At 37.0% G+C, this 576,716-nt stretch overlaps 1 protein-coding gene and 1 non-coding gene across 4 annotated transcripts; both read right to left on the reverse strand.

Annotated features, from left to right (window-relative positions):
* Positions 1-55,896: 55,896 nt before the first annotated feature.
* Positions 55,897-432,260, reverse strand: BANK1 (B cell scaffold protein with ankyrin repeats 1). 3 transcript variants are annotated; one of them, XM_049885625.1, is made up of 18 exons: positions 431,775-432,033; positions 415,312-415,489; positions 383,053-383,451; positions 344,249-344,403; positions 330,686-330,824; positions 317,717-317,850; positions 295,881-295,986; positions 264,884-265,080; positions 116,544-116,607; positions 112,762-113,058; positions 108,070-108,372; positions 84,654-84,722; positions 72,178-72,356; positions 66,914-66,977; positions 60,430-60,459; positions 58,896-58,951; positions 56,881-56,945; positions 55,897-56,621 (listed from the first exon to the last, which is right to left on the reverse strand). In XM_049885625.1, the coding sequence occupies exons 3-17, from the start codon at positions 383,429-383,431 to the stop codon at positions 56,886-56,888; spliced, it is 2,232 nt and encodes a 743-aa protein (XP_049741582.1). In that variant the 5' UTR covers positions 383,432-383,451; positions 415,312-415,489; positions 431,775-432,033; the 3' UTR covers positions 55,897-56,621; positions 56,881-56,885. The 3 variants fall into 3 exon arrangements, with proteins under 3 accessions (XP_049741582.1, XP_049741581.1, XP_049741580.1); XM_049885624.1 differs by lacking the exons at positions 415,312-415,489; positions 431,775-432,033 and adding an exon at positions 432,180-432,260; XM_049885623.1 differs by lacking the exon at positions 415,312-415,489.
* TRNAL-AAG (transfer RNA leucine (anticodon AAG)) lies at positions 323,641-323,725 on the reverse strand. The gene has a single exon. It is a non-coding gene; the product is annotated as a tRNA-Leu (tRNA).
* Positions 432,261-576,716: the final 144,456 nt, after the last annotated feature.

The following is a 576,716-nucleotide window of genomic DNA, read 5'->3' on the forward strand; positions in this document are numbered from 1 at the left end:
GTTGTTAGTTGCTCTCGAGCTGATGCCGACTCGTGGCGACCCATGTGTATAGAACAGAGCTGCTCCATAGGGTTTTAAAGGCTGTAACCTTTCAGAAGCAGATCTCCAGCCCTGTCTCCCAAAGAACCTCTGGGTGGGTTCAAATCATTAACCTTTTGACTAGTAGTCAAATGCTTAACCATTTGGGCCATCCAGGCATCCTAATTTATTACCAAGTTGTTGAATTTCCTTATTGATTGACTTGTGCTGTCTTTTTCCAAATTACTACCCTCAATTCTAAAAGGAGCAGCCCGTTTTAAATTTTGATTTCAACATTTCTGCCATAAGTCACCAAATCCCAGGAAAGTCCTCTATTTACATATTGAAATTTTTTTTTGTCTTTTTGCAGATTATATTATAATATATTATGTTATATTCTAAAGCCTGGAAAAGAACAGAACATCACTGACTATATAGTTCCCTTATCTTAAATAGGAGCCCTGGTTGTGCAGTGAATAAGAACCTGGCTACTAACCAAAAGGTTTTGGTGGCTAGAATAGGCCAGCGGCTCCTTGGAAACCCTATAGGACAGTTCTATCCTGTCCTATAGGGTCTCTATGGTTGAAATCAACTTGATGGCAATGAGTTTGGTTTAGTTTATCTTACATAAAGGAAGAAACAACATTTTTTTTTCTTTTCTTTAATAAGTAATAATAAAAAAAATGACACATATGTAAAGGCTATTCACTATATGGGCAAAAAAGTATTAACACCTAACGCTCATGTTAAAGAACTTCAATGTCACAAGGATGGTAAGACATACAAATAACTATATATTAAGATAATATTAAAAATAAAAAAAAGTTCAAATTTATTGATTGCTCACTGTATGTCAGGCATTTTACATACACTATTTCATTTAATCTTCAAAACAGTCCTTTGAAGAAGGTAGTATTATCATGCCCATCCGACAGGCGAGAAAACCAAGGCTTGAGGAGGTTGGACTATTTGGCCAGAGTCACTTAGCCAGGTCTCCAAATCATACGGTCTGATGCCCAAACTCATGAGTCCTTTTTCCTTGTTCTTTGTTTTCAGAAGTATTTCAGCTGTTCATGGAACTTTATTCTTCCTGATAAATTTTAGAATTCGATTGTTTATTTCTTTAAAAATCTTGGAATTTTGACTTCCAATGCAAAATCTTGAAGATTAATTTGAGTAAATAAGACATCTTAACAATGATTAGCCGCCTCATCCAAGAAGGAGATGCTCTTTTGTTTTTCTTCGTAAAAGCCATGTGCATTCCTCCTGAAAGTTTTTTTTTTTTTCTTCATAAGGACTTATGCATTCTTTATTAGGTTAATTTAAGGTGACCTTATATGATTTGTTGCTATTTGAAGAATTTCTTATGCTGTTTTTGTTTCCTGTTTGGTTACTACTGGTATATTGAAAAAAAAAAAAAACGTGGATTTTTAAAAAAAATTATCTTGTACATAACGATCCTGCTTCTAGTAGCTTTGGACTTTGCCTTTTTTTTTTTTTTTTTTAACAGAGGATCATAGCATACGCAAATAATAAGCTTGATCTCTTCCTTTCCGATTCTAATACTTATTTTTATTTTTTCTCCAGAATAATGTTGAACAGTAGAGGTGATAATGAGCATCCTTATTTTGTTTTCTAATCTTAAAGAAAATGAATCCCACAGACAATATTTATGTAATTTTTTGACCCTATTAATCAAGTTAGGATATATTCCTACTTTTATATCTTTGTTTTCTTTTTAAGTAATAAAAACTTCTGTGTTCCATTAATTGTGTGCTTTTTCTGCTTTTGGAGACGTGATGGACTCTAATTGATAGATTTTCTGTTGTTATATTGTTGGGTATATATTTCTTTTTTTATATAGATTCTCACTCAGTTCTGGAATCAAGACTGAACTAGCCTCTTACATGAATTAAGCAGACTTCTCTATTTTTCTGCTTCTTGGAACAACTTGTGAAGATAAGAATTATCTAGTCCTTTATTGAATTCTCCAGAACATCACCAGAGAAACTGCTAAATAAAAAACAAAACTAAACTAAATTCATTTGAACTTAGTGCAGTAAGGAAGAATGCCAGCTTGACAGAGTGTTAGCAGTGTCTCAGAAAGGAGAAGTCAGAAGTAGATACTTACACGGCTTTGGGATCTGGGCTCAAGCGGTTTAAGATGGATCTTTCAAGGTGGAAAATTTATTGGAATTGGGCAATGTTTATGGTATAGTTTAGGTTTGGTGGGCAACAAGGCAAAGGTCTTTAAATGAATCTTAATCTTTGATAAGCAAATTGTTTGCTCAGATGAGGGCACTGTTTCCACCAATAAGTTGATCTGTAGGCATTTTCTGAAGCAAATAATGTTCACTGAGAAGACGATGTTTGAATAAGGACTAAAGGAAATGAAGATACACAGATTCTTGTGAAAGGTCATCCCAGGCACAGAGAACAGCAAGTGTAAAGGCCCTGAGGTGGGGGGATACATATGGAACAGCAAGAAGGCCAGTGTGGTAATAGGCAAAGTTGTTGGGGTGAAATGAGTTTCTTTATGTGGTGTTTTGCCTTGGTTCTGTGAAAAGAGAGAAAAAGAAAACAACTTGGGAGATTTTTTCCTCTTGGCCATGAGGAGTTGTTACAATTGCTCTTGTTACAGTTAACCAGGGAAGAAGCCAGTCTCTGATGGTGAAAATGTCAGTTATTATGCAAATAGGTGGAGCCACTTGATAACAAATTGGCCAGTTTAGTCCAGAGAGGGGATTGGTCAGTTATTATGCAAATAAGGTGCATAAAATTCACCCAATGGGATTAAGCCACTTGCCTATGTAAGTACTCATTCCACAGAGTTTGAGGGGGACCTTACTACCACCAAGAAGAAAAGCCTGAAAAGAGTGTGCCCGTTGTACCCAGGGTCCTTGTGCGGAGAGCTTCCTAGACTCAGGAGACAGAGAAAGTTGTAACATTGGAGCAGCAGCCGCAGAACCAAAAGACTGAGCAGAGTGTGTCCATTGGACCCAGGGTCCCTGTGCTGAGAATTCCTAGACTTAGGAGACAGAGAGAGTTGTAACAATGGAGCAGCAGCAGCAGAACCAAGAGACTGGTGAGAGATGATATGGTGGGCTTCCTGATCCATGGAGTGAGAGGGGTATAGCGGACTTGCCAATGGACAGAGTGAGAGAGCTAAGGGCCTTTGGGCAGGAGGCTTGTTGACAGAGTGGGGATGCCTCCTGGTACATGTTGATAGAGCTAAAAAGCTGTAACACTTGTCTTTCCCGAGCAATGCGAGGGGCCAGGCCCAAGCCAGGGAAGAGGTCAGGCCCCAGCAGGAACAAAGGGGGCGAGGCCCAAGCATGGACAGAGGCCAGGCCCAAGACGGGGTTGGGAAAAGGCCTGTCCTAATGGGCCTGATAGGAGACCTGCACAACTGGCCAAGAGAGAGAAAGAGAGCTGTTCTACAGTAAAGAAGAGAGGCACATGCTCTTCATTTTGGGGGAGACTTGCAGATCTTGCCTGTGTGCTTCCTGACATCAATCCTGTTCCTATTACTTCCAATTTAATCCTGATCCCATGTTACTTCCTAATAAACAACATAAATGGAAGTATAGTCTGTGAGGTCTATGTGGCCATTGCAACAAATTATTGAACCCAACAGAGAAGTAGAGAGTGTCTTAGGGAGGATGGTTGGGGCCAATTGGTAAAAGTTTGGAGAGTGGAGGTTTGTCTGACCTCCATCTCATAGGAATCGGTTTGGGGCTGATACTGGTGCTGATTTTCATTCTCCCTGAAGTTAGACCAGGTCCAACGCTACTGCTGCCCATTGCGGTTTTGTTATTGTCAGTTACCATTAGTCAAGTGGGCTCCGACTCATGGAGACTTTATGTATAACAGAACGAAATGTTGTTTAACCCTGTGCCATCTTCATGATTACTGGTATGTTTAAGGCCATTTTTGCAACCACTGTGTCAATCCATTTCATTGAGGGTCTTGCTTTTTTGGGTGGCCCTTTAGTTTATCAAACATGATGTCCTTTTTTAGTGATTGATCTTTCCCGATGACATGTCCAAAGTAAGCCAGTCAAAGTCTTGCCATCCTTGCTCCTAAAGAGCATGCTCCTAAGACTAATTTGTTAATTTGGCAAACCATGGCATATTCAATATTCTCCAACACCACAGTTCGAATGCATTAATTCTTCTTTCTTTATCCAATTTTTCATGCATATGAGGCAAATGAAAAGGCCATGGCTTAGGTAAGATGCATTTTAGTCATCAAATGGATAACATTGTGACAAATGGAAATTTCAGAACACTTCACTGTGCTCACGCAGAACGTGTACATGGATCAAGAGGCAGTCGTTCAAACACAGCAAGTGGATATTGCATGGTGCAAAATTGGAAAAGGTGTGCAGCAGGGTTGTATCCTTTCATCTTAGTTATTCAGTCTGTATGCTGAATGAATCATGTGAGAAGCCAATAATGCAGCACAAAGATTGGAGGAAGACTCGAAATTCATAGGCAATACCAGACTAGAAATGGGGAAACTGAAATTTACTTTAATAAAGATAGGAAAATATTGAGGAGAGGGGTTTGAGGAGAAAAATGACATGATCTGACTTAGATTTTAAAAGGATCACAGTGGCTATTTTGATGAGAATAGACTGAAGAGGAGCAAGTTAAGAGATTTGAAATCATTTAGGTGAGAGATAATATGGTGATTTCTTGGAACAGGGTAGGAATCATAATGGTGGTAAGAAAAGGAGTCAGGATATATTTTGAAGGTAAGGCAAACAGATTTTGTTGACATGTTGGAGGTGTGGTACAAGAGAAAGAGAGGGGTAAAAGAAGCAACAAGAGTTTTGGAATCTAGATTTGGATTTTCTGGCTATCCTTTTTTTTTTAATCTATGTTTTGGTCTTCTGTTTCTTGTTTGGTACTTACTTATTTACATCATAGTCTAAAAAAGTATTAACTTGTTTTCCCATACTTACATCTCATATCTTGAGAATTTTTAGATTGATTACTCTTGTTGCTGAAGCGCTTCCTCCAAGAACGTTTGAAAAGTGAGTTCTTGTATGGTAAATTCTCTAAGACTTTCTATGTCCAAGCATATTTTTATTTCACCCTCATTTTAAAATTAATATCTTAGCAGGATATGCCACCTGAAATTCAAATGCCTAATCCTTTCTTTATAGAGTGAAAATATTACTTCACTGCCTTGCATTTAGTGTCCCTGTTGAAACACATGATGTCAATTTAATTACTCAATTCTTTTTCGTCTCCTCAAAATACCTGCCCCAATATTTTCCTATCTTTCTCAGAGTAAATTTCGGTTTTGCCATTTCTAGTCTGGTATTGCCTATGAATTTTGAGCCTTCCTCCAATCCTCGTGCCACATTATTCTTCATACAGTCTGGCTTCTCAGACAATTTGTTCAGCATACAGACTAAATAAGCTGAAAGGATACAAATCTGCTGCACATCTTTTCCGATTTTGCACCATGCAGCACCCCCTGGTTCTGCTTGAATGTCTGTCTGCCTCTTGATCTATGTACAGGTTCCTCATGAGCACGATGAAGTGTTCTGAAATTCCCACTCTTCACAATATTATCCATTTGATGACTAAAATGCATTTGACTTAAGCCATGGTCTTTTCTATTGCTTCATATGCATGCAGAATTTGGGTAATGACAAAGAAAGAATTGAGGTATTCGAACTGTGGTGTTGGAGAAGAATATATGTGATGTCAATTTAATTATTCAATTCTTTTTTTAGGTCACCAGCTCTTTCTCTCTAAGATGTTGCTTACAGAATTTTCACCTTGTTTTTGATGTTCTTATAATTTATGATAATGTGATTAGAAGTGGATTTTTTTCTTATTGATTCTGTTTTTGCACTCTTTCTTTTAAAAATACAAGTTTTGGCTTGGCTGCATAAACATAATAGCCTGCATGAATGATTTTTCATATATGTCTATTTACCATGCAGGAAATAATGATTACGTATATTTAACAATAATATCTACCATTTATTGATTCTTATTACAATAGGCTATGTGCAAAGAGTTTTATATGCATTATTTCATTAATCATTGCAACTTTATGAAATAGATACTATAGTTATTTCCATTCCATGATATTAAAGCATTGAAATCCAAAATGCTTATATAGCATGTAAAGATCATTTAGCTAAGAAATTGAAGAGCTGAGGTAGGCTCTAAACCCAGGGTGTTGAACTTCAGACCTTTATCATAATCTCTATATCTCTAGTTATATGCATTTTGATAAATTTGTTCTCTTTAATTGAACACTATTTTAAACATATATGTTTCATCTTAGTAGTTAAGTAGTTTACTGTTTAGGGAGGAATTTTAGTTATCTACAACTGAGAAAAACCAAAAACATTTATTTCCCTACAACTGAAAAAAGATACATATTTACTTATATGTTGAGAGAAAGAGATTGACAGAGCAAAAGAGAGAGAGAGAATTTTTATGCCAGTTTGCTTGCTTTAAGAATAATTTGGTATGATTATGGTGGTGACTGCAATGTCTGTTTCAGCAGAGAATGGCTGTACGAATGAAATGGGCTAAAGGCACTACTTGCTCATTACTCTTGTCCCTTGAAAACTGTCTTCTCCTGGTTACTGCTGAAATAATCCCACTCTTACTAAAAAAAAGTGTTAGGTACACATTTGAAAGAAGAAAGCCTGCTAAATAAGAACCGTAGGCAGGGTTACAAGCCTCTCTGTCTTTGTCAATAAGAATACACATATATTCTGTTTACTGTTTCTCCTGTGTTGCTCCTCCATGTTTGGGTCTAGTAACTTATGCTAGAAAGGCAGGCTTTAGTATCAGAACCGTATAGATAAAAATGTGGTGATACTGGGGTGGCAGCAGGAAGAGTTCAGATGTCAATGTCATTCACGTCCTGGATAATTTCTCTGAAGTCAAATTCTGCTCTCCAAAGAAGATTGCCCATGATTTGTATCTCAAATAAAACCAAGTACTATTTCAATTTTTTGAATAGCCCATCATTTTTACCATTTCTCACTTTAATTTTTTCCTAATTCTGCATTGAATTCGAGAGGGTATTAATGCAGGGGAAAGAAATCTTGACTAAAAACAGATACGATTTGTAGAAAAGGGAGCTATAGTGGAAGAGGGAATCGCCTATTGGCTTGGGCAGAACTTTATTTTGTATACAGGGTTTCACTTACAAAAAAAAAAGAGTCTTGTGTCCTAAGATTAAAGGGCCTACCACGCGTCTGTCAGTTTGTTGTACTGTGGTGGCTTGCTTGTTGCTGTGATGCTGGAAGCTATGCCACCGGTATTTCCAATACCAGCAGTGTCACCCATGGTGGACAGGTTTCAGTGGAGCTTCTAGACTAAGACAGACTAGGAAGAAGGATCTAGTGATTCACTTCTAAAAAAAAGTTGGCCAGTGAAAACCTTATGAATAGCAGTGGAACACTGTCTGATATAGTGCCAGAAAATGAGCCGCTCAGGTTGGAAGTCACTCAAAATATGACTTAACAAAAGCTGCCGCCTCAAAGTAGAGTTGACCTCAGTAATGTGAGGATGGCACAGGACCAGGTAGTGTTTCATTCTGTTGTACATAGCATCACTATGATTCAGAACTGACTTGTTAGCACCTAACAACAACAAGAAGCTTAAAAGGATGGCTTGATGGGATTCAAAAGGGACAGGTTATTGTGGCAGTAATTCTTAGAGTTATGCCTGTCATAATAATATTAACTACTCAGACCTGACTCGATGGCACCTAACACTAATGATAACACATTGCTGTTCAAATCCACCAGCCACTTCTTGGAAACCCTATGGGGCAGTTCTACTCTGCCCCATAGGGTTGCTATGAGTTGGAATTGACTAGGTGGCAGCAGGCTTTTTGTTTTTGTTTCTCGTGGTTATTTATTGAGAAGCGCCAGACATTTGGCATACATTTTATAATTCTTTCAACAATCCATGAGGTAGGTATTATTATCCACTCTTTACAGCTGAGAGAGCTGAAGCAAATGCCTCAAAGTCACTCAGCTGTAAAGATCAGAACTATGATTCAAATTGAGGCCAGCCTTCAAAGCCGATATCCCTCCCACATCGCTGCTTCTTCACCACCTCACCCCCAAAATCATGCATCCTCGTGATTTCTTTCCTGTGCCACCTCATTGCCTCTGTTGAAATTCCTTTGGTATTTTTCCCTTGGTGTCTTATCAGCCAATGCTTTGGTTATAGTGGTTTAAATGTTGATATCTTGACCTAAAACATGTGTGTGTGTTTTCAGAGTACAAAAAGTTCTCTAGATAAAATCTTTTTCTGCTCAGTAATTTTTAGTGAATTTAAATGTGTGTAAATTCAGTATAAGATTGGAAGTGGGAGGGTGGGGATTGTCTGTAAACATGAACAAAGCTATTTGTATGCTCTCGGTTCTTCTTCCTTGACATAGCTGAATCTAGCAAAAGAATTACACCTTCAATACTGTACAACCCATTGATGGATTACTACCAGAATATCCATAGATTCGATTCAGACCGGGGACTGCTTTCAATGAGGCCATGGTGTCATCTGATGCATTTTCTCCCCACAGCATTTATGCAGTGCCTGTAGTGATGAGTGCCCTGGGGTTTCTACAATTCAAAGGCTAATTTATAGCTGAATCAGACAAGATGGCTTATAGCACCAGGAATCGCTGTCTGTGTGTGCACTGTCCAGTATGGTAGTTCCTAGCCATAACACGTTATTTAAATTAAAATCAATTAAAATTAAATAAAGTTAAAAATTAATTCCTCAGTTACACTAACCACATTTCAAGTGCTTGATAGCCACATGTGGCTAGTGGCTACTGTGCAGGACAACGCAGCTACGAAACATTTCCATAATTGCAGAAATTTCTATTAAGCGGCGCTGAACCATAGGGAAAACAGAAGGAAGTCAAGAATAAGTATTGCACAGAGCGTGCTGGTCAGTGTCACCTGAATGAGAGAATGAAATGGATCATGTTGTATTTCCATTCCCTCTTTATTTACGTGTCTTCTGAGATATCTGTTGGGAAGAGGGATTCTGTCTTGTTCCTTTTGATGTCTCCAACATCTAGCACAGTGACTGACTGCCAGGGGCTCAGTAAATACTTGTTCAATATTGAGTGAACAAGAATCCAGAAAATAAGATGAACAGAGAAACATTCTTGTATGCTTGGGGTATAGTCACTATTTGGGCAATATAGAGAAATAACCCATTTTCTTTCCAACCTAAGTTATAAGTCAGCCTCCTAAAGGGAAGAGTTGATCAAAAAGCATTTCAATGTAGAAGAGATGACAGTTGTCCACACTCTAAGGACTGAAGCCATTTAAAAAAAAAAAAAAAAAAGCCATTTTAGCTAGAAAAAGAACAAAAAGAAGCCAGAGTTTAATAACATTGCCAAGTTCAGCGAACTTTGATTTGGAGAAGATGGCTGTCAAGCCATGGTAGAACATTTTGCTCTTCTTGGTTGAATGAGAATGTGAAAAAGAAAATAGTCTTTTTATTCAAAGTATTTTAATTTGTTTATTCTTCTCATGTTAAATCAGGAATAAAATTCTAGAAGTGGTTATTGGAAAGTCACTCACAGAAGCATCCACTTTTTTGGTTATGAGCCAACTATGATAAGGAATCACTTATGGCTTTGAAAATAAAAGTTTTAGGTTATAGCAAAATTTGGTTTTCTTCTCATATATTTCATGCTTAGTAAACATATGTAAATAAAGAGAATGCATTGGAATTGTGGTTGCAATAGCAGAGCAAATGAATAAATTTTTTGTGGTTGGCAAAGTAGTGAGCTCCAGACTGTGGAATCACAAGATTCCTTTTGGCACTTAGAAAAGAGTTGAACTTGGGATACAGCTGAAGTTTGTTTTACCCATAATTTACCGCATATTTTATGGCAGGCAATCTTTCATATGGTCAGTTGGAAAAAGATAACTAAAAATTTGTGTTGTGTAATTAACCTCAGCATTGGATTTTTTGTTTGTTTGTTTTTTCTATGGACTGTATTCTTCTTAGTGGCTAAGCCATTCCACAGTTGTCACAGCATCCCTTCCTCCTTGCATATAGCTGCCTCTGCTGACCCATGTCTGTGGGCATGACCTGAGGTTCATGTTTTTACATTGAGGGTCGTTGAATTTTTTGCATCCACCCATACTCTCCTATCTGGTCCTCATTTTGCCTGGATCAGCATTTTTGAGTTAGCAATCTACAGCTATGGAACAGAATGGGGGTACCTGATCTCATTTTGGTTTGGAGTTGACTTTTAATCATGGTTCACTAACTGGTTGCTGTCAACAACTGAGAGATGAGGGGAATAGGTAGGTAAAACCACGTTCATAATCTTTAATAATGCAGTATTTGCATTTGAGTGTGGCCTGGGGAGGGCGGCCTGAGGTGAGAACATGAGAGAGATTGTTTGATAAGGTCTGGAGCAATCTTGAAGTTAGATACAGAGACTGGGAAGGCATTGCACCAGCTTTCCTTCAATTATAGGTAATTCTCCTGTTTAGAGCATTACAGAAGACATACAGAAAACTCCACCTCTTGTTCTTAAAAAAAAAAAATTATGATTGGAGTTGTTTACTTATCTAAGCTATCTTTTTCTCTAAATAATCTATAGCATTGTGGAATTTGGGGGAAAATAAACCTTTTTATACTGTAGAAACCCTGTTTAAGGTCAAACTGAATAGAAGAAGTGGTTGGTTGCTCACTTGATTAGATACTTTAGAATAGTGATAAAGCACTTATTGGACAATTGTGCTCTCCCTTATTCCTTCCTATTTCTTTTATTCTTCCTTAACTATAACAAATAAGACTTCTCACTGCAACCTTGGCCCTCCTGCCACTCACTTTAAAGAAAGAGAGACTCAAAACCAAGCTCATCTTTGTGTGAGTTAGGTTAGGAATAATAAAGAACTGGAACATGGCTTGTCTGCCCCCTTAACATGGTAGGAAAAATTCTCAGTTAGCACTGTTGGTAACACCAAACCCAAAAAAAACCAAACCCAATGCCATCGAGTCGATTCTGACTCATAGCAACCCTACAGGACAGAGTAGAACTGCCCCATAGAGTTTCCAAGGAGGACCTGGCAGATTCGAACTGCTGACCCTTTGGTTAGCAGCCATAGCACTTCACCACTACACCACCAGGGCTTCCTGTTGGGAACACAGACAATATAAAAAGATGTATTTTACCATTGTTTTAATAGAAAACAGGTATTAATCTGTGAGTTGGGAGGAATACATCAAGCAGCTGAGCTATAAAACATCTAAGGAATAACTAGATTTCTGAACCCAATTTAAGAAAGCTTCGGGTGCTTGCCTGACTAGTTATGTCAGAGACGGGCAGGAGAAGAGGTTTTCTCCTTAACTTTCTGGCAGCCCACAAAACGTTCTCTTCCTACGGAGGTTGCCCTATTAAGAGATTCCAGTGGGTCCTGAGGATGTTAGCTGAGATTGACTCTGTCAGGTTGCCTCAGAAAATGTCACCAGAAAGCTCTCATTCAGAAAGAACTTTGAAAGTGTTTGTGACACGCCTGGAATGTGTTAAACCACATCACAGACATATTGATGTGGGTCTAGTGACTGTTTTAAATCTTCGTGGTCTCACTCAGAGAGATGTTTTTCTAGATCAGGTAATTCAATTCTTCTGACGGGTGTGAAGGATAGCTTGCCCCTTTCAGAATGGCAGCAATACCCCATTATAAACCAGGGAGCGATTTATGGACTATTTCAAATTCAGTATTGTGAGTTGCTTTCTTTAAGTCTTTATATTCTGATAGCAAAAGAGTTCAAGATGCATGTGAAAGGAAGCTTAAATGGGATGGGTCGGTGACATCAGCTCTGAGTTGCAAAGACAATATGTGCTAAGTGCTTTACAGAGGTTATCTTATTTCCCCCTTACAGAATGAACTGCTATTGACATTATTAGCTCTATTGTGTATATGAGCAAATTGAGACTTAGAAAAATGTCATGTTCTTGATAAGTATAGAATTAGGACTTGAACTTAATAAAAAGATTAAATTAGGACTTTTCCATAATAAAACTGTTAAAGCCTTGTTACTTCAAATCAAAGCAATTCCCTCCAGAATAACTTAAAAAAGCACTAATTTATTGCAAGTATACTACGGTAGCTTATGGGCTGTGAGGAAATATTGAACTATAAAACTGCAGAAAGGAGTCAGGGTAGTCCCAGGAGGCTATTGGACTTTCATCCTAGTGCTTGGCCAACCTCCCAACTCTGTATTAGTTCAAAGGTCTAAAGAGATTCCAAATGGCTCCTGAGGAATCAATAAATTGTTTTCCTTGGGTCAGGTGATAACTTAGTCTAATAACCTGTGGTCAGGGATGGGGCAGGATCATGCAGTGCAAACATGGGCAACTTAAACAATCACTGTCTGTGGGAGAGCAACCCTCAGAGGAGAAATGTGCAACCAGACAGCCGTCTTATAAAATGTTTGGAATGCTGACGTTGCCGCGTTGATAATGTGCCTAATCAGTTGCCGTTGAGTCAACTCTGGCTCATAGTGACCCCATGTTTGTCAGAGTAGAACTGCACTCCACAGGGTTTTCATTGGCTGATTTTTTTTCTGGAGTAGATTGTCAGCTCGTTCTTCTGAGGGGCCTTTCGGTAGACACAAACCTCCAACCTTTCGGTGAGCAGCCAAGTGCGTTAACTGTTTGCACCATACAGAGAATACCGTAACAGAAGTACCACAAGTTTGCACCACAACAGAAGTACCACAAGTGGATGGCTTTAACAAAGAGAAATTTATTCTCTCACAGTCTAGTAGGTTTCAAGTCCAAATTCAGGGCGTCAGCTCCAGGGGAAGGCTTTCTCTCTCTGTCAGCTCTGGGGCAAGGTCTTTGTCCTGAATCTTCCCCTGGTCGAGAAGCTTCTCAGGCACAGGGATCCCATGTCCAAAGGATGCTCTCTGCTCCTGGTGCTGCTTTCTTGGTGGTATAAAGTCGCCAACTCTCTGCTTGCTACCCTTTCCTTTTATTTCTTGAGAGATAAAAGGTGGTACAGGCCACATCCCAGGGAAACTCCCTTTACCTTGGATCAGGGAGGTGACCTGAGTAAGGGTGGTGTTACAATCCCACCGTAATCCTCTCAACATAAAATTACAATCACAAAATGGAGAACAAACCACACGATACTGGGAATCATGGCCTAACCAAGTTGACACATATTTTTGGGGGGACACAATTCAATTCATGACAGCATCGAACCAAAAAAAAAAAAAAAGAAAAACCTGGTGCTGTCGAGTTGATTCCAACTCACAGTGACCCTATAGGACATAGTAGAACTGCCCCATAGGTTTTCCAAGGAGTGGCTAGTGGATTTGAACTGCTGACCTTATAGTTAGCAGCTGAGTTCTTAATCACTAAGCCACGAGGGCTCCAATAATGTATCTAAACAACCTAAAACCAAACCCACTGCCGTTGAGTTGATTCTGACTCACAGATAATGTATCTAAAAAAAAACTAAAAAAAAAAAACAAAAAACACAAAAACTAAGCACCCACTTAATCAGATATTAATACCATCAGGCTTAGCACAGCCATGTTAATATAGCTATTTTCATTAGCTCATGCTATCATTTGTGCATTTGGAACTTAGTTTAGGGAGAATATTGCCCAAAGAAAGCACATTTTTTAAGTGATTAGATTTTTATACTTGATAATTGGCAAACACCCATTATTGGCAGATGAAAGCTGTTTTTAACTGAGGTGTTTGCTTTCTGAATCAAATGGGCTTCCTTTTCAATTTCATTCTACAGGATGGATCATGTAGGGAACAAATTTTTATTTTCCATAATCAGAGCCTATATTTTAAGCAATTTACAAACGAGATTCCTCAGTCACTGGTGAAGTGTAATGATTGTAGTTCACGTGCGTTCAGTGTTGTTACTGAGGCTCTCCATAACAGTTAAATCAGAGGGAAAAGGCTGGATGACCACAAATTAGATTAAAGAGGAATGATCACCTGCAGAAGAAATGATCAGAGCTTGAAAACTATTGTAGAGTTGTTGTTGTTATTAGTTGCTCTTGAGTCAGTTCCAACTCATGGTGACCTTGTATATGACAGAATGAAGTGCTGCCTGGCCCTGTGATTATTGCTATGTTTGAGCCCCTTGTTGCAGCTATTGTAATCCATCTCATTTTTGCTGACCCTCTACTCTACTAAACATAATGTCCTTTTCTAGTGATTGGTCTTTCCTGATTATGTGTCCAAAGTAATCCAGTCAAAGTCTCACCATCCTCGCTTCTAAGGAGCATTCTGGTTGTAGAGCAGGGAAGCACATTTTCTTCTCCCTCTTTCAAAGACTGGATTCTAAATCAGCATCTTAATTCATTCTGTAAGCTGGGAGATTTCAGTGCACTTTCAGCCTTAACTAATGGTGTACTTTCTGCCGCCATTGTAGCGTGGTTTTCTGTAATGTATAGAAGTTGAATATTAAATATGAACACAGAGCTGATGGTCTGACAAGTACTGACCAAATCATAAAAAATATATTGAAAATTAGTTGAAAAAGTCCTGGGAAACTTGAATGCAGGAAGATTAGATCCTAGTATGTAACGAAAATTTGTTATATGACAAGGACCTTTACTAAAATGATTTGGGTTACTTTCCGAACCTGTGAGGAACAAGCTTTCTGCCATGGATCAAAACATGTTCCCTCTCCTGACTTCTCACCTCCACTCCCCTATTCTTCCTGCTATAAACCAAAAACTGACTGCTGTCCAATCGATTCCATCTCATAGCAACCTTGTAGGACAGAATAGAACTACCCCATACAGTTTTCAAGGAGCGCCTGGTGGTTAGCAGCTGTAGCTCCTAACCACTATGCCACCAGGGTTTCCTCTTCCTACTACAGTGCATCACAAAATGTTATTAAGAGCCAAATATCAACTCTTGAAATGTGAGGAACTTTGATCACTATAGTAGTTGAAGGTCCTCATGGAAATTTGCTTTGTGTAGCTTTATTATAAAATATCTATCCTTAATTTTTATTTTATTCTTTATTTTAAGGCCTTAAATGGTTTTTCCTTTGCTACTTCTCTGAGGAAATTATTGAACAATATCATTAATATCACATGAAAATAAAATTTTGATGAAGATCATTCAAAAGCAACTGCAGCAGTATATGGACAGAGAACTGCCAGAAATTCAGCCTGGTTTCAGAAGAGGACGTGGAACTGGAGATACCGCTGCTGATGTCAGATGGATCCTGAAAGCACAGAACACCAGAAGGACGTTTACCTGTGTTTTATTGACTATGAAAAAGCATTCAACTGTGTGAATCATAACAAATTATGGATAACCTTGTGAAGAATGAGAATTCCAGGACACTTAATTATGTTCATGAGGAACCTGTACACAGATCAAGAGGCAGTTATTCAGACAGAACAAGGGGATACTGAGTGGTTTAAAGTCAGGAAAGGTGTGCATCAGGGTTGTATCATTTCACCATATCTATTAAACCTGTATGTTGAGCAAATAATTCAAGAAGAAGAAAGGGGCATCAGGATTGGTAGAAGACTCATTAACAACCTGCCTTATGCAGATGGCACAACCTTGCTTTCTGAAAGTGAAGAGGAGTTGAAACACTTACTAATGAAGATCAAAGACCACAGCCTTCAGTACGCATTACACCTCAATATAAAGAAAACAACAATCCTCACAACTGGACCAATAAGCCACATCATGATAAATGGAGAAAAGTTTGAAATAGCCAAGGATTTCATTTTACTTGGCTCCACAATCAACACCCATGGAAGTAGCAGTCAAGAAATGAAAAGACGTACTGCATTAGGCAAATCTGCTGCAAAGGACCTCTTTAAAGTGTTGAAAAGCAAAGATGTCACCTTGAAGACTAAAGTGTGCCTGACCCAAGCCATGGTATTTTAAATTGCATCATATGAATAGGAAAGCTGGATGATGAATAAGGAAAACAAAAGAAGAACTGATGCCTTTGAACTGTGGTGTTGGTGAAGAATATTGAATATACCATGAACTGCCAAAAGAATGAAGAAATCTGTCTTGGAAGAAGTACAACCAGAATGTTCCTTAGAAGCAAGCATGGGGAGACTATGTCTTCCATACTTTGGTCACGTTGCCAGGAGAGATCAGTCCCTGGAAGAAGACATCATCCTTGGTAAAGTAGAGGGTAAGTGAAAAAGAGGAAGACCCTCAACTAGATGGATTGACACAGTGGGTGCAACAATGATCTCAAACATAACAACGTTTGTGGGCATGGTGCAGGACCGGGCAGTGATTCATTCTGTTGTGTATAGGGTCGCTATGAGTCGTAACTGACTCAATAGCACCTAACAACTACTTCTCCGACAACATTTACTACACCCACCACTTCCCTCACCCTACTTCAATTTTCCTTGAGCTTCATCGAACATCTCCAGCATATTCCCAACTCTGGGCCTTTTGATTTGCTATTTACTGGGCCTAGAAAGATCTTCCCTTACATAAGTGGAGGGCTCAGTCCTTTCTATTTGTTTTTTTTTTATTATTTTTCCTTACCTGACCACAGTATATAAAATGGAAGCTCTGTTGATTGCTATTCCTTTTCCCTGGTTTGTGTTTCTTCATAACACTTGGGTAAAGTTGTGTATTTATTTTTTTATTGCCTGTCTTGTGAATTTGGTCCATTACTATATACCCAATTCTAGAACAGTGCCTGGCATGTAGTAGATCCTCAATAATCACACATCAAATAAATGCATAAATACAATAAGTCTCCAGGTTAAGAACGTCCAACTTACAGACAACTCATACTTAAGAATGAACTACCATAAAGCCTATTATATTAAAAAAATTGAGTTAAGTACAATGGTTCGTAATAACAAACTCACACACTTCTTTGTAACACTCATGAAAACATTGTGTGGCTTTAGTGCTTTGTTGGCTCGAGGAAGGAGAATGCCTTCCGTCCTTAAGTTGGATTGTGTTGCCATTAACACTGTGTTGAGTGTGTAACTTCGTATTTGGCTTAAAATTTCCTCTTGTAACCATGCCTCCAAAGTGTAAATCCGATACAAGTGCTGGTGATGCATCAAAGAAAAGGAGAACGATCACGATTGAAAATAAAGTGGAAATAAAGCCTTCGGAAAGAAGTGAAACCCAGTGGGTCATTGGAACAGTTTTAAAGGATAAAATGAGAATAATGGAGCATGTGAAAGGCTCTGCCCTGATCAAAGCTACAATTATTACTAAGCAACACCGTGGTTTAATTATTGAAATGGAAAGGCTATTGATAATTTGGCTAGATGATTAAAATCAGCATAGCCTGCCTATTAGCCTTACTTTAGTGCAAGAAAAGGCTTGAAGCCTCTTAATTTTTTTATGCAGCAGATGAAGGTTACTGTGATGAAGAATTTGTTGTGAGTAGGGGTTGGTTCCTATGTTTCAAAGTGAGGGCAAATTTATGTAATATTAAAGTGCAAGGTGAAGCAGTGAGTGCCGATGTAAGTGCTGCGATTCTCCTGAAATGTTGAAAAAATTATTGAGGAAGGATTTGCCAGACCAAATATTTAATATAGATAAGACTGGCTTATTTTGGAAAAAAAAGAAATGCCTGAAAGGACCTACATTTTGAAAGAGGAAAAAAATGCACCAGGGCATGGGACACTGGAGAATAGGCTAATGTTATTTCTTGGGGTAATACATCCAGGGATTTTAAGCTCAAGCCTTTGCTGGTGTATTGCTGCCTAAATCTGAGGGCACTTTGCTGTATCGCTAAGACATCTCTTCCTATTATTTGGAAGGCAAATGCAAAGGTGTGGGTTACAATTACCATCTTTGAAGATTGGGTCTTGGACTATTTTGTCCCTGCTCTTGGCTAAGAAAATTCCTTTCAAGATTCTGCTTCTGCTTGACACCACACCTGGACGTCCAAGAACTTTAGATGACCTTTGCTCCAATGTTAAGGTCATATTTTTACCCCCCAACACCACATCACTACTTCAGTCAGTGGATCAGGGAGTCATAGCCTCCTTTAAGGCCTATTATTTATGGCGGACCTTATCACAAGCAGTCAAGGCTACCCAAGATGATGTGATGAGCTTAAAGGAATTCCGGAGGAATTCGTTTTTTTTATGATGCCATCAAAAATATGGCTGATCCTTGAGAAGAAGTGAAGCAGTCAGATATGAAAAGAGTGTGGAACAAATTGTGCCCCCAATTAGCTCATGCTTTTCAGGGGTTTACAGCTGATGACACTGACAAAGCCAGGCAAGCTGTGTTTGATATTGGTAATCAACGGTGGGTAGACATCAGTGAAAATGATGTTGTAGAGTTACTTGACTCCCATGCCGAAGGCTTAGCCAATGAAGACTTTATGGAACTAGAGCATCAGATGATAGCATTTGAGGAAAAAGACTGGGACCAAAAAACTCCAGAACTGAAAATTTTTTGAGAAAAGAGTTAGCTGAAGCCTTTAGTCTCATTGAAGCTAGGATGGCAAAGTTAGAGGAGCAAGATCCTAATACGGAGAGGTTCACCAAAGTTTACTGTGCAGTTACCGAGGGCCTCAGCTGCTACAAGGCCATTTACGATGAGAAGAGGAAAAGCTGTGTACAAACATCCCTCGATGCCTACTCCAAGAAATTGACTCCAGTAGTAAACACCCCTCTCCTGCAACAGAATCAAACCCTGACTCTCCAGCACCACATCCATCCTCTCCAGCACCAGGCCCATCATCTTCAACTGTAGCCATCGCTGCATCATCTTCTCCTGCACCATCTAATTATTATTGTTATGATTACTTCACGAATACCCCTGCTGGCATGCAAGACTCAATGGAACAAGAGTAAATGTTAACTTTTAACCATGATTTTTTTCTATCTAAATTCTATATACCTCTATACACAATACAGATTCTCTGTCTCCAGTACAGTACCGTATGAAGTTAGTTTTATTATTACTGTATTATTATTATTATGTACTGTATTATTATGATTAAGATGCTTTAGTGTATTTGGAAGCATTTCTTAAGTGTTTCATATGCATAGAAAGATAAAATATATACTGTATGCTAAGACCAACATTTGACTGACACTAAATAACAACTGTATATACCTGTTCTGACTTACCTACAAAGTCAACTTAAAGTCAAACTCAGGAATGGATCTTGCTCGTAACCTGGGGACTGCCTGTCGACAAAATAAAATTATGAATTTATTTCACATTTGTATTAGGAAATTTATGGGAGAAAGATGTGGCATTCTGCTGCCATAAAGATTTACAGCCTTGAAAATCCCATGGGACCATTCTACTCTGACCTTTAGGGTCGCTATGAGTTGGAATCAACTTGATGGCAAGGGGTTTGGTTTTTTGGGGTATATCAGAAAATTACGTAGTGCTAGACTTTGCCCGGGTGATACATTTTATTTGCAGATTTAAGATATCAGATTAGTACTGAATTTGAATTGAGTTACTTAATGAGTGGAGTAATTTGAAGTTGGATTCTATTAGCTATTTATTGAACAAATCTGCCAATATTGTTTTCTGTCATCTGTCACTTTGTGTTATAGCAAGGATTCTGAACTCAGTGTATCAACTTGTCCTATGAATATGACACAGTTTCTATTTTGCTTTGGAGTTGAGTCACTAATTAAGAAAACAAAGGATGAGGGGGAAATGTACGTTCTTCTCTCACATACAAACCTTCAACTCTGTTTGAAACTTCGGAAAATTACTTTTACTTTTCAATCCAGAGTCTCTTTAAAACAAAAGGCAGGGAGTACAAAGTGGTTCTTTATAAACAGATCACAGAAAATTGTACTTGAAGCATTTGACTTTAAAATAGAAGATGAGTGTTGAGATTAGCTATACGATAAGAATTAAGCAAAAAAAAAAATTATTTATTTATTTATTTTTTATGAAATGGGCATGGCTTGTTTTAAGACCCTTCCTATATTTAAGTTTTTCCCATATGTCAGCTGCCACCGTTTCTGGTGGTTTGTCTTTCAGTGTTCATGGCTGCCATATTCCCCTTACCCCGACCTCTTTTGACACTTCTCTGCTGGAATCTCATTCTTTTAGTCTCTAGAGAATTTACAATAATAAAATTAATATATTAATAATATAATTAATAATTTTAATAATAATTATTATTAATTTATATTTGTGCAGATAATTCAGATGGTTAATAATTATTTTGATAAGTTGATTTTTGTTACTGGACTAATTTACTAATGAGAAAGGGCCAGATGTATTCTTATAAAATTTTTTCAAATTGTAAACATTATCAGTTTAATTAAGTAGTCATATTTATATTCATATCTGATTTTGATTTCATTACACAAAATTTCCAGATTTATATATTTTTCAATATTTGGACAAGTGACTCTGTATTCCTTCCATTTTCTTTTGATGCTTCCTTTGTTGTTTAATATTTTACCCATAGAATCCTTCAAAATCACAACTTGAGGCTTGACTTTTTTCTTTAGCTCTTTCAGCTTGAGAAATGCCTAGCCTCTTCTTCCCTTTTGGCTTTCTAACTCTAGGCCTTTGCACATTTCATTATAATACTTTAGTTTGTCTTCTTGAGCCACCCTTTGAAATCTTCTGTTCATCTGCCTCACTTCATCATTTCTTCCATTTGCTTTAGCTACTCCACATTCAAGAGCAAGTTTCAGAGTCTCTCCTGACATCCATTTTGGTCTTTTCTTTCTTTCCTGTCTTTTAAATGACCCTTTGGTTTCTTCATGTATGATCTCCTTGTTGTCACTTCACAACTCAATCTTCAGTCACTACTGTTCACTGCCTCAAATCTTTTCTTGAGGTGGTCTCTGAATTTATGTGGATATACCTAAGGTTGTATTTTGGTTCTTGTGGACTTGTTTTAATTTTCTTCATCTTCCACTTGAACTTGGATATTAGCAATTGATGGTGTGTTCTGCAGTTGGCCTCTGGCCTTCTTCTGACTTATGATTTTGAGCTTTTCCATTGTCTTTCCACAGATGTAGTCGATTTGCTTCTGTGTTTTCCATCAGGTGAGGTCCACGTGTACAGTCATCATCAAATTCTGAAAAAAGGTATTTGCAGTGAATAAGTTGTTGGTCTTGCAGAATTCTTTTACGTGATCTCTGGCATAGTTTCTGTCACCATGACCATATTTTCCAACAACATATCCTTCTTCTTTGTTTCCAACTTTTGAATTCCAAATCACCAGTTATTATCAATGCACTTCGGTTGCACATTTGATCAATTTCAGACTGCAAAAGTTGGTAAAAATCTTCACTTTCCTCAACTTTTGCCTTAGTGGTAGGTGTGTAAATTTGAAAAAATAGTCATATTAACTGGTCTTACTTGTAGGCATATGGATATTATCCTATCACTGACAGAGTTGTATTTCAGGATAGATCTTGAAATGTTCTTTTTGACCATGAATGTGACTCCATTCCTCTTCAATTTGTCGTTCCCGGCATAGTAGACCATATGATTGTCTGATTCAAAATGGTCAATGCCAGTCCATTTCCCCTCACTAATGCCTAGCATATAGATGTTTATGCATTCCATTTCATTTTTGGAGACTTCCAATTCTCCTAGATTCATACTTAATGCAGTCCATGTTCTGATTATTAATGGGTGTTTGCAGCTGTTTCTTCTTGTTTTGAGTCATGCCACAACAGCAAATGAAGGTTCCAGAAGTTTTACTCTATTCACATCATTAAGGTCAATGCTACTTTTAGGAGGCAGCTCTTTCCCAATCATATTTTGAGTGACTTCCAACCTGAGGAGCTAATCTTCTGGCACTGTATCAGACAATGTTCTGCTGTTATTCATAAGATTTTCACTGGCCAGTTTTTTCAGAAGTCAACTACCACATCCTTCTTCCTAATCTGTCCCAGTCTGGAAATTCTACTGAAACCTGTCCATCATGGGTGACTCTGTTATATTTGAAATGCCAGTGGCATAGCTTCCAGCATCACAACAGCAAGCAAGCCACCACTGTATGACAAACTGACAGACGCTTGGTGGTATTTGTCATAAATAAATCTACTTAACAGGATGATGTTAATCTATAACTATTTTGTTTTGCCTTTTTCACATTGTTATATGCTTTCTCCTTTTCTGTTTCTTTGCTGTCTCCTTTTTTTGGTTCCTGTTTATATTTATATTTGTGTATTATTTTCCACACCTTTTTTTTTTCTTTAGTGTTTGGATGTGTATACTTTATTTTTAATTCCATTTGTGCAATGGCTCCAAACTGATGGTCCACAGCTAAATCTGCTATGCGGACATGTTTGGTTTGGTTTCCACACACTGGTCCCTTTAGAAGGGGCATGCACTTTCCAAATTGTCAGGGTTTCAACAGCTCCGCATTGTCTCACCCTCATTGATGATGAGTCAATTGCTATGCATCATCACACTTGCACTGCTGTCGTTTCTTATACTTGGCCTATTTCACTTATTTGTGTTGTTGTCCTGGCATTTGAATTTATGATACCTGGACTAGAGGTTAACTTTAAGTTTTTAACCTTTATTACTCCATTTTTCAGAGCCAAAACTGAAACAATTTTCTTATGCTTAACTTTTTGGGACAAAGTGTGTAATATAAGTCATTCCGGGAGGCAATTACAACCAGATGTGTGTACACATGTGACTCTCACTATGGCTTCCCAGTAAGCTGCTTTTTCTTCTCTTTTTTATTTTTTGAAAGAGATGTTAAAGTATAATATACATATAAAATTTATCCTTTTTAATTGCACAGATTGATAAATACTTTCAAATGCATACAGTCACATAATCACCATAATTAAGATATAGAACAATTCCGTCACCTCAAAAAGCTTTCTCATGCCCCTTTGCAGTCAATCCCTTCTTCCTGTCCCCTGTCACTGGGGACTACTGATGTGTTTCGGTTCCTGCAGGCTTGCTTTTTCTACAGGTCATATAAGCATGGGTAGCCCTCGTGGCACAGTAATTAAGTGCTCAGCTAACTCAGTGATCAGTGGTTTGAACCCACGAAAGGCTCCTCAGGAGAAAAATCCTGGAGATCTATATTCATAAAGATTTAAAAAACTAATCCAAACCTGTTGCTGTGCAGTCAGTTCTGACTCATAACAACGCCATAGGACAGAGTAAAAGTGCTCTGCAGGGTTTGCAAGGCTATAATCTTCATGGAAGTAAACTGCCACATCTTTCTCCCTCTGAGAAGCTGGTGGGTTTCAACCACCGGCCTTTTGGTTAACAGCCAAGTACTTAACCACTGTACCACCAGGGCTACTTCCATGAAGGTTACAGCCTAGAAAACCCTATGGGCAGTTTGACACGAGGGTACAAAACAATGACATAGAATATACAGTATGTAGTTCTGTTTCTACCTTCTTTCACTTAGCATAATGCTTTTGTGATTTACCCATGTAATATGTATCAGCAATTTGTTCCTTTGTGCTTTAAGTGAAAGTTTACAAGTCAGTCTCTTATACAAAAACTTATACACCTTGCTATGTAACCCTATCTGCTCTCCCCCTAATGTGACAGCACCCTCCTGTCCACCGTGTATTCCCTGTGTCCATTCAGCCAGATCTCTCCACTCTCTACCTTCTCATCTTGCCTCCAGACAGGAGCTACCCACATAGTTTCATTTGTCTACTTGAGCCAGAAAGCTCACTCCTGACCAGTATCATTTTCTGTATTATAGTCCAGTCCAATCCCTGTCTGAAGAGTTGGTTTCAGGAAAGAGTCCAGTCTTGGGCTAACAGAGAGTCCCAGGACCATGACCTCTGATGGCCTTCCAGTGGTAGTCAGACCATTAAGTCTGGTCTTTTTATGAGAATTTGAGGTCTGCATCCCACTGTTCTCCTGCTCCATCAGGGATTCTCTGTTGTGTTCTCTGTCAGGGCAGTCATCGGTGGTAGCTGGGCACCATCTAGATCTTCCATCTCAGGTTGATGGATCCTCTGGTTTATGTGGCCCTTTCTGTCTCCTGGGCTCATATTTACCTGGTGTCTTTGGTGTTCTTCCTTCGCCTTTGCTCCAGGTTGGTTGAAACCAGTTGATATATCTTAGATGGCTGCTTGCTAGTGTTTAAGACCCCAGATGCCACTTGCCAAGGTGGGATGCAGAACATTTTCTTAATACATTTTGTTATGCCAATTGACCTAGTTGTCCCATGAAACCATGCTCCCCAGATCCCCGTCCCTGCTACCCTGGCCTTCAAAGCATTCCGTTTATTCAGGAAACTTCTTTGCTTTTGGTTTAGTGGAGTTGTGCTGACCTCTCCTGTATTTTATGTTGTCTTTCCCTTCACCTAAAATAGTTCTTGTCTACTATCTAATTACTGAATACCCCTCCCTCTCTACCCACCCTTGTAACCATCAAAGAATATTTTCTTTTGTGCTGAAACTTTTTCTTAACTAATTTCACTCAGCATAATGCCTTCCGTATCCCTTGATGTTATGAGATGTTTCACAGATTCATCATTGTTCTTGATCATTGTGTAGTATTCCATTGTGGGACTATACCATGATTTATTTATCCATTCATCCCTTGACGGGCACCTTGGTTGGTTACATCTTTTTGCTATTGTAAACAGTGCTGCAATGAACATGGGTGTGGATATATCTGTTCCTGTAAATGCTCTATTTCTCTAGGATATATTCCAAGGAGTAGGGTTGGTGGATCATATGGTAGTTCTAGTTCTAGCTTTTGAAGGAAGTGACAAATTGATTTCCAGAGTGGTTGTACCATTTTACATTCCCACCAGCAGTGTATAAGTGTTCCAGCCTCTCCACAACCTCTCCAACATTTATTATTTTGTATTTTTTGGATTAATGCCAGCCTTGTTGAGGTGAGACGAAATCTAATTGTAGTTTTGATGTGCATTTCTCTAATGGCTAATGATCATGAACATTTCCTCATATATCTGTTAGCTACCTGAATGTCTTCTTTGGTGAGTGCCTGTTCATATCCTTTGCACATTTTTTAGTTGGGTTGTCTTTCTGTTGAGTGTTTGCAGTATCTTGTAGATTTTAGAGATCAGACTCTGATCGGAAATGTCACAGCTAAAAACTTTTTCCCAGCCTGTAAGTAATCTCTTTACTCTTTTGGTGAAGACTTTGGATGAGCATACATGTTTGATTCTTAGAAGCTCCCAGTTATCTAGTTTCTTTTCTGGTGTTTGTGCATTGTTAGTAATGTTTTTTATACTGTTTATGCCATGTATTAGGGCTCCTAGTGTTGTCCCTATTTTTTCTTCCATGATCTTTATCGTTTTATATTTTACATTTAGGTCTTTGATCCATTTTGACTTAGTTTTTGTGCATGGTGTGAGGTACGGGTCTCATTTCATTTTTTTGCAGATGGATATCCAGTTATGCCAGGACCGTTTGTTAAAGAGACCTGTTTTTTCCCCATTTAACAGACTTTGGGCCTTTGTCAAATATTGGCTGCTCATGTGTAGATAGATTTATGTGTGGATTCTCAATTCTCTTCCATTAGTCTGTGTATCTGTTGTACCAGGATCAGGCTGTTTTGACTACTATGGTGGTATAATAGGGTCTAAAATCAGGTAGTGTGATGCCTCCCATTTTGTTCTTCTTTTTCAGTGATGCTTTAGTTACCCAAGGCTTCTTCCCCTTCCGTATGAAGCTGGTGATTTGTTTCTCCATCTCATTAAAATATGTCATTGCAATTTGAATTGGGATTGCATTGTATCTATAGACTGTTTTGGGTAGAATAGACATTTTCACAATGTTGAGTCTCCCTATCCATGAGCAAGGTATGGTTTTCCACTTACTTAGGTCTCTTTTGGTTTCTTGCAGTAGTGTCTTGTAGTTTTCTTTGTTTAGGTCTTTTTTGTCTCTGGTTAGATTTATTCCTAAGTATTTTATCTCCTTGGGGGCTATTGTAAATGGTATTGATTTGGTGATTTCCTCTTTGACATTCTCTTTGTTGCTGTGGAGGAGTACAACTGATTTTTGTATGTTTATCTTGTATCCTGATACTCTGCTAAACTCTTCTGTTAGTTTCAGTAGTTTTCTTGAGGATTCCTTAGAGTTTTCTGTGTATAAGATCATGTGACCTACAAATAGAGATACTTTTACTTCTTTCTTACCAATTTGGATGCCCCTTTAGTTTTTATGTTTTTATCTAGCCTAATTGCTCTGGCTAGGACCTCCAGCACAATGTTGAATAAGAGTGGTGAAAAAGGCATCTTTGTCTGGTTCCTTGTCTGGTTGGTTTTGGTTTAGTGGGATTCTTTCAGACTCCATTTAGGATGATGTTGGTTGTTGGCTTTGTATAAATGCTCCTTATTATGTTGAGGAATTTCCCTTCTATTACTATTTTACCGAGAGTTTTTTTTTTTTTTTATCATGAATGGTGTTGAACTTTGTGAAATGCCTTTTCTGCATCAGTTGATGAAATTGTGTGGTTCTTGTCTTTTGTTTTATTTGTGTGATGCATTACATTGATTCTTTTTTTGTGTGTTGAACCATCCCTGCATACCTGGTATGAATCGCATTTGGCCATGGTGAATTATTTTTTTTGTAAGTTGTTGAATTCTACTTGCTAGAAGATGGTTCAGAATTTTTGTGTTTAAGTTTATGAGAGATATTGGTCTGTAATCTTTTTTTGTAGTGTCTTTACCTGGTTTTGGTATCAGGGTTATGCTGGCTTCACAGAATGAGTTTGGGGGTATTCCATCCTTTTCTATGCTCTGAAATACCTTTAGTAGCAGTGGTGTTAACTCTTCTCTGAAAGTTTGTTAGAATTCTCCAGTGAAGCCATCCGGGCCAGGGCTTCTTTTTGAGTTTTTAAATTGCCTTTTCAATCCCTTCTTTTATTATGGATTTATTTAGTTGTTCTATCTCTCTTTGTGTTAGTTTAGGTAGGTAGTGTGTTTCTAGAAATTTGTCCATTTCCCCTAGGTTTTCAAATTTGTTAGAGTACAATTTCTCGTAGTATTCTCTTATGATTCTTTTAATTTCAGTTGCTTCTGTTGTGATATCGCTGATCTCCGTTCTTATTCTGGTTATTTACTTCCTCTTCTGTTTTTCCTTTGTCAGTTTGGCCAGTGGTTCATCAGTTTTGTTGACCTTTTCAAAGAACCAACTTTTGGTCCTGTTAACTCTTTCAATTGTTTTTTGTTTTCTATTTCATTTAATTCTGCTCTAATTTTTATTATTTGCTTTCTTCTGGTGCCCAAGGGCTTCTTTTGCTGCTCTCTATTTATTTGAGTTGCAGGATTAATTCTTTGATTTTGGCCCTGTCTTCTTTTTGGATTGTGCTTTTATTACTATAAATTGAGCTCTGAGCATTGCTTTTGCTGTGCCTCAAAGGTTCTGGTAGGATGTGTTTTCATTCTCATTTAATTGTATGAATTTCTTTATTCTATCCTTGATTTCCTCTATAACCCGGTAGTTTTTCAGGGAGGTGTTGTTCAGTTTCCATGTGTTTGATTTTTTTTCCACTGCTTTTTCTGTTATTGATTTCTACTTTTATTGTTTTATGGTCAGAAAATGTGCTTTGTAATATTTCGATGTTTCCGTTTCTGTTAAGGCTTGCTTTGTGGCCTAATACTTGGTCTATTCTGGAGGATGTTCCATGTGTATTGGAAAAGAAAGTATGCTTGACTGCTGTTGGGTAGAATATTCTGTATATGTCTGTGAGGTCAAGTTGGTTGATCGTGGCATTTAGATCTTCCGTGTCTTTATTGAGCTTCTTCCTGGATGTTCTTTCCTTTACCGAAAGTGGCATGTTGAAGTGAACTGCTATTATTGTGGAGCTGTCTATCTGGCTTTTCAGTGCTGTTAGAGTTTGTTTTATGTATTTGGAGCCCTGCCATTAGGTGCATAAATATTTATTTTGGTTATGTCCTCCTGGCTTAGTGACCCTTTAATCACTATGTTACTGGAGAATGGCCTCAGTTCTTGTCTTTGGTGTAGGAAAGAATTCAAACACTGAAACAAATGGTGCCAAGCGAGCAGAGGTTTATTAGCAAGCAGAGGGTTAGTAGTAAAAGTACACTTGACTAGGAAGCGTCAAGCAGGCTACTCAGGTAGAGAAAGAATCTGAGTGCCCCATAGTCATTTTCTTAGGGTTTTATACTCCTTTTTTCTCTCTGGATCTGTCTCTATTAACATTTAAAAGCCAGGGCGAGACCCCCCCCCATGAAGACTATTTCCTTGGCTTAAGGTTTAATTATAAAGTTAGATCTTATCAGGTTAGGGACTTTATTAAGTTAAGGGCTTTATCAAATCTAAGACCCCTGTAAAGATCATTTCCTTGGCTTAAAGTTTAACTATGTAGGGACCATCTTATGAGGAATGTCACCACCTCCTGTCTCTTCCTTTGTTGGGTTTGTTTTATTCAGGAATGTCACCATCCCCCTGCCTCTTCCTCTTCCCGAGTGCAAGCTCTCTCCTTTCCCCTTACAATTATATAGTGTCCTTCCTTACCCTTTGTGGTGGATTTTACTTTAAAGTCTATTTTGTCAGAAATTAATATTGCCACTCTTGTTCTTTTTTGATTGTTGTTTGCTTGAAATATTTTTTTCCTTTCTTTGAGTTTCAGTTTGTTTGTGTCTTTAAATCTAAGGTGTGTCTCTTACAGGCAGCATGTAGACAGATTGTGTTTTTTTAATCCATTCTGCCACTCTCTGTCTCTTTATTGGTGCATTTAGCCCATTTACATTCAGTGTGATTATTGACAGGTAAGAAAAAAATTTTTTTTTCTTTTTATGAGTTTAGTGCTATCATTTTGAAGTCTTTTTTTGTGTGTTGTTGCCAGTTTCTTTGTTCCGCTTAATTTTCTGTGCTGAGTCTTTTTTCTTTATATATTTCTTTTCCTCTTTTTCACTGTTGTTGATTTTGTATTTGCTGAGCCTTTATGTTTTTCTTTTTTTTTATTTTGATGCGTAGGATTGTTAGTTTCTTTTGTGGTTACTTTTTTAAAAAATATTTACCCCAATTTTTGTAAGTTTAAACCAATCTTTCATTTCTTTGTAACACCTTGACTTCCTTTCCATATGAAAGATCTGACTACCTTTTTTAGTCCCTCTTTTTTTTTGTTTTAATGTTGTCATTTTTTATACAATGACATAGCTATTTCCCTGTTTTGAGCATTTTAACTTTTATTTATTTTTGTAAATTCCATATCGGGGTTGATATCTGGTTGCCCTGCCCTGTGTTCTAGTCTTGGGTTGTTATCTGATGTTATTGATTTTTTAACTGGAGGACTCCCTTTAGTATTTCTTGTAATTTTGATTTGGTTTTTGCAAACTCCCTAAAATTCTGTTTATCTGGAAATGTTGTAATTTCATTATCATATTTGAGAGACAGTTTTGCTGGATATATAATTCTTGGCTGGCAATTTTTTTTCCTTCAAGTCTTATATATGTCATCCTATTGCCTTCTTGCCTGCATACTTTCTGCTGAGTAGTCAGAGTTTAGTCTTATTGACTCTCCTTTGTATGTTATTTTCATTTATCCCTAGCACTGTTAAAATATTCTCTTCATCTTTGTTTTTGGCAAGTTTGATTATGATGTGTCTTGGTGACTTTCTTTTGGGATCTACCTTGTATCTACCTTGTATGGGGTTCAATAAGCTTCTTGAATAGATATCTTCTTATCTTTTATGATATCAGGGAAGTTTTCTGCCAGCAAATCTTCAACAATTCTCTCTGTATTTTCTGTTATCCCCCTGTTCTGGTACTCCAATCACTCATAGATTATGCCTCTTGATAGAGTCCCACATAATTCATAGGGTTTCTTCATTTTTTTAAAATTCTTTTACCTGATTTTTCCTGAAATATGTTGGTGTTAAGTGTTTTATCTTCAGTCTCACTTATTCTGACTTCCATTGCCTCAGTTCTGCTCCTATGACTTTCTATTGAGTTGTCTAATTCTGAAATTTTATTGTTAATCTTCTGGATTTCTGATTGCTGTCTCTTTATGCAGCCTATTAATTTTGTCATTATGTGCTTCTCTAATCTTCTTAAGTTCCTCAGTAGCTTTGTATGCTGCTTGGCTTATTATTCATTTTGCCTGATTTCTTGAAGAGCTCTGTATAGAATATTTGTATTCTACCTCTGGTAATTCCAGGAAGTTTTCTTCATCTGGAAGATTTCTTGATTCTTTGTTTTGGGAGCTTGCTGAAGCCATCATGTTCTGCCTCTTTATGTAATTTGATATTGACTGTAGTCTCTGAGCCATCAATAAGTTATTTTGCTTATTTAATTTATGTTGCCTACTCTGTCCTAGCTTCTTGTTTTGTTTTGATATGCACAAATAGACTGCTCGAGTGAGCTAGTTTGATTATTGGAGTCTTTGAAGCTCTAAAGTCCTGTCACCAGGTAGTTACTAGGTATGTAAGCCCAGGCGTCCATTTACTTTTCCTGTATGGATTCAGCTCAGGTGTCCAGGTATTTTGTCACCAAGTCTGTGGTACAGGCTCTCATCTACAGTCCTAGATGAGGGGCTGTGATTGGTGTAGGCACAAGTATCTGGCTGCAGTAGGGGGTCACATGCTGAGAAAGGCAAGGGACTGACAACCACCTCTGAGTGTTTGTGAGGAAAGTGTGTCCTTGTTCTCTAGAGTGTGTAGGTGGGTGGGCTTTGCATCCAGGCTGTGAGCACCCAATCTGGACTGGGAGGCATGACTTATTCTTGGGTCCCTGTCACAAGTGGCTAGGTGGCATGGGTGGACCAACTAGTCCTCAGTCCCATGATGTGAGTAGGTGAAAAAAAAAAAAAAGGACGCTGCTTATTAGGCACAGCAGTGTCAAATGTCATGAACCTTCTTCTCTGCCATATAGATGATACAGTCGAAGTTAGGCTTCAGGTATATACCCTGTTGTACTGTGCTAATGAGGGCCTATGCTGTTGAAGTGGGCCCACACAGGTATATGCAGGGGTGAAAAACATTTGAAGTCCAGGGACTCCTTATGCCTGTGCCTAGGCAAAGGAGCTATCCCTGCCCTGAGTTCCTGGCTTAGGGGAGCTAGCAGATTATTTTTTCCTGTTTGTTAATTCATTCCCTGTATAAGGCTGGGGGAGTGGCTTAGGGCATACGATGGGTCCTACTTCCTGCCCAGGGAATGTGGAGAAAGATGTGGCCACCTGATTCTGTAAAGATTTCCAGCCTTTGAAACCCTGCGAAGCAGTTCTACTCTGTTCTAGAGGTTTGCTATGAATTGAATTGACTCAACAGCAATGGGTTTGCTCCTGCTCTTCATTCTTGGTGGTCTGAGGTCCCCATCTCTCTCTGCTCACTTCTCTCTTTTATAGCCTAAAAGAGATTGGCTTAAGACACTATCTAATCTGGTAGATCTCATCAATATAGCTGCTGCTAATCCATCTCATTAACATCATAGTGATAGGATTTACAACACATAGGGAAATCATATCAGATGCCAAAAAGGTAGACAATCAGACAATACTGGGAATCATGACCTAGCCAAGTTAACTGATATTTTTGGGGGACACAATTAAATCCATAACAGCACCTGATTGTCAAAACCTAAATCACACCAGAACCCTATCTCCAGGAAGTCTAGGAAATGAAGTTTTAGCTTGCTCAATTCTGCAGTACATTCTTTTCAGAAGAGAGACTTAGCTGGGCTTCAGACTGGAGAACTATCAGAATGTAAATGTTTTCCTAACTCCTTCATATCAACTTTGGTACCACTAAATTTGTTCACTGATATTTGAAAATAAATAAAAGATTTGTGAGTTTATTTATTAGGATATAGTTCTTGGCATGTAATTGGAAATAACAAAATTCTACTTCTTTCTTTTAAGCATGATTCCATACTTCATCCACCTGGTAACTACAGAGAGCTGTTCTGGATCAAGAAAATGAGGTTAAGAGTGAACTCCAGTTGGAAGTGGCTTAGTTACTGTGCTCGGCGAAGGGGCACATGTCAGGGAAATCTCATTTGATAAGCGTTTTGAAGGGCCTTTGTAAGAGGGGGGAATTGTACTTTTTGAGGGGTGAGCTGTTTATTAATCCAAATCTGTCAGTGCAGTGAATTGTATGAATTGAATGAACATGCTTATTTCTTATTTCTCACTAAACATATATTTTATTGCCCACATAATTCAAGTGAACAATTTTTTTCCCTATTATTTTAATTATTTGAGATCTGTCATTGTCCATTTGTCTCTCTTTGGAAAAGTTATTTGATCTCTTTTAGTCCTGTTTTACTCATGGCAACAGTGACATCTGTCTTACAGGGCTGTTAGCAGGACTAAATGAGATGATATATGTACAATCTATGCAATGAATATTAGTTTCTGCTTTCTCCTTTTTTTCTTACTGTCTTCCTTCCTTCCTTTGTTTCTTTATTTCTTTCCCTCTCTCTCTCTTTCTCCCTTTCCCTCCCTCCCTTCCTTCTTTCCTTTTTTTCCTGAATCAATTGCTTTCAGGCTTTCCATTTATCTGCCAGTAACACCTCTCCTGGTTTAGAGTCAGGAAAAATCAGATTTCTCGGGCCAAGTCCAGATAGCTTCTTCTTCCTAAAAGAAAAAGGAGGGTGACCTGCTTTCCTGCACTTAATTTAACATGTTTATATTCAAAGAAACTCTGCAGCATCATTATTTCTTATGCTGAGTTTCAGAAGTTGGTTGCATGCCTATTTTTGTTAATTTGTAAAGGGAGGTAAGTCTCTGAACAGATTGGGAATTATGGAATTTGTAGATTTTTAAAAAGAAAAAGGCTCGCATTTTTGCTAGAGGAGTTAAAGTGAAACTCATATTTCTGTTCCTTTGGGGCTTATTCTGCATCTTTCGATGCCCAATATGTGCAGTCTTAAAGTGAGTTCCACATTTTTCTCAGCTTTGTGTTTCCTCCCCTCAGAGCTGCCAGATGTGCTGTGCATGGGCAGGATCTGTGGGCAGAGTACTCTCTGCGCAGGCACTGTCTGTGGCCTCAGAGTGCAGATGGCCCACAGTGAATGTAGCAGGTGCTTTCTTTGCCTCTCCCCTCCCACTCTTACCTCTAACAAAAATTCATCCTCAATGTCTACCACATTGCTGTGGAGGTTGATTAGCCTATGGGCTCCATTTGCTCTGTTTACAAAGAAAATCAGTTTACATGAAAGTGATGCAAATGGATAATGTGGAGTCAAGAACCATGAACCATGCAGGAAAGTGAAGTTGGTGATGTAAACGAACCTAGAGTGAAGTGAAGCCTTACAAATAATTGCTAAAAAAGAAGAATGGCTCCACAAGGCCTTTCCAAGAGCAAACTTACAATACTGGATAGGTTTTAATGAATATTTTATTTGATAGTTGTGATCCCATGTATTGTAAGGTTCTGGGTGTTACCACCCTCTGAAGGCAAAGTTAATTAGGTTAAATTAACTTCTGAATATACACTTACCACTCTCACCAGGTAGTGAAAGCCACAAAGCATGGCCGTTTAGAATTATATGTGCCTAGTGTTAATTTTATTTAGTGTTAATAGCTATTCTCAAGCAATACCTATTGTTAGACAGTGCTTAAGTCTATTAGAAAAGGCTTATGCTTTCTGCACAAATTTCAGCAGGATATATTTTTCTTTGAGCTGGAAAGAGATAAAATAATGAACACAGTAGGAAAGCCAAGAAAAGGTGGGATTCTCTGAAATGGTTGTGGGGAAGCAACAGTTTACAAAACAAATTTAACTCAGGAGCTAGTGTATGCTTTGGGAGAGGTAGCAATTATTACTTTGTTTCTTCCATGATTAAAATTTAAATTTTTCAGCTATTATTTTGTCTCCCAGCAAGGTTAGTCAAAACTTCATTTGTTCATATACTTGTTTGCACAGGTCCTCCAAGAAGCAGACACCATGATGGATTTAGACATGAAAGAGATTTGTGGGGGGGAGAGTTCTTTGGGCAAGGAGAGCCTTTAGACGGCAACACATGTCTGATATCTGTGAAAAGAGAGGGAAAGATGAATGATTAGGTGGAAGTGCCTGGGACTGCAATGCTCCTCTCAGTGAGGCTCAGTGAGCCTGCTGGGCTGCCCTAAGCAGAGGTTGTCTGTTGAGAAGTTCCACAGAAGGAAGAAAGGGCCTGGATGTAGTATCCCCACTGTGCTCCATTATTGTCTGGGAGTAGACCGGAAAGAGCTTGTCCTCAGTGTGAATGCTGAAGTGGATTACAAAGATGGGGAATCTGAAGGCTGTCGGCTCACCACACTCTTTGCAATAGGTTCTCCCTTGAAGGGACACCTGAGCAGTGCACCTCTGTGGCTACTACACCATCACCATGTTTGACAACTATTTGAATTTGAGCAACTTCATGTACTTTCTTGTGATGTTTTGCTAGTGTTCATCTTTATGTTCTTATATGGACACTTGAGAATTTTGGCAAATATTTCATTAAACCTTATCTATTATTGGTCTGTGCTTGGCGTCTCTACCCAAATATCTCTGCTCTTTTGGGCTGTCTGCCTCCACGAGATGTGTGATTTAAAGGAAATCTGCTGAGAGTTGTGACTTTTCTTTGTTGTATGGCTGAGGTTGTGCAAAAAATACATGCTATTTCTTGTATACTTTTGGCTAACATATTTCTTAAAACTTTTACTCAGAGTTTGCCACACATCATTTAGCAAGTAAGTTAACCCTTGTCTTTAAGATCAAAGGAAGTTGTGTAAACGTGAACTCCATACTTTGAGCCTATTGGGAGGACATGTGGTAGGAAAGGAAAGGAGTGTTGCTTATGGGTAGAAAGAAGATTAGTGGGCTTTTCTGCCCACAATCCCAGTTCTTCTTCCCAAGATGGTGATAGCAACGTTCTAGCTCTAGTACAATCACATCATGAGGAAGCATCTGAAGTCTCACAGACTGACCTCTAAATCCAAGCACATCATTGGACCAACACGTCTGAGGGCAATGTTCAGCCTGCAGACACCTACAGAGTTTCAGCTGCTTCTAAAAAGTGGTGCATCAGGAAACCTGAATGACAGGGCAGAAGCAAGTTGTCCTGAGGTGACTCTTGGGCTTTGCTCACTTCTTCCTCTTAGGGCTCACTAGGAGAGAATGTTTTCACTCTGAGAGGGACATCAGGAAGGCAACTTTTAACACTGAAATGTCATGCTTCTAGATTAAAAAAAAAAAAAAAGATGCCTATCACAGGTGGTTTGAATAAAAGGAATTAAAGAAACTGACTTTGGGATGGCTGCTTTAAACAGCTCCCTATTACATATTACGGTAACAGGCACACATGGATTTTGTGTTTCCTTTCAAATTTAGTCTCACTTCCACTTAAGCCACAACTTCTTTATGCTAGGGGTGAATCTAAATATCCTCATATGCATAGACTCTCTGCTAAAGAGTTCCTTCAAAGGAGTTGACCACTCCTTTCTGCAGAGATAAAGATGCTTCCCAAAGATGAAAACATGTGTGTTAGAATAAATTACTATGACTCTTAAGATGATTATTATCTTCACACCTAGTGTTGGAAAAATACAATACAAAATACTGTGAGTATTAATCCCAAAAGGCAGTCGATAATTCTGTTTTGAAGGAGCCCCTGGGTGGTGCACATGGTGAAGCTCTGGCTACTAAAAGAAAGGTTAGTAGTTTGAACACATCCAGAGGTGTCTCGAAAGAAAGGCCTGGTGCTCTATTTCTGAGAGGTCACAGCCACAAAAACCCTATGGAGAGCAGTTCTACTATGAAACACACGGGGTTGCCATGAATTGGAATTGGCTTGACAGCAACTGGTTAATTCTGTTTTGGAATGGAGAATCAGGTCAGTTTCTGCTGTAACTGGTTTTTATCCATATCATTCCTGAATTGGGCTACCATTAAGTCTCTCAGGTGGGAATCCTACCTATCTGTTTTCTCTACTGCAGGAGTGAAACAGCTTGTCAAAGAATTGTGTCAGATTGGTGCCCAGGGCAAAGGTTTACTCCTGTAACAATTCTGTCAAAAACAAATTTGGGCCTGACAACACAGTCACTGGAAAATGGCTGGTGGACGTCTGCTTAGTACTGGACTGAGAGTATGTGCTAAGGTTTACTCAGGCAGTTGGCTAATAGGAAAAAACCTGATTTAGTGCTATTTCCATAAAGGGCAGCACTTGAGAGTCTCTGTTCCAATTATGACATCAAGCAGCCACTTAGAATGTTTCTTAGTTGTCCATCTGGCATTAAAAGTGCACAGTTTCTGTTATAAAACCCAGAAGATTCTGCAGTAGAAAAGTATTTTTGGAACTCGGTAGATTTAATACCAGAAATATTACCATGGAGGTAATTGCCCAATAGTTTTAGATAAACCTAAGCTATGTGTTTGAAATTGTATTCCCTAATGGAGTTAATGAAATTATAATGCTGGACAATTAAGTTGATTCCTTACAACAGCACATGGAAAAGTAGGGCTTTATTTGACTTTGTTACCAAATCTCAAAATTGAGGCCATATTTTGCTCTATTTAGTTTGCTATTCTCCTTTTGGCACTTTGGTAGGATAGTACATATTTAAAGATTGGTATTTTGGAACCATGCAAACCACATAAGTGTTTTTGCTAGGAGAAGTTATTTCTGTTACTTGCCTTCTTTACTTACAAGTTGACTATAACACATCACGAAGTTTATGCCCCGTATAAATTTCTTTAATTATGTTGGGTTTATGTAACTTCTTCTTGTTTGTATAGGCTAAATGTGTGCATGACTTTTTCTTCTAAAAACTCTAGAAGCTTGTTGAATGTCACAGTAAATAAATACAGCCACATTTAAATAAAAGCATTCTTACTGGTTTTACTTGTCTGTATCACCAAGATTATTGTCTTTGCACTTTTGGTAATTAAGTGGGGAGAACAGGCAGTATTCTAATCAAAGGAATCCCAGATGGCTAGTGTAATTCTTAGACTTCCAGTTTACCAACATAAGAATCCTTCCTACCCTCTCCTCTGTCCTACAGAAACAAACATGGCCCAGATGCCGTGATAAATGTGTGGGATTCATCCTATATTCTTGCAGGAACATTTGTCATGGCCAACTCTAATTTAAGACCAAGAAATGCTTTCAGCTGTTTCTTTCCAGTTGCTAAATCAAATGGCAAACCAGAAATAAATTTGTGGAATTTTGAAATGACTGAGGCACTGATATATGATGAAAGTCTCAGTAAAAAATAAAAATACCAGCATAATACCTATAACAGACATTTTTGTTTGTCCAATATTCTGCGGTCAAGTTTGACTTTGTTGAATAAAATATAACAAAACCAAAACCTAATTATTTCCTACTTCAACTGCAGTGACTGTTGTCTTGTCAACTGACAAGATAGTTGCACATGGTATTTAAGCCCTTTCTGGATATCTTTAGCAGGTATTCCCATGCCCTTTTTGTTTTAATTCCCTTCCACTTTACCTGTCTTAATAGTTCACAGTACATTGAATACGAATAGAATTGAAGAAGTGTCACACTGGCTTTCTTTAGTTATAAACATTTCAGGGTTGGTGATAGTGTTGTCATGGTGAAACTCCAGCTCAGCTAAAACTCTTGTGTTACCATGTAGTATCTAACTCTTTGCTTGTCAAAGATTTGATTTATTTGGGTAAATATTTACAAAGTACTATTAATGATATGGGAAACCCTGGAGGGGTAGTGGTCAAGAGCTATGGCTGCTAACCAAAAGGTTGGCAGTTCGAATCCACCAGGTACTCCTTGGAAACTCTATGGAACAGTTCTACTCTGTCCTATATATAGGGTTGCTATGAGTTGGAAAAGGAAACCCTGGTGGCGCAGTGGTTAAGTGCTACGGCTGCCAACCATTGGGATGACTCGATGGCAGTGGGTTTTTTTTTTTTTTTTGTAAATGATATGAGAAACATTTTTTCCATGAGTAGATAACAAAGTGAGAAAGAGAGTTGGGAGAAGAGTATAAGACAGAAAATACATACACTAATAGTTATCAGGGTAGTCCCACCTGCCCTGTGTTTTCTGTTAATTTGCGTGCTTGTATGTACTGAGTTCTTATTTATATGTCTACTATATGCTAAGCTTTGGGTTTGGTGTTCAAAAAAATAATACAACTTCAGTTATCTAAAATAACATGACTTCAGTTACCTAGAAAAGGATTTCTGTGTTGCAGACATATAATGAGTTTCTTGAGCAAATCATGACTAATTATTAATAATTCTCATTAGTAATTAATTCAAAAAAGTTTTATATGTGTTTGTGTGTGTGTAAAAACCCATTGCCATTGAGTAGATTCCAACTCATAATGACCCTACAGGACAGGGTAGAACTGCCCCATAGAGTTTCCAGGGAGCACCTGGTAGATTCGAACTGCCAAATCTGTGTGTGTGTGTGTGTGTGTGTTTATTACTCAGTCTAGGGTGTTTGATTGGCTACAGGCTCAGAAACAAACCTAGCTATCTTAGCAAAAGGGGAATTTATTGTAAGGATATCGGGAAATGATGTAGTAATAGGTGGGAGATTGGGGGATTGAACTAGGAGAATTGACAGGAGCCAGAGGTCCTCTGAATGGGTGGGCAGCCAGAGCTGCAGTTAAGGTCATCTCAGAGGAACTGTCTGCCTCTGCACCATGATCAATCTGAGCTCAACTGTTGAATCAGCAACCCAGGAAGAGTGTCAGAGTGGCTGAGTTTAGAAACCTGCCTGTTCCAAGAATGGGTCAAAAAAGAATCTGCCACCCTCAGCTTATAAAGTTGGAGATTTCAATGGGAGTGAATCATCTGGAATCGCTTTCTTGTCAAAATTATGGTAGATAGGGGATTCTTTCAAAAGAAAGATGGCAGTGCCAGTAGGAATAGTGAAAGAGTATCTAGACACTGGGTAGCCAAAAAGGACAAATATCTGCTACTGGAAAGTAAAATCTAAGGCATCAAACTAAATTTAAATGATCAAGTTTTCAGGGATTAAAAAATTCCTCAATTTGATAATAGGAAGGCTGGACTTTGCCTTTTTCCATGTTACTAGTTGGCCACCAGTAGTGGGAGGAACACCAGTAAGAAATACTTTTTTGAACATGTTTCTATATCTCTAAAGCAGTAATACCTGCCATGTAATTATGTTGTTAAGAGATGATGTATATACAGTAGCATGCGTAGTGCATGTCAAAAAGAAGACAACCCACAAGTGATAGTTATAAATTATCATTGTTTTAAGGTTTGAGAGTCACTGCATCTTCACACAGAGGACTTTTGAATTTGCATAGGTCCTTGAAAAAAATAATTGAAATCCCAGAGTTCTTTCCCAAAAATGCATAAGGAAAATTTTAGGTTTTAAAATATAAAATATAGGCATTATATAAATGACCTTAATCATAAACAAATGGTAGATGACTCCTATAAAATGTCTTATTTTGAATAGAAATGATGTTTTTGTGTCAGCCAAGAAATCTACATAGCTGAGAGAATCAGGGTGTGTGGTAAACACTTGTCAAATTCAAATGCTACCTAAATGCAAAGGTTATCTTCACCTAGGTCATTTTAGCCTTTGGGTACAAATGGGGTCGCATTAGAATATATTATGATAGTGCTCTCCTGCTCCAAAGGATCCCTCAGCATCTCCCAAGTTATTCTGGGACATCTTTATGATGTCATATCATATATGCTTCTGCTTGTCTGCTACCATAGGCCTTGTGAAGACACTGCTGCTTCCAGGTTAGTTGCCATCTACCAGTGACCCACCTGGACCCCAGGGAGTCAAAATTGCATGGGGAAAAAATGAAGATGGCCCTCTGCCCAGTTCTATGCTGCATTTTATCACCTAGATCCAGAAGATTCTCTACATTTATTTAAAGGTTTCCCAGGACTTTCATAAGCATGGAAACCCTGGTGCATAGTGGTTAAGTGCTGTGGCTGCTAATCTTAAAGTTCAGGAGCTCGGATCCACCAGGCACTCCTTGAAACTCTATGGAGCAGTTCTACTCTGTCCGATAGGGTCACTATGAGTCGGAATCGACTCGACGGCAACGGGTTTTTCATAAGCATAGTTCCTTCAACTGAGATGGAAAAACAAGCTTCTTAAGGAGTCAGATGCTACTTCCCCCCATTGTCCTTACATGGAAGTACACTCTTTTACAATATTTTCCTTTACAATCGGTAAGCAGCCAGAAGGATTGGATTTTTCTTAATGGTGTTAAATAGAGTATGATGATAAACCTATGTCCTCAGCATAAAGGAACATATTTGCTTCCTATTTGTTATAATATAGGAAGAAAGTTCATGAATCTGTATCATATTGTTTGTATACGTTAATAAACAAAAGAGAATGAGTATATTTGAGTTAAAATGTCGAGATTTGTGCTTTCAAAATTGCTATTGTAGAAACCATATTGTGGGGAATTCTTATTTCTAAAGATTGAGGCTGAAGACTTCCAGTGAAATATCTTCTAGTTACTTATTTTTAAGATTACATATATAGCTTCTCAGAAGTATATATTGAAACAAGGGTTGAGGGGGAGGATATCCCTGATGATTCAGGAAAGGACATTCAAAATACTAAGTTCTAGCTGATCTCCAAGCTATTTTGTATGCAGATAGGAGGTCCTTCCACAAGACAATTTGAACAGTGGGCTCAGAGTTCTGGATCTTAGGTCTCCTTGTTCCAAGTTACTTTTCTCATTTCCATAGTACTTTTATTTTAAATGAAAAATGATGCAATAATACATTAAAGATTTTGAAAAATTAAATATTTCCATAATTTTACCACCTAAGTTAATTACTTTACAATAATTTAATTATTTTTTAATTCATTCTTCCATGAATATATATTTTATATGGTTGCTGGGAATAGTCCTTAATGTTGTGTTCTATGTCACACGCCATATTATGAGTACTGTTCTACGTATCGTGTTCCAAAGGAGAGGAATCCAATCAATTCTTTTTCTCCTCAGTGAAGTTTTTGTATTTTGCTAATTTATTAAGTGCAAATTCTGCCTTAGGTTAGTTTTAATTGATGTTTTTATCACACCTGAGGTTAAACATTTGTTCCAAGTATTTTTTCACTGACTGTATTTCTTCTCAAACGAATTTTCTGTTCCTGTTCTTTGGGATTTTAACATCGGATTCCTGATGATTTTCTTATAAATTTGAAGGTGGTCTTTGTATATTAGAGATGTGAATATTTCTCCAAATGTGTCATTATCGTTTTACTTTAGGTTTTCACACTTTTCATTGTACACACTTGCTTTGTGGTTTTGTATATAGTGTAGTGGGATAAATGGACATTAAGAATTGCTTGTGGTAGATTGATTGTGTTAATAGTCCTGGTTTTTCACTCCTCTCTGTATGCACACCCTTTTCCATGTAACTCTAGGTCACCTGTGTGACCTGCTTTGGCTGGTGACATAGAGCAACAGTGACAAAAAAAAAAAAAGGCTTGAAAAGTACCTGTGCAATTGCTCTTGTTTTTGCTCTTTGCAGTTGCCATGAGATTGCACCTGGGCTACCCTGCTGGTGAATGGGAAACAGGTAGGGCAGTGCCAAGTTGTCCTGGAAGTCCCAGAAAAGGTCATCCTAGCTTTGCATGGCCAGCTGACCCCCAGATATGGGAACAATTCCAGTCATGATCAACAGAGCACCAGTATAACTCGTAGGAGGGAGCCCAGTCAAGATCAGATGAGAATTTATGAAATAAATGTTCATAGTGTATGACACTAGGGTTTTATGGTTGTTTGACAGAATTATTGTGGAATACATGATTGATAAAGTGCCCATCCTTAAATTACCATTCTGGTTGTGTTACTTATGTCCTGTGTTGGTGACTGAAATTAATGGAATGGAAAGGTTTTAAAAAATATGTTAAATCTAATACCAGTATTGATCAAATATTAAAATTCCATTGGATAGTCAAGCCCTAGAATGTCCTAATTAAGCCACAGTTCTGACAAATGTTTCACTTGGTGCCAGATTTTCTAGAAGTTTGTTTTTTCTGCAATCCAGACCTTCAAAGTACGGTTAAAGTCAGATTATAAGGTTATTAACAATGAGTGTCTGAAACACATTTAAAAAGAAAATAATCATATTCAACACAATCTGAAATTTTTATGCTAAGAACAGAGATAACAAAAGAACTAATCAATGAATAGATGTAAGTGAAATTCTTCCTTAATTTTTAATTTGGTATTTTTAGACTTTGATGAAAAATTAGTTTCAAGGCTACTTCCCTTTGATTTAGTTAAGTATCCATGAGAAATAACTTAAAGGGAACCCAGATTTTGAATATAAGTTGTCAGTGAATAAAGCTTTGCCCTTACATGTGGCAATGCTAGCATTTAAGTTTCCTAGAGCTATGAGGGAAAATAATATATGCTTAAGTAATACAAAGTTCAAAAGGATTTTGAATTGATCATAAACATCTTAGTAATTTGTATGAATATCATATTAGATTGATTTGAAAGTTCGGTTTATGTCAAGAGGAATCAATTATGATTTTATGGATCAGGTAACACAGAAGATGTCCTGATAACAGTATTTTTTCAAGTAGCAAACATCCAGTGAGTGACTGCTTCGGTGAGAGTGCCTCAAGTGAGAATTCAGCGGCAGAGTAAATAGATGGGAAATTTTAGTTGGCAAATATGCTATCAGATAAAATTCTAACTAGTGAAAATCTGAATTAAATTATTGATGTGATTCAGTGTACCAATAAGAGGTTCAGGAAACAGAAACTGCTCTAGCTATTTTAGTCAAAAGTGATTTATCACAGGGAATTAAATACTTATAAAGTCTTCCAACAAGCTAGAGGAGTTGGTTCAGATTAAAACTATTATAGTTAAGACCCAGGGGTTAGGAAGCAGTAACTGTGGCTATTACTGCTGCTGATGCCAGTACAGTTGTCACAAACCTAGAAAGCTGGTGAGCACACATTCCATTCCAATGTGGATCTCATCTAACACGGAAAAAAAAACATGGTTCCAATCTTTCTTGCAGCTCCACAGAAGTAGAGAGGTGCTCTCCATCTCATTTCCATCTTCCATATCTCCCACAAGACTATCTCATTGGTGGAATGTACCTCATATCAGTCCCCCTAGCTGTGGGAGCCTGAGAAATGTATGCTTTAGTCTTCTAGATCTATAATCTGAACTTCATTTTTAAATAAATTTTTAGTTTCTCTTCTGTAAAAGAGAAATATTATCATCTTGATTATAATGTCCCTGATGACATTGAATCCAACTTTATCTGTTTTTTGTACTTCAAGATGAGAACTAATCATTATAATAATGAAAATAAAAATAATAATGATAATAAATAATTCAGTGTTTATTCAGCATTTGTCATTTCAGGTGTTTTATAAACATTACTTGTTTAATCTTTGCAAATATGCAATGAAGTGCCACTATTGTTGTTGTTGTTGTTAGGTGCTGTCAAGTTGGTTCTGACTCATAGTGACCCTATGCACTACAGAACGAAACACTGCCTGGTCCTGTGCCATGCTCCTGGTCATTGATCTTTATGCTTGACCCATTGTTGTAATCACTGTGTCAATCCATCTCATTGAAGGTTTTCCTGTTTTTCAATGACCCTCTACTTTACCAAGTATGACGTCGTTCTCCAGGGACAGATTCCTCCCAGTAACATTTCCAAAGTATATGAGTCATAGTCTTGCCATCCTTGCTTCTAAGTAGCATTCTGGTTGTACTTCTTCCAAGACAGATTTGTTCATTCTTTTGGCAGTCCATGGTATATTCAATACTCTTCGTCAACACCACAAATCAAAGGCATCAATTCCTCTTCGGTCTTCCTTATTCATTGTCCAGCTTTCATAGGAGCATGAGGTGATTGAAAATACCAAGTCTTGGGTCAGGTGCACCCTAGTCTTCAAGGTGACGTCTTTGCTTTTGAACACTTTAAAGAGGTCTTTTGCAGCAGATCTGTCCAATGCAATGCGTCTTTTGATTTCTTGACTGCTGCTTCCATGGATGTTATTGTGGATCCAAGTAAAATGAAACCCTTGAAAACTTCAATCTTTTCTCCATTTATCATGATGTTGTTTATTGGTCCAGTTGTGAGAATCTTTATGTTGAGGTGTAATCCATACTGAAGGCTGTGGTCTTTGATTTTCATCAGTAAGCGCTTCAAGTCTTCTTCACTTTCAGCAAGCAAGGTTGTGTTATGTGCATAATGCAGGTTGTTAATGAGTCTTCCTCCAGTCTTGATGCCCTGTTCTTCTTCATAGAGTCCAGCTTCTTGGATTATTTGCTCAGCATATAGATTGAATAGGTATGGTGAAAGAATACAACCCTGATGCACACCTTTCCTGACTTTAAGCCAATCAGTATCCCCTTGTTCTGTTCAAACAACTGCCTCTTGATCTACGTACAGATTTTTCATGAGCACAATTAAGTGTCCTGGAATTCCCATTCTGCTCAAAGTTATCGATAATTTGTTATGATCCACACAGTCGAGTGCCTTAGCATAGTCAATAAAACACAGGTAAACATCTTTCTGGTGTTCTCTGTTTTCAGCCAGGGTCCATCTGATATCAGCAATGGTATCCCTGGTTCCATGTCCTCTTCTGAATCTGGCTTGAATTTTTGGCAGTTCCCTGTCGATACACTGCTGCAGCTGCTTTTGAATGATCTTCAGCAAAATTTTGCCTGTGTGTGATATTAATGAAATTGATAATTTCTGCATTTGATTGGATCACCTTCCTTGGGAATAGGCATAAATATGGATCTCTTCCAGTCAGTTGGCCAGGTAGCTGTCTTCCAAATTTCTTGGCATAGACGAGTGAGCACTTCCACTGAAGCATCTCAATTGGTAGTCTGTCAATTCCCAAACCTTGTTTTTCACCAATGTCTTCAGTGCAGCTTGGACTTCTTCTTTCAGTACCATGTGCTCCTGATCATATGTTACCTCCTGAAATGGTTGAACATCAACTAATTCTTTTTTGGTATAGTGATTCTGTGTATTCCTTCCATTTTCTTTTGATGCTTCCTGAGTCATTTAATATTTTCCCCACGGAATCCTTCACTATTACAATTTGAGGCTTGAATTTTTTGTTCAGTTTTTTCAGCTTGAGAAATGCTGAACGTGCTCTTCCCTTTTGGTTTTCTATCTCCAGCTCTTTGCACATGTCATCATAATACTTTCCTTTGTCTTCCTGAGCAGCCCTTTGAAATCTTCTGTTCAGCTCTTTTCATCACTTTTTCCTTTTGCTTTAGCTACTTGACGTTCAAGAGCAAGTTTCAGAGTTTCTTCTGACTCCCATTAGGTCTTTTCTTTCTCTCCTGTCTTTTTAATGACCTCTGGCTTTCTTCATGTATGATGTCCTTGATGTCATTCCACAGCCCATTTAATCTTTGGTCATTAGTGTTCAATGTGCCAAATTGATTTTTGAGATGGTCTCTAAATTCAGGTGGGATATACTCAAGGTCATACTTTGGCGGTCGTGGACTTGTTCTAGTTTTCTTCAGTTTCAACTTGAACTTGCATTTGAGTAATTGATGGTCTGATCCGTAGCAGCTCCTGGCCTTGCTCTGACCAATGATATTAGTTTTTCCATCATCTCTTTCCACAGATGAAGTCAATTTAATTCCTGTGTATTTCTTCTGGCAAGGTCCGTGTATATAGTCATTGTTTAAGTTGGTGAAAAAAGGTATTTGCAATGAAGAAGTTGTTGGTCTTACAACATTCAATCATGCCATCTCTGGCATCATTTCTATCATCAAGGCCATATTTTCCAACTACCAATCCTTCTTCTTTGTTTCCAACTTTTGCATTTCAATCACCAGTAATTATTAGTGCATCCTGACTGCATGTTCAATCAATTTCAGACTGCAGAAGCTGGTAAAAATCTTCAATTTCTTCATCTTTGGCCTTGATGGTTGGCGTGTAAATTTGAATAATAGTTGTATTAACTGCTCTTCTTTGTAGGTGTATAGATATTTTCCTATCACTGACACTATTGTACTTCAGGATAGATCTTGCAATGTTCTTTTTGACAATGAATGCAATGCTATTCCTCTTCAATTTGTCATTCGTGCATAGTGGACCATATGGTTGTCTGATTTGAAATGACCAATACCAGTCCATTTCAGCTCACTAATGCCTAGAATATCAATAGTTTTGCATTCCACTTCATTTTTGATTACTTCCAATTTTCCTAGATTCATACTTCGTACATTCCCAGGTTCTGATTATTAATGTATGTTTGCAGTTGTTTCTTCTCATTTTGAGTTGTGCCACATCAGTGAATGAAGGTCCTGAAAGCTTGACTCCTCCACATCATTAAGGTCAACTCTACTTTGAGGAGGCAGCTCTTCCCCAGTGGTATTTTAAGTGCCTTTCAACCTAAGGGGCTCATCTTCCAGCACTGTATCTGAGAATGTTCTACTGCTATTCATAGGGTTTTCACTGGCTAATTCTTTTCAGAAGTAATATGCTGGGTCTTTCTTCCTAGTCTGTCTTACTCTGGAGTTCAGCTGAAACCTGTCGGCCATGGGTGACCCTGCTGGTATTTGAATACCAGTGGCATAGCTTCTAGCATCACAGCAACACAAAAACCCTCACAGTACAACAAACTGACAGATGTGTGGGGGCCACAATTATTAGCTTTTTTTTTTTTTTTTCATGAGGAAGCTGAGAATTAGATTGCTTAACTTGGTCAAAGTCTTAGAGCCCACCAAAACTTATCCTCCCATCTTCTTCATCTTGGTAAATGATACCATCATCCACCAAGTTGCTCAGGCCAAAAAATTTTAGGTATTACCCATATTCTTTTTTCTTACTTCCACAATAAGCCCATTAGCAAGCCCAGTTGATTCTACCATCAAAATACGTCTAAAATCTTTCCCTCTCCATCATTACTCATAAAACTTTAGTCTAAGCTGCCATTATCTTTTGAATGCCACATTTGCCACTTAACTGGTCACCTTATCTCCACTCTTGAGTCACTACAATCCACTCTTCATTCTCAAGTTAGAGAAAATCATTTGATACTTTGTTTATTATCTGTTCTCCCCAAATCTTACCAAAATGTAAGCTCGGTGAGAGCAAAGACCTTGACTTTCTTGTTAATTTTTGTATTCCAGCACCTAAAAGAGTGCTTGACCATGGACTATGGGAAAAAGAAAAAGGAAGAGAAAGAGATTGAAGTGATAAAGAGATGAAGGGAGGGAGGCAGGAAAGGAGGGAAGGAGGGAAGATTCATATGTAGGTCCATCTCCCTGGAAGATTTTTACCACTGGGCTGCTCTAAATGAAAATGTGCTCCAAGTATTAAATATAATTTAAAGTATCACTTTGATTATGAGTGAAATAATGATTGATTTAAAAGTTAGAAGAGAAAATTTTGGTTTTCTGGACTCAAATTTTTGGTTCTTTTCTGGGTATCATTGCTAGCAATGTTGGATTCAATGATGTCTGCAAAATTCTAAGAAACCCAATGTAATGAAACTTGCTAAGTTCAAGGAAGTCATACAGACAACTTATTCAAGCCACTCAATTTTGGTTCCCCTCCCCCCTTTTTTAATGCCAAATGTACATCTATACTGAGAGAGTTGTGATGCCGAAGGAAACCATTTAGCTAAACACAAATACAAAAACAGATTCAGCTGGAAATAAAACTAGAAAATACTAGAGAAGATACTATAATCTACAAAAAACAATAAACGATGGCCACTGTAATAAAATGAACTAACTGATTAATCGTATGGAGAAGGAATTTTGGAGGTCTCAGAGAAAGGAGTCTCTTTTAGGAATATCCCTGTTAACAAAAATAAGATCTGTGTAGTAAAGACCCACCAGTACCTGGAAACTTGTCAGAAGTTTGTAATATGTAATTTGTTTGGTGTGTGGTAGACAGAATTGTATTTTTTTTTTTTACTCATAGTTTCTGACCTCGGTATTCATTTTCTGTGTAAACTTATTCCCCCTTGAATATTACCAGGATCTGTGACCTGCTTCTAGCTGATGGAATATGGTAAAGGTGAAGGATTTAGCAGATGTATTTTTTTTTTTTTTTTATTTATAGTCCCAAATCAGTTGATTTCGAGATAATTAAAAGGGCTATTATCTTGGATGAGCCTAAATTCTTCAGGTGAAAGACCTTAAAAATGATACTGGGTCTTCTCTGAGGAGACAGACTTTTCCGGCAGGCTTCATGAATTAAGCAGCCATGTTGAAGAGGTCCATGTGGTAACTGTGAGAGGGCACTAGGACCTAAGGATGGCCTCCAGCCAACAGCCAGCAAGAATCTGGGGCCTTCAGTCATACAGCCCACAAGGTAATGAATTGTCAATTACCTGAATGAACTTAGAAGCAGATTATTCCCTAGTCGAGCTCCAGATGAAAATTCCATCTGTCTGACACCTTAACTACTGCCTTGTGAGACTCTGAGTATAGGACCAAGTTAAGCCATTAGCAGACTTCTAACTCACAGAAAATGTGACATAATAAATGCATGTTGTTTTAAACTGCTAAGTTTGTGGTAATTTGCTGTGCAGCATAGAAAACTAATATAGGTAACTTCAAAATTCAGAGCAAATATGCATCTTTGTACTTGGACAATTGACTCCTATCTGGTTTTCTACAACCTCTCAATTTTCCCTGTGCAGTTGGAGTGTTCATTTAAAAAAAAAATTAAATATTGCATATTCTTTGCTTATGATTTCCATTGTTTCTCAGAGGAACTAGAATCCTCAATATGCATGGATGCATGGTTCATCCTTATCATATACTATGTTCCCTTTTGCTCTCTGTACTTTAGATAAATCAGCTGTATTGTGGTTTCTTGGTGCTCTTTGCTTCCTTCTGCTACAGTGCCTTTGCACTTGCTGTTCTCTCTGCCTGAAATATTTTTCCTGGCCCTTCTCTCATTTAATTAATTTGTACTTCTTCTTCCCTCCCATTCTTCAGTTCTCATCTTTATTTTCACTCCTCAGGAAAGCATTAATCTGATTTTCCTAACTAGGTCAATCCCCCTTTCATAATTCTCACAGCACCATGTACTCTCCTTCATAGCATTTAATACTACTGTAATTTTACATTTATTGTTATGATTATTATTTTTCAAGTTTATGTCTCCTTGAGGGACAGGAACTGTTTCTGTTTTGGCTTACCATTTTCGCTCTGTATCCCTAGCACTTATTGCATTGCCCTGCAAAGATTAATAAAAAATTCAAATAATTATAATAATAAATAACATTCATTGAGCACAAGATGCACCCAATTTAATCATGTAATAATTTTACAAGGAAGCTACTGTTAATACACCAGTTTGTACATTAGAAACTGAAGTGGAAAGGCGATAAATCAATTTTCCAAGGCCGCACAATTAGAAGTATTGGAGTGGAGGTTTGAACCCAATAATCTGCAGCTCAAATCACTAGGTAAACATTCCATTTAGGTGGTTACCAGTAATGTATGCTTCCTCCTATGACAGGTACTCCATAAATATAAATCGAGTAGAAATGAATGAATGGTGTGATCCTGGAAGGCATTTGTGTCTGTTCACTTGAATGGCAGCCTGAGGAGCACAGCTGCTTGTGACATGTAGAAGAGTTGTCTTACCCATTGACTGGGGAAATGCGTGTGCCCACGTGCACTCATCCATGGACCAATGGTGCCACTTCCATCATTTCGGTGGTCTTAAATAAGTTTTATTCCAATAAGTAAGAAGATTGCTACTTCTCTCATTTCCCTTCAGAGGTCGAAATGTGAGCAGAACCTTCACTGACATTTGCTTTTCTGGCCAAAGAACTGGCTCATTCTTTAGGAAAGTATAATGCTTACCTGTTATCTTTTTCAATATGCAAGCCATCTGATACTTCTGGCATTTTTTTAAAAATATATATTAAACACTGAAATATCATCCCTGGCTGACCTCCAAATGTTGGTGTATAAACGTCTCACTCAAGGTACCACAGTTTATGGACACCAGGGTGAGGAGAACAGATGGGGAACGTAAGTAAGGTTCTTATACTCTTCAACATCACCATTAATGACAGGTCATCTGCTGGGCTTCCCAAAGTCTGCTGATGCAGAAGCTACGAAATGTCCTGGGCACTACTTGCCATGTCTGAGTGACACAATACCTCATTTTGTAACATTACGACAAATGCCAATGTCTCACAAGGGAGCTCAGGGCTCCTCAGCGTGGTGGCAGGTGCTTTCACTCCCAGTGCCAGGCATGAATGCCAAAACATCATCAACTCACACTTTCCTGGGTTCCTTGTCTTTTTTTTTTTGCTGGAAGAAAGGAAAGAAGTGCTAGGGGCAAAATCGTACCACCTTAATCATAGTTGGTGTAAAATATCTATCCCTCCCTTGAGAAATGAAAGAGACAATCCATCAGAAATTGTTGGTTGATTTGTCGGGGACTAATTTCCATCTCTGAGGATCACCTAAAAGTCAGTCTGAGCAAATCTATCCCACTAAACTCAGAAATTGCTACTGTGTTGAATACAGTTCAATACACAGCATGCCTGAATGGTCCTACATCAAGTCTGAGTGGAACCAAGGTCAATATTGATTTGAAGACATAATTAAAAGATTCATGCAGCAGAAATTATAGTATTTTACCCAGACACATTTAGTAATTCATTTATTTAAAAGAAAAGTGAGAGCTATCGCCTTAACTCTACTCTGATGGAACCCCAAATTTTATGAAGTAATTGCAAAATTCAAAACTTAATCTTTAGCTTTTTGCTAACCTGGTGCAAATCTTGCAAATCTAGTAATTATCATGTATGCTACCACTCCCTTCCACCCTCTTCTCCTCCCCACCCCACCACACCATTGCCCATGGTATACATCATTAATTGATCATGACAGTGTTTTCAATTAAAACCAGATTTCAGACTCAATCTTAACACATCACTTCAGCATCCTTCAGCCATTTTTTTCCCCATTCAGTGGAAAATGAGGCCTGCTCACATTCATATAGAATATATGTCAGTATTTCTCAAACTATATAGATTTCTTTACTGCAAGTTTACTTACAGCCTTCAATGTGCTATTCTAAAAGGGAAAAAAATGCATAGTGTTTTCCAAAAATCACATGATCACAGAACCCCTTTTTAATACAATACCCATGAGTTCTGTGGAATACAACATGGGACACTGCTATAGCAGTTTGTTTGTTTTGTTTTCCACTTGAGGCTTCTAATGTTTATGGGTGAACCAGGTGGTCATTCAACATTTTGTAGTCATTTGTCTTTTTATAGTGGTATGAATTGACTCATATGCTGTAAGGCTGTGCATAAGACTCAGTTAGGTAACAAGCCAGCCTGGTGCATCACAGCATTCACATTTCAAAGAAGTTTTTTTTTTTTTTTTTTTACAAACTATCTTCATTGACAATTTATTCTGAGCCAAGATATTCCAAGTACTTATACAATTTATTTAAGTAGAGTAACCATAAATCCCAAGAAGCCCTAGTCGCACAGTGGTGAAGTGCTCGACTGCTACCCACCAGCAATTCAAAGACTTTGTGATCTGCTCCTGTATAGATTACAGCCTAGGAAACCCTATAGGGCAGTTCTACTCTATCCTCTAGATTCACTATGAGTTAGAATTGACTTGACAGTAATGAGTTTGGTTTTTGGTTTTTGAACTGTACATTCCAGTTTATGCCTGAAGCAATACCAATTTATGCCCATTTTTCCATTATAATAATAATGTATGGCATTTTATGGTTAAAAATGTCCTGTTTGGAATGATAAATTAGTTAGATAATCTCCCTATATTTAATCCTCAAAACAACCTACTGTAAAGCTGGTAATGTTGTTGTTAGGGGCCATCAAGTCAGTTCCGACTCATAGCAACCCCATGTTCAACAGAAGGAAACACTGCCCTGTCCTGTGCTATCTTCACAATTGTTATGTTTGAGCCCACTGTTGCAGGCACTGTATCAATCCATCTCATCAAAGGTCTTCCTCTTTTTCGCTGATCCTCTACTTTACCAAATATGACTTCCTTCTCCAGGGACTGATCCCTCCTGATAACATGTTCAAGGTACACGAGATGAAGTTTCACTATCCTGCTTCCAAGGACCACTCTGGCTGTATTTCTTCCAAGACAGACTTGTTCTTTTTTCTGGCAGTCCATGGTATATTCAATATTCTTCACCACCACCACCATAATTCAAAGGCATCAACTCTTCTTCGGTCTTCCTTATTCTCCGTCCAGCTTCCACAAGCATATGATGGGATTGAAAATATCACGGCTTGGGTCAGGTGCACCTTAGTCCTCAAAGTGATATCTTTGCTTTTTAACACTTTGAAGAGATCTTCTGCAGCAGATCTGCCTAATGCAATACATCATTTGATTTCTTAACTGCGGCTCCCATGGGCGTTGATTGTCGGTCCAAGTAAGCTGAAATCCTTGACAACTCCAATCTTTTCTCCATTTATCATGATGTGGCTTATTGGTCAAGTTGTAAGGATTTTTGTTTACTTTATATTGAGGTGCAATCCTGCTGAAGGCTGTAGTTGGTATTATTGCCCCTATTTTACCAGTGATGAAATAGAGCTCAGGGAGACTGAGCTCTGGGTTAGTACACACAACAAAGACATAGCTAAGATTGAAACTAGGTCAGTCTTCTTCAAAGCTCTTGCTCTTGAATGCAGTACTGCACCGCTCATTTAAATACATGACATCATTTAATGCCATAAAATTATGTAAGAAGCATTATTATTTGCATTTTGAATTTGAGAATACTGAGGAAATCATACCTTGTCATTTATAAATTTGAGATCTATTACACTGAGAATCTTACATTTTTCTATCTTTCTTGTAGTTCCTGTCTTTCAAGGTCTGCTCCACAAAATAAGGCAGTCCTAGGGCTGCTGGCAAATCCAGCTACAGAAAGGGCTGCAAGTGCTGCAGGTGGGGCCTCAAACCAGCTCTGTGCTATTCAGCTGGAACCCACTAGATCAGGCTCATGATGCAGATCTCTCTCCTAAATATTTACCCATTTAGAAAAGCAATATAAAGCAAAACTTCAGGTAATACCAAGTGATTAAAATCTAACCCCCTGAGTATTATATGAAACATGAAGGGACTCAGAGGAGCAAACCCTTAATGCACAAATAGGATGTAATAATGACCCAAACAACAAGGTCATTTTTATTAGAAAAATACTAAGAACAATCTCATTTTCTAAAAATTGGAGGCTCTGTTAGGTTATTGTTGTTAGGTGTAAATAAGTCAGTTCCAGCTCATAATGACCCTATGTACAACAGAATGAAACACTGCCTGGTCCTGCACTATCCATTGGGTAGGATACATTAATGTTTAATTACTTAAAATGTAGCAGACTCATCCAACCTTTTGAGTATTTACTGATCCATATTAGCTTAAGCACTTTAAAATAAAGATATTTGTTTATGTTATCATAGGAGTTTCTACTTTCAGAAAACTCTGCATTTTTATCTTAACAGCATATTTTTAAAGTTTTAATCCCATTTCACTTTATAGTCTATAGTCACTGGGCACTATTTATAACTGGAAAGATAATTCTTTGTCTTACGTATTGCAGGATGTTTATCAGCAGCCCTGGTCTCTACCCACCAGATGTCAGGAGAATCTTCTCAGTCATGGCAATCAAGAATAGCTCCAGATAGTGACAAATGACTGGGGGTAAATGTGCAGCAAAATTGCCCTCAGTTGAGAACCACTAGTCTAGATGCTTCCTCTTTGTTATCCTAAAAAACTAACTAGGTAGAAAATAAGGAAATTAATATTAAAAATAGAGCTCTTTTGATACCTTTCTGTACCAGTTCAAATTTCTCTACAAGTCAGAGTCCTGGTAAATTTAAGAACCTGAGGTAAGCGCATCTTGGTTACAGTTAAGAGTAATGGCATGGGAACAAATTTGATTTTGAGGAAGGGATTATGGAGGTAGATAAAGTATATTAACTCCAGGCAGCTCAGGCTTACAGATTCAGCACAAAATATTTAGAGTCCCATCTAATCCTTTCTTGTTCTGGCAATGACTAGGGATCCTTGAGAAATACCCCAAATATCTAAGGACAGTTCAAGCCTCTATTCAACTTCCCTGCCCTTTTGCCATCTTCCATTTCTAAAAAGAAGCATCAGTTTCATGGTTCAACTTTGAGGGACAGTATTCTGTATGTTAGGGATAAAACACAGAATTTAAGAGCTATGTCTTCCCTATGGAACATTTTCAGTTGGGATCACTCCTAAATTTGGGTTATCTTTTCTCCTCCTTTGCATTTCTTTACATTTCATCTTTTCCTTTCATGCAACAGGTATGATAAAAAAGACTCCTTCTGACCTCCCAGCTCCAATTTTCTCTAACTCTCTTCCTCACCCTGGCAAAATCTAATCAGTCAAGGGTGCAATGATAAAGGAAGCACAGGGAGAACCTCATTTATTTCTAGATTTCTTTTCTCATACCTCTTTATGATGACAAAATAGTAAGACTTCAAGGACCAGAGTGTCAGTGAAAAGACGCTATTTAAGGGGATTTTGGCCATGTTTTATTCTACAGTTAGCCCAGTTCATAAGGGCAGTATTTAGAGATCCTAGTTTTAGATTTCCATCTACATTAGAGACCTGAATAACACACTGGCCTTATCTCCTGCTTCTCCTCTTAACAGAGTCTCAAGAAAAGAATTACCCAATTATATTATAATTAGCAAAATTCACATTGTACCTATCCTTGAATGCTCACATTTTTAATAAGAATCAAGTCAATGATAGAGCTGTAGGCATCAGTCACAGGCCAATATCGAAATTCTTACTTTAGAAATGATACCTATATCTGAATTTGATAGATCTAAAAAATGATAGCAGAGCAGTCAGTTTTCCTGTTGCTTTTCCTAACGCTTTGGATGGGAAAGCCCACAGAAATGGTGGCTCTCAGTCAGTACAAGGACAAGCCATCTCTTGAAAGCTTAGACGTGATACTATGGACCGAATTTTCAGATGTCATAATTAGAAGCATCTCTTGATTAGGGAATAATCAAGCTTGTATTATTTTTGAAAGTCTCAGCTTGTTTTAAAGTACTGTAATGTATGCTTCTGTAATGCTCTCAAACCACATATGTATAAGTCACTCATAATGAGAATGGCCTAAGAAGTAGAAATATGTTGTAAATAACCTCTCTAAATTGGCCTTGCACCTACAAGCTGCGATTTAAAAAAAAAAAACAAACAAAAGTAACATATAGCTTTAGCTACTGCACCACCAGGGCTCAACACATAGCTAAAGCTCTGTAAATTGGCCATGAGATGTAAGTAAATCACAAACAATCTCGTTAATCTCTCCTTGAAGAAAAGATGCAACATACAGCTAATCTCTGACCTTTAAGAGAAGATGCAACATACTAGTCTTTATTAGACATTACATCACCTGGCCCTTAGTGTATGAGTCCAGATAAGAAAATCACATATAAACTCTGGACTTCTACATATTCAATGGGAGAAGGCAGAGGCACAATATCTCTCTTTAGACTCTGACACTCTGCTAAGACTGAGATCCCGCCAGAAGTGAAGAATGAGACTGACCACTGCGGCTGACCTTGGACCCCAATTAGAGGGACCTCTGCTGATCATGAACTGTGGTCAAGCCTTCCTCCCAAGGCCACTGGTTAAAAGTAAATGCCTGAAGTCTAATGATTGTACTCTAACCATTAAACAAGCTTATATTGTTCTGATTCTCCAGTCTTAAATGACTATCTTGTGCTCTTACCTGTGTGCTTTGCCATGACTACCTTGCATGATAAACTTGAGCATTTCTTTACTTTGTTTTAATATAAAATCCCACAATTCAAATATTAATAGTTTTGAGAAACCTATGAGAAAGATTTTGCAAAAAGACTGTAAATAGATATTTCTATCACTTTTTAGAAGCTGTGAAAACAAAACAACAACAAAAAAAAACCTGTGAGTTTACCGTATGGGATCTACACAGTGAAATTGAGTTTACTTTGAAAAATTTTCAGTAGACTTCTTTATTTAAACTGGTAACCAGAAGAATTTGGTAGCTAATTATCATGCATTTATTTTGAAAAGTCAGACATAGGTTTAGACATTTATTTGTAGCAATTTTACATGGAGAACATAGAATGATAAAATTTCATTCTGTTCTGAGCTAATAAGCTGTTTCTAAGAAATAGGTTGATGACATTGTAAGTCTTTTAATGAAGATTATAGGTTGTGGAAATGTATATTAATTCAAGATGTAGAAAATTAAAAATAGGCCCTAAATTAGGGAAGGTCTGTATACATGATATGACAATAATAACTGAAGTTTTGAATGTGAGAAATCTAGAAAATGGATCAGGCAATTATGTACCGAACAAATTTGTATTTTCATAGCTATTCTAAGGGCAGGGATAAACTATTAAGGTTAGTGCCCCAAAAGCTATGTAGCCTTTAACTTCTCTATTCTTATTTTCCTTTAATTTTCAAAATTGAAAATAGCTGAAGTGGCAAGTGCATTGTAAAGTGTAAGAATTTTCAAAGAGTGCCAATGCTCTATGGAGTTCAATTTTAATTTTTATATACTCATCTAGAGCAGGTATAATGCCAATTAAACTGCAGCAACAACAAATTTCCCAAAATCCAGAGGCTCATTTCTGCTTTCATAGTATAGATTTGCCCTGGAGAGTGCAGGCAATCCAAAGGTGAGTTTGCTTCACTCAGAAAACACAATGCTTGCAGATTCTTGAGTTTCATTATAATAACCTGAAAATGAGATCACAGGAAATGTATTAGTGAATAATGGATCATCAATAGAAATTGATTAGCTAAGCATAAAATCAGCCTTATACATCAATCTTTCTAAGAAACAATCATGTTTAGCTTGAAAAATACACATGTTTATCTTTTCAGGAGAGGACAATGAAATATTTAAAGTGTTCTGCTTCCTGGATAAATGATTTCTTCAGGTCCCTAACTAGCCTGCTTTAGGTTTTCTAAAAAATATAGACAACTAATATTTTACCTTATTTAATAATCTTTCTTGCTAGAGAAACCAAATTCTTTTTCAACTTGGGGTCGAGCAGAAAGCTATAAAAGAAAGATACACAGTTAGCATTTCTCCATTTCAAGGCTTAACAAAGAAACATGACAAAGGCATAGATGCACTTCATAGCCGTGGAAAAAATAGCTTTGTACAGGCACCTGGCAAGGTGATCCACCACCTTAAAGGAAATAGAATCATTGTAAAGTTCAACTACATCAAAGTCTTGAATTCAAATTTTATTCCTATTTTGAGGGAGATCAGCCTAAGTTTTGGAAATTCATACTCTTTTCCTGTTACCCAAAATCTTGCTTTTAAAAAAAAAAGCCATACTGAGCTTCTTAGTCTCATGGGACAACTCAGTCGATTGGCACCACAAAGTTCACATTCTGCATCCCAGTGAGGTCAGTAGCATCTGGGGTCTTAAAGTCTTGCAAGCAGCCATGTAAGATACAACTACTTGTCTCTACTTATTAGGAGCAAAAGAGAAAGAAGGAAACCAAAGTTTTAGAGAAAAAAAACTAGTCTTTAGGGCTAATAGCCTACACAAGCCATAGCCTCATCTTCTCTGAGACCAGAAGAACTAGATGGTGCCTGGCTACCACTACTGACCATTCTCATCAGGGCCACAGGAGATACACCTCGATGGAATGGGAGAAAAACATGGAACAGGACTTACTGGACCAGTTGAGACTGGAGGACTCCCTGAGACTATTGCCCTGAATACTCTTTAAACTTTGAGCCAAAACTATCCCCTGAGGTCACCTTTTAGCAAAATAACAGATTGGCACACAAAATAAAGGATAACCCATGAGTACGGGGCTCCATTAAACAACCATCTGTATGAGATCAAAAGCTCAACAACTACTCTAAAGCAAAGATGAGATGACGGGGGGGGGCGGGGGAGGGGCAGGAAAACTAGAGTACTGGAATAGGAACTCCCAGAATGCAATTCATGGGAATGTTGACATATTGTGAAAAACGTAATTTTGCTGAACAATTTGTATAGAAATTGTCAAATAAGAACCTAATTTGCTGTGTAAACTTTCACCAAAAGCACAATAAAATATGATTTAAAAAAATGCCATGGTCGTGTGGTCTTGCAGATCATTGTGGAAGGATCTTTGTTTGGCATAGGTATTTTCATAAACTCGTGGGTCTGGGTGACATCCTACAATTCCGCTACAGTTCAATAAGTCTAGTGATATTTCCATCAATTCTTAAGGGTGAACAACTTACTGTCACGATTACTTATGATTTACTTGAAACATAAGTGAGCTTAAAGATTTACTAAAATTTGGTAAACTACAATTAGTTCATTATAAGAAGTCACCAAGGGCTCTACTTCAGGATTTTAGCTAAAAATCTGACTGCCACATGACCTTTGGTAATAGTGCAAATTTCCTATCACGTAAGTGCATTCAAGATAATTGGAATACCATGATTTTATGAAGAAAATTTGTAATCAGGGCATTATCAGCGTTGTCTTGAATTGTCTTGGTTTTCAATTACTGTTGTCCTTGCTTAGTGTTATTTTTAGTCTCTCAGTAGCAATTCATTTTCAGTTAACTCTACAATGTGAAGTGATAGGTCTTTGCATCAGTGGTATTTTGGAGCTATACTTTTTTCTATAGCTAGACTTTAAGGACTGTATACATTGTGGTTCAAACAGACCCATCATATAGATGTTACTAAAACAGATGTATTCATAATTCCTTTAAGACTTGCTTGGTGTGGACATGTTGAATTCAGTCACACTTTGGTCTCAATGTTTTTTTTTTTTTGTTTGAGTTTCATTTTGGTTTGTTCCAAATAGTTAATTTTCTGAAATTATGGCTCATGGATTTTTATACATATATGCTCATGTAATCTTATTTTTCTTTTTCATATTTGTTAGAATGTTTCAAACATAGGCAGGATAACAGGCTCTCATGTTCTTTCTTGAAAGAGAAGTTCTTTCTTCGTATTTTATAAAAATTAAGATGAATGAAGCTTACCTTATTACCAGAAGGTATGCTATATAGCATATTTTCATTGTGAGAAGTTTCATTACCTAGAAATGCAAAATCTATTACCATCTCTTCAGTCACTCACACATTCAATGATTCATTTATTCAATGATTAGAAAAGTTTATAAACAAACTTTTTAATGATATATTTGAAGAGTAGGATATGGAGAAAGAAAAAAATTATAAAGAGATAAAAAGGGAATATTGAAAGAGCACCCTTGGCAAATGTGCCACTAATTTTTTTTTTTACCTGTATGGATTGACTTGGGTCAAAGTGTTACACTTTTACCTTTAATTTCAATCCAACCAAGTCACTTCAAGTCAGAACAATCTTTCCAACGCCTCTGAATAACAACTTCCATTTGATTATTCCTGTTGTCTTTCCTCTCCCCTTATATTACCCTTTCCTCTCCTCCTTTTCCTTTTTTTCTTTTACCCATTTACCAAAATTGGCCTATTACAAAGTACACTTTTCTACTAAAACTTGTTCCTACTTGACCCATGCTATGAGGAGTCCCTGGTTGGTGTAAATGGTTAATATGGTTGGCTGCTAACTGAAATGTTGGAGGTTTAGGTCTACCAACACACACCTTCAAAAAAAAGCCTGGTGTTCTAAAATCTCTATGGAGCTCAGCTCTACTCTGACACACATGGTGTCACTATGAGTTGGAATCAACTCAATGGTAACTGGTCCATTGGTTGGACTGCTCCTCTTGCCTTTAAAATAGCCTTCATTTTCCATCCCAGCAACATGACTCAGTTCTATTGCTTCTCCATTCCCACAGACAGGGCTTTGGTCAAGGCTGTAAACAATTGCTTCTAGTTTACTCTTTAGATCCTTTTTGCCCTCCCAACATCCCACGCACATGCCTACCTCAGCATCCTTCACGTATTGCAGTGATTCGCTCTCTCAGGTGTTACTCAAGTTTTATTTCATTTGTTCTAATAATAACCCCCGCTTATCAAACATCGTCCTCCATTTACATATTTCATCACCAATCTTTCTAACAATTGTTCATGGTAGGAATTGTTATCCCCATTTTCATATGAGGAAACGGACCTAGAAAGCTTAAGTGACTTGGCAAAGGTCACAACAAGTAAGTTGTGGAGAGCCAGGCTAGTCAAAGTTCAAAGCACATATTACAATGTCTCCAGTGTTGCTACAAGGAGGCTTGGTCGTACAATGATTAACACCGCTAACAAAAAGGTTGGTGGTTTGAAACCACCCAATTGCTCAGAGGGATCTGCTTCCATAAACATCACAGCCAAGAAAATCCTGTGGGGATGTTCTACACTGTCGCATGGGTCACTATGAGTTGGAATTGACTTGATGGCACACAACAGCATTGCTACTCTAGCATCATTTTGTTAATTTCAGATGTCAAATGGCTTTGGATGTAAATATAAAACCTAGGTGAGTTTTTACACTGGCCTCCTTAATTATATTATGCTAGTATTGAAAACTGGTTTACTATGTGCTTTGTTTTAGTCCTAAATCCTTCAAAAGATACCAAGAACTTACCACCTGGATGGTGCACAATGGTGAGTTTATCTAGAAGACAAAACAAAAAAAAACAAAGCACGTTATTGAGTTTTGCTCAATGTTTATCCTAAACTCCCTTCTTTTTATTTTTTGACTACTTCTTATCTTTGAGGTGGCTATGAAATATCAGTATGATTTCAAAATGCTAACCCCAAATCTATCTACTTCCAGCTACTAAGTGTGAAACCATGTCCTTTATTACTTTTATCTTCCTGACCTTTGTCCCAAGGATGATGATTTTAGATATATTTCACACTTAACAAAAGCTTGCCACTCTATTTTGATATTTCTTTAACTAGAACTGCTCAATCCTTTATTTAAAGTCAGCAATATTCAGAAATAATCACATACAAATGAAACTTTTTAAAGCATAGGCTAATGACTTTTGACAAATCTATACAGACACCACTCCATTTAAGAAAGAGAACATTTCATCTCTGCAGAACGTTCCCTTGTGTCCTTTACATCAATCCTTACCCAGTCGCCCCTGGCAATTCCTGATTTGAAATCTATCTCTATTGTGGTTTTGCCTAGATTAGTTCTATTTAGAATGCCATATAGATGGAAATATACAGCACATACTCTTTTGGGTCTGGTATCTTTCTCTTAACATAACATTTTGAGATTCAATCACTCATGCATTCATTCACAATTCATTCATTCATTGTATAATAGTAATTACTCCTTTTTTATTGGTGAGTAGTATTCCACTGTATGAATATACCACAATATAATTATCTATTCTCCTATTAAACATTTGGGTTGTTTCCAGTTTGGCTATTATGAATGAAACTGCTGTGAACTTTTGTGAAAAAGTCTTTGGGTGGACATATGTTTTCATTTCTCTTGGAAAAACACCTAAGAGTAGAAAGGCTAAGCCATATAAAACCAAACACCAAACTCATTGCCGTCGAGTAGACTCCAACTCAGCAACTCTACAGAAGAGAGTAGAACTGCCTCATAGAGTTTCCAAGGAACGCCTGGTGGATCTGAACAGCCATCCTTTTGGTTAACAGCCATAGCACTTAACCACTACACCACCAGGGTTTCCAAGCCGTACAGTAAATGCATATTTAACTTTATAATAAACTGCCACATTATTTTCCAAGTCCACTGCACTATTTTATACTCCTACCCAATGAATGAGAGTACATTTTAGCTGTGTTAGTTAAGTGGAAACCCTGGTGGCATAGTGGTTAAATGCTACAGCTGTCAACCTAAAGGTCAGCAGTTCAAATCCACCAGGCGCTCCTTGGAAACTCTATGGAGCAGTTCTACTCTGTCCTATAGGGTCGCTATGAGTCAGAATTGACTTGATGGCAATGGGATGGGTAGCTGTTGAGCAGTGGTATCTCACTGTAGTTTAATTTTCATTTTCCTGATTAGTAATGATGTTGAGCATCTTTTCACATGATTATTGGCCTTTGTTTTTGTAAAATAAGGTGTGGGTGCTAGGTGTGCTCATTGGTACTGGGTTGTCATTGCTTCTAGGTCCTCTCAGCAGAGCTAAGGAAATATATGCATGTATTTGTAAAAAATTTTTTTTTTATTTGTATATACACATCTATATTTCTGTATTTATTTATCTATAATATAACAACCATGAGTGTTATACTTCCAATCCAATACCACAAGATTCATTCTAACCTTCCCCCTTTCCTTATTTGTAACTCCTTTTTCTGACAGTAGAAAACTAGCTCTTATTATACACAGGACATTTATTTCTCAATCCTAGAATATATATAAAGCAGTTTGGCAGTTGCTAAACTACACACCTGTGGGAAAATAAACCCTATGAATCATAAAGTATAATTTTTATGCAATGTATTTTTATCTTTACCCTGGGAATATGCTGTTTTCTAAAATTATTTGCATTAGTGTTTTCTATCCTCCTTCAGTGTGGCTGTTATTTATTTGTAATAATATTTCTTTTGATCATTGGCTTCTGTTTCTATTCCATTTTTCTCCTCACCCACCCATCCTTGTACATTAAATATATGAAACATTAACATGGTTCTAAAAGTCAGAACTATACAAAAACTATACTCAGAGAACTGTAGTTTTTGTTTTTTGTTTTGAGTCAGTTTTGGTAAGTTTTTGTTTCGCAAGTAATTTTTTTTCATCCAAGTTGTCAAATATATTGGCAAGAAGTTAATTCTATTTCTTTAGTGTCCTTTAAATGTCTTAGGAGCTGATGTGAGATCATTGCTTTAATTATTGATATAGGCAACTTTTGTTTTCTCTTGATTTTTTCATGCCAGGGAAGTATCAATTTTACTTATATTTTCAAATAACCAATTTTTGGATTTGTTGATTTTCTCTATTGTTCACCTCTTTTTCTTTGATTTCTGATCTTTATTATTTTGGGATTTAGTTTGCTCCTTTTTTTTTTTTAGTTTCCTTTTAAATAGTGGTTTTTTTTTTTTTAAAGTAGAAACTTTTTACTACGACCTTTATAGCTATAAATTTCCCTTCATACTGCTTTAGCTGTATCCCACAAATTTTGATATGTTTTCATTATTATTCAAGTGGAATTAGTTTCTTATGGTTTCCTATTTGACCTCTTCATGCTTCATGCCTTACACTTGGCACTTCATACTTTCTACCTTTCCCTTTTCCCTTCTTACTTTATACCTGGTTCTTCACACTCCACATGTTTCACTTCACAATACAAAAATTTTAAAGCCATATAATTCCATTTATCTGCACACTCTGTCCTTTGTGTGATTGTAGTCATCACGTCCTGCTTCGTGTGTTATAAACCTACCTTAAGTACTATCTTTTCTGTAAATTGCAGTCTTTAAAATAATTTATGAGAAGAAAGAAACATAATATTTTACATCTACCTACATTGTATCATTTCCAATGCTCCTTATTTCTTAGTGTACATTTGAGTTTCCAGGTGTTAACACTGTCTTCACCCTGTATGACATTCTTTAGCATTTTTTGCATTGTGGATTTACTGTCTCTGAATTCTTTGATTTCATTTATCTGAAAATGTCTTTGTTTCACCAAATTTTGAAGGACATTTTCTCTGGTTATAGAATTCTAAGTTTTTTTTTTTTTTTTTAGTACTTTAAAGATGCCATTCCATCATCTTTAGTCCTCCATTGCATCTGATGAGAAATTAGTAGTTTTCTTATCCTTGCTCTTCTATATGTAAGGTGTCTTCTTTCTCTGGCTGTTTTCAAGAATTTCTTTTTACCCTGGCTTAAAGTAGTTTGGCTACAAGTTTCCTAAATGTAGTTCTCTTAATAATCTTGCTGTTAAGCTCTTTGAAATTCTTGGAACTGTAGGTAGATGGTTTGAATAAAATTTGGTAAGTTTTTGGCCATTATTTCTTCAAAAATGTTTTGCCCAATCTACGTTTTTCTCCTTTGGGACTCTAAGTTACAAGTATGCTTTATTGTTGTTAGTTGCCATTGAGTTGGGTCTGACTCATGATAACCTTATTTATAGCAGAATAACATGTTGCCTGGTCCTGTACCACCTTCATGACCATTGGTATGTTTGAATCCATTGTTTTGGCTATTGTGTCAATCCACCTCATTGAGGGTTTCCCTCATGTTCATCGGCCCTCTAGTTTACCAAACGTATGTTCTTTTCTGGCAATTGGTCTTTCCTGATATCATCTCCAGAGTAAGCTAGTCAAAGTCTCATCATCCTTGCTTCTAAGGAACATTCTGGTTCTATTTCTTTTAAGACCGATTTGTTCCTTGTTTTGGCAATATACTCAATATTCTTCACTAACACCATAATTTGAATGCATCAATTGTTCTTTTATGTTCCTTTTTCAGTGTCCAGCTTTTGTATGCATATGAGGTGATTGAAAAGACCATGGCTTGGGTAAGACATACCTTATCAGGCAATATTCTGTGAAAACCCTATGTACCACAAGTACACTAGATTGGTTTACATTGTCCTATAAGTCTCTGAGGTTCCGTATACTTAAAAAATCTTTTTATTTATCTGCTTATCAAATTACATAATTTCTGTTGGTCTGTCTTCAAGTTCAGTAACCTTTACTTCTGCTGTATCCAAACTGCTGATAAGCTTATCTGATGAATTTTTCACTTCTTTCATTGTAAAACTGATTTCTCCAATTTTCATTTGGTCTTTTATAGTTCCTTTTTTTTCTGCTGAGATTCTCTATTTATTCATTTATTAAAATCATATTTTCTTTAATATTATTATGTTTATAAGAACTGTTTTAAAGTCTTTTATCTACTAAGGCCAACAGCTGGGCAATACCAGGTTCAGTTTTTATTGATGGCCATTTTTTTTTAACTCTATTATATATTACTTTGTTCTGTTTCTTTCTATGTCTTTTTTTTTTAATTATTGAATACTGGACACTGCAGAGAATCTTCTGAATAATCTAAATTCTGTAATCTTCCTCTGATGAGTGTAGATTCTTCTTTGAACAGGCAGTCAATTCCTGGCCTAAACTTGCATAGGCTTAGTTTTATGTTTTTTTAGTGTTAATCTATATAAAGCTCCAGTTATTTTCCAAGATCCCCCAGCTTGGTGGCCTCAGTCTACAAACTCTGTCTCCCACACAGATTTTGTAGGGGCTTGGTTTAAAGCTCTGTTTGGGCAGGTCTAGAGTAGATGTTACTCAAGGTCATGGTCCTTACTTCTTACATCTCTTTTGACACAGCATGATGCCAGGAATTGTAGCAAGGTATTAAGGAGAGCTCTCCATTCTGGCAAAACAGGACTAAAACTCCCCAGCACTGCTCTTCCTCTGACACTGCTCAAGCTCTATTATTTCTGCTGTGTTTTCAGTGCCCTAGCTTATGCTATCTTGTATGCATTGAGAGTGGTCTTGCCCTGCACATGTACGGGTCATTGCTCAGCCACAGACTTGTGGAGTCCCTATCCTACACTTCTGAGGCTATGTCTCCCCCAGTGACTTCCTCTTTAATGCCTCACCACACGAACGCCAGCAGCTCTCATGATCTATGACCAGGAATCTCTGCCTCTTCAGTTCAATAGGACTCTAGTTGAGAAATATTCCCCTGACCCATCTCATGAGTTCTACTGGTCTCTGGGACTGTAGTCTTGGGCTGCCTTTTATTTACTGCCAGAAAAAAAATTGTTTCATAACTGTGCCCAGTATTAGAGTTATATGCACCGGGAGAATTAGTCTGGTACCAGTTATTCTATTGTGATTGGAAGGGGAACTAACTGATTCTTAATTAAGACATCAGTAAGAAGAGAATTGACTTCGGATTGAACAAAAATGAGTTGTAGTTTCTAATCTGTGTGTTTTAGTTTCTTAGTTTCTCAGAGCCTCTGTTTCCTTATTTGTTAGTTGGGAATAATGCCTACTAAATAGGCTTTGTAGAAATTAATTTATCTTATTAATTACTGTCAGAAATTAATAAGATAAGTGCATCAACTTGATGGCACACAACAACAACAAGTAGTATTATATCACTACTACTTAATGTTTCTCACTAAGAGTGCTTATAGACTTTGCAATTTTAATCTCATTACACATTAGAATGGTGGTCTCTAGAACTCAATCATCTGTAAATCAGCCGTGTGTTTATGACCTTAATTATTGTAGTAAAGGGTAATTCTGTTTTAGGAGACATTTCTAAGAGCTTAAATAATTTTCTATAGAAAAGTGGATAACATCCCAATAGTATGAAAAGAAAACAAATTTCAACATCATGAATTTCAACATGAAGCACTGGCTAAAATTATTGAAAACGAAAGAGATGAAAGATTTTAAGTTTTGCTGGTGGTTGGCAGTTTTTAATTATCTATGCAGGGGTAGAGACTTAAGGAAAGAGCAGTTAGATAAGAACAACATAATTTATTTTCAATTTTGGAATGTGTTATTTACTTTTGGAGAAGATTTGTCATCTTAATAAGGTTTGGTTTGCATTAACATTAAAATTAGTGTTTTTTTTTTTTTTTTTCTGAGAACAACTGTTAATTATTAGCAAGGGAAATCTGCATTGCCAAGAAGTATGCTAGCTGTATTAAAAGCCAACCTGAGATTTAAAATGATCTACATGTGGACAATTGTGAGAATTGACTATATTGAGAATATTCTACCTTATTAAAAAAGTATGACTCCTTAATAATTTAATTTCCTATACAATGGTTCATATTAAGAAAAAAAAGAAAAACAGAGCAAAAGTACCCTATTTGCAAATGACATAGAAGTCAAGGAAAAGAAAATAACTAGCTTTTATTGAGCGTCCATTATAGGTCAGAGAATGTGATAATTATTTTGTATGCTAATTCACACAAGCACCGCCAGAAATATGCATAATTATTCTGCTTTGTAAAGGAACCTGAGTGCTAGAGATTAAGACACTCTCTAGGTCAAACACGTGGGAGTGATGAAGTGTAGATTTGAACTCAGTACTGTTCAGTACAACAACCCTTGCATTTTCCATTACATCAGTCTATTGTTTTTGAATAGCAGGTAAATTTTACTTACTATAGACATTTTCTTCTTCTGGCCTGTTCCCAATAATGCAATCTCGTAGTTGACGTAGCTTTTCCTTAGTGAAGAGAAGGCCAGAAAACAGAAGTCAAGATTTACAAATTTGTCAGAGACCAAGATGAAAACATCAACTATTACTACCACACTACTACTTAGTGTTTAGCCCTTATGATGTTCCAATCACCATTCTTAACATTTTACATGTATTGTCTTACTCAGTTCTTATAACTTTATGAAGTTCATGTCATCATCACCATTTTACATATTTTAAAACTATGGCACAGAGGAATTAAATAATTTGCCCAAATCACACATATGTATGTGGTGGAGTCAAAGTGGGAACCCAGAGCCCAAATTTTTGGGGAACTGTTTTCCCAACATAATGCTTGTCCAAAAGTAGGAGGGCTATACCATGAAGTTTGCTGTTGCCTTAGTTCATTTCTCATCTCTGTAGGCCACATTACTTCTCAGTGTTCTAATTCTAAGAGCTAGGAACAGAGGTGCAAAAAATATATAACTGTATTCACCTTCTTAGTTCATTTTTAATTTCTCTGTGTTTTCCAAATATTCCACATTGAACATGTATTATCTTTTTAACCAAAGAGTAAATCAAGATAACATTCAATAAATCCCATTTTAGAAGGGAACATAGGAGTGGCACTTTTTCTTCACCCTCTCTCTTGAATCCTAGAAACCACTTTTCCTAAATACATAATTATTTTCATTGCTTTAAAGACCCTCTTCTATGAGTGGAACACATATTCTTTGTTATGGATTGAATTGTATCCCTACAAAAAAAAAAAAAAACTAAACCCATGGCCATCGAGTTGATTCTGACTCACAGAGACTGTATAGGACAGAGTAGAGTTTCCAAGGAGTGCCTGGTGGATTCATACTACTGACCTTTTAGTTAGCAGACATAGCTCTTAACCACTATGCCATCAGGGTTTCCATCTCTAAAAAATATGTATTGAATTCCTGGCTCTTCTGCTCTTGTACCTGTAGATGTGTTCCTCATTGGAAATAGGGTTTTTCATTTGTTGTGCCAATGAGGTCATACCCATGTAGAGTGGATCCTAAGTCAAATCACTTCTGAGTTATAAAAAGAGCAAAATATATGCAGACGTACATAAGAAGAAGAGGAAGACAGGTGATGGAGACATACATCTATAAGCTTAGGAATGCCAAGGATTGCTGGCAGCTACTTGAGGCTGAAATAGACAAGGAAGAACCTCTCTGTAGAGCTAAACCATGAATTCAGACTTCTAGCCTCCTAAACTGTGAAAAAATAAATACCTGTGCTACCGAGATCTAATCAACAACCTCAGCAGAAACCCTATCAGCCTAGACTGAAAGAGACAGAGGCAGGACAAAATAAAGGAACGTGGTCTGCCTCCTGGAATTCTACAGAGAAAAAATGGGTAATGGAGCTACATGGTTCCAAATATCTGTTGTACTCCAGGAAAAGGAAGGAGCCCTCCTGGGAGCAGTTTGGAGATAAGCTGGACTTTCAAAAGGAGCATGGAGAAGCAGAGCTGCTACTTCCTTAGTTTCAAAGGGTAGAGCCACCTCTAACTAGGTTTCAAAGAGTAGGGTCACTGCCTACCTTGGTTATAGAGGGTGGGATACAGTTCCAGTGGGCCAAGAGAATGGGACTGCCACCCAAAGTTGAGGGGGCAGGGTTGCCATGCTGGTGGGCCATGATGGGGCTGCCCACAGATGAGGGGCTGGGGCTGCTGCCCCAGTGGTCCTAGAAAGTGGGGCTGACATCTAGGGGTAAGGGACCTCCTCTCAGGATCCAGAAATATGACCAATACTCAGAGTCTGGAAGGCAGGTTCATTGCTCAGATGCTCCTGAAAACAGAGGATTATTTTCAACCTTTGAAAGCTAAGATCTGTCCTGGTAAGTTTTGGACTTTTTTGGTAACTATGACCCCTTCTTTCTCTCTAATTTCTCCCATTTGAAATTGGAACGTCTACCTTGGGCCTGTTCCATCACTCTATTTTGGAAGCAGGTAAATTTTATTCTAAGTTTCACAGGTCTATAGATGGAGAGGAATTTTGTCTGAGGATGCACCACACCCAGAATCTCATCTATATGTGATTTAAATGATTCAGAAGATGAGATTTTGGACTTAAGAGTTGATGCCGAATGGGTTTAGTCTTTTGGGAATTATTTGTTAGAATGAATATGTTTTTGCATGCAGGAAAAACATAAATTTTGGGTAAACAAAGAGTAGAATCATATGGATTGAATTGTGCCCCCCTCAAAATATGTGTTGAATTCCTGGCCTTCATACTCATGGATGTGATCCTGTTTGGCAGTAGGTTTTTGTTATGTTAATGAGGTCATACTAGTGTAGGGTGGATCCTAAACCTAATCGCTTCTAAGTTATAAAAAGACTAGAATAGACACGAAGGCACACACATGGAGGAAGACAGATGCCATGTGAGGATCCTCTACAAGCCAAGGAACATCAAGGACCCAAGGAATCCTGGGAATGTGGACAAAGAAGGAATTCAAATGGCTAAGACCCCAATTTGGACTTTCAGCCTTCAGACTGTGAGAAAATAAACCTCTGTTCTTTAAAGCCACCCACATGTGGTATTTCCGTTACATCCGCACTAGGTAACTAATACATCCTTCTTTAGGTGATTGTGCATAGCAGTGAGGAGCGGGAAAGGCAAGTTTTCATCCTCTCAACCATCTCGTCTTCAACTTCAGGGATTTTACATGGGTTTTCATTCTTCTAGAAACTCTGACAATTAACTCTTTGTCTCATTTTTCCTCTAAATTTCCTAAGATAATACCTTGTCAGTTTTCATATAACTTCATAGTTATTTGTGATGGATTCATACCTAGTGTACAGATGAATATTTTTGCAACTCTAAGAGAAATATTGGAAAGTGGAAAAGAGAGAGACAGAGTGCATGTTTGCTCGGGGTATGGGGAGGACATTCTTTTTTCTTACTCCCCAATCCTCTCTCCCTCAAGTGCCTAGTAACCACGAATATACTTTGTACACATTTGCCTATTCCAGATGCTTCATGTAAGAAGGATCATACAATATTTGTCCTCTTGTGTCTGACTTACTTCACTTAGTGTAATGTTTTCAGTGTTCATCTATGTGGTAGCATTATCAAAACTTCATTTCTCTCTATGATCGAATAATATTCATATATATACTATACACATACACATATATACATAATTTTGTTTATCCATTTTTCTATTGATAAATGAAACATCCCTTTTTTTGTTGTTCAGATTTTTGTCCAGGCTTCTATATTAAGGAATGACTGATTCCCTTGACAATATTCAACTAGAGTCAACAAATATTCAGCTCATAGCCTTAGTGTCTGTTGACCTGCATTTACTGGGGTTATTTATTTTTTCCACATAAAGCTTAACCATTTCATCATCTCATTATCCCTACATGTTAGATAAGTCAGAGTAGTCTCTACGTAGTTATTATAGACCTCTTTAATTTCTTTCTAGAGCAAGATAGAATATAAACAAAATAAAAACATGCAAGGTTTTAATAAAATTACTACTGAAATTATTTCCAAGAAGATATTTAGGTTGGATTACTCTAAATTGTAAACCTTATTATTGAAGGGCCTGAGGAGGATAAAGCACAATTGGCTTATTACAATAGAACTTTGGTTAGCAAGGAAAGCAGATCTGCACTGAAGCACGTTTTATCCCATTTCAGGATAAGAGGGATGTTTAATGATGAACATGGCACACATTGAGAAGCAATGTTGTAATTCTAATCATAAACAATGAACAATTGCAGAGCTCTACAATCAGTGTTCTTTAGCATTTGTTTGGCAAACTAGCTGCCCTTGCTTAGCATTGCAAAATCTAAACTAAGTCCAGCCACAAACAGACAATCAGAACAGCCCTTAGGTATAGGTGGTTACTAACAATGTGTTATATCAGATGTACTGAGAAAGTCCTCTTGCCTAGGTGATCTCCTGTCTATATGCCACTTGTCTGGAATTTTACCGCTTTTGATTCATTTTTCTGTTGTAAAAAATTGTCTTTCCAAACACTGTCTGTTAAATAAAAATTATCCCTTGGGAAAGGCAGTATATTAAGCTATTATTGATACTTTTATACATATGTATAAATTAGCTAATTAAATGTGTTTACTCAGTCACTGGAGAAGGACATCATGCTTGGTAAAGTACAGGGTCGGCAAAAAAGGGGAAGACCCTCGAGATGAACTGATACAGTGGCTGCAACAATGGGCTCAAACACAGCAATGACTGTGAGGATGGTGCAGGACTGGGCAGTGTCTTGTTCTGTTTTAAATAGGGCCGCTATGAGTCAACTCCACGGCACCTAATAATGACAACTCAAATATCTACCTGAGAACTGGAACCTGGGAGAGTGGGGGTTTCTGTAATGAGAAGAAAAAAAAGTTGGAATAGTTTTGGAGTGGGAAGGCCTATGTTGACAGAATATGCCCTGGTACTTCTCACTGAGAAATGTCAAAATGTCCATAGGGTATATTTTGTTTTTGTTTTCACCCCAATTCCCTCTCAGGATGTAAATTACATTTATAGAAGACAATCCTATCTGAAGTTAATACTTGACAAACCCTGACTGGCCTTCTGATATATATATGATCAGACTGTTCTCACTCATCTAACATATAGAAATAATAGGATAAGGAATATGGTTAATATTTATGCAAAACAAAGAAATTTAATGCATATATGTGTAAATTTAATACACGCACAACCATATCTATATCTATCTATCTATACACACACATATACACATATACCTCAAAGGTTCAAAGGGAAAAGGGAAAAAAGAATACAGCTTATTACATTTCATTTAAGACTACTGCCTGATGTGATTTCAATCATTTTTTTATTCCCTCTAAGCCTGGTCTACACATTAGACTCTTCATGCTGAGCACATGTTAATATAAGGATGCTTCACCTCAATTTCAGCCATGAGAGTCATAAAATAGTAACTACGCTGAGGACAGCGTTAGAAGCTGATTCAGCATGAGTGTTGATACACTGGGTCCAGGACTGAGTTCACCAATGGTTTACAGACATGGATTATTGTTATTTTACAACTTTTAATTGGTAGTTTGAAAACATCTTGATTGTGGCTAGTTAAAAACTGAAGAATGGTTAACTTTTTATTTCTTCTTAAGAGTAAACATTTACAAAGAAGCTTCAAAGCTGCTGAAGTGAGGGAATGTTTCAGAAGGGATCGGAGTCAGTATTACCTGCTGAATCACTTCCAGGCCACTCTTTCCCATCTGCCAGTGTTTAAATTTCTCCAGAGCTTCGTCCACAGACATTTTCCCAGTCTTGACTCTCTCCTGCAGGAGGATGAGTTCTTCCTGCCCAGCAGCCAGGCAATCCTTTAGAGTGGGAAAGGCTTGAGTCTCCATTGGCGCTCTGTCTACAATAGGAGGGGAAGGTGTTTTAACAGGAAATCAATGTAGGGACAGCTGGGGGGACAAGGGGTAAGAATTCTGAACAAATCAGCAGCACTGAGTTTTTTGTTCCTAACTGTCCCTGAACAACTACAAAATAAATCATTACATGTTCTTTACAATTTTTTTCTTAGGAATGGTGGTTTCTGGCACCTTGTGCCATGGAATAAAAAACAGAAAAACATCATTAGACATTTAAACGCCCCCCACCCCCCCCAAAAAAAAAAAACACCAAACCTACTGCCGTTGAGTTGATTACCAACTCATAGCGACCCTATAGTACAGAGTAGAACTGCCCCATAGAACTTCCAAGGAGTGCCTGGTGGATTCGAACTGCCGACCTTTTGGTTAGCAGCTGCAGCTCTTTACCACTACACCACCAGGGATTCCATTAGAGGTTTAGGATCCTTTTAAAATTTGTTTCTGGAATACTGAAAATAAACCATTGCTGGTCATTTTGGAGAGAAATGCTTTTATTTCTAGAGTTTATTTTGGAGCATGTCATTTAGTATTTGCTGAGCACAATAAGAACATCAGATAGTCCATTTTCCCATATGTGGCTGCTAACACCACACCAGAGACGAGCTTGAGGTGCAAAATGGCAGATCATGGGCTAGATTCAGCATTTTGTTTGTACGAGATGGTATGTAAAGGCATAAATGAATCTGCATGCCTTTGGGGATGGCACATGATTCCCCCGGTTACCATAATCCCTGCCATTCCTTATAGCCACGGGACAACGTCCTGCACTTTTGCTATCTGTCTGGCTACAGCACTCATTTGGGTTTGTACCTTCTCATTTATGTATTTCTGTTAGGTCCAACATGTTTATTGTACCATCTCAGGCAGGAGCAGGTGTCTTCATGCACAGTCAAATCTAAATATGCCACTAGAATCTAGAATGAGAGTAGGCAGTGCTGCTCACTATTACAGTGAGCTGCCTATGGAGAAATCTGCTCATTACTGGGAGCCTTTCTTTGAGAAAGAAATAGATAAACTAGGCTGTGTATAGACCAGAGGCTGGGAAATGAGGAAGGCATTCAATTTCTATAGTAATAAGGATTTGTTAATAGAATTAGGATTGGTTACTGATGGTAATGGGTTTGTTTTTTGGGTTTTGGTATTTGGGAATAGAGAAGTGTTCAAGTATTCTATAGCAGATGTCTAGTAATTAAGGGAACTTGAACCTGAGATAGGAGTCCCTGGGTAGATGGAAACAGTGGTAAACCACTTGGCTATTAACCAAAGGGTTGGCAGTTCCAATCCACCCAGATGTGCCTTGGAAGAAAGGCCTGGGTATCTGCTTCTGAAAGGTCACAGCTATGAAAACTGCATGGGACACATAGGATTTCTACTCTGAAACACTCTGATCCCCACAGGTGCTTTATTTGCTTTGCCTTTTCTATTCAGAAGTTCTATTCCCCCTGAACTAACAATATGTCAAGAGATTCAGCACTAAATCTTTTCCTTTGGGGTGATAGAGTACGAAATTCTAGGGGACTTGGAGAAACACAGTTAGCCAGGGGGTAACTGGTTCAGCAGCAAAAAGCACAGATAACAATTGGGATCCTGCTTCTATAGCATTTGCTTATTATAGACCTTTACACTCAAATTCAATTCATAAAATGCAGTTTGCAGTAGAATTCTATGAGCTACTGCTGGCAGACTGTGTAGATTTCATATCATCATTTAACAGCTATGCCATTTACCTATCACCTCATTCCCATCTTCGCTCTGCCCAAGTGTGAAGTGTGACTCCATTTTTGTCAAGCAACCCAGGCAGCTGGATTTTCTGCTTCTGTAGAAGTTATCTCAAGGAAAGTGTTCCCGGAAAACTGTACCGGTTTCAGTTTTGCTATACGTGCAGGTTTAGATGGATTCGCAAAATGCTGAATAATTTTAATATTCATCTCAATTCACTTTTCAAATTCTAGCTAGTAATATATAAGTAAAATGAAAAAAATTTTTTTTTTTGGTCCAGTCTCGGGTAATTGTGCAGAGAGAACAAGAGAACAAAATTAGGAGCGACGGTAGAAGTCCTTGGTACCAAGTCCTGACATTAGTTGTTTACAACTGCAATAATTTTACGCATATCTGTTTTTACTTCTTGTTTTTTTCCTACACTGAGAGCATGAAAACATTTTGTCTTGATAAACTACTCTTAGGCATGACAAGTCGCAAAGACCGATGATTCAGGTGTTTTACTCTTTCCCCCTAAGGGCAGACTAAGTAATCAAACAAAAATGTGTAACTCGTAATCATTTGGTAGGGTTTGCAAGACTGCTTTATTGCATCTCAATCAGTATTTGATGAGGAATGGGAGGTAATTCTTTCCTCCCTGACTATATTTCTTATTATTTTACTTTCAGAAAAGTTAGTATGAGTTTAACATACTTTTCATCAAAAAGCATTTGTCAGGCTGCCAGCTGTACATATGGCAGACTCTTGGTCTCTTCTTAGAAAAGCCTCAGGGCAAACTATGGTTTCTAACTTTTCAGGTTCTTTTGGATCAATTTGTCTCTAAAAGGCTGTCTGTTTGATCAAGTATTGGTGAAGTGCACATCAAGAAACCTCTTGCAGCTAGTAAACAAACCTATAGATTAGGTTAGAAAACAAATTGGGGTTTTCATTAAAATTCTTTCCATTCCTGGGTGACTGGTTAAAAGAACATTTTTACTGAAAATTTGAAAGTGTCGTGATTGCCCAACAACAGGGGATCTAAGATATGAGATATTTAATGAATAATTATTGTATAACGTGGATTCAATCGTGTCTCTCAAAAATATGTGTTATAAATCCTAACTTCTATGCCTGTGGTTATAATCCCATTTGGAACAGGTTGCCTTTGTTATGTTAACGAACAGGACTAGCGTAGGATGTGTCATGAGTCAAACCAAAATGGAAACCAAACTCAGTGCCGTCGAGGTGATTCCGACTCATAGCGACCCTATAGGACAGAGTAGAACTGCCCCATAGAATTTCTAAAGAGTGCCTGGCAGATTTGAACTGCTGACTGGTTAGCAGCTGTAGCACTTAACCACTACGCCATCAGGGTTTCCAATCACTTTCAAGACGTAAAAGGAGCAGATTAAGCAAGCAGAGATGGAGGAGGTTAGATGCCAAGTAATATAGACATCTCCAAGGAACCAGGAAACAGAAGCTGAAGAGACAAGGACTTTTCCCCCAGAGCTGACAGAGACAGAAGGCCCTCCCCTAGAACTGGCACCCTAAACTTGAACTTTTAGCTTCCTAAACTGTGAGAAAAAAAAATTTGTTTGTTAAAGCCACTTACTTGTGGTATTCCTGTTATAGCAGCAGTGGATAGCTAAGACATATAATCTTTAAAATAATAATAATAAAGACTATGGGATGCACAGAAAGTGGTTATTATATGACAAGTACAAAGGCAGTACACAAAACTATGTATACTGTAAAATTTTAAATATATAGCTAAGTTATACATATAATAAAACATGGAAATAAATTTTTAAAAATTTATGCTAGTTTTTCTGTGGGTGATGATATCAGAGGTAAATTACCTTATGCTAATTTTCAACTTTCTGTATTAATACTATATTGTTTTTACAATTAAAAAAAAAAAATTCTACCTTGCTAAATGGCTTACCAATGGAATACATACTATTCCAATCCATGCCATACAACACCACACAACACCACATATCACACCACACTGTAAGAATCATACTATACTGTAAGTCTGTGTCATGTCATACCGTATCATCCACCACCACACACCACCCATTGCCATCGAATCGATTCTGACTCATAGCAACCCTGTAGGACAGAGTAGAACTGCCCCGTAGTTTCCAGGGAGTGCCTGGAAACTACGGATTCGAACTGCCGACCTTTTGGTTAGCAGCTGTAGCTCTTAACCACTACACCACCAGAGTTTCCAAATCATACTGTACCATTATACCACGTTATTTTGTGGACAATTGAAAAGAAATTGTCAGTAATAGGGGTTAAAGAAACAGTGACAAAGATTTAAATCTGTTTTTTTTTTTTAATTTATTTTTACTTTATTTATTTACTTATTTTTTGTTACTTAGCTAGGGGACTGGTAGGTAAACAAATTCACAACTCTCCGATAGGTAACCAATCATAGGGATGGTACAGGACCTGGCAAAGTTTCCTTCTGTTGTGCACGAGGTTGCCATGAATCGGGGTCTGACAGCTAACGATAACAATCTCATAATCTAAACCTTTCTTGTTAGTTTTTTAGAATTTTTCTCAATTGTTTCTATTGCTGAAACTTATGTTATTAATTCTGTTATTATCTCTTTATTGAGGCAGAGAGTGGATTGAATAGGTCATATTTTTATTGAAAAAAAGATTCTCTAATTTTGAAAACTAATTTTTATTTTTAATAGGAAATCCACTTTAAAATATTTCCTCAACGTTTTAGAATTGAGTTTTCATTCCTATAATTAAAAAAATTTGCTTTGGTGGTTTTAAATGGGTATCTTTCTTTAATTATTTCCTGGATCACAGTGAACCCATTCCATCTTCAAATTCCATTCCTCTTTTTCCTCATTCCCCAAAGGTTTCTTTAAATATGTTTTTGGTTGTATTTCTAGTCTATTTTTTAAACACCTATTATTCATGAGTTTGGATCTCTGTTCTCTATATCAATCACCTTATTGTTTTTAGTTTTTTCTTATATTAAGAACACTTCTCTAGTTTGTCCTCTGCTTCAATTATTTGATTTTACACAATGCCAGTCTTCTTTTTGACCAATGTCTAGTTTATTTCATTTTTGCCATACTCCCTTGTGTCAATCAGTGACTTTCTTCATGTCACATATTTTTACCTCATTCTGTCCCCTCACCTAACATGTCTTTTATCTGCTTTGCTTTCATCTCAGCCTGACCTTCACCCCTTACTTTCTATTGCTGTTTCTTTGTTTTCAATTTATGCATTCACAATTTTTTGAAATTTTCGTTTTTGTTCCTGCATATTGTTGCCAGGTACTTAGGACTGAACCTGAAGGTTGGATACTTTAGCTTCAACTAAATAAATGAAAATTCAAAGGACTCATTCTTCATTATAGTTATTGCCTTACAAAATTTTCTAAAAACTTGAGATATTATAAAAATTTTCAGAGTTAAGCAATCAGAAATTGTTACTTAAAAGCCACTGTGTGTGTGTGTTTCCTATTATCTTCATGTTGATAGTTTGGTGCCCTTGGGGTAGATGTCTTGCAAACTTACACATTAGATGAATCATTTTCAGAAGTATAATTATCCTGTGTCTTTATGAAAAAAAATTCTTCTTGACAACACACAATACAGGGGAAGTCAGCACAACTGGACCAAAGCAAAAGCTGAGAAGTTTTCTGGACACATCCAAACACTTTGGGGGACAGAATAGCTGGGATTGGAGCCTGGGGATGATGTTTTCAGGGGACACCTAGGTCAAGTGGCATAACAAAGTTTATTAAGAAAATGTTCTGCATCTCACTTTGGTGAGAGGTGTCTGAGGTCTTAAAAGCTTTTGAGTGGCCATCTAAGATGCATCAATTGGTCCTATCCCACTTGGAGCAAAGGATAATGAAGAAAATTAAAGATACAAGGAAAATATTAGCCTGAGAGACTAATGGACCACATAAACAAGAGATTCCATAAGCCTGAGACCCATAAGAACTAGATGGTGCCTAGCTACTACCACTGACCACCCTGACAAGGAGCACAACAGGCAGTCCTGGATGGAGCAGGAGAAAAGTGTGGAGCAGAACTAAAATTCACATAAAAAGACCAGAATTAATGGTCCAACGGAGCCTGGAGGAATCCCCAAAACTATGGACCCCAGATGCTCTGTTAACCTGGAACTGAAACCATTCCTGAAGGCCACTCTTCAAAGATTAGACAGGACTACAAAACAAAAAATAATACATGTGAAGAGTGTGCTTCTTAGTTTAATCAGATACAGGAGACCAAATGGGCGGCTCCTGCCTGGAAGAAGGATGAGAAGGCAGGAAGGAACAGGAACTGGTTGAATGGACACAGGGAACCTGGGATGGAAAGGAGGAGTATGCTGTCACACTGTAGGGACTGTAACCAATATCACAAAACAATATGTATATAAGTTTTTGTATGAGAAATTAACTTCAGCTGTAAATTTTCACCTAAAGCACAATTGGAAAAAAAAAAAATCCTTTCCCTGCCTCTGGGTTAGTTTTTGAAGTTTTCCTATTATTTGCTGTTGTTGCTTTTTTTCTTTTTCTTCAATTATTCTTGAGGAGAACAGATCTATAGTATCATTTTTCTCCAAGAGATTTAATGTTTGTATTTGGGTCAAATTTTATTTTAAGTCCTAGAACTGCAGAGCTGTTTGACAAGTATAGCTCAGAACTCAAGATCTCAGAGTTTAGCAGGATATTTTCTAGTGCTTTGCTACATAGGGTTGGGACATAGTTCTCTGGCATCATGTACTATTAGGTCTACATGCAACTAACCTCCTGCATAAATTACTAGCAGAAGTCTTTTTGACATCCAGTCCCTCCACCAGAGAGCTCTACTTGAGGGTCCCAGGTTGCAATGTACAGTATTGAGCCCCTCTCTTCACCTTCTCCTGGGAAGACTAGTCCCTGCATATACAAAGAAAGACCAGCACCGGCATGAGGTGTCCTTTTAAAAATCTGCGTCTTTGTAATAGAGTGTGGATTAATGGGTGAAGGAGGGATTAAATGTCTTCCCACCATCTGTCATGAGCAAAGGACTATTTTATTTCATAGACAGTAGGGGTAGACTACTGATTTTAGCTGTCTCAATCCCCTTTTTTCAACCTTAGAATTAATTAGAATTGGTCCCAGATTCTAGAATTAGGTTGTTTTCTAGTTTCAGTCCTCACTATTATTAGGAATGCCATCTTTCTGATGCCTTGCATTCACAGGTATTTCCGAGGGAGGCCACAATGGGAGCTGCTGGCATGTCACCATTTTAGAAAAGAACTCAGTTGTTACACAAGTTTTTCCAGGTATGAATTTAACAAAAAACTTTGTGAGCAATATGACAAATGGAAATGTAAGTTATACTGGAAAAGGCGACTGACTATTACTCTTTTATGGAGTACAAATGAACACATTTTGAGAATTTTCTCTCTTTTCTTTTTAATATATCTAGTACTGGCAAAAACAGCCTGATGAAAATACCTCAGAGACCAGCATTCTCTTTTCCCCACATAAGGGTAATACTTTCTACATTTCCCCAGGTCTCCTGCTTATAGAAACCTTCATTATTTAACATTTATCAAAAACTGCTGTAGCACCAGGCACTTAGAGAACGCATAAAAGATCTGTTCCCGCAGTATATCTTTCCCATGAGCATGCATCCCTCCAAAGAAGACCAGCCAATAATGATTTTCAGTGTGGGGTGAAGAATTGGTAGGTAGGCACTCTACCAATAATTGCAAACTCATAAACCTACAGGGGCCTGACAGATAAAATTCATGCAAAAAGAAGGCTTACTGATTGCCATCGAGTCAAATTCCGACTGAACGACCCTATAGGACAGAGTGGAACTGCCCCACAGGGTTTCCAAGGCTGTAAATCTTTATGGAAGCAGACTGCCGCATTTTTCTCCCATGGGGTGGCTGGTGGGTTTGAACTGCTGACCATCTGGTTAGCAGTTGAGTGTGCCACCAGGGCTCCTACTTATTGAACACATTGGAATATCACAGATATACAGTATCGCAGATACCTTCGTTTATTTTTTTCTTCATAATATGACTTTCTTGACACACTTTTATTTTCCCATGTTTTATAGAATTATGAGTTTAAAGAAATATGTCTCAAATATAGGAAAAACAACATGGAAGGAATGATAATAAACAATAATAATAATATTTGCAGCAAATGATAAAATTATATAATGAGGGTGTTGGAAATCTTAATTTTTACATGATATATGATTTTAAATATTGGCAAAAAATTTAAAATATATTGTGTAGGTTATTTTTATAAAATATACCTATTTATAAGGCAAATGTGGCCTCTGAAACATATGGTTTCTTCTGGTGGGATTTTCTTTCTTTCTTTTTTTTTTTTTTTTTTGGTATGATGATTTTGAGATTATTTGCTGATTACTATTCTCCATCTGTTGCACTTTTCATCCATGTCTAAGAGAAGGCTTAGGCAATAGAATTTTAGAAGTTCTACAGATAATTCTTATGGTCATCTGGAGTTCACAGTCACTGGTACAGGCAGTATGGTTAGGGTGGATGTGCTCTTCAGACTTCCCACTTACCCCTCACCCCTCAAAGAAATGGTTTTCTCTCTAAGAATGACAACAACCACACTTCCTTGATGAGGTCCATTCTTTACCTGTGTGGCTGAGCAGATTAGTGAATGAACAAGTTTAGTCAAATTGCTGACCCCTGATCACAGGGTGATGGTTTGCTGCAAATGCTTTAACCTCATCTGTGACCATGCATTAGATCAGAGGCAAGACTATTTTAGTAAAATGGGCATGATCTTGGTGGAGATAGAAAAGGCCCCCGAGTACAGCCAAGAACAGGATATAACAGGTATGGAAGACATGAACAATCTTGACCCTAGACTATTATATAATTCTGTGAGGCAGGGAAAACTAACTTGATTTTTCTATGGCCTTGATGAAGGACACTTACATTCATCCAGCACCCTTTGACTTGATCTATGTTCACCTAGTAACCTTCTAATTACTAATTATATTTTACAGAAACTTGATTTGACAGGAACCTAATGAATACAAGCATTATTTCCCTATTCTAGGCATAACAGATTAGAATTGGAGGTTATAAATCAGTACTTTGTGAGGTAGGTTAACACAACTCTGTCTTCAAAAACTTGATTGGCTCCTATCACAGTGACAAAATTCAGTTCTCTGGCTTGTAAAACTGAAGAACAAACCCTTGACTTCCCTGTGAGGTTCAGTTTTGGACAGGAGGTAAGGAGGTGGAAGTGTGGATGGGAGCATATTCTATCTGTGACAATGCTGTCTGGCATTTTCTAATTTATGAAATAACTTGGAAAAATTGATTTGAAAATTGTGTTTTAATGGAAAACTTTATCTGTGATTTAACAACCTCGACACTTTCCCTTACTTTTTTTTTTTTTTTAAGACGTGAAAATTGAATTGAAGCAATCCATTGAGTTTCTATTGAGATGGTGACAATTAATTTTTTCTGTTGCTCAGGAAAATTCCTTGACTTAGCAATAATGCAACTTCCTGGCAATCCCTTGGCAGTCTTGAACCTAAAAACAAAAAACAAAAAAACCTGTTGCTGTTGAGTCAGTTCTGACTCATAAAAACCTCCCTTATAGGACAGAGTAGAACTGCCCCATAGGGTTTCCAAGGAGTGGCTGGTGGATTTGAACTGCTGACCTTTTGGTTAACAGCCAAGCTCTTAACCATTATGCTACCAGGGCTCCATCCTGAACCTAGGACATATGAAATGCTTATATTTTTAGTGGGGAACAGTTGGCTTTTATAATTCCTTTTCCCTCCAGCATATAATGGAAGAATTAAATAATTTCCTCAAAGAATGTGTCGAATCCTTTATAAAATCTTGACTCCCACAAATATTTTTGTTGTTGTTGTTCTTCTCTACCATATAAAGTTATCATCATTGGACAAGTATATACTTCTTTTTCCATTATACCATGGAATTTCAGGATGTTTGAAAATAATTATTGAATAAGCATTTTGAGTGCCTAGTATGTCTCAGGAATTGGATGGTCATAAATACCTGAAAAAAGTTTACAGAAAAATGGTTGAATGGTGTAAGCCTTTTAGTTCTAAATTCTTTTATTTTTAAAATCTTCTCCATCTTTTTTTCTCATGCGAAATGCTGATTTACCTGCAGATTATAGTCATCAGGAATTTTTTTTTTTAACATTTCATAAGGTTTGATATTTCTCTGGTTCTTGCAAATAGAACAATATTCTGTTCCATTCTACTGAGTTACCAATGTCCAAAGTTAAAGGGATCTAGGGAAACTGTTCTAAGGTCACTAATCAAAAACTTCATCAATAAGGTGGACTTAAGTATTCAAAGAGAAAAATTCCATTAAAATTTTTCTATCTCAGTCCCCAATGAGTTTAAAAAATCCAGTGACAGTTGATTTTGATGAGACAAATGAAGTAACAAAATATGGGCAATTATTAACCCATGAAAATATTTTGTAGTTAGGTCTTTGTTCCCTTTCACCACTCTCCTTTCCTTTTCTATAAGTGCAGTTAAATAATTTTTCTATACATATGGTACAGTGATAATAGGGCTCTTCTAGACTTAATGGATACTAGCGGCTTTTCCTTATATTGCTCTCTGTGGGACGGCCAGAAAAAGAATTGATAAGATCATGTATTCCAAGAATCTCTTCATTACACTTGCTGTTTGTCATCTTCTTTCACCTCCTGTGGTCCTCTTCACATTTTTCCTTAATTTTAGAAGAATTTAATTAAAAACATGATAATCGAATAATTTATAAAAAGACTTTTGGGAAATTTCCTTTCAAAGGCTTCAAATAATTTTCCATCTCCTCTCTTTATTCTTTCCAAAGCTCTGTGAGGTATATGGAGGAGTCCATATAGCAATAACCTTATCTATTTTGTTCAGATTTTTTTAGTAGCTATTCTGGTCCTAATTGTACAATGAGCTCATATGGAGCTTTCCATTTATTTCTTGAGAGAATTGAAGATACAGTTGGAGGATAATGGTAGACATTAAAAAGATATATCTTTTCCCCAATAAAAAGATATATTTTCTCCCTACCCCTCCCCCAAAATGAAATCACTAGAATTGGAAAATTGTTAAATGAAAGGAGCATCTTGAATGTAAATTTACTGCGCAATAAAACCACATAGTTCATGGGAGACTAGAAGATCAGCTTCATCACGTGTTGCATTCAAACACCATCTACTCAACTGGAAGAATGATATAAATACAACAATGCTGCCCTGGGAAATACCACTTGAAATGATGGATAAAGGCTTACTTTAGGACACACCTTTATTTGTAGAATGATTCATGATGCCCTAGAAGTAGCTCCATTGAGGTTTAGTTTTTAATACTTCAGTGGGTGTTAGAAGTTGGCAAAATCAGTAGTCATCTCCACAATGGCACAAAAGGAGACCGACGATAGAAACATTTGGATGACTGCTGTGAAGTAATTTCCTGGCTTTATTTTAGTATCTCAGCAATTCACTGGTAACAACTTCAAGGCAATATCATTTTGGATTCAAGCTATTTCAAAAGTGGGTTGAGGGTAAGGGGTCTGTATATGTTGGAATCGACTCAATGGCAACGGCTTTGGGTTTTGGTTTTGGTTTGGTGGCATGGTGGTTAAGTACTTGTCTGCTTATTGAAAAGTTGGCAGTTTGAACCTACCAGCCACTCCTCAGGAGAAAAGACCTGGCAATCTGCTCCCATAAAGATCACAGCCTTGGAAACCCTTTGGGGGCAGTTCTACTCTGTCCTTTAGAGTTGCTATGAGTTGGAACTGACTCGACAGCTATGGGTTTAGTTTGGTGTATGTTCATTGATTCTCAGAGCCTGCCAATGTTATCCTTAACTTCTTCTAATTTTTACATTTTTCAACTTTAACCAAGGTTTTATTGTAGAAAAATCATAATGAGTAACCTTCTAGAATCTCTCCTTTCAATAGAAGATAAGCATTTCAGGGAAAACTAGTCACAGCTGCCTCCTTGTAGAACAAGAGCGAAATATTCTTCTTGTGTGAGATGTCTTTGTGACTACAGTTTTCACCTTTCTCTTCATGATAAATACTTGTTCAGAAAGTGGATCAAGCAGTAAAGGCAGGAGAATGTGTGAAATGTGTACAATCTTTGGTTGGAGTTCAATATAGAGCCCGGAAATCCCATGGTGGTCCCGATTTCTGAGAAACTGGCCTGAGTAATCATCTGCCCCCTCCCACCAAGTTAAGCTACAGAACTTTTAATAGTCTATGAATCATGGTCTCTGAGGCATCTTAGAGAACTTGTCTTACTTGGCCTTCCTAGAGCCTTGATAACAGCATTAACAACGTCATTGTAAACGTTCTGATAAAGCCATTTCCCATTTTGGTTAATTAAAGTAATTTTTACGGACCGATCTTATGGAAAAATTATATTTGAGTAAGACACAAACTTAAAACTAAAATTAAACAAGCACACACTATTTCCCTCCCAGGAAAATTTATTCAGTATTCACAAAATTTCTTTAAATCTTAGACATTATTAAATAAACTGAAGTTAATTTCAATACCTTGTTTCCTAGAAGGACCATGGAACTTGTCACTATCAGATTGCTTTCTGGCTGTCTTTTGTTGGAACACTGTAAAAAATATAGATCATATTATTTATTGAACATAAACTTAAAAAAAAAAAATACCGTGAAAGCCTCCAGCAAGCTAGAATACAATGCATCATTTTCCTTAGTAACAATCCCTGAATTGAATTATTTCTGAGTAGGAGGATTATTAAATTTACAATTTTCTCATTTGTGCAGTTTATCAGTCATTTTGAAAAGCATTTTCTTAGGGCAGAGTAGTATGATGCTGACGGTATGCCTCATTAAACCACTTAAATCAAGATACGATTCCATTCTGATATCAGGTGAAGACAAAAGCTGCATTTTGTTAAAAGTGATAAATGTTAAAATCACATGAAAAATTCTATTTGCACAGAAATTACTCATGCTGACTTTTTGGTGATAAGCAAGGATAATGACTGTTTCTTCTTAAACAGATGAAAAGACTGTTGTATTTCACAGATGTAATAATAAAAAAAGACACTTTATTCTTGCATCATCTATTTAGACCTCAGACCTGTTAAAGCAGCTTATGTGAATTACTTCATTATCTGAAAAGTGCTTTGTTCTCATTTATAATTTCTCACAAGAAATTCTGTGAGAGGAGTCAGCATTACTCACCCCATTTTGCAGATGAAAGATAAAATTGACTGTTTAATATTTATCGAGCACCCACAAAGTTCTGTATAGCTTCCAGCATTTGTTAATGAAAAAAGGCTATACCCTTTACAACTTTACTTTAGAAAATGAACATTCCACAGTTATACTTATTTTTTATGGGTAGTCTGAATTATGGGATTTGGGAACTGGAAGAGGCCTTGGAGATCTAGTCCAATCTCATGTGTTTATAAATGAGGCAGATAGAAGTAACTAAATTGTTAAAAAGTAAGTAATTTTGCAATGATCCCAGAGCTACTAACGCTAGAAATGTAATTTAGACTCTCAAACCTTGAACTTCAACATATTGCTTGGTTCCTTTTAGCTCGGCTGCCTCTACCCCTCCATAACAATTTCCTTTTTAAAGGTAAAGGAGGAAACAGAGGGAGAGGGTTAAAAGGAAGCCCTAGAGCATTTCCAACATGGTATCTCTTGTCTCTCTTAACATCTCACCCAGGATTTTCTGCCTGAACAAACTGGGACAGGTGGGAGTGACAGTGTTCCAGCTGAGTGGCAATTCATCACTTGGATTAGGAAAAGCATGCAATTAGTTATCTTGGATCTTTGTCTTTGACTTAGTGTTCTTTAAACCAATCTAATATCAAGGTCATAAAAAAAACCCCACTGCCATCAAGTTGATTCTGACTCATAGGTGGCACAGTGACTAAAGCACTCATCTGCTAACGAAAAGGTTGGCAGTTCCAGCCCACCAGTAACTCCATGGAAGAAGGATGTGGCAGTATGCTTCTGTAAAGATTAAAACCAAAACCCACTGCTGTTGAGTGGATTCCGACTCATAGCAACCCTATAGGACAGAGTAGAACTGCTCGATAGAGTTTCCAAGGAGCGGCTGGTGGATTCGAACTGCCGACCTCTTGGTTAGCAGCTGTAGCACTTAACCACTACACCACCAGGGTTTCCTTTACAGCCTTGGAAACCCCATGGGGCAGTTCTATCAAGGGCATGTTGTTGTTGGGTGCCATCGAGTTGGTTTCAATTCATAGCAACCCTATGTACAACAGAAAGAAATACTGCCCTGTACTGTGCCATACTCACAATCGTTTTACTTGAGCCCATTGTTACAGCCACTGTGTCAATCCATCTTGTTGAGGTTCTTCCTCTTTTATCTGACCCTCTACCTCACCAAGCATGATGCCTTTCTCCAGGGATTGGTCCCTCCTGATAAATGTTCAAAATACATGAGAGGAAGTCTCACCATCCTCACTTCTAAGGAGCATTCTGGCAGTACTTCTTCCAAGACAGGTTTGTTCATTTTTCTGGCAGTCCATGGTATAGTCAATATTCTTTGCCAATGCCATAATTCAAAGGCATCAATTTTTCCTTGGTCTTCCTTATTCATTGTCCAGCTTTCATGTGCATATGAGGCAATTGAAAATACCATGGCTTGGGTCAGGCGCACCTCAGTCCTAAAGTGACACCTTTGCTTTTTAACACTTTAAAGAAGTCTTTTGCAGCAGTTTGCCCAATGCAATGAGTTGTTTGATTTCTCGGCTGCTGCTTCTCGACTGGGCATTGATTGCGAATCCAAGTAAAATGAAATCCCTGACAACTTCAATCTTTTCTTGGTTTATCATGATGTTGCTTATTGGTTCAGTTATGAAGATTTTTGTTTTCTTTATGTTGAAGTGTAATCCATACTAAAGGCTGCAGTCCGATCTTCATCAGTAAAGTGCTTCAGGTCCTTCTCACTTTCGGCAAGTAAGGTTGTGTTATCTGCATATTGAAAGTTGTTAATGAGTCTTCCTCCAATCCTGATGCTGTGTTCTTCTTCATATAGTCTGGCTTCTCAGACTATTTGCTCAGCATACAGATTGAACACGTATGGTGAAAGGATAAATCCTGACACACACCTTTCCTGACTTTAAACCATGCAGTATCTCCTTGTTCTGTTAGAACGGCTGCCTCTAGGTCTATGTACAGGTTCTACGTGAGCACAATTAAGTGTTCTGGAATACCTTTTCTTCAAAATGTTATCCATAATTTGTTATGATCCACGTAGAAGAATGCCTTTTCATAGTCAATAAAACACATGTAAACATCTTTCTGGTATTCTCTGCTTTCAGCCAAGATGTATCTAGCATCAACAATGATATCCTTTGTTCCGCATCCTCTTCTGAATCCGGCTTGCATTTCTGGCAGTTCCCTGTTAATGTACTGCTACAACTGCTCTTGGACTATCTTTAGCAAAATTTTACTTGTGTGTGATATTAATGATATTGTTTGATAATTTCTGCTTCCTTTTGGATCGCCTGCCTTTGGAATGGACAGTCAGTTGGCCAGGTAGCTGTCTTCCAAATTTCTTCGCATAGATGAGAGAGCTTCCAGTGTTGCATTTATTTGTTGAAACATCTCAATTGGTATTCAGTCAATTCCTGGGGCCTTGTTTTTGCCAATGTCTTTCTTCAACACCATCAGTTCTTGATCATATGCTGCCTCCTGAAATAGTTGAACGTCGACCAAATCTTTTTGGTATAGTGACTCTGTGTATTCTTTCTATTTTATTTTGATACTTCATGCATTGTTAAATATTTTGCCCATTAAGGGCATATCCGTGATTAATCCAGAAGACAATTTCTGAATTAAAAAAAGTGCCCCAAATTCCATCAAATCAATAATTATTTATTAAACATCTATAATTTTCCAGCTGCTGTCATCCTCTTTTTAACAGGAGAGGCAAATGTATTTTAAAAGTGTGATGTCTTTAAGAAAAATATATATATACATGAAAGAACATTTGTGCTTGAAAATCAGTTTTCTGCTACAAATTAGTATTTGGAAAGCTTGCAAAACATATTTTACTGGCAAGTTGTGAGTCTGTGGCTTACATTTTTCCTAAAATAAAATATATTGAGGGGTATAAGGTTTGTGAATATACTTCAGGATATTAAAAGAACTTTTATAAGTGGTGCTTGATTTTTTCCACTGGCTAGTTCTAAAAGTCTTTTAAAAATGAAATGCTATTGAGATTTTAATAACATATAGACTGTTATTTGCAAATATTGTTACAATAATTGGTGAGAATGTCTAAGACTAAGACACTGTAGTCTGCCATCATTAGTATGGGAAATAACCTGAATGCAAAGATAAATTCAGACAATAAATGATCCAAATAAAAAGTGCATTAATAGATAAATTTTAAGAATTCTGCTGAGTTTTACAGTTACAAAGTATTCAGAAATGGAATTATTTTTCCTGTGCTTTGTTTAGTTTGTTAAAAATCACGTTATACCCTATTTTCATTGAAATACTTTCTGCTGACAACAAATGACCAGCATGTTTGAAACAGAATAAATATTAACTAAATAAATGGTCTCTTTCAGTTTCTAGATTGAGTAAGAAGTTACAAGCAGCGTATAACTTCATTGCTGAGATTTTACCAGAACTCAGTTCTACTCTGGAACACATGGGGCTGCCATGAGTTAGAATGGACTCCTTAGCAATGGATATACTTGCGACAGCCTAGGATGGGTTTGGGGGGTTGGGATGGGAGAGTGTGATGCTGATGAAGGTGCTAATAACAGTACTTTTAAAAAGGAGAATGTGCAGAAAGTCACGCCCATAGTACAAAGTTCTTTACCTGTATAACCACCCCCCTCCTGGAATTCCTTCCTATTTTACCTCCAGCTGCACCCATTACAACAGTTCACCTCTTCCCACCTCCAGACAAGACTCACTTTGTTACAAGTACCCAATTAGTAATTAGCATATTGCCAAACACGCTATCTTCTCATCGCAGTTAAAATTAGGAGGCGATTTTTAATATGAAGTAATCTTGGGAAAAGACCTATTTGAACTTGTTTCCTGAAGAAAGAGCTAGCCCATCAAAACTATCACTGAAGCAAATATGCCTATCAAGGAAACACACTCCATTAGCCTTAGAAAAAGAACAGATAGATATAAAATCCCAGGATTTGTTAATCTTTCTTTTTTTTTTTTGCAATTAATTTTTGGTAAAATGTTTTAATTTGCCTCCATCAGTTAAATTCTTATTCTGAAAAGCTTTAAATTCTTTATATTTACCATGTTCACCAGCATAGCCTTTACAAAAGGTAAACAGTGGTAAATATAAAATTCATGCTATAGTGAGAACCGAGCCTTGGGTTATTAGTTGCTCTGATTGATATACAATGTATATATTTTTTGTACTACAAGATTTGTAGTGAGTTGGATGGCAGTCTGTTTTAAACATATAAAAATTGGAAAACAAAATCTAAATACCACAATGTTAATCAGCTTGGAACAGAGGAAGGGGTACAGTTTTGTCTTCCTTTTAAGAACATGCATGACATGGCTATCTCCTCCTGGGCCTCTATTTTTTAGATGTGATGATCTCTAAGGTCTCAGTCAGCTATAATATTCTAAAATAACTACCAGTTCTTATTTCTTATGTCATTCCAGGCTCAAGTGGGCCTGGTTGGATTTGTAAGTGAGTATGGATTTTTTTTTTTTTTTTTTTTTATGGATTTATGTAGAAGGCTATGTTTTGACGATGGGGTTATTTTCCTGGGGGTTTAAACTAAGAGAAAAATCAAAAAGTTAATTCACTGACCAATATTAATTAAAAAAAAAAAACTTGAGACAATCTTGTTCTTGTATGTTCAAATTCTTGGAGGATATCATTTTTGACCACATTTTTAGCACATCAATGCTCAATAAAAACTATCAAGAGAATTACGACATGCATCAACTTTGATGACTCATTGTTCCTGTGAAATATTATTTTTTCTATTCCTACCTAAAGTAAGAATTTGGGAAGAAAGAATAATGAAAGCATTATTAGTAGCTGTCACTACCTTTAAACATCAAAAAAGTTCATAAAGAAAAAAAAAACACAATTTATGGGGTTCAAAATAATATCAAACAATGCAAATGTCCCAAATACCACCCCCGTTTATATTAAATATTGGTGGAACGACTTCTGTAAAATTTTCTCTAGAATAGAAATGACATTGAATGGAAGAAATTTGCATAGTATTAAATATTCAAAAGATTAAGCAAAACAGAACTAGCAGAAGAGCTGAGGAGGAGGAGAAGGTGAAACACAACGAATTCATTTGCTCTATTTGTCTTTCCAGGCTGCTTCTGCAAGAACGTTCTTCATGTCAACCTCATTTGTGGCTTATTCAAGCAAAGAGATTCTTCCATTACTACACTTCTTAGAAAATCTGATAAAGCTTATTTCAAATGATTTTATAAGTGGGTAAGGTGATGAAAAGTTTGCAATAAGAGAGTGTTCATAAAAAATATGAATTATAACCACAAACCCCTTGCTGTCCCATGCACATTAGAAGTGTAAAATGAAATGTTGTTTAGAGCTGTATACCTAATGACTGCTGATGGATCCATTCTTGAAATTGGAGATTTTATATGAAAGAAACTCTACAGGTTTGGGTTTTGTTCTGGATTCTCAGGGGTAAGACTGTACAGGGCAGCAGCAGTCTGTTTATTATTCACTCAGCAACTTTTCATTAGGTTGCTGAGGCTGTGGCCAAGTGCTGTGCATTACCAAGAATGCAAAGGTAGATAAGACCCAGTCACAGTCTCCACACTGTCATCCATGGTGGTGTATTCATTCAAGCAAGATGAGAGAGAAAAGAGATGAGAAACAGGAAGGGCAGTATTATAATTCAGTCCCTATACTTACTCTCCCCACCTTGTTGCCCCAATTTGAGGCATATGAAAGCTAATCACAAAAAAGCGGGAAAAGGTAAAAGACAGCAGTGGAAACAGCTCTTTGTCTAGCCAGTAAAGACTGGGAAGACAATGTTCTAACCCAATGAGTATACATACTGGGTGGTCAAACTGATGCTAGAGGGGAGGAATTGCCCCTTTAAAAACTGACCAAGATAGATTGAGCATTCCCATCAGCTTAAAACCACCATTTCATTCTGCTAGCAACAGTTCAAAATTTTGGACAATTTATCAAATACAGGTTACCACATGTGAACAGGCATGTTCAGGGTGGCATTGCCTCAAATAGGCAGTCATATCAGCCTATGAAAAGCCATGAAGGGCTTTTCACCTTGAAGTAGTTTACTGTCTGGCAGACACAAAGTTGGGAGCTGTGCTATTATTTTAGTTAGGGGGAATTTGCAAGTGACCAGCCAGCAAATAGGATGTCGCTGATATGGTTACAGTCTACTCTTGATATTGGCACAGATGGAAAGTGCAGAAACATGTATGTGGTGATACAGAAGTTCTAATTCAATGGCTGTATCAATGAATGCTTTTGTTTCCTGAGGAGAACTGTCATGGATTGAATTTCATCCCCCAAAGGTATGTGTCAACTTGGTTAGGCCATGATTCCCAGTATTGTGTGGTTGTCCTCCATTTTGTGATTATAATTTTCCTATGTGTTGTAAACCCTAATCTCTGCCTATGGCTAATGAGGCAAGATTAGGTTAAGTTAAAAAGGATTAGGGTGGGATTGTAACACCTTTACTAAGGTCACACCCCTGATCCAATGTGAAGGGAGTTTCCCTGGGGTGTGGGCTGCACAACCTTTTATTTTACAAGAGATAAATGGAAAGGGGAGCGAGCAGAGAGAAGGAGGACCTCATGCCATCAAGAAAGCAGCACCAGGAGCAGAGTGCATCCTTGGCTCCTGGAGTTCCTGGGAGGAGAAGCTCCTAATCCAGAAGGAGATTGATGACAAGGACCTTCCTCTAGAGCCGACAGAGGGAGATAGCCTTCCCCTGGAGCTGACCCTCTGAATTTAGATTTCCGACCTACTAGACCGTGAGAGAATAAATTTCTCTTTGCTAAAGCCATCTGCTTGTGGTATTTCTGTTATAGCAGCACTAGATGACTAAGACAAGAACACATTATGTTTCTCACTAACTTATAACAGGAATTTTAAGTCTGATAAAATTATTTCCATAAAATACCTCTCTCCAAATCAAGAAACTCACTGTAAATTATTGTTTTCTGTTTATAAGGAACTTAATTTTTACTAGAGCACAAATTGTATTTATTTGCATATTTATCTCTTTGTTATTCAAATAAAAATACTTCTTGTCTATAAATGTTTCTCATCTAGGATGTTAGAACCTTCTGAGAGAAGGCAGTTGGTTTGCAGAATTCTGTGTAATTACTAGCTCAAAGTCATTACAATGAATTTATTAGTAAAATCTCTAGTCTGCTAGGTCCTTCTCCCTCTTGTTACCAAGCAGGCAACATGTATGGAACATCTATTGCTTGCATAGCCCTGGACTTGGGGTTTATTTCAGTCAATTAAGTCTCCATTCTTGCTTATCGCTTGATTTCTCTTTTTGCCCATTTGTAGTCAATAAAAAAGAATGGAAGTATAGATATTACTCTAATCACATCTCAACTAATTTTCTTTTTGTTTTAAAGAAAAGTGGTTTGGGTAGTAATTCCTTATTAGGTAGTGACTGAGATGCTATTATAATGAGATCACCTTTTGGTTCATGCTTGGTGATTACCCCAAGTAACTTTTTTGGCCTTTTTTTCCCCCTCCTGTGTAAGGGTAATGTTGCTATGCTAAGATGTACTAGTAAGATCATGGTTTGGACTTTGTTGCATTTCACAGAGTGATAAACTTGGTGCTCTAAAATTTGTTTCCCTGAACTTAAGATAAGCTATCTTGTTATGCTCACCTTGAACAAACATTAAATATTATTTCTGCTAACAAGACTCAAACAATAGAAATGCAGATTGAAAACTACAAGAACAGGGCTGTGTCCATTTTTGTTTTTTTTTTACATAGTGGTCAATATTAGTAGTTAATAAATACTTTGAAAAAGTTATGCAAGATGGTATAATGGCACACCAAACCCAAGTGAAGAAGTAAAAGCCATACTAACTGGGGAGATAGTCTCACCTCTGTTTCTATAGAACACCTTTCATATAATGACTACTACTTTCTGTGAACATATTCTGTGTAGACCGCCGACATTTGTTTTAGTATTCATGAAAGTTCTGTGAAGTTTATCATTCCTTTAGAAAAAATGAAGCAAGGCTGTGTAAATTGCACAAGGTTACAAAGCTCTTGAGTGGCAAAGTCAAGTGAAATTCTGGTCTATCTAGCTTTAAAATCTTCACGAGTTTCACTACATGGTGCTATTGGTCCCTCAGAAAAGCTCTTCCCAGTGTGCAGACACCATGAAGCATTTTCTTTGTCTCTTACGGCTGGCTACATATTGAGTCAAAGAGAAATACACATTTATAGTCCTGGTGAAAAATGTGAATTCAAAAAAACCTAAAGTGAGAAAAGATAATATGTGTAGGTAGCAGTTTGATACACTTATGATTTCATCTTTAAATGACCATTCTCTAACGTTCCAAATGTTTACTCTGGTTTAAAGTGGGAACAATTTAGGCCACGGGTTCTCAACAGTGGCAGCATTGACATTTTGAACCTGACAATTATTTATTGTGAGGAGCTGCCCTGTGCATTGCAGTATGTTTTGCAGCATTGCTGGCTACTTCTTGGTAGATGCCAGTAGCACTCCCTCTGTCATGCCAATCACAAATATTTCCTGGCATTGCCAAATGTCCCTGAGGTTGGGGGGTAGGGTGACTCCTGGCTGAGAACCACTGTTCTAGGTCAATACAACTTTTACTAAAGATGTATGTAACAGAGAGCCTAGGAACATCATAGGCTGGGGGAAAACACCAGAAGTTACTCTGTTGTTAAATTAAAATCTGAGTGCTTGCAGAGATATCCATTCATTTTCTGTGTAATACAAATTCTTTAGTGTAAATTCACACCGGTATTGATTACTGCCTCCTTCCCACTTCACTAATATAAAAAAATCGAATTCCTGGAAGATGAGGTTGGAAAAGTTCATCATTACTATGCTAAAAGTCTAACAGATGGTTTGCAAAGGACTCTGCAGCTTTCATTCAATGCCTCTGTAAGGGAGCCAGGGCACAATGATGTTTTGCTGTGAGAAGAACATAAAGAGCAAATCAAAACACCTGGGTTACATAAGATGGCTTGATGCCTTTTAATGGACAGTGTGAGCCCAGGTCAGAACAACTGGCACTTTCAGTACCATATCACAGAAAGGAGAGAGGCAGGGAATCATAGAGGAAGACAGGAACATTTGGCGTACAGAATGATAAATATGGCATTCTGTTCTCAGAGTACTTGTGATATACATACTAGGATTTGAAGCTAAATGGTTTGGACAAAGTCATTCACCCGGAGAGCAGGACCCAAGGTTCTCAATCTAAACAAAAACCAAAACCAAATCCATGGCTACTGACCATATTACCTCACTAATGAAGACAGGGACCATTCAGTCTGGCACATCCACAATGATAAGGATTAATTTTCCTAATGGTATTTTTTATTTTTGCATTTCAATTGCATTGTATGTGATCAATTTCAAGTGTAAGTGAATTGCAAGTGGAAAATTTCTGAGAGCAACTGAGTTGTACTTGACATTTTGTCGCCCCAGTAGTTGAGTAGCTCTCAAAAATGTCATAGACAACGTTGTTGCACTGAAAAATGCCACGGGCAACTCAGTAGTAATTGAAAATTGAAAGGGAAATTATATTCTACCCCAAATCAGACACATGAACTCTGAAGAAGGATCTCTGCTCTATGAATTGTATGAGGGGAAAATGGGAGATTGTCCATTGATGTTGAAAAATTTTCCCCAGTAGACATGCATCTCTTTGTGTGATTTACAGATATAATTTTAATACCAATCCATCTATACTGTGCCAAGTGCTCATTTTCTTTCCTTGATTTGTCTTAACTCAAGAATTCTGTCACCAAAGAGGATTGTAAATCCATGTTAATTCCTCTAGCTTCTTGAAGCTTAATGAACCTGATCCTTTCAGATACTACAGAGAGAAAAGGGTGGAGAGATTGCAATATCTGAAAGAAGGCAGACATCAAAAATTTTTCACCTAAGAAAAATGAGTTATTGCTTTGGTGGTTTTTAACATAAGATTGGGTTTAGAGCAACAAGAATGGGATGAAAAATCAGAAACATAACTCTTGATAAAAGTAAACCAACATGGGTTTAGTTCTGCATTAATTTCTGGAGGCAATATGTAGTGGTGATAGGGGAAAATAGAGCTTCTCTCTCACATGTTATCCTGTGTGACAGAAGTTTGAATCTGTATGTGGATACATAAATGTGGACATCCTAGAGCTTTGTCCCGCTCTGTGTGGGTTCTCCTCTTCAAATTAGTGGTGCTTCAAACATAACCTATTGACGTCAAGTTCCTTGCAACTCATGATGAATCACTGGGCAGAATTTTCATGGCTATAATCTTTATGGAAGCAGACTGCCACATCTACCTCCCATGCAGCAGCTGGTGGGGTCGAACTAGTGATCTTTTCAGTTAGCAACCAAGTGCTTTAAACCACTGAGCTACCAGGGCCCCTTGCTTTAAAGATAGAATGGTTTAAAATAGGAGAATTCTAGGAATTAATAGATTGATATAGTCTTTTGATCATCCTTCAGAGGGTTAATGAAGTCTCCTTTTCTGGCTGCATTGACATGATTCTTGTCACTTCTGTCATTCATTCACTAGTTTTTCATTCAGTTGATACTCATCAATGTTTATTAAGTTTATATTATAAATTTAGCACTGAACTTGAACCAGAGACACAACGATGTGCAAAAACAGATGAGGTTGAGCTCTTCATGTATCTTCTGGCTTAGAAGGAGGAAGTACATGTTAATGAAATAATACAAAAATGAATATACCAGTGAAAGAAATTTGTGGTGCCATGTATACAGGTGTGGGAGCCAGATTAATAGGTGTTCAAATCCCACAACTTCCACGTCCCAGTTTTATGATCTTTAATAAAACATTGGAACTTCATGAGTTTTGGTTTTATCATCTCTAATGTGAGGCTATTAATGTCTACCATGTGGGTCTATTGCATGACTTAGAAATTAGCATGAAAATTGACAAAATAATAACTGTAAGGAGTGGATTAAGGTAGCCTGTCCTTTTGAAGGACAGGCTTTTCCCTCTCCCTCCCATTCCAGCTGTGTTATCTCTCTTACCTCGGACTCCACCAGAATCCAGGGAGCACATAGTTATAAGGCCAGTTTATGGCCTGCAGAGTTTGTTGCCTTGGCACCCATTTAGTCCTCTAAGTTGCGCCTTCACCCAGTTTCTGACATGGCTGTTTCTATCTTGTCACTCAATCTGTCATCTATGTCGGTCACTCATTGTCCCTCCTGGCCATGCCCTATGTGGTTGCCTGTGATAAAATTCCTCCCTTTCCCATGCTAACACACTAGAAACTTTTAAACTGACCAATAAGACTTCAGTCTGCACTAACCAGAAACCCAGCTCACCCTCACTTGCTGTACATAAGCCATCTCCTATAATTCCAGCTGGTTGTTGCCTTATCCTGGGTGCAACCTCCTGTGTGGCCCTAAGTCCTGGCGTGCTGCATTCTCTTCTCTGGGACCTGTGAGTACTAACTTCTATCTGTTTTCGGGCCTTTCTGAGTAAGTCTCACTTTCTTGTGTAGCACTTGACAAACCATCCACGACACCTACAAACCACTTTGGATTAAACTTAAATCACATAGACTCTTTTTCTATGATTTAAGGTTAGTTTATCAAAGTAATTCTCTGTCCAGAAGCTGAATAAAGATAAAGTAGAATTGTTTTTAACTATAATTTATTGAATGTATACTACATATCAAATATTGTGCTGGGTATTGGCTAATTTTATCTCATTTAAAGATTGTAACAATCCTTGAAGTAGATATTATTTCTATCCCCAATTTACAATGAAGAAATTGAATCTCAGATATATTAAGTCACTTGCTTTAGGAATATAGGCTGAATTTGAATACAAGTCTTTTTTGCACAGCTAACATGTTCTTCCTATACCTTGCTGGCTTTCCTTTGTCTAATCTGTTTTCCACTTGTTTCTTGAGTTTCTGAAATAAGTTGGAGTTCTGCGTTCCTCCTCTATTCCCTACTCCATATCCCTTCTGTTTTGGCTACATTAACACACCCTGATGTGCCATCATCTGCTACCACTTCTGGTCTCTGGCAAGAATTGGGGCAAATTAATGTTCTTCTAATTGAATGAGTGGCTTGCTGGGAAACTGTGGCAAATCTGTTTAATAGATCTGCCTGAGCTAGAAAAAAAAAAAAAAAAAGGGAAAGATGTGATGAAAGACTTTTACCCTGTGAAATACAAAGAGCATCAAGAAAGAACTAGCTTGTGAGGCAATCTTTATCCCAATGTAGGAACAGAACAATCAGCAATTAATGGCATAAAAGGAAGAGGCAGGCAAGTAAAACTCAGTGAAAGAGAACAGGAAGAAACAATGGAAGGAGACTCTCGTAACTTCATTACAGTTTAGTTCTTGCTACTGATTTAGAATTTTGGGGCAAATAATCTGAACTATTTTTATATACCTAAAGGCAAAAATAATAATAATAATAATAATAACATTGGTTCCCTCTCCATATGAAACAAAAATCATGAGAACAAATTAAATTGTGTAATTGAATTAGAAAGATATTTAATAAATGTTGAAGGGTGCCAGGCTTGGGATGGGTAAAAAAACCCAGTGCTGTCAAGTCGAGTCCGACTCATAGCGACCCTATAGGACAGAGTAGAACTGCTCCGTAGAGCTTCCAAGGAGCGCCCGGCGGATTCAAACTGTAGATCCTTTGGTTAGCCGCCATAGCACTTAACCACTATGCCACCAGGGTTGGTAGGTGATATAAATAGCCTTTAAAATTTCTTAGAAACTCGAGATTAACATTCTTTAAAGTGCCTGTGATGGATTAAATTGTGTCTGCCAAAAATATCTATCAACTTGGCTAGGCCATTATTTCCAGTATTGTGTGATTGTCTACCATTTTGTCAACTGATGTGATTTTCCTATGTGCTGTAAATCCTACCTGTATAATATTAATGAGGAAGTATTAGAGGCAGTTACGTTAATGAGGCAGGACTCAATCTACAAGATTAGGTTGTGTCTTAAGTCAATCTCTTTTGAGGTGTAAAAGAGAGAAGAGAGCAGAGAGACATGGGGACTTCATATCACCAAGAAACTAGTATGAGGAGCAGAGCAGGTACTTTGGACTCAGGGTCCCTGTGCTGAGAAGCTCCTAGACCAAGTGAAGATTGGTGACAAGGACCTTCTCTCAGAGCTGACACAGAGAAAAAGCCTTCCCCTGGAGCTGGCATCCTGAATTTAGACTTCTAGTCTCCTAGACTGTGAGAGAATAAATTTCTGTTTGTTAAAGCCATCCACTTGTGGTATGTCTGTTATGGCAGCACTAGATAACTAAGATAGTGCCTAAGTGTGTATATGCACATGTGACAAATTATACTATTGTCATGCAGGGATTTTATGTAATTAATTCACAGAAATATTTTAACTATCACTTGGCACTCTGTAAATCTTTGTGTAATTAATAAATGAATGAGAAGGAAAACAATCTAAATTGCTTATTTACCACAAGGATTAACTGAAAGTCTAAAGTAGTTATAGCCCCCAATTTTTCCTCCAATCCTGTGCAATGAGGCAACCATTCCTGGTAGGATATTTATTCTTTGAAGGAATTGAACATAGCTAACTCTGGACAGGGGGCATGAGGTACAGTAGATGGCAGGACTTTTATGATGAACTGAAAATAGGGAGAATAAGTTAAGTTGTGCACTCAAAATGGTGAAATTTGCCAGTCTCCTTCCCATACTCCTATCTGAGAGTGCTGACATCCAGAGACATATGGGAAGATTGAAATTAGCTGGATTTTACTCTAGAAAAATTGAAAACTATTAGAGGATGTTGTTGTGTGCCATAAAGTAGATTCCAACTCATAGCGACCATAGATCTACATAAACTAAAAATTGGGAGCAATTACCTACCCCTTATCCTACAAGTTAAAAAGTAGCATTTCCATTCATGTTTTTGGTGTTTTATTATTAAATATGAAATCATAGCTAAGAATAACCAGATATTTGATGGAAGTAACAACATTACACATGGAGTCCAAACCAAGTAAATAGGTAAGCAACAAACAACAAAAAAGATAATACAGACAATATAAAAGCAGAATAAAAATAAACATCAAAACAAAATGAAACAAAAAATTGTAATGAATATACAAAAAAGGTAAGGGTTGATATTAAATGACACAACCCCTTCTCAAAAAAAAAGAAAGGAATGTTATTAAAAAACAAAAAACAAATAGAGAACAAAAGTTCTTGGAAAAAAACAAACAATGTGACAGCCAATAGAAGGACAGGAAAATAAAGCTCCAAAAGTAGAACAGCATGACATGAGAGTCAACACTGTGGCCCTGAGAAAATCCCTAAGATTGGGAGTACAGAAGGCAAGGGACTTCTTAAAAAAAACTTTAAAATATAACTAAATTCTTATATTGAATTATATAAGTTTTCTGTCTTTAAAATGCATTTATTGGGAGGATGGGTCAATACGGTGCTATAGACAGAAGTACGATGCTGTTCCTCTGCAGCAAAGACCAAAAAAAAAAAAAAACTGAAGTAAAACAGATACAAACGTCAATCTTGGAACACTAAGAATTGAATGAAGGAATAAAGAAATAGATTAAGCATTGAATGGAAAAAAAAAAATGACAGAGAACAGAGAAGAAGGAGAGCTACAGTGCAGAGGTACCCTGCCAGCTAATGTGGCACAGCTTTGCCATCTTGGAGCACACAGTAAGCAACAACCCTGGACAGGGAGTATGGGAAGGCAGCTTCATGGAGTCCCCAACAAGAGACAGGGCACCCAGTAACCAGAGATACATGCTTTCCCACTCCTCACTCTCTGCTTTGTGTGCCATCTCTGCTGTTTTCCAATGCACCATGGAAGCTCGGCTGGAGAGACAATGGCTCACTGATGCCCTAGGTCCACGCTGCTCCCACCAGTCAGGTCCCTAAGCGCCATATTTTATTTCTCTTTCCATTTCTCCCTTGTCCTTCTCCCCCTCTAGCCCTCTGATCTGCCTCCACCCCTTTGTGATGGGCTGTGCCATGCCATCTGGCAAGAAAGACATCAGCTGGTCACTACCCCAGTTCTGCTCTGCTCTCAACAGCTGGTTCCCTCAGCACCATGTTTTTGGTTTGTTTGTTTTTTTTGTTTCTTCTTTCTCTTTCCCTTCCTTCCTTTCCTCTCTCCTGCTCACCTAGCCCTGTGTGCTGCCTCTGCATCTTCTTGATGGGCTGTGCCATGCCACTCAGTTAGAAAGCCATGAGCACACAGTTTCCCCAGGTCTGCCCCACCCTGACCTACCAGCTGCTGCCATGCTATTTTTTTGTTTTGTTTCTCTCCCTTCTTCTTTTCTTTCTCCCTCCCACCTAGCTCTGCACATCATATCCTTTCCCTTCCCTCCTGTCTCTCTGCACCACCCGCTCAGCCCCACACCAGACTGGTGGACTGCCTTGTGCCACAACCCAGTCCCACCACATTTAGTGCCATGTCCCTGAGCAGCACTGGCATGGACTTCCAAACTCCGGGATCCCTCCCTATGCTGACTCCGGACAGGCCTGCTGAGGGGCACCAGCATGGACTCCCAGGCACTTGGTTCCACACCACTGCACCATCCCCAGACCTGCCCACTGGCTCTGGTTTATGCCTCAGACAAAAGACCCACTCACGATCCTTCCCACCCCAGACCTGTCCTACTGCACCAACAGCTGAGAGACTGGACCTGCCCACTTGCACGAGGTAGGGAGAACTGTTAGCAAAGTATGTTCAGCCTGCTCCTCAGACCTAGCCAAATAAAACAAAAAACAGGACAAAACAAAGCTACAATCAATAAATGAGGAAAATAACTCCTGAATGTCTCCAAGACAGCAGACAATATTAAAACACATTAAAAAAAAAAAAAAAAAAAGACAGGATGGGTCCAGTAGGTGACCAAAATAAAACACCAGATGACCTTCCAGTACAAGAAAAGGCACTAGAGCTATCTGATAGGGAATTTAAAAGTCTAATATTCAGGGCTCTCCACGATAGTAGGAAAGAGTTCAAGGAAAACAGAGGAAAATAAGGAAAAAATAGACAAAATCGGGGAAAACACAGACAAAGCAATGGAAGAATTCAGGAAAATATACAAGAACAAATAAATAAACTATTATATATCATACAAAAACAGAAATTAGAAATGCAAAAGATAAACAACAAAATTTCAGAAATGGAAAATATAATAAAGGTTTTAGGAGCAATTTGAAACAATGGAAGACAGAATGAGTGAAGTCGAAGACAAATCCGTGGCTACCACTTTGACGAAAAACCAAGAAAAGAATGAAGAAATATGAAGAAAAGCTAAGAACTATGTGGGATACAATCAAGAGCAAAAATTTGCATGTGATCAGAGTTCCAGAATGGGGGAGAAAATGGAAAACATAGAAAGGATCACTGAAGATTTGCTGACAGATTATTAACTAATATCATGAAACAAAAAGCTGACCATCCAAGAATCTCTACGAACTCCAGATAGGATAGACCTCAAATGGAAGTCACCAACACATATAGCCACACTCGCCAAAACCAAAGGCAAAGAAAGAATCCTGAGAGCAACTTTAGAAAAATGAAAAGTTACACAAAACGGGAAACAAAAGACTAAGTTCTGATTGCTCGGCAGAAACCATGCAGGCAAGAAGAAAACGGGATGACATATATGAAACCTTGAAGGAAAAAAAAATTGCCAATCAAGAATGATATATACTGAAAAACTCTTGCTCAAATATGATGGTGAAGTTAGGACATTCCCAGATAAACAAAAAATAAGGGAATGTATAAAAACCAAACCAAACTTACAAGAATTACTAAACGGAGTCCTTTGGTTAGAGAACCAACAACATCAGACAACAACCTGAATCTAGGACAAAAGACAGCATAAACCAGATACCATTGTACGTAATGAACTCTTAAGGGTAACACAAAACTAAAAGACTTATAACAGGGAACCAGAAATGTCAATCTGTAAATGACAACAACATCAGAATAACAAAAGCAGGAAAAGGTATAGCTATAGAACTTTCAAATGGAGAGGAAGTCAAGTCCATATTGAGTAATAAAAGCCTGGTTCAAACTTAGGAAGGTAAGGGTAAATTTCAAGGTAACCACAAAGAAAGTTAATGAACCTACTCATCAAAATGAAGAAGGAAAACGTAAAGTCTCAGTAAACACAAAATCTACAAAAATGAAAGGAAAAGAAATTCCCAAACTAAAGGTACTCAATACAGGAGAGTAAAAGGAACAAAGAAAGTATCAGCTGCAAAAAAAAAAAAAAAAGGCACTACAAAATGACAGCAATAAACTCATACCTACTGATAATCACACTGAGAATGTAAATGGCTTAAATGCACCCATAAAGAGAGAGAGTGACAGAATGGATAAAAAAAATAGATTCATCAATATGCTGTCTACAAGACATATCTTGGAAACAAAGATATAAATATATTAAAAATCAAAGGATGGAAAAAATATATCAAGCAAACAACTTCCAAAAAAGAGTAGGAATGGCAATACTAATCTTAGATAAAATAGTTTTTTAAATAAAATTCACCATAAAAGACAAGATGGACATTATATATTGATTAAAGGGACAATCCACCACGCTGACATAACCATAATAAGTATCTACACACCCAAAGATAAGGGTCCAAATATGTAAAACAAACTTTAACAGCACTGAAAAGAGAAATTGACAGTTCCACAATAATTTTAGACTTCAGCACACCACTCTCAGTAAAGGACAGAACATCTAGAAAGAAGCTCAACAAAGATACAGAAGACCTGAAGTCCACAATCAACCAACTTGACCTCATAGACATATATAGAACATTCCACCAAATACCAGCAAAGTATACATTCTTTTCTAATGCACATGTAATGTTTTCCAGAATAGACCACCTCTTAGGCCACAAAACAACACTCAAAAAAATCCAAAGCATTGAGATAATACAAAGCATATTCTCTGATCACAATGCCATAAAAGTAGAAATTAATAACTGGAAGAGCAAGGAAAAACAAAAACATGGAAACTAAATAATGCCTCGCTTAAAAACCACTGAGCAATAGAAGAAATCAAAGATGGAATAAAAAAATTTCTAGAATCAAATGGGAATGAAAACAGACCACACCAAAACCTTTGGGACACAGCAAAGGCAGTGCTTAGAGGTCAATTTATAGCAGTAGATGCACACATCAAGAAAGAAGGGATAAAATTAAAATGCTAGCTTTACAACTCAAACTAATAGAAAGAGAATATCAAAAGAAGTCCACAGGCACCTGAAGAAAGGAAATAATAAAGATTAGAACAGAAATAAATGAAATTGAGAACAGAAAAACAAAAGAAACAACAAAATCAAAACTTGGTTCTTTGAAAGGATCAACAAAATCGATAAACAATTGGCCAAATTGATAAAAGAAAAATGAGAGGAAGCAAATAACCCAAATAAGGAATGAAATGGGGGACATTACAACAGACCTAAATGAAACAAAAAGCATCATAACAGAGTACTATGAAAAATTGTACATCAACAAATTAGAAAATCTAGAGAAAATGGACAAATTTCTAGAAACACACTATCTACTTACATTAACACAAACTGACATGCAAAACCTGAACAAACCCCTAACAAGAAAAGAAATTGAAAAGGTAAGAAAAAAAACCACTCCCAACAACAACAAAATCCTGGCCCAGTTGGCTTCACTCGAGAATTCTACCAAACATTCCGAGAAGAGCTCACACCAGTAATACTCAAACCAATGCAGAACATAGAAAAGGAAGGGGTACTTATGAATTTACTCTATGAAGCCAGCATAACTCTAATACCAAAACCAAGCAAAGACACCACAACAAAAATTATAGATGAATATCTGTTATGAATATACATACAAACATTCTCAAAATTCTAGCCAGTAGAATTCAGCATCATATCAAAAAAATAATACACCACAATCAATTGGAATTCACACTAGGTAGTTTTTTTTTAGGCAAAGATGGTTCAACACTAGAAAATCAATCAACGTAATCCACCACATAAATAAATCAAAAGAAAATAATTACATGATCATCTCAATTGTGGCAGAGAAGGCATTCAGTATAGTCCAACACCCATTCCTGATAAAAACTCTCAACATAGTAAAGGACCTTTACATAAAACCAACAGTCAACATCATTCTCAACAGAGAGAAGGTGAAAATATTCCCCTTGAGAACAAGAACAAGAGAAGGATGCCCTTTATCACCACTCTTATTTAACACTGTGCTGGAAGTTGTAGCTAGAGCAATAAGGCAAGAAAAAGAAATAAAAGGCATCCAAACTGGTAAGGAAGAAGTAAAACTATCCCTGTATGTGGATGATATGCTACTATACATGAAGAACACAAAAGACTCCACAAAGAAACTACTGGAACTAATATAAAGATTCAGCAGAGCTGCAGGATACAAGATAAACATACAAAAATCATCTGGATTCCTATACACCAACAAAGAGAACTATGAAATGGAAATCAGGAAAGCACTACCATTTATAATGTTGTTGTTGTTAGGTGCCATTGAGTCAGTTCTGTGACCTCATGCACAACAGAACGAAACACTGCCTGGTCCTGCACCATCCTCACTACTATTGCTATGCTTGAACCCATTGTTGAAGCCACTGTGTCGATCCATCTTGTTGAAGGTTTTCCTCTTTTTCGCTGACCCTCTACTTTACCAAGCGTGATATCCTTCTCCAGGGACTGATCCCTCCTGATAACATGTCCAAAATATGTGAGATGTAGTCTCGTCATCCTTACTTCTAAGGAGTATTTTGGTTGTACTTCCAAGATAGGTCTCTTCGTTTTTTTGTCAGTCCATGGTATATTCATTATTCCACCAATACCACAATTCATTTATAATAGCTCCTTAAAAGATAAAATACTTAAGAATAAATCTAACCAGGGATGTGAAAGACCTATGCAAAAAAAAAAAAAAAAAAAAAACCTACAAAACACTACCACAAGACACCAAAAGAGACCTCCATAAATGGAAAACATATCATGCTCATGGATAGGTAGTCGTAACATTATGAAAATGTCAGTTCTACCCAAAGCAATCTACAAATACAATGCAATCCTGATCCAATTACTAACAGTATTCTTTAATGAGATGGAGAAAATTATCATTAACCTTATATGTAGAGGAAAGAGGCCCTGAATAAATAAAGTATTATTGAAGAAGAAGAAAAAGTAAGAGGCCTCACACTACCTGACCTCAGTACCTACTGTACAGCTATGGTAGTCAAAATGGCCAACGACAGACACATTGACCAAGGAACGGAATTGAGAACCAAATGTAAATCCATCCACCTTCAGTCACCTGCTCTTTGACAAAGGCCCAAAGTCCACTAAATGAGAGAAATGACAGTTTTTTTTTTTTTTTAACAATAGTGCTGGCAAAACTGGATGTCCATCTGTAAAAAAATGAAACAGGACCCATACCTAACATCATACACAAAAAATAATTCAAAATCGATTAAAAAATCTAAATATAAAACCAAAAACTATAAAGCTCATGGAAGAAAAAATAGGGTCAACAATAGAAGCCCTAACATATGGCATAAATAGGATACAAACCATAACTAACAATACCCAAAGACCAGAAGATAACTAGGGTCTTCTAAAAACTACTTGAGCTCATCAAAAGACTTCACCAAAAGTTTAAATGAAAACCTACAGACTTGGAAAAAAATTTTGACTATGACATGCCCGACAAAGGCCTAATCTCTAAAATGTATAGGAAAATCCAGCACCTCTTCAACAAAAAGACAAATAATCTAATTAAAAAAATGAGCAAAGGATATGAAAAGACACTCACCACAGAAGACATTCCAGTGGCTAACAGATGCCTGAAGGAATGCTCATGATTACTAGCCATTAGAGAAATGCAAATCAAAATGGCCATGAGATACCACCTGACCCCTACATTACTGACACTAATAAAAAAACAGAAAATAAATAAATGTTGGAGACGCTGTGGGGAGACTGGAACTCATATGCACTGCTGGTGGGAATGCAAAAGGTACAAATACTTTGGAAAACAATATGGTGCTTCCTTAAAAAGCTAGAAATAGAAATACCATACAACCCAGCAGTCCTACTTCTAGTAATATATCCTAGCGAAATAACAGTCATCACACGATTGGACATATGCATACCCATGCTCATTGCAGCATTATCTACAATAGCAAAAAGATGAAAATAACCTAATACAATCCAACAATCCCACTCCTAGGAATATATCCTAGAGAGATAAGAGCCATCACATTATTGGGCATATGCACTCCCGTGTTCATTGCAGCATGGTTCACAACAGCAAAACAATGGAAATAACCTAAACGCCCATCAACAGATGAATGGATAAACAAACTGTGGTACATACACACAATGGAGTATAACACAACAATAAAGAACAATGATGAATCTGTGAAACATCTCACAACATGGATGAATCCAGAGGCCATTATAAGGGCAAATAAGTCAATCACAAAAGAACAAATACTTTATGAGACCACTATGTTTAAAACTTATGAAAAGGTTTAAACACAGAAAGAAACAATCTTTGATGGTTACAAGGGAGGGAAGGGGTGGAAAGGGAAAAACACTAATTAGACAATAGATAAGTTGTAACTTTGGTGAAGGGTAAGACAGTACACAGTACTGGGGAAGTCAGCACAACTTGACCAAGGCAAATTCATAGAAGCTTCATAGGCACATCCAAACACCCTGAGGGACTGAGTTACTGGGCTGGGGGCCATGGCCTTGGGGGACAACTAGTTCAATCAGCATAACATAGTTTATAAAGAAAATGTTCTACATCCTACTTTGCTGAGTAGCATCTGAGGTCTTAAAAGCCTGTGAATGACATCTAAGATGCATCAACTGGTCCCACCCCATCTGGAGCAAAGGAGAATAAAGAAAACCAAACACACAATGGAAGGATTATTTCAAAGGACTAATGGACCATAACTACCACAGCCTCCAGTGGACGGAGTCCAGCACAACCAGATGGTGCCCAGCTACCACCGCTGACTACTCTGACAGGGATCACAATAGAGGGTCCTGGACAGAGCAGGAGAAAAATGTAGAGAAAAATTCAAACTTAAAAAACGATCAGGCTTACTGGTCTGCCAGTGACTAGAGAAACCCTGAGAGTATGGCCCCTGAACACCCTTTTAACTCAGTACCAAAGTCACTCCTGTAGTTCTCCCTTTAGCCAAAGATTAGACAGGCTTATAAAACAAACAATAGTACCCATGGTTTAACCATGTATACCCAACTAAATGGGCATACCAGCTTTCAAAGACAAGAAGGCAGGAAGTGACAGGAAAACTGCATGAACGAAAATGGGGAACCCGAGGTCAAGAAGGGAATGACGTTGACAGGTCATGGGGTTGGCAACTAATGTCACAAAACAATTTGCATATTAATTGTTTAATGAGAATCTAATTTGCTTTGTAAACTTTCACCTAACATACACACACAAAGTATTTATTGGGATTTAAAAAAAAAAAAAAATACAACCCCAAAAGACAGTAATATCCTAGTGATCACTATGATAGTAGAAATATATGTTTTGCATGTTTGGCTTTTATGATCCAAACACCAATCAAATCAGCTCATTAACCACCAAAAAAAACCCTATAACCCTTCCCCCACAAAACAAACAAATAAACAATAAGAAAGACAAAAACATTACCTTGAGCTATATAAGGTGTAGTTTCCTCTTTAGGAGGGATATTCGTGGGCCGAGGAGCGGGGGCAGGAGGTCGGTTTATAATGAAAGATCGACTTCCAAGTTTTTTCTTTATACTCATATTGGCCAGTATGGTGTCATATTCACTGTCATCAATCTCAGCAAAGGTGTATGGGTCTTCCTCCTCCTCTTGATCCTTTTCATCTTCTTTTTCTTCCTCTCCTTTGGGTTCATCTCCTGTTTCGTACCTTCCACCAGGATCATACCAGCTTTTATTTCTTTCCATTTGGCCTTGCAGTGTTGTCCCTGGTGATGAAATATTTAGACAGTATTTTCCACATTATTTTGCTTGTTCTAGTTTACCAATGACTGAATATTAGAAAATTGAGTTATAAAGTCCCCAATTTCAAATGCTCTGAAAACTTGTTTTTCAAGCATGATATTCTGAAATTTTTCTCTTATTTGAAGCCATTTTATCTTTCATAGGATTTGCACTAGGTATTTTGCCTAAGATTTAGTGTCTCTAAAAATGACAGGGGAATAGCCAAAGGCACCACTACTTGGTTTCCTAGCAGTCACTCTCACTCTGGCTATGAAAAACTGGTCTTCGAAAACGCAACACTTGATTTCTACAAGGCAACATGAATCTCATTTTTAGCTGAAGGACACTGAAAGTACAGTTGGTAATTCCATGACATAAAAGATGCCATGAATAAGTCAATGGCCTGAGGATTAATTCATATGAAAAAAAAAAAGCCTCATTGCTTTTACAGACTTAGATGAATCTATTAAGTATATTTATATATTTTTATAAACATGGGTTACATATTTCAGTAGCAATTATTTAGAAGACAAATATTTCAGAATATACTTTGGTTAACAAAGAAGTTGAGAATTTCATTGGCTCTCTATCAAGCCAATGCAAGCTTTTATTTTATTTTTTTAATTTGCCCTTTGACAAGTGTTTTGCCTAAGGCATTAAAATAACAAAATGGAAAACAGGTCAGTTTTTGACGGAAAAATCATTACCTTCTATGGTGTTCTGAGAGATTCATGCACATTAGCTAAGGGAGAACTATCCTCTTTTGTCTTTGTTTGGTAAATGGGTCTGACTGAAGAAAAAATTTAGTTATGGATATTTTAGTGGAAAAACTTAGATGCTAAGAAGAAAGACAAATTATAGAGCAAAATAAAAGGATATTATTATAAGAAGCTTTCACAATTATTTTGGGTAGGTTTATGAGGAGATAGGCCAAAACAATCTCCCAACAGAGTCTTAGGCCTGATTGTTCAAGTTATTTTAACCTGAGAAGTATTAATTGCCTATGTGCTTAGCACTAACTTTAATATCACCATGACTTGCTTTTCCCTATTAATAATATGACTTTGAAACTTTGACTTCATGACTTGTGTTTCTCTGAGAGCAGCACAGGTGACACTAGATTAAGTGTGTGGGAAACACTTGCACATTTATAGCTTCATTTTTTACCAGAATGTGTCAACTCTCTGCTTTTGTGAACCCATTTCCTGAGCTGTTAACTTCCTTTGTTTCACCACCCACCTCCTTTCCCAACTCTTTCTAAAGTTGGACTTGTACTAAAAACGATATGTTTTACTTTTTTATGTTCTAGTGCATCATTTTATACTTTTCGTTTTGGAGTGAGACCTGAGCTTTCTCAATTCATGTTGTATGTTAAAAAATAAAGATTAAAATAAATCACTCCTATAATTTCAACTTTTGAAATAATTGGAATGAGAGTGTGCTTCAGAGAGAAGATTCCTAAAAGTCCAGGAAACCTGTTCATATAAATATTTGACACTTTCAAATTATAGGCTGCATGATCTTAGGTCTGAGCCCAAGATCATATAAGCCTCAACTATCAAAACAAACAAACAAAAGCAAGTTGCTGTCAAGTTGGCTCAACTCATGGCGATCTCATGTGTGTCAGATAGAACTGTGTACCATAGGGTTTTTCATGGCTGGATTTTGAAAGTAGATCAACAGGGCTTTCTTCCAAGGCACTTTTGGGTGGACTGGAACCTCAACCTTTCAGTTAGTAGCCAAGCTGTTCAGGCATTTGCACCACCCAGAAACTCCTCCTCAACCACAAAGAGGGGATAATAACAATACCAGCCTAATAGAGTGGTTGTGAAAATAAAACAACGTGTTGTTTACAAATTGAAGAGTGGTCTACAGTGTTATATATTATCATTTTCTCTAATAAATATGTCCATAAAACCATCATCATTAATGTGGTGGCCTCTCTTCTTACTAACGTAAAGGCAGATGAAAGTTACTCTTCAAGGACAATTCCTGAAGGTATCACTAGCTAAAGACAAAGAACCCATACAAAACCACTGGCAAAAAGTTAAGTGACAGCTTACAGCCTTACCTTAAAGATTTTAATCAAAAAAGTTTAAGGGAACATAGTGGCATTTTATTTTCCATTAATTTCCAATATCAGCCCTATGAAAAGATGAGATTAAAGGTAACGCTGCATGTAAAATGTAAAAAAAAGAGTATCAGATTTTAAATTAAAGGAGTGGGTTTTTGTTTTACCTTACTTTTCAGATTTGGTTCTTTTCAGGAGATACATTAGCCAACATTATGCTTCTCATCTTAGATATACAGTGAACATTCTTTGTAAGGTAGTTGTAGACCTCCCAACCAACATATCAGATGTAGAAATTTACATTAAGAAAAATATGATTAAATATTATCTCCTTTAAGTGAAGTAACTGACCTAAGACCATCTTATTTTCTTAACAGCCAATTTTAATAACTACATAAAATCAGAAAAAATGAGAAAATGAGGAAAATATACCAGAATTTTGCTGTGTGTGTTCTACTAACCTATGTTCTCCCCCCCTCCCCCAGATATTAATATACCTACATCATCAATATAGCTCAAGGATCTACAACAGCTTGGCACATAGTAGGTGATCAATAAATATCTGTTGAATGAATAAATGAATCAGAGTAGCGTTCATTAGGTTTTCTATACTTTTCATCTCTAAATACAGTGCATAACCTTAATAAAGGTTTATGTTGATAAGCTTAAGCCTTCATAGAGATGGAACCTTCAAGGACACAAATGCTAAGTTTTGTGGTGTCAGAATTCACTCTTTGAAATAGAGTTCTTGTGCTTTCTCCATAGCCTTCTAGAACCCAACAACTAAGGTATAGTGACAAGAGTGATTTTGTTAATGGGTATTTTTTGTATCCTTATTAAATTTCTTTGTAAGAATGTATTTGAATTTGGAAAGGAAATATAAAATAGTGATGAATAAAGAGGGGATAGTCAGCAACCCTAAGCAAGAAACACTGGTGGTGTAGTGGTTAAGTGCTACAGCTGCTAACCACGAGGTCGGCAGTTTGAATCTGCCAGGTGCTCTTTGAAGCTCAGCGGGGCAATTCTACTGTGTCCTATAGGGTTGCTATAAGTTGGAATTGACTCGATGGCAGTGGTTTTTTTTTGGTTAAGTGTGGACCTGGAGCTGTAATTTTCTCAGGCTGATGAACACTCCAAGCAGATAAACCCAAGGTGGAGACTCCTCTTCTCGCCCTCCAGAGAAAACCTTCCTCCCATCACATTCCTTAAGGAGTCCCCGAGTGGTACAAAAAAGTTAAGTTGCTGGACTACTAATGGAAAGGTTGGTAGTTCAAATTCATCCAGAGGCGTCTGGGAAGACAGGCCTGGGAACCTGGCCTTCTGAAAGGTCACAAACTTGAAAACCCTGTGGAGCAGTTCTACTCTGCACACATATGGTAGCCATGAGTTGGAATCGACTCCATGACAACTAACAACAACAACACTCCTCTATTCTTTTGTCTTGTAACAAATGAGATCACAACCCTGTTAACTGTTCTTCCACTTTAGCAGCAACAGAGTGTTCTTAGACTTTGGGTTTCAAGAGTCAGCGACAAATATGATCGATGTGTGATAAACCTTCTACCACTTGATGCCACAACAGCTACCAGCTGAAAACTGCCCAAGGTTGTGTTTGTATTATCTGTAAAACATTAGCCTTTCCTTCTGGCCAAAAGACTAAGAGTACTATTTAAACACCTGAAGTTCATTCTATGTGAAGAACTACAGATTCCAAGTTTCATTTGTTTATTTAAAGTTTTATATTGAGATTTTGTCCCTCAAGTTTGAAAAAAAAAGATAGGGGCAGGTGTATATTGCCTCATATCCTAGGCCCTATTTCCCTATTTGTCAAAGAGATGGCAGTGGTAAGTTCAGTAGAATTCTCCATTCCAGGGAGGTAGGATTCTCACCTTCGGTGCTCTGCACCTCATATGCAGCCATCACTCGTTTGTCAGCGGAGGCTTGTGTGTTGCTGTGATGCTATCAAACAGGTTTCAGCAGGACTTTTAGACTAAGACAGACTAGGAAGTAAGGCCAGCTAATGAAAACCCTGTGGATCACAAAGGCCTGATACTCAAACAGTCATGGGGATGGTGCAGGACTGGGCAGCATTTTGCTCAGTTGTGCATGGGATAACCATGAGTCAAGGGCTGTCTCTAGGGCAGCTAACAACAACAACAACAACAACAAACAACAACAACATTTGTTAAAGAACAGGAGAAGATTGCTTTGGTTTCAAAAGCTGATCTTTGTGGAGATTTGCCATTGTGCTATTTGCTATGTAAGCCTATTAAAGTGTTGTTGTTTGACACCTTAAACTTACCTTGCAGTGTCGTGTGAAGTTTGTCTGGTTGCAGGGCAGCAGCTACAGATCGCGGTGGGGGGAGAGGCGGTCTGCTGCTCAGGAGTGGCTCTGGTGACTTATTTTCTGGATCATCTCCAGGAATGAACACATACAAGTCATCATACTGGTTGTCAGAACTCTCACTGTCAACCTCCGTTGGCCTGTGCTCGGATTCATCCTCATTTTCTTCCTCTGCTGTTTGATTCTCCTCAGCTCCTTCTGCACCCAGCCTGCACACCTGCCAGGTTTCTTGATGAAATGGTGTGTTCTCTGTGGCTGTTTATGATGAAGATTGTATTATTCCCTTTAAACACACCATCTGGAGGCATTTCATATTTGGTAATTTCATACCGTAAGTAGTAGGACTGCTAATAAAACTTTTATGAGCTGATAGAGTGGAAAGCTGTCAAATGCATAACTTTGGTGAACACTCGTTTCTGGGCTTTTAAAATATTTACCAAATGAAAAGTCAAAGCTTCCATTTTATCTGGCTACCTCAGTACATGACACACTTCTGCATATAATAATATTCTGATTCTCTGGAGTTATTGTTTGAGCAGATTCATATGTTTGACAACATTATTGCATTTGTATTAGAAAACAGTATAACTGACCTAATAAAATAGGCAATAAGTAAGTGATGGAAAAGGTAAAGACAAGGAAAAAAAAAAAAACCCAAAAGAAAAAACTTTGACTTACTATAAATAACACAATAAGAATGAATCTGTGACCCTTATTTAGTTATGATTTTAATAATATTTATTGCCAGATGCTATCTTAATTTGTTAAAATACTGCTTAAGAAAACGTTAATATTTTTTGATGGTGAAGGTATCCAAATCATCATTAGTGGGTAACTCCTTCTGAGGTTCATTTCTCTCCCCATCAGTGGATTCTGTCCTGAAATGTAGCCAAATAATCCAATCAAATTTCCTCCGCTCTAAAAGCCATGACTCCATCACTTGTTTTTAGACTGTATACAATAAAAGCTCTTTAACCACTCAGAAAGAAAATAGAAAAAAAGAAAAAAGATTCTATAATACAATAACCTTAAATCTTAAAAAGAGCTTTTTATAAAAATACTCTGTAAATAAAAAATTCAAAAAATTTCAGAAGAGGCTTTGGAGCCACTGTATCAGGGAATATGTGAATTGTCATTAGCGCAACAGAAAAACAAAAACTATTGTTTTAAAATGGAGCTAAACTTAAATACAGCTAAAGATGTCAAATAGCAGAGTTCAGAAGAGAAAGCATGTTTTTAAAATGAAGAGAAAAACTCTAGAAATTTTTCATCAACAGGAGAAAAATTAGCCATGTGGAAAAACCATGCCCATGATGGTACCTCATATTTCTACATAGATTTTTTTTTTTGCTTCCTTCATATGAGAAAGAAGAAAGACACAGCCTCTAATACTAGAACTGCAAACAAAGATTCTTTTAATTAACAGCCTATGCATCACAAATTTCCATTCTCGGTATTCACTGCTGCACAGATATCTCATTCATCTTTCTACTCCTAACACCAAACCCTCAACCTGAAATAAAGTAGTCTCTAGATATGTTGATGGAGTAGATGATGGAATGACTAAAAAGAAATCATTGCTTAGGCTAGCAAACGGACTTCACTATTTGTTTGGACAAATCAATCAACTTAGAATTACATTCATACTATAGGAAATTACTTGTAGCCACCCTCAGGTTTACAAAGGTCAGTGTTTCTTAGCACTGACTAAGCAACAGAGTCTCCATGGTACTTGTCAAATAAGCCAACACCTGGAATCCAGCCCTGTAACCTCAGAGTTAGATTTAGTCAGTCAGTCTATGAGTTTAAGCAAGCTGGCACTTAGTAATTGTGATACCAATAGAATCTGCTCACTTGGGGTGTCCTATGTCTTTTTCCCCTCTCCATGAACAAGGCTGAGGGCTGACTCCACTATTACAATCATACAGAGCTTCATATATGGGGGAGTTTCTGGTTCTAAATTGTCTGTAGATATGAGTTTGTTTTATATAAAAAACTGAAATAATGTTTTGTTATTACAGGCAGTTCTTCTGAGGATTAAATATTGTAATGAATATATGGTTATAATCTTGATGGCCTTTAAAATCACTTTTATTATCATTTAAAATAGTATACAACCTTAAAACTCGATGCATTAATTCATTAACTTAACATTTAGTATTTTGGGGGCAATAAACAATAATGTTTGAAGGAGTTTACTAATTTTTCCAAAGTATACTAGTTAAGACATTGCATTTAAAGGAAACTTCTAATTGATTTGAGGGTCAGCTATCATTTGAAAAGCTAGTGATCAATAATATTTAGTTGGGCACCTACCATGTGCCATTACAGGTAATGGAGATATAATCAAAACAGTAAACAAAGTAAGTTCTGATCCTTTATCATCACATACTCTACCAGGGGACAGGTAAGAAACTAACATCCAGATAAATAAAATGTACATAATAAATGGTGATAAGTACAATGAAGAAAGAAAGCAGGTAAAAGAAAACTATGAGTAGTGGTAGAGGGGGTCTTGATATGGAGAAAGTGAGGAAGGAAGCCAGGCAGATACAAGGAAGATGAGTGTGTACAGGAGCAGAAAGTTTGAGGTCACTGTGGCCAAGAATGAGTAAGAGAGTGCCAAGAGATGGGACCAAATACTTTATATTTTACCATGAGTATGACAGGAAGGTATTGGAGAGTTTGGAGAAGAGCAACGTGTTACTTTGGATGCTTCATGAAACACAGAGTATGAAAAGTGCCAAGTGTAGAAGCTGCTGTTGCAGAGTTTCTTAACAGCAGGACTATTGACATTTTGGACTGGATGGTCCTTTGTTGGTGTAGCATGGTCTGTCCTGTGTATTTATTTAGCAGCATTCCTGGTCTTTCTATCTACCAGCAGCACCCTCCCCTCCAGCCCAGATGTGATGATCAAAAATGTCTCTGTTCATTGTCAAAGAGCTCCCAGTTGAGAGCCACTGTGTTACTGCAATAATCCAAGGGAGAGCTGATGACAGCTTGGACTAGGATAAATAACAATGTAAGGGATGAAAAATGGTTGAATGCTGGCTATATTTTGGAGAGTCAGCAGTATTGGCTGACTGATTGGATACAGTGTATGAGAGAAAGTGAAAAAGCCAAGGGTGACTCCAAGGTTTTTGGACTGAACTGAACAAAGGAAGATGAGTTTTCACTTCTTGAGATGGGGAAGTCAGCAGATGGAGCAGGTTTGGGAGTGTCAGGAATCAGAGTTTTCACTTAGGAATTGTTGGATGTGAGATGCCTATCAGACCTGCTGATGAAAATATGGAGCAAACAATTGTTTATCAATGAAGTTAGCATAATGAGCAGAATTTATGTACATGGAAGAACATTCTAAATTAGTCTTCAGTCTTTAGAATATAGAACTACAACCTATTATATCCAGTGAGGTCCTTAGCATCTAAGCCTAATCTTCTCCTTTTCTAATTGAGAAAACTGAGGCCTGAAAAGAATGTGACTTTGTGTAAAACATACAACTCAAAAGTATAGTTTTCAAGTAGTCAGAATATTTACATCAGCTTGACTCATGTATTCTTCCTGGGTAGGAAAAACAGCTGTTTGCCTGGCTGGTAAACCTGGAACTTATTAGAGGTATTTAAATTAGCAAGCTAACTTCGTAGTATATTATAAATTGGAACTCATTTGGTTGATTAATACCTTTTCACATTCCCTTCCAGGTTATTTTACAGTTACATATAAGATAAAAGAAAACTTACTGGGAGAATATACAGCCTCTTCATAGTCATGTTCTTGCTCATCATTTGTGCTACTTTCAAGGATCTGAAAAAAATGAAATGAAATTTTCAATAATATGCATTAATATTAATAAATATTAATTTTTACATATACCAATGGAAAGTTGATACCTGTGGAGATAAGAAATAATTTTAATGCCTTTATTTAAAATAAAATTTTAAGTTTTTATTTAATACATTAAGATGACATTATAAAACTTAGTCATTATATTTGTGCCATATACAACTGTTCAGTGACACATAGTACTAGAAGTCTAGCTGTGGTAATAGAACATTTGTAATGAACAATAAATTCATTTACAACTAAAACTTATTTGCAACTACTCTCAGATTCAAAGCGATAATCATGAAATTTAGGTGCAATAAAGAATATATGAAGAAAATTGAACACAATTATTTCCCTTAAAAACGCACGCTTTACTTCATTTTAACATTTCCTTATTTTTTACCAGCTCAAAAGACATTTTTAGTTATATCAAGTATTATAAAACAACGACAGATAATGAATTTGTAGTTTATTTTTACTCTTCAAAAATAAGAAAAAAACTGAATAAGAGAATTCGTGCTTTGTCTTTCCGGAATCAGTTCCTCTATACTTAGAAGGAAGAATTACTGAAAAAGGACAGAAACCTGTTATCTCCAGAATTGCTAGTCTTTGTTCATAATTTGTAAAGGGGATATGGAGTTTCCAGTTGTGGAACATATTGGTGCCTGCAGAGAAAGCTAAGTAATACCAGTGACAGTTCTAGTTCTATTTGTACAAAAGCATCCAGGGAAAGGGATGGAGCTTGGATGCATTTAACATAGGTCATATTTTGGTACAATGAACTCCAATGTATTATTAAAATGATTTATGCTTTTGTTCTTAATAAAGTTGGTTGAAATCATTAGGTCATTTGTTCTGCACTTAGAATGTCCCTTTAAAAATTAGAAGCATTCATATTAAAGCATTATTAAGCTTACAGTGGCCTTACTATGCAAAGGAATTTGACCTGCATATTAACTTCATTAATTTAGTTTGTTATCTACTTTGGGCAATGGGAGCCCAGTGAAATTTATTTTTTAAAAAACTAAAACTCTCCACATCTTCTTTACAGAAGAGAAACAAACATTGGAATCTTGAAAAGAAATCCGTTTTTTGTTTTTTTAGTAAGCCTGACGCAATCACTCATTTTCTATTTAAATCATTTTTTTTCCTTTTGGTGGACTCGCTCAAACAAATGTTAATATGAAAAATCATGTCATTTTACTATAGGGATTAACAAATTGATGGATATTTACATGCTTTGGTATTGAAAACTTTAACACAGCTATTGTTGCCAATTAGCCTGACCTATATATTTCATAAGATAGGTCAAGAATATACATACAAAAAAGCCATAATACTCTCAAAATCGTATCAAGGAATGTTTTACCCATTGAATAACAAGAATGGTTTCCAAAGATTTCAGAATTATGTATAAAATCCTATATACTGTTTGCGAGTCTAGGCATTATGAGCTCAAAATCAGTGTGAATTAATAGACTTTGCACAAGTGCGTAAGTATACGCACGTGCCCTGAGACTGAAACCTGTCACAACTTAAACCATTTGACAATTGTACAAACAAAAACTCAATCCCAAAAATGTTTCAAAGGAAGCTGTTCCATATTTTAAAAGTAGCCTGGTTTGGCTGATTTGTACATGTATATAAATTTTATCTAAGATAGATAGTTTGTATAATTGGGCTATGCAGAGAAAAACTGTTTTCTTAGGCAAGAAATCTTTAGAAATATTTAGAGTAAAAAACAAATGTTCCTTGGGTTCCTTACTTTTATGATCATAATTATTTTGAAAAAGCATGTTAATTCTCCGATATAATCAACGATGACCTCAAAGGCAAGGATGATATCCTCACAGCTGATCCCTTTAAAACCCAGCTATATTTTTTATGTAATATAGTACACAGAGCATGGACTTTGTCATCAATCTAAGAACAAATCACAGCTGTATTATTTATTAGCTGTTTGACATTGGGCAAGATACTTAACTCTGTGCCTCAGTTTCCTGTCCTGCAAAATGTGGATAGTAATATCTATGTTATCATATTGCCTGGAGGGTCAAATGAGAATAACATAAGCAAAACATACATTATAATATCTACCACCCACTAAGTGTTCAATAAATATAATCCATATACATTCGATTTTCCTTCATCATATAAAATACAGATCTATTTTTAAGCAAGTATTATGACTATATTGGTTTGATGGGGGAATCAATCAATAATAAACCAATAATTATTTTTTTCTCCTCAACTGTGTACCTCCAGAAGTTCTGCTGCAACAGAAAAGAACTGGGGTATAGAGTTTTTAATTTAAGTATGGCAGTTATTACTCTGTTATTAAAAACACTATAATAATTTACAAGCTAAATGAGATGCTAAGAAGCAGGAAAAAAGATATTTAATTCTTTAATTTGTCTCTTTTTTTCTGGGTCTAGAATATTTATTTGCCAAATATTTATGAAGGCCTACAATATACTAAATACTCTGTAAGCTATTAATGCAAATTGGTAAAAAAAAAAAAATTGAAAAGAGAGACATTATATCACATTTTTTATCGAGAAAGAAAAAATAATGAAATGATTAGAATCTAATAAGAGCTGACATTAGAGTAAGGACTAGGTCTATTTTTATTTTACTACAACAAACTCAGTCCCTATGGGTAACATGGACAATTAAGAAAACAATTATGTAATCATGGCAAAAGTTTCATTTCTTAATTTTTTGGGGTGGGGGAGGTTGAGTTAAAAAATTATTTTGCTAATTGCCTTGATTCCCATTCTCTAAATGAAAGCTCAGCTTAAACCAAAAAATCTATTACTTGAGCACACTTAATGTAATATTCCAGCCCGTAGACAGTCCTTGCAGCACTCGGTGTTTAATGAAATTAAAATCATTTGTGATCTAAGGTAAATTAAAAAGAGAACTTCTTGTTGACTAAAGTATATAAAACTCCATATGCCTTTGGCATCTGGTCTCGTACAAATTGATCATAATATTCTCATTTTTAGGGAGTGACTCAAAACAATTTTCACATGGCAATTTAGTTTCCAAATCTTTTTATGGGGTTCTGAAGTTATTGTAATTGGCCCAACTCTTGCTCAATTTTCAACAGTGTTGATTATGAATTATTTTACCAATTTTTAAAGCACATGGTGGTCTGTGGAATGAGAATAAAAAGGCAAACATGTTTCAAGAGTAACGAATTAGGCCACCTAGGAATATGGTCAAGAGATAAGAGATAGAGTCACATAATTTCCTACGAAACTTTTTATTATTATTACATAAGAATTGGAATCCTGAGTGCAAAAATTAAATAGGAACTCTACCCATATTTGGGAGGGGAATAATGAAGAATAAAGTAGATGTGGAGCTATTACTTAAACTCAGGGGAAAAAAGTGAACATTTTCCTTGATAAAGGTCAATAATTAATTAAAATAATATAAAGAAATATGCTCCGTTTCTAAAACAGGATCATTATAGAAAATCAAAGTAATGAAAAGACACATTAACAGGTGGACAAATGCTGGAAACTTTATTCTGCACAAGAAATTCAATTTTCTAATTGTGACCAACTAGGACAATCTGATGAAGTGGAAGGAACAGGTATCATGGGGACCAGAGACGGTTTTATATGAGATAGTTCATATAAAGGAAGAAAGGAACAACATAATATCTATCTCTTAACACTTAGAAAAATAGATTTTAAAATGTTTAACATTCAGAAAGTTTATGGGTTTTCCTTCCGTAGCTGGCACATCTCTCATTCCAACATCAGCTTGTGGAGTGCGCTCCATTTTTTCCTGGGCTCATCTCATGTTCCTCAGTGGCTTGAAAGCCACCCTACAGCTGAACTCCTGGGCTGGTCACACAGAGGGGCCCTGGTCCTGGTCCTGACAGCTCTCAGACTTCACCTCTGCCCATGTTGCAGATCTAACTACAGTTGTGAACTGCAGGTTTGACCACCTGCCGCTTTTGATGATACTCTAGACCTGTTTTGATAGTGTGTGTCTGTAGTAAACTCATCACAGTTATAGTCAAATTTTTAAGGTACCAGCACTTTTACTGGGCCATCTCCTTGTTTTGACTTCAGCTATCCGTATCTCTAAAATGGGAATGATAAAACAAAAATCCATTTCTTGGTTAGGCTTATAATTGTAATTATAAAAATAACTATTTTTTTTTTTAAATTATGCAATCCCAAACCTTAAAGCAATCTGTGGAGAACAATTTGTTTGTCCTTCTTCTTTAATACAATACTAAAATCATGCGTCACATGAAAAATGTAAACATTTGAATATTTTTTCCAATTGAAAATTGTTTTAAAATGTAGTCTATGTTCTGCACTGTCAACCCCCTTTATAAGTTGGTTTTTCCTAAGTTCCCTCAGTGTTCCTTCTTACAATATTTATTCATGTTCTCTTGTTCCCTTATTCTCTTCTTACAAAATGCATTCTCCCTTGGTGATCTTACCTACTTCATTGCCTTTAATTTATAACTACATTGCTATGATTCCTGGACATATGTCTTAGCTCAAAACTTTCCTGAGGTCTAGTTTCTAGGTTTCAGCAAAGGATACTAGAAGCAAAGGGAAAAACGTGAAGAGAAAGAGATATCAAAAAAAATCAGAAGAGAGGGTTCCAAGTAAGTGACAATGTTACATGCTTCGCCAAGTGTAAAAAAGAAAAGCCCTGAGAACAATTTATTGGATATTCCAATGAAGGTCACTGGTACCTCTGGTGAGGGGAATTACTGTGGAATTGTGTGAACCCATGCTGGATTGAAGAATCTTAAAGAATATAACAGGGGTGAAGAATTGAATATATGATGCATACACTTTTCTTTCAGAAACCTGATGTGAAGAAGGGATATAGGGCAACTATTCTAAAGATTTTTTTTTTTTTTTTCCCAAAAAAGGACTTAGAGATATCAGAGGAAGAGTGCCTCATTTCAGGCAAGGGTTAAGGAGACGGAAGGCACTAACATCCAGAACATACAGGAAACAGTATACTAGGCAATGTAGGATACACGCATATGAAGGGTTCATGATTTCCAATCTCAAGTATTTTACAATTAGTGGGGAAGACAAGCAATGTAGACAAGGCAAAATGAAACAAGTTTTTAAAATATACAAGTATTTGCAAAATGCTATGAGAATAGACAGAAAAAACAATTATTTCCATTGCGTGGATGTAGCAGAGAAAACATCACAGAGTAGGTGGTATTCGAATTGAGTCTTAAAAGGTAAGTATGCTTTTAATCTGTGACAAAAGGGAGGAGGTAAAATCTAGGATGACAGGTGAGCATAATCAAAACAGTATGAACACGATGAACTGTTACGCATTGGTTTGACTAGATTGCATGGGGGGATATATTTGAGTGTGAAAATAGGCAGTGCAGTAAGGTTTTATTTTATAATGTTTTAAATGCTTTAGAGTATGTAATTATTTCAAAAGTGGGAAATAGCATGTTCCTTCATGGATTTTAGAAAAATAATTGCAGTAAACTTGAGAAGTAGGAATTGGGAATGAGGACTACAGAAAGTAAATATTTAATGAAGATGGCAGATATAAGAACTATCAAGGGCATTGGTCAGACTAGGTATTTTTACAACTTTGATAGCAAGGGCTGGAGTTAAATATGACTGTGTAAGCTTCTCTTCAGCTTAATGATATATGATTGATATATGGAGATCAATTCTAATATTTACAACCCTCTTTTTCAAGACACTCCTTCCAAAGACTCTTGCCATTTAAAGATGAGGATACTGATTAAAAACACCTTTTCTACGCAACCTGACATAAGAGTTTAAGGTCAAGATATAATATCTATTTCTTAAGTGTCCTTTAACAAAAAGGAGTTGGAACTGACTTGACAGCACCTAGCAACAAGCAGTATTCTTTGGATTGCTTTTTGTAACATTTGAAAATATATTTGGAATAAGTGGCTATTTAAATGGTGAGTCTTCCAATTTCTTTATGAAGTTAAGAAGTGTTACCACATTTAGGAAAACAGAAGATAGATAATTGTATGGTGGCCAAATAATTAATTTGATACATAAGACTTTTAACTATAAAATAGGCTGGTAGAACTAAATTGCAGAATAACCAGATATAAAGTCCAAAAGTTTCTAAGTACAAGCAATTGAATATCAAATTATAAATTGTAGCTTTTGAAATCTTATAATATTTCTTTCTAAAAAATAAAAGATTTTACATTAGCTTGCAATGAATTTAAATGGATTAATTGGTTATTAGGCAGAAAGAAAGTTGAATAAAAGAAACAGCAAAGAGATAGAAAAATGTCAAAGATAGAAAGTCAAAGGAAGATTTAATCATCCCTGTCAAAGGTCAAATCTAAGAGTTACAGACTCACCCTCAATTAATCTTCCTTGGTCTCAGAATAGTTTTCAGAACTCAGCTAAATTATTTTGAAGAAGGATGAGCATCTAGTAAAGACAACTTTATCAGAACATGCAACACGTAAGCCCTGGGAAATTCTTAGTATGTACTCTAGACATGCCATCTAAAAACATTTTCAAACATGACAATCATGACCAACATTGGCCAATCAGTCAATAAATATTTATTGTTTCTATGTTCATAATACTAGGCAAGTTTACAGGGGTATACAAAAGATTAAGACAATATATATATACTCAGGAAGTTAAATATTTAGCTGGGAAAATAAAAGTGAAATTCATGAAGCAATTATAGGACTTTAAGCATTTGGTTTGACTAATGTGTGCAATAAAGGGTAAGAAAAGTGAAATAATTCTAGGGAGGAAAAACTTGGGCTGGGTTTTAAAGGATGGGTAGAATTTTGGGGATAAATCCTGAATCTCATCCTACCACCTAATGTATATTTATTGAGAGAATGGATGAATGAACAAATGAATAAATTGGTAGATAAGGAGAAAATGTGTGTGTTCTTGGTAAGGAGAATAATACAAAAAAAAAAAAAAAAAGCAGGCCACATGCAGAGGTAAATTTCTGAGAGATGTGAATTTTGACAGAAAGAGTGGACTCAACATTTGTTTATTATACCCCAATCGTGGGGCATACAAAATATCTCTAGAAGATAATGATGATGATGATTGCTTTAAATATCTCTCCCATAAACACATGTAGGTTATATAGGTTAAGAGTTTGAGTTCAAGAGTATGTTCAGACGGATAGGGATTTAAATCTTATTTTTCCATTTATTATCTACATGAATTTGAGCAAATTTTTTCTCTTTGGGCTTCTGCGGATACAAAAATGGGTATAAATGTACCTTATTTCACAAAAAACACCCACACAGGATTACTGCAATTTCATGCAAATAATGCATGACTTCTGCATTTGTTTGCCAGACACACCCTCCCCCTTCGAGGCACCCTCACAAGCGCCACCATGCTGATCCTCCTTCACATTGCTGTAAAAATTTAACATAGCATGCTTATGAAAGTACCTACAAGGAGAGGGAGGGCATGGCTGGCAATCAAACGCAGAAACCATGCGTTATTTGCATAAAAATACAGTATCGTGAAAATTAAGTGAGATAACATAAAATATTTAGCACAAAGCATGGTAATAGAAACCACTCAACTGTTAGCTCTATTGTCCTGCATTAAGGCCATTATTTTATTACAAAGAGTTTTTTTTGTTGCCCTATTTTTTAATATTACTCTCTAAATTATGTTTTTAAATTGATTAAACATATGTCAAAATTTATATTCAATGATAAGGCTTAGTAAAGATCGGTTATGTCAAAGCTGGACAATAAAGAAAAAAAATAAAGACTTCTGCAAATAGCAGCTTTTCTAGCCTATTGTGACATATATATAAACAACCACATTGCCTTCAAGTAGATTCCAATCCATAGTGACCCTATATGACAGAGTAGAACTGTCCCATAGAGTTTCCAAGGAGTGCACGGTGAGTTTGAACTGCCACCCTTTTGGTTAGCAGCTGTAGCACTTAACCACTATGCCACCAGGGTTTCCATATATATATATATATACCTATTTTTAGATGTGAGGAAATCACAAGAGAAATGTGATAACAGGTTAATATTGGACCATTTAAGCTAATGAAAATTAAACAGAGCTCCTGGGTGTAATTGTGCAGGATGTACACTGAAATTCTCCAGAAGGCACCATTCCTATAGTCTAGGATATGAAAGACACCCTAAGAGCTGGATTGAGGGGAGGGATGACTCAAATAATTTTACAAAGTGTTTAATTATCAAATGATCTATATTTGTTTTAAAATGTTGATAGTATGATATGAACTTGCGTATGCTGATATCAAAATTAATTTGCCTTTTTCCAGCATAAAATGATGTGAGGAAGGGAAGTGGCTGAGTCAGAAGGGTGTCTCATGCCAGGGAAAGTCAAGAGTGGGGCAGGAGAAATTGGCCATGGATGTGATACAAAGTATACGTGTGAATCATCAAAAACTGATTAAATAATCTGTCTCAAAACATGATCCTGTCATTGCTGCATTCAGAAATTTAACTCTGGTTTTCTATTTCTATAACAAGACCAAAGTCAAGTACCAGACAGCAGCATATAGCTTTGCTATTGAGCATTCTAAAATCTTGAAATAAATTTTAACTTCTAAAGGATAATTTAAGAAAAAAATAAAGGTCTATAGATGGAACACAAAATATGACTAATGACTAAAAAAGTATAAATCATTATGCTGTTGTTAATACTCCAAATAAAATTTAATAAAACATCTGATTTGGAGGAAAACTAAGTAGAAACTAAATAACAGATGGATTTACTTCTTTCCCAGTTGCCAGATTGGAGTTGGTGAAGAGGTAGCCAGGTTTACATTTATGTTGACTATTACTAAGAGCCTATTTTCTCTCTTTTTTCTTCTTTTCTCCTCAGCTTTTGATAATTTGAATGAGGATCAAGAAGAACCAAATGGAAAAAAACAGAGTGATAAAAGGCTAGCATTGTCATCATCACACTTGTTGGATATTTCATTTATCTAAAAACAGAGAAGCAAGTAGTTTCAGAAATCTTCTCCAAGTCAGAAACAAACATAAAATACCATTTAGATCCAGCAATTTTCTACACAGATTATAGTCTTCAGTTGTTCGATAATAAGTTTTATGTGACAAATGAAACAAAAGACCCTTTAAGTTTATGTTATCACCAATCTATCAGACAATAAATGTTTTTTGAAAATTAAACAGAAAGATTCTTGAAGCTCATGTTATTGCAAATCTGTTTCCCATAGAGGTTTATATGGATGGAATAACCCTTGTTTCCAAATACAGAATTAGAAGAATCCATTATTATTGATCAGAAGAGATTTTAAAACATAAAAGATCAGCAGGCAGAAATGGTAAACCACAAATTCAATGAAGGCATCATAGAATATTAAATGAAAGATGTAGTCTCAAACCTTCAAGTTGAAGGCAGGTTACTATGGGAAAAATTCACTATAGATAAAAGTATGAGATGGGCAAGTGAGCAGAGATGTTCTAATTCCCCTGTAACAAGTATAGGGAAAAAAACAGTAAAATAGCACCTGCAAGGATATAGAAACTTGAATGTAGAACTGTGAAGCCAAACCAAAACTTAAAGCAACAAGTCAAGAAGTGAAGGAAAAATGGGCACCCTACAAGGTGGGAAATCTTTTCTTTTCTTCTCTTTGTTGCCTGGGAAACCCACTGACCCCTACCCTACCTCAGTGAGTCAGTGCCTCTCAAATGGGAGGCAGCCTCTGAAGAGAGGTGGATGGAAAACAGAAAAATAAAATTAGTGGGCTGTGCTGTCTAAGAAGGGAGAGTGGCAGTACAGCTTAGATTTTGTTGGCAATTTATTGTTTCTGAGATTTCATACCGGTAGGAAGGCAGGCAGCCATAACCCTCATTGGAGAAAAGCTAGCATCTCCCAAATAGTAGGCAGCCTTGAGAGGAATGGATGGGGAAGTTCCAGGTACAACTGGTGAGCTGTGCTCTCTAGGAGAAGGAGCAGCAGTAGGGGTCGGCTCTTCTGATGATCTGCTGAGTTGAAGACCTTGTATTGGTAGGAAGGAACAGAGTGAAACTGAGAAATCTTGAAACAAAAATGAAAAAGCTGCTTCTACCCTACCCTCTACTCTAGTCAAATCAGAGAAAATTAGTGGTGGGGGGGTAGCCTATGTTGATTCCAACTCACATCAAGCAAAAGAGGCCCATTAAGTTGAATAGCTATAAACAAAAGACAGAATTCCCAATCTTCCTTCAGAGACTTGAAACTTTCAGAGTAAAAAAGGGAAAAATGGCTGGAGATCCACCTCTAAAACAAAATGCATAAACCACATGAGAAGATACTAAGATCAACCTAAAAACCAAAAAACCAAACATGTTGCCATCAACTCAATTCTGACTCATAGCGACCCTATAGGACAGAGTAGAACTGCTCCATAGGGTTTCCAAGGAGTGCCGGGTGGATTTGAACTGCCAACCTCTTGTTTAGCAGCTGAACTCTCAACCACCATGCTGCCAGGGCTTCCAAGATCAACCTGTTCCTAGGTTGTTCTTTCAAAGCTCATAAGATCAACCTAGGAGCTTTGAAGTCAGATTGGAAACTTATATCGAATAAGGCAAAGAGAAAGCTGCAAGGACACCTAGACCACCTAGCCAGCTTCAGATCAGACAAAGGAGATCAACTCCTCTGCCAGGGCTGTGACAACACAGAATCTACACAGATCTGAAAAAGCAGAGTGAGTGCTAGAAAAACCAAAGGACCATAGGCTAGAGTGTACTCTAGCGGATGCTAGAGGAAGAGGGGGGAAGAAAAAAACTAACTAAATAAATACAACAAAGAAAAGCTCACACAAAACCCAATTTTGGCGAAAAAGAAGAATTGAAACCCAGAATTACTTCAGCAAAGTATTAAATGTCCCAGGGCTAACAAAGAATTGTAAGGCACATAAGATAACAAGAAAGGATGGCTTGATTATAGGAAAACAACATGAAGTAGTAGAAATTACTTCTATGAAAGTGAGAATGTTAAAAAAAAAGACTTTCAAACAACAAATTTAAACATGATCAAAGAATACAAAGATCACAGAAATAAATTAATGGAGATCACAAAACTATAAGAATCTTAATAATGATATAAAATATTATTAAATATTAATAATATGAAATATTATTAAAAATAAAATATAACAATGATATAGAAAATATAAAAAAGAAACAAACAGAAATACTAGAATTGAAGAACAAAAAAATTGAACTGGAAAATTCAAGGGAAGAATATAACAATAGACTTGAGTAGTAAGAAAAAACAGCAAGTGAACTAGAAGACAAAATAACTCAACTTACTGAATCTCAAACGAAACAAGAGAAAAAAAAAGAAAATCAAACAATGCCAATATGGAACTATGGAAGCCACTAAGAGAACCAATCTATGGATTATGAGAATTCTGGAAGGTAAGAAAAGAAACAAAGAGACAGAAGAATATTTGAGGAAATTGTCGCAGAAAAATTTCCAGAGCTAAGTAAGAAAATGAACCTGCAAAACCAGGAAACTTGGCAAACTCCAAGGAGAGTAAATCCAAGGAAGTCTTCACCAAACTCCTAAATACCAAAGATAAGAAAAAAATCTTGAAAGAAGTCAGAGAAAAAACACAAAATAACATATAAGGGATCCTCAAAAAGATTAAATTCTGACTTTTCCACAGAAACCTGGGAGGCCAGGAGGCAGTGGAAAAACATATATAAAGCATGGGAAGACAAAAACTGTCAACCAAAAATTCTTTATCTGGCAAAATTATCCTTCAAAAACGAGGGTGAATTCAAGATATTCCCAGATAAGCAAAACTTGTGGGAATTTGCTACTAACAAACCTGCCTTACAAGAACTGCTAAAAGGTGTCCTTCAAACGGAAAGGAGAGAGAGAGAAAGGAAGAAAGAGCGAGAGAGATCTCCAATAAAGATGCACAGGCAAATGAAAGGGCCTATTGCAGGGTTTTTTTTTTTTCTTAAATTCTTTTATTTTTATTAAAATTTTTTTTATTATTATTGTACTTTAGATGAAGGTTTACAGAACAAACTAGCTTCTCATTAAACAATTAGCACACATACTGTTTTGTGACATTGGTTTTACCAACCCCACGACCTGTCAATGGTCTCCCTTCTTGACCTTGGGTTCGCTACTACCAGCTTTCCTGTTCTCTTCTGCCTTCTAGTCCTTGTTCCTGGGCTGGTGTGCACCTTTAGTTTCACTTTGTTTTATGGCCCTGTCTAATCTTTGGCTGAAGGGTGAACCTCAGGAGTGACTCCATTACTGAGCTAAAAGGGTGTCCAGGGGCCACACTCTCGGGGTTTCTCCAGTCTCTGTCAGAGCAGTAAGTCTAGTCTTTTTTGTGACTTAGTATTTTGTTCTACATTTTTTTCCAGCTCTATCTGGGACTCTCTATTGTGATCCCTGTCAGTGCAGTCGGTGGTGGTAGCCAGGCAGCATCTAGTTGTACTGGACTCAGTCTGGTGGAGGCCATGGTAGTTGTGGCCCATTAGACCTTTGGACTAATCTTTCCCTTGTGTCTTTAATTTTCTTCATTCTCCCTTGCTCTCGACAGGGTGAGACCAGTGGAGTCTCTTAGATAGCTTCTCACAAACTTTTAAGACCCCATATGCTACTGACCAAAGTAGAATGTGCAGGGTATTTTTAGTGGGAAAACTCAGTTATTATATGCTGCAAGTTTCATATAATCAAATGTATAAGTACAAAGTTATCCTAACAGACACAGAACATATAATGACGTGAAAAGTGATAAAATAACAGAGAAAGGAGAGAAATAAAATTAGAATTTAGGTATGTTAATATTTTATGTTACTTGCTGTTTATAAGTTAAGTGATGGTATAAAGGTAAAATAGATCATTGCAAATATAAGATCTTAAATAGAATTTTTATGGTAATGACAAAGAAAATACATTAACATATACACAAAATGTAAGAAGGAATAAACTAAATAGACTCAGCACAAGAAAGAAACTTATCACAAATAATGACAAAATTCTAAGAAAGGTAGGACAAAGCAGCCATAGCTCTTAACCACTACGCCACCAGCGTTTCTTTACACCTCTAGTTAGGTTTATTCCTAAGTATTTTATTCTTTTAGGTGCTATTGTAAAGGTAATTGTTTTATTTTCTTTTCACATTTCTTCTTGTTGGTGTGTAGAAACCCAACTGATTTTTTGAGTGTTGGTCTTGTACCCTCCAAATATATTGAATTCTTCTATTAGTTCTAGAAGTTTTCTTGTAGATTCTTTGGGATTTTCTATCTATAAGATGATGTCACCTGCCTCATAAAAGGCATTTGATGAAACCCAATACCCTTTCACGATGAAAACTCTCAACAAAATAGTTATAGAAGGAAATTTCCTCAATTTGATTAAAGACATCTGTGAAGAACTAATAGCGGACTTTGTATTCAATGGAGAAATATTGAAAGCCTTCTCCCTGAGAATGGGGAAGAGACAAAGATGCCCACTATCACCACTTCTATTCAATATTTTACTGGAAACCCCAGCCAGAGCAATAAGGCCAGAAAAATAAACAAAAGGTACTCTAATTGGAAAAGAAGTTTAACTATTTCTATTTGCAGATGCAGTTTTACTCTGTCCTGTAGGGTAGTTATGAGTCAAGATGTCAATTTTGAAAAAGAACAAAGTAGGAGCCCTCACAGTTCCTGATTTCAAAACACACTATACAACTACAATAATCAACACAGCCTGGTTTAACAATAGACACAGACTAATGGAATAGAATTGAGAGCCCAGAAATAAATCCCATTTATCTACGGTCAACTGATTTTTGACAAGGGTGCTAAGTCTATTCAAAGGGAAAAAAACAGTCTCTTCAACAAACAGTGCTGGGGAAACTGGATTTCCCCATGCAGAAAAATGAATTAAGATCCATACCTCACACCATACACAAAAACTAATTCAAAATGGAATAAAACCCTAAATGTTAAACCTAAAACCATAGAATTCTTGGAGGAAAATATGGGGCAAAGCTATGGCTCTTATTATTATTATTTTGATAGACTATCAAATACAACAACAAATGCACAAGCAGAAAAAGACAAAGTAGACATCTTGGACCTCATAAAAATTAAATACTTATGTTCATCAAAGAATTTTATCAAAAGAGTAAAAAGGCAACCTACAAACTGGAAAAAAATCTCTGTGAACTATACATCCAGTAAGGGTCTAATATCCAAAATACACATAAAACATCCATAACTTAACAACAAAAAGTAAATAACCCAATCAAAAATTGGCCAAAGGACATGATTAGACACTTCACCAAAACAGCCAATAAACACATGAAAAGATGCTCACTGTCACTGGCCATTAAAAAACCCATTGCAGTCCAATAGATTCTGACTCACAGCATTGGCCATTACAGAGACGCAAATCAAAACTACAGTGAGATATCACCTCACCCCCTACTAGAACGGCAGTAATTTAAAAAAAAAAAAGACAGAAAATAATGTTAGCAAGGATATGGAGACATGAAACATGTCTTAGTTATCTAGTACTGCTATAACAGGAATACGACAAGTGGATGGCTTTAACAAACAGAAATTTATTCTCTCACAGTCTAGGAAGCTAGAAGTCCAAATTCAGGATGCCTGCTCTTGGGGAAGGCATTCTCTCTCTGTTGGTTCTGGGGGAAGGTCCCTGTCATCAATCTTTCCCTGGTCCAGGAGTTTCACAGAGCAGGGACCCCAGGTCCAAAAGACACACTCTGCTCCTGGCACTTTTTTCTTGGTGGTATGATGTCCCTTTCCTCTCCGTTCGCTTCTCTCTTTTATGTCTCAAAAGAGATTGACTCAAGATTAAGTCCTGCCTCATTATCATTGTAGAGTTCAGGATTTACAACACATAGGATAATCACATCAGATCACAAAATGGTAGACAGCTACACAATACTGGGAATCATGGCCTATCCAAATTGACACACATTTTGGGGGACACGATTCAACCCATAACAAAACACTTACCCATTGCTGGTGGGCACGTAAAATGGTACAACCATTGTGGAAAACAATATGGCAATTCCTAAAAAAAATTAAAAATAGAACTGCCAAATGACTCAGCAATTCCACTCCTAGGAATATACCCTAGTGACCTAAAAGTAGCGACTTGAACAGACATATGCACTTATGCTCGTTGCAACATTATGCACAATAGTAAAAAAGTAGAAACACCCTAAGTGCCCGTCAACTGATGAATGGATAAACAAAATGTGTACATGCCTACTACAATGGAATACTACTAAGCCATAAAGAGAAATGAAGTCCTCATACATGCTACAATATGGATGGCTCTCAAAGACATTATGCTGAATCAAATAAGTCAATCACAAAAGGACAAATACTGTATGACCTCACTTATATGAAAAGACAGAATAAGTAAATACATACAGACGAATGGCTATTACTGGTTACCCGGGGCAGGAGGTAGAGAAGGAATCATCCTCTGGGAAACAGTGAGTTTATGTTTACAGTGATGGGAAAATTGGCATTAATAAAGGATAACTGTTGCACAACTTGACAAGTATAACTGATATTGCCAAGTTGTACACCGAAAAAGGGTGACAAATATTGTGTTATATATAATTTTTCAACAACAGCAGCAACAACAACAAAAGAGGCTAAAGTTGCTGATACTACTAACGTACATCCACACACCTTATGAAATCAGTTCTGTTGATTCAAAGGTAAGGTCATGGCTTCATTGAACTGTCCAGTCAACTGGCCTAATACTGTTTTTAGAGTTACTGTCCCACTCTCTAGTTTGGTAAGTAGTGCCTGGGGTCTAAAAACTTGTGAGTGGCCATCACAACAATTGGTCTCTATTTGCCTGAAGCAACAAAGGAAGAAGGAGACTCAGGAATCGGAGAAGGAACCGGACTGTAGGTCTAACTGTCTCAGCCACGAGACCAGAAGAACTGGATTGTGCCCAGCTACCGGCACTGGGTACCATTACTGAACATTTTGATCAAGGAATCTATAGATGAATCCTGATAAAAAGGGGAAAAAACCTGGGACAGAATTTCTAATTCTTACAGAATTCACATTTACTGGACCTACTCAGTACTGGACCTACTGAGGAGCCCTGATGGTGCAGTAGTTAAGTGATCGGCTTCTAACCAAAAGGTCAGCAGTTCAAACCCCACCAGCCACTCCTTGCAAACCCTATGGAGCAGCTCTACTCTGTCTTGTGGGTTGCTATGAGTTGGAATTGACTCGACAGCAACAGGTTTGTTTTGGTTTTTGGTTTGATCTACTGAAACTGTAAGAACCCCCAAATCTATCACTCTGAGAAAACCAAACCATGAACCCAAATTACCCCCCCCCCCAAATTATCTCTAAACAGCAGTTTAGCTAAATCAATAAAGAATGTTTGCCATGAGCACTGGGCTCTTTTAAAGAATTATCTGTATGAGACAAAATTGACAATAGTAACTTTAAAGCATCGATGAGAAATTTAGTGGGTAGTGAGTCTAAGTCAATGGTGCTGAAACAATACGGGTGAGAATGGTGACACAATGTGGAGAATGTAGCCAATATTACTGAATAGTACATATAAAAATTGTTGAATGGGTGCATGTCCTGCTGCATACATTTTCACCAAGATTAAAATAAATAATAAGTGGCTCTATATATGTGTTGTCGATATTATTTTGATGCAATGCAACACACCATAGTTTCCTAATTCTTTCTTTCTCTTTTACAATTTTACACCTAAATTCTAGAATTTAACTAGTAACAATATCATTACCAGTGAGTAGCAGAGCAGTATCTCATAATCAGAGAAACCTGGGATGGACAAACACACACACACGTGTATCTTTAATGAATAATTCCACCATTTCCACCCATCTCAGTTCACCAGATTCCACTCAAATCATTTATCAGAAGACCTTTCCCATTCCGCTTAGCTTTGATGAGTGCTCTAGTAGGAGGCAAACCTTTATACCCTACCTAAATACGAACCTATTCAAGGAACAGTAGTCCTAGACAAGAAATGCTTTTTCATGCACTGAAAACAACCTAAAACTATAATAGCGTAAATGTGATACGCTGATAATACAAGAAATTTGTTGGAAGTAAATTTGAAGGGCATTTAAGGTAAAAGGAAATGGAAATTTCTTTCTGGTAGAAGAAACAATTTTGTTATTAAAGCTATATACTTTCCCCACACCCACATGTAAAATTGAAATAGAAGAGAATCAATAAAACCAATAAGCTCACTTTGGAAGAAAAACATTATTTTCTTCAGCCAGATATCTGAAAGCTTTTAGCTTGTAATAATGAAAAACAAAAAAATTTATGTTGTAGGGCCCCAAACCAAGAAACTCAGGGTGTTGCTGTTTATATTCTATAATTTGTCCACAATGATCCTTAGCCCACTTCATTCTTCCATCAAGAATTGCAAGCCTGCTTGTTGTGAAGGGGAAGCTTAGCTTTAAAAAAAAAATCTGAGCAGTTTATTAGGCAGATTTCAGTTAATTGTGAAAATAATCTTTAATCTTCACATCCATGGCCTAAAAGAAACCAGGTTCAGTCTAATGCAAATCTGGCTTTGTCTGAGATTCATTTTAATCGGGAAGTATCATGTGAGTTCAAATACATTTTCCTAATGCATTTTTATCATCAGCTTTAGTTTTATATATCTTTTGAGGGAAATGTTTCTGGTTGTAAATGTAGACAACAAGGCATTGGTGGCTCAGTGGCAGAATTCTTGCCTACTATGCAGGAGATCAGGGTTCAATTCCTGGCCAATGCACCGCACGCACAGCCACCAGCCATTTGTCAGTGGAAGCTTATGTGTTGCCATGATGCTTAACAGGTTTCAGCAGACCTTCTAGACTAAGGTGGACAAGGAAGAAAGGCCTAGTTATCTACTTCTGAAAATCAGCCAGTGAAAACCCTGTGGATCGCATGATCTGATGTGCAGTGATCACAACAATCACAATTGTGGGGATGGCGCAGGACCGGGTAGTGTTTCATTAAGCTATACATGGGGTAGCCGTGAGTCGGACTGGCCCTATGGCAACTAACAACAGCAACAACAAATGTAGACAGCTATTCATTTCAAAGACGTAGAGCCATGCCATTTGACTCAAGGATGAGTTCATAATAGGATATGTGTAAGTTTAAAACAGTCCTGTTTTGTTTTTATATCTTTTTTAAATAATTTATTTTATTTTTGCTGTTGAGAATATACGCAGCAGAACATACACCAATTCAACAATTTCTACATGTACAATTCGACACACTGATAACATTTTTCAAGTTATGCAACCGTTCTCACTTTCCATTTCCAAGTTGTTCCTCCCCCAATAACATAAACTCACTACCCCTTAAGTTTCCTATCTAATCCTTTGACTTGTTGCTGTCATCTTGATCCCATGTAAATAGATCTTAAAAGAGCGCAATGCTCAGACGTTCTTTATGAGTTAAGCAAAGCTGTTGTTTGGTATTAAGAAGACTCAGGGGGATATTTTTGGCTTAAGGTTTAAGGATTATCTTGGGTCAATAGTTTTGAGGGTTTACCCAACCTCCAGGGCTCCAGAGAAAATTAAAAAAAAAAAAAAGCTTCATGTCAATAGATATTAGATCTAATATTATTCACTTTTTGTTTGAAAGTGACTCTGAAACTGTTTAGGGTAAAATCCTATAAAAAACCAAAAAACCCAGTGCCGTCAAGTCAATTCCGACTCACAGCGAATCCTGTAGAAACCAATGATAGCTTAGCACATGCAAACGTGATCATTGAATCACTGGTCATCTAGTTTCCCAGAATTACATATTAACATTTTGTCTAGATATTTGAATCATTTACATTGGTAACCCACAAAAAACCCAGTGCCGTCGAGTCGATTCTGACTCATAGCGACACGGACCACGTAATTAAAAGACCAAGATAAAAATTAAGATACTTTACCTAGGATTTGCATTTATTAACACAACTAAGCTAAGTACCCAAATATCAAATTAAATGTGTTAAAAAATTAAATATGTCATGTGTTTGAGGAAATTTTGAAGTGCTTTGTAAAGATATATTTGTCACTAAAAAGGTGGGCTGCTTAGAAATTCATTAAGCTAAGGCAATGTCAACATAGTTTTGGCAATATTATCTAAAGAGAATTAGAACAATGGCAGAGGCCCTTCATTTTATTTATTTATTTTTTTATGGGCTGCAAAAATGTTGAATACATTACCAGCATAATATTGTTCTGACAATTACATGTGAAAGGGGAAAATTAAAATTTTCAAGGTAACAACTTATAGATAATACTATACTGATCTACATTCTCAAAATTACTGATTATTTCAACACCTGGTAATGATTGGCTGCTAACCAAAAAGTTAACTGTTTGAACTCACTCAATGGCACTATGGAAGAGAGGCCCAGCAATCTGCCTCTGCAAGTATCACAAAAGCATTGCCCTTTCCAGAGGAGAAACATTTTTATACCAGGGAGACTTTGCCTATTTTTTGATAGACATAATAAGGAGAGAAATAAAAGTCAAATTCCACAAATTATAGGTAAATTTGCCTTAAATTTTGTGACAAGAAGGTTAAAATCAATTTTAAAATGTAAATTGTGGTTTCAGATTACATTGATTCCCTGGCCCCCATGAACACAGTACATTTTATATATATCCTTTCTTTCATATTTCCTGAATCTTTAGCCAACATTTCAAAGGTAGATAAAGCACTGAGCCTTTTAGCTCTGATTTGCCTTTAGAACACAATACCCACTGCAGCTTGACAGCCTCTGTAATCCTTATCAGCTCTTCTAGCATAAAGCCTACTGATGGGTCATTTGCTAAAACAGAATTGTCAGATCCTGTGGTTGTTTCTTCTAATTATTCCTATCTGGCCAAAGAACAGCTGTCCAGACATGCATTTCCACTTTATCAAATGCTTAACACACAGTGATCCAGAAACTTCAAATTTTAGGGATGATGTTTTTCACCTTTAAAATAGTGTAGTCATTCTTTTTCAGACTTGCCCATTGGCTCATGTTTCTATTTTCTCCTTCACTTTTCAAAAGTGAATAAATACAAACCACAGAAAGATAGGCATTTATATTGAGTTAACAAATCTTTATCTACAACTGTAGCTTGGTGAGATACTTTATTTAGACAAATAAAATATGGCATAATTCAGGTGACCCTATGTTTACCTTCTGTGAATCAGAGCTACGCTGTTGTCGTTGTTGTTAGGTGCCATCGATTTGGTTCCGACTTATAGCGACCCTATGTAAAACTAACAGGAAGGACCCGGTGGTCTACTTCTGAAAAGAATTAGCCAATGAAAGCCTTGTGAATAGCAGTGGAACACTGTCAGATATAGTGCCAGAAGAGCCCCCCAGGTTGGAAGATACTCAAAAGACAACTGGGGAAGAGCTGCCTCCTCAAAGTAGAGCTGACCTTAATAATGTGGATAGAGTTAAGCTTTCGGAGTCTTCATTTGCTGATGTGGCACAATTCAAAATGAGAAGAAACAGCTGCAAACGTACATTAATAATCGGAATGTGGAATGTATGAAGTATGACTCTAGGAAAATTGGAAATCATCGAAAATGAAATGGAATGCATAAACATCAGTATCCTAGGCATTAGTGAGCTGAAATGGACTGATATTGGCCATTTTGAATCTGACAATCATATGGTCTACTATGCCGGGAATGACAACTTGAAGAGGAATGGCATTGCATTCATCTTCAAAAGGAGTATTTCAAGATCAGTCCTGAAGTACAATGCTGTCAGTGATAGGATAATATCCATATGCCTTTTTTTAAAAAGGAAGACCAGTTAATAGAACTCTTATTCAAATTCACTCACCACCCACGAAGGTCAAAGATGAAGAAAATGAAGATTTTTACCAACTTCTGCAGTCTGAAATTGATCAAACATGCGATCAGGATGCATTGATAATTACTGGTGTTTGGAATGTGAAAGTTGGAACAAACAAAAAGGATCGGTAGTCAGAAAATATGGCCTTGGTGGTAGAAACGATGCCAGAGATCACATGGTAGAATTCTGCAAGACCAATGAATGACTTCTTCATTGCAAATACCTTTTTTCACCAACATAAATGGTAACTATACATGTGAACCTCTTCAGATGGAATACAAAGGAATCAACTCGACTACATCTACGGAAAAGCTCAATATCATCAGTCAGAACAAGGCCGGGGCCAACTGCTGAATGACCATCAATTGCTCATACACAAGTTCAAGTTGAAACTGAAGAAAATTAGGACAAATCCACAAGACCCAAAGTACCAATTTGAGTATAACCCACCTGAATTTAGAGATCAACATGAGAATAGATTTGACATGTTGAACACTAATGATCAAATATCAGACAAGTTATAGAATGACGTCGAGGACATCACACATGAAGAAAGCAAGCAGTCATTAAACAGACAGGAGAGAAAGAAGAGATCAAAATAGATGTCAGAAGAGACTCTGAAACTTGCTTTTCAATGTCAAGTAGCTAAAGCAAAAGGAAGAAATGATGAAGTAAAAGAAATAAACAGAAGATTTCAAAGGGCAGCTCTAGAAGACAAAGGAAAGTATTATAATGACAGGTGCAAAGAGCTGCAGATAGAAAACCAAAAGGGAAGAACACGCTCAGCATTTCTCAAGCTGGAAGAACTGAAGAAAAAAATCAAGCCTCATGTTGCAATAGTGAACAATTATACAGGGAAAATATGGAAGCATCAAAAGAAGATGGAAGGAATACACAGAGCCATTTTACCAAAAAGAATTGGTTGAAGTTCAACCATTTCAGGAGGTAGCATATGATCAGGACCAACAGTACTGAAGGAAGAAGTCCAAGCTGCACTGAAGGCATTTGCAAAAAAGTAAGGCTCCAGGAGCTGACAGAATATCATTGAAATGTTTCAACAAATGGATGCAGCACTGGAAGTGCTCACTCATCTATGCCAAGCAATCTGGAAGACAGCTACCTGGTCAACTGAATGGAAGAGATCCATATTTATGCCTATTCCCAAGAAAGGTGATCCAAATGAATACAGAAATTACTGAACAACATCAGTAATATTACAAGCAAGTAAAATTTTGCTGAAGATCATTCAAAAGCTGCTGCAGCAGTATATCAACAGGGATCTGCCAGAATTCAAGCTGAACTCAGGAGAGGACATGGAACCAGGGATATCATTGCTAATGTCAGATGGATCCTGGCTGAAAGCAGAGAATACCAGAAAGAAGTTTATCTGTATTTTATTCACTATGCAAAGGCATTCAACTGTGTGGATCACAACAAACTATGGATAACATTGCAAAGAATGGGAATTCCAGAACACTTAATTTTGCTCATGAAGAACCTGTATACAAATCAAAAGGCAGTTGTTTGAACAGAACAGGGGAATACTGCATGCTTTAAAGTCAGGAAAGGTGTGTATCAGGGTTGTATCCTTTCACCATACTTATTCAATCTGTATGCTGAGCAAATAATCTGAGAAGCTGGACTCTGTGAAGAAGAATGGGGCATAAGGTTTGGAGGAAGATGCATTAACAACCTGTGTTATGCAGATGACACAACTTTGCTTCCTGAAAGTGAAGAGGACTTGAAGCACTTACTGATGAAGATCAAAATCCTCACAACTGGACCAATAAGCAACATCATGATAAACGGAGAACAGATTGAAGTTGTCAAGAATTTCATTTTACTCATATCCACAATAAACATTCATGAAAGTAGCAGTCAAGAAATCAAAAGATGCATTGCATTGGCAAATCTGCTACAAAAAAAACAAACTCTTTAAAGTGTTGAGAAGCAAAGATGTCACATTGAAGACTAAGGTGCACCTAATTCAAGCCATGGTGTTTTCAATCAACTGATATGCATGCGAAAGTTAGACAATGAATAAGGAAGACAGAAGAATTGACTCCTTTGAATTGTGGTGTTGGTGAAGAATATTGAATATACCATGGACTGCCAAAAGAACAAACAAATCTGTCTTGGAAGAAGTACAACCAGAATGCTCCTTAGATGTAAGGATGGGGAGGCTTCATTTCACGTACTTTGGACGTGTTTTTAGGAGGGATCAGTCCCTGGAGAAAGACATCATGCTTGGTAAAGCACAGGGTCAGTGAAAAAGTGGAAGACCCTCAACAAGATGGATTGACACAGTGGCTGCAACAATGGGCTCAAGCACAGCAAAGACTGTAAGGATGGCTCAGGACCAGGCAGTGTTTTGTTAGTGTTAGTCTTTAAGGTGACATCTTTGCTTTTTAACACTTTGGCAGCAGATTTGCCCAATGCAAGCACCCTTTGATTTCTTGACTGCTGCTTCCATTGGCATTGATTGTGGATCCAAGAAAAATAAAATCTTTGACAGCTTCAGTCTTTTCTCTGATGCTGCTTATTGGTCCAGTTGTGATGATTTTTGTTTTCTTTATGTTGAAAGCTGAAGTCTTTGATCTTCATCAGTAAGTGCTTCAAGTCCTCCTCACTTTCAACAAGCAAAGCTGTGTCACCTGCATATCACTGGTTGTTAATGAGTCTTCCTCCCATCCTGATGCCACCTTCTTCTTTGTATATTCCAGTTTCTCGAATTATCTGCTTAGCATGCAGGTTGAATAAGTATGGTGAAAAGATATAATCCTGAAGCACACTTTTTCTAATTTTAAACCATGTATTATCCCCTTGTTCTGTCTGAATGATTGCCTCTTGGTCTACGTTCAGGTTCCACATGAGCACAATTAAGTGTTCTGGAATGCCCGTCCTTCACAATGTTATCCATGATTTATTATGATCCACACAGTCCAATGCCTTTGCACAGTGAATAAAATATAGGTAAACTCCTTTCTGGTACTCTGCTTTCAGCCAGGATCCATCTGACATTAGCAATGATATCCCTTGTTCTACGTCTTCTTCTGAATTTGGCTTGAATTTTTGGCAGTTCCCTGCTGATGTACTGCTGCAGCCATTTTTGAGTTACCTTCAACAAAATTTTACTTGCCTATGATATTAATGATATTGTTTGATAATTTCTGCATTCCATTTGATCACTGTTCTTTGGAATGTGCACAAATATGGATCTCTTTCACTCAGTTGGCCAGGTAGCTGCCTGTGATCGTTAAGGATAAATGTCAACTTGGCTAGGCCATGATTCTTGGTGGCTTGGCAGTTATGATGTAGTTTGGCATTCAAAGTATGGGATCACTTCCATGATGAGATTTGATATAATGTGATCATCTCCTTGATGGGATCTTCTGTGAGTAGCCAATCAGTTGAAGGGGAATTTTCTTGGAGGTGTGGCCTCCACTGAATATAAGTGGACTTTCTGGCAAGATGCAGAGACTTTTGCTCACTCTGGATCCCGCGGGTGGCTCCTATTCACCTGAATTCTGGTTCTAGGATGTGAGGTAGCAGCTTACCTGAGGTCTTGCCTGTCAATCCTGGGATTTGATGATCTTTGCAGCCTGTGAGTAAGAGCCTTGCTGTCTGACCTGCCAATCTTGGGTTTTCCAGGCTCTGAGTCTATGTGAATCAATCAGAAGCCTTTATCCTGACCCATGGACTTGGGATGCTCCAGCTTCTACAACTGTCTGATCCATTTCCTTGATATAAATCTATTTCTATATATATATTTATACGATTTTGGTTTTGCTTCTCTGGAGAATCCAGCCTAAGACGCTACCTTCCAAATTTCTTGGCATAGACAAGTGAGCTCTTCTAGCATCGCATCCGTTTCTTGAAACATCTCAAATCGTATTTCATCATATTCTAGAGCCTTGTTTTTTGACTCTGCCTTCAGTGAAGTTTTTACTTTTTCCTTAATACTATCAGTTCTTCATCATACGCTACCTCCTAAAATGGCTGAACTTCGACCGATTCTTTTTGGTACAGCGTTTTTCTGTATTTTTTCCATCTTCTTTTGATGTTTCCTGTATCATTCAATTATTTGCCCATTGAATCCTTTAGTATTGTAACTCAAGGATTGCATTTCTTCTTCAGTTCTTTCAGCTTGAAAAATGCTGAGTGTGTTCTTCTCTTTTGGTTTTCTAACTCCGGGTCTTTGTACATTTCATTGTAGTACTTCGTCTTCTTCTCGAGCTGCCCTTTGAAACCTTCTGTTCATCTCTTTTACCTCATCATTTCTTCCATTTGCTTTAGCCACTTGACATGCAAGAGCAAGTTTCAGAGTCCCTTTGACATCCATTTTGGTCTTTTCTTTCTTTCCTGTCTTTTTAACGAATTTTTGCTTTCTTCATGCATGATGTCCTTGATGTCATTCCACAAGCTGTCTGGCCTTGGTCATTAGTGTGCAATGCATCAAATCTATTTTTGAGATGGCTTCTAAATTTAGGTACGATATTCTTAAGGTCATACTTGGGCTTACGTGGACTTGTTTTAATTTTCCTCAGCTAGTACCCTGAATGCAATGCCATGCCTCTTCCATTTGTCCTTTCTAGCATAGCACTGCATGTTCTTGCAAAAATAATGTGCCTGCACACATAACTTGCACAGAGTGCCTAGGAAGATGATGTGCGAGGGTAGTGCCCTGTTGGCAAACAATGTATAACATGCATTATTTGCTTAAAAATACAATAGACTATATGATTGTCCAATTCAAAATGGCTAATACCAATCCATTTCATTAATGCCTTGGATATCAATATGTATGCATTCCATTTAATTTTTGACCTTTTCTGGTTTTTCTTGATTCATACTTTATACATTCCATAAGCCATACCAGCTACTGACGGTCCCAAAAGCTTTACTGCATCCATATTGTTATAGTTGACTCTACTTTGAGCAGGCAGCTCTTCCCCAGTCATATTTTGAGTGCTTTCCAACCTGAGGGGCTCATTTCCAGGACTGTCAGTTCTGCTGCTATTCATAAGGTTTTCACTGGCCAGTGTTTTTTGGAAGTAGACTACAAATTCTTTCTTCCTAGCCTGTCTTAGTCAGGAAACTCCACTGAAACATGTTCAATACGGGTGACCCTGCTGGTATTTGAAATACCAGTGGCATAGCTCCCAGTGCCACAGCAACATGCAAGCCACCGCAGTGTGACAAACTAATGAACAAGTGGTGGAGAACTACACTAGTTAAAAAAAAAAAATCAGGCCAGGTATACTAAAGACAAAAATACAGTAAAGGGGCAAATTAAATGGTCATATGTACGGAAAGATTATCTGTCAGGAAGATCAGGAAAAAAATGAATTTAAAATTTTGATATCCTTTGGGGAAAAGATAGTCTTTTCAACAAATAGTGCTGGCATAACTGGATATCCATCTGCAAAAAAATGAAACAGGAACCATACCTCACACCATGCACAAAAACTAACTCCAAATGGATCAAAGACCTAAACATAAAGCCTAAAATGATAAAGATCATGGAATTAAAAACAGGGACAATGTTAGGAGCCCTAATACATGGCATAAACAGAATACAAAACATTAGTAAAAATGCCAAAGAGAAACCAGATAATTAGGAGCTCCTAAAAATCAAACACCTATGCTCATCTAAAGACTTCATCAAAAGAGTAAAAAGACCACCTACAGACTGGGAAAAAATTTTCAGTTACAACATCTCCAACCAGCACCTAATCTCTAAAATCTACATGATTCTGCTAAAACTCAACCACAAAAAGACAAACAACCCAATTAAAAAATGGGCAAAGGATATAAACAGGCAATTTACTAAAGAAGATATTCAGGTGGCTAACAGATACATGAGAAAATGCTCTCGATCATTAGCCATTAGAGAAGTGCAAATCAAAACTACAGTGAGATACCATCTCACTCCTACAAGGCTGGCATTAATCCAAAAAACACAAAATAATAAATGTTGGAGAGGTCGTGGAGAGATTGGAATACTTATACACTGCTGGTTGGAATGTAAAATGGTACAACCACTTTGGAAATCGATTTGGTGCTTCCTTTAAAAGCTAGAAATAGAGCTACCATACGACCCAGCAATCCCACGCCTTGGAATATATCCTAGAGAAATAAGGGCATTTGCACGAGCAGATATATACACACCCATGTTTATTGCAGCACTGTTTACAATAGCAAAAAGATGGAAGCAACCAAGGTGCCCATCAACAGATGAATGGATAAATAAATTATGGTATATTCACACAATGGAATACTATGCATCGATAAAGAACAGTGAGAAATCTGTGAAACATTTCATAACATGGAGGAACCTGGAAGACATTGTGCTGAGTGAAATTAGTCAGTTGCAAAAGGACAAATATTGCATGAGACCACTATTATAAGAACTTGAGAAATAGTTTAAACTGAGAAGAGCACATCCTTTTGTGGTTATGAGAGTGGGAAGGGAGGGGTATTTACTAATTAGATAGTAGATAAGAACTACTTTAGGTTAAGGGGAGGACAATGCTCAATACAGGGGAGGTCAGCACAACTGGGCTAAACCAAAAGCATAGAAGTTTCCTGAATAAACTGAATGCTTCGAAGGTCAGTGTAGCAGTGACAGGGGTTTGGTTACCATGGTTTCAGGGGGCATCTAAGTCAATTGGCATAATAAAATCTATTAACAAAACATTCCGCATCCCACTTTGAAGAGTGGCATCTGGGGTCTTAAACGCTAGCAAGCAGCCATCTAAGATGTATCAATGAGTCTCAACCCACCTGGATCAAAGGAGAATGAAGAACACCAAGGACAGAAGGTAATTACGAGCCCAAGAGACAGAAAGGGCCACATGAACCAGAGACTACATCATCCTGAGACCAGAAGAATTAGATGGTACCTGGCCACAACTGATGATAGCCCTGACAGGGAACACAACAGAGAATCCCTGAGGGAGCAGGAGAACAGTGGGATGGAGGCCCCAAATTCTCATAAAAAGACCAGACTTAACAGTCTGACTGAGACTAGAAGGACCCCGGTGGTCATGGCCCCCAGACAGGAACCCAGGACAGGAACCATTCCTGAAGCCAACTCATCAGACATGGATTGGAGTGGGCAATGGGTTGGAGAAGGATGCTGGTGAGAAGTGAGCTACTTGGATCAGGTGGGCACTTGAGACTATGTTGGCATCTCCTGCCTGGAGGGGAGATGAGAGGGTAGAGGGGGTTAGAAGCTGGCAAAACAGACATGAAAAGAGAGAGCGGAAGGAGGGAGCGGGCTGTCTCATTGGGGAGAGTAATTGGGAGCATGTAGCAAGGTGTATATAAGTTTTTACATGAGAGACTAACTTGATTTGTAAACTTTCACTTAAAGCACAATAAAAATTATAAAAAAAAATAATTCGACATCCTACCCAGAGCCACCTATTAATTAGTGACTGGGTAAAGAAATGCATTTTACATCTAATGTTGGTGTCTCGTATGTTAAAACCCATGTAAGAAAGCACTGAATGTTCCCAATCAGTTAAGCTTCCTGCTCATAACTTACTCCATCTTGGAAAGAATTATTCAGTTTGCTATGTTTTAGTAGGCTGGGATCACAGACAACTTCAAGAGAAGGATCAGTATTAAGAGAGTGTAGTGGTTCTTTGCTCTGGTGCACATTAGATTCACCTGGGAGCTTTTATAAACTACCTATTTCCAGGCCAAACCAAAGACCAATTAAATTAGAATCTCTGGAAGTGTCGATCAACCATTGGTATTTATTAATTGTTCCACACAGGTTTCTAATGTGCACCCAAGATGGAGAACCACTAGGGTAGTGATTATAATGACAGATTTGGAGTCACATGACCTAAGTCCAAAGTGACTACCAATTATTGATGATGAACAAGTTACTTAGTGTTTCTTGAACCAGTTTTCATCCATAAATCAAGCTCTTAATTCTCTGAGTTGCTTCAAGGTTTAGGCAAGCTAATCTTGGCATATATTTAGTGCTGTTACTATTACACAATAGATAAAAGCCACCTGATGTGCACAGTAGTGTAACAGTATATGCCAAGCTCTGAAATGCCACTTTAGTTCATGTACCCCAATACCCGATAGCATTCCAGTTTCTCACTATAATATCACTTCCTGGATTAAAACTCTAAAATTTTCTGTATAGTCAATTTAATGTGTTCTTGAAGCAATAGAGTAGTGTGGTTAAGAGCATCTACACTGGTCCTAATAGCTAAGCTCACATTCTCACTGTGCCATCTATTAGTTCTGCAATATTGGCCAAACATTTAACTCTCTCTCCTTCAATTTTCTCATCTGTAAAATGGGCTACTGGTATTTCCCACCTCAGAAGAATGCGGTGGTAAGTAAATGAGTTAATATACAAAAAGCATTTAGTATGTTCCTGGTACATTGTAAAGTGCTCAACAATCGTTGTCTATCATGATGATAATAATAATGATGGTGGCGGTGAACACCTTTAGTATTGTTTCAACCAATGGTCCCTACTTTCCATAAGTGGAAAAATCTAACAGTTTCAACCAGACTTTTCCATCCATTCTTGACTTTTCATTCCACTGTTCTCCCATACCAAACCCACTAGAATCAAGTATGGAGGTTCACATCTTTCTTATTTTTCTGCTGGTTCTTATCATTTTTGGAAGTAATGATGCAAATCCATAAACACTTCTTGAAAATTGTCTGAACGATCATGCCTTATTGATGGTTAACAAGCAGCATCTTCTTTGTACATGCATTTGTTTTATAAATATTTCTTGATCATACATCATATGGATATATTATCACAGATTGATGTTGATATTAGAGAAAAGGATTAAGAGAATTCATTAATTATCACTATGTCTGCCATTCTCTAATGAAAGCTTCTTTTTGGGTTTTAATAAAAATGCTTTCAATGGCATCTTTCGAGACCTTGAGTAAAGAGATGTTTGATTTTCCTCAAAAAGTGTTGAATATCAGATTTTAGCATTTAAACGTTTCTTTAATCAAAGTTTAACCTTTACATTTTGGCACCTTTAATCAAAATTTAAGATATAAAAATTTTTCACCACAGAAATATTATATAATTCATGAATTTACTAATCGTTTGTCCTCATTATCGCTATTAGATAGCATTTCATCAGAACCAAAATAGTTATGAAGGAGACCACATCATAGTGTCAAAGAACTGACTGGGTATCACAATTAGCAATTGATATAAGGTAATTATAATTAAAACTGTGAAGGTACTTGTCATAAAAGATTCATTATAATATATTTCATATCTGATGAAAGGCACATGATAATCTTTTATTCCATTCTTTGTTTTGAGGGCTTTAATTTTTCTAAAGACAAACCAGGTCTTTTCACACCGTTTTTGATTGACCCTTAATGTGCCAAAATGTATTTGTGTGAGTACCAACTCCCATACGTTCTGAAATAAATACTGTTAGGAGCTACTGAAAACGCCTCAAGGCAAAGCAGGCAACTTATTAACTACTACTTTATGAGCCTTCACGTATTGCATCTTGTGGAAGGCAAATAATATCCTCACAGCTGGCACTGTTTTCTTCTTAATACTTCACAGCTGCCATCCAAAAATGCCCTCTGTTGATGCTTCTAGCAATGGCTGGTCCATGAAAGAGAAATAAAATGCAGAGGAACAGTTGTCGGTAGTTGAATTCTCCATGGGATTAGAAAAGCAGGTCTCAGGAATTTGGATAATGTTCTTTCTCTCAGGTGCCAGGTTTGTTATTTATGGAAGAGAGTGCCACCAACCTTTCCTTTAACTGATGTCCAGCATCTATGCTAGTAAATTAATGATCCTATATATTGGAGGTGACATACATTCATGCAATCTTTAATTCATTCAACAAATAAATGGAGCACTCATTATGTACCAGGCAATGTTCAGGGTAATACGTGCACAGCAGTAAATAAAATATGATAAAGTCCCTGCCTTTGTGGAGCATCATTCTAGTGCACTCAGACAGGAAATAAACAAATAAATATATAATAGGCCCGGTGATTCTAATTGCTATGAAAAAAAAAAAAAAAAACAAAGAGAGATGGGAAGGATCAGAGTGGGGTTGCTAATTTACATAGCTCAAATAGTTCATATATATATATATGAATATGTGATATGTATATATATTCGAATACGAAATATATAACACATATACATGTTAATACATATGGATGATGCAAGTAGTTTGAAATAGTCTGCTAACCTAAAGGTTGAAGGTTCAAATCCACCCAGCAGCAGCTCCTCGGAAGGAAGGCCTGGTGATCTGCTTCTATAAAGATTACATTCAAGAAAACTCTATGGAGTAGTTCTATTCTGTAACACATGAGGTTGCCATGAGTCAGAATCAACTTGACAGTAATGGGTTTGGTTTTTCATTTCATACATACATAACTAAAAAACCCATTGTCGTCGAGCCCATTCCAACTCATACATATTTCTTATATATTTCCCACCCCACATGTTATTCCAGAACCTTGCCATTCCCCTACCAAGAGCAGGTGTTTAGGCTCTGTTTCCTTGAAAATGGGTGTATCTTTGCAATTGCTTTGGTGAAAGAGTAGGACTGAAGTCCCTCTATGTGATAAAGATTTTGCCTGTCTTTTTCTTGGGATGTTCACTCTTAGAGCCCAGGAAACATTGAGAGCCTCTCCCACATGGAGAGGAACAGAGGTACTCAGCTCATAGCTTGGGCTGAGCTCTCAGCTGAGAACTCCAAGTTGCCAGACATGTGAGTTGTCCATCTTTGGAAGTGTATCCTTCAAATTTCCTTCCAGCCGACATCATTCAGAACAAAGATGAGCCTCTACTACTGAGCCTTGCCAAATTGCAGACTTCTGAACAAAATAAATCATCACTATGGCTTTAATTCACTAAGTTTTAGGGGGTTTTGTTACACAGCAATGTATATATAGCCAGGACAATGAATACACATTTGCCTAAGTCATTCAGTGTGTTCCTTCAATTTAAAGAATTAAATGGCAAATAAAACAACTTGAAACTAACTTGTATGACTTGGAAGGGGACCATTGTGCTGCCCACCTCAGCTACTAAAAACACCAGCATTGCCCATTTCAGCAGGGTTACAAGCTGAGCCCTGAGAGAAGGTCTGGACATATTCCCTGTAACTGTTTTGAGTGCTGTGCCCAGGTTTGCCCAGTGAGGCACTGAACTTGGGCTCAGAAGCTATGGGTTGAAACTGTGGAAATTGGAGATGTATAACCTTGAACAAGTCATTTAACCTAAAAGAGTCTGTTTGTATTAATACGTATTAATTTTTGTAGTAATACTATTTTCTCCCACATAGGGTTGTAGGGGTTAACAACAATAATAATTGCTAATATCTGTTGAGTGAACACTGTGCGGTAGGCACTGTGCTATGTGCTTTTTGTACATTATTACATTTATTGTTCAAAACTAATCAGTTTTTTAGTTAGTATTTTTATCTCCAGCAGTGCCTGGGTAGTACAAACAGTACAGTCACTTGATAAGTGAAACGTTAGAGGTTTGAGTTCACCCAGAGGTATCTGAGAAGAAAGACCTAGTAATTTACTCCCCAAAACTTAGCCATTGAAATCCCATCGGAGCACAGTTCTACTCTGATACCCAAGTGGTTACCATGAGTCAGAGTCTACTCTACCATAACTGGTAGTATTGTTGTCTCCATTTTCCACAGATGAAGAACTGAGTAACAGAGAGGTTAAGTAGACCCCAGGATCAAACGTCAGTATCGAAGAGGAATATAAAAGGTAAGTCTTTCTGATTGCAGAATCAGGACTCTTAATCACTGTCAAGTAAGATAATATGCGTGAAGAATGCAAAGTGCTGAAAACATGTAAATGAGCAAAGAAGCAGGTTAGGATTGCACATATGGAAGGAGCAGAAGGGCTCAAGGAAATGAAATGAGAGAGAATTTTGGAAAGGCTGGATGCTGGTGGCACTGCTCACACCACCTTTACATAGCATGAAGCCAAAACAGATGGAGGGCTTGAGAAAGGGGTAGCCCAAATGCAGTTTTCCTGCTCTAAAAAGTAAGGATGGGTTAGAGAACAAACATAAAGGAATGCAAGGAGCTCCTGTCTTGTTTTTGGTGCCCTACACTGGTTATCTATATAACATCCTTGAGCTTTCAAATTTTGTTCCTAGGGCTTTGTGCTGAAATGACTCAGACTGTGGCACCCTGTCATCTAGTCTGAATTCATGATTTAAAAAAGAAAGAAAGAAAAAGAAACCCACTGCTGTCGAGTCAATTCTGACTCATAGCAACCCTACAGGTCAGAGTAGAACTGCCCCATAGGGTTTCTCAGGCTGTACCTTTACAGAAGCAGACTGCCACATCTTGAAGCAGGCTGCCACATCTTTCATCCGTAGAGCAGCTTGTGGGTTCAAACCAATGACCTTTCAGTTAGCAGTTGAGCACATTACCATTTTACCAGGGCTCCTGAGTTCATGATTAATGCTAATCAATTTTCCTTCCTGATGGCTTCTGTTTTATCCTCCCAGGTCCTAAGCTTCCTCCTTGGCTTCTAAGCCACTCTGTTCACATTTCTTCTGTTCCTGATGGTTAACTCTATAGTCTGCTCCAACCTCGCCAGAGGCTCAGAATGTGGTTGACTGATATCTTCACTTTGACCTTTAATTCTTTCTTGTTGTTATGGTTTCTTGAAGCCTGTTCTCTCATCTTCCACTTATTATCTGGTGTCTTCAAAGAGAGGAAGAAGTGACAAAAGGAAAAACCTTGGGCTTCCTTAGGAAATTACAGTACACCTTGTCCAAACTCTCATTCAGGGTTATCTGACCTCTCCTTTGTTCATGCCTGGGGAATGTATACCTACTGCCTTCCAGTTGATTCCGACTCATAGTGACCCTATAGGACACAGTAGAACTGTCCCATTGGGTTTCCATGGAGTGGCTGGTGGATTTGAGCTGTCGACCTTTTGTACAGCAGCTGAGCTCTTAACCACTGTGCCACCAGAAGAATGTGCATGCTCCCTTTATTCACTTGGACTTTAGTGCTGCACCTTTAATTTTCTAGAATCCCTCCCTCTTCTCCTGCTGCATTTCTTAGTGTTCTTTATGAGCTTTTTAGTCCACATATTAATTTCTGTCTTTGTCTTTTCTGTCCCAGCCATGACCTCAGCCATTCACCAGGACACCCCAAGGATCATTTAGGACTTAGTCTAAAAACTTTGGAAAAACAAACAAACACCTACTCTGGCCCTTGAAAAACCCATACATGCAGTGCTGGTCACTCATAAGAAACATCTTCAGTGGCTGTCCCTTTGTATTTTTGATTCCAGGGAATGTATATTCTATCCTAATCCAATCAGTTTTCCTAAGGCAAAAAACCTGGATGCTGCACTTGGTGCTTCTAACTCCCTTTCTTATCATCAAGTCCGTCAAACACTCAAATAATCAGCAAATCCAATTAGTTTTACTTCCTAAGTATCTACAAAATTCATCAACATTTTACCATCCCCATTAGTACATTCTTAGTCCAGGGCAACCTCATTACTTAGCTAAATTACTGCAACAGCCTGTATCTGTTTCCTTTTTTTTTTTTTCCTCCAGTTTTGCATATTTCTCTAACTATGTCACTCTTCTACCCTCTATGACCCTTCAATGGTTCCTTGATAGCTTCAGATGAAGAGGCTACTTACATGCCTTATAAGTGGGGTGGCCATACGTCTTGATTTGCGTGGGGTAGTGCCAATTTACTGCGGTGATCCAAGCATAATTATTAATAGCATTACTTTCACTTTCAAAGAGTCCAGGTTTGGACAATTTGGGATCAAACTGGTCACCCAGTTTATAAGGCCTTTCCGTTATTTTGCCTCTCTAGCCTCATTTCAACTTCTACTCATTTAAACCATGGATTGTTCGAGTAATTTTTCTGAAAATATTCCTTCTTTCACTTCTGGATCTTTGCATGTGTTATTCCCCTTACATTGACAGTTCCCCCATCCCCTTTGTCTGGCTGATTCCTACTCATCCTTCAGGTTTCCCAGGTGTCATGCTCACTGCTCTATCCCAGTGCCTAGCACAGTCCCTGATACATAGCAGATTTTTTGAAAACATATTTCTTAAATGGCTGTATGATAAATAAGTAAACAAATTTAAACTCTAGTAGAGAAGAGGTCCTTTGGAAGACTAGACACATATCCAGGGAATTTAAAAATTATTTGCTGAAGCATCAACACTTGATGGACGTTTAACATCTCTGAAAAGGGGAGAGCTCATCTGAATTACTTAAAGTTTTATTCTTTTCTGAATCTGGAATAAGATGTATTCACTTTTCTTTCTTTCTTTTTTTTTTTTTGCATTAGCTTCATTAGCTTCTAAAACTGTGGTTTTGGCCAGCCACTGCTGTGAATATACGAAATGGGAACCAGCGGATTCCAAAATTCATGATGTAATTCTTTCCAGTTGGTAAATGGGGTAAGCATATTATTAGAAGCAGTCATATTCTATTTGCCAATGGTAGATACAGTTAACCAATCCATTTTGGGCCTCAGTTTTCTTTGGGAAAGCATTCAGTGACTGATTCACATAAATTCTCGCAAGACTGTGATTTAAAACAAAATTATATAAACTTCAAGAGATATGTGTTTCAGGGTACTAAGGACTTAACGCATCTTGCAGAAAGAGCACTTTGCAATTAGATAAATTCACTTAGCAAATTATAAACATTTCCTTTTATATTTCAAACGAACCTTGTCTTAAAAAAATATTTTTAGTTAGCAAATTAGTAGTAGAAGGGACTGATTATAAATTAATAAAAGATATCAACACCAACACAAATCCTATAGCAAACATCATACTTAACGTTGAAACACAATGGCACAAAAACAAGGCTTCTTGTTATCCCTGATTCTGTTCAGGACTATTCTAGTAGCCTTAGTAAAATGACGTGAGAAAAAGAAATACATCATTAAAATTAATAAGAAAGTTTAGAAAGGTTATAAATACAAAATTACTGTAAAAATCAATTGCATTTCTAGATACTATCAATAAAGAACTAGAAAATGGAAAAGGTTAAATATATTATTTAAATAGCATCCAAAATATTGAGTATATAGAAATAAATCTAACAAAATGTGTAAGAACTTTGTGATGAAAACTATAGATCTTTATTGGAAGATATTCTAAAAGATTTAAATAAATGCAGACAAGGCTCACAGATGTCATCAATTCATCATGCTTATGATCCCAGTTCTTCATCCCATGCTGTACAGACATTCTTTGTCATTTTGCTATGCTACCTCTCTCTCTAAAGAACTGGAGTCTATTTCACTGCCAGGTGATACTGAGTTCAGTTGTGATTTACTGTGGCCAATGGTATGTGTGGTAGGCTGATTAGTGCCCCCATCCCCCAAAAATCAACTCAAGGGCACTGGTGGTACCCCCCCAAAAGACCTACAAGTCCTAATCTCCAGGATTTGTGGATATATTACCTTATATGGCAAAATGGACTTTGCAGATATGATTAAATTAAGAATTTTGAGATGAGGAGATTATTCTGGATTAGCCAGGTAGGCCTGAGGTGATCATAAAGGTTCTTATAAGAGAGGAGGCAAGATGAAGATGAAAGTAGAAAAAGATTTGAAGATTCTATTTTGCTGGGTTTAAAGATGGAAAAAGAGACCATGACCCAAGAAATGCAAGGAATATGGGCAACCTCTAGAAGCTGAAAAAGACAAGGAAATGAATTCTTCCGGAGATATCCCAGAAGGAATCAGCTCTGCTGACACCTTGACCTTACCTCAGTGAAATTGATTTTAGACTTCTGACCCCAAGAACTATAAAAGAATAAAGCTGTGTTGTTTTAAGAGGCCAAGTTTGTGGTAATTTGTTATAGCAGCTGTAAGAAACTAATACAGTATGTTATTGGACTGACATACACGGGGCCCTGAAAAAATGCTTGCACTTCTGCCACCACCATGAAATCAAACTCTGGTGAGGCAGCTTGAGGATGAGATATACATGACTAGTTGTCCATATCACCTCAGCTCATAGCCAAGTAAATGGAACCAGAGGAAACAGGATAATGCAGAGAACCAAAGACATCTTCAACAAACAAATTATACTGGATAATTAAATAGTTAAGAAAGAATATGGTTTTTATGAATTTAGAACATAAACTATCAAAATGGATCATTAAGAAAAGTAAAGAGGACTGTTTTGATTGCAATAAGGAAAAATTTAACAAAATATTAAAAACTAAAATTTTTTCAAAAATCTCCCAGAAAAAAACCCTCAAAAGATGAAAAACATAAGAAAGGTAGAGAATTAGTCTAAAATGTCCATTATCCAAATAATAAAAGATCTGGGACGAGAGAAGAGCAAAAATACAGAGAAGAAAATAAACAAAAAACAATGTATCAATATATCCCCAAACTGAAGGACATGAATTTTGTCACTGAGCATGCTCTGTTGATTATTCAGAAAAAGTGATGTGAACAAGATCCAAACCATAACTTATCCTGATGAAATCTGGAACGTCACTGGAAGCTAGAAGACAATGGGGCAATGTTTTAAAATTTCTGGAAGAAAATGGTTTCCAAATTAGATTTTTATACCCAGCCAAATTACTAAGCAAGGGTGAGCTCAGAATATAGAAATCTTCAGCCCTACAATTCTCAAAATATTTTATATTCCATATATCCTTTCTCAGGATTTAACTGAAAAATGTGCTTTTCTAAAATGAGGAAGTAAACCTGGAAACAGGAAGATATGGGATCTGGGAAACAGAATTTCAACATGAGAGACAGCGAGTGAAATAAGGAGAACGAAGTGGGGAGATGCTAGCAGGCTCAGAAAGCTATGAGTGGAGATTACAACATGGGGGCTCCAATGAAAGATGACTGTCATGAATTGAATTATGTCCCCCCAAAAATGTGTGTATCAGTTGGGCTGGGGCCTGATTCCTTGTACTGTGTGATTTTCCTATATGTTGTAAATTCTGCCTCTATGATGTTAATGAGGGAAGATGGGTGGCAGTTGTATTAGTGACGCAGGACTCAATCTACAAGGCTGGATTGTGTCTTGAGGCAATCCCTTGAAATATAAAAGATAGAAGCAAGCAGAGAGACAGGGGGACCTCATACCACCAAGAAAGCAGCACCAAGAGCAGAGCGCATCCTTTGGACACGGGGTCCCTGCACCTGAGAAGCTCCTCGGCCAGGGGAAGATTGAGGACAAGGACCTTCCTCCAGAGCTCACAGAGAGAGAAGGCTGGAGGTGACACCCTGAATTTGGACTTGTAACCTATTAGACTGGGAGAAAATAAATTTCTCTTTGGTAAAGCCATCCACTTGTGGTATCTCTGTTGTGGCAGCACTAGATGATAAAGACAATGACATTAACAGATCATCTGATAAATTTAAAGCTATTGAGTTGGGATTTACACTTGAGTCAGAGAGTTTAGGCAGGAAATACTGATAGAGATACAGGTTTAAGCAAGCACACAACAAAAATAAAAACCAGGTCATACTAACTCCATGGAAAACAAAAACTTGAAAAAGACAGAAAATGCATGGCTCAGCTGTGAATATTATTTAAATAACTAAAACAGGTAAACACAGAATATTGATCTGACTGACATGAGTGATGTAACTATAATGAAAAGAAGTGTCTTGGGATGAGAGAAAGTATGTTTGAATAGAGATGTCCATGTAAAGAGTTAAATTCTCTTATCCTATAGTAACAAGCCAATACATGATAACTAAAACTAATAATCAAGAGTTAATAATAAAAAGTATTTATTTAGAAATGTGAAAGCAAATATCAAAAAGAACAGCTTATAGAAATGAATGTGGGTATCTAGGCCATCACAATTGCACGTAGAAGGAGTAGATGAAATCTACTTTTTTGTTATAAGTCCTGTAGAATTCTTTGGCTTTTTAACTGGGTCCATATGAAACTTTCATGAAGTACAATAATGTCATAAACTTTGTTTCTTCTGGTTTCACTCTCATTATGAAATCAAAGGAATTTGATTCCAAAGAAAATAGAAGAAATCTATTCCTCTGAATGAGAACCATATGACTTGCTGATAGTATAATGAAAAGAAAAAAAAAAAAAAAGCACAGACATCAGGAGATACAGGTTCTCTGCTTTACCAGCAACGAGAGGGTTTTTTTTTTTTTTTTCTAATCTACAAAATAAGAGAATTGGACTAATTGATCTCTAAAGCCCCTATCAGCTCTAACAGTCTGTTCCTTTGAATCCATTGTCATGCATTATGTACAATAGTATGTAATTAACAGCCTTTTGATTTTGTCATCGCCATGAAGCACTTAAAAAAACTGAACATTACAGATTCTATAAATTAATTAAGAAAAGAAACCATTGACAGTATTAGACAGATGGTTAAACTGTCACAAAATAGAGTAGGCAGGATAATGTACAAATCCATCCAAAAGCAAAAGGGTCTTTTAGGAGTGAATCCTAGCTTGTACAGAAATCCCCCAGATGTTTCCTTTCTGTCAGGAATACTACATGAACTACAATTAGCATTTCTGCCACATACACCACAATAGCTCCTGGGCTCTTTATATGATAGATGGCAAATACAGAGCTAAATCAAATAACTCATTCTTTAATCAGAATTTTACAAAACTTAGATATATTCCTCTTTTAAGAACCCCCAAAAGGCATTTTCTTTTATACTTACATAGACTCTTATTTAACCTCATATTTTAACACAAACGTGAACCATACAATATTAAAGATGAGGAAGACTTTAGTCTAACCTCTTTATCTCACAACTAAAGAAACTAAGGGCTGAGTGTGACCAACGTCACACACACAATGACTAGTGGCAGTGCCCGGTCAAAGCTCAGGTCTCTGGCTCCATGACACCATGTTGGTAAAGACAGAACTAATATAGCCAGCGTAAACTCGCTACTAAAGGTAAAATAAAAATATATTGGGAAAAACCCAGTAAATATGAAAATGGTAGGAAAAGCTTAAACTGCAAGTTCCTGGTAGATCTTTTAGAAAACAGAATCTGGAAGGCATTTAACCAAAAGCTTTACATCATCTACGGTGTTGTGCCAGCTTTGTAATTTGGCAGAAATAAAGAATATTCTCTGTAAGCAAACACCCTGCCTAGGAGTCTGGGCTATAATAAATTAATGAAGTGAGTTTCTCCTCTCTATTAGATTATCAGTGGCTACCATTTTCCAGGACAGATAATAAAACACCACACCATAAAATGCTCTATCAGCAAGCATTTCTTTAGTGCCAAGTAATTATTAATGCTGGAAAGGAAATATGCTGGATCAGCTTTGGCAATGCATTTAAAAACCTCAGGCCCTGAAAGTCTTTACACCCCCATGCCCCAATTTACCACATTTACTCCCTCAGCTGCACTTCTCTATTCCTATAGCTTTCAGTGATAGAGAATTCTACAATTGGAATACTCGTAGGCTTTTCAAAGGGTTTATTAGACTAGTAATTCAAGAGAGAATAAAGTAAATTGCCTGAAAGAAACCACAATTATTACTGTAGTGATAGCCGAATCTAAAAGTACTAGAAAACTATATAAAACTTTCATAATTGTTTTAGGGTTCCTGTCTGTCCTGCTTCAGAGTTACTGCCATATTCTTTCAAACTCAGGACATGCATTCATACATAGTTTTTGCTACTTATTTAGGCAGATCCTTTGCAGAATCGACAACTAGACTCGTAGTTAACCGATTTCATAAAAATTGTGACTTGTACAGGTAGAAAATGTTGAATTGGTTTGTGTTCTGTTGTGTATGTTTTCAACAACAACAATAAAAGAAAATGAACTAAAAAAATTGTGATCTAGAAAGATGGGAAATAATCAACAGACTCCATGAGACCTGATGGCACCTTAGAGATTGTCTAGATTAGGTTATTTGGGGATGAATACCATTTCCTGAGGGGATTATGGACCCACAACCTCCATATGTCTTTGGACCTACTATGTAGAGTAACCAATTATCTTGGGTTTCTCTGAGACTGTCCTGAGTTTTAGCACTGCAAGCCCTGAATCCTGGGAAACCCCTCAGTCCCAGGCAAACCAGTATGATTGGTCACCATTGTCAAAGCAATGTTGCTTTTTCAGATTTCATCTTTAGATCTCCAAGTATTTGGGAAAAATCATAAGATTATGTTTTGTCATAAAATAAAAGCACCTCCTTGAATCTTAAGTAAAAGTCATTTATTTCTCCATCATTTTGAGGTCTAGCAGGTCATCTCGCATATATCATGGACTTTGGGAATTGTACCACCTCACTCTTCATTTATTTGCAAGGTAAATGTTTCACCGGAAGCCAGGTGGGGAGGAGTGATGGAGAGAATGAGTCATACTCAAAAGAGGTAATGTAAGATAAACAAATTCTGAATAATTCTCCTATGCCACACAGTTGCTATGAACTGCTGTGCCTATCATACTTATGCCTTTAAATGTAAGTGCTACTAAAAAGACTGATAAGATAATGGTGAAAATTTAGAATTTAAAATCATGGAATCTAAGATATTCTTGGTTGGATGCAAAGAAATGCTTGTGCTCATAGTTTCTATACCGTCATTTGGTAACTTTGGTTGAGAGGGTTGTAGCCCTTCTTTTTCAGTTATACTTGTATGGATTTGAGATAGCCCATTCCACATTGCCATCAACAAATGATTTCAAAAACTGTCCTGTTGCTGTGTGGTTGTTTTAGTCATTGTTGTTTGTTTTTCCCAGCAAACTAAAATGGCAACATGGTTTAATAAGAAATTACATGATTGAAATCGTAAGACCCGAGTTCGATTTCTCGCTGGACCATCTACTAGCCATATAATTTGAAACAAGCTTCTTACCATCCCTGGACCTCCGTTGTTTCATCTGTAAATTGCAGGGTTTCAGCAACTTGGTTTAAAAGCATTGCTTATACCTAGCACCTACATGAACCAAGAAGCAGCAGAAAAGAGCCTAGCTCATTTGCTCTTAGATTTCAGAAAGAATTTTGCACACTTAATAGGTTCTTGTATTTTATGGCAACATTCTATGTAAGTTCTTTAAAGACTAGGAAAGAGAAAGACATAGAAGCAACTAGAAAGACAGACACATGCATTCGTGCATACACACACACACACATAATCTTGAAAAGTTCGACATTATGGGTTTTTCTTTTCAGGTATACATGGAACTACTCTGTGTCAAGCACATGTAAGATATTTGGAAAAGCTTATGGGGCAGTTTTACTCTGTCCTATATTTTTTTTTATAGGGTTGCTCTGAATCAGAACTGACTCGAAGGCAGTGGGTTTCCAGGGCCTCATAGCATAGTAGTAGTTGTTAGCTGCCATTGAGTTGATTCTGGATGGGGCTTTGAACTGGCTCTTCAGGGTTCAGTCATGGCCAAGGAAGCAAAACCCAAACAGACTTGAATTTTTAAAATTTGGGTGAACGGGAACAATAACTGAAAGAAGAAAAATTGTGTGTTGAAGCTGTACTAGAAATCTAATCTCCCTTTTAGAAAACAAGGGCAGCATACACATTGCATAGCAACAAAATCTCTTGCTTGTTGGATTTTAAGCAGAGTTAGAAACAGCGGTAACCTGCTCAAAGATGGCAGCCTACCGTATCACCTTGAATGTGTGTTGCTCTCCACAGTCCTGCCATTAATTCAAATCTCACTCATCAGGCTCCTGAAAGCGCTCACTATGCCTCCTTCCAGCCTCCCATTCTAGGGCTTTAACCCATAATTTTTCTCATTCCACTTATTGTTCCAGATTACCCAAACTGGAAAAATTTGGGTCTGTCATGGTTTCACTTCACTGGCCATGACTGAACTGGTTGGAACCAGTTCTAAGCCCTGATTCTGACTCATGGCAATGGCATGTGTGCACAGTAGAACTGCACTCCATAATGTTTTCAAGGCTGTGGCTTTTCAGAAGCAGATCACCAGGCCTGTCTTCCTAGGTGCCTGTGGTTAGGTTCAAACCACCAACCTTCCAGCTGGTAGGCCAGTGCTTAAACATTTGCACCACCCAGGAACTCTAGCAGAGTTGAAGCTTATATAAATAATTGTTCTACTTGGTCGCTTGTCTGTGGGCCAACAAAAACATTTCTTGGGCTCATTTTTAAAGACAGAGGATCAACAGCATGGTACTCTTGTGAAATATAGCAGAAGACATTCTCAGTTTCTATATCTTTCTCTTTAATTTTTAGAAAATTAGATCTACAAATGTATGAAGTTAAAAAAAAAAAAGGCAAGGAAATAAACAGCTCATTTGGGACACTGTACATGGACATGCCAGCTAGCAGTATGTGTCTTCAAGGCATTCCTCTTTTAAATTGTAAGCCACCACAGTGGCAAAAGCTGTTCTAATCAACTGCACTAGATTTTTTTTTTTTTCTTTCAAGAGGTAAATGAAAAGGGTTCTCATTAAGTATATAGTCTAGGGAATCCAAGATACAAAAGGCGTTAAGAGTATGGGTTTGGAGTCAGAAGGAAAAGGATTCAAATCCCAGGACAGCCCTGCACTAGTTGTGTGGTTTTGTTGAGTTACATAAGCATCCTAAGACAGTTTTCTACAAAATGGGGATAATATTGTTTACCTAATGGTTGTAATAAAGATTAACAGCCCAATATACGTAAGCTCCTAGCACGGTACCTTGCACTGAAGAAATGTTCAATATATGGAAGCTATTATAGTGAAACTTGTGAAAGCTGGAATCTGTGTAAGGCAGAAACCTGTCCACTAAAACGAACGATAGGGAAGTACTAAGGCTGCACCCTGTCAAAGGTGGAAAATTTGTGAGAACCAAAAAAAACAAGCCTGTCCTGTCGAGTTTTGGCTCTCTCAAGTTGCACTGTACTAAAAAAAAACATTTTTAGTTCATTTTATTGAACACTTGCTGTTCAAAGTATTTTCCATGAATTGACTCATCACTCGTACAAGAACATTGAGTTAAATACTAATATCATCCCAATTATATAGATGAGAAATTAGAAGCAAAGATAAATTAATTCCATAAATTTTCTTGCATAAATACTTTGTATTTTGAGGTTCTTAAAAGTTTCAAAGTATATATTTTTTAATCTATTTTGTAAAGCAGGGAGGTGTAACAACCCTTTGTAAATAGTGAGGCCAGGACTCAAACACAGGTACTTGGATCTAGATGTGCTTTGCTTAACCGCAATGTATACTGTTCCTAGGAGCCCTGAGGCACAGTGCTTAAAGCACTCACTTGCTTCACAAGAGAAAGCTGTGGAAGTCTGCTCCTATAAAGATCACAGCCTTGGAAACCCTAGTGGGCAGTTCTACTCTGTCCTATAGGGTCTCTAGGAGTCGGAGTCTACTGGATGGAAACAGGTTTTGGTTTACATAGTTTCTAGAGATTCTGTGATTCTCCTAAGAGTGAAATGATTTGTATAGAAATGTTTATCCCATTTTTTTTACATGTCAAAACAGTTTGCATATGACAATTCTTGTTATGTAAGTTTACAAATGGCAATGCTCCTTCTGGAAGGAATACAATAGCAATCAGTTTCAATGTAAACAACAGTGAAAAAGAAGGGAAGTGTTTCTGAACTCATGGGAGAAAAGCTACACATTTATTAGATTTTGCAGAGTACCCACAGAATGCAATATATTTGGAGGCATTTAAGAACATAAAAGTAGTCATTCTTTCCGTGAGAAAAATATTTAATCATAACTTCGTTCGTGCTTATTTGCAGTTAGAGTCAAGGAGTACTGCTTTTGTTTGTTGTTTCATTTGTTTTGTTTTGTGGTTTTCTTCTCTTTTATGAGCAGAACAGAAACGAAAAATTAAATTTATTTTGTTAATCCAGGCAGTGCCTAGAATGATTTTAGATTATATGCTGATATCCTCTAAAGCTGTAGTCAAACATTTTGCTTTTCCATTAATGCAGTTATTAATTATTATAGTCTGGGGCTGGAGAGTACATAGGTCTGCTCTGGGAAGTTTTCCCAATGATCATTGTCATGGATTGAATTAGATCCCCCCCCAAAAAATGTGTGCATCAACATGGTTAGGCCATGTCTGATTGTCCTCCATTCTGTAATTGTAATTTTATGCTGAGAGGATTAGAGTGGGATTGTAACACTACCCTTACTCAGGTTACCTCCCTGATCCAAGGTAAAGGGAGTTTCTCTGGGGTGTGGCCTACACCACCTTTTATCTCAAGAGATAAAAGGAAATGGAAGCAAGCAGAGAGTTGGGGACCTGATACCACTAAGAAAGCAGCACCAGGAGCAGAGTGCGTCCTTTGGACATGGGGTCACTGTGCCTGAGAAGCTCCTTGGCCAAGGGAAGATTGAGGACAAGGACCTTCCTCCAGAGCTGACAGAGCGAAAAAGCCTTCCTCTGTAGCTGACGCCCTGAATTTGGACTTGTAATCTACTAGACTGTGAGAAAATAAATTTCTCTTTGTTAATGCTGTGCACTTGTGGTATTTCTGCTATGGGAGCACTAGATGACTAAGACAATCATGTAACCAGAAACTTATGTAAATAGAATTCTTGTAAAGTGGTAGTTAGAGGTTCCCGCTTTGGATGCTATGCCAGTTTTGTCATTTAAAGCAATCACTCTACAAATGGTGATAGTTTGGAGACGGTAGCATGGTGAGGGTCATTTAATCAATAACCATATTATACTAAAATTATGATAAGAATTTAGTTGACCGTGTCCCTTCTGCCCATCTCTGCCTATCTTCATCTCCAAATCTCTTCTTAAACTCTGAAATCCCATTTTTGAACCACATTCTCCATCCTCTTTTAACTATTCTTTTCTGTCTTGTCTGCATTTAACTTCACTTAGAGGTCTAATTACTGAATTTCTTTTTAGTATTTATCCATTTTCTCAATCTTAAAACAGTTTAGGAGTCTTTGGGTGGTAGAAACAGTTAACTTACTCAGCTGCTAACCGAAAGGTTGGAGGTTTGAGTGAACCCTGAGGCACCTCAGAAGAAAGTCCTGGCAATCTACTTTGGAAAGGTCACAACCATTGAAAACACTATGGAGTGCAGTTCTACTCTGACACACATGGGGTCATCATGAGTCAGAATAGGCTTGAAGGCAACTGTTCTTTGATTACGATAGTTTAAGTCACAATCATCAAACACTCCAGACCAATCACTTCTGCCTGGCCTTTCTCAGCATCCTTAATGCCAAATCTCCTGGTCTTCCTCTTTGCCTGCTCAACCGTTCAGCCTTGCCTTTGCTATACAGCTGGAGGAGGGCCTCCAGGTGTGAGCTTAGGGGTGAAGTTCATCCCAAACAGGCTATGTTCTGGCGAAGCCATCTGGATGGGCTGGGAACCTGACCTATAAATACCAAACTTAGATTTTATGGCTTGCTGTACTTCTAAGGCTTGTACAGGTTAGATTTGACAGCTCTTCTGGTTTAACTTAGTGCCCTACCAACCACTCACATTTCTTAGGCTTGTTTTTTGTACTTTTAGATGAAGGTTTACAGAGCAAACAAGTTTCTCATTAAAACAATTAGTACACATACTGTTTTGTGACATTGGTTGCCAACCCCACGACATGTAACACTCTCCCCTTCTCCACCTTGGGTTCCCTATTACCAGCTTTCCTGTCTCCTCCTGCCTTCTCATCCTTGCCCCTGGACTGGTATGCCCTTTTAATCTCATTTTGTTTTATGGGCTTTTCTAATCTTTGGCTAAAGGGTAAACCTCAGAAGTGACTTCATTATTGAGCAATAAGGGTGTCCAGGGGCCACACTCTTGGAGCTTCTCCAGTCTATGCCAGGCCGGTAAGTCTGGGCTTCTTTTGTGAGTTAGAATTTTGTCCTACGTTTTTCTCCAGCTCTGTCCAGAATCCTCTATTGTGATCCCTGTCAGAGCAGTTGGTGGTGGTAGCCGGGCACCATCTAATTGTGCTGGACTCAGTCTGGTGGAGACTGTGGTAGTTCCAGCCACTCATCCTCCTAACATTTATTTGTTTCTGAGGTTACATATTGTGAGAATTGGGCTACATATGGGAGATGGGCTTCAAGCAGGCCTAAAACCTGAGTTTGCCAAGGGATGTTGTGCCTAGGAAACTGACCTTTAATCCATCCAATCTCACAATAAAAAACAGGAAATGTGCTTGAGTTGTTTTGCTTTATTCACACACAGTGGATAGACAGGGATGTAGCCAGTCTTCCTGATAGTCAATTGTTGTTGGAGGGAAGGATGGGCAAGAGGTAATCAAAATTCCAGGATATAACAACAACCAAAAAATATATGTGTGGCTATACATATATGCATGCATGTGTATGGGTATGTAGATGTATGTATGGGTGTATATTGGTGTATATGTGCATGCATTATGTGGATACATGCACAAATATTCATATATATAATTAAGCACTAAGGGGCACAGTTACACATACTTCTTATATATGACCAAAAACCTCACAGGATTGGTTTCCTGGGTTTGGAGGCTTAGGACCAGAGTCTCATGGAACAACTCAGTCAATTGGCATAATAAAGTTTATAAAGTTTATGTTCTACATCACGGGTTGGCCAGTAGTGCCTAGGGTCTTAAAAGCTTGTGAGTGGCCATCTAAGATACAACTATTAGCCTCTACTTGTCTGGAACAAAAGAGAAAGAAAGAAAACCAAGATTCTGAGAAGAAACTAGTCTTTAGGGCTATCTACATGAACCATGGCCTCTTTTATCCTGAGACCTGAAGAACTAGATGGTACCAGGCTACTACTACTGGTAGTTCTGATCAGGGACACAATGAATGGATTGTGGTAGAATGAGAGACAAATTTGCAACAGATCTCAAATTCTTAAAAAGTCTAGACTTACTGGACCAGTTGAGACTAGAGTACTCCCTGAGACTACTGCCCTGAGATACTCTTTAAACCCTGAACTAAAACTATCTCCTGAGGTCATCTTTATAGCTGAATAACAGGTTGGCTCACAAACAAGAGAATGTCACCTGAGAGTACTGTACTCCTTTAAAAAATCACCTATGTGAGACCAAATTGTTAGTAATTACTTCAAAGCAAAAATGTAAGGATAAAGGGGCAGGGAAACTAGATGACTGGAAATGGAACAACCAGAACTGAAATAAAGAGAATGTTGACACATTGTGAAGAATTCAACCAACGCCACTGAATAATTTGTAGAGAAATCGCTGAATGGGAACCTAATTTACTATGTAAACTTTCACCAAAAACACAACACAATATTATTAAAAAAAAAAACTTCATGATAAATATGGGAAAGATGAGCTTTCTCTAACTGGTACAGTCCTCAGTCTGTGTAGATGGGATTATCAATAGTTTTTTGTTTTTATTAGAATGTTGGGAATTGGGTACCATTTTATCATCTCCTGTTTTGTATAAATTTTTGTAAGTTTCCAAGTCCTTTAAAAAAAAAATACTGTGTTTTAGGTGAAAGTTTACATAGTAAGTTAGGTTCCCATTTAACAATTTTTGTAAAACTTGTTCTATGACATTGGTTATATTTTTTCACAATGTGTAAACATTCTCATTTCCACTCTTTTTGTTATGTGCCCCTCCTTAGTTTCTCATCTTTGTTACAGTATAAATGTTGACCATTTGGTCTCATGTAGTTGATTATTTAAGGGAGCACAATATTCACAGGTGATATCATTTATTTCATAAGACAATCTATTGTTTGGATGAAGGGTGGCTAACCAGAGTTGCTTCAGTTCCAAGTTCAAAGGGTATCTTAGGGCGATAGTCTTAAGTGTTCCTCTAGCCTCTATCAGTCCAATAATTCTGGCCTTTTTTAGGAATTTGAGTTTTGCTCTACATTTTTTTCCCCCTTCTATCTGGAATCTTCTATCGTATCCCCTGTCAGAAAGGTTGATAGTGGTAGCTGGGCACTATCTAGTTCTTTTGGTTTCAGGCTAGATGATGTCATGGTTCATGTGGACTATTAGCCCTGTGGACTAGTTTCTTCTTTGAGTCTTTGGTTTCCTTCATTCACTTTTGTTCCAGATGTGTAGAGATCAATAGTTGTTTCTCATACGGCCACTTGCAAGCTTTTAAGACCCCAGGCACAACTCACCAAACTAGGATGTAACACATTATTTTTATGAACTACGTTATGCCAATTGACCTAGTCATCCCATGAAACTATGGTTCCGAACCTTAAAGCCCAACACACCAAACCCACGAGGTGTTTAGTTACGTCTAGGAAGTATCCATGTGGTTTATTACACATATACGAATATATTTGCAGCACACATAAACATGTACATACATATGCCTACAGATACAACTGCACACGCATACCCATATACTCACATGTATCTTTCTATACACATATATGCATACATGTCTACCTATGTAAAAACACACATAGCTTTTGGTTGATATTGTTGTTGGAAAATTGCATGTTATTAGCATTTACTGAAATTGTTCCTTATTCTTGCGCACTTCTTAGTGTCTTCAATTATCTTGGACAAATTGAGCAGACATCACCCGTGTTGAATGTTGCCTTTCCCATCAAGAAAAATAATAACTGTCTGTTGTTGTTAAGTGCCTTCGAGTCAGTTCCTATGCATAGCAACCCCATGTACAACAGAACAAAATATTGTCTGGTCCTGTGCCATCATCACAATCATTGTTATGCTTGAGCCCACTGTTGCAGCCACTTTGTCAATTCATCTCACTGAGAGTCTTCCTCTTTCTCGGTGATCCTCTACTTCACCAAGCATGATGTCCATCTCCAGGGACAGGTACCTCCTGATAACATCTTCAAAGTATGTGAGATGAAGTCTCATCATCCTTGCCTCTAATGAGCATTCTGGCTGTACATCTTCCAAGACAGATCTGTTCGTTCTTCTGGCAGTCCAGGGATATTCAATATTCTTCACCAGCACCATAATTCAAAGGCATCAATTCTTCTTCGGTCTTCTTTATTCATTATCCAGCTTTCACATGCATATGAGGTGATTAAAAACACCATGGCTTGGATCAGGGGTACCTTATACCTTAAAGTGTCATCTTTGCTTTTTAACACTTTAAAGAGGTCTTTTGCAATTTTTTTTTGCAATAGATTTACCCAATGCAATCTGTCATGTGATTTCTTGACTGCCACTTGATAGTGGATCCAAGTAAAATGAAATCCTTGACAATTTCAGTCTTTTCTGCATTTATCATGATGTTGCTTATTGGTCCAGTTGTGAAGATTTTTGTGTTTTTTGTGTTGAGGTGTAATCCATACTGAAGGTTGTGGTTTTGATCTTCATCAGTGAGTGCTTCAAGTCTTCTTCATTTTCAGCAAGCAAGGTGGTGTTATTTGCATATCACAGGTTGTTAATGGGTCTTTCTCCAATCCTGATGCCCCCGTTCTTCTACATATGGTCCAGCTTCTTGGACTATTTGCTCAGTATACAGATGGAATAATTAGAGTGAAAGGATGTAACTCTGACGCACACCTTTCTTGACTTTAAACCACATGGTATCCCCTTGTTCTGTTTGAATAACTGCCTCTTGGCCTGTGTACATGTTCCTTATGAGCACAACTAAGTGTTCTGGAATTCCCATTCTTTACAATATTATCCGTAATTTTTTATGGTCCACACAGTGGAATACCATTGCACAGTCAATAAAACAGGTAAACATCTTTCTGGTATTCTCTGCTTTCAGCCATGATCCATCTGACATCAGCAATGATATTCCTTGTTCCAGGTCCTCTTCAGAATCCGGCTTCAATTTCTGGAGTTCCCTGTTGATGTACTGCTGCAACTGTTTTTGAATGATCTTCAGCAAAATTTTACTTGTGTATGATATTAATGATACTGTTTTTTCCGCATTCTGTTGGATCACCTTTCCTTGGAATGGGTACAAATATAGATCTCTTCCAGTTGGTTGGCCAGGTACTTGCCTTTCAAATTTCTTGGCATAGACAAGTGACTATTTCTAGGGCTGCATCCATTTGTTGAAATGTCTCACTTGGTACTCTGCCAATTTCTGAAGCCTTGTTTTTTGCCAATGTCTTCAGTGCAGCTTGGACCTCTTTCTTCAGTACCATTGGTTCTTGATCATATACTACCTCCTGAAATGGTTGAATGTTGACCAATTTATTTTGGTACAGTGCCTCTGTGTATTCTTCCCAACTTCTTTTCATGCTTCCTGCATTGTTCAGTATTTTCCCCATAGAATCCTTCAATATTGCAACTTGAGGCTTGAATTTCTTCTTCAGTTCTTTCAGCTTGAGATATGCCAAGAATGTTTTTCTCTTTTGGTTTTCTCTCTCCAGGTCTTTGCATATTTCAATATAACTCTTTGCCTTCTCAAACTGCCCTTTGAAATCTTCTGTTCAGCTCTTTTACTTCATCATTTCTTCCTTTCACTTAAGCTACTCTAACTTCAAGTGCAAATTTCAGAGTCTCTCCTGATATTCATTTTGGTCTTTCCGTTCTTTCCTGTCTTTTTAATGACTTCTTTCTTTCTTTATGTATGATGTCCTTCCACAACTTGTCTGGTTTTTGGTCATTAGTGTTCAATGAGTCAAATCTATTCTTGAGATAGCCTCTAAACTCAGGTGGGATATATTCAAGGTCATATTTCTTCTCTCGTGGATTTGTCTTAATTTTCTTCAGTTTCAACTAGATGTACATATGAGCAATTGATTGTTCTATAGTTGGCCCATGGCCTTGTTTTGACTAATAATATTGAGCTTTTCCATAGTCTCTTTCCATAGATGTAGTCAGTTTGATTACTGTATATTCCATCTTGTGAGGTCCATATGTATGGGTCCTTTATGTTGTCGAAAAAAGGTGTTGCAATGAAGAAGTCATTGGTCTTTCAAAATTTTACCATGTGATCTCTATTGATGAGCATGTAGGTTGTTTGCATGTTTTTGCTATTGTGAATAATGCTGTAATGAACATAGGTGTACATATGTCTATTCATGTCACTGATCTTTTATCTCTAGGGTATATACCTAGGAGCGGGATTGCTGGGTCATTTCTATTTCTAGCTTTTTTAAAGAAGTGCCATGCTATTTTCCATAGTAGTTGTACCATTTTACAATCCCACCAGCAATGTTCCAATCTCTTCACAACCTTGCCAGCATTTGTTGTTTTCTGTTTTTTGATCATTGCCATTTTTGCAGGGGTGAGATGGTGTCTCATTGTAGTTTTGATATGCATCTCTCTAATAGCTAATGTTCACAAACATTTTTTCATATATTTGTTGGCCACTTGAATGTCCTCTTTGGTAAAGTGTGTTTTCATGTCCTTTGCTCCCCCTTTTTTCTAATTGGATTGTTTGTATTTTTTTGTTGAGTTGTCGAAGTCTTGTATATATTTTAGAGATTAGACCCTTATCAGATGTTTTTGTCAAAGATTTTTCCCAGTCTGTAGGTTCTCTTTTTACTCTTTTGGTAAAGGCTTTTGATGAGCATAAATATTTAATTTTTAGTAGGTCTCAGTTATCTAACGTATCTTCTGTCATTTGTGCATTTTTAGTTTTGTTAGATAGACTCTTTAAGCCGAAAATTAGGTCCCCAAGTTTTGACTCTATGTTATCTTCCATGAATTTTATGGTTTTAGATTTAATGTTTAGTTCTCTGACCCATTTCAAGTTAGTTTTTGTGCATGATGTGAGGTATGAATCCTGGTTCATTTGTCTGCATATGGATATCCGGTTTTGCCAGCACCATTTGTTATGGAGACTATTTCTTCCCCCATTGAACGGTCTTTGACCCTTTGTTGAAGATCAGATGCCCCTAGATGGATGAATTTACTTCTGGCTTCTCAATTCTATTCCATCGGTCTCTGTGTCTGTCCTTGAGCCAGTACCAGGCCGTTTTGATTACCACGGCTGTATGGGAGGTTTTGAGATCAGGAAGTAAAAGGACTTCTACTTTATTCTTCTTTTTCATCATCGCTTTAGCTATTTTGGGCTTCCTTCCTCTCCATATAAAGTTGGAGGTTAGTTTTTACATTTCGTTAAAGAATGTTGTTGGGATTTGGATTGGGGTTGCATTATATCTATAGATGGCTTTTGGTAGTATTGACATTTTCACAATGTTAAGTCTTGAAGTGTTTTTCTATTTCTGTAGATCTCTTGTATTTTTGCAATAGTATTTTATACTTTTCCTTACATAATTCTTTTATGTACCTGGTTAGGTTTATTCCTAGGCATTTTTTCCTTTTGGGGGCTTTTGTAAATGGTATTGATTTATTGATTTCCTTTTCAGAATCCTCCTTGTTCATGTAGAGGAACCCAGCTGATTTTTGTGTGTTGATCTTGTACCCTGCCACTTTGCTGCATCCTTATATTAGTTGCAGTAACTTTCTTGTGGAGTCTTTGGAATTTTCCATGTCTACGATCATGTCATCTGCAAACAGCATGGCTTTACTTCTTCCTTTTCAATTTAGTTACATTTTTTTAATTTCCTTTTCTTGCCTTATTGCTGTAGCTAGAACTTTCAGTACAATATTGAATAAAGGGCATCCTTGTCTCAAACCTGTTCTCAAGGGGAATGCTCTTAATCTTTCTCAGTTGAGAATAATGTTGGCTGTTGGTTTTGCATATATGACCTTAATTTTGTTGAGGAATTTCCCATCTACTCTTATTTTGCTGAGAGTTTTAATCAAGAAAGGGAAGCGTTTTGGGATTTTATCAAATGCCTTTTCTGTGTCGATTGAGATGATCACGTGATTCTTTTCCTTCATTTTAATTATGTTGATTGACTTTCTAATATTGAACCATCCTTGCGTTCCTGGTATGAATACCACTTTATCATTATTTGATATACTGTTGAAGTCTATTGGCTAGAATTTTGTTGAGAATTTTCACATCTGTATTCATGAAGGAGAAACCCCCTGGTGGCATAGTGGTTAAGTGCTATGGCTGCTAATCAAAATGCTGGCATTTCGAATTTACCAGGTGATCCTTGGAAACTCTATGGGGCAGTTCTATTCTGTTCTATAGGGTTCCTATAAGTCGGAATCGACTTGACTGTAATGGGTATTTATGAAGGATATTGGCTTGTATTTTTCTTTTTTAGTGGTGTCATTGTCTGGCTTTGGTATCAGGGTTATGCTAGCTTCATAGAATGAATTAGGGAGTATTCCTTCCTTTTCTGAGTTCTAGAGTAGTTTGAGTAGAATTGGTGAAACCCTAGTGGTGTAGTGGTTAAAAGCAATGGCTGCTAACCAAAAGGCCAGCAGTTCGAATCCACTAGGTGCTCCTTGGAAACCCTATGGGGCAGTTCTACCCTGTCCTCTAAGGTTGCTGTGAGTTGAAAGTGGCTCACAGCAACGGGTTTGGGCTTTTTTTTTTTTTTTTGTCTTCTCTGAAGGTTTGGTAGAACTCTTCAGTGAAGCCATCTTGTTCAAATTTTCTATCTCTGTGTTAGTTAAGGTAGGTACTGTGTTTCTAGAAATTTGTCCATTTCTTCCAGGTTTTTAAATTTGATGGAGTACAGTTTTTCATAATACTCTGTTATGATCCTTTTTATCTCAATTGACTCTGTAGTAATGTCACCTATCTCATTTTTTATTTTTGATATTTGCATCTTCTCACTTTTTTCCTTTGTCAATTTGGCCACTGGTTTGAAAATTTTACTGATTCTATCAAAGAACCAACTTCTAGTCTTGTTGATTCTTTCTATTGTTTCTGTTTTCTATTTCACTTATTTCTGATCTAATCTTTATTGTTTCCTTTTTTCTGATGATTGTGGACTTTTTTGCTGCTCCTTTTGTATTTGTTCTAGTTGTAGGGATAAGCTATTGATTTTCGCCCTTTCTTCTTTTTGATGTGTGCATTTATTGCTATAAATGCTCCTCTGAGCACTGCTTTTGCTGTGTCCCAAAAGTTTTGGTATATTGTGTTTTCATTCTCATTTGATTCCAAGAATTTTTCATTACATTTTTAATTTCTTCTGTTATCTAATAGTTTTTAAGTAAGATACCAGTAAGTTCCCATGAATTTAATTTTTTTGTTCTTTTATTAGTTTCTAGTTTTATAGCATTATGATCAGAGAAATAAATTATACAGCTTTTAATTGTGTCTCTGGTATCTTTCTGTCCATACATTGCCATCCTATTTTTGTGCCAAGCACACAACATATTTTTAATTTCTAAATCAGAAGTTCAGAGCTTTAGAATACTTTTTTTTTCCACCACTTTTGGGCTCTTTCTTTCACTACCATTACTATTAGCTTCCTCATATCCTCTGGCTTATTAATAATCTGGATTCCTCTAATATGCATTTATTATTATATTATATCGGGGATGGTTGCTTATATGTCTACTCTATTAGAAGGTGAACTTTTCAAAAGAAGGGCCCTTACATTGCTCAATTTTCTCACTCCAGTGTCCAGAGTATGATTAAATGTGTAATAAATTGGTTAACGCTCTATTAGGTCTTTCTATTTTAATACCACTATTTAAATCTCTTTGAAAAGACATGCATTTATATCTACATTGCTTTGTCATCTGAGAGACTTACACAGTGTCATGTGTGTTGTGTTTAGTAAACATTAAGCAAATTAAAATCATATGTAGTTAGTACAGTTAAATGCTATGTCAGAAGAATTTCTCTATCCCTAACACAGCTAACATGCATGGGCAAAGCTGCAGAGTGGCAGTGCACAAATAGCATTGAACTGGATTTAGTCCCAGTTCATTGGTTGTGTGACCTCAGAAAAGAATCATGTAAATTGTCTGTGCCTCAGCTTCCTTATTTTCAAAATGAGGGAATTGAACTAGTGTTAAGTTGCTTCTAGTTCTGTTATGGTTGTGATCTGCACATAGTAAGGGAAAATGATATTTTACTCATTCTATTCCTGTTCTCTTATTTTCCTGCCCAATAAAAAGACCCAAACCCAATCACTTAGTCCATTTTCTTTCTATTATTGCTCCTTATTCTCGACAAATATTGAAAGCCATCAATAAAGTATAGTAGGTTATATATAGGAATCCCTGAGTGGCACAAACTGTTAAGCCTTGATTACTGGGAGTTCAAATCCACCCATAGGTGCCTCAGAATACAGGCCTGGTGATCTGCTTGTGAAAGGTCACAGCCTTGAAAACTCTATGGAGCAGTTTTACTCTGCACACTTGGGGTATTCATGAGTCAGAATGACTCCGACAACTAACACCAAGAGAATATATATATATATATATATATATAAATATACATATATATATATATATGGATTATACCTCAACATAAGGAAAACAAAAATCCTCACAACTGGGCCAATAAGCAACATCATGATAAACGGAGAAAATATTGAAGTTGTCAAGGATTTCATTTTACTTGTATCCACAATCAATGCCCATGGAACCAGCAGTCAAAAAATGAAGCAATGTCTTGGACTGGACAAATCTACTGCAAAAGGCTTCTTTAAAGTGTTAAAAAGCAAAGATGTCACCTTGAGAACTAAGGTGCGCCTCACCTAAGCCATGGTGTTTTCAATCACCTCATATGCATGTGAAAGCTGGACAACGACAAGTAAGGAAGATAGGAGGGGAATTGATGCAGTTGAGTTATGGTGTTGCCAAAGAATATTAAATATACATGGACTGCCAGAAGAACGAACAAATCTGTCTTGGAAAAAGTACAGTCAAAAGGCTCCTTAGAAGCGAGAACAGTGACATTTTGTCTTGCTTACTTTGGACATGTTATCGGGAGGGACCAGTCTCTGGAGAAGGACATCATACTTGGTAGGGTAGAGGGTCAGCGAAAAAGAAGACCCTCAAAGAGATGGGTTGACACAGCCACTGCAACAATGGGCTCAAACATAGCAATGATTGTGAGGATGGCGCAGAACTGAGCGGCTTTTCGTTCTGCTGTACGTGGGGTCGCTATGAGTTGGAATTGACTCGACAGCACTTAAAAACAACAATATATGCAAACAGTTCTTTCGCATTTCAAATGCTTTCTGGCAATGACAATTTTATTGAAAGTGCCGATTTTTGGTGATTTCATAGGCATTTGGCTTTTGATTTGTACAGACATTCATTTTCTAGACAATGAAGTTTGCCAAATGTTGGTATCCATAGACTGATGGTTTCTCATAGAAGTATTATGAATAAAATTGTTAAATTTATTTTCTTTTTATGGGTTGAAGAGTCTTGGGTCAGTATTTAAGCTTTTAAACTAACCCAGAATTTATAATGTCAGATTTTAGTAGTCTACAGAACTTAGTATTGCTGGCACAGTGGTTAAGAGCTGTGGTTGCTAACCAAAAGGTCAACAGTTTGAATTCACCAGCTGCTCCTAGGAAACCCTATGGGGCAGCTCTACTCTGTCCTACAGGGTCACTATAAGTTGGAATTGACACAACAGCAACAGGTTATTGAGCTAAAAAAAAAAAGTCTTCACTGCTAAAATACACGAGCAATATTCGTGATAATTTTAATTTTTTCTGATACCATGTTTTTTGGTTATGAAATCTGATGTAAGCCAGTTATATTCTCTCAAAGACTCAGTTTCTATATTTTGAAAATGGGGAATAAACTTAACTCACAAGATTTCTGGGAAGATTAAGCAAGATATCAAATATGAAAGTACTGTGTAAAACATAAAACATGAAATAAATCATTCTTATTTAAAAATATTTAAGAAAAAATTATTTAATACTTTTTGTTAATATGTTAATATATTAAGATTAAAAAAAAAAAAAGTTGCTGTCGAGTCAATTCCAACTCATAGCCACCCTGTAGGACAGAGTAGAACTGTCCCGTAGGGTTTCCAAGGAGTGCGTGGCAGATTCAAACTGCCGACCTTTTGGTTAGCAGCCATAGCTCTTAACCACCACACCACTAGGGTTTCCAATATATTAAGATATAACCTACTTGAATTGAATTATAAGAAGAAGGTAGGCAACTTTTAGTCACTCTGCTCAGAATCTATTCACTGATGTTTTCCCTTATTAGTTAGGCAGAGTGAGCTCTAAACTCAGCATTTCATGTGATGACTGTCTGATATGGTTTTTAAGTCCTATATCCATCAACCAGTTCTTGCCCATGATGCTGACTACAAGAGAGTGTTTCGGCCCATTTAGGTCCCTGTAGGTGCTTATCATGCTTTATAGCTGCAAAGCATGGGGCTTTTCCTCTTGTCAGACTGTATTCTGGTTGCAGTCAGCATTAAGTGTCATTAATTGCCCATTTTCAGGGAGGTGTTAGTTCACAGCTCTTGGCCTCTGTGAACCTTGGACCGAATTCAGTCATATTCATGTTATCCAAGTATGAAGTCTGAATTCTTTATCTTGCACTGCCAAATGTATATTGGATTCTAAGCAATTCAGCTTTCAAGATACTTTCTTTAAATTATTCAAGATTTGTAGAATGGGCTGAGACCAATCATGTGTGGCTCCAGTAGAAAAAGGAAATCAGAGGAAAGGGATTTCTAAGTGAATGCAGGAAATTAACAGTGAATTTCTATGCTGCACAGCATGTGGTTTTCTTTGCTTTAATTATTATTTTTTTTGTTAATGAAAGAACTTGACAGAGATATAATCCTCTAATTCTGAAAACTTCAAGTTCCAGGGTGGAGCAGGATAGAATTAGTTTTTAGCTTTACTCTACCTTATAGGTACTGCTAGGGGTGGGGGTGCCCTGGTGGCACAGTTAAGTGGCTGCTAATGGAAAGGTCAGTGGTTCCAACCCACCACCACTTTGCAAGAGAGAGATGTGGCAGTCTGCTTCTATAAAGATAATAGCCTTGGAAACCCTATGGGACAGTTCTACTCTGTCCTGTAGTGTCACTAGAAGTCAGAATAGACTCAATGGCAATGAGTTTAGGGGGAGGGGTGGAGTGTATTTAGGACCAAAATTTTAAGAAAGTACTTATTTGTCCTCTGGCCAGATTACCCAGGACAGCTTGTGGAAGATCATATTTCTACAGCTCTTTCCTATAAAACTGATCTTTTTATTCAGAATAAATAATTGTTCTGAAAAATATAGAACAGGTAGGGAGATAATACTGGGAATCTTCCAGTTGAATTACTGGCACTTTTCTACTTTGATTACTATATATCACATTTGAAGAAAAGAAAAAAGGGAGGAGAAAAAGGATGTGTAAGTCTTTTAAAATATTTCTTTTTTGCAAAAAAAGCAGCTTTACAGTGGGGAAACCTGGCAGACACCACCTTGTTCAACTGATCAAAGTTAATATCAACAAAAATAAAGTATAACAACATCATGTCTCCCGATGTGATGCACAAAGAAGGGCACACCGTCACTTCTTTGGCACTCTTACTGAACGTACATTACATGAATTTAACCACGAGGAAAAATCAGACAGACCCAAACTAAGAGACTTTGTACAAAATGACTCCTTTTCAAAAGTGTCAAAACCATTAAGGAAAAATAAAAACTGTTCAAGATTAGAGGAGACTCAGAAGAAATGAGAGCTAAATACAGTGTGTGATTCTGGGTGGAATCCTGGTCTAAAAGAAGCATATTTGTAGGAATTGACAAACTTTGAATAAATTCTTCAGATTAGTTAATAGTGTTCTATCAATATTGCTTTCCTGGCTTTGCTCATTGTAATGTCACTATGTAAGATATTAACATTTTTTGAATGCTGGGTAAGGGGTATATGGGTGTTTCTTGGACCGTTTTTGCCAATTGTTCTAAGTCTGAAAGAAATTTAAAATGAACATTTTTTTTTAAATATAAAATATACAAATGTAAAACAACAGGTAATGTTCACACTCTAGATTACACAGTGGGCAAGCAGTGTTCCATTCAGAATTCTAACCCCAAGTCTTTTCATTCCAATGTCGTACTGCTAAGAACACTAAAAGAAACAATTGCATTGTATTTTTAACTCTTTTTTGTTATTGTCCTATCACTATATGTGAACATTATGTTTATCATTTTGTAGAAACAAATTGTTAGACAGTAAGAAATGGCTATTGTTAGCTGTGTTAAGCCGGCCTCTGACTCAGGGCGACCTCAGGCACAACAGAGCAAAACGCTGCCTAATTCTGTGTTATCCCCATAATCAGTTGAGGATTGGACCATTGTAATCCATAGGGATTTCATTGGCTGATTTTCGGAAGCAGATTGCCAGGCCTTTGTTCCTAATCTGCCTTAGTCTGGAAGCTCCTCCGAAGTCCATTCAGTATCAGAGCAACATGCAAGCCTCTACTGACAAACGAGTGGTGATTGCTCATGTGGTGCACTGGTCAGGAATTTAACCTGGGATACCTGGGTCTTCCCCATGGAAGGTGAGAAGTCTACCACTGAACCACCAACGCCTGACAAGAAGTGATTACTAACCTGTTATTTAAATTGACTGCTAAATTCAACACAATTATTTTGAATGTGTGAATATAGAGTGAATTGTTCCTCCTGAATCCATAAAAAAAATTAAAAAAAAAACATCATCTCACACACTTAAAAATAATTATTTGTTAGAAATTTTTTCTTCTAAATTTGTGTTGTTTCATAAATTTTGAGGAAAACCAACCCCCAGTGAGGCATAACTCCCCTAAGAGTTTTCTGTGACCTTCAAAAGGATTGTAACTCCCAATTTTTATGACTCCAAAATTGATTTGAATCTGCACTTTTAAGTTAGAAAAACAACAAGATAAGGTGATTTACCTTGCTGGGTTTATATTTTTGAGCAAACAAATAAGGAAAGTATTTTGGTTGGTATAAAAATCTAGTCGAAGCAAAAATTCTACTTGACAGAGTTTACATGATTCATATATTTTTAATTTTACTAGACTGTATCATATATTGATGTGTTGCTATAGCTAACAAAGCATTAATTACTCTGTTGAAGATGGAAAGCCATTTCTTTTCCATGAATTTGATAATGTGAAAAATAGTCCTGTTGAAGGCCAGGTATACTATGTGGGAAAATCTGAGCATTGCAACAAGACTCACAATTTTTAAAAAGGATAAACTGTACCACATCAAAACCATGTTGTTCATCACAAACTATTGAAGCTCAAACTCTTTTAACACCAGCTCATCCAAATACTTATGTCTTAAGATAAGAATATAGATAAACTGATCTGACAGTAAGTGACTCCTCACTGACTTGTATGCTCTAAAGATAAGACCAGGGACTGTTCCAGCAACTCCCTAATTGGCACACTCTGAACAATCCCTGCCAAAACTTTCCTTGAACCCTGAAAGTATTCTTTTTCTAACTTCTCATTTTTGATAAGCATTACCCATGGTGTAAAGAAAGAATAAACCTAATGTTTTTTCTGGAGGTCCTTGGCTGATGGACATTGGAAATGTTATTTTTGAGGATAATCTTAATTAGTAGAATATTTTACTTTGTAGTTTTAGGAGCCCTAAGGGGTGTTTCTCTCAGAACTGCTTCAGTGCCTTCAGAAAACAGTTAAGAACAATGACAAGAGGAAAATGAGCACCTATACTACTCAAGAAATAGAATAAAATTTCCCAGATTGGAAGCTGTGAGGATTACAGGAAACATCCAGAAGACTAGATGGCCTAAGCAATGACTCTCAATCTTGGCTGCAAATGAGAATCATCTCAGCAGTTTTAAAAACTCCTGATTGCCCAGGACCACCTTAGACAAAATTTAATTTAGAATCTTGGAGATGGTGCTGAGGAATTCATGCTTTTAAAAGTCCCATGTCATTCAAATGTGTAGCCAGGGTTGAGAATCACTGCCTTTGAGTGTTGATGCTATATTCTACTATGATGTTTACTAAGTGCAGAATCCATTCTTCTATCTATTTAACAAATATCTGTTGTGTGACATTGGTGTAAAGCACCATAGTTTCAAAAAAAAGAGTTCAAAATTTAAGTTATTTGGTTCAGGATAAATTTGACTGAATCATGATAAACTCCTGAGAGCAAAATCTGAATTTAGAATGACTTCTTCCTGGCAGATAGGATATTGCTGAGAAGTGGGAAGGCTGGCTTTTCCAGAAGATGAAGCTTCCAGAAGGATGTATGCAGAGCAAAGAAAGGGAAAAGTCAGATATTCACTTAGTAGACATATTAAGACATAAAAAGAGGTGAAAAATGTCAGAGACAAGTGACCTTTCCCCTGTCTAGGGCATGCCGGGTCCCCCCTCCATAATCACTTGGTATATTCTCAGAGAAGGCAAGAAGTTACAAAACTGGGAAGGTAAACATGCTGCTTCAATAAAATATCATATAATGATCTCCAGAGCCAAATATTAATGCCTTCTGAATCAGTTCTAGTTTTAAATTTAAATGTAGTACTGTTTCCTCCCATGAGTTTGAATAATCAAAGACTTGACCATTATAATGCGAATTTCAAGAATGCTCCAAGCTGGAATGATTCAGGGATTGACACAGTCCTTGGAAGAGGTTTCTAAAGGCTTGTCAAAGTACAATTCCTGGAGGCTGTGATAAACATACACACATATGTATTATCAACCACATCTACAGTCAACAGCTAGTATTTAAGTGGGAAAGCAATGTTTATAGTTGAAAACATAACCAAAATTTTATTAAAACACTTTAAAAATACTTTTTTAGGGTGTTCTATTTCTAGTAGTTTACATATATAGGAGAAGAGTGAATAAAACATTGATAAAAACTTCAAAAACAGCAATAACAACAACAACAAAAAAAACGAACCTTAATGGTACTATCATATGTATACTTACCAGTAAATTCATACCTCAGAAATCATCACTGGAAGTGAAAATGTAGGCTGTTTCAGTGCTAATTAGGGCTTTAAAAGATGTCTAAACACATAGGAAATATTTTCATGCTTTACATTTATAGAAAGCATTTGTTATGAAAACTCACAAAGCATAAATGTTGAGTCAAGAGATGCCACAAAATTTGTTAACTCTTCTAACATTTAGCTACTATTTCTGATGACAATTAAACCTTGAAAAGAGTAAGAATAAGCGAGGTTTTATAGTAAACACAAACATTTCAGGGACTTAACTCAAGGACATGTTTATTTCTTGCTCATTCTATGCATCAATGGAGAGTTGCTGGGGGACAGGGTGTCTGCTTTTCATGACTATTCGGGGACTCAGGCTTTAGCTCAACCCATGCTTCCATGATCACCTTTGCAGTGGGAAGGTGATGTGGAGAATCTTGCATTGGTTTTTCACTCTTTCTCCCAGAGGCAACACACATCACTGCTATTCACATTTCATTGATCAAACCAAGTCAAATGTCCACACCTGAATTTAAGGGGCAGATAGTACAGTACTATTAAACGTCCAGAAGGAGAAGTGGACATTTTGGGGAAAGAGGACTAATGACCATGACAAACCTGTATTGATTCAAGGTGAAGTAAGAGCAACAGGTATAGAATTTAATTTCTGCTCTACTTTTTAGTGAAAACAAAGGTTTCTTTGCACTTCGGAAATTCTGAGAATTATTTGGAAAAGTGGCATGGACTGACCATACAAAGATCCCAAGGTCATTGAGGGCGTATCTTTACTGGTATGGAATATTTTAGTGTTTGTACACTTATATGACTATGCAAGATAATGTGAGACATCAGAGGCAGTATGCTGGGTGACTAAGACCATGGAGGTTGGGTTTGAATCCTGGCTCTGCCACTCATTATCAGCACAACCTTGGACAAATTACTTAACCTCTCAATATCCTCATTTATACATGGGGGATGATATTAATGACAACTGCATAGAGTTTCACGAGTGTTAAATGAGTATGCACACACATCACTTAGGGTCAGTGTCTGACATATGTAAATGTTATAATAAGTGTTTACCATAATTGATTGGACTGATTATCCCTTAGCTAATTCCTCATAAAGGCTGAATAAATGAAGGCTTGAGGATAGGTTTTGTCTGTGAAGATAAACAGTCATGCTTCCTAGAAGATATATGGTTCAGACTGAGCTTCAGGAAGCCTGGCTTCAGTCCCATTTCTGCCTTTAATGAGTTGTGTGACCTTTAGTAGAACTTTGGGATTTTCTATGTCTAGCAGTCTACAAATATAAGAGAAGAGCGAATAGAACATTGATAGGAACTTCAAAAGCAGTATCAATAAAAAAATATTTTCTTGGCATCTTTTTTCTCTTTTCATTTGTTCTTTCTAGGCTAAAAAAAAAATTTTTTTTTTTTTTTTTTGGCTAGGTGAGCTTAATTCAACTTAAAATGTATTTATTAAGGATCCTACAATGTAGCCAATGTAAAAAGCATACTATTGATAAGGAATATAAAATCAAAAGAGGCATCTGACCTATTTGCAAGATGGCTGGGCTAATGCTGAAAGCTTAATGTAACCTTTTACACAGATCCAAACTCTGTTGCTTAGGAACCAACCCTGTTATTAAGGCTTTGTGGTTAGGCTAAGACTACGAATCTATGGCCAAACCTTATCAAAGTCTTTGTGCTAGATCTCCCTAGGTAATGTTTAACAATCTGTTCCCAACAGTTGTCATCATGTTATTGTCACACCATTGTTTGTAAGTGGTCATAAGACCTCCCTCCACAAACACACATCTTGTAATTATGTCTTTTAGCCAATGAATGTATGTTAGTTGTATTAGCATAACCAATCATGTTAAAGGTCACCCTTTGCCTTGTCCTGCCTTTGACTGACCTCAATCACTGTAAACCATTCAGAATATTACATTTGGAGTGCCTCATACAGCAGTATAACTATGGTTAACTTGTACCCCTCCCTTTGGAATTTGTGAGCCTCAGACCCTGAGGTTTTCATGACTCCCTCATTCAATGATATATTGGCTTCAATAAATCTCTTTGATTTTCCTTTAACAGAATTGGAGAGTCTTTTCTCTAAAACACTATGTAGCAGAGGCGTTATCACATTAGAAGAAGGAGTAAATGAGAAGTAAACTTAGCATAAAGTATAGGAAGCTTCAAAGCAGGAAGAATTTTATCAGGTGGTGTCATTGATGGGCAATTCCAGTACAGACGGGACAGCATGACATCTGAATAGTAATAGTAACTACCATTTATTGGGAAAAGGTCAGCAGTTTGAATCCACCAGTCGCTCCTTGGAAACCCTATGGGGGCAGTTCTACTCTGTCCTATAGGGTCCCTATGAGTGGAAATCAACTCAATGGCAATAGGTACCATTTACCGAATGTTTACAAAATGTCAAATACTTTTACTTGAATTATTTCTTGTCCTCAAAACACCAGAAGAGGTGAAGTTATCATCCACATCTTAAAGATAAGTAAACTGAGGTTTAGTGTGAGCCGTGTAACTTGAATCCTATTTTGTCTGACCCCAGAGGCCAAAAAAATTTTTTTTCATTCATATTATACCACAAAGAGAGGTAAAGTAAGGGGTAGGGCCAGAGAACAGTGAGCAATCTGGTTTGCCTGGACCGTTTGGTATATTTAGGGAATTGGTGATAACGCAATTAGAAAGGTCTATTCCGTATATTAAAACCGTATGTTTCTCTTCTCTAAGACTTAAGTCCGATTATATGACTACGTGCATCTTGATGTCGGAAACATCTGCATCGGGGACCCCCAGTCCCTGATGCATACATTTACTGTAGCCTTTCTCTCACATATCAGCCTTTATACATAAATTTATTGGAGCATTTTAATTATTTATGGGTCTGTAAGCCAAAGAGTTTCTTGGAAGGAAGGATCATGACTTATTCACCTTCATATGGCTAAGCTCCCATCCCAAGGATTGGTAGACATTAAATAAATATTTGCTGAGTGAGTGAGTGAGTGAATGGAGGAATAAGGGAATTATGTTTTTAGATATACACTTCCATACCAAAATGTTTTCTTGACTCTTAGCAGGCTTTCTCAAGTCCCTTGAAATCTGACAAATATAAGTGCATAAAATATACAGACTCATTTTGCTAGAGGTACAAAGTTAATTATAATAAATATCAGGAACCTGAAATCTTCTATTACATGCTGAATACAGTTTTTTTAAAACTATTATTTTGTTTATATTTCATATTGGAAGATATTTCACAAGGATAAATGCCATTAATGGGAATATATGACCTGATGTGTCAATATTCTTACATGCAACACTTTCATAAATGTATCTGAAGTATAAAGTCAACTAAGACTGCAGTGATGAAAGCAGTAGCATTAGCAAGTAGCACTCATTTATAGATCACCAGTTAAAATTTAATACCCTTTCTCCACTATTATGAGCTCCTGCTATGGGAATTTAATAAATATTAAGCAATGATAATTTCTGAAAACTGAAGAAAATAGCAGGTAGTGTATATAGATAAACAGGATACTCCACTGTTCACAGGATCAATGATTGGCATGCATTTTCATCTTTCCCTAGTAGTTGCCCATTCAGGTAACAGTCATGAACATACGATCTTAGAACTGTTAAGATTCTCAAAAGATTTTGTTTCACTCCACTCTTATGTAGACATATGTTTAAAATAATCTCAAAGGACAGTTTTCTTTCTGTTCTTAAATATCAGAACAGAATGAATGAAGATGGCATTTATTCCTCCCCCCAGAATCTCGTTTTCATGTTCATCACAATGATAATCATCAAGTTTGTTTTTAGGTCTAGTTGAAATTGTCTTAGTTAAGTCAGTTCCTTGGAAATTATTATTCTATAAAACTATCAGTGGAGGTAATACTAACATTTCTTAGTTATTAGTACTTTTACTGCAAACTGCTGCTGTATGTTTGATAATTCTGAGAAGCCAGTGGTAAATTAAACTCCATCCCTGGCTTCTGGATAGGGAAACGGGCATCAAAGCAAAGAGTCTTTCCTGACAAAGTAAGGGTTATAATGTTGAGATTTGCTGCCTTTTATACACAGAGAGGATCTCTGGTGGTGCAGTGGTTAAGAGCTACAGCTGCTACCCAAAAAGTTGGCAGTTCAAATCCACCAGCCACTCCTTGGAAATCCTATGGGGCAATTCTACTCTGTCCTATAGGGTCATTATGAGTCAGAACAGACTCTACAGCAATGAGTTTCCTTTCTTTTTTTTTAATACATATATACACAGAGACTTGCTTAGTACCAACTTTACAAAATCCTACCATGTTCTTTAAAAGAAGATGATGTTGGCTTTGTCTTCTGCTTTCTAGGTTAACTAACATAGTCCTTAACTTTTTTCCTAGGATCTCTTTTCCAAACATTTCTCACTTTTTTATTCCTTTTTTTGAAGTTTTCTTGAGTCTTTTTATGTCCTTTTTAAAGTGTGGTAACTTAAGCTGGACAGAGCATTTCAGTAAAATTATGACTAATAAATAGTTATGTATCTTGTAATATAAATAAAATTATTTTTTCACCTAGGTTAGATGTGTTTCATAGCTGATATCAAGTATCTTGAAGTATCTATACATTCTCCCGTACTATCTACTATCACATATTTTGTGATTTAATACCATGAAACCATATTACTATTGGCTCTGGAATTTTATTTTTCATGCACTTGAGGCTTTTATGTTACCCTCCATATACTATTCTTCCTTATTTTGACTTTGCCAAAACATTAATGCTATACAACATGATATTTGGGTTATGTTTTGGCAAATGAATTAAAATAATGTTGAAAAGGAATAGGTTTATTTGGGGAGATATTGGAACACTGATAAATTTAAGTGCTACTGCTTAATAATTTTCTTCTGTGTTAAATACCTGGAGGATTTTTTTTTCCTTTATGATGGGAAGCCTTTATTCAAGTCCACTTAATCATTTTAATCTCATGGTTAGCTTTTAGATACCTCCAAAGACTATGCTATACTTCAAATAGATCAGTTATTCATGATCTGGTCTTGCAACAATAAAATGACTGGTTTTCTGACGAACATGTGATCAAACTGCCATGGCTATCATTCTGTGCCAGGCATTGTTTTAAGCACTTTACGTGCAATAATGTACTTTACCCTCACAACAGTTTGGAAGGGCTCCTTGAACAAATTGTAGAAGGTACCATTTCACAAATGAAAAACTTCAGGCATAGAGATGTAATAATTTGCTTGAACTCAAATAGCTACTAACCGATAGAGACAAGATTAAAATTCAGACAGTATGGCTCCAGAGCCTGATCTTTTAAACACTACATTAAACTGCCAATAACTTCTAAAAGATTCCCTATAAATTTTATCTAGATTTCCTCTAACGTATAATGTGGCTGAATGCCAATACTATACCTGAGAATAGGTGGTACATGTGTATTTTAAAATAAAATCAATTTTACTTCAGATTTTCTATAATGACTTTGCACATGAAGTACATAAATTTTTAAAAATCAGTGATATTTCCATTATCAGTTAGGAATAAGAAGAAAAATACATCCTAAAACTTGGAGCCTAACCAAATATTCTTTAGACAGAATATTTACAGTATGTCTTAGAATAAAATAAAATAATAAATTCCCTAAAAATTGCTATCAGAGAATTATCCAATCATATTTTTTTCATTAATTATGAGGTTAAACTTTTGGGAAAGCCTGTACGTAATCTTGGTGAAATTCTAGCATATGCACACACTGTCTTAGAAAAAGTTTATTAAATATTTAAAATTGGATTAAATTGTTGCATTGATTGGACACTATTTTTAAAGCATACCTTATAATCATAGTCACTGGATTTGTCTGTCAATTGAATAAAACAATACAACTTCTCCTAACATTACTTAGCAGTGATGTGCTCTTGAAACATTAGAAGTAAATCAGATATAGTAAAATATATCATAATCCACATGTACAATAGGAGCTCTATATTTTATGAATATTGTAATAAGTACTTCTGCTGAATGAAGAATTGCCTTACAAAGTTATTGATGACTCACAATTTGTGTTTCAGAGGATCTAGTGTTGAAATAAATCAGATTTGCTTATCAGAAAGTAAATGTGTACCTATTTGGATGAAATATTTTTTAGTTGTGATAACATAACAAAAGGAAAAGCAATTCTGTATTAGACTTCATGATGGTAGGAATTTCAGGTAACTGAATAGCCCAATAACTTTTATTTCTGAAAGAAGACTGACCAATATAAGAGTCATAGAACATCACTGTCATTTTTTATGGGTTGTTGATCCTTATCTTTAAAAAGATATTCTTAAATCTGTTCAGGGCTATGTAACATCATTTTTTTCCTGTCTCCCCTGTAGATCATTCAAAAGCACAAGAAGGAGAAATAAAAATAAGCTCTATTTTTAATAAGGAGTCCCTGGGTAGTTAAGCAAAAGGTTAATGACATGCTTGACTACTAACTGAAAGTTTGGTGGTTCAAATTCATGCAGAGGCACCTTGAAAGAAAGTCCTAGAGATCTACTTCTGAAAGATCACAGACATTGAAAACCCTATGGAGCACAGTTCTATTCAGAAACACTTGGGCTTACCATGAGTCAGAACTGATTTTATGGTCAGGGGCTATTGTTAATGAAGCTAGGAGAAAGACACCAAAAATATAAAAAGCAGTCCAAAGTTATTGGGTTCTTGTAGGAGCCATGAAAAGAAAAATGAGGGAAGGGTAGGAGGGACCCTGTGGGGAATGCCCAGTTATGGCAGAGCTCAGGGAGAAACATGAAAAACAGATCCAGAAAGGTGAGGGGCCCACACACTAGGAGGGTCAAAAGCCTTGCCTGTAATAGTAGGTTCAGAAATACCGAGGAACTGGGTGTTAGCAGAACCACTCCCTTCCTCCCCCTACACTATTCCCAGTTCAGCTCAGAAAAGTAGAAGCAGCAGGTTTAGACAAAGAAGGGTACAAGTCAGCCATGTTTTCAGGAAACAGTCATGTTTTGTAGCAGTTGAAAGTTGGCTAGCTTGTAAAACAGCTGTGGCCTCTTCCCAACTAGAGGAAGTATTATAAGAAAACCCAACTCACTGAATGCTGAGAAATAACAAAAGAACTAGTATAGCAGCTATGAAAAGATACTGTAAGAAAAGACAATAAAGAAAGCAGAACATTTTAACAGCTGAGGGAACTCCCACCAGAAATCCTCTACCGTAGATCAGATAAGTATTTAAAGATATAATTCTAGTGTTATCAAAATGTGCCAGAGCATATGAAAAAGGGACTGCTTTGAAATTGTATTTTAAATCATGAATACCAAAAAAACAACAATACTTATACAAAAATTATATTACAGAACATTCTTTTAACATGCATTTCAATATTAAACAGTCCAAAGTACAGTTTATCAATCAGAATCTATCAGCACATTACAAGAAAAGTATGTCAGGATGAAAAGGAATTTACTCCAGGAGTGCAAAAGTAATTCAATGTTATTAAATTAATTCGTCTATTTTATCATATTAATTTGCATAAAAAGAAAAAAGAATATGCTTATCTTCATTAAGGCTAAAAAGGTATTTGACAAAATTTAACATGTATTCTTAATAAAAACACCTGCAAAAATAGGAATCAATGGACACTTATACAACCTGACAAATATATTTATTTCAGTCTCAAAGATGGCATTAAGCTCATTGGGAAAATAATAGAAGCATTCCCACTAAGGATGGAAACAAGGGAATGATGCCTACTATCACAACTATTATAGCTGCTAACTAAAAGGTCAGCAGTTCAAATCCACCAGCCGCTCATTGGAAACCCTATGGGGCAGCTCTGCTCTGTCCTGTAAGGTTTCTATGAGTCGGAATTGTCTTGAGAGCAACAAGCTTGTTTTGTTTAGGTACTGCGTTAACAGCTACAATTAGGCAGAGAAAAAAATCAGAGGTACCAAAATTGGAAAGAAATGGTGATACTATCACCATTTGCAGATGATACAGTGTATGTTGGAAAACTCATAAAAATGAAGTAAAATATAATACAAACATCAAAATAATTTAGTAAGGTACCACTATCAATATACATAAATCAATGCTTCCATTATATATATAATATGGTCATTATAAATGAAATCTTTCTTCTACTGTGTGTTCTGACAGGTTATGAACGTATGTTGCACACACTCTCAATAACCTGTCAGAAGATACAATAGATGAAAAACTTTAATACACACACACATAATAGCCTGTTGGAAGATACAGTGGAAGAAAGACTTCATTTAAAATGGCAAAAAACAATCAAATGCTGAGAAATAAACTTAACAAGAATGAGCAAAACAAACAAAAAATTTAAGAGCCAGATAGAAGGCTTGAGGAGGAATGGAATGGCATACTGTGTTCTTGAATAGGAAGACTCAGAATCATAAGGATGTCAACCGTCCCTTATGTTTATTTGTCGGTAAAAGCAACCCCAATAACCTTTTATTTTTTTCAGAACTTCACAAGATTCTTATCAAATCTGAAAGAAATAGAATATCCAGGATAATTCTGAAAAAGAACAATGATAGAGGAACCAGCCTTACCAGATTAAAACATACTAAAATGAATCATTTATGAAGAGAAAGACAGAATAAAAGAACAGAAGTACAGAAGCTGACCCAAATACATACAGAATTTTGTTATGTGCAAATAGTGGCAGAGCAAATCAGCAGGGAAAATGAACTAGGCAATTGTTGGGACAATAGGATACCATTTGGAAAAATAAATAGGTCCAAACCTCACTCATTATGCCAGGATAAATTTCATATGGATAAATTATTTAAATGTAAAAAATAAAAAAAATAAAAGAAACACTGCAGAACTACTTTGTAATCGCTTCAATAATATTTCTAACATTGCATAGCAAAAAAAAAGTAATGTAAGTTGAATGACAAATGAGGAACTGGAAAAAAAATTTTGCAACTTGTAGACAAAGTGCTAATCTCCCGCAAATTTCAAAATAGAGAAGCAAAAGACTAACTGTTCAATGACAATAACAAAATGGACAAATAATATAATCAGCGTGTTCACAGAAAATGTCATACAAAGGATATGAAAACATATGAAATGATGTTTCATAGTACTCACAACAAGAGAAGTGACATATCATTTTACCCCCAGGAAAATGGCAAAATTCTAAAAATTTGAGAATTCATAGTAAGGAAATCGGGTATTCTTCTACATTGATTGTAAAGGTATAAATCGGTTCACCACATCTGAAGGACAATTTGGCAGTCTCAATCACAATATATACATTTATTTATATATTTACATAACAAATATATCCTGTGAATTCTCATTTGCGATTGTTAGGTTCTATAAAGTCACTGCAAACACTGAGTTAGGAAATACTGAACCGTTGTTTCTAGAGGAAATACAGGGTTAGGTTCCAGTGAGTCTCTGGTCACAATATATTTGTCAAGTCATCAATACATAACCTTGTTTTGCATGTGTTTCCGTTTAAAGGTGCTTATTTAATATATATTGTTGACTCATTAACATTCAACTTATGGCCAGCAGCATAGAACCTTGTGCCTGAACAGAGCTAACACACTTAGTTTTTTTTTTCCTCCACAAGGCACGTAACACTCTTCTTGCTCTTAGGAGCATTAGATACCACTTCAGTACTACAGTTGGAGGTGAATTTAAATAGCAAACAGCATGATAATACAAAAAAACATGGCATTATGTAGACTACAAGAAGGACACTTGTTTACAGTATGAGAGCTGAAAGAAGAAGGCAAAGAGCTGCCATTTCAACCTCAGCTGGGAATGTGCATGTGGGAATAGGGGAAGGACTCAAATTTTCTATCCCTTTGTGCGTGTCCATGAATGACTGTATTGATTTGAAGTTACAAACAAATTTTAGCAAGTAGGTGAATTCACAAACACAGAATCTGTGAACAATGACCATATTTGTTGCATATATTTACTAAACTAAAAAAAAAAAAAATTTAATTTTTCTGTGAACAGTGGCTGTATTTGTTGTATATATTTACTACATATCATATATTGATTTTACATTTTCATATATTTGTTATATATCTCTATATATTATAAGGAGCTCAGGTGGTGCAATGGTTAAGCACTCGGCTTCTAACCAAAAGGTCTGTAGTTCAAACCTACCAGCAGCTCCGCAGTAGAAAAGACTTGACAATAGCTGGTTTGCTTTTTTTGGTTTATCTGCTCCCGTAAAGATTAAATCAAAAAACTAAACTCATTACCTTAGCATTGATTCTGACTCATAGAGGCCCTGTAGGACAGAATGGAACTGCCCGATAGGTTTCCAAGTCTGTAAATGTACACAGAAACTGATTGCCACATCTTTCTCCAGTGGAACGGCTGGTGGGTTCCTGCTGCCAACCTTTTGGTTGGCAGCCATGGTGCCACCAGGGCTCCTCCCTAAAGATTACAACAGAGTCATATAGAGTCCCTAGGAGTCAGAATCCACTTGAGGGCAGACAACAACAGCAACTACATATATTTATTATTATAAATTAGAAGTCACTAAGAGATCATATATAGCAGATATATAGCAGAATTTTTATAGTTTATTTTTAGCCTTTCTTCATAATTTTCTCTCAGTCTATGGGCCTTTTTGAAAACAACTTATTCTTAAAATGCTGATAATGGACATGAAAAAGAGATATTTAATAGTGCAAGTCATTTGGAGCACTTCAAATAGAGCTAGGTATTTTTCCTACACAGAACAATAAAGTGGTGTTTACTGTTCTGTTTCTGGATGATGTCCATAGTTTTATTGATTTCCTTTGAAATCATTTATACAAATTAATCTTATATGGGCCAAAACCAAGGCTATACAATTTTAAATGCTACCAGATGCAGTCAGCTTTTTCTTTAAAAAGCATTTGCTACAGTGAGATAGAACAATGCTATGATTATTTTTTCAAAGAACAGATTTTTGCACTGGCTTTTAGCTTGTATACATTTATCTAAATTTATTCCTCCTTGTCTTATATTTCACGGATACGGTGAGTACCAATTTTATAAGACCAATTTGCCTAACATTTGCATGTCCACTACTTTTCCATAACTCCTAAAAAGATGCAAAAAATGTGTTATTCCAAATGTAATTATCAGCCAGCCTCTGCCAAGTGACATCTACCAATTTGACATTTACGTAGGAAAGCTAAAGCTTGAGAGGAAAGCTTGAACAATGCATCACCATGTTGATGAAAACAAGTTTAATAGTATCTCAGCTTTTGAAATGTAGTGATATTAGGCGTGACATAAATGTTCTTGTTTTCAAAATGTATAGTATCTAGGTGTGTATTTCAATGGGAAAAATAGTTTAAACAGGATCCCATGTCATTAAATAAGAAAATTAACTAAATGTAACAATATTTTTATTATAGCCAAGCCATTACACTTCTTTTTTTTTTTTTTTTAATTGGGAAGACAGAATAGACTGTGATAAACTATGGATACTAATATCTAAGTTTTCCCAGAAGATTTCAAAAAATACAACCAAGAAAGCCTTTTAACTTTCCTTTAAATCTGGAAGTATTTGAACAGGAGCTAAATGAATATATACCACTGTTACCTGGGAATTAAAATTTTGGGGGAAAATTGGAATCGATGACTACCTCTAACAAGTATATCAATAATAGCATCTATTCTTTATTGACTAATGACTATATTCCAGGCATGCCACACATATTATCATAATTAAATAGTCAGTTGTGTAATTGGTTTTTGGGCAGGGGAGTGAAAGATTCATCTGTCAGCAAATCTCAACATATTAACACATATTGACGAATGGCATGTTGCACATACGTATGTATGTCCTCATTTTGCTCAGTGTAAGCAACTCTGATTTTCTTTTTTTAAGCAACTCTGATAGCCTATGACATCCATAGCCACACCACTTATTTACGCTGGAGAAATAGCAGAACTAGGTTCACAACTGGGATTTGGACTAAAGTTGAAGTATCTGACCTGATGCATAGATGAGAGACCTATAGAGGCCAAATTGCAAGGGGAGATAAGAGAAATTCCAAGAGAAACAATTACTATAAAAGAATAAATATTTCACATTTGAGTATTTACTGAACAGACTGCAGAAATGTGTTACCAAGAAAAGTACTCCTACTGTGTGAGATATCCATACACCAACCACTCCACCATCTAATACCTAGAGAACTGGTAACTGAGAAATAAGAATTTATCTCACCACCCTAATTCCAGAGAAAGGTAAACCACAAAGTTGAGCAAAAAAGAAAAAGTGAGAAGCTTCAGACAACTGCAGTGGAAGAAGTACAGATTATAGCACCTCCATTTACTCCAGCAGAGGAGAAGACTGGTGGCCGAGTGGTTGGGTGAGTATCGCTGTCCTATCCCTGCACTCCCTACTCCCAGAGGCAGGCAAAGAGAGCAGCAGCTGAAACAAAGGGACGTCAAATCTCTTACGTGGCTCTGATGTTGTGACAGCTTTTCTTTCCCAAATAAAACTTAAGAATAGCCAGAGGCTTGCAGGTGGAAAATATCAATCACGTAAATGTGGGAACAAACCCTTGAGAATACTTTACCACCTTATGTCCCAAACTGGTAAGACCTAGAATACATCTAACTTCTATGCATATGTCTTTTGTTTTTTTTCTAAAAGCTTTATAAAGATTATGAAAATGAATAAAAATAAAATTAGTGAATGAATTTTTATTATTCTGAATTCATTATCATCCTAACACTGAGGTTTAAGAGGTCTTCCATCTAGTTCTTGCTTAGCCATAAATAAAAAAAAAAATAAGCCACATGAAATTGGTCAAGTCACATTACCTTTTTGGGCCTCAATTTTCTCATTTATAAAATGATTAGTTTGAGTTTCTGATCTTTGAGGAACTTTCTTGCTTTAAAATGCTGTGATTCTAAAAATAAAGTCCATTTTTATTTGATCAGGAATTATAAAACTGGGTAAAATTGAATCACCAAAATTTCAGTTTTCCTTTTGTTCAAAGTGCCACTGAATTTTTTCTAATATAACTCTCAAATATGCTTTCTAAATGCTTCTTTAAAGTGAAATTTTAAAAATATTTATTCTTCATTGGGATTTGTTGTAATTCAAGAAAAATGTTTGATCATTAAAAAAACCAAAACCCACTGTTATTGAGTCAATTCCTACTCATAGTGACCCCATAGGGTTTCCAAGGCTGTAAATCTCTACAGTAGCAGACTGCCACGTCTTTATCCTGTGGAGCCACTGGTGGTTTCAAACTCCAACCTTTTGTTTAGCAGTTGATGGCTTTAACCACTGCACCACCAAGGCTCTTTGATTATTAGTGAGTATTTGTTCATTTTTAGGCACAATAGTCAGCTATTTTTAAAACAACAATTCTTATAACAGTTTTGTCACTTTGTGAACAATGGAGAAAGTACAGAAGTGACTCATTTTGAGGCAAACATAAGATTTTTGGCCTGAGTATCGGATGGTCTGACTCAGTATGATAATTCATGTGATCTTGTTCATATAAGGTCAGAAAATAATGAAAGAAAGAAATTAGAGGAATACAGCTACTTCAGGAATCTGGAAATACTGAATTCTCAAGGATTGCCATCGAGATTCTCAAATTTTTTTAATAACCAATAAGGAATAAGAATGAGCCACATCACAAAATTATCAAAATTTTGTAAGTAACAACTGAGTACAAGATAACATAAAAGGATATAAACAGTAGCACTTAATGACCACAATGACAAGAAAAATTTTAGGGCCGATTTTGTATTAGTATATATTCCAAACATTGTTCAACTTGCTTGTTTTGGACCAGGGCTTCCAATCCATTCCTTCCCTGCTGAGAATCTGCATTTCTAATGAGTTCCCAGGCGATGCTAATTCTGCTGGTTAGGGACAAATTCTGAGAACCACTAATAGATCGGTGGTTTTTGAAATTTATTATACCTAAGAATCACCTGGGAATCTTGATAAAAGGTAGATCCTGATTCAGTTTATCTGGGGTGGAAATGTAAATTTTCAGCAGGGGTTCAAACTGGAACAAACTAGCTCAAAGCTCTGCTTTGGACACATCATCAAGAAGGAATCAATTGCTAGCAGAGGCCACCATGTTTGGTGAGGCAGAGAGCCGGTAAAGGCACAGGAAACCCTCAGTGAGGTGGATTGACACAATAGCCTCAACAATGGACTTGAACATGCTGGCAATTTCAAGAATGACATGGGACTGCCAACGTTTTGTTCTGTTGCACATAAGGTCACCATGAGTCAGAGTTGACTCTATGGCAGTTAACAACAATTTGTATTCTAACGTTCTTCCTTTCGGGCACAATATAGGGTAGAGCCGTGCTTCTCTGTCCTCTTTGAGTTAGGCGTGCCGACGTGGCTTGTTTTGTCAGGAAATGTAAAGAGCCAGTGTGTGATTCACCGCATTCCTTTCCTCTTTCAGGAAGTGTGGGAATATGCACTGTGATGGAGTCTCTATCAGTCTGGGCCGCTTAGTGAGTATGATGAACAGACACCTCCAGGCTAAAACTGTACTCAACGTGCAGTGTAAACGAGCGAGGTGTTAAGCCATCCAGAGTTTGGTGTTGTCTCTTGCTACAGCCTAACCTAGACCATCCCAACTGAAACAGCGTTTCTTGGACTTCAGGGATTCTCTCCACTCTCAACTACATGCATCCATCTTGATCAACTTAACACAATCCTAATGCTTTTCACAACACTAAAGTAATTTTACTTTCTGCATCATCATATGATTAATTTTATTGTTTTAGTGGAAATGAATTGAGTATTTCAATACCTTAAAATAATCCAACACCGAATAGTCCAATATGCAAGATTCACCTTGCATACAAAAAACTGAAACTACTAAATCTTTAAAAAAAAAAAATTGCCACCTTTGAAAAATACCTGTTTTGACTAGGCTTATAAATAATTTATCTCAATGTCACAAAACAGTATGCATATTAATTGTTTAATGAGAATCTAGTTTATTCTGTAAACCTTCATCTAAAGCACAATAAAGAATTGAAAAGAATTACTAGGCTATTAAAGAAAAAAACTCATTAACACCATTACTCTAAAGAATAAGCTTTTCAAAAGCAAAAGTTATAAAATTGAATAAAACTCAGAGATAAAATTTTATGATATCCATATGAGCCATATGGCTTCTTTGTGAGAATCAAATGAAATTTATAATTGACAATTAAAACATGATATTTATTTGGCATGTGGAGAAAGCAAACCTGGATTCTTTCCTTACCTGAATTTTCCAATTCAGTTATCACATTAGCACCTAAAGCCCCAAATTGCCAAATCAACACTTTATTCTGTCTGAAAGAAAACGTGAGGATGCCAAATCTACATGTACCCACTCAATTAAATATTCCACTAAAATAACCAGTACAAAATATCTTCAGCCATCTTTTTGTACATTATTTCTGTACGCCCTTTGCCAGCATTAATCCAAGTCCTGGAGAGTTCAGTATTTTCCCAGTTCACAGGAAAGTCTCAGACTTAGAAGATTAGTTTAGAAAGTGGACAAATCTAACCCCCAGTCTCAGCATCTCGTGTTATTACTATTGATTTTCCCTGTGGCATTGAGGTATAGATCCAGAGACAGCGAAGCTGTATTTAGAATACTGAAAAGAGGCAGCAAAGAGCAACATCTCTAATTCGCTGCTTATGACCACAGATATTTTAGGTCCTAGGAAAACTAAGAACCTGAGATGTTTCTTTAAATGCCCTTCTCTGCTCGTTTTTGTATACATACCAGGTGCTGAAAATTATCTACTAGATGAATTAATGTCTAACCAGATTCTTCCCCTTGGCTGGGGAGAATATACTGTGCAAAAAGTTCTTTGAGAGAAGATGTTATAAAAAAAGGGTCTAAAAGAAAGGACAGCATATCTACGTAAAGAAATTGGCAATGTAAAGGGATAGAAGTTATCAAGCACCATTGGTGGTTATAATCAGTCACTGGTTTCATTCTCATTATAACAAGGCTTAGACATTCATTTACTCATTTAATAAACAGTGATTGATCATTTGCCAGATGCTGTGCTAGGTCTGTGCTCGTTACTAGGGATACAAGGCAGAAACAGAAATGGAGATTCATGGAGCTTTACAGCTTATCAAAGAAGCCGGACAGTAAAACAAATAATAACCACAACTAATATTTATTGTTATTGTCAACCATGAGTAAAAACCCTTTCCATGTATTAGCTTCTTTAATTCTCACAATAATCTTATGAAGCAGATTCTGTTATTAGCCCTGCCATTTAACAGTTGAAGGAAGTGAGACACAGAAAGGATAACCGTCCCTGGGTAAGCAACTACTAAGGGGTAGAGCAAAGTTTTGAACCAAACCAGTCTGCCTCTAAATCCCATCCTCTAACCACTGTGTTCTACTGTCTCTCTAATGAACTGTCATGACAGCAATATCAGAGGAAATACAATGAGCTGCATGCTTTTATGATGGGTATAACTTACATAATCTAGACATAAGGCAAACTTTCATAAAGAACACATCTTTAAACTAGGATCTGTGGAGCCATAGTTACCCAAATGAATATTTTATATTATTCACTCACCAAATGGAACAAAAAGGAAATACAGTTAGCTAAACATGTTTAATGACTAAGTTTATCTCCAAAACTATTTGTATAATATTTCATCAAAAACAATCTTAGACAGTCACTTCTATCATTTCAGAAGTAGCTTCTTGTGAGGTCAGCATTTCCTTATAAGAACTCCAGAAAACTTTTCTATTGGCATCCCTGAAAATGTTAAGAATAAAGCAGATTTTCCCCAGTGTTGCTCTCTTAGGTTAAACCATTAGGGAGCCACGTTCATTCTTTGAGGCTTCTAGGCTACCAATAAGCACACTGCACCTGAGTGTTTCTGTTTTTAGATATCTACATGCTCAAGATGAGGCCCTCTTAATGAAAAGTCGTCAGCACAGGGTCAGGCTAGAATCCTGATAAAGAGGCATAACACAAGAGCTAAAGTCTGAAGTATACCAGATTCAGGGTCGCAAAGCATTACCGGCAAATCCATTACTGTACAACAAACTATCTAAGACCACAAAAGTATTTGTCATAGTGGAACTCTGCTATTATTGGTCCATTGCTGGCAATCTTACTTTTAACTCAGAAGCAGGTGATGAAATGAGATAAACTTTCACACCCTACAGTGAATAAGCTAGTGAAAATGTAGGAGGTATTATGAATATTCTAAATCACCCCTCTGCACCTTCTTCCATTGTTAGAAATGTTGCACAGTTTGAGTAGGCCATTTAGAATTATATTTCAGCTTTTAAGAGGGAAATGTTTAAAGTAAAGAAGAAAGAAAGGAGCTAAGAGCTAATTCTGTCCCCATCGCAGAGCAATAAAACAGTAAACCAATAACTCGATTCAGTTACACTCTTGCCATTCAGTGAGGTCTTTGACGTAAACCACAATTATTACATAAAAAGGAAGTAGAGAAATGATTTTAATATTATTTAATCATCTTATTTTAATAAGGATATCTACTATTTAGATTCATTTAATATGTGCTCTTTCACTCATTTAAAGAATTACCAGGTTCAATCAATGAAGCAATATTTTTAATGACATTTAATAGGAAAAGCAAAGAGCTATGTTGTTAAAACCCTTCATTGTTGAATCATTTATAATAATGGGAACATAGCTCTTTAACAGAAAAGTGGGTTTAAATTGAATAGCTAGACAGAATTAGGGACGTCAATTAGTTTTTCCATTGCACAGTTTTGCTATCTTTAAAATGGACTTAATACAATAATATTGTGTTTTCCAACTCATTTCCAACTGATTTCATAAACCAACCACTAAAAACTGAGCTAGATCATATGTGACCCAGGGGATTTGCACATAATATAAAAAGAGCAAGTGACCTCAAGAGGGGAGGAATGCAATGCATAATGACTATTTTCCGTCACTACAGGAGAATTTACCATTTCCTGGAATTTCCACATCATGAAATAGTCTATTTACTTGTAATCCATTCCCATGAAAAAAATATTTCAGACAACAGAGTTTAGAGACTAAGCAGATTTTGGTGGCCGAGTGAGCAAGCTCAAGACTCAATGTTTAAATTCCGACTTTGTCACTTATCAACTGTGGGCAAGTTATTTAATATGAGCTGAAGTTTCCTATTCTGCAAAATAGAGATCATAATGTAACCTACTCTAAAATTTTTCTGAAGACTAAGTATTTCTATAAATACTCCAAATAAAAGTCAAGGATATTTTTAGATGAAAAGATATTAGCGAAGTTGGTCTTACAGGATGGTTTTTGGCTGATTCCTGAGTTTTCTCATATGTCTACCATTGGTGTGGAGTTCCTTTGTGGTGCAAATGACTAAAGTGCTCAGCTGCTGACAGGTTGATGGCTTGAGTCCAGCCACTGTGGACTTGGAAGAAAGGCCTGGTGACCTTCTTCCCCAAAATCAGCCATTGAAACCCTGTGGATCACAGTGCTGCTCTGACACACATCAGAGTTCACTGTGGGTTTGATCAACTTGATAGCAACTGGTTGCTTTTATTTTTTTAATGTAGATGCATCAAATTTCTACCAAATGAATCAATGATTCTTAATCTTTTTTCCTGTTTTTGATACATTTTGGCTAATAGTATATTTGACAGAAACTTGAAAATGAAAAGATATACAATATCTCCACGTCCAACAGAGTCTATAAAGACATCTGGTTTTCACTCTCGGCATTGTCTCTTGACCAGACAGTGATCTTCTATATATTGAGAAAACTTGATTATTCTTGGGTTATACCTTTAAGTTACGCTATTTTTCTTGCCTTTTACTTTTCCTAATTTTTAGCACAATCTACGCCACGGCAACTAACAACGCCAAAAACGACATGTTGTTTAATAGTTCACCTTAATGTTCCATCTGGTCATTTACTGTTTGGCAGCACACCTGTGAAGATTCACTACACACCTGCAATCTGTGACCTACTAGTGGCAATCTGTGAACCAGTTACTTGGGGTTACATGTGCCGAATCCTAATACACGAAGAACTTTTTAAATGGTCAGACAAAAACATAAGAGAATCATATTTCCTTCTCATATTTCACTCTCAGTTGAACCTAAGGAAAGGTTAACCAGATTTTACTGATTTTTTCTTACCAGCTGTTTGTTTTTCTCAAAGCAAACATTATCTATTTGGGGAGTATGATGTGGTCATCAGAGATTTCCCAAGTGGGGACTGTGGAGACTGGAAGGTTATGTGAACATTTTAGGTGGAAATTAAATACAAAGAGTGAGTCAACGTCTACCCTTGCTGTTCGTATTTTCTAATTAATTAAAATGCCAAGCTACATTTGCCTGGAGCAACAGAAAAAGAAGGAGAGTAAGGAATAGGAGGAGAAAATGGAATATGTGGCTAACTGCCTCTGTGAACAACCACCTCCTTTCCCATATGACCGGAAGAACTGGATGGTGCGTCATTATTGAATCATTACTGAAGATTTTGATAAAAGATTTTATAGAAAAATCCTGATCAAAAGGGGGAAAATGCAAAACAGAATTTCAAATTCTTATGGAATCCTGAATTCCTGGAGCCAGTGGAGGCTAGATTACCCCTAAAACTATTGCCCTGAGATAATCTCTAAACCTAAATCAAAAATAGCCCCTGAAGTCTTCTTAAAACTAAACAATAGTTTAGCTTAACTGGTAAAGAATGTCTGCCTTGAGCATTATGCTCTTTTAAAATCTATCTATATGGGATCCGGAGGTCTGATGGTACAGTGGTTAAGAGCTCAGCTGCTGACCAAAAGGTCTGCAGTTTGAATCCACCAGCCAGCCACTCCTTGGAAACTGTATTGGGCAGTTCTACTCTATCCCGTAGGGTCGCTTATGAGTCGGAACTGACTTGACAGAAACAGGTTTGTTTTTTTTTGATATATGACAACAGCAACTTGAAAGATTAGATAGGAAACTTAGGGGGCAGTGATTTTATGTTAATGGGGGAGGAACAACTCAGAAAAGGAGGGTGAGAATCGCTGTAGAACTCAAAGAATATAATAAATGTCACTGAATTGTACATGTATAAAATGCTGAATTGGCGTATGTTCTGCTGTATATATTCTCAACAACACACATACAAAATGCTAAAGTACAGAGGCTAAAATGACTTTTTAAAAATGAAGGTATCGTCTTAAATGAGGTTAAGAGTTTTATTTTCAGGTTTGTTGTTTGGTTTCTTTGCCGTTTTACCCACTCAGGGATAGTGATGGTAATAGGACAAGGACACAATAAGATTATAAGGATTGGGGATTGCTCATTTCTGAAACTTTTCCACAGCTAACTTATTTAGATTTTCTCTTTCCTGACTGTCATAGGTAATTGGGACAATATTTTAGTGTACAATTGCCAAACTTTCTTTTCTCAACTATTCCTAAACCCTAAAACTATCTCCACAACCCTAAACTCCAGTCTCAATGAGTTCTCCACAACAGTAGCTATTTTTTGAATTTCTAATGGGTACCAACTCCTCTAATCCTCACCACAGTCCTATGGGATAACAGTGCCTTACATGCAGCAGAAATTCAAAGATTCAGCCTAAAGTTAGGTAGTATGGTAGAATCTTGTAGGAAGAAATGGAGGCTTGGAAAGATTAAATAGTTTACCCAAGGTCACAATGGTAGTACAATGTTTTAAAACTCAAAACTCTGATTCAGAGAACTGGACTCACTACTCTGCCTGTTTAATCTAACAATATATTCAAGTGCAGTTTAACTTAAAATCACCTATATTTCTTCCTCTCCAGACCCAGAGTAATGCAAGGGCAAGGAAGGCATCTTACATTTGAAGCTATTTTAACAGCTAAAACTATTCTACACTTAACAGGCCCTTAATACACACTCCTTACACAAGAGTTTAGTTGGTAGAGAAATGATGAAGATCTTTGCTGATCTCTGATTCTATGAACTTTGTTGGAAAATTAGCATGGTGGGAGGAAGTCTGAAATGATACCCTACTTGGTGTAGAAGAGTGGTAACAGTACTTCTGCTCTCCCTCTTATGCCTACTGCTGAGGTAAATCTGTTTCTAGTCCATCCACACTTAAAAAATAGTGGTGACTATTTCATTCGAGAATATAATTCTCTAGACTCTATCTACCCTTGTATACTTAGCCCAGTAAATTTGGACTCCAAATTTAGTAAGGGGACTGTTTACTATTAAAATGACTACTTGCCACAATGAAATGTTTTAAGGAGGAAAACTTTTACCGATGCAGCATTCGAAAATATGTTACAGTGTCTGGAATAGAAGATAGTGTGTCGTATTAAAATTGCTAACCTTATTGACTGGAATACTTTTAGTTCATGTAACATTTATCTAGACACTTTTAGCTACCTATATTAATCAAATATCTGAAACTTCATTTTTATCAATATTCTTCTCATTATACCAACTTTTAAATTAATATTACTTGTCTAGGCATTTTCACTAGCCAGAGACATGATTTCCTTCCAATTTCACTTATATTAGCAAATGTTATAATACAAACTTTATATGTATTTCAGGGTGATTTCTAATTTTTTTTTTTTTTTTTTTAAGATCTGTGCATCTTTACTTTTTCAAGGTAAAATATAGAGAGGTAGATAGTTCAGGACTCTGGTCTGATCCTGTTCTGCGTATTTTGATCTGATTTCCAGGGGACACAGTGCATGCATCTTTCTGTATCAAATACAAGAAACTTTAAGCCATTCCTTAGCATACAGAGAGGTCTGTGGTGGAGACGGCTCTCCTTCTGATGAGATCAAATCTCAGACATTATCTCACAACAGCTTTCTTCGCCTCTGTTTCCAGAAACCTTCAACACTCACAAATCTCTGGGAAAAGAGTATGGTTTCTCATTTATTCTGAATTACTGCCATCACCTCTGGATGTTCCCGTCCTCAATAAAATTTTAGCATCACATCATTTTAAAAATAGCCTTTCATTATTTTGCAGTCAACTTTTCTCTTGTTCTCTCATAAGTAAGAATTTTATCTATTTGGATCTCCTCCTCTCTGCCTCCTACATAAAAAAAATTCTCTCACATTTACATGACATGTGAGGGAAGAATCCTTACTGATTTTTTTTTTCTCTGTAATTCCTTACAACTTTAAAGCTTTCCATTTAGCATTTAAATTGTTCTGGTTTTCTTCTTGACCAATACCCTTGTACTTTTGTTCTCTGGGGGTACAGATTCCATCTGTGTGAGAGAAAATTTTTTGAGGGCTTTTGACCAAAATTAGAATAGTTGGAGTTAAAAACAAGTCCTCCGCTTGGTAACCTTCAACAAGTATAACTGGATGGCAACCTAGGGTATCTGAGGAAATATTTTTCTTTTGTGGCTAAGAATGTGAAAAAATATACCCATCTAGGACTTGTAATGCGACTTTTTCTGTGCAAAATGTATTGGGAACTTGTGCCTTTAAGATAACTCATATTTAAGAAAATGTGACTTGTTTAGTGTTAATTTGCAGGTAGCCAATAAGCCGCCACTTGCAGCGTTCTGTGCCAGCATCTTATTTTCAGCATTCTTTGCCTGCATTTTACTCCCAGCAACCATTGTAAACTCTTGTTAAATGACGTACATAATTGAGAACCAATCAGAACTGCCTTAGCCCTATATAAGTTTGTGCCCAACACATTTCCCACTCCGGAAAAAAAATAAATAAAACACGTTGTGGTTTCGTTTCAGTGAGCCAGGTTGTTCCCAGTTGGAACTGCCTTTTAAAACCCTTTAATAAACCTCTTTGATTTATACTACCTAGGTTGTATTACTTCAACGTGGCGACACATCCATTGCCCTGTTACTTCTATGGTTCTCTCCCTGCATCCAAGAGAACATCCTATCTGCACCTAACATAGAACAGCTGGCAAGGAGCCTGGAAGCTCATTTCTGGCCACTGGTTGATTTTGGCAGTCTACCTGTGAGGCCATTTTTTGGTCAGGAAAGGAAAAGAAAAAAGTAACTTTTCTGTACAATTCCATTTCACATCTGAATTTTTCTATGTAGACTCAAATCTATCCAAAACCTCTTAGAGAATCTGTATCATCAGAGTGCCATTTCAGCAGACACATGGCAATGTTATTCACACTCTATGCCTAAATTGAATATACTATTTTCATCTAGTGCCTGGTTTCAACTGGTAACAGTTACTTGGCGAATGCCTTCCAGCATTGTGCGGATTCCGTGTATACTTTAACATTTATCATGTATCATCCCTCCCAGAAGGTTAAATAAAATTATTTCTTGCCTGCAATTTGAATTGCAGTAAATACATCTTTTGACATACCTGAAAACCTACTGCTGTCGAATCCCCAATAAATTACTGCTGTCCCCCAGCTCTTCCCCCAGCCTAGCCTCTTGTGTGGGCATTTTTTCTTTGTGTGTCTGACAAGAAATCATTGTTACAAAGATTGCATGAACTTTTTTGTTTTTTCCCTCAAAGACTCATGCTTTTCCTTGCTTAATAGTGTTCCCCTTCCTTCTATGGAGGTGATAGCCAGATTTATTCCAACTCTTGCTCTCTCTAATGCAATGTATCTGCAATTGGTTGTTGAAAAATGGTTCTAAATTTCATGCTCTTGAACCTCATTCTGAATTATCCTGAAAGTCCTTTGTTTCCACACTGCACTTTAATTTTAATTTGACTTCTCCCAACACTCCTCTTCCTTTTATTTCCCAAGTTACCTTCTTGCTCTGCCTGTTCCTTCCCTCATGAGTAAGAATTAAGATTTAAACCAAAAGAGGTGGCACATAACAGTGGTGTGCAGAGAGTCTGTGATATGAAGCCTGGTTCTTTTTTAAATGACCTATGCAACCTTAGGCACTTTTGGGACAGCAATATCTTTTTAAGTAATATGACAAAATTAGAATATAATTAGACGGACCTTGTGGATTTACTGAACTTAATGCTCTTTTCTCTGGGCTTTTTATCCATTTCTTTTCTCTGAAGGCCAACTTTACACTCCCTCCCCAGTTGGATTAAATCTATCACTCCCTCCTCTGTGCTGTTCCGTACTTCTCAAGTTTTCTAGCACCGCACTGACATTGTTGCATGGTAATGATTTTTCTAGAGACAGCACTGTGAAGTGATCGTAGGTGTGAATTTGGAAACCAGAAGCTTGGGTATGAATCCTGGCTTTAAATTGCTGGGTATCCTTTGTAATTTCCACAGACTTTCTGTTTCTCAGTTTCCTTATCTAAAAAAAATGAATTAAAAAACCCTAGAAATTAATGGAGCTTATATGTCAACCATATAGGGTCGTTATGAGTTGGAGTCGACGGCACTGGGTTTGGTTTTTTTTTTTTTTTTTTGGTTATATGACAACATTTGCAGATCATCAGAAAACTCAGTGGGTGCCCAGTCATCTAGGTCTGTCTTAGTGGGTGTCCAGCCAATATGAGTAACATCCGGGAGCTGAGGATTGTGCAGAGAAGATCCCCAGTGCAATGGTGTTATAAGACCCACTTGCTGAGACCTGAGGTTCATGCACCATAAAGGCTGTTGTTTTAGAGGCATTGCATGTGGCTTTACAGAGGACAGTGCCTAGTACCTGTAGTGTCTCAGCCAGGAAGTTATTTTAAATAAAGAATAAACCCATTGCCATCGAGTCGATTCTGACTCATAGTGACCCTATGAGTAGGAATAGGTTGACATAAATAAACAAAAATCAGCCTGAAATTCTCTAGAGATCTCAAATAAACTTTATTTTAGTATTACTGGACACTTTAATCACAAAGAAATACATCTTAACATCACCCAGGACTTATAACACTACTTGTCACATTTGCTTGAATCCAGACCTAGTCGTTTGTATACTTTGTGGCACTGCTTTTTATTTCGGTGATTATGCAATATAGAAACATTGCAACTGAGAGTGACAAAAGCTTTTTAGTTTCTTTTGGATTTCAAAGTGCCTGTCATATTAGACTGAAAAAGCTTTCCTTCTGTTTTTGAGTAAAAGTACAGATTAAAAGGCAGGTTGCTTTCAAACATCATAAACAGAAATAGGTCAGTATTTTGTCTACACGTGCCTTTGTTAGAATAGTTTATTTTAACCTAATCTCATCTCTTAATGGAAAAAATACTTGGTTTCTCCATCCCTAAGGAAGAGGAAAAAATTGATTCAGTAAAGAAGTCATTTAATGCAGAGCCTTTGTGAAAAATGATACCATTATAGCTTTTAATATAAATGGATTTTGTAAGTTTCATAATTGAACTCCAAGGTACATACTAGTTAAAATTGCAATATAAAATAACATTATGAACACATAAAATATAAAATCAAATTATAAAAATAAAATGAACCATTTTTTTTTTTCAAAGTAGAACATTCTAACAGCCAGAAGAGAAAGCAATTACAACTACAATTCTCTAGATCAGTTAAGCTTTTTCAGAATTTTATTTCTATTGGGATGTGTGATGGTACATTTTTAAGGTAAAGTGGAAGTACTATTTATTAATCAGGAAGAAATCTAACAGCATTTTTTATGAGCACAAAACTAGTCACCTCCCCCATGTTCTGTTGACCTTATCATCTAATTATCCTATCTGTAATGTTTGGCCAACCAAACTTTAATCCATCCATGATTAATGTTATAGCAATGGGATGAATAGAAAATGGAACCTCCAGCTAAGATTCTAGGTTATAGACACTTGATGTATTCAATTACACTAAAAACACGTATAATGAGCTCTCTAGCCACATATAAGACACAGCAGGTCTAGATGCTGCAGAAGATACAAAGAGAACAAAATGATAGCCTCAGCCCCCAACTCATATACGGTCTAACAGTTGATGTCAAATGACTTTTACATAAAATAAAAAATATGAGAGCTATTGATGTAGGATGAAATTTCATAGAAGAAAAATACTGCATGACGTTAAGAGTATAAGGAAAAGATTTATGGAAGAGGTAGAATTTGAAGGATGGACAGATTGTTGGCAGATTGAAATGCAGAAGTGAGGACCAGAGCAATACAGCTGAAGGGAAGGCTTGAACATGGGAGAGTCAGCTCAGTACAGGATAAGAGAACTGGCCTCAAATAAATAGCTGGGCTATAAATTTGTGTTTTTCCAAAATGAAAATGTTCATAGTTGTTGTTTTCTTGTTAGGAAGTATTATTTTCTCATAGTAAAATGGATGAAAATAATACAGAACTTTATGATGGAGAATATGAAATTCCTTGAGAATCAATGCATAAACAAGGTGATTCAGTTGGGTGAAAGATCCAAGATTAAACTAAAAACATAAAAATTTACCCTATAGGCCAATAATAACTAGTTCAAAAATATAATGAAATTGCACTTGCATAAACAATAATGTAACTAGAGTTGAGTTTACTAACAAGTGCACAAGGCCTAAAAGAAGAAAATTATAAAACTTTACTAAAGGATGTTAAGAAATATGAAATAAACTGGAGAGAGAGAACCTGTATCTGAATGAAGATTCAACATTGTAAAGATGTTATCCAAAATAAACATGTAAATTTAATGTCAATGAAAATATCAATTAACAGTTTTAAGTGCAAGAGGCCTCATAACTTCTTAGAAACGCTAAGTTTTGACTGGGAAAATAAAGGTGTAAGAACAGTCATGGAATTTTTGAAATGAAAGACAAATATGAGGGGACATGCCTAAGTAGAGATCAAAATACTTAAAACTACAGTAAATAGGGTTGTGTAGCACTTGCAGATGCTTCAACAAAGATCAGTGGGATTACATTGTAAGCCCAAGAAAAGATTTATATACGCACTGGAACATAAAATGCCATTTTAGTTTAGTAGAGAAAATATGGTCAACAAATGTACTGTTGGAAGGAGCTAAGTTTGTACATTTTGAAGGTTAATTTGACAGTATTTTCATAATTTAGTTTTTCCCACCTTTAGCAGTAACAATTCCACATAGTAATATAAATAATGACTTAATGGTAGCATTGCTTATAATATAAAAGATTGGGAACAATCAATATACATAAACAAGAAATTTATGTATGTACCATATACCAATACCCTGGAATACTATATATCATTAAAATAAAAATACAGTGAAATCTGTGAGAGCTGAAACTTGACCAGACTGCCTTGTTTTTTGGGGTCTTACAAGTTTTCTGCCTTTGACAGGGTGCAGTCTTACCACTTTTCTATTGCATGTTTTAATGGAAAATATCTGCGTTTTCCTTCTTTGACAGGTTTCCACCTTACACAGGTTCTGGCTTTCATAGCTTTTACTGTACTGGCATGAGAAATATTGACCATATATTCAAATATAAAAATCAAGTTGCAGAATATTGTTTACAGCATAATTCTAATTGGTTGAAGTTAGTGTGGAGAGAAGAAGCCATCAAAGACAGTTCAAAACTATCCATTCAATTTTGGGTTACTGGGAAAATGGCAGAATCCTTAAAAGACAGGAAAGTAGTGAGGAGTTGGTTTAGTGGAGATGAACTAATTTTTAAAAAGGCATCAGTGCAGACTAGTAAATTGGTAAAACAGGCAACTGGAAGAGAAAGTTTGATGGCCAGTGAAGAGTTTGGGAGAGACAAATATTTGTGATCATCTACACAAAGATAGGAGTTGGATAAAAGAGGATGAGCTTCCCTATGGCAGAGAAATGAAAAGGAAATACTGCCCAAAGACAAAACCTTCGACAATGCCTCTCGCTTTTAAGCAAGAAAAGAGGCACAGGAAAGAACACAAAAAAAGAAAATCAGAATGTAACTTTGGTCGTGGGCTGCGACATTGGCTGAGATAAATTCTATGCCCACTTGCTTTGTAATTTTTCTAATTATTTCATCAGCTAGGCATCAGAAAATGAATTGGAATTAATGAAACAAAAATGACAGTGAAATTATTGCTGCTGACTGAACTTACATAAACAGGCACTTGTAGGCTTACCTATACAATTTTCAAATTTGCTCGCCAGACACTTCAATATGGTACTTAGGAGGGTAAATTGCTTCCCATTCTTTAGGGACCCAGCTGGATAAAGCTGAGAGGTGGAGGATAAGGCATGAGATGACAATATTTTAAATAGCACTGCAGGAGCTGTAATTATTTCTTCTCTCTAGTAAAAAGCATAAATGAAATAAGACATATTTCTCTAATCTATCCAAAGCCTTTGGTTTCCTTCTTCACCTAAAGCAAACTGACTTTTTAAGTAACAACTTATTTGCTTTAGATTTTCCTCAAAATAAACTATTTCAAAATAATAGCTTGGCAGTGAAATCAATGTGATCACAAGAAAAGCTGGGAAATGATGAAATGAAGATTAAAGAGATTTTAAGAGAAGACATTTTCGTAGTTGAGCAACCAAAGTGAGCGTGATTTTACCGACCAGTGAAATGAATCTGTCGGTCCTCTCAAGGTTGGTAGCTTAATTCCAGGGCCCTTCACATGTGGAAGCTTCCCCTGGGTAGCTGAATAAACTAGCAGGAATACACTTGTGATAGTAGGATGAGTCTAGAACATGAGAGTTCTGGGCATGGCAGATGCTAATTTTCGTCATCTGACAAGAGCAATGTCATTGTCACCATTTTATTTAACACGTGTGTCCACCTAATCAAACTTCATTAAATATCTGTACAGACTGTAGCATGTTCAGTACACTGCTGTTAATACTGAAAAAAAAAATTAACTTCATCTCTGGATATCTTCTACTGAATACTTTTATTTACATTTTTACATTTACTAATTTTTTTAATACACAAGTTTTTTTTCATGTAATTCTAAGTAAGTTATCAAAAACTGGGGAAAAAAAGGCTTTAGCAAGAAAATCTTTATTTTTCGTCCACATATTTTCAGCATCTGACTAATATTACCTTCTTTCTTTCTGAAGGCAGAAAGATAGGGATAAGATGATAAAAGAGGCTGTAGTAATCGTCTAGTTCAATCCTCCCATTTTAGAGATGAAGAAACTGAGGCCCCGAGAGTGATTTGCCTGGGGTCACACAGCTTGTTAGTGGAAGTGGCAAAGCTAAAAATCCCATCGCTTGACTCTCAGAACTTGCTTCTACGTATATGATAAGTCGAACATTTACTTAGCTCATGGGTGGTTTAATAGCACATAACCCACTGCCGTCGAGTCGATGCTTTAAAACCTACTTATTGATTAATTATTCATGAATTTTGATCTGTTCGAACGAAGCTGGACAGAGCAATAAAGAATTAGTTTAGAATAAGATAGGGCAGACAGACTGTACTAACCACCTTCATTTTCTCTCACCACAGGTAGAAATAATATCCCTTTTCCTCTGCTTGACTCCTATTAATTTCGCCATTGTAAATTGCCTCATCCTGCAGCCTCCTTAAACCTCTACTGTGTTCTCCACTGCCCACCACATAATCACCCACGTAATAGTCATTTACTGTACTTGTGGGTTGGAAATGAGCATAGATATGGAATTCAATGTGACTGCCAGGTTTACTAACCAGATGACAAAAAGCTTCTGGTGACCAGCAGTTCTTGGTGTTTTTGGCCTTCAATTTTACTATAGTCATTTGTGTAGCAAATAAGCTTCTCAAGGGAAAAGTGCCATGATGACCCAAATTTTGCATCCATTTCTTTAAAAGTCAGTGTAGTGCTGTGTATCTGTTGTTGTTGTAAGTAGTTGCCACCGGATCTGACTCCTGACAACCTTATGCATAACAGAACAGAATGCTGTCTGGTCCTCTATCATCTTCATGATCATTAGTATGCTTGAGTTCAGTGTTTCCGCTACTGTGTCACTCCATCTCATTGAGGTTTCTCTCCTTTTGGCTGACCCTCCCCTTTACCAAATATAATGTCTACTTTACCAAATACGATGTCCACTTTACCAAATATGATGTCCATTTGTAGCAACTGGTCTTTCCTTACAACATGTCCAAAGTAAACAAGATGAAATCTCACCATCTTCGTTTCTAAGGAGCATTCTGGTTATATTTCTTCTCGTTGTTCATTCTTCTGGCAGTCCGTGCTATATTCAATATTCTTCTCCAACACCACAATTCGAATGCACCAATTCTTCTGTCTTCTTTTTTCATTTTCCAGCTTTTGGATGCTATGAGGCGATTGAAAACTCCGTGGCTTGGGCCAATTTCTGGGGATCTAGAGGGCCCTTTAGAAATTCCACTTGAATATTTAGACTGTGGTGACTTGTTGATTTGCAGTGAAAATGTCCTCCTACTTTCCTTTATGAAAGGAATGACAAACAAGAGTTGCAGGCTTTACTGCTATCTGGATATTAGCCTTTCCATCTATCTATAAAGAGGGGATGGGCTTGCCAGCTTCCATGATCCCCTCCTGTTCTATCATATAATGGCTCAGTATAAAATCCTAACTCTAGAGAGATCAGATCAGGGCAGGTAATGACCACATTTTCTAAAAATGGCACCGAGTGCTAGTATGTTAGACAGGATACTGGACTTCAAAATCTTTGGCACTTAAAGCATAATTTATGTTTGTTGTTTTGTTTTTTAATGTGTAGCAGTTTAGCCACATAAGATTTTCTTTGTCAACCTAGTTCATGGCAGATGGATTTCTACTACCCCAGACTTGATCAAAGCAGCTGCATGGGTACAAGCAACACTCCCATTCTAGTGGCTTAACTGACCACGTTTGATTAACTACCCAGCAAGATTGCCTTTCCAGTTAATGGCAAGGGTTCTTGCAGATAACAGGGGCAGATATATTGGGAAAATGTCTTACGATACTTTTATAATCTTTTGTTGGGTATTGCCACTACTTATTATACTGTTAGCCTTGCCTTGGCATTGTGGGCATTTTCATGCCATAATTGATTTTCCAAATTCCAAAAAGATGTCCTATCTCAACTTTCCATGTCTATATAAATCACAACATCAGATTCAGCTCTCTAAGAAGAATATTTTTCAGTATTGAAAGTAAACATAAATAGCTGGACTTCAGGTTTCCCTGCTGTATAGTGCCTGCCTTTAGCTTTCTTGCCCTAGGGCAAAGCTGATTTCATGAGACAATCCATGAAGTTTTTATACCTCAAAGAGAAGTTATTAACACACAAAAGCTTCCACATAGTCCTCTCAAGGACTTTTGATCATATATGTTCTCACCTAGTTAAGGTATAAGAGTTTCTCAAAATACCTGCATTGCCATTCAGCCTACCAGTAGAGTGCTGGAATGTAGCCATTGTGGTAGCAGCAAACCGGTACTTGCTGCATCAGAACTCTGCCGAGCTGAGCACATGTAGAGGGTGGATGTCAATATCCATTATCTACACAACTGCTTGGAATCCTGCTGACATCCTCAGGCCCACATGCTCAGCTCGGCAGAATTCAGTGTGCAGCAAGGTGACCATGGTAGAGTGACCACTGCAAGGTGAGCACAAGGAGTGTCTTAAGGAAATGTGAAAGTGTATCATTGAATAGAAAGTCAGTACTGTGAAATTCTGGAAAAATAGCACCAGATGGGCCAAGCTGGCATACAACTACCAGAAACAGCAAGAAATATTTTAAGCAAAAAGACATTGGGACACTGTGCAAAGCAAAGAGGAAAAGACAGTAAGTGTGTTTAGCATGACTTAGTAAAAAGAGTTTTAATCTCAGACTTGTTTTTAATTGCAGCTATTTAAATAACTAGCCTATTTTGGGAAGCTACTTAGCAACTTTGAGTCTTACTTAAAAAAAATCTATAAAATGGAGATGTTAGCATTTTTCTTGAAGAATTATTGTGAGGATTCGGTAAGTCAAACATCTAGCCTAGTACACAGCACATACCAGATAATAAGTAAATTCTAAGTGTTAGGAAGAAGTCTCTATGCATTACAAATAATTAACGTGCTTGGCTGCTAATCAAAAGGTTGGAGGTTCAAGTCCCCTCAGAGACATTTTGGAAGAAAGGCCTGGTGACCTACTTCTGAAAAATCAGCCATTGAAAACCCAGAGTTTTACTCTGACCTCTGACTTACATGAGGTCATCATGAGTCAGAATCGACTCCACAACAACTGTTACTTGTTTTTTTTTTTTTTAAGCATTAACAAACATTGATGTCTCTATAGCAAACCTAAGGAGAGTTTTCATGTGCACAAAATGGAGGAAAAAAAGTTGGCCCTAAAAGTTTATGTTTGCAGTTATGCTTACAATAGCAGGATCTTCAAATACAAAGATTAATAAATTAAGTAAAATGCAAAAAATGATTCCCACTTTGTTTAAGTGGAAAATTGAAATACTTTCAAATTTCCCACATAACCTTGAAATGTTCAAAAAGTGGAGGAATAACTTCCAAATAGTGTTCCCTTCTAAGGTTTCCAGGGGAAACTTAACCAACGTTTTCTTTATGATGTGTAATTTGTGCCTAAGCCAGTGAGTCATCTTAGACTCACAGACCACAACTCCAATGAGAAAAGATGCCCAAAGGGTGGCTTCCTGTGAGTAAGGACACCCATTTAGTGTCTGTTAGATCCTGCATAATCACGTAAGTGTAGGTGACTTCTTACTAGAAGAACAAAGCCTGGTACAACGGTAGGTAACATGACCCAGAGGCCGCAGAAATACAGCTAATTTCAATGCAGAAATCCTCTCAGTCAATAACACCCCAGAAGACTGGCTATAAGACTGAGGGAAGAGAGGCTGGACAGAACAGACCAAGGTAGTCATACTACTCAATCTAAAACAAGGCAAACACTGAGATACTCTTAAATAGGTTAGATAATCAAAAGCATTTTTTAAAAATTGTGCTTTAGGTGAAAGTTTACAGAGCAAATTAGTTTGCCATTAAACAATTTATATACATATTGTTTTGTGACATTGGTCTCTAACCCTATGATGTGTCAACACTCTCCCTGTCTCGACCTTGGGTTCTCCATTTCTATTTGTCCAGCTTTCCTGTCCACTCCTGCCTTCTCATCCTTGCCCCTGGGCTGGTATGTCCATTCAGTCTCATATATCTTGTTGAACTGCGTGTGTTATTTTTTTTTTTTATAGGCCTCTGGGTGAACCTCAGGAGTGACTTTAGTACTGAGTTAAAAGGATATCCCCAGGGCCTCAAAGAACACAAGCTAAAGAAGATAATGTATTTATAATTTCATTAGGAAATACGGTTTCTTGTGAAATTAAGCTTATAACTCATGGGAGGGAAGGGCTTTGCTAGCTATACCATCACAGGAAAGAATAAAAGCCATGAGACCTTCAAAAGGAGATGAAGGACAATGCCCTTTCTGTATTGGGCAGCAAAGGGACCAGGGGAAGAGTACAGATGTCAGGAGAAATGGGTTCTTGCAAGGACCCTGCCATTAAATTTTCTGACCTTTCGTAATTCACTTACATCCCCGTGATTGTTAATCTTCCATCTGTACTATGAGAACTCTGAGGTTTCTCCCTTTTATGTAATTCTGATCCTAAGAAGGAGAAAAACAGAGAAGATTGAGCAATTTCTCTGCAAATCTCAAGTGGGTAGATTTCTTTACTCTTTTTGTTATACAGGAGTGATGAGTGCTGTAATGTTTTTTTGGTTTACTCTCCAGATACACAGAGAGCTTACGCTTTTGAGTCACTCTGGCACTTCTCCAGGTCTGAACATGATTTTCAAGTGGTTATCAACTTGATATGCCTTTTAGGGGTTGGGTTATTACCAAGGGGATTACCCAAACTGCCTGAAATACATGATGTCTAGGATTTTCAGGTGAGGGAGTATCATTTGTTTCAACCCTCTGCTCTGGGTTTATTAAAAAGGATAAAAACAAAATATAAAGTGAAGTAGTATTACAATTTTCTCAATATTTAGGATGTTATGAAAACAAAAAAACTAGTTGCTGTCAAGTCTGTTGCAACACTAAGCTACCCTATAGGTCAGAGTAGGATTGCCCCGTGGGGTTCCCAAGGAGCAGCTGATGGATTTTAACGGCTGACATTCGGTTAGCAGCCTGAGCTCTTAACCACTGCACCACCAGGGCTCCTAACCAAGACAAATACCACCAAATAAAAAATAATTTAAAAAATCAGTCCTCACTGTATATTATGGATTAAATTGAGTCTCCCAAAAAGATATGTTGAAGCCCTATTCCACAGCACCTGTGAATGTGATCTTATTTGCAAACAGGGTCTTTAAAGATGTTAACATGAGGTCATACTGGGCGGTACAAGTGGTTCAAGTGCTTGACCCTCACCTAGAGGCACATCAGAAGAAAGGCCTGGTGATCTACATCCGAGAAATCAACTGTGGAAATCTCTGTGGAGCACAGTTCCACTCTGGCAACAAAGATGACAAGAAACAAGATGACAGGCTCAGTCTCCATGGAAATACAGGCTAAAGTCATAAAAGTGAAGCAGAGGTCATTTTGATCTGCCTTGCACTTACTCAGGGTCCCCAAAGGTGGCCCTTCTGCCTCTGCTTCAACATTCCAGTGACAAGGAACACATTCCTTGCAAAAAATCCATTGCCAGTATTAATGGTTTAATTGCTAGAACAGTTTTATTTGTTTTAAGCCCAAATTATATTTTGTTGTATTCCCAATACATCGTGTAGAAAATAATATTTAAAATATTTAATCTTATTTTTAATAAAGTAGTGGCATCCTAAAAATCCCAAAGTAATTATTTGAAAATACATATTTGGAAACCATATTATTTTTGTTTTTGTTTCAACAGTTATTTAAAAAAAAAAAAAAAGCATTCACTATATGCCAGACACTGAGCTAAACATTTAACATAAATTATCTCATTTAATCCCCACAACAAGATACGAGGTACACGGTGTGATGCCCATTTTTTAGATTAAGATACTTAAGTACTTTGCCTCAGGGAACCCCTATGGTTAATTCATGGAATTGAAGTATAATCACAGGCTCATCATCACAAAGCTATTATGAAATAATTTCCAGCTTATTTTTCTTTAAATACGAATATTTACATGTCGCTTTTAAGGGAAGACATTTTATAACTCAAAAATATACAATGATCTTATATGACTTCAACCAGAGAAAGAACCAATTAAGAGACAATTTTCTCCCCAACAAGAAAACCTAGTATTGAACTACTGTTACATAACCAGGTTGCATTATCTTTCAAGAGGTCGATGTTAGAATAATATACAGGGCAATATTTGTCTTGTTCCACATGACTGAATAACAATTTACGGGATAAAGTACGTGATATGAAAGGAAAAGAAACAATGACCCTAGCTATGCAGCAGAAGCACATCTAAATGGCACTAGGAAATAACAATCAAGTTTATGCCAGCAACGCTGAGAAATAGGAAGAGACCTAGTTAGTCCTAAAAAAAAAAAAAAAAAAAAGGCCTGATCAATTTCATCTTTCTTACCTAAATCTAGCATGAATCTTTTGAACAATCTATTTGAATGTGGTCCACCAGTAGATACAGTGGCTGTGTCAGAAAGGTGCATATTCCCAGAGTAACTACACTGTCTCTTTCAGTAATAATTTTATTGCTCCTTCTGGCTGCTCAAGTGGTCTACTGTGCTCTTCCTTGCTGCACCACTGCCTGCATGTGGGATGGTTAATCTGTCATCCCCCTCCACTATATAGTTCATGAACTATAAATGAACTACACAGCTTATACACAGACAGCTAACATTCTAACAGAATCCCGAATCAAGGGAGGCTTTTTTTTTTCCCTTTTTATTAATTAATTCGACTCATGGCTACTCATCACCAACTTTCACAACTCTAATGGTTTGGCTCAACAAACCGCACAATGCTCTCTGTGAAAAACAAACGAAAATTAAAGACCGTTCCTTCTCGAACTCAAAACTGTGTTCTCCAACAGTAGGAGATTCTTTTTTTTTTTTTTTGGAGATTCTTTTTTTGGTGAAGCACAAAATACCCTCCCTTTGTGATTTTAATGTGCATGCGGCATTAAATAAAATGCTTCCATTGCATTTCAAGTAATTGCATGCGGTTCCTACAAATCCTACCGAGAAAGCTGATGGCGTGTGTGGTGAACTGTGATGACCTTGGTTCAGTGAAGGAATCTTAATCAACTTGGGAAAATTCACACAGCTTAGGGGATTTCAGTTCATGGGTGTATCTTTTTCCCTTACTGTCATCTTGATCAGGAGCCCTGGTGGTGCAGTGGTTTAGCACTCAGCTGCTAACCCGAAGGTCAGCAGTTTGAACCCACCAGCCGCTCTGTGGCAGAAAGACATGGCAGTCTGCTTCCGTAAAGACTACAGCCTTGGAAACCCGATGGGGCAGTTTTGCTCTGTCCTGTAGGGTTACTATGAGTCAGAACTGACTCAATGGTAGTGGGTTTTTTTTTTTTTGTCATCTTGATATACATATGAATTTTTTTTTTTTTGTCAACATGCCAGTCCTGTAGTCCTTCTCTTTCCATGGCTGCTCTAAACCTGGTCATTTCACTAGTTGGCTACTGACAAAAGAGATTTCTTTTATTGCAGGGTTTACTGCTACCTTTTTGAGGCATACTGATGAACACCACTGGCTTGCTTTGGATCTAATCTTCTTACCGTTTGTGGAAGTCAGAAGAGCAAATCCCTACAAAGGAACACTAAATTGGCTAGAATGTAAAAATCACCTGGATTATTCCCCCAAAGTGAGGGTTCATGGGGAAGGCAAGGGCTACGAGAGCAGAGAAGCATTATATGTACCATTTTATTATTCACAAAACATATCTCATAACAATAAAATCTCATCTCATGGCTCAGTGGGATTTGATTGAAAAGATCACTAAAACCATCAGATTTCCAGAAGGTAATCTCTGCATGATTTAAAAGTCACAACTCTCAAATCCGTACGGAAACTGAACAATCAGATAGAGAGCACCAACAGTGAGGGGTGTGGGGGCGGGAGAAGGTAGTTGGAGAATTGCAGTCAGCATGCTTCGTCAGCTCTAGTTTAGAACACTTGCTTTCTTTGCTAACTGGATCCATAAAACAAAGAATAATGTGGAAAAAGAGTCTGTAGCAAAATTTCAAAGTACTCTGACAATTAGTTCTGCAAATCTCTTCTAGTCTATTCTCTCCATGCAGTGCTGCCATGTTGGTATCTTGATGTTTACTGACCAAGAACAGATATGCCTCAATTGTAGGCACTGTTCATTGTCTCAAGATTAAATGTTCTATGCAGGGCATTTTCTATAAACCCAAGAGATGGAAAAAGGTGATGGGAACACTTCAATCCCTAACCCGTTGCTTTGGAGTCGATTCCGACGCATAGCGACCCTATAGAACAGACTAGAACTGCCCCATATAGTTTCCAAGGAGCACCTGGTGGATTTGAACTGCCCACCTTTCTGGTTAGAGATCATAGCTTTTGATCTCTAAAAAAGATCTCTACTTACCTATTATTTATGCTACCTTTGTTCTCAGCTTAAAAACATCAACTTTGTGGATGAAAGAACACTACTTTATTACCCCCAGGACTCTTACACATAGTAAAGTTTCAAGTAACACAATTTCTTGTTTCATTTCAATTCCATTTCGGCCTTGGTGTAAAAATAATCCTTGACTGCCTTCTAACCTCATCATTTCACCTGTTTAAATAAGTGTGGGGTGCCCTCTATTGGTACAGATGTGGGCAAAAGGCCTTGTGGAGTTGCTGTCACCAATTATTAATCATTAGTACAAGAATTTTTGTTCCTTTTTTTTGGTTTCATTTCATTAGAAAAAGAACATCAAAGTTATTACTTTTACTAATCAATAACTTGGCATTAAATGTACATGGCAATGCAGAAATATGGAAAGAGCACAGGCGTAGGCGTCTTCAAGTCCTGGATTTGAGATCTGCTTTGTCACTTCTTAAATGGGAAAAAGTTTATTAACAGGTCTCATCTCATTTTGCCGTCTGCCCAACACATAACAGCTGCCGTATCCATTTTCTGTAATCAATGCTTGATGTTCATTGATCTGACAAATATTTACTGAGCACCTATTATGTGCCAATGTTTTAGGTATGGGGGACACATCAGTAACCCAAACAGACAAATTTGTATCTCCATGGAGCCTACAATCTAATGGATGTTCTATAAAATTACAAGCATATACTAAGCACTCAAGAAATGATAGTTATTTCTATTGTTATTTTTATTATAACTACTATACAGAATTACTAAACATAGGGTTGTTATGGGTCAGATTTGACACAACAGCACACAACTACAACATATAGAATTACTGAATATAAATGTTCTTTTTTGCTAAAGTTTTATATTAAGAGCTATTTCTGAGAAACTATTAATTGTGGGTAGGAGATGGCTCTTGTCCTCAGAAAACTTCACTCTTTAGATAAACACAAATAGTCACAATAATTAAAATATTACTTGTATATATACAAAGACAAATGTATTATAGCCCTTTGGGGTTTTATTTATTTCTATAATAGATAAAAGGCACAAGTATTTGGGCTTGCAGTCAGACAGTTATTAAAAAACATATGTCAAGCATCCACTTCGTTCTTGAGGGAAATATACAAAACAGCACGTGGGCCATTCACTGGCTATAGCTGCGCTCTGAAATAATAGAAGTTTTAACATTTCTTTTTTATTTAGGAGCATGCATTCATGATTTCTTCTTGTAACTGTGAATGGGTTCTGAGTATAAAAACTAGAAATTTAAAAATATAATTTGTTTTGTTAGTTTTTGCTAATTGCTGAAGGAAAATCCCAGAAAATATTGATAGGTTTGTTTCTACTGTTTAATATGCAATTTAATAGTGATCCTCAGTTTCCACATCTGAAAAATAAGAACAATAATTGTATGTGCCCTCCCGTGCTTGAGTTTATCAGAGTGAAAGCAATTATTTTTTTAAAAAGTCAAAATCAATATTTTTGTTTATTTTATCCCTCCTTCTAGTCCATAAATTTCTGCATTATCTGAGTAAATCTAAAGATTTTTTTTTCCTTAGAATGGCATGCTCTATCTCTTTGGACTTCCATATGGTAAAAATAAAAATGCTTTAGGCTTTCTTAAGGAACCGTAGAATAATAACGCAGTTATAAAGTACTTTGATTTGAGATGTTAAATGTTGAAGCATCTTTTAGTCATCTCTAACTTTTCCCTGTAAATTGGTATTTGGGCTAAAGTTTATAAAATCAGTCCTTGATGAATACAAAAAAGCACGATTATTGAATTAAAAAATCACTCACATTTTTTATTAAACACATCTCTTGTGTTTTTTTTTTAAGCTCTGAAGTCTTAACCAAGTTATAAATTAGAATCAGTTTTTTCTAAATTAGCTTTTTATTTTTAGTTTTACAGAAGAGTTGTGACAACAGTACAGAGTTCTCATATACCCCATATTCAGTTTCTCCTAGTATTAACACCTTACATTAATATGGTACATTTGTCACAACTAGTGAGCCAATATTGATATATTACTACAACAAAAGTCCATGTGTAATGGATTGAATTATGTCCCCCCAAAAAACATGCGTATCAACTTGGTTAGGCCATGATTCCCAGTATCGTTTGGTTGTCCTCCATTTTGTGATGGTAATTTTATGTTAAGAGGATTAGGGTGGGATTGTACACCACCCTTACTCAGGTGGCCTCCCTGATCCAAGGTAAAGGGAGTTTCCCTGGGGTGTGGACTGTACCACTTTTTATAAGAGATAAAAGGAAAGAGAAGCAAACAGAGAGTTGGGGACCTCATATCACCAAGAAAGCAGCACCAGGAGCAGAGTGTGTCCTTTGTACCTGGGGTCCCTGTGCCCGAGAAGCCCTTCGACCATGGGAAGATTGAGGACAAGGACCTTCCTCCAGAACAGAGAGAGAAAGCCTCCACCTGGAGCTGACGTCTTGAATTTGGACTTTTAGCCTTCTCTACTGTGAGGAAACAAATTTCTCTTTGTTAAAGCCATCCACTTGTGGTATTTCTGTTATGGCAGCACCAGATTACCATGACACCATGTTATTCAGATTTCCTTAGATTTTGCTGAATGTCTTTTTTTCTGATCCAGAATACCATATTATATTTAGTTGTCATGTTCCCTCAGTCTCCCTTGGTTGTGACAGTTTCTCAGACTTTCCTTGTTTTTGAGGACCCTAATAGTTTTGAGGGATCAGGTATTTTATTCAATGTCCTTCAATTTTCATTTATCTAATGTTTTTCTTACAGTTAAACAGAGACTATGAGTATTTGGGAAGATAAGCATAGAGGTGAAGTGCCATTTTATCACATCACAGGTAGGATAACTGCTATCAACATGGTGTATTATTTTTAATGTTGACCTTGATCATCTGGTCGAGGTAGTGTTTGTCACATTTCTCCACCATATACTCTTTTTATCCCTATATTATTATACTATACTCTTTGGAAGGTAGTTACTATAAGCAGCCCAAACTTGGGGTGAAGATACGTGTTTTTGTCATTGTTGTTTTTTGTTTACTTTAAATTTGAAATGAATTTTCCAAATATAAAGCTTTCATTAAGTATATTTGGAAATACTTGGGTTTTCAAAGAGAGCATTAGAAAATTCATGCACAAGACAAGGGTCTGCTTCCTTCCTGAAACACTCAGTGAGGGTGATGTTCCCAGCGGTGATAGGACTCTTACTTGATAATTCTCATCTTCAAGAATTTTATAAGTTTGGGTTCCAGTTTCTCTATGTACCTGCACAATCCTAGAAGCTCAGAGAGTTTTTGCATGCCTTCAGTACCTCTTATAGTACTCTATAAATATTTACATAAACTGAACATTGTATCAATCAGCTTCCTTAAACTGAACAGTAATTGTCTCTTTTACGCTGCTTGTATGTTTTTAGGGTTTTTTATTGCAAGGAACCTCCTTAGCTAAAACTGAAAGGTTGGCAGTTCGAACCCACCCAGTGACTCTATGGGAGAAAGACGTGATGATCTGCTCCCCTAAAGATTACAGCCTAGGAAACCCTATGTGGCAGTTTTACTCTGTCACATTAGATTGCTATGAGTCGAAAATAAACTCGACACTCCTGACAACAACAACTACAAGAAACTAGAAAGAGGACAATGATTGAAAATCTCCACCAGTTAAGTTCAACCAGTCACATCCTTCCTCACCTTCCTTTATCACTCAGAGGCAACAAGGCCAGCAATCCTAGCAATGCCAGAAATAACATTTCTGAGGGTCTCACCTTCCCAGGCACACATGGTTTCCCTCCTTAAACTAAATTTAGTCTATAGGTTCCTGTATGTGGTTAAATTAATAAGATTCTCTTGAGCCAATTTGATCCCCAATAAAGTCAAAGTTTTTTTCTGTGTGTCACATTTTTGCTATTCATTTCCCCCCCAGATTATACTTTGATAAGCCACATGTACTTCTTGATAAAGAGATTCCGGCTAAGTTTCAGCTAACACTGAGAGCTTGTGTAGGTACTCTGATAGGCATTTTCATTTATACTATAGACTCAGGTTCGATTTCCAGTCAAGGCACCTTATGCACAGCCGCCAGCCTTTTGTGGAGACTTGAGAGTTGCTATGATGCTGAAGAGGTTTCAGTGGAGCTTCCAGGCTAAGACAGACTAGGAAGAAAGGACTGGTGATCTACTTCTGAAAATCTGCCAATGAAAACCCTACGCATCACAAAAGTCAGACTGGCAACCAATCATGGGGATGGTGCTGACCAGGGGTGGGGTTGTCATGAGTTGGGGCTGACTAAATGACAGCTAACAACAACAACAACACTGTAAAATCTGTATAATGGTCTTGTGTGTTTATTGCTTCTATTACCTAGACAGAGAAACTGAAGCATACTATGTGCTTTCCATCATACCAAAGGAGAGTTCTTTTCTCTGTTGTTCAAAACACATATTCAAATACACAATAAAATAATAGCTTTTACTGAAAGCTTACCACATGCCAATAACTATATTAAGAGCTTTATACTTAATGTCTCATTCAGTTCTCCCAACATTATATAGAAGGTACTATTAGTATTCACATTTTATATTTCAGGAAATCAAGGCTTTGAAAGTGTCAGATTGATTACATGGGGTCCTAATTGATGGCCTCCTTGTGTCCATGTTCTTTGTTTTGTAATTTTCCAGTGCCCTCCCATACTGACTCTGGGCTTGGTAACATGATTTAGTTTGAATATGGACATTGGCAAACTTCATGTAAACCAAGATTTGAAAAAGAAGTTGCATGTCTATGCTTTGTCTCATGCTTTTCTGTGTTCATCGAAAGAACATGTCCAGGTTAGTCTGAGAATATGACTCTTCTAGTCTGTTGAAAGGAGCCGTGGTGGCACAGTGGTTAAGAGCTTGGCTGCTAACAGCAGGTTGGCAGTTTGAATTCACCAGCCTCTCCTTGGAAACCCTACGGAGCAGTTCTACTCTGTCCTACAGGGTTGCTATGAGTCAGAATCAACTCTAAAGTGATAGGTTTTAGTCTGTTGAGAACGGTCATGGATTGAATTGTGTCCTCCCAAAATATCTGTCAACTTGGCTAGGTCATGATTCCCAGTATTGTATGATTGCATGTTATCATTTGGTCATCTGATGTGATCGTCCTATATGTTGTTAATCCTATCACTATGATGTTAATGAGATGGATTAGCAGCAGTTATTTTGATGAGATCTACAAGATTAGATAGTGTCTTAAGCCAATCTCTTTTGAGATATAAAAAAGAGAAGCAAGCAGAGAGACACGGGGACCTCATACCATAAAGAAAGCAACACTGGGAGTAGACCACGTCCTTTGGATCTGTGGTTCCTGCACAGAGAAGCTCCTAGACTAAAGGAATATCGATGACAAGGACCTTTCTCCAAAGCCAACAGAGAAAATTTGGGCTTCTAGCCTACTAGACTGTGAAAGGGTGGATTTTCCTTTGTTGGAGCCATCCACTTGTAATATTTCTGTTATAGCAGCACTAGATGACTAGGACAAGAAGATACAGGAGACACGTGCATATGAGAGATTATATGGAGCACAGCCAAGTCTCCCAGTGAGACCATTTTAAAAAAGCCAAGTCGCAGGCTGACCTGTCAGCTGAGCACAGACACATGAGTAAGCCCGTGCCTCAGTGATAGGAGGGAGACTAGGGTGAGATTAGCGGGGTATGCTCCTCCAGTGAAAAATTTAAAGGGGTACCAAAAGTTCAGAAATCAACATAAAGAATATTTTAATCATTTAAAAATCAAAATTAATACAAAATGTCCATGATGAACAAAATATCAAACTTTTAAATAAAGACAGGATAAGTATACTGATTTTTCCTTTTGCCTCAGGTTCTAATACGAATCAGGGGCACCCAGCCAACCCAAGAATTTATGAAGAATAAAAAATGGTTATTGCTTGATGAAACTACATATTGAAGATTTTTCTTATGCATCAGTAAGATGTCCCTTGATGGCACAAGCAGTTTGCCATTGGCTGCTAACCTAAAGGTTGGTGGTTCGAACCTACACAGCAGCACCACAGAAAAGTCCTGGTGATTTGCTTCCATAAAGATTATAAAAAAAAAAAAGGTTATAGCCAAGAAAAAACCCTAAGGAGCTCAATCTTACCCTGAAACACTTGAGGTCACCATGAGTCCGAATAGACTTGAGAGCAACAATTTGGTTTGATTCTTAAGCATCAGTAACATACTGATGTCTGAAACTGATCAAACATGTAATCAAGATGCATTAATAATTACTGGTGATCAGAACACCAAAGAAGGAAACAAAGAAGAAGGACTGGTAGCTGGAAAACATGGCAGGAGATAGCATGATAGAATTTTGCAAGATCAACGACTTATTCAGTACAAATACTTTTTTTCAATAACATGAACATGACTATACACATGGACCTCACCGGATGGAAACCACAGGAATCAAATTGACTACATCTGTGGAAATAGTCAATGGAAAAGCTCAATATCATCAATAAGAAACAGGCCAGGCCCTGACTGTGGGATAGGCCATCAATTGCTCTTATGCAAGTTTAAGCTGAAACTGAAGAAAATTAAGGCAAGTCCATGAGAACCAAAATATGACACTGAGTATATCCTACCTGAATTCCGAAACCATCTCAAGAATAAATTTGACACAATGAACACTAATGACTGTAGACCAGAGGAGTTGTGGTATGACATCGTACTGAAGAAAGCAAAAGGTCATTAAAAAGACAGGAAGAAAAAAAAGACCAAAATGGATGTCAGGAGACATTCTGAAACTTGCTCTTGAACACAGAGTAACTAAAGCAAAAGGAAGAAATGATGAAATAAAAGAGCTGATTAGCAGATTTCAAAGGGAAGCTTGAGAGGACAAAGTAAAATATTATAATGAAATGTGCAAAGACCTGGAGATGGAAAACCAAAAAGGAAGAACGTGCTTGGCATTTATCAAGCTGAAGGAACTGAAGAAAAAAAATTCAAGCCTCGAGTTGCACTATTGAAGAATTCTATGGGTATTGAATGACCCATAGAACCCATGTTGAATGACCCAGGAAGCATCAAAAGAAGATGGAATACACAGAGTCATTGTACCAAAAAGAACTGGTTGATATTCAACGATTCAGAAGACAGTACATAATCAAGAACTGATGGTATTGAAGGAAGAAGTACAAACTGCACTGAAACCACTGGCAAAAAACAAGGCCCCAGGAACTGATGCTGTACCAAGTGAGATGTTTCAACAAAAAGATGCAGCGCTGAAGGTGATCACTCATCTATGCCAAGAAATTTGGAAGGCAGCTACCTGGCCAATCAACTGGAAGAGATTCATATTTGTGCCGATTCCAAAGAAAGGTGATCCGAGAGAATGCAGAAATTACTGAACTATATCATTAATATCACATGCAAGTGAAATTTTTCTAAAGATAATTCAAAAGAGGTTGTCAAGGTACATTGACAGGAAACTGTCAGAAATTCAAGTTGGATTCAGAAGAGGACGTGGAACCAGGGATATCATTGTTGATGTCAGATGGATCTTAGCTGAAAGCAGAGAATACCAAAAGATGTTTACCTGTGTTTTATTGACTATGGAAAGGCATTAGACTGTGTGGATCATAACAAATTATGGATAACATTGCAAAGAATGGGAATTCCAGAACACTTATTTGTGCTTGTGAGGAACCTGTACATAAACCAAGAGGCAGTTGTTTGGACAGAACAAAGGGATACTGCATGGTTTAAAATTAGGAAAGATGTTCTTCAGGGTTGTATCCATTCACATACTTATTCAATCTGTATGTTGAGCAAATAATCTGAGAAACTGAACTATACGAAGAAGAACAAAGTATCAGGATGGTGGAAGACTCATTAACAAATTGCTATACACAGGTAACATTGCTTGCTGAAAGCAAAGAGGACCTGAAGCACTTACTGATAAAGATCAAGGACTACAGCCTTCTTTATGCATTACACTTCAACATAAAGAAAGCAAAAATCATCATAACTGGATCAACAGGCAACATCATGATAAATGTCTCCTTTGTCAAAGGTTCATGTCACTTGTATCCACAATCAATGCCCATGGGAGCAGCAGTCAAGAAATCAAAGGATGTATTGCATTGGGAAAATTTGCTGCAAAAGACCTCTTTAAAGTTTTGAAAAGCAAAGATGTCATTTTGAGGACTAAGGTATGCCTGACCCAAGCCATGATATTTTCAATCACCTTATATGCGTGCAAAAGCTGGGCAATGAATATGGAAGACCAAAGAAGAATTAATGCCTTTGAATTATGGTGTTCGGGAAGAATAATGTAAAATAATGCTACCTGGAGCTTTAAATGAATCAGGCTTTTCCTTGAACCTATCGGACATCTTCAGCAAATTCAATTAATGATGTACTCTTCAGTGAAATTTTCTATCCTCAGCCTCTCATGGCTGCCCAAGGAGTCACACATTTATGCTTATCAACCTCCAACAAGATGGACAGTGTTTATCCTGAACCTGCTGAGGAATAGAACGTATACAGCTTTTTCAACCACCTCTCCTAAAACTTGTTGCCTTCAAGTAGATGGTGACCCCTTGGGTTACAGAGCAGAACTGAGCTCCACAGGGCTTTCTTGGCTGTAATCCTTATAGCAGCAGACTGTCAGGGCTTTCCTGCATGGCACTGCTATGTGAGTTCAAGCCACCAACCTTTAGGTTGCACCACCTATGGACCTATTCCCTCCCAGAAAACCCAGTGCCTACTTCCCTGAAACCAACTCTTAGTCTTTGTAGGTTTCACATTAAGATACATTTACTTTGTTCTTCGGACAAATGGTAAAACTCTAACAAATATTCAGAAGTTACTGAGATGTTGAATGTAGGACACATCTCTCCACCTGCAAACACTCATCAAATTGCAAGCACATTGGAAGTTTACACAGTGCTCAGCTGGGGGATTTCATTTCAGTCCCGTAAAATACTGGACGTGTTTTTCCATCATTTCCTTAAAAAAGCTTTTGGAAAGGAGATGGAACAATTTTTTAATTCACAGAAAGATAAAGTTCCCCACATAGACAATTTTAAATGTGTCAGCAATCCAGTAATATCCTAAGAAGTAAACATCTTTAAAGCTAAAAAAAAAAAAAAAAATCAAAACAAACCTGTTGCTGGCATGTTGATTCTGACTCATGGCGACCCTGCGTGTTACAGTGTAGAACTCTGCTTCACAGGGTTTTCTTGGCTGTAATATTAATGGAAGCAAGTTGGGAGGACCTTCTGAGGAGCCACTCGGGTGGGTTCAAACTGCTAACCTTCAGATTAGCAGCCAATTGCAAACTGCTTGCATCACCCAGGCTCTTGTGTCTTTTGGGCAAACTGTAGCCAACGCAGCGTTCTTTGTGAATGTTGATTTATTTACTGTCAGCTTTATGCCAGTTGTGAAATTAACATTCATTCCTCTTGGGTATCTACTTAAGTCAATGAAGTAAGAAAGGTTCACTAGGACAGGGTTAAATAACAAGATCTATTAACAACCCACCACAAGATTTCCAAGTTGATATCAAATCCATTCATCAACACTTTGTTGTTGTTGTTAGATGCCATCAAGTTGATTCCAACTCATAGCGACCCTATAGGGCCGAGAAGAACTGCCCCATAGGGTTTCCAAGGAGTGCCTGGTGGATATGAACTGCTGACCTTTTGGTTAGCAGCCACTCTTAACCACTATATCACTAGGGCTCCCATCAACACTTAACACTGTTATTTAGCAAATGAAGACTCTACCTAAATACATCATCATTCAGAAATTATTTCTCTATCTTGTCCAAAATATTAGCATAGGAAAAATTCCCAATTTACAGAATCTCTACTAAATTACTAACTTTGTGACAAAACCAAGTGTATTATTTTGTATCTGGCCTTATTCAGAACCATGACTTTACTAGTAAATGTCTTTTCTCTCCTAAATGTTCATATATCACGTGTCCCTAAAATTCAGCAGAGATTGATATTAAATTTGTTATTCTACAAGTTCAAAGCTGTACCTTTCCACTATTTTTAGAAAATCAATGTATTTGACAAACTTGTCACTTCTTGAATTTCCAAGCGTAACTCCTTTGTTTTAGTGACCTGGCATGCAATCTGAGTCTGGAAACTTGGATTCATTTGAAAAAGCAAGATGCTCTTTAATCCATCTAGGTTTTCAAGTCCTTCATTTGACTTTCCTAGTTTGAATATGCTTCACTTCAAAAAAGGTGAAAACAGAAATCTCTGCATTTTGCCATCTGCTAATATTCAAATAATTTCTCCAAGCAAGGTACTTGTTCCTTCTTTATTTTCTAATTCTAAACATAAATAAAGAAATTCCTTATCTTGGCTTTATTATTTTTTTTTCCAAGCATAAGATTAATTAATGCAATTTAATATATCCTTTAGAGCACTTATCAGGCATTAAGCATCAGGTGATACATCTGCACGTTCAGTCCACTAATTTTTATTTCTATTTGCCCATATTGGCTTTGTCATCTCTTCTTTGTTCTTTTCTGCATGTTCTTTTTAAATATGAGCTCATCAGAGAAACTACTATATAATTTCATTTGTTTATGAAATCTCCATTTTCTTCTTTCTGTGATTGGAACTTTAAAATTTCATTGGTTTATTGTAGATTCTGTTTATTACCTGTTTGTGATTATTGTTACTATTTAGTAATCCAAAATATTTGTTTGGAGAGCAGATTCCACATTTTTATTCTGATGGGCATTCTGTAGTATACAAACTAATGTTATGAATTCTTTCTATTCTCTCTTATACTCGTCCAAATACACTTCATAGGATTTTACTCTCAGCTTTTTCATTTTCTTTCATTCATTCAACAACTATATATTGAAAGTCTACTCTGTGCCTGGCACTGTTCTAAATACTTGGGATATAACTGTGAACAAAATAGAATATAATTTCTATGTGTATGCACTTTACAGGATAATGGAAAGAAACAATCAACATAAATAAGTAAATTGTCTAGTATGTTAAAGGTGATAAGCAGTGAGGAGCAAAAAACAAAAACCAAGCAGAGTAAGAGTTCTCAGAAGTACTAGTGCAGTGGAAAGAACTATGCAATTTTAAATATTCCCTTTAGGTATATCCCTTCTACATCCTTCTTATAAACTACTTTTTTCCATTGTCATATTCTATTCATGTGCCCTATCTAGCAAAACTAGAGTGCTACAGGAGACATACTACGGGATCTAATTTAGTCTAGGGTCAAGAAAGTGAACATTAAGCTGAGATATGAATGGTGGAAGTTGGCCAGTTGTAAAGTGTTGGCAAAAGTCTTGGGAAACAGGTAGGAAGATCTTAAGGAAAGGGGGATAATGGCATTGGAGGAACCAAAAAAAGTCCAATAAAATTGAAGATGAGAGAAGGAGAGGAGGTTGTTTTATTATCCACATTGTTTTCATACTCTTTTTGCAACCCCCTGTAAATAGTGAATTCCTATCAAGTACCTCATATGCATGTAAAAGCTAGACAATGAAAAAGAAAGGCAAAAGAAGAATTGCTACATTTGAATTGTGGTGTTGGTGAAGAATATTGAATACATCTTGAACTTTCAGAAGAATGAACAAATCAGTCTTAGAAGAAATACAACCAGAATGCTCCTTAGAAGTAAAGATGACTAGACTTTGGCTCTCTAATTTTTCCACATCATTCTGAAAGACCAGTCGTTAGAAGAGGACATCCTGTTTTGTAGAGTCAGCAAAAACGAGGGACTCCCTCAACGAGATGGACTGACACAATAGCCACAGCAATGGATTCAAACATAACAATCATGAAGATGGCACAGGACCGCGTGAGGTTTACTTCTGTATACGTAAGACCTACACGAGTGAGAGCCAACTTGACATCAACTAAAACAACAACAGCAACAACAACATGTCTCAGGCTTCTCATAGTTTTTAACAAAATGCCATACACTAAAATTTGTTAATAAACACATTGACTATAAGGACAACTAGTTTATTGAAAAGTCTCCGATCGGCGGTGGTACACACACACACACACACACACACACACACACACACATTTATTGGTTGTCTACAATTACCAGGAACTTTTAAAACAAATCGCACATATTTAAGTGCCTTAGCCATTCTCCTCATTTTACAGATGACACTAAAGGCCAAAGAAGTAATGTGACCCAAAATAAAAGCTATTAAGCGCTATTCAGTCAGAAAACCAGATAGTATGGCTTCAGACCTTCAGCATTTCACCACTATGCTATGAAACATTTTATTTATTTTTTTTCTATTAGCTAAAGTCAACCGTGCTCTGTTGAAGCAATATTTCCTACTCCTTTATTGCATTTATGGAAGATTCCATAACAGTTCAGTCACTTTTGGTAACTGGTCACTCAATCCTCTCCAGCAGAAAACACTATTGACCATAGAGGTGCATAGTGATTCCTACGACTCCATGGCAAAGAACACAGAAGGGGGGAGAAGCAGGAGCTACAGGACTGTCCAAGCAGCTGCTAGGCAAGGTGATGCTTCCCCCTTCTAGCCTCCAGAGACGTGACCAGACCATATAAGAAAACAAAGAAGTGGGAATTCCCCGAAGAAATTTCTCCCAACGTTGTTAATTTGCAAACTAACACTAACAAAAAAGGCAAAAGAAAAAATGGCTTAAGAAAGAATGAGCAATTTTCCCAGGTGCTCTGATATGAGCGCACAATGAGTGCACAATGAATTCCACAATAAGGATGGCTCTGCACAAAATGAAAAGGCATTTGTAGACAATGGCCCTGGTATATTTAATGAAGTAGGTTAGGATGATGCGAAATCTTACTCATCAATTATGTTACTATTAAAATAAACGTGAATTAAGGAGGCTAGTCTTTGTTCAATAGAGCCAACCCACATGTTTCTAATGTTCCAAAAACATAGAAATCTCATCGCAAGATTTTCCACAAAGCATGAAACACTCTCTATAATCCTAAAGAAGTAGAAAAAACATTTATTTGCTTTCACGTTCTTTTCTAGACACCAGTTTATCTTTTCTCCCCTTCATAGCCTAACGCTTCTGAGAGGCCTATTCACATTCTTCAACTCCCTGCCATCTGGACTCTATCCCCACTTGATTAAAATGGCTCTTACCAGAGTTACCAAATCCAATGGCTACTTTCTTACTTTATTCCTCTGTATCATTTGCCACTGTTGTCCATTCCTTCCTTGAAATTCTCTTTGCCCAGGTTTTAGTGGTTCTCGCTTGGCCTCCTTGACTATTTCTTTCTCTTTCTTCATTACTGTTGTTATTGTTAGTTGTTCATGGCACCTCCATGTGTATACACAGTAGAACTGCTCCATAGAGTTTTCACTCTACACTCTCTGTCACTATCTCAGTTCAGCATGCCGTTATCAGTCACCTACTTGTGTTCAAGTAAAATTTTGCTGAAGATCATTCAAAAGTAGTTACAGCAGTACATTGACAGGGAACTATCAGATATTCAAGCTGGATTTAGAGGAAGACATGGAACAAGGGATATCATTGCTGATGTCTTATGGATTGTGGCTGAAAGCAGAGGATACCAGAAAGATGTCTACTTATGTTTTACTGAGTATGCAAAGGCATTCAATTGTATGGATCATAACAAATTATGGATAACATTGCAAAGAATGGGAATACCAGAACACTTAATCGTGCTCATGAGGAACCCGTACATAGACCAAGAGGCAGTTGTTAGGAAAGAACAAGGGGATATTGAGTGGTTTAAAGTCAAGAAAGGTGTGCTTCAGGGTCTTGCCACACATACTTTGGACATATTATCAGGAGGGACTAGTCCCTGGAGAAGGACATCATGCTTGGTAGAGTAGAGGGTCAGCAAAAAAGAGGAAGACCTGAAAAAGTGGAAAACTCTCAATGAGATGGATTGACAAGTGCCTGCAACAATGGGCTCAAGAATAACAACAGCTGTGAGGATGGCGAAGTTTAAGCAGTGTTTCGTTCTGTTGTATGTAGGGTTGCTATGAGTTAGAACTGACTCGACGCCACCTAACAACAATAACAATTAGTTCCTCTGCTTCTAATGTTCCCTTACAACACGTTCTCCACCCTGGGGCCAGAATGTTCTAAGTCCATTTACTCTTATGTCCCTCTCCTGCACAAACCTCTTCATTGCCCCCAAGGACTAAGTATTAACTTATTGACAAGACTTCAATCATACCTCTCTAGTCATATTTCTTGCCAATTCTCCGTCACATGCCACGTGTTTACTTTATTGCTGTTGAAAGTACTTGTAGTTTTTTGAATGAACAATATTCTCTCTCACTTCTAGCCTTTGCTCATCCTACTCCTTATGCTTAGAATGCCCTTTCTTTATTTCTTCTCTCGACTAATTCCTATTGGGAATCAGCTCAGAGGCTGGATGGCACTTCTGAGTATTCTGATGATATCCTTATTAACAAAACTTATCGTGGACACTGTAATAACACAAGATTGTCAGGTACTTTATGACAGAGTCCATTTCACTGAAAGTTGTGTCCTCTAGGCAAGACACAGTACCTGGAACTTAATTGATATATCCAATGAATATTTGTTGAGTAAAATAATTAGTTTTATGTGTAACAGGCATAACATCTCCATGCTTTAAAATAAATTACTTCCTATTTTTTACCTTCTTGCTCTTTTAATTCCTAGCATTTTATCTCCCACGTCTATGCACAGAACTAGCTATGAAGTCTGATTTTAGATTAGCATGTATCATAAATTGTGAAATTATAAGAATAAGAATTATAAAGTCTTTAAAACTTGTTTAAAGAAAGCACTAATTTTTCAAATGTAAAACTCTTTCTGAATTTCTTTCAGATTACACATTTATTTATTTTCCACAAAAGAGAAAATACCGAGATGTATGCATATTTGTTTCACTTATTTGTGTTAATTTTCTCAATATCAGATTTCTAGCACCTAAGAGTGCACAAGGACATTTGGGTCTCTCATGTTCTCTCTGAGAAAGAAAAGTCTCAAGACACCCACCATAGCCTATGTCCTCTTAAGTGGCCTAATAAAAGTGTTTCCCATTTTGGTGATGGAAGAAGCCTACTTCATGGCTCAGAACTTTCAGTATGCATTAGAATCAGGCTCTTAGGCGGTGGAATGAGAGAAATTTTATGAAATGACTCTGGGTGATGCAGCTGCAGAATCAATTAAGGCTGAATAGAGTCCCTGGTTGCCAATTTTAGTAATAGTAGAAAAATGAAAATGCTGAGGTTGGTAGTCACCCAGATGTTTCAGCCCTGCTGACTGGCACATCAGTGTTCTTTCTTTCTGATTTCTTTTTGGTTTCTGGGCTTACCTACTGATATAAATAACCAGAGTTATTACTCTGTTTCATGAAGTCCAATTACTAGAGGGGCTCAAAATATCACAGTAAAAAACACATATTCAATTATTCCATTTTTATGGCTTCAGAATCTTAGCCACCTCACACAAGTAAATCATCATTACAGTCAGTAGCAGTAACCAAAAAGAAGAAGAAGGAAACAAGTCTAAAGAAACATGGGAAATAATAAAATTTCTAACTCAATTGTCAAAATAAAGGATTTGGAAGAAAATTCAAACATTCCAATTTCATTAGAAAGTAAACTTCCATCCATCCCCTTTATTTTATATATATATATATATATATATATATATATAATTTTATTGTGTATATGTATTACTATTGTGGTTCATCATACTTTTCACACTTATTAGGAATGCTGGCTTTGATAAACACAGTCCTATCTTATATTTCTGATGAATGAAAGATGCGTCCTCCCAGACAAGACTCTTATATTCATCTTTCAGAACTGGAGGTTATTCTTTGTTCTCTTGCAAATTTCTACAACTGTCAAAGTGACTCAGATAAGAAGGAAAATCCTTTACCCTAGACTATGAATGTTGGGAATCAACGGTAAACCTGAGCTTGACCTCAGTCAAAACTGAATGAAAAATACATATATTTCCTTTCTTTGTCAGTTGAAAGAGCCTAGAATCAATAACACTGCAGTAGCAATGAGCATATGTAGCCCCAAATCTTGGTTTCTAATATCATTCTTTAATAAGAAGAACCAAGGCTCCCTGAGAAATGGCTAACTGTAGGACTGGGGCAGGAAATATAGAAGAAGAGTCTGTAGCATCTTATAGTGCTATAAAGTAATAAAGTGCTTAAGAAAGACCCTTCAATAATGAGGGTATGTCAAGGGGACATAGTGACCAACAGAAAATGGCCAGAACTAGAACAATTTGAGCAACAAAATAAAGTACAGTAGTATTGGATTATAACTCAAAGTATAAGGTAAATATCCATGAATCCATCCTGATATAAATAAGCTATCCAGTAAAACAAATGAATGGGGAAGAATAGATAAAAGAATTCCATGTACTTTATGTACATACTTCGCTCTCAAGGAGGTAGAGCATAAGTGCCCACTTAAATGTGGGCTGCGCATATTGACTTTCTTCCAAAAAGTACAGTCTGAAAAATTTGACACAAGAATAACTTTACAGTGGTCTATTTTGGTCTATTTTGACCAAGTGCAAAGTGTTGGAAAACAGAAACCTGACAAACACTCCTAAAACCAGGTGATCAAGATTAATAGTGATAGTCATGTTGACAGTATGTAACCTTGATATGATGTGATATGATGAGGATGACACTTTATTTCTGTCCTCTCCCTCCCCAAAACTCACTGTTGTTGTTAGGGACCGTCGAGTTGGTTCTGACTCCTAGCGACCCTGTGTACAACTGAAAGAAACACTGCCTGGTCCTGTGCCATCCTCACAATTGTTAATATGTGTGAGCCCATTGTTGCAGCCACCTTGCCAATCTACCTCATTGAGAGTCTTCCTCTTTTTTGCTGACCCTCTACTTTACCAAGCATGATGTCCTTTTCAAGGGACTGGTTCTTCCTGACAACATTTCCAATGTACTTACTATGAAGTCCCATTCTCCCTCCTAAGAAGAATTCTGGCTGTATGTCTTCCAAGATAGATTTGTTTGTTCTTCTAGCAGTCCATGGTATATTCAATATTCTTTGCCAACACAATAATTCAGAGGCATCAATTCTTCTTCGGTCTTTCTTATTCATCGTGCAGCTTTCACACGCTTATGAGGCAATTGAAAATACCATGGCTTGGGTTAGGCAAACCTTAGTCCTCAAACTGACACTGTTACTCTTTAACACTTTTAAAGAGGTCTTTTGCAGCAGATTTGTCCAATGCAATACGCTGTTGATTTCTTGACTGCTACTCCCATGGATATTGATTGTGGATTCAAGTAAAATGAAATCCTTGACAACTTCGACCTTTTCTCCATTTATCATGATGTTACTTATTGGTCCAGTTGTGAGGCTTTTTTTTTTTTTTTATGTTGAGGTGTAATCTACACTGAAGGTTGTGGTCTTTGATCTTCATCAGTAAGTGCTTCAAGCTCTCTTCACTTTCAGCAAGCAAGGTTGTGTCATCTGCATATTGCAGGTTGTTAATGCGTTTTCCTCCAATCCTGATACTGCGTTCTTCTTTATATGGTCCAGCTTCGCAGATTATTTGCTCAGCACACAGACTGAATAAGTGTAGTGAAGGATACAACCCTGACACACACCTTTCTTGGTTTTAAACTACGTAGTATTCCCTTGTTCTGTTTGAACAACTGCCTCATGGTCGATGTACAGAATGCACACAAGCACAGTTAAGTGTTCTGAAATTCCCATTCTTCTCAATGTTATCCATAATTTGCTATGATCCACACAGTCTAATGCCTTTTGATGCAGCCTGCATCATTCAATACTTTGCCTACAGAATTTTTCAATATTGCAACTTGAGGCTTGAATTTTTTCTTAGTTTTTCAGCTTGAGGAATGCCAAGTAAGTTCATCCCTTTTGGCTTATTTAGAGAAATAAGTAAATTCCTCACAATCATGTCCAGGAAAAGAAAACCTGAATGAGCACATCTCTTAGGGGGAATAACTAAAAAAAAAAAAGAGTTAACATTAGACAAGAGAGCTCTATGTAGTTCTGTTTATGGATGCATCAAATGGACTATTGGGAATTTAGAAGCTAAATTTGCTCTTGCTCGAGTTAATGATGTCATTTAAAAACTCATTGCCATCGAGTCAATTTTAACTCATAGTGACCCTGTAGGACAAAGTAGAACTGCCCCATAGGGTATCCAAGGAGCGGCTGGTGGATTTGAACTGCTGGCCTTTTGTTGGCAGCCATAACTCTTAACCACTGTGCCACCAGGGTCCCATGATGTCATTTAGAGGATGTTACATGAGTGGCATCAGAGAAGTTAATTTGTCAGAGTTCTTACTTCAGAGATTTTAGAGTTATTTTTGGAGATTACTTTCTTATAGATGGATTTTATTTTTGCTTATGGATACAGAATATCTGGACATATTTAAGCTATATTTGATTCCACTTATGACAAGTTTGAAGCTTGATTTATCATGTTAGTGTTTACAGCTGATGTGCAAAACGTGCATCAGAAAAAAATTATCCACAAATATTCCATGTGTTCCACTACATTTTCCAGAATGCCTTTAAGTTAAGTTGGGCCATTTGATTTGTGAGACCCACATCGTTTTTGAGCAGAGGCAATCAAAAATCAGGTAACACCTCTGTTTCTTTCTTCCCCTACTATTGCAAACTCAGAAGTTAAAAGTCATTTTTCCAGGTGATGCTGTTACAAGATGGTGGCGCATCCATCAGCCTGGGTCTCTGAGTTATAGCTTGAGACACATCCCTCTCCCCAAACCCTGCCAACCTATGTTGACCTTGTAATGTTTATTACATACTGCATCATGCCATAAAACATTGGGGTTTGCTTTTTGCTGTATTTAAAAATAATTACTCAAATACAATAAGGAAAATTGCATATATTTTAAGAAATTAATATTACATTTCAGACTATGTTTTTATAGTAGTCAGGAAGAGCTTTATAGGGTTTTCTTGCCACAAAATCCAAATCACAGTGCCCTATGCACAAAGGCTTATTGTACAAGTATCTAATTTAAAAGGGGGCAGATGTAGGAGTTCTGAGTGGAGGCAGAGGCCCTTGGGAAAGGAAAATGGGTCTTGTCAAGCCAGGAAAAAAGACACAAATTAAACATTTTGGAAGAATGTGAATTTCTGCAAAAGATTAAGATTTCATTGGAGAATATTTCGGAAAAGGGTCCATGTCAGGTGCAGGGGAGGGTAGGTAAAACCTACCGCTTGGCGATGACTTTAGGAAAATGGAACAGAGAAACCAAAGCTTTTGCAACTTAGCTCAGGATATTATTGCTGGAGGTGGGGTGAGATGGGTGTTAACTGATTTTATTGATAGAGGTCAGGGGTGAGATGGGTTAGTTTAATATCTTCAGGGGGATTTACTCCATGATGCTGTGTATATTCAAATTATTATAAAATATGGTAATATGAAAACGGGACTCATTCACCTTCTGCATATAAAGGTATTACATACCAGCTTTGTAATACTATGTCATTAGTCATTAATCAGTACAACAAATGGGTTTATGGACTGAGGTGCCTGAATAACTTTCTGCCATTCACTTAATCATGCACTATACACGTATTGTCAGTGCTTTTCTGGTAAACTTCTTCATATGACTACAGTGAGAGGGTTGGTTCCATGTTTCATATACTACATAGTGCCCTCCCTAAACTAATTACTGGAAGGAAATATGACAGGTCGTATCAACTATGATGTTACACGTAGGAGCTTTTCAGTGGTATTTTATGATAAATTGGATGATAAATGTGTTGAATTCAAGGAAGGCTCCTTTTCCTCCCCCTTTTTTTATCTTGATAAGTAATGTCAAAAATTGAAATAGATACCATCTCAAAAAGTGGATTATGGGCTTTGGGTTAAGGCATTAATGGTATCTTTCTCTCTACTCAGCTAATGGGTAGTCAGAGTGCCTCACTAATGAGGCAAATACATTTTTCAGAAAATTAACAGCCCACAAAAAGATTTACATTTCAATTTACATCCACTAGGCAACTTTCTGACACAGCTGTTTTCCCGATTGACTCCTTAAGAAGTTTTCTTATAACTTTTTCATTGCTTTACTTTTCAAATTGCAGCGTGGCTGTTCAATTTTACTATGTTAATTTAGATAATGTGCTTTCTTCAACTTTAAAATTATTTTTAATTCAATAAAAACAAAACAATAATCCTTGCCTTCATGTTACTTACATTCTGGATGGGGAGAGTGTGAGGCAAATCATAAATATTACAATGTAGAATTTTGAAAAGTGGTAAGTCCTATGGCAAAAAGAAAGAGTTGCTCAGGGAAAAGGGGAATCTATTTCAATTTTTGACATTACTTATCAAGATAAAAAAGGGGGGAGGAAAAGGAGTCTTCCTTGAATTGAATGCCAGGCGAAGGGGGAGGGTCTGAGGTTGGCAATTTTAAAGACAGTGGTCAAAGTAGACCTCATTGAGAAGATATTTCAGCAAGTTATTGAAGAAGGCCAGGAAATTAGCTTTTACTCCTGATTATGAAAAGGGTAGATAAACAGTTCCCGTAAGATAAATGTACAATGAAGAACTGCAGCACTGGTGGATAAGTATGACATTTGACAGCGGATTCCCTACCTAAGTTGTTTTAAAGTGGCATTATCACATTATCGGCGTAGTCACAAAAATGTCTGCTATAGTGTATATGGGGAACTTTTAATTTCTACATTGTTCTAATAGTACATAGGAGAGTTAGTACAGTTTTTGTTTTTATTTTGTGTTGTTTCTTGTTCACATATTTTTAAGCTATCGCCAGAAGGCCACTGGCTATGTCAATCCAGGCAGATTTATTAACTTTGATTATCTTATTTTAACAGAAATAGCACTAAAAAATCTTTCTATATACCGGTTTTAGTCATCTAGTGCTGCTATAACAGAAATACCCTCCAACTTCTGACATATTACAAGTAATTAAAATAATTTTAAGTGTAAATATTTTTTAAAAATGAAATTATAAAAGAACAACTAATCTGATACCTTAAAATAAAGACCACTTAGATAAGTCCAAATTCCATCCTTATAGTTCAGTGAAACTGAGAGAAACTTCATGAACACACACAAACATATATATATAGACATGTGTGCACACATATCAAAGCATGAAAGTCATTGTACCAATTCTATCTAACATATTTACTTGTCAAAGGTTAAAGAAATCTGAGAGAATATGGGAAAAAAACTCAAACTCTAGGTTTCCTGAGGTTAGAATGTGACTAGTTTTTGCTAGCGTTTCTTACAGGAGGTTCCACTGGCATTTTGGACAGGCTGAGTCTTCACTTGAAGAGATTGTCCCGGCATTACAAGGCACTTAATGTCCACCTAAGGAAGGACAGTAGAACTCTTCAGCCCTTAAAATAGATTTCAAACACTTTCTAGGAGGTCCTTGAAAACCACTGCACAAGATTCTAAACAATTTGCATTGTAAAGGAACCTTTTAGCTCTTTCTCCTGTTATTTTCCTAGAGCAATTTTAGCTACTTACTCCTGAATTGTTATGGATTTTACTGCTTTGCTTGTGGCCCATCTGTCTGCCTCTCTCATTCTGTCTCCTGGGGCTCTGGTATTCCTGCTTCATCTCTAGCACTCCAGCCCTCCCTCAGCACATGACTAACTTAACACCTGGTCACAGCACCAACAGCGAGCTGTAAGACAATATGATGAATCCTGCGTTCAGACTATTTCCTCATCTTGATTTGTACCATGGAAGAATTCAGAAAAATAAATGTGGTAGCAAGGGATTTAAAGTTGAATTAATATTCTCGAAGCCAATAAAACTAGAGCAACAACACAATTTAAGAAAAGAACAAAGAACAGTGTTAGGAAGTTGAACATGTAATAACCAATAACCAATAGCTAATTTAATTTGATTTATGAAACCAGAAAACCAGAATTTATTTATTTATTTCTCTTTTCCTCTGTATTCATAGAGTCACTTTAGTCTCTGCATAGAACACTGGGAAGACTGAATTTCGATTCAGATTTCCATCTGAACTGAAGCCTTTTAGCAACAATTTCACACAGAAAGTTCTGTTAGATCTGTAGTGGATAAACTGTTAGAGAACACACTATAAAAGGTTAAATATACCTTTCCCAAATATTGAGATACAGTCTCGTGTAGTGTTAATGCACGCAAGGTAGAGCAACACTGACTGGGTTCATATCCCAGCTCTACCTCTTAGCAGCTCTGTGACCTTGGATATTCACTTGGTTCTCTGTGCCTCAGTCCCTTCATCTGTAAAATGGGGATAATAGAGCAGAGCTGTTGTTGTCATAAAGCAGTAAGAACAGGTATCAGTATATAACAAGTACAGTATAACTTTTTGCTAATTTTATTATTTCTGAATCTTATCTAACCTATTCTATTCTCAAAGTATTTACTGTTTGCTGACATTTCACTGGGGATGGGGTACAGGAAGTAGTTTATGGTAGGATGTTGGAGAAGGACAGTGTTAGGGATTGAATTGTGTCCTCCTCAAACAAAAATATGTTTCAACTTGGCTAGGTCATGATTCCCAGTATTGTGTGGTTGTCTACCATTTTGTGATCTGATGCAATTATCCTGTGTGTTGTAAATTCTAACCTCTATGATGTTAATGAGGCAAGATTAGAGGCAGCTATGTTAATGAGGCAAGAAACAATTATAGGATTAGGTTGTATCTTGAGTCAATCTCTTTTGAAATCTAAAAGAGAAGTGAGCAGAGAGGAGAGGAACCTCCTACCACCAAGAAAGAAGTACCTGAAGCAGAGCATGTCATTTGGAACCAGGGTCCCTGTGCAGGGAATCTCCTATACTGGGGAAGATTGATGACAAGAACCTTCCCCTGGAGCTGACAGAGAGAAAAAGTCTTCCCCAGGAGCTAGCACCCTGAATTTGAGCTTTTAGCCTTTTAGACTGTGAGACAATAAACTTCTGTTTGTGAAAGCCATTCACTTGTGGTTATTTCTGTTACAACAGCACTAAATAACTAAGGCAGGAAGATAATAAAGAACACATGTTCCCTTGTTAATTGTCTGTCCCTCCACTCAAATGTCAGCTCTATGAGAGCAGCGACTTGTCTGTCTTGTGTTACTGTAACCATAATAATGTCTAACACATAGTACATAGCCAGTATTTTAGAAAGAATTCCTTCTTTTTTGCAACAAATTTATATAGAGAGAGAAAGAAAGAGAGAGAGAGTCTACTCTGAGAGAGCCACTGGACTGAGCATGGCAGATACAATGGTGAACAAACATATACTCTGAAAGAATTCACAGTTCTGTGGGTGAGACAGGTATTAAACAAATATCCAAATATATTAATATGGAACTATAATCTTTGAAATTATCTCATGACATTTATAGCCTGTAAGGGAAACAGATTCTAGGCTTGAAAGAATTAATCTGTTAATTATGTTAATGCATGACAAATGCTGATTATAAGTGTTACAAGGCACTCCATGAGAGATTTTAAGTGGAGGTTTATATGTACAACACCTGTGTGATATTTTTTTAACAAGCATCTTATTTCTTAAGACTAGGTTTCAACTAAAATTTTATTTTTTATTAAATTAAAAAAAATCACAGCATGTATCACTCTCTGAAATAACTTTGTTTGTTCACTCTGTCTCCACAACCAAGTAGAATGTAAGCACCAGGAAGGATTACCAGCTTCAGATAAACGCTGTTAAAGGCCAAACTTTGACCACTGTAATGATGGTTGCTTAAATTATTTTGGAAATTGAAGGTCTCTATTAAAAAAAAAAAAAAATTTTTTTTTTATTGACATAATTATGAGTCGGAATCGACTCGACAGCAATGGGTTTGATATTTTGGTACCGACATAATTAGTAGAAGACAGACTAAAATCAAACATTATAAACACATTCATTCTCTGATTATAATACACAGAGAAAATTTGATGAATCTTATTTCCTGTATTCAAGAGCCATTTCTTAAATAGGAAAGAAAAAATCCATAACGTGAAATATACACGTATCATCAACATATACCATATACATATACACTTTTTTAATTAGAAAATACTAAGTGTTAAAATAATTCACCCACAAATGATTAAATTATTAAAATACATTTGTGGGGAAGTTGTTTAAAAGGGATACTACTAAACAATATCACTAAATTAAAGCTTTACATAATCCAAAGCCCTTTCATATACATCATTTTATTTGACCCTCACAACATTCTGATATCTAATGCAGTAGATTTCAGAGAGGAATAAATGCACAGGGTTTTCTCTTTTCTCCTTCCCTCTCTAACTATTCCTACTGTATCACGTACAGAATGGATACTAATAAGTATTTTGAAATGATTATGATAATATAATGATGAGGCTGACATTCTATTTAGAGGAATATGGAGCCCAAGTGGTGCAGTGGTTAAGAGCTTGACTGCTAATGAAAAGACTGGCAGTTCGAATCCACCAGCCGCACCTTGGGAACCCTACAGGGCAGTTCTACTCTGTCCTTTAGAATCTCTGTGAGTCAGAATTGACTCGACGGCAATGGGTTTTGTTTCTGGTATGGACATAAGGTTGGAGATATCAAGGCAAGCACTCAGTGAGTATTTATTATTAAATTCAGATGACTGGCTCCTTTGGTCCTGATTCAAAATCCATTCCCTTTCTCTTCCACTCTTGTAGTCTATGTTAAAATGGGAAGGAAACAGTCTAACATTTACAGAATTTGTTGGATAAGGCACTGAAGTTTCTTAGTAATTTTTTTTAACGGCCTTTTGGAGACCGTTTGACAAGTATTACGGCTCCCACTGGAAACCCTGGTAAAGTAGCGGTTAAGAGCTATGGCTGCTAACATAAAGGTTGGCAATTCGAATCCACCAGGTTCTCCTTGGAAACCCTATAGGGCCCTTCTACTCTGTCCTATAGGGCTGCTATGCCTGACTCGACGGCAACAATGTTTCCAACTTTCTACTGTGTTTCCCAAAATGTGAAATAAGTAGCAGTTTTTCAGAGGGTAGTGTAGAACGTGAAATGATGATGTGGATACAAAGCTTCTAACCCAACCTAGCCTACAATGGGCCCTGAACAAATATTCAACTCCAAGCCCTCCCCACTCCTAAAGTACTACTGTAACCATCGAACTTCGAGCTGTAGGGGTTATTCAGCAACATGGTCCAATACCGCAGTAATGAACCAGACTGCTGGGGTAATTGGCATTCTCACCACCAAATGCAAGATTGATAGATTCAATATAAGTCTATGCAGTTACCTATTCTTGTAATAGAGAGTTCTCATTAAGGAAATGGATTAATTGGCTTACTGATGTTTTACGAAGAGCCGGTTTTGAATAAGTGGACTCCGAAGTACTGAGAAAAACAAATTAAACACTAATTAAGGGAGAAACGTGCTTGTTTAGGCTGAAGTATCAGCCACAGGCTCAAATCAAGGATCTGAGTTGAAGATTTTCAGTGTGAGTGGACATTAATATCTGATAGATGAAAATGCTTTTAATTTTTTTCCTTGGCAGTCCACTTTCTCTCAGAGACACTCATACCAGTGGGAGGTTAGATGTGTGTCACCTCCCCTAGACAATTTTCGTCAGGGATTCCTAACCACGCCTCAGGAAATGTGTGTCTGAAATACAACCATGCTTCACTCTTCATTCCATAAACAACAAATAAAACATATTCAGGACAAACTAAATTGTAGTAAAATATTTATCAGAGTTGTCCCCAAAGTATTATGGAGCTCAGCAGAAAATTTTGTCTTGATCAATCTCTCCTTCAACAAATCACTGTTCTATCTTTCCAATATTTGGAATGGATTTTTATTATCACTACTTTAAAGGAGAAATACCTAAATACACACACATATATAATAATTTTCACATCAGCATCTTCCTTCCCCTGTTTAACAAATGTAAAAGTAGCTGATAATTTGATCGTGTTCTCTACTTTTCAGAACCATCAATAGCCATCTCCATTAACTTACAAACATAATTCCTTCAATCTTTGGAAAAAAAAAAAAAATCAAACAAACACCTCTGTTGACCTCATATTCCTGACCAGCTATTCTTGGCTTACTTTACCGTTGTTGTTAGGTGCCGTTGAGTTGATTCTGACTCATTGAAACCACCATGTGACAGAGTAGAACTATACCATAGTGTTTTCTTGGCTGTAATCTTTACGGAAGCAGATCACCAGGTGTTTCTCCTGCAGAGCCACTGGGTGGGTTTGAACCGCCAACCTTTTGCTTAGTAGCTGAGCACCTAACCATTGCACCACAAAGGCTTTTTACCTTTACAGCGAAACACCTTAAAGAATAGCTGTATACCTATTCCCCAATTCCACTCCTCCCATTCCCTGTGGACCTTCTTCAGTCAGGTCAAGGTTTTGCCACCTTCCCTACACCCGATAAAATTTGGCTGATAAATAAAAGGTTGGCAGTTTGAATCCACCAGCTGCTTTTTGGAAACCCTGTGGGGCAGTTCTACTCTATCCTCTAGGGTCGCTTTGATTCAGAATTGACTCAGTGGAAACGGGTTTGGGTTTTTGGTTTCTCTACATCCTGCCACCCCCTTCCACCACTCCACACAACCTGCTCTTCATCTCCACATTGCTAAATTCAAGGGTTGCTTCTCTGAACTTAGTTGACCAGTCAGTAGTATTTGACAGGGATGATTACTCCATCTTTTGTAAAATTTTTCTTTGCTTGGCTTTCAGGTCAATAGGTTTCCTGATTCTCTTTCCACCTCTAAGGTCACTCGTTCTTGATCTCTTCTTCTGGTACCCTCTATCACCTAAACTTCTAAATTTTGGAATATGTAATAGGCATTTCAAATTTAATATGTCTAGCAACAATTGTGTGGGGATGGTGCAGGACCAGGCAGTGTTTCATTCTATTGTGCATATGGTCACTATGAGAAGAAGTCAACTGGATGGCACCTAACAACAACAAAGCCAAATTACTGATCTTCCTCAACAAACTGGCTCTTTGTACCATCTTTCTCATCTCAATAAATGGCAATTCATTCCTTCCATTGCTTTACCAAAATTCTTGGAGACATCAGTAATTACTCACATTCTTGTATACCTCACAGCCAAAGAATCAGTAAATCCTGTTGGCTCTATTGCAAAATACTGGCATATTTTGAATCTGACCACTTTTCACCATCTCGCCTGCTATCATCTTGGTTTAATCTACCTACTATCATTTTGTCATCTATCATCTGGATCATTGCGATAGTGTCCAGTCAGGCCTCATTCCTCTGCCCTTACCCTATACAGTCTGTTGACCATACAGCAGCCAGAAAGACCCTGTTACTTTCAAATCAGAACATGCCACGCCTCTCCTCAGAATTCTCTAATGATTTTCTTTCTCCAAAATCCTCACAGTTGCCTATCAGGCTCTACAGATTCTGGCTTTTGTGACCTTTCTGACTCCTTCTGTTACTGTTCTCTCTCATTTATTCTGCTATGTTGTCTAACTTGCTCTTCCTTGGACATGCCAACCTCATTCCATCTCAGGACCTTTGCATTTCCTGTGCTGTTTTTTCCTCACTGGAATACCTTCCTCTCAATATCTGCATGGCTTGCTTCCTCACGTTTTTCAGGTTGTTACAAAAGGCCTCTTTCTCAGTGAGGACATTCCTAACTACTCTTCAAAACTGCTTCCCCAACTCCTCCCATATGCCCTGCCACACACAATGGTCCTTCCTATTCCGTCTTGGCCTTAAACACTCTTCTCCATCTGACACATTATATATCTTATTTATTCATTTATAATTTGTAATTTGAGCCCCACGAGGGGAGGGGTTTTTGTCTGTTTTGAATTTCCGGCATCTAGAGCTTGGCTGCTAACCCAAAAGGTTGGCAGTTCAAATCCACCAGTTGCTCCTTGGAAGCCTATGGGGCAGTTCTACTCTGTCTGTAGGGCTGCTATGAGTCAGGAGCAACTTACCAACAACAACACAAATGTTATACAATCGATGTTTTTTGAATCAATAAATAGATTGATTTGCTGACCTAAAATCAGATAGATTATTGGTTTTCTGCAATCAGCAAGACCTGAGTAATTTATTAAAAACATACCTAATACTTAGCCTTGAAGTGGTACCATCTATTTCCCTTCTATCCTATATCTTCTAGAGGCAAAACAAGTCGGATACATTCTTTAATTTCTCACACCCATGTATATCACAGGGAAGGTGTTGCTGCATAAGGAGAAATGAAGGCGAAATCATGTTGCTTGGGCTCAGAGCTATGATACTTGATACATTTTACTCTTTTTAAAAAATATATAGTTCTGCTTTATTACTAGTATGTAATCAGACCCTAGAGAGGCCTTTATTCAAATTTAAAACAGAAATAATATCCCAGTACTAGTAGGAAAGTACACTTTCTACAACATTGGATTCTATTAAATATACTCTTCTATCTACCCTGTTCTATAGGGTCGCTATGAGTTGGAATCGACTCGATGGCAGTGGTTTGGTGGGTTATCCTCAAGCATCAAGAATGACTGAAATTCATAGTCAATTAACAGAGGTCCTTGGGTGGTGCAAATGGTTTGCAACAGACTGCTAACTTAAAGGTTGGCACTATGAACCCACCCAGCAGTACCACAGAAGAAAAGTCCTGGCAATCTGCTTCTGTTCAGATTACAGCCATGAAAATCATATGGAACAGTTCTAATCTGTAACACATGAGGCTGCCATGAGTTGCGACAGCAACTGACAACAACAAAGTCAATTAATAGAGTAGAATTTCAAAGATCCATATTTTCCCCATGAAATTTTAGTTCGCTTGCTTTTGCATACTTTTCTTCTGAAAGGATAATGCCATTGTGTTTATTTCTTGAGGGCCATTCTCTAAAGCTATAGTGTCAGTACTGACTGCTCTAATTAGCATTTATGATTAATTTGCACACCCTGAAATTGCATTTTCTTTTGACCAGCAGGCATGTAAATGACAGCTCTAAACTATTCTGTTCTACACAGGCTAATTGGTTTGAAAAATGCCAAAAGAAAAAATCAAGTTTTGGAGGTTTCTGAGATATTGTAAGTCTAAGAGTTATAAAAACTTAGGGCTCCAAGGGATTTTAAAGGCCATTTAGCTACCATATACAGGATATGATCCTAGGTAGGATACTATAGACCTCCAGCACCTGAAGCAAATATATCAAAGATAATGAATTATCTGTTTCAGAACAAGATACTCTTTTAACCTTAAAAAAGTTTTTTTTTTTTAATGACATGTTAATGGTCTCCATTGGAGAACTGTAAGCACATATGTGCTGTTGCCCTATATTATTTTTATGAATTGCCTTGTTATCTGTGGGAATTTAGTTAATTTTAACTTAATGAGCATAAAAATCAATACCTACTGACCCAATAGTTATCAAAATCATGTTGCTTGTTTTCATATAATTTGTCTGAATTCCAAGTGTCTATGGCATTTAAAATAATGAAGATCAGAGCAAAGATATTATAAATTCATCTGAATTATACACATTTTATTGTTGTTAGGTGCCATCAAGTCAGTTCTGATTCGTAGTGACCATGGGTACAGGAGAACGAAACACTGCCTGGTTCTGCACCAACCTCACAGTCATTGCTATGTTCGAGACCATAGTTGTAGCCACTGTGTCAATCCGTCTCTTTGAGAGTTCTCTTCTCTTTTGCTGACCCTCTATTTTACCAAGCATGATGTCCTTCCTCAGGGACTGGTCCCTTCTGATAACATGTCCAAAGTACATGAGACAAAGTCTTGCCATCCTCATTTCTAAGGAGCATTCTTGCTGAACTTCTTCCAAGATGGATTTGTTCCTTCTTCTGGTAATTCATCATATTCAATACTCTTTGCCAACACCATAATTCAAAGGCATTGATTCTTCGTCTTCCTTATTCATTGTCCAGTTTTTACAGCATATGAGGTGATGGAAATATACTACAGCTTGGGTCAAGTGCACTTAGTCCTCAAGGTGACATCTTTGCTTTTTAACACTTTAAAGAAGTCTTTTGCAGCAGATTTGCCCAATGCAATGTGTCTTTTGATTTCTCGATTGCTGCTTCTGTGGATGTTGAATGTGGATCCAAGTAAAATGAAATCCTTGACAACTTCAGTATTTTCTTCATTGATCATGATGTGGTTTATTGGGTCAGTTGTAAAGAATTTTGTTTTCTTTAAATTGAGGTGTAATCTATGCTGAAGGTTGTAGTCTTTGATTTTCATCAGTAAGTGCTTCAAGTCCTCTTCACTTTCAACAAGCAAGGTTGTTTCATCGGCATATTGCAGGTTGTTAATAAATCTCCCTCCAATCCTGAGACCATGTTCTTCTTCATATAGTCCAGCTTCTCGGATTCTTTGCTCAGCATACAGACTGAATAAATATGGTGAAAAGGTACAACCCTGATGCATGCCTTTCTTGATTTTATACCATGCGGTACTCCCTTTTTCTGTTCAAACAACTGCCTCTTGGTCTATGTACAGGTTTTGCATGAGCATGAGTAAGTGTTCTGGGATTCTCATTCTTTGGAATGTCATCCATAATTTGTTAGGATCTAATTATACATCTGCAATGGCTGAATTTGCCACCCCAGCTGTTTTCCTACAGCCGGAGATTAGGGCAGTGGGACATGCACTCAAGCTGTAACTGAAAGCGTTACCCTGAATGTAAAGAATATTTTCTCTGAAGTGAGGGTAAACATATTCAAATAAATACTGTGAGATAAATCTAGTTTAAGAATGAAATTATGACATCCTCTCAAAAGGTCAAGATTTTCCTCTGTCTAGGAGGCTGAGATGTGGCTTCTCAGGGTGCAGCTGTTGCTGGAACTAAGTGATCTCTGGAGTTACCAAAAGAGTCATTATTCTTAACATACATTATTTTTTTTAATAATAAAGATTAAAAATACTGATTATACAATTAGAAGAAATTATGAAGTAAAGGGGAAAAATAACGAATCTTGGAATAAGGGTAACAAATGTCTATATTGTGAGAAATGTGTGTATACTTTGTTTTATGAGAACATAGCATTTCTGATGTAAAAAGCCTGAGTCGGATATAATACATGTGAGTATTCCACAAACTGGGAACATAAAAAATGCACTATAGTTGTGTTACAAAATCTTTGCTTTGTTGGAATTTGACTCGAGTTAATTTCACTTGGGGTGGTATAAATTGATAATGCAATAATCTATTCAATTTAAATAGTGTTTCAGTTAAAAAAAAATACTCAAGGACCATTTATATATTTTACTCATTTTGTTTTTCCTAATGATGCTTGCCTCTGTTTATCCCCCCAAAATATTATATGACTTTGGAGACAATGTTTATTGTCCTGACCATTGCTGCTTCTGCTTCTTCCTGTATAAAACCTGTATGAAGGGAGAATAATGGATACGAACCCAGGAAAATATTTTGAGGGTTATATCCTGTGTATATGTAAAGCGAGTGTATACAGATACTGTTTGCTATTCTAGGAACTTTATGAAAATATGAATCATTTATTATGCAGCAACACATTGAGAAAACAGCAGCTGTGACACCTGTAAATAGTTCTTACTGAGAATTACAAATGGGGATTTTGCTTGACTGTTAAACCAAACGAACACTATTTCAAAGAGAAAGAGATCATTTTAAGCAGTGTTAGACACTGGGCTTAGTGGCCTTGAGAAATGCTTTTCTTAGCAGTCATTCTATTGATGTGTGGCCTAAGGACGGTTTTCCTAATTAATATTTTACAGTTGATAAAAAAAATTTGGAGAATTACTATTACATTTTTTCCAGTTTGAATTAAGCTGTCTCATATATGCTACATTAAGCATATAACCTGTGAAAATAAGTGTAAAGTAATAACTGAAAAGCAAGGATTGCCTCAGAGTAACTGAATGGGCAGAAAGACCACAGCTACCTGGCTTGTCCCTTTCTTCTCTTCTACAAATGTCTGCCTTTATTTCACCTTTTTCCTCCATTCTTCCTTTTTCTCTTTTTTCCCACGAACTTTTCATCTGATTTTAGAGCTGAACAGGCGTGTTTTGGGTAAGTTGTAAAATCAAAACAATGAGACTTTTTGTTTTTATGTGTTGCCATATTTGCAATTCCTAAAACAGACTGACACACAAAAATTTAAATGAGCTGTTAGTCAGTGAGTTGTTTGGTAGCACGTGTAAGAAGCAACCTATAAATTGATGGGATTTTTCATATTTTAATCACTTATTATGTTGAAACAATATCACATAAACATTTGGTTAAATCTCTCTCATCTTCGTCTGTAGTAATGTGTGTCTAGACCCAAACATTACCACAGTAGCACATTATGAGATTAAATAAATACTGTTGCTAAGTGCTCTTAAATGTGTGGGTTCTCTTTCTTTTCCTTTAAGTCAGTCTCCTATTTCATGGATTATTCCCAAAACTAAATATCAGTTTTATAAAAAGCGCTTTGTTTCCAAATCAAGGCAGCATATTCTAATCAAGGAAAATCCCTTCTAGTCCTAAAGTCAGAGAATTTTAAAAAGTCCAAGGCAGAGCTGTTCTACTTGGATGTAGTAATAATGCTGTCTTCAAGGAGGGAAATTCAGCCACTTACTGTTTCTATAGGCTCAGCAACACATGTGAAAGCATTTTTAGGGTGACTAACTCATCCAAAGAAGAACTGCTGGCACAGTGATTAAAAGCGTGACTGCTAACCCAAAGGTCGGCAGTTCGAATCCACCACCCACTCCTTGGGAACCCTATGAGGCAGTTCTACTCTGTCCTATAGGGTCGCTACGAGTCAGAGTCGACTCGGCAGCAATGGGTTTAACTCATCGAAATCCTCAGACTTTTCAGGTAGGGCCATTTTTGCTTTTTGGCATGGGTGTTAAAGTTTCCTGATGATCATTTTGATAAAGTGAAGGCAAATAATTCCAAGTAGCAACCTCTTGGATTTATTTCCAAAGTGACTCCATATCATATTATACTTCTACTAAAAATTAAGTTTAATAATTTAAATAGTATTTAATAACAAGTAAGAGGATTATAATATAATTTTATATTAAAATAACAATATAAAACTACTCGTGGCACAGTAGTTAAGAGCTCAGCTGCTAACACAAAGGTTGGCAGTCTGAATTTACCAGGTGCTCCTTGGAAACCCTGTGAGGCAGTTCTACTCTGTACTATAGGGCTGCCATGAGTCAATCGACTCAATGGCAACAGGTTTTTATACATACATATATATTTACATATATATATATAATTGTTATAATAACTATATATACACAGAAAACAACTTGTATACTTGTATATATATATATATAACTGCTAAGAGCAGGAGCAGGGCTCTTAGGGATAAAAAGGATTTTCTTTAGAATTCCTTGATAAATTGTTGAACATGGAAACTGAAATTTTAAGGACATAAGTTGACAAGAAGTAAGATGGCCCAACTCTTTTTGTAGAGAGTTTGCAAAAGCATGGATGTAAAGCCTATATTGGGAGAAGTATTTGGGAAAAACAGGAGCCCTGGTGGCGAAGTGGTTAAGAGCTCAGCTGCTTATCAAAAGGTTGGCAGTTCAAGCCCACCAGCCGCTCCATGGGAGAACTACGTGGCAGTCGGCTTCCTTAAAGATTAAAGCCTTGGAAACATTGTGAGGCAGTTCTACTCTGTCCTATACATTTTCTACAAGTCAAAATCGACTCTGTGGCAGTGGGTTTGGTTTGTCTTTTTTGGGGGGTGGGGAGAAAAAGGGTTAGTCATTATGGATGAAGAGTGGAACCAAGGTCATTGCTACAGCAAAACTCCCTCCATGGCCCCAAACCTTCAGTAATATTTGCTAGTCACACAAAGGTCTTGTGTGAACGGTGTTTGGGGTGAATCTAGGAAAAAGGTCAACATTGTACAGAACTGGGAGAAAGCAGGATGCTACTATTCGGAAAATGAAAATGCGAAAAAGAAGCCAGAGCGGGGAGATATGTGTTATTAGGAAAGATATAAGAATTTCTCACTCTAAAATTTCTACAGATAATTAGAATATAAGACTCACCTAGCTAAAAAGTGGGTTTTAAGTTATTTAAATTCCCAAAGAATAGCATGCCTCAAACTGATAATCGAGTTGCACATGCATAAAAGAATGGAAGGAAACATCAAAATGCTTAAAGTGGTTATTCCCCAAGGGGGAGATTATTAATAATCTTTATAGTTCTCTGTGGAGCCCTGGTGGCACAGTGGTAAAAGAGTTTGACTACTAACCAAAAGGTCAGTAGTTTGAATCCACCAGCTGCTCCTTGGAAGCCCTATGGGGCAGTTCTACTCTGTCCTATAGGGTCGCTATAAGTTGGAATCGACTTGATGGCAATGGGTTTGTTTTGATTTTACAGTTCTCAGTATTTTCCAAATATTCTAAAATACTCATGCATTATTTTTAAATTAAAAGGAAAATACAAGTGAATACATTTCCTCATTGACATGTACCAGGTATGCTATTTATTTATTTTTGTACCACTGGTGGTTTGATATATATCGTGGCTACATAAAGGAAAGCAAGTATTTAGTTTTATGTACTTATCCTGGACTTTGTCTTCTGCATTCTTTTATTCAACTTGAATGCTCAGTCCTGTATCCACAAAAAGGTGGTCAGGATCCCCGCAAAATGAGGCCAAAGTCCATGAAGGCAAATATCCCAGCTTGGAATGGATGAGTGACCCCATGGATAAGAATTATCTGATCTAGTAAGCCTTTTAAAATGCAGATGTTAATTTTTAAGTAGTGGAGCCCTGGTGGTTAAGTTCTTGACTGCTAACAGAAAGGTCCCAGGTTTAAACCCACCAGCCACTCCTTGGAAGAAAAATGCGACAGTTGGCTTCCATAAAGATTTACAGCCTAGGAAACCCTGTCCTATAGGGTCACTATGAGTCATATCGACTCAATGGCAATGGGTAATGGGTTTTATTCAAATCCTAATTTAAGAAGGAAAATGAAATTTGAGTCATTTCTGTGAAATTAAAATGGATGTATGCTTACACATTTTGTTCTTAAAATATCAACAATGTGTGTGATATATTCCACTGGTTAAAGAATAAGAACCATATCAAATTCTTAGAAAAGTACATACATTAGTAATACAGTAGGAAAAGATATTTAGTGGGCGTCCAGTTGCTTCAATTATTATTAGATAAAGTCATCAAATCTATCTTCATAAATTAAACTTTTTTTCTTACCAATAATAACATGAACTATAATAATAAAGATTTATTTCAATGGCAACTGTTGAGCTCTCACTTTCTCTCTCCTCACACACACTCGCACATACACACAAGAGCTTTACTTTATAATGTTCTACATCGAATCAAAGATATCAATAAATGTCAATTTTTTTTTTTTCTTCCTAACTATGAGTCAGAATCGACTCCATGGCAACGGGTTTGATTTTTTGGTTTTTAATCTGTTTTATTCTTTCTCTTCTTGAAAAGATGAATAATGATAACATTCAGAAAAGAGAACCACTTCACAAAAAGAGTGAATAAAAGAAAGAAAAGTTGCATTGCGCTTTTCACTTTTATTTTTAGTTAAAAAAATAAAAAATCTCATTCCCTGGATTTTAAAATATCTACCACTAATGTTTGTATGAGTTCTTTTGGGCTCCAAAACCAACATTTCTTGGTATATATTTTATTAACATCCCATAGAAAATGTTACAGGCTCTAAAAAAATAAATACATAGCCTTTCCTATGCCATTATTATAAATAAGTCAAAGGGTAATATGTATTTTATTTTGAAAACTCGCTTAAGATGTCTAGATTTTCTGCTCCAAGAAGTCAGAGCTTACATATGCTCTGCCTTCCTTCTTTCCACAAATGCGTATTCTGTTCCCTTCTCTCAGATGCATCCTTCATTTTTCTCCATTACATTCCACTTATTTAAAATCTTTTTAAATTCATGATTTACCTTCTTAAAACAAAATCCATGTGATCACAATTTTTTCAGCTGTGACACTGCCTTCAATTTCAGCCTCTTTTTATACGTATAGGGATGTTTTGGACATTTTTATGTTCGTCCCTTTCATCACCTGCTAGTACAGCTTTATTTGTCAGGAACAAGTTCAGCACCGAGGAGGCTGTTTCTTCTGCCTGGTGTACTTTGCTCATAGAGTACACTACCACCAAGGGCTTCAGCCTCAAGCCTTCATGATGTAGGGACAGAGATTGCACAGTTTCTCTTTTTTTTACATATAAAAATACCCTTTTTCCATTAAATGCAGATGTGACTGGAGTCAGGAATTAGTCCATGCACTTTGCCAGAAAATCCCATAAATGTTGTTTTTTCCGAACAAGTCTTCTAACTCCCACTAGAAACGGTTATCTGCTGCTCCGTTAGACATTGTTTCATTTAAGCGTGATATGCTACAATCCAGGATAAATATCAATTTACTTTGTACATAACTGTTTTGAGAAAAAAGTCCTACATATTTGTTTCTGCAAGTCATTTTTAAAAATAAAAATAAGCAGAAATATTTAAAATAAAAATGTAAATACATTTCCCAATTTAATTTAAGAACTTTCATGGATGTAGGGACAGCTTTTTCTCCTTTTTGGCTCCTTGGCTCCAAAGCTTATAATTATACTGTTTTTTCATATAAGACTCAATAAATAGAGTTATTGATATATGTTGTATATTACCAGAATATAAATAATAAAGATGAATACTGAAAAGTGATATGGAAATGGTATTTAATTTTAAGGAAAACAAAGATGTATGGTAGCATAAAAAGAAAAAAATTATAGGGAAAATAGTTGGGCTTAGATGAGAAATCCAATTCTGCAAGATTAGCAGTATAACATCCAACAAATGACATTCTCTTCGAAGATCAATTCCGTGGTCTGTAAACATGAGTAAAAAATGCCTATTGTGCACAGATTAGCAGAGGGATCGAATGTGAGAGCACCACACGTAATGTCTGACACAGAAGCATTCAATAAGGGCTAGCGGGCTAGTTTATCTTCTGTTCTTTCCCTTGCTTTCTTGATGTCAGACCCGTATGGAACAAAAGGAACCAGGATGAACAGGGTGAACTTTAAGATGCCGTTCAGGTAATGTTATAAGAATAAGGCTACTAATCTCCATGATCTTAAATCTGAAGTTTTAATATGAACAGCCAATTCATAATTTTATGGTGAACGTTTATAACCAAGAAAAGTCAAAGCAGCCTCCATTCGGATCCTGGGTATTTTTGTAGCTGTGTATTTCCATATAAATATGCTACCAAACTTGCCCCAAACCTACAGTATTTATAATTCCATTATTGAAAATCATTCATTTAAATCATTCTCAGTAATCATCCTACTAGTCAGTATCAACAATAAATAGTATTATGTTCAGTAATTGGCCACTGGCTATAAAATTTACTAAGTGGACAATAACAAATGTGAAACTAAACTGCAGAATTCTCTGATATTCACAAGAGCAGTATTATATGATCTCTTTCCCTCCCTTGCCGTTTGCAGTAATATAATAAGTACATACTTCTAAATAGGCATTTGACATAAATACCTAATGTTGCTGTCCAGAAAACCCAGTGCCATCGAGTCAATTCCGACTCATGGCAACTCGTTGCTAGGACAAATATTTAAAAGTTAGAAAACTGGCATATTTAGATATTTTGTCCCTAATAAAATAAATTTTATTAAGAAAAACATGGAAATATAATCACAAAATATCTCTAGATATTTAGATAAATTATAGGTAAATGTGGTAGATAATGTCTTAATGCACTGTATTGGACTGTAGCTAGTTCTCAAAGGATAAGACGAAAGCCGTTTGTGAAGGATTTGGAGAGTCTCAAGAAAATTAAGTGTGGGTATTGACACTAAAACACTGGAATATTTGCCAAGATCAAAACCGCTTGTACTGTGATAATGAACAGCTTTAAATGTCTCTTTCACTAATGGTAAGTTCCTGGAAGCTCCTAGATTTTTTTTTTTTTTTTGGTTTAATATTTCTTCTATCTGAATTTTACTTTTCCTTAGTCATATAGAACTATAGGAAAACAATATTTATTTATGAACTTATCCAAGCAAAGAATTTTATAATTTTTCTTAGAAGAGTCTTTAATACTGCTATTATTCAGTAAATGAACATTTATTATCTATAATCTGGGAGACATTATGCTAAATGCTATGGAGAATACAGAAAAAACAGAGCATGGCACTTACCACCAAGAGCCAAGAAGATGACAAAATCAACATCGATTGGTTAATTTATTCAATAAATACATAGTGAACCCATGATATTTGACAAAAACTGTGTTAGGGGCTGGGGATGATGTGATAAACAAGATAAATGGAATTCATAATCTATTGGAGAGACATGCATGGGGAAAAAAATAAAACTCTCATTAGCATGTACTTTAAATTGTAACAAGTCTCACAATGGAAAGGGCAAGGTTCCTCCAGGACTGAGTAGCAGGAGAACAATCCATAGTGATAGCTAACTTTTACCGAGTGCTTATTATTTTCCAAGTATTGTCCTACATGTTTTATGTATATATTTAATTCTCATAACAATGCTATGAAGAGAGGTGTTATCTTTATCTCCTTACAGATGAGGAAACTGAAGCACAGAAATGTTAAGTGATTTACTTAACGGTGCATGACTAGAAAGTAGCAGAGCCAATATTTAGACATAGGCAGGTGTCTCTAGGGCACACGCTTGCAGCTGCAGTCACATAATGTCCTTAGACTGTGCTAAAATTTAAAATCTATGACGTGGATTTATACCATAAGTGCGACAATGGGCTCAAACATACCAACAATTGTGAGGATGGCACAGGAATGGGCAATATTTTGTTCCGTTTTACATAAGGTCGCAGTGAGTCATGGACAACTTGAAGGCAACTAACAACAACAACAAAGACATCAGTATATTTTATTTTGGAGAAAGAGTTCTAGGTAGAGGTAATAGCTTGAAACACTGAAATGAAGGAAGGACAAGTGGTCTTTGGTAACTGAGGTGTGTAGTAAAAGACGACGCTAAAATGGTGGGCTGGGCTGCACTGTAGCGGATCTTTGGTACACAACTGGATATATGATGGTTTAAAGCCACAAAAGATGAGGTAGGAAGATCAGGTAAGACGATTTTTCAGGACAACAGACCAAAAAAGAAACAATGAAGGCACAAACCAAGGAAGCCACACAAGGAATGAGAAAAGGGGAATACTTTTGATAGGTTGGTTATATGTAAACAGAATTGTCAAGACATGGTAATCTGGATTGATGGTACCAAACTGATGCTCTAGATAGATTTGTGTGCAGGAGAGGGAAGCTGTAGAACACTTATATAAGGAAGCTATCTGGTTCTGGATTTAGTCAGATGTGACACTGTTAGCTGAGTGACCTTGGGCAAGATATTTCATCTCTATCAGTCTATTCCCTCATCCAAAAAATGGCAAATAGTACACTCAAATGTTTGTTGAGAAGTTTAATTGAAATAATGGAATTAGAGTGTTTCACACATGATACATAGTTATTTTCCATAAACAATAGTTACTGCCTTCATTATTGAGGAGTTGGAGATGACTTTCCGGTTTTAGGCCAAGTCAATGAGCAGAAAATTATGTCATTATCCAGGATGGGGGACAAAGAATCACTAGGATATAATCAGATCTAGATGCCTGTAATATAGTCATGGGGACATGCCTAGCTTGAAAATTGAAACTGTAGGCATAAGTCAAGAAATACATCTGGGTTAGAGACAATGATTTAGGTATTAATCACATAGAGAAGACAGTGTAGAAAGAAACTTATCTGATATGGCAAGAGAAAGAAACCACAAGGGGTCAGTGGAGATTCAGGGTGAGGACAGGGTCAGGTAAACTAGTGACAAAGCCTAGGTCAGAGTAAGTCTGAGAGTAATCTATTGGATTTGATATATGGTAGATTATTCACAGCCTTTGACGGAGCAACTTTGGTAGTGGGCTGACAGCAAACCTTTGACCAAAAGAAAGAAATCAGTGAAATGAAGTGGTAGCTGGTATAGACCATTCTTTCAGTTAATTCTAGTATTGAAAAGAGAACTTAAAGACAGAGCAGGGTCGTTGGGAAACGACATATATGTGTACATGTATGTGTATGTATATATATATTTTCCCAATCATATATATATATATATATATATATATATATATGTATGATTTGAGCATGTTTGTTCAGAGAAGAGTCAAGAGTGAGCATGGTGGTGACAGTGGTTAATGATGCAAGAGCAAGAGAAGGTATAATTGATGGTGAGGTCTAAAGCTGATAGGAATAACAATAAATCAAAATAAAAGAAAGTAAATGCAATATCATTTATTGTGGATCTACTACATATTTAATGTTTTAACATTTACTGCATCAAATCCTAAAAACAATTCTGTAAGGCATTATTTTTCCCATTTGCAGATAAAGAAACTGAAGCTGAGAGAAAATAAAGGGTAAAGAGGTTGCCCAAGGATGCACTCCTGGAATTTGATGAAGTTGGGATTCAAATCTAGACCTAGCTAACCCCCGAGACCCTGTAAGTACAGGTAAGTGAAAAATGTGAAAAAGTAGAGAGGTGAATTGAGGGAGCTTACATAGAATGCTTAGAGCTGTAGCGCTAGAGCATCAACACTGGGTTTGAGGACTCGGGGAAGGGAAAAAACCTGTAATAGCTGCTATGGTGCATTAAATGGGATTTTAAAAAGAGAATGCTAAGTAGCTCCAAAAGCACAACCAAGACAGGAATTTGTAACGCATGCAGTCAAGTGACTTGTTTCAGTTTCTTCAGTTCTAACAGAGCATCAATATTGAACAAAGGCCAGAATTCTAAAATTCATTGTAGACTGGCCTGTTAAAAATATATGCTGCAGATAACAGTTGGACTATTTGTCTACGAACTCCCTAGAACAAAGCTTCTGACTATATAGAGAATATGACCAATTATTTTATTTAAACTATGAAACCTAGTGGTGATATCATTGGGTAAATGAGATCACACAAGTCCTAAAATCTGGCACTTGCCTTCTGCTCCATTATTATAGATTGTATTGTGCCGCCATATGGCCCACATGGAAAAGACACCAAGAGTGTGGCTACATAACCATTTGCTAAAGAGATCAGGCCTGTGACTGATGGATCTAATCAACCATCTCAGCAGAAGCCTTGTCAGTTTAAACTTAAAGGGACAGAGACAGGACAAAATGAAGGAAAACTGTTTACCTCCTGGAATTTTATAGGCAGAAAATTGACCAGGAGCTATATGGTTGTGAACATCCATTGTCCTCTAAGAAAAGGAAAGAATAACCCTGGGAGCAGTTCAGAGATCAGCAGGACTATTGGAAGTAGCACAGGGAGCAGGACCACTGTTCCCTTGGTTTCAAAGGATGGAGCTAATGCCTGGATTTCAAACTCTAGAGCCACCACCTCAGTTCTGGAGGATGGGGCTGCCATTCCAGTGGACTGGGAGAATGAGGCCACCACCCAAAGTTAAGAGGGTAGGGTTGCTGTGCTGGTGGGCTGGGAGAATGGGGCTTCCCAAGGCCATGAGGGTGGGGTCACCATCCTGTGAGCCTGGAAAAGTTGGGCTACTGCCCAGAGCCTATAGGATTGGGTCAATGCCCAAATGGTCCCAGAGAAGACAGGATTATTTCCAAGCCTTGAGATTTAATGAGATTTGTCCTGTTGGATTTTAGGCTTGCTTGGTACCCATGACCTTTTTTCCCTCCAATTTCTCCCTTTTGGAATAGGAATGACTACCTTATGCTTGTTTCAACATTGTTTCGCCATTGTATTTTGGAAGCAGATCAACTGTATTCAGGGTTTCACAGAGAAATTTTGCACCAGGATATAACACACCCACAGTCTCACTCATAGTTGATTTTGATGATTCAAACTATGAGATTTTGGACTTAGATTTAATGCTAGAATTGGTTAAGACTTTTGGGGATAATGTGATAAGATGATTGTATTTTGCATGTGAGAAGGACATAAATTTGGGGGGCGAAAGGGTAGAGCATTATGGATTGAATTGTGTCCCACAAAAAGTTATGTTGAAGTCCTAACTCTTATACCTATAAATATGACTCAGTTTGGAAATATAGGTTTTCTTTTGGTATGTTAATGAAATCATACCAGAGAAGAGTGAGTCCAAACCTAATTACTTCTTAATGGTATCTTGTGGAAAGAGAGGAATAGAAACTGAGAAACACATAGAGGGAGAAGACTGACACAACGTGAGGATTGCCTACAAACGAAGTAACACCAGGGATTGCCCGCAGTCACCAGAAACTGGGATAGAGGCCCACAGAAGGAATTGACACAGCCAAGACCCTGATTTGGACTTTTAGCCTCCTGAGCTGTAAGAAAATTAATTTTGGTCTTTAAAGCTACCCACTTGTGGTAGTTCTGTTACAGCTGCACTCAGAAACTAAGACATTCATCAATAAGCAAATACATGCCAAGTACTTTCCATGTCCCTGACACACTAGTGGGAGCTATGGAGGGAAACCATTACTCATTAGGAGCGTCTAGATTTGTCAGAAAGAAAAACTGCATAAGCAACATGGGGTATGTCACCATTTGAAATGAATTACATATTACTAAACGAAATGGAACACTCTACTTCAGAAACCAAAACCAAAAAAAAAAAAAAAAATCATTGCGGTCAAGTCAATTCCAACTCATAGCAACCCTATAGGACAGAGTATAACTGCCATATAGAGTTTCTAAGGAGCAGCTGGTGGATTCCAACAATCAATCTTTTTGGTTAGCAACCTGAGCTCTTAACCACTGTGCAACCAGGGCTCCTCTTGAGAAGAACAGAGTATATATAAAGTTCTGAGCAATGCTGAGAATGGGAGAAATAAAGGGTGAAGAAGGATCAGTGTTCACTGACCTAGAGACAAAATCTAACTTTCAAGTCATAGATTCTCTACTGTCAATTATTGCTTTATATTAGGAATGTTCTAAGTTTGTCAACATTTCCCCCTTCTTATTTCACTCCAAATCTTTGGCCATTTAAAAGAGGGTCACTGTCAGCCAAACACTAGAAGGCAACACACACACACACACACACACACACACACACTTGAGCCCAATGTCCACATGAGAAAAGAAGTGTCAGAAAAGGCCAGTGAGGGCAAGATGTCACAGGAATCCCATTTCAGACTGAGCAATGGAAAGATTTCCAGGTGGGAGTCCTCCTGAAAAGCCAGCAGAAGAATGTGCATGGAAAGCTGATTCTCCTACTTCTGTTGGTTAATTCCATGGCTGGCCAACAGAGGAGAATGTGCTCCCCACTCTGATTATAAACTGATGTACAGGTAGTGGCTGACTTATGACGTATTTGAGTTACAACAAACCTCACTTACAATCATCAGTGTATCTGGAAACTTGCATTTTCCTAGGAGGAAGTTACAGGAAAATGCATGCAGAATATATAGAAAAAATTGCTGAGTTATGTGAGCACACTTCAAGCATTTGATCAGGATAATATGATGGAAGAGATAGGTGGAAAAATCGTCCCTGTGGCAAGAATGCTTAACTTAGAACTTGATATTGCCAATGTGGAACAGCTCATAGATCATAAAGAAGGGGAATTGATGGGTCAGGGCTGAATTTTGAAGAGGAAAGAAATGCTAAAGAAGACAGAAATAATGAGGAAGAGGAAGGAGAGAAGTTGTCAAAAAGTTTTACAGTGAAAGGATTAGCTGGAGTTATTTCTAAACTAAATCAGGGGCTTCAGTTGCTTGAAAACATGGACCCAAAATGCTGATCACTTTGCTTTAGTTGATATGCAGATTCAGGAAGCAGTGAGATGTTACTGTGAATTATATGAAGAAAAAAAGAAAAAGACCACACAGACAACTCTCACTAATTTTTCAACTAGAAATGCCACCCCCATTCCCAAGGGTAATTCAGATGACCCAGAATCTTCTACAAGTAGAGTTATTACTGCCACTGATAAAATGCCAATGTCATCCAACTCTTCATCATCAAAGTAAATTTTTATGTGTATTTTTTTAATGTATGTATGTATTAAAATACACCTATAAGTTTATATGTAATGTTTCTACCCCAAAATAAATAAAGATCAGATTTATAAGGATACTGATAATAAAAGGCCAATAATAATAATGAAAACTAAAAAAAAAAAATGATTTACATCAGAATCAACTTACAACAGACTGATAAGTTGTGGACTACCCATAATTTTGTTAACTGTTTTAAACTGATAGGGATGGATGAGGTGAGATACTCAAGTAGCAATTTTAAAGGTATGGATTCATGAAATTATGGGTTGTAGAAATACATGGTATTATTTTCCAGTAACAGTACTGAAAATATGAAAGAAATATAGGTGTTAATTAGATAACTTTATCAAAATATGAAAGTTACTCACTCATTATGAAGAGGCTCTATGAATAGATTGTATATAAATGATTAAAGTTATAGTATTAAATTAATTTAAAATTTCCAAGATTTAATTAATTAAATTAAAAATTACTCCTCTCAAAGGAAAAATTTCATGAAGAAGTATAAGGAATGTGATTTGAAAAGATCATTTCTTTTTTTCATAGCCTACACTGAGATGTTGCTGTTTATGAATGATTACTAATGCTTTTCTTTTTTCTGTTTTTTTTTTTTTAAGTCGTTATTGGCTTTTTCCTTCTGCCCACTTTATTCAGTGATGCCCAGATCCAGTGCATTATAACTCCCTGTGAGATACTAAAATGAACAATGTTTCACTGATGGGGAATTAGGAAGAAGTGAATAAATCAGAAAATCAACTGGAAGCAAAAAAATTTGTCTGAATTTGAAAATATGTATTTCTTCGGTAGAGAAGTATGGCCCACTGGCAGATTGTCAATTTCAAACATGAAAGGCTATCTTATCCTTTCAACTCTTCTGAAGGAATAGTTCAGGAAAATTTGAATGCACGGGATAATATGCGATTTACCATAATGTGATTATAACACTAAAACTATACAAATATTTCTATAGAAACAAGTATTTTACCAGCATAATGATTTTGCACAGTTTTTTCTAGTAGGTTTAGATATATTCTTAAGAAGACATGGAGATCAATCACTAGAAAAGGGCATCGTGTTCAGTAGAGGGTCAGCGAAAACGAGAGAAACCCTCAACGAGATGTGTTGACATGGTAGCCACAACAATAGATGAAAACATACCAGCCAATGATCACGAAGATGGTGCAGGACCGAACAACATTTTGTTGCATTACACTTAATGTTGCCATGACTTGGACTCAACCAGATGGCAACAAACAACAATAACAACCACAATTTAGAATGTCACCATGTAGTTATATGCCACACTTTCACTGAAGAGGATATGACTTCTGGGTTTGTATAAATAAAATTGATAATTATAAGAGTAATTTTTGTCGAAAATAAACCAAAACAGGAAACACACTTTTCCAAGTGTGTCACAAGCTATCCAAACACACATGTTCCAATTTCTTTAACCACACACTTGCAAAAAGGCCTTCGGTGGCTTGCAAAATTATGGTACCTAAAGTTATCCACAGTCGTAAAATTCACCTGTAGAGCTGATGACCCTTGCGATAGCTACAGGCACATCCTTGCTAACAGCAGAGTGTTCACAAAATAATGTATTTATCCTACCTATAAGGGTTAATATTCCGGCAGAACAGAGCAGCTCACAAAGAGAGAGGATATATAAAATCGTTTAACAAATGTCACAGAATAGTTTTCATGTATAACTGCAGAATGAGAATGCAGCCACTATAAAAGAGTAAATAGTCAGATATAGACAATGATAGCAATTAACTCCTGTCCATGGTCTTAGTGCAGGGGCGGAGGTGTAAATATTGAAAAGATAGGAAAGAAAAAAAAAATTATTGCCTACATGTGTCAACCGTCACCTCCTACCCTCGTACTTACATTTGTACCTGCTGTCATCATTGTCTTAAAAAAAAACCACCCAAACCCAGTTCTGTCGAGTCGATTCCAACTCATAGCAACCCTACAGGACAGAGTAGAGCTGCCCCATAGAGTTTCCAAGGAGCGCCTGGCAGATTTGAACTGCCAACCCTTTGGTTAGCAGCCGTAGCACTTAACCACTATGCCACCAGGGTTTCCAATCATTGTCTAGTATTACATTATTTATGGAGCCCATGTTGTTCACATGGGGCTACCTCATGTCAAAAACTGAGCCTCACTGAAGAGCAAGAAATGGAAGCATCGCTCTATGGAAATCAGGGTTTATCTTAGAAAGTGTCCCTGGATGCTAAGGTTTCTAGGGAAGTTTTTAACTTAAGTTCACTAGTAGCTAAAAATTCAGGAATATGGTTGTACAGAGTTGGAGACAGGCATCCAGACTGTACCAAATAATGATGATATGGGAAAATGTCCAAGGCTGAGTTGACTCATTTACTTACCTGAGATAGATGCCATGTTGCCCTGGTCAATGACTATATGCAAAGAATAATTACAAAAATTAATGCATTTATCAAATCAAGACAGAGAATATATACATGAGATTCACTATTTAAAATCCTTTTAGGATTAAAAATAATGCTTATTCCTGATTTGAATTCTATAGCCTAAAATCAGCAATTCATTAATTTTACTACAAATTTTTATGTTCTGTATTTATTTTAAAGACTTCCTACTGTCCTTCCAGATAGTGGATGATAGCCATGCTCTTCTGATAAGTATTTCTCTACTTCTTACAAATGGAAAGAAGTTACATCAGTTGTCATTTTACTCTCTGGGAACCACAAATAGTAACAATTCTTTAAAAGTTCAGTATCAGATTGACTTTATATAATAACTAGAATAAATGGTAAAACAACCAGATACATTTATAGCATTCCAATGTACTATATAAACTTCACTGGCAATAAAATTATTACTTTTTTTAGAATCCAAAGACAAATTTGACATATTAACCTGCAAAATCACTGCCCTATTACACTTGCCTGGTGGCACAATGGTTAAGAGGTAAGTCTGCTAACCGAAAGGTCAGCAGTTTGAATCCACCAGCCGCTCCTTGGAAACCCCTTGGGGCAATTTTACTCTTTCCTACAGAGTCACTACGAGTCAGAATCCACTTGACGGCAACAGGTATCAGAAGCGTAACTCACTTTTTGGAGCAAATTGTGCATACCTTTGTTACAAACAGAAAGCTGTTGCCTTTCTAAACAAAATTATGGACACCAAAATTGTGTTTTACATACCAAGGCATTATCCCTTCTTTATAAAATCTCTATTTGGTTGCATGCTTACAAAACTACGTCCTTTGAGAGGCCTTCTGAAATTAGGTGTTTCAACCTACATAAGGAAATGGGACTTAACAGGGATAGAGAAGACATCACTTAAGAGAAGCAAATTTAAACAGCGTGAATTAACTTTTTATTAATCAGGCTCTTTGAATGATGAGAAGATGTATTCCTTTAACCTGATTGGAGCCCTGGTGGCACACGGTTAAGAGTCTGGTTGCTAACTAAAAGGTCAGCAGTTTGAGTCCCCCAGCTGCTCCTTGGAAACCCTATAGGGCAGTTCCACTCTGTCTTATAAGGTCTCTTTGAAAACTAAAAACCTGCTGCCAAGTCGATTCCAACTCATAACGACCCTATAGGACAGAGTAGAACTGCCCCATAGGGGTTTCCAAGGAGCGTCTAGTGGATTTGAGTGCTGATCTTTTGGTTAGCAGTCCTAGCTCTTAACGGCTATGTTACCAGGCTTTCCAGGGTCATTATGAGTCGGAATCCAATCAACAGCAATCATTTTTTTTTTCTGGATTTAACCTAATAATTTGTTTTCATGTGTTTAATAGTGTCTTATTTAGACTTTGAACAAAAGAGTAAAGGTAATTCGATTTTATTCCCTTCTTACTATCTCCTCTTCAATATCAAATCAACTAAATAGAAGGAGCCCTGGCAGTGCAGTGGTTAAGCGCTGGGCTGGTAATTGAAAGGTCAGTAGTTCAAACCCACCAGCTGCTCCATGGCATAAAGATGTAGAAATCTGCTTCCTTAAAGATTACAGCCTTCGAAACCCTGTGGGGCAGTTCTACTGTGTCCTATAGGGTTGCTATGAGTCAGAATCAACTTGACAGCAATGGATTTTTTTTGCTGCTTTTTAATATAGAAGTCAGAAAGGCCAAGTAGGTTTCAAAAATGAATACTTAGAGGTGGGAGTATGGAGTCAAAGTTGGTTGATTGCAATACTAAAACAAGTTGACTAACCTCACAAAATGCTTTTCAAGACAGTGGATGACTCAGGATCAACAAAAACCACTCATTAGTTGTGCAGTAGCATCATTTTCAAATGAGCAACATGTGTGCACTCACGTACACACACACACACACACAATTACATTATAAAAACTGTTTTGAAGATAAAATGAAAGAAAAAAAAAAAACTTACTGAAAAGTCATCAAAGATTTTCTTGAGTTCTTTGTGACCATGCCTTTCAGCAATATGTGCTGGATCTGACCCCTCCATATTTTTCATCTTAGAAGCCCAGGCTGCTCCTGAACATTGAAGCAAATGAAGAGCCAAGTTCCTTAAGCCAAATTTTGCTGCACAGTGGAGAAGAGTTGGAAGTTCGTTGAAATGACTATCTGTAAACACAAAAATTAATAGGATTTAATTTTTTAATTGTATTTGCAATCCTGTAAGAAATGGCCAAACATAATCTATTCCTAAAAGTAATTCCCACAAAGTAGATCAGACTTACAGTGTGATTTTACACGTAAGAAACCATTAGGGGTTGTAGGAATGTAGACTTTTTTTTTCCTTTCTATTTCTCATCTTAAAATAAATACAAACTAATATCCTCACTAGCATTAATTCTCCACTCTTATTTGTAGGCTAAGTTTAATTTAGAAAGCATATCAACCTCTTAAATGTAAAGAAAACAAATCCAAACAAGACAGTATGTTGCACTTACCCCTTCTGAATATATTTAGACATTAGTCAAACAACAAAATTCAAGTTCCTCTGTATAAGATCTTTTTGTTTTTTCTACTACCATGCCTACTTTGTTCCTTCTGAGGTTGAAACAAACATGGAAATCCCTGGAGGGGTTATATTAGATTTCTGTATGATGTTTTTTACTTTAAAAAGTAATACAACAGAAAATAAAGGTGAGCACTCTTATAAATATCTTAAGTATGGAAATTTCCATCAGAATTTCACATCAATGTTTTAGAGGTTGAACTTCATAATTACTTATTAACTCTCAATTAGAAGACATGTATTAATTATACATAACTATAAAATGATGAACATGAATTGTTATCCTAATGACAAAAAAAAAAACAAAGCTTGATGAGTGATGGTTTGCTATTATTCTATACTTTCACATGCTGCTGAAAAAAATGTCTTATAGAAATTAAACAACAATTTATGTTAATCGTTGCAGCATTATCAGAGGCAGGCAATGGAGACTTGGAGCAACTGAAGCAAACGCAACAAATCTAAAGGCAGTTCCAGTCTTCCAGCAAAATTCTAAAGCAGTGCCAAGGAGCCTCCTCATGATACTTTTTAAAACTGTGAATCTGCATAGCCTTATTTACCTCTTGTTATTTTGTAGTGCCAGAAGACCAAAAAATAAAATAAAATAAACCAATAAAAAAAAGAGGGATTAAATCTTAAACCTTGAGGGTTCAGTGCACTCGGGCGCTTCAGCTTGATGGTTGGTATGCTTTAACAGAAAACAAAACAAAACAAACAATAAACAGAATTCTTCAGCATACACTGAGTACTTACTGTAGGGAAAAATTTCATCCTTCGTAATGTGGTAGAACTAAATGGCTATAGGTAGATTGATGTCATATTTCAACAACAAATGCACTTATCTTTTATTCTATGATGTGTAGTGGGACAAAAACTACCAGATATTTTATGAAGACAGGTGGAGATAAGCTTGTGAAAGCTGAAACTTTACAATGTAAATCTGAGCTATGTCTATCTAAGGCAAGAATTCAATTTTGAAAATAAAAAAATGCATTTTCTTAAAAAGGTATTAAGATATAATTTTCCATTTATTTTCACTGGGATGTGTTATAAAAAGACAATGCTTTGCTCCAGTTAAACTAGGCCAAAGTTAATAAAGAAAAATATCTAAGTGACAATGTCAGATTTTTACCTACCCTTCATTATTTCTCTCTGCCATACTATACTAAAAAAATCCTGTGCCAATCGTGTTTCAATCACTATTTCTTCATGCTGTTATTCCAGTCAACTTTTAAACAACTGTCATTGCAGCCTAAGGCGTTTTCATTAAATGTTTAATTACTATAGAAATGCATGCCTTTTGACCTCAGCAACCTTTTCTGCCAGTAAATTCCTCAAGTTTAATGTAATGTAACATTAAAAACAACAGACTTCATTAAGAACCTCTCTACTTTTGTATACAGAAAGAGTAACAAGGACTGTGACAAGTGATCATGGGTTTTCAGGGTACCTTACTTGGCAGTCTTTTTATATCCTGAAACCACGTTTTCAGACACATGAAAGGAAGGAATTCTGCAATTTAAGATTACACTCTTGCTCTTTGAAAAGTTGCATCTTGGCATACTGGCTTCTTTTTCTCCATTTCTTGACTTTGCTTTCAAAGTTAGCTTAAAATCCATTAATCCATGAGAGTTTTTTTTGTTGTTGTTGCAAAGTTATAGACATGGAAAGACCTTTGAAGAACATCTCTCTAGTTTCTCACCCAGTAATGGAATTGCTTCCATAAAATTCATAAGAGATGATCTAATAGTTGTATACCTCTCACGACAGATTATTCATTACTTCTTAAGGCAGCCCATTTCTTGGTTAGATAACACTGACTATTAGAAAATGATTACTTCTGTTGAAGTGAAATGTATTTTCTTGAAATTACCATATCTTCATATTCTTTGGTCGATATAGTCCATGGTAGTTATAAAAGCACTGGCTTAGAGTCAGCTCTGCCATATGTTCACTAGGTGAACTTCAACAAGCTATTAAGTTCTCTAAGCCTCAGTTTCCTCATCCAAATTTGCAGGGAGATTGAAGTAATTAAACGATTTTAACATATAAAAGTGTCTCACAAGGCAGGGGAAACATAACAGGTATTCAATAAATATTAGATTTCTTCCTTTTCTCCTTTCTGCATCAGATAGTTTAAAGCATCCTGTTTCTAATTTATCTCTGCTCCAACCTTAGGATCCCCAGTTATTTTCACTATTCCACAGTCCTTACCATGCAGAAAGTTTGACTCTAGAATAATTGGTACTTTGTAAGATAATGAATCATTTTCAAATTGTCAAAATAATAATTTACAGCAGCCATTTTCATTGTCTTGGATGGGATTATCTGGCCTGCTTATTTTCATTGAACAGGAAATGCTTTAGTCTTCTAATGCATGTGATTGATAACTAAACTATTTCCCATTTAATTTTTTTTTAATTGAGTAAAATAAGACAGACTCAGCCTTCCAAAGAATTTGACAAGATTCACACAAGCTATATTATTTTTAATGCCAATTAAATCCTGATCTGTAGCATTATTTATGCAGAACACCAAATTAAACACAATCAGTATGTGTATATCATACTTTACACACATATATAGATACATAGAGATAGGTATTATATTCGTATTTGAATAAAGGTACTCATATCAACAAAGGTATTCTTATGATTCAGAGCACTAAGCTAGTTTGGGCTTTTAAGTAGTAACTTGAAAATAGAACCATACTGTTTTATATTTTCACCTAAAAAAAAAAAAAAACACACCTAACCAAACCAAAAACAAAACCCATTGCCATCAATTGCGACTCACAGTGACCCTATAAGACAGAGTAGAACTGCCCCATTGGGTTTCAAAGGTTATAATCTTTACAGAAGCAGATTGCCACATCTTTCTCTTGTAGAGCAACTGGTGGGTTTGAACTACCAACCTTTCAGTTAGTAGCCACCAGGGCTCCTTTATTTTATTTTTTATTGTTGTTGAAAATATGCACAGCAAAACATACACCAATTCAACAATTTCTGCATGTACAATTCAGTGACATTGACTACCTTCTTCAAGTTGCGTAACCATCCTCACCCTCCTTTTCCAAATCGCTCCAACCCCACTGACGTAAACTCAGTGCCCCCCAAGCTTCCTGTCTAACCTTTAGAGCTGCTGCTGTTAATTTGATCCCATATAGATAGTTCTTTAAAAAAGTACAACACTCAAGACAGAGATTCTTTACTAATTAAGCTAAACCATTGTTTAGTTTAAAGAAGACGTCTGGGATATTTTTTATTTAAAGTTTAAAGATTATCTCAGGGCAATTGTTTTAGGGGTTCATCTAGCCCCTATCTATGGCTCCAGAAAGTCTGGATTCCATGCAAGTTTGAATTTCTATTCTGCAGACCCCACACCCCAACCCCCTTTTCGATCAGAATTCTTATATAGAATCTTTGGTGAAAATGTTCAGTAATGGTAGCCCCACACCATTCAGTCCTTCTGGCCTCATGGCATAGAAGGCAGTTGTTCATGAAGGCAATTAGCTACACATTCCATACCCTCATCGTATTCCTGATTCTCCTTCTTCCTCTGTTTCTCCAGGCGAGTAGAGAACAATGTCTTTTTTTTTTTTTTTTAAATCTTGGATGGCCACTTGCAAGCTTTTAAGACCCCAGGCACAGCACAACAAACCAGGAGGCAGAACATAAGCACTAAAAAATATTAGGCCTGTTAACTGTGATACCTCATGAAACCATAATCCTAAACCTCCAAACCAAGAAACCAAAATCCATAATATGTTTAGTTGTACATAAACTCAGCAGCTACTCTTTTTTTTATTGTTGTTGCTGATGCTGTAAAAATATATATCACATGACATTTGCAAATTCAACTTTTTAATAGGTGTACAATTTAGTGACATCAGTCACAACAACTGGCTGTGCAACAGTTACCCTTGTAATTTTTTATTATATACTGGGCATTGTATTAAAGACTGAAGTAAATATGGTTTACACCGAGAAGAAGGCAAAGGCTTTCTTTAATCGGACAACTGCAGTGGCAGGCTGAATCAAACTAATCTGAGCTTGTCCTTCCTTGTAACATTACTTAGATTCAGTTCACCATTGGCCTCAAATGTTTTGAAGCCATGATCAGAATCTTCTTCTCAGCAGAGTTTGGGATCTAAGCCTTGTTGCAACTCTAGAGACCTCTGTCTGTTTTATGGGCTGGTTGTCAGCTTTTTTGGGTCACTGGGTGATTCTATTTGCTCTCCAATCCTTCCTCCACATCTCTGTACCTCAAAAGTCTTCTCTTAGATTTGTGGGGGCCTCTACAGTACACTCAGTTAAGGCAGACTCCTCACCGTTCTAAAAGATGGGAAGTATTCCTCTCAGCCTTTCCAGCCCTCGGCACTCAGAAGCTGGCTGCTTCTGCTTTCCAGGCTGTCAATGTCCAGTCTGCTTTGAAGGGATTTGTCTCAGCAAACATGTCCCACTCCCACTCTGCGGTACGCACTGGCCGGCCATCAGGAAAAGCTCAGAGAGTTTTTGAAGGATCTCTCTCATCTCTTCTGTTCTCCCCTATGCTTTGGCACACCAGCCCTGCGTGTGCACTCCTAATGGCCTCTGGAAAAGCCTTAGTGGGTAGTGCAAACTCACTCTGTAGCTGGGGCTCTTTGCGATTCTTATGCATCACACTAGGCTAAATGTAGCCAGTAAAGTTTTTAAGCATTAAGCTGATTTCTCTTTATCCTTCATCTATGGTGATTTCTCCTTACCCTGTGTTTCTGTTGGGCATGAAAGTAGTCATGAATTTCTTTTCTCTTATGAAGGATTTATCTCTTTTTGGAATTTAGTTCATTTATGCTTTTGTTTGTCCTCAGCATTCTACTAGGTTTAAAAAAAACTATGATTTTTAATGTCATCTTGCTTGTCTTGTTGTCACAGTGGGAGCAACAAAATCTTGTACATCCTAATCACAAGTATACATTGCATTAGTCTTACCACCTTTTGAGTTATTTTTCTTACATTCATATCATGTATTTCACAAACAGTTTACAATGTTCCTTGCTGGGTTACAATAAAAGATTCCTTAGGAGTGGAAAAAACCTTTTAGAGTATGCTTAATCTAAAGTATACAACTGCTTCTTTTTCATGGCAATTTTCACTGAATTAATCACGAATCATTGCATCTGTTTTTATTATAAAGTTGTAAACAGTGAAGCCATAATTCACACTAAAGTGTGGCCAATTTGCTTTTGATTGCTTTTTCCTGGGCGATATAAGTTTTCAGTCTCAATTATGTTGGCCAGTGTCTGTCAAATGTTATTTTCAGAGTAGTAGAATAAAATTATCAGGGGGAATTTTTCAAGGTATGTCCAATTTCACTTCTTTTACAAATTAAAAAATAAAACAAAAGTTGTCATATAGTAAAGAAATTTATAATTTGTTTGTGATTATATGCAGAGCCATTTCTAAATGGTCACAGACAATCCCTATAAAAAAGACAGCCAATAATTACACTAAAGTAATCAAACCAAAACTTTCAAAAGATTAACCTAGCTTATCAGAATGATAAAATGGGAATAAACCAAAGTTTAGTAAATAAGTATTAAAAAAAAGAAAAGAATGGAAATTGGAAGGGCATGACCACTTGATCCACTTGTTTTCATAAAACGTTATCTGGAATTGTAAATACTTATTCCCTCACAGTAGGAGGACCACTTTAGTATGAGACAATGAAGCCTATAACAAAGAAACGATTAGAAGTCAGGAGATCTGAATTCTAATCCTGGTTCAGTCACTCAATCTGTGGATTTTATGAAAGTTCTTTCTTCATCTTGGACTTCAATTTTCTCATTTATAAAAAGAAAAGGTTAAAGTCAGAAAAAAAAAAAAAAAAAAACCATTGCTGTCAAGCTGATTCCAACCCATAGCGACCCTATAGGACAAACTAGAACCACCCACAGGGTCCCTGAAGAGTGGCTGGTGGATTCAAACTGCTGGACTTTTGGTTAGCAGCCGTAGCTCTTAACCACTGTGTTGACCTATATATTTCTTTTATTTGCCATGTTACAGACAGTTTAAGCCAACAGACTTTCTAGAAGGTAATTTTCCCCAGGTGAGCTCATTAGATATCAATTAAAGAAGTAAGGAGGGTATGTGTGGAGGTTGAAGAAAGGTGATGGTTTTGATTCTTTTCATCATAAGGATTTAAGATCTGATGATGTGTTAGTACTTCTTTAAGTCTGTAAATACATAGCATTGCTGGGCTTATGACTTCAATTTCCCTGTGCGAGGAACAGCACATATGAAACATGTGAGTGTCATTTTCCATCCTACCAACATGATAGATAGACAGACAGATAACTGCCATCAAATTGACTGACTCATGGCAACTTTATGTATAACTGAACAAAACATTGCCAGCTCCTGCATCATCCTCATGATTGACAGCGTGTTCAGTTCAACAGTTGCGGCTATTTTGTTAATTCCCCCTCATTGAAGGTCTCCCTTGCCCTCTCTGGCCGTCCACTTCACCAAATATAATGTCCTTCTCCAACGCTTGATCCCTCTGATGACATATCCAAAGCAAGCAAGTTGGATAAAGTTCTGTTGTGATCCATAACATTTTCATTGGCTAATTTTTGGAAGTAGACTGCCAAACCTTTCTTCCTAGTCTGTTTTAGTACAGAAGCTCCACTTTGTCCACCATGGGTGACCCTACTGGTATTTGAAATAATCCTATTTAGAATTTCAAGCAAAAAAAAAAAAAAAAAAATGCTGCCAAGGTGATCATATTTATAAAACTTTGATAACATTGGGAAAATGTATAAGCAAAACAGTGGCCGGTCAAAGCCCTATACTGCAATTTTGGTGTTAGTATATCTGTCATATTATATAAAGTATGAGCGATGTTCATACACACACAATTTACTACGTACTTCAACTTTGTGTTCACCTCACTAATAGTTGCAATTGTATTCTTGTTACTAAAGTATTCTTTTAGAAGTTGATTTTGCATCTCCCTTGTCAACTGTCTGTGTCTTTGGGTGACTCAAATGGTTTGCACTCCGCTATTAACCTAAAGGTTGGGAGTTTGAACCCACCCAATGGTGCTGGAGAGGACAGGCCTGGTGATCTGTTTTAATAAAGATCACAGCCAAGAAAACCCTGTGGAACAATTCTCCTCTGTAACACATGAGTCGCCATGAGTCTGAATTGACTCCACGGCAATGGTTTTGGTCTGCATTATATAAAACTGAACCTTGATTTCTTCTTAATAAGTAAATTCAAAATAATTAATTTATTATTTTAAACCCTAAAGTTCTAAGACTTAACACTTATTTATTATGAGAGGCAGTATACTGTACCCCTTAAACATTAGGGGTTTTGGAACCAGACTACATGGGTTAAATGCCAACTCTAGACTTACTAAGAATATGATTTTAGATAAGTCACTTGAACATTCTGTGTTTCAATTTTATCAACCATTTAATGAGGATAATAACACCTTTCAATTAGATACTAAACCAGTGTCCATATAAGTAACGGTTTTAAAGCAAACAGAGCCCTTTCCCTTTTGAAGAGGAAGGAAAGAATTGGTTTTCCATTGCTGCATGGCCAGGCATTTTCAAAAGCATGTTGCCTTCTTTTCCTTCCTTCACACAGTCAAGGAGGTTCTGCGATCAGGTGCACTTCCTGTGCATTGCTCCTTATGGTGAGGCTAGAAAAGGCATGGGCCTGAAGAGGAGGCACTGAGTGCCCAAATCATCCAGAAATCCAAGATTCTGAGATGTTCTCCCTGGTTGCCTCTGTGTTTAGGCTCTATGAAGATAAAACCCAAACGAAGTGGTGAGAGCCACTTCAGCAACCACTCTACAAATAGAAAAAATAGTCTTAGGGGTCTTGATTCTCTCTTGTTTATTTTTCCACCTGTCAGCCTTAGGCAAAACAGTAGGAAAAATCCAGGAGGAAGGAAAATCCTTACTCTGTCATTCCTAGATGAAATAAATTCCTTTGAGAGCACGTTTTAAGTTTTCATCGAAATTCTTCATTTTGTTGTGACTATATGTTTAGAATTCAGGAGTTTTGTAAAACTATAAAGACAGAATTCTGGAAGACTGAGGTTTTGAAATGCAAAGTGCCTGAAAGGCAAGTTTATAAGAAGCATGAGAAGTGAATGGAGCATGTAACCTTGAATGCAGAATGAGTCCATTGCTCACTTAATACCCTGATGGATAGAATCCACCATAAAATTTGCAGTAGAAGTAATAGGAGGAGAAGGAATAAAGGGAGATAGAAAAAAGGGAAGGAAGCAAGATAACTAACAAATAGAGGTGCAATGGTAGGGATTTTAGGCATCTAGAGCCAGAAAGTCTAAGAACTTAAAACAGCAGAACATCTAAATGGCAGATTGGTACAAGATGGTCTGTCTGAACCCTGAGCAAGAATCTATGGTGACACACTGTGAAGCACTTTCTTATCCAAGGCCCTGGGCCAGGAATGACCAGATAGAAGCAAAGCAACTAGCATGAGAAACTGAAGCAAACCCTGAGGCCAAAATGACCAGCCTGAAAGCTTGGAGTCCACATCTGGAGGTAACGCTAGGAAGCAAAGGGACATATGAAATCTTACTAGCACTTCTTAGAATTGGTGTCAACTAAAATAAGTATCATTACAGTTGAATACTTTTGCCTATAATCCATTTTCCACCATCAAATCCAGATAATGACAAGGCAATAAAAAGAATTGAGGCTGCTCCATGTTTAACCAGTCCAGCCAACCTGTGGCTAAACTCTGGTTAAATTAAGAAATCTCTATAAACTTTATTTTTATATGTATTTGCTGTTTTCCTTTATGTTCATAACAACAGTTCTTTTTGAAAACTACTGACTTTGTCTCTGCTGAATCTTAACAGAAAATAGACTGAGATCCTAGAAAGCCAGGAAATTGGATCAACAAAAGTGTGAAAACCAGATGGACTAGGTTGGAATCAGATGGCTGGCTATTCCAGGCCAGGTTGAAAGCTACATAGCTACAAGGTAGAAAGAAAGATACTATTCATTAGAGAAGGTGGCAAAAATTATTGCTATGGAGAAGTGCAGATAATCCATGATAATCTCCCCATCTCCAGATCCTTAACTTAATCACATCTTCCAAGTCTCTTCTGCCACATAAAATAACATATTTACCAGTTCTAGGGATTAGGGCATGGCCATCTTTATGGAGCCATTATTTAGCTTATCACACTGAGCAAGAGATATTAACCTAAATGGCACTTTCGTGCTTTACAATTCAGCATGTTTTAACACTGCACTACGAGTATTCATTTTTCCTTGACCCATTGTGTCTGTAAACCCAGTTTACATCTGTTACCCCCACAGTCAACACATCCTCAGCTCTATACACCAGGATATGATATTTTTGGAGATTTTCCTATCCAGTAGGTCACAGCTGCTTTACAAATCTACTGACCAGCACTTTTCAAACTGATTGTCAGGAGCCCCAAGAGAAGTGTGGGTATATTTTAGCTATTCAGAGCTACAGACCTCTGAACAACAGGATAATGGTGAAGAGGAGGTGATTGCGGTAGTTTTGGTAAACCATAGCCTATAGTAAACCAAAACCCAGTGCCGTCGAGTTGATTCCAACTCATAGCGACCCCACAGGACAGAGTAGAACTACCCCACAGAGTTTCCAAGGAGCACCTGGTGGATTCAAACTGCCGCCCCTTTGGTTAGCAGCCGTAGCACTTAACCACTATGCCACCAGCGTTTCCAGAGCCTATAGTAGCAAAATGCAAATAATTTTTTCTACCTCCTTGAGTCCTTATTCCTCTGGAATAATGCCATATGAGTCTTTAACCCTGCAGTGACGTTACAAAGATCTTCTACGAGTATTTGTTAATGGTACAATATAGAAAAAAGTGAGTACCTTTAAGAAGGGAGGGAAAAACTACATATGTGGACATTGTTGTTTTGTTTCTTCTCTAGACTTATGAAAGCAATGGTGAAATATTAATAAAGTATATTCAACTTAAAAGTATATATGCTTATAGCTTTCTCAGTGTAAATACCATAAAAAATTGCAAAAATCTTCCAATATTCAAAAATTATTATAAAATTCAACAAAGAGGCTGACATCATTGAAAAATAAATGACGTTTCAATGCACATTTTCATTGTTTCACTTTGTCTTACTCTTTAATGTTAAAGAAGATATCAGCCAGCATTCATGATGAAACTACACTTGTTTATAAATTGCAAACATAGTCTGGTTAAGGATGCAAGCATTTAGAGTAAATTAATAAAACCATTCTGTGAGAGTCAGTGGGTTACATGGAATTTACAGTAAACACTTATGTAATTTATTATGATTTGAAGAAAAAAGAAGTAGGGGAAGTGTTTTGAGAGTGTGTTGGTAATAGGCTGATATATGGGAGTTTCTGAACCTGTTATGTCATTCAGAGGACAGAAACTCTAGATTTGAGGATCATTCCTGCACTATAGCCAAAAAATTAAGTATCTTAAGGAACTCACTCAAGACATTTAAAAAAAGCTCTTTTCCATTGCGTGTGTATGTGCGAGTGTGTGAAACTGAAGCCAACCCATGCATGCACTTTTCTTATTAAAATGAATGGATATTAGAGTCTATTCTCTGTTATCACTTACTAAATATTTATGCTTCTTTTCCTAACCCTATATTTTGAGAAGCTTATTACTATTGAACCTGAAAAACTTACATTTTTTTTGGGTCAGCCCAGAGAGGATGAACATATGTGCTGTGTTTGGTTGAGCACAGGCAGTTCAGGGCAGCAGATTCAGAAGGCACATATGCCAATTTTTCATTCTGTTAATGGCAGATGCCATGGATAAGGGATAAAAAATAAAATGAAAGATGAGATAAAGCAATCTAAATAGCTGCCTTATAATCCTACAAAGAAGCACTTTTTCATTGGTGGAGCTCAACTATCACTAGTCTCTACCTATTGCTAACTAGGCTTTATTGATTTTCGTCTATGGTTGACTTCGTTGTCTGTTAACTAATTAATTAATGTAATGAATATTTATTGAGTGTAAAACTCTTCTAGGTACTGGGAAAACATCTTTGAACAAAACAGACAGGGCTCCTTCCCTTAAGACAGTATCTGTCCATAGAAGGGAAAATGGGTAATCTGAAGGAATTCATGCAGTACAAAACAAAAATCACAATTTTTCTAGGATTACCAAAAAAAAAAAAAACTAAGATAATTTCAGAGTACTTGGATGGTGTAAATGGTTAACGTGCTTGGCTGCTAACCTAAAGGAGCAGGTTTCTAGAGAAGCAGAGCCAACAAGGCACTATAGACAGTAGCACTATGCCATCCCTCTGCATCAACGACCCGAAAAACTAAGTAAAACAGATACAAATGTCAATCCTGGAACCCTAAGCATAAATTAAGGGCTAAAGAACTAGATTAACCACTGAATGGAAGAAGAAGCTGACAGAGAATAGAGAACCAGGAGAGCTATAGAGTGGAAGTCACCCGCTAGCTAACGCAGCATGGCTTCACCATCTTGGAGCACAGACACCTACAAGCCTTGACAGGGAGTATGGGAGGGCAACTTCATGGATATTTCAACAGGAAACAGCGCCCAATAACAAGTGACACACGTTTCCCCACCCCCTACACTTCTGCCCTGTACACTGCCTCTGCCACTTTCCAACAGGACATGGTCGCTTGGCCAGAGAGACCCCAGCTCACTGCTGCCATGGGTCCACCCTGCCTCCACCAGCCAGCTCCATCAGCCCCATAATTTTTATTTTTCTTTCTCTTTCCCTTTCTTTCTTTTCCTTCTCCCTCCCATATAGGCCCTACACCACCTCTGAGAGGCTGTGCCATGCCACCTGGCAAGAGAGACACTAGCTCACCACCACCCCAGTTCTGCCCAACCCCCAATGGCCAGTTCACTCAGTGCCATAAGTTTTTGTTGTTGTTTGTTTGTTTGTCCTCCCTCTTCCCCTTCCTTCCTTTCCATTTTCCTATCCACCTAGCCCAGTACACTGCCCCATCCCCTTCTCGATGGACTGTGTTGCACCCCTTGGCTAGAGAGCCACTGGCATATGGCCTCCATGGGTCTTCCCTGCTCCACCTGCTGGTTTTTCTTTCTCTCTTTTCATTCTCTCTAACACCTAGCTCCTCACATCACATCCTCTTCCCCCCTACCTATCTGCAATGTATACCAAGTGCCATGCCCTGGAGCATCACTTGTGTAGGCCTATAGACCCTTGACCCCACCCTTCACCACTCCCAGCCACACCCTGCTGAATGCCGTTCCCATCAAGCAGCACCAGCACAAACCTCCAGACCCCCGGGCCTTGCTCTATGCCAACCCCTAGCCCTGCCCCACTGAGTGCTGCATCCTGAGCAGCACTGGCACAGACCCCTGGACCACAAGACCAATTCCTAGGCTGTACCCTGGCCCTGCCCTGCTGAGCACTGTGCCCCAAGTGAGACTGGTATGGAACCCTGGACCTCTGGATCCCAACCCGTGCTGTTCCCTGGCCCCGCCCTGCTGAGCACTGTGCCCCTTCTGGGACGATGTGGACCCTGGACCCCACCCCACATGGCCCCAGCCTGGCTCCACCAAACTCTGTGCATCTGAGTGGGACAGGCGTGGACCTCCAGACCCCTGGATCTTGCCCCACTGCGTCACCCCCAGACCTGCTCACCGGCCACAGTTTCTGCTGTAAATGACACATCCCCACCCCTCCCCCTCTGCTGAATCTGTCTGCTGCACCATAGTGAGGTGACCGGCCCTGCCCACCTGGACAAAGTGGTGAGAACTATCATGCCCATGGATGAGCAACCAACAAAATATGTCCAGCCCATCTGCCCAGACATAATTAAATAAGACAAAAAAGCAGGATGAAACAAACAAACCTACAATCAATAACAAAGAAAATAATTCCTGAATGTCTCAGAGGCAGTGGACAACATCAAAACATATTAAAAAAAAAAAAAAAAAGGACAGTTGGCTCCAGTACATGACCAAAAGAAAACATCAGATGACATTCTGGTAGAAGAAAAGGCATTGGAAGTACATGATAGGGAATTCAAAAGTCTAGTATTCAGACATCTCCAAGAGATTAGGAAAAAGATCAAGGAAAACCTAGACAAAAATAAGGAAAACACAGACGAAATCAGGGAGAACACAAACAATGGAAGAATCAGCAAAATAATACAACGAAATGTCAAAATAAATAATTAGAAATAATACAAAAACAGAAATTAGAAATCCAAAAGATAAACAGGATTTCAGAAATAGATAACATAATAGGTTTCATGAACAAATTTGAAACAATGGAAGACAGAATCAGTGAAATTAAAGGCAAGTACTTGGATACCACTTTGTTTAAAGAAAAATCAGAGAAAAGAATGAAGAAAACCTAAGAACTATGAGGAATATAATCAACAGCAAAAATTTGCATGCTATCATAGTTCCGGAACAGGGGAAGAAAATGGCAAACATACAGAGGGCCATTGAAGATTTGCTGACTTAAAACTTCCCCAATATCATGTAAGATGAAAAGCTGACCATACAAGAAGCTCAATGAACCCCATACAGAAAAGACCCCAAAAGAAAGTCACCAAGATGTATCATAATCACACTCACCAAAACTAAAGACAAAGAATCTTGAGAGCAGTTTGTGAAAAACAAAAAGTCACATTAAAGGGGAAACAAGAATAAGCACTGATTATTTGGCAGAAAGCAAGCAGGCAAGTTGTCAACTGGATGACACATACAGAGCCTTGAAAGAAAAAAACTGCCAAACAAGAATAATATATCCTGCAAAACTGTAACTCAAATATGATGGTGAAATTAGGCAATTTCCAGATAAACAGAAATTAAGGGAATAAGTAAAAACAAACTGTTACAAGAATGATTAAAGGGGGTCCTTCAGTTACAGAACCAAAAACATCAGACAATAACCTGATTCTAGGACACAGGACAACATCAGCCAGGTACCAACCTAGGTAATGAGCTCTCAAGGATAAAAAGAAAAAAAAAAAAAAACTAAAAGATTTACAACAGAGAACCAGAGATATCAGTTTGTAAATGATAAAAGTATCAAAACAATAAAAGGTGGAATAAACGGTGTATGTACAGAACTTTCAAATGGAGAGGAAGTAAAGGTGATAGTAAATAATAAAAGACTGGTTCAAACTCGATAGGGATAAACTTCAAGGTAGCCACAAAGAAAGTCAACAAACCTACTCTGCAAAATAAAGAAGAAAAACATAAAGTTTCAACAAACACTGAATCTACAAAAATGAATGAAATGAAAATAAAATCCACAAACAAAAGGAACTCAACACAGGAGAGTAAAAGTAAAAAGGAAATGGCAGAGCCACACACACACACAAAAAGCACTATAAAATGACAGCAATAAACTTACACCAACTAAATAATCACACTGAATGTAAGTGGCTTAAATGCACACATAAAAAGACAAAGAGTGCGAGGATGGATTAAAAAAAAAAAATGACCTGTCAATACACTGTCTACAAGAGACATACCTTAGAAACAAAGACATAAGTATCTTAAAAATCAAAGAATGGGAAAAAACAAATAAAGTAAATCAAGTAAACAGCAACCAAAAAAGAGCAGAAGTGGCAATTCTAATCTCAGATAAAATAGGCTTTAAGACAAAATTCACCATAAAAGACAAGGAAGGATATTATATTGTGATTAATGGGAGAATCCACTGTGAGGACATAAACATAATAAATACCTACACACGCAATGACATGGCTCCTAACTATATAAAACAAACTCTAACAGCACTAAAAAAAGAAATTGACAGTTTCACAATAATAGTAGGAGACTTCAACATACCACTTTGGGAAAAGATAGAACATCTAGAAAAAAACTCAACAAAGATACAGGTCTAAAGGCCACTATCAACCAACTAGACCTCATAGGCATATATAGAACACTCTACCCAACGGCACCAAAGTATGCATTCTTCTCCACTACACATAGAATGTTCTCCAGAATAGACCACATCTTAGGCCACAAAGCAACCCTCAACAAAATACAAAACATTGAGATAATACAAAGCTTCTTTTTGGATCACAACAGTATTAAGTAGAAATTAATACTAGGAAGAGCAAGGAAGGAAAAAAAAAAAAGGAAGCCAAATAACACCTTGCTTAAAAACCAATGGGTAATAGAAGAAATTGAAGATGCAATCAAAAAATTCCTAGACTCAAATGAGAAAGAAAACACATCATACCAAAGCCTTTCAGGTACAACAAAGGCAGTGCTCAGATGTTAATTTATACCGATATATGCACATATCAAAAAAAAAGAAAGGGATAAATCAAAACATTATCTTCATAACTCAAACAAATAGAAAGAGAACAGTAAAAGAGGCCCACAGCCTCCGGAAGGAATTAATAAAGATCAGAGCAGAAATAAATGAAATAGGGAACAGAAAAACAGTGCAAAGAATCAACAAAACCAAAAATTGGTTCTTTGAGAGGAAAACAATGCAAAGAATCAACAAAACCAAAAGTTGGTTCTTTGAAAGGATCAACAAAATCAACAAATCATTGGCCAAATAGACAAAAGAAAAACAGGAGAGGAAGCAAATAACCGAAATAAGAAATGAAATGGGGGACATTACAGCAGACCCAACTGAAACAAAAGGGATCATAACAGAGTACTATGAAAAACTGTACTCCAACAAATTTGAAAACCTTGAGGAAATGGACACATTTCTAGAAACACATTACCTACCCAACACACACTGAGGTAGAAAATCTGAACAGACTCATAGCAAGAGAAGAGACTGAAAAAGTAATAATAATAATAATAAAAAAATTCCCAACAAAAAAGTCCTGGCCCAGATAGCTTCATTTGAGAATTCCACCAAACAGTCAGAAAAGAGCTCACACCAGTACTACTCAAACTCTTAAGAACATAGAAAAGGAAAGAATACTTCCAAATTCATTCTATGAAGCCAGCATAACACTAATACCAAAACCAGGTAAAGACAATATAAAAAAGAAAATTACAGACTAATTACTCTCACGAACATAGATGAAAAATTCTCAATAAAATTCTATCCAATAAAATTCAGCATCACATCAAAAAAAAAAAAAAAAAAATACACCCCAACCAAGTGGGATTCATACCAGGTATGCGAGGATGATTCAACATTAGAAAATCAATCAACGTAACCCACCACATAAATAAAAGAATCAAAAAATCATCTAAATAGACACAGAAAAGGCATTTAATAAAATCCAACACTCATTCCTGATAAAAACTCTCACTATAATAGCAATAGAAGGGAAATTCCTCAATATAATAAAGCGCATCTATACAAAACCAACAGCCAACATCATTCTCAACAGAGACAAGCTGAAAACATTTCTCCTGAGAAGGGGAACAAGACAGGGATGCCCTTTATTCACCAATGCTATTTAACATAGTGCTGGAAGTACCAGATAGAGTAATAAGACAAGAAAAACAAATAAAGGGCATCCAAATTAGTAAGGAAGAAGTAAAACTATCCATATTTGCAGATATGATTCTATACATATGGAACCCAAAAGGTATCACAAGAAAACTACTGAAACTAATAGATTCAGCAGAATGGCAGGATGCAAGATAAATATAGAAAAATCAGTCAAATTCCTATACACCAACAGAGAGGACTATGAAAAGGAAATCAGGAAAACAATATAATTTATAATGGCACCTAAAAAAAAAAAGAATAGGAATAAATCTAATCAGGGATGTAAAAGACCTATACAAAGGAAACTACAATATCCACTGCAAGAAACCAAAAGAGACATATAAATGGAAAAACATACCATGCTCATAGATACGTAGATTCAACATTGTGAAAAATGTCAATATTATTCAAAGCAATCTACAAACACAATGCAATCCCGATCCAAATACCAACAGCATTCTTCAACGAGATGGAAAAACTAATCATTAACTTCATATGGAAAGGAAAGAGTTCCCGGATAAGTAAAGCACTGTGGAAAAAGAACAAAGCAGGAGGCCTCATACAATCTGACCTCAGAACAGACTATAAATCTCTGGTCGTTAAAACAGCCTGGTACCTGCACAAGGACAGATACATTGACCAATGGAACAGAATTGAGAACTCAGATGTAAATCCATCCACCTTCGGTCACCTGATCTTTGACAAAGGCCCGAAGTCCATAAGTGAGGGAAAAGACTGTCTTTTTAACAAATGGTACTGGCAAAACTGGATGTCCATCTGTAAAAAAATTAAACAGGACCCATACCTCACACTGTATACAAAAACTAATTCCAAATGGATCAAAGACCTATATATAAAACTGAAAACTATAAAGATCATGGAAGAAAAAATAGGGTCAATGCTGGGGCCCTAATATAAAACATAAAGAGGATACAAACCATAACTAACAATACACAAACAGCAAATAAGCTAGATAACTGGGGATTTTTTAAAAATTAAACACTTATGCTCATCAAAAACTTCACCAGAAGAGTAAAAAGAGAGAACCAACAGGCTGGGAAAAAAATTTGGCTATGACATATTCAACAAAGGTCTAGTTTCTAAAATCTATGGGAAGATCCAACACCTCATCAACAAAAAGACAAATAATCCAATTAAAAAATGGACAAAGGATATGGTCAGACACTTCACCAAAAAAAGACATTCAGGTGGCTATCAGACATATGAGGAAATGCTTCTGATTGCTAGGCAGAGAAATGCAAATCAAAACCACAAAGAGATACCATTTCACCCCAACATTACTGACTGAATCAAAAAAAAAGAAAATAACAAATGCTGGAGAGGCTTCGGGAAGATTGGAACTCTTACGCGCTGCTGGTGGGAATTTAAAATGGTACAACCAGTTTGGAAAATGACATGATGCTTTCTTAAAAAGCTTAAAATAGAAATACCATGTGATCCAACAATCCCACTCTTAGGAATACAACCTAGAGAAATAAGAGCCACCACACAAATAGACATATGCACACCCATGCTAATTGCAGCATTATTCACAAAAACAAAAAGATGGAAACAACCTAAGTGTCCATCAACAGATGAATGGGTAAAGAAACCATGGTGCATACCACAAAGGAATACCACACAACGATAAAGAACAATGAATCTGCAAAACATCTCATAACTTGGATGAATTTGGAGGGCATTATGCTCAGTGAAATAAGTCCAAAATGATAAATACTGTATGAAACCACTATTACAAAAACTCATGAAAAGAAACAATCTTTGATGGTTACAAGGGAGGGAAAGGGTGGGGAGGAAAAAACACTAAGTAGATATTTTTTTAGACAACAGATAAGCGGTAACTTTCATCAAGGGTAAGAGTTCACAATACTGAGGAAGTCAGTGCAATTTGATCAAGGCAAAGTCACAGAAGCTTCATAGACACATTCAAACTCCCTGAGGGAGTTTCTGGGCTGAGGGCTGGGAACCCTGGACATCTACCTCAATTAGCATAACAGAGTTTATAAAGAAAATGTTCTACATCCGACTTTGGTGAGTAATTCTGGGGTCTTAAAAGCTTGTGAGTACTTAGAATTGTGTGTGGCACAGAGTAAACAAAATGTAAAAGTTAGCTCTTATTACAGCATATACCATATTAATGGCATTTTGTGTGATTTTGTTTGCTCTTCCCTTAGCTTAGTTGTATTCTCAGAGTATGGAGTGGATCCAATATCCCACATTCCTCTATTTGTCCTCAGCACCTACAACAGTATCTAGTACAAAGCAGAATGCATGAATTTTCTTCTAAGAATTTGCAACGGGTTTTATTTATTTATTTAATAGCTATGCACAAAAAATACTTTTTGAGGAAAATAGTCACTGCAAGACTATTTTGTTCTACATCCATCCTGGAACATAGAACAGTGGATTAAAAAGAAAAAAAAAAAAAGCATCTACTATCTTGACTTCAATTTTATTCATGTAAATTGTATTCATTACCATAACATAGCAATGGGAGCGTTCATTGCTGTCGCATTAACTCACTGGTTGTCAATGTGTGTTTCCCAGACCAGTAGCACCAGTGTCATCTTGGAATTTGTGAGAAATGCAAATTCTTGGGCCACATCCCAGACCTACTGTATCAGAAGTTCTGGGGATAGGCTCAGCAATCTGAGTTTTAACAAGTCTTCTATTTGATTCTGCTGCATAATAGAGTTTGAGACTACAGTATCAAGTAAATGACATACTAAGGCTTGGTTCTAGTAGATAAACAAGAGTGGATAGCCAAGCAAAATAAGGTTAACCTCACAGACATCTAAATAATACTACAAAGTCTCCAAAATATGCCTAGGGTAGACTTTCTCTTCATTCTACTTCTAGTTTCCCAGCAGGGCATCCTTTTCTTTCCTCGTGTTTTACACATTTAAAAATATTACCTCATTCCTGTCTTGGAAGAAGTACAGCTGAAATGTTCCTTGGAAGCAAGGATGGTGAGACTTCATCTCACATTCTTTGGACATGTTATCAGGATGGACAAGTCCCTGAAGAAGGACATTAATGCTTGGTAAAGTAGAGGGTCAGCGAAAAAGAGGAAAGACCCCCAACGAGATAGATTGACACAGCGGCTATGACAATAGGCTCTGGCATAGCAAGGATTGTGAAAATGGCACAGGACCAGGCAGTGTTTCATTCTGTTGTACACAGGGTCGCTAAGAGTCGCAAGTGACCTACCAGCACCTAACAATAACAACAAACATGCCTATTTAATGGAAAATGCTATAATAGAAGTGAAAATGGCATGCTAAAATATATTTATCTTAACTTAATTCTTAGATCAATATACAAGCTAAACAGCACTTTGATAAATAAAGTATTATTAGAAACATTATTTGAACCAAGCACTGTACTTTATATTCTTGTAGAAGCAATCTTTCAAAATCTGTATATAATGATCACCACCACAACCAATTGCTGTCGAATTGATTTTGACTCACGGCAATCTCATGTGTGTCAGACTAGAACTGTGCTCTCTAGGGTTTTCAATGGCTGATTTTTTAGAAGTAGATGGCCAGGTCTTCCTTCTGAAAGCAGCACTGGGTGGACTCAGACCCCTGCCATTTCAGTCACCAGTAAGTGTATTAACCGTTTGCAGCACCGAGGGATTCCAGAGTAATCACAGAGTATATCATCTCTTATAGTCAGCTTGATGCCATGTACAGGGGTCATTCCTATTTTCCAGATACTCATTATTGTCACGAATTCCTTCTGTAAGGATGCAACTCTAACCTTTCTAGCTAGTAGCAACTGACTTCCCTCGCAAGCCTCCAGGATGAACCAAGTAGGAACTGATTCTCAGCTGGATAGAAATGTTATGAAAACAGCTGTAGTCAATGCAGGAAACTGCTTCAGCTTTCAAACTTCACTCTTTCTCTACCATGTGCTATTAACATTGCTATTTCTACACTCTTTGGATTCTTAGCCTAATCTGTCACACTTTTTTGATCCATCTGTTGTTGTATCCCTTGTATCTTACACTACCCTTTTCATCATTTGTCCTGAAGGCTTCTATTTATGCTTTATCCTAATATCTGTGTATCTCAGCTCAGTCTGATTTATCCAATACTGACTTTGGACGTGAGTAAAATGGGGGAAGGGTATAGATCAAATGAAACTGTGGTTCACAATGTTGGAAAATGGGCCCTAGGGGCAGTTAGTTGAAACTTTACATAGTCCTCTTCCCTATTTCCTCCAGTTAGTGCTTTCTTTCACTCTAACATCTTGCATTCTCTGAAGATTTCCGCATTCCCATGTACTTTTGCATATTTTGCAGACTTTTTGAGAGGTTTGGGTATACTAGACAGATCTATAATTCTTTATCTTCCCAGAATTTGCTCTTTATACTGGATACTATATATTGACAGTGAGTTTCACAAGAAACCAACAGATCTGCATGATATTACTGGTGCAAAGATATGGGGAGTTCCTGAATCAACTGGGGGACATTTTTAGCACTAATGAACAGTATAAAATCACAAGTTACTTGGTGACTCTTTTTCCACCCCTCATCTCTGCAGTAGGATTTGACATGGTTATCATTGCCTTCTTCCTGGAAACATTTTCTTCACTTGGCTTCCAACCTTCTCTTCCAGTTTGGAAGCCAAGTGAAAAAAATGTTTCTGGGACAAAGGAAACTTCAGTGACTGTTCCCTCTCAAGTCTCTTTTTTATGGAAACTTTTTTTCCAGACTTCTTTAAATACTGCATTGGCTAGGACTCACACTTTTGCTCTGATCTACACTCAAAAGAAGAATCTCATCCAGGCCCTGGCTGTGATTACCACTTATGACCTCCTTCCTGGGCTTTTGACTCATATATTTAATATCATCATTAAGTTACACTTAAATTAACACAGCCAAGCTAGAACAGTTGCCACACTGACTAAACCATTTTTCTCAGTCATAGTCCCATAGTCCCTTCATTTCAATAAATAATATCAACGCATATTTAGTTACTCAGACCAGAGTCTTTGTTGTGTCCTTTGTTTCCTTCACATATAATCTATCGGCAAGTCCTACCATCTGTACTTTCAAATATTTACCAAGTCAGAGCAAGTCTTATCTCCCACATTGCTGCCACTCAGGTTCAAGCCACCATCATGTCTCCCTTGTGATGACTAGAATGGCCTCCTATCTAGTGTCCCTGTTTCCATTCTTACTACCTGCAATCTATTCTCTGCATAGCAAGAGTAATCTTTTTTTTAAAAAAACGGAACTTAAATGATGACAATCCATGTTTAAAATCCTTGAATAGCTCTCATCACAGTTAAACCCAAATTCTTGACCATGACGTACAATGTTGTTATTCAAAAGGTGTTCCCCAGAGCAGCAGCATCACAAGAAGCTTGTCAGAATTGTATGTCTGCTCTAAACCTCTGATGTCACGTCCATTTTGACTCATAGTGACCCTATAGGACAGAGTAGAACTACCCCATAGGGTTTCCAAGGCTGTCAGCTTTATGGAAGCAGACTGCTACATCTCTGTCCCGCAGAGCAGTGGCTGGTGGGTTCAAGTTGAAAAATTAGCAGCCAAGAACTTTAACCACTGTACCACCAGGCCTCCTCTATGCCCACTTTAGATCTCCTCAATCAGAATCTACATTTTAACAAAACACTGTGTGTGTGCATCTCCTTAAAGCTTGAGAAACACTTGTCTGCAACAGTCTAATTACCCTGTTTCCTGTCCACTTCTGACTAGTCACCTCCCTCTTCCTCCCTGGTTTACTATGTTCCAGACACACAGGCTTCAGACACGCCAAACTTGTTTTTATCTCAAGACTCTGGACTATCTGCAGTCTTTACCTGGGCAACTCTCCTCTCCCTCCCCTCACCCCATCATGTCTGGGCTAATTTATTTATACAATGCAGGTTTTTTTAGGTTATTACTATCATATCAGTTCTTCAGGTGACCTTTCCTGGTAGTTGTATTAAAAATAGCATACATTTCCCCAACCCCACATACACACACTCTATCCTCTAATTTTTAATTTTTTTCTCAAGTCCCATATTATTATTTGAAATAACACTATTTATTTATTTTTGTTGTTTGTTTAATTGTTTCTTCTGTCACCCTTATTAAAAGAAAATAAACGCTCCATGAAGCCAGAATTTTCTATACTGATCACCTTTCTGGAACATATGGAAGAGTGCTTAGCACTTAAAGTTATGTGAATGAATAAGATTGCTTAATAGTAATAGTATCTTTTAAATCAAATTCTATTAGCAAATACTACATTTGCAGGCTGACTTTCTTCAGCTATACTTCCAGTTACCCTAATTATTACAGGTTATATATTGTTATGGGAATGGGAATGGGCTGAATGAGAAGGAATCATAAATGATGTTGAAAGGCGAAGAAAGCTTTCTTCTCATTGCCTTCGAGTTGATTCTGACTCATAGCAACCCTATAGGACAGAGTAGAACTGCTCCCTAGGGTTTCCAAGGAGCAGCTGGTGGATTCAAACTGCCAACCTTTTGGTTAGCAGCCGAGCTCTTAACCACTGTGCCACCAGGACTCCAGAGAGAGGCTTACCATTTGTAAACGCTTGTTCCTTAAAGATGGACTCAGGATAGCACATTGTCTAGTCTCCACAGTGTCCTGAGGCCAGGGAAGTGTCTTTGATCCTGCAAAACAAACTGTTCTGTCTTCCTTATGCTCCCTGTGGGCTCAAGGTCTGAGGTGATTCCTTTTCTGGGGAATGACTCAAGCGTAGGGAAGGCCAAATTCCAGCTCTGGTATCAACCTTGGTGTTTCTACTTTCTTTTGTCTATTTTGTACTTACATTCCCTAATCACAGGTTAGGTGGTTATAAACACAACGTTTCAAACTTCACATCTGGAGAAACACAGACTCTTTGAAGAAATACTGTAAAAGTAAATAACAATTGTATAGTACTGAAGAAATATCTCCTTTTTTGTTACCAATGTGAAAAACTTTTGAAGCATTCATAGTAGCTGTTTAATTTTTTGATTATGTGATTTCAATTAAACCATCAGTTCTTAAAATTAAGTTAAGAATATGCTAAAAATATCTCTTGTAGGAGATGTGAAATCTTTACATGTAAGCTGTGTTAGCAAAAATATGAAGTGGAAAAAAAAAACTATAATTTTACGGTTAATTTACAGGCCAAATCTCCAATTTATTCAATCACTACAAGTTTTGATGATGTGTTATGTGTAAATCTGGCCCGAACTTAGTGTATTTACTTTATAGTGATATTTTTGTTGCTAACTCGAAGTGAGCTTACATGACTACATTTTCCTGTACCATCTATTACTTTTCATTCCAGAATGGGGAATAATCTTGCCTACTTTTTCTTTCACATTGAGTTCTTCATTGCTACCTATTTTCTTGTTAGATGGTTTCAAACTCCAGGTGAAAAGGCCCATTTCACTTCACACTTTAGAAAACTCATATTTTTTAAAACATTAAAAAAATTTTTTTTTTGTAAAATTTCCCCGGTTTTGATTGTATTTGTTCTTAGTTTTCTTTTCAGGAAATAAGATTAGTAGTTTCTCAATTGCTAAAAGTTCTTTTTTTTTTTTGTAGAACTGTGATACATTATAGAATATATGGCTCCATTCTTACAGGTACCTAGGAAGGGAGCAGCCATGAATAATTACTAAAATACAATTTTGAAATAAGATATTTTATGTTAATAAAACCATAAGTTAAGAATAAATCTAACAAAGGTTTTAAAGAACTCTATAAAAATACTACATTTTTTGAAAGACATAAAAAAGACCTAAATAAATAATGATGCCATTGTCATAAAGAGTAAGAATAGTACAAATGGCAGTTCTTAGTAAATTAATATATAATTTTATTAGGGTTTTTCATGGAATTTGATAAACTAAGCCTAAATCCCATAGGACAAATAAAAGAACAAGAAGAGCAAAAATAATTTAAAGAATGAGGTGGGGACTAGCTCCGATAAATATCACAGCTTGTTTTGAACTTTGTCTGCCGACATTAGACACTACGTAGTTGGCACAGTGGTTAAGAGGTCAGCTGCTAACCAAAAGGTCAGCAGTTCAAATCTACCAGCAGCTCCTTGGAAAACCTATGGGGTAGTTCTACTCCTTCCTATTGGGTCACTACGAGTTGGAATCAACTCGACAGCAACAGGTTTGGTTTTTTGGTAAGTTAAAAGACAAGCCACAAATTGAGTAAATATTTGCAATGAATAAAACTGACAAATGTTTACTACACAAAAATAAATGTACTAAGAAACAATTCGTGAAAGTAAATATGAAAAATAACAACCAACAGAAAAACTTAAAACTATTAGATGGGAATTCACTGAAGAAAAATAAAATTGCAAATTAACAAGAAAACCTGCTTAACTATATTCCTAATTATGAAAATATTAATTAAAGAGTGAGATATCATTTCACATCTGTCAGATTAGCCAAAATAAGTAGCCTTATGTTTTTTTTTCTTAGCCTTATATATTATATGTATTTGCCTAATACCAAGCACTGAGCCTCAAAATTCTTAACATAAAAAAGACGTGGAACAATGGCACAATACTGCTGGTGGTACAAACATTTTCAACAGACATTTGTAAATATCTAGTACTTACTTAATCAAGAAATTCTGTTGCTTGTTTTATGTCTGGAAAAATTCTCACACATATGCATAGGAGGTCCTATGCAAGAATGATCATTTTAGCATTATTTGCAACAATAAAAGAAAAAGGAAACAATATTAACATGTACTGATAAGAGAACATACATGTATTGTGGTGTAGTAAAACAATACGATGCTATAGAATATTTAATACGAATGACCTATCTCTACATACAAACATATGAAAATATTAATTTGAGGCAAAAATGGTATATTGAAGGAACAAAACATATGAAACACTTTACATAAATTTTACAAAATTGCACAACAGTATATATGGAGTATGGAAACAAACTTGCATAGTAAAATGATAAAGAAATGCCTAAGAATCATCTTCAGGAATGTCATTAAAGTAATGGTCATTTTTCAAATGTATGGAACCCCAGAAGGACACAGAAAAATTCAACTGGATCTGTAATATTTTATTTCTTAAAAAAAAAAAAAATCTGAAGCAAATGGGGCAGAATGTTAAGACTTGGCAATGCTAAGTGGTAGTTACAAGGGTGTTTGCTGTATTAGTCTCTATTTTTCTGCATACTTAAATTATTTCATGATATAAAAAGAGACAACTCAATGGACAGTTCTTCTCTACTCGTAGAACAAATGAGCTATTTTTCGTGAAAATAAAGATATAAGTCGGAGACAAATCTTGCAGCTACAGTGACTACTAAATATGTATTGAATATCCAGATACACGCTTCACATTTCACAGGCATATTAGGAGATAATATTCTGAGTTAATACTCTCCCACGTCGCTGGGGATCCTACGCTGTCCTCTTTCAGATTAAGATGTTACTACTTATTCTAAGTAGGATGCATACTTTGACATGCTTTTCTAGAAACTGGGCATGGACTGCTTCCAGAATACAGCTACACAATCTGCTGCAGAGCAACCTAGGTTCCTTTTTCCTAAACTAATTGTCACTTTTGGTGATTGAAACAGCAACAGTAGCCTCTTTAAAAACAAGATGAACTACTTATTTCTTCCTACCCGTGACAGGAGATTCTCTGCACTCGCCAGGTTTGGGGAGGCTCTGGACAGAGGTTAGGGAAATTGATGGACCCACCATGGGAAGATTTACAGACTGCAGAAGGAGGCTGGAAACAGAATAAGAGAGGCTACAGAAGGCGCTAAACAATGTGTGCTGTTCTGCCTCACCATCACACTGAGCTGTTAGCAGTCAAACTGTTTTGATGATGACCCACACGATGTGTTCTTATATATAAATCTACAATAAAAAGAAATGTTGCTCAAAAAAATGACATGTACCTTACATTGATTGATGCATTCTGGTATTTTCCATTCTAATATCTCACGTATCATTTTTAAAAATGCCTGTCACGATCTCCTCTATTGATTTCACAGTGCCTGATAATGAGCACTAAAAAGTTGTTCAAGAATTATTTCCATGGCTGTTGCATTCAAAATCCTATATTACATTCCTGTATCAAATTAATTTAGAAATCTCAGATTATTCTACTCCCAGGAAGAACTTTTTTTCAATAAAATATTCTTATCAATGGAAAATATCATTTACAAACTAAAAATGAAGCATTACAAGGTACCTATGTAAGAGAACGTTGAAGCAGATTGTGATATTTTGTCTATTTCCTATCTTATCTCCAAACATCCTCAGATTTGCCTGGTTAGAAACAACAACAAAAAATAACAAGCCAAGTGAGGAAACTCACTGGATAGATAAGAAGAAAAACGATCAAGACTACTTATTTTAAGTGAAGTGGCAGTGAACCAAACCGAGAAATTTACCAAAAATGTAGCTTTTTTCAAAAAGATAGGCAATAATAAGATAAAGTTTTGATTGAAATAGCATTTCCTCCATACTTTAAAGGACTGTAGATACCTGTAGGTAATACCACGGCTTTTCCTTAGGTTAGGTCCCTTTTCATAGGGTGTAAATTTCTGTCAATGCCTTATGGCTACCTTCAGCCCCACCATGTCCTAACCTCCAATTTATTTCAGCTAAAATACAGAGAAACAAAGTAACTTAATAAATAAAACACGTTCACCAAATAATTGGACAACTGTCCTCCAGGACAGACGTCAGGAATTACACACCTGATTCATCATTTACTGAATTTACCTATCAGAATAACTCTACTGTTTCCTACAGAAGTTTCTTAACAAGCTACCGTTTCTTCCTCAAACTCTCTCCCTCAATTAATCTCACTTTGTATATAAAGCCATCTCAAACATTATCATCAACTTAATTTGAACATTATTAAAATGCAGGTGCAAGTTCTTAAAGAACAGATGTTCTAAAGTTGGCATTTGATACAAGGCTGTACGGTCAAGGAGGTAAACAAGGCATGAGCTCAGTCACGTTAACACGTATCCTACTCTTTTACATTACTTTTTATATTGTTTTATGTATTTTTGTATTTCAAGTAGAGATTAGAGTCTAATTTCATGAGGGTGTGGTGCTATAAGTTTATTAATGCCTGTTATCCAGCAATACCCAGAAATAAGACATCTGAATGAAATATCTGGATTATACTGAACTTTCAATTTTTAGTTTATTTTTAAAAAATCTAGCAGTGTTTTATAAAATTTTTTGTCAAATACAAGCTAATTAAATTCCAGTAATTGTTCAAATCTCCCATATGCTACTAACTTTCTGACCTTTATCAAGAGAGTAACAATTTCTAGATGTCAAAGAGCACTATTATGGTGAATTATTGTGTTAGTCTGTAATGTATTGAAGTGATTAGGGGCTGTTAAACTGGGCTGATAAACTTGGCTGCATGTTGGGTTCACCTGGAAAACTTTAAAAAGTGCTATACCTGGAACACACTCCCCAGATTCTGAGTTAACTGGTATGGGGTATGGCTTAAACATTAAATAAAAAAAAAAAAAAAAATGAACTCTGTCATCAAGTCAATTCCCATGCTTAGAGACACTATAGGACAGAGTAGAACTGCCCTATAGGGTTTCCAAGGAGTAGCCAGTGGATTCGAACTGCCGACCTTTTGCTTAGCAGCTGAGCTCTTAACCAGTGCTGTAAAAGCCCCATAATCCAGCTGATTATAATACACAGCAGAATTCAGGACCCACTGCTCTAAACCCTTGATTCTGAATGAGAGGTCTGAGGGCCAGCAGCATCAGCCTCACCTGGAAGCAAGTTAGAACTACAGCATCTTAACGTAGCCAGACATACTGAATCAGATGCATGTTTTCAGAAGTTCTCATTTAATCCCTTTAAAATTCATTATCTATGAAAATAAGGGATCAAAACTAATCCATCCTTTCAAATTCAAAATTTCTCATTCCACAACCTAAACAATACACTGAGAAGCACTTTTTTGAATTTATCTGGAATTCTTTACCTATAAAAATGAGAGACTAAAGCCATTCTATCTTCTCCAACTCTACAATTCTGATTTCACAAATTTAGGCAAATACAATCTGAGGGAATTTGTAAAATCCAATGTCATAATTCCATCTGCACATCTTTATATGCACTTTTTCTTGCATAAAATTCCTTTTTCTTTTCTCCCTCCTGAACTACGTAAAAATCTCACCTCCTTTACGAGGCACGGACTAAAAAATAATGTATCGTTTCCTTAAAGTTCTATTGTCAATATAATAAATTCCACAATTCAGCATGTTTCATACATATACATATACACACAATTTTGTTTTTCCAATTATAATCAACTTCAGTGTGTGTAGCATCATTCCTTTTATATGCTAATCTAATGTCTAGCTTCTAAAATGAATTACATATTGTTGCAATGTATATGGAACATGGAGGAACCTTAAATTCATATTGCTAAGTAAAAAAAGCCAATCTGAAAAAAACTACAGACTATGATTCTAACTACACGACATTCTAGAAAAGGCAAAACTATGGAAAAAGTAAAAATATCAGTGATTGCCAAGGACTCAGGGGAAGGGAAGGAGGGATGAATAGGTGAAGCACCGGGGATATTTAGGGCAGTGAAAGTCTTCTGTATGCTACTATAATGGTGGGCACATGACATTATGCTTTTGTCAAAACCCATAGAAATGTACAAGACAAAGTGAAATCCAATGTAAACTATTGGTTTTAGTTAATAATAATGTCTCATTTTGGTTCATCAATTGTAACAAATGTACCCTATGCATGAAAAACGTTAATAACAGGCGAAACTGTGTGTGGTGGGACAAGAGGGTATATGAGAACTCTATACTTTCTGTGCAATATTTCTATAAACCTGAACTATCTCTAGTTTGGCGATATTGTTGGGAGGGATCAGTCCCTTGGGAAGGACATCATGCTTGGTGAAGGGTCTGTGAAAAAGAGGAAGACCCTCAATGAGATGGATTGACACAGTGGCTGCAACAATGGGCTTATGCATAACAACTATGGTGAGGATGGCACAGGACCGGGCAGTGTTTCCCTGTGTACAACACAGGGTTGCTGAGTCAGAACTGACTCAACGGTACCTAACAACAAAACATATCTAAAAGATAAAGTGTAATAATAATAAAATAAAGACACCCAAACCACCAAAAAATGTATATGGGAAACAAAAATGATATTTCACTAATCTCACAAGCTTAATTACTCAAAACTAGCATATCACTGATCTTTGCCCCTAATGTAACCGTGTGGTTATGAAGCTTCTCTCACATCTAGGTGAATCACAATCAGCTGTGCCCTGGGACCTCTGATTCTGTCCAGTTCATTGATTTACCATAAACATACAAGCTATTAGATATATAATTTTTTAAAAACAAACATAGGGTCACACACTATATAAACACTGCTCAGTTGCCTACTATGTATATATAGCAACATCACTACAGCCAGTAAATATAATGTTATAAAAAAATTTACTTCTGATGGTTGCCTTTATAGATGTATCCAAAATGTATTTGATCAATTTACTATCTTTGGAAGATCAAGTTATTTCAATTTCTGGTAGTTATAAACAATGCTGTGATGAACAATCTCTACTATAAATCTAAGTGTACTTGTGCAAACTTGTCCTTAGCACAAAAATCAGGGTGAGTTTGCTGATTTCGAAAGTTATGTACCTTTTAAAGCCTGTGATAAAATGTTACCAAGTGAACCTTGAGAAGGTTGCAGCAGTACACAGTCTCACCAGGTACAGGAGCTGTCTAAAACGTGTAATCAGCAGTGCAGCTAGGTACATTCCTGGCTAGAATGTTTACTAAAAAGTTACATATAGTTATGATATAAAGAATAACTGATGCATTTGGAAAATACTCACATTCTTTTTGAGGGTAGATTTCAGTCTGAAGAGATTTGAACTCATAATGTGGGATTTCATGTTTGAAGATGGTTGTAAGAACATCATCAATTTCTTCCAAGTCATTCTATTTTCACATGAAAAGGAACATTTGCATTAGTTCAATTACTGACATAGAATCTCATCTTCATGCAATGTAATAAAAATTTATTAACTGGAATAAATACAGTGCACTCTTTAGTAATACACCTTCTGAAAGAACAATACAAAATATTAGGGTCTTGTTTAAAAACTAATTATTAAAATAATAGAAAAATAGATGCAAGAAACAAAAACCTTTGCTTTTGAAAGAGAATCTTAAATTTTATTTAAACATCTACTGATTTCCAAAAAGAATTATAACAAATCAGTGATAAAACTAAATTTGTTCAAATACTAAATCCTAGTAAAATATACACTGCAATTTAGTAAATGAAATGACAAAATGATGAGCTGCATTTTTCCAATTAAGTGTCAGAAATGGGGTGGTCTTAAACAGATTATTTTATTTCTGCATGAAACTGAGGAGAATATTCGTCTTGGCCTATTTTTTTCCTCCCTGCAGATGTAAAGTAACTCTGTATGTCTAGTCTGTTGTCCTAATCGTGGGATTTTGAGAGGAATCACAAAAAATTCAAGTATTCTACTATTAGAATGTCATCTTTTACAAAGAACAACATTTTTTTAAAAATTGTGTTATGTCAAGTTGTGACTATGGTCATATCAACTTGAGACACAGACGGCTGCAGTTTAGGAGGTGGGCCAACCAACAATCCTGGCATGTGTGAGGGGAGATTGTGCAAGGAAAGGTGGCCACTTGGCCTTGGCCTTGTACTCATAAAGTTCCTAATCAGGGCTTTTGCAATGGCTTCCAAATCAAAGCTACATTTAGTATAATGACAGAAATTAACTGTATTAAAAAGAAAGGTGTGCTTGCATCTCTATTTCTTAATTTTTTCAGCAATATGGGTATCTCAACTAAAAAAGTGTTTCAGGCCTCTCTGGATTTTCTGAAATTCCTGCTGGGAAGTGAAAAGAAGAGGTATGTTGTGGCTTGAATTATGTCCCCCCCCCAAAATATGTTCAAGTCCTAACTCCTGGTGCCTGTGACTATGGCCTTCTTACGCAGAAATAGAATCTTTGCAAATGTAATCAAGTTAAGATGAGGTCAGACTGGATTAGGGAAGGATCTAAGTCAATATGACTGGTGTCGTTATAAGAAAAGAAGAGACACAGAAACACACAGGGAAGTATCTTGTAAAGATGGATGCAGAGATTGAAATGACCAATCTACAGGACAAGGAATGCCAAGGATTGCTGCAACCACTAGAAGCTATAAGAGAGGCATGGAACATATTCTCCCTCAGGACCTCCAGAAGGAACAAGACTTAACAACACCTGGACTTTGGATTTCTAGCATTGAAAGCTGTGAGAGAATAAATTCATGTTGTTTTAAGTCACTCGGTTTGTGGTGCTATTTCAGGGCAGCCCTAGAAGACTAATATACGGTGGAAGTCAGGAAAGTTGTGTGTCAGGGTTGTATCCTTTCACCATACTTATTCAATATGCATGCCGAGCAAATAATCCAAGAAGCTGGACTACATGAAGAAAAATGTGGCATCAGGATTGCTGGAAGACGAATTAACAACCTGCATTATGCAGATGACACATCCTTGCTTGCTGAAAGTGAAGAGCACTTGAAACACAAATGAATATCAAAGACTACAGCCTTCAGTATGGATTACACCTCAACATAAAGAAAACAAAAATCCTCACAACTGGACCAATAAACATCATCATGATAAAGAGAGAAGAGATTGAACTTGTCAAGGATTTCATTTTATTTGCATCCACAATCAATGTCTGTGGAAGCACCAGTCAAGAAGTCAAATGACATTGGGCAAATCTACTGCAAAAGACATCTTTAAAGTGTTAAAAAGCAAAGATGTCACTTTGAGCACTAAAGTGTACCTGACCCAAGACATGATATTTTCAATTACTTCATAGGCATGCGAAAGCTGGACAATGAATAAAGTAATGGGTCAGCACAAAAGAGGAAGACCTTCAACCAGATGGACTGACGCAGTGGCTGCAACAATGCGCTCAAATATAGCAACAACTGTGAGGCTGGCGCGGGACCCGGCAGTGTTTTGTTCTATTGTACATAAGGCTCCAGGAGTTGGATCTGCCTCAATGGCACCTAACAACAACAAGGAACTTCAAAAACAGCAACAACAACAACAAAATTAAACATTAATGGTATTATCATATATATACTTACCAATAACTTCATAACTCAGAAATCATTCCTGGAAGTGAAAATGTAGGCTATTTTAGTGCTAATCAGGGCTTTAAAAGATGTTTTAATACCTAAGAAATGTTTTCATGCTTTACATTTATAGAAAACATTTGTTATGAAAACTCACAAAGCATAAATGATGAGACAAAAGATGCCATGTAATTTTTTCACTATTCTAAACATCAAATGATGTATTGCATTGGGCAAATCTGCTGCAAAAGATGTCTTTAAAGTGTAAAATGCAAACATCTCACTTTGAGGACTTCATATATATGCGAAAGCTGGACAATGAATAAGGAAGACTGAAAAAGAATTAATGCATTTGAATTATGGTGTTGGCAGGAAATATTGAATATACTAAGGACTGCCAGAAGAACAAACAAATCTGTTTTGGAAGAAGTGCTGCCAGAATGCTCCTTATACTCAAGGATGGCAAGACTTTATTTCATCTACTTTGGACAGTTACCAGGAAGGATCAGTACCTGGAGAAGTACATCATGCTTGGTAAAGTAGAGGGTGGGTGAAAAAGAAGGCCCTCAACAAGATGAATTGACACAGTGTCTTTAACAATGGGCTTAAACATAGCAATGATTGTAAGGATAATGGAGGACTGGGCAGTGTTTCGTTCTGTTAAATATAGGGTCATGGTGAGCTGGAGCTGATTCAACAGACCTAACAACAACAACATCATATAATACATAAATGGAAATATTTAGTATGTGGATTAAATTAAGCTTATATAGGTTTCAGCTTGACTATGATTGCTTATATGGCTGAATAGAAACCCTGATAGTGTAGTGGTTAAGAGCTACAGCTGCTAACCAAAAATATGATGGTTCGAATCTACCAGGCACTCCTTGGAAACTCTATGGGGCAGTTTTACTCTGTCCTATAGGGTCACTATGAGTTGGAATCCACTCAACAGCAGTGGGTTTTTTATATGGCTGAATATTGATATCGAGTGGAAACTATTGTATTAATGAAGATGTGACAATCTTATACTAGTCACAATTTTTTTTTTAATTTTTCCAGGAAGAATGATTCCCAGGGAAGACTTTGACAATAGTGGGGCATGACTTCTCACTTTATTGACAACATTTTTGTACTTTCTTTTAATGAATGTTTTAGCTATATGAATGGATGTAAGACATACAAAACATGAAAAAAATAACATCGGTTTGTAATTTAAAAAAAAAGTGTCAATGGCCCTGCAAGTTCTGCATTGTCTATTGTTTGGTCATTAGTATTTTCACATGAGGAGATTACTACTTCTTTCCTATGTATTCAAAATTTGGTGGACAGATATAGGTGTGGCATAGAGTTAGTACACTCATGTATAAGTTGAAGGATGACCTATGGGATTCCTTCCAGATCTGAGATTCTTAGATTCATATACATGAGAACTCAAAAGAGAAAGGATTTCCACTAAGAATCTCAAAGGTACTGTTTCTAACATAGAGGTACCCTACACTTGAATGTGAGAAAACACTGCAGTTCATATCATTTCACCCTGTCCTTATTTTTGATGAAGTAGTAGTGTTTTCAGAATCAGAAAAAAAAATAATAATACCACATGGACAAAGACATTTAATTTATTAGGAAAGAATAAGTACTTTTTAATAGTCTAGCCCACCATAACTAGTTGAATAACTTCTATTTTCAATTTTATGTTATATTTCCATTATTATGTTTGCATATAAATAAATGGTATACAACATAAAACAAATACATGACAATTCAGAGAAATGAGTCCTGAAAGTACTCTTGAAAGGATTTCTTCCTAGAAGATAGCTTATCTGGAAAAAATCTGACTTGAATAGTTATGCTTCTTCTTAAATTATGTTTCAAGGGCACAAGTAAGTGTCTTTTATAAACATTTTAAAATGCCATTAACTGGAATTTTTCTCTCAAAATAAATTGAACAGCCCAAAGAAGACTTGATAAGCTTGATAAAATATTTGTGCAAATAGAAAGATTAATATGGAGTAGTGTAATATTTGTTCAGCAACATTCACACTTATGTATTTAATTAATGAGCAACTTAATGTGAAATTAAGAATAGAATAAAATGACAATCATATTGACATTATTAATATTTATAAGAAAATTTAAATACATACATTCTTAATATATGTATATATAAATGCATAAAACCAAAACCAAACCCAGTGCCATCCAGTTGATTCTGATTCATAGTGACCCTGTAGGACAGAGTAGAACTGCCCCATAGAGTTTCCAAGGAGCACCTGGTGGATTTGAACTGCCGACAATTTGGTTAGCAGCCGTGGCACTTAACCACTATGCCACCAGAGTTTCCATATATATGCATACATATATTTATATCTACCAATTTATAGATAGATAAATACAATACTAGAAAAATATTAAATACATATAAACACATATACATTTATCTGTGTGTATCTATAAATAGAATGAATATTGAAAAACAAAGCAGAAAAGAGATTAAGAATTGAAACAGAAGGCTGATTATAAAACAATAAAGCTCTGTACATATAGAGTGAATATTTGACTTTTCCCAGTTTTCTTTCAGTACCATATGGGGGAATGTGGGGTTGATGAACTTAACTTAAAACATCATTTACGTATATACTTATAATTCACAACTCTATTTAAATACCAGGTATTATTATTTTTTTACTATATAAATTTACATGTATTCCTGATAAACAACTTTATTATAATAAGTATTGCTAAAAAGAAAAAAAATATTAAATATGTTTTAAATGACATTTAGGATTATAGACTTCTGTTTCTAGAAAGATGGAATAGATGTATTTTTTCCTATTCCTCCCATTAAATACAACCCACAACCCTGGATAGTATACATGAAACAAATATAACAAGACTATGAAAAGTAGATAGAAAAAGGCAGACCAACTAGGAACTTCAGTATCCAAGGAACGACATGGTGGTAAATTCCTTGAGTTAGTTTCTTTCTCTCACTCTCCCTCTCTTTTTCTTTCTCTGTCTCTTTTTTCCTTCCTTCCTTTCTCTCTTCCCTTTCTCCCTTCCCTTCCTTCCTTCCTTTCTTTTTTTATCTCATAGATCTCAGGCTTGGAGCTGAAGATGTCAGTAACCTGGAAATGCAAATGGACACAGACAAAAAAAAAAAGCCTGAACTTTCCGGCAAAAGGACCAGGAAAGGGGCAGCCTTGCAGCTAAACATCATTAAAAAACAAAAGTAACTCTGTGGTTAAACCCTACATATGCCAGAAAAGGCACAGCGGGGAGCCTAGACTTTTACCCATTTAAGGCTGTAACAGGGCGCCACAACACTCCTGCTGGACAGTGTCAAAGAAGACCAAATAGGGATTTAAGACTTTCACCTCTATTAGCTAGTGACAAGTCCCCTCATCCCTACCCTAACAGTGTCAGTGCAGACCACAGTGGGATCCTGGTCCCCACCCAGCAGTATCAAAGCACCCATTCATATGCCCAATGGAGTGGTGTCAGAGTGGGCCTAGTAGAGAGTCAAAACTTACTCCATCACCCAGTAGCAACTAGGCCACCACTACCAAGGTCTCAGTGGAGAACACAGGGAGAGCTAAAACATCCGACCCTACCCAGGATTAATGAGGAGTCCACCAGCCTTGGTGTCAATGGAAGCCAAGTGGAGAATCTAAACTTCTACCTCCACCTGAAAGTAACAAGGCAACGCCACTCTAGTTCACTGTCAGAACAGTATCAAAGAGAGCTAGCTAAAACAGAAAGTTTAAGTCAGTTAAAACTCACTCATCATATAAAGAACCAGGGATATCTAAGACTTAATTAAAAAATATATATATATATCAATTGATGCCAACACGAAATGATTTTAAAGCAGCCATGATAAAACTGTTTCAACAAGCAATTACAATCATAGTTGAAACAAATTAAAAATGAAATAGAAAGCCTCAGAAAGCAAATAAAAAAGTTTAGCTAAGAAATAAAGGGTATAAAAAAGAACTCAATGGAAAGTTTAGAACTGAAAAAATACAATAATCAAAATAGAAAATATCAGTGGATAAGTTCAATAGCAGAATGAAGGGGACAGAGAATAAAATCAGTGACCCTGAAGATAGAATAATAGAAATTATCTAATCTGAATAGAGGGAAAGAAGACTAAGAAAAAATGAACAGAGTATCAGGGACTTGTTAATAGTGTAGCAAAAGATTTAACGTTCATGTTATCAGTCTCAGGAGGAAAGGAGAGAAATTAGGAGAGGACTCAAAGAAATAATGGTTGAGAACTTCCCAAGTTTGACAAGAGATGTAAGCCTACATACTTAAGAAGCTGAGTAAATCCCAAAAATGATAAGGCCAAAAAAAAAAAATCATGACCAGACACATTATTTTTTCTGACAAACAAAGGCAATGAATAATAATACAAAGCATTGAGAGTGAAATACAACCTTAATTGTAGGGTAAAAAGAATTAGAAAGACAGCAGATTTCTCAACAGGAACCACAGAGGCCTGAAGAAAGTGACTCATTATTTCTCAGGTCCTGAAAGAAAAGAACTGTCAACCCAGAATAGTCTACCTAGTGAAAATATCTTTCAGAAATGAAGGGGGAATCAAGCCATTCTCAGATGAAAGGAAACTAGGATAATCTGTCACCAGGAAACCCACCTTAAAGAATGACTAGAGGCAGTTCCTCTAAACAGACAGGAAATGATTAAAGAAGGAATCTGAGAACATCAGGAAGGGAGAAAAAAACACACTAAGCAAAAACACAGATAAATAAAGTAGGTTGTCCTTCTCCTCTTGCATTTTCTAAATTATATTTGATGACTGAAGCAAAAACTGTAACATTGTATGATGTGATTCTAAATATACGTAGAGAAATATTTAAGACAATTACACTGTAAGTGGGGGAGAAAAAAGAGAAGTAAAGAAGTAAACTAGTAAAATGAGGACACTGATAGACAGATGTCATGCATATATAATACAATACCTACTAAAAAACCAAAAAACTCCATAAAAAGAGTTACACTCAAAAAATACCTGAGATAAATAAAAATGAAATTCTTAAAAAAAAAAAAAGCTTAAGTAGTCCGTAAGAAGGCAAGAAAAAGAAAACAGAAGTGAAAAACAGAGAGAACAAAGTGAAAACAAAAAATAAAAAGGCAGACTAAGCCCCAACATATCAATAATTACATTAAATGTAAATGATCTAAACAAGTCAATTAAAAGACAGAGGATAGAAGACCAGATTAAAAAACATGAATGAACCACCTATATGCTGTCTACTAGAAACTGTCTTCAACGTAAGAATATAGGCAAGTTGAATGTAAAATGGTAAAAACTATGTATCATGCAAACATTACTCAAACAATAGCAAGATGGGTATATTATTACCAGATGAAGTAGACATCAGAGAAAATAAAATTATCTGAGAGGGGAGGGCATTATACAATAATAAAAGTGTCAACCCACCAAGAAGACATAGCAATTCTGACTTTATGGACAAATCAACAGAGTTGAAAAATATGTGAAGCAAAAATTGATATAACCAAAAGGGGAAATAGATTCACAGTTATGGTTGGAGACTTCAACATCCCTTTCTCAACAATTAATAGAAGTAGACAGAAAATCAGCAAATATATAAAAGAACTCAACCACACCATTAATCGATGATCTAGTCAACCAGGATATAATAATTGTATATAGAACACTACCCAAAAAGAGAAGAATAGATCTCTTTTTCAAGCACCCCAGAACATATACCACAACAGACTGTATCTTAGGCCATAAAAAAAGATTCTATGAATTAAAAATACTTTACATCATAGAGAGTTAATTTTCCAACTGCAATGGAATAAAACTAGAATTCTATAATAGAAATGGGTAAAAGAAGAATAATCAAGGAAATTTTTAAAAATACATTAACAGAGTGAAAATGAAACTACATCAAATCAAAATTTGTAGGACACAGCTAAAGCAGTACTGAGTGGAAAATTCATAGAACTAATGCATATATTAAAAAGAAGAAAACTCTTAAACCAATCACCTAAGCTTCCACTTCAAGAAAACAGAAAAATAAGAGCATTATAGATAAAAGCAAGCAGAAGGAAAGGAATAATAAAAATAAGAGCATAAATCAATAAAATTAAAAACAAAAACAATAGAGAAGGTCAATGTAGCAAAGAGCTAGTTCTTGAAAGGATCAATAAAACTGAAAACCTCTAGCAAGGCTGACAAAAGAAAAAAGAGAGAAGACACAAATTACCAATATGAAGACTAAAACAGGAGATATCACTATAGACTCTGCAGGCATCAAAAAGGGTAATAATATGAGAATACTACAAACAACTTTACAAACATCAATTTGACAATTTAGATGAAGTGGACCTATTCCTCAAAAAACACAAACTACCACAACTCTGACAATATGGAATACATAATTTGAATATTCGTATACCTATTAAGAAAATTGAACCCATAATTTAAAGCTCCTCAAAAAAGAAATTTTAATGCCCATATTGCTTCACTAGAGAATCCTAACAAATATTTAAAAAAAGAACTAACACCAGTTCTATACAATCTCTTAATAGGAAACAGAAGCAGAGGGAACAGTTCCCAATTGATTGTATGTAGGTAAGGAGCCCTGGTAGCACAATGCTTAAAGCACTCAGCTGCTAAGTGAAAGGCCAGTGGTTCAAACCCACCAGCCTGTTCATGGGAGAAAAGAGCTGGCAATCAGCTTCTGTAAAGATTACAGCCTTGAAAACCCTACGGGGCAGTTCAACTCTGTCTTACAGGGTCACTATGAGTCAAAATCAACTTGACGGCACACAACAACAAAAACATGATACCAAAATCAGACAAATACAGTATAAAAAATAAACACAAAAATAAAACAAACAAGAAACTACAGACCAATACCCCTCATGAATATAGATGCAAATACTTAAAAATATTAGCAAAAATAATTCAACTATTTATATATATAAAATATATACATCATGGCAAATTGGGTTTATGCAGGGCTGGTTTAATGTGCAAGAGTAAATCAATGCAATTCACCATATTAAGAGGCTAAAGAAGAAAAATCACACGGTTGTATCAACTGATGCAGAAAAAAAAAATTTTGTCAAAACTCAACGCCCATTCATGGTTAAAAACTCAGAAAAATGGGAACTAAGGGTGACTTCCTCAAATTAATAAACATCTACAAAAATCCTACAACTATAAATATATGTATTGGTGAAAGACTGAATACTTTCCACCTAAAATCTGGAATAAGGTAAGAATGTCCACTCTCCTCAGTCTTATCCAACATAGTGCTAGAAGTTTTATCCAATGCAGTAAGACAAGAAAAGCATAAAAGGCATACAGATTGAAAAAGGGTAAATAAAACTGTTCCTACTTACAGATAGTCCACAACTGGACCAATAAACGACATCATGATTAATGGTGAAGCAATTAAAGTTGTCAATGATTTCTTTCTACTTGGATTGACAATCAATACCCATGGAAGCAGCAGTCAAAAAAATCAAATGACGTATTACATTGGGCAAATCTGCTGCAAAAGACCTTTTTAAAGGTTAAAAAACAAAGATATCACTTTGATGACTAAAGTATACCTGAACCAAGCCATGGTATTTTCCGTCTCCTCATGTGCATGTGAAAGCTGAAAAATGGAAAAGGAAGACAGAAGGAAAATTGGTGCATTTGAATTGTGATGTTGGTGAAAAATATTATTTATACCACGGATTGCTAGAAGAACTAACAAATCTGTCTTGAAGGAAGTACAGCCAGAACCTTCCTTAGAAGCAAGGATGGTAATCTTGCTTAGTTTGGGTACGCCATCAGGAAAGGCCAATCACTAGAAAAAGATATGTTTGGTCAGAAAAAAAAAAAAAACAAGGAAACAGTCTATGAGATGGATTGATACAGTAGCTGCAACAACGAGCTAAAACATATGAAATATTGTGAGGATGGCGCAGGACCAGGCAATGTTTTGTTCTGTTACATATAAGGTCACCATGAGCTAGGACTGACTCAACGGTAACTAAAAACAACATTTACAGATGACATGATATTCTATGTAGAAAATCCAAAAAAATCTAAAAAGAAACTCTTAGAACTCAAAAGTGAGTTCAACAAGTTCACAGGGTACAAGACAAATATTAAAAAAAAAATCAGTTTGATAAACTAGCAATAAACACATTGACACCAAAATTAAAAATCCAATACCATTCATAACAGCTAGAAAAATAAAATAAAATATGTGTAAATCTAACAAAACAGGACTTGTATGCTGAAAACTACACGATGCCAATAAAAGAAACCAAAGAAGATCTAAATAAGTGGAGAGGCACACCATGTTCATGGTTTGGAAGACTCAACATAGTAAAGATGTCAATTTGCCCTAACAGATATACAGGTTTAATGCAATTGCTATCAAAATCCCAGCAAAATTTTTTGTAGACATAGTTAAGATTGTTCTAAAATTTATATGGAAAGTCAAAGGAAACAGAATAGCTGAAGCAATTTTGAAAAAAATAAGAAAATTGGAGGAACCATTGTACCCAATTTCAAGGCTTACTGTATAGCCACAGTAATCAAGACTGTGTGATATTGGCCTAGAGAGAGGCATATAGATAAATGAAACAGAATAGAAAGCCCAGAAACAGATGCAGGGAAATACACCCAACTGACTTATTGACAAACTTGGAAAAGCAATTCAATGAAGGAAAGATAGACTTTTGAACAAATGGTGCTGGGACAATTAGACAACGGAGGGTTGAACCTCAAGTTTCACACCTTATACCAAAATCAGCTCAAAGTCAAACAGGGACTTAAATGTAAGACATAAAATTATAAAACTTTTAGAGAAAAGAAAACAAGCGAAATCTTGGCTATAGTTGTTATGTTAGATGCCGGAGAGTCAGTTCCAACTCATAGCGACCCTATGTACCCTGCCTGGTCCTGCATCATCCTCACAGTTGTTGTTATGCTTTGGCCCATTGTTGCAGCCATTGTGTCAATCCATCTCGTTGAGGTCTTCCTCTTTCTTGCTGACCCCCTACTTTAGCAAGCATGTTGTCCTTCTCCAGGGCCTGGGCCTCCTGATAACATGCCCAATGAATGTGAGACGAAGTCTCACCCTTCTTGCTTCTAATGAACATTCTGGCTGTACTTCTTCTAAAACAGATTTGCGGATAGAGGGGTAGGAAAAGAGTTCTCAGATTTTACAGCAAAAAGAAAAATTGATAAATAGGGCTTTATCAAAATTAAGATTTACTCTGCGAAATACCTTGTTAAGAGACTAAAAAGAAAAGCTATGTAATGGGAGAAAGTATCCGCAAACCATATATCCAACAAAGGACTGGTATTTAGAATATATAAAGAACTTTCAAAACTCAACAGTAAAATATATATATATATATTCAATTAGAAAATGGGCAAAAGGTATGAAGAGACATTTCACTAAAGAAGATACATAGATGTCAAATGAGCACACAAAAAGATGTTCAACATTATTATCACAGAATTACAAATTAAAACCACAATGTGATATCATTACACATTTATCAGAACGGTGAACATAAAAAATAGCATCAAATGTTGACAAGGATGCCGAGAAAATGGATCACTCATGCGTTGCTGGTGGGAATGTAAAATGTACAGCCACTCTGGAGAACAGTTTGGAAGCTTATTGAAAATCTAATATATAACTACCCCACAACGCAGTAGTAGCATCCTTGAGCATTTATCCCAGAGTAATGAAAATTTAAGACACATAAAAACCTGTACATGAATATTTATAGCAGATTTATTCATAATAAATAGCCCCAAACTGGAAACCATTCACATGTCCTTGAACAGGTGATTGGTTAAAAAATCTGTGGTCCATCCATATCATGGAATACTATTCATCAATAAAAAGGAATAAACTATCGATAAATGCACAAACCTTGATGAATCTCCAGTGGATTAAACTGAATGGAAAATTTAAAAAGCCAGCCCTAAAAGTTTACATACTGCATGATCTCATTAATACAACATTCTTGAAATGACAAAATTATACAAATTAGAACAAATTAGTCAGTGCCAGGGATTTTGGAGGGGGTGAAGGGAAAGGAGGTGGATGTGGCAACACGAGGGTGGTGATGGAGATGTCCTGTATCTTGACTGTTATCAATATCAATATCCTGACTGTGACATTGAACTATAGTTTTATAAGACGTTACCACTGGGAGATCTGGATAAAGGGTACATGGGATCTCTCTGTTATTTCTTAAAGTTGCATGTGAATCTACAATGATTTCAAAATAAAAAAAAGTTTAATTATCAAAAACCAAAATATTCATTATAGAAATCAGATTTCCTTGATGAAAAGCTATCGTAGCAGCAACTGTTTAATGTCTGATTTGCTTCTTTCTTGGAAAAGGGCAATAAACACTGTTTGGGCATGATGGTAAGGTACCCTGGTGGTGCAGTGGTTAAAGCGCTCGGCTGCTAACCGGAAGGTCTGTGGTTCGAACCCACCAGCCATCTGCGGGAGAAAGATAAGGCAGTCTGCCTCTGTAAAGATTTACAGCCTTAGAAACCCTACGCGGGCAGTTCTACTCTGTCCTATAGTGTCACTATGAGTCAGAATTGACTCAACGGCAGTGGGTGGTGGGCATGATGGTGTTGAGAGACTGTCCTTAAGAGGATTTTAGGGCCATATCACGTGGTACAGGCAGTTGGGAAATACTCCAGATGTTTAGGGTAATATGCAAACAGATATGATAAGTCTACACAATGAAGCAGTCTCAGAGTCTTTAAGAAGTAATAATGATCACAGAAGGAATCCTGGTGCCACAATGGTTAAGCACTCCCTGCTACCCAAAAGGTAGGCAGTTCGAACCTACCAGTGGCTCCATGGGAGAAAGACTTGGCCATCTGCAGTGAAGATTACCGCTTAGGAAATCCCATGCGGACAGTTCTAATCTGTCCAGTAGGGTCACTATGAATTGGAATCTACTCAACAGCACCGAACAACAACAGCAATAACCACATGTTGAGCATGTACAATGTGCTAGGTTATATTTAATTTATATCTATTTTTTACATCTCTACAACTTAGATTTTTTAATGTCTGTTTTTATACATACGATAACCATGACACAAAAACATTTTTTAACACCCAAAATCACACAGCTAATAAGTGGTAAATAGGGCTTTTATCTTATGCTTTCACACTTTAAACACGTTACGTATCACACTACATCCGAACCATGGAGGGAAGAGTAAATATGAACTAATATTTGAGGAAGGTCCCTGAGTGGTACAAACAGTTTGCATTCAGCTACTTACTGAAAAGTTTGTGGTTCGAATCCACTCAGGGGCACTGCACAAGAAAGGCCTGCTGATCTGCTCCCATACATTATAGCCATTACAAACCCAATGGAGCACAGTTCTAATCTGAAACACCTGTGACTGCCATGAGTTGAAATGGACTTGACTGCAGGGGGATGGGGATATTCGAGTAACGTGAAGAAGAAATATAGGTCCCATGTTTTCAAGTTGGCCATTGTGCTTCTAAATATCATGTTAATGTTTAGTCAGAAAGGAGGAAAGAGGCATTACAAAATGGGGGAGTGAGAAAGGGGTTTAGTGCCACCCAGGTTTATTTTCTTTTACTATCTTCTTTTTTTCTTTCTCTTTTGTAATTAGAAAAGCAGTAACTCCAAAGGTGTCTCATTATGTCTCATTTGGCCAAAACTGTCTCACATCGCTACCTCTAGCTGCAAGGGTGGTTAAAAAATGTAAGAATCTCGCTTTCCCAGCCTCAGTAGTAAACATAAACAATGGGAAAGGGGTTAAAGCATTAAAGTTTGGTGAAGAAATCTGTTAAGATCTGCTACAGAATATTAAGACAAAGCGGGAGGGTTGGGTAAAGAAAGATAGCCATGAACAAGAGTTTTGAGCAACAGGAGAAATAATTTCAGTGAAATGACCATAGGAGGATTTTGAAATATTCACAATAGGAGTCAAAATTCATTAAATATTTGTGGCCTTTCACTTTGTACCTTCAGGTATCTAAAAGCAAAGTCAGAGGCTGAGCTGAGAACAGCCTGGTTCTTCTTGCTCTAATACATTGCTACATTGTTCAAGTTTCACTAAGTAAAAGAAAGGAAAGCCATTGCATTTGGTTCATTGTTCATAATGCCTGCTGGGAAAGAGAGCCAAAATCGCCATTTAAAAGGAAATCTGAGAAATAGTTTACATAACGTATCTTAAACAAAGTTTCCTACCGCAGCTTGTAAAACAAATGATAGGTAAGAGAGCAAAACAAGTACTTTCTTGTTTTATGCAAAGCCCCTCCTCCTTTTTTTTTTTTTTTTAATTTTATGGGTACTCAACTCCAAGCAGTTAAATAAAAAGAATAATCTAAGCAAGTAAAAATGTCTACGAAAAAAAGAGATATTTTCCTTTGTCATATTAAGTTTTCTCAGTTTTGAGTGAGTCATTTCTTGGCGTTGGTACCTATGCAAAAATAAAGGTCAGAATATAAAGCTCAAGATAATTTGACTTCTTTTAAATGATTTTAGATGTATTATTTATTAGATATTCCATATAGCTGTAGAATCTCTTTAAATTACATGAAAATTACATTATAATGAGAAGAAAACGAGTTTTGAGATCTGAGAAACATGTTTAAATGCCTGCTCAGGGCTCGTTAGCTATATGGCCTTAATGATACTTACCGGACAGAATTATTAGGGGATCTAAGTGAGTAAATATATGTCAGATCTCCAGTAAATGTTAATTCCCTCTTCTCCAAACACTGTGATGTGAGCTCTTAGACATATAACAACCCACGAAATGTAATACACTGTGACTGAGAGGAAAGTGCCCATGTCTAAAGAGCCCTCCTGGCACAGCTGTCTTCCAGAAATGGCTTGTCCTCTGGTTCCACAAACACATTAGCTCACATTTTCTTTCTAAATTCTTAAATAACGGCTAATAACACCTATGTTCTAATTAGTTAGAATGGAAGTTTGGCTATTTTAACACAGAGGCTCAAAATGACAGTGGCTTAAAGGAAGCCTAGAAGGAGGCAGGCCAGGGCCGATATAAAGCTCCCTGGTTTTAGGGATCCAGGCTCCTTCTAGCATTGTCTTCATGGTACAAGACAGTTCATTCATCACTCTGGAGTCTGCGTTCCAGCCAGCCAAAAGGGGGGGGGGGAACCAGGATCTGAAAGTTACACAGATCACTTCCACTGACGGCATTGGCTATTACTTAGTCGTATACGCGCATCACTGCAAGAAAGTCAGAAAATGCAATTTTAACTGGGCAGCCATGTTTGCAGATAAAAGTTATATTATCGTGCAAGAAACAAAAAAGAAATACTGAGAGACAACTAACTTTCTGCCATCTCCATCAATCGTGCAAAACGCATAATATAATTTAGGAAAAGAATTCCAATAAAAACTTTAAAAAAAAAACTCTTCTAGACCGCTGATTTGATTCTTTGTGCTGAATTTTTCAACTTGACCTCCGTTATTATATTGCTAATTCATAACGTCAGGAAGTCTCAAAGCTTCATTTTACCAAACTTGAACAGACTCACTAATGGAAATATTTAATGACATGAAAGAAAACCAACAGAAAAAAAAAAAAAGCTGCAAGTCTATTGTCGGTGTTAAATACGGCAATCGTAAAAACCATGCCTTTCCTCACCCTCAGCTCCCTTTAGCAAGCATTTTGTAACAACTTACTGTCAAGTATGTAATAAATTATAGCACTAACATAGTCAAAGAAATGTCTTTCCAAAAAGACTTCTCTAAATGGTGGCACGATTTATTGGAACATTTTTGTAATTATTTTTTGGGTTGTTTCAGGAAGTAGTTTATAAGCTGTACAGCAGAATCAGACATTGTTTTATATTCATACCATCCTTTCCTTTGGTTATCCTTCCCTTCTTTGCCTTGTCCTTTCGGCTTCTGTCAGAAGCAGGGCTGCTTTAGTTAATAGTCCTATAACTTCCTCAAGAAGGGCTGTGCCTATGCTATCAAGAAGCTGTTGGTCCCAGAACAAGTGGCTCTGATAGATGTACAAAATGAGGTTAGGTGCGAAATTTAAAGTATAAAATCTGCTTATTCTCCCATTTATTCACTTAACAAATATTTATTGATCATCTATGTGCTGGGCATTGTACTTGGTCCTGAAGATCAAATGGGGAAAAATAGTTTCTCTGCCCTTATTGGCCTTGCATTCAAATGAGAAGCAGATATCAATAATAATAATTAAAAAAAAAAAAAAACCTTTCAAGTTAGAATGTGATTAATGTTACAAGAAGGATACATGGGGAGATATATGAGGTTAAGGAAGTCTTCAAAGAGGAAGAGATGAGGAAGCTAAAATTTGGAAGATTAATGAAAATTTACTAGGTGAAGGTGGGAGTGAACGATTGGACTGGAAAAATGTTTCAGTTAGCGAGAAGAGCATATGCAAAGGCTCTGTGGTAGGAGACGTGTGTTGCTAAACCGGTTTCAGTGGAACTTCCAGGCTAAGAGAGACTAGGAAGAAAACAAACCAAAAACCCGTTGCCATCAAGTCGATTCCAACTCACAGCAACCTCTACTTCTGAAAATTAGCCAGTGAAAACTCTATGGTTCACTCTAGTCTGATCTTATGCACAGCTCACCATGAGGCAGGGTCTGACTCGATGGAAGCTAACAACAAGTGTCAATTATTTTATCAGTAAAATACAAGCTTCAAGAGGTATACCTTATTGTTATTGGTCCATTCTAATAATTGACACAAACGATATGAATAAATGAATCCAGAAATAAATTTCCAAATTACATTTCTTCTGAGTATTCATTCTCTAATCATCTCAAGTTTTTCATCAGAAATATGAAACAAGTAATGCAACTGATAGAAGAGACATGAAACTCAAATCACGCTTCTTCTCTGGACGAAGAGTTAGAGAGAAGCACTAACAAACATTGAAGTAAAGGGAACATGGAGAGCCCACATACTTGCAAGTCAATCCTCTTTAATGGAGAATGGTTATAATCCCCAATCTAAGTAAGGATTTTTTTTCCAGTGAACAATTATAGAATATTTGAGTATAAAGTTTCTTGGAATTCCTTGAGCACTAAGGAAACTGAGTTCCTGTGAAGTGATTGCTTGGTAAAAAAAAAAAAAAATCTAACTCCTTCCTAACCCTATCCAGAACTAATTCTTCTATGCCATGCAGTCTAACAGAGAATTTGCAGCCTTTTGAGAGAGAGGTAAGATTTCAGGCATTTTTGAATAGTAAACATGTCCTTAATATTTCAAAAGAAAGGCAAGGCTGGAATCGCATGGATGCTAAATGTCACTAAAGAAGTATACTTAAGTATAGTTCACTGCTGATGTATAACATGAAGAAAATTTCACAGAACATGTTTCTAGTATTATGTCCTTTTGAGAGTTTCTTACTATTACAATCATCAGGTTTATGTACCACTTTGATAAATAAAAGTAATTTTAAGAGGACGTTTTCATTCCTTTTTCATCTCATAATTTATATGCCTATACTATAATTTTCACTTATTTATTCAAATAACATTAAAAAGAAGAAAGTACCAGTATTTTTCTATTTTTTTCTCATTCAATAAATGTTAGTTGCATCCCATACACTTGGAAATAACCATGTGAAAGATACTGAGTGTGCAAAGATGAATAACACTGTGGAATTTGAGATAGCATAATGTATTTTAAAAGAATTAGCAATTCTAGGTGACTAGAACATACGAATCATAGAATTAAAAAAACATGATGACAAACACAATAGATAGCACTTCATACCCACTAGAATGGCTATAATAAAAAAGACAAAACACAAACAGAAACTAACAAGTGTTGGCAAGGATATGGAAAAATGAGAAAACCTGTACAATGCTGGCAGGAATGTAAAATAGTGCAGCCCCTGGAGAAAGCAGTTTGAAAGTTACTCAAAAGGTTAAACATAGAATTACCACATGACCTAGAATTAAAAACTGGTACTCAACACATACTTGTACAATGTTCATAGCAGCACTATTCACAATAGCCAAACGGTAGAAACAACTCAAATTCCAACAGACAAATGAACAAGATGTGGCGTATTAATACAACGGAATATTAGTCAGCCATACAAGGGAATGAAGTACTTCTGCATGCCACAACATGGATGAACCCGGAACACATTACACTAAGCGAAGGACGTCACCATAAAAGGTCACACGCTGCATTACGTCATTTATACAAAATATTCAGAATAGGTAAATTCAGAGAAACAAAAAGCAGATTGGTGGCAGCCAGGGCCTGAGAGGAGGGGAGACAGGGGCTGAGTGCTTAATCAGTACAAGGGTTTCTTCTGGGGTGGTAAAAGATGTTTTGGAACTGGATAAAGGTAACGGTTGCACAGTAATGTGAATATATTACTGCCACCGCCAGTTAACATCGAGTCAGTTCTGACTCATGGCAATCCCATGTGTGTCAGAGTACAACTGTGCTCCACAGGTTTTGGTTGGCTGATTTTTCAGAAGCAGATTGCCAAGCCTATCTTCTGAGGCACCTCTGGGTGGACTCAAGCCTCCAACTTTTCAGTTAGCAGCTGAGCGTGCTAACCGTACCACCCAAGGATTCCGAATATATTAATGTCACTGAACTGTATGTATGCTTTAAAATGGTTGATTTTATGTTATGTGAATTTCACTTAATATTAAAAAAGAGAGAGAAGATGATATGGTGGGGATGCTGTGGTAGAAATTAATTCTGGCAAGATTTGAGGCCCTACAGTCTTGTGTGGCCTTAAAAGGAATTAGAACCTTATCCAATAGGCCACTGAAAGTCTATAGCAAGGGAATGTCTTATGTAATGCTGGTGTTATGGTATGCAGGGCTTAGAGATTAGATGCTTTTGTACCTCTTATCAATAGTTGCTGATGAAAAGTGAAAGACTTCCATCAGCCTTTTCAAGAAAACAAGGACCTAAAAAAGAAACTTAATAAAACTGGCACCCTAGGTTGGGGGAACTCCTGTATGTCTCAGTAGGAAGGATCTCCTGAAGAATTCTTTAAGGAAGATAACTGCTCACACCTAAGCTTTAACTTAATGAAGAATCTAACCTTACAGCAACTATTAACAGCAGAGAAAAGCACACTGGGGAATTCTTGTGAAATAAGAGTTTATAAGTAGGTAGTACCTTTCCTTACTCCCATCCCTATCTGGCTTTACACTTTGTATTAAATATGTGCAGGCAGCAAACCAGAGATTGAATAATACATATGATTTTAAGAACCTGGAAATTAAGTGCACCTCAAATGAAGATGAAAATAAGATTTCATATGTAGAATATAAAAAATGCAAATTGATAAATATGTGAAACAATACAAAAAACACCTTTTGCTAATAAGAAATGTAACTAAGAAGACTGATTTGGCACCAGGAGCATTTCAAAAACTTTTACTGAATAGAATCCTAATGCTTTAATCAATAAACTTGCTATACTCTTTTAGCATTTCGCCCTAATTTTGTTTTTATAGTGTATTTTGCTGTTCCTATACGAAGTTAACTTTAGTTGCCCCAAGACACTTTTGTAAATAGGATGAAAGTCTCAAAGGTTTTAATTATTTCAGTTAAATAGAATTTAGTAGTATTCTTATTGCTAGTACTTGAATTCTAATAATCCTCCCAAATTGGGCTTTAGATTTTTTTTTTTTCCACTTGAATCTCTCTTAAATTTACTGTTTTAGGTGATATTCTAGAAATTGTACCTTTATGATGCTATGTGTTAGTATTGAATATCTATCCAAAAAAGTTTAAATAATTTAGGAAGCGGTTAGACAATTAAGCCAGCTCAAGGAAAGTGTTCTAAGACCTCACGGATGTCATTAAAAATAAAACAACAAACCCAGATTTCTCATTACCAGTTATTTTCTCAAATTCACAGAGTAGTCATTTTGCTATATGCCCAAAAGCTTTTAAATGATAAGAGAAATTCTTTTATAAACTCTAGGATTATTGAGAGAAAAACACAGATTTCTCATGATTTCTCTATGGTGACCGAGTACTAATAATTCAATATATTACTTTTATTAATATTTTTGTTATGAGTAAAAATTTTAAAGTAGAAGACAAGGTAGTCTTGTCAGAAGAAAACAAAACCATCTGCATTTTAAGCACACGTTATTACTTTTGTTCTTGCTTTGCAATTACAATTACAATTTTGTCAAATGTTCTCAGACTCCTGAGTTGGACAAATGGTATTTTACTCTCTGTCCTTTTCTAAGACATTTTACCTTTTCCATTAATTTTTTTTTTATTGTTCTAAAATATGTCATTCAAAAGGAGAACTCTAATAGAAAAATGTGTCACATGAAGGAAAAAACAAAGCTTCCAATTCCAAACTAGTTTCAACATATGAGTTCATGACAACCTGTCAACATCACTATCACTGTTGGTTTTGTTGCATATCTTATAGGGTGTTTTTTTCCCTTGAAACTGGAAGATCACAATGTTTAATTCAGCTACCCCTTTCTTTGCCTCTACTCCCCCCTGCCATCCCCTTTTTCCCCAAAGCAAGGCAATTAAGCAAGGTTATAATTCTGGTTATCAGGGAGCTAAAAAAAAATGGACGTTTATTTCACTAAAAACCTGATGCAATAAACACATAAAGGATAACCGTTCCACATTAAGCAAACATCCTCTCAGTGAAAGAGGGCCAGGTAACAATAAATAAATAAATAATGCAGAAATTAAAGTAATGGCTTAAGATCAATCAAAGTACAATGATTACATCTACAACCCTTGAGGATAGGGCATTCACAGCATGTGTGTTCCCAGGAAAAAGTCACAAACAAGGGCCCTTGGAGGAAATCAGAAACCCCTCACCCACACATCATTGCTAAATAATACCTTGTTACATTAGAGGAAAACCTTGGGCTTCAAAATGCCTCTCTGCATACATTTCACAAAGTTTTAGCTATTCTGGAATTCCTAATAAACCTTGCTAATATAAAGCAATAGTTTTCACTAGCAGGTAACTGTGGTAAATGAAACAAAGAAAAACATTTACTGAGCTTGGAAATTTCCACTTGAAAATAACAATTTCTAGATTAACACCATACACACCCTTTCTGATGTTGTTCTTGCTTTGTCTGACTCCTTAACTCCAAAGCACTTTCCTTTTATTTTGTGCTGTCCAGAGCCAGATAACGAGGAAATTAATTTCTTAAGAGTTCTCTTTAATCCTTCTCTCTTTATCTGCTCTGTAACAGCCTTGAAACCAGCCCATTAAGAAAGCTATTTTGAAATGGAGAGGCTGTCTTCGATTGACATTATCTGGAATGATCTGACATAAGTAAACTAATTTATCTGCAACTATGTACCACATAGGTTGGCTTCTTCCATTCCTATTGATCAATAAGTCATTCTTATTCAACCAACATTTAGACTTCATACTAAAGCATGCGTTCTTTTCTCCCACATTAGCTCTTTAGCTTACTTTATTATTAACTTCATGGAAAGATCAACTTACCTGACATGTTCCATATCCTGGATCTGCCACTCGAAATGCCATCTCCTTTGTTGTTGTATAGTATTTTATTTCAGTTGTCGTCTTAACGACTCCATCACAGTAGACGTTTACACTGACAGAGCCAGGAGGAAAATCTTATAAAACGTAAAACAAGGGTTACGAGCTGGATATATAACCCACATGTCACATTATTATATCTCTTAGGTAATATGAAGGAAAGCTTTAAGAATTCATAACAACTTTAGTAAGCTATAAAACTATAGTACTTAATTATTTTAATTCTTAGTAGTTAGATACCACAAAGCAGAATATACACTTTCAGACTTAATTGTGAGGAAAACAAAGAAAAGCCATGAAAAAATAAGAATGCATGCTAAAATTGAAATTAAAGCAAAAAACTAAATTCTTTCTCCCTACTTACTAACCTCCTTTTTGGTGTGATCTGTAATCATCTTTTTATAATACATTAAAAGAATTTAGAAAAGTACAGTAATTAAATTTAGAGTTTTGTTATCAATCATTTGAAGAAAATTCTTATTAATTATAGGAAGTGTCTCAAAATTATGTTTGGAAAGAGTAGAGCCAAATGAAATTATAGGACTTTTTCTTCAATTGATTACAATGAAATACCCTTGAGAAGGTAAGGTTTAATACCCTGCTACATAAGTCCTATTTATACCATGCATTCAACCAAAGCCTTTTTATGAACAAATTGTTCAGTGAGTGGTACACTGAATTGTGAATTCTACTATAATACACCAACAGAGTTAAAGTTACCTAAGAATTTTGGTCTCTCCATGAAAGAATAACAACGAAGAATAATTTCAATAGAAAAATTATTGTAACAAAAGTAAACAAAAATTAGCTCTTTAAATTTCTTTGTATGAGAAACCTTAAACACCTTAAAAAAAAAGAATGTCATGTAGATACTTTCCAAAATCTCTTAGAAAATCATCACCCAAACATCTAGGGTTTGGAATAACCCATTAAATATAAGACCAAAAGCCAGCTCTAGCCTTAGCCACCTGGTGAAACTTTGAATATTTAAATGTTCTTAAGGTTTAAGTATTAATTTTACTTTATTTCATGAAGAGTTTAGAGGACCTCATTTAAAATTGTTCAGGGAAGTTTAAAGGCAACAAAGCAAATTTAAGCTTAACTAGGTCAAGGAGCTGAAGTTTCTTACTCCCATATTGCTTGGTTAGACACCTAATTTGTATTACAAAGAAAACAGGTGCTGAAAATGTATATATTCTCTTACCAAAGATGTATGTATTCGGTACAGAATTTAAGAGAAACAGCAACAAACAATAAAAGTGGTAAGCATATCTATCTAGCAGTGAACATATGTAAAGGGGGTTCGGAAGTTACTAGATCCAAATGAAATCAATTTCAGTAGATTTCATACAGTTTAGAAAGAGGATATTTATTTAGTTTATCAGAAAACAGGTTAGGAATTTTACCATGGACAATTACCTTCTGAAAGAAAGTTTGGCAATAAATCATGAGTGCTGAAACCCTGGTGGTGTAGTGGTTAAGCGCTACGGCTGCTAACCAAAAGGTCGGCAGTTCGAATCCGCCAGGCGCTCTTTGGAAACTCCATGGGGCAGTTCTACTCTGTCCTATAGGGTCGCTATGAGTCGGAATCGACTCGATGGCACTGGGTTTGGTTTTTTTTTTTTTGGTATATGATGAGAGAAGCTCTGGTGGCACAGTGGTTAAAGGGCTCAGCTGCTAACCAGAAAGTCGGTAGTTTGAATCCACCAGTCACTCCTTGGAATCCCTACGGGGCAGTTCTACTCTGTCCTATAGGGTCACTATGAGTCGGAATTGACTCAACGGCAAAAGCTTTGGTTTGGGTTTATATGCAGAGAAGATTTGCTTGGTAATTCATTCATATTAAAAACAAAACAAAACAACAAAAAACAGTTGCCTTTGAGTCAATTCTGACTCGTGACGACCGTATGTGTGTCAGGGTAGATTTGTGCTCCACAGGGTTTTTCATAGCTGCCTTTTCAGAAGCAGACCACCAGGTCTTCCTTCTGAGGCACCTCAGGGTGGACTTGAAACTCCAACCTTTCAGCTAGCAGCTGAGCGTGTTACCATTTGCACCACCTGGGGACTCGATATAGGATACTTAAAATATTCTAACTTCTTTAACATATAATGTGAAACCCAACTGATTTATTTCTCATGTCTTGAGTCATTATTAACTCAAAACTTTACGATTAGACCAGTTGATAATAGTGTTGATTTTAGTGTAATCCTTCAAAGAGATGCCCTGTGAAGTATTGCCTTTGCTGTATACATTTTCATATCTATTGAATAAAAAAAAAAAAAAGAAACCTAACCCATTGCCATCCAGTTGATTCCAACTCATAGCAACCCTGTAGGATAGAATAGAACTGCCCCACTGGGTTTCCAAAGAGTAGCTGGTGGATTCAAACTGCCAATTTTTTTGGTTAGCAGCTATAGCTATTAATCACTGTGTCACCATGGTAGCTATTATATCGTCATCTAATTAATGGTTCTTCATATAGACCTTGGATGACTCCTTATGGATTAACATGGTCGGGAGCCTTCTTTAATAGTATCTCATTGAATTGGCCTTTTCATAAACACCACTTTGTACTGTTTCATCATTATTTTACTTCAACGGTGGTTCACTATGGTAACTAAAATTTACACCTGTTTAATAAAATGAAGGCCAATTAATTTAAGGACTCAGAAGAGAAGGAAAGTGAATTCTACTTTGTATTGGCCAGATGAATGTATTAAATATATCGTGGACTGCCAAGAGAACAAACAAATCTGTCTTGGAAGAAGTATGGCCAAAATGCCCCTTGGAAACGAGGAGGCGAGACTTTGTCTCACATACTTTGGCCATATTATCAGGAGAGATCAGTCACTGAGAAGGACATCATTCTTGGTAAAGTAGAGGGTCAGTAAAAAAGAGGAAGACCCTCAATGAGATGGACTGGCACAGTGGCTGCAACAGTGGGGTCAAGCATAACAGCAAGCATGAAAATGGTGCTAGACCAGGCAGTATGTCATTCTGTTGTACATAGGGTCAGTATGAGTCAGAGCTGACTCGACGGCACCTAACAACAATAAGGCAAATGTAGGCCAGTAATATCTATCACTGGAAATACAAACATAAGTCAAGATCACCAAAACAGGCAAAAGTATCACTGAGAGTCAGCCACGAAGAGGAAAAAGGCACATGATGGAAGAAAAAAAATGCTCCTATCAGACATAAACACACAATAAAGTACATTTACAGGGCACAATGAGAAAAAAGAAATTCTATTCCAATCTCAATTTCCAGGCCATTCAAGAGTTTTTGCTGGCCTTCCCTGTCTCCGTGATTTAAGTGGTTTGTCCTTCCAGATGAGGGACAAACTGAAGTAATTTATAGAGAATATAATCCAAAGAATTTCTAAAAAGTCAGAAATATACTCACCAATTAAAAATATATATATATTTCATAAACCCATTATTTTAAAAGCCTTTTCCTTTGTGTGTTCTTATTGTCTAAGAAGCTGTGCTCTTTATGAAACAATTTTAGCCCTTTTCCCAAACGGCAGACATTAATGAACCCACCGAGACTGTCCATGGGAGCTGTAACCACCATGGCTTTGGTTCGATGAGAACATTATTAAATAAAGACTTGGCCATGCCTAAAAATCCATGTCACTTTAATGGATCTTAAAATATTTCCCTAAATTATAACATTTAGAGGTTTTATTATCAATTTTGTTTTCCTAATCAGGTTCGACATAATATTCGTCACATCCTAAAGCATTTTTCATGCTCTTTTAATGGCCTATGAATTTATAATTCACATTATCCTGAGCACAGGTTCTTAATTAATGAAGAGATTCTATATCTTAGTGGATACATTATTCATTCCTTTCAAGTTTTAATTGGCTGTCCCCTGCTGTGTTAAATTTTTTTTTCCACTGAACTGCAGGCCCCAGAAGAACACCTTCTTCCTTCTGTGTAAAAATTAGCTAATATTTCCAGTTTAAAGCTTTCACATGCATTTTTGTAAGCTTGGCATAAGCTGCCACTTCAGGAACTTCAAATTCCTTTAACACAAACCAGTCCCTGTCAGAGAAAAACAAAATAAAACGAAAAGTACTAGGAAAGGGTCATTTTTAGAAAGTCAAGTAATTATGGGTGTATCAAGTTACTGAGCTGAAAGGAAGAGGAACAGGTGACTGTAGAAGATATTTTCTCAATAAAAAAAAGAAGTAGGTTAAGATGTGAAAATTTATCAGTAGGCGAAGATGCTACTCAGAAAACGCATATTAGGATTTCTTCATCGGTCAGAACAATTGAACTTTAATGTAACTTTTGTCTGTCTCTGCATTATCACCAATGTAGCAAGAATGATAAATTGAAAAAAAAAAGAATATTAATATGTCAAATCGTAGGTTGAGAGGGGAGAAAATTGGGAGTTCTATTATGATAACTACTAGAAGGAGAAAGACTGCAAAGACTTGGTTCTGCCACAGTGTGGAGGGACTAAGATCTGGGAACTGACCCATCCATTCAGAATCAGATGATGAAATTTAGGCCAGGCCTGCAGGTAGAAGACAGTCTTAAGAGAGCTGGCAGGTAAGAGGTGAGAGAGTCCAGAGAATGTGGAGCAAGGTGGTAGTATATGGTGTCTGAACTGGCAAGTAGAAGATAGTAATATGGAACATAAGAGAAGAAATGATGCAGAGATATAGGGAGGTAGGTAGTTGGCAAAAGAGAAGTCAGCGAGCACAGAGGGAGACCTCAAACAATGCATAAGAAGCCAGAGCCCAATTTCTTGGAATACAAGAAACGTATATAAGGGTCCTAATGTTATAAAAAACTTAGGAACTTAGCAGGATTTTAAAATGGGCCTAGAATTACTGTAATTTGGATTCTGGTATAGCTGGCCTAGATTTGTCACAGAAACAAGTGAGACAAAAGCCTAATTGCTAGGATAGAGCAAAAGGTTAGAATGAGACTTTCATTAAAGTTATGAATTGATATTGAGTTACCCAAATAAATGAACCTTTGTCTCTCGAGTAGAAAAAAATATTTGGTCCCAAGGTTTGGAAACAGCTAAGTCTAAATTTGAGGATTCCTGATGGCACAATGGTTAAGGCTCCCTGGTAACCGAATGGTCAGTGGTTCAAACCCACCAGTAGCTCAGCAGGAGAAAAGAGCTGGCAATTTGCTCCCATAAAGATTACAGCCTAGAAAACCCTGTGGGTCAGTTCTACTCTGTCCTATAGGGTCACTATGAGTTGGAATCGAAAGCACACAAGTCTAAATGTGTTAATGTACAGCTAAATGGGCAGATTACTGCAAGTTGGATACTAATAACTGAGTTACCTAATTGTATATTGCTATTTATAATTCTTTAAGTCTTGACCTAAATTGTATGCTATCATTTTAATAATGACCAATTCTTGGTGTTTAATCATTTAAAAATTTCTGAAACTTGCTTATAAAACCATTATTTTCTTTCTATCTTACCCACATATATTTAATCAGTTGCAAAGATCTATTCGTTTGACTTTGACAATATCTCTGCAATAAAAAAAAAATTGCGATCAAGTCAATTCTGACCCATAGTCACAATATAGGACAGAGTAGAACTGCCCCATAGAGTTTCCAGGAGCACCTGGTGGGTTCAAACTGAAGACTTTTTGGTTAGCAGCCATAGCTCTTAACCACTACACCAGCAGGGTTTCCTAAAACCAAGCCTGTTGTGGTCAAGTTAATGCCGACTCAAAGCGTCCCTGTAGGTCAGAGTAGAACTGCCCCACAGGGTTTCCAAGGAGCAGCTGGTGGATTTGAACTGGTGACCTTTTGGTTAGCAGCAGAGCTCTTAAACACTGTGCCATTAGGGCTCCTCCAAAGGTGTAGGGTTAGAGAGTTGGCAACAGTGGGATTCGAACCCACGCCCCCCCTGCAGAGACTGGAGCCTTAATCTAGCACCTTAGACCATTCAGCCATGCTACCGTACATGTCTCTGCAATGAGTTCCATTAATTCTTTCCCAATTCTACTTCCCAAATTAATTCCTCGTTATTCTTGCTTAGATTATTACAAGGGTTCTTAATGGATTACTTTCAAACATTCTGTTCCTTTCATTCTACATTATGCCTCTGAATTAATCTTCTTATAGTTCCAAAAATATCACTCTTTTTTTAAAAAAACCTTTAATGACTCCCTAATATCTAAAAATGTTATGAATAATTTCACACTCTATTTCAAGGTCCTCTATAATTTCCCCCAAAACTTACCTTTCTAGCCTTATCACCTACACTCTTGTTTTCTTGAAATATTTGCTGTTCTTCAAACAAAACAGCCACGAATCTACTCACATATACCTATGATTTCTGTTGTTCTGTCTTGGCTCATATTTTATTTTTTCACTAGGAAGCCTTCTTCTTTCACCTAAGCCTGTCAGAATCTACCCACTCTTCACAGTTCATTGCAAATGTCACTTTTTTGAGAACCTTTTCCTGATTTCTCCAGTCTCAGGTTCTTCCTTTGAAACTCTATGACATTTACTTTTTGAAACTCTGTGGCATGTATGCTGTTACATTTATGTTCCTGCCTGCTATCAGCTCACCCTCCTTCACTCCCAAGACATTAAAAGTCACTTAAAGAGAGGGACTAGTTTTGATTCTAGCTCTGAAGAATCTTGGTAAAATGTTCCGCGTACAGTACATGCTTAATAATAAATGCTTAGCCATGTTTCATTGAATTATAAGATTTCATTTTGATAAAACTCATTTTCTTAAATGAGTTTTAACTAAACTCTTTTAGTTAAAAGGGAATCTGAAGAACTTCTCTATTTGAAACTCATGGACATACTATAAACAACACCAATCCTCTACAGGCAGCTTATCCCAGTACAACTCTTGTTTTTGTTGTGTGCTGTTGAGTCGATTTTGACTCATAGCGACCCTAGAGGGCACAGCAAAACTGCCCCACAGGATTTCCTAGGCTGTAGTCGTTACACAGGAACAGATCACCAGGTCTTTTCTCCTGCTTAACTGATGGTGGATTTGATGTGCTGACCCACTTCGGTTAGCAACCAAGTGCTTAAATTTTGCATCACCAGGGCTCCTTAGCATGAAAATTTGACGCTGTTGTTAGGTGCCATCGAGTCGGTTCCCACTCATAGCGACCCTATGCACAACAGAATGAAACACTGCCCGGTCCTGAGCCATCCTTACTATCGTTGTTATGCTTGACCTCATATTTACAGACACTGTGTCAATCCACCTCATTGAGGGTCTTCCTCTTTTCTGCTGACCCTGTTCTCTGCCAAGCATGATGTCCTTCTCCAGGGACTGATCCGTTCTGACATGTCCGAAGTATGTAAGATGCAGTCTCGCCATCCTTGCCTCTAAGGAGCATTCTGGCTGCACTTCTTCCAAGACAGATTTGTTTGTTCTTTTGGCAGTCCATGGTATCTTCAATATTCTTCACCAACACCACAATTCAAAGGCATCAACTCTTCTTCGGTCTTCCTTATTCATTGTCCAGCTTTCACATGCATATGATGCGATTGAAAATACCATGGCTTGGGTCAGGAGCACCTTAGTCTTCAGGGTGACATCTTTGCTTTTCAACACTTTGAAGAGGTCCTTTGCAGCAAATTTACCCAATGCAATGCGTCTTCTGATTTCTTGACTGCTGCTTCCATGGCTGTTGATTTTGGAACCAAGTAAAATGAAATCCTCGACAACTTCAATCTTTTCTCCGTTTATCATGATGTTGCTCATTGGTCCAGTTGTGAGGATTTTTGTTTTCTTTATGCTGAGGTGTAATCCATACTGAAGGCTGTGGTCTTTGATTTTCATTAGTAAGTGCTTCCAGTCCTCTTCACTTTCAGCACGCAAGGTTGTGTCATCTGCATAACACAGGTTGGTAATGAGTCTTCCTCCAATCCTGATGGCCCGTTCTTCATACAGTCCAGCTTCTCTTACTATTTGTTCAGCATATGGATTAAATAGGTATGGTGAAAGAATACAGCCCTGATGCACACCTTTTCTGACTTTAAACCAGTCAGTATTCCCTTGTTCTCTCCTAGCATGAAAACTACCCAAACTACCCAAACTAAAAAAAACGTAGTAAATACGAATATCACTCTCACTGATATGAAACTTTCCTTTCCATTAACACATCTAAGGGTAAATAATGGTATTATAATCCTATGTTTACTTTGCTATTTTTCCCCTCTATTCATATCAATGACAACTTCCGCAACTCTCCAAAACACACATACTCAAATATACACACAGAGAGACACACAGAAAAATACACACTTAAAATGATTAAAAGGAGGTATTCAAAGAAAGGAAGGGCGAATTGGTTTTATAGGTACCCTTCTCTGACAGAAAATGCCAGTTGCCTACCCCAAATTCTATTCTCATCTTCCTTTTAAAAGGGAAAACTGATTTTGGCGGGGTACATTTCTATTCAGTGGGAGGGAAAAAAATTACATTTTCTAACCTTCCTTTCAGCTAGATATGGTCATGTGATTAAGTTCAGGCTAATGGAATATCATCAGATGTGTCTTACAGAAGCCTTCCTAATTTAATGAAGCCTTCTTCATTTCCCTTATCTCAATAGTGTGCTGGTAAACTAACTCTCCAGGAAGAAAAAAAAAGAAGAAGAAAATCCCTGATTTATAGGGTTTGCCAATTTCTGTAGTGTAAGTTATTCCCACCATGGCTGATATCAAGCTACTAAAGTAACATCGCTAATCATGGTGTAGGAAAGAGTGCACAGAATTAGCTCTTGTGAGTCAGTCCAAGTTTGCCTGGAATATGGCTGTAACAAGAACAGTGTTAGAAGCCGTCTTGCTCCATGATGATTATGGTCACATCCTAGGGACTACAGAGTTGTGAGACAGAAATAAGTTTGTATCCCTGACAATATTGTGAAGCTATACCAGCCCTGGATTCTTATGTCTGATTTTTTTTATGTGAGGGGGAAAAAAATTCTATCTTGTTTAAGACACTATTATGTGAGAGTTTTCCATTACATGCACCTAAAGCAAATCTAAACTGATAAACTTTTCAAAACATTCATTCACTCAACGAATCCATAATGAGTGATGAATGCAATAAGACCCCTATTCTCAAGAGGCTCACAATCTATTTAGAAGCATATGATCCATCATTTGGCGCCCTGGTGGCACAGCAGTTAAGAGCTCGGCTGCTAAAAAAAAGGTCGGCAGTTCAAATCTACCAACCACTCCTTGGAAACCCTGTGGAGCAGTTCTACCGTGTCCAGTAGGGTCACTATGAGTCAGAATCAACTTGACGGCATTGGGTTAATCTATCATTTGAGACTTTCTCTGTGTTACTTCATTACTTAAGTTCAGAGTGAGTCCATAAAGTGACTAAGCACAGCAATCCTTTACTAATCCCCACCTCCAATCCTGATACCATATTCTTCTTCATATAGTCCAGCTTCTCAGATTATTTGCTCATCATACAGACTGAATAAGTATAGTGAAAAGATACAACCCTGCTGCACATCCTTCCTGATTTTAAAGCATGCAGTATCCCCTTGTTCTGTTTGAATGACTGCCTCTTGATCTATGTACCGGTTCCTCATGAGCAAATTAAATGTTCTGCGATTTCCATTCTTTGCAATTAGTTATCCATAATTTATTACAGTCCACAGAGTCAAATGCCTTTGCATAGTCAATAACACAGAGGTAAACATCTTTCTGGTATTCTCTGCTTTCAGCCAGAGTCCATTTGAGTTCTGCAATGATATCCTTCATTCCATGTCCTCTTCTAAATCTGGCTTGAATTTCTGGTGGCTCCTCGTCAACGTACTGCTGCAATCACTTTTGAATGATCTTCAGTAAAATTTTACTTGCGTGTGATAGTAATGATACTGTTTGATAATTTCTGTATTCCATTGGATCACCTTTCTTGGAAATAGGCATAAAATATGGATCTCTTCCAGTCGGTTGGCCAGGTAGTTGTCTTCCAAATTTCTTGGCATAGATGAGTGAGCACTTCCAGTGCTACATCTGCTTGTTGAAACATCTCAACTGGTATTCCATCAATTCCTGAATCCTTGTTTTTCACCAATGTCTTCAGTGCAGCTTGAACGTCTTCCTTCAGTACCATCAGTTCTTGATCATAAGCTACCTCCTGAAATGATTGAACGTGGATCAATTCTTTTTGGTACAGTGACTGTGTAGTTTTTGCATACAGACGTCCAATCATTCTAGCACCTTTTGTTGAAAACACTATCATTTCTCCATTGAATTGTCTTAGCTCCTTTGTCAAAGATCATCTGACAAAAATGTTGATTTGGCAAATGTTGTGTTCTTTATATTCCTACATCAATAAAAATGTTTAAAAAAGATCAGTTGACTACATTTTTTGTGCATCAGTTTCCATTTTTTTCTATTCTGTTTGATTGATCTATATGCCTATTCTTTCTGTAATACCACTTGTCTTGATTATTATAACTTTATAGTAAGTCTTAAAATCTTACTATTGTGACATTGAAGATGTCTTTTATCATGTTGAGGAAGTTCTCCTCTAGTCCAAGTTTTCTGAGAGTCACTGTCATGAATGGATTTTGGGTTCTATCGAGTGCAGTTTTCTGTATTGATTGATATGATAATAAGATTTTTCTTCTTTAGCATGTTGAAGTGGTGGATTATGATTTTTTTTTTACAATGTTAAGCCAGGCTTGCATACTTGGGATAAATTCCATTCGGCTGTGGTATATAATTCTTTTTATACATTGTTGGATTCAATTTGCTAATGTTTTGTTGACTATTCTTGTATTTAAGGTCATTATTGGTCTGTAGCTTTCCTTTCTTGTAACGTCTTCACCTGGTTTTGACATTAGAGTAACGTTGGCCTCATAGAAAGAAGAAGTATTCTGTCTGCTTCTATTTTCTGGAAGAAGGTGTCAAAAACTGGTATAATTTCCTCTTTAAATGTTTGGTAGACTTCACCAGTGAAACTATCCGGGTCTGGTGCTTTCTGTTTTGGAAGGTTATGAATTACTGATTCAATTCCTTTAATAAATATAGATTTATTGAGATTTTCCATTTCACCTTGTATAAATTTCATGGCTTTTGAGCCTAACTTTTCAAATTTGTAGGCATAGAGTTGAAGGAAAGACTTAAAAAGTTTAATTAGCATAACTGGTAAACAGTGTTTTTTTTTTTTTTTTTTTTACTACAAATTTGTTGTAAACTACATAGGCAATATTATTCATGATCTTTTTTTTTTTTTTTTTTTACCTACAGGTAAAATTAAGTTTTCTCTTTGAAACAGTACAACTTAATCCTGGTATATCATAGAAAATATGGAATATTTGTTTTCTGTTTTTCTGATAAACAATTTGAACTTTGACATTTTCTTCTGTTTACTACTGAATTGTGTGTGTGTGTGTGTATCACTCTTTCATTGTTCAGCTGAGAATAACAATTGCAAAATAATAACTAACATATATTGAATGTTTACTACATGTTAAAGACCCTTTTAAGCACTGGCATAAACTATCTCCTTTAATACCAAAAATCACTCAGTGAGATAAATCCTATTATCCCCATTTTACAGACATTGAAACAGAGGCAAAGAGCCATTAACTAACTGGACCATGGTTACATACCTGGTAAGAGAAGGAGGCAGGATTTGAACCCAGATCACTGCTCTACACTACTAGGTAAACTGAGCATAAAATATTAAATCATCCTATTTGGCATCTTGACCTGTTTGCGAAATATTACCTGAGAATTTTTTAATTTGTAGTATTAATTCTTGCTGCAGTGATTTTAGTCTAGCTAGGCTTCAACTCTGAAACTAATGAGGTATAAATTATTGTCCATTATTTTAAAACATGACATAAAGAAGTAGGAGGCCTTGGAAGAGAAGAAAAGTAGCAGGGAGGGCTCTGTCTCATCTCACTTTTGTACGTCCTTGTTCATGACAGAAAACAATGTCTGAAACGTTTATGAATGCTTGGCATAGAGCCTTTCCTTCCTATAATTCAATTCTGACGAAAACTGTGCAAGAAAATCCAGGAAGGGGACATATGCTTTGCATAACACAATAGGAAAGGTTTGTAAATGCTCTGTCAATGGAACTTGGGATGCATTTGACATACTCCCTAATTTTAAGCATTTTAACTAAATTTTCAAATTCACGATAAGACAAGTTGTCTTTTTACTTTAAAATATTTTTATAAAGTTTTAAAAGATAGTTTTATTAGTTGATTATAAAAGCTCATCTTAAATTCAAAAACCAAGTAGCCTTACAATTATATTAAAACATTTGGAAATTAACATTTTACATTTTTATTTTAGTCCAATAATTGTGGCAAGTGTGGATATTCCATCTGGAATTTAAAATCTGCTATAATTTACCATGTTTCAAGCAAAGCTGGATAATAAAATGAATAGCTTCATAAATGAAGTAAGGAAAAGAGATGAAGATTGTACATAGAAATGGTACCAAGATGATAAAATAGTGAAAAAGAATGATTTCCAGGATAACCAAAAATGTACTCAGAGGCATGGCAAAAAAAAAAAAAAGAAAGAAAACAAGAAAAGGAAAAAAGAAATTTTAAGAGTAAAAATTTAAACACCTCCTAATCCTAATGTTACAATAAAGCCAATAATTTTAGGTCCATATTTATTAGCCAATGTATATTAAAATGCTCATTGCTGACATATTTAAAAACATGTTACTGGCTATCATTTCACCACATGGTATCCAACCTAATTTCTCATAACTTACACAGTCTTACTTATGTGAACCCAGATTAATAATAACAACCTTGTGTATGACAAAACTAAACACAGGAAACACCTGCAGAACAATATTAGTTTCTGTAGGGAAGTGAAATCATTTATCATAAATTTATTGAAAAGAACTCAGGATGGTGATTTATATTTTTAATGCATAAAAATTCTTACCTAAAGCTTTCATACACCAGACTGTCTTATTCCAAAGGGCTGGCCGTGTTCTAATGCACTTATTATTTGATGTAAATTCAGCCTCCACAGTGTCACCAATTACTCCATCTCTCAAAATAATGAATATTTCACCAGGATTCTATAAGATTAAAAAATGTAACCCAATTAAGCATTTGAAAAAGTTTACATAAGCCATAGAACTCATTACATTTATTAATAATAAAGGTCACACATGATTATTGAAAAAAGTCTTCTACTGTGTTTGTATTTTCCACTATATACTGAAACGAGATATGCCAATGTAATTCTCACTACATGATAAATGTATCAATTTAGTGTTTATTGGATACTCAATCCCCCCACCCCCTGCCCACCGCCCCAATACTGTAGTTTGCCACTGCCCCCGTCTCTATGCTTTGGGATTGTATTACAAGTTAAAAAAAAAAAAAAGTATTAATAGTCTCATTTTATAGCAGACAAGCTCAAGTATATTTCATTAGAAATAAAAGTAATAGGTTCTGAGAAAAAAAGTTGTCAGTAGGCAGGAAAATAACATTTTTCAGCAACTTTAAGAAACTAAAATTGCAAAGGTATTTTTTGAGTGAAATCTAAATGACATGTCTCTCAATAAAGGGGAAAGAGTGCACTATCAGATGTTTCTGGGAATTATCTGGTGAAAATACTTACTCTAGAGTGTTGACATGGAACAGCAAAACCTAGAACAGGTCACCCTAACTAGTACGGTACTAAAGGTGCCGGGAGATTCCATTTGCCCTCATGGGCAACAATGCATACTAGAGTTCCCAGGGATGAATGATGGCTCCTGGGTCAAGAATTTCTTTCCCATTAAAGGTTGGAAAGGGCTGTGATCAGGTGTTCCCTAAATTAGGTTACCACAGTGATCAGAAGAGGAATAAGGGTTCAGAGCTGTTATCAAATCATATATAAGTCAACACTGGCATGGCTCATATAGAACTCAGATAATATTTCACTGAAAATCTTAAGATAAACTGTAACCAAGAGTATGCAGTTATTTTCACATTCTTTTACCACGTTTTGTAAAGGAGCTTATTTGGAGGTTTCTTTCTGAATACACAGCACACATTAGTGCCAGTCAAGTCATTCTTATCACTTACGTTCAGAATTTTATAATTTAAAGGAAAAAAAAAAATGCAGAAAAAAACCTTGCAATCCAAGCATTGGATGCTAAGTGGTTCTCCATGACCTAATACTATAGGACACTAAATGATTATAATTCCTATCCTCAATATTTTAGACCTGAGGAAGAAAAGAAATAGTTTGGTCTTAATGTTTGCTATTAAAAATGTTGATGTAAAATTATTTTACATTTAATGGTTTTATCCCTTTTGTTTTCAATTCAACATGGCATTGAGCAATGGCCAACTTTAAAAACCAAGTTTTAAACACCATAATTTAATTCAGTCTTACAAAATTTCTACTTTTTTTACATATTGCTTCTCTTTAATAAATACGATCTCATCTTCCTTTTATCCTGTGTTTTGTTTTTTTTGGTATTTTTCTTCCTCTTACGTGTTCTCCAGGCCATTTAGAATTCAAGAAATTGATCTTACAATACCTAGAATTAGTGCCAAATGCAGATAGACAAATTGTTTTCGGTTTCTCACTTAAACTTAACCAAGGCAGCAAATATCTCTGGTAATGCTGGGTAAGTGGTTCTTGATTTGATACATCATTTATTAAATCGATCTATTCTCAGAACCTATGTGGTAAAAACTTTATTATTTGCTCAGTATGTGCTTTGAAATTTTGTATATTTTTAAGATACATTTTAAGTAACATTTTTGCTTTTCGACACTTTAAAGAAGTCTTTTTCAGCATACATGAACACATACATGATGGATTATAAAATAATTGTAGTTACAGCAGCTGCTTTGACTGCTATCTATTGCTCCAAAGTCAATAGCCCATTCCCTTTGTGTGCAGAAGCAACTTTTGGACCAGCCCCACAAGAAAGTGGCAGAACAAGCTTGGAGAAGATGGAAAGTATGCATTATTTTTATCTTCCCATGAAAAGTCAGCAGTAAGGAGAAAAGCTTAGATCTGCACTTACATGAGGAAGGCTTAGTCACAAAGCTACTCAAACGGGAATGATCCCTGGTAAAGATGGAATCAGAATCCTTGAGCAGGTGGTACCACAACTCGAAGAAAATATTGGCAAAGTTGTTTAAAGGGTTTGGGATGGTTTAGTCTGTTTCTGAAACAAACCTAAATCCTCACATGTAAATTCTTGCTCTAAATGGAACAAGCACTGGATGAGGGGGTAACAAGAAAGGAATTTAGTTTTGAATCTGTTATTTCCTAGCAGTACATTCTAATATAAGCTACTTTACTTAAAATCTTCTATTTGCTCACCTGTTATATTCAGATTAAAACATCCAGCCAGTGAGTTTTTTTTTTTAATGAGGCAATGTTTATAAAAGCATCGCGAAAACTGTACAAAAAACACTTTTGTTGTTATTTATTAATACCTGTTAAGAAATATTTATATGAGTGACTTGTTTATAGTTCTGTATCATTAGCCCAGTGCCCTGTATATGAGTCAAAGAAATGCTGTATTGCTAAAACACATACACTGTTGTTAGTTACCACAGAGTCAGTTCCGACTTAAAGCGACCCTATGTTCAACAGAACAAAACACTGCCTGGTCCTGTGCCATCCTCATAATAATTGGTTTGCTTAAGCCCATTGTTGCAACCACTGTGTCAACCCATCTCACTGGGGTCTTCCCCTTTTTTGCTGACCCTCTACCGTACGAAGCATGAGGTCTTTCTCAAGGGATTTGTCCCTCCTGATAACATGTCCAAAGTATATGAAACAAAGTCTCGCCATCCTTATTTCCAAGGAGCACTCTGGCTGTACCTCTTCCAAGACAGACATACTTGTCCTTTTGCCAGTCCATGGTATATTTAATATTTTTCACCGACATCATGAATTCTTCTTCAGTCTTCCGTATTCATTGTCCAGCTTTCACACGCATGCGAGGCGACTGAAAATACCATGGCTTGGGTCAGGTGTGCCTTAGTCCTCAAAGTGACATTTTTGCTTTTCGACACTTTAAAGAAGTCTTTTTCAGCATACATGAACATATACATGATGGATTATAAATAGATAATTATTATATATGCAAAAAGATTTTCCTCACAAGTAGTGTGATTCACTAAAAAAAGGACTAGTTATCAAATCAGAACACTGGTAATTACACCATTTATTTCTTTATTTATGTTACCCAAAATAAAAAAAGAAAAGAAAATCCTTATAACTGGACCATTTATCAGTATCATGATAAATGGCAAAGAAATTGAACTTGTCAAGAATTTTTTTCTTCTTGGATCAACAATCAATGCCCATGGAAGCAACAGCCAAGAAATCAGATGACATATTGCATTGCACAAATCTTCTGCAAAAGACCTCTTTAAAATGTTAAAAAGCAAAGATGTCATTTTGATGACTAAGGTGCACCTGACCCAAGCCATTTTATTTTCAATCGCCTCATACGCATGCTAAAGATGGACAATGAAAAAAACAAAGACCAAAGAAGTATTGACACATTTGAATTGTGGTGTTGGTGAAGAATATTGAATATACCATGAACTGCTTGAAGTACAAAACCAATCTGTCTTGGAAGAATTACAGCCAGAATGCTCCTTAGAAGCAAGGATGGCAAAACTTTGTCTCACATACTTTGGACAGGTCGTCCGGGGGGACCAATTGCTGGAGAAAGACATGCTTTGTAAAGTTTAAACAATCAGCAAAAAAGAGGAAGATTCTCAACAAGATGTACTGACGCAGTGGCTGCAACAATGGACTCAAACAGCTATGATTATGAGGATGGCACAGGACTGAGTAATGTTTTATTCTGTCATGCATGGGGTTGCTATGAGTTGGAGCCAACGACACATCACCTAGCAACAACAAAAACAGAAAATAAAGTGAGAACATAACTTCTCCCTTTTCTTTCTGCCTCCTCCATGTAGGTGTGGCCCCCTATCTCAGGGTAATAGAGTCAATTCACGGAACTCCTGGGGGCTATAATTCAATTTTGCACCAAGTCCTATTTCCAAGTCCTTTTCTTTAATCTTTCTAGAACTTGGTTTACTAATCTATAAAACTAGAGGACTGAACAAGTTTAGCTTTAAGGTCTCTTACAATTCAAATATGAGTTTTTTAAAATTACCTCAATGATTTTAAAGAATTTTTGAAAAACAGCTAGATACGAGTATCTGTGAAGGGTCTGAAGTGACTAAAGGTTATAAATCTAAAACTTTCAAGATTTATTTAAGGCGGAAAAGCTTAATCTGTGTACATGAGGTGAAAAGGGTTATTGAAAGTCTCTTCTTGGAAAAACTCCAGGAAAAATATGGATAAGAATATCGGAGTTAATATAGAGAAACGGAAGGAGCAAATATTTACTGAACATCTATTTTACTCTAGTAATTACAGTAAGAACTTTATATATAAAGATATTTCCTTTAAACCTGACCAAAACACACACACACCCCAAACCAAAATGGAGAAAATGATTATTTTTCTTATTTATGAATGGGGCAAGGAATATACAGGGTGCATTTTGAAGATTAATCAAGAATATCTAACTTAAAAATCTTCATTTTTCTTTACATCATGCTGTTTTGTTCTTCAAAATAACTAAAATAAAATATTTTTTTATAATTATTTTAGATATCACCTTTCAAAGTTTTTTTCAAAGTCAAACTAAATTTTAGTCCCACACAAAATAAACAGGGACCTCATTAATATACTCTTACAAAGTCCTATTTATCTACAAGTCATTAATTTCAAAATTCTCTGATTTAAACACTATCTCCCTAAGCATGAATCATCCATAAAAAAATAAACAAACCCATGTCTTTAACGTTCTGTAACAAAAAATTTCTACCAAAGCCATGTTGATGTTACAAAATCATTTCAGCAGACACACAGATCCACTTCAGGAGTTTTCCACCAGAGCCTAATGCTCCCAAATATTTTTCTAGAGGTTATTCTGAACTAAATTTCACCTCACCAGTTAAATCTCACATGGAGAAAGTATGCCATCAAAAGGGAACTACCACTGTTACATGTATCACTCACGGTCCACACACCTAATGTGTCAGAAATGCTTTCTTTTTTCTTCTCTGTACCTCCTGAATGCACTGCTTGCTCTCAGACTGCAAGGTAAAGAATGTGAGCCCCTTCTCTTTGACATCTTTAGCCTCCTCCTCACTGAACCTCACTCCAGCTTAGTTCTTTTACTCCTCTTATCTGTTACCTTTCTTGGCATCTTTAAGAGCCACATAATGATGTCCCATTTCACTGGGACTCTGACCCCCAAGATCCTCCACTTAACATTCTTCAGAGTTCTTTACCCTGCTTACATCGCTCCTTGTTTAACTTTGGGCTATTCCCTTGCACCATCACTCATCTGTCAGTTTGTCATACCGTGGTGGCTAGAGTATGCCTACATTGCTGGAGGCTATGCCACTGGTATTTCAAATACCAACAAAGTCACCCATACTGGACAGGTTTCAGAGGAACTTCAAGACTAAGATGAACTAGGAAGAAAGGCTTGGTAGTCTACTTATGAAAATTAGCCAATGAAAACCTTATGGAACACAAAATAATATTTTTTGACGTAATGCTAGAAGATGAGTTGCCTAGGTTGGAAGGCACTCAAAATACACAGTTGCTGCAACAATGGCCTCGAGCATACCAACAATCATAAAAATGGCACAGTCCCAAGCAATGTCTCATTCTGTTGTACTTGGGGTCACCATGAGTTGTAGCTGACTCAACATTAGCTAACAATAACAACAAACTCCATAAGCTAACTCTCCCAATATTTTATTCACCCAGCTAACTCATTCTCATTCATGAGTGCTCATGCAGGCTGCCTCTTATGCAGCAGAGTCCCTTTTTAATAGAGGGCAGGACTTCACCTTCCAACCATTTTCAGAGAAAAGATCTAAATAAAAGACAAGAATACTGACCAGCCCAAATGAGACACTCTTACCTTCGTTTGTACACAGGGCCAGCTTCATGGACATATCACCTGTGCAGTCACACAGGTCCCTGTGCTTAGAAGGGCTTAGTGCTTGTTTTAATGTTCTGCTGTTGCTGCTTTAAAATTGTTAATTTTTGAACAAGGGGCCCTACATTTCCACTCCACTCTGAGTCCTGCAAATCATGTAGCCGGTCCTGTTGGTGCATAATGTTGGCAAGCCATTTGTCTCCTTTTCTTTCTCCGTTCTCTGCATTTATCCTTTCCATCAAGGCCCAGCTCAGGTTTCACCAGCTCCAAAAGATCCTCCCACGAGCTTCAGCCCACAAGAAAATTTTACAACATCCACAGAAATTCTATAGCATTTTACATCTGTACCACTCATTTTTTTTTTTTTAAGTCATGCCCCCTACTCTTACGGAGCTTTTTATGTCTATATCTTGTCTTCCCAGGTAGCCTTTTGACATCACAAAACCAAAAAAACCCAAACCCACTGCCGTCGAGTCGATTCCGACTCATAGCGACCCTATAAGACAGAGTAGAACCGCCCCCGTAGAGTTTCCAAAGAGCACCTGGTGGATTTGAACTGCCGACCTCTTGGTTAGCAGCTGTAGCACTTAACCACTACACCACCAGGGTTTCCACAAAGGCGGTTTTATTTCCTCATACCATCGTTGCATCTTGCAAGTACTCTGTACATCAAAGGCATTCTGTATATATGGATTTTAAATTAAGATGGAATAAGTATTTAACAAATATCACTTTTATCTAATTGAGCATTCTCAGTTCTCCTCCTTAACTCCCTTAAGACTCATTGCTTCCCTACTCACTATACCTCCATGCAGTAATTGGCCTGCTCCAGGCCCACAGTTGTCCAACCCTGTTCTTAAATATTTGGGTAAATTTAATTTAATGAAAGAAATGTTAGGACACTCAAATGGCCATACATTTAGTTTTATCAGTTATAAAGCTGTTATTTTGCTCTCAACCTTTCTGACCTCTCTTTTAATCTCTTATTTGGTTCTGAGCATTCAGGGAGAAAAAAAATGGGGGGTATGATTGATTATGACTTCCAAACTCTGAAGTTTTGTTGTATTGGTGGCAAACTTTGAGATCTAAACAAAATGGTTGAAATTTGATCTATATATAATATGAATATCGAGCTTTATGATTCTGTCAGGGTGGGTGTCTTTAGGTTTTCATGATTTAGGAAGCACAGGTGACAGGATTCTGATCCTACTGAATCATATCAGCTTACTATGGCTTTTGTACACAGACGAATGGCTCTCTTCATATACTCATGACTTCTTTAATAGCCACTAGCTTAACAAACACAGTGGCATGGGCCTTAGTAAGCCAGAACTTTGCAGGTTCCTGCAGCTGACATTGATCTGATTCACGACACTGGAACAAGAATTAGGTTATGGCAATGGTTCTCAACCTTGGTTGCTAATTTACACCTTCAGAATCAACAGAGAAACTGTTAAAATGCTCAGGTTATAACTCACTGCCCAGACTGTAACCCAGAACAATTATATCTTAATCTCTGGGGTAGGATATATTAAAAAAAAACCAAACCCACTGCCATCGAGTCAATTTCAACTCACAGCTACCCTATAGAACAGGGTAGGGTTTCCAAGGAGTAGCTGGTGGGTTTGAACTGCCAGCCTTTTGGTTAGCAGCTGATCTCTTAACCGTTGTGCCACCAGGGCTCCAGGAGTAGGATATAGGTATCTCTATTTTTTAAAACTCCTCCAGTCGTCTCTACAGGCAGCTAAGATTGAGAATCACTTGGTTAAAACGAAAGGATGTCTTTTTGTCATCATTAAACCTCATCGCAAAAGAGGCAACACTTCAAATATAGACATTTTAGGCATTGATGCCCACACTAATTTTTTGCTGACGTTACTGTGCTTTTCAATTAAATCACAGGATCTTACTTTAAGTGAAAGTTGGTATCAGAAGTAAGCCGGCAGTGCTATGTTAGCTTCTGTATATTGTTTTGAACTATACTCAGGGTCAAGGAACGAACAGGTAAGGAGGTAATCTCTGAGATTTTTGTGGTTTGCTCACGGGCCTTTAAGAGTCACACTCTTTCACGTAAGCTGAAAATCTCTCTGCTCTGTGCTTGGAGACTCACATTATGGTTCCAGCCACAGAGCTGTTGAAGTTCTTTACTAGAGAATATGTCATATTCTAGGATTCAGATAAAAGAAATTATTCAATAAAATAATATAGATGAATTGCTGCTAATGACTTTTTGTTGTTGTGTGCCATCAAGTTGATTCCAGCTTATAGGACAGAGTAGAATTGCCCCATAGAGTTTCTGAGGCTGTAGTCTTTATGGGAGCAGATCACCAGGTCATTTCTCCCATGTAGCCGCTGGTGGGTTTGAACTGTTGACCTTTTGGTTAGCAGCAGAGTGCTTAAATATTGTGCCACCAGAGTTCTTTAAAGGGCTTTTTTTGATTGTACCATGACTTCAGGAATTAAATTTGCTCAAAACTTCAGTAGGTAACCAGACTGATTTAAAAATATATTTCAGTCTTATCATCAGAAAGGGAGCAGTAGGAGAATAAAATAGAAATAAAGCTTATATGTTGACTATATTAACGGGAAGTAAGGGATTTTCTTGGAAGAAAAGCTAAGATTGTAGTGGACAGATTCTACCAAAAGTAAGAAAAAAATGATATATTGAAGACCTGCCTACACAAGTATAACAAGATAAAGGAAATAAACCCACTCTTAACTGCTCTCCGGGATGATGCTATTGGCAAAGAAATAATACAGAAGCCATTGCAAAGTCTTTGACTGGGGTCGACAGAGATAACAGGAGAAGTGAGACATCAGAAATCAAACTGCAGTCATTTGAGGAAAACATTTAGTGGCTCCCTCTTAAAGCTTCAGATAAGGTCCATAAAAAGAGCAACTGAGAATTGCCCCTTAAAGATTAGATGGCTCTAGCAAGTGATTACCAAACAACCGGGCATCTTTCAGAGAAGCCTCTGAAGGGGAGCACTGAATCACTGATGCTATTATAAGGTGAGTTTGAAGGTGATTTATTCATTGTAAGGGCAAGTGCAGTATTTATTTCCTATATTCTGAGGCAAAATTTAACTTTAGCACTATTGATATTTTTAGACCAGATTAGTCTTAGTTGTGGGGGCTATCCTGTGCATTGTCGGATGTTTATTAGCACCCCTGATTTCTACCCACTAGATACCAGGAGCTGCAGCTGCTAACTAAAAGGTCAGCGGTTCGAATTCCCCAGGTGCTCTTTCGAAACCCTGTGGGGCCGTTCTACTCTACTCTATAGGACCACTATGAGTCAGAATCGACTCGAAGGCAGTAGGGTTTTTTTTAAGATACCAGTAGCAACACTCAAGTTATGACAAACAAAAAAGTCTGCAGATTTTGCCACATAACCTCTAATTGAGAACCACTACTGTGAGGGAACATGTCTGAGAAATGTATGGAATTAGGACTTTACAGTTATGCACAGACAAGAGGAGTTACTGAATAAAAGAACAGGCCCACTTCTGGTTTAGGGCTTATTTCAATGGGAGAATACTTCCCACGTGGATTTTTCACCAGGGACATAAAACTGGGTAAGATTCATTTGAACAACGACCTAGAACTCACTGGCTTCATATTTCTTATAACAGATTACCCTACAAGACAATATCTAGAGGAATATACTAACAAAACAAATGTCTTGGCCCACAAACAAACAAGCAAAAATTGTTAGTATTAAAATAGAGCAAAAAGTGTTAATACTACAAAAGGCAAAGGAAAAGGGCCAAATTAAGAAACAGATTTTAACTTAAAACTCATCTAGGTGTTTTTGAAAGAGACAGGGAGTAAGTTACAGAAATAGAACAAGGAAGGCATTTATTCACTACCTAAATGAAAAAAAAAAAAGATGTTGAAGAAAGAAAACACATTCTGCTGTTTTTAAAGTGGTCTGAGAATTTCAGGGCATGGTTAATCTAAACTCTGTGGAGAAGTATAGTTCTGGGAATGATAATAAGGCAGAGAGAGGGACCCTCCCAGGCCCCTAGGGTCACAAGCGTCAGCAGCATCACCCACTGCCTCAGTTAAGCAATCTACTGAAGCTCATTCTTCAGGTGAAATGGATGAGGGAATACGGAACATGTCCCTGGTAGGCAGAGCCATCAGACCAAGTATTTCCACAGAAAGAAGCAACAGCAGTAGGGATTCAAACTCCCTTTGTATCAGACAGAAGGAAGATTATGCCACTATATACAACTCAGTCAATTCTGTCCTAGCACGTCAGAAACACAAACACTACAGAGGGAAATGGAATTTAATTGGTTTTGAAGATGCTGGGTGTTAAAGAGGTGCATCTCAAATAAGACCTGGTGATTGACAGTAATCATCTCAAAAATTTCTAGATTGTATAAGATAGCAGGTATTACAGATTGAATTGTGTCCTCCAAAAAGATACGTGGAAGTCCTAAACCATGGTGCCTATGAACGTGACCAGTTTGGAAATAGGGTCTCTGAAGATGTTATTAGTTAACATGAGCTTTTTTATACCAGAGTAAGGTGAATCTTAATGAATCCTAGTGATGGCTCTTATAAAAGAGGAGCAGAGACACAGAGAGACAGAAAGAGAAGGATAGTTATGTAATGACAAAGTTATGCTGCAGCTGCAAGCCACAAAACACCTAGGGCTACCAGAAGCTGTGAGAGACAAAAAAGGATCTTCCTCTAGAGGCTTTGGAGAGAACATGGCTCTATAGACACCCTGAATTCAGACTACTAGCCTCCAGAACTGTGCGACCATAAATCTTTGTTCTTATAAGCCACTCACCCTGTGATGTTTTGTTATGGCAGCTCTAAGAAACTAATACAGCACCAATGCCTCAAATACCTCTTCCTTGGAGTGAGGTCAGTGTAATTCTTAGGTGGTCTGTTCTCACACTTGAAGTAAACACACTGCCATAATTAACTATCAGTTAAAAAATTTCCTGAAAATGAGTTTAAGTTCAAAGTTTGTGCGTTCAGACAATTGGCATAGACTTAAACCAGCAAATCTGAAACACGATTTTCACTCGCTGCCTGATATTCCCTTGGTCTTTCCTATGATGTTTGGCAATTAGTAACATGTATTCAGGTATACTAAATTCTAGGTACTAAGAACACAGGATTTTGCCTGGGATAACTTAGGCCCTAGGGATTTGTTTATTTTGAATTTTTAGGATACAGGATTGCTATGAGTCGGAATCGACTTGATGGCAACAGGTTTTTTTTGCGGGGGGGGGGGGACTGGTGTTAAAATAATCTTGTATGATCTTTCAACTCAGGATTCTTTAAAAAGTGAGGCTCCCAGGAGAGAAGGTTCTCAAAGAATTACATACATATCAATAAAAGATAGCCCAGGACTCTTGTATTTAAAGAACCTCCACTCTAACCAGCCATCCAAATGAGATATCTCTGCCTGGACGTTTGAGTTTCAAACTTCAATTTTTCTCTGAATTTTATAATGGGAGGGCTTTATATTGTTCCAATTTCTCAGTGTTGCAGATATACTTTAAAGCAGCTATTTAGACTCATTGCTTAATGGCTGGTAAAATATTTTTAGCTCCTGTTTTTTTTTTTTTTCTTTCTGCTTTGATTTCATCTACTTGAGAATATTCTTATTTCTCTTCTATTACAGGTTTTTTCAGTTTCTTCCATTATTTCTGACTCAATAGGAGCTACTGGTTCTGATTGCTTAGGCTCATCTCTATCCCTCAAATTCCCGAGTCCTTTTTTTTAAATGGGTTGTAATTTTCCTTTGCCTGACAGTGAGTGTTGGTTCCCGCCAGCATGTACAGCTCAGGCTCCTGGGGTCTCTAAGATAGTGTCAAAGCAGTTTTTGTTCCTCTGGAACTGATGACAAAGTACCTTAAAATTGTGATTCTTCTGCTCAGCCATAGGGGCTGGGGAGTGAAGGAGTAAGGGAGTTAAACTTCACTCAGCTACACAGAATGTTCAGCTGCCCCCAGGACAGCTGGTGTTAGGGGATCCAGGGACACCCACAAGGGCCATGCAGCAAGTGACAAGTGCAGCTCTGGTCACTGGGTCACCTAAATCCACTGGCTTTTACCAGAAGAACCCTTTCCTGCATCTCGCATCAAGCTCCCCCTGTCCAAGGGCACCAAAAACATTGGGGCCCAACATATTTTTATTGTCAGAGATTTCATAGCCAGATTCGAATCAAGCTCCACCAATAGGGTTACTTTAGTGGTTCATTCCAAAAAAACAACTTAGGTAGAGGTGTCAGGAGCACATATTCATATAGCCATCCTCCCAGAAATTTCCCCTTTCTTCTAATTATACTGTTATTCCCTAAAGGACCAGTTCTTCTACCTCTTATGATATTTCCACTTATAATGTAGGCTCTCATTGTTGTTGTTAGGTGCCATTGAGTCTGTTCCAACTCATAGTGACCCTGTGTACAACAGAAGGAAACACTGCCTGGTCCTGCACCATCCTTACAATTGTTGTTACGCTTGAGCCCACTGTTGCAGCCATTGCATCAATCTGTCTTGTTGAGGGACTTCCTCTTTCTTGCTGATCCTCTACTTTACCAAGTATGATGCCCTCCAGGGACTGGTCCCTCCTGATAACGTGCCCAATGTAGGCTCTTAGTACATGTCTTATAATCTCATGTTTACATATACATGTCTCATATATTTATAATTGAAAAAGTAGTGGCCCTAAAAATAAGTGTTTTCAAAATCTATGTAAGTGTATATTTTGCTTTGTGAAAATAAATTCCTTGATCTGTTTAATATGACTCCAGCTTTCTTCTAAGTAGCTTCATACATATACAGCAATCATATACCTATTTGCAAAGTGTCAAGCAATATTTGCTAAAAGTAAGCCCTCATATATTTTCTAATATTCAATTATTTGACAAACATGTACTAAATGCCTACTAATTGCCAGATATCGTTCTAGGTTCTGTGGCCACAGCAGTGAACAAAGTAGACAAAAATGTCAAATGTTATGCATTGAATTATGTCTCCAAAAAAAGACATGTTGAAGTCTTAACTCCTGTAGCTATGAGTGTGACTTTGTTTGGAAATAGCGTCTTTGAAAATGCATTAACACAAGCTCATACTGGAGTAGGGTGGGCCCTAATCTGGTACAACTGGTGTCATTATAAAAGAGGAGAAGATACAAAGAGGCAGAGGAAGGATGCCATGTGACACTGTAGCTGCAAGCCAAGGAACACCTGAAGCCACCAAAAACTCAGAGAGAGGCATGGAATATACTCTCCTCCCAAAGCCCCAAAAGGAATCAATACAGCCAAATACCCCGACCTCATACTCCAAGACTCTAGAACTGTCAGACAATAAATTTCTATTCTTACAAGCCACCCAGTTTATGGTGTTTTGTTATGGCAGCCCTAAGAAGCTGATACATCAACTATGTTGGAGCTTACATCCTAGTGAAATGCAATATTTATTAAAACATTAGGGCCACTTAAATTACAAGGTATGTTTACTGACCTCACATGAAATTTCAGAGGGAAGCACCATCGCCAGTGGTATGCTGCTCCTTGAAGCTTCTGATAATTCTTCAATTTCCTTTCTGTCACTTATTTTGACAGAATGTTCCCCTCTTAGGTCTGTTGGAACATTGACTTCAAAGTAGTCCTCAGAACCTAGAGAAAATTTCATGATTTTACGTTATAATATAGCTAAAGCTGTTAATTTGTTGTACGTCCATTGTTATAAGACTAATCACTGGGCAATCAATTTAATTAATATACTAGATAACCAAACTGAGTTTAAGATAAATAATGAACAAATATTAACAATTAAAGGAATGATTTACAATTTAACTAGTATTATCAACTTTATGATTAAACAAAATCAACTATGTAATATGTTCACCGACTCGATGGCATTGGGTTTTTTTTTGGACTAGTTAAATGTTTTCCAAAGAAAAAATAATTGACCCACCCTTTATATTTTCTATTATCATTAAAACCATGCATCTGAAAAACACGAAACAATCTCCTTCAACGGTGCCTCTTAAAGAAAGTGATTTTATTTTAAATCAGAACAATTATTTACCCTTCACATGTATTTCTAATTTTTAAAAATAAAAGGCATAATTACAGGACAATCACTGAACTTCATTCCATGAAATCATAATAGTTTTCCTCAAAATGTTAACATGTCTGTGAAAAAAAAGTTTTAGTTCACATAAGTTGGAATTCTTTATGGAAGTATTACCAAGAACATTTAAATATGCTAATATGAATTTTGAATTCAAAGAAGAGGATAGATTATCTGATTTTTTTTTTTTAATTTTAGCATTTAGTAATTTAACATTGTTCTGTATTGTAAGAAGAAAAAAAAAGTTCTGTTAAGAGAGATGGATAAACATTATTACTCAATATTTCAAAGCCCAGTGTTTAATTAGGGCACAAAACCAATGTGGCTGACACCAAGGCTCTCACAAGTAGAAGATCACATTTGTAAACTCTTAGGCTTTATTCCTTGCCACTCAAAAAATATCCCTGAAGTCCCCAAAGAAGGAATTGAAAAAAGAATAGCAACCCCTAGCAGCTAGAAACTGGCCTAGCACTGTGAGTAGGTCTGGGTATTGCTTAGAGCTGGCCTGGTATTCCCAACTAGACCTTGGTGTTCTCCTATTCAATATAAACTATTTCACAGAATGTCAACATCAGACAAGGAAACTCTGGGACCGTAATAGATAAAGACAAAGATAAGACCACTCTGTGATCATGTCTGAATCTAGACAAAAACAGAACATTCCCCAAACAACAAAAATGATCAAACATCCCTACCCCGGCTAATATGACTGTTACTTCTTTATCAATTAGAGCTTTAGCTTCTTTTCATTTTCTCTCAATTTCTAGATAGGGTGACCAACTCATTCCAGTTTCCCTGAGAATCTCCTGGTTTCGGCACTGAAAGTCCAATGTCCCAAGAATCTCCTCCATCCCATGCAAATCAGATAGTTGGTCACCCTACTTGTAGATAAGAGTCAATACATCAAATCATAAAAATTAATCTTAATCCTGACAGCAAACAAAATATAGGAAAGCCCTACGTTTTTGAACCTCTCTCAAATCACTTAAGGGAGGCCAAAATTAAGAACCTCTCATAGTGTGTCTTCTCTTCATTGCAACAAACAATAAATCCAACTAGTTCCACTACAGGTATGTTCCTGGTGGTCTTTGGTTGAAGTGTAAGGGCAAAATAAAAAGAGTCAAAGGAATACAGCTGGCAGCAGCAAGAATTTTGGTCTCATTACATCCAAAAAAGCAAAATCACCAGTTTCAGATAGGCAACTGTATTGGCAAAGAAGAGTAACAAAAAGAGATGTCTTCAAGAGAGAAGATGTCTCCACATGGCATCTAAGGAAAATATTTTTTTCTCTCTCATGAAAGTTGCAGAATTAAGCCACAAAAGCACCTGAGATTTCAAAGATTTGTTCTTCCAGTACTAGTCTTGATTAAAATCAAAAACAGTCTTTAGTTTTCTAACAGTTTTAAGCACTTTTATAAGCAGTCTCTCTCCCCTTCTCTCTTTCACACGCAAACACCGACATCAAAACAGTGAAAGGTTGTACAGAAATGGCTAGACCATTTTGTGATTGATGAAAGAACAAGGAAACAGATTTTATTTAATACACATTAAAACAGAAAGGTGTAAGTTGTTTCACTGAAGTATCTAGGATTTTCTGATCATTCTTTTCTGATATTAGGTTAAGAACAGTCATTTCATTTATTCTGAGGGGATAATAATCATGGATGTACAAAAAGATTTATCTCAAGGAATGTTCACGGAAATATAGTTTATGATATACAGAAAATTGACAGCAATCTAAGCAATAAGGGACCAGACAAAAATATGCTATGTGATTAAAGATTTTGCCACTGATAAATATCAAAGAATATTTAACAAGGAACAAATTGATTACATAACTGGAAAAAAATTGAGTTATAAAATTGTTAATTTAGTCAATTCTCATACTGGTAAAATAAAAAAAAACATACACAGAACAATGTGGTAGGAATTCAAGAAATATCCTTCAATGAATAAGAATAGACTAGTCACAATTCTGTCAGTGATAGGATAATATCCATAAGCCTACAAGAAAGACCAGTTAATACTATTATTCAAATTTACCCACCAACCACTAAGGCTAAAGATGAAGAAATTAAAGATTTTTTTACCAACTACTGAAGCCTGAAATTGATCAAACATGCAATTGGTGCATTAATAATGACTGGCAACTGGAATACAAAAGTTGGAAATAAAGAAGAAGGACTGGCAGTTGGAAAATATGGACTTAGTGACAGAAACTTGACAGAATTTGGCAAGACCAAGGATTTTTCATTACAAATACCTTTTTTCAACAACATAAATGGCAACTATACACCTGGACCTTGCCAGATGGAATACACAGGAATCAGATCAACTACATCTGTGGAAAGAGACAATGGAAAAGCTCAATATCATCAGTCAGAACAAGGTCAGGGGCCAAGTACAGAACAGATCATCAATTGCTCATATGAAAGTTCAAGTTGAAGCTGAAGAAAACTAGAACAAGTCCATAAGATCCAAAATAAGACCTTGAGTATATCCCACCTGAATTTAGAGACTATCTCAAGAATAGATTTGATGTGTTGAACACTAATGACCAAAGACCAGATGAGTTGTGGAATAACATCAAGAACATCATGCATAAAGAAAGCGAGATGATATTAGAAAGACAGGAAAGAAATCAAAATGAATGTCAGGAGACTGAAAGTTGTGCTTGAATGTAGAGCAGCTAAAGCAAATGGAAGAAATGATGAAGTAAAAGAGCTGAACGGATTTCAAATGATGGCTCAAGAAGACAAAGGAAAGTATTATGACATGTGCAAAAACCTGGAGATAGAAAGCCAAAAGGGAAGAATTTGTGCAGCATTTCCCAAGTTGAAAGAACTGAAGAAAAAATTCAAGGCCTGAGTTGCAATATTGATAAATTCTACAGGGAAACTATTGATCGATGCAGGAAACCTCAAAAGAAGATGAAAGAGATACACAGACTAACTGAACAAAAAGGAATTGGTCGACATTCCACCGTTTCAGGAGGTAGCATATGATTAAGAACCAATGGTACTGAAGGAAGACATCCAAGCTGCACTGAAGGCATTGGCAAAAAACAAGGCTCCTGAAATTGATGGAATACCAATTGAGATGTTTCAACAAATGGATGCAGCCCTGAAAGTGCTCACTCATCTATGCCAAGAAATTTGGAGGACAGCTACCTGACCAATCAACTGGAAGAGATACATGTTTATGCCTATTCCATAAAAGGTGATCCAACAGAATGTGGAAATCATTGAACAATATCACTTATATTACAAGCAAGTAAAATTTTGCTGAAGATCATTCAAAAGTTGCAGCAGTACACGGGCAGGGAACTGCCAGAAATTCAAGCCAGATTCAGAAGAGGACCTGGAAGAAGGGATATCATTGTTGATGTCAGATGGATCCTGGCTGAAAGCAGAGAATACCAGAAAAATGTTTACCTGTGTTTCATTGACTATGCAAAGGCATTCAACTATGTGGACCATAACAAATTATGGATAACATTGTGAAGAATGGGAATTCCAGCACACCTACTTGTGCTCATGAGGATCCTGAACTTAGACCAAGAGGCAGTTGTTCAAACAGAACGAGGGGATACTGCATGCTTTAAAATCAGAAAAGGTGTGGATCAGGGTTGTATCCTTTTACCATACTTATTCAAAGTGTATGCTGGGCAAATAATCCCAGAAGCTGGACTATATGAAGAAAACATGGCATCAGGATTAGAGGAAGACTCGGTAACAACTTGCAATGTGCAGATGACACAACCTTGCTTGCTGAAAGTGAAGGGGACTTGAAGCACTTACTGATGAAGATCAAAGACCACACAGGCTTCAGTACAGATTACACCTCAACATAAAAAACCAAAAATCCTCAGAACTGGACCAATAAGCAACATCATGATAAATAGAGAAAAGACTGAAGTTGTCAAGGATTTCATTTTACCTGGATTCACAATCAACAGCCATGAATGCAGCAGGCAAGAAATCCAAAGATGCATTGCAATTGGCAAATCTGCTGCAAAAGATCTCTTTAAAATGTTAAAAAGCAAAGATGTCAGTTTAAGTAGTAAGGTGTGCCTGATCCAAGCCAAGGCGTTTTCAATTGCCTCATATGCATGTGAAAGCTGGACAATGAGAGTAAGGAAGACCTAAGAGGAACTGATGCCTTTGAATTATGGTGTTGACAAAGAATATTGAACATAATATGGACTGCCAAAAGAATGAACAAGCCTGTCTTGGAAGAAGTACAGCCAGAGTGCTCATTAGAAGCAGGGATGGTGAGACTTTGTCTCACATACTTTGGACATGTTTTCAGGAGGACCAGTCCCTGGAGAAAGACATCATGCTTGGTAAAGTAGAGGGTCAGCGAAAGAGACGAAGATCTTCAACGAGACGGATTGACACAGCGGCTACAACAATGGGCACAAGCATAACAACTATTGTGAGGATGGCACGAGACTGAGCAGTGCTTCGTTCTGTTGTACATAGGGTCACTGTGAGCCAAATCTGACTCAGTGGCACTTAACAACAACAACAGTCATACATACTCTAAAACTAACAACAGTTGGTATCTCTGGCTTTTGGGTTTATGGATGATTTTATTACACAGGTGCACAAACACATGCACACACAGAGACATAATCATATAGATTAACATCTTAATTAATTTTTTTAATATATATATAACATACATATTTTGATTTTTGTACTAAGAAAATATATTTATTTTACAGATTAAACTCTATACATTTATTTCAAGTAGAGGAAGAATTGATCAAGACTGCATATTGGGCGCATATATCTATTAATCTTCTCTGAATCATGTAAATAAAATAACAGGAAATACTGTTTTCAAAATAGTAAATGCATTAGAGCAATAGAAAGTGAAAAATGATACAATTACATGAGAACAAGTTCTGAGGAGATCCTCAAAGATACAAGTTAATCTAGAATTAGATGAACAGATAAACCAGAGAAGAAAAACACACTCAAAACATGTTTGGTAAAAGATTATGAAATATAAGATTAGTTTTCTAATACAAGGCTGTAAAGAAAATACAAATTCAAAAATTCAAAGATGAGAAGGTGGTCCCTGGAGAAAAATAATGGTAATAAATTAAAACCTCATCTGGAACAACTGAGATAACTGGGACTTTCCCAGCTGCTACTTACACTGCGCAAAAGGGGATGGCAGTATTTGCCCCAAGAATAAATCTCTAGAATTTTTCTAAACAAAATGAGCTAAAGCTGGGACTGGGTAAGCAACACAGTGGGAAAAAAAACAACTAAACCCATTGCCATCAGGTTGATTCCGACCCATAGCTACCCTACAGGACAGAGTAGAACTGCCCCACAGGGTTTCCGAGAAGCATCTGGTTGACTCGAACTGCCATATTTCTCAATCTTCCCAAACAGCAGAGAAAGGAAAAAAAGGATAACAGCTGGCTTCAGCATTTTCCTCCAGTGAGCATGGTTGTCTACTGGGCAGATGTTTTGACCAGGAGACTCACAGAAGGAACAGCACCTATTAACTGTCAGTAACTCTCAAAACAAATACAAAACTGACTCATGAGATGTATTACACTCTTGAAAATAACCTGTCACATGAAAAAGAGGCACCAAACTCAACAAAGATAAAAACTTAACATTGAAAAAAAAAAATCTATTTAGTTAAGCTTCTCAGAAAAACTTGGTAGGCTTTTATTATATTTCTAAAAAGGAACAGATTGCTAGAGGAAAGTAGAGAAGAGGGGCAAAACTGAAGCTGAAGCTACCTGCACAGGTTTACTGCCTAACCCACACGTTCATTGCGTGTTACTGTCGTTGGTTGACTTCGAGTTGGCTCTGACTGTGCTATCTTCACAGTGTTTGCTAGCCTGGAGTCCATTGTTTTGGTCACTGCGTATTTTGAGTGACTTACAATCTAGGGCGTTCATCTTCTTCACTATGGGATAATATTCTGTTATAAACTATGGGTTTGCATTGGCTAATTTTTTGAAGAAGATCGCCAGGTCTTCCTTCCTATTCTGTCTTAGTCTGTGAGTTCCGCTGAAACCTATCTAGAATGGGTGACCCTGCTAGCATTTGAAATACTAGTGGCATAGCTTCCAGTATCACAGCAATATGCAAACTACCACAGCATGACAAACTTACAGACAGGGATTGGCATCCATGTACAGTGAGTGACTAAAAGATGTGGGAGATGAAAATCTCCCTAGCTCTGACACAGAAGCCTCCAATTTTCTTCCAGTCTTCATTAGAAATAGTGTCATTTTCTTTGTGTATCATGACATAAAAATGGTTAGGAAATACCACTCCACAATATAATGTAAATGAAATAAACTTACCCCAAATCGCTCCTACAGTAAGGTGATCTAAGCAACTCAAAAAAATAACATCTGGAATAAAGGTGACTCTCCCCTTTTAAAACGAATATATTAGAGTAAAAGAAAAATAGATACCCTAAGCCAACTTAATTTTGTGAAATTTTACTAACGATCTGCAAAATTACACTGTAAACTTCTATAAAATAGTAAAGCATTCAAAAATAATTTTTTCCTTTATAAATAAAGTTGCAAAACCTGGTATGTTGTTGTTGTTAGGGACCATCAAGTTGGTGTTGACTGATAGCGGCTCTACGTACAACAGAACGAAACACTGCCCTTCCTGTACCATCCTCACAATCGTTATTATGCTTGAGCCTATCGTTGTAGCCACTGTGTCAATCCGTCTCATTGAGGATCTTCGTCTCTTTCGCTGACCCTCTACTTTACCAAGCATGATGTCTTTCTCCAGGGACTGGTCCTCCTGAAAACATGTCCAAAGTATGTGAGACAAAGTCTCACCATCCCTGCTTCTAATGAGCACTCTGGCTGTACTTCTTCCAAGACAGGCTTGTTCATTCTTTTGGCAGTCCATGTTATGTTCAATATTCTTTGTCAACACCATAATTCAAAGGCATCAGTTCTTCTCTGGGCTTCCTTATTCATTGTCCAGCTTTCACATGCATACGAGGTGATTGAAAACACCATGGCTTGGGTCAGACCCAGCTTACTCCTTAAAGTGACATCGTTTTTTTGTTTTTTTTTAACACTTTAAAGAGATCTTTTGCAGCAGATTTGCCAATTGCAATGCATCCTTGGATTTCTTGACTGCTGCTTCTATGGGCATTGACTGTGGATCCAAGTAAAATGACATCTTTCACAACTTCAATTTTTACTGTTTATCATGATGTTGCTTATTGGTCCGGTTCCGAGGACTTTTGTTTTCTTTATGTTGAGGTTAATCCATACTGAAGCCTGTGGTCTTTGATCTTCATCAATAAGTGCTTCAAGTCCTCTTCACTTTCAGCAAGCCAGGTTGCGTCATCTGCACATTGCAAGTTGTTAATGAGTCTCCCTCCAATCCTGATGCCACTTTCTTCTTCATATAGTCCAGTTTCTTGGATTATTTGCTCAGCATACAGATTGAAGTATGGTGAAATGATACAACCCCGACGCACACCTTTCCTGATTTTAAACCACACAGTTTCCCATTGTTCTGTTTAAATGACTGCTTCTTGGTCTAGGTACAGGTTCCTCATGATCACCAGTAAGTGTTCTGGAATTCCAGTTCTTACCAAAGTAATCCATAATTTGTTATAATTATGGATGCATTTGCATAGTCAATAAAATACAGGTAAACATCTTTCTGGTATTCTCTGCTTTCAGCCAAGATTCATCTGACATCAACTATGATATGCCTCGTTCCATGTCCTCTTCTGAGTCCTCCTTGGACTTCCGGCAGTTCCTTGTGTATGTGTTGCTACAGTCACTTTTGAATGATCTTCAGCAAAATTTTACTTGTGTGTGATATTAATGATATTGTTCAATAATTTCCACATTCTGCTGGATCACCTTTTTTTGGAATGGGCACAAATATGGATCTCTTCCAGTCAGTTGGCCCGGTAGCTGTCTTCCAAACTTTTTGGCATAGACAAGTAAGCACTTCCAGTGCTGCATCAGTTTGTTGAAACATCACAATTGGTATTCCATCCATTTCTGGAGCCTTGCTTTTTGCCAATGCCTTAAGTGCAGTTTGGACCTCTTCCTTCAGTACCATCAGTTCTTAATCATATGCTACCTCCTGAAATGGTTGAATTTGGACCAATTCTTTTTGGTACAGTGATTCTGTGTATTTCTTCTGTCTACGTTCATTTTTTTAGGTTTCTATTAGTGATTAAGAGGTATGGCTGCTAACCAAAAGGTCGGTAGTTCAAATTCACCAGGTGCTCCTTGGAAACTCTACGGGGCAGTTCTGCTCTGTCCTATAGGGTCTCTATGAGTCAACTCGACAGCAATGGGTTGGGTTTAAGTTTCTATTACATCTTTCAAAACACAAGCTTTTTAATATCACTTATTTTTTCCAAAAATTAATTTTTAGCTTATTCTTTTAATGTTTTTTAAAATTCTTTTTTAATTAATTAAATCCACATTTTATAAAGACAGATTTTCTGAAATTGCCAAAATTTGATGAAGGCTGGGTAAAAATGGAACATTCTATTTTTATCATATTTGAACTACCTACTTCATAGTAATTTGATATGAAAACAGATGTTATTACTCATTCCCTAATGGCTCTTAAAATCTAACAATAAACAGGAAAATCAGAAGTTCAATTTTCATCACAGAAGATTTAAGAAAAAATGAAACAAATTTAATCTGGAAGAAATATGCTTACTCCCCCTGCCCCCCATTCCACCAAAAAAAAAAAGAAAAGAAAAGAAAAAAACCTCTAGGTATTTCTCATGTGATCTTGGTAAATGCATTAAACACCAGCCCAAACAAACTCACCGCCATCTAGTAGATTCTGACTTATAGAAACCTATAGGACAGAGTAGAACTGCCCCATAGCGTATCCAAGGAGTGGCTGGTGGATTCGAACAGCCAACATTTTGGTTAGCAGTGAGCTTTTAAACACTGTGCCACCAGGGATCCCCATTATGCACAATGAGCTTTAATTTCCTCAATTATTTAATGGGGTAAATAATGTCTTCCTGCTGGGCTGTTTTGATTACATAAAATAATACGTATAGTGTGCCAGGCATAGAGTAGGCTTTTAATATTAGTTTCCTTCTCTTTTTTTCTGATTTCTGAGATCAGAGTGAATTAAAACATTTAGTCTCTATTTTCAAAAATTATTAATCCATTTTCTCAGTTTGTATATAAAACATGACTTAGCAAGAACTGCAATATCCCCTGGGATTTCAACATTGAACATCATAAATTTTGTCAAATTTATAATCTTGATAAATATTCTATAAGCATAATTTTGCTGATTTTATAAGTATGCCTAAAACAGTACAGTCCACGTACTGGCACAGGACTGGGCAATGTTTTGTTTTGTTATACATGAGATCACCATGAGTCTGAACTGACTTGACATAAACTAACAAAGAAGGCAGTACGTATCTGAGCATTCTTTTCTGTGGTTTTAATGTCATGCCAAAGACTACAACATTTTCTGCTACTCAGATGACTAAACAAATATATCTCTCAAGACAGAGGAAATAAAAATGCTGCACAAACAGATGCAATTGAAACATCCTACTGGTCTAGGCACCAGCCTTCTTAAACAATCTTTGTGCGGGATATTGTAAGAGACACAAATTGAGAAATATTTCATTCAAGGCTACTTTCAAATGAATGATAATGACGATAGTAAAACTCTTACCTGCCAAAAATATATATACAGGTAAATGCACTCAATATAACGAAGCAACTGTTGGTTTCCATTAATTAGATAAATCTATTTGTTTTAAAAGTCCATTTTGCCTGGCATTCTAACTGCACAGACTCTACCAGTTAAGGCTCTCTCAAATGTTCACATAAATCTATATTTATACTTTACTCTCAGTACTTTAGACTTCTAATTTTAGCTTATAACATGCAGGGATAGTTCTAAGGCAAAGTACATAGAAGAAGATATTGCCTTTGGTGGCCCATATGTTCCTTTTTTTTTTTGCATTTCCTTCCCATTCTGATTATTATATTTTCTCCTCTTTCCTAGCCTTTCCCTTTCCTTTTCCTACTCCACCACTTGCCACAAATTCACTGTTCCTTCAAAGTAAGGTGTCTTTTCCTACCAACCCCTGAGTCAAACTTTTTACACAGAAATGTTAAGTAACTCAGTGTGGTCTCTGAAGCAGCAGCTTCTTAGAAATTAAGACATCCAGGCTCCATCCCAGACCTACAGAATCAGAATCTGCATTTTAAAAGAAGCCCCAGGTGATCTGAACGCACAGTGCAGGGTAAGAAGTGGTGGGCAGCGACAACAATTCCTACCTTAGAGCAGTATCTTTCCATAATGTTATCATAGTAACAGCCATTAACTGAAATCATATCACATTCTATCTGTTTCCTTGTTTCTTGTCTGGAATGCAAGCTCTTGAGGTCAAGCAATTTATCCTTTATCCTCACTTCTATGTCTCTAGTGAATAGGATACTGCCTGGCACATTTTTTTTTTTTCTAGTTGCCATCGAATTAATTCCAACTCACGGTGACCCTAGTGTTTCAGAGTAGAACTGTATTCCATAGGGTGTTCAAGGGCTGTGATCTTTTGCATATAGATTGAATATAACCCTAATTATATTCTCTATAAGTTCAATATGTATCAATGATACTCCTTTTGAGCAGCTTGTCTAGCTGAAATAATAATCAATATCTATTAAATAAAGGATCGAAAGTAAAAACTGACAAACTTTCAATTAGTCCTTAATGATTGACAATGTAAGGTTTTAGATCCACTTTGTTTGCTACTTTATCAAAATTTAGGCTACAAGAAAAGTTCATGTATGCACTGATCATTCCAATTTTGAGTTTTAAATTATATATGGAACATAAAATTCATGCCTGTTGGAAGGATCATTCTATTTAACATCTAACAAAACCTTCCAAAGAAGAATACCTAGGGCATGATAATGTACTTTGAACCCAAACAGATTCAGCAACTTATGAGTTTGATTTTGTTATTTATTTATTTATTTGCAATTAAGAAAGGAAAAACATAGACTGATTTCGCCAGAGATTTATAAGATATACAGGTGAAGCAATCTTCCATATAAGGCTAATAACATAAAATGCTGTTGGCTGAGTAAAAGAGTATAGACGTTAACGTGTGTGGATATATGTACGTATATTTTTTTTTTTTTTATATGTGTATAGGGACAAGGAAAAAATACATACACCATTAGTTTAACAGTGACTATTTCTAAGAGGTGGGACCAAAAGTCATTTTTTTAAATTAACTTCTTCATTATTTTAAATATATACCAGACTTTCTACAATTCATAAATATTACTTTCCCAACTAGAGAAAATGAACATCATTAAAAAATTATTCATCATTTTGATTGGCTGAGAGGACAGTAGCAATAGCATTTTTCATAATTAAATTGATGCTATTTCTTACATAAGTAACACATAATCATTATTCATTATGGATAATTTGGAGCCCTGGTGGTGCCGTGGTTAATAGCTTGGCTATTATCAAAAGGTTGGCAGTTTGAATCCACCAGTCATCCCTTGGAAGCCCTATGGGGCAGCTCTACTCTGTCCTGTAGGGTTGCTATGAGTCAGACTCAACAAAATGGCAACGGATTTTTTTTTTTAAGCTAATTTAGAACACAGAAATACAGAAACATAAGAGAATAAAATCATCCATAATCCCAACAACTAGAGGTAACCTCAAATCACATTTTTCTATATATTCTTGTAGTATATGATTAAGACATGTAAGTGCATATTTTCGAAAAACTATAATGGAACAACCTTATATGCATTTATACTATTGCGTGCAATAATAATACTGTATATTCAAATAGCTCTTTACAGTTTATCAATATTTTCATATACATCATACCTTATTTTGAACACATACTTAAAATTATAATCCTTTTTCAATGTTAGATTACTAAATTCCTGGTAATCATTTGAAACTATTTGTAGATAGTTTTTAAATTCTGTGAGTCAGAAACTGTTCCTTCCCCATAAATTGTTCAGCCAAACAGAATCTTTTTTTTTCCCTTTTCTAACACTTTCCAAAAATCTGAAGAGAATACAGTACTTTGTACCAAACAGTGTTAAAAAAAATAAATAAAAGGCAGATGGCCTTGGAATAAGTAATATAGACATAAGTAGTAAATTCAACTGAAAAATCTTAAATTTTACCAAGTAAATGATGAGGATCCTGTGGTCCTTGGGTGGAGAAAGAAATTTCAATATTGCTTAGAAAGTGATTTGACTTTATTTTTCTCCTAATAAGTAGTTCATAGGGTTAATTAGGAAGAAATTAGTTAGTAAATAAATGTATATATAGATCTCCATATCCTAACAACACTAACACCACATGTCAGTTGTTAATGATAGAGACCATTGTGAGAATCAGGCATGCAGACTGACCTTCTCAGAAGTTTGTCTTAAACTTAAAACAATGAAGAGGAGAGAGAGAGTATTTTAGTCATTGGAACCCTGGTCTCATCCCTCCTTTCTCTAATCTCCATGAGATTGGAGAAGTGACTGTCTTGTTCATTGTTAAATACGTTTTAGGCAGTCAATAATTATTTGTAAAATAAATAAATTAGTATATTTAAAGTGGAAATGCCTGAAAGAGATGAGGCTGGGGGAAGCGGATTAAGAGGACAAATATCAGCCCTCTCTTTGGGAAGGGCTCTACTGTCACTGTCTTCCCTTTCACACTCAGAGAATCATTCATATCAATGGCAATCTTAATGTTTCCATTCCTGGCATTGCCTCTAGTACAAGAAGAATATAAGAAAGTAAGTACAGGGAAGTAAGAGGACGGCAATGTCCAACCCAATTTCCTCATCAGCTCAGCATAGAAGAGTGTCTCCATAGCTAGGACTTGGAGAATGACTCAATAGCTGTAGAGGAGTGGTGGGAAGACACTAGAAGGACCTGCCCAGGATCCTAGAAAGACAGGCTAGAAAGAGAAAGAAAGGCACATTTTTCTCTAATGCCTAAAGATTAGAGATGCTCCTGTCCTTGGAAAGAGTAAGAAAAATAGGTCTCACATTTGAGTCACTTAAGTTTACGTGGCCCTGGTAATGCAATGGTTAAGTGCTAGGTTGCTAACTGAAAGGCTGGTGGTTCAACCCACCCAGCGGATCCACAGAGCAGTCACATGGGGTTGTACTTGATGGCACTCAATGGCACCCAACAACAAGAAATAGTGAATTTTTTTCCTCCCACAAATGAATGGTTTTAAGTTAAATAAAAATGTGAAAGAAATTAATAAAAGAGTATTATCCTTCCTGTTAAATTCCATGTCCTTGCCACAGTACTTGAGTTTCTTCGACATCATCAGTAACTACATTATCTTAGCAAGTGACTCTATCTGCTCACCTGACCTTCCCCCTTCTAATATAGCAAGGCCAGCCATAAGTTACTATAGGTATAGCTGCAGTGTTCTTAGTGTTGATAACTTAGAAAGCGAAAAGGAAGTTATTCTAATCAATTCACTGCTGAAAAGGAAAAGAATCTTCAAAACAGATTTGGTCTAAAATGAATAACTATAATTTTAAAGACAAATTTCCTCAGGAATATTAATAAGCGTTAACAACTATGGAGCTCTTACCATGTGGCGTGTACTGTTCTAAGTGTTTTGCATACATCAATTCCCTTAATATTTTACCAACTCATTTTACAGATTAATTCGTTTATTCTTTGAGCAAATGATCTTAGAAGAGATAAAGACAAAATGTTCCTTAGAAGCGAGAATGGAGAAACTTTGTCTTGCTTACATTAGATACATCATCAGGAAAGACCAAGAGCTAGAAAAGGACATCATGGTTGGTGAAGTAGAAGGCCAGTGAAAACAATGTCAACCTTCAAATAGATGGACTGACATAATGGGCTCAAATATATCAAAGATCATGAAGGTGGCACAGGACAGGGCAACATTTCATTCTGTTACACATAAGGTCACCATGAGTTGGACCAACTCCAGGGCAACCAACGACAGCAACCTACATACCAAGTGTTATACAGGATGCTGACTTGCAGCAGGGAGTCTTTCTTTCCTGGGCTTTTAATCTAGTGGAAGAGAGGCAAACAATACCTAAGTAAAATTACAGTGTGTCAGATGCTGGCAAGTGTGGGGAAAGAACAATAAAGCTAGGAAGGCAGATAGGGAGTGCAAAGAGTGGAGCATGGGGGTTCCCATTTTAAACGAGGAAAATAAGGCTTTGAGCAGTGTATGAACTCTTTTCAGGCCACATAGCAAGTTATTGCTGAAGTTAGGAGAACTCTTTAGTCAGACTATAGGAAACCTTAATCACTACACTACACTGTTTCCCCACCCACAGTTAAATCCGAGCATATGACAGTCAATTTATTACAGGAATGATCTGATAGAATCAAAGACACAAAATTTTCAGAGCTGTTAAAAACAACATATGGTCCAAACCTCCAACTAAAATGTCTAAGGCATTAATTCCTACTATAGCATAAGATTATATCCCATTTGACATTAAATTGATGTTCTAGTTAGGATTGCTAATTTACATAGAAATGGCAGTTTATGTGAGAATGCCTATGTTTATCAGTTCTTGTTGCTAATCGAATTATCTTACAAGAATGTCCTATTTTACAAAGAACTCCCAGGGGTGGTTTCTATGTTGTGGGACTGAGTCTTACTGCCAGAAAAATAGCTGGTTTTACAGCGCCAAACATGAAGAATCGGTACCAACAAGTGATGACAGTTCCTCGGGTATAATTGGATTTGAAGGAGAAATACATATTTTGGATTTTTATTCCCCCTTCATGTATCTTCAAATTCTTTACAGTTATCTAAGAGGCAGAACTTTGACTCTGACAGGACTTTGACAGCAGTCTTTCTTTGCTATTTTTTTTTTTTTCCCAAAAACCTCCACTAGCATTTTGCAAGCAGTAAATATTAATCAACATCTCAACCTATATGCCTAGGAATGTTTCCATAGAATATACGAGACTCTGTACCTGAGGATTTTATTTCAAATTCTCAATTAAATCACAATTTTCAGCAGTTCATGTATAAAAAGAATTTTAGGATGTGATATAGTTTTCAGTTTCGTATTTTCATGTGGTTAGACAAAATGACTTTAAAATTGCCTGCTTCAATATAAAAGCATCCTTTTAAGTGATACTTTCACTTTCTTAGAAATACTATATAATAAGAATAATCTTCCCCCATTTGAATAAAAATTGTAGAATCTGATTCTACCCACCGTTGGAAAGAAACATGGTGTGTTTCCCCCTAACTCCCATTTATTCATTGGGATGTAGTAAAGTAAGAAGAGACCTTTTGCAGTTAGGCCTAGGAAAGTTTTCCTTTGGGGTTCACTCTCTTGATGAATAAGTCCCCAAAAGAAGGGGCAGTCTGTTTTATGTTGGGGTAAAAGTAAAAGGTAACATTTAATTGAATTCTTATTAAAATTTCATATATTACATGTATTTGAAATCTGAAGACCAAAGAAGAATTGGTGCATTTGAATTGTGGTGTTGGTAAAGAATACTGAATATACCATGGACTGCCAGAAGAACAAACAAATCTGTCTTGGAAGAAGTACAGCCAGAATAATCCTTAGTAGCAAGGATGGTGAGACTTCATCTCATGTACTTTGGACATGCTATCAGGAGGGACCAGTCCTGGAGAAGAACATCATGCTTGGGAAAGTAGAGGATCAGTGGAAAAGAAGAAGACCCTCAATGAGGTGGACTGACGCTGCAGCTGCAGCAATGGGCTCTAACATAGTAACAATTGTGAGGATATTGCAGGAGCAGTGTTCCGCTCTGTTGTACGTGGGTCTCTATGGGTCAGATCCTACTGGACAGAACCTAACAACAACATATATAGAGATTTATAATCTCAATTAATCCTCACAGTTGTCATATGATATAAATTATTATTTTTCTGATGAAGAATTGAGTTTTTAAACAGTCAAATCAGTTGTCATAGGTCACAAATCTGGACATGAATCCACTACTGCTTCCAAACCCTTTCTCTTTCCACTGGGAGTCAAGGACTCCTTGGCTGAACCACAGGCATCTGACCCATCCCCAGCCTTGCACAGACGTTCTAGCAAACTGGTCTCATCAGCAGACTTGCTTGTTTTATGGTTTTGAAGCGCTCTGGTGACGCATTTTGCTTGCTTCATCTATGACAATGCTCTACTCCCATTCTATCCTTTCCAAACTATGCACCATCTTCTGAATATGCCATCATTTTTCATTCTCTCACGCATGTCCTTCTCTTTGCCTGTTGTGCCTATTCCCATGTTTCCCCCTAATTAACTTCAACACTCAGAATAATGATTATTCCCTGTGGAAGACTGTTCCCAACATTCACAAGCTGGGTTAGCTGCCCCTTTTCCTGTGCTCCCATAGCCATAGTTCTTTGGCTGTACGGTACTTCAGTAGAACTAGTTCTCATGGAATCATATTATTTACATTCCTGTATCCCTCGTTAGATAATGAGCTCTTGATGGCAGTAACTGATAATCTTTGTGTCTACCTCAACTCAAAGTGACCACTAAAGGCCTGCCACATAGTAAAAGCTCAATAAATGACAGTCAATTTGTTTAAAACCATCATTTACTGGAAAATCAAACAAGCCAAAGGGGAAAATTTGTCTTCTGAAGGAAGATAACTATTCCTGAGGGAAGTTATGCAAAGTTAAGTAATGGGGAAAAATAAATTATACAGATATCGCACTAATTGGCATGGGAAGTTGGAAAACATATTAGACATAAAAATATGAATTTGGGGGCATATTAAAAAAGCATTTCTAACTTCTAAATGAGTTTCAGAGTTATGAAAAAGAGTTTCTAATTTCTAAACACAACAATAAATGGAAAATAATAAAATACTTGAAGCTAATGTTTCAATTAACAATTTGAAAATATATGCCAGATATCAAAGGCTAATATGAAGAAAAGTGTTTAAATGCAAGATGATCAAGTACTTCGGTATGATTAATATACTGATGAAGAAGGCACTATAGGGTACAATTTTATGTTATCGAATCAAGTTAATATGGTAGCAGGTCTATCAGATAAAGTACAAAATAGTGAAGTACTTTTAATAAAAAAATGTGAAAATAAATCTTACTGAAACGAAATGAGATGAAAAAGAGGAGATGAGCATACTAAAAAGATGGTAGATCAGGAAAAGCAGACAATTTTTTTGTTTGTTTTCAATTTTGAAATATCTAAAAGGAAAAATAGTACATTTTGAATAAAAACAGAAATTTCAAATGGTAAAATTTCAGAAAATTATTTACTTTAAAAAAGTTTGAAAAGTATTGTTATACTGTTAAGTATCTTGAGAAAAAAAAAAAACTTCCTAAAGATCATTTAGCTTGAGATAGAACTGAAATGGAAGAATTGTATAATATTGTTCAAATAAAATATATTGCAAGTTTGTATATAAAGACCACCGATGACACAGTGATTAAAGCACTCAGCTGCTAACTGAAAGGTCAGTGGTTCAAACCCACTAGCTGCTCTACCAGAGAAAGGTGTGGCAATATCTGCTCCTGTAACCAATTCACAGCCTTGAAAACCCCATGGGGCAGTCCTACTCTGCCCTACGGGGCCACTATGAGTCAGGATCAACTTGAAGGCAGTGGGTTTGTTTTTTCCATGTTTTTTTGGTTTTTGTAGACTATAAATTAAGACACAGGGTCTAAGGTATAAAGCATTTTAAATTATGACACTCCCGAAAAATCTGAATGTTGAGGTGCCACAACTCCACAGCTAAAAATATACTTGACAGGGAAGCGGACAACCCACTGCCTCTGGCAGCATCCAGCCCAGCAAAATTGCTTCACTTACTGCCACCTTAGGTTCTCATCCTAGACTCTGAAATATAAAATCCTGAACAATTTTAATAATACTCTGATTACATGTGAGACTGTATATGTCTAAAAACTGTAGTATGGTCAGGTACTCTCAAAATTCCCATCAAGTTATTTTTTTTTTTTCAAAATCAAAACAAAACTCCTTCGCTAGTGTTGTTATTGTTGTTAGTTGCTGGTGAGTCCATTCCTACATGGCAACCCCATGTGTGCAGAGTAGAACTGCTCTACAGGGTTTTCAATGGCTGTGGCCTTTCGGAAGCAGATCACCAGGCCCCTCTTCTGAGACTCTGGAGGGGTTTGAACCACGAATCTTTGGACTAGCAGTCAAGTGCTTACCTGTTTGCACTACCTTAATGCCTTTTGGTGCTGTGGTTATTTGAAACGTGGTGCTGGAAATGTCCACATTGCAGCTCTGTCATTTTCTAGTTGCCTACCCTCCAGCATCTGTATTTTTACTTAAAAATCAGAATAGTACTACTACCTGTTCCTCAGTGGTTTTGTGAGAAATAAATAAAAAATGCATATAAAGTTTTTAGAACAGTGCTTTACTCATAGTAATTGATCGATAAATATGAGGTTTTTTTTTTTTGTTTGTTTGTTTTTAATGCTGGGACTAAAGGAATGGATCAATAATGAACAACCAATGGGAATAGTACATTCTCTCGTGGAAGTACTAGTGCCATTTCAGACCTGGAGTTTGGAAGGGACGAGCTAGTGCTCTGACTCAACATGGATTTTCCCAGATTCCTCCCCACTTCTGATACTGTGGAGTCTTTGGATGGTACAACTAGTCAACTGAAAAGTTGATGGTTAAAATTCACCCAGAGGCACTTCGGAAGGAAGGCCTGGCAATCTACCTCAGAAAAATGAGCCACTGAAAACATCGTGGAGAACAGTTCTACTCTGACACACACAGGGTCACCATGAGTTGGAGTCAACTTGAACGCACCTAGTTTTTTGTTTTCCCCTGATACTCTGGGAGCTGCAGAAATAATGCAATTTTCTACGGACTCGATTTTATTACCTGCCAAATAACGATGTTGGAGAAGATATTTTTTGAGACTCCTTTTAACTCAAGAATTAGTTTATAATTTATTTATAAGAAGGGTTTTTAAAAAGGAATTCTTCATATGAAGTACAATAAAATCATCATACAAATTTAAAACTTCTTCCATTTTTCATTGCAATACAACTGTGTGTAGCATATCTCTGAAGCACTAACTCAGGTTTTGTTGTCTCACCCTACATCAATATTTTGCACAATTCTTTGTAATTAAGATTATCATTGCCATTTAAATCCATATTTCCTTTTACTACTATTTTGTTTCCTTATTTTGAACTTTTTTTTTCAAAGCTGGAATCTTTCATCAGAGTGCAACATTGACCTTGGTGAGGTTTTCATTTTCTCATGGAACAGTTGTTAATACATCATTTCTGAGCAAAAGGCAAAATCTAACATACTTGTCTAGCATTTCTGATATTTTTTCAAAAATAAAAAAAAATTTATTCCCAAATTAAATACCCCATATTGTCATTTATGCTCTGCTTTTTCCTCTAACATAAATTATACTTTTGTTTTAAAATGACTCTATGTACTTACCTGGCAAATATTCTCAATTTTTAAACAGCTTATATTCTACACTATACAAATTTATCTTTGGAATGAACTATACCAAAATGTTAACAGTGATTGCCCCTGGGTGTTGTCATTCTGAGTGACATATTTTCCTGATTTTCATATTTTCTGTAGTATCCAGAATTTTCTACACTGAGCATGTACTATTTTTATAATGAGAGAAAATAAATCAAAAGGCCTTAACATTTTTTTAAAAATCCTTATCCAAAATTTACAGTCAGTGTCATATTTGTTAAAAATAAAATAAACTATAAAATCAAATATTTGAAACTACACACTCTTTCTTAAGAAGGAAAGTGGAAAAAAACAATTCTATAGTTCTTTTATTTTTCCTAACTGCTGAACTGCTTTGAAAGACTAAGAAACAATTACAGATCAGAAATAAACTATATTTTCTCATTTTCTTAAAGAATCACAATCAGTTGCATAGAATTTGGTCAGTTAAATGCAAAAATAATTGCGTATGGTGCTAGCTATTGTAAATAACGGAACAACGAGAAAAATCCTCCCTTCCTTAAGAAGCTTCTAGACCAGAGAAAGGAATGGTAGAGCATTTGTTAGTGAATCGGGTGACATTAAAGTTGAGCTGAAAAATACATACTCTCAATTACCAGAATGTTAGTCAAATTCAATTCCTGTTGTAGTACTTGAATAAAAAGAATTGTTGAATAATACAAGCTAGGCTTCTTCATAAAGGAAGCTATTAAAGAGATTGATGAGTATTACTTATATCTCTACAAATGCATTTCATAGCGTTATGATACTATTAACAGTCAAAAAAATATAGATATGGGATGAGCTTAAGTGGGAGACATGTTGATTTCCATCTGTCCCAACATTCCTATTACAATTCAAAAGGAAAATGTAATTGCCTAGTAAAGAGTACAACTATAAAAATTTAATGGATAAATATAGTTCCTGGGAACACATACAATTCCAGCTCTGCTCTTGTGCAATCTATAAATGAGGATTTAGAAAAGTCAACTCCCTCAGTGTACAGGAATATTAAGACATTAATAAAAGTAGTTTTAAATATATTCTGAACACTTAAGGTTATAATATATAAGTGCAATATATATTAAAATACATGAGTGTAAACTAATTTCCAGCCTTTCCAAACTGGTAACATAAAAATTATGACTATTTAAAATCTTTATTTCTTCGTATAATTTAAACTACCTACTGAGTTTCTCAGAGCCCTGGTGACTAGTGGTTAAGAGCTATGTATAGCTGCTATCAAAAGGTCGGCAGTTCAAATCTACTAGTCGCTCCTTGGAAGCCTTGTGGGGCAGTTCTACTCTGTCCTACAGGGTCGGTGTAAGTCAGAATTGATTCTACTGCAATAGATTTTTTTTTTTTTTTTTTGGTTTATTGAGTCTTAGTGATAAATAAAGCTAAAATACACAGACATCTGCCGTACCCTGCTAACTGAAAAGTTGGCAATTCAAACCCACCAGCCCTCTGTGGGGGAAAGATGTGGCAGTCTGCTCTGGTAAAGATTAACCTGTTGCCTTAGAGTTGATTTCGAATCATAGTGACCCTATAGGACAGAGTAGAATTGCCCCATAGGGGGGTTTCCAAGGAGCAGCTGGTAGATTTGAACTTCCAACCTTCTGATTAACAGCCGAGCTCTTAACCACTGTGCCACCAGGGCTCCCCCATAAAGATTAACCAAAAACCCAGTGCCATAAAGATTACAGCCTAGAAAACCCTATGGGGCAGCTCTTCTCTGTCCTATGGGTTGTTATGAGTTAGAATCAACTTGATAACAAAGTGTTTTTGGTTCCCTGGTGGAGCAGTGGTTAAGAGCTCAGGCTGCTAACCCAAACATCAGCAGTTTGAATCCACCAGCCACTCCTTGGAAACCCTATGGGGCAGTTCTACTGTATCCTATGGGTCGCTGTGAGTCGAATCCACTCGACAGCAACAGGATTTTTTTTGGGGGGGGGGTTTGATATTCCCTATGTGAAATATAAAAATATGGTAAACCAGTATTAAATAACATTATCTAGTTGCAAGCTGTTAGCTGATCCAATATGATTCTTTGTTGTGGATGAGAAAATGTTAATGGTGTTAAAAATATAAAGCTTAAAAAATCTGTCTAGGAAAAAAATTACTGAGGCCAGCAAATGATTGGTCGCCAGCTGAAGCGATATATCTGAGACAAATACTGCTCAAATGTAAAATTCACCTTCAATGCCAAATCACCACAGGTTACAGTTCTGTAGGCTTCAGGACCACCACCTGTCAGGCTGTCATGCTGCCATTGTTTGCAAGTTACTATGCTGCTAGAAGCTATGCCACCAGCATTTCAAATGCCAGCAGAATCTCCCATGGTGGACAGGTTTTAGTGGAGCTTCCAGACTAAGACCAGAAAGAAACACCTGGCAATCTACTTCTGAAAATTAGCCAATGAAAACCTTATAGATCACAACATAACATTGTCCTACTCGCTTGTTTTGGACATGGTCATCAGGAGGGATCAATCACTAGAGGAGTACAACATATTTGGTGAAGTAGAGGACCAGCAAGGACATGGTAGAGCACAACAGCCAAAATGATGGACTTGGTTGAGGGTAATGTAGGACATATGTTGTACACTAAGTCGCCATGAGTCAGATTCTACTGAATGGCAGCTAAAAACAACACGGGTTCAGGCATAGACTGTCTTGGCATAGATTTCAGAGCTAGATGTTTTATTCAATAAGAAACGGTAACATTTTGCTTTCTCATGGGCACTATATGTAGTTTCTTCTCTTTAACACTGAGTTAATGTTCAAAAAAGCCTTGGAATGCTGCTGATGATATAAAAAAAAAAAGATGATATAGTAGATGGCTATTTTCCACATGGAATTAAAACATCAAGAAGATCGGCTTTAAGTAAAAATGAAGACAGAACCATTTAAGTAGAGGTAGGACTTTGGAAACAGCAAGGAACCACATAAGCTAGCTTCGTTATTACATGGTTATTATAGCACAATGATCCTGAGTAATATTAAATGGTACATATTAGTATTCATTAAGAGGAGGTGGTAGAAATCTGAAATAGAGATCACTACATTCATAATATGAATACAATTAAAAGCTATCCAGAGTAGTATGTAAAATGCCATTACAAACACAACCAAAAATATCCTGGCTAAATCCCTTATCTTATTTACCAGCAACATATAACTTGAATTACATTCTGGTACTGAGGAGTAATAACTTCCACTAACAACTCTGGTGTTTGAGTTTTATTCTTCGACGTATGTATATAAACCAAAATCCAATGCCGTCAAGTCAATTCAGACTCATAGTGACCCTACAGGACAGAGTAGAACTGCCCCACAAGGTTTCCAAGGCTGTATTCTTTACAGAAGCAGATTGCCGTATCTTTCTCCCGTGGAGCAACTGGTGGGTTCAAACCACCGATCTTTCAGTTAGCAGCCAAGCACATAACCACTGTGCCCTAGAAGATGAGTTAAAATAAAACAGTAAAAACAAGAATACAAAAATGTTAATTGGTTAAAATAAAAAATGATAAATGTCTTCAAAGAGAAGTAGAATATGTATCATAAATTGAGGAAAATAGCTTGAAGCCTCATTCTTCATGGCCTTAGAAATAATTTGAGCTACTTTATTATAAAATCTGCAGTCCAGAGAAGCTCTTTGGGACACAATAAAACCCTAGTGCAAAGCATCAGTTACCTGAACTCACATTTATAATTCAGACTTTTTGGGTAATATACTTTTCAAACAATCCATCATCTTAATTGGAATTCTGCAGATATAATGAACTATTTCTTTGAGAAAGAAAACAAGCAGACATTCAATCCCTGAATCTAAAAGTTCGCAGCTAGTAATTTTTCAAACCTTAATAAATTCTAGAAGTACAAAAACAGTTCTACTGGCCTTTGTCCTAAAATATACTAAAACCCGTCACCATCAAGTCAATTTCAACTGATAGACGACCTATGGGTCAGAATAAAACTGCCTCATAGGGTTTCCAAGGAGTGGCTGGTGGATCCAAACTGCCAACCTTTTGGTTAACAGCTGAGCCCTTAACCACTGCACCACCAGGGCTCCATTGTGCTAACCCTTTGTACCACCCAGGGACTCCAGTCAGCAGCCAATGCTTAGAATAGTCAGTCTTTAAATTCCTGCCATTCTAATGAGTGTGTAGTGGCATTTTACTGTGGTTTTAATTTGCATTTTCCAAAGGACTAATGACACCAAGCATCTTTTCATGTGCTTCTTGCCATTTGATTAATTTTTTCTGTGAAGTATGTATTTAAATCTTTTGCCACCTTTAAAAAATTGGGTTGTTTTCTTATTATTGAATTTTGAGAGTTCTCTATATATGCTGTATGTAAGTCCTTTATGGACTGATTTTTCTTCTGATCATGGGTAAACATTTCTTGCTGTTTTGCACACCAGGTAATTTTTTTATTTGCTGCCTAGTTTTATGAACTTTACCTTCTTTAGTACTGTATTCTGATAAATACTGTTGCGTTCTGTTCCGGAATACTGTTAAGTTACTAGAGAAGAGTTTGGTCCTTTTAAGGCTTGATTTTAAGTCTTGTTAGGCAGGGCTAGTTTCTAATCTAAGATTAATTTTGGTCCGGTACCGAGGCAATACCCTTCTGAGTATCCTATTTGATGTTTCATGAATTACGAGGTTTTTCCGTTCTGGCTTGTGGGAACATGAACTATGGGCAGACTTGAGTGAGCTCCTGAGATTGCTCCTCTGCTCCTTTAAGATGCTTTCTTTCACATTTAAGGAGAACTAGTTGGAAGAAAAAAGACCAAGGACAGAAACACGAGAGAAGTCTTCCCCCTCCTGTCACTCAATCTCTGAATATAAAAATTTGCCTTTATTATTTTGTTTATGATAACCTCTAAACATCTTTCTAATTTGTCCCTTATAATCCATCTCCCTGCTAGTTCTTCAATCCAGGCCCTCGTCATTTTCTCCACTATCACTGCAATCATCCTCCTTGCCTGGCCTGTAGTGTCATACCCATTATTTACAAGCCACACTGCTCAAATCATACTTCTTAAACCCTGATCAGGTTATTTCCTAGCCACATCTGAAAGGGTCTTGAAACTAACGGCTTGGAGTTAAAACTCAAACTCAGTAGCATGAAAAAGCTTTCAAATTGCATCTAGCTCTGTACCTCTTTATACAAGGATATCTCCACATGAATCCTACATTATTGTCATTCAAACCTACTTATAGATTTGAAGTGAAATAGATTTTCCTTAGCCCCTAAGTATTTATCTTTGTTTGGGAGTAGTATAAATAAAGGAAACTAGTAATTGAGCCTTCTCAGAGTGATTTCTTTACCGTCCCATATTTACAAAAACAGACATTACTACATTATTGTGACTAGACAATAATTATTTAAATATTTTCTTTCAAATCTGATAGACACACAGCAATAGAATTGACAAGAAATGATCTGAGCAGGATGTTTAAAATCACCCTACAAAAGGTTCACTTTTTCTGCTCAGCATAACTAACTGAAGGGTTAAAGGAAGTGGTAAGGAGCCGTGGTGTCAATATTTCTTTCTTCATTGTTACTATGTCTGTAAACTTACTATTTCTGAAAACCTCATAATCTAAGGGTTTATAAACTCATCTGGAACATTCTTTTTTCATTGTATTTTCATTCTATAACTTTGTCTCTTCTGTCCCAATCCCTCCATAACTCAGTGATTCTAGAAGAGGGTATTAGAAGGAAGAACACTCAGTAATGTCAAAAGTAAAGTTGATTTTTTTAAAAATAGATTTTACATTACGTTCTCTCCAAGCACATCCCAGTCAAAGGCCAGTACACAGGGGAAGCACTGTTAATAGACATCCTTTCCAAAGGGGTTTACTACTGGGAATACAGAATACCATTGTTCACACACAATAAGATCAACCAAAAGAAGATATCCTTAGGATGGTTCCTTATGGAGGAGCCATAATCCAAATGTTACAATTTAATTTATGTGTTATACTATTAAAAAAAAAAAAGAAATTCCCGGTGTTTGGATTCCAACTCATAGGAACCCTACTGGACAGAGTAGAGTTTCCAAGGCGTGGCTGGTGGATTTCAACTGCCCACCTTTTGGTTAGCAGCCTAGCTCTTAACCACGGAGCCACTAGGACTTGCATCTAATTTGCTACCATTATAAAAATGAATAAGTACATTTTCTTACACCATAAGGTCTATTATGGAAAAATCAGTCTTTGGCAGAACTGACTCAACAGCAACTAACAACAATGCAGTGTCATACATGCTGATAAAATACGAAAATCAGTGAAATTACATCTTGCCTTCAATGAAATGGCCCACTTGTTATCTTTGATAGCTGACAGCTGATGGGAAAATTCAAACATGGTTATTATATATGAAAATATCTTAAAATCTAAAATGTTTCTAAGGAATCTCTCACATAAAGTTAAGTATAGCTTCCTGTTTTATTGAAATCCTTAAAATACATTTTTTTATTTTCAACATTTTAGAATCACTTAAAAACATGTTTTTCTTCTTAAATTAGAAAATCTACCAATTTCTTATCATCAATGCACTGAAGTTTTATTTCAGGGATTGTTGTGACCATGACATGAAACTTGTGAAGGTAAACAAGAGAAAAGACAGTTCAGCTGTTCACGTCAGAGGCTCATGGGAGCCATGCCTCAAGATGCATATCAGAAATCTGAAGTAGCTGAAAATTCTAATCGTTTGCAGCCCGTGTTATAGTCCTGTGTGATAGCTTTTTTTTTTTTTCCAGTTTAAATTTTTTTTTTCTAGTACTTTATGTCGATAAATATAATGATGAAGACCTTCAATGAGATGGATTGACACAGTGGCTGCAACAATGGGTTTAAGCATAACAATGATTGTGAGGATGGTGCAAGACCGGGCAGTGTTTCCTTCTGTTGTACACGGGGTCACTATGAGTCAGAACCGACTCGATGACACCTAACAACAACAACAGCAGAGGTTCAGAGGAATGAATCCCTTTATATCAAAACAAAAATGCTACAAATAATAATAATTTTCTCTCATATATGAATGAGCTGAACAGAAAGTAAGAAAACTTCTCAGGGGCCAAAATACTAAGTAGGCACAAATTTGTAAGGTTAAGGAAGCACACTGGAACTCATATTTGCTCTGAATTTATCTATACACCTTAGGTGGTGCTGGCTTTTAAGGAGCTCCCCACTCTACATGAGGGAAAAGTTGGGACATGAACAAAGTGAGGCATCAGACCAGAGATCCTATAAATCTGGGATACCCAAACTTGCAAAAAGAAATTTTTCTTTTTAGCTGTGGCTCTAGGTAGAAAAGAAATGTAGAAAATTGCCTCTTGACATTTGCCAGCTAAGAGCCTGCATTCACATGGGTTTAACGCCTAGATAGACTCTACCTATGTGGTCCAAAATTGTGCGTCGAAAATTTAGTATAAAGTGGTCCCAGGATGAAGTTCAAGTTCCTGGCTGAACCAGACTTAAATCTTCTCTTTAGGAAAACACTTTAAATCAGGCCCTCAAAGGACTCCCATAGATACAGTTCCATTTTACATCAGTTACAATAAAAAGTTACTTAAAAAAAAAAAAAAGCCAGAGGGGATCAGACCAGTAATTCACATAATACAATTTTAAGGAAAAAAAAATAGAAAGTGTTCATACAATGAAAGAAATAAAAAAGAAAATGAAGGCTGTGAAAGAATGAGACTATTACATAGACCAGGCTTTGAAGAAACATCCAAATGGAATTCTTAGAAATGACAAATGTAATAGCATGTAATTGCTGAAATTAGAAACTCAGTGAAAATTTTAAATGGCAGATTAGAAACAGCCAAAGAAAAATCAGCGATGCAAATGTTATACCTGAAGAAATTAGGTAGAAAAAGCAAGAGGGACAAGGGGAGCATAACTGTAGAAGGGTGGGTAAGAGCGATGTAGAGAGAATGAGATGGCCCTGGTGTTGTTCTTAGGTGCCATCGAGTCAGTCTGACTCATAGCAACTCCATGTACAACAGGAGGAAACACTGCCCTGTCCTGCGCCATCCTCACAGTCTTTGCTACATTTGAGCCCACTGTTGCAGCCACTGTGTCCATCCATCTCATTCATGCGTAATCAGAGTTCCAGGAAATAATAAGAAGAATGAAGAAGAGTCAAAATATTGGAGGGTATAATGGCTGAGCATTTTTCAGATTATGGAAAGACAAGGGATCTCATATCTAAGAAGCCCAAGTAATTAACATACAGGATAAATAAGACAGAATAAGATGCCTAGACACATCACTGTAAAACTGAAGAACCCGAAGACAAGATCTTAAAAGTAGCTGAGATAAATAGATTGCCTACCAAAAAGAAAACACTGTTAGATAACAGTCTTCTCAACAGCAGCATTGGAAGTGAGAAGGGCATAAAATGATGTTTTCAAGAACTGAGAGAAAATAACTGGACTCCTACATCCAGTAAGGCATTTTTTTTAATAATGATGGAAATAATGGCATTTTGCACAAATCAAAATCAAGATAGTTTATTACCAATAGAGCTCATCAAAGGAACTCTTTAAAGATATAATTCATGGAGAAAGAAAACGTTTCCAGGAGGAGAACTTAAGATACAAGAAAGGATAACATGTGAAGAAAATTATAAATATGTGGTTGAAACTAAGCACATATTGCTTCTATAGATAGCAAAAACATGGGAAAACTAAGATGAAATAATTATTCTGTAACGTTGAAAGAGGAGATGATTAGAGTTAAAGCATTACTGTATTTTTACTAAACTAACCCATGAATTCTGCATTTGTCGGCTGTCCTCCCCCCAAGAGTTATTTTTGTAAGTGCTCTGCTAATTTTTTTCCCAGTAACATGTGGAAGAGGATTTGCATGGCAGCACTTGGGAGGGTGCCTCCAGGAGGGCAGGGCGCACCAGCAAACAAACCCAAAAGGTGTGCATTATTTGTGTAAAGATATGGTATAAGGTCTTCACATTTTTTATAAGAAAGATAATTATTTTAAGCTACTAAATTAAATATACATCTTAAAAGTACAATGCAAATGGAATTGAGGGAGAAAACCAAATCCAAAAGAAGGCAAATGCAATTGTGTGGGGGGCTTAATTCAAAAGAAGTCTAAATGAATGCATGAATGAATAAAAAAAGAAACATTGAAAAATGGGGCAAATAGAAAACAATAAAAAGATGGTAGAATTGAATCCATATGTATCAGGTATCACAATCAATATAAGTTGATTGAATTATACATTTAAAACATTAAGATTCTAAGACTGAATTTGTTAAGTCTAGCTATATGCCATCTACAAAAGGTACACCCAGTATATAAAGACAGAGCAAATATATAATGACAGTTCAGAATAAAAGAATGTAAAGAGATATACCATAAAAACTGTAAAACAAGAGCTGGTGTAGCTATATTAAGATCAGAGAAAATGGACTTTAAGGCAAAAAATAAAATCTTTCTAGAGATAAATTGGTTCACTCTAAATTGACAAAGGTAAACATAGCACTATTTTAAAGCTGTATATACAGGTATGCCCACTTAACATCCACAGTACAGACCAACCAAACCCATTGCCATCTAGTGGATTCTGACTCATAGCAACCCCATAGAACAGAGTAGAACTGCCCCATAGGGTTTCCAAGGAGCAGTTGGTGGATTCGAATTGTGACCAGGTCTTCCATGAAATAGGACGTTATGTGATTTGGATGCCGTGCAACACCTTATTATATACAGGCAGTCCCTGTACAATCCATAGTTAAATCCCTGTAAAGCCTATTACATTAAAACCTTATGGGAGGCCACCCGACCAAGCCTGAGATCAGTATCCACCAGATACAGGAGGCTGGTCTTGCTGGGTATAAGGCTGGACATGGAGGGGGCTGCACTGGCAGCCGGATCTTGAGTTCGGGCACACCAGGTGGTGGCCCTGGCTGTTATCACCCTGTTAATGAGGCAGATTCCTGATCACGTGCAGCCGCCACTGCCTGGAACTGGGAGCCCAGGAGCGTCCTGGGCCCAGCCAGCACAGAGGAGCCACTGGAGGCTCTGCCGTACACCTAGACGCTCCATGGCTGCTGGGCAGGTGAACAAGCCAGGAGGGGAAAGAGGCACTGAGAGGGATGGGATATGCCCTGGAGCCCCCACTGTTCTTTCACTCTGGGGGCTTGGCGTCGTTAAAACCGATAGGGGGAAATAATAAAAGAAGAGCTGCTTTCCCTTTAAAAACAAACCAACCAACCTATGGACTCCTGGAGATACGCGCAGTCGGATGTTGTCCAAAGGGACGTTAAGCGATGCATACTTGTATATAAACATATATCATCACATCCATATATATATCACAATTAACCAGTGAGAAAAACAAACCCAGCCATTTAACTAATAAGTTAACAGCAACTTCATTTCTTTCCGAACTCCTGCCCACTCAAGGCAGGAATTCTCTGTGATCTGGGCCCCTCCCAAAGCCTCAAGAAGCCGTGTCCTGAGATGTGAACTGAAGCTGTTCTTTTTAATTAATACTGGCCTTGGTGACTTTTATCAATTCTCCTCTTCCTATTTCCTCAATTCCCACCTGTTTTAGATTTTTTTTTTTTAATTTTCTGACATCTGATATCGGACTTTCTTCTTTCCTTAACACTCTTTTTAACCTTGGGTTTTCCATTCTCTGCTCTGATCTCCTGTTTCTTGCCCAAATCAATAACACCCTGGCCTCTATCCTTTATTTCCAGTCCTACGGTGCTTGTGTTCTCTGTGTGTGTGTGTGTCCATGCGACTTTCATTTTAATTGTACAGAGAAAAATACAAAACTAGTTCATATTTACTGAACACTTATTCTTTGCCAAAAACTCTTCTAAGTACTTTATATGTATAAAATCATTTAATTAGCACAATCATCATATCAGGTGGAAACTATTATTAATTAAGCCAGCTCTCTGTTATACCTACTATCTTGGACTCAGAGGTAGGTAAGAGGGTTTCTTTGGGCAACATATTTATTTAATATTTGTTTAATAGAAAAAATTTCTCCTTTGAACATCCAGCTTATATAGAAAATTTTGGAGAGAAACTCGGTATAAGCTGATGATTGCTAATGTTTTTGAACCGCTCAATTTTTCTAAGAAAGGAGCACAGTAGACAATCAGTCACTGTATAAATATTCAAGATAAAACAGTTCCAGCAGGAGCTTTGCCAAATAATATATTGCTGTAAACCAAAAGTTGACCCACTTCATTCTTTCATTTGTCTATGAAAGCATATTTATATTCACTTATTCCCTCATTCATTCTTTCATTGAAAAATGCTTATTAGATAACTTCTATATTCAAGGAAGTAGACTAGGCACAGTGGAGAATATTGAGAAGATAAACAAGACATGCTACTTGAGATAAGGATCTAAAATATCCTGTAGAAAAATGACCACTAGACAATACAGAGAGAAAATAACTTCTCATGCCAGATGACCCCTTTTTCTCATAGTAAGAATGGCAGGAGAATGCTACCCTATTACATATAAAATAAACAATTGGAAGCTCTGTAGATGCCCACTACAGGGTAATTAAATATAATTTCATAGTGCATGCACTGAACTATGTTTTCCTTCAAAATGCATCACCTCCCAGAGCTACACAATATCGGTGCAAGAATGTACCTACTTTGTTTTTTGTTCATTTCTTAGAACCTGTAGATATGTACAGTAGATAACTCAGGATATTTAGCCAAAAATCATACACATGACATATATGGTTGCTATGAGTTGTAATCAACTCGACAGCACTGGATTTGGTTTGGTTTTTGACATACACGGACACATATGTATATGTCTGTGTATATGTCTATATTTGTGTGTATATTCTATATGTGCCTATTATACGTGCATGTGTGTTTATGTGTATATATATATATATATATATCATTTGACAATGCTGAAAACATCCTGCCCCATTACCCCTAAATAAGTCAATGTTCGATGTGCATTTCCTAAAAACAGACACATTTTCTTGTATAACTATATTATAATTTTAAAACCCATAAACATTATACAACATAAATATCTAAAATTTAATATTACACAACACTATTATCTAACTGGAAACCCTGGTGGCGCAGTGGTTCAGAGTTCGGCTGCTAACCAAAGGGTCAGCTGTTCACATCCACCAGGAAACCCTATGGGGCAGTTCTACTCTGTCCTATAGGGTCATTATGTGTTGGAATAGACTTGACAGCAAAGGGTTTGGTTTTTTGTTTTTTTATTATCTAATACATAATCCATATTCAAATTTAATTAACTATCCCAATAATTTCCTAAATAGTAATATTTTCCTAGCCCAGTATCCAATTCAAGTTTATTTATTGTATGTAATTTTCATGTTACTTTAGACTTCTTTAATCTGGAATAATAATCAGCCTTTCTTTTCATTTCTTATCCTTGATATTTTTAAAGAGTGCAGAGCAATTATTTTGTGGAATCCCTGTCAATTTGGGATTGTCTGATATTTCATTATGATTAGATATAGTTATGTATTTTTGGCAAGAATATCACAGAAAACCTTTGCATCATTAACAGTGAAGAGTTCAACTGCACCAATAAACATTTATAATAAACCTGCACTTTAAAACACAATTACTACTATTCTACCATTTTTTGGATGTTTAAAATCCTAAAATGGTTTTGAAAGAAAGTAAACAGCATTATAGTCTTTAAAACCAAATAAGGAGGAAAAAAAGAAATGGTCAAAATAGGTACAAAGAAGATAGAATATAATGAGAGTCATAAGTAAACAACAAAAACAATATAATTATATAGATAAAAAATATTTTTAAGCATCAACAATTTGAGACAAATTCATTGATAAAAGCAGATTTTCAGTTGACTTTGAGGAACGGCTGCAATTTCAACTGGAAAACATGGATAAGGGACTCCTGATAAAGAGGAAAGCACAAGAACAATGGTATGAAAGCAGAGATGGGAAGACTATGTTTGTTTAATAGAGAATGATGCAATTACGCTAACGTACAGCATGCACCTACATTAACGGTAATGGTGAAAATGGCCTGCACACCTATGCTGGAGCCATGTTGTTGAAAAGGAGCTGGAAGCTTATGCAAAGAGGGTGGACTTCATTTGAAAGGCCATGAAGACCCATTGGCCAGTTCTGAGCAGGTCAGCGAACCAGAGCAGCATTCTTACCGCAGTATACAGCTCAGATGCAGAGAAACAACAATGCGTGTTTCCTCATAGTTTATTTTGGTTGTTTTGTTTGAGTTACTGTCATTTGTTTTCCTTTTTACAGTAACACCACTGTTACATTGCTACTCTACATCCAAATGTCAAAACTCTTCAGGAAGGAATTAGCAGCTTTACCATTGCCATGACATCTACCATTTGACAATGAAGAAAATATGAGAAAATAAACTAAGGAGGGAACTGTTGGTAATTGGTGATTGAACTGTTGAAAGTAAACCATAGTGTCTGAAAAGGTCTGGAGGCAAAAGGTGAGGGGAGTAAGGAGTTAAAATGAGGGAAGAAGGAGAACAGCAGATGTGCTGTGATCACGGAAACTGATCTTTTTTTTTTTTTTAAACGGGAGGACTAAAGTACACAAGAGCAATACTCAGAAATATGTTAGTTAATATTAGAGAAATCTGAGGTCAGATCATTACATGTAAATAACAATGTATGTGAAATGACTGGAAACCAAAAATTAGGTAATAGACCAAAAAACAGAAGATAGGAAAAGGAAGAAATATGATTATAGTGGTCATAAAACATAAGGAAAGTTGGGGAACACATGAATTTGTATTACTCCCAATTTCAGAATTAAGGAAACAGGAAATTAGTTTTTTTAGTTCCTTAAAAAGAAATAAAATACTCAGATTAAACATGAACTACTATATCTTTTTTAATATTAAAAACTTTCCTCAGGAACCTTGATTAATTATAAAATACCTTTCTCTTTCATTAAGTTTTATAAAAATTCCTCTGATTTTTCTTTGTTGAATGTGAATATATTAGAACATTTGATTATTTTCATTACTTTTCGGACATTTTTATTATTCTTTTTATCATATATCTGAATAATAAGTTTCCTTTATTTTTTGAATAATTTCTCTATGGTGGAAGGTTGAAAAGGGATAGCAAAATCTTTCTTCCTATTTCCCCCTTTTCTCTGCACTACTTTCCATTTTGAGTAAGTTTTATCCACATATTCAACAAGAATGGCAATATGAAATATAAAGTAGTTTAGCAGATCACTATGGATGTTTATTAAAGCATATTTATTAAAGTAGATTTCTGCAATATTGCATAGATGACAGCAATTAGTATCACTTCTGTAAAGAGACCCAGCCTGTACATAAAATTATTTTACGTATAGTTTGGAAACTGCTTATATATCTACATTCTGGTTGTATTCTTACAGCTCAGACAAATTTACCATCTGTGAACATCTTTTTCCACAAAACGCTGCAGTATTTTCCACTTGGTACGTCTAAGTTATTGTAAGTCAGAGTCCAAATTCCAATGTGGGAAAATTGCATTAAAGACAATTGTTGCCGCTGCTGTTGTTGTTTTTAGTTTGTTGTCATTAAGTCCATTCTGATTTATGGCAGCCCCTTCAAAACAATATTATTTTGTTTATAAGGTATACGTTTTTCTCTTCTCAACTACAAAAGGGAATATAATTTGAGAATATAGCAGAATACCACTTTCATATCCACCCAAAGGTACTGCCCATAAAACAAAAACAACTAAAGAACAAAAATCTTTGTTAAACAACAGTAATATCATAATTTCAGTGGCCAAAACAACTTGAGTTCTTCAGAAGAAATAACACTGATGGGGTGAGAAGAACCGTCTAAAATTTTGACACCAATTTTTAGTGCTCCTCTGTCTCGGAAGAGATCATTAACATACAATTGCTTTCACTTTATATGCATTTTATCGTGATTTTTTTTCAGAAATTTTCAGTTGTAAATTTTTTCCTATTTCAGCCAACTAAGCTCATTATATTTGAATATACTACAGAAAAAGAGATTGTGAGAAACTTGAAGGACTTCCCATTTAAAAGTTGTGGTATAGAGTCAACATTTTCCCTTTTTATTCCTGGAAATCATCCCAAAGCATAAGAGAATGAGAAACAATTATGCCCATGCACTATTCAGTGAAAATAGGAAACAGTGAAATCCTAGACCCTAGATCAATGGAATTCTCCCCAAAGCAGTGATGACTGAGCAGAAGGGCGTACAGGAGAAAGCAGAGAAAAAGAAACTTTGAAGAAATAATGCAGAAGCTGCAAGTTTCAAAAAGAGCTGACAGACATATATTTTTCCAAGGCTAGAAGCACATCCCTTGTTTTAATTGCAGACACAATACAACAGTTTGAAATAGAAGCATCTGAAGAATTGATTTGGGTCAAAAACGCAGAGAAAGTAAGGAAATATACACACAGGACACATTTACAGGATGCACAGAATATTTTTGTGAAAGCAGAGAACTCCTCTCATGGGTTGCAGGGCGGGAAGTGGAGGAGAAGGGGGGAACGTAACAAACAAGACCCACAGAATTATGATAAAATATCATTGTTATTTTAATTTCCTAAATTTGGGGTACTTGTTAGGCAACAATTGAGAACCAAAACAAGGCTATAAAAGGGCTGAATAAGAAGAGTTTAGGATGTTCTAAAAAATGAGAGAGTTTTTTTTCTTCAATTCTTTTTTTATTGTGCTTTAAGTGAAAGTTTACAGTTCAAGTTAGATTCTCATACAAAAATCTATACACACATTGTTATGTGACCCTAGTTGCTCTCCCTATAATGTGACAGCACACTTCTCCTTTCCACCCTGTATTTCGCGTGTCCATTCAATCAGCTCCTGTCCTTTTCTGCCTTCTCATATTGCCTCCAGACAGGAGCTACCCATTTAGTCTCATGTATCTGCTCAAGCTAAGAAGCATACTCTTTAACACGATCATTTTATGTTTATAGTCCAGTGTAATCTTTGTCTGAAGAGTTGGCTTCAGGAATAGTTTCAGTTTTGGGCTAATAGAGAGTCCAGGGACCATGTCTTCTGGGGTCCCTCCAGTCTCAGTCAGACCATTAAGTCTGGCCTTTTTACTAGAATGTGAGTTCTGCATCCCACTTTTCTCCTGTTCCATCAGGGACTCTCTGTTGCATTCCCTGTGAGGGAAGTCATTGGTGGTAGCCAGTCACCATCTAGTTCTTCTGGTCTCAGGCTGATGGAGTCTTCGGTTTATGTGGCCCTTTCTGTCTCTTGGGCTTATATTTTCCTTGTGTCTTTGGTGTTCTTCATTCTCTTTTGCTCCAGGTGGGTTGGGACAAATTCATGCATCTTACATGGCCACTTGCTAGCTTTTAAGGTCCCAGACCACTCACCAAAGTAGGACTCAGAACATTTTCTTAATAAACTTTGTTGTGCCAGTTGACCTAGATGTCCTCTGAAACCATGGTCCCCAGACCTCTGCCCCGCTACTGTGTCCCTTGAAGCATTTTGTTGTATTCAGGAAACTTCTTAGCTTTTGGTTTAGTCCAGTTGTGCTGACTTCCCCTGTATTGTGTGTTGTCCTTCCCTTCACCTAAGATAATTCTTGTCTACTATCTAGTTGGTAAATACTCCTCTCCCTCCCTCCCCACTCTCATAACCAACAAAGAATTTTTTTCTGTGTTAAAACCTTTTCTTGAGTTCTTATAATAGTGGTCTCATACAATATTTGTTCTTTTGCAACTCACTGATTTCACTCAGCATAAAGCCTTCCAGATTCATCCATGTTATGAGATGTTTCACAGATTCATCATTGTTCTTTTTCTTTCCACAGTATTCCCCTGTGTGAATATACCATAATTTGTTTATCCATTCATCCATTGATGGGCACCTAGGTTGTTCCCATCTTTTTGCTATTATAAGCAGTGCTGCAATGAACATGGGTGTACATATATCCATTCGTGTAAGGGCTCTTTTTTCTCTAGGATATATACGAAGGAGTGGGATTGCTGGATTGTATGGTAGTTCTATTTCTAGTTGGGGTTTTTAAAGAAGCGCCAAATCAATTTCCAAAGTTGTTGTACCATTTTACATTCCCACCAGCAGTTTTGTAAGTGTTCCAGTTTCTCCACAACCAGGAGAGATTTTTTTTTAAAGAGAGTTATTGATGCGCTGTGAGTACCACCCTCCCTCAGGGGGGAAGAGTGAGGGATCATTACCCTCTTCTCAAGCATAATGTGGCTTTCAGCAGACTGTTTGGGGTTGATATGTGTTCCCTGGATTTATAAAACATCAAAACTTGTGCTAGACCCACATTTGGAAATGGATAAAGGCAAAAGACTGGCTGCATTGTTGTTCCAAGGGCAGGACAGTGCTGGCTTTACTGAGAATGGCTTGGACACATGGAATTTGTCAGAGCAAAAGATGAATGAAGATTTTAAAGACAGATGTGGGCCAGGTGAGAAAAAAAGCCAGCCAGGAGATATCTCAGAGTGATTTTGACCAAGAGACACATATAAGTGGGCTATTAGAATGCAATCGTAAGGATCCATACCAAGATGACTAGCCAAAACTAGGAGCTGGGAGGAGAAGATAGACTTACCTCATTAAGGAATTACAGATATCCCCAGTGATTGAAGGGGTCTCCAAAGAATCCAGAAATAAGCTCTGAGAAATGAGCCACCACTCAATATCTGATACGACCAAAGGAAATAATAACTCTATCCCATCCCTGTAGGGACTGAAACTATAGCTGGAAGACTGGGTGTTGAAGGTGTAATGCAAGTTGAGAAAACAAGGGAAGCTCCTGACCACAATCCCCTTCCACACCAAGTCTAAAGCAGAATAGAGCTGGTGAAGGGAGACGCGCTAACTTTAGGAAGCTTCAGAGTTTAAACTATTACCCAGTACTTTCTAATTAATGAATGCACCTTTGTGTTCTCCTCTTTAACATAATGGTTATACAAGCAAAAATGATTTTTATTTAAAATTAATAAAAATAACTGTTTCACACCATAGTAACAAATCCTGTACAACTATCTTTACAACAGAAGTGCTATCATTTTAACACAAACCTTTAAACCTTGGCTTGCTACTGATTGGTAACAACACTAGGGTACCAAAACCAACCAACCCATGCCATCGAGTCGATTCCGACTCATAGCGACTCTATAGGACAGAGTATAACTGCCCCATAGAGTTTCCAAGGAGTGTCTGGCGGATTTGAACTGCCAACCCTTTGGTTAGCAGCTGTAGCACTAAACCACTATGCCACCAGGGTTTCCAATACTAGGGTAGATACCATGAATTCAAGCCTCACCAGTTAAATAAGAAACCAGATTCAAGAACGAAACTGGCATATGGGATAGCATATGGGATAGCATATCACACTTGTTCTACCGTGGCCTCATACAAGCTGCCCTAAGGAATATATTTATAAACCAGTCTTACAATAACTGATAAACCTTGACTCGAATACAGCTAAAAATTAAGAATCTTGCATGTAGTGAAAGTGCATCATATTGCTAAATAAAATTGGCTTTCATTTTTCTTCTTTTTATGCTAATATAAAAGTTTTAATTATCGGCTTTAAAAAAAAAGCAACAAACAAAAGATAAAAGCAAATAAGCAAAATAAAATTTGGCAACACTACCTCTGAATAGGACACTCTTGATTACGGAGATGTAGTCTTCCGGCTCCTGCTCACTTGAGATCTCAAACATGCCTCCAGAGACATTTAGTAATTTATAGAGCAGATCTGAACTCTCCACTCCACACAGCAGAGTAACCACACTTTCGGGCGAATGCAGTACCTTTTCCAGAAACTGACATTTCTTTGGAGTTAGATTTTTAAGCAGGCTATTTGATAATATTAAAAGTTTACATTTGTAAGAGTCCAAACTCAGCAATTCCAAGTGCCGAAGAGAGAAATTCTCCAAGCGATATAACAAGATTGCTTCCCTTTTCACTACATGTAAAAAAACTTCCTTCAAATATACACCCCACTCTTCAGCATCTTCCTCATATATCATTAGGATGTCTTTTGTATTTTCTGTAAAAAGAGAAAAATAATGTATTAATTTTCTTATATTTCAAATGCAAACAGTAGGTTATATTTCTTGAAATATTTGATATAGTCTTTAAGAACTATATTCATTTGCTTATACCAGAGAACAATAATATAATTCATATTGTCCCATCATGATCATACAGAATTAAAATAAGCCTTAAGATGCAACAGAGTTTATAGTTCATGCAAGTCTCCTGTATACTCAGTGGAAACATATGAATCGAGGATGCTCAATAATCAAGGAATAAGTGAGTGGCCTTGTGATAGGTGCAAATAATACTGGGATCAGGGCTGCTAACCAAAAGTTTGGCAGTTCAAATCTACCAGCCGCTCCTTGTAAATCCTATGGGGCAGTTCTACGCAGTCCTATAAGGTCACTATGAATCGAAATCAACATGATGCAAGGGTTTTTTGTTGTTGTTCTTGTGAAAGGTGGAAAGAACACTGGGATCAGCAGGGCTGGACATACAAGCATGGCGCTGGAAGTAACTTCAAATTTCACTTAAATTGTGATATTAAGCTCCATGTTTATTCCTTTGCCGAATGAAGGCTAATATAAAAAGGTTAAATGAAAGTAGTTCCTAGTAAATGGATTATCTTGAAAAGAAATGAAAGTACATAAAATCTTATTTACACGTAAAGATGAGGAAATAAAGCCAGACCACAGAATGTCTATCCCCAAATACCTAGCAAAATAAACAAAAGTAACTTTTGAAAAAATCAGTAACAGAAACCAAATAGTTTGAGAGCCAAAACATTACCATTATCAAACTAACAAGTAAATTGGAAAAAGCAGTAGAGAGACTAAAACCAGAAAGAAACCCACTGTCATTGAGTCAACTCTGAGTCATAGCGACCCTACAGGACAGGGTAGAACTGCCCCATAGAGTTTCCAAAGAGCGCCTGGTGGATTGGAACTGCCGACCTTTTGGTTAGCAGCCATAGCTCTTAACTACTATACCACTAAGGTTTCCAATATCTATATTAGACATAGATAATGTTTAAATTTCCAGTCTAAAAGTAAAGTTTGATATTTTCATAGCAAATGCAAATAAAAATAGAAATTAAAGCAACTGATGAGAATATGATATATAAGATTGACAAAAAGAAAATTCAATATAAAGCTAATCCAAAAACCTAAAATAAGATACAAAAGACAGATTAAAATATTTTAAAATATAATTTCAAAAGTCCTTGAAATAAAGAAAGAAAAAGGAGCCAGTTACATGGATCAATTGGACACAACTATGTTCCAAGAAAAATTGTTAGAGAAACCATATGTTGATTAACTATCCTTGGCTTAATGATAATTATAAAACCTCTTCATACATCCAGGAAGGAAAAGCAAGTCACCTACAAGGAGAAAAATATTTGGTTGGTCTTAGATTTCTTCAGAGCAGTTTCAAGGCCAGATTACAACAGAGACGTATGAGAAAGTTATCACAAAAATAATTTTACTGCAGAATATTTCACAACAATAAAAAAAACAAACCACTCTTACATGCAACACGGATAGCAAAATACATGAATAAATAAAAGGCACAAAAGAGTGTATACTGTCTGATTATGTTTATATGAAGTTCAGAAACAGAAAACAACAACAACAAAAAAACTCCATTGCAATATGGATGAGAAGAGTGGTTGTATTTGGGGGGAGCATTATCCATAGGGAAGGAACCTGCTAGGGTTCTGGAAATGATCTAGGTGGTGGTCATACAAATCACAAATATATAAGACATAAAAATTCATAGATCTTTATATCTTAGATTCTATGTGTAAGTTATACCTCAATAAAAAAGCAAATTGAAGGAAAAGTATCAAAAGAACATCATAGATGACAGTTGTTCAAGAGGCCTAGAAACCAGTAAGGACGGACAACAGGTAATTGGAACATTTGGGGAAAAAGCCACAGGAAATAAAGCAATTGTAAGATTACCAAATACATTTGAAATTTTGAGAAAAATGCAGGTAATAGAGGTTTAACAGTTCTGATAGGACATTTTGGAAAAAAGAAAAAATTTAAAGATAAGTACTTTACAATCCTTTTAAAGATAAGTACTTTACAATCCTTTTGAAAGTAAAATAAAAAATACTGTAAATACTAAATCCAGAAAAACCAAGCCAACAGAAATTGCAAGCTAAAGAACACAATCATTATATATATTTGGCTCAACAGTGAAAATGTATATATATATTATAATAAAGTATAAACCAATTAATGATTTAACTAAAAGTTGAAATTTAAACATACTAGTGAAAAAGGAGTCAGGTGTACTAAGATACCAAAATCCTTATCTAACATATTATATGAAATCAATAGATAATAGCTGCAATTAGGAAATCCAGAAATAAAAGTATAAACATATTTTTTTAGAAGTATGGAATAAAACAAAAAGATTTTGAAAGATTTAAAACTCATTCTAATGAAGAGTGGAATGGTGTTTGGGGAGGAGGAGAGCAGAGAACTGCTGGTTCTCATCATAGATGTTTTATTATTGTTCTATATGAAACTATAACTGTAATCAAAATTTAAATAATAAAAAGCCAACAAATAGAAGAACAAAGGTAAAATAAATGGAAATGTTAAAAAAAAAATCCCTTGGAAAAAGCACAGTTTATGAGTTGAACACTTGCATCTACAGGACAAAGATAACTAAATACGGAGAAGTTTATGATTGCACTACAGAATACCAATGGTAAAAACCTTGATGAACATACGCAGCAAAACATACACCAATTCAACTCTTTCTACATATACAATTCAGTGACATTGATTACATTCTTTGAATTGTGCAACCGTTTTCCCATCTCTTTTCTGAGTTGTTCTTCTCCATTAAAATAAACTCACTGCCCCCTAAGGTTCCTATCTAATCTTTCCAGTTACTGCTGTCACTTTGATCCAGTATAAATAGTTCTTAAATGAGCACAATGTTCAACGCAGACATTTTTTTCTAGTTTCGCTAATTTTTTTTTTTTTTTTTTTATTGTTTGGTTTTAAGAAGACTTTGGGGGATATTTTTGGTTTAAATTTTAAAGATTATCTCAGGGCAATAGTTTCAGGGATCCGTCCAGCCTCCATGGCTCCAGGAAGTCTGGAGTACATGAGAATTTAAAATTATGTTTTGCATTTTTCTCCTTTTGATAAGGAGTCTTCTATAGAATCTTTGATCAAAATGCTCAGTAATAGTAGCTGGGCATCATCCAATTCTCCTGGTCTCGTGGGAAAGGGGGCAGCTGTTCACGAAGACAATTTGTCACACATTCCATTCCCTCCTCATATTCCTGATTCTCCCTCCTCCACTGTTGCTCCAGGCAAACAGAGAGCAATTGTCATGCCTTGGATGGCCACTTACAAGCTTTTAAGACTGCAGTCACTAAGGGCACTAAGTAAGGAACTAAGAGGTAGAAGAGGGGCACTAACCACATTACAGGCATACCTCTGAAATATTGTGGGTTCAGTTCCAGACCACCGCATTAAAGCAAATTTCCCAGTAATACAAGTCACACAACTTTTTTGGTTTCCCAGTACATATAAAAGTTATGTTTACGGAGGAGGCGGAGCCAAGATGGCGGACTAGGCAGACGCTACCTCGGATCCCTCTTACAACAAAGACACGGAAAAACAAGTGAATCGATCACATACATAACAATCTACGAACCCTGAACAACAAACACAGATTTAGAGACGGGGAACGAACTAATACGGGGAAGCAGCGATTGTTTCCAGAGCCTGGAGCCAGCATACCAGTCAGGTACGGCACAAGCACAGAGACCTGCTCCACCCCCCTGAACTAACCCCGGGAGGGGGACTAGCCGGTTCCACGGGCGGCGTGGGACGCAGCCGTTAGGAGAAGTCCCCGGGAGGCAGTGACTGATCTTGGAGCAGAAAGAGCAGCACCCGAGCCGGGGAACCGTCCCACAGGGATTTGGACTGCACGCAGGTACGCCATAAACACGGAGAGTTGCTCCACCCCCTGAACTAACCCCGGGAAGGTGACCATCCGGGTCGCGCGGGCGGCGTGGGACGCAGCCGGTAGGAGAAGTCCCCGGGAGGCAGCGACTGGTATTGGAGCGGGGAGAACAGCGTTCCAGCCGGGACACTCGGTCGCGGCACAAGCACGGGGAGCTACTCCACCCATCTGAACTAACCCCGGGAGGGGGCCCACCTGGTTCACGGGGGCGGCACGGCCACGCGGCTGGAGGGACGAGAAGTCCCCAGGAGGCAGCGACTGATTTTGGAGTCGAGAGTGCACCGTCCCAGTAGGGGAGCCTTGACGCTGGGCGTGGGGCTGGAAGCGGAGGATCTGACCGTGACTCCAGCGGGCCAGACCCCCCGGGGGTAATCTCCACACAGACAGCACACATAGGCGACGCGCCCGCGGGAATCTCAGATATAATAGTCTTTCCAAGCAAGACAAGCAACTCTGGCTATATTCTGAGGTGCTACTCTCCTATCTCTCTGTTCCCTCCCCCACCCTCCCCAGGCGGCTTCATTAACATCTGAATAGCCTGAGCCAGAGGGAGAACTCTGATAGGGATCTGACTGCAGTTTTTTTTTTAGCGGATTTTCTGGAAAAACTAGTTTCCCAGTGATGGCTCGGAGACAACAATCCATATCAAACCACTTAAAGAAGCAGACCGTGACAGCTTCTCCAACTCCCCAAACAAAAGAATCAAAATCTTTCCCAAATGAAGATACAATTTTGGAATTATCAGATACAGAATATAAAAAACTAATTTACAGAATGCTTAATGATATCACAAATGAAATTAGGATATCTGCAGAAAAAGCCAAGGAACACACTGATAAAACTGTTGAAGAACTCAAAAAGATTATTCAAGAACATACTGGAAAAATTAATAAGTTGCAAGAATCCATAGAGAGACAACATGTAGAAATCCAAAAGATTAACAATAAAATAACAGAATTAGACAACACACTAGGAAGTCAGAGGAGCAGACTCGAGCAATTAGAATGCAGACTGGGACATCTGGAGGACCAGGGAATCAACACCAACATAGCTGAAAAAAAATCAGATAAAAGAATTAAAAAAAATGAAGAAACCCTAAGAATTATGTGGGACTCTATCAAGAAGGATAACCTGCGGGTGATTGGAGTCCCAGAACAGGGAGGGGGGACAGAAAACACAGAGAAAATAGTTGAAGAACTTCTGACAGAAAACTTCCCTGACATCATGAAAAACGAAAGGATATCTATCCAAGATGCTCATCGAACCCCATTTAAGATTGATCCAAAAAGAAAAACACCAAGACATATTATCATCAAACTCACCAAAACCAAAGATAAACAGAAAATTTTAAAAGCAGCCAGGGAGAAAAGAAAGGTTTCCTTCAAGGGAGAATCAATAAGAATATGTTCTGACTACTCAGCAGAAACCATGCAGGCAAGAAGGGAATGGGACGACATATACAGAACACTGAAGGAGAAGAACTGCCAACCAAGGATCATATATCCAGCAAAACTCTCTCTGAAATATGAAGGCGAAATTAAGATATTTACAGACAAACACAAGTTTAGAGAATTTGCAAAAACCAAACCAAAGCTACAAGAAATACTAAAGGATATTGTTTGGTCAGAGAACCAATAATATCAGATATCAGCACAACACAAGGTCACAAAACAGAACGTCCTGATATCAACTCAAATAGGGAAATCACAAAAACAAACAAATTAAGATTAATTAAAAAAAAATACACATAACAGGGAATCATGGAAGTCAATAGGTAAAAGATCACAATAATCAAAAAGAGGGACTAAATACAGGAGGCACTGAACTGCCATATGGAGAGTGATACAAGGCGATATAGAACAATACAAGTTAGGTTTTTACTTAGAAAAATAGGGGTATATAATGAGGTAACCACAAAAAGGTATAACAACTCTATAACTCAAGACAAAAACCAAGAAAAACGTAACGACTCAACTAACATAAAGTCAAACACTATGAAAGTGAGGATCTCACAATTTACTAAGAAAAACGCCTCAGCACAAAAAAGTATGTGGAAAAATGAAATTGTCAACAACACACATAAAAAGGCATCAAAATGACAGCACTAAAAACTTATTTATCTATAATTACCCTGAATGTAAATGGACTAAATGCACCAATAAAGAGACAGAGAGTCACAGACTGGATAAAGAAACACGATCCATCTATATGCTGCCTACAAGAGACACACCTTAGACTTAGAGACACAAACAAACTAAAACTCAAAGGATGGAAAAAAGTATATCAAGCAAACAATAAGCAAAAAAGAAGAGGAGTAGCAATATTAATTTCTGACAAAATAGACTTTAGACTTAAATCCACCACAAAGGATAAAGAAGGACACTATATAATGATAAAAGGGACAATTGATCAGGAAGACATAACCATATTAAATATTTACGCACCCAATGACAGGGCTGCAAGATATATAAATCAAATTTTAACAGAACTGAAAAGCGAGATAGATACCTCCACAATTATAGTAGGAGACTTCAACACACCCCTTTCGGAGAAGGACAGGACATCCAGTAAGAAGCTCAACAGAGACACGGAAGATCTAATTACAACAATCAACCAACTTGACCTCATTGACTTATACAGAACTCTCCACCCAACTGCTGCAAAATATACTTTTTTTTCTAGCGCACATGGAACATTCTCTAGAATAGACCACATATTAGGTCATAAAACAAACCTTTGCAGAGTCCAAAACATCGAAATATTACAAAGCATCTTCTCAGACCACAAGGCAATAAAACTAGAGATCAATAACAGAAGAACGAGGGAAAAGAAATCAAATACTTGGAAAATGAACAATACCCTCCTGAAAAAAGACTGGGTTATAGAAGACATCAAGGAGGGAATAAGGAAATTCATAGACAGCAACGAGAATGAAAATACTTCCTATCAAAACCTCTGGGACACAGCAAAAGCAGTGCTCAGAGGTCAATTTATATCAATAAATGCACACATACAAAAAGAAGAAAGAGCCAAAATCAGAGAACTGTCCCTACAACTTGAACAAATAGAAAGTGAGCAACAAAAGAATCCATCAGGCACCAGAAGAAAACAAATAATAAAAATTAGAGCTGAACTAAATGAATTAGAGAACAGAAAAACAATTGAAAGAATTAACAAAGCCAAAAGCTGGTTCTTTGAAAAAATTAACAAAATTGATAAACCATTGGCTAGACTGACTAAAGAAATACAGGAAAGGAAACAAATAACCCGAATAAGAAATGAGAAGGACCACATCACAACAGAACCAAATGAAATTAAAAGAATCATTTCAGATTATTATGAAAAATTGTACTCTAACAAATTTGAAAACCTAGAAGAAATGGATGAATTCCTTGAAAAACACTACCTACCTAAACTAACACATTCAGAAGCAGAACAACTAAATAGACCCATAACAAAAAAAGAGATTGAAACGGTAATCAAAAAACTCCCAACAAAAAAAAGTCCTGGCCCGGACGGCTTCACTGCAGAGTTCTACCAAATTTTCAGAGAAGAGTTAACACCACTACTACTAAAGGTATTCCAAAGCATAGAAAATGACGGAATACTACCCAACTCATTCTATGAAGCCACCATCTCCCTGATACCAAAACCAGGTAAAGACATTACAAAAAAAGAAAATTATAGACCTATATCCCTCATGAACATTGATGCAAAAATCCTCAACAAAATTCTAGCCAATAGAATCCAACAACACATCAAAAAAATAATTCACCCTGATCAAGTGGGATTTATACCAGGTATGCAAGGCTGGTTTAATATCAGAAAAACCATTAATGTAATCCATCACATAAATAAAACAAAAGACAAAAACCACATGATCTTATCAATTGATGCAGAAAAGGCATTTGACAAAGTCCAACACCCATTTATGATAAAAACTCTTACCAAAATAGGAATTGAAGGAAAATTCCTCAACATAATAAAGGGCATCTATGCAAAGCCAACAGCCAATATCACTCTAAATGGAGAGAACCTGAAAGCATTTCCCTTGAGAACGGGAACCAGACAAGGATGCCCTTTATCACCGCTCTTATTCAACATCGTGTTGGAAGTCTTAGCCAGGGCAATCAGGCTAGACAAAGAAATAAAAGGTATCCGGATTGGCAAGGAAGAAGTAAAGTTATCACTATTTGCAGATGACATGATTATATACACAGAAAACCCTAAGGAATCCTCCAGAAAACTACTGAAACTAATAGAAGAGTTTGGCAGAGTCTCAGGTTATAAAATAAACATACAAAAATCACTTGGATTCCTCTACATCAACAAAAAGAACACCGAAGAGGAAATAACCAAATCAATACCATTCACGGTAGCCCCCAAGAAGATAAGATACTTAGGAATAAATCTTACCAAGGATGTAAAAGACCTATACAAAGAAAACTACAAAGCTCTACTACAAGAAATTCAAAAGGACATACTTAAGTGGAAAAACATACCTTGCTCATGGATAGGAAGACTTAACATAGTAAAAATGTCTATTCTACCAAAAGCCATCTATACATTTAACGCACTTCCGATCCAAATTCCAATGTCATATTTTAAGGGGATAGAGAAACAAATCACCAATTTCATATGGAAGGGAAAAAAGCCCCGGATAAGCAAAGCACTACTGAAAAAGAAGAAGAAAGTGGGAGGCCTCACCTTACCTGACTTCAGAACCTATTATACAGCCACAGTAGTCAAAACAGCCTGGTATTGGTACAACAACAGACACATAGACCAATGGAACAGAATTGAGAACCCAGACATAGATCCATCCACGTATGAGCAGCTGATATTTGACAAAGGACCAGTGTCAATTAACTGGGGAAAAGACAGCCTTTTTAACAAATGGTGCTGGCATAACTGGATATCCATTTGCAAAAAAATGAAACAGGACCCATACCTCACACCATGCACAAAAACTAACTCCAAGTGGATCAAAGACCTAAACATAAAGACTAAAACGATAAAGATCATAGAAGAAAAAATTGGGACAACCCTAGGAGCCCTAATACAAGGTATAAACAGAATACAAAACATTACCAAAAATGATGAAGAGAAACCCGATAATTGGGAGCTCCTAAAAATCAAACACCTATGCTCATCTAAAGACTTCACCAAAAGAGTAAAAAGACCACCTACAGATTGGGAAAGAATTTTCAGCTATGACATCTCCGACCAGCGCCTGATCTCTAAAATCTACATGATTCTGTCAAAACTCAACCACAAAAAGACAAACAACCCAATCAAGAAGTGGGCAAAGGATATGAACACACATTTCTCTAAAGAAGATATTCAGGCAGCCAACAGATACATGAGAAAATGCTCTCGATCATTAGCCATTAGAGAAATGCAAATTAAAACTACGATGAGATTCCATCTCACACCAGCAAGGCTGGCATTAATCCAAAAAACACAAAATAATAAATGTTGGAGAGGCTGCGGAGAGATTGGAACTCTCATACACTGCTGGTGGGAATGTAAAATGGTACAACCACTTTGGAAATCTATCTGGCGTTATCTTAAACAGTTAGAAATAGAACTACCATACAACCCAGAAATCCCACTCCTCGGAATATACCCTAGAGATACAAGAGCCTTCATACAAACAGATATATGCACACCCATGTTTATTGCAGCTCTGTTTACAATAGCAAAAAGTTGGAAGCAACCAAGGTGTCCATCAACGGATGAATGGGTAAATAAATTGTGGTATATTCACACAATGGAATACTACGCATCGATAAAGAACAGTGACGAATCTCTGAAACATTTCATAACATGGAGGAACCTGGAAGGCATTATGCTGAGCGAAATGAGTCAGAGGCAAAAGGACAAATACTGTATAAGACCACTATTATAAGATCTTGAGAAATAGTAAACCTGAGAAGAACACATACTTTTGTGGTTACGAGGGGGGGAGGGAGGGAGGGTGGGAGAGGGTTTTTTTATTGATTAATCAGTAGATAAGAACTGCTTTAGGTGAAGGGAAAGACAACACTCAATACATGGAAGGTCAGCTCAATTGGACTGGACCAAAAGCAAAGAAGTTTCCGGGATAAAATGAATGCTTCAAAGCTCAGCGGAGCAAGCGCGGGGGTCTGGGGAACATGGTTTGCGGGGACTTCTAAGTCAATTGGCAAAATAATTCTATTATGAAATCATTCTGCATCCCACTTTGAAATGTGGCGTCTGGGGTCTTAAATGCTAACAAGCAGCCATCTAAGATGCAGCAATTGGTCTCAACCCACCTGGAGCAAAGGAAAATGAAGAACACCAAGCCCACATGACAACTAAGAGCCCAAGAGACAGAAAGGGCCACATGAACCAGAGACCTACATCATCCTGAGACCAGAAGAACTAGTTGGTGCCCGGCCACAATCGATGACTGCCCTGACAGGGAGCTCAGCAGAGGACCCCTGAGGGAGCAGGAGAGCAGTGGGATGCAGACCCCAAATTCTCATAACAAGACCAAACTTAATGGTCTGACTGAGACTGGAGGAATCCCGGCGGTCATGCTCTCCAGACCTTCTGTTGACACAGGACAGGAACCATCCCTGAAGACAACTCATCAGACATGAAAGGGACTGGTCAGCGGGTGGGAGAGAGACGCTGATGAAGAGTGAGCTAATTATATCAGGTGTACACTTGAGATTGTGTTGGCAACTCTTGTCTGGAGGGGGGATGGGAGGATAGAGAGAGAGGGAAGCCGGCAAAATTGTCAAGAAAGGAGAGACTGAAAGGGCTGACTCAAGACGGGGAGAGTAAGTGGGAGTAGGGAGTGAGATGTATGTAAACTTATATGTGACAGACTGATTGGATTTGTAAACGTTCACTTGAAGCTTAATAAAAGTTATTATAAAAAAAAAAAAAAAAAAAAGTTATGTTTACACTATATTGTAATCTATTAAGTATGCAATAACATTGTGCCTAAAAAGACAATGCACAAAACCTAATTAAAAAATACTTTCTTGTTAAAAAATGCTAACAATCATCCAAGCCTTCAGTGAGTAGTAATCTCTTGGCTAGCAGAGGGTCCTGTCTCCATGTTGATGGCTGCTGATTGATCAGGGTGGTGGTTGATGAAGGTTGGGTGGTTGTGGCAATTTCTTAAAATAAAATAACAATGAAGTTTGTAACATCCATTGACTTTTCCTTTCACCAAAGATTTCTCTTTAGCTGTTTGATAGCTTTTTCCCCACGGTAGAATTTCTTTCAAAATTGGACCCAATCCTCTCAAAACCTGCCTCTGCTTTATGAACTAAGTTTATATAATATTCTAAATCCTTTGTTGTCATTTCAACAGTGTTCACAACATCTTCACCAAGAGTAGATTCCATCTCAAGAAACCACTTTCTTTGCTCATCCATAAGGAACAATATTTTATCATGAGACTGCAGCAATTCAGTCACATCTTCAGGCTCCACTTTTAATTCTAGTTCTCTTGCTATTTCCCCCACATCTGCAGTTACTTCCTCCACTGAAGTTTTGAGTCCCTCTAAGTCATCCAGGAGGGTCGGAATCAACTTCTTCCAAACTCCTGTTAATGTTAATATTTTGACCTCCTTCCATGAATCATGAATGTTCTTAATGACATCTAGAATGGAGAATCCTTTCCAGAAAGCTTTCAGTTTACTTTGCCCAGATCCATCAGAGGAATCACTGTCTATAACAGCCATAGCCTTATGAAATGTATTTCCTAAAATAATAAGACTTGGAAATCGAAATTACCCAGTGCATTGTCAAAGAGCAGTAATATTTTGAAAGGTATCTTTTTTTTTTTTTGAGGAGTAGGTCTCTACAGTGCGCTTAAATATTCAGTAAGCCATGTTGTAAACAGATGTGCTGTCAGCCAGGCTTTGTTGGTCCTTTTACAGGGCACAGGCAGAGTAGATTTCACCTAATTCTTAAGGGCCCTAGGATTTCCGGAATGGCACATGAGCATTGGCTTCAACTTAAGTCACCAGCTGCATTAGCCCCTAACAATAGAGTCAGCCTGTCCTTTGAAGCTTTGAAGCCAGATGTTGACTTCTTCTCTTTAGCTATTAAAGTCCTAGATGGCATCTTCTTTCAATATAAGGCTGTGTGGTCTACACCGACAATCTGCTGTTTAGTGCAGTCACCTTCATCAATTATCTCAGCTAGATCTTCCGGGTCACTTGCTGCAGCCTCTACATCCACGCTTGCTGCCTCACCTTGCACTTTTATGTTATAGAGGTGGCTTCTTTCGCTTCAAACTTTTCTTCTGCAGCTTCCTCACGTCTCTCAGCCTTAACAGAATTGAAGAGTTAGGGCCTTGCTCTGGATTAGGTGTTGGCTTAAGGCAATGTTGTGGCTGGTTTGATCTTCTACCCAGATCACTAAAATTTTCTCCATATCAGCAACAAGGCTGCTTTGCTTTCTTATCATTTATGTGTTCGCTGGAGTAGCATGTTTAAGTTCCTTCAAGAACTTTTTCTTTGCATTCACCACTTGGCTAACTGTTTGGTGCTAGAGGCCTAGGTTTCAGCCTATCTCAGCTTTTGACATGCCTTCCTTGCTAAGCTTACTCATTTCTAGCTTTTGATTTAAAGTGAGAGACATGCAGCTCTTCCTTTCACTTGAACACTTAGAGGCCATCATAGGGTTATTAATTGGCCTAACTTCAATATTGTCATGTTGCAGGGTATAGGGAGGCCCCAGGAGAGGGAGAGATGGGCGAACGGCTGATCAGTGGAGCAGTCAGAACGCACACAACATTTATCAATTAAGTTTGCCATCTTATATGGGTACAGTTCATGGTGCCCCAAAACAACTACAATAGTAACATCGAAGATCACTGATCACAGATCACCATAACAGCTATGATAATAACAAAAGAGTTTGAAACATTTCAAGAATTACCAAAATGTGACACAGAGAGACAAAGTAAGCACACACCGTTGGAAAAATGGCACCAACAGACTTGTTCAACGCAGAATTGCCACGAACCTTCAAACTGTAAAAAAATGCAGTATCTGCAAAGCGCAATAAAGTGAAGTGCAACAAAATGAGGTACGCCTGTATTAGGCCAATTAACTTGGATGTCCGTGAAACTGTGACTCTCAACCTACAAACTGGGGAACCAAATCCCAAGAGGTTTTTTTGGTTGTACAGAAGTAGTCTCAGTAACTACTTTTTTTTTCTGTCACTTTTTTTTACCTATACATATCCCACTTCTGTGAATTGTTCTTTTACATGTGTACAACTTATTAACATCAGTTACAGTCATTGGTCATGCAATCCTACCCTTAATTGACATGATCTTTTCATCACTGTTAACCCCCATTTTCTCCCTCCTTCTCAACCCTGGTAACCACTAATAAACTTTGGTCTCTGTACATTTGCCTTTTCTTGTCTTTTTTATATAAGTGAAGTCATACAATATTTGTTCTTTTGTGATTGACTTAGTTTACTCAGCATAATGTCTTCAAGCTCCATTCATATTGTAACATGTATCGAGACTTCATTTCTGCTACTGGCTGAGTAGTATTCAATGTATGTACCACTACATTTTCTTTTATCCATTCATTTGTTGATGGACATTTGTGTTGTTTCCCCCTTTTGGCTATTATGAATAGTGCTGCAGTGAACACTGGTGTACAAGTCTCTGTTGAGTCTCTGCTTTCAAGTCTTTTGGGTATATACCTATGAGTGGAATTGCTAATATTCAGTGGGTTTATAGTAGTTCTATTTTTTAGTTTTTTTGAGGAACCACCACACTGTTTTCCACAACAGCTGTACCATTTTGAAGACCCACCAGCAATGGATAAAGTTTCCAATTTCCGCACATCCTTGCCAACATTTGTTATTTTTTTTAATCTTAGTGAGAATGAAATAGTATCTCATTGTGGTTTTGATTCGCATCTCTCTGACGGCTAATGATGCTGAGTATCTTTTCATGTGTTTGGTGGCCATTTGAATGTCCTCTTTAGTGAAATGTCTATTCAAGTCCTTTGCCCATATTATGATTGGGTTATTTGTCTTTATGTTCTTGTCAAAGTTTTTATATATATTTTGTTTATTAGATTCTTATCACATATATAGTTTCTGAAGATATTCTCCCATTTGGTAACTTGTCTTTTCCCTTTTTTTGGTAAAGTCTTTTGATGAAAAAAGCTTTTTAATTTTTATGGGGTTCCATTTATTTACTTTATCTTTTTATGCTTGCGGTTTTGTTATTAGATAATCCATTGTTACTAGATAGGTCTGACATCATTGCCTTTGCATTTTCTTCTAGGAATTTTACGGTTTTAGTTTGCACATTTAGGTCCTTAATCCATTTTCAATTTGTGTATGTGTGTGTGTGTGCACGTGCATGTGTTTGTGTATGAGGCATGGATCATGTTTCATTTCTCTGCATATGGAAATCAAATTTTCCCAATCTCATTTATTGAGAGATTCTTCTTTCCCCATCAAATGGACTTAACACCCTTGTAAAAATCAATTAACCATAGATGTGTGAGCTTATTTCTGGACTCTCTATTCTATTCCAGTGGTTTATGTGTCTATTGTTATACCAGGATCAGGCTGTTTTGATTATTGTAACTGTATAATATGTTTTCATATCAGAAAGTGTGAGTGTCCCTACTTTGTTCTCCTCTTCCAACATTGCTTTAAATATTTGGGGCCTCTTGCCATTCTACATAAAATTGAGGATTGTTTTTCTCCATTTCTGTAAAGAAGGCTGTTGGAATTTTGATTGGGATTGCATTGAATCTATAGATCACTTTGGGTAGCATTGACATCTTAACACTATTAAGTCTTCCAATCCAAGAACACAGAGCATCTTTCCATTTATTTAAGTCTTCTTTGATCTCTTTCAGTAGTGTTTATAATTTTCATTGTATAAGTCCTTCACATCCCTGGTTAGATTTATTCCTAAGTATTTTATTTTCTTAGATGCTACTCTAAATGGACTTGTTTCACTGATTTCCATTTCAGATTCCTTAGTGCTAGTGTATAGAAACCCAACTGCTTTTCGTTTGTTCACTTTGTAACCTGCAACTTTGCTAAATTCCTCTACTAGCCCTAGAAGTTTTGTATGTGTGTGTGTGTGTGTGCATGAAATCTTTGGCATTCTCTCTATATAAGATCATACCAGAGATCATTTTACTTCTTCTTTTCTGGCTACCTTTTATTTATTTTTCTTGTCTTATTGCTCTGGCTAGGACTTCTAATAAAATATGGAATAGAAGCGGTGAGGGTGGGCACCTTTGTCATGCTCCTGATTTCAACAACAACAAATTAAAAAAAATTTTTTTTTCAGAAAATTAAAAAAAAAAAACACTTCAGTCATTTATCTCAATGGTTCTGTGGGTTGAGAATTTCAGTAGGACTTGCCAGTAACTTTTCTACTCCTTGTGACATTGACTGAGGTCACTCACTGGTAGTCAGCTCTCAGATGAGCTCATGTGGTAGGTCTTAGACAATTTCATTAGTATATCTTGTGCATTAGTAGGGATGGCTGGGAGGTAAGGCTCATCTGCCAGCATCAACTAAAGTCCCTATCTGCTGTCTTCTCCAGCACAGAGGTTTCGGACTTCTGTCACAGAGGCTGTATTCCCCCAGAAAGAGAAACCCAAGAAAGTCAAATAGAGATAAATTATATTTTCTATCCTAGCCTCAGAAATCACACGGGGTCATTTCTGCCACACTCTATCATTTACAAGTGAATTGTAAAGCCAGCTTAGATTCAAGTCAGAGAAATTAGGCTGTACCTCTTGAAGAGGCAAGGTCACATTGTAAAACAGCATGTGAGATGAGAGATATTTTTGTAGCCCTCTTGGGAAATACAATTTGCCTCATATGGTTTCCCCTGCAACTGACCAGGGTTTATGACATGGCATTATTAAAAATATATTCAGATAAAATATTCATAATATATGTGTTCAAAATAAAAAAAAATAATGTTATAGGAAGTTATGAATTGAATTGTGTCCCCCCAAAATATGTGCTGAAGTCTTAATCCCTGTCTCTATAAATATGACCCTGTTTGGAAATAGGTGTTTTCTTTTGTTATGCGAATGTTTTGTTATGTTTATACCAGTGTAAGGTGGATTCTAAACCTATTCACTTCTGAGATATAAAAAAGACCAAAATGATACAGAGACACACATAAGGAAACACAAACACCATGTGAGGATTGTTGACAAGCCAAGAACACAGGATTGCCAGCAGACACCAGAAACTAAGACAGGCTCACAGAAGGAATCAACGTGGTGATGACTCTGACTTTTAGACTTCAGAACTGTGAGAAAATAAAGTCCTGTGTTTAAAGCCAGAAAAGAAATAAAGAAACCAAAAAAAAAAAAAAACTTGATAAAATAAAAGTAATTATAGAACTAAAAAATTATATGGTTGGGAAGGACAGAGTATAAAGTACTAACCTCAACAGTCGTAGAATTTTGTCCTTCAATATTGCTTAAAGTTGAAACTTGAATTTAAAAAATGACTCCATTCTTTCAGTATTTTTTGTGTCATCATTTTGCCCTAATCAATCACAAATAATTTAGAAAATGCTTAGGCTGAAGGCATGTTTATCTGAAAATGAGTACATCCTTCAATTTGATTTGATTATAAATTAAATAAATTTATTTAATAATACCATTTATAGTCTTATTTTTAATTAAACAATCACTCTCTACCCATCTACTCCAAATAATTCCATCAATCGGTATCACCAGTTGTTTATGAAAGGTAAGATTTTCATAGATATGTGGCTTTCTTTCTTTCATTCTTTCATATTATTTATATATTTGTGGTAAACCTATGTTATTTCATAAAACAATAAAGCTATCATGCCTAAAAGAGTTAAGCATTATCATGAGCACAAAGAAGAAAACACCAAAACTCTTGCAATCCAGTTACTTTTCTCCTGTGGATATATAGAATGTGTGTTCTACACTGCTGATATGACAATTTATTAATACAATAATAAATTTTGTTATTAATAAAATCAATAATGATTTTGAGAGCTTTTGTATTTTCATCGTATTATTGAGTTTATGAATCTCTGTGTTTTCTCATGAGATAAATACTATTCTTGAAGACAGATGATTTACCTTTCAACTCATTAATTCCTTCATGATGCCTGGCAAAATTTCTTGAACAGATATTCAACAAATGTTTCTTAATATACCCACTCCTCACTTATCCACATGGTTAGGTTCCAAAGACCAGGTCATTGTGCAAAAAGTGGCATTATGCAAAGATGGAGAATGACAACATCAGATCACAAAATGGAGGATGACTACATCATTACATAACTGCCAAACCACTGACAATCGTGTTGACACATAACTTTAACCATCTTAGCCAGCATTACTCTCATCTTGCACCTTGGTGTTCGTTGCTTCTAGATGGACATCATTAATGTGCAAAATAGTCATATAGTAGATTTTTTTACTATTGTTGTAAACATGAAATGTTGAATAACAAGGTAGCCAATAAGTGGGGAGTAGGAGTATATCTATACATGCATAAAGAGAAAAAATATCTGCCAGAAAACATACGAGAACAATATGCAAATTGGGTATGAATCACAGTATAGTTATGTTTTTCTCTGTGTAGTGTCTCACTCAGCCTGGATATGAAGTAAATACTTTTTTGAACAAATACAAACATGGTGACACAATTTGGTATTTTTATGCTTAAGAAGCAGCAGGTGAAGGATTTTCTTTATATTATGTTAAGCCAAAGTAAGCTACTAATAGTTATAAAATACTTGGAGTAAAAATAAAATAAATAACAATTAAAATGAACAAGCGCTTAAAATACACTAGGCCTCATAAGCGTTTTACACATGTTATCTCATCTAGTTCTCAGAATCACACTATTCATTAGGTATTAATGTTATTCCCGTTTCACAGACAGGAAACCTGAATGGGTAGTGGAGTCAGAACTCCAAAGCAGGCAGTCTGACTCTACACCCTATACTTTTAACCTTTTAGGGCAGGGGACACAATAACATTATTTAAATGATGAAAATAGATTATTTGCCATGATATAGCCTAGATTAGTCAATAACAAGCAGTCTATGAGGTAATCTCCCATATGCAAACTATGTAAAGGTTTACCAGGGGCCAGTTTCCTATGAGGGAAAAAGATAAAATGCTACATAACATGTATTCCAAGAGTATAGTTATCTATAAAGAATTTACAGAGCTCACTTCTTGACTGTAAAATTAAAATTTTAAAAATTACACAATAAGCTATGAAGATATATTAAAGAACAGAATGAATACTCCCATTTTACATGCTTGAGTATGATACTAGACAGATAACGTCCAAAATCACTTCTAGAGACAATCATGACCTGCCTTCTAAAGCTTCTCAAGAAAATTAGATAAGTTCTCTCTCTTAATGCTCTGTGGCCAATTTTTCTAAATGTTGAAAATTGAGCCTTATTTTTAAATTTGTATTAGAGTTATAGTTAGTTACTATAACCTCCGTAAGACAATTTTCAAAAACCTGAAGATTAACATTAAATGTCACCTCATCTTGTCTACAGATGAAATCATTTCAGTCTTTTAAATTGTTCAATTTTCCCAACTATTATTTACCAAGACTTTTCATGTGCCGAGTGTGTTGCTAAGCACTTAACATGCATTACCTCATTTAATCCTCACAAAACTACATGGTCCTGCTGTTATTTTTATTTCACTGATGATCACGCAGTACCTCAGAGAGGTTAAGTATGCTTCTAAGGCCACAAAGACAGTAATTGATCTTTATGCTGCCATCCATTCTTTTCATATGAAACCATGCTTAGTAGAAATACAAAAGTTAATAAAAGCCCTTTTACTAGCCATGGTTGTCTTTTCCCTTGTTCTGGAAAATAGAAGCTTGTCCTTCAGCAATATCTAGGCTTTAGATTTTCTGTGAATTCTCCACAGGAGCCCAGCAACCTTACACTGCACTTCATGTTTTATACACTTGAATTAAATCAAGAACATTCATATTATTCTCCACATTTAAGGAGGCTTTTTGTCACTAAGATTGGCCAACTTTTACAGACTGAAATGACAGAACAGTAAATGATGAACCTGAACTATAGAAATAAAAAAAAAAAATTAATTCCTGGAAAGCTTCATAATTATTAAGGGAAATTACTATTGACGATGCAATTAAGATCTGCATACAAACTATTTAAAATGTAAATTTCCAGTCTAGCAACATAAAGTAAATGACAGCATTTATACAATGTTTTGTAAGAACAAAATAGAGCCATGTTAATTTTTATAAATTTACCATAAAGCATTCTTTCTGATTCAAAAATACAGTGTTAATCATTTGTTTGTCTAACCAAATAGTATAACAAATGCTTACACTTGAAGGAAATTGGTATCTGTAACATATCAATAATTGCTTCTCCACAGAAACCAGATTATACTACATTTTATCAAAAGATGAGACTAAGCATAGATCAAAATCCCCCCTATTACATATGCACAGCATCAAATAGCAGATTTCTTCTTTTTGAAAAAGATCCCATCTCTTCCCCATGTTTTGATTGTGCATAATGGAGAAAGATTGCACGATGCATCTTTGCAATATTACATTTCTCTACTGGTAACCAAAGTGCAGAAGAAAAAAAAGCAGAAAATTACAAAGGAATGAGCTATAGCCATAATGGATTCAGTAGTAATAACATGAACATTAATCTTGATAAAATCATTACTCAGATTACAGAGTAAGCATAACTGAATTGGTCTTATAGTCTAACTTTGTCCTTTTATTCTAGTGTAACAGGGGAACAAAACTGAGGATTTTCTAAAGGTGTTAACACTGTGAAACTCCACTACAGCACGTTTTCCCTCCAGGAAAAATAGCGGGATTTATTCACAGTGGCAAAGAGTACCAAGTGTTTCCTGTATACTTCCTATATGTCTGTGTAGCAGGTGTTGTTGATGCATATCCCACATCTGCCTGACCCAACAGCTGCAACCAGGTGGTCAGTTACCGAGCACACTGACTACTGCTGATTCTGCTTTGCTGCCTGAGGACTTCCTCTGGAGGGTGCCAGGGGAGCTTCCTCAGCCTTTGCAACAACAGCAGGAGCTCGGAAGTGCTGGGGATTTAGTGATGGAGAGGTCACCATCAACCAGTGAAGCATGGGAGTGAATGTGTAAATAACTCAGCTTTCCCATCCTCTAGTAGGAAAATTCTGAGCTTTGTTCTACACAGTAATCAGTGTCACCAAACCAAAAAAACTCATTGCCTTGGGTTGATTCTGACTCATAGAGACCCCATGTGTATCAGAACTGAACTGAACTTCCTAGAGTTTTCAATAGCTGTAATCTTATGGAAGTAGATTGCCAGGCCCTCTTCTGTAGTGCCACTGGGTTGATTCAAACTACCAAGCTTTGTGCTAATAGCTAAGCTTAAACTATTTGTACCACCCAGGGAACCTATTGAATTGTAATCATCCATGGCATTATTCTGCTTATTCAGACACATTTTCTGGCTTTTCCCCCTTTCTTGTCTCACAATCCATTCTCACACTAGTGCTTCTTCAATCCATCCTCTAAATGAACTACCTGCACCCATGTCCATTTCTCAGAGTCTTCTTCAAGGGAATCTGTATACATACATACGTTATTTAACTTAGCTCTTCCTTTCTAATATAAGAAGGTAACCAACACATGTAATCAGACTATGCTTTTCATCTATGGTGAATAGCCAGCAAAAATTATTTTATTAATTCATGAAAAGTTCTGTGATGGTTATCCTCTGTAGCCTGGAAATAATGCTATGAATTGGGCATTTGAATTTAACTTCTTGATAACAATGAAAAAAATACAGTTTGAATTGATAGAGAATGTATGGCAGCATTTAATCATTAGAGACAATGCAAGTAATCAATGTATTTTTCACTGCAGGGACCTGTGGTGGTAGCAAATGGACTTAGAGTTTCCTAGGAATTAAAATGTATCTACAGCCTATGAAGGTTCTATTTCACCTTTATAAATAAAACAATTGTAGGTTTTAGGACAGAAACTGATTTGAGTTGCCACAGCAACAATCCACAATCTCCTATCCAGTTCACAGACTCATAACTCTGACTAAGGAGATCAGGTCCATTTGAGAAAGAATTCTTCTATACTGTTAGCCATGTATACAGGCAGTCCCTGGGTTATAAAGGAGGTTTGTTCCTGAATGTGTCTTTAAGAATTTGTAGGTAAGTTGGAATGGGTGCATACAGTTCTCATTTAGCCTTACTTTAGTGTAAGAAAATGCTGGAAGCCTTCTCAATGATTTAGAAGCCGCACATGCAGTAAGTGAAGGTGATTGTGATGAAGAATTTGCTGTGTGTAGGTTTTGGTTCAATTGTTTCAAAGTGAGGGCAAATTTACATAACAATAAAGGGGCAAGTATGAGTTGACTGTAAGTCAGACATTTATTACCCAGGGACTGCCTGTACCATGAATTTTCCTCCAAGTTGTCCCCAGCATGACCTGCAGCCAAGTGTACTGGGGAAAAAGGAATACCCATGTCTTCTAGTAGTTATTGGTTACTGGTCTACACTGATACAAACTCTGAAGACCCAAACCACCACCATGGCACATTACAAAGAGTGGGAACTTATGGAAATCACGTGAAATAATAAATGGAATCATGGCTTGAGTTTATCTAATAGTGGTTCCAGTATGCCTAGGGAGATGGACTCTGGGCACTTTTTAAGACAAGAATGTATAGTAGTCATACATATATACAGCAAATGGTAGAATCTTTACAGAGAATAAGGGACATTACCATAGGAAGGAACAGATATAAGTCCCTATAACTATCCAAACTCACTCCCGCCACCACCACCACCATGAACAAAACAGTAAACTAAAATGAATACTACATTCCTGGGAGACTGCAAAGATTAGGGGCACCAACAAACACTTGAAAGATGTAACGGTGGTTATTTCTTCACATCTCTGTTTAACTTACCATACTGCCAGTGCAAAAATCATAAGGTCTTGGAAAATAACTGCTCATTTTTATAAAAATAATCAGATGTTGATATCAACTGCTATTCTATACATGATATCTTTATTGGAGCAAATCAACCAGCCTAGAGAAACTCTGTACAGATATTGACCTAGTAAACACTCTCTATAATTGCATCAATAAAGATAAAAATATGTAGTTTGCATTCACCTGGCAAGGACAGCAGTAACCTATCATTGATTTAACTCAAGACTCATGGATGGCCCTGAAGGAGAGTGATGAAAAAAAAAAAAAAAACTCTCCAGGTTGACAGAACTTTTGGGTAGTATCTGAAGTTGTCCATTTTGTTTTGTAAAAAAAAGATGGCCTGAGTTATGGGCCAAATTGCGAAAAAGAATATACGAGAGCATAGAAGGATGTTCTCATTTCAGAAATATACAAATTAGGTTAATAAATTTAAAAAATGTAGCTGGGAAATATGAGCCTCCAAATTACATTCTTCCAAGTAAGGATCTTCTCTTCTTTGTAGCTTATATAAAAGCAAGTTAGGTTTGAACTCATGTTGTCCAGTCTTTCTTTGCGACTATTTGGACACGCATAATAGGCCTATGGTCACAACAAATGCTTGCCGAAAATTTGCTAGAGTGACAAGAGAGGCTGCAATGGGATTAAGGTTTTACAAGATTATAAGAAAAATCATCTTGGAAGTATCTTGTCCTGTGGACAAGAACTTTCCACAAACAAACTTAATTTCAAAGAAAAACAGACAATTACACAAAAGTTAGGTAATGCAGGTAGAGTTTTTGAAGACATGGAACAGAGATATTATCCTTGATTAATTATCCCACTGAACTAAAATTACAGGACTATATGGGTTTGTCAAATGCACAGAACTCTACATTAAATTTTACTTTATATACATTGTACCTGAATGTTCTTTCTAAAAAAAAAAAAAAAAAGGTAGACTAATAATTAATTAAGGCAAATGATAAAAACTGGGAAAAAAATAATCCGCCCACCATCCTAGTAGCCACTCCTTAACAGAGTAATTAAAGTATTTAAAGTATATTTTAAACTTTGCTAATTTTTAAATACCCATACTATCTAACCCTAAAAATTTGTCAGAATTTGACATAAACCTATCATGTCAGTTATTTACTAATAAATTCAGTACATCTCTGATCTGAAAGCTGAATCTTCTTTAAATGACCTAGTAGATACTGCCATTTAAAAATAAAAAAATATATTTATTTCCTGAAGAAAACACAACTGATGTATTTTCATCAATAGTAAACATAGGCTCTAGTATTCACACCTCAAAATGAGAACATGGTGGAAGATCCTGGGCAGCACTCTTACCATTTGATTTTGATTACATAGATTCTGCTTATTCCTCTAATTTTACAGCTCCAGTTTTATTTTATCAATGTGGAATACAGAGAATAACTTTGGGGCCAGAATTCAGAACAAGCCTGTAACTAGTATCCCAATTCATACTCCTGTTTTGGTTACACTGCTGTAGCATGTGAGAGCGTATATTCTTGATGGGTCTTGGCCTCTCATCCAAGGTCTCCTGTGGCTGGGTGAGTAAATTTGCCTTATTCTGAGATTTCATATTACAAACTCCATTTTCTCACAGATATAAACCACATTAGCCGATATCAATTTTATCACTAATAAAGGCAATCTTTGATTGCCTACAGTTTTGTCTTATTTCTCAATTGCTTAACAATTCAAGCATGAAAGAAGGATATTTATTGCTCCATTCCCACCCCCATCCCCAATACAACTCTCTGAGTTTTCTTTTTACTGAAAAGGGGCTTAAGGCCACTTTTCCAATGTGCCACATTTCCCCGTAACACACACTGATGCTCCATTCAATAGTATAATATACCAAGTGCAGTCACATGAATATTATGGTGTGTTTTCATACTATTTGTAATGCTACCATTTTAATGAAAAGAAAATTAAACTTGAGAAGACACAAGCTAAAAAGTTTGATAGACTTGCCCAAGGTCACACCACCAGTCTGACACAGAGCTAAGCTTAAATTCCCATTATCTAGTGCCAACTATAGTTCAGGTATCAAACCAGATTGCAGGCAATATTATTGAGAAAATAAATTAAAATTTCCTTCCTTTCCTCAGGGCTCCCAACGGACAAGAGCATATGGTCAGTTGATCAGATTGAAAAGAGAGTAACTTCAGGTCGCTGGCAAATCTAATGGTGCTGTCCTAGTTCTGAGCAAGAGAAAGCATATTGGCATTCCCCGGCTCCTCTGTTCACCCTCACTCTCTTTTTCTACCTCTTCTTTCCAAAGCAAAAAATGGTGGTAAAGCGGTAGAAAAAAAGCAGAGTATAGCTAATCATGAGAGCAATGACCAAAACAGTTCATATTTTTACTTCCTGAATTCCTTTCATGGACTTTAGCATAACTGTGCAAATGAATGGTTTTTAGCCTCTGTCACTGAAGTATATAAATCAAGGACATGACAAATACACTTCACGTCTTCAAACTTCGCTGGGATTTTGCAACTTAGTTACATCAGCAAACATCTGATTATTACCTAGACACCAGTGTTTTTCCAAAGTTTTGTTATATACACAATTACATATAATGTCACAACGTAAGGACATAACTGAACAAGAACACACCTTCAGCCAAACCCTCTGCAGGAAACCTATCTCAAAATTCACATCCAACTGTGGAGATTATAACATATACACAAGGAGCAATAAACTAACTAAAATGCACATCCTAAGTCAAAGAATAGCATGACTTTCTACTCATTTGTTGCCAGCAAGGCGCATGACCTCCCCTTCCTGATGCTGCATCCTCTGTAGCCATTTGTGACCAGAAGGCAAATAGTAGACTTAGCAAAGTGTGTCTCCTACCCCCCCCCCAGAAGCTCCCGGAGGCCTCCTGGGACCTCTACTTACAGTAAACATGACTTCTGGGTAGAGATCACAAGACAGTGAGTGTGAAAACACTGTGTGCCTCTAGAGAAATCCTCAACTCTGTTTGTTACAGCACTTGATGGTAACTACATTGCCCCGTTGTTACTCCATTTTTCCCCTACTGGCATCCAAACCACCTGTAGGAGTATGATAGAGATGCACAAACATGGAATTCATCCCAGACCTACTGAATCAGAATTTCCTGGGATTAGGGCCTACCCAGGAAAGAATCGGCATGTAACTTAGCATCCAGGTAATTCTTAAATCTACTCAAATTTGAGGATCACTGTAGTATCGACTTTTAGAACTGTTATTTTCAGCACCATATTTGATGAATAAAGGCACAATTCTTCTCTCTCAAGTTTTGCTGATGTTAAAAAAAAGAAAATATTTTAGTCCTTTCTATGAGAAAAAGAGAGAAGAAGATCCAGATGGCTTATAATGTTATTAAGGAACTGAATGGATGTAATTGATTCAATTCACTAAAATCATTAACTTGCTCAAAATCTTCCTTATTTCACCAAAGCAATTTTGTTTGCCCGGTGAAGACCAGGTCACCTTTCCTGACACAGGACACAATAATTAAGAAATAATAAACATTATTCTGAAGTGAAAATTGTGTTATATCTATCTAGAACTATACAGTTATATGGGCTGTGTTTTTTTTTTTCTTTTATAATACAATGTGGTTAAGTAAAAGCAATTTGAAGAGTACTCTATTTCATACAAACTTTTACAAAGATCACTTTTTCCATTATTAATTCTCATGCTCAAGGTGCCATATCAGGAAAATGAACAGCCCAGAACTCAGGTGCGGGGTTACAAAACCTGGTCACAAAAGTCAAAGGTGAAAAAAAAAGATCATTTGATTATTTCAACCATGGCTGATAATTTGTAAAAGAATGAATTCTAAAGTCTTTTCTGAACTGAAATAATGAAGCATTGGCAATTACTGGTGGGGTTGTTTTCATTAATATTTGATGTTAGAAGTGTATAATCTAATAAGATCTATGCACAATTTTTATAAAAATGTGAATTCCCAAAGAAATATGATTTTAGAATATAAAGAATCAGAAAAGAAATATTACAATTATTTATATCTTCTCTCCTATTAAAATGTGTAAGGACACTGTCCATCAAAAACTGGAACTCTATACCATATGAAAGTTTTAAGATAGACTTATGTCAAAAGCATATAAAAATAAATATTTCAAATGTATTCTTAAAAATATTACAAGTTCTTTTTACACATTAAATCTCATTGCTTATTTACATTTTAACACAGTATGTAGAGATAACTATTCAATTGTTGAATTTTTACCTAGATATCATTTTATCCTTGAGTTTGTAGAAATAAGATACTAATAGTATTTTACTATTTTACCACTTAAACTTGAGGACATTCCTGTATCTAATGTACCTTTATAATTGTGATCAAAGTTGAAAATCAGATGGTTACATAAAGATGCATGATACTAAATCATTCCAAACAGTCATATTTAACAAAATAAGCACCCTTACCTGTTATGGCCCTGAGCCACACTACCTTATCATTTTATGGTCTTCATTCATCACTTGGATTCTCCTATTGGGTCTTCTGATAGTCAGCAGAATAATCTGCCATAATCACCCCTGTGTATCATGTCAGTAAAACACCTTGATATCAATTCCCTAATCATTTATATATTTGTTTATGTGTTTCTTTAAAAAAGACCCATTTAATGGTTATTCTACAAAAAACAATTGTTCAAACTTTTAAAAATACAATGATAAAGTATAATTCCTGCTTTTAAAGGAAATAATGTATTAATAAAAGGAAATGGATTTGTACAAATTACTACAAGGTCGTTTGCTTTAAATATCTCATTAAGACCTGTGATTGAAGAATCATCTAGCCTTATCTGTCTTAAGGTTAGCATAAAGCTGTCATCTTGGAAATAAAGTGTCAATAAATCCTTAAGTACTGAACAATTTACAAATCAAAAATATAAATTTTACAAAATGTCTCTTTGAAATAAACCACCTGAAAATCTATCATAAACTATATTGAAAATTATGGAATCATATGTACAATATGACCTTTTTATGTGCACACACACAAAAACAAATAATTTAAGACAAATACTATCAATACTTATTTGTGGGTAGAGAACTGTGCCATATTATACCTTTATTCTTACAGTATTTTCTATTTTTAAAATATTCTCCCATGCACACAGCTTACTTTTTAATCAGAAGAATTTTTTTTTTTTTTTTCTACTTACCTCATAGAGTCCCAGGACTGGCCAGCTAGCTGCCTCTAACTGAATGTTCATCATTAGGAGAAAATGGTCTCAAAATCATTAAAAAATCAATCATTAAAAAAAAAAATCATTACATAACCAAAAATCAAACCTGTTGCTGTCAAGTCGGTTCCAACCCACAGCGACCCTATAGGGCAGAATAGAACTGCCCCGTAGGGTTTCCAAGGAGCACCTGGTGGATTTGAACTGCAGGTCTTTTGGTTAGCAGTTGTAGCTCTTAACCACTGTGCCACCAGGGTTTCCAAACCATTACTTACTAAGGTTTAAAAATGATCTCTGTTCTCAGATATGAAAACCAAGTGGGACCTTTTAAAAGTAATAGAATAATACTGACACATCTAAATCAGTCGTTTCTCTCTGACTCTCTTTGTCCTTTGAGGGGCTGGGATGGAGTAAGGCTTTAACTAACAGAAGCAGACAGACAGTGACTAGTACTAAGCGTAATAAAAGCTGGGCTTTTTACCAGTACTAAGGTGATCCAACCAAATGCAGAAATTATCTAACAATATTATTAATATCACACGCATGCAAAATTTTGCTGAAGATCATTCAAAAGCAGCTGCAGCAGTATATTGACAGGGAACTGCCAGGAATTCAGGCCGGATTCAGAAGAGGACCTGGAACCAGGGATATTGCTGATGTCAGATGGATCCTGGGTGAAAGCAGAGAATACCAGAAGGATGTTTACCTGTGTTTTATTGACTATACAAAGGCATTTGAGTATGTGGATCATAACAAATTATGGATAACATTGCAAAGAATGGGAATTCCAGAACACTTAATTGTGCTCGTGAGGACCTGTACATAGATCAAGAGGCAGTTGTTTCAGACAGAACAAGGGGATACTGATTGGTTTAATGTCAGGAGAGGTTTCACCATACCTATTCAATCTATATGCTGAGCAAATAATCCGAGAAGCTGGACTATATGAAGAACAGAGCATCAAGATTGGAGGAAGACTCATTAACAATCTGCATTACGCAGATGACACAACCTTGCTTGCTGAAAGTGTAGAGGACTTGAAGCACTTACTAATGAAGATCAAAGACCACAGCCTTCAGTATGGATTACACCTCAACATAAAGAAAACAAAAGCCCTCACAACTGGACCAATAAGCAATACCAATATAAACGGAGAAAAGACTGAAGTTGTCAAGGATTTCATTTTGCTTGGATCCACAATCAACACTCAGGGAAGCAGCAGTCAAGAAGTCAAAAGGCGCGTTGCATTGGGCAAATCTCCTGCAAAGGACCTCTTTAAAGTGTTGAAAAGCAAAGATGTCACCTTGAAGACTAAGATGTGCCTTACCCAAGCTATGGCTTTCTCAATCACATCACATGCATGTGAAAGCTGGATAATGAGTGGGAAAGACCAAAGAGGAATTGATGTCTTTGAATTGTGGTGTTGGTGAAGAATATTGAATATACCATGGACTGCCAAAAGAATGAGCAAATCTGTCTTGGAACAGGTACAACCAGAATGCTCCTTGGAAGCAAGGATGGCAAGACTGCACCTTACATACTTTGGACATGTTGTCAGGAGGGATCAGTCCCTGCATAAGGACATCATGCTTGGCAGAGTACAGGGTCAGCAGAAAAGAGGAAAATCCATCTTTTCAACAAGATGGATTGACACAGTGGCTGCACAACGGGTTCAAGCATAACAACAATTGTAAGGGTAGCGCAAGACCGGGCGGTGTTTTGTTCTGTTATGCTTAGGGTCACTACAAGTCGGAAGTGACTCAACAGCACCTAACTACAACAACATCAACAACAAGCCTAGTAAAAAAAGTCCAACATACCAGGAATAGTCCTGACTCCATCATTTAGAAGCTCTTCAACCTTGGTTAAGCAATTTCTACTCTGGGCTTCAGATTTCTTACCTGAAAAATTGGAGACACTGATCTCCAATTCCTAAAGATAAAATATGAAGCCTGTATGCCTAGTTTAGGGCTTGGCACTCAGCAGTCACAGATACACATTTAACATGGATAATGATTATGACGATTATATTAAAAGCTACCAAAATACAGTGAGTGCCTAATGTGTGCCAAAGTCTGTTCTGGCATTTTCCAAGCGTTAACTTATTTTAACTTCGTAACAACCCCTGTGAAAAAGTGCTCTCCTTAGCTCATTTTGCAGTTGTGGTAAATAAGACACTGAGAAAGTAAGTATCTCGCCTAAGTTCACATATTTCTTTGTACCAGGAAGAATGGTAATAGCAGGAATAGTCAGCAGCATTAACAATAAGGATTATTAAACTGGTAAAACCACTGAATGTGAACAAACAATAGTGGGACTTCCTTTTTTGTTTGGCTATTAAAACCACAGTTAATTCCAGAGAGATGTTCCAATAATGTGCTAGTGTATATCTTGCCAAAGACTACCTAAGGGGAACACTGATATACTCTGTAAGAAGCCTATTTCTCCCCGGTTACATTTAGTGTTTGAACTAAACTGGTGGTTCATGAATGCCTGATGGTTGGATCCTATCTGTGGTATTCAAGGTACTCTTAGCCCTTGCTGAGTCTACATGCATTTAGACATCAGTATTTTCCATTGCCGTTGTAAAAATTCACCACAAACTTTTGGTTTAACACAACACAAATTTATTGTCTTAGAGTTCTGGAGGTCAGAAGTCTGAAGTGGGTTTCATAGGGGTAAAATCAAGATGTTGGCAGGGCTATGTTGCTTCCAGAGGCTCTAGGAGAAAATCTCTTCCCTTGTCTTTTCTAGTTTCTAGAGGTTGCCCCATTTCACGGCTCATAATCCCATTCCCCCATCTTCAAACCAGCAACATGGGGCCTAGTCTTTCTCATGCTGCCATCTTTCTGTTTCTCTCTTTTCTATCTCCCTCTTTCTCTTATAAGGCCATGTGATTACATTGGGACCACCTGGAAAATCCAGGATGATCTCCCCATCCCGGGGTCAGTTAATTAACAATCTTAATTCCATTTGCAACCTAATTCTTCTTTGACTATGATCTAACATAGTCACAAGATTCCAGGGATTAGGATGTAGAAATCTTTGGGGGGGGGGGCATAATTCTGTCTACCACAGCATCTGAACACTGCTTCAGCTCTAGTTCATTTTCTTCCTTTTCTAAAGTCTTCTGAAGTATAACAAATACATATGCAAGAATACATTCTGATTTTATTTCTCCTTACAGTGTTTGTAGGATGGATAACCTTGATCAAACAGCTTCAATGATCATTGTTTTTATTTCTCATTGACTCAAAGAAATGATATGTTAGAAGAATTTTCTAAGAGTCAGTGAGTGGGGGTTTGATAATTCCTTTAAGGATGTAAAACATTAGGCTGATGCAAATTATTAACCCTGCATTCTGAAAGGACTCTTTATATCTAGCATTCTACAATATATTTTAATCACAATTGCAGCACAGCTTTGATGATTTTAAATACTCTAATGGTTACCGTCACTAAAGACACTATTTGTCTAACATTAAACTGTAGATACTTCCACTTCCTGTTTTTTCATTCACCTCCAACAACCTTGAAAGTAGCAAAACTTTCTAAATTTTGACAACTATCAGTTGAAAACTTTGCTTGTCTATTTTATTCCTCATAAAGAATGTTTCTAAATTGATCTCTTAAGGTGTCAATATCATATGTTATGTTCTAGGTTTTTCCATTAACATAACTGGTATTTTAGTTATTATAAAAATGGAAATTTCCACATAGGAAGAACACTGTTCTGATACGTGTATATATATGTGTGTTTATGTATGAATGACATGAGTGAACTTCAGTGTGGCATATGGAATTTAAGGGGTCAGCCTTTAGAGTCAGGCTGTCCAGGATTTGAAATTCAGCTCTATCAGTAAGTATAGGGCCTCAAGCAAACAATTAACCTCTGTGAGCCTGGATTCCCCACTTATAACATACAGATGACATAATCTATGAAATCAGTTGTTTTGAAGAGTGAGTGTGATAAAGTATGTAGAACACTTATCATACGACTGACATTAAGCAAGCATTAAATAAAACTTTATTTCAACCTTCTGGAAAGTGAAATCTGTTTATGGAGGACAGCAGACCTTTGGAGACACACTGACAGGGCAAAATATGGCAAGGAATCATAGAGTTAGAAAGCTATTCCTTAGAATATTTCTTCAATCCTAATTTCTTGAAGAAGAAAATGTCTCAATGTAGCACTCTTGTAACTTTATGAACTCCAGCACTAACTAAAAGAGAATGAACTCTATGCCCAGCTCCTGTCATTAACTATAATCTTTTTGACACTATTTGGTTTTCAATATGTTTATTTGTATGGTCACTTTCTACTTATGGCAAATGATAATGGTTTTTCATTTATAGTAGTGATATAAAATGTTACTTAAAATACATTTAAGCTAAGAAAAAAGTCAGTCTAAAAAGGTATTTTTCTTAAACAAGAGGACAGGTAGTATAGCCAAAAATTGGTGAAGGTCTTATGAGAATGACTGAAATTTGCAAAGCACTGTCCCAGGGGACTATACCCATGACTGCATTCTGAAAAGAGTGGTAACTTTCTGGAATGGCAGTCACGCATTAAGAGTCACCCTCAGTAGTTAGAGAAAACACTCTTAGCTGTTGCTCACCCCAGCTGATCAGCTCTCACGACTGAATTCTTTAAACCTTGGCGGGCTTAGGGTCTTGAATCCTCTGATGTTGATTAGGGTGAAGGTAAGAAGAAAATGAGTCATTCGGCTTGTCCCATCACTACTTCACTCAAGCACAGTTCCTAAGGCTGGGGCCACATTTCTGGATTTCTCAACCCTAGCACAGGAGATGAAGAATAAACATTTGAGAAATAAGTGAATAAAGGATAATTAGTGCTGCATAAGGTTATAGAAAGGAGTTCCTGGGTGGTGCAAAGTTAAGCACTCAGCTACTAAATGAAAGGCTGTCAGTTTGAACCCACCCAGAGGTGCCTCGGCAGAAAGGTCTAGCTATCTGATTCCAAAAAGTCATAGCCATGAAATAAACCCTATGGAGCACAGTTCTGTTCTGACACACATGGGGTCACCATGAGGCAGAATCGACTCAATGACAATTATTCTTTTTTTGAGGTTATACAGACTTCAGTCCATTCTTTCTCAAGTAAGATCATCGGTCCCAAATGCCTAGTTAAAGCTATTTTCATTTCTGCAGTCTTTTTAAGGTGAGAAACATTAATTGAATTACTATTATCAGCCACATGTTCTCATGAAAAAGAAATGAGATCATCAGTATAAATAACGCCTCCTGAACATCAGAGAAGTTGCACAGTTCAAAAAAAGATTAAGGTTGATTAGTCACAGAGCCAGGACTTGATCCTGTGCTTATCTGATTTCATGTCCAGTTATGAAAAAGTATTTCCTATGGTACCAAGTGGGTTTATGGTACCAAGACTATTCATGGTCTCTTTTTACAGATTAATTAATAATACCCATATATAGCGGTTGATCTGTATTTAAACATAAATCCTTGATGATTTTCCTTTTTTGTTCTGTGTTGTTTCAAAATATTGTATAATAGATTTATATGCGGAGAGAGCAAAATTGAAATATTTATGAATGATGCTTGACCAAATATCTACGCAAGTGTAACTTTAAAATGCATATGCAAGTATTAAATATTACAAAGCTATAAAGCTAAACAGAGCCCTGGTGGCACAGTGATTAACAGTTCAGCTGGTAACCAAAAGGTCAGCAGTTTGAATCTACCAGCCACTCCCTGAAAACCCTGTGGGGCAGGTCTACTCTGTCCCGTAGGGTCTCTATGAATCGGAATTGACTCAATGGCAACAGATTGTTTTTTTTTTTTTTTTTTTTATAAAGCTAAACAAAGGAAATTATTAAAAATAAACAGAGAAAAATAAAAATTAGACGTGCATATGCCACAGATTTTTCCTTCTTTCTTTTAATAGTTGCATATTTTCAATTATGTGCATCCATTATCTTAGGAAAAAAAAAAACTAAAGCAAAATGTATTCATCTTTCAGTGAACATAGAGGGTTTTAAATTCCTTTTGCTTTTAGACCCTAATCCTACCTTTTCTCTCCATTGGCCCCAGAAGATAATTTAATTAGCTCAATAGTCTAAGTTATATTAAAAGTTTGCAGAAATGTTAGTAAAAAACAGCTAAACTTACTCGTTATCAGATTAAGAGTCATTTAATATTGGGAAATGCCGTAATACTGCTTTCGTGTGTATGAAAATCTCCACAGATTTTTAAGATTTTTCTTAATCAAAGGAAGCCCTTCTGCAAATCAAACAATTTGAAAAAGATTGCCAAAACCACAGTGGTAACCCAAGGATAGATATAAGAACTCAGAATATTCATAAATGTGACATTCAGAATGCCCCAGAAATAGGGCATTCAGAGATGGCTATAATTTTCTTTATTTTTTTTTTTTCATAGACTTAATTAGCTCCTCTCATGTCATCCTTTGTACTGGCCGATCAGCAAGCATCTCTCCCTGCACTTAGCTCTGCTGAATGGATGGCAGAGGTTACCCTTTCCTTTAAAGAAGATTCAATCGATCGAGTAGTAAAAGTCATTCTCATATTACTGCCGTTTTCTACACGGCCTGTTAACTTAGTCAGTCTCCAAGACATAAAATTCATTAGCTAAATTACTTGCATTCATATCAGTTACTTTTATTTTGAGTAGACAAATATTTCAGCAACAGTTTATTTGGATGACTCTCAACAGCCCATATGTTAAGCCTAAGACATGTGTTTTATTGATAAATATTTCTAATATGAAACAGTCTGCTTATGGCCATTGCAGTTAAATTACTCTTAATTTTAGATTATTTCTACGAATGAAATCCCAATATTTAAGTGATGAGATGTCAAATACATAGCTTACGTGATTATCAAAACAATGGCAGGTGTGCATGGTTTAATGGGGAAATGACTACAAAATCATTTGATCAGTTGAGATGCACACATGCTCTTTAAATATCAACTGCACACACACACACACACACACACACTCCAAAATAGTCTTATATTTAGGATTCACCTATGCATAATTACATACTGAAAAGTTCAAGGAGTCCTATCTCTTTAAGAAGTTTTAACCAGGAAGATCTGTTCATGTAAACTTATTAAAACAGTGTATTTTTTTTTATTTCCCGTAAATAATACTACAAAAGCACAGCTCTCTTTCCTAGCTCTACTTCATTCGCATTTCCTTTTCCTAACAATCACTTTCTGATTTTCTCTAGCACATCCCAAAATCACAGCTCCCACCTGAATAGTTAGAATTAATCAAAAGGTAACTAAAGAAACAGGAAAATTGTGTGTGCCCTCCTCAGCCTACCAACGCCATTTTCCCGATTTGTATATCCCCTCCAGTTCATATTCCCATCATAAGCCTCCCTCCCTCTCATTCAATCAAGACGTGGCCACCAAAACTTTATTTGCACCGTCATATAAAAAAAAAAAAAAATGACACTAAGAAGCCCTGGTGGCACAATGGTTAAATACTCAGGTGCTATCTGAAAAGTTGGCAGTTCAAATCCACCAGCTACTCTGCAGCAGGAGAGACCTGGTGATCTGCTCCTATAAAGAATACAGCCTAGGGAACCCCATGGGACAGTTGTTACTTAGGGTCATTTTGAATCAGGATTGTTTGATAACACACAACAACAACAGCATATACGACGCTAAGGAAAACGTAGTGAAAGCAATGCGACCAATCCTGGTGGAAAGAATCACCCTTTGCCATTTAACAGCAATGACAACTTTGTGCAAAAGAACTTATTTCTCTGTGTTCAGATAACAACGCACCATATAGTTAAACATATTTGTGAAACAATGGGTTACAGGAAATTGAAGATTCATTTTAAGTTGTAGCATTTCTCAGATTACTGGAATAGTCTAACATGCATATTAAAAACCTATTCCATCACTGAAAACGTTTTCCAAGGAATATACATGTTACAGAACACAGTCTGGGCAGCACAGTGCTAAAGGAATAAAGCCCTGGAAGTGTGAGCTCAGGCATCTCAGGTATTGGCAATAAGGTAAGAGGATTATGAGTGAACCTTCATAATGTCCCACACGACCAGCCACCTACTTACCCAGCAACAGCCATAGTAACCTATCATGCTCTAAATATTTTATATGGTCTCTCATCCTTTGTTGATGAAAAAACATAAGAAACAAAGAGGTCTTGTAACTGAGTTACATAAGGTCATACAAGACTTCAAATTCAGAATGAGGAACCAAAGCCTAGATTTTTATATGCACCAGATCAGAAAATGGTGATAAGAAGTCATAAAGCGATAAAATACTATGAATTCACACAATATATATATTTACTGAATATTCTATATTTTCCCAAGAAGCAGAAATATTAAGTGTGTTAACTGCTAATTTGTCAGCAGAAATTATAAAGCAAATAGAAAAGCTATTCCCTTTTTCTTTCCATAATTACAAATGTTTCCTAATTACCTGTATGCTACCTAGCACTAGAAATTTTTCTAGGAGGATCTTTCTATTACTCTGCTGACCCTGTTGGTGAGGCACTGTATAGCTTTTATACCTGTAGAGAATAAATTGTTTCAAACAAAATTTAAACAATTCTGAATATATCTCTAAAGCTTTACCTACACAACTATATCAACTATTATTTTTACCTACATGACAAAATGGGAAACCCTGGTGGCGTAGTGGTTAAGTGCTACAGCTGCTAACCAAAGGGTCGGCAGTTCGGATCCGCCAGGCGCTCCTTGGAAACTCTGTGGGGCAGTTCTACTCTGTCCTATAGAGTTGCTATGAGCGACTCGAGGGCACTGGGTTTTATGACAAAATGAGAAATGCATTCACCACAGAAGTTACTAAGAGACTCTGAGTCGCAGAAGAAAAATGCAGAACAGAATTCAAATTCACGTAAAAAAGACCAGACTTAATGGTCTGATAGACACTGGAGGAACCCCTGAAACTTTGGGCCCCCATCTACTCTGTTAATGCAGAACTGAAACCATTCCCGAAGCCCACTCTTCAGACAAGGGTTATACAGGACTATAAAACAAAAAATAACACACGTGAGGAAGGCGCTTCTTAGTTCAATCAGACACACAAAACCAAATGGGCAGCTCCTGTCCAAAAACAGGATGAAAAGGCAGGAAGGGCCAGGAACCGGTCAAATGGAAACAGAGAACCCGGGGTGGAAGGGGGAGCGTGCTGCCACATTGTGGAGGCTGCAACCAATGTCACAAAACAATATGTGTGTAAATTTTTGAATGAGAAATTAACTTGAGCTGTAAACTTTTACCTAAAGCACAATAAGAAAAAATAAAATACAATTACAAAAAAAAAGAAAGACTGAGTCAAATCTACTATGACTGTTTTGCTTGTTTTCTAGTTTGTTTGTTTTTTGGTAATATATAATATACATGTTGACTAAATCTCCTTCAAGAATAAGAAATTAACTACATTTTTATTTTTGAAAAACGATGGCATCTGAAAACAGTTAAATTGTCAAATATTATGTACTAGCTCTTTTACCAGAAAACAATACACGATTTCATATAAAGTACCATATAATTTGCTTTCATAGAAGATCATAGGTTTCATCCAGTTCAACTGGTCCTGAGTACCCCAGAGATATATGCATTTGAGAAATTATAGTGTTCAAAACAGTGAAGAAAAAAAATTAATCAGAGGAGCATGAAAGAACACTTATATGAAACTGTCGGTCCTAAGAGTTATATGTATGTGGTGCCAAAAGCGCAGAGGAGGAGCCACACACACACATTCCATCTAAGAAAAGCGAACACTGATCACTACCTCATGCAGAAAGCATTTTAAGCATCTGTTACGGGGCATTGGTAGTTCAGTGGTACAGTTCTCCTCTTCCATGCAAGAGACCCTCATGTGCAGCCGCTGAAACCACCCGCCTGTCAGTGGAGGCTCGCACGTTACTGTTCTGCTGAACAGGTTGCAGCAGAGCTTTCAGGCTAAGACAGACTAGGATGAAAAGCCTGGCGAACTACTTCCAAAAATCAGCCAATGAAACTCCTATGGATCACAATGGTCAGATCCACAACCGATCACGGAGATGGCACAGAACACGGCAGCATTCTATTCTGTTGTTCATGGACTCACCATGAGCCAGGGGCCTACTTGACAACTCACCTAACAACAATAAGCGTCAGCTATCCTAACGACGACTGTGAGCACGGTGCAGGACCGGGCAGTGTTTCGTTCTGTAGTACATAGGGTTGCTATGAGTCAAAACCAACTCGACAGCACCTAACAACAATCCTCTAGGTACTTTCTTAAAGAATTACATTTAATCATCATCATGTTCCTATAAAATAGGCATGTTACCCTATTTCAGATACAAAGAAATTGGATTTAGAGCAGCTAAATAACTTGCTCAAAGTTGTGTAATTAGTGATAGATCCTATATTTGAGTAATACAAATACAGATATAGATGATATAGACACAGCTATATAGATAATTAGCCCATAAATTTGAACACAACTTGGGGTTTGAGTTTTCTTTTTAAAATAAACCAACTCATTGCCTTTGAGGTGGTTCTGACTCATAGGGACCCAAGGCTGTAAATAAATCTTTACGAACACAGATTGACACATCTTTCTCCCACAGAGCAGCTGGTGGGTTCAAACTACTGACCTTTCAGTTAGCAGCTGAGCACTTTAACCACTTTGCCACCAGGGCTCCTCTTTTAAAGTAACATTTATCAGTGTTAAATTGGATAAATGTACAGAAAAATAGGTGAGAAATTAGATTAGTATGACTGACTATCCAAACAACATTAAGGATATATTTTTAAGTCCCTTAAAAGACATCTTATACAGTTTAATATTATAATATCTTATACAGTTTACTTATACAGTTTAATATTAATTAATTTAAAAATTAGATTTTTTTCTGTCTTTAGTTTTAGTGCGGAGCCACTTTTCCAATTAATGATTAAGAGGATCAATTTTGTGATAAAATATTACGCGGATTTTAAATATAGAAAGTGGTATCTTGTTGCATTTGTTCACTGAACCACATCAGGAAAGTTCAACCTTCATGTAGTTGTAACATGAGTAAATGGGAAGTTCCGACTTGTTATTTGATTTAAATGAACCAAAAAAACTATTTATTTCTTCTGTACCCTTTTATACACAGACTCTTCTTCCCAAGTCAATCCAAAATATATATATATATTTAATAGCATATCAAGGATAATTCTCCCCAAATTAATATATTAATACAATGCAATTCCAATGGAATGAAAGGCATCTCTTTTTGGTGGTACAGTTTCACCAAATAAGGAGATGGGTCAGGAGTCAGTAATTGGCCGGGTCCTAACTCCGGGTTGGGTTCACCCAACGTGTTCTGGATGCCAACAGCTGGTTAAGGGCCTTTCTGATTCCCTAGCTTCCTGATGGTGACAGAGATAGCAGACTCCCCTGATGGACCACATAGGGAAGCTGTTCAGCCTACAGGTTGGTCCCAAAGCCGTTATATCAATTCATCAATTTGTAAAGACCAAATTCCTTATATTAAATTTCTTTCTGTTTAAAATTGCTGTACTGTTTTCTACTACACGCAACTTAACCATGGCTTATATCACAGCCCACCTCATGATCCTTCCTGTTGTTGATGCCACAAACCTATGAGTCATCCTTCACACCTCTTTCTCTCATACTTCACATCTTCCACAGTATTGTAAAACGCCTGTAAGTAATAGTTCTTAATAAATCTGTTTAGTTCTCCTGCTTTTTTATTGGTTGATAAGCTCTCTACTGGAAATGTTAGGTAGTACAAATGATTAACATGCCCCGCTGCTAACCAAAAGTTTGGTGGCTTAAGTCCACCCAGAGGAACCTCAAAGAAAAAAAAAAAACAGGCCTGGCAATTTACTTCCAAAAAATCAGCCATGAAAAGCCCATGGAGCACAGTTCTACCCTGACATACATGGGGTCACCAAGAGTCGAAGTGGACTCAAAGGCAACTTTTTTTTTAAGCTCCTCATTGTTCACCAACTTCCACTTTGTACTCCTCTAAATCATGATGCCAATAGCAGCTCATTTGATCTTCTGAAAATAAAAATCTGATCATGTTATGCTTGTTTTAAAATACTTTGGTAGCTACTCACTATACTTAGCAAACTTTTTACCCATATTTATGCAATTTAGTTTGTTTTCCTTCTGCTGCTGCTGCTCCTTTCTCTTTCACTCATTACAACAAAATGAGCGTGACCTTGCCAAATATTGAAAATTTTTTTGTCATTCTGAGTCTGAATCCTTCACTTGCAACATTGCACTTAATCGATCAAGCCTAAACTTCATTGATGTGGACCATCTTTTCAGTTTACCAAGACAAAAATCAAACCCATTGCCATCGAGCCGATTCCAACTCATAGCAACCCTATAGGACAGAGTAGAACAGCCCCATAGAGTTTCCGAAGTTGTAATCTTTATGAAAGCAGACCGCCACACCATTCTCCCTCTGAGTGGCTGGTGGGTTTGAACTCCTGAACTTTCAGATAGTAGCCAAGCGCTTAACCACTGTACCACCAGGCCTCCTTAGTTTACCAAAAACACACTGAATTCTGATTTTGTTTTCCAATGTGATTATTAATCCAATTACTAATATATCATCTGTAATTTAAAGAGGATACTATATTTCCTACTCTATTAATGATAAATATGCCGATCAAGGACCAGTCTCTGAAGTACAACACTTACTATGTTGCTTCGGATTGATATTAACCCACTGATATTACATATATAAAGCTTTCATAATGGCCTATCAGTAATATCATTTTTTCTTCATATGCTAGAGGGATTAAGATAATAGCTATTAAATTATGCTACTCTTATAGCTCCTCTTCTCTTTTACTGGGATAAATTTCTAAGCATGCTCTTACTGTTTGCCTCGCTTTAACTACATTTTTAAAATTGTCAGAAGCAGTATGTCCTAAATTTTTCAGATAGATAAAAACATCCTATCAAATATCCTATAAAAATATAGAAACATACTGTTGTTATAATTTTATAACTACATCATTCAAAACTCTAAGCCTCTTAAGGAACAGTGTATTTGTAATATTAATCTTTGAATAGGTTATTTGTTCACCAAATCTAGTAACTTCAAGTCAGAAAACTTAAAAATAGTTTCTTACTGAAACTTTCTTCAAGTTTCAGTAAGAAAGCCAGGAAACCCCAAAATATTCTTATCTGGAGGACCACTAGGCTTACTCATAAGGCACCCTATTTTCAGTGCCTTAAGGAATAATTCTTGGTTTGTATGATGTTCAATAGATGTATAGCAGGCACGGTTTTAACAACAGCAACAATTTTCCAAAAGAGAAGAAGCATATAGTAGCAGAAATGGCAGTTTTTGAGAAACACAGGTACTCTAGCCCAAACTTTTTCTTTTTCTTCCAAGAAAGAGAAATTCATTCAAACTAGCTCATGTAAAGAGAAGGTAATTGTAAGGATACAGCAAGCAATTTCATGGACAAGCAAGTTTAGAAAAACAAGCACAGTTGGGTCTTAGATAGCCTGGAACTAGAAAAAACTAAGGCTACTACCTATATTTCAGTCCTTGATTCTCTTATCTTTTCTTCTTTTCATTTTGCCCATCTTGCACATGAGTCAACCTGACTGTCAGCCTCATCTGACAACAATCCCATCATATCTTCTTTGAAAGGAAAGGCTTTGATTGATCCAACAAATCTGTTTAAGCCAGGCAACACACACCATTGGCCATTAAGCAACCAATGAGCTGCTTGTCTATTCAAGTTCTATTCTTGGCAGAAACCCTGGTGGTGTAGTGGTTAAGAGCTATGGCTGCTAAACAAAAGGTCAGCAGTTCAAATCCACCAGGCACTCCTTGGAAACCATATGGAGCAGTTCTACTCTGTCCTATAGGGTCACTGTGAGTTGGAATTGAATGGATGGCAATGGGTTTGGTTTGGTTTTGGTTATTCTTGGCCAAAATGACTGTTTCTGGGAATCTGGACAATTACATGAGTCTAGCCATTTTTCATGGGCTGTGGATGGACAAGATATTATAAAGAATTTCTGACCTACAGCTAAGTAGCTGAAGTAGGGAAAGTTCTATATTTATATTAAAAGGTCATAACAAAATTACCAAAGTTAACTTATTAATTGAAACCAAAGTAGATTTTTGCCTGTTTTATCTCATTCATTTTTCCAATGGCGACCTAGTAGTTCATTAATTGTACTAAAAATCCATTACCTCCTGAGATTTTGAAACTTTAGTATAGTCCATTAAGTCTAAACAAAATGTGATCCTGACCAAAAAATGAAACACATAGTAAATGAAATACCAAGTCAATATGTCTTCTTTATAATGTGGAAATCGTATAAAAATGGAGCAATGGAAATTGCTAATACGTAAAAGTGACACAGGAGCTTAAAAGAAAGGAAAATATGGCACATAGCATAAGAAAACATAACTTATTTTAATAAAATACTTACAAAGGAAATCTTACAAAAGACCACGAAACACTGACAAATTACTTCTCATGATTACAAAGAGAAGTGGCCTTCCTGGATTATTTCAATGTGCAGCACTTGGAAACAACAAAAATTTTTTGTCCAGTGGTAAATGTCTAAAAGGAACATTATTTTTCTCTAAGTGAAAAATAAATACAACAGAGGCACAATTCCATGCAATATCTGATGTTTTTGTCACCTGGACTATATCAATGCCTGCGGTAAAATTTAGATACCATTCTTTACACTTAGAATCTTTAATAATATTAATAGCTTTAGAAGTATTTTCCTTCCTATATTTATTTGATAGTTTATCTATGAAGAAAACAGTAAAATAGCAATGGTAACTTAGGTGAGTAAGTAACAGTCATTCAAATTCTTAAAACAAAAAACCCATTGCCATCGAATTGATTCTGACTCATAGTGACCCTATAGGACAAAGTAGAACTGCCCCATAGAGTTTTCAAAGAGTGCCTGGTGGATTCCAACTGCCAACCTTTTCATTAGCAGCTGCAGCTCTTAACTACTACTCCACCAGGGTTTTAAAACATTCGGTAGGAATGATGTTCCTCACTTCGCATTGAAATCTTTTTGAATCTAGCACTAAATATTTTGGTAAACAAGATTCTTCATCTTCTTATAATTTAAAGCCATATCCCATAATTTTCTGTCTGACACTTATTTTTTCACATATACTTACACCTTTTTTTTATTAGTCATCACTGGTACTCTGTGATATAGGAAAATAAAGTATGCTCTTGTTTTGCCCTGCTAAATTTCTGTTTTATTCTTTCCTATAACTACTCTAGTCTAACACCCTTTTAATCAATATATCCTTAGTTCTTTTCATTGTGGATTTCTTTTTCTTATGTCAGAACTATTAGCCACAGTATTTCCCCCAAGGATATGGCAGCCTATAGGAAGCCAAACCCCTTAAATTTTTTGGATGTAGGAGCTCAATTGAGTCAATCATTAAATTTACTCTCAAATCAATATGAGGTAGTTTCACCATAAAAATCTTATCCTTTATATGTAAATGTGACATTGTTGACCAATGACCTAACATGTATTAATTAATTATTATAGGTTATAGCACTTTGAAAAGCACTTCACATGCACTTTCTCTTGTAATTCTCAAAAACAACTCTATAAAGTAAAGGCTACTGTTCTCACTCTTGACAACATTATGTATTACATAATGAAACTCTGCCCGCTTCTGTGCCACCGTCGAGATCGTTGGCAACATAAGGTCCCCATAAGTTGGAAATGACTTGATGGTAACTAATGATTTACTTTGCACACATCATCAGAAGGGATCAGTCACTGGAGGAGGACATAGGGTTTGATGAAGTACAGGGACAATGAGGGCATGGGAAACCCGCAGTGAAATGGATTGGCATAATAGCCGCAGCCATGGACTTGAACACACTCGCAATCATGAGGATGATACAGGATAGGGCAATGTTTCTTTCTGTTGTACATAAGGTCATCAGGGGTTGAAGTCTACTTAAGGGCAAGAAGCAACAGTAACAATGTGCCTTATTATGCTAACATCTACAATACTGTGAGGAAACATGCCCAAGACAAAGATGGGGTTCTCACAAAAAGACATTTGTGAAAAAAAAAAAAAAGGAAAGAAAATGATTAATCAAAACGAGCTCACTTAGAACATAGCTCATATCAAGCAAATGGTCATGGTTAATATTAAAATATGGCTTATTAAAAGAAAAGCTTCATTGTTGTTGTTATTAGGTACTATTGAGTTGGTTCCACCTCATAGTAGCCCTGTGTACAACAGAAGGAAACACCACCTGGTCCTGTGCCATCCTCACAAACATATGTTTGAGCCCATTGTTGCAGACACTGGGTCAATCCATGCCATTGAGGGTCTTCCTCTTTTTCATTGACCCTATACTCTACCAAGTATGATGTCCTTTTCCAGGGACTGGTCGCCCTTGATAACCCATCCTAAGGATGTGAGACATAGTCTCACTATCCTTGCTTCTAAGGAGCATTCTGGCTGTACTTCTTCTAGTACAGACTTGTTTGTCCTTCTAGCAGTCCATGGAACATTCAATATTTTTTGCCAATACCATCATTCAAAGGCATCAATTCCTCTTTGGTTGTTCTTACTCATTGTCCAGCTCTTTCATGCATATGAGAAGACTGAAAATACTATGGCTTGGATCAAGGATACCTTAATCCTCAAAGTGAGAGCTTTGCTTTTCAACATTTTAAAGAGGTCTTTTGCAGCAGATTTGCCCAATGCAATATATCATTTGATTTCTTGGTTGCTGCTACCATGGGTGTTGATTATAGATCCAAGTAAAATAAAAGGTTGTTGATATAGATCCAAGTAAAATAAAATTCTTGACAATTTCAGTCTTTTTTCCATTTATCATGATGTTGCTTACTGGTCCAGTTGTGAGGATTTTTGTTTTCTTTACGTTAAGATGTAATCCCTACTTAAGGCTGTGGTCTTTGATCTTCATCACTAAGTGCTTCAAGTTCACTTTCAGCAAGCAAGGCTATGTCATTTGCATATTGCAGGTTACTAATCAGTCGTCCTCCAATCCTGATGCCATGTTCATCTTCATATAGTCCAGCTTCTCAGAGCATTCCCTCAGCATACAAATTAAATAAGTATGGTGAAAGGATACAACCCTGACACAAACCTTTTCTGATTTTAAACCATTCGGAATCCCCTTGTCTGTTTGAACGACTGTCTCTTGGTCAGCGTACAAACTCTGCATAAGCACAGTTAAGTGTTCTGGAATTCCCATTCTTTGCAATGTTATCCATAATTTGTTATGATCCTCACAGTCGAATGCCTTTGCTTAGTCAATAAAACACAGGTAAACATCTTTCTGGTCTTCTTTCCTTTCAGCCATTGTCCATCTGACATCAGCAATTCCTCTTCTGAATCTGGCTTGATTTTCTGGCAGTTCCCTATCGATGTACCGATCCAACTGCTTTTGATTGATCTTCAGCAAAATTTTTCTTACATGCGATAGTAATAATAAAAAAAAAAAATTTTTTTTTTTTTTAGTAATAATAGTTCAATAATTTCTGCATTCTGCTGGATCGCCTTTCTTTGGAATGGACACATATATCGATCTGCTCTGGTGGGTTGACTAGGTATCTTTCTTCCAAAGTTTTTGGCATTGCATCTGTTTGTTGATACATCTCAATTAGTACTCCTTCAATTCCTAGAGCCTTGTTTTTTGCCAATGCCTTCAGTGCAACTTGGACTTCTTCCTTCAGAGCCATCTGTTCTTGACCATAGACTACCTCCTGAAATGGGTGAATGTCAACTAAGTCGTTTTGGTACAGCAACTCTGTGTATTCCTTCCATGTACTTTTGATGCTTCCTGCATCCTTTGATATTTTTGCCATAGAATCCTTCAATGTTGCAACTCAATGCTTGAATTTCTTCTTCAGTTCTTTCAGCTTGAGAAATGCCAAGCATGTTTTTCCCTTTTGGTTTTCTAATTACATGTCTTTGTACATTTCATTATAATACTTTGTCTTCTCCAGCTGTCCTTTGAAATCTTTTGTTCAGCTCTTTGACATGATCATTTCTTCCTTTCCCTTTAGCTACTCTATGTTCAAGAGCAAGTTTCAGAGTCCCTTCTGACATCTATTTTGGTCTTTTCTTTCCTGTCTTTTTTAATGACCTTTTGCTTTCTTCACGTATAATGTCCTTGAGGTCATCCCACAGCTCTTTGGTCATTAGTGTTTGATGCATCGAATATCCCCATATTCAGGTGGGATATACTCAAGGGTGTGTGCTTTGGCTCTCATGGACTTGTTCTAATTTTCTTCAGCTTCAACTTGACCTTGCATATGAACTACTGATGGTCTGTTCTGCAGTTGGCCCCTGATCTTGTTCTGACCGATGATACTGAGCTTCTCTGTCATAACTTTCCACAGATGCAGTCAATTGACTCCTGTGTATTCCATCTGGCAAAGTCCATGTGTATAGTCCCCTTTTATGTTGTTGAAAAAAGGTATTTGCAATGAAAAAGTCATCATCATTTCTATCACCAAGGCTATAGTTTCCAACTACCAATCCTTCTTTGTTATCACCTTTCATGTTCCAGTTACCAGTAATTATCAATGCTTCTTGATAGCATGTTTGATCTATTTTAGACTAGAGAAATTGGTAAAAATTTTCAATTTCTTCATCTTTGGCATTAGTAGTTGGTGTGTAAATGTAAACAGTCGTCTTAACTGATCTTCCTTGTAGGCTTATGGATATTATTCTGTCACTGACAGCGTTGCACTTCAAGATATATCTTGAAATGGTCTTTTTGACAATGCGTGTGACACCATTGCTCTTCAATCTGTCATTCATGGCATAGTAGACCATATGATCGGCCGATTCAAAATGTCCAATACTAGTCCATTTCAGCTTACTAATGCCTAGAATATTGATCTTTGTGTGTTCCATTTCATTTTTGATAACTTCCAATTTTCTTAGATTCATACTTCATACATTCCACATCCCAAATATTAATGGATGTTTTCAGCTGTTTTTTTTTTTCCTCATTTTGAGTCTTTCCACATAACCAAATGAAGGTCCCAAAAGCTCTACTCCATCCACACTATTAAGGTTGACTCTACCTCGAGGAGGCAGCTCTTCTCGAGTTGTATTTTGAATGCCTTCCAACCTGAGTTCCTCATCTTCTAGCATTATACCAGACAATATTCCTCTGGTATTATGTTTTCACTGGCTAAATTTTTTAGAAGTGGATTGTCAGCTCCTTCTTCCTAGTCGGCCTTAGTCTGAAGGATCTGCTGAAATCTTTCGACCATGGGTGACCCTGCTGGTATTTGAAATATCGGTGGCATAGCTGCCATCATCACAGCAACCTATATGCCACCACAGTATGACAAACTGACAGATTAGTGGTAGAAAGTTTCATTATCTTGACCAAATGTAAAGTAATTCAAGAAAGTGATAAATGCCATATTAAGAAGTACCAAAGAAAAGTGGTGGGTGGGGGAGGATGCACAGGAGAAACAGGAATAATCAGAATGAGATAAAAGTTGGTTCCTATCTTTCTAGTATTTTCACAAAAACGAGAGCCTCCAAGTATTGAGTGTTAAGTGAAGTAAAAGCCATGCTTTGGCTAAACTGTTCAATCTAGAAGTTTGAAACAAATTATACCTCATTGTGTTTAATTAAATTATTAAGCTAAAGCTACAAAAGAGCTAACCTGATCAAAGCCCAAAAGACGTATTTGGTTAATTTATAGACGTTAGCAAAGGCTGCTCTGCTGCAGCCCATCAGAGCCACAGTTTTCGAGAATGTCAATGTTCAATATTTAAAATGTTAACATATTAATATATCATGGATTCTAATTCCTTTTGTGTCATTTTCTATTGTCATAAATATACTTCCCATATTAACTGACAGTCTTTTTAAATTTATTTGTTGAAAAATATATACTAGCCATGAGAAGCAGCTAAAGTCAAAATGGCATTATCTAAAATATGCTAGTAAGTTATGAGCACTTTAATGCTATTCAACAAATTAATAGACTATCAGTCAGAATATATTTTCTTGTCGCATTCATCACCATGAGAATCTCCATCTCCAAATGGAGGCTTTTTTTGTTTTCTTCAAAACTGTATACTTTTTATAATCATTATACAATTCCTGAATGCATTTTAAGTACTTTTAAGAAGTTAATGCAACTAACTGCCTTAAGGTCTATTTAAACTGTAAAGCCATTTATGTATTCAACCAAATTTACTTTTTTTCCCTTAACAAGTTAGCAAAGCTTTTGGAATGAGTGGGAGAAGGTGGTGGCAGAGACTCTACATAAAGTAGCCGAATAAGCACGTCACCATCCATCCAATAAATTTGCCAGGCTGGATTTTGTAAGACTGGGCAGGTAAACCGGCAACTCTACACAGGAGCCAGAATTTCAAGGACTAAACAAAAAAACCAAACCCGCTGCTGTCAGTCGAGTCAGACTCTTAGCCACCCTATAAAAAAAGGACAAAGTAAAACCCCCTTATAGGGGTTCCAAGGCCGTAATTCTTTATGGAAGCAGGCTGCCACATCTTTCTCCCTCAGAGAGGCTGGTGGATTCCAGCCATAGACCTTTTAGTTAGCAGCCAAGCACTTTAACAACTGGGTTATCAGGGCTCCTTTTTCGTAACTAAAGACACACATAATTTAAAACACGAGTATAATTTAAAAATTTGTTCCATGAGGATTTTAGAAAATATCAGATCCTGATCTAGTGTTCTTGAACGTTTCAGCTAATCAAAAGTTGCGGACTTTCGTGGTTGCAGCACTGGCCAGAACACAAAGAACGCGACCACCTGGTCCAGATTTCCATTAAAGAAGCCAGTGGAACAGAGGAATCCTCCTGGCTGCAGGGCGGATCTGGCAAAAACAGCAATTGGAGGAAAGGCGAGGCCATGGTCCCCGAAAGAGCACTGGCTTCAGTGGCTGAAATACAGTTACTGCCTAATGGATGACCTTAGTCTCCGCAAAGTCCCAAAGCCCTGAGGGTCCAGCCTCCCGGTACAGTTCCTCCAAACGCGCAACCACACACCTGGGGTCGCTGGGCCGCAGAGGGGCCTGTCCCGGCTCCAGCCCCCTTTTCCTGGAGCTGCAGGCAGCATTGCGGCGACTGAAGCCAAAGGGCCTGTGGACAGGTGCCCGCGAATCCCGGACACTCGGGGCCAGAGAGACTCTCCGCGAGCTCTTCTTTGAGCCCCCGCCCCTCCTCAGCCAGCTCCCCACCCCGGCGCCCACGGCCAAGTATCCGGAAACCCGGCCCCTAAGCTGAGGCCACAAGGCCAGGGCTTGGTTTTGCTGGGCGCCATAAGGAAGTGAAACTGCTTAGGGGCTTGCTCTTGCACGCTTTTTCAGCTGCTTTGTTTTCTCAGCCTTAACACTCTCTAGCCCTGTTTCCCTCCTCACTTTTTCATCCAGGGTATCTTTAGGGCTATGTTACCTGTTATCTCTTCTTGTCCCATTCTTGGTCTTCCTTTCTGTCCCCACTTCCAAGCAGAAAAGAGGATGCCAGAAATGAACATTTGCTGGAAAAGGGAAAAAATAGATAGGGTTACAATTTTTTTTTTTTTTTAATATTTCGCTTTAGACCTTTTAGGCTAATTTTGTAAATTTTGAAGTGATTTTAAGTTCTTCTAGGATTTATTTCCTATTCTTGCTCCAGTTCAGAACTGAGCCCAATAAAAAATTAGTTATGAATCTCAAAGTCCCTCCACACAAGAGTTCATTATCTGTTTGTTTGGAAGACTGAGAAATACCAGAGGAGTATTTTGTCCTTAAGATGAATCTCCCTTCTTCTCTTGAGGATCTTTAAATTAGTAATTTACCTTTTGAAGGTGAAAATATTTTTGAAGCTCAATTTGAAGATTTGGTAATAGTTGATGGTTTAAATATGCCCTTCCCTCTTTAAGCATCTCTCTCTCCTTTTTTTTAAGAAACCTAAAGAAGGTTTAGGAATTCCTGGATGGTGCAGTTACGGTGCTCATCTGCTAATGGGAGGGTTGGAAGTTCCAGTCCACCCACATGTGCCTCAGAAGAAAGGCCTGGCAATCTCTTTAAAATAATAAGCCACTGAAAATCCAATGGAGCACAGTTCTACTGTGACACGTGGGATCGCCATGAATCGGAGTTGACTTAGTCAACTTGTTTAAAGAAGACTTGCTTAGCAACTACTTATCTCACAAGGTGTCTATTTCAGGAATATCATAAATGTCAAGTATCAAAGAAAACATAAGTTCAAAAAATAACTGGACTTATTTTTAGTACTTTATAACATAACAGAGAAAATGTGGAGAAATAGGAGGAATGTCTAAAATGTCAGCTAATTTTTATTTTATTTTTTTTTTTTTCTGCTTTCCAGTAGTTCCTGTAACCTCATTAATAATTTTAAGTACATTTTCTGAACTTGAGATAATGGAGCAAAAGGTTTTATCCGATTTATGAAATAATATAATATCAACAAGTTTATTGTCTTCTATAAGTACCTGTTTATTAAGATATCTCAGTACAATAAGATTATGCCCCCAAGGAAAGATAAAAGGTTTGGATTTCAGTGTACATATAAACTCTCAGTCAATATTTCTAGAAATTGAATCCTTAGAAAAGCATAAGTCTTCTTAAACCAGCCGCTTGTGGAAACAATGTCCTAAATGATGTACTTGCTAGTGTATATTGCTGACCAAGATTTTGAGATTTTGAGGTGAAAGGAAGGGACATAAACACTCCAGCTTATGTCTCCCAGTTAAGCAGGATCTACAAGTGCCCAAATCTTCAAAGGTACCCCAGTTCATTATTTGGAAATACACAACACTCTCCAGCTCCATACACCACACATATCCATAATATGCCAATAAGGGTAGCCTTTAGATAGCAAAGTCTTTCACAGGAAGGGAGCAGCCTTGCTCCATTTTACACTGCAGCCTTGCTCTGTGAAAAGCCCTTGACTGGAAGTCAGAAGGCTGTGGCTGCCTATTTGACTCTGGAGTTGCTCTCTGGATGACATGGGAAATTCGTAACATTTCTGAGTTTTGCATTAAAAAAAAAAAAAAAAAATCACCTAAATGAGGAAACTGGAAAATTCAGTTACATTCAGACTTATATTCAAGTCTCCACCAGCTATACAAGTTTATGATGTTGTTTCCTACGATAAACATAAGAAATAAGATTTACAGTACCTGGGGAAATTAAGTACTTTTTCAGATACTCGTTTCCACTATTTACATCAATATGATCCTGATAAATGGAAAATGAAAGCAAAAATGGGTTTAAAACTATGGCCTTTTAAAAATAATTTTACCTAATAAGGGTTATGTAAGAAAATCTTTAAAAATCTCCACTAAAGAATGAAAATTATTTTAGCTTTATTTTTGTTTCAAGTACTGAATGAGATCACAATTCTTGCTCAGAAGTTATGAGGTAACATGTAAACCATTTATTTGTTTACTTTTCCTTTTGTTGTATTGTATTGTTGTTGCTATTAACAGCTTCCCGTTACCCCACTTTTTAAGTATGCTATGTACCAAACGGAAACCCTGGTGGCGTAGTGGTTAAGTGCTCCGGCTGCTAACCCAAGGGTTGGCAGTTTGAATCCACCAGGCACCCCTTGGAAACTCTCTGGGGCAGTTCTACTCTGTCTTATAGGGTCGCTATGAGTCGGAATCAACTCAACGGCACTGGGTTTTTTGGTTTTTATGCGCTAAACACTATGTAAGTGATTCACAATGTTCTCATTATTTAGTTCCCAAAACAATGTAACTTTAACCGTACTTTATAAATGAGGAATATGGGTTTTAAAAATGTTGAACGACAGGGCTGGATTTCAATCTTAGATTTGACTCCAAATCCTGCCTTCTTAATTATAGTCTCGCCTTCTCTTTAAGATCACAAGAGGTTATTGTTAAAGTCATGGGCAAGGCTATGCATATGCAGAAACAATTTCTCAGTATGTATCTGTATGTATACACATACAGATGAAACATTGTTTTCTGTTTTCCCATCCACTTTCCCATGGAGCTGTAATCCCACAGAACAGAACATCTATATCCTTAAAAGCAAGGGTGAACTGCACTTACAATTCATTACAACGTTTGTACTACTTGGTTAAGTATATGTAGACATTCTTTTCCTAAAGAAAGGAAGCTATGTGAAAATTATACACACAGCCACACACACACACACACAGACACACAAAAGATTTGGTGACCTAAGTTTTATATATTGTCTAACTAAGTTTGCCCATGCATTCACGTAAATGTGTTTTAGAAGTGGTTTCACTTATTTTGGCCCTGTTTCTCAGTTTCCAGCACATCTTTAGTCACAGCTGACTTTATCTTCCCTCAGCTTTCTTCCTTCTTTTTTTTTTTTCTTCCTTATGGAGATGATACTGTCTGAAATGCTGGGTTATCTCTTGGTTCACATTTGTTCTCAGGGAAGAGGCTCTTAGTAAATCTCACACTGAGAGGCTGTTTCAGTCAGAGTGCCACCAGCAGCGTGTAATCTCAGGTTTCTGATTCTACCTCTGTTACAGAATGACCAAAAATTCTAGCCACAGCTGGTTTCTTGTTTCTCAATATATCAAACTCTTGGATCCATTGACTTCTTCCCTTGCATTCTTTTTTTTCTAGCAGTGTATTGACAGCCTCAATATTATTACCCCACTCTGTGAAGATTATAAGAGCCTCACGCTGACTCCATGTTCCAATAAATGGAAAATGGATGGCTAAAGCTGTTTGCTGTTGTCGTTTGGCCGTTGCCATTGCTGATTTCTTGGTGCCTTTTGCAGACAGGATGCTTTTGCTAATGCTATTTGTTTTATTTCTGCTTTTAGCTTTTGGATCCCTTTAAAAAATAAAAAAGATTTTTTCCTGAAGCAGCCACCTATTGTCAAAACGAAATAGTATTTCCCTTCCTCACAGCTATTTATTAGTTGGAGAGCTTTCTTCTTGAAGGACATGTCCAGATCTTTAGACACTGAAATATATTATTCCCCTGTGGCATAATTATACTTCTTATTTGCTAACTCAAAACTAGACCAAATGCCAGGGAGGTACTGAAGGGACTTCTAGCAATAGTTCTTTTTTGGTTGTTGTTACAAGGAGACTTTCTTCATTTTCTTGTCCTTCCTTATGTTTAACTGAATTCTTTAATAATAACCTAACTCTGGTCTACCACAGATGCCTCCCCCCGCCAAAGATGTCCACGTCCTAATCTCCAGAACTTGTGGATATGTTACCTTACATAACAGAAGTGATTAAGTTAGGGATCTTGAGATTGGAAGATTAGCCTGCATTATATTAGCAGGCCCAATGTAATCATAGGGTCCTTATAAGAGGGAGCCAGGGAGAGTTAAAAAGAAGATGTGATGATGGAAGTAGATGTTGGAGCAATTCCTTCTGAAGGTGGAGAAAGGGACTATGAGCCAAGTATTACAGGCAGCCTCCAGAAGCTGGAAAAGGCTGGAATTCTTCCCTCCTAGCGCCCTCGTGGCACAGCAGTTACATGCTCAGCTGCTAACTAAGGCCAGTGGATCAAACTCACCAGTGGCTCCATGGGAGAAAGGTGTGACAGTCTGCTTCCGTAGAGATTTACAGCCTTGGAAACCCTATGGGGGCAGTTCTACTCTGTCCTACAGGGTTGCTGTGAGTCCAAATTGACTCGATGGAACAGGTTAGGTTTTAATTTAGAGCCTCCAGAAGGAGCCAGCCCTGCTGACACATTGACTTCAGCATAGTGAAACTGATTTCAGACTTCTGACCTCCGGAATTGTTAGATAATAAATTTGTGTTGTTTTAAGCCACAAAGTTTGTGGTAATTTGTTACAGCAGCGATAGGAAACTAACACCCTACCTTATGGTGACAAATTGAGTGTTTGAGGATATATATCAATAAAGAAAATCTTTCTACATTATTCTAAATAAACGTATTAAAGAAGATTCAATTTTCTTCATTATTAATTTATGAAGTCCACCAGGGTTTCCATTAAGTCCCTACAGAGCAATACTTCATTGCTAATTGGTGGTTGTGGTAGCTCTTTAATACTTTTTCCCGAAGAACTGTTGGTATTGTGTACTTGCTTCTATCTTCTAGTGGTTAAGTAGATGGGCTGATCTTCTCTTTTCAATTAGATTGAGGAGATTTGCAGAAGTAATCAAGTTTTTTGCTTATGCTATAGTGGTCTCTACTACCACCGACCTCCAACAACACCTGTACCTGTGCTAGCAAGTAGAAAGAGAGTTTGCTAGAAGGGAGTTTTCTCAGTAGATCTGAGTCTTAGCAACCAGTACTGTAAAACATTAGAATGTCAAGGAATCTTATTTTTCCCATTTCTCTTTTTGGGTGTTTTGACTCTCTGTGAGCTGTGGTAGTGGCTTCCATTCTTATTTTATAATTATTCACTTGTTTAGGGTTTCTCTCCCAATTCCCTAGCCAACATATAATGATGTTTTTCTTACCATCTAATTTTCCGTAGGTCTCTAAACATCTAAACTTGTTATCTTGTTAAAAAGAAACATTACTTGTCATATTTTCATTATTCATTTTTTTAATTAACTCAAAAAGGGTTTAGTAAGTGCCTACCTTGTGCATGCCACAATGTGTGGCACTAAGCATACAGTGATAGAAAGATACAGCCCCTGGTCCCCAAAAGTCTACCTTCTAGACATTATGCTTCAGTTTTTGTAGAGAATTATGTAGGATAAAATAATTCTAAATGGTTCTTTGTTAATTGAAAAATATCTTCGGACCACTGGAAGGATCAAGAATGTCCCCGCAAGTAACTTGGTTGTTAGAATAGTTTCCACTGTGAATAATTCATAGTTAAGAGACACATTTAAATTGGGAGTGTATGGAATCAGAAGATGACAACAGGAAGTAGTTGGAGAAAAATTTCAACAGGAAGAGAAACAAAGATACTATGTTTAAGCCAGTGGTATAAAAAAAGAACTAGTTACTATTGTGCTTATGGCAGGTTCCAAGAACTGTGCCCCTTGACAGGATCAAAGGATTGGAAGACAGTGCCAAAAGGTGAGATAATCTTTTATAAGTGTTCCAGATATTCACGTGTTTTCTCCAGTACTCAATGTAATTTCATGGCAAGTATTTATCATGTTTTAAAATAATTCATTTAAGTGCAATTTTTATTAATCTTCTCTGCTAATTATTTCACTTTTAAGGCCTCTTTGTGAATTATAAATTTTTCTACATGAAGTTTTCCATCTTTTATATACCATTACGAGAATATTATACATATAGAAAATGCTCAATAGATATTTCCAGTGTGAAAAAAATAACTTTTTTCCTAACCTTAAAATTTTAATGTCATTTCTTTTCTGTTACAAAAGAATTTTTTCCACATCTACAACACAATTTCCTAGGGTAGTTAGTATCCTGTTAACAGTAGAAGTGAAGAAAATGCAGACATTTATTTGAGGCAAGTTGAAGGTAGTTTCCTTCTAAAGTCCAGATCATCTTGGACTATGACCTGAAAAGCAAAACTCATTTCATTTGATGTCTGAAACACCTATTAAGAGAAGAAAAAGTAGTTAACATAATGGACTGTATTCTAAAGAATTAAAAAGGGGAATAAAAGCATAAAGTGTGCATTTCATCGTAATACTATACCAAAGGGTCGGCAGTTCAAATCCACCAGGCACTCCTTGGAAACTCTTTGGGGCTATTCTACTGTCTGGTGATACTATATTGTCACGCAAATAAATGCACAACTTCTATGTTTTCCAACCTCACCCTCCTCCTGTGAGGCATATTCATAAGCATGGCTGTGCCATTTTTTTTACATGTTGCTGTAAAAAAAATTAACATAGACTGCTAATGAAAATACCCCATGGGGGGAGGGGGTGGAAAAGGCACATGTTATTCTTACTAAACAAGTAAGAGCTTTCATTTTACAAAAGCAAGTAACAGAGATGTTTGAAACATGACCTTAATGCCAAAAGAATAGTCTTCTGCAGATCACGGATGGTTCCTTTATTCCTTTCCTGTGGCTGGTTTAGTATTTCTTACCCTCTGAAGATCACCTGTATTGGACCAAGTAGTCTTTTTAAGGAGACACTCCCGCTGTCCTAGTGAGCCTTCTATGAGATTTCAATAGAGAGGACTCTCAATGACACAAGCAATACATCCTATTGCACAACTTCGCACAGTGTTTACAGATCCAAGGGATTTGAAGAATATAGGGGGAACCTCAGGCCATCCTTACTGGGACCAATGAGAAGAGTTTTTTCTTAAAGATTTCCTGGAATCAAAAACATCATATATGCTTTTGAAGGAAGAGAAGGCATTATTTACTGGTGATTTCTTTGTGAGTCTGGGTTAACATACTTAGGAGAGGGACGTTTAAGACTACACTGAAGGATAAATAAGAATTTAAATCAAGAGTATAGCTATTCCCAGGAAAATCTCTGCAAAGGTTGAGGATCCACAAAAACAAAGGAAGTAAAGAGAATAGTGAATTTATGTAATGGCTAGAGATGTAAGTGGGAGACAACTTCAAAAAACTTTAGCCAAGGAATCTAGAAAATGTATTTAATCCTGTGAATGCCATTGCAAATATATTGTGTGAATGTTATTGCATTTGTTTTCTACTAAAAAGAAAAGCCTTCTCTTTATTTTGAAAAAGACTAAAAATAATATTGAAAAGTAATAGAAATGAAACTAAAATTTTAAGGTTAGGAAAAAAGTTACTTTTTCACACTGTAAATATTTATTGAGCATTTTCTATGCATATAATATTCTCATAGTGGTATATACAAGATGGAAAACTTCATGTACTAAAATTTATAATTCATGAAGAGACTTTAAAAGTGAAATAATTAACAGACAAGATTAATAAAAATTCCACTTAAAACACAATGAATCCTTGCCATGAAATTGCATTAAATATTGGAGAAAACATATGAATATCCAAAACATTTATAAAAGGTTGTTATCTCACCTTTTGGCAATTACATATCAAGTGCCTACTATGTGCAATAGTTTCTATGCTTAGAGTCTTTCATATAAGACAAGTAATTGTAATAATGTAATTGTAATAGCATATGATAATATTGTAATAAAGACATTGGGTTACATGGGATATTTAGCAGATTAAGGCAGGGCATAGGAAAGCTTAGTCCAGACTTTGAGTGAGGGAAACTCTCCCTAAGGATCCATTATCCCCAGTCTTGCACAATTTTCATGAATTAAAATACAATCTCAAAAGCAGTCTCAATTTAGAAAAGGTAAATGCCCTTTGGGTACATTGAAGCTATTTGCTCAAGTGGATTCAAACATCTATTAAAAAAAAAAATGTAATAGATCCATAAAGCTATTATAGCATGGGACACTTACATGTCACGTTATTTTTTAAATATTTGGTATAACTGGCTCATTATTATAATACCATTAAAAAAAAAAAAAAAAACACTTGCAGTAGAGTCAACTTCTATTCATGGAGCAAACCCCATGTGTGTCAGGGAAAAACTGGGTTCCAAAGGGTTTTCGGTGTCTGATCCGAAGTACATCACCAGGCCTTTCTTTGACACACCTCTGGGTAGACTCAAACCACCACTCTTTTGGTTAGTAGCAGAGAGCATATTAACTGTTTGTACAACCCAGGGACTCCAGGAAGTGGTAATTTTTTTTTTTTCCGTCTTATTCCCTTAAATTCTGATTGAAGTATAGTAGACAGATACCAACCATATTGAGTAAAAAGGGATCTGCTTTCAGTTACCTTCAGCAACTACTGATTGCAATTTCTAACTAAATGTAAGATAAGTATGTGATTTTCTCACCCTTTGGAGAAGTGCACATTACTTACGCAAGCATAACCAGTGAGAATGGTCTAAGTCTGTTAGGATCTCTCCTATTCCCAGAAGGCCTACTGACCTAATTTCCATTTAGACACAAAAGGGAGGAGAGATTCCATTATCTGATATGTGTCAAAATTAACTAGAAATTGAAGTACAGGTCATTTTGAGACTTGCGGACACCTTGTAAATTTAAAATGGGCTAGTTAGTGAACTCACAAAGAGTGATTTAAACATTACATGCAAGCATCAGAAGCTAAATGGGATTCCTTCTTTGAGCATAAGAGTAGATTCTCTTTTAAACCTACAAGTCTATGATTTGAGTAGAATTGACCACATCTTCTTGTGACCTTCTGTCTCTAATTTTTTGTTTTAGTACCACTATTATATTTTATTCTTATTTATTTAAATATAGTCTTTCCCTATTGAATATAGGTTAAATGCTCCACTATTAGCTGAAAGGTTGATGGTTCAAACCCACCCAGAGGAACCATGGAAGATAGGCCTGGCAATCTGCTTCTAAAAGGTCAAAACATTGCAAACCCTGCACACTTAGGGTCACTGACTTAGGCTGGGTTCTCTAAAGAAGAGAAATCAGTGGAATTTTTATATATTACCTATATATATGGAACACTGGTGGCGCAGTGGTTAAGAGCTCAGCTGCTAAACAAATTTTGGCAGTTTGAATCTACCAGCCATTCCTTGGAAACCCTATGGAGCTGTTCTACTCTGTTAGTTTGTAGCAGTGTGGTGGCCTATGTGTTGCTGTGATGCTGGAAGCTATGCCACCAGTATTCAAATACCAGCAGGGTCACTGATGAATGACAGGTTTCAGCTGAGCTGTCAGACTAAGACAGATTAGGAAGAAGGAGCTGGTGGTCTACTTTTGAAAAAATAGGCCAGTGAAAACCTTACAAATAGCAGTGGAACACTGATACAGTGCCAGAAGATGAGGCCTCCAGGATGGAAGGTACTCAAAATAACAACCGGGGAAGAGTTGCCTCCTCAAAGTAGAGTTGACCTTAATGATGTGGGTGGAGTCAAGCTTTTGGAACCTTCATTTACTGATGTGGTATGACTCGAAATGCGAAGAAACAACTGCAAACATACATGAATAATCAGAACGTGGAATGTATGAAGTATCAATCTAGGAAAACTGAAAGTTGTCAAAACCAAAATGGAAAGCATAAACATAGATATCCTAAGCATAAGTGAGCTGAAATGGACTGATATTGGCCATTTTGAATCAGACAATCATATGGTCTACTGTGCCTTGAATGGCACATTGAAGGAGAATGGCATTGCAATCATCGTCAAAAAGCACATTTCAAGATCTATCCTGAAGTACGGCCTGTTAGTGATAGAATAATATTCTCCTCCTAGGAGAAAGACCAGTTAATGCAACCATTATTCAAATTTATGAACCAACCACTAAGGTCAAAGATGAAGAAATTGAAGATTTTTACAAACTTCTGCAGTCTGAAATTGATCAAACATGCAATCGAGATGCATTGATAATTCCTGGTGGTTGGAATGCAAAAGCTGGAAACAAAGAAGAAGGAACAATAGTAGAAATATATGGCCTTGGTGATAGAAATGATGCTGGAGATGCCATGCAAGACCAACATCTTCTTCATTGCAAATACCTTTTTTCACCAACAAAAATAGCTACTATATACATGGGCCTCACCAGGTAGAATACACAGGAATCAAACTGACTATATCTGTGAAAAGACACAATGGAAAGCTCAATATCATTAGTCAGAACAAGGCCAGAGGCTGCGTGTGGAACAGACCATCAATTGCTCATATTGCAAGTTCAAGCTGAAGCTGAAGAAAATTAGAACAAGCCCACAAGATCCAGAGTATGAACTTGAGTATATTCCACCTGAATTAAGAGACCCTCTTGACTCTTTAAATGCAAATGACCAAAGACCAGACAAGTTGTGGAATGACATCAAGGATATCATATATTAAGAAATCAAAAGGTCATTAAAATGACAGGAAAGAAAGAAAAGACCAAAATGGATGCCTGGAGACACTCTTGAACATACAGTAGCTAAAGCAAAAGGAAGAAATCACAAAGTAAAAGATCTGGACAAAATATTTCAAACGGCAGCCCAAGAAGGCAAAGTAAAGTATTATAACGAAGTGTGCAAAGACCTGGAGATAGAAAACCAAAAGGGAAGAAATACACTCAGCATTTCTCAAGCTGAAAGAAAGAACTGAAGAGAAAATTTAAGCCTCAAGTTGCAATACTGAAGGATTCTATGGGCAAAATATTAAACAATGCAGGAAGCAGCAAAAGTAGATGGAAGGAATACACAGAGTCACTATACCAAAAACAGTTAGTAGACGTTCAACCATTTCAGGAGGTAGCATATGATCAAGAACCAATAGTGCTGAAGGAAGAAGGCCAAGCTGCATTGCAGGCATTGGCAAAAAACAAGGCTCCAGGAATTGAAGGAATACCAGTTGAGATGTTTCAACAAATTGATGCAGGGCTGGAAGCACTTACTCATCTATGACAAGACGTTTGGAAGACAGCTACCTGGCCAAAGGACTGGAAGATATACATATCTGTGCACATTCCAAACAAGGACGGTCCAACCAAATGTGGAAATTATCAAACAATATCATTAATATCACACACAAGTGAAATTTTGCTGAGGATCATTGGAAGGCAGTTGTAGCAGCATATGAACAGGGAACTGCCAGAAATTCAAGATGGATTTAGAAGAGGACGTGGAACAAGAGATACCGTTGCTGATATCAGATAGCTCTTGGCTGAAAGCAGAGAATACCAGAAATGTTTTATGGTTTTATGTTTACCGGTGTTTTATTGGCAATGCAAAGGCATTCAACTGTGTGGATTATAACAAATTATGTATATTATTACGAAGAATGGGAATTTCAGAACACTTAACTGTGCTCATGCAAAACTTGTACATTGACCAAGAGGCAGTCAGTCATTTGAACAGAACAAGGAGCTACAGCATGGTTTAAAATCAGGATAAGTTTGTGTTGGGGTCTTATCCTTTAACCATACTTGCTCAATCTGTATTCTGAGCAAATAATCAGAGAAGATGGACTACACGAAGAAGAATGTGGCATCAGGATTGGAGGAAGACTTGTTAACAACCTGAGATACATAGATGACACAACCTTGCTTACTGAAAGTGAAGAGGACTTGAAGCACTTACTAATGAAGATCAAAGACCACAGCCTTCAGGATGGAATACACATTAACACAAACAAAAATTCTCATGACTGGACCAGTAAACAGCATCATGATAAATGGAGAAAACACTGAAGTTGTCAAGGATTTCATTTTACTTGGATCCACAATCAATGCCCTTGGAAGCAGCAGTCAAGAAATCAAAAGATGCATTGCATCAGGCAAATCTGCTGCGAAAAAACTCCTTAAAGTGTTAAAAAGCAAACCTGGCACTTTAAGGACTGAGGCGCACCCGACCAAGCCGTGGTGTTTTCAATCTCCAAATATGCATGCAAAAGCTGGAGAATGAATAAAGAAGACTGAAGAAGAATTGATACCTTTGAATTATATGTGGCAAGAATATTGAATATACCATGTACTGCCAGAAGAATGAACAAATCTGTCTTGAAAGAAGTACAGCCAAGGTGTTCTTTGGAAGCAAGAATGGCGATACTTCATCTCACATACTTTGGACATGTTATCAGGAAGGACAAGTCCCTGGAGAAGGACACCATGTTTGATGAAGTAGAGGGTCTGTGAAAAAGAGGAAAACCCTCATAGAGATGGATTGATACAGTGACTGCAACAATGGGCTTAAGCATAACAGTGATTGAGAGGATGGTGCAGAACCAGGCAGCGTTTCTTTCTGTTGTACATGGAGTCACTATGAGTCAGAACTGAATGGACAGCACCTAACAACAAACATGTATATACGTACAGAGAGAGAGAGGGAGATTTATCTCAAGGAAAAGGCTCAAGTGGTTGTAGAGTCTGGCAAATTCCACGTCTGTTGCTCAGGCATCAGGCTGGAGGCTTCTCCTGACTCACATAGCTGCAGGGGCTGATGAACCCAAGGTTGGCAGATCAGACATCAGCCTGTGGCTCATGGCTGCAGAGGCTGATCGTCAGGTAGGATGGTACGCTGGTGGTTCACAGGCTGCAGAGGCTGACGAATCCCATGATTGGCAAGCATTACCGCAGGCTGCTGTCTCAAATCCCAAGAACTGGAGGTCAGATGTTGAGGAGCCGAATGTAGGATTCAGGGCAACCAAAAGCCAGTGAGCTTTGCCAGAATACCCATGTATATTGGATGTAGCCCACAGCCCCAAGGAAAGTCCCTTTACTGATTGGTTAATCACATCAGATCACATTTTGGAGGTGAATTATATTATATCACAAAATGGAGGATAACTACATCATTACATAAATTTCAAACCACTAAGAATCATGGCCCAGCCAAGTTGATCCACAACCTTAACCATCACAGAAGTATACAAGGATATAGACTCCCTGGCTCATCTGGTTCTTCCCAGCTATCTCTATTCTCGGTGCCAAGACACCAATCTTTGCAAATCAGTGTATTATCTTGAATCTCAGAAGGGTGGTCAGCAGGGAATTCACCTTAGACTGCTCCAGCTCAATATTAGTTTCTGAAGTTATCTCATAACGGAAAAGAATATGTATGTGCAGTCTATAGTTTTGATCATTTCGGTGTAGATTTTTTTCTTGTTTGTTTTCTAATTAACACTTTCAAAATATTATTAAAGTATGATCTGCATTTCCAATAAAGGGCAGAGTAGTTCTTAATAAATACTATAAATGAATTATATGTCAAAATCACATGATTCAATTTCTATATATCTTTAATCCAAGGTGATGAGGAAGATAATTAAATAATTTATATTTTTCTATTTTTATTATACTTCTTACATTTTATAGTAGGAAAAATAATGGCATGTTTGTAATACATTCTGTGATTTAATAATGGGCAACTTTTATTATGGTCACAAGAAGCATAAGAAAATTTTAAATTCACAGGAGGGGAAAAATACAAACAACAAAACTGGCAGCTGGGCAAACTAATGACCATTCTAATACTACAGATCATCCTATGGAAACTATAAAACAATTCTGGCAAATAGCGGAGAGGCAATTTCTCCTGCACTCCCTAAATGGTGAATGGTAAACGATTTGAACAGTTGGAACCAGCCCCTACACTGTTGGGCTCAGCCACCACCCTGCTGAGCTTACTGAGATGTGCAGGGGCAGGGAAGTGGCCCCACCAACCATCCTCCTTACCCCCCTTCCCTACTCCACTCCAGTCAATAAAAAGGGAGAACTGGGAGAGAAAAGAGGTTATTTCCAATCCTTACCTATTCCCATGGGATTATTCTCCTACCTGAAATTAAGGAAAAATATTAATTATTTTTGTCCTCTGTTAATTAGGTCAAGACAAGCGTTGATCTTGCCTGTGAAATGTGATACACCATTACACTGTTCAACATGCAGAGCAGCTAATGCTGCTGTGCTATACTGTGAATAAAAAGGCATTAATGATGGAAGAGTCAAGAGGGGATGGCAAGGAAGAACCTTGAACTCTCTTTGTTTTTCATACAAGTGTACCTAAACTTCTCAAAACTTGAGTGGATGCCCTGGACATGGGTGGAGCTTGAACCCTCTTTTCAGTACCCCTCACCCACTAGGTGAGATGTTCCATTAATAAAATTATATGGGATGGACCACCTTACCAGGAGCTAGGAATGGGGCTTGTGGAAGAGTTCAAGCCAGAACGAAATATCTCACATTATTAACTGTACTATAGGGAGGCCTCACATCGGGTTCTCCAAATAATCTGCCCAAGTACCCCCACAGAAAGCCTACAATAGAGTGCTGGTCACATGGGTGGCCAGGCAGTTTGGGCCAGAAGGAACAGAAAAATCAACAGAGAGGATTACCACTTCACCCAGTCAAACGAGGAAATATTTTTCCTTTTCCCTCTCTTTTATTTTTTGAATTGCATATTTGGCATTTAAATACTTTTACCTTTGATAACATTTGTATCGTTTTTCCTACATAATACACTCTTCTTTAATTGTAGTATAAGTTTATATGTTCTTTTTTTTTTTTCCAATCTCCTCTATTAAAGGCTCAAACATAGCAATGATTGTGAGGATGGTGCAGGACAGGGTAGTATCTTGTTCTGTTGTATATAGGGTACTGACTTGACTGCACCTAACAACAATAACAACAGCAACAGTATATTAAAACTACTTAAATGAGCCTATCCTTTTTCTTGTCATACTATTATCATGTTCAAAAGAGAACACTATAGGATTCCTCAACAAAACCTTTTTTTTTTTTTCTTTTTATCCAGATTTTCCTTTCTCAGAGAATTGCTCTGTCAAACACATGGTAGCTGTGATAGTTAAGACTGTGTATCAACTTAGGCCACGATTCTCAATCAAGCTGGGCCATGATTCTCAGTGGTTTAGCAGTTATACCATAGTTTGGCGTAATGATGCAATCACCTCCGTAATGAGCTCTGATATAATGTGATCACCTCCAAGATGTGATCTGCTGTGACTAGCCAAACAGTTAAAAGGCAGTTCCCTTGGGGGTGTGGCCTGCATCCAGTATAGGTGACTTTCTGGCAAGGCTCGCTGGCTTTTGCTAGCTCAGGATCCTGCAGATGGCTCCTGTTAATCTGACCTCCGGTTCTTTGGACTTAAGCTGGGAGTTTACTTGCAGATCCTGGAATTCATCAGCCTCTGCAGTCTGTGAGCCAGGGGCCTGTTGTCTGACCAGCCAATCTTGGGTTTGCCAGCCCCTGCAGCTATGTGAGTCAAGAAAGAGCTCCAGCCTGACCCAAGGATTTGGGACTTTCCAGCCTCTACAACCTAGTGAGCCATTTCCTTGACATATACCTTCCTCTCTCTCTCTCTGTATATAGTTAGAAAGATTAGAAAGATAGATAGATGATAGATATAGATGTTTCCCCGGTCTTGCCTTTCTAGAGAACCCAGCCTAAGACAGTAGCTTAAATTAAAAACCTAATATATGCATATATATCCAATTTGTCAACAAGCCATTTTGGCTCTCTGTCAGAATTCAGGGTGTCTGAAGAACCTGGAACCATAGAGAAAGATTAATTTTAACAATAAAACCAAAAAACCAAACCCAGCGCCATCGAGTCGATTCTGACTCATACCAACTCTATGGGACAGAGTAGAACTGCCCCATAGAGTTTCCAAAGAGCACTTGGTGGATTTGAACTGTCGACCCTTTGGTTAGCAGCCATAGCACTTAACCACTACTCCACCAGGGTTTCCGTTTTAACAATAGATTAGTCGTATTTTTTGATATGTTCACTAATGTCTTCTTCAACTCAGAGAATTCCACAGGTCAAGAGCTCCTTAAAGTCGTGGGTACAACAATAAATCTGAAAAATATATAATAAAATAGAATAAATATTTCCCTATGTTTCCAGATATTTTGAAACCTATGTATACGTGTATATATATATTATTCTATATCTATTGCCATCACACTAACACAAGTCTACATTATTACAAATATCTCATAACTGGTCTTCCTGCTTCCATTCTTGCCCTTTACAATTTAATTTCTGTACAGCTACTAAACCTAAACCAATCCTGTCACCTCTTGGCTAAAAACCCACCCATGGCTTCCCATTATACTGAGAGTAAAATTCACAATCCTTCCATGGCCTAAAAGGTTTCTATAATCTGAGTCCTCCCTATCACCCAAACCTTACCTGTTAACTCTTTCTGTCTCCCTCTATAGACTCCAGCCACACCATTCTCTTTTCTATGACTCAAACACGATAAGATTATTATAGCCTAAGAGGCTTTACACTTGCTAATTATGTGCTTGTGCCTGAGGGTTTTTTTTTTAAATAATTTATTTTGTTGTTGTTTTTTTCGAGAATATATGCAGCAAAACACCAATTCAACCTTTTCTATATTTAGTGATGCTGATTCCATTCTTTGAGCTATGTAACTATTTTCACCCTCCTTTCTGAATTGTTCCTCCTCCATTAACATAAAGTTATTGTCCCTCGAGGTTCCTATCTAATCTTTTAAGTTGCTGTTGTCGATTTGATCCTACATACTTGTTGAAACCCATTGCTGTCGAGTCGATTCTGACTCATAGCGACCCTATAGGACAGATTAGAACTGCCCCATAGAGTTTCCAAGGAGCTGCTGGTGGATTTGAACTGCTGACCTTTTGATTAGCAGCTGAGCTCTTAACACTATGCCACCAGGGCTCCTGATCCTGGATAGATAGGTATTAAAAGAGCATAAAGCTCAAGGCAGGCAGTCTTTACTAAAAAAAAAAATGCTAAGCTAAATTATTGTTTGGTTTTAAGAAGACTTCAGGGGATTTTTTTTTTTTTTTTAAGTTTTAAAGATTATCTTAGGACAACAGTTTAGGGGGGTTATCCAGCATCCATGGCTCCAGAGTATCTGGATTCCATAAGAATTTGAAATTCTGTTCCACATTTCCCCCTTTTGATCAAAGATTCTTCTACAGAATCTTTGATCAAAATTTCCTTAAGGTTTTTGCATGCCTGCATTGTTGCATCAATTTGATTTCAACTCAAATCTTACTCTTCAAAAGGTTCTTTTTGCCAACATATTTAATGTTATTTCTTCCACCCCAGTTATTCTCCATAGCAAGTCATGGCAAGTCTTATTGTACTGGAAACTCAAGTAAACCCAATCACACACCAAGACACTATGAGATAAAATTCAAAAATATATGGGGAAGAAGAAATCCATGTTATGTGAAAAAAAAGGTGCTAAAACACTTCCAACCTCCAATCCGAAATGGTATAAAAGCAATGAACCTGAAATCCTAGGATCCCGAAATTATTCCCTTACAGCCTACAGAGCTCTTCAAACATAAGCATGCCTCTAAGAGTAGCAGGAGAGGAGTGGAATGAGGGAGCCACATCACTCACTGTTTCATTTTTGATAGTACTAAATAACATCTATTTGTCTATCTGTCTAGCTATCAATGTGATTACCTAACCAGAATGTCAGCTTTGTGAAGGTAGATATTTTGTCTATTTCGTTCATCACACACTACCCATTGCTTAGAACTGGGACTAGCATATATGTAGATTTTTGAATAAAATTAAAATTTGAGTTTAAAGAGAAAAATTAGATTTTTAAAAAATAACATTTTATTGTGTTTTCAGTGAAGGTTTACACAGCAGTTTAGGTTCCCATCCAAAAATTTCTACACAAATTTTTCAGTGCCAGTGGTTACATTCTTCACAATACTCAAACATTTTCATTATTTCTGTTCTAGTTGTTCTGTTTCCATTAATCTAGTTTCCCTACCCCCTACATTCTCATCTTTGTTTTAAAGTACTTGTTGACTCCTTGGTCTCATATAGATGATTTTTTAAAGAAGCACAGTATTTATTGGTGATATTTAAAAGACAGCTCGAGAAGAAAAAGTATTATAATGACATGTGCAAAGAGCTGGAAATGGAAAACCAAAAGGGAAGAACATGCTTGGTGTTTCTCAAGCTGAAAGAACTGGAGAAACAATTCAAGCCTTGAGTTGCAATAGTGAAGGGTTCTATGGGGAAAATATTAAATGACCCAGGAAGCATCAAAAGAAGATGGAAGGAATACGCAGTCATTATACCAAAAAGAATTAGTCAATATTCAGTCATTTCAAGAGGTAGCATATGATCAGGAACCAATGGTACTGAAGGAAGAAGTCCAAGCTGCACTGAAGGCATTGGTGAAAAACAAGGCTCCAGGAATTGATGGAATATCAGTTGAAATGTTTCAAGAAACAGATGCAGCCCTGGAGGTGCTCACTCGTCTATGCCAAGAAATATGGAAGATAGCTTCCTGGCCACCTGACTGGAAAAGACCAATATTTATGCCTATTCCCAAGAAAGGTAATCCAACCAAATGTGGAAATTATAGAACAATATCATTAATATCACACACAAGCAAAATTTTGCTGAAGATCATTCAAAAACAGCTGCAGCAGTATATCAACAGGGAGCTGCGAGAAGTTCAGGCTGGTTTCAGAAGAGGACGTGGAACCAGGGATATCAATGTTGATGTCAGTCAGATGGATCCTGGCTGAAAGCAGAGAATACCAGAAGGATGTTTACCTGTGTTTTATTGACTACGCAAAGGCATTTGACTGTGTGGATCATAACAAATTATGGATAACATGGCAAAGAATGGAAATTCCAGAACACTTAATTGTGGATATGAGGAACTTTACATAGATCAAGAGGCAGCTATTCGGACAGAACAAGGGGATACTGATTGGTTTAATGTCAGGAAAGTTGTGCGCCAGGGTTGTATTCTTTCACCGTACCTATTTAATCCGTATGCTGAGCAAATAATACAAGAAGCTGGACTATATGAAGAAGAATGGGGCATCAGGATTGGAGGAAGACTCATTAACAACCTGTGTTATGCAGGTGACCCAACCTTGCTTGCTGAAAGTGAAGAGGACTTGAAGCACTTAATGAAGACCAAAGACCATAGCCTTCAGCATGGATTGCACCTCAAAACAAACAAAAATCCTCACAACTGGACCAATGAGCAACATCATGATAAACGGAGAAAAGATTGAAGTTGTCAAGGATTTCATTTTACCTGGATCCACAATCAACAGCCACAGAAGCAGCAGTCAAGAAATCAAATGACACATTTTATTGGGTAAATCTGCTGCAAAGGACCTCTTCAAAGTGTTGAAGAGCAAAGATGTCACCCTGAAGACTAAGGTGCGCCTGACCCAAGCCGTGGTATTTTCAATCACATCATATGCATGTGAATGCTGGACAATGAATAAGAAAGACTGAAGAACAATTTACGACTTTGAATTGTGGTGTTGGCAATGTGTATTGAATATACCATGGACTGCCAGAAGAATGAACAAATCTGTCTTGGAAGAAGTACAACCAGGATGCTCCTTAGATCAAGGATGGCGAGACTGTGTCTTACATACTTTGGACATGTTGTCGGGAGCGATCAGTCTCTGGAGAAGGATATCATGCTTGGTAAAGTACAGGGTTAGCAGAAAAGAGGAAGACCCTCAACGAGGTGGATTGACATAGTGGCTGCAACAATGGGCTCAAGCATAACAACAATTGTAAGGATGGCACAGGATGGGCAGTGTTTCATTCTGTTGTGCATAGGGTTGCTATGAATCCGAACCGACTGGATGGCACCTAACAACAACAACAACTCATTACTTTTTAAGCAATCTGTTGTTTAGCTAAAAGGTGACCTTAGGGGTTAGTTTTGGTTCAAGGTTTTGGTTCAAGGTAGTATCTCAGGGCAATAGTCTGGGGGGAGGGGTTCCTCCTGTCTTAACCTGTCCTGCAAGTCTGGTTTTTTGTTTCTGTCTTTGTTTTTTTAGGAATTTGATGCTCTGTTCCACATTTTTCTCCCATTCTATAAGATCTATTGTGGCCCAAGAATGAGATTTTTAACCTAAGCCACAGAGTAGTTGGAATGCCCAGAATAAAGTCATGATTTCATGAATATCTCAAACAAAGTCCCAGATAACACTTCAGTGCCCTGACTTTTGCTTCCATCACCTAACTCCAGAGAAAGCGGGATACCCAGCAGCATAGAATCAGGCATTCTTGCTCCCCTGATGACTGTACTGTTCAATGGCAACATAATCTTACCATCTTTTCCAAAAGCTAAGGTCAGTAGACTACTAACCCCTAAAACTAAAGTAATATTTAATATGAACCTAAATCAAGTTGGTTTTTATTCTAGAAGAAATCTGAGAATGATGCTATCTATTTGTTATTGAAAAAATTCATCTGCATTTCTAATGTTTGCAAATATTTCCCTAGCTTTCTAACAGCCTGCCTACTTTGAGACATGGGCCACTAGAAGCTCTGAAATAGAACAGTTTGTGTAAATGGCATTGGATGAGAATCAAAAGAGACAGGGTTGATTTTTATTTTGCTGCTATAATAAGTGTGTCCTTAGGAATATCATTTCACTTATTTGAGCTTGAATTTCACCTTCTGTAGAATAAGATGCTTGAACCCAAGGTTTTTTTTTTTTCTTTTTTGACTTTCCGAACAGCAAAAGCCACCTTCCACTATTTATTTTCAAATATTCTTGTCTTAGTTATTTTTAATAAAGGTAATACACATTTGGTGTTGAAAACATAGAAAACTGCAAAGAAGAAAATAAAAATAACCCCTAACCACCACCATTTAAAGAAACAAGTAGAGAAAGGATATTTATGGCAGTTGATCTTCAAACAACAAGGAGATATTATTATTAAGTTAAAAGGTATACACGGAATACAAAAATCACTCTCTAACTTTCAACTGCAAAAAGTAGGAGCACAGATTGGCAACAAAAACTTCCCTGGTGTGAGTAGTTTTGAAAGCTAGAGGACATCAGGACAAAGAATTAAAGAAGTCACATTAAGGGGAAATAACCTGTGCCCATGGTAAGTGAGGGAAGGGGAAAAATAAGATTTTTGCATTATGAAGAGAGCTGCCTAAATAATTCCAATTTTATTTTTTATTGAAAGTGGAAAATTAAAGATTAATTCTGTGTCATATGCAAAAAAACCATCAATCCGAATTAGAGCCCAGGACCTATCCTAAGTGAAATTTCTCGAATACATGAATAGGAAAAATCACCTTATATAAACACAAGTGCATTGAAAATTATTACGAAGAAAAAGGAGAGAAAGGGATAGAAAGAGGATGAAAACTCATCAAAAAATATGGCCATGAAAAATGGAAATTAAAATAAAATGTATTCCCATTAATATTCCATAATCATAATGTAGCAATATTTCCTGTACATCAGGAGCACAAAGCATAGAAAAACAAACTGAATAGAATGGAAGTGAAGAGCTAAAACATAAAAGAAAATATTTAGATACAGAAGCAGAGAGAAAATGTTTAATAAAGGCATAACTGGAATCTCAAGTGAACAAAGTCAAAGTAAATGAACAAATAAATATTTAAAGATGTAGTTACAGAAAATTTTCTAGATATCAATATAAATTGGTGATACACGTTGAAATGGCTTGTCATGTCTGAAAAAAGTCAAAATTGATATAGTATAAAAAGGTGTCTAGATTTCAAGGATAAAAAAGTATTACGAGATTTATATACCTATGAGGGAAAGTGGAAAATATCAGCATGCCCTCACGCTTTTCCTCAGCAATATAAAACACCAGAAGAGAATGAATGGTATTATTAATTTAATTTTTTACACAGTCAATTGCCCTTCAGTATAAATGCAACAGAAAATTTTGTTTTTGTTTTTGTTTTTTTTTTTTAAATGAAAGCACTCAATAATTATTGCTCCACTCAAAACTTCTTAAAGAAACTAGTCATGGATTAACTTTTGCCAAATAAGAAGCAAACTGAAATATTCAGGCAATATGCATTGATTCTATTTTAACTATAGGCCTAAGACTAAAATAAAAATAGTAACATAACCAACAATGCAGAAATGATGGAACTAACAGAAATTAGAGGTGAAGGGAGAGAAAAATTAGGTCTCAAATTGGTTTCCTCCAAAATCAGAGACAGAATCTGAAAGCAATAATATTTTGGAGGGAGGTGATCCTCAGAAGCAGCAGTGGAGAATGAGGAAGTGAAACAAATAAGAAAAGTTGCCATTAAAGGTGCATTGTTGAGCAAATGGCAACTGGAGCTCACTGCAATTAGGTTGCTATGAGACAAAGTGTAGAACAAACATTACAGTAATTCTAATCAAGGGCTAAGGGAGCAGGTGTATTTAGCCACCAACTTTCTTCAGCATTGCTTAAAAAAAAAAAGGGTTATAATTGCCCAGCTCTTCTGACAGCCAGCCTTTGTCCTCAGATAAGGGTCTTCAGTCAATTAATCACGTGTGTTTAATACTGGCATATATGTACGTGATGAGCACAAAGCAGATATGGTCAGGGCAACAACAAAGTTCTTGTGTGATGAAATAGTGTGTGTGTGTGTGTGTACTCATATATAAACATGTAATTATTTCCTGATTTATAATATCTGGAAATCAAATGATAGCATTTAATTTTGGTAGTAAAAATGTGCATTAACAGTCAAGGTAACCACAAAGAAAAATAATACAATAAACTCAACTTTGAAAATAAGAAACAGAGAGTGGTAAAAGAGGGGCACATGGAAATTTTATCATTGTTAGCAGTCCAGTGGTAATCCAGTCTAAAGACGTAGAGTACAAAGTGTTATATAAGCATATAGAGATGATAAAAATATAAATCTTACAAATTTCAGAGGAAAAAGAATGCAAATGGGAGAGTAAACATTAAAATGATCCCAATCGAGGGCTTTTAGAAAGTAAAACATTTTTAAAAGGTAAAGTTATGGAAATAGGAAGCACGGCAGAAAATAATATGATAGAATTAAGGTCAATTCTCTCTGAAATTCAATGAAAGGAGGTGGCCTAAACCTACCTACTTAAAGTAAAACATTCAAACACACACACACGAATCAAACTGTGTAATTAAAAGAAAGTGATTTGAAAAGGTGGAAAATAAAATGTTGGGGAAAGTACAAGCATAAACAAAATGAAAATAGGCATCATAAAAAAAAAATAGCGAGGTTAAATTTATGCCCCCAAATAATAAGACAAAAAAAAAAGACCTTCATTATATAAGAAGATTATAATTTACAGTGAAGACATATTGGTTGTGAATCTATTTATTTCACAAGGCAATAATAAGGAAAAAAAAACGAGGGGAAAATAAAAGTAATCATTTGTAGAAGATTTTGATTAATCATTAACAGTCCACAATAGGACAAGTAGAACAAAAAATAACAAAATACAGAACTTTCTCTAGTGCTTAGTCTTTCTTGCTGACATGTTCAAATACTAAAGGAAGTTCTTTAGAGAGAAGGACAATTGTCCTAGATGAAATAGTAATGCAGGAAGGTAAAAAAGGTGACCAGAAAATTATTTATGTAAATCTAAATAAATATTTACTGTTAAAACAGTAGCTATAATCTTTTAAGTCTAAAATATGTGTAGAAATAAAATATATGATATCAATAACTGAAGAGTTAGGAGAAAGGAAATGGGTTAAAATGTTCTAATAACCTTGTATTATACAGGAAAAGTAAAATACTAATTTAAAATGAGTTGTAACAATTCAAGAATTCTTGGTGAGATCAGCAAACTTTTCCTAAAAGGGCCAGATAGTAAATATATTAGCTTTGCCGTACAGTCTTGACCACAACTACTCAACTCTGCTTTTGTGGTGTGAAAGCAGTCATAGACAATAGGTAAGCAAATAAATATGTCTGTGCTCAAATAAAATGATATAAAAACAGATGCCAGTCTATACTTGGACCATGGGCTATAGTTTGCTGACCCCTGGTTTAGAGTAACTATCAATAAGAGAGCAAAAATTGTATAACACGTATAACTACAGACCAAATAAAAGGAGGTAATGGAATATTTTAAAAATTAAATAAAAAAAGACAGTTGGGGTACAAAGAAAACAAGTAATAAAAAGTTACATTTAAACACAAATACTTTTTTTTTACACCAGCATTTATATTAAATGTAAACTGCATAATACTCTAAGGAATAAAAATTTTCACACTGCATTAAAAAAGAAAACCCCTTATTTTTATTATAACAGATTCTCCTAATTCGTGAGGCTACAGAAAGATTGATAATAAAGGCTAGAAACATATGGTAAAACCTCAGAAAGCCAGAACCTGTATAAGGCAGAAACCTGTCAGAGAAGGAAAACTCAAATATTTCCCACTAAAACAAGATGCAGAAAAGTGGCAGGACTGCACCCTGCCAAGGACGGAAAACTTGCAAGACCCAAAAAAACAAGGCAGTCTCATCAAGGTCTGGCTCTCAGAGATTTCACTGTATATGCCATGGAAACATTAACAAAAGAAAAGTGTTTTATCTATAGTGTTAATATCCAGTAAAGTTGCCTTTAAAAAAAGTATTATAAGTAAAAAGGAATGTTTTGAAATAATAAAAGGATCAGTTCAGCAAGAAGATAGAACAACCCTAAATTTGCAAGTATCTAATATTCTTTTTTTTTTTAATATTCTAGGTTCAAAATACACAATCAAAAATGGGCAGAACTCAAGGAAACATATTCAAATTAACAACCACAATGAGAGATTTTAGCACATTATCTTAGTTACTGACGAAATAAGCAAACACTAAGAATTAGAAATTTTGAAAAACCCAATTAATAGAACCACAATTTTGTCCTATTTTGTATAAATGCAATATGATCCAAAGAACTGTAAAACACCCATTTTCAAATGCATGTGAATGAGTTACCAAAATAGAACATATGGTGGCCATAAAGCAATCCTCAAAAAATATCAATGTATTTAAGTAATTCAGAGTATGTCCTCTGACAACAGTGGAGCAAAACTCAAAATAAAGGAAGCTAGTAAATCATAGAACAAACATCCTATACTTTTTTTTGGAAATTTTGTAAACACATAAATAACACATGAGTAAATGAAGAAAATATTTCAAACTGAATGAAAATGAAAATATGGCATATCAAAATTTGAGAGATGCAGTTAAAGCTTTGTTTAGAGGAAAAGGCACAGCCTTAAATTTCTATGTATTGGAAATAAACAAAGGGTAAAAATCAGTGATTCAAGCATCTATCTCAAAAAGCAAAAAAGGCAAATTAAATTCAAAGAATATATAAAACCAAAAATAAAGATAAGAACGGAAATCGAAGCATAAAACAGAACTACAAGAGAAAAACTTCACAAAACCAAATATTTTTCCTTAAAAAAAACAGTAAAATGATAAATTCCTAGCGTAATGCACGAAGAAGAAACTTGGAGAACATAAACTATCAATTTCAAAAATAAAAAGGGAACATTATTAGAGAGTCTATGGGTATTAAAAACGATATTTAGAACATATTAGGGAAAAAAAGTTAAGCTAAGAAATGTAGACAGGTAGATAAAATGGACAAATTCCTTGGTAAATGTTGAGACCTGGGCTCTGTTATGGTAGTAGGGTGATGGGAGTCAGAACGTAAAGGCAGATTACTCAGAGGAGTAGAGAAAAAAAAACCTCTTCTGAGACAGGAGGAAAAGAATAAAAATAGACAAGATATATAATGTCCTGTAGTTCCCCTGTGAGAAGGAAGGCAGAATATGTTGAGTGACCTGAGCGGGAAAAACCTTGAGGTAATTTATGAAGTTTCAGAAAAGCAGTGGAGGAATGTAGATCTGAGGGAGAGGTATAGCACTGGATGGCTTTCTGGAGAATACCAGTTGCGCTTGAGTGAACTTCAATTCATGGTAACTCCATGTGTGTCAGGGTAGAATTGTACTCCACAGGGTTTTCAGTGGCTGATTTTTCGGAAGTAAACGTGCATCTGGGTGGACTTGATCTTCTAAACTTTCAGTTAGCAGCCAAGCAGGTTAACCCTTTGTACCACCCAGGGACTCCTGGTGAATCGTATGGCAAGATACATACATGTTCATACACACACACATGAAACTTTTAAACTGCTCATACCCTTCGTGAATATATCCAATTTCCAGTCATTTATCCTTAGCAAATAGACTGACATATACACATATATTCTTATATGTTTCAAAGTATTTTTATACTTATGGAGTAATTTAAATGCCACAAATAGATAAGAACTTACTGACATAGGAAGTTGTTTGGAATTGCTAAGTAAAAAAAAAAGAAAAGTAAGCTAGAAATGGTTAGAAATTATGTGCTATATGATATACATTTTTTAAAGTTATCTACACAAAAAGCGAGATAGAAAAAGGACCCAAATCAAAACTCTGATGGAGCCTATATAAGACATTGCAGAGTTTTCTCATCTTTGTGCTTTTCAGTATTTTCCAATTTTTTCTGATTTAAGTGCATATTACTTCAGTAATTAAGAAAAAAATGCTATTTTAAATGAATGATTTAAATGCAGGTTAAGATCTGCTCAAAGAAGGAATGGCACTAATTTTAAACATAATGGTATTTAAAAAAAAAAAAAAAAAAAAGACATTTTTTTCCGCACAGAACGTCATAGCCTGATTCACCCTCTGGTCTGAATGGAAAGATAAATTAAAAAGGAAATGCAATTTGTGGGAAAAAAAAAATATATGTTTTAAATGTCATTTGGAGCTTCTTCAACATCCCACCAGTAATTTTAAAACTGTTTCATTATGACCTAAGATAATTCATGTAACTCTTCTTCTTGAATTTGATGTGAATCTGTAAAAAATATCTGAATAACTGAATGCTCCGATTTTGAATTCAATGTTCAATGCTGTTGAAACTTAGCATTAAAGAAGTGCTTACTCATTGGAAGTGTCTCAATCAAAATATTCCTTCCTCTTAATTTTGTAGTAGAAATGCAAGATGTTTACTGTAATGCTTTCTCAAAAAGACACCGTTCAAATAGGTTATTAGAAAGTAACTATAAGAATGGCAAACGACGCTGAACATTTTCTTATTCCCCATGTTAGAATTAGAGATGTCTCGATTTTTTTTTCCTTGTTTTTGTTCTTAAGAATTCCAACCACATGACTACCCTGACAGGGAACACAACAGAGAACCCCTGAGGGAGCAGGAGAGCAGTTGGATGCAGACCCCAAATTCTCATAAAAAGACCAGACTTAATGGTCTGACTGGGACTAGAAGGACCCCGGTGGTCATGGCCCCCAGACCTTCTGTTGGCCCAGGACAGGAACCATTCCCAAAACCAACTCTTCAGACTTGGATTGGACTGGACAATGGGTGGGAGAGGGATGCTGGTGAGGAGTGAGCTTCTTCGATCAGGGGGACACAAGACTATGTTGGCTTCTCCTGCCTAGAGGGGAGATGAGACGGTAGAGGGAGTGTTAGAAGCTGCCAAAATGGACAGGAAAAGAGAGAGTGGAGGGAGGGAGTGGACTGTCTCATTAAGGGGAGAGTAACTGGGACTATGTAGCAGGATGTATATAAGTTTTTGTGTGAGAGACTGACTTGTAAACTTTCACTTAAAATGCAATAAAAATTAAAAAAAAAAAAAGAATTCCAACCACATTTGGAGGTAGAGAAAAAGCCTGGAGCTATGTGGACTGTTGTTTTATTCAAGGATGTATCCTGAGTACCTAGGGTAGTAACCTGCCCATGGTTGTTGTTAGTTGCCTTAAGAGTTGGCTGCAACATGGGTCTCCATGTACAACAGAACAAAATATTGCCTGGTATTGTGCCTTCTTCATGATCACTGGTATGCCTGAGTCCATGGTTGCAGCCACTGCGTAGTTGGTGGGCCTTCCAACCCATGTTTGGAACCAGCATTAAAAAAAAAAAAAAAATAGGGGACAATATTCTCTTGTGATCCATAAGGTTTTCATTGGCTAATTTTTGGAGTAGATCTACAGGCATTTCTTCCTAGCCTGTCGTAGTCTAATAGCTCTGCTGAAACCTGTCCACCACGGCTGACCCTGCTGGTATTTTGAAATACCTATGGCATAGCTTCCTGCATTATAGCAACATGCAACTCACCATAGTAAGACAAAAATAATTTTGTTTAATGCATGAGGTATTTTCAGTCACATAAGAAGAAATACTTGATTAGATATTCTTCGCTCTCCCTCAGATTACTTTCTCCACTGTTTTTCTCGTAGTTTTATGTTTGCTTCAAATTTAATTTCCCTTATTTTATATGAGGAGCCCTGGTGATGCAGTGGGCTGCTAACTGAAAAGATGGTGGTTCAAATCCACCAGCTGCTCCTCAGTAAAAAGATGTGGCAGTCTGCTTCCATAAGGATCATAGCCTTGGAAACCCTATGGGGCAGGTCTTCTCTGTTCTATAGAGTTGGTATGAGTTGGAATCAATTCTATGGCAATGGGTTTGGTTTTTGGTTTTGGTCTCTTATGTTACTGAAAAGTTTCTATAAGAAAAGAAATTAATAATAATTGTTGTTTAAAAGAAAGTTACAGTAAGTTATTGAAGAATCTGGTGGATGTTTTGTGTACTGATAAAACTGGGGGAAATATTTTACATTTTAAGTGCTAGTAAACACAATTTGAATTGAATTTTTATAGCATGTCTTGTTTAAATATTTTTACAAGTGCAAGGTGCTTGGGTAATCATATCAGTTTTCAGTGGAAAACTACACAAATAAGTTAAGGAAACAAATTTTTGAAATTCTGTCTTCATTCTTTGTTAATTTAATCCTTGTTTTTGACTCTAAAGTGACACATGGAACTGCCTCTTATCTTTAAATAAAAATCTTTAACAACAAAAAAGAGCATCTTGTGAACATTCAGTTTGAACTATCTAACTGCTGTTAACCATCAGTATGCATGGCATGCACACATCTGTGAGAATTGGGAAATTTAGCGTCCCTGTTTTCCTTTGCAGGGTGTCCGATAACATCTTAATGCATTTTCTATTGAAAACTAGCTTCAGATGAAGAATTTTCTGTCTGAATATATAATGCATGAGTGACTCTTTGAAAGAGATATATAAATAATTGATCTGATCTCAGATATCACTGTCATGTATTATTAATTACAAAATAAAGATCAGATCGAAGTTGAAAAATACATGGTATCTAGGCTTCAATGTGTCTTAACAGTGGGGATTAAATTTGATGAGCAATGAAGTGGCCTTTTATAGCATTCGTGATGTCTCTAGGCATTTGAATATTCTGTTCCTCTTCTGTAATACACATACCTCTTTAAAGGTGGGTCTCAAGACTCACTTTTTCTGGTAACTTTCAACTCACTTTTTCTGATCACATTCCTGGAATAAATATCACCCAAATTTGACCACTGTGTGTTTACCAAGACTATAATGTATTTCCATTGTATTTCTGAATATGGGTAGTGTTCTATGCTGAAATAGAATCAAGTAAACAGTGCTCAGGTAATCACATTAGTTTTCCCTGAAAAAAACAAAAAGAAATAAGTAATGGAAAAAAGGACCCTAATCAAACAAAACCCCAATTTTAAGGGCTGAAAGAAGGCCTCTCTAGGTTCCTCTTTATGTTGAGTATCTCACACCGTGATAGCTGCTGCCCCAACAGCGTGAGTCCTCTGTTGGGTAATACTCCCTGTACATCCCCATTCTAAGCATAAACAAGCTCCTCTTATATTGAGCACACTTGAAAAATTTCTGGAGTATTCTAAATAGCCCTACGAACGCCAAAAACAACAAACAAAAAACGAAAGCCACTGCCATCAAGTTGATTCCAACTCATAACACAAAGAGAAAAATAAACACAACCAATTGAAGTCAAACTTACAAAGCTCTGGTTGTGATAGTAGCAACACTTAGTTTGTTCCAAGGCTCACATTTCCTTTCTTATTCTATATGAGGTCTGGAAGTTTCTCTATTTCCAACCTCTTGGTACAACTTGGCGAGACCAAGCTTTATCTTGTTCACTGATGTATCCTCAGTTGGTTATTTTCTATTTCTTTTTCATCCCTCTTGAGGCTGCGCTCTGCGTAAATTCTGGAGACAGATTTATCATTTATTGCTGCACGTTTTGACTGCAATTTCTTGTTTTATATGGTGAGCAAACTAGGTCCAGAAAAAAATCAAACTGAAAATGTGTTTTGCCATAGGTTAAGATTAATATTTGACCTCACACAAAGAATTGGATTGCCAAAACAAACTCACTTTATTAGTTTCACTTATAGTTTCAAAGATACAAGCAAACAGGAGACAGAACAAGAAGTCTGGGGCATAAAGAGTAATTCCCCATGGAGCAATAGAGGAAGAAGGAGAGTCAGGAACAGGAGGAGGAAATGGAATGCATAACTAATTGCCTCCATGAACAACTACCTCCTTTGCCATGAGACCAGAACTGGGTGATGCCCAGCTGCCGTTACTGAACGTTTTGATCAAAGATTCTATAGATGAATCCAAATCAAAAGGTGGAGAATTCAGAACAGAATTTCAAGCTCTCATAAAATCCAGACTTTCTTGAGACATTAAAGCTGGATAAAGTCCTGAAACTATTGCCCTGAGATAATTTTTAAATTTTAAACCTTAAACCAATAATACCTCCTAAAGTCTTTCTTGAACCAAACAACAGTTTAGCAGTAAAGAGTGTATTAATCATTGCGTAGGACCAAATCTACAACAGTAACTCGAAAGGTTAGACAGAAAGCTTAGGGGGCCATTAGTTTATGTTAATGGGGGAGAAAAAATTCAGAAAAGTAGGGTGAGAATAAGTTGCACAACTTGAAGAATGTAATCAATGTCACTGAATTGTGTACATAGAAATTGTTGAATAAGATATGCAGCCATCTCACATATCAGGGACTATTTCAGAAACATCTCAGTTTTATACCCAAGTAGCCACATAGTTTAAGTGAAATTTTCCAGGGAGGTATAGGGTCGCTAAGAGTAAGAATTGACTCGACGGCAATGGGTTTTTTGGAAACACCATGAATCTATAGATTGTAGATTTGTTTACATTAAGCAATCCTAAATTAGGAATCTCCTGCTGAAAGCATTTCATAGAGACTTTCCTCTTATTTACCATGAGTTCTGTTATCAACATATTTACAAAGAGATTGACTGTATTGCTTGCCTTCATTCTTTGTCAGGAGGGCTTCAGTAATGGGAGACAAGTAAATTGTAGGCCATTTGTTCATATTTTTTCCTTTCTAATATTCAAAACGACAACCCACTGCTATCGAGTCAGTCAGTTCTAACTTATGGTGGCCCCTATGCATTACACAGTAGAACTGCTCCATAGGGTTTTCTTGCCTGTAATCTTTATGCAAACAAATCACTATGGCTTTCTTTGGTAGTACCACTGGCTAGGTTCAAACCACCAATCTTTAGGTTAGGAGTCAAGCCCAAACTGTTTTCACCACCTTAATCCTGCATTTAGGTTAGGTTAGGATAGGTACTCTAAAGTTGATTTAGACTCATAATGACCCCATGGGACATAGGATTTTCTAGGCTGTAATCATTTATGGGAGCAGATAAACAGGTTTTTCTTCTGCAGAGCTACAGGATATGTTCGAACCACCAACCTTTCAGTTAGCAGCCAAGTGCCACCAGAGATCCTTCAAACCTGCATTAGGATTTTTTTTTTTTGCTATTTTTATCACATTTATAATTATTTTCTCTTTCAATTTTTCATATTGAATATTTTTTTTCTTTTTGTCTTGATCAATCTTATCAGTGATCTTAAAAAAGCTAATTTTCCTTTATTAATCTCTCGTATTGATTTTTTAATTTGATTCCTATCCTTAAAAAATATTATTTCTATTTTTTCTTTGGTTTTTCTCTGTGCTCCTTGTCCAACTTGAGATTAACACTTACCATGCTTGTTGTACTTTTTCTTTTCCTGATAAATATATTTAAAATTATACATTTCCTTCTAAATATTTTACCTGTGTCCAACAATTTGGAAAATTAATGTTTTCACTGTCATTTAATTCCAAGTATTCCTTTATGATCTCCTGTTTAACCTGTACCTCTCAAACTCTAATGGGCATTCAAATCAACTGCAGATATTGTTAAAGTAAAGATTCTGATTCAGTAGGTCTGGATTGGAGCTTTAGATCCTGCATTTCAAATTAGCTCCCTTGTGATGCCAGTCAGTGCTACTAATCCTCAAATGATACTGAGTTAGAGGGATTTAGTTAAATTCACTTCCCAATAAATTCACCTTTTAATTGTCTTTATTGATTTTTAACTTGAACTAGATCATGGTTAATTTTTATTCAAGTTTCAAGCCTCCTCAAAAAGGATGTGTACAGGTAGTCCCCAGTTAGTGAACAAGATCCATTCCTAAGTCTGTCTTTAAGTCGAATTTGTATATAAGTCAGAACCAGTACATATGTTTCTTATTTAGTGTCAGTCAAATATTTGTCTTAGTATATAATATATATTTTACCTTTCTTATTACATATAAAACACTTAAGAAACACTTCCAAACCATGCAATGTTTTCATGAGTGTCACAAAGTAGTATATGTGTTCCTTATTATGAACCACTATAGTTAACTCAAATTTTTAACATAATAGGCTTTATGGTAGTCCATTCTTAAGTATGAGTTGCTTGTAAATCAGATGTTCCTAACCCGGGGACTGCCTGTAGTTTCTATTGGAGGTGATACTCTCTCTTTCTCTCTCCCTGATTTCACTTGTATCATTTAATACCTATCCGTGCTTACTTTTGTCTGCCTAGTTTTCAGTTTTTGGTAGATATGTGTTAAAATATCTGAATACAATTTTTGATTTATTTACTGCTCCCTCTATACTGTCAGCTGTTGCTTTATAAAGTTTTTGAGGCTATAATTCTAGGTGCATATTTGTTCATAATCTTTATATCTTCTGGATCTAATGCTGATTTTATAAATATGGAACTTCCCTCTCAGTCCTTCATGATATTTCCTCCCTTAATTCTACTTTGTCACAAATTAATGCTGCTATTCTAGCTTTCTTTTGTTTATACTAACTGGTATAAGTTCCATTATCTATTATTCCTTTATTATCAACCTTTCAATATCCATTTATTTTACATGGTTCTCTTGTAGTTTACCTTTTGCTGAATCATGTTTTATTTTATTTTTGATTGGTTAGTTGATTTTTGCTTTTGTGTATTTATTGAGAGCAATCCATTTACATTTATTTTAATTATTTTATTTCATTATTTCTAAGACTCACGTTATTTCACGTTTTAACATCTTTGGTATCAGGACACATCTCACAATTGCTATTGAATTGTTACTATTCATGATGAATTTGCCATTCCTATACATGCATTAATTTGATGTTATTCCTGGTGGTCTGGTTGGACAACTGCAACTGTTTCAGTCAATAAACCTTTTAAGGGCCATTTAAGGAATCTTCTGTTGGTAGCTCTTTGCCTACAAATTTCTTAGATGTTGATATGTATATATTCTCCTGAACAAGACAAATATTTTTTGCTTGTATTTACCTCCCTGTCATTTGTTCTCACCATTACTGTCACCAACACCATGTTGTTTGTTGTTGTTATTAGGTGCCATGGAGTTGGTTCCAACTCATAGCGACCCTATGCACAACAGAAAGAAACACTGTCCGGTCCTGCTTCATGCCAACAATCATTGTTACGCTTGAGCCCATTGTTGCAGCCACTGTGTCAACCCAGCTCTTTCAGGGTCTTCCTCTTTTTTGTTGACCCTGTACTTTACCAAGCATGACGTCCTTCTCCAAGGACTGACAACATGTCCAAATTATGTAAGACATAGTCTCCCCATCCTTGCTTCTAAGGAGCCTTCTGGTTGTACTTCTTCCAAGACAGAGTTATTTGTACTTTTGGCAGTACGTGGTTGTCTTAGTCATTTAGTGCTGCTATTTTATAACAGAAATACCACAAGTAGATGGCTTTAACAAAGAGAAATGTATTTCCTCTCAATCTAGTAGGTTACAAGTCCAAATTCAGGGTGTCAGCTCCAGCGGATGGCTTTCTTTCTCTGTGGGATGGCTTTCTCTCTCTGTCAACTCTGGAGGAAGACTTCTTGTCATCAGTCTTCCCCTGGTCGAGGAGCTTCTCAGGTGCAGGGACCCCAGGTACCCCCCTCCAAAGAACACACTCTGTCTCCCTGGTTGCTTCTTTCTTTTATATCTCAAGAGATTGCCTGAAGACACAATCCAATCTTGTAGACTGAGTCCTGCCTCACTAGCACAACTTCCACCCATCCTCCCTCATTAACATCATATAGGCAGGATTTACAACATATAGGAAAATCACACAATACCGGGAATCATGGCCCAGCCAAACTGATACATACACTTTGGAAGGACATAATTCAGTCTATGACAATGGTATATTTCAACATTCTTCACCAACACCACAATTCAAAGGCATCATTCTTCTGTTTTCCTTATTCATCGTCCAGCTTTTGCACTCTTGCCTATGATACAATTGAAAATACCATGTCTTGGGTCAGGCACACGTTAGTTTTCAAGGTGACATCTTTGCTTTTCAACACTTTAAAAAGGTCTTTTGCAGAAGATTTGTCCCATGCAATACGTCTTTTTATTTCTTGACTGCTGCTTCCATGGCTGATGACTGTGGATCCAAGTAAAATGATACAACACCGTGTTAGTATCTTCTAAAATTTTCATTCTGGGTTGTTGTGAATTTGCTTCTATTGCTGCTGCTGCTTTGGCTTCTTCTCTTTCCCAGTTCTTTTAATTTTTCTAATTTTGCTTCTATTTTTATTTCAATAAATGTTATTACCTCCTTTCTTATCTAGTAGCATCTTCTTTGCTTTATTTCTCTTCTTCCTAGGTACTTTCTCCAACGGGGTCCCTGTGTTGGTTAACCTACTGAAGATAGGTTAGCTGAATATAAAATTCTAAGTTCAAAATCCTTTTCTTTATCTGCTTCGACAATATTTTTTCATTGCTTCTAGCACCCAGTGTTTCTGTTGAGATATCAAATGACGATATCATTTTTAATCTTTTGTAGGTGATCAGTTGCTAAGTGATACTTTCTTTTGGATTTTTTTTTTTTTGCATTTCTTTTTCAACTTTAGTGATTTTAAATATAACCATTGATTGTCTAGATATTCCTCCATCTACCGTATTTTTAAGCAAATAACGCACACCTTCTACATTTATTCGCCAACCATTTCCTCCCCCTGCCAGGTATTTTCCTAAGTACATCATGTTAAATTTTTTACAGCAATGTTTAAAAAAAAATTGGCAGAGCAGCAATTATGAAAACACCTCACGGGGGAAAGAGCAGTTGGCAGACAAACATAGAAGATGTGTTATTTGCATAAAAATACAGTACATTGTTTAGACTCTAGGATCCATTTAAATTTGAGACCTTTCATCTTGCTTTTATTTTAAAATATTTTCAAAAATTACTTCTTCACCTATTTCCATTCTTTCATGTGTTTGATTTTCTTTTCACACTATTCATTGACAAAAATAGTAAAAACTTATGGAATGCTCAATAATACCAATGACCATTCCAGGCACGTTACAAGTATTAACTCGTCTAATCCTCATTATCGTGTCATAAATTAGGTACAATTATTATTCCCATTTTAGAGACAAGGAAACTGTGAAACAGAAAATACTTGTAGGTGCTCATAGTCACATAACTATTAAACAGTGGGGGCAGAGTACGAATGCTGTCAGTCTGGCTCCAGAGCCTTTAATCTTAATCTCGAGCTTTATTATCATATCATAAGAATGTTAACATCTCTACTTCTTTTGTTCATATATCTTAACTTAATAAAATTGTATTTACTTTCCCTTCTTCCTTTTCTGATATTTGGGAGTTCCTTAATTGGTTTTTCAGTTCATTGACTTGTAAATCATCCATATTGATTTTGGTTTTATTTCATTTACTATGTTTTTGATTCAGCATTTTATTTTTCATACTGGATATTTTAATTTGGTCCTTCTTTATGAATTCCTATTTATGTGTTATATTATCAACATCTTTCCATTTAATATTATAAATATCTCCCCTTAATATCATCAATATCTTAAGGATATTTATCACCCTTAGTTGAAATGCTTGTTCTGTCAGTCTCATTTACTCTGCTTGTATCTTCTTGATATAGTTTGATTGGTTTGTTTTCTTTCTTTTATATGATTCTATCCATGTTATGGATTGAATTATGTCACCAAAAAATGTGTGTCAACTTGGCTAGGATATGATTCTCAGTATCATGTGATTGACTACCAATTTGTCATCTGATATGACTTTCGTATGTGCTGTAAATTCTGCTTCTATGATGTTAATGAGGGAGGATTAAAGGAAGCTATGTTAATGAAGGACTCAATCTACAAGATTACATTGCTTCTTGAGTCAATCTCTTTTGATACATAAAAGAAAGAATTGAGCAGAGAGACTGAGGACCTCATACCACCAAGAAAGCAGTGCCAGGGGCAGGGCACATCTTTTGGACCTGTGGTTCCTGCACTGAGAAACTCCTAGACCAAGGGAAGATTGATGACAAGGACCTTCCCCCAGAACTAAGAGAGAGAGGAAGTCTTCCCCTAGAGCTGGCATCCCTGAATTTGGACTTCCAATCTCCTAAACTGTGAGAGAATAAATTTTTCTTTGCCAAAGCCATCTGCTTGTGGTGTTTCTGTTATAGCAGCACTAGATAACTAAGACAATCCAACAGATGCCCAATTATATGTGACTGTGATTGATATTCTACTGGGACTAACAGTTTCCCTATCTGGTAATATTTATGAAGGGGAGAAGAGCCTGAGCCCAGTCATGGCTCTTGTAGTAAGTTTACTGAGAGGTGGGATATTGTGCTCTATAGTGAAGAACTACACTTACAGCAGTAAATTTACTGCATATAACACCCACAACAATCCATCTTTCAAGAAATCTGCCTTTATTTTCTTATGACCTTGTTTAAAAAAATGTGGTTCATATATTTTACTTCATCAGATTTAAAATATTATCAAATGTAAGATACACTATTATTTTATGTACCACAAAGAAAACAAAAATCCCACAAAGGTCAGGTAACATATTATTGATTGTGAGAATCAACCCAACTTCAGAGAGGTTTAAATGTAAAAAAATACTGCATGTTAGAATCAAGGAAATACTGTAGGTAATGCCATTTAAGTGTCTCAAAGATACTTTAAACTAAATAAATTAAAAAGCTTCGTAATCTAGCCTATTTGTTTTTCTAATTGATTTTCCCTTATTATTAAATATTATTTTGGTCTGCCCAGGTGATCAAGCAAGACAATAAATGCTGTTTTTACCTTGTCTTTGTCTCATTTCAAATCCAGTTAATCACAATTTACCTGAGTTATAATTACTAAGTAGTTCTTGAATTGATCAATTTCCCTACATTCCTTCTGTCACATTCTAGGCCAAGTCAACATCATCTCTCTCTCCTGAATTATTGTAATAAACTCTTTCTAAGTGTTCTAGGCTCAATTGTTTACCAACGAATGGAAAAATTTTTTATGAACCACAGTACCTTTGAAACTGAGTAAGAATCATGTTAGCGGTTGTCTTAGTTATCTAGTACTGCTATAAAAGAAATATCACAAGTGGCTGGCTTCAACAAACAGAAGTTTATTCTCTCACAGTCTAGTAGGCTAGAAGTCCAAATTCAGGGTGTCAGCTCCAGGGGAAGGCCTTCTCTATGGGCTCTGGAGGAAGGTCCTTCTCATCAATCTTCCCACGGACCAGGAGCTTCTCTGAGCAGGAACCTTGGGTACAACAACGTTGAAAATCCAAAAGGACAATAAATAATTACGTAAATTTTTATTGTTACTTAAAATCCATTAAGTTATATTTAGTTTTGGGAAAATATTGAACCAGCCATTTAACTGTTTTTACACAGATAACGCCTGCTTTCAATGTTAGTTTGCCAACCGCTCCTTCCCTCTTTGAGGTATTTTCATAAGTGCCCACATGCCAATTTTTTTTAACATATTGTGGTAAAAAAAAAATTAGCATAGCACACTTACAAAAAACCTCATGGGGGGAGGGCACAATTGGCAAATGAATGTAGAAGGTCTGCATTATTTGGGTAAAAATATGGTAGTGGGTAAAATATCGTACCTGACTAGTGGGTTTAAAAGCTATCTAAAATCCCCTTGTAACAATAAGATTAGAAATTAGTGATATAAACTACATTGGATTTTAATGGTGGAGATATATAAACAAATGTGATGCAGTATCAGAAGATCAATAATGAAGTTTTGTACATAGTTATATTAGAGCATAGTGGAGGCAGCAGTTCTATGTAATAAGTGACCTGGAGCTAGGCCTTGAAAAACAATCAGAATTTTCCTAGGCAGTGATGATGTTGAGACTATTCCAGGCAGCGGATATGCCACGTTCAAAGGCACAGAGATACGAAAATGTGTACTCAGCGGATGATTCAATCAGAGTATAATTATGCATGTAGGGTGGTACATAGGATTAGATTGTGGGGAAATTCAGCCTGTACAGAAAATTTAGACTTGATCCTGCAGTTAATTTGAAACCACGTTAGAATTCATTGCAGGAGAGAAATGTAACTAGAAGAGGGAAAAACAAGGCAGTCATTGCAAAAGTCCAGATGAGAGATGGTGAGCCAGTATTCACCCAGTTCCCCAAACCAGAAGCCTGAGTCATCTTCAACTTCCTCTCACTCATTGAAACAATCACCAAGTTCTTTCAATTTAACCTCCTAAGTAGAAGCTGAATTCATCCTCTCTTTTTCATTGCACTACCTTTTAAACCCAATATGATAAAACACCAGACTCAGCTCCCATCTGAGAATCCTAAGCATGTTGAAAAAATCAAAAGGGTCACTCTTTTTCAATTGTTTTGGCCCCTGGGCAGAGCCTTGTGTTCTCTAATGCCAGCAGGCTAACGCCAGCATGATCTGAAGGCTTTAGTGTATGCTTTAGCAACATTTGGGAGGGACGTGCAACAGGGCAAGAGACAACAATGAGGAAAGGAGTGTTTGTGGATTCTTGGTGGAGATGATGTGTTATGCAGGCAGTGACATATAGGATATTTAACAGCAGAGATAGGACTTAGGGAGTGTTGGGAGAAAGCAAGAAGGAACCAAGATTTGAAACTAATAGGACACAAGCCAGTTATCAAGGTTGGGAATCATGTATAAAGGGGGTTAAGTTGGGAATCCAATCTATAAAACTGAGATATTTGAGGGTGTGATCACAGAATTAAGGTAAAACTCCATTGTTTGATGAATAAAAACAAACCTGTTGCCATGGAGTTGGACTCATGATGACCCCACGTGCTACAAAGTAGAACCACTTCATATGGTCTTCTTGGCTATAATCTTTACAGAAGCAGACCACTGCACTTTTCTTCCTGGTCACTTCTGGGTGGATTCAAACAGCCAGTCTTTTGGTTAGTAGCCCAGCACTTATTTTCTCCCACCTAGGGACTCCTAAAGTTATAACAAGGGACAATAAAGTTGAATTAATACTGAATCACTGGACTACTGATAAGAGCACTTTCAAGTGCCCACTGTTGAAGAATAGGAGCCCTGGCTGTGCAGTGGTTAAGGTGCTAGACTGCCAACTGAAAGGTTGGTGGTTTGAAATTACCAGCAGCTCCTGGGGAGAAAGATGTGGCAATCTGTTTCCGTAGAGATTCACAGCCTTGGATAACCTATGAAGTTGCTATGAGTTGGAATTGATTCAACTGCAGTGGGTTTGATGAAGATTAGTGCTGGTACAAGCCCTGAAGATATGGGCACAGGAAAATATATTGGCAATGCTGTCAAGTGACAATGCTTACTCTGTTTAAAATGAAAATAAAGAGATTTATTGAAAGCAAAGGCAGCTTGAGCCAGGGACACATTGGATTCCACAAAGTGAAAACCAGTGCTCTGAAAAAAGCTGCAGTTATGTGGATATAGGTAAAAAAGGGTTGAACCAGGAACTTAGCTTATAATGCCCTGATTGGTAGGTAAGCAATCAGTAAGGTGGGAGGCAGGATATCTTGAAGCTGGGCTTTGGTTGGGATTGGTTAACAGAGTATATGTGGGTTAAGGGGACTGCATACGCTCACGTATTTGCAGAAGTATGTGTTCAAAATGGGGTCGCAAGATGGTCACAAGATGATTGATAGGGGGCCAGAGTCTGCTGGTTCCATCCAGCCAGAAGCCCAAGGCCATATGCATGTGAAAGGGAAGAAGTCAAGTTTACATTGTCAGGGATTCAGAAGCAGAAGTCACCAAAAATGTAGTCAGGCCTACATCTCAACCAGCCACCCTGGGCATGCCAGGAACCCCAGTTTTGGAATCTTTGCACAGAAGGAAGCAAAAAACTGAAACCCTCTCAATAACAAAAAAAAAAAAAAAAAAAAACAATAGTACAACAATTTTATAAAGAACACATGAACTTCAGGAGGATAGATCCGTACATTTTCTAGAAAGCAAGAGATGATAAACGGAAAGTAATTTTAAAGTTCTTGTTTTCAGTCATTTGATATCTATAAAATGTCACGAACATTATATTGATTTAGTGTGCTATCTTTTTAATAAATATAAATGATGCTTTACTATTCTAAGATATTTCACTTACGATACCTAATCCCCTACTTTTATTTTTTTCCCTAAAATTCTAATATTTCTCAGCTATGTGTTTTCCTACTATAGGGTATTTTCAGGAATCTGGCCTTTTCAAGTCAGGGAAAAAATGACTAATTTCAGTAGGATCATTGTCTTCCTAAATCTCAACCAGTTTCATTTATCAAACTGGATGGTTCTTTTATTTATAACAACAATTATGTTTCCCATTAAATCTTTTGCTAGAATTTTTCCCCAAAATGTAATGTTTAAGAAAAATGAGGCATGGAGTGAGCCCAGTGAATAATAGCAAGGAAAACATCCAGGAAAGGTAACTGGCAGGAAAGAGGGAGGTCTGTAACTAGAAATTCAGTGATCAAAACAGAAGCAAAACTCCAGAGTTTGGGCAAACACAGATAGTATGAGACAGAGTAGCATGGAAGGTCAGAACCACCCAAGTAATTGATAGCTATGAGAATTGAACACTAAAGTGAAAAGCAAAGAGGAAAGTCATATCTGTGCACAGACAGGAAATAGGAAGCAAAAGGAAAGAAAAGGCCAGATTGCAGCTGCCAGATGTCAAAACGAAGGTGCTGAGTCTCAGAAGACAAAAGCAAACAACCAGGACAATGAGACTTTAGTTACGGAGATGTTATACTTTCTGTAAGGAGTTAACAACCCAGGGTTTACAAATCAGAACAGGTAAGTCACTACATGGAAAAAAAAAAAAAAAGGTCACTACATGAAGAGGGAATGAAATGGTAAGAAAAAAAATCCTGAAAAGAAAATTGACAGATTTGGATTTCTTCTCATTTTTCTGCTCCTAGAGAAAAGCTGGAAACCCTGGTGGCATAGTGGTTAAGAGCCACGGCTGCTAACCAGAAGGTCAGCAGTTCAAATCCACCAGGTGTTCCTTGGAAATCATATGAGGGAGTTCTATTCTGTCCTATAGGGTTGCTATGAGTCGGGATCGACTTGACAGCAACCGGTTTGGGTTGCTGTTCTATTTAAACACAAGTCAGTAGAGACGAGAGGAAGCTGAGGCTAGGATTCTTAATAACCCAGAAATCTAGCCCTTTCCAAATGATTAAAATTATATACATATCATTTGCCTAGTTTTTATGACACATTGATTATGAGTTTTTCATGATCTTATTAGACATCCAAGCTATCTCAACATGTAATGTGACTGTGATTCTCAAAAGATGACAGCAGAAGCAATACAAAATTTCCTTTAAAACATGATAAAAAGCAGTAAAAGTTCAAGTGAAAGTAATTTTTAAGGTGAAATTACACCCTATATTTAAAAAACAATTTTTTTGTTCTTTTTTAGGTGAAGGGTTTTTTTTTTTTAAGTCCAAACTAAAAGGCTTATTGAAATTATTACATATTTTTTTCTAATTTAAAAAACAGTAAAATATTCTTTACAGATTAAATATTATGCAAGCCTAAGTGAGGCAATCAAGGTTCTTGTGTAATAAATTTTTTTTTTTAAACACTGCAAAAGGGCATTTTAAAATCCTTTCAACTTGGACCGAAGGTTATGTCTCGTGTTTATTAGGACCTTAATCTCAGTATCTATGGAAACCCTGGTGGTGTAGTGGTTAAGTGCTACAGCTATTAACCAAGAGGTTGGCAGTTCAAATCCGCCAGGTGCTCACTGGAAACTCTACTCTGTCCTACAGGGTCGCTATGAGTCAGAATCGACTCAACGGCAGTGGGTTTTGGTTTTTAATCTCAGTACCTACCACGTATCTGTCAGTTTTTCATATCGTGGTGGCTTGTGTGTCACTATACGTTGGAAGTTATGCCACCAGCATTTCAAATACCAGCAGAGTCACCCATGATGGACAGGTTTAAGTGGAACTTCCAGACTAAAACAGACTAGGAAGAAAAAGGCCTGGCTAATTTCTGAAAATTAGCCAATGAAAACCTTATAAATCACAACAGAACATTGACTCATTTGCTTTGGGAGTGACATATGCTGTTGTTCTTAGGTGACAATGATTCAGCACCAACTCATAGTGACCCTATGCACAACAGAATGTAACATTGCCCCATCCTGTGCCATCCTCACAATTGTTGCTATGCTTGAATCTATTGTTGTATCCATTGTGTCAATCCATCTCATAGAGGGTCTTTCTCTTTTTCACTGACCCTCTACTTTACCAAGCATAATGTCCTTCTCCAGGGACTGGTCCCTCCTGATAACACATCTGAAGTATGTGACACAAAGTTTCACCATCCTTGTTTCTAAGGAGCATTCCGGTTGTACTTCTTTCAAGACAAATTTGGTCATTCTTTTGGCAGATCAACTACGAAAGAAGTAATTGTTGGGTAAAGTAGAGGGACGGCAAGGACTTGGGAGACACTGGGTGAGATGCATTGGCATAATAGCTGCAATAATGGACTGCAACATGCCAGTGACTATGAAGATTAAGCAGGATCTGACAACACTTAATTCTGTTTTATATACGGTCAGCATGAGTCAGAGTTGACAACAGCTAACAACAACAGCATTCTCAATATTGTTCTTATTACGCTCTGTTATGCACTGAATTGTGTCCCCCAAAAATGTGTATCAATTTGGCTAGGCCACGATTCCCTGTATTGTGTGATTGTCTATCATTTTGTCATTTGATATGATTATCCTATGTGTTGTAAATCCTGTCTCTATGATGTTGATGAGATGGGATTAGTGGCAGCTATGTTAATGAGGCAAGACTCAATCTACAAGATTAGGTTGTTTCTTGAGTCAGTCTCTTTTGAGATATAAAAAAGAGAAGCAAGCAGAGAGACAGAGGGACCTCATGCCACCAAGAATGAAGAACCAGGAGGGAAGCATGTCCTTTGGACCCAGGGTCTCTGCATTGAGAAGCTCCTAGTCCAGGGGAACATTCAGGACAAGGACCTTCCCCCAGAGCCGACAGTAAGACATAGTCTTTCCCTGCAGCTGGCACTCTGAATTCAGACTTCTAGCCTCCTAGATTGTGAGCGAATAAATTTCTCACTGTTAAAGCCATTCATTTACGGTATTTCTGTTAAAGCAGCACTAGATAACTAAGACACACTCTTTAGTATTAGTTTGGAGAAAAAGTATTTAAATACATTAAATCTTCATTAGTAGCAACATGAATTACTTTTTACTTTGGGGATCTTTGGTTTATAGGTCATAGTTATATAACATATAATTATGGATAAAGGAAAGTTTCTAGAGTCAGAACAATGAACTACCTTTGAAATAGACCTTTAAAAAATGTGCCTAATTTTTATGTATGTCAAATTTGAAATTTGATACAAGTTTTATTTTAGTAATCTATTAAGTTACATACTTTTGGAGATTGGACTTTATCTAGAAGTATTGGTTAACACTTTTAACTAACCTAAATCTAGAAGAAACCATGGGTCAAGAACATGAAGAAAGAAAAACCAAAAGCTATATTAAACAACAGTTTTCTAAAACATTTAATGTGTGTTTGTGGTGTGGTAGTTCCCATTTTAACTTCTAAACTATCTACTACTAGCCGTTACCGTCAGGTTGATTCCGACTCACAGTGACCCTACAGGACAGCAGAACTACCCCATAAAGTTTCCAAGGAGTGACTAGTGGATTCAAGCTGTCGATCTTATGGTTAGCATCTGAGCTCTTAACCACTATGCTACCAGGGCTCCTTATTTTAAGTCCTTGGGCTATCAAATATGGCCTCGCCCAGTAGAAGTTCATGATTTACAGCCAACTGTTTTCCTAACACCAAGAATCATTAACTCCCCATTAGTACCATTTCCCCTGCTCTCAAGTGAGCATGCCTGATCAATTAAAGCTAAGGAACAGTAGCAATAAGCCATCATCTTAGGGGCAGTGGCTTTGGGCTCAGTCAGCCTGGCCTGGAATGACAGCTCTACCACTTTTCTAAGTGTGTTTCCTAGACATATTGTAGAATATTTCTAAGCTTCCATCTTCTCATATATAAAACAGGTATAATAATATAATGCATACGTTATAGGTGTGTGAGGATAAAGTGAGATAACAGTGTATTTAAATCACTTAGCATAGTGCCTATAGCAAGTACCCAACCCAAAACTATTAAAAAATTACTAATTAACTCAGCTGAATCAATAATATGTGACAATGGCTACATTTTTCCCCTTATGTCTATATCTATAGAAATAAACTTAATTTCTAATAGTGGGAGTGTCCTTGCTTTCTAAACTCCAATGTTGAGGCTTCCTGTGCTCACCCTTGTGTTTTCATCTACCCGGTACTTTCTTAAGTTTAAGGCTGCTCTTCAATTTTTTTTTTTAATATTCTCATTAGATTAAAAACTATTTTATTAGAGTTAGAACTGAGAATTCAACCCTTATATGCACAAGCTCATAGAAAATGTATCTGAAACTTTCAGTATTTGTTTGTAAAATAAAATGGAGATGGAGTAAATCTGATAGATACCGCTAAACAGTCCTCCACTGAAGACATATCAATATATGTCAACAACGTACCACAGTGCTTGTTTTTCCATACTTATGCTGCTGCTATTCATTGCTAAACTTTTCGTCGATCTATGATGTAAATAATGCTATTAAATTTCATTTTTAAATCAAATTTATTGAGGCATAATTTAAACGTAATTTAATGAAATGGACTTGATATAAATGCAAAATCTGAGTTTTGACAAATGGATATACCCTTGCATCTACTACCAAAATTCAGATCAAAAGATTTCACGTGCCCCTCGTCAGTCAATCCTCCCCCCACCCCCGTCCTGGACTCAGACAACCACCAATACGCTCTCTATTACTATAGATTTGTTTTGCCTTTCTGTGAGTTTCATATAAATTGAACTACACTGTATGTAATGTCTGGTTCAGCATTATGTTTTTCAGATTTATTCATGTTTTTTATGCACGCCAATGGGTGTTAAATTTTGCCATATGATTTTCTGCACCTATTGAGATGATCATGATTTTTTGCAATGTTCTTAACGTGATTAATTATAATAAATTATGATTACTGAAACAACTTTGCATTCCTGGGATAAAATTTACTTGCTCAGGGTGTATTAAACTTTTTATATATTACTGGATTCAATTTTATATTTAAAGAATTTTGCATTCATGCCCATGAATGACATTTTGTCTGTAAATGTATTTTCTCTTAGTATTTTTTTTTAAATCAGGATTATGCTGGTCTCATATTTAAACTTCTGTTATTGGGTAATGCACACATTTAGAATTATTACGTCTTCTGGATTATTTGACCTTTTCTCATTACGAGATGTCCTCTTTATTCCTTGTTATGAATTCAACTTTCTCTAACATTAATATGGCCATTTCAGCTCTCTTATGGTGCTTCAATTCGTATCTTTTTTCATCATATTGTGTTTAAACTATTGCTGTCTTTATATTTTAAGGGAGTTGCTTGTAGATAGCGTGTAGCTGAGTCTGTATTGCTTTTCATTAAGACAATTTCTGTCTTTTAAATAGTGTTTAGTCCATTTATATTTTAAAGAATTGCCAGTATGATGGATTTAAATTTATCTCTCTTTTTTTTGTGTGTGATAAATATTGCTATTTGTTTTCTATTTGTCCCATTTTTGTTTTATTTTCTTCTTTTCAATTCATGAATATTTTTTTAAGATTCCATTTTAACTTATTAGCTATAACTCTTTGTTTTTTTTTTAGGGTTTGATCTAAAGTTTAAAATTATGCATCTTTACCTTATCACAGGCTGCTTTAAAATGATACTGTAGCACTTATTGTCATAGATATAACTTTTATATATGTTGTAAACTCCATCTTTCATTTTTATCATTTTTGCTTTAAACAATTATAAAGAAATTGTTTGAATTAGAAAATATTATTTTGTCATTACCCACATGTCTACTGTTTCCAACACTCAGCTCATTTCTATAGTTGCAGGTTTCTATCAGAAGTCCTTTTCATTCAGCTTAAAATATTTTAAGCAACATTTCTTTTAGTGTAGATTTTTGGCAGTGAAATCTTTCAGCTTTTGTTTGTCTGAAAAAATCTTTTATTTCCTTTGGTTTTAAAAAAGTATCTTTGCAGGAAATAGAATTGTCAGTTGACAGTTCCTTTCAGTGCTTTAAGCAATGCCATTATATCTTCTGGCTTTCACGGTTTCTGATATGAAGTCTATGGTTATTACTTTCTTTGTGCTTCTGTATGTACTGTATTTTTAATTCTCTGGCTGCTTAATATTTTTTTCCTTATCATTGTTTTAAGGGACTTGAGTACAGTGTATTTGGGGCCATTTTTGTGCTGTTTATCTTTCTTGGTGTTCATGGTAATTTTGGGATCTGTCAGCTTATAGTTTTTACCAAATTTGGACTTTTTTTAGCTGTGTATTATTGTTACAAGTAAATTTTTTATGACTCTTGTTCCCTGCCCCACTCTTTGGGATTCAAATCGCATGGAACTCATATGGTAGGTCAGTTGATATCCCACAGGTCACTGAGATTTTCCTCATAATTTTTTCTTCGCACTTTATTTTGAATAGTTTCCATTGCAAGGTTTTTAAGATCACTAATATCTCCGTTTGCAATCTAACCTACTGTTAATAACATCCAATGAATTTTTTTTATTTCGAGTATTTTTAAAATTCTCTAGAATTTTCAATTTTTTTTTTTTTTGGACCATTCATTTCTCATTAAGTTTGCATTCATATTTAAATACTTGAATGTGTTTATCAGAGCTGCTTTGATTTCTGTCTCTGTTAATACCATCATTACCCTTTTGAGAACTTTTTTCATTGATTTGTTTTTCTCCTATTTATGGGTCACGTTTTCCTGCTTCTTGGTATGCCTACTAATTTTTGACTGGATGCTGAACATTGTGATTTTACATTGTTGAGTTTCTGTGTCTTGATTCTTTATAAATGTTAGGTTTCATTCAAGCAGACAATTGAGTTAGCTGTGATTCAGTTTGATTCTTTCAAGGCTTTGTTACAGTGAATCTAGAGTGGCCTTTGCTTCAGTGTAGCATCTCAGAATTATGTTAGGTTCTTAATTATTATTGATGACCCAAAAGAGTTTTTACTTCTTTGGGTTATATCTACTAATAACTACCATATTAGAAATTAAAACTGAGGAATTTATAATGTATATATATATATATTTTTTTATATTAATTCACTTCAAATAATAATAAACTGGTTACATGTTAACATAACAAAATTTTATCTTTCAAAATGAAAATCAATTTTGGTAAGGAGTAGCATTATTTTATATTTTAACAAACCTCCTCAAGAGTAGCTTAATAAAAGACAGGTGGATTCTCATATTTGCTTCTTTATCAATCAGTTATGACATCACATATCATGTAGTCTCTAGGAAACTCCACTGTACACACACTCCTGAGAGAACAATAGGAAAAAATACAAACACTTTTCTAGTATTATTATAAAAATAATTTTGACATTATATATCCTCTGAAAGGGTGTTGGGGGCTCTCAGGGGTGCCTGGACCATACTTTGAGAAATACTGCTTTAAAAATAGTTTACTTGTACTAACAGGGCTGCAAAATAAAACAGAGGAAACTCAGTTAAATTTGAACTTCAGATAAACATCAAATAAATTTTAGTGTAATTGTGTCCTTTACAATATTCCAATATTTAGGACATATACTAAAAAGAAAGAAAGAAAGAAACTAGTCATTGTTTTTCTGAATTTCAAATTTAAACTGGAACATTCTGTATTTTTATTTCCCATCTGGTAACCCTACACACTACCAAATTCTGGGACCTCGGCAGACACTACTCTATGCTTTGAGTAATCAATAAGTATTCTCTGCTCTGGCTGGTGGAGAAACTACACATCCCTATCTCAGTATTTATCAAAGACTTAAGGGAATCTCTGCAGATTTCTGGAGCTATTTTCTGCATAACTTCTTTGTCTCCAGAACGTTGACCTCCAATTCTCATCTGCCTCAGACTTCCTGAACTTAAAGAGACTACCAAGATCTGCTTACAATCTCCTCACTTGCTCTGAAGTCTGGAATATATGACCAAGAAAAAAGACACAACAACTACACTGCTTTCTTCACTTGTTTCCTTTGACTCAGGGATCATAGACTTACACCACTTCATGTCAATGTCTGAAATAGCTGTTCCACATGCTTTGTCCAGTTTTTGGCTCTTTAAAGGGGGAGGATGAATTCAATCTCTGTTACTCAAATACAGCCTGCAGCAGAAATCTCTGCTATTAATTTATACTTTATTCATTTTTAGAGGTCCCTGAGTTGTGCAAGTGGTTCATGCTATACTATTAACTGTAAGGTTGTCAGTGAATCCATCCAACAATGCTATGGAACAAATGACTGGCAATCTACTTCCATGAAATTATAGCTATTGAAAACCCTACGGAGTGCAGTTCTACTCTGAAACATGTGAGGCTGCCTTGAGTCAGAATCAACTTGATGGTAACAGGTATTAATTTTCATATGGGTGAGATTGCATTTTTTCCATATAATTAAAAGCTATTTAATTTTCTCAAATATTTGTTCATGTCTATTTTTCTACTGATTTTTTTTTTCTTATAGATTCTTGGTAGGTCTTTATGTTTATGTATGTTTTTTGTTTGTTTTGTCTCTTCCAATTCATATATTACAAGTGTTTTTTCTCTGACTTTCCGTATGGTGTTTCTGATGTACATAAAAGGATTTTGAAGATGTGATTAAGGTTACAGACCTGAAACTAGGGACATTATCTTAGATTATCCAGATGGGCCCAATCTAATCACAGGGGCCCCTAAAAGCAAAGAAATTTCTCTGGCAGGAGGCAGAAGACATTCAATGTGTCCATGCTGGGGGTGACAGAAGGGGAAGACACATAAAAAACATGAGAAAGTATGTAGTCGCCTTCTAGGAGCAAATACCAGCTCCCAGTTGACAACCAGCAAGGAAATGGGGACATAATTTCTACAACCACCAGGAACCGAAGTTGGCCAACAACCTGAACAATCTTGGAAGATGATTCATCACCAGAGCCTTCGGAAAGAATACAGCCCTGCCAAAACCTTGATTTCAGCTTTGTGAGACTATAAGGAAAGGATTCAGCTGACCCACCTTGTACCCAGAGCTCTGACTTACAGTAATGTGAGATAATAAATAAGTGTTGTTTTAAGGCACCAAATTTGTAGTAATTTGTTAGAGCAACATAGAAAATGAATACAGTAGTTTAATATTTAAATATAATACACATATAGGGCCTTTCTCTGTGAATTAAACATGATTTGTACTATGATGCCTTCTCATTTATTGCACATAGATTTTGTTTTAAAAGATGTACTTTATCCTCAAAAAGGTGAGATAGAAATAAGGCTATCTTCATTTGTAGAAAATAGTAATTTCAGCAAAAAATTGGGTACCTGGGGAATATGCAATTTGGGGGGTAGTTATTAATGTGCTATAAACACTTTAAAAAATAATTAAGCTTATAATCATCAAAAGACTTCACCATCAGAGTAAAAAGAGAACCTACAGACTGGGAAAAAAAATTTGGCTATGACAAATCTGACAAAGGTCTAATCTCTAAAATCCATGGGAAAATCCAATGCCTCTACAAAAAAAGACAAATAATCCAATTAAAAATTGGGCAAAGGATATGAACAGATGCTTCACCAAAGAAGACAGTCAGGAAATGCTCCACATGAGGAAATGCTCATGATCACTAGCCATTAGAGAAATGCAAATCATGTGGAAACTGGAGAAACACCGAGAATATGGCCCCCAGACACCCTTTTAACTCAGTACTGAAGTCACTCTTGTGGTTCACTCTTCAGCCAAAGATTACCAGACCCATAAAACAAACAATAATACACGTAGCCCAACCATGTATATGAGACTAAATAGACACACCATCCCTGGGACAAGGACAAGAAGGCAAGGGGACAGGAAGGCTGGATGAATGGAAATGGGGAGCCCAAGGACAAGAAGGCAAGAGTGTTGGTATATCACGAGGCTGGCAACCAATGTCACAAAACAATACACGTTTAATGAGAAACTAATTTGCTCTGTAAACCTTCATCTAAAGCACAATATATAAATAAAATAAAAAAGAAAACAGTCAAGCTATGAAATATTTAATATTTATTGATAATCATATTGTATTACCATTATATTTGTGCTTGTCTCTCCCATTGAATAGTGATTATTTGAGCAAAAATTTTTTCTTTTATTTTTTAATCCGACATGCTAAGGCTTTAGTAGACAAAATACATTCTTTTAACAGATTTTAGTTACAAAGATATCTGAAATAATGGTATTCTAAAAATGTTTTGGAATTTGTATAAGTGTATAATCTCTAAAGTGGTAATTTGGAGGAAACAAAATGCTGTTGTCTTATTAAAAATTTAGATATTTGTTCCAACTCATAGTGACCCATGTACAACAGAACAAAACACTGCCTGGTCCTATGCCATCCTTACAGCTGTTGCTATGCTCGAGCCCATTGTTGCAGCCACTGTGTCAATCCATCTCACTGAAGGTCTTCCTCTTTTTTGCTGACTCTCTGCATTACCAAGCATCATGTCCTTCTCCAGGGACTGATCCTTCTTGATAACCTGTCCAAGTATGTGAGAAGTAGTCTCGCCATCCTTGCTTCTAAGGAAAATTCTTATTGCATTTCTTCCAAGACAGATTTGTTTGTTCTTTTGGCAGTTCATAGTATATTCAATATTATCCACCAATGCCATACTTCAAAGGCGTCAATTCTTCTTTGCCTGTGTTTTATTGACTATGCAAAGGCATTCGACTATGTGGATTGCAACAAATTATGAATAACATTGCAAAGAGTGAGAATCCCAGAACACTTAATTGTGCTCACGAGGAACCTGTACATTGTTCAAGAGGCAGTCATTCAAACAGAACAACGGGATATTGTGTGGTTTAAAGTCAGGAAAGGTGTAATCAGGGTTGTATCCTTTCACCATACTTATTCAATCTGTATGCTGAGCAAATAAACTGAGTACCTGGATTACATGAGGAGGAATGTGGCTTCAGGATTGGAGGAAGACTCATTAACAACCTGTGATATGCAGATGACACAGCTTTGCCTGCTGAAATAGAAGAGGACTTCAAGCATTTGCTAATGAAGATCAAAGGCTACTGCTTTCAGTATAAATTACAACTCTGCATAAAGAAAACAAAAGTCCTCACAACTGGACCAATTAGCAATGCCATGGTAAACAGAGAAAATATTGAAGTTGTCAAGGATTTCATTTTACTTGAATTTACAATCAACACCCATGGAAACAGCAGTCAAGAGATCAAACGATGCATTGCATTGGGCAAATCTGCCGCAAAAGACCTCTTTAAAGTGTTACAAAGCAAAGATGTCATCTTGAAGACTAAGATGCACCTGACTCAAGTCATGGTGCTTTCAATCACCTCATATGCAGGTGATATTTGCAGGGAAATTTTACTGGAGAGAGAAATACCCACACAATAGATGGAGTCTGAAATCTAAAGCAGTTAATAAAGAAGGTACATAAAAAAAGATTAATTAGATCCCTGGGTGGTACAAATAGTTTGTGCTCCTCTACTAACCCAAAGTCTCTGGGTGATGCAAATGATTAAGAACTCAACTACTAGCTGAAAGTTTGGCAGTTCAAACTCATCCAGAGGTGCCCCAGAATACAGGCCTGGCAATCTGCTTCTGAAAAGTCACAGCCTTGAAAACCCTATAAAGCAGTTCTATTCTGCACATATGGGGTCAACATAAGTTGGAATTGACTTGACGGCAGCTAACAACAAAAACAACTCACCAAAAGATTGGCAGTTTATACCCACCCAGCAGTGCCAGGAAAGAAAGGCCTGGCTGTCTGCTTCCATAAAGATTACAGTAAGAAAACCCTATGGAGCAGTTCTACTCTGTAACACATAAGGTCATCATGAGTTGGAATTGACTCAACTGCAACAAACGGGCTTGGTTCTTTTTTTTTTTTTTAAACATATTATCAGTTATAATAATTTGAATAGCTCTCTGGATTTTGATCAAAGTCTACTTGTACTAGAATAGGACGAAATGACTGAGAAAGAGTATCCTTAGACAATATATGGATAGAAGCAGCCCATTTTCCAACCTCACCTGGTAGTACATACCAAGTTTCGGTTCATTTCCAGTACTTAACCCCCATCCCTTTTAACTCATAAAAAAAGGGAGATCAAGGTCAGATGTAGGAAACAAACCAGTGGGGACAAAGAAATGATTCTTATATTACAGAGAAAATTGGGCAGGGTCTTATTCTAATAAAAATTACATATGGACAATTGTTCCTGTGTGACTCTGATCTATTGCTTTATGATTTATTGCTCGTTTGTATCGCTTTGTCCTGTGTTTGTCAATGACGGTGGCAGGAAAAGAAATGTTTTATTCTATTTCTATTTCTGATACTCGCTTTTGAACAGAATTATAGAGGAAGGCTTGCCATTTGATGCAGTAATTGAGTTTTTTCATTTTATATCATTATAGGAATGCATTTTGCTGTCTTCAAATGAAGAAATTATAAGAAATTCCTAACTTTTTTTTTGAAGGAAAATTTCATAATCTTATCTGTTGTCATAAGCATCAGCATAGTCTTCACAAATCTGAGGTATTAAGGCTATAGCCAATGAAGTTAGTTTGTACCCAAAAATGAAATTTCCTGAAGAATAATAATTCAAAAGTATGAAAACATGGCCTGTCTTATTTCTGTATTTATAAAGGCAGGCATTGAAATTTGTCAGAAGTTCTAGATACTGTTGTAACTCTTGTGATCATGCCACATTAGAGAAAGGAGTTCAGAACAAATTTCCTTTAGTAAAGAAGCAAAATAATCTGAAAATCAAGGCTCCTAAAGCTTAAGAAACATTCAATGCAGAATATTTGATAAAAGCAGCTGAGTTTAAGATATAGAATTATATAGTTTCAAAAAAATTCACTTTTATTTTTTCTATCACAAAATTAGCAAGCTGTTAGTGATTTTAGGGATACTCAATATACTCTCTAAAAATAAAGTGTTGAATTCCTCTTTTACTATGTCAACATAAGCCATAGATAATTAAAGATAACATAAATCAGGGTAGTCTGAAGTTTCCTGGAAGAGTGACAGAACTAATGAGAAGAGATCTTGGTTATTATCCAGTGCCAAAGGGGGTGGGGGTGTGGAGGGGAGGGGAAGAAGAGCCAGTTCTCCATGGAAGTTGGAATAGTTACACCTTGAGAAACATGAACAGTAGTCCCCAAGGGCAGTTCTTGTCACACTGCCACATCAAAAAGTACATGACCTTTCAATGCAAACGAGCCTCAGTGAATTGCCAGTGAATAACTTATTCTGCATAGTATACTCTGATCAGTAATACGTGTCTAACACCCACTTGGAAAATAAGATTATAGTTTAAGAACAGGTAATGTATTTTTTTTTTTAATGTAACACCATATAATCTTTATCAAAAGCCATCTGTTCATCATTTACATAATTTCTATTAAGTAGCATTTCACTATTTCATGCTGTTATTTAGTGCTTTCTGTGTTCTTGGGAATTTAAAAGTCATGGGCCATATATATGTTTAAAAATGTAAACTCTTAATATACAGTCCCAGGGGACACAAATAAAATATGTGTCAATTTTGTTTACCTCTATGTCACTGCCTAAATGATCACATTTGTAAACCCTGGTGGAGTAGTGGTTAAATGCTACAGCTACTAACCAAAGGGTCAGCAGTTCAAATCCGCCAGGTACTCCTTGGAAACTCTATGGGGCAGTTCTACTCTGTCCTATAGAGTTGCTATGAATCGGAATCGACTCGACAGCACTGGGTTTGGTTTGGTTTGGGTTATGGTAGCCTTAGTGGCACAGTGGTTAAGAGCTCAGCTGTTAATCAAAAGGTCAGTGGTTCAAATCTACCAGCCACTCCTTGGAAACCCTGTGGGGCAGTTCTGCCCTTTGCTATAGGGTTGCTATGAGTTGGAATTGACTTGACAACAATGGGTTGGTTTTTTGTGGAGTATGGTACGTGTCGAGTTTGTATCCTTTCACCATTTTTATTTAAAATGCATGCTGAGCAAATAACCTAGGAGCTTGACTACATAAAGAAGATGTGGCATCAGGATTGAAGAAAGGCTCTTTAAGAACCTGCCACATGCAGATGATACAATCTTGTTTGCTGAAAGCAAAGAGGACTTGATGCACTTACTGACGCATATCAAAGGCTATAACCTTCAGTATGGATTATACTTCAACATAAAGAAAACAAAAATCCTCACACTGTAACAGTAAGTAACATCGTGATAAACGGAGAAAATATTGAAGTTGTCAAGGATTTCATTTTACTTGAATCCACAATCAATGCCCATGAAAGCAGCAGTCAAGAGATCAAACGATGTATTGCATTGGGGAAATCTGCTGCAAAAGACCTCTTTAAAGTGTTAAAAAGCAAAGATGTCACTTTGAGGACTAAGATGTGCCTGACCCAAGCCATGGTGTTTTCAATCACTTCATATACATGTGAAAACTGGACAATGAATAAGGAAGACCAAAGAAGAATTGATGCCCTCGAATTATGGTGTTGGCGAAGAATATTGCGTATACCACAGTCTGCCAGAAAAATTAACAAATTTGTCTTGGGAGATGTGTAGCCAGAATGCTCCTTAGAAGCAAGGATGATAAGACTTCACCTCATGTACTTTGGACATGTTAACAGGAGGGACTAGTCCCTAGAGAAGAACAACAAACTTGGTAAAGTAGAGGGTCAGTGAAAAAAAGAGAGACTCTTGATGAGATGGATTGACACAGTGGCTGCAACAATGGGCTCAAACATAGCAACCATTGTAAGGATGGCACAGGACCAGGTAATATTTTGTTCTGTTGTGCATAGGGTCACTATGAGTAGGAACTAACTCGACAGCACCTAAGAACAACATGGTGTGTCAAATCTATTATGTGCTTAGCTGGTATAATGACATTTTCATAAATGTGAAGGTACAGCTATGCTGCTGATTACCCAAAGCTCTACTAATAAGGCAGGTCAAATTAGGAAAATAAACTATTAATAGATTCCAGAAAGTTATGATAATGGACATAAAATGGCAGATAATGTTTAATATGGGTGACTTTTAAGATAATTTATCTGAGAAGCATAGGGAAGAACTGTTGTCTTTGAAAATCTTCTAGGAGCTAAGCACTCTGTGCATATTATTTCATTTAGTCCTCCCAATGGCCTAGAATATAGAAATTATTGATGACATTTATTGCATCCTCGGGTGGCATAAACGGTTAAATACTTGATTGCTTATGGAAGGGTTATTGGTTCAAGTCCATTCAGAAGAGAGGCGCAGTGATCTACTTATGAAAAACCAGCCATTGAAAACCCTATGGAGTGTACAGTTCTACTCTGACTCACATGGAGTTACCATGAGTCAGAATTGATTCGACATCAACTGAAAAATGATATTTGTAGGTAAATAAATTCAGGTTCACAGGGGCTACCTCATCTAGGATTATTCAGATAGAAAGTAGTAAAGCTGGTCCTTAAACCCAGTTATATCTGAATCCAAAACCAGTATGCTTTTCATTACCTTATGGCATCTTATTAATGAAGAATAAACTACATCATAAGATGATGTGTTCCATGGTAATGTATTTGAGGACAGGGATTTGGGAGTCATTGTCAATTATTTCTGACATTTACTTGGATATCGGATTATTCTATGCCTATATCCATCATATTTGTCTCATTTTTTGTTGTTTTCTCTATCTTTTCATGTGTCATCTCCACAAGACTGGGGGTTCTTTGAACACAAAGACTGTGTCTCTGGTCTCTCTAACCACAGGATACAGCACATTCATGTGTATATTCACAAATATTTACAGAGTACCTACTATGTGCCAAGAATTAGATCAGGCATTTGGTCTTCAGGAGAAAGCAAGAGAGATTAGGTTTCTATGGGGCAGGATACAGTTTACTTGAGTAAGTATACTAAAAATATTTAAGTAATAATATATTCCCAAAGTGCAATAATTCTTGTACTTATGTATTGGAGTTCTAGTTGCCTCATCTCAAGGAAGTCATAATGAAGGTGAATTATAAAAAAAAAAAAAAGTATCAGAAGACTTAGTATTAATTATATTTTACCACTTGGACATGCCAATTCACCTTTCAAACCTTATTCTCATTTTTTCCTATAGATTAGAGGTATCATTAGAAATATATATTAAAAAACAAAGATTTTGCCATCCTTACTACATAAAAAAACTCCTATAAACCAAACAGAAAAAAATTAATGGAAAGGAAAAAAACTGAAAAAAAAATGTATGAAATGATTAGGAAATTAAAAATGTAAGTATAGATTATAAAAGATAAATGATGCTCAACATTATTAGTAATAAAAACGAGAAGGAAAAGTAAGTAATATTATCTTCCACAAAATGGCACATATTAAAATGATTACCAATTCCTAGTTTTAGTAAAGGAGGAAATATACACTCAAATACTCTTAGGAGTTTTGATTAGTGCCTTTGTAGTGAAGAGCTAGGCAACATGCGTCACAATTTTAGACATATTATTGGACACGATAATTTTTTGATAGCCTGAAGAAAGAATGGACGAGTGCATTAAAGTGTATGTATGTATTAGCTGTGCAACCAAGATTAACTTCTCTTCCTCATTTATAAGCTTCAGCTTCCTCATGTATAAAATGGAGTGAATAGCGGTATCTACAATAGAATGATAGTATTTACTATATAGATGTGGATATTAAGAAGATTAAATGACTTAACATTTGTAAAGCACATCAATCAGTACCTGGCACATGATGTTTTATTAGTAATTATTTTAAATTAATTAATAATTGTTATTTTTGTTAATTTCACTTAGTGCATAGTAATGACTCTATCCAGTGTACTTGACAGTTATATTTTTCTTTATTAATTAATATGTTGGCGTTTAGGTTCACTCTTCAGTCTTCTGTGATTTTGGTGGGTGTAAATCGGAAGCCCTGAATTTAGTCAAGTTGCAACATTGAGATTCTCCAGAGCTGAGAATGGGTGCTGCCATAAATTCATGACAGAAAATCTACCAGGGATGAGGGAGATCTCTTGGTGGCCGTTCTGTCAACTTTACCTGCCTACCTTCTTGCATTTCAATAAGCTTTTATTTCAATCTTAGAAGAAATACAACCAGAATGCTCCTTAGAAGTGAAAATGATGAGACTTTAGCTTGCTTACTTTAGATATGTTATCAGGAAAGACCAATTGCTAGAAAATGACACTTTTTTGGCAAAGTAGACAGTCAGCAAAGACAAGGGGAACCCTCAGGAAGATGGACTGACATAATAGCCACAACAACAGGCTCAAACATAAAATCCATCATAAAGATGGCACAAGACCAGGCAACATTTTGCCTGCTGTGCGTAAGGTAGCCATGAGTTAAAGCCTACCTGTTGGCAACTAATAACAACATGCTGTAACACTAATTGTAAGAACAATAATTCATTATACCTTCCTGTTGCCCCCTCTGTGTAACTACATGGCCACGTCCATACCAAGGAAACCCTGGTGGCTTAGTGGTTAAGTGCTACGGCTGCTAACCAAAGGGTTGGCAGTTCGAATCCGCCAGGCTCCTTGGAAACTCTATGGGACAGTTCTACTCTGTCCTATAGGGTCAATATGAGTCGGAATCAACTCGACGGCACTGGGTTTGGTTTGGTTTTTTTTGGTCCATACCAATTCACCTCATGTGTAAAATGAGTGTGGAGTTAAGAGCCTCTCTGTTCCCTTGTAACACTAATGTAATTATAACACATATTCATTAATAATTTGCTTGGTAGGCAACCCAGCCGTCATCCAGAATACAAGGAGAGCTCTAAGAATTAGGAACTGGTAAAGTTCAGTTTTGATTGGTTTGGAAATAGGCCTGAGTGGAGCTTTGCAAGGGAGAACACTGGAACACATAGCATGAGGAATATGAGGCAATTGTACTGAAGATAAACTTCTAGTTCACAACTTTGTTCAGGGCTATCTCTGGTCACAGACACTTCTCCATAGCTGTCACATAACCATTCAGGGTAGAGAAAGAGCTGAATCAACATTGCTGATCTCACACCGTATTGACAGAATTTAAAGAAATCACTCTTCCCAAACGACAGGTGAGAGTTAAGCTTTCGTTTTCTAAAAGAGCTGACTGTGTTTGAGTCAATTTCTGAACTGACAGCTTAGTATTACTGACAACACTACATCGATGCTCTTCCCTCCAATGTGTGAGCAATGCTTGACTTTGACAGCTCATATTCAATCTCTGCAGAGCTTCAGAAAAGGGGAGAGGGATCTATGCCTACTGCCCCATTCCAATTGTAGTTCTGGCACCTCTCAGCACACTCTCACCCCTTACACTTCCATGTCTGCAGCCTAGATTTTTTTCTCTTCACCTCTGGCTTTGGTAATATCACTGCAAAGCACTCTTAATAACACCAAAGTGACCTAATACTTTTCCTGGAATAAAGTAGCAATAAATAAATAACACTGTTGTGAAGAGAATTGTTTTCCTATGGTGCTATGGATGTTTTCCTTTGTTAAAGTAAATAGAATTATGTTACGTGTGGGATGACTCTAGCTTTGGGGGGCAAAGAGAATTTTATAATGTGAATAAGAAATATAGATATTTTGGGAACTGCTGATTCAATCTGGGCATTATAACGTTAACTTTCAAAAGGATATTTGTCTTTTACATATACCATCTGCTTTCAACCAAGTACGGAAGGAGTCACGAGCCTGCCTTGGCAATGTGTACTGAAATTGATTTCGGTCCTTGGACCTGTAGACCTTGTTGATCCGGGATTAAAGTGGCACTGAAAGGATAGAATCTTTCCAGATTTTAACTATGGGTAGTTCTTAAATTTGTTTCCATAAGCTGCTTTAAAATAAAAACTCAGCTTTAAGATTCTGAAATTCATTGTTAAACTCATTTATTGAGAATAATTATTATTATATTCTGCTTTTATATCTAAGTGAAAGTGGAATGTTTAAATTTTCATGGATGTCTACCACTTTAAACAAATTAATTATTATTAGTTCATATACGTGGAAGTTTTTTTTTTTTTTTGGTCTCTAGGTTCTGAAAGGGCTAAAAGTAAGAACTGCAGTGTCAGGAAAGGATTATTCTAAAATGCAGTGTCAGGAAAGGATTATTCTAAAATGTCTTTAACCTTTAGTTATTGTCCCCTGGATTTTAAATATGTTTAATCATGAAAATAAATAAATAAATAAAGTCTAGCCTGCTCTTTAACAGAAAACAGATTGTTTTATAAACTTTTAGCATATTTCTGGTACATAAGTTAAGAAAACAATAGTAACCAAAAAATATTAGAAACATCTTAATAATCAACTATTCATAAACAAAAATTGCTTTATTATTATGAAAGTCTCCTTTGGCTGCCTAATAATGGCATTTCTCCCAGCACTGTTTCTCTCTGCTGGTGCCCCTAAACTCTCTTATAATTTTGCATGAGAAAAATTACTTATAACCTGTATTTCCTGAAAATACATTTTAACAAATGGCTTACCTTTCATTAGGGTAGAACTTCAATGATAGGGCAGCCGGTGCAGGTGCATGTTGGGATAGGTGAGTTTCAAGTCTGGCAAGATCCTGAGATATGATGGTTATAAACTGGAAGAGGGAGATATATACATTGTGTTTGAATAGATGGATAGAGTCCAGATTTTGAAGAACTTTCAAAGCCAGTGTCTTATTTCCTAGTGCTGTCAGAGCAAAAATATTAAGAGTGAAAGACTTTAAAGAATAGAAATTAATTTTCGCACAGTTCAGGAGGCTAGAAGTCTAAATTCAGGGCATTGGCTCTAGAGAAAGGTCCTCCTTTGTCTTTTTTAGCTCCTAATGTCTGCTGGCAATCCTTGGCATTCCTGGTCTTATAGATACATCTGCCTCCATCGTCACATCTGTCTTCTGCCTGTGTATGTCTCTGTGTTTCCTCTGCTCTTTTAATAAGACATCACATAGAAGAGATTAGGTTTAGGACCCACCCTACTCCAGTATGACATCATCAAGATAACAAACAAAGGAAAAAAAAAAAAACTATTTCCAAACAAGGACATATTATATATACAGGGATAGGACTTTAACATAACTTTTGAGGACACAATATAACCCATAACAGCCAGGCTGAAGACTTGGACTTGACTTTGTATGGAATAGAGTGCTATTGCTTGTATTCGAGCAGAGAGTGATATGTTTGAGTCCCTGTATTCTCTACAAAGTCCACAAACACTGCAAATAAAGCCTACATAGTTAAAAAAAAAAAAAAAAAAAACATAGTTAGCAATTTTTTTTTTTTTACGAGTGGTGAATGGTGGGGGGAGGGGGGTTACATATTACCATGTGTCCTAAAATCCATTGCTGTTGAGTCAATTCCAACTCACAGGGAGCCTATAGGACAGAGTAGAACTGCACCTTAGGGTTCCCAAGCCTATAAATCTTTATGGAAGCAGATCGCCACTTCTTCCTCCCTCAGATCTGCTAATGATTTCTAAAGCCAATCTTTTAATTCACATCCAAGAGCTTTAACCACTGCGCAACCAAGCCTCATCCAAATGGCTTACGGGAAAAAACAAAACAAAACTGAGGGAGGTATTTAGGTGAAATATACTCGACCAATTTTACTGACAAGTAACATGGAGCTCTGACCATCTGCTGCAGCCCTTAAGGTCAAGTAAGACTTAATGAAATCCCCATAGAAACTGATCATGACCCAGGATCAACTCCATCTCCATTGAAATGGGACGTCCAAGTTTCAACATTAAACATGTCTTGGAAGGATCCAAACACTTTACGTTTCGGAATTAAAAAAAAAAAAAAAACTGTCTCTGATATTTTGCTCTCATATAGGTTTAAAGTAGTGAGTAGTAAAATCTCCCTTTATCTTCTTTTGTTTAAGTTTTTCTTCCTTTCTTGAATAAATGTCTTTAATTTCATATTTTAATATTAAAAATGCTTTGCAGATCCATAAGGGTATCAGTATGCCCAAGTCAAAAAGTTCATAAGTTTATCTTAAGCTTCAAAGCCTATCATATATCTGACTCTAGCAGGCCTTGCATTTCATGTTTCCATTCAGATATTATTTTTGTGTTACTTAAAACGTAGTTCACTTCTAATAGCAACAACAAAAAAGTCAAAAAATACTTAAAATTAAGAGAAACTTCCTATTCCACATAATGAGAAATCCAGAGGTAAAGCAATTACAGAATTATTTAATGTGATAACTCCAAAATAGCATCATCAGACCTTTCTACTCTGTCAACATCAGGCTAATTCTTTCATGGTTGCAAGAAGACTGCAGGAATTTGAAGCATCAAGCCCTTTCACAGTAATTTCTCAGGGCCAGAAGAAAGAACAAACTTTCCTTCAGCCACTGTTTAAAAGAAAAGAAAACCTCCCAGAAACCCCTCAACAAACTTCACTTACATTTCACGGGGCAGAATCGCGTCTCATTCACGTTCTTACTCTGAAACCAGTCACAGGAAGGAAGAAAAGGATTACAGTGGAATGGGCCTCTTTGGCTAGACTAATGTGGATCCATGTCCTGAGGACTGGCCCATATCCCAGCCTCCCCTGAAGGATTCACCCCTCCAGTACATGAACAAAATTGGGATTCTGTGTGGAAGGAAGACTGAGTCAAAAAGAACTAGGGTGACATACTGTACAATGCAGGGACGAAGAATGACAAGATAGCCAACAGTATAAACATATTTTAAAGCAGTAGGTCCACTGGAACATTTTCCGCAATGATTAGCAGTTCCATACTGGAATATGATCAATTTTGCCCAAAGTTAAGGATCTAAGAGGAATTTAACGTTATACACTTATAAGGAACCTGGGTTTTAGAGTAATAACCTTCCCACGTTTAGAATTTTTTTTTTTAATCTTTGGCTTTCAAGGAAGGTTTTCCACTGTTTCCCCAGCAGTTCAGAGATATATAATATCTTTTTGGAACTGCAAAATGTCACTGAAAATATCAGTCTCACTTTCCTATGGCCTGGTTTGAAAAAGGTTTCTCTGTGGTTTAAAACAAAAGCACAAACAGAAACTTCAGTGTAATTCCATATGAAACAAAAAATCAGAAGTAGTTTCTAACACTTTGTAAATTTTATTGTAAATTCCTTTATCTCTCAAAAGAGAAAAATCAAAAACTTTAGCTACAATCATATTGTGTGGAGATAGAAGCATAGCCAATTGATTAGCCAATGAGAACAGATTTGGAATCACAATAACACACAAGCTGGTGAGTGAAATGGTGTAGAGGCCACAGTAGGCTTAGCACGCCAGGCTTTGTAAACCAAGGCAATCAGGCTATAAATTTATGAATTCCCAACTGCTTTCCAATAATTTCTCACTTTATGACAAAGGGAAAAAAAATGAATAAAAGTTGATAAAGGAAAAAAAGAATAAACAACCAAAGAAAGATTTTCCCTCCAAAACTGTTTTAGGACCACTTCAAATGTTGTTGCTGTGTGCCATTGGGTCAATTTTGACTCATAGTGATCCTGTAGGACAGACTAGGACTGCCCCCGTAGAGTTTCCTAGGCTATAACCTTTACTGGAGCAGGTCACTAGGTCTTTTCTCCCAGAGCTGCTACTAAGTTCATATCGCCGACTTTCCGGTTAATAGCCTTGCACTTAACCATTGTGGCACCAGGACTCCTTTTAAAATATTGGGATCTATTAAATGTTGAAAAGAGCCTTGGTGGTGCATTGGTTAAGCACTCCGATGCTAAGCAAAAGCTCAGTGGTTTGAACTCATCAGCTGATCCATGGGAGAAAGAGGAGGCAATCTTCTATAAAGATTACAGCCTTGGAAACCCTAGGTGGCAGTTCTACTACGTCCTACTGGGTCACTATGAGTCTGAATCAACTTGACAGCAAGAGGATTAAATGCTGCTACTTACTTTCTTTACTTGCTTTCTAGGCACGGATCTTCCTGACAGGACCTAAAACATAACTGATGAGAAATAATCCATCGTTATTAATTATCACGTGGAATCCGATACGTAGTATCTTCTGCGAAGTCAGAATGAATACAAAACATCACCCAAAGCAATAAAAATTTCTCAAAGGATAAAAGAGTTCTGGTCTCTTCTGTCTTGTTTTAAAATTTTTCTTTAATTATCACTTTAGGGTAAGTCAAATATATACCCATAAACCATGAACAATAGATGAGCATATTTTCATAAATAGGTGATGATTATCTTATCACCACTAAATAGGAGTGAACTGTGAATACTCACCAACTGATCTAGCTCATTTATTGTACCTAGAATGAATAGCTAACAATAAATTATTCTAAAAGTAAAATTATTTTTGTACATATTCCCCAATATATAACTACATCTAATAAAATATTTGCCACGTGGTCTGCATTGAGGCAGTTCTGCTCTCTCTTGTAGGGTCACTATGAGTCAGAATCGACTTGACGGCACTGGGTTTGGGTTATGCATAGACCAGAAATCTAGTGGTGTAGTGGTTAAGAGCTACGTCTGCTAACCAAAATGTCAGTGGTTAGAATCCACTAGACATTCCTTGAAAACTCCGTGGGGCAGTTCTACTCTGTCCTATAAGGTTGCTATGAGTTGGAATTGACTCAATGGCAATGGGTTATGCATAGATCATGCAATTTCCATATATGAACTCATTTTATCTTTACAACAAACTTATGAGGTGAGTATTATTATTATTCCATGTTTCAAATGACGAACTGAGGCCTACGGGGCAATTAAATTGCCTAAGGTCAGATTTTTTAAGGTCAGAATGCTAGTAAGTGACAGAGCCAGGAAAATTCCGTAACCAAGTTTTCTCATTTAATTATCTTGGTGTCTGTTTCACAAATAGTTTATCTTGGTGCACAGTCCAGGACATAATATTGTTCAAATCCAATTATACAAATGCTTTATAGAAATTTTTTTTCTAAGGTAGATGCTTTTTAATAATGCTTTACCATATTATCAAGCTAAAAGCATTTTGAAAACTTGTCTTCAGAGTAGTCTGGACATAATAAAACTTCTCTCAATATAAAAATTAATATTTTAAAAATGTTTTGCTAAACAGGCAAAGAACAAATAGATGTATTCAGAGGCTACAATCAAAGTGAGAATTTCTGCTTCTATTAATGACGGGGAAGTTGAATTGGACTGACCTCCTCACAGATAGTTACCTTAAACTCTGGAATACACACACACACATATACACACACATGGTGTTTCTGTCATTAGATGCTGTCGAGTTAATTATGACTCATAGCAACTTCATGTGACAGAGTATAACTGCCTCATAGGGTTTTCTAGGCTGTAATCTTTATGTGAACATATCCCTGGGTCTTTCTCCCACAAAGCCACTGGATGGGTTTGAACTGCCAGCCTTTTGGTTAGCAGCTGAGTGCTTAACCGTTCTGTCACTATGGATATACATATATAAAACATATAATATATAAAACGTGTTTCTCTTGAGAGCACTTTGGTCTGTCTGGCATGGGGTAGCTAGAACACAAGAGCAGAGACCCAGAGCCTTACTATCTTTTATCTTGAGGAGTCATAGGATAGCATTCAGAGTTTCATTAATTAATGGAAAGCCAGGGGAAAAGGTTTGAAATGAATAAACTATGGAAGAGGAAGACCCAAAATATGTGTACACACTTTTCCCAAATCTTTGACTGACACCTAACATTTACTTAGGGGAAATGGAAAAACAATTCAAGGATCAGAGGAAATGCATAGTTTAGAAGAATGAAAAAACTGAGTAGAGACTTCTGCTGCTGCTCTTAAAAGAGAGACACAGTTTGGAATTTGTGTACAGCTGTCTACCTGATACTACAAAAATAAACATTCTTCAGAGGAAGATTAAAAAAAAAAGTCCCTCTATATAACAAATCATCTCCTATATCTAGAGTATAATTAAAAAAAAAAAAATTCAGAGAAGTGTGAATAAAATAGGAAAATGAACACAGAGTTAAGAGAAAAAATAGTTACTAGAAACCAACCCAGGGATGACTAAAGTGCTGAAATTTAGAATCCATTATAAACATGTTCAAAAAAATACTGTCACAATAAGAAGACTAGATGAGGTATATCAGCAGAAAATGGCAACTATGAAAAAAAGAATAAAGAGATTTCAGAACCTATTATACAGCCACAGTAGTCAACACAGCCTGGTATTGGTACAACAACAGGCACATAGACCAGTGGAACAGAATTGAGAACCCAGATATAAATCCATCCACATACGAGCAGCTGATATTTGACAAAGGCCCAGTCTCAGTTAATTGGGGAAAAGATAGTCTTTTTAACAAATGGTGCTGGCATAACTGGATATCCATTTGCAAAAAAATGAAACAGGACCCATACCTCACACCAAGCACAAAAACTAACTCCAAGTGGATCAAAGACCTAAACACAAAGACTAAAACGATAAAGATCATGGAAGAAAAAATAGAGACAACCTTAGGAGCCCTAATACAAGGCATAAACAGAATACAAAACATTACCAAAAATGATGAAGAGAAACCAGATAACTGGGAGCTCCTAAAAATCAAACACCTATGCTTATCTAAAGACTTCACCAAAGGAGTAAAAAGACCACCTACAGACTGGGAAAGAATTTTCAGTTATGACATCTCCGACCAGCGCCTGATCTCTAAAATCTATATGATTCTGTCAAAACTCAACCACAAAAAGACAAACAACCCAATCAAGAAGTGGGCAAAGGATATGAACACACACTTCACTAAAGAAGATATTCAGGCAGCTAACAGATACATGAGAAAATGCTCTCTCAATCATTAGCCATTAGAGAAATGCAAATTAAAACCACGATGAGATTTCATCTCACTCCAACAAGGCTGGCATTAATCCAAAAAACACAAAATAGTAAATGTTGGAGAGGCTGCAGAGAGATTGGAACTCTTATACACTGCTGGTGGGAATGTAAAATGGTACAACCACTTTGGAAATCTATCTGGGGTTATCTAAAACCGTTAGAAATAGAACTACCATACAACCCAGAAATCCAACTCCTCGGAATATACCCTAGAGAAACAAGAGCCTTCACACAAACAGATATATGCACACCCATGTTTATTGCAGCTCTGTTTACAATAGCAAAAAGCTGGAAGCAACCAAGGTGTCCATCAACGGATGAATGGGTAAATAAATTGTGGTATATTCACACAATGGAATACTACGCATTGATAAAGAACAGTGACGAATCTGTGAAACATTTCATAACATGGAGGAACCTGGAAGGCATTATGCTGAGCGAAATTAGTCAGAGGCAAAAGGACAAATATTGTATAAGACCACTATTATAAGATCTTGAGAAATAGTATAAACCGAAAAGAACACCTACTTTTGTGGTTACGAGGCGGGGAGGGAGGGAGGGAAGGAGAGGTTTTTTTACTGATTAATTAGTAGATAAGAACTGCTTTAGGTGAAGGGAAGGACAACACTCAATATATGGAAGGTCAGCTCAATTGGACTGGACCAAAAGCAAAGAAGTTTCCGGGATAAAATGAATGCTTCAAAGGTCAGCGGAGCAAGGGCGGGGGTTTGGGGACCATGGTTTAAGGGGACTTCTAAGTCAATTGGCAAAATAATTCTATTATGAAAACATTCTGCATCCCACTTTGCAATGTGGCGTCTGGGGTCTTAAATGCTAACAAGCGGCCATCTAAGATGCATCAATTGGTCTCAACCCACCTGGAGCAAAGGAGAATGAAGAACATCAAGGTCACACAACAACTAAAAGCCCAAGAGACAGAAAGGGCCACATGAACCAGAGATCTACATCATCCTGAGACCAGAAGAACTAGTTGGTGCCCAGCCACAATCAATGACTGCCCAGACAGGGAGCACAACAGAGAACCCTTGAGGGAGCAGGAGATCAGTGGGATGCAGACCCCAAATTCTCATAAAAAAGACCATACTTAATGGTCTGACTGAGACTAGAGGAATCCCGGCGGTCATGGTCCCCAAACCTTCTGTTGGCCCAGGACAGGAACCATCCCCAAAGACAACTCATCAGACATGAAAGGGACTGGACAGTGGGTAGGAGAGAGATGCTGATGAAGAGTGAGCTAATTATATCAGGTGGACACTTGAGACCGTGTTGGCATCTCCTGTCTGGAGGGGGGATGGGACGATAGAGAGAATTGGAAGCTGGCAAAATTGTCACAAAAGGAGAGACTGGAAGGGCTGACTCACTACAGGGAGAGCAAGTGGGAGTACGGAGTAAGATGTATATAAACTTATATGTGACAGTCTGACTTGATTTGTAAACGTTCACTTGAAGCTCAATAAGAGTTAATTAAAAAAAAAAAAGAATAAAGAGAAAGCCAAGGACTCAAAAGTAGAGTATTTGAAATAAAAAATATAATTGTTTTATAGAATGACTTAATGGCAGATTGAAGATGGCAGGGTAAATCATCAGAAGAATAGTCAATAAAAATTATCCAATCTGAAGAATAGGGCGAAACTCATTAAAACCAGAATCAACAAATTACCAGTGACACATAGGGTAATATCAAGTAGTTTAATATACCTTTTTTAATATATATTCAACAACACAGCAAGCACCAAAAGAAGGTGGGAGGAGTACACAGAGTCATCGTGCCAAAAAGAATTGGTCGATGTTCAACCATTTCAGGAGGCAGCATATGATCATGGTATTGAAGGGAGGAGTACAAGCTGTACTGAAGACATTGGCAAAAAACAACGCTCCAGGAACTGATGGAATACCAATTGAGATGTTTCAACAAACAGATGCAGTGCTGGAGGTGCTCACTCGTCTATGCCAAGAAATTTGGAGGATATCTACTTGGCCAACCAGTTGGAGGAGATCCATATTAGTGCCCGTTCCAAAGAAAGGTGATCCAACAGATTGCAGAAATTATCAAACCATATCATTACTATCACACACAACTAAAATTTTGCTGAAGATCATTTAAAAATAGTTGCTGCAGTACATCAACAGGGAACTGCCAGATATTCAAGCCAGATTCAGAAGAGGACACGAAACAAGGAGTATCGTCGCTGAGTCAGAGGGTCTTGACTGAAAGCAGAGAATACCAGAAAGATATTTATCTGTGTTTTACTGACTATGCAAAGACATTTGACTCTGTGGACCATAACAAATTATGGATGACTTTGCAAAGAATTCCAAAACACTTATTTGTGCTCATAAAGAACCTGTACATAGGCCAAGAGGCAGTCATTTGAACAGAACAAGCGGGTACTGTGTGGTTTAGAATCAGGAAAGGTGTGTGTCAGGGCTGTATCCTTTCACCATACTTATTCAATCTGTATGCTCAGCAAATAATTCTAGAAGCTGGGCTATATGAAGATCATGGTATCAGGACTGGTGGAAGACTCCTTAACAACCCGCGATATGCAGATCACACAACCTTGCTTGCTGAAAGCAAAGAGGGCTTGACGCACTTATGAAGATCAAGGACTACTGCTTTCAGTATGGATTACACTTCAACGTAAAGAAAACAAAAATCCTTACAACTGGACCAATAAGCAACACCATAATAAATGGAGAAAAGACAGAAGTGTCAAGGATTTCATTTTACTTAGATCCACAGTCAACGCCCATGGAAGCAGTAGTCAAGAAATCAAATGACGTATTGCACTGGACTAATGTGCTGCAAAAGACCTTTTTCAAGTGTTGAAAAGCAAAAATGTCACTTTGAGGACCAAGGTGTGCCTGACCCAAACCATGATCTATTTTCTATTGCCTCATATGCATGCGAACGCTGGACAATGAACAAGGAAGACAGAAGACTCAATGCCTTTGAATTATGGTGTTGGGAAAGAATATTGAATATACCATGGACTGCCAGAAGAATGAACAAATCTGGTTGGAAGAAGTACAACTAGGCTACTGTTTGGAAGTGAGGATGGCTAGACTTTGTCTCACATACTTTGGACATGTTATCGGGGGGACCAGTACCTGGAGAAGGACATGATGCTTGGTGAGGGTCAGAGAAAAAGAGCAAGACCCTCAATAAAATGGATTGAAACAGTAGCTGCAATGATGGGCTCAAACATAGCAATGACGGGCATGAGTGGGCAGTGTTTCATTCTGTTATACACAGGTCACTCTGAGTAAGAACCACATCAATGGCACCTGACAACAACAATAGATGTTTAATTATTGGAGTCCCAGAAAAAGAATAGGGCCAAAATAAGGAAGAAAAATTTTTTGAAGAAATAATGACTCAAATTCTCCAAATTTGGTCAAAATAAATGTAGCCATAAATATCTGTCATAGACTGAATTGTGTCCCCCCAAAATATGTCAACTTGGGTAGGTCATGATTCCCAGTATTTTATGATTGTGTATTATTTCGTCATCCAATGTGATTTCCCTAAGGATTGTAAATCCTATCCCTATGAGGTTAATGAAATGGATTAGCGGTAGTTACTTTGAGGAGATCTACAAGATTAGTGTCTTAAGCCAATCTCTTTTGAGATATAAAAGAGAGAAGCAAGTGGGCAGAGAGACAGGGGGACCTCATACCACCAAGAAAGCAGTGCCAGGAGCTGAGGGCATCCTTTGGACTCAAGGTCCCAGCACATAGAAGCCCCTAGTTCATGGGAAGATTGATGAGAAGGATCTTCCTCCAGAAAGAGAAAGCTTTCCCCTGGAGCTGACACCCTGAATTTAGACTTCTAGCCTACTTTACCGTGAGGAAGTAAATTTCACTTTGTTAAAGCCATACTTGTGGTATTTCTGTTATACCAGCAGTAGATGACTAAGACTATATCCAAGAAGAACAGTGAACCCCAAGCAAGATAAATACAAAGAAAGTCACGCATATGCACATCACAAACTACTGAAAACCATAGAAAAAGATAATCTTTACAGAAGTTAGAGAATAGTGATGCATTACATAAAGGGAAACAGTGGTAAGAATGGAATACTTTAAAATACTTGAAGAAAAAGACCCTGTGATTGAGAAGTGGGACAACAGCCTTATGATAGGCAAAATTCTCAAAACATGTTTGAGACAGTGTACTCAAAAATTCAGCTCTTCAGGACCACAAATGCAGGAGAAAAACGCTCGAACCACCTCAGTAGTGTTGGAATATATTTGTGGAATCACATAATTACAGATTTTTCTAATGTTTACTGTTGTCCACGTGTCTATTTCATGTTAAATCTAAGGAGATAGATTTTTTTTAATTGTCGCTTAAAGGGATAAACCTCGCTTAATTAGAAAATCACTTCTTAGAACATCCCATGTTTAAATAGTCTTAAAATAAAAGAATATAATGGTGGGAATGCATTTGGACAATACTAAATGAGAATGGAAAATAATCACCTTTCTTCTTTGCACTAGATATAGTGGCCTTCGATTCATGTACAAGTTTTACAAAACTATCCAAATGTTCTTTTGAAGATGATCATACAACCTCCAGGCTGATTATATTATAAAGCTTATGAGACTGAACTGAAATTGCTCTTGTCTGCATCAGATTCCATGATGACAGGCTCCAGCAACAGATGTGAGTGTGTGTGTGTGTGTGTGCATTTTTCAGAAGTGTACCCCCACCACAGTACCCGGCTCATAGTTGGTGCTGAGACATTTGTTAAGTGAACAGAATAACAGAATAGCTTTTCATTTTGTATTTTCCAAGGATTACAATATAAGTTCACTGTTCTTCATTATTTGTTTAAAATTTATTTGTGAGAGGGAAAATATCCAGGAAGAATTACATGAAGGACAAAATCCATTCATTCTTTCAGATGTTCTAAATATATCTCTATGTCAAGCCAGTTACCTGTACTGCAATTGTTTCTTTTGCCCCTTAATTTCTCAGTACCCTTCAGTAAATAAGACTTAACAGTGAGTGCTGTTCTCACATTTCCAGTACATGTACTGAGTTACTCCTTGGGATAATGCAAGAAACCTATTTAGAAACCATTCTAGAAAGTCGTTGTGACTGCATCTATCTTAAGGATATCATTGAGGATGTTATTACTTCCAACAATATCCTCTTTATGAGGAAGCTCGAGAGAAACCTCTGCTCTCCGCACTAAGAACAGATATTCAGTACTGTCTCTGAGCAACCGTTGTGTTGTCCAATTAACAGGGTTTCCCTTTGCGTGCTGAAGAAATAGGGCTAAATTTGGGGCCTATATTTAGGTTGTGGGTTTGGGTTATTTAGGTTGCGTGTAGGCCCTCGTAGTTTTTAGTTTTCAGTTTAATGTTCTTGGTTTCTCTTTTTCTCTATCCTGTTTTTATTTATTCGTAAAATTTTTTTCACTTCAGTTCCAGTTTATGTTCTTTTGTCATATTTTATGTATCATTATAAAGTACAATCCTTTTGTTAGAAGAACATTGATAATAAATAAAGGTGCACCTGACCCAAGCCATGCTCTTTTCAATCATCTCATATAAGTCGAAACCTGTACAATGCAAAAGGAAGACATAAGAAGAATTGATGCATTCAAATTGTAGTGTTGGCAAAGAATATTGAACATACCATGGACTGCCAAAAGAACAAACAAGTGAATCTAAGAAGAAATGCAACTGGAATCCTCCTTAGAAGTGAGAATGGCAAGACGGCAGCTATCTTACTTTGGACATGTCATCAAGAAAGACTAATCACTAGAAAAGGACATCATGTTTGGTAAAATAGAGGGCCAGTGAAAATGAGGGAAACCCTGAATGAGATGGATTGACAAGATAGCCACAACAGTGGACTTAAACATACCAACATCATGAAGATGGCACAGGACCAAACTACAGTTTGTTCTGTTATACATTAGGTTCCTGTGAGTCGGAGCCAACGCTATGGCAACTAACAGCAACAAAATTTGTTGTAGGAAGTGTGATATATGATATCCTATTTCACTCACTAAGATAATGCTGCAACTTATGTATCTGTTGTACAATGAAGAAATTGAGTGTTGCAGATGTAAGGTAACCTCCTTGTTGAACAGCTCTGTATCCTTGGTGAACAGAATATATAAATTCAGTGCTCTTGTCACTAAATCCACAGCCACCTTCGGAATTCCCTTCAGATTTAATTTACATATGCGTAATAAAATCAGGCTTATTACAGCAACACCTTCCTTGTTTTTAAGATGTTTTAGATTAAGCATAATTTGGCATCCAAATTAGTCAAACGGTCACCTCCTGGTGCTTGACTTATCTCCAAAGTCTGTATTATTTTAACACAGCGAAAAGAATATTTAACCTGATTTTTAATTTTATTATTTTTTTAACCTATTTCATATTTTCTTTGCACAATTCCTTGGATAAAGGCAAACAGGTTTCATTCCACCAGGCAGTCCTTATGTCAAAAGGGCCGTAACTATAAAATATTCATGTTCAATCTGTATGGACTGTCCTTGTATCACGAGGCTGCAAAGTAACAACTCATAATAAACTCACAAATGTAGTGAATTTGGAACTTTGCCACTCTTTTAATTACCAAGTCTGTCATGTCTTTATTCATTTATGCCTATCCTGCTGATGAGACGTAGAAAAAAGGGACTACCCTTAGTTTCGTAAATGATGGCGCTATTGGACATGATTCACATTTAACACAAACAGCAGGTGGCCACAGTCTGTTATTATTGTAAATCAAATTATTGCATTTTGCATACTTGCTGGTTTGCCCTTGTTACAAGTACTTTGTGTGGGACATTAAACCTTTGACAATAATCTTAAACATAAAAAATGAATTTGATCTTGAAACAATCTCCTCCAAATCTGGATATGTTTTTAATTTGGGACATTTATTGTATTTTGTTCATGTTGTAAGACTATCATGTCTGAAGGGAGAATTTATGTCAAATTAAATGGGGAAAGACTCAGTTATGCATCTTAAGGATGCCACTCAAATGCTAAAATAGGCCCAGATCATGATATGCATAGTATGAAACTGTGCTCAGATTGAGAACAGCCAGAATGCTGCAAATTGGCTTTTAGGAGCATGCTCTGGGTTGCTAACGTTTGTGTTCATTGCTGTGAGGAAGCAATGACAGTAGGACTGGTCAGAGAAAGATGTTGACTGACATACAGTTTCAACAGCCATCTTACTCAATGCCACACGGAGCTCTGAAGCTGAGGTGACCCTTCATGTATGTCTCAGATTTAAAGTAGGCTAAGGTCTTTATCTTATTCAGGAAGAGGATAGAGATACTTATAAACTTTAGATTTTGTTAGGAAAATATAAACTTAGATATTTACATTATACAAATTAGGGACAACTACTGAAGTAAAAAATTTATATATATATTGTTGTTATTAGGTGCTATCATAGCGACCCTATGTACAATGTCTTGTCCTGCACCATCTTCACAATTGTTGTTACACTTGTGCCCGGTATGTGTATATATATATATACACACATATATATATACATATAAAATACATATACATATATATGTGTGTGTGTGTGTGTGCACATGCAAATATCAAACCACTTAAATAGCCTTAGAAAGGAGATAGAAGGATATATAATACTAATAAAAGAAAGAATTTCTAGTAGACATAAAGTTATGTGATTCTAATAATATGGCCTGAAGGTACATAAAGGAAAAATAAAAAGAAGGCATGTAGAATTGGGCAAATATACATAGTATACTAATTTAACACTTTACCTCTAAAAGAGTTATCTTTAGCAAGAGAACAAAAACAAAATCAGTAATCATAAAGAGTTTGATCCGATAGATATATAGTAAATCATTCACCCAACAGATAATTCAAATATATTTTCAATGATAAATATGAAATTTTTTTTTAAAGTTTGAGCACATTTGAGCATCACAGAAGATGTTGCAACAAATTAAATAGAATTTAAGTGATGTAGAAAAACTTCTTTGACCTTGATACCATAAAACTAGAAATAAATCAAAATAATGTATTTTTAATGCATGCATCAATACATTTAAATGCAAAGAAAAAAAAGAAAACTTCCAGCTAAACCACAGGTTGAAGAGATAACGAGCAGATGTGATTTGCTAGACCATTGCCTATGCAAATGTCCAGTTTTAATAGATAATAATGTTGATAAGTTTTCCAAAGTAGTTCTACCTTTACCCTCCCATCTCAGTCCCATTGGCTTTCTATTCTCACTAACGTTTGGTGTTCTTTTTTTATTTTAGCCAATCTGATGGATGTGTAATAGTACCACATCGAAGTTATAAATTGCTTTTCCATAACAACTAATGGAGTCAAGCATATTTCATATGTTTATTATCATAGGCTATCCAAATCCTACTTTTGAGCCCTAATATTTTCTGTCCATGTTTTCTTTGCTCTTTTTTCTCCCTCTGAGCAGCCTTGCCAGAAGATTATCTACATTATTAATCTTTCAGGCTGCAAACTTTGGTTTTATTTGTTAACTATTATATTTGTGAAATCCTTCATCTACTTCATTTAGATATATTCTGTTCTTTTTATAATTTGTATAACATCTTTATTGAGATACGATTTCTGTATCATACAATTCAACGATTTAAAATATACAAGTTAACAGTTTTTAGTATACTCTCAGAATTATGCAACTATCATCACAATCAATTTTAGAACATTTTCGTCATCCCCAAAGGAAACCTCATGCCCATTAACAATCATTCCCTATTTTTCTCCAAGCCCTCCACCAGCCCTAGGTAACCACCAATCTACCTGTATCTCCATAAATTTGTCTATTCTGGTCGTTAGGTATATACAGAATCATACACTATGTGGTCTTTTGAGACCGTCTTCTTTCACTTATCCTAGCGTGTTTAAGGTTCATGCATGTTGTAGCATGTATCAGTACTTCATTAGTTTCATTACCAAATAACATTCCATTGTATGGACATACTTCTTTTTATTTATCCTTTCATCAATTGGGTTGTTTCCACGTCTTGGTTATTATGAATAATGCTGCTAAGAACTTTCATGTATAAGTTTTTATGTGGGCATGTATTTATTTCTTTGGAGTTTATAGTTTTTGGAACTGAATGCTTAGTTCATTTATTTCAGTCTCTTTGTTTGCCTAATAAATATTTTTTGTAAATATCTCTTTAGCTGCATTCTAGAAGTTATGACATGTAATGCTTTTCTAAAAAAAAATTTATTGTGATTTAGATGAAGGTTTACAGAGCAAATTAGTTTCTAATTAAACAATTAATACACATATAGTTTTGTGACATTGTTGCAAACCCCAAGATGTGTCACAGTCTCCCCTTCTTAACCTTGGGTTCCCCATTTTCATTCATGTAGCTTTCTTTTCCCCTTCTGCCTTCTCATCTCTGCCCCTGGGATGGTGTGCCCGTTTAGTCTCATAAGCCATGCTCTTGGGGTATCTTCAGTCTCCGTCAACCAGGAAGTCTGTTCTTTTTTTGTGAGTTTGAATTTCATTCTACATTTTTCTACAGCTTTTTTGGGGACCCTCTGTTGTAATCCCTGACAGAGCAGTCAGTGGTGGTAGCCTGGCACCATCTAGTTGTGCTGGATTCAGTCTATTGAAGGCTGTGGTAGTTATGGTCTGTTAGTCCTTTGGGCTAATCTTTCCCTTGTGTCTTTGGTCTTCATTCTCCCGGCTCCAGATGGCGTGGGAGCAGCAGAGTATCTTAGGTGGTAGCTCACAAGCTTTTAAGGCCCCAGACACTACTCACCAGAGTAGCATGTAGAACATTTTCTTTATAAACTGTGTTATTCCAGTTGAGCTACATGTCCTCCAAGACCATGGTACCCAGCCCTCCGCTCAGTAACTTGGTCCCTGAGGGAGTTTGGATGTGTCTATGAAGCTTCCATGACTGCCTTGGTCGAATTGTGCTGACTTCCTCAGTCTTATGTTCTGTCTTATCCTTCACTAAAGTTACCACTTATCCATTGTCTACTTAGTGTTTTTCCCTCCCCACCCTTCTCTCCTTTGTAACCATCAAAGATTGTTTCCGTGTGTAAGCCTTTTCATAAGTTTTTATAGTAGTAGTCTTACGAAGTATTTGTCACTTTGTGATTGACTTGTTTCACTCAGCATTATGCTTTCCAGATTTATCCATGCTGTGAAATGTTTCTCAGATTCATCATTCTTCTTTATTGTTGTGTAGTATTCCATTGTGTGTATGTACCATAGTTTGTTTATCCATTCATCTGTTGATGGACACTTAGGTTGCTTCCATCTTTTTGCTATTGTGAATAATGCTGTAACGAACATGAGTACGCATATGTCTATTTGTGTGATGACTCTTATTTCTCTAGGATATATTCCTAGGAGTTGGATTGCTGGATCATATGGTATTTCTATCTCTAGCTTTCTAAGGAAGGGCCATATTGTTTTCCAAAATGGTTGTATCATTTTGCATTCCCACCACCAGTGCATAAGAGTTCCAATCTCCCACAGCCTCTCCAACACTTATTATTTTCTGGGTTTCCCCCCGCCCCGGATTCGTGACAGTGATGTCAGGGCGAGATGGTGTCTTATTGTTGTTTTGACTTGCATTTCTCTAATGGCTACTGACCCATGAGCATTTCTTCGTGTGTCTGTTAGCCGCCTAAATGTCTTCTTTGGTGAAGCACCTGTTCATATCCTTCGCCCATTTTTTAATTGGATTTTTTGTCTTTTTATTGTAGAGGTGTTGGACTTTTCTATAGATTTTAGAGATTAGACCTGTGTCCGATAAGACACGTAATGTTTTTATGTTTGTTTACTCCCTAATATTCAACATTTTAACTGTCATTTCTGGTTTTCCTCCCAAGCAAATGGCATTGTATACTGCATGCCCTTGAAATTAGGTGTGAATATGTGACTTGCTTTAGCCAATAAATGTGAATGGAAGTGAAATATGTTACTTTCAGAAAGATGCTTTAAGAGCAAGTACATGACTCTCCATGCTTCTACGACAGTCTGCCACAGAGATGATTACTGTTCCAGAGATGCTTCCTCAGCCTGAGTCTCGGTAAGAATATTGCAGAGAAGAGCCCTCAGCTCACTCACAATTGGCATGTAGATTGAATGAGAAATACATTTTTTTTATCTTGTAATTTGTATTCTCTTAATTTCTGTTTATCTGGGCACGTCCTTTTTTTCCATCGTATGTGAAAGACAATTTTGCTGAATATGTGATCATTGGTTGGCAATTCTTTTCTGTCAAGGTTTTATGTCATTCCCTTGCCTTCTTACCTGCAGGATTTCTGCTGAGAAACCAGAGTTTAGCTTTATTGGTGCCCCTTTGTAGATTATATTTGTTTTTCATGAGCTAGTCTCAAAATTTTTTCTTTGCCTTTGGTTTAGGAAAGTTTCATTATGATGTATCTTGGTGACTTTATTTTGGGGTCTATCGACGGCATTGGGTTTTTTTTTTTTTTTTTTTTTTTTATCCCGTATGGGTTGGTTGAGCTTCTTGGATGGGAACCTTCTTGTCTTTCATGATATTAGGGAAGTTTTCTGCCAATGAATCTTCAACAATTCTCTCTGTGCTTTTTTTTTTTTTTTTTCCTTCTCTTGTTCTGAAATTCCAATTACAGGTAAATTATTCCTCTTGATAGTGTCCCACGTAACTGTTAAAACCCAAAAACCAGACCTGCTGCCGTCAAGTTGATTCTGACTCATAACGACCCTATAGGACAGAGTAGAGTTTCCAAGGAGCGCCTGGTGGATTTCAACTGCCGACCTCTGGTTAGCAGCCATAGCACTTAACCACTATGCCACCAGGGTTTCCACATAACTGTTAGAGTTTCTTTATTTTTCTGATTGTTCCTCAAACAAAATTTGTATCATGGATTTGTCCTCTATTTCACTAATTCTTTCTTCCATTGATTCAATTCTACTTTTACACCCTTCTATTGAGTTATCTATTTCTGATAGTTAATCGTTAATTGTCTGAATTTCTAGTTGTTGTTTTTGTATGGTTTCTAATTGTCTGTTTATTTTTTCATTTTGTTCTTGCATTGTTTTCCTAAATTTTTGTAGGGTTTTGTCTGTATTTTCCTTTTTCTTCTTGAGAATCTTGTATGTAAGTCTTTTGAATTCCTTGTCAGGTAGTTCTATTACCATTTCTTCCTTGAGAAGGTTTTCTGCTCCTTTATTTTGCTCACTTGTTTGAGTCATCTTATCCTGTTTCTTCATATGATTTTTTTTGTCTGCTGTCTCCAAGGCATTAAGGTGTTATGTATTTATTTATATACTTCTTTATAGATTGTATGTATGCTTGCTTTGTGCTGATTTATGTTTTGTTTTGATGTATCCATAGTTTTGTTTCTTCCCTTTCTCTTTAGGATGTCTTTCTTCCTTTGTATTATTTTAATTGTTGTTGTTTTGTGGTTCTGGCCTATGAGTGACATTGGTGTTATCTTTTGGTTGGGAATGATTTCCTCTCACTAGTGGGTGGAGTGAGTCACACCCATATGCAAGTCCTCTATTGTTAGGCTTGTGTGTCTTCCTTTACTGGTTTGAATGGAGGTGGGAGAGCAGGTTTTTTCTCTGATGTTGGGTGACAAGTTTTGAGTGGTCAGATCCTTTTACAACACTTGCGGGACTGTAGGAACCTTCCAGGTTGCTGCTAGCAGTTAGTGCACTCTCTAGAGTTTAGGACAGGATGTCTCCATTATCCGCTGTGAGGGAATGTTACCTAAATGGACAGGATAGGTCAGCTATGCATGCACAAATTGACATCTCAGTAGGTGGTGACTTATCAAGGCATTTCAGTGTAAGTGCAGAGGGCCTGAAGGAACTGTTTTGGTGTGGGATATGTGCTACTGCAGCCAGGTGTATGTTAAATGAGGGCACTAGGACCTTCTGCTTGTCTTTTGGCAGAGGTGTAGCTAGTGTCTATCAGGATATGACTGGCATTGCTGGTGATATAGTGTCTGTCTAGCTAGTCACCTGAGTGTGGGTGCAGGGAGCATTCTCACTGGTTGGTGGGTTAGGTACTGTGCACACCACCAATTGCCAGGTGAAGTACAGCCAGAATGCTCCTTAGAAGCAAGGATGGTAAGATTTCATCTCAAGTACTTTGGACATGTTATCAGGAGGGACTAGTCCCTGGAGAAAGATAACATGCTTGGTAGAAGGTCAGTCAAAAAGAGGAAGATGCTTGCTGAGATGGATTGACACAGTGGCTGCAACAATGGGCTCAGACCTTACGATGATTGTGAGAATGGCACAGGACTGGGCAGTGTTTAGTTCTGTTGTACATAGGATCACTAAGAATCAGAACAGACTTGACGGCACCCAACAAAACAACAATGAATCTTTCTAAAATTTATTAATAGTTTATTATCCTAATTTGATCTGCCTTATCAGTAGACAGTTGGGCAATTGCCTTAGCCTGGGTTCTCTAGAGAAGCAAAACCAGTGCAGCATGTAAATATATATATATATAGAGAGAGATTTATATCAAGGAAACAGCTCACACGACTGTAAAGGCTAGAACATCCCAAGTCTGTGAATCAGGATAGGGCTTCTCCTGATTCACGTAGCTGGAGGAGCTGATGAGTCCAAGACTGACAGATTGGAGAGCAGGACGCTTGCTCACAGGATGTGAAGATCAATAAATCCCAAGATCAGCAAGCAAGACCACGAGGCTTCTCCCGATTCATGTAGCTGCAGGTCTGGTGAACACAAGATCAGCAGGTGAGCTGCTAGCTCAAGTTCCAAGAACCAGAGGTCAGACGAACAAGAGGCAGCTGCAGGATCCAGAATAAACCCAAAACTTTGGCAAGACAAGCAGGAAGGATGTAGACAGCAGAGGGTGGAGAGATAAAGGCTGAGGGGGTGGTGAGCCGCCACAGGCCCTGCCCCTGCCAATACCACTCAGCAGATTCCATCGTGGGGGTGATCACATATCAAATTTTAACAGGGAAGGGATCACAACATTATACAACTGCCAGAACACTGAGAATCGCAGCCCAGCCAAGCTGACACCCAATCTTAAGCATCACAATCAACAGCATTCCTTTACCGCCACATTTATGAAAATGTCATTATACCAACCGAGCACATATTAGATCTGACACACCACGTTGTTGTTGTTAGGTGCCATTGAGTCCCTTCTGACTCATAGCAACCCTATGCACAACAAAACAAATATTTTTGTAATGTACATGTAAATATAAAGTTTTGCATTTACATGTTCACTACAAATAAATTTTATATTTGCTTTGAGCTACTGAAATTTTGAGATTACTTGTTACTGCATAATAAGCTAGCCTATTCTATTAGCCCACCACCCACTTGTCAGTTTGTCATGCTATGGTAGCTTGCATGTGGCTATTATGCTGAAAGTTATGCCACCAGTACTTCAAATAACAGCAGGGTCACCAATGGTGGACAGATTTCAGTGGACCTTCCAGACTGGGAAGAAAGACCTGGCAATCTGCTTCAGAAAATTAGCCAATAAAAACCTTATGAATCATAACAGAACAGTGTCTAAGGCACTTGCTTTGAACATCTCATCAGGAGGGATCAATCACTGAAGAAAGACAACATGTTTGGTGAAGTAGAGGGCCAGCAAAGGTGAAGGAGACCATTGGTGAGATGAATTGTCACAATAGCCACAACAATGGACTCAAACATGCTGGCAATCATGAGAATGACTTAGGACCAAGCAACATTTAGTTCTTTTGTACATAAGTTTGCCATAAGTTGGAGTTGACTTGACAGCAGCTATGTATCTATTCTGTTAGTCACAAGGAATATTGCAAAGAAAGAAGCATAATCATTATTAACTGTTATCAGTAGACTTATACAGCCAGAAAATCTAAAAGATTCAAAATAGCAACAAAAATTTAACACTATAAAGAATTTGGAGACATAGATATTAAATAAATTTATAAAGAACCCTGGCTATGTTTTATTCTTTCAATAATCAGTTATAAAATAAAAATAGAAAGATCCCTTTCACAATAGCAATAAGATAGTAACTTAAATATATTACCAAGAAAAATATACAACATGAAAACTATGCAATTTATTGAGGACATAAAGCATGATGGCAGCAAGTTCATTTTCTAAACAGGGAAATGCAATTAGAAATTTGGAAATTAATACATATGTGTACTACTGTTTTAAACAGAATTTCATATTTTGTATGATTAAATGTTATTTTTTAAGTTCATAAATACACGTGAATCTCAAGAAAAACTTGAAAAGGAATTGAGGAGGAATTTGTCCTACCAGATTGTAAAACACTCTGTAAAGCTGAATTAATAAATCATTGTACCACAATGGGAAAGTATTACATTGTAAGTGTGGCAGGTCAAATTAGTGAAGAAAATTGGATAATCCCATATGTTTTGTTGGAACAGCTGGGTAATTAATTGGAATAAAATAAGGTTAAATGTCCGCCTTACAGTGTTTTAAAAAATAATTCATGCACCATATACAAAAAGGAAATTCCAGTTAAATTAAGGGTCTAAAAAATTAAACTATTAAACTGTTTGAATAAGATGTAGAATACTTGCATAACGTCTGTTTAGAAGTGGCTTTTTAAGTCACACAGGGAATCCAAATGCCATAAGGATAGAAAAACAGAGAAATTTGACTCCGTAAATCACAATAAGGTATCTTTGAAGGACAATGTAAAGAATGTTAAGGGACAACACAAAGTCCACAGGAATTTTGTTTTGCAAAAGATAGCAAAAGATTAATATCCATACTTTACAAACTAATTCTAAAGATTAAAAAAAGAAAGAAAGAATAAAAAAGTGTTCCCAAAGAAGAAACCAGAAGTGCAAGAAGAAGCAGGAAAAGAAAATAGGCCTGTCAGAGCAGTAATCCGGAAAATGCATACATAAACAAGGATAAGACAGGTTTTTTTCACTTCATCAGATTGGCAAGAAATAAAAGGCTTCATAGCATCAAGTGCTGGCAAGGTGGCAGATCCTCTAAAACACTATTTGTGGGAGTGCAAATTGATGAAATCTTTCTGAAATGCTGTTTTTAATTAGGATTTATTTAACATTTAAAATCCATATATCCTTTGACTAAGCAGTTCTACCTTATAAAATTATCCTTGTTAAAGGGAGATACATGTTTAAGAGTGTTTATACAGTGTATTTTGACTACTTCTGGGAGAAGGGTAAAATAAATTGTGCAACAACCAAAATATTAGAATGCTGTTCAGTCGTGAAAAAGAATTGAGTAGATCTATGGTGCTAAGCCGAAAAGATGATCAAAATACAATAGCAAATGAAATAAATAGCAAAGTAATACATTTTCATCTTCATAAATATATGTATATGCTGTTGTTTTTGTTGTGTGCCATGGAGTTAACGTCAACTCTTAGCGAGGGAACAGGACAGAGTACAACTGCCCCATTTGTAGGCTGTAATCTTTCCGGAAGCAGATTGCCAGGTGTTTTCTACCAGTGAGTGGCTGGTGGCCTTGAACTGCCAATCTTTTTGATCAGTAGCCAAGTGCTTTAACCGTTGCTCCACCAGGGCTCCTTATGTATATATTAGGGTTATAGCTTAGCGGTAGAGCGCACGCTTAGCAGGCTTGAGGTCATGGGTTCGATGGCCAGTACTTCCACTTGGAAACGCTGGTGGTGTAGTGGTTAAGTGCTACGGCTGCTAACCAGAGGGTCAGCAATTCGAATCCTTCAGGCGCTCCTTGGAAACTCTATGGGGCAGTTCTACTCTGTCCTACAGGGTCACTATGAGTCGGAATCGACTCAACAGCACTGGGTTTAGTTTGGCTTTCGGTATACAAAGATTATGGAAACCTTGGTGGTGTAGTGGTAAAGTGCTACTGCTGCTAACCAAGAGGTTGGCAGTTCACAATCGGCCAGGCACTCCTTGAAAACTCTATCGGGCAGTTCTACTCTGTCCTATAGGGTCACTATGAGTCAGAATCGACCTGACTGCAGTGGGTTTTTTGGTTTGGATAAAGAATATGGATATTTTATGTAAATATGGGGAAAATGGAAAGTTACAGAACCAACTCTTACAGTAATTACTACCGGTGGGTATCACTGGAGAGTGGAGAAAGAGGAGGGTTTGAACTTCTTACTTCGTTAAAATGTCAGATTATGGGTGGTTTTTCCTGAATGTTTGTGGAGAAGTGTTATTAACTTTGAAAATACACAGATTTTCTTGAATGTGATATTTGAATAGAAACATTACAGTGGAAAAGAAGAAACAATAGAAGCTTTAGAAATAGTAGTAATAATAGTAGAAGATTTACAAATTCAAAACTTTTCACTCAAAATCTTCTGGCAAGTGCCTTTTAGAATTCAGGTTTTTTTTTTTTTTTTTCCTCCAGATTTTATAAAGGTGACAGGGTATGTTTACCTCACAAGCTCTAAGTGAGGTTTGCAGCAGCACCCCCTAATCAAACACATTTGTATTTTGGCAGCAAAATATGCCATTAAGTGTAATGGAATGCTCCTTGGAAGCAAGAGTGGCTAGACTGCATCTCACATACTTTGGACAAGTTTTCAGGATGGATCAGTCCCTGGAGAAGGACATCATGCTTGGTAAAGTAGAGGTCAGCGAAAGAGAAATGGATTGACACGGTGCAATAGATTGACACAATGGCTGCAACAATGGGCTCAAGCATAGCAACAATTGTGAGGGTGGCGCAGGACTGGGCAGTTTCATTCTGTTGTGCATGGGGTCAATATAAGTTGGAACCAACTCCACAGCACCTAACAACAACAGGTGTGGCAACTAAGGATGGAAAATAGACTGATGTTAGTTTAGTTTTTTTCCGAAAACATTTTTCTGGAAAAATAGTTTGGTTTTCAGAATTTTCTCCATTTTGGAATTATGAATAAGGGACTAAAAATCTTTTAAAAAGAAAAGACCATATATTACTAAAACAAAAGTAGAAGGAGGAGGAAGAGAAAGAAAAGAAGGAGGCAAGATGTAAATAAGAGCAAAAAACCAAAAAGGTAAAGGGGAGGCCAAGGAAGGCCAGAGGAGGGCAGGGGAGGTCAGGTGTAGAGTGGGGCGAGGCGAGGCGAAAAATGGGGAGGAAGGGAAGAGGAGTTTGGTATGAATGGGAGCCTTCCTGTATATGGCACTGGCATTCCTTGGAAGTAATTGATGACCCTGACTTGAGAAGCAGCTACCATAAATGCAGAATAATCCAGCAGGACCTGGCAATATGAGTGGGGGGAGCGGGGATTATTCAATAGGCAAAGTAAGCATGGTACTTACCTTGCTTACCAGATCATCTGTAGTGAACAACCTCATATTTTTTCAGCACATCAAAGATTCTGCTTCTAACCATGCCTGGCATTTGTCTCTCCCAACCGCACAGCACTTTCCTACAAAATCAAATCCTTTTTGAAATTTACAATCCCTGACAGGGGTGGCTGACCCAGTTAGCAAGGTAAGCACAGGCTTAATTGTACAGATGCCCCAGTAAACAAGGTAAGCATGGGCTTACTTGTGCTTACTTACTAATCTGTAGTGAACAATTTTCACACATTGCTGAGTCATCAGCCCCTGAATATAAGCTAGAAATATCAGATACTGAGTTAGGCACAACAACTAGGATCTCTGTAGCAATGTACATGTAAATTTTTGAGAAACTGAGCTAAGGTGGTAGCTCTGGAAATTGAGAGAAAATTGTGAAATTTGCACAATCTCATCTACCTCAAGGTATTACTGTACTAAAGTGATATTGCCTTGTTCCATAACAATTCTGATTTATGATAAAGCTAATAATATTTTCTGATCTTGGAATGACTCTATTTCAATATTGCATGGCAGTTTTCATCTTTATTTAGCCTCTGAGATGAGGACAGCTCGGCAGAAACTTGTCCAGGAGGTTCGTGTGCAACCCACTCACACCTACACATCTAAGCGGTGCCATTCACAGATGGCCAGTTTCTCCCACAAAAACGATTATGTCAATCATCAGTGAATTAAGCCCAGAAATTTTTCTTATGAAACCTTTGTCCTGAAGTGACTTGTGCAGGAACATACAGGAAGTACAAGATCTGTTAACTGAAACCAGTTCTTGGCTCAGTAGAACCCTTACACCAAACAAGTACAATGCTTTCATCCTAAATGAGGATCTGAACGGAGGGAAAATCTCTGTACCATAACTAAGTTCTAAAATTGTTCCATTTTCTCTCTTTCTTTTAATATTTTGCTTTGTCTTTTTTTTTTTTTTAATATTTTGCTTTGCGTCAGAATGTCATCTCACCTTTTAAGGAGGTGTCCTTTGAGTCAACAGGCAAAAAGCCAATCAGTATCATGCAGTTATCATTCACTAAAAAGTCACCGACTAAAGTCCTGGTTGATTACTCCAGAATGGAGATAGGAACTTATTGTACACTAGGGAAAATAGGCGTGAAATACAACCTACACTCATGAACCTTGTTCAAACCAAGGAGAAACAGAAAAAAGGAAACACTTCATCGACACTTCATCACAAAGGCTCCAAATTCATCTTTAGGCTCAGTATTGCCTTAAGAGGTGATTTGGTATCTAACAGTGATTTGGAATAAGATTAGAGGCTGATTAAACAATTAAAGTGAAGGAAAATGGCAATGCAGACAATACTCCATCTATTACTCATTCCTGTTTAGCTTAAGTATCTCCAGATACCTAGAACACTCAGTGATTTTTCCGACATTGCAGAAAATCTGAAAAACTTTCACCAAATCATGGTTCTTCTAAAGTTTGCATTCAACCATAATAATATTGTTTTGTTAGTTTAAGACCATCTTTTAAAATTATGTTTTAGTTTGGTATTTTTTTTGTTGCTTCAGTAAGAGATGACTAGACAGAAGTCGTTACGCTTTAAATGTGTTTTGAGACAATTCTCACCATTCAGACTCATGCCTATTTTGTTCCACGGGGGTCTTATAAACTATTCGTACTTGACGTGCTCTCTTTCAAAAGCTTATAAAGAATGAACTAGCAAAACAATAACCACTTTGCTGACACATTTAAATTGTGCTGTAATTTGGACTGAAGGCTCAAGGGCTTTTTTCCTTTCCTTCAAGTTTTTCCTAGGTCTTTCTTAGGGAATGTCATCACAATGTGTCATATTCATAGGCAGGGTAAAAAAGGTCTCTTGAAGGTCTTCAAAAAGACATAATTAGTAAGAACTCTGGTTGCAAATTACAAAACCAACTTTAGTTTGCTTTTGTGAAAATAGTGAGAATTTATAACAATATAGAAGGATCTCATGATAACTTACTACAGAAATGACTGGAAATGTGAACTGACATCAGATACTCTCAACTTTTTATCTCTGTGTTTCTCTACACATCTTTATCCTTTCCTCTCCTCTGATCTCTTTTCTGACTTCTATTCCACATGACAGAGGATGATCATATCTCAGTCTCCAAAATTCCAACTCATGGCAACCCCATGCACATAGAAGGAAACACTATTGAGTCCTGCATCGTTGTTGGCTGTAGATCAGACTATTGTGATCCACAGGATTTTCATTGGCTGATTTTTTGGAAGTAGATTGCCAGACCTTTCTTCCTAGCCTGTCTTAGTCTTTAAGCTCCCCTGAAACTTGTTCACCATCATAGCAACATGCAAACATACACTGACATACAGGTGGTGGTTGTACATGAGGTATATCGGCCGGGAATTGAACACGGGTCTCGCCCATGGAAAGTGAGACTTATTACCACTGAACCACCAGTGCCCTCTCAATACTCTAGCTCCTCTCAAGGTAATACTGAACTACAGTCTTTTAGTCCAAATCAATATTTATAAAGTACAATTTAGTTGGCCTAGCTTGGGTCAAGTATCTGCTCCTCATCCAATCAGATATAATCAGAAAGGCATTACTATAAAAATCCCACCACCATGAATGAGAAGTGAGGAAAGCAAGCCCATTTAAGAGGTTTAATTAACAATAAGTATACACTCTGGGATGTGTCTACAAAACATTCTTTTTAGATACTTCACAGGCAAACATACCTCCTTCCTACACATGCAATTTCAAAGATGCCTTCATATAATGTTGTACGGTCCCCAGTGATTCCCATATCCTGGTATTTTTGCCCTTGTGTAATCCTTTTTCCTTAAGTGTGGGGTGATTCTACTGATGTGCTTTTAATTAACAGAATATGGCAAAGGTGGTGGGATGTTACTTTGGGATGTGATTGGATTACAAAAGATTGTGACTTCCATTATACTAGAAGACTCTACCACCTTCCTGGTTTGCACACTTCGATGGAGCAAGTTGCAATGTTGGAAAAGCCCCCATGGAAAGGAACTGAAGAGAGCCATTGGTCAATGAGGAATGGAGGCCATCACTCCAATAGCCCATAAGAACCTGAGCCCTGCTAAGAATCACATGAACTTGGAAGCAGATTCTTCCCCCGTTAAGCCTTGACGTGACTTCAGCTCAGCCAACACTTTGATTGCAGCCTATGGGAGACCTTGAGACAGAGGGTCCAATTAAGCTGTGCTGACATAAACTCCCACAGAAATGATGAGATTGAAGAATGTATGTTATTTCAAGCTCTCAAATTTTAGGGCAACTTGTTATGCATCAAAAGATAACTAATACACGTAACATGATCCAACTTTCCAATCTACAACTGAATATGTGATCATAGCCTACCTAATAAAGTGATCATCCAAAGTCGTTAACTTGATTCTTCATTCAGAGTTGATACCATTGAGCCATTGTGCTCCCAGGCTGTAATCTCTGGGTAGCATTCATTCTTTCTCTGATTTGATCTTTACTTGGTCCAGGTTGGAAACACTGGTGGTTAAGAGCAATGACTGCTAACCAAAAGGTCAGTGGTTTGAATCCACCAGCCACTCTTTGGAAACCCTATGGGGCAGTTCTACTGTATCCTATAGGGTCGCTATGAGTTGGAACCAACTCGATGGCAATGAACGGGTTTTATTTTTTTTTCGGGGGGGGGAGGGGTTGGCCTAGATCGACTTCTCTTTAAATGAAATACTTAACAATTCATTTAAAAAATATTTACTGAGAATCTTTTACTTGGCAAGCATGGTTCTAATCACCTGGGTATATCAATTAATGAACAAAATACATAAAGATCTTTACTATTATCGACTTACATTATGGCATAGGGAGACAGAGAGTAAGACCTAAACATGCTGAATTTGTATTTCATTAAGTCCAAGATGGAAATATTTTTCATATTTTAACATCTCTAAGATCTTGGTGCATCTAACAATTGCCATATTTTTTCTTAGTTATGCAGAAAACAAAGTCACATCTTAAAATTATTATTTATAAACACCAGATTTGATTAAATATGATAAATAAATTATGTAGTGTATTAGAAAACATAAATATGAAAAAATGTTGAGTGAGGTAAAGGAGATTGAAGCTGAGGATAGATGGGAGGGGGCAGATTGCAGTATTAAATAGGGTGGTCTGGGTAGGCCTTACACTGGCTTACTGAAAGGATGACATTTGAGCAAAATCTGGAACACATGAGGGAGGTAGCCAGGCAGATGCCTGGGAAGAGCATTTCAGCTACAGAGAACAGCTAGGGAAAAGGCAGAAAGACACCTGGAGTTTTCAATAATAGTAAACTGGCCCCGTGGCTGGAGTACAGTGAGGAAGAAGAAAGGGTGGATGGCAGAGCAGTGATGGAAGACCAGGTCAGGTGGGACCTTACAGGTGGCTGTAAGGACTTAAGTTTTTACTGTAAATAAAGCCAGTGGAGCTGCTAAAGGTTTTGAGAAGAGGGGCGGGATGATGTGGCTTACTCTTTAAAAGAATCACTCTGGCTGCTGTGTTGAGACTACACCCAAGCAAGGGAACAGCTAATATTTTCTGATTTGCATTAAAAACTAAAAATATTTTAAGATGAGTTTCTCTTTCTTTTTATTCATCTCACTCCAGTGTTAGTGGAAAAAAAAAAAAAAGGAAGTTATGTTTCCCGTTCATGGTTGATGTAACTAGACCTAAGTTTTTTCTGTGGTTATCTATTTTGTTGAAAGGAATTAGGGATATTGAGGTTTTATCCTTTTGTGATTTTAGTGAAAATTTATTAGTCGTGAGGGCAAAAAAATAAAACTGTACGTTTTATTTTCTTAGCATATTACATAGTGAATAAAAGACATATGTAACATATTTATGTAGCATGAATTGAATATTGTAACAAATTTCTCTCTGATTACACGCCATCTATATACAAGAAAACAGTTCTATATGGAAGTACATAATCTAATAAATTAATTCTTGTTAGAGTCCAATCTTCATTCTTCTTTTCACGTTTTTTCACGATCCTTGGCAATTGAGCTCATGGCTTCAAACACTATATGCTGAGCACTCCCCAAACTATCTTCTAAATCCAGGTTCACGTTTTGACTGCCCACTAAGCAGCTCCACCACTATATTTCATAGAAAAAACACTCTGTATTTAGAACTAACTTTACCACCTCCCTCACAACCCTACTCCATCCTTATTCCTAGTTGAGTTAAAATCCTCTCTCCCACTCATCTCAATTTACAGGTCGCTTAATACATCCTAGTAATGACGTGGTAAGCTTTGTAAGTGTATATATATATATATATATATATATATATATATATATACACACACACACGTACCTACACACATATATAAATAGTCATCCCTCAGAATCTGCAGGAGAGCAGGGGATTGGTTCCAGGACCGCCACGTATACCAAAATTTACACGTGCTCAAGTCCCTTATATAAAATGTTTAGTACTTGCATATAACTTATGCACATCATCCAGTGTACTTTAAATCATCTCTAGATTACTTATAATACTGAATACTATGCAAATACTATGTGAATAGTTGTTATACTGTATCATTTAGGGAATAATGACAAGATGCATGGTGAACAATGCTCAAACAACAAGTGCTGGAAAGACTGAGGATGTCTGAAATAGTGAGAAGCTAAGCAGGGTATGCCTATACGTCATTTCATTTCCTTGGATTCAGCATAGCACTCAGCACGTGGCAAATTAAATTTTTCTTTTTGGAACATTTTTCTTTTTTTCCCAATATTCTCTATCTGCAGTTAGTTGAATCCGTGGATGTGAAACCTGTGGGTAGAGAGGGCTGACTGGATACACACACACACACACACACACACACACACACACACACACACACACAAACATGTATATATAGTATAAACCAAAAAAACGAACCTATTGCTGTTTTTTTATTGCCGTTGAGTCTATTCTGACTCATAGCAGTGACCCTGTAGGACAGAGTAGAACTGCCCCTTAGAGTTCCCAAGGAGTGCCTGGCAGGTTTGAGCTGACCACCTTTTGGTTAGCAGCCATAGCTCTTAACCACTATACCATCAGGATTTCCATATATTGTGTGTGTGTGTGTGTATATATATATATAAAAAAAATATATATATATATATATAGTGTGTGTGTGTATATATACACACACTATGTATATCCACAAATATACATATATATACATAAAACCCATTGCCCTTGAGCCAAGTTTGACTCATAGCGACCCTGTAAGAGTAGAACTGCCTCATAGGGTTTCCAAGCAGCGACTGGTGGATTCAAACTGCTGACATTTTGGTCAGCAGCCAATCTCTTAACCACAGCTGCCACCAGGGCTCCATATATATATAAACCAAACTCATTGCCATTGAGTTGATTCTGACTCATAGCAATGCTATAGGACAGAGTAGGATTTACAAGGAGTGGCTAGTGGATGTGAACTGCTGACCTTTTAGTTAGCAGCTGTTATGGGTTGAATTGTGTACCCCAAAAAATGTATGTCAACTTGGCTAGGCCATGGTTCCCATATTGAGTGATTGTCCACAATTTTGTCATCTGATATGATTTTCCTAAGTGTTGTAACTCCTACCTCTATGATGTTAATGAGTCAGGATAGAGGCAGTTATGTTAATGAGACAAGACTCAATCTTATAAGATTAGGTTATATCTTGAGTCAATCTCTTTTGAGATATAAAAAAGAGAAGTGAGCAGAGAGACGGGGGACCTCCTGCCACCAAGAAAGCAGAGCTGAGAAGCTTCAAGACCAGGGGAAGATTGATGACAAGAACCTTCTCCCAGAGCCAGCAGAAAGAGAAAGTCTTCCCCTGAAGCTGGCATTCTGAATTCAGACCTCTAGCCTCCTAGACTGTGAGAGAATAAATTTTCGTTTGTTAAAGCCATCCATTAGTGGTATTTCTGTTACAGCAGCACTAGATAACTAAGACAGCAAACAAGCTCTTAACCATTGTGCCATCAGGGCTCTCTCTTTCTCTCTCTATATATATATGTACACACACACACGTATACACACACATACATGTACATATATATACACATACATATAAATATATACATATATGTGTGTGTATACATATATACATATATATATATAAACCCTGGTGGTGTAGTGGTTAAAAACTACGGCTGCTATCAAAAAGGTCAGCAGTTGGAATCCACCAGGCGCTCCTCAGAAACCCTAAGGCGCAGTTTTACTCTGTCCTATACGGTTGCTACGAGTCAGAATCGACTTGACTGCAATGGGTTTGGTTTTTTGGTTTTATATATGTATATATGTTTAGAAAATTATGGTGTTTACAAAGAATATTGAATATATCATGGATGGCAGAAGAATAACAAATCTGTCTCGGAAGAAGTACAGCTAGAATGCTCCTTAGAAGTGCAAATAGTGAGACTTTATCTCACACACTTTGGACAAGTCGTTGGGAGGGATTAGTACCTGGAGAATGACATTATGCTTGGTAAAATAGAGGATCAGTGAAAAAAGAGGAAGAGCCTCAATGAGATAGATTGACAGTGATTTTAACAATGGCTTCAAAAGTATCCAAGATTGTGAGGATGGCCAGGACTAGGTAGTGTTTTGTTCTGTTGTGCATAAGGTCACTATGAGTCAGAACTGACTTGAAAGGCACAACAGCAACACACACACATATATATAAGTATATATATATATACACACACACACACACATACATATACTAGCTTGAATCATCAACTTTCCTTAAATAGAATAATTTAAGAGCTCTCTCAAACAGACCTAGGTTTGATTCCCAGTTCTCTCTCTCTAAAAAAAACAAAAACAAAAAGATCTTTGGCTTTTTTCCTTATCTGCAAAACAGAAATAAAATATCTTTATAGAGATTTTCTAAAAGCAACCTTTACTGTGCTTTGCAACTAGTAAGAGCTCAAGAGAGTTGCTATAATAATAATTATTATTAATTATGCTTTAAATAAAAACAGATGTGAAATCATTGTCTTTGGATTGTGGAAATAAGAATCGTTTATTTGTCAACTTCAGAAAATGAATTTGCTTTAGTTTTAGAGCAAAAATTAAGATAAGTTTTAAAGTTACAATTAAATCAGTGCCTGACTCCACTTATGCTAAAATTAGAAGGTCTTAATCATAGAAGAAAGATCAGGCTACTTGTAAAATATTTGTTTCCTTAAATAATCATTATAATTAAATTTTCTCCTTTTACTATTTACTGCAATGATTTTTAGTCTGTTCTGAAAATTAATTATTATCATAATTTATGTCTAAAATGGTCAGCTACTTGATAAAATGTGAATTAAATTAGCATCTATTACACAGTGTCTGCTAACCTATATGGATATTATTGAATATATTGGTATTTTCTGTCCTTAGAGATTTCCTCTGGAATTGCATTGGGCACCATAGCTGTTACAAGGAATAATGATACATGGTAAATCAGCTTACAAAGCATAGACTGCCCCATCAAGGACCAGTATACTGTAGTGGTTAAGAGTTCAGGTTCCTGAGTCACACTCTTTAGGTCAAAATCACAGCTTTACCAATTACCAACTGGGTTACCCTAGACAAGTTCGTCAGCCCCTACCTTTGCTTATGCAATTGGGGATCATAATTCTATCTGATTGGCAGAGTGGTTACGAATAATAAATGAAATAATATTCATAAAGCCCTTAGAACTGTGCCTTGTTCATAAAAATCAGTCATTAAATGTTAAATATTTCTATCACACTTGGGAGAAACATAGAGGATGTTAACATATTAAAAATTGTAAATTTCTATGGTGAAAATAATGTTTCAGTGTTTTGCAATTCAGTGTTTCCCAAAACTGCTTCACTATCCTTTTCTCTGTAACTTATGCCAAATAATTGGTGTTCCATGGATTAAAATTTGGATGTTCTTGTGTAAAATGGATGAGAATGGGGGCCCAGGAAGGCTGGATACATTCTGGCATGGTTATCCATACATACTTGTCTTAGTCACCTAGGGCTGCTATAACAGAAATACCACAAATGGATGGCTTTAACTAACAGAAATTTATTCTCTCACAGTCTAGAAGGCTAGAAGTCAAAATTCAGGGCACCAGCTCCAGGGGAAGGCTTTCGCTCTCTGTCAGCTCTGGAGAAAGGTCCTTGTTAACAATCTTCCCCCAATCTAGCAGCTGTTCAGAGCAGGAACCCCAAGTCCAAAGAACATGATCTGTCCCCAGCATTGCTTTTTGGTAGTATGAGGTCCCCCTGTCTCTCTGCTTGCTTCTCTCTTTTGTATCTCCAAAGAAATTGGCTTAAGACAAAATCTAATCCTGAAGATTGAGTCCTGCCCCATTAACATAACTGCCACTAATCCCATCTCATTAACATCATAGAGAAAGGATTTATAACATACAGGCAAATCACATCAGATGACAAAATGGTGGACAATCACACGATACTAGGAATCATCACCCAGCCAAATTGATACACATATTTTGGGGGAACACAATTCAATCTATAACAATACTCATATCTCTCAGCAAGTAGAACTTTTCTTATCTGTTGATTCTTATTAAATATAATAAGTCACTGAACTGATGGAAGTTTAAAAAAATGGTAAAACCTATGTATCAACACAGAGCCTGCTGGTACACAGTATCAGTTAATAAACGTTCTTTTCTTTTCATCTTTCCTGTCTTCAAGAGATATCCAAGATAATGATCAACTTGTAAGAATGCAGCAAAAGGCATTCAATCATTTAATGCATTAAACTACCTTCTAGGGTCCCTTCCAACTCCAATATGCTGGGTACCTATGATTCTAATTCCAGAAGGAATTAGGTGGAAAAGAGTGGCTGAAGGACCCCCACACCAGACAGTGAGCCAATGCTATAGTTTTTATGCAAACCTAACTTATGATAAAAGAAAGGTAAATGCAGGACATCTTACAAAGGAAATCTTGAAAACCACTAATTTCTACCTTCATGATCACATCTTGTATGCCTATAACCTTTAGGGGAGAGTTCAAAGGATTCATTTTCCTCCTTCAAGAAGTTAAGAATTGAGTGTTATGAGGGTGGAGCAAGATGGCAAAGTGAGCGGATGCTCCCTTTTACTCCCCCCAGCAACCAAACCACTGAACAACAAATATAAACAAGCACAGACTGAGATCTCAGAACTCCAGAGGTCAGCTGAGATGTTGGAGAGTCAGGGTGAGTGCAGAAGTGAGGGAGAAGTGCAGGGACAACACAGAAACTGGGAGAACTTATCCACTACCATCTAGAGAGCTCACTCATGACAGCCACTTTGGGATGCGGTTGGGCAGCACACCAAACAGGGAACACAGAAAGGGAGCTAATCTGAGGAAGCTATAGCCTGATTTTTTAAGGCAGTGCAAATTGGCTGTAGGAGTTTTGGGGACATGCAACTGGGAATGGGAAAAGGGAGACCATGGTACTGTGAGCAAATGATTTCAAATCTTGCTGAGGCCCCAAACAGGCAGGCATTAGGACCAAGAGGAACTGAAAGGGCATGGGGGTGAGGGGAATACTTTGGACTGACAGGTAAAACAGAGGGAAATGGTTGGCTCCCTGCCCACAACAGGACACTAGGGGAGAGCCTGTGCAAAGGTGCCCATGAGGGAAAGACATAGAGAGAACCCCACCTTCACCACAGAAAAGTCAAGCCCTACCACTTATGTCAGCATCTGTGACCAGCTAAACCTCCCATGCCTGCACATATTGAATTCAAGATCAAGCATCCGGAACTCCTGAATCAGCACTGAAAAAAACCTAAGGATAAGCATGGTTTTCAGGAGAACATACCAGACTCACTGCTGCTAGGTGGATTCTGACTCATAGCAAACCTGTGGGGTGGAAAGGAGCCCTTGGGTTCCCAGGGCTGTGAGACTTTGTGGATGCAGGCTGGCACAACTTTCTCTCATGGAGTGGCTGGTAGGTGTGAGCCCTGACCTTTCAGCTGGCAAACAGGTTCTTGACCATTGTGCCAACAGCATGCCCAATCAGAAAATTTTCTCATAGAAATCAGAATACAAAATTTAAAGTTAAAAAGATGATAACAAAATGGCCCAAGTTCAAAAAAAAAAAAAAAAATTCAAACACACAAAATCACAAGAGAAGAAGGTCCAATCAAAAGCAAAACATGAAGAAGAGGAAATTTCTCCCATGGAGGCAAGACTAATGGAAAGAATTGAAAATTTTCTTACTATGGTGCTAAATTTGTTTTTAAAAATCAAAAAGCACACAGAAAATAAACTAGTGGAGATCAGGAAATAAATGGAGGAGCAAAATAACAGACTCAACAAGGAAATTGAACACCTAAAAAAAAATCCAAAGTGCACTGAAGAATAATGCAACTGAATTTGAAAAAGCAAGAGAAACATTCAACAATATAGTTGAACAGATAGAAGATAGAATAAAAGAGCTAGAAGAAAAAATAACTGAATTTTTCAAGCCTCAAAAGAAACGAGAGGAAAGAAAGAAAAGCTAACAAACCCAAATGTAAATATGGGACTCAATTAAGAAATCTAACATTAGAATTATTGGAACCCCAGAGCACCACGATCATAATAAGGGCATAGAAATAATAGTCCAAGTGATAATAAGGGAAAACTTCCCAAACTGTAATAGAGAACAAAGCCTGCAAATACAGGAAGCTACACAAACCCCAATTTGAAGAAACACAAAAAGATCAACTCTATGCCCTATCCTAATAAAATTCTTGAAAACCAAAGATGAGGATAGAACTGAAATCAGCAAGAGAAAAACACAATATAATATACCAAGGGTCTTTCATAAGAATCAGTGCAGATTTCTCCCAGGAAACTCTATAGGCCAGAAGACAATGGGATGACATAAATAACACTGAATGAAACAACCACCAACCAAGAATTCTTGGTTGAGGGTGGTGGAATCAACACATTCCCAAAGAAACAGTAGCTCTGGAAATTTGCTACTATCAGACCAGCTTTGAAAGTATTACTCAAGGGAGTATTCTAAATGGAAAGGAGAGTGCATTAAATGAATACTTGTTTCTATACACAGGAAAAAAATAAATAGAAAATAAGGGAGATCTCCAAAAAACACAACAACACAGGGAATCATAAGGACCAAGTGTATGATATTTTCAGGGAATAAACTCAATAATTAAATCCCACAATACAATATCAAGTTTGTAAGAAATAAACACACAGTAAACTTATTGAATACAGGTTGCATATTGATGTTAATAGACACACCAACAAGAATGGGGAAGGGAGGAGCATATCAGGGTTATATTCATCATGTTAAGGATGTATGTTAACTGTTGTTCATCTGTTAAACATTGTTGTAATTGTAAGTTGTGTAATGGAATATATTTGGTAACTGCTAAGAAATCACTAAAAAAAAAAATCAGAAGAAAAGAAGGAAGAAAGCAAAAAGGCTCATCACAAGGAAGCAGCCAAATACAAACAAAAAAATTATAATAAAAAAACAAAGAAGATACAAAACACAAATAGCAAAATGAGTGAGGTAGACACTTCATTATCAGTAATAACCTTAAATGTAAATGGTCTAAACATCCCATGCAAAAGCCAGAGATTGGTAGAATGGATTAAAAAACATGATCCATCCTTTTACTGTCTACAAGAAACACACCTTAGACATAAGGACACAAACAGACCGAAAATAAAATGATGGAGAAAAATATTCCATGCAACCAGTAAACAAAAAAGAACAGAGGTGGACATACTGATATCAAATAAAATAGACTTTAAATCAAAACCTATTATAAGAGATAAAGAAAGGCATTACATAATAATTAAAAGGGTCAACCCAGGAAGAAGATATAACTTATAGAAACGTATGTACCTAAACTGCAATGCTCCAAAATACATGAAACAGATACTAACTAATATGAGAGGAGAAATAGTCAACTCCACAATAATAGAAGGGGACTTCAGCACCCAACTTTCAATTATAGACAGACTATCTAAAAACATCACTAAGGACACTCAGAACTTAAATAATAGCATAAGTCAACTGGACCAACAGACATATTCAGAACACTCCACCCAGCATCAAAATAATACACATTCTTCTCCAGTGCACATGGACCATTTTCCAGAGCAGACCATAACCTAGGACACAAAAAAGTCTCAACAAATTTAAAAAGATTGAAATCATATAAACATCTTCTCTGACCATAACAACATGAAACTAGAAATCAGTGAGAAAAACAAGGAAAAATAAATAAATACATGGAAACTAAATATCACACTACTAAAAAACTATTGGATCAGAGAAGAAATCAAAAAGCAAAATTAAAAAATTCATAGACTCAAACACAAATAAAAACACAACATAACCAAACCTTTAGGACACAGCAGAAGTAGTACTGTACTCAGAGAGAAATTCATAGCAATAAATGCCTACATTAAAAAAGAAGATCCAAAATCATTAATTTAAACTCACAACTTGAACAAATTAAAAAAAAAAAAAAAAAAAGAGCAAAAGAAGCCAAAAACTACCAGAAAAAAGGAAATAATAAAGATCAGGGCAGAAATAAATGAAATGGAAAAATAATAAAAAGAATCAACAAAACCAGAAGTTGGTTCTTTGAAAGGATCAATACAATGGATAAACCACAGGCTAGATTGACAAAAGGGGAAAAAAAAAAAACAGAAGGGACAAATAGCAAATTAAGAAATGAAATTGGTGACATTACAACCAATCCAACAGAGATAAAGAAGATCATAACTGATTACTATACTATGAAAAATTGTACTCCAACAAGTTTGAAAACCTAAATGAAACGGACAAATTCCTAGAAACACACTACCTACCCAAACTAACACAAACAGAGGTAGAAATTTAAACAGACCCATTACAAAAGAAGAGATTGAAGATGTTATCAAAAAAATGCCAACTACAACAACAAAAAAGCCCAGGACCAGATGGCTATACTGCAGAATTCTACCAAACATTCGGAGAAGTGTTGACACCAGTCCTACTCAATCTATTCAAAAACATAGATGAGGAAGGAACACTATTGAACTCTTTCTATGAAGCCAGAATAACCTTAAACCAGCAACCCCCCCCCCGCCAAAAAAACAACCCAATATCATTGAATCAATTCCAATTCATAAAAACTCTATAGGACAGGGCAAAGCCATCACAAAAAGAAAATTACAGACCAATATCCCTTATGAACATAGACACAAAATTTTTCAAGAAAATTCTATCCAACAGACTTCAGCAACATATCAAAAAAATCATACACCATGATCAAATGGGATTCATACCAGGATTACAAGGATTGTTCAACATTAGAAAATCAGTGTAATCCACCACACAAATAAAACAAAGGAAAGGAATATCAATAGATGTAGAAAAGGCATTCAGTAAAACTCAACACCCTTTCCTGATAAAAACTCTAAGCAAAATAGAAGGGAAATTTCTCAACATAATTAAGGACGTATGTGCAAAGCCAACAACCAGCAATATACTCAACATAGTAAGGCTGAGAGCCTTCCCTTTGAGAATGGAAACAAGACAAGGATGCCCATTATACCACTCTTATTCAACATTGTACTGGAAGTCCTAACCAGAGCAATAAGAAAGAAAAACAAAAAGTATCCAAATCAGAAAGGAAGAAGTAAAACTATTTGCAGATGACATGATCCTATACATTGAAGACCCTAGAGATTCCATAAGAAAACTGTGGGAACTAATAGAAGAATTTAGCAATGTTGCAGGTTACAAGATCCACATATAAAAATCAGTTGGGTTTCTCTACACCAACAAAGACTACTCCAAAAAAGAAATAAAAAAAAAAATACCATGTACAATAGCCCCCAAAATATCTAGGAATTAATCCAACCAGGGACATAAAACACTTAAACAAATACAATGGAAATTATAAAACACTACTACAAGAGACTAAAAGAGACCTACAAAAATGGAAAAACATCTCTTGCTCATGGATTGGAAAACTTAATACAGCGAAAATATCAATTCTACCTGAAGAGATCTACAGATGCAATGTAAACCCGATTCAATTTCCAGTAATATTTTTTACTGAAAAGGAAAAACTAATAACCAACTTCATATGGGAATGAAAGAAACCCTCAATAGCCAAAGCAATACAGAAGAAAAAAAAAAAAAAGCATGGGGCCTCACACTTCTGATTATCAAAGCGTACTATACAGTCACTGTAATCAAACAATAGACATACAGACTAGTGGAATAGAATTGAAAACTCAGAATTAAACCCAGCTGCCTATGGATTTTCCACAAGGGGTCCAAGTCCAAATTTAGTAGGGAAGAAATAGTCTCTTTAATAAATGGTACCAGCAAAACTGGATATCCACTTGCAGAAAAATGAAATATGACCGTACTTCACACCATGCACAAAAACTAATTCAAAATGGATTGAAGACCTAAATGTTAACTCTAAAACCAAAAATTCCTGGAAGAAAACATAAGGAGCAAACCATGGGGCCTAATCTTTTGTAAAAATAGTATAACAAACATAACAACAAATGCACGAATGGAAGAAGGCAAAATAGATAAATGGAATCTCATAAAAATTAAAATCTTAAGCTCATAGAAAGACTTCAAAAAAGAGAGTAAATAGACAACCTACAGACTAGGAAAACATCACTGGAAACAACTTATCTGAAAAGGGTCTAATCTCTAAAATCTATGGAAAACTGCAACAACTCAACAACAAAAAGACAACACAATCACAAAATGGGCAAAGGGCATGAACAAGATTTTCACCAAAGACAATATCCAAGCAGCCAACAAACATATGAAAAACGTTCATAATCATTAGCCATTAAAAAAAAAAAAGTTGCTGTTGAATCAGTTATGACTCATAGTGACACTATGACACTACAGGACAGAGTAGAACTGCCCCATAGGTTTTCCAAGGAGTGGCTGGTGGATTCAAAATGCTGATCTTTTGGTTAGCAGCCAAGCTGTAGGTATGTATAAATACAAATACATATATTCATTGAAGACTCCAATACAGTTACTCCTCAGACATAACCAAACACCTTCCAAGATTGATTTTCTGTGTTTAAAAGCCTAGAACCACTGTCTCATGGAACAACTCAGTCAGCTGGCATAACATAGTTCACAAAAATCATGATCTGTATCCTAGTGAAGTGAGTAGCGTCTAAGGTTTTAAAAGCTTGTGAGCGTCCATCTAAGACAAAAATACTGGCCTCTCTCACCGAGAGCAAAACAGAAGATACCTAAAACTCAGCAAAGAAACAAGTCTACATAAGCCACGACTTCATCTACCCTGAGATCAAAAGAACTAGATAGTGCCTGTCTATTACCACTGACACTTCTGACTAGACACACAATAAAGAGTCCCGGATAGAAAGAAAGAAAGCTGTGGAGCAGAACTCAAATTCTTAAAAAAAAAAAAGCCAGACAAACAAGAACCGTCTAGAGAAGAGGTCTCCTTGAGACTAACACCCTTAGAAACTCTTTACACCTGGAACCGAGCCTATCCCCTGAGATCACCTTTCCATGAAATAACAGAGTGGCACACAAAATAAAGGATATTACCTGTGAGATCAGTGCTCTGCTTAAAAATTATTAGTATGAGACCAAAATGTCAACAACCACTCAAACACAAGCATTAGTATATAATGGGGCAGGGAAATTAGAGTACTGGAAATGGAACAAATAGAACATAATTAAAGGGAATGTTGATAGGTTGTGATAAATGTAACTAATGTCACTGAAAAATTGGTGCAGAAATTGTCAAATGGGAGCCTACCTTGCTGTGTATACTTTCACCAAAAACTCATAAAACGTTATTAAAAAAAAAAAAAAAAGACTTGATTGTTAGTGTTACTTTTGTCTTGCTTTGCTTCTGAATTTATCTTTGGACTTTAGATCGACACAATGTGGTACGTGGTATGTGTCTACTCAAGGATAGGGACCTGAGATTCAGGTATTGTGTGTCTCAGAATCCATGCCCTTTCTGTTATGGATTGAATAGTGTCCTCCCACCAACCCCAAATATGTTGAAGTCCTAACCCCTTTATCTGTGAGTGTGACCTTGTTTAGAAATAGAGTCTTTCTTCAAAAGTGTTATCAGTTAAGTTACCAAGGATGTAGTGGAGTGGGATGGCCCCTGATCCCTTCTGAGTATTATCTGATAAAATGAGAGAACAGGCACCGAGACAGAGACACACAGGAAGGAGAGAGCATGTGAAGACACTTCTACAAGCAACAGAAGAACGCCAAGGATTGCTCACAGAAACCAGAAGCTAGGAAAGAGGCAGGGAACAGCTCCTCTCTCAGAGCCCTCAGAAAGAATCAACAGGGCCAATACCCTGATTTGGATTTCTAGCCTCCAGAGCAGTGAGACAACACATTTCTAATTTTTAAAGCACCCACTTTGTTGTATTTTGTTATGGCAGCCCTAGGAAACTAAGATACTCTCTCCCGATTTCTAATATGCTTTTACTGAGAAAAAGGCATTCAGGGGGTATATAACTTTGTATGCTAATAACAATATGTAGTTCTGTTGAGAAGTGTGCTCTCTTTTTCCTCAATTCAGGAAGTTGAAATCAGAAATGCAAAAGTGGAAGAAAAGATAATCAAATTTCAGAATTCTTTGGTTTAATTCTGGTGCTAGATTTGCATTTTCCTGAATCTGTTTGGACGCCAGCTCTGCAGTGAGATATCTAACACAAGGCTTTAGGGAACAGATGCAAAACAGATTAGACTTTGCCTGAAAACAACTTTCCATTTGCATTTGGGGATTGAAAAGGGGGAGGATTACTTTGTGGTATTGGCCCACATAATACCCATTTGGTTTCTCTTGAGACTTTCACTTATTTCCATTTGCTTTGCTCTAGCGCAATGCTATCTTACTATTTCAATAAATGGTTAATCTTATTACCTATTAGTGCAAGTCCTGTTTGAAGCCCACGGTAGTAATCCGACAAGAAAGACACTCAACTAATGCAAACACTAGCTTTTAACATAACAAAAACCTCCAATGGAGTGATTCATTTCAGAATTGCATTTTATGCGTTCTAGCCATGCTATACTTGTGCAGATTCATTGTGATAACTCCTGACCCACATTTTCATTGCAATTTTAGTGGAATAATTTCAGTCATTATACAACACAGGAACAGGAACAACTACCAAACAAATAGGATCTGCAGCTGGTCAGTATTTTATAACCATAGTACCAAAATCTCTAGTTGAAGAAAAGGGGTAACTGAGGACGAACAGGTAAACCTCCATGAATAGCGGCACTTCGTGAAGACAAATGTAAATGAAAGTTTACAAGTGTAGTAACTGTACACTACAACTAAGTTAAAAGACTATATTTTAAATAATCCAGTGTGCTTGCTCTGCTTCTAGCTAGCATACAAACCTTGAAATTGTCCCTTAGCACCACTGAGCCTCAGTTTCCTCATCTGTAAAATGAAGAATTGGACTAGATCATCCACAGGACCCTTTCAGTTCTGTTTTAAGTGTGATTCTCAATGCACATATTCTGTTATGTTGTGATTAGATACAAAGTGTAGAGTTACTGTGAATAGTCAGAATCAGTATTACTGTTGTGCTATCTAAAACCAGTTCTCATCTAGTGGATTCGGACTCATGGCGACCCATGTGTGTCAGAGCTGCACTGTGTTCCTTAGGTTTCTCACTGACTGTTTTTTTTTTTTTTTTTGGAACTAGATCGCCAAGCTTATCTTCCAAGGCAGCTGGGGGTGGACTCAAACCGACAACCTTTAGGTTAGCAGCCCAGTGCATTAACAATTTGCACCCCCCAGGAACTTTTACTTCTGTGCAACCGGTCTAAAGTTTTTATTTTTTTAATATTTTCGTCTTCAGCACCTGTAATTATTGTCACCATTAATAGTTAATTGTCATTACTATCTGTACATTGATAGTCCCTCATGTTAAAAAAAAAAAGAAGACTGACCATTGTGAAGCACTTCCAAAAAAAAAATAAATAAATCAAACTTGTTGCCATTGAGGTGATTCTGACTCTTAGCGACCCTATCGAGCAGAGTAGAGCTGGCCCACAGGGTTTCCAAGGAGCGGCTGGTAGATTCAAGCCTTTTGGTTAGCGGCCTAACTCTAGCTCCTGCCAATTTGCCCACTGGCTCACCTCTGGGCCTTTGCACATGCTGTTCCCTCTTTGTGAACCATTCCTCCCCAGGATCCTCGTGATCACCCACCTCCTCACTCACTCCCTGCCACTCTTCCCTACTAGTCTAGCTCATGGTCTGTGATTCATTTCACGTCTGCTCCCATATCTCTCTGAATTGATTCCCTATCATTGTACAACGCCTCGTAAACACTGACTGATGTCCGTCTTCCTCTTTTTACAGTAAATTTCATGAGAACTGGGATCAAGTTGTCTTTTTCACCCTTACATCTGCCAGTGCACTGTGCAGTGCCGGAAGCAAGATCCTAGTGAGTAACTGCGCTGAGTGTCTGGCACAGAAGGACAGAAAGAAGGGATTGGAATACCTGTCAGGGGATGGGGAGGTAAAGAGAGAGCAGAAGGACAAGGGCAGTCAGTTACAAACATCCCCTGAAAGTGAGATGCTGGGATACCTTCCTGTGTATCTATCAGTTCCCGGGGAATGGGCCTTAAACAAACACGTCTGGGGTTACTACTCCCTAGAAAATAGTGAGGAGATCAAGAGGGAGGAGGGTCCCAGAGAATGTTACTCACCTTGTGTAGTTTCAAAGCAACTAAAGCAAAAGCAATTAGAGGTTACGTGGTTCCACAAACTACCCAAACATTTAGATTCTCAAATTTCAGAGGAGAAGGAGAGAGGAAGGGAGTGAGAGAAGGAAGGAAGAAGGAAGGGAGGGAGGGAAGGAGAGGAAGGAAAGAAGGAAGGGAGAAGGGAGGGAAGGAAGGAGGGAAAGAGGTAGTGAGGGAGGAAGAAGGAGATATTTATGTAAGTACCCAGACTCTGTGAAAAAGATTTTCAGAAATGATATCTTTTTAAAATGAAGATAAACAATTGTTTTCATAATCTCCTTGATACATTCACAGATGTAAAAGAATCCAATACAGAGTCAACTACAAAGCAGCAAATAGAATTTTGCTAGAATTGAAAATTGGAAGTTTAAAAGGCAAATACTCTGGAATAATTATATTGTAGGGTGTAAATTTTTTTTAGGGTGTAAATATATAAAAATCAATTTGTAAATGTCCCTGTTTTACTAGGTGGAATAGGTTGACACCAGGTATTCTAAAGGAGGTGGATGGGTACTCACTGATGGGGCAAAGCAGGGATAAAATTAACAAACACCAACTCGTTCGCGGCTAAGAGCTAGAGCTGCTAACCAAAAGGTCGGCAATTGGAATCCAGCTCCTCCTTGGAAACTCTATGAGGCAGTTCTACTCTGTCTTATAGGGTTACTATGAGTTGGAGTCAACTCGATGACGACGGGTTTGTTTTTTTTCTTTTTTATTGCAGTTTTAATAGGGACCAGCTGGTTTATCTAAATATTCATCTGTGCAAGAATAAATAGATGCTGTGAGCCACAATGTGCCCTCTGGCCTGACTGTGCATGCAAACCTATTAACAGGAATAATAAAGGGTGGGAAGTGTGATGCAAACCAGAATGGAACTTCTACCTTACAAGTAGCCACCTACTCATGGAGAACAACAACAAAAAAAGCTACTCATATTTAGTGATAACTGTACAAAGCTGATTTCATTTGTTTTTATTCCCATCTGCCTCTAGCTATTTGAGGCAGATATATTAAAACTCTGGCCTACTAAAGGCTTAAAATAGTGATTTGTTTCAAAAGAAGTCACTGCAGTCAACAAAAATCTATTCTTTTCAGGTGTTGATACATCTTCTTAGATTTCTCAAACGTTCTCCTAGAGAATTTGACAGAAAACTTATTGTTACCATCTGGTCAACTAACTGAATTAATTGAAAACAAGCATGGCAAATTGTAAATGAATATGTATAGTAAACTATGCAAATACACAATTGCATGGCATTTACATATTGTATATAACATTCTTAAAATAGGCTAAAATCAACCATGAGTTTACGGGGAAGCATATTCTATTATCATGCCAAATAATGGGCTAGCCTATGGTAGATTAATTACTTTTGTGTGTGGCCTTTCTAGCCACAGTCTTGTAACTCCCACTCAAGTTATTGGGTGAGACTGTGTGATAGGGCAATTGTGGCCTACCAAGGGAATTGGTCAGTTTTGCCTTAAAAGAGAGCAAATTTCAGAGCAGAGAGAAGGATCCTTCCACCACCAAGGCAGAACAACCAGGAATGGAGAGTGTGTCCTTTGGACCCGGGATCCCTGCACTGGGAAGCTACTGGAAGCAGGAGACAGAGAGAGAGAGAGATGGTAAGAAGTGGTGGCAGGAGAGACCTGGCAGCAGGGACCTGGCAGCAGGAGATGGTGTGTTGGGCTTCCCAGCCCATAGAGAGAGAAAGCTGAGTGCCTTTGGGGAGAGGCCCTGGGCCAGGGAGAGGCATACCTGCCAGCATGGTTGAGAAGAGGCTGTCATGATGGAGGAACTGTATCCTGAGTGTTCCTGAGGCTGAATTGTAACTGTTACTTCTCTAATAAACCACATAATCATCAATATGGTGTGCGAGTTCTGCGTGGCCATTGCAATGAATTATTGAACCCAAAAGAAGAGAGTGCTGTTGAAGGGACAATTGGTGTGAGAATTGGTAAAGATGGAGAGAGGAGGCGTGTTTGACCCCTGCCTCACAGGAATAAGCCTTGGACTGTTAGTCTTGGTTCTCCTTTCCCTTTGTGGGGTTAGAGAAGGTCAGACACTGCCCCCATGCCATTTTTACAAAACCTTATCAAAAATAATTTGGTGAGATAGGCTATGTTGAAAAATGAAAAATAATATTGCAAAGGTTAAAACCCTTACAGTCTGTAATCATTTCCAAGGCTGCCATTAAAAAGTACCACAAAGTGTGGGTTTTAAGAACAGAAATTTTTTGTCTCACAGTTCTGGAGGATAGAAGTCCAAATTCAGGGTGTCAGCAGAGCTGAGTTCTCCCCCAAGACTCTAGGAAAGATTTTTTCTTGTCTCTCCTGGCTTCCGGTACCCAGGAATTTCTTGGATTGTAGATACATCTTCACAGGGCCGTCTTTCTTGCCTGCCTCTCTGTGTCTCCTGTCCTGTTTTATAAGGACACCACACAAATTGGATTAGGACTGTCCCTTCTCCAGTGGAAACCTTATCGGGCAGTTCTACTCTGTCCTATACCGTCTCTATGCGTCGGAATCAACTCAAGAGCAGTGGGTTATGGGTTTCTACTCCAGTATGACCTCATGTTAACCGATAACATCTTCAAAGACTCTATTTCCAAAAAAGGTCACATTCAATGCTATCGCAGGTTAGTACTTCCAACATAAATTTGGAGGAGACACAATTCAGTCCATAACACAGGCTCACTGAGCAATTCAGTAGTAAACATAGGTCTTCTAAATTCTATTCCAACATCTCACAAGCAAGCGTCTCTGCTTATCACTTAAAACTTAGTGTTTGATAAACTCCTTGTATTCAAAGTTGGTTCAAAGGGCAGTTACTATTTTCCTCAACTCTTTACAGGAACTGATGCCTGGATTTCTGAATGCCAGGGGAAAAAAAAGAAGAAGTAATAAAAAAAAGAAAGAGAGAAATTTGACATTGATTTTTAAAAATCTAGCCCATAATGGACTCTACATGCTAAATAAAACTGAGAAAGAGTAGAAGTGGTTTCCTTGGCAACAGTAGCTACAAAAGTAATTTTCAAACTTCCAAAACCCTTTGTACATTTTTACTGTAGATATTCAAGTGGCACAAGTAACAAAATTAAGAGTAAAATTGTGACAGAAATAAAGAAAGATTCAAGCTTCTACGTGCGGACAGTTTGGTTGAAGTAGAGTGAGCTGGGAGTGGGATAACAGGTTATACGTTATAAAAAGCTGCAAATGGGAAAGAAATGAATTATTTAGCTTGGTTCAAGGGAATAGAGCTAGATATGAAATTCAGAAAAGAAAATTTAGTCTGGCAGGAGAAATATCCCAAAGCGAGAAAAAAAATGAGTTAGTAGTTAGGCTACTATATTCCAAAAGAGCCTCTGAAAAGAAGTCAGGCAAAACTCCATCCTCGAGGACAATGGAAAAGTGAGTCATTACAAAACATTAGAGGCAATATGAGAGCAAGTCACACTATCCCAAAAGAAGTGTGAAGAGTTATAACCCTTAGAACTTTTCCAGCTCTGTTACGACTATTTGGCCTCCATGACCTACAATGATTTTTTATACCAAACCCAGTGCCATCGAGTTGATTCTGACTCATAGCGACCCTATAGGACAGAGTAGAACTGCCCCATAGGGTTTCCAAGGAGCTCCTGGTGGATTCGAACTGCCAATGCTTTGGTTAGCAGCCATAGCACTTAACCATTACGCCACCAGGGTTTCCATTTTTTATACAGAAAAGACAAAAAAATGCAACTACACTCTAATCCATAGAATCTCTCTAAAGAGAAAGCAAATAATAATGAGCTGATTTTTATTCTAAAAAACAAGATGAGCAGGCTTGTGGAAATTCTCAAAAGCATATTTTCTGAGATTACAAAAGTGGGTGAAGAGCCCATTACCATAACAGGAGTGTCCCCTGCTGGAGCCTAACAGGGCTCTAGCACCCCATCTGGGAACACAGCTGGGGCAGACAGGACTTAAGGCTGACAATTACAGGTTAAGCATTTCAACAAATTCTTAAGTATCTCTGATAACGTGTCAGGAATCGCAGGGCCCCTTGCTCTAACTGAGGGGGTCTCAAGGCCAGTCTATACTTGTTCTCAAGGGAGGAGGAAAAGCTGTACTTATGCGTCGTTACTTCAAATGTCTCTTACTTCCCATTAAATATAGAAATAAAAATTTCTGATGACAAAGTAACCATCACCTACAGAATAAATTACAGTATCAGTTTGCGTATTTCAAGCGCTTACAGGGCATTATCTTCAGTCTTCTCAACAATGCCATTTGTCCAGTTGTTACCAATCGGGAAACTGACTGCAGCTCAGGAAGGTTACTTTTTTCTATTTGGTCTAAGCTTACGTAGCAAAAAGCTAAGCCAGTATTAAAATATATATGTATATACACACACACACTAGCGTGTGTGTGTGTGTGTTTGTAGGGAGAGAGAAAAAAAAAAAGAGAGAGACTCTAGGTGGGACAGTTAATACACATCTACCCAGATGTACCTTGAAGAAAGACCTGTTGATCTACTTCTGAAAAATCAGCCATTGAAAAATCTTATGGAGCACAGCTCTACTCTGACACACACACAGGTCATCATGAGTCAGAATCGACTTGATGGCAACTGAAATATATATATCTATATATCTCCAAAGCTGTCTTTTATGTTGCTACACTTCTAAAGCTTATTTTCTGGTATTCAAGCATTCAAGACCTTTCATAATCTGATACCAATGTAGATTTTTTCCCTCTTTTTTATTAATAACCAGTTGCTGTTCAGTCAATTTTCACTTACGGAGACCCTATGTGTGTCAGAGTAGAACTAGGCTATATGGGGTTTTCAATGGCTGCTTTTTCAGAAGTAGATCTCCAGGCCTTTCTTCTGAAGTGCCTTTGGGTGGACTCAAACTTTCAACTTTGCAGTTAGCAGCCAAGTGTGCTAACCAATTGTACCACCCAAGGACTCTGTTTTCTTATTACTGTGTATTATATACTGCACACGTAAGATCAAAGGAATCCCTTAAAAAAACTGTTCATGTATTTCTTGTACTTTCCTACATTGTTATCTTTGCACAAACTAATCTCCCTCAGCCCATTTCCTGTGTAATATTCTAATTGTTCTTTAAGGCCTAACTCAAATACTTCTCCATATTATTGTCCCTCTTTCCGTACCAAGAGACATCTTTTCTTTTGCTTCCATTCACAGCATTGTATTTTATCTTCCTTAAACAACATGTATCATCCTTAACCTGGTTTATTTTACTTTGTAGCTCTCTTTTGTGACTAGCCTATATTTTTTCATGGTAGTGTCCATGTATGACTTGACTTAGCTTCCTATCAAATATCTTAAACATTGTTAGTGACATCAGATGTTTTTTTTGAGTGGTTTAATTAATAAATAAAGAAAATGGTCCATTTTAAAGTCAGTCTTGAGGTTCTCATTCTAATCAGCATCATTACGGAGGTAATATGCATAATATAAATTCTTTGAGTAGTATATGAAGAATATCCTCTGTAGGTGTTATACGAAAAATATTCTTCGTAGGTGTTATATCTGGCTTTACAAAACTCCTAAAATACTTGCCTTCCCCCAAATTCTGCACATTTCTTTCCTTCCTGATAGCACATCTTAAGATGGTCAAGAAGTTGTAAACTGTCAGAAACAGTGACATCTGGTGGTCCCCTGAAGGGGTAGTTCTGTTTTGGAAAGGACATCGCAGATGGTGAAAGTCACTTTCATTTTGAAAATTCACTTAATTGAAAGCTAAGCACACAAGAAAATAATTAAAATAATAAGATAATAATAGTAACATTAACAATAATAATGTTTATTGACTTCTTACTCTGTACCAGACACTGTTACAATCACTTTGCATGTATTGATGCATTAATCTTCACAAGACACTGTAAGCTAGTTACTATATTCCAGTTTACAAACGAGGAAATTGAGAGTTGCCCCAAATCACACAACAAGTAACTGGAGGAGCTGTGCTGTCTGTCCAGGTAGCCTAACTCTAGCCTTGTTGCTCTAGGTTACATTCCCAGTACATGTGAATAAAGATACAAAACTTGTAATTTTGGCTCCGCATTAGCACACTAATTTTAAAGAAACGCATTTCTCTGATTATTCTAGAACGGCCTGGACTCCAGTTCTAGAATGATATTTTCTATTGACCCTAGAATTGCAAAGGTTCTAGAATTTCTGGAATTAGACAGTCTTCCTAGATTTCATGTATAAGAAAATAGTTTTTGTGGACTCACTCGAGAGGCAGCCCTCTCACTGGTTTCCTTTTTAATGAGTTTCTTTGATGGCAATATTTGGAGTTTCTCATTGGGGAATCTTCAAAACATAATACAATGCTTGAGCTAAAAGAGATTTTTGAGGCTTTTTTTTTTTTTTTTCTCCATCCAGTCTCTTCATTTTATAGATTAGGCAACTTGGAAAGAGAGTGACTTGCTGCAGTATATAATTTTATTTAGGATTATACTTGTTTTACTGTGGCATATTATTAGAAAATATATTTAAAGTTCAAGTGGGTTCTCACTGCCCATTTGTAGTATTTTAACAAACACTCATCTAATTGTTACTATGTGCTGGGTGCGGCATTGGTTTCTGGAGATGCAATAGTAAACAAAACAAAGTCTCTGTATTACAGAGTGCTTACAATCTCATGGTAGAGACAGGCAAGTATTTTTGTAGTTACAATGCAATGTGGTGAGTGCAGCAATGAAAGACTCTCTAGAGAGATATAAAGGAATATCTGACTCAGAATTTGAGGAAACCAGGAAAGGCTTTCTGGAGGAAATAATATCTGAGCTAAGACCTGAGGGATGAGAAGGAATCAACCAAATGAAGGGTACAGAGCAAGGCTGCAGTTTTGTAGGTAAGGGAAAAGCCAGATTATACAAAACCCAAGCGAAACTGTGAATGGGATATCTTAAGAGGATGTAGTAGAATAATTTAATTTGTTTGGACTGTAGTGGTTAAGCAGACAGTGATGGGAGATAAATTTGGGGTCAAATTGTGATAAGCTATCTCTGATATAGAGAAAGAACAAAAGAACATTTACTGGAAAAAAGGAGACTAATTATGAGACAACAACATCCTGAAACGTCTAAGAAACAGAGAGTGGACTCAAACTCTCAAATTTTCAGTTAGCAGCCGAGCATGTTAAATGTTTGCACTACCCAGGGACTTCACCTTCTGCAGCTAACAATATTTTACATTTATCCCCAGTCTAAGCCTGTCTTAACACTTGACAAATTGCGTTCAAGAGACTACTTGACTGGACTAGCTTTCAAGTCACAAATAAAAAGTTTAGCTTTTGGTTGGCCTAAGGAGGAAAGAAAGGATGGTGTTTTAGTTAAAGTGCCAGAGTGAAAAATTCTGAAGATCCAAAAGGCACTTGAAAATACTAGTATTTCAAGATAGACGAGGCAAAGAGAAATAGCGACTGAGAGCACTAATCATGAACTGAATTGACCTTATGGAGATGCTTGCAGCTGAACCTGATCTGGGGTTCACTTAAAATTAAATAAAAATGTAAAATACAGAAAATTTAAAATTGATAATAAATCTTGCATTGGGTCTGTTTTTCAATTCTGATTAAAACAATATCCTAACCAGACAAAAGACTAATTAGATCTTTTTCTACTTTCATTTTGTCCTAGCAACGTGAACCAATTCTTGTCTTCACAGGAAATAACAGCAACTAACATTTATATTAGTTTCTAACATTTATGTTAGTTTCAAATGATGAAGTAACAGAGCAGGACAGAAGATTTCAAAGGGCGGTTTGAGAAGACAAAGTAAAGTATTATAATGAAATGTGCAAAGATGTAGAGTTAGAAAACCAAAAGGAAAAAACATGCTCTGCATTTCTCAAGCTGAAAGAACCAAAGAGAAAATTCAAGCCTCGAGAAGCAATATTGAAAGAGTCTATGGAAAAAAATATTAAACAAAACAGGAAGCATCAAAAGAAGATGGAAGTAATACACAGTACCAAAAAGAGTCTGTCGATGTTCCACCATATCAGGAGGCAGGATATGATAAAAAACCCATGGTACTGAAGGAAGAAGTCCAACCTCCACTATAGGCATTGGCAAAAAACAAGGCTTCAGGAATTGATGGAATATCAATTGAGATGTTTCAACAGATGCAGCACTAGAAATGCTCACTTTTCCAAGAAATTTGGAAGACAGCTAACTGGCCAATCAACAGGAAGAGATCCACATTTGTGCCCATTCCAAAGAAAGGTGGTCCAACAAAATGTGAAAATTATCAAACAATATCATTAATATCACATGAAAGTAAAATTTTGCTGAAGATCATTTAAGAATGGTTGCACCAGTACATAGACAGGGAACTACCAGACATTCAAGCCAGATTCAGAAGAGGAAGTGGAATGAGGAATATCACTGCTGATGTTAGGTGGCTCTTGGCTGAAAGCAGAGAATACCAGAAAGATGTTTACCTGTGTTTTATTGACAATGCAGAGGCATTTGACTGTGTGGATCATAATAAATTATGGACAACATTATGAAGAATGGGAATTCCAGAACACTTAATTGTGCTCATGAGGAACCTATACATAGACCAAGAGGCAATCTTTGGAACAGAACAAGGGGATATGTGGTTTAAAATCAGGAAAGTTGTGTGTCAGGATTGTATCCTTTCACCATACTTATTCAATCTCTATGTTGAGCAAATAATTTGAGAAGCTGGACTATATGAAGAAGAACAGGGCATCAGGATTGAAGGAAGACTTATTAATGACCTGCACTATGCAGATGACACAACCTTGCTTGCTGAAAGTGAAGAGAAATTGAAGCACTTACTGATGAAGGTCAAAGACCACAGCCTTCAGTATGGATTACACCTCAACAAGAAGAAAACAAAAGTCCTCACAACTGGACCAATAAGCAACATCATGATAAATGGAGAAAAGATTGAAGTTGTCAAGGATTTCATGTTACTTGGATCCACAATCAACACCCACTGAAGCACAAGTCAAGAAATCAAAAGACGCATTCCATTGGGCAAATCTGTGCAAAAAACTTCTTTAAAGTATTCAAAGACAAAGACGTCACTTTAAGGACTATGGTGTACCTGACCCAAGCCATGGTATTTTCAGTTGCCTCATATGCATGTGAAAACTGGACAATGAATAAAGAAGACCAAAGAAGAATTGATACCTTTGAAGTATGGTATTGGCAAAGAATATTGAATATTGCCAGAAGAATGAACAAATCTGTCTTGGAAGAACTACAGCCAGAATACTGCTTAGAAGTAAGGATGGCTAGACTTTGCTTCACATTCTTTGGACTTGTTATCAGGAGGGACCAGTTCCTGGAGAAGGACATCATGCTTAGTAAAGTGGAGAGTTGGCAAAAACCAGGAAGACCCTCAATGAGATGGATTGACACCGTGGCTACAACAGGCTCAAGCATAACAATGGTTGCGAGGATGGCGCAGGTCCAAGCAGTGTTTCGTTCTATTGTACACGGGGTCGCTATGAGTCAAAATTGATTAGATGGCACAACACTACTTAGAAAAATACCTTACATGTAGTTGGCAATCAATAAATATCTGTTGAATTCAACCTGAAGCTAGATTTGATATCTTACAAATTTCCTACTTCTTTCCTCTCTTCGCAGCATGAAACCAAAACTCAGATTACTATGAAGCACCAATAGTTCTACTATTTCGACTTTACTTCTCTAAGGACCATTTTCTTCACTGATTTGTGATATTAGCTTTTCTTTTACAAACAGACTGATAACTGGTCCAAAATCTCTACACTCAATGAGTTTTAGGGCCTCTTCTGATGGTAACTGTGTTCTAGGGCCTTGTATGAAGTCAGTGATCATTTCCTCATTTTAAACACGGACCATATAATAGCAACCTCACCATATCACACTAACATGGAACACATTACATGTAATGTACCCCCACCACACACAGAAACAGAAGTATTTTCAAATCACCACATGCACCTTCCTCACCCACATTATAACACAGCATGCCATCCCTGTGTCCCAAAAGAGTATCACAATGTATGACAATATAAAAGGTTCAAATGCTGTAAACATAATCACATATGAAACACAATCTTAAGTGAAATCAGATATATGACTGTAAAAGTGAAAATGCAATTTGTTCCTGCACCAAGGTTAAAAAAAAAAAAAGGAACTCTGTATTGTGTTTTCTTAACCTAGAAACTAAAAGAAATTCTAAGTGCTGTCTTTTATCAGTCAGTGTTCTTAGCTAAAAGATTGGCTAATATACACATTTGGAAGGACAGCCTTCCAAAACTATTTACACGGTTAGAGAAACAGGCTCGAAAACTGGGGCACATGAAGGCTAGCCAGCAAGAACTGGGGAATGATAGCAAATTTCCTGCAACAGGAAGAGTCTGGAGAGGACCCTGCTGCCCTACTGATGACCACTGAAAGCTACATCCAGACCTGTGTTACACCGGCAAATAAATCTCTCCCTGCAAGACACATACAGACAGGAAGTTCCCAGCAAGGACAGGGAGTTCAAATGCCAAGCAGCCAATGTGAAACAAAACAAAACAAACAAAAGTAAAAGTCATATTGTTTCCCATCACACTCCTTCTGAAATTTCCACTAAAGTTTGTGCCCATTTTAACCTCAGGCTGGGAAGAATATGATATAGGTAGCAAGCCATAATAATTACATTCAATAAGCAATCATATTGCTTAGCAGAGAATATTAACATACAAAAAATAATACTCGAAGACCTTATCTCAGTGTAAAATTTTATAATATACAAAAAGCAAATTGAAATTCATGAAGTTGAGAAAATTGGATGAGCTAGCATTTCAACCTGCTTTAGTAACCAGTCTAAAAAAAAAATTAATTTTACCTAAAATTTTGGTGTATTTTTCAAAAAAGATAATGTCTCTTAATAGAAAATACTTAGTCTCAATTGTTCTCTTTCAGCCAGTGTTTCATTGTTGTCTTTCTGCCCTATGTGTTTAAAGCACTTCATATTTTACCACCTGTATTAGCCAGGGAAGGTGAGGTTATGCTGCAATTACACACCTCAGATCTGTTATACAATAAAAGCTGAAGTTTTTTATACACAAATCTGTGTATGATCTGGGCAACATCCAGGGCGGCTGTGTTGTGCGGGTTCAGGATTCTGGGCTGCATCAGTCTCATGGTAGCCGCACAACGTGCTATGCTCCAACCATCTCTAAGACCAGGGCAGTGAGAGCCAGAAACTGGAGCACGAGCAGTTAAACCCTTCTGCCTGGAAGTGACACATGTCAGTCCTGTTAACCTTTCACTGGCCAAAGCAAGTCACCCTACCTCAATAAAATTTGAGAGAGCAGGGAAGTGAAGCCTTCTGTCTGCTAGGAAATAGAAGAAAATTGACATTGGTGAATATCTAACACAGCCTCAAGTATTGAGTATCAATGTAGTGGCTTTTCTTAAAAAAAAAAAAGTGCAAAATGTAGATTCTAATAATAGGGCTTAAAACTAAACTTGACCACACTGAAAAGCATTTCCAAAACAGTAGTTTCTTTTAAAAAAATTTCTTGATAGTCTTTGATCGCACCTATTAAAGAATTTTAAGAAGGGGAAAGTTTCTGCTCTTTCACAATTGTATCATTATGAAAACTGTAGTAATTACTTGTACATTAACCAGGGCAGACTCATCCCTTTCCTCCCATATGTTGCTATTCTTTGTCATTGCTTCTACTACAAATGGCTTTAGAATTCCTCCCACACACATGAAATTCCCATAAATACCAAACTAATCAAGACTAGAAAAAAAGCAAAAACGCTTCACTCGTATATTTTAAGCTATCTACTTAATTTATTTGATTGCTGGGGGCATAGGAATATTCCAAATCCATTGTTTTAATCATTTGTTAACATGGTTAGTATGTAAAAGTGATGTTTTTCAATGAGTGGCTAATTTCACACTAGGGATTTTAGAATCTGAATGCTGTATTACTCTGCAATACAGCTAGAGGGGGAAAAAAAAAGTTAGTTTACTCTGCAATACAGATTAGGTTAAAAAAAAAAGTTGGCTCTAAGAAGTTCCAATAGCACCTTAACTCAAAATAGGAAAATACTGGTGTGCATTTGTGTGTGTGTATGCACCCACGTGCAGAAGGAAGAAGCAATCACTTAAATACATGGACAATTAAAGAAAAGTAAATCAAAATAATCCCAAAGCTATTGGTACAAAGGGAATGACTCAGTTTAAATACCTGCTTTATAGAATAATTTATATTTTACTATGAACAAAAAAATACACAAAGTCAAAATTAAATTGTCAAAAACCTTTCCTATCAGGTTAAACAACTAGCTATATATCTGAAAAACCAGCTGACTATAAAACATCTCAGGAATCTGTACAAACACTTTTTAAACACCATTAGTACAGTCATGGACCACATAACATCCTGCTGGGGCACCTCCCACCACATATAAGGCTATGGTCCTATAAAGTTTTTTTTTTTTTTTTTTTTAAAGGGAAAGCAGCTCTCTTTTTGTTTTTTAAGGAAACCTTGGTGGCACAGTGGTTAAGAGTTAAGTCGGCTGGCCAAATGGTCAGCAGTTCAAATCCACGAGGCTTTCATTGGAAACTCTGTGGGGCAATTCTACTCTGTCCTATAGGGTCTCTGTGAGTCGGAATGACTAGATAGCAATGGTCTTTTTTCTTTTTTTTTTTTTAGTGGTTTTAAAGGCCCCAAACCCAGATTCTTGCAGCACGGTACTACAGGTGGGATACAGGCAGGTGAGGCAGAGGACATGGCTCTGGGCGTGGGCTCTGGGGCTTTGTCCTAAAAGGCAGTGGCTGCGAAGGGGTATGCTTCTGCTCCTGCTCCTCCTGGCAGGCAGAACACTGGGCAGAGCGGGCCGTACTTCGCATTCGCCCTCTTTTCACTGCTTCCTCTCCCTCAGCTTCCTCAACAAAGGGCCTCACTCAAGCAGGGGCAGTCCTGCTTCTGAATATTTAGCTCAGCTCACTGCAGTTCATCCCTGAAGGCAAAGAAACTTCTGCCTCCCAGGGGAAGTAAACTGGCAGCCCACCCCTCCAGTGCCCACTTGCATTGGCCATGCCAGGGCCACCTCTTGTGGGAATTGGAGACCACCAACACTCAGACAGAAACCCTGGTGGTTAATATTCAGATGGAAACCCTGGTGGTGTAGTGGTTAAGAGCTACAGCCGCTAACCCAAAAGTCAGCCCAGAATTCCTTGGAAACTCTGTGGGGCAGTTCTAGTCTGTCTTATAGGGTTGCTGTGAGTCAGAATCAACTTGATGGCAGAGGGTTTGGGTGGGTTTTTGAACATTCAAATGCAGAGGGACGGATAGGGCAAGGCGGGGGCTGGAACAGCAGGGACAGAGCAGGTGTTTCCTGATGACTCACACACCCCTGTGCCAGGATGGGGCCAGGGGCCAAGTGGATGGCTAGTCTTGGCCTTAGAATCTCGAGGCCAGAACTCTAGGTTTAGCCATCTTGAACGACAGCGCATCCCCAGCTTCTCTCCTCAGCCTGGCTGCCCCTCCCTGCCTGTCTGGACTCACTCCCGTGGGGCCGAATTCCCCGAGGGGCTCCTGGCCCTCACCAAGGCCCGTGCTGAACCCCAAGCTGTACAAGCAGACACAGGGCAAGTGGAAGCCTTCCAGTCAGCTGCTCCAGCCTCAGTCCGTGCATGATTCACTCTGGTTAAACATTTCCAGGCCGACCAGTGCGCTGATGGTTCATGACCTGCTGGGGAAACAGCCTGAGGCACAGCCCCCAACCTCTGTCTATGAGAAGTGAAACCCTGAACCCCAGCTCACAATCTGTGTGGACACAGCTGCCTCACCTGGCTTGAGAAGGCAGCTGCCACTCCGTGACCTCCAATCAGCCCCAGGCGGGGCCCTGGAGATCCCATCCTACCATCCACATCTGCAAAGTCCCTCCTCAGGAGACCATGGCCATGCCTTAACATGTGTACTTCAGAGCTCTTGCCATCTGGTCTGTAGGAAATGCTACAGCCCCCCTCCCTCTTGAGTCCTTTCTGCAGAGATCAGGTAGAAGTCCATAAGCCAAAGATAACCAGGGGCGACAGGGAGAGCCAGAAGCAAGCTCCCATTAGGTTTTAATATAATAGGTTTTAGAGGGCTTGTACATAAATCTGACATTGATAAGACAGCCTGAATATAATATGATATTCACATAACGTCCAAATCACATAACACCCTATCTCACAGAACATATAGTGGATATTAAACGATGCATGACTATATATATCTGAACTAGAAAGAAAATGAGAAAAATTCTCAAAGGCCAAAAATGAAGCAGCACTACAAATCTAGAGAGGAAAACAGGCCCTAAAGCCAGAGGCTGCCTTGGGGCATCTGCCAATCTCCAGCAATGCAGAGTTGTAATTCCAAAAGCTACATGGAAGATAAAAGACATGGCATTTGGAAGGGTGTTGTATCAGAGAGCCACCTGTAAAGCTGGGAGCCCTAATGTACTGCATCATCCCTGAAAAGATGAACTTGGTGGGGAGAAAAAAAAACCTTACAAGTGAACTCAGCAAAGAAACTTGTCTATAGTAACCTTGCCTCTGGGTGGGTGTGTGTAATGTGGGGGAGGCTGAATGGTTAAAGAATTCCCAGAGAATTCATAAGTAGAAGGCAGTCATTATATAGTAATTGCAGGCCTGAAATTACAGTACCTGTGTGATCCAAATAAATAAATAAAATAAGGAAGTCCAAAAATGGAAGAGATTCCATGTGGCTGGCAGAAGTAAGAAGCAAGTCATCTCTGCAGGAAAATATTCTCAACCTAAGCTTCAAAAATCCTTATGCATAAATTGCAAACAAAGACAAACTCACAATCAGAATATTTCTTCAAGTCACAGGGTAACAAGGATGCATGAGTAAGGATAGCAGAATAAATAAATAATTAGTCCCATAAATATTTCTGATATTCAGAAATAAAAATTAAAAAAAATGGTTTCGACTTATAGCTACCCTATGTACAACAGCCTGAAACACTGCCAGGTCCTGTACCATCCTCACAATCATTGCTACGTTTGAACCTATTTTTGCAGCCACTGTGTCAACCCATCTCATTGAGTGTCCTCTTTTTCGCTGATCCTCTACCTTACCAAGCATGATGTTCTTCTCTAGGGACTGGTCTCTCCTGATAACTTGTCCAAAATATGTGAGGCAAAGTCTCACCATCCTGGCTTCCAAGGAGCACTCTAGTTGTATTTCTTCCAAGACAGATTTGTTCATTCTTCTGGCAGTCCATGGTATAGTCAGTGTTCTTTGCCAAACCCATAATTCAAAGGCATCAACTCTTCTTCAGCCTTCCTTATTCATTGTCCAATTTTCATATGCATATGAGGTAATTGAAAATACCAGGGCTTGGGTCAGTCTCACCTTAGTCTTCAAAGTGACATCTTTGCTTTTTAACACTTTAAAGAGGTCTTTTGTAGCAAATTTGCCCAATGCAATACATCATTTGATTTCTCAGCTGCTTCTTACATGAGCAATGATTGTGTCCAAGTGAAATGAAATCCTTGAGACTGTCGATCTTTTCTCCGTTTATCATGATGTTGCTTATTGGTCCAGTTGTGAGGATTTTTGTTTTCTTTATGTTGAAGTGTAATCCATACTGAACGCTGTAGTCTTTGATCATCATCAATTAGTGCTTCAAGCCCTCTTCACTTTCAGCAAGCAAGGTTAGGTCATCTCTATATTGCAGGTTGTTAATGAGCCTTCCTCCAATCCTGATGTGGCATTCTTCATACAGTCCAGCTTCTCCGATTATGTGCTCAAATACAGATTAAATAAGCATGGTGAAAGGATAAAACCCTGACACACACCTTTCCTGACTTTAAACCATGCAGTATCCCTTTGTTCTGTTTGAATGATTGCCTCTTGGTTTATGTACAGGTTCCTCATGAGCACAATTAAGTGTTCTGGAATTTCCATTCTTTGAAATTTTATTCTTAATTTGTTATGATCCACACAGTCGAATGCCTCTGTGTTCTCAATAAAACACAGATAAATATCTTTCAGTGAAGATCCATCTGACATCAGCAATGATATCCTTCATTCCTAGTCCTCTTCTGAATCCCATACATCTGTTAGTTTGTTATATTATGGTGGGTGGCGTGTTGTTGTGATGCTGGAAGCTAGGTCACCAGTATTTCAAATATGAGCAGAGTCACCCATGGTGGACTGGTTTCAGTGGAGCTTCCAGACTAAGACAGACTAGGAAGAAGAGCCTGATAGTCTACTTCTGAAAAACTCGGTCAGTGAAAACCTTATGAATAGCAGTAGAACACTATCTACTATAGTTCCAGAAGGTGAGCCCCTCAGGTTGTATGGCACTGAAAATACAACTGGGGGGGGGAGATGGCTCCTTAAAGCAGAGTCTACTGTAATGATGAGAATGGAATAAATCTTTCTGACCTTCGTCTGCTGAGGTGGCATGGCTCAAAATGAGAAGAAACAGCTGCAAGCATCCATTAATAATTGGAACATGGGATATATGAAATATGAATCTAGAAAAATTGGAAGTTGTCAAAAATGAAATCAATCAATATCCTAGGCATTAGTGAGCTGAAATGGGATGGTATCAGACATTTTTCATTGAGTGATCCTATGTTCTACTATGCTAGGAATGACAAATTTAAGAGGAAGGCGTTGCATTCATTGTCAATAAGAACATGCTGTCAGTAATAGAATAATATTCACATGCCTACAAGGAAGACCAGTTAATATGACTATTATTCAAATTTACACACCAGTCGCTAATGCCAAAGATGAGGGAAATTGAAGATTTTTACCAGATTTTACAGTTTGATCAAATGTGCAATCAAGATGCATTGATAATTACTGGTGATTGGAATACAAATGTTGGAAACAAGTAAGAAGGATCAGTATTTGGAAAATATGGTCTTAGTGATAGAAACAATGTCAGAGATCACATGATAGAATTCTGTAAGACCAATGACTTCTTCATTGCAAATACCTTTTTTTTTTTTTTAGCAACATAAATGACAGCTATACATGTGGAGCTCACAAGATAGAATACACAGAAATCATACTGACTACATCTGTAGAAAGAAATGATGGAGAAGCTCAATATTATCAGTCAGTACAAGGCCAGGGGCCAACTGCAGAACAGTCCATCGATTGCTCACATGCAAGTTCAAGTTGAAGCTGATGAAAATTAGAGCAAGTCCACAAGAGCCAAAATAAGACCTTGAGTATATCCCACCTGAATTTAGAGACCATCTCAAGAGTCGATATAACGCATTGAACACTAATGATAGAAGATCAATAGTTATGGAATGATATCAAGGACATCGTACATGAAAAAAAACAAAAGGTCATTAAAAAGATGAGAAAGAAAAGGCCAAATGGATGTCAGAAGAGACTCTGCAACTTGCTGTTGAACATAGTGTAGCTAAAATAAATGGAAGAAATGAGGAAGTAAAAGAGCTGAACAGAAAATTTTAAAGAGCAGCTTGAGAAGACAAAATATTGAAATGTGTGGAGAGCTGGACCAAAAGAGAAGAACACACTCGGCATTTCTTACCTTGAAAAATTGAAGAAAAAAGTAAAACTCTAAGTGCAATATTGAAGAATTCCACAGGGAAAATATTGAATGACACAGGAAGCATCAAAAGAAGATGGAAGGGATACACGGAGTTGCTGTACCCAAAAAAGCTGGTGGATGTTCATCCATTTCAGGAGATAGCATATAATCAAGAACCAATGGTATTGAAAGAAGAAGTCCAAGCTGTACTGAAGGCATTGGCAAAAAACAAGACTCAAGGAATTGATGGAATGCCAATTGAGATGTTTCAACAAAGGGATGCAAGCCTATGTCAAGAAACTTGGAAGACAGCTACCTGGCCATCCAACTAGAAGAGATCCATATTTGTGCCTATTCCAAAGAAAGGTGATCCAACAGAATGTGGAAATTATTGAACAATATCACACACAAGTAAAATTTTACCAAAGATCATTCAAATGCAGCTGCAGCAGTACATAGACAGGGAACTGCCAAAAGTTCAAGCTGGCTTCAGAAGAGGATGTGGAATGAGGGATTTTGTATATATGACTATTTTAAAGTTGAACAAAATCAGAAAATTCTATTATCAAAATAAACAGAATTTTTTTTCTTCTTGAGCTTATATTATCTCTTCACAAACTGATATTTAGTCATCCGCATGTCCCAAACTGTTGATTCTTTAAATTTTTCAGTGTGTCCTATTTAGACATTTTTGCACTAGAGTATTGCTTTCATTTGTTTCCAATTAGGATGACAAGCACTAAGCATGTGTCCCAGTTAGGGCTCCTTTGACTGTGGTCAAATTTAGATAAAAACAACCATCAAATTGATAGAGAAAAATAAAAAAAAATTATTTTAAACCAGCAGCAACTAATAGTGACTAAACATTTTCCATGCTAGTGAGAGTTATAAAATTTACCCTGAAATAAGTTGGTTATTGCCCACAGTAGCCATATGGGCTAGGTTCTTTCAGCAGCCTCGTTTTAGAAGGGAAGGAATTGAGGCACAGAGATGTTATGTAATTCACCTAGTGTCACACAGCTCTTAAGTGGTAGAACTGGGATTCCAACCAGATGACACTGCTTCACACTCCCACTCTTATTCACTAAGCCATATAGAATTGAATATTGAAACAAAATCACAGAGCAATCATTTTAACTGTCAATGCATAAAATAGTGGTTTATCATTTCTAAAATATAAATACTGCCATTTTGTAATTCTGTGAATTTGAATAAACTATGCACAGGATTGTGGCATTGGTACCTTGCTGTGTATCTGTCCATATGTCTTCTCTCATTCCTTCCAACTATTCATTTCTTGGTGGCTGTCTAAGGCTGGGTTCCCCAGGTTTCTGTTTGTACATGTTAGAAAAGCCAAGCAGTTCTTTTGGAGTGTAGTGTACCTCACCTGGGTAACACCTTGTACTTCATCTTTTGGGGCTCACTGGGACTTAAATCTAGTTATAGGACTAGAAGCCAAAATTGGTGGTGGAAATGTGTTTTCAGAACATTCAGCATTGTCTTGTAAGGCATCTGCCTCAGGAAATGCCCCGGGCAATGATTTAGACAAAGGCTCTTCAAACACAGCTGGATTAATCTCATCAGATGGGGGTGGAGGGGCTACTGGTGTTACTGGAGAGGGTCACTTAGCAGACAATGATGGAGTAATCTCTTCAGATGGGAGTGAGAGGGCTAGTTCTGTTGACAAGAGTGATTCAATGGATTTTAGGGGCTTAGCCTCCCCAACTTCCTGATTATCTGCCCATATGTCAGGATCCCATTTCTTCCCAATTGATGCCCTCGCTTTAACTTCACACATCACTTGAAGTTGGGAATTTAGTTAGCGATTCAGCCACTTTTACCATAAAACTCTGGGTTTGGTTCCGGGCAATATTAGCTCTGTTACTATAAGAAATAAGGCTTTCTTTCAAGGCACAAGTAGAAACTTTGAGGCTGTTTATGTGGCACTCAAACTTTGCCTCTGAAGCCCTAAGCACATTTCTTTCTTTCACCGCTTTGTCTAACGAAAATAGGACCAGCTAACCAGCTTCATTATATTCTCATTATGATAAAATTGTAGAAAGCTATCAAACGTGCCATCACCCAGAGCCTTGCCTTTCACCAATACCTGATCTATTGGTGGTGATATTTTCCATATTTCTATTGCCACCTCACGCCATGAATTAACAGTGCCCTCTTTACTACTGCAAGCAGAGTCGTCAACATCTTTAAGACTAACCAGACTTGAAAACAAATTCAGAAAACTCATTCTTATAATTTTGTTTCTTTATACCCCGCTCTTGGTACCAAATGTCATGTCTTAGGCTGGGTTCTCTAGAGAAGTAAAACCAGTGAAGTGTCTATGTGTGTGTGTTTGTGTGTGTATGGAGAGAGACAGAGGGAGAATGAGACAGAGATTTATATCAACGAAATGGCTCACACAGTTGTAGAGGCTGGAAAGTCCCAAGTCTGTGGGTCAGGCTGGAGGCTTCTGCCAACTCACATAGCTGCAGGAGCTTCCAAACACAAAATTTGTAGGTCAGACAACAGGCCTCTGGTTCACAGGCTGCGGAGGCTGACAAATCCCAAGATCAGCAGGTAAACTGGCAGGCCGCTGGCTCACAGATTGCACAGGCTTATGAATCACAAGATTGGCAGGTAAGCTGGTAGCTCATGTCCCGAGAACCAGAGGGCAGATGAACAGGAGCCAGCTGCAGGATCCAGAGACAGCAAAAGCCTGAGAGCTTTGCCAGAAGGTCCATCTACTTTGGATGCAGGCCACATCACCAAAGAAGCTTCCTTTCAACAGATTGGCTACTCACAGTAGATCCCATCATGGTGGTTACTTCATTATAGACTACCAAGCTACATCATAAATGCCAAACCACTGAGAATCATGGCCCAGCCAAGTTAACACAGAACTTTAATGATCACAGTAGCTTACTTTTTTTCTCCTTTCCCCAGCCTCTTCAGAGATATCCTTGCTGTTTTCTGTCTCCAAAATGTTTCCCTCTCAAATTTTCCACAATTTTGTTCGGTTCAAATTCCTTTCCTCTATTGAAATCAGATATAAAATATAATAAAAGGAGGAGGGGATCCTAACCAGTCAGAATTACTCTAATTTGAAATAACACATCCTCTAAGTAGCTGGATTATTTTAGCTATGCAATTTCTATAATATGAAGAATATTTTACCTTCAAGCTCAAAAAAATTAAACTTTTAAACTCCACCAATTCTTTCTAAGTGTATCTCAAACCAAGGGCCTCAGGTCTAAGTTTTGGAGAACCACTTTTAAAGTTTTTTAATTCAAGTACACCTCTCCCACAGCATGCAAGCCATTATTACTAGGAGTATTCATCAAGTGCTATGACTGAATGATAAGGTAACCAGGCTAAATGCCTCCCTCGAATAGAATTAGGTTATAATAACTGACTTTCCATTCCCACTCAAAGTACCTTTTTTTCCCACTGAAATCATGATTTCAGCCCCTGCTATTTCTCCAATGAACACTGCACAAGCACCCTTCCAGAATTTGACCAATACCTAGAAGATTTCAATACACACAGGAAGGTGTATAGGTCACCCTATTCAGAGCCAAAAAACCAAACCAAACCCCGTGCCGTTGAGTCGATTCCAACTCATAGCGACCCTATAGGACAGAGTAGAACTGCCCCGTAGAGTTTCCAAGGAATGCCTGGTGGGTTCGAACTGCCAAACCTTTGGTTAGTAGCTGTAGCACTTAACCACTACGCCACCAGGGTTTCCTTCAGAGCCAAAGAAAGCTGCAAATCTATAACTAGCAAGCCCCATACAGTGGGCAGAAGCCTTCAGAAAGGGACACCAGGCATACTGTGCTACCTCAAGTCACTCATGTACCACCTAGTCCAGCTCACAGTAAGGTTCATGGACCCATGGTCAATCCCAAAGTTATCATGCTACCATTGGCAGTTTCCCTTTTCCATGTCTATCTACTATATCAGTACATATCAGTGTGGTTGAGGGGGTGAGAATCCTCCCACCCAAGAGAACATTTGGCTATATACAGAGCCATTTTTGTTGTCATAACCCGGAGGGGAAAAAGGTATTAGCATCTAGTGGGTAGAATCTAAGAATGCTGGCAAACATCCTACAACGCAGAGGAAAACCACTCACAACAGAGTTGTTTGTCCCAAAATTTCAATAATGTTGAACCGTCCACAAAATAACCCTCCACTACGTCTTTCTACTTCTCTTTGTTAAGCCAAGCACAATGGGAACCCAAAGTATGGCTTACCACCTATGTCTGCCTACACAATAGCCATTTAACCGCCCCACTTTGTCTGAAGAACACCCATTTTCTTCAAAAATCAAATAAGCTTCAGTGGATTCTGGGTCTTTTGATTACTATAAACCAGTTATACCCAATGTCAAGTCTTTCTCTTGCTGGTGATTGGTTTAACACTAGGGAAAAAATACAATTCTGTCTAATGAGATATGAGAGGTTACATGCTGAACACTCATTGTCTTCTTCTCTTCTGGCCTTTGGATGTGATTCCTGAGTTGGTGCAACTGCCTTGCAACCATGGAGGAAGTAGATGACAGAGCCAAAAAATAGAAAGAAACTGGGTCCTTGATATTGTCAATAAGCTGCTGAATTAACCAACATTGGAAATGCCATAGCTGTAAGCTTGCAGGTCATAACAATTTTCCTTATTGTTACAAGGTTTCTTTTTCTTTTTTTTGCAGGTGAAAACATTCTAATACATGCCTTCTTATCCACTTCTTCTCTTGAGGAAAGAAAGCTGGAATACTTGATGCCATTTTCTTGAGGCCATAGAATTGAAATGACATATCTGATTGAGAGGCAGCTACAGGCTGAAGCTCAACTAAAAAAGGATCCCCAAAATGACCAAAGCAGACTCCCAACATGTCCCGCTTAGAAAAAACTAGAAAACTTTGTTCTGTCCTGGACTACATGGAATGCCTCCGTAGTGTGTGTGGTGGTCTAGCTTAGCTAATCTCTCTAAGAACCTCAACACTGTGAATGATATCAGGACCATATGAATTGAACAATTTAGCCAATGATGAAATTTTCCAGAAATAGCTATCCAGGACTTCTCCTGAGCCATTTGTACCACTGTCCCATCTCTGTCATCATGTTGCAGAACTTCACTCTTGATGTGCACCAATTCATGCCTAGGAATGATGGAGAAGCTAGGCTGTTAACTTTCTTTCGATTGGATATACCATCTGATTACCCAGCCATCGTCTCTTCTCCATGGCCATCCAACAAACTCCACAATGGCACAATTGTAAGCGCTCCAAAGCCTCTATGATAGTCTTACCCCAGGACCAGTATCAAATCACAGGCAGACGTGTCAATGTATTTTGAAATAGCAGAAACTCTGTCAGATGCAAGTCTCCAGTGCTAAACTCATTGGAAAATCAATTTCATCACAATTTATTAAGCAAATGTCTTTATAAAGTATAAATAGGTAGTACTATTAAACTCAACTCAAACTACTTGCTGGAAAAAAAAATATATTCTTTTGGTTTTAGTGCAAAACTTTGTGTAAAAGAAAAGCCTAAGGAAGCCAGATTTCCAAATTCCCAGAGAAGAGGATTTTGGTTTCCATTGCCATCTTTCAAAATACTATGCTCTACTGTCTCAGACGAGATTTTATTTCATTTTTAACCTATGAACTATAAGAGAGATTCCTGGCATTGTTATCTGTAAGGCCCAATAAACATCAGTATTCCTGTTTTTCAGCTCTTCAGGGATGATCATAACAGAGTTATCACTGGTTCTTGTTGTCTGAACTCATCTCCTTAATCCCAGTTTGCTGATATATACAGGATCTGATTAACATTCCCACTGGAGGAACAAAATCTAACTCCATAATGGATTAATTTCTGAAGATACTAAAGTGGATAACTCCCCAACTAAGTAATAATATCAGAGCTTTCCTTCTGTTTGTAGGGGCGGGTTGCCTACAAAATTTCCACATTAACTCTAACCCTGCTTTAAAGAGATACCATTAACCAAGCAAACATCCCCACTTTGCTGAACAATTAAATCTGTCACATTGCCACTGACATTCTTGAGCATGCTGGAAGACGCTGTTTGGTTAAAATTAATTGTATGAACTCTTGGCACACATCTCTTGAGCCTATCTTTTGAAAAGCAGAATATAAATACCTGTAGTGCTAATGGATCTATTATAACAGTCATTTCAAGGAAAGGGCAGAGCAACATTACATTACTTGCAATGGTTTTCAGCTACAGTATCCCTAAGGACTTGTAAGAATGAATAAGACGCTATTGCTTGAATTTTACAAGTGTTCATGCTGGTCATCTGCCCACATAACAAGTGAAGTATAGTTAGAACATCGTGGTAATTGATAGTCCTATTTTTACCATGTTGAGTTCACATTTTCAGGACACCATACATTTATGCAAGCACGTTGGTAGAATACAAGTACTACATCTAGAAACAAACTTTCAGACAAAATAAATTTTGTTAAAAGTCATTAAATCTGTTCCAATGAGTTTCAGCTCCAAACACTTAGAGTAGTAAGCATAGGTAAATTTTATCCCTGTTAGGTGCTCAAAGATAATGTCAAACTTTCAGAGTATTAGGACATCATTTGTTATTAATGCAACAGTGATTTCCTGAGATCAGGGGAGAAGGATGGAAGGCTCTCCAATTGTAATGGACAGTACCTAGAAAGGAGAATAGATTTTGCACGTAGAGATTATGACTTTATATCCTCACTCTGAGCATTATATAGTAACTGGATGAATATTCTGATTTGTTGGTGGAAATTGGCTGTGTGATCCAGTTGCAAATGTTTTATGGAATTTGAGAACAGACTAGAAAACCTCTTATAGTATTTTTCTATCCTAGGACATTAAAGATGTGTTAAGGTAAATTTTAATAGAATTTGAGTGATTTGTTGCAATTTTAGAAGGACATGATTTTCCAAGCTAGGTGAGGGTCCTGTGTTTTCTAGGTACACACTGAGTTTGTATAGCCTTACATTTAGGCATCTGGACATGTGTGAGGAGCTCTGGTGGTGTGATGATTAAGCACTTGGCTGCTAGCCAAAAAAAGTTGGCAGTTTAAACCCTCAAAAGGCTGGTGGTTTGAATCCACTCAGCAGCTTCACAGGAAAAAGGCCTGGCTATCTGCTCCTATAAAAATTACAGCCTTGAAAATCCTAAGATTTTCAAGGCTGTAATTTTTATAGGAGCAGATCTGTCATATGGGGTTGCTATGAGTCAACATCGACTCAATGGCACATATCAACAACAACAGACATGAGTATAATTGCTAGAGTTAAACATTATTTGTCAGTACTTTGAGTCAAGGAACAAGGCTAGATATGTATCTAGAGCAGGCTCACTTTTGAAAAGTCAGAGTATCACAGAACCAGAGAGCCTTGGAAGAATCACAAGAAGAGGGAAAACCAAGTGCTTAGGCTTAAAGGGTGTGGCAATGGGATGCTCATAATTTTTGAGGAATGACAAGGAGGCCAGTGTGGATGGGAAGGAGGAGGCAAAGGGAGAGGGGTTGGAGGGAAGTGCAGGCTGTAATAAGAACATAAATTTTATTTTCAGCGGAATCAATGTCATCAAAGGGTTTTCAGCAGAAGAGTGAGATGATTCAATGTAAAATTTTAAAAATACATCAAATGTTCATTAATGATTTGGTACCTGAGTAAAAAAGATTATAAGCTTTCATCTTACTCAAGTCACTTACTTACACAATAAAAATTAAATTTCGATAGTTGGAGAATTACTGAAATTCAAACAAAGAGAAGATTTCCAATAGCACGAAACAAATTTGGTTGAAGCATCGCTGTGAAAGACGAGCTTGGGGATTATCTGGTTTGAGGCCTTTCCATTTGACTGGGCTCTTGATGCCTGGGAAGTTTCCTGTGATGCTTTTGAAAATTTTAAAATATAAGTGAATTTGGCTTTTGCTTTTTTCTTTCTTTTCCTAGATATCTTGACATGAGAATCTAAAACCGTCACTATCTCGCAAGTTAATAAAATAAAGGCAAAGTGAAGGTTAGGAATAAGTAATATCATAAAAGAGATTCAAAGAAAAACTACAGAATGAAGCCAACAACACTATTTCCAAGAAAAACTCTAATTACCACACTAAACTTCTTTTACTTAAAAATAAAATCACATAGATATAATAAACAGAATACAGTAGAAATAATTGCTTATATCTTTGACCTTATTCTCTCTTTGTATGATGTTAAGCAGTTTATCTCTGTCTCATACTCCCATCTGGAAAAAAGAATAATAATTCTTATGGGTTTCATTGAGCTGTTTGTTGAAATGCCTTTTTATATTGGTAAAGTATTTTGAAGATGAAATGTACTGAATAAACGCTATACATTAGCAGGTGACTGTATATTTAAAAGAGTTATTGTAACAAATAATAAAAACCTGTTCTGTGACATTTCACTGCCAATTACCTTCTTTTGTCTGACTTAACACTTAAAATAATAATGCAGGATTTTGAAGATGAAATGTACTGAATAAATGCTATACATTAGCAGGTGACTGTATATTTAAAAGAGTTATTGTAACAAATAATAAAAACCTGTTCTGTGACATTTCACTGCCAATTACCTTCTTTTGTCTGACTTAACACTTAAAATAATAATGCAGGTTATGCAAAATAGGAATAAGTTGTTCGGTACTCGCAATTACATGTGTTATCAAGTTATTAGAAAGGCTTATTCTTGTCAAACAAACTGAGAATAATATTTCAGGTGTTATGCCTCTGGTGAGCTTCAGTAGTTTAAATATATTGTTCTTGATAAAATAATAAGTGTGTAGAAATAGAGAATTAACTACGTGTTTATCTTAAATTTTTCTTACAATTTCATATATTTCCATTGCATTTGGAGATAGAAAATTTGCTCCATAATACAAGATTGGATTCCAGGATACAGAAACATGGTATAGTTCCTATAAGAAGAAATGGCCTTTTGTTTAGGGAAATACCTGGTGGCTGCTGTGGGTATGAAAGAGACCTGCTCTGCATTGTCTTGAAGGAGAGCATACAGTAAAAGGAGGACAAGTGTGCAACAGGGAGTAAGGTGGGAGCAGGATGAAAGGCCAAAGAGAACACAGAACTATAGCAACAAGTAAGGCAGAAGTGAGGGTTATGAACAGAGCAGCTGGAAGGAAAATAGGCCCAGTAACATGGTAGGAGGCTGAGGTCAGAGTAAAACACAGGCTTCCCTTAGAAGTAGAGATCTTGCAGAATCTTTTAAGAAAAATCTTAAATTTTAAGTTACTTTCTGTGCTATGTGGTGGTACGTAACCTCTCTAGTAGGACCCGTTCCCCCCAAAATTGACCTTCAGTAAAATACTGGCTGTGTCAGTGTCTCTTGGGTTCTCCCAGAATCAAGAAAATGTCTGTTTCATGTTTGTGCTGATCTTGGATGGTGAGATCAACATAGCTGCAGAAGAACATGGTAGGTAAATTGAGGGTTCAGTGAGAACTGGGAATTGGAATGGGATGCGCATATCTCTAAAAATTTCCAGACCCGATTGGAAAGATACTAGTCTTCCTACAGGGTATGAAAAGGGGCCATGAATCATATTTTTAAGATGTTAAAGAAAAGCTTGAATCCACAATTCTGGACACAACTCTTGACAGAATTTTGCATTACACATATGTGGCAGAAATTTTTGGTAAGCCATTCTCTCATTCTGGCGTAGCTCACTCCAGGGGAAGTCATGCTGTGAGCAGTCCTAAAGAGAAGCCCACACAGCAAGGAACTGACACCTACAAACAGTCACTTGAATGAGGTTGGAAATGGATCCCCTGGTCCTGGTGAAGTTTTTAAAAACTGCAGCCTTCACTAAAAGCTTGACTGCTACTTCATGAGGGACCTGAGCAATGGCCCAACCCTCAGGAACTGGTGAGCTAATAAACATCTGTTATTTTCAGCTGCTAAGTATTGAGTTAAACATCAAAAGAAGATAGAGTCACTGTACCACAAGGAAGTGGTTGATGTTCAACCATTTCAAGAGGTAGCATATGCTCAAGAACTGACGATATTGAAGCAAGTCCAAACTGCACTGAAGGCAGTGGTGAAAAGCAAGGCTCCAGGAGTTTACAGAACACCAACTGAGATGTTTCAACAAACAGATGCAGAGCTGGAGGTGCTCACTTGTCTGTGCCAAGAAATTTGGAAGTTAGCTACCTGACCAACCAACCAACCAACACATTCCAAAGAAAGGTGATCCAATAGAATGCAGAAATTATCGAACAATATCATTAATATTACACACAAGTAAAATTTTGCTGAACAGAATTTGAAAACAGTTGAAGCAGTACATTGATAGGTAACTGCCAGAAGTTCAAGCTAGATTCAGAAGAGGACATGGAACAAGGGATATCATTGCTGATGTTGGATGGATCTTGGCCGAAAGCACAGAATACTAGAAAGAAGTTTACCTGTGTTTTATTGACTATGCAAAGGTATTTCACTGAGTGGACCATAACAAATTATGTATAACACTGTGAAGAATAGGAATTCCAGAACACTTATTTCTGCTCCTGAGAAACCTGTACATAGATCAAGAGGCAGTTGTTCAAACAGAATAAGAAAAGATATACATCAAGGCTGTCTCCTTTCACTAAATTTATTTAACCTGTATGCTGAGAAAATATTCCAAGAAGCTGGACTATATGGAGAAGAATACGGCATCAGGATTGAAGGAAGACTCATCAACAACCTACATTATGCCGATGACACAACCTTGCTTGGTGAAAGTAAAGAGGGCTTGAAGCCCTTATTGATGGAGATCAAAGACCACAGCCTTCAGAGCAGAATACACCTCAACATAAAGAAAACAAAAATCCTCACAACTGGACCAATGAGCAACATCATGATAAATGGAGAAAAGATTGAAGTTGTCAACGATTTCATTTTACTTGGATCCACAATCAATGCCCATGTACACGGCAGTTGAGAAATCAAATGACGTATTGCATTGGGCAAATTTGCTGTAAAAGACCTCTTTAAAGTGTTAAAAAGCAAAGATGTCACTTTGAAAACTACTGCCCTTGACCCAAGCCATGGTATTTTCATTCCCATCATATGCATGCAAGAGCTGGATAATGAATAAGGAAGGCTGAAGAAGAACTGGTGCCTTTAAATTAAGGTGTTGGCAAAGAATACTGGTCTGCCAGCAGAACAAACTAATATATCTTGGAAGAAGTACAGCCAGAATGTTCCTGAGAAGTGAGGATGGTGAGACTTTGTCTCACTTACTTTAGACACGTTATCAGGAGGAACCAGTCCCTGAGAAGGACATCATCCTTGGTAGAGTAGAGGCTCAGCAAAAAAGAGGAAGACCCTCAAATAGATGAGCTGACACAGTGGCTGCAACAATGGGCTCAAAAACAGCAATGATTGTGAGGATGACACAGGACTGGGCAGTGTTTCGTTCCATTGTACATTGGGTCACTATGAATCAGAACTGACACGACATCACCTAACAACAAGAAGTGTTGGGATAATTTTTTAATGCAGCAGTAAATAACAAATATGTTTCTTATCTCCTTCCTTCAGCAAGTAGATGCTAGAACAAAATGATGCTTTGCCTGGTGCTCACTGGTTTTGTAATCTTGGACCAGGTGTGGGAGGACGGCATTGCCGACCTGTGGGGCCCAGAGGTTGTTTAAAGAAACCGTATCTCCACTCCTTCAGGAGCAAGGAAGAATGAAGAAAACTAAAGATACAAGGGAAAGATTAGTCCGAAGGACTAATGGACCACATCTACCACAGCCTCCACCAGACTGAGTCCAGTACAACTAGATGGTGCCTGGCTGCCACCACTGAATGCTCTGACAGGGGTCACAATAGAGGGTCCCAGACAGAGCTGGAAAAAAATGTAGAACAAAATTCTAACTCAAAAAGAAAGACCAGACTTGCTGGCCTGACAGAGACTGGAGAAACACTGAGAGTATGGCCCCCAGACACCCTTTCAACTCAGTAACAAAGTCACTTCTGAGGTTCACCCTTCAGCCAAAGATTGGACAGGCCCATAAAATAAAGCGAGACTAATGGGGTACACCAGCCCAGGGGCAAAGACTGGAAGGCAGGAGGGGACATGAAAGCTGGTACTATGGAACCCAAGGTTGAGAAGGGAGAATGTTGACGTGTCACGGGGTTGTTAACCAATGCCATAAAACAATACGTGCACTAACTGTTTAATGAGAAATTAGTTTGTTCTATAAGCCTTCATCTAAAGCACAATTTAAAAAAAAAAAATTTTTTAAAAAGAAACCGTACCTTGAGGAAGTTACAAATCAGAGCAAAGTAAATGATTTGAAAGTAAGATGCTATTATTATCCCAAAACTAACCTCTGAGGTCACATTGTAGCTAAATAACAAATTGGCTCAAAAAAAAGTGAATATCACCACTAAGTACTTTGCTCTTTTAAAAAATCACCTGTAGGAGACAATATAGTCACCAGTTACTTTAAAACAAACATGAGAATATAAAGAGGCAGGGAAACTAGATTAAGGGAAACCAAAACAGAAATAATGAGAATGTTCATGCATTGTGAAGAATGTAACCAATGTCACAGAACAACCTCTGTAGAAATTGTTGAATAGGAGCCTAAACTGCTGTGTAAACCTTCACCAAAAACACAATAAAATATAATAGGGGGGAAAAAAAAGACCTTGTTATTGAATGGGCTGGGCAAAGAGATAAGATAAAAGAGAAAATTCATAAGGAATGGAGGGAAGGGAACCTAGAGCACTTCTGAGAATCTGGAATTTCCTTTTCTGGTTTTCTGGAAGGTCTAGAAGAAGTTCCTCTGAGTAGATAGTAATTTGATGTTCAAAGGCTGTCACAGTCAGGACCAATGTTATTGTTTCTCTTTGCTACTAATCCCATCTTCCAGCTTCAAATAAACACAGGTTGTCCCTGACTTATGACACACTAAAGTTATAACAAACCACACTTACGGCTTTCCTTTTTTTGTTTGTTTGTTTGCTTGCTTTTAACAGACACCCTGGCTGCATAATGGTTAAGTACTATGGCTGCTAACCAAAAGGTTTGCAGTTTGAATCCACCAGCCACTCCTTGGAAACTCTATGGGGCGGTTCTACTACGGTTCTCCTCTGTCATATAGGGTAACTATGAGTTGGAATAGACTTGACAGCAATGGTTTTTTTTTTTTTTTCTCGTCAGTAATGTGTCCTACACACAATGTTGAAGCATGTAATTTTCTGATGTCATCATTCTGTAAGTTTATATGTAATGTTTCCAACCCCCAAAGACAAATAAAGATTGGAAAAATAAAGATACTGATAATAATGGGCAAAGATAAGGAAAACTAAAAAAAAATGTGGTATTCGACTTATGTCAGAACCAACTTAAGACAGAGTTGTTGGAACAAAAAACCCCATTGCAAGGCAAGGACAACCTGTATAGTACTTTCTTATTTCTATGGTTTGTAAAAGTCATTACACCCAAAAGGAATTCCTTGTCTTGTTCTGTTCACGTGCCCCACAGGACTGGACTTATCTTTTAGGTCTAATCTGATTCCTCTTCTCCTTTGAAATCTTCCCTGAATAGCCTAACTCTCAGGAATTGCTCTTTCCTCTTTTAGAGAAATCAGTATTTGTGCCACTCACACAATGCCTTCATCTTTCATGTTTATCTCCACAATATAGATGCAATTTCCAGAGGGCAAGAACCCTGCCTTATACATTGTACCTTCCACGAAGATCCTAGCACAATACCATTTATTTTGTAGCCATGTGATAAATATTGGTTAATTAATTTCTGTATGTGTTCTTATTGCAAAATTGAGGCCTGTTTATTGTGGAAAGTTTTTAACACTCAATCAGAAAGAGAGAAAAATGAATTCACTACACAGCAATAGTCACTCAATATATTGGGGGTGATATCTTTTTTACAGATATATTTATACATGTATGTGTATTGGTGTGTGCATTGGAAATGGAATCTAACTATATGTGTATTAATGATGTGCTGGTCTGTCTGACTTTGAATAACAAAACTTATTCACTGAATGCTCCATTTTTGGACCTGGACCCAAGTCTTAGAGATGTAATTTCTATTGCGGATATAGTCTACATGAACACAGGGTGTACTTTTGCCTGTGAAAGCATTATGCCACTTACTTTAGGCCCATTCTGGGCTATTTCTATCAAAGTGGCATTATGGTTATGGGCAACATTCTCAGTTGGGATAGGTTTTAATGTCATGTCATAAGTAATACCATCTACTATAAAGGAAGCAAAACTATTGAAATATTTCAAAACCCAGAACGAAACCCGTTGCCATCGAGAGTGGATTCTGACTCTTAACGACTGTTTAGGACAGAGTAGAACTGCCCCATAGGGTTTCCAAGGAGCCAGCTGCCACATCTTTCTCCCGCAGAGTGGCTGGTGGGTTCAAACCACCGACCTTTCAGTTAGTAGCTGAGCACTTTAACCACCATACCACAGGACTCCTTTTGAACTATTTCAGAGAGAATAAAAAAAGAATGATTTAGATAAAATGGATAAGGAAATCAACTTGCAACTCAAGCCATGTCTAGCTCACCTAGTTTTCCAGTATTGCCCATGGGAAGGGCTATTGCTCCCAGACAGCCCGTCTGCTTTTATTCTGCCAGGCATACAAAGAGCTCTGAAAAGAGGAGAGAAAATGATAGAGTTGCTCTTCCTTTCCCTTCTAATTTCCCTTGTTCTTACCTTTCCTTTCTCTATAGTCAAGAAAACATTCTTATGCGATTTATGTGATTTAATCATTCTATTTCATAATCTATGAAATGAAATGAAAGTGATAGTGGTACTTACCTTATGCTGTAATTCTGAGAATCTAATGACTACATACTTAAAACAATGGCTGGCACTCAACAAACGTTTAAAAATATTACTACATATGTCTTAGTCATCTAGTGCTGCTGTAACAGAAATACCACAAGTGGATGGTTTTAACAAAAAGAAGTTTATTTCCTCCCAGTAAAGTAGGCTACAAGTCCAAATTCAAGGGGTCACCTCCAGGGGAAGGCTTTCTCTGTCGGCCCTGGAGGAAGGTGCTTCTCATCAATCTTCCCCTGGACTAGGAGCTTCTCTACTGAGGAACCCCAGGTCTAAAAGACATGCTCTGCTCCTGGTGCTTCCTTCTTGGTGGTATGAGGCCACACCCCAGGGAAACTCCCTTTACATTGAATCAGGGAAGTGACCTGAGTAAGGGTGATGTTACAAGCCCACCCTAATCCTCTCAACATAAAATTACAACCACAAAATGGAGGACAACCACACAATACTGGGAATCATGGCCTAACCAAGTTCATACACACATTTTGGCGGGGGGGGGGGGGGGACACAATTCAGTCCATGACAACATATTATATGTCTTGTTTTCTCTTCCTAATACTCATACTTAATCATGCTTCACCACACACACACTCACACTCTCTCACTTTTTGTAAACCAAGGAACACACCTATAACATGTTCCTAGATGTGTGGGTTCTGTCCTTGTTTCATTCTTAATCATCTCAAATACGGGCCAATTCCATAATTAATTAAATAGGCAAATACAAACTTCTCCTAAGTAAGGCCAACAGATTGTTTCTGTCGATAGTTTTATACTAAGATGCCCAATATTTAAAAGAAAGTATAGAGTAAAGATCAGTAGAAAGAAATGATTTGGTTTGGAGACTGAGTATTGATACACAGTCAAAAACTTGTAATTATTTCTTTTGTTATTGGGAGCAAAGTATGGAAACCGTAAAGTCATGATCTCTAGCAGAAAGGTACACAGACAGCCCTGAAATTTGATCTTAACATTCTCCTAGTACTCTCTTAAAAAAAAAAAAAAAAAATTAGCAACTGTTAAATGTGTCATGATTCTAGATGTGTAGTATGACTACTAAATCTCATCTGAAAATGTGAAATCTTGAGAGTTAAACAGACTATTGCCTCAGGACTCCCACAGACCAAGAAGCAGCGTGGACGTGACTGTAGTCACCCCCAAATTACAACTGCAGCCAAATCTTAAATTTCCAGGCTGTTTTCTCAACAATTGAACATTGTGGCTGCAACTCTAACAGTCCCAGCTGCAACCAAGTCAAGAAAATGCTTCTCTCAGGCAGCAGGGTGAGCTCTGGGCAGAACTTGGGGAGTTAGCCAATTTTGTCTTTTCTTCTCTCCTTTCTTTGCCCTTTTTTCTGTTTAAAATTCCCTCTTTCAACCCCACTTACATCTCCAAAATCCTCATGCTGTTTTTCCTCTCCCTCATCAAAATCTCATGTAGGGTCGCTATGAGTCGGAATCGACTCAACATCATTGTGCTTGCCTTGGCTTGGGCATCAAAATGTAATTTCTACAAAACATCTGATAAGCTTATTTGTACTAATGTAAAAATTACTAAGAATTCTTGATTCGTTCCATGTATTTACGTTCTAATTGGCCAAGCTATAAATAAAGGAACACATCTAGAGAAGTAAATATTTAAGGATCAATAATCAAATTACTGGTATTTGGGGAACCAAAATTCTTTGAAACATGGTAGGAGGTGAGCATATCACATAGCCTGTTAATAAAGCCACCTTTTTGGCAATACTAAATCTAAGAGAGCAGAGGCTACATATATGGTATTCTGCCTTGTGTCAGCTAAACAACTCTCCCATTGACAGTGCTTGAATCTGCTTTTCTATCACTAGGCACTGGCTGAAAGAATGATAGAGACAGTTTAGGTGGGCAAAGGGGCAAAATTATAAAGAAGACAGATTGGCTTAAGAATCATTTCATCTAAGCAATGGCTTTTTAAGAATTTACTTATTTAATAAATATAATCCTCGAAAGTAGAATGGTGTTACCCACAATACTACCACCCTAATAAACTGCTGTTTATGTTTGCATCTGCATTAATACTTCACTCATCAAATGTTTCTTGAGAACCTTCCACGTGCCCTGCGACTTGCTATGCTCCCTTCTAATCCTTGTCCTCCTCATCTTTGCAAAATTTTAAACAGCTGTAATCATGGCAAAGGTAGAACTTTATTATTTTTCTTTCACTTACTACATCATTAGTATTTTTATGCACTGCTGTTTAGAGATCTGACTTTGATAAGTTTTCAGAAAAAAAGAAATTGTTTTTGAGATCAGTCAACTGAGAGGTATCTGGGAAATATGGCTTTCCTGGAATGAATCGGAAACATTATTGATACCATGAAAGCCCTTCCCATATTTCCAAACTATTTTATCTGGGAAATTTCCAAGGAACGTCATCATCTGTGGCTAGTGCAAGAACGAGGCAACTTTTATTGGATTGGAGGGAAGCTAATAGCCCTCTGAGAACTTGGTGTGTATAATTTATTTACATACTAGACAGGAGTGTGTGTTCACTGGGTGTTTTTTGATCTTCTTTTAATAAAATGGCAAAGGCTATAGTGAGAAAATATATTTTGCTTCCAGTAAAGCTTCTAGGGACTTGCAATCTTCCTTGTCAGGGTTCCAATGAGTTTTAAAAACCAAATGGGAGTGATGGATTTCAGGCCAAAGGCCTCCTCCGTGTACAACCATATGTTGCCAAAGGCTCAACTGCAGTATCTATTTGGCCTTCGAATGAAAGCAAGCTGTGTATAGACAGGACTTGGCAGGACTGTGAAGTGAGGAGGGAGGGGTAGATGAAAAGGAACAGAAGATATTGGACTCCTAAGTTTAAGACTCTGGCTTCTAGGTTGTCTTCCTCTCTGTTTAAAACTAATATCATGGCTCAAGAAGGAAGGTTGTAAAATGTTACTTAAGCTTTCTTCCTCCATCTTTACAAAAGGTGTGTGAAGATAAACCAGAGTTTGGCTGCATCTATCAGGCCCTGGAAATAAGACAGGAGTGACGCATTGGGACAAGGTGAGGGAGGACAGCATCTCACTTACAGGCAAAAGCGCCCTCTTAATATGCTGCTTGGCAAGAAATTGGAAAACAAGAGGTGTGTGAATTATGTGTGTATGATGGAGTGAAGGCAGGTGTTGTTGTTGCTAGGGCCATTATGTCGGTTCTGACTCATAGCAACCCTACGTACAACAGAAGGAAACATTGCTTAATCCTGCACCATCCTCACAATCGTTGCTATGTTTGAGTCCATAGTTGCAGCCACTATGTCACTCCATCTTATCGAGGGTCTTCTTTTTTGTAGACCTTCTACTTTACCAAGAATGATGTCCTTCTTCAGGGACTGGTTCCTCCTGATAAAATGTCCAAAGTACATGAAATGAAGTCTTCCCATCCTTGTTTCTAAGGAGCATTCTGGCTATACTTCTTCCAAGGCAGAATTAAGGCATAAGTAGAATAGTGTGTAAGGTTAAAAAGGTTTTTTTTTTCTTTCTGTTTCTTTCCTTTCTCCCTCCCTCCTTTCTTTCCTTCCTTTCTTTCTTGACAGAGGAGTTTGTTGTGGTATAAGCCTATTGACAACAATTCTGCTTTCTTCGTTGTTTTGCCTAGTGCTGTTCTGATCATCCACCCACCTTTCTCTTCCCACCACTCTGGCTAATAAATCTACCTTTGCCTCTTACCATAGGGGAGCCAATCCCTGATATGTCATGAGCAGCCATAGAGGGATACCCAGACTCTAAGATGTTTTTTTGTGTGCTGATGAATCCATTCCGACTCATACTAACCCTGTTTGAGAGCAGAACTGCCCTATACGGTTTCTGAGGCTGTATTCTTTACGGAATCAGGTGACCAGATCTTTTCTCCCACAGAGTAGTTGGTGGGTTTGAACTGCTGATATATTGGTCATACTGTACCAGCACTCCTTCTGCTAAGACTAGGACTCCCAATTTCTATTTTTCTTCTTAGTCTTCCCTAAGACTATGTAAGACTTAGCCTAAGGACAGAGGGCTTCACAAACTGTTAAAAATTAGTGACTAAGTTATTTTCAAGAGTCTCTATTGCCAGGCTGAGTGCCATCCAACTCCAAAAGCCCTGTTCTTGTGCTTGAGTCACAGACACTATTCTTGGTCAATATTTTCTTAAAAGCTGTAGGCTTTTAAAAAATAAGGTGGAGCAATGAAAGTTAAAGATATTTCTTTACTCAAGATTTCCTCAGACATTTTAACTGTCTTATGCGTATTTGTATGGCTAAGAGGAAAACTAAGAGGAGGATACCCAAAATTCCTGGACCATGATACTTTTCCTTGTCTCTTCTTTTCCTTTTCTTTTCTTGCTTTCTCTTTGTCTCCAACTCTTGTGATACTACTGACATAGTTGAAATACTATATTATTTTCCTAGGGTTAATATAATAAATTATTTCACAGAAGGTGGCTTAAAATAACAAATTTATTCTCTCACTATTCTGGAGGCTGGAAGTCCAAAACCATGTCTGCAGAGCCATGCTCTTTTTGAAGACTCTAGGGGACCCTTCCTTGCTTCTTTCAGCTTCTGGTGGCCCCAGGCATCCCCTGACTTATAGCAGCAGAGCTCCAATCTCTACCTCCCTCACATGTCCATCTTCCCTCTGGGTCTATCTGTTTACATTTTGCATTCTCTTCTCCCTGTTTCTTCTTTCTTATAAGGACATAATGATAAAGAGATTAGGGCTCACCCTGCTCCAGTACGACCTCGTGTTAACGTCACTAATCACATATCCAAAACCCTTTTTCCAAATAAGGTCACATTCATAGGTACTAGAAGCTAGGATTAAATTTATGTTTTAGGTGAGACCAGTTCAACCCATATCAAAAACCACAAACCAATCCACTGCCGTCCGGTCAATTCTGACTACAGCGATCCTGTAAGACAGAGTAGAACTGCCCCACAGAGTTTTCAAGGAGCGCAGGGCTGATTAGAACTGCTGACCACTTGGTTAGCAGCCATAGCTCTTGACCACTACGCCACTAGGGTTTCCAATTCAACCTATACATTTGGTACATGTTATGGTTTGAATAGACATATAATTCAACCCATAACACATGCCGAATACATTTAAAAGATAAATGTGATATCTATAAATCTATTGTACACCTAAAGCCAATAAAACTATACAAAAAGTTCCTAAGGTCTATATTTTAGGTTCTTTCACTAAACTAAAAGAGATTACTTGGTTTTCAATTTTTTACAGCAAAAAAATTAAAAAGAAAAAGAACAGTGATCAATAGCTTTCTTATGTGGCAAAGGCAGGTTAAATAATGGCTATCAGAGTAAAGAAAAAACTTAATGAGGAAATAGAGACAAACATCTACCTTGGCATATTACAAATTCATGTTATCTAATTTCAGCTGAGCTTTCACTGCTGCTTGGCAAACCTTCTTTCCTTGTTGATTTCATAACACATTTTCCAGAGCAGCTGTTCCAACCCTTCTTGTTTTCCTTAGGTCCCTGCCCCACTTCCCCCAGTCCACCTCTGCCCACCCCACTCCAACTCTTGGCAGATGATTTGACTCCTACTTCACCAAAAAAGGAGGGTATATCCAGCATAAATTCCCTCATTTACTGTCCTCACTCCCTCAAACTCTCTGTAACTCCTTCGCAACCTGGTCCTCCCTAAGCTGGAACATTTTGTGTCCTCCTTTTACTCCTCCTCACTGGCATCTCTGTCTTTCTGATCCATGTGCTCTTGCCCTTCCTCTCTGCCTGTAATAAAGTCATACTTTCTTCCCACATTCCCCCCACCCTTTCTTCACACTTCTGGGGAAAAAGATCAACAGCCTAAGAAACCCAGGTTTGATTCTAGGTCAATGGACCTCCTGCGTGTGTCAGTGGAGGCTTGCATGTTGTTATGATACTAAATAGGTTTCAGTGGAGCTTCCAGACTAAGACAGACTAGAAAGAAGGCTCTGGCAATCTATTTCTGAAAATGAGACAATGAAAACTCTCTGGATTACAACTGTACAGTCTGGGACATCATGGGATGTCTCAGGACAGGGCAGAATTTGTTCAGTTGTGCATGGGGTTACTGTGAGTTGAGGGCTACTATGCAGCAGCTAACAAAAACAACAACGTTATAATCTAAGAAATAGTTGTCTAAGTTATCCACCCAATTGTGTTGAGTATTTTTGTTTTGTTTATTTTTAATCACTGGGTGGTTTGAGCCTTGATTTGTGTGTGGTTTGCATGTATCTATGATGGAGATGTGCACAATTAGAAAAAAGGAGTTCCCTATTTCTTTATTTATTTACCCTGAGGATTGAAATGAGGGAGGACTCTGCAAAAGGAAAAGTATTACAAATAGAAGTGTTAATGCAAACCTTGAATTGTCTAAGAAATTCAATGTCTACCTCAAGATCTTTTACCACAAACTGGAGGGAAAATCTCAATCAGTTCACTAAGTTCCCTGACACTCATCTCAGTGCCACACGATTCCTCTTTTAGCAGGCTCACCTCTGTGTTCTGGTTGTTGTTGTTGCAGTTAGCTGCCATAGAGGTAACCTCACGCTCAGGGGAAAGACATGCCGCCCATCCCGTCGTCATCCCCATGACCGCCTGGGGATTAGCCATTGGAATCCATAAAGTCTTCATTGACTGATTTTCAGAAGCAGATCGCCAGGCCTTTCTTCCTAGACTGTCAGTTTGGAAGCTCCCCTGAACCTGTTCAACATCATAGACACACAAGCTTGCACTGACGGGATAGTGGCTCTGCATGAGGTGCCCTGGCTGGGAATTAAACTCAGGTCTCTCCCATTCAAGGAGAGAATTCTACCACTGAAACTGTGTTTTGAAAAGTGGGGGAAATCAGATCCTCACCATCCTGTCTGGACCTCAGTGATTGTTCCACACAGGTCACAGAGGGATCCTCCCCCAACCCCATCCAAAAAGCCCCTTGAGGGTTTTCTCTGTCTCACTCTGTATCTTTTGGCCCTTTTCTGGCTCTCTGAAATTCATTCCACTCCAGTCCCAACACAACTATTTCACACGTATCTATCTGCGTAGTCACACCACTCAGACCTCTTCTCTCAGTGATCTTGTCACTTTCTTCAACTCTACCCGATAAAAGAGACACATAATGCATCTGCTATCACCTCCCCCAGGTTTCTCTAGGTTCTAGTCAGCACTACTGAATCTCAGCTTGTGCAAGGCAAGGACACAAGCTCCCCTTTCCCAGACACCCACTATAATTACGCACCCATGCTTCTCCTTTCCCTCTTCTATTCTGCCCTCAAACATGAAGCCTCATGGAGCTGAAAGACTTGTTCTGACTCATCAAACATCCTCTCTGCCCTAAGTTCTCTTGCGGCATAGGGCTTTTGAAATTCCACTGAGCTTCTGCTGTAACATTCTTTCCCTAAGGCAATTGATGCTGCAAATTCTAAATGCCCAAATTACTTATTAATATTACAAAATATTCTCTTGCCACAACACCTGTTCCTATTTGCTCTAAAACCATCCATACCGATACATCAAAATGTGGTGCTATTCTGGGCTTCACCTCTGGTACTGGAGCCACCCAATGTACAATACAGGCCACACCGTCAGCCCCCACTATCCTGTTCCATTATGGCTGTACCAGTGCTCCTTCATATTGGAGCTACCATTGCTCTGCCTCCTACTATCAACTGCTGTAGTGGCCCTTTAGCACAGGAGGCACTGCTACTATGGTTGTTCAGTGTGGAACTCCAGAA

The sequence above is a fragment of the Elephas maximus genome, chromosome 5 (assembly GCF_024166365.1).
Source record: "Elephas maximus indicus isolate mEleMax1 chromosome 5, mEleMax1 primary haplotype, whole genome shotgun sequence".
In the NCBI taxonomy this organism is placed as follows: domain Eukaryota; kingdom Metazoa; phylum Chordata; class Mammalia; order Proboscidea; family Elephantidae; genus Elephas; species Elephas maximus.

Coding starts and splice junctions, on each gene's coding strand:
- BANK1 (XM_049885623.1), bottom strand. CDS start 431,844: ATGCTGCCTGCAGCTCCAGGAAAAGGGGGCTGGAGCCGGGACAGGCCC. Junction 383,452..431,774: donor CTGCGGCCCAGCGACCCCAG/GTGTGTGGTTGC, acceptor CTCTTTTTACAG/AAAATACAAAAGACATCCTA. Junction 56,946..58,895: donor GCATACCTTCTGGTAATAAG/GTAAGCTTCATT, acceptor TTTCTTTTATAG/CTTTCTGCTCGACCCCAAGT.